This window comes from Dermacentor albipictus, unplaced genomic scaffold (genome assembly GCF_038994185.2).
Source record: "Dermacentor albipictus isolate Rhodes 1998 colony unplaced genomic scaffold, USDA_Dalb.pri_finalv2 scaffold_17, whole genome shotgun sequence".
In the NCBI taxonomy this organism is placed as follows: Eukaryota; Metazoa; Arthropoda; class Arachnida; order Ixodida; family Ixodidae; genus Dermacentor; species Dermacentor albipictus.
The window spans coordinates 10,783,966-11,360,681 of record NW_027225571.1 but is presented as its reverse complement, the minus strand read 5'-3'; the positions used below and the strand labels follow the sequence as shown (position 1 = coordinate 11,360,681).

Here is a 576,716-nt window from a genome sequence, read left to right as displayed (position 1 = left end):
ACTTTCGTATTTCGCGCGTTTTCCTTATAAGGCGGAAAAAATAATCACGGGAGGCATAGCGCACTGAAAACCAATGAATCGGGTGTTTCTAAAACGCAATTATTACTTTTCTATAAGAATTCGCGCCCTCAATCTAGTAATTAAAAGGCTCGTTATTTAACGTATTTATCCATAGTTATGAAAAAAAGAATCCTGTTGCGGTACGTCACTGCTGACGGAATACCATTGGTTGCGTCCTCGTTGTATTCTACATCTTATTTTTAAGAGCTTGGCTAACGCTATAGACTTGTATATGCTCCCATACGATGTTCCCATGCCCGTCAGACTCGCGTAGCCGTGGACGAAAAAGGCGCGCAACTTGGCTAACGTGGTTTGCTGCGGTCTCCGCGTTCGCTGCTCCATGACGACTTGATCTTGCGCGCATCGGAGACAGCCGCAGTTGCACGAGTCGGATGCATATAGCGTGCACGGTCGTGTCCAGGGTACGTAATTGTATGCGTATACGTATGGTTGTGAGAACACACTAAACACAGATAAAGCACCACCGCAACTAAGTTTTTCTTTGATTTTGCTTGCATCAACCCGGCACATTCTATAGTTAACGCGCGAATACTGATGAGCACACTGCAATGAGCACAGCTTTGATCCTGCTGACTTCATGTGTTGTGAAAGTGTGCTATAAGCCATCCACGCCTTCGCATTTGCGCAGCCCGCCGTGCTTTTCGTCGCAATGCATTTTCTTTCTTGCAACACTGCTAATCGTACAGCAACGTGCGAGAACTCCGTGGCAACTAATGCACTGAAGAATCCGAGCCAGCAGAGCGCCTACTGTGGCGAAGTCAGCACTGGCTACGCCGTCCCCGCAAAGTTAGTGGACGTCCTGGGGAGACGGACGTCTTGCACATGCCAGCTGGCGTTCCCAACCCGAATGGAAAAGTGACACGTGCCTCGCTTTATTGGATGCCAGAGGCCGGGCCTTTGCTCGCTACGCGGGGTGCTTGGTCTTTTCAGGTGCCTTCGCACAGACGAACCGCTGTCAGTTAACCGCTGTCGTAGGCGCCTACAACTCAGAAGGCTGCCGGACTGGAGCCGCTAAAGTTCCTGAGCTGCGACATGGCGGTTTAGGAACGACAGTCCACTAAATAGCGTCGCCCAGCGTCGGACCAGTCGAGTGTGGCGACGGCTTCGGCGATATTCTGAGCGCCGGCAGCGCTAGTTCTGTTTTTTTTTTCCACTAAATATTTTCTGTCAGTTTGACAACTTTCAGTGCAATACATTTGAATATCCGAAAATGTGAAAATACAACCATGTGCTCGGAACTTGTTCTCAATAAGCGCAACAGCATGTGCTTTATTTTTTGGCCATGGATAACAATATGGCGTCCTTCAGCCTTCAGCCTACATGCTTACAGGCATGGACGTCGATCAACGAATTTGATTATTAGGTCGATAGCTCCATCAATGAATGAATGAATTTAGAACGTTTAGCTCAGGTAGGTAGATTGAGAGCATTTCCTTTCTGGCTTTTTCATTTCACTTTCGCATGGGCTGAAACACTGATGAAAATTACTGAATATAAGAAACAAAAAATTCTACTGATGGACACTGTAATAAAGAAAAATGAGAATTTGAACTTACATCCTTTCAGGTGTCAGAAAAGTGGTGAATGGCGATGCAAGGAATAGCACAAATAAACACGAGCGGAAAAAGCAGAAGGCAAACGTGCTAACTTGAAGGTAGCGCATGTCTGTGTGTGCTTATTCGTCTCCCTGCCACCCTTTTTTTTTGCGCTGCGCTTAAAGAACTTGTTCTTTGCAGACTGTTCATTTTCAAGTTTAGTAAACGAATCTACGACATGCACCTTACTCGCTCTATTGCTTCTTTTTTTTTCGCGCAGTGACGATTGGGAAGACTTTCGCCCGCACACCAACGTGCTGTGGCTTCACTACTTGCTGACGAAGCTGTTCCAGAAGCTGCCAAAGGACAAAGCAGGCCGCGGAGGTCTTGGGCCGTCCCCTTCTCGCGGCCGACTGGCAGCCTGGATGGACGCGATGCTGTCCTTCCCGTCGGCCGAGCAGTTTGTGGTGGAGCAGGTGCTTCCACACCTCGAACGCGACGCCGAGGCACCGCGCGGAGCGGCCGCACACTGAGCAGCCGCACGCCATGCATCTTCCGGCGCACCGCTAAGTGCGCCATCGTGCACTTAGCGATATATAAATATATATGAAAAAAGAAAAACAAAAAACAAAACAAAAAAGAACAAAAAAACGGAAAAAAAACGTTAGATATTTTTTTCATGCGAAACTATGCATGCTTAATTTATGGGAAAAGAAGGTTGGTGTATCTTTCCCACAACCTGTCATGTACAAGGACCACCCTGTACATGTTCATACGCAGTTTCACCCGTTCCTTTCTTTATCCGTATCCTTTCCCCTCATTGCGCTTATAAACCCGCCATGTGAGCAATAAATTGCACTGTGCGCTGTGACCTCTCGCCTGCTCCCTTCCACGTTTTGCGCGCCAGAAAGAATTTTTCCTTGTTTAAATATTGTGTGGCGATCTTACGCAGCTGCACGTGACGCATAGGCTTGCGCTTACGAAGCGCAGATAAAAAAAAATGTCGAAATTGCGCATATCTTGCCCCGGAATGATTTGCAGAAATTTTAGGAACGTTGTATACTCTGCTTGTATGCACTGAACGCATGTTGAACCATGGCTCGTAAGAAAAAAAAGACATTGTGCCGTTTACAGTCATTGTTAGCGCGCATTGAAACGGTGACTACATCCGACGTGGTGGCATATGGTGCACTTGGGCGTTTCTCTGCAAAGCCCGAGGGTGCGGGATCGAATCCCGGTCGCGGGGGTCGCATTTCGATGAGGGCGAAATGCAAAAACGGCCGTGTCCCGTGCATTGGGTGCACGCGTTGAAGAACCCTATAGGCGGCGAAAATTAATCTCGAGTCCCCAACTACGGCGTGTCTCATAACCATACCGTGGTTTTGCCACGTAAGACCCCAGAATATAAGGTGGGGACATTTATTAGCGACCGTGGTGTTAAAAGACATACTGACGAACTAGCTGGTTTTACTTTTTTCTCTTCTCCGGCACACCTTCTTTCTTGCTTTGCGTGTGTCCTGGCGCCCGCGTTTCAAATTTAGCTATAATTATAGCGAGCTGATTTGACGGCCGGATTGGGATCTTGAAGAGAAGCGGTGATTCTACGTAGACCTTGAAAAAAACTTAGCGTTGGAACACAGGCCGCATATGGCCGAGTTAAGTGCAAGCATCTCTACCTAGGTGGTCGTACAGTTAACGCGCACTCACACGCGCACGCCAATTCTCGCACATAGCCCAACTAGTTAGTTGTAACGATCTGCTCGTGGTGTGCAGCGACTGAAAAAGCTGTGGATCAATCGCTGATTCATTGAGCGCCCGTTTGCGCCCTTTATGCTTGAACCGTTTCGTGCCGAAACTGTAACCACTTATTTTTTTCGGTTCAGTTCAGGTACATTATAAGAATATGGGTTAGGAATCAGTTCCGGCTAGAATTCAGGTACGGTTTTCGGTTCGGGTTGATTAGACAACCTGTTAATACAATCGAAAGCCACTTGTCGAACTATACCTTCCGTGTAAAGGTTGACCAGGCGTTGTCCACGTCTTTCAACCAAGCAATTGGCGTTCCACAAGACGGCGGGATCAATTATGTGCTTTTCATGGTGAAATGTGTCCAGTTTGAGCTAAATAACCTGGCTGAATGAGCTGATAAAAATGGTTTTGGGCTGACGCTGAAAAAAAGTGCGTGCATTTATTTCACAAATAAGAGAGGAATTGCACGAGAACCTGCTATTGCACTCTGTGGAAGTACACTATCTTTAAGTACACAAGGTTTTCGGTATCATGTTAGACACAAAACTGACATTCATTCCCCACAATAAATACTTGAAAGCTAAACGCCTGAAGACAATGAACTTACTGAAATTTCTATTACATTCAACATGGGGCATTAACACGAAACGCCTTTTTGAACTTGTATATAGAACCCCCGTCGGCTCACGTCTTGACATTTGCCTCGCGACCGGAGCCTTTAGAACAAGCCGTGCAAAAATCCTACAAGTAGAACCACATATGTGTGGTTCACGGCATCTTCAAAGCTCATATTCCAGTTTCACGATATTTTCTGAAAATAACTTCAAACTGTGCGCACCCTTCCTATTCCGCCATTACAAATGCTACATGTACTGCGCTTCCATCACTCACCTACACCGAAGCTTCCCTTCTCGTTTCATGTGTCGGAACTCAGTGAAGAAATAGGTGTTTCAGTGCTTGAACAGCACTTGACTCCAGCGAAGCCGCCGCCACCGTGGTAGTGGCAGCTGGTAGAATGTGTGACACATCGTTTGCAGAAGTCACGAAGAACGCTTCAGAGATACACATTCGTATGCACTTCGTAGAGCTTTAAGCGAAATACAGTTGTACTGAATTTGACGCACCAAAGTCGCACGCTTGCGTTTCCTATGCTGTAGTCGGACAATCCTTCTCGTAACAGTATTACTGTTTGCACCCGGAGACAAGTATTCTTACTGCTGAGCCCTATGCAACATTGTCTGCAGTAAAACGCAAAAAAATTAAAATTAGAAAAGGTAATTTCGTTTACAGATTCAGTGCAGTAAAGGCAATATTTATTGCTTTTACGACACTTTCATGTATTAGGGCACTTTTGTGTCATTGCAATCATTTCCAAGTCATTACGACACAAAAACCCTGCATTTAACGATGCTTATTCGCTGCTATGCTACCTATGCATGTAACCAACATGTTATAGTGTGCTGGGTGCTCGGACACAGAAGAATCGGGGGTACGCTCTTGAAGTTTGCACCCTTTGTGGCTCATCTTGTCCCACAAAAGTAATCATCTGCTTTGCTCGCATTTCCTTTCTTGAAAATTCTGCGCTCGCTACTTTCCTGTCTAGAATGCTATGGCACGCTGATAGTGCGCATGCCGTTCGTGGCGTGGAAGTACCGGGCGCACAGCGTTAAAGGAAGGAAATGGCGGTAAGAAAGATGGGATTTTATGTTCTGTGGAACAAGATAAGCCCTATAGAGTGCGAACTTTTTCAAAAGTGTAACGTGCTTGGAGATCATTTCGCTAAATCCATAGCAATGAATTCAAGAGTTGTCGAAGACCAATTTTTGTGAGTTACAATAATACAAAGCCAACAGTCCAAGGAACCAAGGAAAGCATACGTGAAATTACTTGCTTTAAATGTATAAGTGCTAAGGCAAATTAAAAATGAAAGTATATGAGAGACGCCTTGCCGCTCGTGCGATCCGAAGCCCTATCTTCGCAGCCTACGGTAGAAAGGATGCTTTACATCCGCCGCCATGACCACTAGTTGTGAATGGTACTAGCTACGGCTAGTACTCATACCATACCCAAGAAAGTGAATGAAAAAACCTGCGACCTTGTGCTTAGCAACCCAACACCATGGCCACCAAGCAACCACGCCGTGTTACTACCATTCGTTGGTATTAGCTCTGCTGAGTAGTTATGCTTCGAATAGATAAGGTAGATTTATTTATTTATCTATTTATTTATTTTACCCTCAGGGCAAACAATGCATAGAGAGGGAAGGGGCTAACATCACATATATAAGGAGAAAGAAAGAAAGAAAATAAAGCAGGATAACACAATGAGAAATTAAGCAAACATGTCGTACAATAAATTCTTAGCGCAACTGAAATGGTGTTTTCAGGCATACAAAGGAACAAAAACAAAAGAATACGTAAACTGAACAGATATGAGTTTTCAGCTAGGCTGTGGTTGTTTGTTTCTGAGTCAGTTCCTCTCGTGTTTTTTTTTATTTTTTTGGTGCCGTACTTTCTTCCCACACAGATTTATAGCGTTCTTATATTTTACTCGTCTACTGGTATTTCTCTTTAAAAATCATACATGCGGCGTGCAGAATGGCATATATATGCCACAAGCGCCCATACATTTTTCTTTATATCAGTCTATGACAGTTAAGGTTAACGTAATTGAAATGAGAATTCAAAATTCAGAATAATTCAGGTAATTCACAATAATAGTTTCCAAGCGGGGTTTGTATACCTCGATATTCACCGCCATGGCTTCGTTCTTGTCATGCACAGATGTTTGCTTGACCTTTTTATGACGACGAATTTCCGCCAATGGCCACCTGAATCTTATCGGCAAATGGTATGTTACACTGTTGTGAAATTGTGGTTTAAACAGGGCTTTACGCGCAACTTGGGTGTTCATTAAAATGCTGTCGCTTACCTATCTGCTATTTATGACTTAAAAAGCGGAAGCAGCACTCGTAAATCATTTATTCGTGGTTTCTTGTAGGTTGGCTCCATGTGGCAACAGCAGTTTCGCCGTAAACGAAACTCAGCCAGACGCAAACAAGAATCATTGGCTTCTGGCACAGGCTTCTCTTCGTCGCATTTGTGCACATTATGAAAGACACTCTAACCATGACATCGAAGAGTTGCAAGTAATTGATGCATACAAGCCAAATTACTAGGGCATTTAAATCCCGCTTTGCGACGCCAGCAAGCCGCAGTTGCTTCTCCTGCAAATTTTTTTCTACGCGACATTCAAAATAAAGAGAATATAGACGGCCTGGCCACTTCTGAAACTATTGCGGCACTGTTGAACAGCCGTTGCCTCTCACCGCTGCTGTTAAGTCTTAGCATACACCTACATCCTATGTGAGATCTATATTCTTAGTGACTGACTGCGAAATATCGCGTGAGTTTTCTTATTTCACCGGCAGGTTTCAATCCTCAAGTAAAGCCCCAAGTTTAGGTCTCGGGTAAGGCCAGCATGAACGGCACCAATATAAGAATTGTCACTCGTGAGGGCATACTGAAAGGCACTGAATGAATGGGTTCTTCTCACAAGAATACTCCAGCGAAGATTGACCTGGCTTAGTCAGCTCTAATATTTTCCTCCCAGTTGCCACATTTTGTATTTTGAAAGTGGATGTTGGAAAGACATAAAATCTATAAATGGACCTCTACGTTAGGCTAACGAGTACAGCTAACAAATTCTGGTTAGAGATAGAGAGTAAACTTTATAGAAAAGAGCACACGAGCTCTTCTGCTGTGCAGTGGGTGGGCCCCTCAGTCCAGGAGTCCAGCGGCCTTGGCTGCCCTTCTCGCTCGGTTGACCAGGTTGAGCTGGTTCGTAGAGTCTGAGCTGGACAGCGCTGCCTCCCATTGCCACGTGGTGGGGCGTGTTATGGGTGTGAGCTGTGGTCTACTTGCGCAAGCCCATGCCATGTGGTAAAGCGTTGCGCATTGATCGCAGTGTGGCCACTTATAGGAATACAGCGCAAGGTGTATGGTGTGGTGGAGACTAAAGTGAAGATATGTGCTAGTTTGGATTTTTGGCCATATTACGGCTTCCTCTCGGGTCAGAGCATTACGAGGCGGCGGTGTGTTCTTTGTCAAAAACGATAGTGTTGTAGGATGTGCGTGCATGTTAATGGTATGGGCTCGGGGTGGAACTGCTCGGCGTGACCCTCTCGCGGCATCTGGTGTGCATGCGCTCGGGTGTAGGCGTGTGCCTGCTGATTACCGCGTAAGGACTCTTGCCCCTGAGTCCACACGACTTGTATGTATGGCGGGAGCTGGTGCGCCCCAATCAGGATGCGATGTGCGGCCCTGGACATTGCCCTCTGAAAAAGAGATAGCCGCCTCTTCTGCAGTCACAGGGTTTTGTGCGCGTACTGTGGCAGACGCTAGCTCTCTGCTCTGGGAATCTACGATGGTCAGAGCGTAAGCGTTTTTTTTTTTGTCCACATAACTTGTATGTATGGCGGGAGCTGGTGCGCCCCAATTTCCTTGTGGTACGTGTGTCCATGTTGCGTGGAATTGGGTGCTATGCACAGAGATTCGCAGATGTTTGGAGGAATTCTTTCTTTTTGATCCGTGGTGGCTTTAAAGGTTTCGCCGGTAGCTCAGCCGTAGTAGTACTGATCTTCTGGTGGGCGTGAGCTCCAGTCGTTTTAATTGACTGGCTTTGTGAGCTTCGACTAGTTCTTGGTAGGTGCTGTGTAAGCCTATATTGAGAAGTCTTGTAGTCAAAGCTTTGGATGGTAGCCCCAGGGCGATTTTGATGGCTTTGCGTATTTGAATGTCAAGTTTTTTACCTCCGCATTCCTCAGCGCGAGCTAGGGCGGGCCGTATGTTATTCGACCGGTGAGGAGTGCTTGCATCACGTGTAGTGTGTCTTGTTCTTTAAGTCCGCTTCTATGGCTTCCAACTCTGCTAACGAGATGCGTGAGCTGTGATAGCGTTCACTGTAGTCGCGGGAGGGTGGCTGCCCCGGATCCGTCTTTGTGGATGTGTAGCCCTAGAACTCGTAGGGTTTCCATTTGTGGGATGGGCGTTCCATTGAGGGTGACGTCTGGATCGCGTTCATCGTAGCCGGATGGTCTGCCTCTCATTCTTGACTTGAGGACGAGGTGTTCCGACTTCTCGGGAGCGCAGCGGAGGCCTAATTTTCCCAAGTAGCTCTCGGTGGTATCTACTGCGTCCTGTAGGCATGTTTCTTGCGTTCCGGTGCTTGAGGTCCTTGTCCATAACGTGATATCTTCTGCATAAAAAGCGTGTCGCAAGTCTGGTATGGCGTCGAGGAGGCTGGGTAGTTTGACCACGGTGACGTTGAAGAGCAACGGCGATATGACCGAAACCTGCGGGGTTCCTTTGCTAAATAGTCGGAAGCTGTCGCTGCGCAGGTTGTATATTCCCACTGCGGCCCTGCGGTCCGTGAAAAAATTCCTGACATAGTCGTATGTCCGAAACCCGCAGCCCAGGTTTACGAGGTTGCAGAGAATAGTTCTCGTGGTTGCGTTGTCGAATGTAAAAAAAAAGTGAGAAGCAAAAAAACAATAACACATAAAAAGAATAGGAAAAAAATGAATAAAACAAAATAACTAAGACGAAACAAATAACTAAGTTGTGTTTGCGCCTTTATTCACTCAATATGGCATAACTGTCATATAGAACTTAATATAGTTATTGAGCAATACAGCCTCGCTGGTCTTCCATCTTCACCTAGTGGAAGGGCTCTGAATTTTTTGAAAATTATATATTTATCGACTTAGTATCAACAAGTTTCAGCAGACTGCGCCGAGAGGGTAGCCCCTTCTTACAACATATGCATATTGACACTTCGTTGGAACATTTCTGGGGCGATGAAGCAGTGTATTGGTCATGGATGGGCGGTGAAGTCGCACGACCGGTGCGAATCGTTTTGCAACCGCACTGCAAATGGCACATTGACTTGAGGAAGAGTCGCCAAATTTTGACCGTACAGATATGTTATAGCTGGCGTTGGACGGGTAACATCAGAGTGAATGTCATTCAGTCAGTTTGAGAGGCAGGAAGGAGCGAGAGAGAGTGTATATACTTGTCTACGTCTTGTGCCAGCGTCCGTCTGCGAGTACACGCCCGTTTGTGTATGCGTGCATTGGCATGTGTGTGCGTACGTACGTTTTTGTGCGTTTCTACATGGGTAGTCGCGTGCAGGTGTGTGTGTGTGTGTGTGTGTGAGAGAGTGTGTGTGAAAGAGAGAATGAACGAGTGAGCGAGCGAGCAATTCCCGGCTTACATCCACACTCGGAGACAAATCAGATATAGAGTTCATGTAAACTCAAAATAAATCCGCCAGACAAGAATGAATGACTGCATCTAGAGCAGTGTGTCTTTCTAAAAGCGAAACCGACGCAGAAAAGAGTGGACCACCTTACGAGGTCGCGGGATTTTGATAAGGGCGAAATGCCAAAAACGCCTGTGTGCCGTACATTCGGGGCACGTTAAACATCATTTGGTGGTTAAAATTTATCCGGAGTCTCCCACTACGACGTGACTCATAAGCGAATCATAGTTTTCTCACGTAAAACTACAGAATTAACTTCATTCACTCCGACCATCTTGCTCAACGTCACGATTATAACGCTGTGACCGATGCGTCACTGACAGCGTTTTAAATGAGAGGGGAAAACCAATGGCGTCATCTGCAGCACCGCTCGAGTTCTTCCATCATCCGCCGTGACAGCTGTGCCGCAGACCTCATTTGTTGGCGCTGTGCCCACATTTACCGCCGAGCTTCATACATCCACATCGTGAATCTTCAAGTTGGGGGATATACGTAAAAATAAAAGCGCCTCTGACGGTAATATCGCCTCCCTGTATTTCATCACGACGGCAACATCATCATCGGCACGGCCCCGTGAGGAGCTGCTAAGCAGGGGCGGAATCTTCTAACAGTTTGGAAAGGAAACGGTTCACTTCGCTTCATGTGATTGGTCAGAATTGGTCAGATTGGCACCGCGGCTGTCACAGACCGCGCTGCGGCACTGGAAATTATGAACACGTCACGCATACGTCAATTATTTTCAAAGCAAACCCGTCGTCGGCTAAGAGTGTAACCGGCGAAGAGGTAGGTTACTTTTGGTTCGGTTGCTGTGGCTTGACTGCTGGCTTGCGAAACTGGCTGCGCGACGCCGGAGACACGCTGGCGTTGCGCTTGCGTGCGTTGGTTGCTACGGGGGCTATCGCTTGCCCTTGTCTGCTTGGCGTTGCTCTTTCGGTATCTATGACGGCTGGAAATGCGATGCGCGTTCGAAGAGATGACGGATAATTATTTGCACCGCCCCTGCAGGCTTTCTAAGCAGACCTTTCTAAGCAGGCTACGCTACGAACTGGAGGAGACTCGAGTGGCAGCGTACCAGCTAGCGGTCATTCGACGCAGAGAAAGGAATTGCGCGCTGCAGTTTATCGTCACCGGCCTGTCGGAAGTGAAGTATTAATCGTAATGGCCTAGATCTCTGTTGCCAACTCTGTCCACAAATTTGCTCTCGCAATTGCTGTGTTGGCCAGTAGAAGCGCTGGGTAAGCTTTTCTTGGAACCCCGCTGTCAAAGCCAATGTCAAGGAGGTATTTGCATGCAGAGATCGAATTCCCTGTGCTATCGCCAGTGTCCATAGCTCGGAGATCACGATGCGGCAAACAGAAAGGTTCAACAAAGGCCGCTCCAGCGTTTCCTTTCTTCGGCTGACAAAATTGCAGAGCCAGGATGGGAAAATTGTGGAGATCTCTTAATTGGGTGCCCTTTTTGCTCTAGTTCGGGAGTGCCGCACTTTCGTTCTCAATTTCACGCACAGCGCGCACCGTCAGCACCCCGCTCTCCGATTTTACTTCGCGCAGGCAATGCAGGGCCCGTATATCGTAACGTTCGAGTTCATGTTCCATTGCTTCTATCACGCGACGCGCCGTGGGGCAGATCGCAAAGATAGCGGCAGCGCGGCGGCGAGCGAGTCATGTCCGAGGCGATAACGAAGGGCGATAAGAAGAAACAAAGTTGATATATTAAAATTGTTTTTTGGCACGTAAAACCCCTGAATTCAATTTATATTTTTTAAATTCTGCCGTAGTTTATTGGCACAATTAGTCCAATGAAATAAATTTATACTGTCAAGTGTCCTTTGTTCTTAGGTAAATGCGTTAAGGCTACACGGATGCTGCTAAATTTTGAACATTAGTGAGAGGGATATGAAAAAGAAAACAGGATGCAGAAAATTGTATTCTTGCTGCATTTTTCTTTTGAACGCTATTTTCACATGCCAAGTGGCTCAATCCTCGTGTTCGCAGCCCTGTATAGATTTTCTAGCATTAGGAGTGCTCCCTGCGAATTTACCTAAACGAACAAGGATATAAAATGTCCCAATCTGTCAAAAAAAAAGAAGAACCACTATGTTGCCTACGCTGTTCCTGCACTGTGCACGAACCATGTGTGCACCCCGCCCCCTTCCTCCTTTCCCCGAGACAAAATGAACCACTGTTTGGCTGTCCTGGAAAGTGGCTTTCTACCGAAACATCCTGGTTTCCAGAGTATATATTAAAGCATTTGAGGTAGGGTGCACTCACTGGAAAGCATGAAGGGTGAGCAAAGTGAATGTATGCGTTCCTTTTTTTAAGCAGATTGGTCGTAGATCTGTGTGTGCGATGCTTTGGTGAGAACAAGGGGAACGGTTTTCCAACCCTTTCCGGTGTGGTAATAACCGGATTTTACTCTTTATCTCTTCTCTAACTCCTCCAAGACGCGAAGACTGGATCTCTCTAAGGGTGGTCAAAAGTAACTTTTCTGCTCCACCTAAATCACTACCACTATTACGATACTATTGCTGCACAAGCGAGTCCGAATAATTCGACGTCTTGTTTTTGAAATAAGGGAGGAAGTAGGTGTGTGGACGAGATTCTTCAGACGAAATCAGCCTTACAGAACACTATATTTTGGAGACCACAGTAAGAATTATGCTAAAACCATTGGACACATTTGTATAAGTAGAGCGATATCTACACGGTTAAAATATATTTGACGCCTCACGGTCATGACGCGGCTGCGCAAACTTCCTCTCACTCTATTTCTTGTCGTTTTGACTCACGGATGCAATTCAGGACAGACATTTCTCAACATTTTTTTTTAATTTCATGCAAGAGTGACCCTGTAAAATAGTTATGGAACTGCTTTACTGCAAAATATATCAGTGCTTGACAGGGGAACGCAACAAAAGCGCTGGAGCTGTGAGCGCCCTTGTCTTAATTTTGCGCTAGAACACTAGTCCGACATATCGTACGAACAAAACGTTAAGCCGCACCTCAACCCTTGCAACGTTAGGCATAGGCACAAGGTTTTTGCTATTCCTTCCGTATACTAGTCGGCGTAGCACTGAAGACTTGCGTTAACAATGCCGGCACTGTTTCTGACTCGTGTTAGCATTAATAATGCTTCGTGTTAGCATTAATTAATGTTACTTCGTGTTAGCATTAATAATGCACGCGCATTAAAAACTCCAAGTAGGTTAAGATTTTGGCTGCAGAGCCTACAACGTGCAAAATTTTGAGATGTCTCGTATTACATTTCCTTATAATTGCCGACCTACGCACAGATAGGAAGGCTACGTGAACTACGTCAACGGTAATGCAAGGAGAAAGTAGCCGCACTTGGAATTTATTTCCGAAGGAAATCTACCCCATGATAGGCGAACGGGTGGTGGCGGTGGTGTACTGCGGAGAAAGTACTCTTTTTTTTTTCAGTAGCGGTTCCTCGGCCTTGCTACACCGATGAATGATGTGGCGCAGCAGTAGCGGCCCACGCATGGACTGTCGTCACAGAGCTGGCCTTGCCAACGAAGCCTCTTGCCGTTTGGCAGAGTGTTCACGACTGCGTGGTGCTGCCTGATCCAGGACATGGTTTTCAGCGTTGAGCTGGTAGCCAGGTAGTGCACATGAACCAATCGCAGCAGTGGCAATGCTTCCACCATGCGGGCGATGAAGTTTGCCACCGCGGTGTCCGTTGCCTGAGCTCCGGTCAGCAGGCACAATCTGCGCAGAGTCTTTGCCGCAGTGAGTCTAGCAGCGAAGCAAGGCTTCTGCCCAAGCATCACGTGGCGCGCTGCTATGGTGAGCGTTGAGAGCCGTTCATTTGCGCAAAGGAGATGGCAAGGCTCGAAGTAGAAGACAGAGCCGGCGTCACTCACCAGACTATCTAGGCTGAAGCGAAGGTCGGTGACTCGGCAGCCAAGTAGGAACTTGAAACATAAGATCCTCGCGGTCTCAGCGATATTCAACCGCCACAGCCTAGTCTGCCTGTGCAGGCACTCGAAGTCACGCTTCGTGAACATCAAAGGCACTTTGCAGGCGGCGCACGGAGGAGTTTCGTCGTTGGTGACGTCCAGCTCCTCGAGGAACAAGCAGCTTCGCGCCAGGCACTGAAGTGAGTTATGAGAATTCACAGCGCACGGTGGAAGGGCCAGCGAGCGCAGCTGAGACAGCGCAGGGCCCACGACTGAGCAGAAGTTGCAGACGAGCGAGAAGTGGCTCTTTGTCAGGCTGAGCTCGGAGATGTTGGCGAGGCACGTTCGAAGGAACTTCCGCATTGGTTTCAGCAAGTCGGGAGCAGCTCTCGGGAAGCGTTCGAGCTGGACCTGTTCGAGCAGCAGGGCTAGTGAGAGGGACCTGACATCGTTCCAGTGCTCCGGGTGCTTCACTGCTCTGAGGAAGCGGCTGGCAGCTTCCGAGTCGGCTTCCACGGCCACGACCGCGCGGCGCACTCCCTGAAGCGACGTCCTCATCTCCCGAACGTCCTCGAGTCGGATGAAGCTGCACAAGGCTTCGGGTGAGAGCCGGCCTTTAGGCGGAGGTACCCGCTCGCAAGTGCAAAGGAAGGTGCGCAGACCGGGCCTGGGCGTCTGCAGCCTGATATTGGCGTCGCCCATCGGTATTCCTACAGCATCCTTACGTATGACGTGAATGTGCAGGCTCTGCAGGCCGTGGCAACCATTCAAGACGCCCTCCAAAAAGTCTGCCGTCAGCGGAGTCGCTACAACTTCGACGTACATGGACTGTAGCTTTAGTGTCTGAGGCTCGCACTGCGTGCTTGTGACCGCGACAGTGTCTTTGTCCAGCCACGAATTGTAGCGGCGGTCCTCGTAAAGCGACCACTCTAGCTTCTTCATCTTCGCGAGCCTCTGTGAGAGCATTCGAAAAAGCGCCGGAGGCTCGACGACGCAGTTCACAACGCATAGCTCCTGTATGTTATCGCAGGTGGCGACAAATCCAAGGAGGACGTCGGAGGGTAAAGCTAGGCAGTTGGTGAACCTCAATTGGCGCAAATTTTTCGTGTTCACCTTCTCGCAGTATTCACCAAGCGTACATTCATCCGTGTCAGAGCTGAACGTTATTGCCTCGACGACCCGCATGCAGTTGGCGACTCCGGTGAGCTCAGCTGCTGCCTCGGTGAGAGCGAGGCGGGAGGCTCCGTCCAAGAGTTGGAATATCGATTCCCACGCTGCACGCGGGAGTCCGCAGATTAGCTCAGCACCGGGGGATGGTTGCGCCATAGTGAATTGGTTCGGTCACTACCTTGACCTTTGCTCGGCTCTGCGCTTTTTCGGTATTCTTGACGGGCCTGGCAAAAGGGATTTTCGAAACGCCGCAACTTTGCCCGAAGGGGCTTACTTCAGATGAAGTCTTGTTGCTGGTTGCCGGCCTTTCTTTGGAACAAGGCACCACTTGCCAAGGCGACCAATTCTGGAATGTGAAATAATTTCTGTTACAGTTAGTACAGACTTTCTGCAGACGAAAGAAAGCGTCAGATTACAGGGAGCCTATGGTGCCTCTTCTCAACCCTGTCATAGCTAAGATAATCCATTAGGAGCCCTGCTGGAATCTCCCAACCATTTCGCAAACTGGGCGAGATATACGCGCTCACGACTAGTTTCAGGTGGCTTTACAGGAAGCGAAAGCTCATTTCACTATTTATTGGCGTCCAACAATAGTGCGATCGCTGCAATAGGGACAATTCGGACTGAAGCGGAAGCCATGAGTGCTGCCATACTTAACAAGCCGCTGAAACCCACTGTCATTAAGAGCAACGCCAAACATTTCTTACATACGTAAGATGTTTCCCCTTGCTTGCAAACGCAATTGTAAAGCTCTCTAGCATTATTGTCAAAGTGCCGCTTTCCTGTAGTGAAAAGGTGCTCATGGGGAAAAGGTGTAAGCATCCGCGCCTCCACATATTCTGTTACTTAGTGGGTTAACGGGGTTAGTGAGCCCACCCACATCTCAGAGTATTCTTCCATCCAATCCAGTTAATTAACCCTCGCTTTCCCGATAACAACAACAAATATACGCAAGGACAAAATCAGCAGTACCGCTTTTCAATTTCCACCCCTTTTAAAAATTCACTTCTGAACCGCTGGTCGGTATAACGTGCCGATTCCATCCAATTTTTCTTTCAAATATTTTTTTCTTCTTCAGTGGTCCGAGCTGCTCTCCACCAGCGCTATTCCTGTGACCAGCCAGCCATGAGACGTGGATATCAAAGGGACAAAATTGAACGAAAAAGAAATTCTTGCAGCACCCATTTTACGATGACTGTAGACCTTAATGCGATTAGCATGGAAGCAATGTTGCGAGACACCGCATTGTCACCGCCGAAACGCGTCATGTACGAGCCGTGTACTGCACTCGGGCTCCTCTCTCGCGCATTCCACTGGACACGCTGCGCCATCTAGCTGTGCTGCCGCGTAGTCCGCGCGTGTCTGTATATATATTCAAACAAGATTATCCGAATATCTATTACGCGGAGCATATTCCACCCAGCACCGGATCAATTTTGAAGTTGTTTTTCTGATCGAAGAGTGGCACATAACGAGTGACTCAAGGTGTCGTCGAAGAGGCTCATTGTATATAGGCGGCGGATGTTGAGTGGCACACACCCAGCGACCTCAGCTGCGGTCAAAGAGGTTCCTTGAAGAGCGGCGCACACCAAGTGGCATATACCCAGTCACCCAAGTTGCCGCCAAAGTCTATTGAATAGCTGCACATACCCAGCGTTACATACTGTTACGACTCAAATTTTGGAACCATCGGTTTAGTGTGCTGTGTGACTCATGCCTTAAATGAGTGGGAGTGACAGGCGCCTGCTGGTCTGCCAGCTACAACTTCAGTAGGAAATTCTACAAGTTGAGATCACTGTATATAATATGAAGCGGTGCGTGGTTAAACACTGGTTGCGGCCGCGATCTTCTGCGAAAGATCTATTGATGTCACGTCGTCGAGAAGAAAGGATACCGTCATGAGGAGCTTATCTTCGGGGTTGACAATTGACAGATAGAAGACTGAAGAATGCGCCCTCTCTCAAGCACCGCGGAAAGCAGCAGCCACATGGGGCGCTGATGACGTCGTTCGCCCAGAGAGAGAACGACGTCATGTATCACCATGGTGTAAAGGTTTCTACGCACCTTTTGCAAAAGAAGTGACCTCCTCGCCGAAAATGGCGTGAACTTGGCCCACTGACTTGACCGCCAATCCAAAACGTTTCCTGATACCACGTGACCGGCTGCCAATCAGAGGGAGGACAACACCTCTTTGCGCCTAGACCCTTACAGGCCTCAAGTCACCTGACTGCATCCAATATTACGTCGGCTACTTAAGGAGCCTGCCATGTACCTTTTTGCTCTCATCATTTCTCAAACCTTCACCATCGTTTAATACATCGTTAAGTTTTTACAACGATTCGTCGTCATCCCTCCCCAGTCGCCTAGTGTCCTGATGCTCATGGCACGTCAAGCTCCGATCGCAACCAAGTAGTACCACCGGAGGAAAATACCACGGGCATTGTGAATCCGGCGTCGGAACAAGACCGAGTGACTCAGGTTGGTCCAACGGTAGGTTCCCTTAGCACCCGGTTCCCTTTGCACAGCAGTACAGCTGCAAAGCAGATATTTGACCACACACACACACACACACACACACACACACACACACACACACACACACACACACACACACACACACACACACACACACACACACACACACGCACACGCACACGCACACGCACGCACACGCACACGCACACGCACACGCACACGCACACACACACACACACGCACACGCACACGCACACACACACACACACACAGCCAGCAAACGGTGAAGTTGCCAAAAATCTCTATGTCAGCCCTGTTTTTTTCGCAGGCCCTTGTCCGTGCTAATCTCGATTACCACATTCTGACTGCATTTTCTTTTTTTACCGTGAAAACCGGAACAGCTTTGCACACGCGACGCTTTCTCAATCTTGCCAAAAGTGATAATGTTCTAAAGTTAAACCACTAATTGGTACATGAAGCGGGAAATACTAGACAAAGATAGTAGGCTAGAGCCACAGAAGAGAATCTTGCCTTTCCTAGGTAGCACTTACATTGCTGTGTAGGTGATGCCGGCGTCAATGGAGCAGGAAATGCACAGGCCATCGAATGGCCGTCGTCGTCTTTGTTTTCCACACGCCAAGTGGCGCAGACACACTAAGGGATGTAGAGCGAGACTCGGTTCGTTAAAAGGCGATATCGTGCTCAATGAACGCTAAAAACGTATCCAGGGACAATAAATATTGAACGGAAAAAGACTTAGCACAACCTGCTTCAAAGCAAATAAAGAAATGTTATGAGGAATGAACTCGAGGAAAACAAAGTTTTTAGAGAGGGAACCACTTCGAATTTGAAGGAATAGTACACTGTCCTGAAAAATTACTAAAACGTTTCTGTTTTTCAATGCATGCTAAAAATTTTTTTTTCAAGCCCGAAAGAAAGCCCGCGAAACACGAAAAAGAGCCACGCAACTAGTCGCGCATGATCGGGAATTTTCGAGGATGTTCTAAAATGTTCTAGTTTACACATTTGCTCTGAATCTATAATTAAGAAGGGCATTGATTAATATTGACTTATTATGTAAGGCGAAATACCCAAAAATTGTCTGACTTGCCCGTAGCGAAAGCAAGCGTTGCCTTGGTTCTGTCCAGCTACGTATGGAACTTGCATATTTCGAAATTTTTGGCATATGTTACGCGAGACACTTGGTATACTCGTGGGGGGGGGGGGGGGGGGGAGTGTGCCGAGCCCGCTTTCCTGGTGATGCCGTTCAGGGAGGTGTAGTATTCAGTTTGTTCTGTCCCATTGATGGACAGGTCTATATTAATTAGACAATTTATTTATTTTAAATACTCTCAGGTCGCGAAGGTGGTTTAGAGAAGTGCGATTAAAAAAGAAGGACATATGCATTCCGTTTAACAAAAAGTGTCCGACGTTTACAATACCCTAATGCGAAATTTGAGCGCAGCTGTGTGCGCGTTTTCCTTTCGCGATATATTGAGGCAAAGAAATCGAAACCAAAATAACTGCACCGACTTGCAGTGGGGGGCCAGGGCCGTCAGCGCCATCGCGGAGTCAGTGGAAGTATGGGAACGCTGGCATGATGAGCGGCATCCGAGCCAGCTGTCGAAGACGACGAGGATGAACGCCGAGTAGTGGCACGAACGCGAGGGGCAGTAAGGGAACGCTGGCATGATGAGCGGCATCGGAGCCAGAAGAAGAAGAAGAAGAAGAACACGACGACGAAAGCGCGAGCGCGCGGGTATGCAAAATCACTTCCACACCGTGTTCTATAGATAGTATATTACAAGGTCATCTGAAGAACCTTCGAGCATTGTAATTGCGACAGATGCTTCACAACGTGAAGAAAAGTCAGGTGTAGGAATATTTTACCTGATTCTTGATTGGACATTTTCTCTTCGGCTTCCAGATTTCATACCGATCTTTTTAGCCGAATTCATGGCCGTGGTGCTGACATTACGCAAATTAGGACCATCAATTACGTCAGCCGTGATAGTCACTGATTCGTTATCATTGGGCTCATCCCTTACTGCTTCTCATGATTCTCGCGTGATGAGGACTTTTCAATCATTGGCACCTGGGTACTTGAGAAGCGTGCGTTTGATTTGGGTGCCTGGTCAGAGAGGACTAATTATAAATGAAATTGCAGACTCTAGCCAAGACATCGATAAGTGGCTCGATTCTCCCTAACTGCCCTTTGACTGCTCATGTTACAGCTGCTAGATTTCGCAGGAGTGTCATGCAGGCAGTATCAGGCTCCACAATTACCAACTCTGTGGATTACCGACACCTCCTATACCTTTGGCAGCTAGAGATTTTTGCCGAACACGGAAAATCGAAATGTCCATCACGAGGCTGCGCTGCCGTATACCTGCGTTGAACTATGCCCACAGGTCTGGTCTCCTTCTCTAACCATTATGGTCATTCTGTGGCGAAGCGGAGACAATAGACAATTTCTTGTCGTCTTGCAGGCGTTTTTCTATTATAAGAAAATGACTACTCGAAATACCGCTTCGCACTATTGGTCTAAATTTATCAGTGCCTGTGATCCTATCTTTTGGAGCCTCCATTTTTGGGTTCAGTCACAGCAATGTTTGCTTGGCAATCCAAAATTACCGCGTGGAAACCAATCGATTTTCAGGTTAGACTGATCGTTCTCCCTCCCCACCATATCTTTCTTTTATTTTTTATCTATTATTAATTTTGTTCTTATTTTTTTCTCTTGTTATACCCGGTTTTCTTCCGATTATTTTTTTCTCTCCAAACACTAAACGTTTATTTTTAAATTCCAATGTTCAAATTGTCAACTCCCTTGTTCTTATTGTTTTTTATGCACCTAATTGAACCACCCGATTCATGGCCAGTCCCCCACTGTGGGTATGTGCCACGGCCACTCAGGACAACAACAACGACGACGACGCTCAACCCAGGAAGGGGCGCCTAAGGGGTGCGCACAAGAAGCATGGGTAACAGCAGATTTGAAGTTGTTATTGTCCAGGATGAGAGCGATGGAAGCAAGAAGGTGATTCCGGTCTACGCTTGCTCTAGCGCTGAACGATTCGCTAAACAAGTTCGCATGACAAGCTGACAATGCTACATTGAACCTGTGGTGTGACCTAGGTGAAATGTAGGCAAAAGAAGAAAAAAAAGATGGTTTCTTTGAGAACATGGTTATAATGATGCATTTTACGAAAAAAGGCAGAGGCGGGAACCTTAACTACGCATTGAAAAATCGGGTAACATTAAACTGGTCTTCAACGACGTTACTCAGGCATGGCGCGAGTAATTGGAAATAACGAAACGTGTGGCTTGCTTCTCAATGCCTTCCAGTGTGTGAAAAAGGGCGAGTTGGCCGGGGTCACAAAATAGCAGAGGCGTGCCCTGAAAGTTTAGTAATCTGAAGACCAAGGTACTTGTAGGCCTTTACTGGTGACAGAAGAAAATTATCAAGATTATAGTTGAGCGCAGGGTTGACGCGAGAACGAGATATATGCATGACTTTACATTTCCCCAAATTAAGCTTCATATGGAATTTCAAACACCATTCCGATACATGGTGAAAATTGTGTTGGAGCTGATTCCAGTAAGATATCTACGTTATTTTTTGTTTCATTGACAAGGCAATCATCTGCAAATAATTACATTAACATTAGGAGGAAGCTTTAGCTCGGGTGCTCCTATCTAAATACCTGTAAAAGGAGAATTCGTTTTTCTCGGCAACCACTGTACGAAACTTGACAAAGTTTGTTGCAATGAAAAGAAAATCTTAGAATCTAGTGACTGTTGGTTTCAAATCTTTTTATTTAGGTCGTCAATATTTTATTAAAAATTGGCGAAAATCGACAATTTTCTAGAAACGAAACTATGATGCTTACAACTCTAACTCAGCAACGAAAAATGATAATACAATTCTGTGAATTGCATCTAATAGTACATATAAAGCGAACAAAATTTATATCTTACACATGAATCTCAAAAAAATTTAGTAATATGGAAATACAGGTTTTGCAGAACCCTTGTAAACAACGTAACCAATTCCCGTAAGATATAAAATGACATATCGAATTTCTCCAATTTCAATGATCTAATGGATGCCGTTTACAGAACCACGATATCTGTTATTGATGGAGAGCTATAAATTTGTAAACTTCGTGCTTCTATATTATCAAACTTACGAATTTTGAAAATTCTTGTAACAAAATTCAGGACCTAAATTGAAATTCCGCTTCCAACAGTCACTGGAATTTAACTTTCTCTCTCAAATACAACAAGTTGCATTAACATCGGTCCAGGGGTTATCTCAGAAAACGTTTTTGCGTTGTAGATGCATTTTAATAGGCCGCGTCGGAGTTGGGCCCGAGCTAAAGCTTCCTCTTAATGTGAGCCAGTAGGCAAGGTCATTACACAGATTAAAAAAAATACAGAAGCGGTCCAAGAACCAGCCCTTGTGGTACGCAAGATATTACAAAGAAGCACTTGAACAAAAGCTATTAGCTGTTACGTATTGCGTTTTGTCAGAAAGAAAACATTTAATCCAATTAAATCCCTGCTGATCAAAATTAAGTTCACCACTCAGTAGCAAAGGCTCTGGCAAAGCAAAAATATAAAGTTTGTACGAGTTACAAAATCACCATTTGCAAACAGGTCGTTCAGGGAAGGTTAAGAGTTGTGTTTTGCAGGAAGTGGTTTTCGAAATCCATGCTGAACGGTGTTAAAATACAAATCGGATTCTAAAAACTCAGCGAAGGGAGAATATATTGTCACGTAGTAGTCGCAGTGAAGCAAGCAGAAAAACTGGGAATGACGAAACTAGCGTTTTAGTGGGCGAACTTGTGCCCTCAAAAACAGGCTACACCCAAAGAACGACGATAGCGGCGAACACAATCAGTGATTGTCGAAAATCTGATCTGCCGGTCAAGCGCGTCGGCTTTTTTACACGTGTCTTCCAGAAAGTCCTACACATTTCGCGTCGCACATGCAATCGGATTACACGAGCTTTGGTGACAACAGGACCATCGATAACATTCGAGAAACTTCTGATACACGCGGGCGCGTCTCGCGCTGAGCGATAACATTCCTTAGATGGTGAAAAGCGCTCACCCGTAAAGGATAAACAAGGCCACATGTCAATGCCCCCCCTCTCAAAAAACATCGTCCCGATGCTACAAACAGGAGAGCGAAACACAAAAGGCCAGGCGTCCTAAAGGGTCTTTAATTTCGGTAACCAACACAACGTGTGATGGTCGCTCACGACTTTGAACGGCCTGGCAAATAGATAAAGGTGGAGTTTTACTGTAGTCCAAATTAGGGCGAGGCATTCCTTTTCGGTCATAGAATAATTGACTTCCGCTTTTGAGAGCGTCCGTCTAGCGTATGCTATCCCCCGTTCAAGTCAGTCTTTCCTCTGGACTAGAACGGCACTGAGGACTAGGCTTCTGACGTCAGTTTACATTTTTGTATCGGCGTCCTCGTTGAAGTGAGCAAGTACCGGCGGCGAGTACATGCGCCGTTTGAGTTCTTGAAATGCGTCGGCCTGTGGAGTTTCCTGCTTGAACTCGGTATCACCATTACATGTGTCAGCGGCTCAGCGATGCGTAAAAGGTACTTGACAAAGTGCCTGTAGTAGGCACCATGGTCTAAGAATATTCTTACAACATGATAGGCACACATAATAAGGAATCTACGCACTGCCTTCTTGTCGATGGGCTGCTGGAACTCTGCGATGGCAGTTGTCTTTTGCAGGTCGGGGCGGACTCCAGATTTGCCGATGACGTGGCCCAGGAGCAGAAGCTCATCGTAAGCGAAACGGCACTTTTCCGGCTTCAGAGTGAGTCCTGATGACTTGATGGCCTCTAGTACTGTCGCAAGCCACCTAAGGTGATCGTCGAAATTTTCAGCGAAGACGACGATGTCATCCAAGTAAACAAGACAGGTCTGCCACTTCAATCCTGCTAACACCGTGTCCATGACGCGCTGGAACGTTGCAGGAGCCGAGCAGTCCGAACGGAATGTTCTTGCACTCATTGAGGTCGTCTGGCGTGACGAAGGCGGTTTTTTCGCGATCTCTCTCGTCGACTTCTATTTGCCAGTAGCCCGTCTTATCTATCGACGAGAAGTATTTAGCTTTGCAGAGCAGATCCAATGCGTCGTATAATCGTGGGAGGGGGTATACGTCCTTGTTCAGTTGACGATAATCGACGCAGAAACGTAGGGTTGCGTCCTGTTTCTTCACCAAGACTACAGGAGTTGCCCACGGGCTTTTCGACGGCTGGATGATGTCACGCAGCATTTCGTCGACTTGTTGCCCATAGGTTAACATTCTCGCGTCGAAACTCGTTAAGAGCTCTGACAGAGTGGTCGAGCGTACTCTTCAGTTATTATGCGATGCTTTGCAACTGGTGCTCGTCGAATCCTCGATTATGTCGAAAAGCAGTCTTTGTATCGTCGGAGAAGATTCCGGAGCTGTTGCTGCTTACTCACGGGGAGACTTGGATTTATGTCAAAGTCTGGTTCGGAAACTATGGCCGTCGGGGTAAATACGACAGAATCCAAGGGGACAAGCACACTGCAGGTTTCGAATTTCCTCGATGTAGGCGATCGTCGTGCCCTTGTTGATGTGCTTTAACTCCTGGCTAAAGTTCGTTAGCATCACTTTCGCTTTCCCTCCGTGAAGTCGAGCAATCCTTCTTCCAACGCAACATTCACGATCCAGCATTAGACGTTGATAACCCTTGATGACGCCTGCTACGTCTGTGGGTGTTTCGGTGCCGACAGAAATAACGATGCTGGAATGAGGCGGGATGCTTACTTGATCTTCGAGCACACTCAAGGCGTGGTGACTATGACAGCTCTCCGGCGGTATCATTTGATCTTCCGAAAGCGTTATCGACTTCAGGTTGGTGATTCCGCCGTGTTGGTTCAGGAAGTCCACGCCGAGTATGACGTCTTGTGAACACTGTTGGAGGATAACGAGGGTGGCAGGGTAGGTCCAATCATGAACCATAATTCTTGCTTTGCAGATTCTCGTCGGCGTTATTAGGTGTCCTCGAGCTGTCCGGATTTGAGGGCCTTTTCATGCAGTCTTAACTTTCTTCAACTGGGTGGTGTTACGCATTCGGCGGCTAGACGCCGAATACGTAGGCACCGATGGAAGGGCACCGACTGGGATGCAGCTGCTCCTGCAATTTTCTTTGCTCTGCGCTCCGTCACTCACGAACCAACAGATTCAACCCGGCGGAACTTGTTTACGGTCGAGCGCTTCTCTCCCCGCTCACCTTACTAAAATAAAAGTATAGAAGACAAATTTGTAGACAAACTGCTGTCGAGTACGTACTGTTACTGTTGGCGTGCAACACCCCGAGCAAAAAGGATGCTCAAAGACCATGCCCAATCGAAACGGAGGATGGATCCCTAATTTACTATGGTTGTCTCGAGTGGTTGCCCGTGTGGCAGGCGTCCCGCCGTGATTACAGGTCCCTTTTTTTATGTGTGCGACTCTATGGGAGACCCTTTCCGTGAACCAAACAGGAACCACGGGTTGCGCTAGAGGAGGCAAGCACGTGCAACGTCGCCTAAGAGAAAGGATCAGCCGCCCATCCCCGACCAGACTCAGTGCATGTCACGTGACATTGACGTGAGGAAGATCGCGCCTACGATTTTAGCGGGCCTATTTAAGCGGCCCCGCAATGTATTTTCAATGTATTCTCTTCTATATGCTTCAACAACCATTGAATAAACAGTGCAAGTTTCGCACTGGAAATCGTCTCGTCCCTGCCTGGTCGCCATGGTCTACCCGACAGCTGCAGCCTGACGACAAATCCACGCTACCCAATAGTAACGCCGGTCGAGGTTCGAGAAACAGGTGTCGCAGCAGTGCATCGCAAGAATTGGCGCAGATCAGCATGGCGGAAGCGCAGCAACGCGCAAAAGTGTATTACGACAGATCTGCACACACTCGAACCTTCAAGGCGACAAAGTGCTGATCTTGAAGTCGTCGAAGGCATATGAGCTGAGTAGCATGGGTTGGGCCGGTAATGATTAAGCAAAAGCTTTCCGACACCAATTGGTAATGAAGCCCGGTAAACGCAGCGACGTCACAATCTACCACTGCAATCTAATAAAGCTGTTTATTAAACGCACAGAGACGTTGAGTATCGTCCTGAACGAACCAGAGGAAATAAATGTTCCAGTCCCTCAAGTACTGACCTCCTGCTCTTTTCCGTGAACAGAAGTACTCTAATTTGTCGCCAAACAAGCTTCTTTAACAATCAAGCAAAGAAAGGAGTTAAAAGTGCCTGTACGCAACTTCAGCGATTTGTTTGCCATTGCGTATTTGGCGGCTAGACGCCGAAGGCAGCGGGACAGCCGGCCCAAGGAACAGACGACCAACGCAGCGCCAGACAGACAATCGCCTTTATTCCTTCAACGACGCGCTTTTTGCGTGCTAAGTAGCCAATAAGGGAGTGGCAAAATAAAAATAAAATATATCGCGGCAAGCGGGGCAATCTTATCGGCAGGCCCTAACGTAGAATGTGACCAGCACCGCGAATGTTACAGCTTAGCCATAGCTACCCATTTCGGAAGGCGTTCAAGAGGATGACGCTTCTTGAACAACTGGAGGTGGGAACAGGCAGCCAACGATGGAAACAAGAGTGTCCCAGCACAGCACTGACACGTTTTGCACGATCACATTGTCCTTGCGCTTGGGATGGGTGAAGACGCCGAGGTGCATGGTGGCACAGGCGGGCAAGTTGAGCTAGACATCGCAGAAAGGGTGAATGCACTGTGCGTCTTCGTGCTCGAACAACGAGCCCGTGGAGAGGGGCTGAGACGCCCAGGAGGAGGCGACGCCCATAATTTGCAGTACTCACGCAGTGCCGAAATGCTGCCGAACACGTAGCGACAGGGAGACGGCCGCAGAACTCTGGCGCAGGGTTCATCATGTCAGCCAGCACACAAGGGTATGAAGTGGCTTAGTGAACGAGCGGAAGAAATGCACTACGTCAGAAGCAACCTCGCGCCCAAGCTTAAGAAAGCCCGGCAGTTGAATTCACTGGGAGCAGAAGACATGAAAACCGAAGATGAGAATGAAAAAGGTTTGCGTCGACTGCATGCACACGAGCAAAAAACTATGGAATGCGGCTAAGGCAGTCAGCAGTTGCATATAGTTTGCCTTTCTTGTGCCGCACTAGGAAATCAAACTGTTGAAGTGCTAGACTTCACCTCATCAAGTGACCATTTTTGTTTGACATTTGGTTCAACCACACTAAGGGGGAGTGATCGGTTTCAAAAACTAAGGAAGAGCCTGTAAGATAACACGAGAGCTTTTCGAGAGCCCACACCAAGCAAGAGCATTCTTCTTCTGTTGTGCTGTAGGCTTGCTCGCGTGACATTAGCTTTCCACTCGTCTAGATAACAGGGTGCTCCACGCCTTTTTCGTTCACCTAACTTAAAACACCCATTCCGCGGTCATTGGCGTAACACTGAACCAGGAAAGGGACAGAGTAATCTGCTGCCGCGAGAACCGGTTCGCTAACAAGAATCTCTAATCGCAGCAAATGCGTCCTTACTTACGTCGTATGTCAACGCACAATAGTAGGCTCAGTCTTGCGGAGAGCGTCTGTAAGGACGACTAGCGATAAGTGCGAAATTTGGAAGGTAGGTTCTTTAGCAGTCCGCTAACCAAACGTAGAAATGCACTGTGCCGCCGGAACTGTCTTGATCAAGGCCGCAACGTTGGGAAAAGGAAACGTCTTCGCTTTTCTTATCACTATCAGCTTATAACAGTCAATGGCCGGTCGGGGCTCCTAGCCAGGATTTTCTAAGATAAACATCGGTGACACGTACGTAATCGCTTTCCCCTGGAACAATTAGACCCAGTGTCAACATGTTCTGAACGGAATCGTTCAACAACTTCTCATGATAGGGCGAAAATCTGTGCGTCCTTGTATGAAAGGGTTGGTAAGATATCAAATCAATGTCGTGTTCCGCAAGGTTTGACCTACCGGGATAGGGACTGAACAAATAGCTGAAGTTGCGTACAAGCACTTTTAACTCCTTTCTTTGCTTCATTGTTAAAGGGACCCTCACCAGGTCTGGCCATATTGAGCCGACAAGCGCAGAGCATACATGGCGCGATAACGATCGTATCTGCAAAGTATTATATCGCTACGCGGTGCGGAAAGATCTGAAATTCAAAACCGAACGCCATTTTTCGTTCTCCTCGCGGCCGCGTGCTCCAAGCTGGACGGTGACGTAGTCACGACCCTGTGCCTACGTAGTCGTGTCCGCAGTGTGACATCGCTCGGGGTGACACGTGACTTCAGGAATTATTCAAAACAACATCTGTTATCTGTGCCATCTGTTGCTTGAATTGACGAATTTACGTTTAGAGAAATAATAAAACACAAATGGAAAGCCTGTGCGTCCTTTGTTTTTCTTCGCATCGAAGCAAGAGAGATGTACTTCCTTTTCGTCTGCTTGTTCCCACGGTCGTGCGGTCACGTGCGCAGGTACTGAAACTATGCCATTTCTTTACCGTGGTCCAGCGCGTGATCATACTCTGCAATCCGTTTGTTCTGCCTCAGTATTCGTGTAGCACTGAATTATACCGCTAGTCATGTTTCCTTGTGCACAGCGCGCAAAAACGTGGGCTGCGCGAACGAGACAGCAGCTCGCGCGCGACGCCGTCGGAGGAAGTGCGTTGCGCCGAAAAAACAAGCGAGGAGCAAAAATAAAAAATAAAAATGGAGGTGGGGCCTGTGGCGTATGCCTCACATGATCCTCGAGGTCCGGTATGGGAAAACACAGGGAATGAATTTCGCTTGCGTAGGCTAGACGGGACGAGTGGAGAGAGCGTCTTGCTTGGCAGTGGAGCCCGCCTGCTGGAATGATGGGTTAGCGGCACTGAAATATTTCTATCTCGGCTATTAATGAGCCGATTTTAAAAATTCTTCCGGCGGAACGCCCCCTATATGACACGTAACAACTTCTAGCGTATAACCGAAATTTGCCACGGGGCCTGGTGAGGGGCCCATTAAAGAGGCTTGGCTAGCGACAGATTCGAGTATTTCTTCTGTCCACGGAGAAGAGCAAGGGTTCGGTACTTGAGGGATCGCAACATTTATTTCCTCTGGTTCGTTTAGGTCGATGCACAACGTCTCCGTGCGTTCGATACACGGCTTCAGTAGGTTGCAATGGTAGATTGTCACGTCGCTGCGTTTACCGGGCGTCGTTACCAAGTAATTGGTGTCGGAAAGCTCTTTCTTAACCGTGACCGGTCCATCCCATGCTACTCCCAATTTATTTCCCTTCGACGGCTTCAAAGTCAGCACGTTCTCGCCTTCCTTGAAGATTCGAGTGCGTGCAGATCTACCACAGTACACCTTTGCGCGTTGCTGAGCCTCCGCCATGTTGATCTGCGCCAATTCTTGCGATTCACGTAGGCGTTTCAACAAGGTCAACCCGTACACGACAACGGATTCGTCAACAAATTTGTCTTCCCACTTTTAGTAAGGTGAGCGGGGAGCGAAGCGCTCGACCGTAAACAAGTTCCGCCGGGGTGAATCCAGCTGCTTCGCGAGTGACGGAGCGCAGAGCATTGCGGGAACAGCCGCATCCCAGTCGGTGCCCTTCTCGAAGCAGAGCGCGCGCAGAATCCGCTTTATTGCCGAGTGAAGTTTTTCGACTGAATTGCTTTGCGGGTGGTAAACAGCTGTGGTGAATGGATATGCCACATTTCTGCAAGCATGTCGTGGTAAGCGTGCTTGTAAACACAGAACCTTGGTCGCATTGGAGTTCACTGGGAAATCCGATTCTGGCAAAGACGCCGAGTAGCGCGTTTGCAACTGCCGTTTGCAACACCAATGCTTCCGGGAACTTCGTGGCAGGGCAAATGAGTGTTAGTCTTTGTGGCCCACCGCTGTTACTGGTAATGGACCAACAACGTCGACTACCGATATGCGAAAAGGTTCGCCAAACAAAGGCACTTAGACCAAAGGTGCCTGGAGTTTTTCGTTTGGCCGTGCGGTCCTTTGGCAAACGTTGCAGGAATGTACCTATTGCTGAGATATCTTGAAGAACATCGGCCAGTAGTAGTCGTTCAATAGTCTGCTCGTAGTTTTTATGCCTAAATGGCCAGCCCAGCTATTCATTTCTGTGAACCAAACCGAAAAGTGCAGCACCATACTTTTGGGAACTGCAAGCTTTTCGAAAGAGCGGCTTTTGTTGTTTTTGAATGTTCGGTACAAGAGGCAGTCTTTAACAGTGAACGATACTGGTCCCCTTTGGTTCCGTCTTGATCTTTCCAAGCACGTTTGCAGTAGTGACTCGTCGTTCGCTCCATCCGTTTTGAGAACGCGTTTTTGTCTACCTTTGCAAGAAGTTGAAAATTTTCACCGGTTGGACTTTTCGTTTTGTCTCCGGGCGCGGAAGCGACCGGGTAGTTATCAATGGCTGGTGTGGCTGGAACGGTTTCGCTCGTTGCGGCAGTTTGTGACGGATCACTTTGCTCTGGAATTTCGGCGGCACGAGTAGCGTTAGTGGTTTGTGCTCTTGCGCGGGACCTCGTGACGACCATTACAGGGTTCGCATGAAGTTCCATTCCTCCGTTTTTCAAGTCTCCCATTGATATGTTAGCAAAAAATATAAGGTCCTTTTTTTGTTTTTTTTAGGGAGCTTGTGTGAAACAGCAGCTTCAGTTTGAAATTTGCCGAAGGTGCCCGGGATTTAACTTCGGCTACCGGCAAGCACTTCATGTCGGGCTCTAGTGCCTGAAGCACCCATACGCACGATCGGGTAAATTCCTCGGGTTTAACAAACGACGGGTGCAGGATGTCGGATGTTGCTCCTGTGTCCCGTAGAACCTTGCAACTGATGCCGTTCACCATCATGTCATGGGTGTAAGGAGAGAGTAAATCGCTCTCTTCAGTTACAAAATTAACGGACACATTTGCTTGTTGGCACCCTTCTGCGATATGGCCTGGTTGTTGGCATCTGTAACAGACCAACGGTCTTCTTTCTTCGAACATTTTTTGGTTCACCCGAGCTGACCGCATGCACTTGGGCGGGAACATTGTCGGGTTTCCCTTGGTTCGTTTTTCTCGCTCTTTTTTTTTAAGCTTACTGAATGCCACCGACGGTTTCTGTCGCAGTTCTTCCGAACTTTCCATTCTGCGGGAACAGTACTTGTCAACCAAATTAGCTGCCGTTTGCAACATCTCCCCGTTTGACTTGCCCCGAATCCACAGGCGCATTTGCTCCGGAATGGACGCATAGAATTGCTCTAGCGCAAACACTTCAACCAGACGTTACTTGTTCTCGTATGCGTTGGCACCTTTAAGCCATTCTTCCATCAAGCTCATGGATTTCTAGGCGAATTGCGAGAATGACTCCCCTTAACTACGTACCGTGTTACGAAACTTCGTCCTTAAGGCTTCTGTAGACAAGCTGTACATTCACCTCAGCTAAAGCTTTGCTTTAGTGTAGTCACGCGCATCTTCATCTGGCATTCTCGCGTTTACATCCGCTGCTTCGTTTCTAAACAATGTCAATAGGAGTTGCGACCAGGTCTCTTCTGCAACTGCTACTCTAGTTCGTCCTCTCAAAGTTGACAAGGTACAAAGTGATGTCACTACCAGCCTTGAAAGGTTGCATATATCCGCGCAAATCGAAACTGTCAGTTCGTTCAAGGCTACGCAGCTGCATGTCTTAACTTCAGTTCTACCTCTCGTTCTTTTAGCTGTTGGGAAATTGCCTTCCAATGTTCCTCGACTTCGTCGTCGTTCGCCCGCATTTGGATATTGCTTCCATAATTGCAGGCTTGGGTATCGACTTCTGTACTGGTATACCTAATTCTTCAGCTAGCAACAATAGGTTGGGTTTCGTTAACGATGCGAGGTTCATGACTGCTGATAACAAGTGCCAATCTTACACGCACTACTTATATTTATCAAAGTCAAAATGCCTTCACTACCAATTAAATGTCGCTAACGCTCCCAATGAAGTCAAGTAAGCCATGCTTTCACCAAACTGGGCGCCAAGGCCACCGCCAGCGAGCGCTCCATCCGCTGCCACCAGCTGTTACATATTCGGCGGCTAGACGCCGAGAGCGGCAGAACGACCGGCTGAAGGAACCCACGACCCATGCAGCACCAGGAAGACAATCGCCTTTATTCCTTCAGCGACGCGCCATAGAGAAAGAAATTTGGACGCGCTTTTTGTGCGCGAAGTAGCCAATCAGGGGGTAGCAAAATAAAAAGAAAAGATATCGCGGCAAGCGGGGCAATCTTATCTGCAGGCCCCAACGTAGAATGTGACCAGCACCGCGAATGTTACAGTGGCAAGGGGTCCACTCATCACGGAGTAGTCGGCTCCTGTGTCCACTAAGGCGGTCACTGCGTGGCCATCGAGAAGCACGCCGAGGTCGATGGTTCTTTGTCTTAGGTAGCAGTTAGATTTTGACGTCGGATCACGACTGCGTCGTGTCGATTTGTGACTGGAACATCGCGTCGTCAGGTCTTCTTTTTTCGGCGTATTCCTTGCTTCTAGGCTTCGGCGGGATGGCGACATCTCGTTGATATATCGTCGAGATAGTCTTTTCGGCGTCTACGTCACCGGTCGTCGAGAACTCCACTGAGTAGCGGCGAGATAGTCGGCGATGTCACGAGGGCGCTTCCCATGCTGTGGATGCTGTGCGTTGACGACGAACCCTCGCAATCCCAAGTCGCGGCATGGGCATCGGCGGTAGACATGGCCGGCTTCCCCGCAATGGTAGCAGAGCAGGCGGTGGTCGGGGCCGCGCCAAATCTCTGTCTTTCATGGGGCATTTCGCTGGCCGACAGGTGGGCAAGGTGGTGGTGGCGGCGTTTGGCGACGGAATCGCGACGTCAAGGAGACCTGGCACGGGCACGGATGGGGAATCTGGCGGCGGGCGACAGCGGCGTATGTTATTGCTTCCGGCTGAGGCTGTGGCGGTTGCACTTCAGTAACCCCAAGTGATCGCTGAACCTCTCCTTTGACGATGTCGGCGATTGAGGCCACTTGAGGCTGAGACATTAGGTCTGCAGTTCCTCGCGAATGACCGCTCTGATGGTCTCTCGTATGTCGTCACTGCCGATTGCTTGACTAGCGGTGTAGTTTCGGCGGTTATATTGCCTTGTCCGCATATCGATCGTCTTCTCAATGGTTGCGGCTTCGGAGACAAATTCAGCAACAGGCTTGTGCAGGTTGCGTATCAATCGGGCGAAGAGCTCTTGCTTTACTTCCCGCATGAGGAACTGAATTTTCTTCTTCTCAGGCATATCCAGGTCGGCGTGGCGGAACAGGCAGGTCATCTGCTCGGTGAAGATCGCTGTGGTCTCGTTGGGTAGTTGTACTCGGCTTCCTAGCATAGCTTCGGCCGTTTCCTTGCGCACGACGCTCGTAAGTGTCCGCAGGAAGCCGCTAGGGAAGAGGTCCCATGTTGCCAGGGTCGACTCTGGTTTTCAAACCACGTTCTGGCGGCGTCTTCTAAGGCGAAGCATACATGCCGCAGCTTGTCGTCGGAGTCCCAGTTGTGGAAAGTCGCGATTCGTTCATAGGTCTCCAGCCAGGTTTCTGGGTCTTCAGACGATGATCCCTGGAAGGTTGGTGGCTCCCGAGGTTGCTGCAGCACAATGGAGGACGCTGGGGCAGCCATTGAGGTTGCTGACGGGCTTGATCACTATTGTCTTCTTAGGAAGATGTCCGTATTCCGATAGCAGTCCTTGCTGCCTAGGGCTAGCTCGCTGTCCTTGGCGACGTTGGTGTTGTCCTCGAGTTTCGGGCTTGGATCGCGACAATTTGCGGGAGCGTTCGGTACATGAACGCTCTAGCCCCTTCATCAGACATCACGTAGTAGTGACGGTGACGAAAGCAGCAAGACTTGGATGAAAATGTGCCCTAAGAAACAGGCTACACTGAAGACAGTCGGTGGTCGTCGAAAATCTGATCTGCTGGTCAAGCGCGTCGGCTTTTATCCACGAGTCGTCGAAGGTTCCAGAGTAATCGGTGGTGTCCGCGTGTGTTCCAGAAAGTTTTTCACCATTCGCGTCGCACATTCGATCAGATTACGCGAGCCTCAGGGCCAGACAATGAAATCTTCCTTACCTCAGTAAGGAAGCCTTCATTGCAGTGAGGCTACCTTATGTCACTCTGAAAGGTTCCTTACTGAGGCGCCCTCGGTGAAGGCTTCCTTGGTGCTTCCTTGGTACTTCCTCAGCATAAGAAGCCAAACAACGAAATCTTCCTTACCTCACTAAGGAAGCCTTCATTGGGGTGAGGCTACCTTATGTCACTCTGAAAGCTTCCTTACTGAGGGGCCCTCGGTGAAGGCTTCCTTGGTGCTTCCTCAGCATAAGGTAGCTCCAAAGCTACCTTCATGCGTCCTTACGCCGCTCCTGGCCCTGAACGAGCGCTTCACCTCACTGCTTAACCACGTGGCATTCGCTTGCGCATGCGCACTGTCGCCCACCTGCGGAGAAGCGCGAGCACGGTACGTCTTGCCAGGCATGTTCGTTTCAGTCACGCGTGCGGCATGAAAGCATTGCTAGGCGTTGCTAGGCGTTGCAAGACGCCGGCGTGCCAGCGTTGCTGGAGCACATCAAGTTTTGCACTGTAATGCGCAACTTTTTTTTAACTTTAGTAAACGAAACTAGAAGAAAGCGTCCACGCTTCTCTATATTAGCTATTCAATTTAAAGATTGTGCGACGATACAACATTTTTTAATAGAATAATGGTGTTCGCGGAAAGATTTGAAGAGATAATCTCGAACCCAGGCACGCGGCAACCGCTCCTTAGGTGAGGACGGGTGAACGGAGCTTTCAGAGTACGCTTGCTTCCTCCATCGGTCCTTCCTGTAAGGAGGCCTCACGTAAGGTTAGGAAGCGCTCGAAGGAAAGGAACTAGGGGCGTGCGAATATTCGGAATGTCGAATACGAATCGAATATTTTCCATATTCGAAGCGTATTCGATTCGAGAAATGCATGTTCGGAAATTCACGAATATCCGAGGACGGCCGAATAACGGTGGAAACGGCGAATATTCGGATAGACTGCGAATAATTGAGCAATTAACCAATTGTATGCTTGCTCCGCATTCTCCTAAGAACATGTTTATTAACTGAGAACTTCGCATGATCCGCTCATTATCTGTATGCTCTGTTTCAGTCTATCTGCTTCAGGCATTTGAGACATTATCAGTTTCGGTTTCTTTTTCACCAAGCTTTATAATTCCAATTATTTTTGGAATGCCCCATTGCCTTGAAGGTTGCAAAGGCAACTCAGGGTTTGCTAACATTGATTCAAAATGTATCAAGGCTCTTTGTGCGGAGTGTAAATTTGATGAAGTGGCCAGCCTAGGCATGTTTCTTGATCCGCGCTTTATGGCCACAGTTCATCAGGCATCTGGTCAGATGATCTGGCAGAAAAACCTTGTGACAAGGGAGCTCCAGGAAGCCGTCGTGGAACACCGTGGGGACACCGCCGTGCCAGCGTCGACTTCGTGTCCACTGGTGGCATCGAGTGTATGGAATGCTTTTGACGATCTAGTGATGAACAAAGAGAAGACACATTTGGCATCTGCCCCTGAGAGGGAAGTTACAGACTACGCGCAAAAGCCTCTTCTGGAAAGGGGCATGAATCCTTGTGAGCGGTGGCAGTCCATTGGCCGCTTCAGGTACCCGCTTTTAAGTGCACTCGCCCGGAAGTACTTGGTGATCCCTGCCACTTCAGTTCCTAGTGAAAGAGTCTTTTCTACCGGTAGAAATGTGACAGTGCATAGAGAGCGTTTACTTTCTGGCCATATTGAGCAGTTAATTTTCCTTCACGACAATCTGTAACAAGCGTTTTACCTGACTGAGGGCATTACCTGAGTCCATTATCTATAATTGAGTACCTATTTAATTTGAAGCAACCTTGTAAAATGCAATGTTATTTTTAAAAGGGTAATAAAGCTATTGTTACCTCTCTTGCAATTTTTTAATACTACACATGTATTCGATATTCGATTCGATATTCGAAGAGAGTTCTTCGCCTTATTCGTATTCGATTCGTAATCTAAAATTTCAATATTCGCACACACCTAAAAGGAACGTTTTATTGTTTGGGCCAAGCTACCTTCATGCGTCCTTACGCCGCTCCTGGCCCTGAACGAGCGCTTCGCCTCACTGCTTAACCACGTGATGTTTGCTTGCGCGTGCGTGCTGTCGCCCACCTTCGGAGAAGCGCGAGCACGGTACGTTTTGCCAGGCACGTTCGTTTCAGTCACGCGTGCGGCATGGAAGCGTTGCTAGGCGTTGCTAGGCGTTGCACGACGCCGGCGTGCCAGCGTTGCTGGAGCACATCAAGTTTCGCACTGTAATGCACTGCTTCTTTAGATTTAGTAAACAAAACTAAAAAATAGCGTCCACGCTTCTCTATATTAGCTCATCAACTTGGAGATTGTGCGACGATACAACCTTTTTTATTGAATAGTGGTGTTCTGGTGTTCGCCTAAAGCTTTTAAGAGATAATCTCGAACCCAGGCATGGCGGCAACCGCTCCTTACGTGAGGACGGGTGAAGGGAGCTTTCAGAGTATGCTTGCTTCCTCCATCGGTCCTTCGCTGTAAGGAGGCCTCACGTAAGGTTAGGAAGCGCTCGAAGGAAAGGAACGTTTCATTGTTTGGGCCTCAGTGACAACAGGATTATCGATAACATTCGAGAAACGTCCCATGCGGGCACGTCCCGCGCTGAGCAATAACATTCGTTAGACGGCGAAAAGCGCCACCTGTAAAAGATAAACAAGTCCACGTGTCACTATTATGTGTTCTAATATTTTGCAAGGAATGTTTGTTAATGAGGTCGACCGGTAAGCGGTAGTTATTAGGTGAGGGTCTGTTACTTGGCTTGAGGACTGCAGTCGTTGGGCATGGTGGAGCCCTGTAATCACTGAAAATGCTAGAGAAAGCAACAGAGGAGAAAAATTCAGTAGATTTGATTGTTTTGTTATTTAGGGAATCAGGCCGAGATGAAGACGAAAATTTTAAGTTCTGAATTAAGCAACAAACACCGACAGAATTTACTACAACTGGATGCATTTGTAAAAGTCAAGGTTAAACAAAGGCGAAGAAGTGATTGAGGTTGATCTGTGAAAATATGACAAAAATACATCACTTGAAGACAACCAACATCGTTTTGAAGTAACAAGTTTACATCGTCAGTAAGGGTGAGATTACATTTTTTTGTTGCCACTAGCTAACTATAGATTCCAGAAATTACGTGTGTTTGCGTGAAGAATTTAGGGTAGACTGACGCCAAGGAAATGCTTATCACTGGACACAACGACAGCACTCGGTTTCAACAATAGTACATTCTGACCAAGCAGTGGTAGTGTTTGCACGACGAGAGATCAGGTTTTTATTACGAAGCCTTTTTTGTTGAAAGAATTAACCAAGGCGAGCGTAGCTTGGGCCCCACTTTCCTTTGAGGCACGAAGCGGTCGATTAGCGATAATAACTTATTTTACCTGTGACTGTGAGTAGGTGTGAGTATGAACGCGATTGTGCGCGTGAGTGGGAATGCGAATGAGGGGACGCGTGATAGTCGACCATCCCCACATACCCCCAACCTTAAATCACTACATACTCCACCGAAACATGCCACATAGTCTAACATCAAGGCGTGCTTCGCGAACAAGAAGTAGTATGTGCGGCAGTAGCCGCGTCGAGGAAGTGTCGACCCCCTGTCCGTAACATGCGCGCAGAGAATGTCTCTGCGGTATACCGTTCGCGTCCGTTGGTCGCAGCAGCAGCTATTGCGGACTCGACGGCACGACCCCAGGCCAGTATTCCGGAAACGGCGATGTAGTAGTCGGCACAAGCAAGCGTCGCTTGCGCCGACGCGCCCTGCTTGCGAGAGTCGCAGTAGCCGTTGGTGACTGCTGGCTCTTTTCCCAGCCACCGAGCGTTGCGAGCCTGGCACAAGTGGTTGCTGAAGTCGCTGTTGCCGAACTGGCCACAGCCACCTCCATTGCCTGGGGTCACTCGATGGTAGTCCGAGACAGCAGCGCAGACAATGTAGAGGTGACAGCAAACCAGGGACGACGCCGCTCACGCTGCGTACTCAACGCCTTCGGCAAACACTGAAGCAGTGCTAGGGAGAGTCATTCTGCATGCGCATCGCCCACGTCGTACGGTGTTCGATTGGGCTAGCAAACGACCAGGCGGCTTCTCAGATGCCAAGTTCACGTGAACAAAGCTCGCTTTTTTTAGTCGAACGAGTAATTTCAATTCGTACGACGTGTTGTGCCATCACCACAAGCCCGGATTCCGAATCTGCAAGATGCAGAATCTATCCTGCGAGCGCCCTAATTCTCCCTTCACAAGTCAAGATGCTGAGCCGTCAGGCAGCGGGATCCTGCGGGAGAAGCCTCGGCGAGCAGCAGGTTTGGACGTGTCCGCGAGTACCAGACAGCCCGGCGCCGCACCTCCTCTTGCATGGAGGTCACCACGCGCGCGAACTTTGAACCGGGTGGCCAGCGCGGTCGCTGGTTGGACCCCTCGGACGACCGTCGTGTGCTGACTTTGTATTGGGCCGTTTGAGTGACAATGGTTCTCGGGGATTATAAAAGCAGCGACGCGCTGCCTGAAAAACAGGATCCGCCGACCCACCGGGAGAGAGTGTCGCTCCCGACTGGGGTGAGATGTGTCACGCGTTTTCGCCGGACGCCGTCGTGCGGGAACAGTCGCGTTTGTGTGAGCTCTCGGCCCCAGTGCCGATCCGATCTTGTCCTGTACAATGACCTGTATATAATGTATAAAATCCCTTTCGTTATTCTCATCGACGCCTGGCTCGGAGTCTTCGCTACCAACGCTCTGTCACGAAACGGGTGACGAGCGCTACGGGACCACAAAGTCGTAATAGTGTAGCAGCGGTACAAGTTCGTAACACTGGTGGCACCGGTTGGGTGTCGTAACAGAGGCTAACTATAGAATGAGAGAAGCAGAGTACGGCACCTCAACGCCATGGTCCGCAGGTTGTGCCCCTCCACGTACGACAGGCAGCTTCGTGAAGCCTTGGGACTAATAAGTCGCTATCCTTACGACAAGGTAACGCGTAAATAAAAGTTAAGCGCCATGTGATCGCTCAATCCTTTAAGTAAGTAAGCTGAAAAACTTTATCAGGGACAGCCATGAAAATTAAACCCATGATGTTAGATGATTAGGCAGACACACGCGTGGGTTGAAGCACAATTGGAAAAAGGACACGGCGCAAAAAAGACAAGGACACGAGGGAGCGACACGCACACAGCGCTGACTTACCGTACTTGTTAAGTCAGCGCTGTGTGCTTATCGCTCTCTCGTGTCCGTGTCTTTCTTGCGCTGTGTCCTTTTCCAGTGAATCACCAACAAGCCCAAGCTTCCACGCTAAGTTGCTTCAAGCACAAGTTGCGACAGATTAAAATCGGAGCACACTGCCAAACTTGGAGCATTCAGCAGAACATCGCCTATAGGAAACTGAATCGCTGTAGCCTATATAATATGAAGAAAATTGAAGACTCCAAATATATAAAGTGGGTAATTGGGAAACCAAACAACTATTCATTTTGATACACGATGCAAATCATTGCAAATGAAGAAGGAGCAGTCGGTGGCCTGTAGCACGCACAAGAAATAAATCACGGTAGAACCCATCTCACTATGACTGTCGACGGTAATTTTATTAGCATTAAAGGAATGCAGCAACTCACCGTATTGTTCAAGACACGTTCATTTAAAGTCTGTAGTGGTCATTCGAGACTTCCATTGCTTAGTCTATATGCGCACACACTGTTCTACAGTATCAACCCACGTTGCTATGACATTCGCATGCCGAGATCGGTCATTTTTGTGGAAATGAAAGTGGAGCGAAAAACAAATGGCCACAGGTGGGATACGAACTCACGTCGAAACCACGATACGAAGCAACGTTATGCATAGACCTGGGTTCGTATCCCACATGTGGCCACTTGATTTTTTACCCACTTGAATTTTGATTTATTTATAATTCCTTTGTTTAATTTAGCACTACAAATAATTTCCCCTACACGCTGTCCTACGCGTCATTGTTTCCTGGTATCTTACTGAAGTAGTAATAAAAATCGGGCCCCTCGGTTTCCTTTCTTCTTGTTCACACACACACACACACACACACGTGTGTGTGTGTGTGTGTGTGTATGTGTGTGTGTGTGTGTGTGTATAGCGTTCCTGGAGACGGGGGCGGCTGTACGACGCTGGTAGCCACTACTCCTCAAGCTCTGTCTCTAACCACCAGCCTCCTCGCCGTTATCGCGCCGTCGTCGTGATAACGACGTCATAATTTCACCCAAGTCATTCGTTCCCCGCCATGCGCGGGATCCGCATATTCCCCGCCAAAACCACTTGCTGATTATGGGGCACGCCGCAGTGGAAGACTCTGGAAATTTAGACCACCTGTGGTTCTTTAACGTGCACCTAAATCTAAGTACACGGGTGTTTTCGCATTTCGTCCCCATCGAAATGCGGCCGCCGTGGCCGGGATTAAGCATATGTTGAGCGAGGGTTCGACAACGCTCGGCTAGCAGCATGCATTTGCACCGTCATGCGATAAGCGCCGCATGCCCAGATACCTACACCAGGCATAACGCCCTGTCGTGGGCCAGGCTCGCTGCAGCTGACCTTGTTCATCTATCGCACGCTTGAGAGTAGCATAATAACAGTGCGCAAGCGCCCCGTCACGTGGTATCTTTTCACACTTCACGGGCTTTTTTTGGAACGCGGAAATGAGGACCACGTGAGATATATCGTGTCGGAAACTATTTAGAGGCTTTTCAAGGTGCTCTACAAGTTTGCGTATCACACTTGAGGTCTGCAGCCAATACTTAAAAGTTGATTAGTTAAACCTAAATGATCCTTAGTTAAGGGGAAAATAAAAAAATAGCCTGAGTAACTCTAGGCGAGTGCCAACATTATGCATTCGGTTCAACTCGCGTGCGGAGTGCCTTTCATTTTTAAACCTTTGGTTCAAGTTATGTGGGACAACCTGTACATGAATACATTTACTGGGTTTCCACGAAACTTGGACCAAGATTTTAAAAAAACAGGAGCTCTAGAGAAAGCGTACCGACTGCATAGTTGCCGTAGTCGTGTGTACTTACAGCCCGTATTTTTTCATCACGAAGTGTTAATTATTTGCTTTTATTAGTTAACTTTTTAATTGTTGCTTGAATCACAAACATATCAATCACAGAGTTGTAGGGCACCTCAGATAACCTCCGAATCAAGTATTTGTTTCGTACTCAGCTTTGCCTCGTTGGCTTTTCCGAGAAAAGAAAGCGCACAAAACATACAAAATACGAAATAGAAAAAGCGCTCTCAAGCGAATAGCCACGGATACGCGGCTTTACTAGCGGCGGCAGCTCGATACAGGGCTTCTCGCTGTGTGATGGTTGCGGCATCATGAGAACACGCCGCTGACGCATTGATACGCGTAGTGGAGCCGTAAGGAGGAGGCGGGGGATTTCGAAGCCGAGAAACATTGGCGGCGCACTTGGGACTGTAATTTTGCGCACTCATCTTGTTCTGTAGATAGGCGCGCCTGGAACATATGTTCCTGTTGCTCCCTTTAGCAATAGAAACAAACCAGGGGCTCTATTCTGGACACGCATGGCGGCTGCACGGCCGCCATTATCCGCCATGTTTACTCTCTGATTGGCTGTCGAGAGGTCACGTGTTTTGAAATTTGTGCCGGGAAGCGGAAGTTTTGCGAAATATCATTTTGCGTTTTCATCAAGATGACGAAACGTGACGTGGAGCTGCAAATTTTATGGACTAATACATTTTTTTGCTCCTTGGCAGATATATGGTGATGTTAGCGCTTCAAAAAGAATGTGAGCGGTAGCGTGCAGAAGCCAGTGCAATGCATCTGCAATTGCGGGAATATGTGGTGGCGATCCAAGATATGCGCCATGCCAGCTTGCTGATTGGCTGAAGGAATATCTCGTGAGGAGCGTCACAGGAAGGGCTGTTTCGTAATCGTCATTTTGACGATGCGTGACGTTGCGCTGGGCCGCCATTGCTGAGATTTTCCGCCATAATTTTTGCTGCGGCGAGCCGCGCGAATTATGCTAATGGGCAGCCATATGCAATGGCAGCCAAGAGGAATGCGTATCGCCACATTTTCCCAGTCGTTTGGCACCACGAAAATCTTTTGTTCATAACGCGTGCTCATTGTATTTTCATCGCTCTCGGGTGGTGCTGGCATTTGTGTTTTGGGCCATCGTTTTTTAAAAGAACGCGTTTATACGAAATAATATTGGTTGAATATAGCAAACTTTCAGCAATGTTGTCCACTTTTCACTGCTGCATTTGTATTGTAATCGAGATTAATGCCTTTTCGCACAATCAAAAGTTATGACGACGGCCTCTTTTTAATTTATAAAAAGAAATGTACGCAAGGCGGCGTCTTGAAGTTTCCTCCTGCGGTGCGAGTAACCAGCGAAATGAACAAGAGATGGCAGCGCCGGCGCTTGCGTCGCTCTAGTGGATATCTCTGGCGCGCGCAACGCTATCGGTGATATTAGGCCGTTTCTCATCCAGCCGAGTCGGGCTGAGTCACTTGCGTTTCACGAAATAGCGATAACGTGGCCTAGAACGTGCGCGCATCACCACTGGTAGGTCGCGTATGTTGTCTCAAGAAAGAAAACAAGCGCGTTGGCTCCAACATGCGATGACTCATTCCATTTTCCAGGGACACGCATCCGAGCTACTGAAGCAGACGACGGCTTGTACGCAGCAGACGACGGAAGCGAGAGCCGTTTTCGACAGAATAATCATACGCTTTGAGATAGCTGCTTTATTTTTACTGCGGAGGAAAACTGTTTTGCTTTACCGATAACGCTATAGTCAGTGCCTTCATTTCAATTTCTTAGGCGAAACGTCAAGTTGGCGTCACATTACGTAAGCAAAACTGGGCCACCAGCGCCATTTTGTTTGCGTCGCGCCTACGTCACGCACCGAAGAAAATGGCGGAATGTCCAGAATAGCGCCCCAGGCTACGTCCATCTAATGCGTTTTGGCGTATCTGTGTGGCCAGCTGCTGTCGATTACTTAAGTGATTTTTGCTTGACGTGTCAGTGCGTAGATAAAAACAGAAGATTTCAACGGTACCGCGCCATTGACCTGCTCTTCAAGAAGACAGTCACGCCCTTCACGAATGATCAAAAGCCTAAAATTGTCTACTCTGGGGGCGGCGCACGGCGACAAGAGGAGGGCAGCCAAGCCATTCTTGATATGGCATTGCAGAGGACGCCCTACTCCGTCAACAATACCTAGAACGTACGAAGTACTTTACGAGACGGGTATAGCTTCACCAGAAAACGACACAGGACTGCGACGGTAGTTCAAGAAGCGGAAACGGATGTTTTGGCATTCTTTGCTGCTAACTCTCACGGAAGTGTGCGCGACGCCAGTGCGGAGGCCGGTACCACAAAGTCATCAGTGTGGAGGATTTAAAAAAAAGATCATATGGACCCGTACCATGAACATCTTCATCAAAAACTTGAAGACCGAGATTGTGAAAACAGATTTGACTTTGCCAATTGGATTTTCACGTAATGTGAAGAAGAACCGGACTTTCTCACTAGTGCGCTTTCGACGGATGACGCTAATTTCTCCAGAAACGCACAAGTTAATCTTCACAACGCGCACTACTGGTGTGATAGGAATCCCCACTATGTTGGCACAAACACGACACCAATGCTAGTGGTCATTTAATGTGTGGTGCGGTAGTTTTGATGGCAACATCATCGGACCCATCTTTTTTGGCAACACACTAACGACATCCTCGAGGGCCCCGTGAACGCCGTCTGTTGCAACGTTCCACTTGCGCACTTTCAGAACATCTGGTTTCAACACGATGGTGCTCCTGCGCATAGTAGCAGTCAGTCTCGAGAGTGGATCGACAAACTTCTTCCTAGACAGTGGATTGGCCGGCACGGACTATATATATATATATATATATATATATATATATATATATATATATATATATATATATATATATATATATATATATATATATATATATATATATATGGCCAGCCGATTCGTCCGTCCGTCTGTCGCTCGTACGCGGAAAACTCCTCCGGCGCAACCCCATACACATGCGCGAAAAAAAAAAATTGGAGGACGCTTAAGCTTCGCCTTCAAGAGTGGAACGCGACAGCGTTCCCGTCGACCCGCCAAGGGGTGTAAGACAATGGGCTACAGGACAGCCATCACTTACAAGGCACCCCGCATCGGACGCGGTGAGCGTCGAGCCATATGGTCGAGCAACGCGGCGTTCGGCGCAGCAACGAAACGTGCGCCTGAGCAAGCGGAACGAACCGAAGAACCAGGTATCTCGTAGGGGGAAATGAATGATGCACGCCAGCCAAACGTCGTGATCGGCACGGGCAGAGAGATAGACAGATAGCGATCTAAAGAAAGGAAGGACGCTGGATTCTGCCGAGGGAGCAAGGCGAAGCGTTGTCAGGGGAGAGAGAGTCCGGGCAACGACCCCCCTCGCACCGGTCCTTCCACAGCTCCAATGCGCGCATGGCGCGCCATCTGTCGAGGCAGCGCCCTACATGGAGAGGAGGGGGTCTTCTGTGTTTGCCGCAAGATGGCTCTGCGTGTGCGGAAAGCGCAGAAGAAATGCAGCGGAAACGCACTTCGCTACTCTTGTAATTGCGACTTCTGTAAGTTACATGTTCATAATTACCTGTATACACTGCAGTATAACTTTCCACGGCTCGTTTCAAAGGCAACACCGCATTCACTAGAGGCGCGTTTGTACCGCTTGGAAGCATCAAACTCGTGGCTGAGTGGTAGCGTCTCCGTCTCACACTCCGGAGACTCTGGTTCGATTCCCACCCAGCCCATCTTGGAAGTTGCTTTTTATTTATGAAGTGCCTGCCGTTATTTATCGCTCACAGTCAACGCCGCGGACGCCGACACCGACGCCGACACCCGACGCCGACGACACCGGCTTTTCTGCGACACGAGCTCCTTAACGCTATCGCGTTAAAAGAACAGATGCACGCGACTGGCTGCGCCAGTAGTGACCTGGCTGGTCGCCATCGCAGCCGAGCGCGCGCGCAGCAGTTTCTCTCCGGCTCCGGAATGGGTAGGCCACGCGTCATACGTACTCCTGAGGAGCAGGCAGCTTTCGATCAGCAACGCCGCGAGCAGAACCAGGTACGAGCTCGTCTACGCCGTGCCGATGCTGCACCCCGAGCACAAGAACAGGCTCGTGCAGCCGAGCGCAAGCAGCAACTGCGTACCGAGGATCTGGCAGCCTACCAAGCCGTTGTTTAATGAACAGTCAGGATTAACCCAGCGATAAAGACCAGAGTCGCATGTTTCAGCGAAGCTGAAACGTGAGACTGAACCATTTGAGCGGAGTGCTTGGAAGGAGATTTTTTTTATTTACTCGAGACCCTGGTACAGGTGTGCGAATACAGTTATCGACTTCACATGCAAAAAGGCCTCGCATAACCGCATTTTGCAGCCTTATATGTGTACACAGAACATATGTGCCATAAACTGCACCTGACATTGGCAAACTTCACCGTGCAATTACAGGCTGATGGAGCATCGTATAAGTTCAGTCTGTATAACTCGACTATAGCGTGCAGGGTTTCTACATCTTCCAGATCACTGTGACAGATGACAACGTGCAATCTTTTTTTGTTCAAGTCAGACAATCATATTGTCATGTCCACTTTACTGATGCAATGAAGCCTAACACGTTAGGCTCCCCTTTAATACACCAAACCTTTTTGAAAGGAAGTTGCTGCCGGAGCCCCGTACGGCAAAGTGCACCTATAGCTATCCGGCGATTTTGTAAGTTCGCGGCTTTCCTCAGATTGTGGTATATATATATATATATATATATATATATATATATATATATATATATATATATATATATATATATATATATATATATATATTGGGGACAACAGTTAGTGGAGAATACCTTAGTAACTTGCGATTCGCTGATGATATTGCCTTGCTTAGTAACTCAGGGGACCAACTGCAATGCATGCTCACTGACCTGAAAAGGCAAAGTAGAAAGGTGGGTCTAAAAATTAAAATGCAGGAAACTAAAGTAACGTTCAACGGTCTCGGAAGAGTACAGCAGTTTACGACAGGCAGCGAGGCACTGGAAGTGGCAAGGGAATACATCTACTTAGGGCAGGTAGTGACCGTGGATCTGGATCATGAGACGGAAATAATCAGAAGAATAAGAATGGGCTGGGGTGCGTTTGGCAGGCATTCTCAGGTCATGAACAGCAGGTCACCATTATCCCTCAATAGCAAAGTGTATAACAGCTGTGTCTTACCAGTACTCACCTACGGGGCAGAAAACTGGAGGCTTACGAAAATAGTTCTACTTAAATTGAGGACGACGCAATGAGCTATGGAACGAAGAATGATGAGTGTAACGTTAAGGGGATAAGAAGAGAGCAGATTGGGTGAGGGAACAAACGCGAGTTAATGACATCTTAGTTGAAATCAAGAAAAAGAAATGGGCATGGGCAGGGCATGTAATGCGGAGTGAAGATAACCGATGGTCATTAAGGGTTAGGGACTGGATTCCAAGAGAACGGAAGCGTAGCAGGGTTGGCAGAAAGTTAGGTGGGCGGATTAGATTAAGAAGTTTGCAGGGACATGGCCACAATTAGCGCATGAGCGGGGTAGTTGGAGAAGTATGGGAGATGCATTTGCCCTGCAGTGGGCGTAGCCAGGCTGATGATAATATATATATATATATATATATATATATATATATATATATATATATATAATCTGTGCCAGAGAATCTTGCGCCAGACAAGAGCACATGATTGAAGCAAACTGACGCAAAACTATATACGGGGCTTCAAACCTCAGATAACGCAAGTATAAAGACCAGAACATGCGGGATTAGGTTGTTCCAGCGACTAACGCATTTTTTTTCATGTTACTTGCTATATAAGTTGGCAGAGTGTACTACGCTTTCTATGAACGCTTTCTACGCGAAGTTCCGGCCCACGGGCAATGCCCCAGCTGCGCACCTGCGCTATATATCACACAGGCTGAAAGGACATCAACGGCAGTGGAAGAGAAGAAACAGATGGGACAGAGCGCGAACTTCCACAGGACGGTTCACAAATTGCGCCGAATGGAAACGGCAGGTAATGTGGATGCGCACTGAACGACCAACACATTGACGTTTGTTGAGGGAGGGATGGTGAGTCGTGTATGCAGAAAAATGAATTACATGTGCTTATTTATTTTTTTATTTATTTATTCATTCATTCATTCATTTAGATACCTCGCAGGCTGCAAGGTTGAAGTATTAGGTGAGGGGGAATACAAAAGTCGTTACAAAATGAAGAAGGGCACAGCCTTATACAATATTTACAAACAATAACAGGAAAAGAAGGATCAACTTTCTGCTAGAGACCAAGACGATAATAAGGTGCACTAACAAATGAAAGTTTATTGAACAAGCCGAGTAAATGCTGGTTGACAAGCAATAAATCGAAGTTACACAAAAAGGAGACGCAATAACTTATGTGAGTCCGTACAGATCTCAACAGGAAACGCTTCTATCTCTGAAAGCGTTACAGAGGCCATGCCGACACGAGATTCTCCCAGTGTTGTTAGATCTACAGCCTCCGTAAGTTTTTCTACGCAGCCGACCTGCACAGAATGCTAGCTTCTTCTTATACCATGCACGCTCGGATGCCGACATCTAACATCCGAGTTGGAGGTACTAAGAGTATTGTCAACTCTGAGCTTCAATTTCCTGTTTTCCAGAACGTTACGGTTGAACTTAAGCGCTCTACCACGAATTTTCTTGCTCATCGTTCCTCCTATTAGGGGTGCCTGAGGTACTGTATTAAAAGCCTCTTCGCTCTCTTCATTCTTTCATAAGCAGTATTACACAATGCCCTCTAATAAAGAAAGTTTCTGCTGCTTATGGCCCACTAATATCTGTCAGAAGGAACAACCCATGAAAAAGGTTTTCTTTGTGCTGTGTGCAAGATGTAGTATGAGCATCCATGTCTTTTGACATTTATAAGTCTGTATAACCAGCTACCTGATAGAGTACTTACTATGTCTGATCATGCTTATATGTGCAGTGCTGTTGAACAATGCATATTGATGCAATGAAAGTTTACACATTCGAAGTATCCGGAAACATGCTTGTTTTACAATTGTGCCCTTTGCTTTCGATGGATGTTAGTATTGCTTGTTAGGTTTTGCATATGCATGCCTTTCTTATGTAATAGTCTTTGGAAGTTTAAGGGTTCAATAAAAGATGAACTAAATCTAAGTACAAAGCTTCTTTTTTTTTCACCTATGTCTCCTATCGAAGTGCGACTGCCGTGATTGGCAATTCAACCTCTCACTCTGTGTTAGCAGCAGAATGCTATAGCCACAGTGGCAGGTAAGTACATTGAACAACAATTTTGTTGTCTACAGATTTCCTTCTTTTTTTGCCTGTATGTAGGTAAAACTGCCAAAAAAGCAGTTTGTGGTCCTTTATTAAATGGACTGCGTATTGTGTACAGTTGAAAAACATATATTTCTTTTAAAAACCCAGGGTAATATGTTCTTGCAAGTAGCATGGTGCTTCATTACTTATATAGGTAGCTGTCACAGAGGATATCGGTATATGAGATTAGACACTAATAAATGAGATGACAAACTTTTTAGAAACTATTATTGGAAACTTGTAAGGCGTGAATGTTTCTGCACGCTTGATTAGCGGTGGACGTGCAATAGCCGTTTATACTTGAAAGATTCAAAGGTTCATTGGAAGGGATGCAACTGGCTGACTTCAATGCACAGTTTTGATTTACTTTTCTTTAACGTGCCAACATCCAATGGTTCATCTACAAAGGAACAGACCGCTCACCTATTTTTCTCATCGTTGCACGAGTTTTACATGACGGTGCAGCAGGGTGCGTTGTCAATAATTTTCTAACTGTAGAGTTAATTACCGTTCAAAGCAAGGATTAATACAGGCGGAATAAGGATACAAAGTCCGCAGCATGTTCAATATTTATTGGTTTCTGTGCACGGGAAAATAGATTCTCCATCGGAGAAGAGATGCAACTTCACCTGCATAAATTTTTCGAAAACAAATTGACGACGCTGTTTATACCATGGAGTTAACGGTATCGCAGATAATTCATTACAGTGGCCTGCATGTTTGGTATATGAAATTTAATAAATAAGGTAAGTAATATAACCTTTCAAGATTGATCGGGAAATACACGTCTGAAAACCGACAAGAAAAGAATGCAACTAAACAGTCCCGCGTACAGCACCACGTTTAAACATCCGGTACTTTTCTGTCTTGTTATTTGCCCTTGCCGAGGTTGAAATTGTTTAAGCTGCTCCGTACGCGCAATTTTTGTATGCTATTCAACAAAATAAAATTATGACGACTCCAAAAGGCCATGTCGTATCGTGGGGATCAAACACCTCGTAGTATTGACAACTCGCAAAGGTGTACGAAGTAAACGTGAAAATGCACTTCATTTGCTTCGTAGCGTGTCAACAAACGCATATAAATGGCAGAATGGAATCTGCGGGGCAAGTTTTTGATTCTCCCTTCGCGCACGTGGCGAATTCGGCAATCCACGTCTTCGCGCATTGCACTTGCTCAGCAAGACACTATTAAAAACAGATCGGCGAAATAGCTGTCCGCGTAATTTCCATGGAAAATCGCAGCGATCGCTGCGAAGTGGCGACTGCGCGACCAACCGGTTGGTTGCTGCCGAAAATCGCGGGGGGGGGGGGGGGGGGGGTCGGCACTGCGACTGCGATTTTCGTCGCAAGCGACGTAAATCGCACTTCCGGTGCGGCGAGAAATACCATCATGTGCAACAAGCCAAAGAAGAAAGTGAAAATTATAAGCGCTGTGTTCCGTCGCCCGAAAGGCCATGGAGGGGACGGGAGGGAGGGAGAGGGGCAGGTGGCGTTGTGCTCCGGCAGCAACTGCGAATTTTGCGATCCGGCACAAGGGGAACTGATGATAGTGGCTCAATCTCGCGGGCCATGTATGGTGGAAAGCGGGGAGGCAGCGCGGAAGGGAGGCCGTCTTCGACTCCGCCAACATAAGCGTCTTTACGCCAACAATGGCGTACTTTGCACAGCTGCACGCCGTGGTGCGTGCCGTATCTTGAAAGTAGAATATACTTGAAAGGGATCTGCAGACGGGCCCATACCTGTTTGCGCGCTGTGTTCTCGCCACTCTTGCGTTGAAGCGATAGACCCCACGAAGGCCACTTCACTCGCTGCTGCTGCCGCGCTTGTTCATACCAGCGTTTTGACAGTGTGTCCACGCTAATCGAGTGCGATGTGTTAAAGTCTGTTTGTGCGCACTAACACCATGCTTACTGATTCTTAGTAAGCGAACGTTTCCAAGTTTATACGGCTGTTAAAACTGCCATCCTTAATACGCATAGCTGTCTATTAATCTGCTATCGCAATCGATGCTTCGCCTCTCAGGCAAAACTGCGACTTTTTTTTTTTAGTTATCACAGATCGTCACGCGCTTTGCTGGTTGTGCTCACTGAAATATCCTACAGGACGACTTGGCCGCTGAGCCTCACGCCTACAAGAATACTGTTCTTTTCTCATCGATACATCTGGCCGTCTCCACAATGACTCTGATTGCCTTTTTCGCTACCCGTTCCACGAGCCTGACGACGCTGACCGTAGCATCTCCAATGGCATTTTCTCTAGGTCCGCCTTCGCTAACATCGCCGATGAGAAGTACCGGAACCTGTCAATGCGAGCACTCACACAGCGTCTCCACACTACACCTACCGACGCCTCCGTTCGCCTATATAATCTCCAGGGCGACATTCTCTTCCGAAGGAACTTCCTCCCTGGTGGATCTCTTCTTCTTCTTGTCGTGCCCAAACATCTACGACGGACTCTCCTCTTTGAACTCCATGACGCATCCACTGCAGGGCACCTTTGGGTAGCTCGGACGTATGACGGCGTCCACTATAGCTTCTGTTGGCGCGGTCTCGCTGGCTCCGTCCAACGCTACGTTGCTGCATGTGATTCCTGCAAGCGTCGGAAAACGTCTCAGGTGCTACCCTCTGGTTATCTCTAGCCGATTTCCGTCCCTGTGGAACCCTTCTTTCGTGATGGATTAGACCTTCTTGGCCCCTTTCCCACGCTATCCTCTGGGAACGAATGGGTAGCCCTTGCAACAGATTACGACACCCGATACGCCATCACGTGGGCTCTCCCCCGAACAGCTGTGCCATTGACGTTGCAGACTTTCTCTTGCATGACACATTGCTTCATGGTTCTCCAAGCAAGCTGCTTACTGACCGTGGTCTTAACTTCTTTTCGAAAATTATCACCGACATTGTTCGCTCCTGCTTTACTCAACACTAGCTGATCACCTCATACCATCTTCGAACCAATGGACTGACGGAGCGATTCAACCGTATTATCACGTGCGTCCATGTACGTTTCGAAGGCCCACCATGATTGGGACATTACTCTTCCTTACGTCACAATTGCGTACATTTTTCCTTGGCACGACACCACCGGATTTGCTCCATTTTGTCTATTGTACGGTCGCGAATCGAGCTTGCCCCTTGGTACGGCATTTACTCCTGCGGCGGCCTCAACATACGAGTATGCGCGCCATGCCATCGCCCTTGCCGACCATACCCGTCATCTTGCCCGTATTCGACTGACGGCCTCGAAAAACCACTCAGAAGCGGCTGTACAACGCCAGCCATCGTGACTCATACTTTTCGTCTGGTGCGATCGTGCTCCTGTGGTCGCCCTCTCGTCACTTCGAACCTTTAGAGAAGCTCCTTTCGCGATACACAGGGCCCTACCGCATGCTGCGACAGATGATGCAAGTGACGTACAAAATTGCTGCTGCCAGTTCGACCTCACCCTCTACTCTGGTATCCGGTGATGTCGTGCACGTCAGTAGGCTGAAGAGCTACCACACTGATTCCGAGCCGGGCCTTCAGTTGCTCCTGGACGGTGCTTCTGCCACCGGGGGCAGTGCTACTGAACAGTATTTACGATGATGAAGAGGCCAGTGGTGTGAATACGATGATTGGAGGCTAGCACGGGCTGTCGCCTTTAGGCCAAGTGGAGCGTATTCATTTGTATAAATATACTTGTATATAACTTCTCGGCTGCGTCTTCCCACGTATCAATATGAAGTGAAGACAACGTCCAGCGTTGATGTAGTGGAAGTTATCTGCTTTTCATTACAGATCTTCTCTCAGTCCAGTAGCCTCCAGAAAACACAAGAGCACCTTTGTGGCCTTCTCCAGCTGTGAAATGCGAGGATATGATCCCAAGACATTGTCCAACCAGAAAGGTTGTCCACCTCGTTGGTCTAGAGCTGTGCGGAGGTCGTCTTTGACTTTCGGAGGACGGACAGTAGCTCAGGGAGTGTTCTATAGTCTTTTCGACAGCACAGGCATTAGACTCGGCGCTATCGGCAACTCCAACCAAGAATGAATACTCACTAGCGAATGCATTGCCCATGTGTAAGCGACACAACACACTCCTCGCTTCGGAGAAGACCAGGTAACAGTTGCAGTTGCATAGAAGGGTGGAGAGAATACTCCCGATAGTGCGTGAAGTCAGGTGTGTGTCACGTCTGTCGTGTCGTATCATGAGCTGGCTTGTTTAAGTGGTGGGCTGCGTGAGTCCACGATAATGGTATAAGAAGAAGGTCTGTTTCTTCGTATTATTTTAGAATCTTTGTATTTAAGGACGTTGTCGGGAATATCGCACTGACCGGACATCCAAAGAAATACAATGGTGTGTCCTTTCACGATCACATGCTTATGTGTTTCTCGTATCTCCGACACGAGTTGTTCACGGGACCCGCGACAAATTACTGACAAAGGGCACTGCAGGGTGACATATAAGCCACGTTAATATTGCCCGTCGATTAGCCGGATTTTGGTTTTGTTAATCAGCGGTACCACGGAGGGCAATAAGCTCCGAACCCCTTAATGTCATGACTTCCGAAATTTCGTATCTGTGGCTAATTAGTATAAATTGGACAACCACTACGTCGGTGGAGTTGGTCTCAGTGGAAAATCTCTGTGTCTGTAGACTCGGTTGAGTTATAAAGCGTTCAAATAAGCCAGAGTTGCTTGCTTCAAGGCTGATCAGCCTTCTTTGTTATCTCTGGGACGAACAGGCGCATTTCAGGTTGTCGTAGACACCAAGAAGCTGACGAACGTGCCGAGGGTTGGAAGCTCGACGGGAGGGAGGCACGATGAGTGTTGACGACGGTGGGGAATGCCGCCTGTGATCGGTCGTTCTGGCAGACAAGCGTGATTGTTTGAATGCATACGTGAATTGTGGCGAATATTCGCCACAGTTCTCCAAATGTGCGCCCCCAGCGCGTTCGTAGTAATGTAAGTTGAGATGGGGTCGTCTCCAGGCAATTATATTTGTTTCGAGCGTTGAGGCGCCCCACAGAAGGCTAAGACAAACACGTAGAGTCTGTGCTTGCACGCTCACAAGTGCTTGGAGATTTACCATGCAGGTTTTGGACAGAGGGGCAGAGCTGCAACGTAGAAATACGATTAAAAGTGCTGGGTACAACTGTGGCGTGGAGCCGGCTATAGATAGCCATGTTTTGCCGGCGATGAATTTGAAGATGTCGGCAATATTTGCAAGTCCAGTTCTACAAGTGGGCAACATCAGCTCTCCAGGGGATGTCACGGTCAACAATGACACCTTAAGGCTGGTGAGTTCTCTTGTACGCGATAGGCTGGACATTGATGCATACTGGATAACCAGTCATCGCTTTTCGCATAAAAGCGAATAACGCACACTTTTCTTTCTAACTAGTTAGGCCTTGTGTGCGAAGATAGATGTCTGTGTTGCTGCCCCCTGCAGCAAAGTGTGACAGCGGGCTAATTGGCAATCCCTGTTGTGTACAGCGCGAAATCGCACAAAGCACGGAAGGGCGCGATGGAAACGACTGCTGACTTCCAACTAAACTTTAGTTTCGTGAACACATAGTTGCGATTGTGATCACGTAAGCGTATGTATGTATGTATGTATGTATGTATGTATGTATGTATGTATGTATGTATGTATGTATGTATGTATGTATGTATGTATGTTTCCAGAAGAGGGTTATAGCGCCGAAAAAACACAACACACAGCAAGCGAGACGGGACAGGCGCCTGTCCCGTCTCGCTTGCTGTGTGTTGTGTTTTTTCGGCGCTATAACCCTCTTCTGGAAACATGCACCAACTAGCCCCCCAACAAGTATTACTCATGTATGTATGTATGTATGTATGTATGTATGTATGTATGTATGTATGTATGTATGTATGTATGTATGTATGTATGTATGTATGTATGTAGTGCGTATGTTTCAAGAAAGTAAAGTTTAGTTCGACGTCATCGCTCGTCTCCGTCGTGGCTTTCCGCACTTTGCTGTCTTGCTGTCCACATCATGCCTGCATAGGATGCCTGCTGGAGCCATTCACAAACCAGCAGGCGAGTCACTGTTGATGCCCAGACGCAGGTGTTATCGCCCTGTACCGAAACACGGACTGATTGTTTCTGGTGGTGGTTAGGCAAGCGCGAGAAGCGCGAGGTTCAAAACAATGGGGCTTAAACACCACCTTGGGGGACGCCATGGCACGTGTACCGGACGGTAGTCAAACAATCTTGAGTACCTACAAACAAGGATCTTCATTTCAAGTATAGCTTCAGATGCACCGAAGCTAAGGGTGCAGCGGGCGTAGAGGTAGAGTATCCGCCTCGCGTGCAAGAGGAGGGTGGTTCGAATCCAGGTGCCGCGCAATTTTCCACCGGATTTAAAAAAGAAATCCGCATGTTGATAAAATTGCATAAACAGGCTTGGAGTGCGGCCTGATCCCGGTGACCAGAACCGGCAACGCACTCCCTCACCAGAGCATGATTGGCCACCCTGGTGCTGTACTTGACCACAACCTCCTATATGAATACAACAATCAAACTCCGGCCCTAAGTCCCTAGCAGCTGCGAAGCAACTGACCACAACGGCGGTCAGACCTGTGACGCAGCAGAGGGTGCTAAGAATACCTGAGCGGCAGAACAGGCCGCCATTGGAATCTGAACCTGGCAACGTTTAACGCTAGAACGTTATCTAGTGAGGCGAGTCCAGGCGTGCTATTGGAGGAATTAGAGGGCAATAAATCGGATGTAACATGGCTCAGTAAAGCTAGGAAGACAAAAGAAGCAAATGCAGTGCTAAAAAGCGGGAACGTCCTGTGCTACTAAGGCTTAGCGGAGAGACGAGCACTAGGAGTCGGATTCCTGATTATTAAGGATATAGCTGGTAACATACAGGAATTGTACAGCCTTTAACGAGAGGGTGGCAGGCCTTGTTGTGAAACTTTATATGAGGTACAAATTGAAGGTCGTACAGGTCTACGCCCCTACATCCAGTCATGATGACCAGGAAGTCGGAAGCTTCTATGAAGACGTGGAATCGGCGATGGGCAGAGTGAAAACAAAATACACTATACTGATGGGTGACTTCAATGCCAGGGTAGGCAAGAAGCAGGCTGGAGACAAGGCAGTGGGGGAATATGGCATATGCACTAGGAATAGCAGGGGAGAGTTATTAGTAGAGTTTGCGGAACAGAATAATATGCGGATAATGAATACCTTCATCCGCAAGCGCCCGAAACCGAAAGTGGGTGTGGAGGAGCCCTAACGGTGAGACTAGAAATGAAATACACCTTATACTCTGTGCTAACTCTGGCATCATACAAGATGTGGACGTGCTCGGCAAAGTGCACTGCAGTGACCATAGGATGGTACGAACCCGAATTAGCCTAGACTTCAGGAGGCAACGGAAGAAACTGGCACATAAGAAGCCGAGAAATGAGTTAGCGGTAAGAGGGGACATACAGGAATACCGGGTCAGGCTACAGAACCGGTATTCGGCTTTAACTCAGGAAGAGGATGTTAGTGTTGAATCAATGAACGACAATCTTATGGGCGTCATTAAGGAGTGTGTAATAGAAGTCGGAAGGCGGACCCGGATCATGAGGCTGAAATAATAAGAAGAATAAGAATGGGCTGGGGTGCGTTTGCCAGACATTCTCAGATCATGAACAGCAGGTTGTCATTATCCCTCAAGCGAAAAGTGTATAACAGCTGTGTCTTACCAGTACTCACGTACGGGGCAGAAACCTGGAGGCTTACGAAAAGGGTTCTACTTAAATTGAGGACGACGCAACGAGCTATGGAAAGAAGAATGATGGGTGTAATGTTAAGGGATAAGAAAAGAGCAGATTGGGTGAGGGAACAAACGCGAGTTAATGACATCCTATAGTCGGATACAACTTTAGAAAAAAGGGGAGGCCCCGCCCAGATGACCGAAGCGGCGAAGTCACCGGCCGTCCGGCGCATGACGTCGGTCCAGAGTGCGCGCCCATTGGTGGATGCTTGTGTGCACCCGCCTCGGAGGAGTAAACGCCCCCTTTTTTCTAAAGTTGTATCCGACTATGGTTGAAATCAAGAAAAGGAAATGGGCATGGGCAGGACATGTAATGAGGGAAGATAACCGATGGTCATTAAGGTTTACGGACTGGATTCCAAGGGAAGGGAAGCGTAGCAGGGGCGGCAGAAAGTTAGGTGGGCGGAAGAAATTAACTTTGCAGGGAAAACATGGCCATAATTATTACAAGACCGGGGTAGTTGGAGAAGTATGGGAGAGGCCTTTGCCCTGCAGTGAACGTAACCAGACTGATGATGATGATGATTTGGATGCACCGAAATACTCCTCCTCCTAGTTCAGTTGTTAGAAGCGCATCTAGAATGCCTTGATGGGAAATTTGGTTGTAGGCACCCTTCAAGTCAAGGAAGAGCGCCGGAGATAAACACTTGCGAGAATTTCGCTGCTCTGTAGTGGACGTTAGATTAATGGCGTTGTCAGTCAATGAACGGCCACGTCGAAATCCCAACGTGGAGTCAGGGTAAGATTTGTGTTATGCAAAGTACTGTAGTGCCGAGAATATACTGGATAGTGTACCGATCGCGGCCTCCAAGGTTACACCACCTGCAACGAATGCCGGCGTCTGCCGCTAGGAGCGCTGCAGTGCAGGCGGGTGTAAAACCCCTTGATAATTTGAAAGTAGCGACACTCTCCTACTCACTGCGCTCTCCTCCTCGATTCTCCTCGCCCGCCGGCTGCGCACGACACGCTTTTTCTCCTGGGCTCCCACGGACGGGCCACAGCATTCTATGGAGGCGTGTTATTTTGGGCCACTTGGCCGCCCCAGTGGCGTGGAAAATTTTGAGAAATGCTGAGAACAGCATTGATAATTCTGAAGGCAGCGTTTATGAGGATGTTGGTTTTCCTTAAAGCCGTATGAACGGGGTATACTGATGTAAAATGACCTTTTAGGCGAGTTTTACACTCCAGACAATTGTTCTGCTACATAATGAGATGCTTTACTTTGTGCATCTAATGTAGTATTGCTTGTGGCACATCCCTCTGTGAATGGCTTAGTAAGCGAAATCCTTACATCTCCATTCCAAGGTCGGGTTGTGAGCTACAGAAAATACCACGTGACCGAAGGAAGGCCGGAAGCGAACCAAAGCATGTGCAGCCAAGTATAAGAGATTACTCATTAGCAAAGTTAAGTAATTATTGATTACTGATTGGATTAAGATTAATTAGGGTGTATTAAGGAGAATTAAGGTGGATTAAAGTCAATGAAGGTGGATTAGGGTGCATTAGGGAGGATTGGGTGGATTAAGCAGGAATAGGACACATTAAAGGGGCACTAAAGTGAAAAATGAATCCTTCGGCATCAAAAAATTACCGTTCTACAACACCAAAAACTTCACTCGTACAACGATAAGACGTTTGGTAAGCTAGAAAAAGCGCAACAAAGAAATACGGGTGGCGACGCCTACTTAAGTTCCCGCACCTGGGGGCTGTGACGTCATGGATTTTGATGGCATCTTCTAGGGCCTAATAATTATATATAGCGGTACAGATTGACTACTGTGTGTTCTAAAGGAACCAGATATTAAACATGGCAAATTTCGGGAACCTTTATTCAGCCAATGTGGCCCGAATGCAGTAACATACTTTGGAACCCCTGACGTCCCGCTGACGTACCGGCGCTGAGGTTTCGGCGCGAAATGCAAATACTCATACTTGGACCTTCCTTTTCTCATCTAATAATGAAACTATATTTTTTAAATGACTGCCTGCAGGGTTCTCAAACAATGCTTCATTAGTCTAAACTAATGTATTGTTTCACTTTAGTGTCCCTTTAAGCTCGATGAAGGTAGATTAGTATGGATGAAGGTGGATTAAGGTACAGTCGCCCAAATCTTTAACTGGTGTGCGGGAGCGGCGACTTTTCCGTGCGTCAGCGCCGTTTGACGGGGCGAGGCTGGAAACAGTCTGAGGCTAAGCGCATGCGGACAAAGCGCGCTCAGCTGGGCCCATCGTCTACTAGGCTGTTTCCAGCCTCGCCGCGTCATACGGCGCTGACGCCCGGAAAAGTCGCCGCTCCCGCACACCAGTTAAAGATTTGGGCGACTGTACATTAAGGAGGATTATGGTGGAGGGTGCATTAGAGTGAATTAAGGCGAATTAGGGAGAAATAAGATGGATTATGGAGAATTAGGTTGGATTAAAGTAGATGAAGGTGAATTAGGGTGGATTAAAGTGAATGAAGGAGGATTAGCGTGGATTAAGGTTTATTAAGAGGATTATGGTGAATTAAGATGGATTAACGTAAATTAAGGAAGATTAAGGCCGATTAGGTTAGATGAAGGATTTGTATGGATAAAGGTTTTAAAGTAGGCTTTACAACCTTAATCCTCCTTCATCCACCTTAGTCCTTTTACAAACCCTAATCCTTATTCATGCACCTTAATCCACCTTAATCCTGGTTAATACACCATAATCCACCTCCATCAACCCTAATTCACCTTAGTCTACCTTAATCCATCCTAATCGGTCTTAATCTGCCTCTATCAGCCCTAATTCACATTACTCTATCCTAATCTTGCTTGATCCTCTTTCACCCAGCTTAATCTTCTTTCATACACCTTAATCACTATTCATGCACCCTTATCCTCCTTAATATAACTCTAATCCACCTTAATCCTCCCTGATTCACCTTAATTCATTCACTAATGAATCATTAATCAACTTGGCTAATTATTAACTTAAACAGGGGTGGACATGCTTTGGGTCGCCTCTGGCCTTACTTGGGCCACGTGATATTTTCTGTTCACAACGCAGCCTTGAAACATACAGATATAAATGCTTTCGCCTCAAAACTTGAAAAATAGAAGCCACTTTGTCGCGACTGAAGTGTAGAACGGCGGAAGCCTGACGCCATTGGCAATGGCGATTTGTTGCGTCGGAAACACCACGGAGGCACACAACTCGTACACGGTTGTGTGAATGTTTGTTTGTTTATTAAATGATTGCAACGTCGCTTATGCCTATGTCTATCGTTTCGATGTCTTCTGAGTCCATCGTTTCAAAGCTGTCATCTGGGAGGATGTTGGCTTGCAACTCATGGCCTGTGAACACCTTGTGCTTTAGTGGGTCCCCATCCAGAATGGCTGCTTTACAGCGCTAAACTGTTGCAGCGCCGGTTGTGGATCAGGAGGCGACGCGTCTTCCATGGCGGTGTCGTCGTGTAGTTGGCCATCCTGATCATCCACTTCGCTTGATTGACTTGTACTTGCTCGGCTTGCCGCGGCATGATGGCGGTCACGGCGCTTCCAAGCTTTATTTGCCTTGGTACCCGGAGATGCAGCGGGTCGCTTCAAACGCATTGCCTCTCTTGCGTTGGCCCATCGCGTCCCTGGACTCTGTGGTGTCGGACGCGCTTCGCCGCCCTGATCCATGCGACGCATACGTTCAGCCTCTCAAGCGCCGCGTCCGTTCAGCGGCTGCCGCACGTCACGTGTTGGGAGACACCGGTTTGGCGAGACGAGGCATCCTTCCCACACGATACCGCAAAGTAAACTGCCGCCACCACACCACACCCAAGCAGACAGTCGCCACGCGCGCCTCGCGACAGTGGCGTCAGGCCACACAGCGCCCAATCGGGAGGCCGCCACAAGCGCCTGGCGGCAGTGACGTCAGGGCGCACCGTCGAACATATGGCCATCACGCCTGCCGATGTGATGAGTCATCCCGCGCTGCGCAGAACCACCCCGACACCCGCACTGACGGCACTGGTGTCACGCACGCGAGCTAATCAGGAGGCGCACACCTGCGCCTAGCGACAGTGACGTCACGACACAGAGGAGACAAATCAGGAGGCCAATAAGTTGTGACAGTTTCCGCTAACGGGAGATGACCTTGACAATGAGCCATTAAAGGCTTGCGCCTTAAAAACGCTATGTGGACTAGCTAGCGCTCATCACCTGCAATAGCACGTGTATACTTGCCACTAATTTTTTTCAAAGCTTCCACTCATTGTGTCTGACTGAAGCATAGATCGACGTAAGCTAGAAATAATAGTTCCTCTACAAGCCGCCATTTCAATTTTCAGTAGAACAGGCAACGGAACCTAACAATCGCGAAAAGTGCGATCGAGAGGCTGTATGTTCGCACATAATTGTTCACAGCGGAAAGCGGAACCTATTAGCGGCGAGAATTAGGAGTGGCGCCCTCTCGCTTGTGACGCCACGGCCAGGAACCCGCTCGCTCCGTCTCGCTCGGCGGCCGCGCGCGCTCGTTTCCTTCGTGTATGTTTGGGGTATGGGTGGCTCGAGCCGCACTTATTAAAGGGTATGTTGGCTTCTTTCTGCTGCCATGCCTGAACCACAGTTCCTTCTCCTAAAGCACGTGAGTCAATAAAATTTCGGGCTTGGATATCGCAAGCTACGTAGCGTTGAACGGGGCTACTGGTTTTGCAATGCATATATGCGCCGTCTCTGTCCATAAATTTTGCGTAAAAAGAATGTCTGGATATTCAATACCCGAAATCGCGTACGATGCTTGACTAAACACTTAACATTCCGTTAGTATTTAGCTATGAGAGAAATTGCATTTTACATGAAAGAAACTTCTTGGTAATTGGCGTCAGGATGTTATCCGTGTTAGAAAGACATTGTTCAGCGAAGCTGTCATCATGATTCTTATTACTCTAGTGTGTTGTTCTAGCCAAATATGGCCATTTATTAATCCGTAAAAGAAAGAGTTAGGCGCCATTTTTTATGAAAAAGTTTGCTGTTAGTTTCACCCCTCCCTAAAACAGGCCTCCAAAAAACGAAACGCTCATGGCTGCTAACACGACGGCGTGTCACGTAGAGTATTTACATAGTTAATTCACAAATATCATAGTAGCAATCACCTGAGAGAAAAGTTTCGTTGTTAAAATCGAGAGCCAATCAATTGCAAGCGATGAAATGTTTCATAGTGGCGCTCAGTATATAGCCTTTATCGACAATATGGCACACCCATCACTCAACGGTAGCACGAAACGGTAGCAAGCGACGGTCAGTATGGCGAGGCACGCTTTCTTCGTGAAACCCATCAGTTTTCTACAATTTCGAATTGAAACCATAAAGCATTTTTTTACAGCTAAAATTGGAATGGCTAAAATATTCTCGATACTACAGCGCAGCTTAGATTGCCTAGAAAAGGAAAATTCAAGCACTTTCTCTCTCACCATGTCTCGATCCAGCGTTGTTTAATTACGCAAACGGAGAACTATTCGCTTGGTCGGTACATAAAAGAGGAGCTCGCCCAACTGCAGGCAAAATAAAGTTTGCTCCAATCCAATCGCAAACACCCATACAGAAAACACCACAAGACTTACATATATATTCACTTGAATTTTGACCCTTCACAGGGGAATTATATCTTCAATATGTCCCATACTAATAATGATTGACGCTTCGACTTCTTTCTGGCTGCAGCCATACGGCCCAAAAGGCAAATTTCTCTAAAAAATTTGGGCCGAGCAGCCTGTGTCAGTTCGCCAAACAAATTCGTCATGTATATTCCTCAAGGAACAAGCACCCGTAAATTTCTCAAGTGAGATGAACGTGTAGCACAGAAAAGGGAATATATATTGGTACATTCCATTTTGTATTCTGTAAATAGACGTAAGCCTTCATTAGCTTTACTTCAAATTACCGCCGCTTAAGATAAACACATGAAGAAGCGCCTAATTTTAAGAAGCAGTCAAAGAAGCAAGTTGTGCTTGTAGAACCTAACTGCAGTATTAGTTAAGTCCTCGTGTTACTGCCGAGCGTTTCTCTGAAGAAAGGCAAAAATTCGATATTGCACCATGAACTACTCGTCGTGAACAAACCAGTTTTAGCGGATTGTAACTGTTGCAGAAGTCATATATAGCCAGCGTCTGTGACATACTCGTTGCACCGCGGCAGGTATGGTATCATAACTGGATTCTTACTTTCTATATGTTTGCGGTTGTCGATTGAAAAACCCGCAATGAGCTGGTCTGCGCTCCTTCGGCTGGCACTGTCTACTAGCTCTAGAGTTAATTACCTTTCAAAGCAAGTGTTAATACAAATGCAGTAAGGATACAAAGTCCGCAACATAGTCAATGTTTATTGGTTTCTGTTCAAGAAAAGAAAATTCTACAGAGAAGAGGTGCAACTTCACGTGCATGTAATACTTATTCAAGCCATGGATTTAATGCTATCGTAGCGAATTCATTACGATAGCCTACACTTTTACTCTGTCAAATTTAATGATAAATAAGCTTTCAAGATTCATCGAGAAATTCACGCTTGAAAACCGACAAGAAAATGCAACTGAATAGTACCGCATTCAGTACAACGCTGAAACTTCGGGTACTTTGCTGTCTTGTCATTTTCCCTTACCGAGGTTGAAATAATTCAAGCTGCTCTGTAAGCGCGATTTTTGCATGCTACTCAACAAAAGAACATTGTGACGACCTCGTCATCTGGTGGGGATCGAACACTTAGTACTGACAACTCACAAAGGCGTACGAAACAAACGTGAAAATGCACTTCATTTGCTGCGTAGCGTGTCAACAAACGCATAGAAACGGAAGAATGGAATCTGCACGACCAGTTTTTTATTCTCCCTTCCCGTACGTACCGAATTCGGCAATCCACGTCTCCGCGCATTGCACTTGTGCGAGACGCCATTTTTCTAAACAAACCGGCGAAATAGCTCCACTATAGCTCTCAGCGCAATTTCTACGGAAAATCGCAGCGATCGCTGGGACGGTGCGATTGTGCGACCAACTGGTTGGTCGCAGCCGAAAATTGGCGGGTCGGCACTGCGACTGCGATTTTCATCGCAAAGACGGAAATCGCACTTCCCGTGCGATGAAAGTCGCATCATGCGAAACAGGCTAAAGTGCCCGCAAATATCACTATGTATTTTGCCGTTGTGTAACACATAACTCAAGAAGCAGCTAAACAAAAACTAATGGAATATACGAAATCTGCATGAAGAACCCTACAATTGGCTCTCTTTTCAAACCTCTAGTACAAACAGTATAAATATTTTGAGTAATATTCAATCAGCAAATCGTTCCCCTTGCTACAGTGACCTACAACATAGCGACACAAAGTTTAAGGCAAGTCCTCTTGTCGAAGCGAATCTGGGCTGCCTTCCCAAGGGCTTCTGTTAAAGACGGTGAATTTTCCTGCATTTGCCAGAAGTGCAATACTAAAATGTTTGTGAATGTGCAATTGGTATTGGCACAGTAACAGAAGAAAAGACAGTTCTGTGAAATGTAGACTTGATTATAACTTTGTTCGACATTTACATTTTGACTCCATATATTTATTTTGTGTCTTGTACTGAGTTTTTCAGCGGTGACTGTCGCTAATTATTGAACATAACTGCTTCATGACAGTGCGACAATTTTCACTAACAGAAATTTATAGCAGTGGCAGGCATTAGAATTACAGTACTCAATAACGTCTACTTTGTAAGAACTCAGACTCGCACCAGTTCTGGGATACACATACCCAAAAAGTAATGATCAAATAGATTTCTCTTCCACACACAATTGTCCCACAAGGCTTACAGAAGGCTTTTTGGCAAAGTAATATCTGAAAGAGCAATGTTCCACCAAGTATGGTGACAAATATTTTAGAGCTGCCAGTCTGAGGACTCCGACAAACTAACAATACCTTCAGCACTCACTGGCTTCAATAATGGGATGTCAGCATTTTGCTGAAATTAATGAAACTCTGTCACTGTCACTGTCTCTGTCACTTTTGTAAATATTTCCCAATTATTTTTTCAGGCTACACTTTTTGGTAATAATGGTATTAATTGCAGAAAGAGCTAGTACATGGCATTTAATAAAAAAGGTACTGGTCATTGTAGATTTTCTGTCTTCAGCATTTGTTCTGTTCCACAGCTGTTTCTTGAAATCTGAAATGATGTACCCATCTCATTGTTAGCGATAAACAGGGAAATCTGTCAGTATGTTTTGTTTAAAATGGAGCTGATCGACCCAATTGTTAGGCTGTTTGCTAATTATAAATTACAACGATAATAGTACAGGACCATAAAAACAGATTGATGTTGAATAACAGCTGTGCCCAGCTACATCCACGCAGCTGTGCCACACAATGTGCATGTGTTCAGAAGAGCCAAATGCCCCAAAGAGAAAGCAACAGTAATTTTTTGTTCGTCATATTGTACAAGCAGATTATGCACCAGATGTAATATACGCTCAGTAAATACGTAAATCAGTAATGTGAGGTGTCTCACTTTAGGTTGCAAGTTCGAACTTCTTGTAATCTTGCTTGTTTTTATTTTGTTTCCTTTGTGAGCATGAGTGACTTAGTTGCCCTGGCACATATTGTCAAAACTGTTTTTTCATCACTGGGAATCACAAAATTTCAATTACACATAGAATTCCCAGTTACTGATATGGTAGACTTCGAGCTTAATTCTCTTATCTTTCATATGTTTATCTACCAAGTAGTTTTATCATTCATTGAAACATATCCATGCAATGCACAGTGGGAACCCAAATTATAAATATCTGTTCTTGCTTTCTACCCTGCTCTACAACATAATGAAGATACAAAGCAAAACTATAAGTTTGCAATTGTCCCCCATAACCAGAGTTTCGCTTAGAATTTGAAAAACAAAATTGACATCCTGCTATGGTGTGAGAGTTGCTTTGGGCACCAAGTGAACTGCGTAGCACCGGTGCTAGATTACACAACAAAGCAGAAAATCGCACCAGATTGGAATGGCAGTGGTAAGTTAAAAGCAGATGTTTTATTTCACACACCATTAATGTGGCTTATCTGCTCCTGTTTTGTTTTGTGGGAACGCATACATTGGGAAGACAATTTTTTTGCACCAATCTTACCTTGCGGGTCACCAGAGAAAGGTAGCAATCAAGAACAGGTATTCACACTTTGTTGCCCACAGTGTATTATCTGGATGTGTTTCACTCTATAAAAGAATACTGTGGTAGATAATCATAAAGACAAAGACAAAACAATTAAAAGAAGTATGTGTCAGTCATCCTTCCATGACCTCCAGTGTTTATAGAAACACTTCTTTCTGTATATGTGCCAAGCCGTAGGGAGGGTTTACGTAACTCAGTCATGCTTTCCAAGTTAAAAATAGGAATACGGACAATCACAAGAGCATCGTATGAGTGATTTGTAAATGTGGCACCTAATGTAACTTATTTACGTATGTGCTGAGGGTAGATTACAGCCAGTGCATAATCTGCTCTTACAGGATAACTTGTGATGAGTAAAAGAAGCCTTCCTCACATCTTCCTCTTTGTTTCTTTTGGATCTTGATGCACCATGTGTATTGTTACAGCTGCATGCATGCAGCTGGGTATAGTTTGTTTATGTGTTCTGCTTCCTCCCTTGTCCTCATTATTCATGTGCTATCTTTGCCGTAACAAAATACAGCTACCTGTGCTACATATTTTGTCAGCGTGTTTGCATTATGGCAAGTTCTGTATTAGTGGTTATTGCAATCTGTGAAATTGTCTGTGTCAGCTATTATACTTCCTCTTGGAAAAGTATGTTTGTCAACATAAACAAACAATTAGTATAAATGTTCCTGTATTTATTTTTGTAATATTGTCTGTTGTGAAGCTTTTATACACTGTTGCATGTTGTATGACAGAATGAAATTGATGCACAACTTTTTAATGTGGTATTTTTCAGATCAATTTTCAACTGACGCTAACACGCACAAGAGTTGGGGGAAAAGTGCCACCAAGAGTACCATACGGTAAGACAGCTGTTTTTACTGTTAGATTGGATTATCAATTGCCAACCAGTTGTTTTCAGCAAGCATAGTATAACGCATAGATTATGTAATCTAAGTTGGAATATTGTTTTTATTGCACTTGATTATCTGGATCTCCTTTGTAGATAAGTGCAGCCTTTTTTTTGTGTAGCTTACTTGCTTAAAATGTTAAATCGTAAGTTCTAAATAAAAACACATCTCGAATCTGAATTACTTCTATACTGACCGACACGCAGGGGCCATAAGAGTTCTACGGATAAACCAAACATCACGCTTTTTGTAAATGCCATCCAAATACCTATTGTCGACAGCATTAGAGTACTCAGACTCCACGTATCAGCGAACGGTCACAACGGGGAAACAATCAGAATACTAGAAAACAGCGCACGACAAGCAATGAGACTAATTAAGAGAATAGCTAATCGCCATTATGGGATGGAAGAGAACAATCTGGTACGACTAGTCCAGGCTTTTGTCATCAGCCGCATAGTATATGTAACCCCTTACCTAAATCTCCAAGTAGCAGAAAAGACAAAAATCGAAGGAATCATTAGACGATCATTCAAACAAGCCATAGGTTTGCCGATAAACACATCGAATGACAGGCTCCTAGCCTTAGGTGTCCACAACACGCTCGAAGAACTCATAGAAGCCCATACGATAGCGCAATATGGAGGACTCTCACAAACACCTGCTGGCAGACACATACTTAACAAGCTTAGAGTAACATACGCATCACAGTATGACACTAAATTAGACATTCCCCACGACATAAGGAAGCAGCTTATTATCTCACCGCTACCCAAAAACATGCATCCCCAACACCACAGGGAAAGGCGGGAGGAAAGGGCAAGGGCTATACAGAGCAGATTCCAGCGCTCTCAGGATGTGGTGTACGTCGACGGGGCAGGGTACACGACTAATCAGAATATGTGTATCGTTACAGTGAACTCGGAAGGGGAGCGTAAGGTCAGCGGATCTATTAAAACCAACAGCGCCGAGGTGGCTGAGGAATCGTCCATTGCTCTCGCAATGGCTTCCACACTGGCCACGATAATAGTCAGTGATTCTAAAACTGCCATTTTAAATTACGCAAAGGTTCGCATTTCGCCGGAGTCACAACGTATCCTGGCAAACTTCCGCGGTGAGCGGGTTGTCCATATCATCTGGGCGCCTGCACACTCCTCCCTCCCCGACAATGAGGCGGCCGACACCGTTGCTCGAGGACTCACAAGCCGAGCCACTGGGGCGCCGCGGCTGGGGCTGACAGGGGACCAGATGGTTGGCTACGGGGAGATAACTAATCATTACAGATTGGGGAGGGTGCGTTTTCCTCCCGCACACCCATCACTTAATAAGCAGCAGGCAGTGGCATGGCGCCTCCTTCAAACAAATACATACCAATACATACCAATATTCGGCCAATTGTAAATTTTGTCAAGAAAGGGCGGACCTTGGATCACATTATCTGGGCCTGCCCTCGGGCGCCCGGAAAGGGCCAAAAAATTCAGGATCGGAAGCAGTGGGAGACCGCGTTGCTCAGCTCGGCCCCCGACGACCAACTTTTGGCTGTCCAGCAGGCCGAGGATGCCGCTAGAGCTCAAGGGCTTCTGGCCGCCATCTAGGCGGGGTTGGCCCCCCCAACAATCTGCTGGCTATAAAAAAAAGTTATTATTCGAAGCATATTAACGTAGGTTTCGGGCCTTCGCGCGACGCCCGGCGGTGGCCACCATTGACCCTGAAGTGGGGTCACGTGACATGACGTCACGTGATGACGTCACACAGGCTGCAGATGGGGCCTCATATCGCGCCGTCGGTCGCCTCCCGGCGGTGGCCACCATTGACCTTCAAGTGACCTTCAAGTAGGTCACGTGACATGACGTCACGTGATGACGTCACACCGGTTGCAGATGGGGCCTCATATCGCGCCGTCGGTCGCCTCCCGGCGGTGGCCACCATTGACCCTGAAGTGAGATCACATTATGTGACGTCACGTGATGACGTCACACCGGCTGCAGATGGGGCCTCATATCGCGCCGTCGGACGTCGCCCGGCGGAGGCCTCCACGCTTCGGTTCGCGCCGTCGCGTGCGACGCGGCGGCGGCGCCACCATCGCTGCATCACGTGATATGTGACGTCATGCCAGGGATGAAGCGGCGCGCGCCCGCCGTCGCGTCAGTCTCTGTCCCCGCAACCGCGCCAGCGTCTTTGCGCCGGGCGTGTATGCGGTCAAGATGCCTCCAAACGCTAAGGATGCGCTAAGGTTAAGCCCAGTGGATGCGAAGCATCCACTGGGCTTAACCTTGATAAGCCTCCAATTTTTTTCTCTCTCTTTTGAAGATCAGTGAAATAAGTTTAACTTATATAAATGTTTTGACATTAGTGACTTGTGCAGTGCTGAATTGAACTTCTACATGAGTTACATAATATTTTGGGGTCTTATTATGGTTCGAAGTTGCATTGCAGTGTCATGCATATGCACCTGCAGGCTACATATTGGATGTTTATTTAAGACTGTTTTGCTTGGTTGGCTATTGATTCCAATTTAATAGTAATGAGAACTGTCTTCCTTTCATGGTGATTCTGTGCTGACTAATACATTTGAATTTTCCAGAAGACAACAAAGGGTGATGAAATGTTAACTTTATGTTGCTAACGTGCCATGTCTTTTTGGCAAGCTTGCTATGGGTTCTTTCTTATATGTTGTCTTTTCACAGTACTAGTCATCTTGAGAACTAGCCGTAGTCGTGTGTACTTACAGCAAAAGTTGGTGACACAATTTGAAAAGCGGCTCGACACTGCCATTCGAGAGTCAGACGACTTACATGGATTAGTTATTTTACTCTATTTGCAAGAGTCCTGCACCACACACTAAGGCTAACTTGACACACACTGCTGGAGTCATCAGACTCATCAAGCATAGTTACTGGAATCCATCAGCAGTGGTCATGTGACCCTTTATCTTGAGTCATCTGACTCATGCAGAATAGTTAACGGATTACCTCAGCACTAGTCGTGCAACCCTATTCAGAGGGTTAGGAGACTACTACAAGAGAGTGTGCACGACTATTGTGTGTGGAGTCACGTAACCACCTTGTGTAGAGCACAGATAGTCTCGGGACTCTCTGCCGAAAGAGAGTTCGGGTGTCTCCCACAAAGTGTGTCGTATACATGGTGAGTCCAGACTCTGAAAAGAGTAAGAGATAATCATTTTTTTTTCTTAGTGTGTAGCTTGTCTCAAGAAACGCAGCATAGCATTTTCAAACATATCCTAAGAGATCAGTAAGAGTATTTATTACTCTATATATATTTTTATTACATGAAACACGCGCAAATGAAGTAACAGTATGCGATGCCACAAATTCCACAGTATTGGGGCCATTAACTTGAGATATATGTTCGTTCTGTGTACAAACATGTGGTTTTGCTGCGACTAAAATACGTATTCACTGATTTAATTGTTGGAAGTTCGTAGCGTATAGTGAAACTTTCAGGGTTCGTTGATGACTCCACAAAGTCGTCATGCGTGTAAATCCTGCAGATAAACGAGAACCTCTACATACGTAAACTGTAAAGAGTCATAACTGCCAAATAAAATATATAGGGTGTCCCAGATAACCTTAGCGAAGCTGTTGAACAAAAAAACAAGTATTTAAAGAACCATTTTTGAACATTGTAAAAAACGACGTTGCCGATCTACTGACGAGGCTCCTGTGAACATGTAAGCCAAATATTACTGCACTGCATGCAGCATTGAATTTACAATGTCGTATTAAAAGCAGCGAAGAGTCGCTTTTTCTCGCATTCGCAATGTCGTCATCGAAAGCAGCTGGTCCACAAACGCTATTGGCTGATTTCGTCATCCCGAGAACATCCTCAGTAACACCTTTGTCAATTTTAGTTTAAAAGGGGGAAGTTTCGCAGGAAGGCGAAGCATCGATTGCAATAGCAAATTAGTGGAAAGCTACACGAAGTAAGGATAGGAACTGTATCGACCGTATACGCTATTAAACATTGGCATACTAAATTAATTAGTAATCATGGTGCCACGTGCGCACAAGCAAACATTACTACATCTCACTCGATGGCCGCGTAAACTCACTGTCAAAACGCTGGAGTGAGGAAGCGCTGCAGCAGCAGCGAATGAATTGACTTTCGTGCTGCCTCTTGCATCAACGCGGACTAAGCAGCGAAAACACAGCGCATGGTGGACTCTGTCCCCGTCGCAGATGGCTTTTAAGATACAGCGGCCCTGGCGGGCGGGCGCAACCGCCGGGCCGCACGGAGTGGAACGCGCCCCCCACTTCCCACCTTCTCCCCCCCCCCGAGCCTTGCGCGCGAGGGAAGACGGCGCGCTTCCTCCCTGCTTTCCTACCTAGCGTGTGCGAGATAGAGCAGCCACCGATGGCTCACCCTCGCACGGTTTCACTCGCACAAACATTTTATCGCCCTTGGGACTTTGTACGGAACCTCACGGCGACGCCGACGGCAAATATCAGCGTGGAGTGTCCAATCGCTATCACAATAATAAATAACGATCTATAATAATAAAAAGATATAGAACGTTTCATCCTTGCATTGCGCGTCGCCGCGACTGCTACGCGTGGCAGCCCAGGTGGCAGCGGCGTGTTGCGTAGCCTAGTATACTGCGGCCGCCATGGGGTGCCGCGGGGAGCCCTTTCGCCGCCGCGACACTCAACTTTTGGCCGGGGCTCTGCCCTCTTGCTTCTCCGCTGTGTACCTTCAAGCGCTAGCGGAGACGAAAAGGGAGAGAGAGCCTGGTATTGCTGCGATAACTCCACTCATAGTTGGAGGATCCGTAAACTTCTTGCGGCATGAGTTTCGTAGGACCAATTACTTCGACAACGAGGCCATTCTATGATTAGTTAGAAAAGTGTTCCGGGGCGCCTTTAAGACCTACGGCGATCGGTCGTCCGACCTCTGACAACTGAAACCATAAATTTTATAATTGTATCTTGCACCATGTTTTCTAAATCTTTCTTTTTTCGTTTAACAACGTGGCATCTGTTGGCTGGGACACGTGGTATATGCTCTGACCGTGAACTGTAAGCATGAATAACACCGAATATACCGCTTATCCCACATATGTTCAGCCAAACTTTAAAAGATATGCACACGCCAAGTAGCTGGACAGAACCAACGTAATGTGGCAGGCCGTTGCATGGCGATATTCACTCTATATTTTCCATTCTGCTTTATTACACAATCAATGTTACTTAATTACACAATTTTTGAAATCTTACAATTTGATGAAAAGTGTCATTGATAAAATTGTAGAGCAAAATGGGAAACTTCCGATCCAGATTTGTATTCCTGAATACGTGGGACATAAATGTGTTTTTAATCATGAGAGAAGCTCTCAAATACTCGCGAAGTGCCGTGGGTAGCCTTCGAGCGGCAATTTTTCATTTAGTTCCTGGGATTCTTTCACGCTTGGAAAAACACTTTTATGTATACGTAGCACGTATTGAGCAACAGGAATCTGGATTGGGAGGTTATCGTGTTGCTCTGCAACTTTTTCATCCACGCTTTTCATCTAATTAGAGTATTTAAGAAGTTTATTGACTAATTTTGTGTTTAGGCCAAATGCAATAATAATTTGAGTGTCTCCTAGTGACAGCAAACAAATCCCCTTGGTTATGTGCAGCTACGTGGCAGTTGCATATTTTTAATGTTTGGCACAAGTTACGTGAGACAGCTGGTATATGGATGAACAGAAGTCTAAATGGAAGCAGCTATCAGTGTAACACGTACTCTACGTCTCTGTAAGTTTTGATATTTTCTTTGTCTCTTTTTTAGTTCTTCCAATCACTGTGTGGTTTTGTAGAAGCGATTCCGTTTTCCACAAGTTAATATTAGATTATAGGCAGTACTAGTTCTAATCCTACGTGCTCGTGCTTGTCACGCCAATTAGTTTCAGTTTGGCCTCACAAAGAGAGTTGTGCATAAAGTGTTACGAAAATAATACCACGGATTCCTATTACCACAAGTTCATTAAAGAACAGTGAGAAACTAAAAGGTTTATCACAGAACATTAGGACACCGTGGGGATAGGAGAGTCAAAATACGGAAAATATTGCGCCAGGTCTCTTTTATAAGAGCTTGAAAGTGGGACGTCGTCGATCTGAACACCTACGCAGTTTGAAGCAGGTATTTCTTTTAAAGTACCGTTAGAAAAGTACGCTTGAATTGCTTACATATACAGGGATAGTGATGCTTACCTTATGCCTTGTTTTTTGTGTAGTCCTTCACGGTGATATGCTATATACGCCGTAATAAATAGGTTTCGTCATGCACGGGTATAGCGTGTTCTCATAGGACTCTTACAGGGCCGTAATGCTAGCATATGCAAATTCTATCGTTTTTTGCCAATATCTGAATCCCTTTACGCATCATTATTTTTTTACCAATTGTGTGTTGTGATAAACTTTGTCATATGCCCCCCTCCCCCTATGCCTCTTCGTAGGCCTGAGGGGCCTTTCTACATAAATAAATAAAATATATATCTCTGCATTTGCCGTTAGTTTTGGCACCGAGAAGTTCCATAATGCGACACGCCCGTTTCTGAGAGAAAGTCGCCTGTCGCTCCTTCCTCAGAAGGCACTTCTTTTACTACTTGCTTTCACCAACGAAATGCACCACTACGGAAGGGCATGCACGCCGATTGGCATAATGGGCGACGAAAATCATCGGGTCAGTTACTTTGATAACCTAGTCGCCGAGTTATGCAAAGATGCCAGCACCACACAGTTTCCGAATCGGCTGCTCGCAGTCATAGATAATCCTTCCGCACAACATCCACTCCCCTTACCAACGACACCTCAAAAGCTGAACTGCACGGCATTCCAGTGATATCGCCCTCCGACCCCCGTCACCAACTACAACAAACCGATCATCTGTCCTCACTAATTCTATGGACACTTGCCGGAAACTGCTGCATGATTCCCTGCCTAACTACATATCAACACAGATTCTCATGCATTGTGCATTTAAAACAGTCACCATGAGAATAGGGTGTTACCACCCAATAACAATGTGCATTGCAGTCGTTGCTCTAACAGTGCACATTAGACAGGTCGCAAGGGGTACCTCTTCAATTCCTTGCTTGCTTGTGAATATAAAAACCGAAAACGAGTTGTAACTGTTTTCTTCTCACCGCTCGCAGTTACCATCAAACTACGCCCCTATAACGCGGCCACCGTCACCGTTGTGGTCTCTATGTTCACCTCGAGTATGCTTTAACTTGCCAGACATGAAAACAAAGACATAAATGTCATCACTAGCTTTGAAACAGGCAATATTGTTGCTACTGCGTCATCTCTACAGCGACGGCTTACATGCTGGTCATACCGTCTAGTTCAGTAGCTGCAGTCTTTGTGCCGGCTAAAGCAATTCAGATGAAATTCAAAACCTCCCATTTGACATCGAGGATGGCAGCGGTAGTTGCAGCCCTCCGTGCAGTACTTTAGTAATTAGGAAATGCCTAAGTGGTATTTTATGCTCAATTCCAAGGCAGCCCTCTTCCAGAGTTTACGCTCGGCATTGCGTCGTGGATCCCTCACATAACTTGTCTTGGACAAGGGTGAAATTAACCATCAGGCAGTCGAGAAAGGGTGCGACAGCGTCTTTCAGTGGTTGCCAAATCACTGCGGTGACACTGAAAATGAACTGCAGCTGCTCGATCTGCCCATGACAGCGTCAACTGCGTTCCTATATCCGGCCGCATATGGCAAGAGCGGATGCAGCGAGAAAGCTCCGCGCACTTTCGCCTATTTGATTTGCCCATTGAAATTTTGGTGGACTGTACAAACCAGCGCCTGCGTTCCCTGGATCCTCAGCTAAAGCTTTACCTTCTGCATGGCTTACCACTACGTTACATCTCTCACATGACCTCTCTGGCTTGGAGTAGCCTTCACAAATTTCTACTCCTTCCTCATCAGAATAACCAGAAGTCGCGAATGTGATTTTTTTTTCGTTGGCACGAACAAATGATTGCACACTTCTGTGTGATTGCGTTCGTTTTGTACTGTACAAAGAAAAGCATTCTGCAGCTTGCTCGACGAGCTTGACGACCATACCCTTGCAGGAAACTGAATTTTTAGACCCTGGTGCCAGCCGACGTCAGCCCGAGTAGTAAAGCCCCAACCACTGGCACGCATTGGCAAGCTTCGGCACGCGCGAATGCGTCAAAAGCGTTGGTCGGGAACAGAGTGAAGTGCGGCGACCCCCAGAGATTTTGTCGACTGCCGATCCTAGAAGTTCGGTGACGCGTGGCGACGCTTCGCCAGCGTGCACCAATCGGAGACTGCGATGCGTCGCTGGCGTCAGCCAATCGGAGGCCGCGAGGCTGTTGTGCCTATGATGACCGCCGATGCGAAGCCGCCGACGCCATCGATCGTCCGAGTTCCTTGGTCGCATACATAGGCGTATATACCCGGGCGGGGAGCAAGGGGAGCACTTACCCTCTAGTGTCAAAAGTGGGGATGCAATGTATGTTATCCCCCCCCCCCCGCACCACTTTTGAAAGCGGCCACATTCGGCTGCGTGCTGGGAAGTACAACAAAAGTACAGCTGGAGCTAAGTTTTCTTTTTTAATAGAGAGAGAGAGAGAGAGAGAATGAGAATTCATAATGGAAAGACAGAGTCATCACATAAGTAACGCTTTTCTTTGCTACGCATCCTCTGCTTGGACAGCGAGGATTGCCTTTTGTGCCTTCTCGGGACGCTCTGTAGAGCGTGACCCGCGGGATTCACCACACACGCTCGCGTTGCGTAGAACGCCTCGCGCTGGGCAGTTCCCGCCGTAAGAAATGTCAGCTTGTGCAACTTGCATCATGCCCAGTTTTTTGGGACCGCTATATCAGTATTCGAATGAGCTTGCTAGATTTGACCTGCGGGAAAGGTGGAGGTCCGGATAAAGTATTATAATCAATCGCGCCCAACGACTAGCGTGCCTTACGGCGTGAAATCATTGGATTATCAAATGCTGGAACTATTTATCTCTGTCCACAGATAGCCTACATAGTATTGCAGTCTCAGTATTTTATCACCATCAAAAATCTAATCAACCTCTTACAGGTATAACTGCAAAAATTCATTGTGTTTTATCGTAGATATGCTCGTAAAAATGACCTTGGTCTAACTTGCAGAGCCATTTCAATACCAATAGAACATCGACTTGAATTTTTTCCAAAGGCACGTGTCACTTCTGACTGATGATTTCATTTTCAGGCTGCTTTTAAATAAGAGCTACTATATTACGTGTTACCCGGTAGGAGGAAAAACTGTAGATATTTCGTATTATGAACAAATGAAGACCACGGTAAAAGACCACGGTATCCTCGGTAAAATGTGCGGGGCAGGGTGCATATATTTATTCGAAGTTCGAAGCAATGTTCTGAGTGGCTAGCGCGACTTTTTATTGTGCAGGCTCATTACAGCCATAGTAGAAAGTTACTGATCGAAGCGTTCCAGGGTGTCGTATTGCCGCTAATAGAAATGTTTCCCAGACTCCTAAAACAACAGCAGGAAAGACGGATGAATTACCTTGAAAAATAGAGGGAATTTTTAGCGCAATGCTTTGCGAAACTTTCACTTTTCTGCTTTAAAAGCAAGTGTTGCAAGTTACTACTTCATTACTACTGACACCAATTACTAAACGCCAGTTTTTTCATGTGCTTTCGTGCATCATACGAGATTCGTAGTTTGTTTCTCCAGTGTCCTCGGCAAGCTAAACAAGGCATCTTGTTTGTATCTGCGGAAAAGGAGTGGCATGGTATGGCCAATGTGTATACAATGTTACAAATGGGTGGGTGAAATGAACATTTTCAAGTAAAATATGTATGCAAGTGGTCCATAGCGTTATAAGTCTGTTTTACGAAAGGCGTGAAACTTAGACGGCTGCGTTTGTATAATTACACATACAAGTGAAGTCATATTTTGCGAACATAATGGGAACAATATGCCGAGTATATGTGCGATGGTAAGTGAGTGTTTATCAACCACAAGGTTACAACAATTGTAAGCAAAAGTGTTGCAAAGTATTATGCTGCTCGTAGCAGCTAGGCGTCCCAATGTCCGAAAGGAAATATGCGTTTCAGATATTTAGACTTTGAAGGCATAGCTAGCATTTTAAGTGCAATGTGTCACGTAATTTTAACAATTCTGGCTCATTAAGAAGCGACAGGAATAACTTTTGAACCTTCCTCTTTTTCTTCTTTTTACTTTTTCATGCGTGATATATTAGTTTTGTCTGGTGTACTCACTGAACTTAAGGAGGGAGCTTCGTTACGTTTGGTGACTGTAAGGACCAGTTAATGGAGGATGTGCAGGCAATTTTCTAAATAGAAGGGTAATTGGGGCTTTAGCAATAAATTACGCATGCAAGCACTCTAGAGTGCTATGAGCGTGTTTAACGAGCCGGGAAGAATTGAGCCCGCTGCCCTGGCATAACTATGAAAATCACCAAGACAAAATTTAGCGAAAATTTGTGGTATGCTATGGAAACTCTCTGTGCGAAGCTAAATGCGCTTGGATCAAACACAGCCCTAGTAAAAAATGCTTATTCAAGTGTTATAGCGTGAAATATGGCCGCTATCAGCTATGCTAGCTCATGTCCCGACATGGCTGTTGGGCACAACAGGTTTATATAGTGTGGAAAAGGGATGGGGGTCATGATAACTGCAATTTGCGACAAAATTTTTACGTTCCTTGTTCTCTTAGAAGTGACAATGACAATAACTTTATTGTAGTGGCCTGAGGAACCTGATAGGGGGGACCACCTAAGGCTCTCCAATCAAGTTGGTGGCTCCGCCCACGACGGGACAGGCAGGTGGTGACTCTCCGCGACGTCGCGGGCCCTCTAGACGGCCTGTAGTTGGTTCGTAAAATCGAAGCACTTCAGCAAGGCGTCCCACTTGGACTTGTATTGAAGGTCGGAGCCCGCGTTGTACGGGCACAGCCAGAGCATGTGGTCGAAGGAGCAGCAAGCGTGACCGCATTTGGAGCACGACTGCGGGAAGTTGGGGTCTATCCAACAAAGCGCTCTAGGGGGTGAGGTAGGATCTGGTCTGTAAGTAACGGCCTGAGCCCTGTTCAGTTTCGGGTTTGGGGGTAGGGAATTTCCTCCTGCTGTGTCTGTAATGCGACGGAATTTCGTGTAAGTGGTAAGAGGATCTTTGAAGGCACAATCCTGTGGGAGAACCCGACCGTCAGCTCGGGCGCGGTTCGTGAATTCACGCGCCAGGCAGTTGGCCCGCTCGTTAGGGTTGCAACGCGCTTGGTTAGTTATGTCGTTCACGTGGGCCGGGAACCACGCTATGCTATGACCTCCAGTTTCTGCGCCCGTAGTAATACGAAAGAATCTGTTGACGATGTCGGCTGCGTGTTAGAAACTAAAGCGGTCGAGAAAGCCCTGCCCGCCGTGCGCGTGTCGGAGAAAATGGTCGTCGGGCCTTTTGCGGCTTGAAGAGCCAAGGCTATCGCGATTTCCGCCGCCTCGTTCGCGTGTTTAGTGCAGATTGACGCGGCGCTGATAAGTGTTCCGCGCGCGTCAACGACCGAGATTGCAAACCTGTAAGGATCGGGGCATCTGCCCCGTAAGGATAAATTCGTTGAAAGATGGTTCTAGCCCGCACTCTCTTGCGACCTTCGTTATATATTGGGTGGATATTATACCTCGGTACGGGCTCAACCTTAATACCTCCCCGGGCTAATTTAGGCACGGGGTGTCTGTCGAGTTGTGCCTGTATAGGGAGTATACCAGCTTCATCAAGAATACTAATACCCGGCTTAGTTGACGAAAGCCTGGAGACCTGTGCAATAAACTGCGCTTCGAATAATCCGTCCGTGGTATTGGGAATTCCGAGTTAAAGTAGTTTTACCGTGCTGGCGGAATGTGGAATACTGAGTACTCATTTGACGCCTGACCTGATGAGCGTGGCGAGTTTTTTTTTTTTTTGCGATTTTGCTCCCTTTGAGGTACGGTGCCGTGTAAGTAATACAACTGATGAAAAAAACTTGGAAGACACTGAGTAGGTTGTCCTCCTTGAATCCCCCCCCCCCCCCCCCCCATTTGGTTGTGATTCTAGTGATGAGTCTTAGTATCTTTTTCACCTGCGCGCCTAGCTTGTTTAGAGCGCATCTTAGAAGTGTTGCAAATAATTACTAAGCCGTCGTTTTTTTTTTCCTTATTTCTAGGCGTCATAACACGTTCCGACTTGGTTTCAGCGGTGTCCTCATTGAACTAGAAAAGGCATCTTTTTTATATTTGACGAAAATAAAGCGCGCGTTAGAAGCAATATGTACTTCAACGACAGGGGAGTAATTATGACGTTTGCAGTAAATTACCCATAAAAACCATGACTTTATGAATGTGTTGTGCGAACAACAAATTTGTGCCGTTGCCTTGAGGAACTGTGAACTCAACCTATATAAAATCTAGCGGGAAATGAGTGAGGTGGGGGCACGGAGGGAGGGAGGGCACCATGATAAATCATCAAGCCTGCAACGACTAGCCCGCATATTCTCTTAACCATGGTAAATGCCGTGGCAAGTATAAGTGTTGAATTACTGGCTTTCTAAAAATTCCCAACAAGTGCTCCAAAGCGTTACATGCGGGCAAGTATTCAAACGGAACAGTCTATATATATATATATATATATATATATATATATATATATATATATATATATATATATATATATATATATATATATATATATATATATATATATAGTCATATGATAAGAAGCCAACGAACACTGACACCAAGGACAACATAGGGGAATTTACTTGTGCTTGATCAATGAAATTAAGAAACTATAAATTAATGGAAATTAAAGTGGATGAAAAAACAACTTGCCGCAGGTGGGAACCGAACCCACAACCTTCGCATTTCGCGTGCGATTCTCTACCAATTGAGCTACCGCGGCGCTGTTTCCCCATCCACTTTCTAGGGTATTTATGTGTCCTAGTAGGTTGTGGGTTCGGTTCCCACGTGCGGCAAGTTGTTTTTTCATCCACTTTAATTTCCATTAATTTATAGTTTCTTAATTTCATTGATCAAGCACAAGTAATTTCCCCTATGTTGTCCTTGGTGTCAGTGTTTGCTGGCTTCTTATCATATGACTAATAAATATCGGGCCCCTCGATTAACCCTCTTTCTTCTCGTTCATTATATATATTTATTTATTTATTTATTGAACATACCTTACAGGCCCCTTTACAGGGCATTGAGTAAGGGTGGTAATAAAAAAAGTACAAAGTAACTTGTCGGTGTACAACGTACGGCTCAAATTTGCAGGTTAACATAAAGGAGAGGAATCGATGATAATGTGGTATGGCGGCAAGTACAAGGTCGGGCGGGAAAAAGGATAACACGAAGAGAGAAAAAAAAATATTGGCTAGCATTATACATATGGAAAAACTGGATACAAGAACTATAAAGTGTACCGATAACAATGACAACAGTAACAAGAAAAGAAACTACAACCAAAGATATACTGACAAATATGCGGAATCTAGGCGCATGAGCAGTTGGCAGGGTTTAAAATACGCACAATGGTAGGGCATGATAAAAACGCAGGAACTAATGGCGTGCACAGTAAAAACATTTATCAATATAAGGAATGCAGTCGGGCACAAAGTGGGATACTGAAGAAAAAAAAAAACACGTGCAGTGGTACAAAAAAATGACGGATGTCTTTGGTCTTAAAGCTGTCAAAATAACAAATAAATAAATACATGGGTAGTATACAGAACATGGCACCGGAAGTAAAATAAAACTGGAAATACTAGTGGCAAGTTTTTATTGCGAAAAGAAAGAGTGCAGGAGTTGACGGAAATTATCGTGGTCTGGTTCGGATGCAATGTTGTCTGGAAGATCATTCCACAAACGTATGGCGCGTGGAAGAGCAGATGCGTTGAAGGTGTGAGTTGACCCATATAATCGCGTGAAACTTAAGTGATTATGCAACCGACGTGATGTGATGGAAGGAGCATCAAGGTGAAATGGGAATGGTCTGTTGCTGCATGCGTATTTGTGAAAAAGGCATAAAAGGGCAATGTCGCGACGAGCACTAAGGGGTTCAAGTGAAAGATTGAGCTTAATTTGCGTTATGCTGTTATGGTTGTCATAATTGCGTGAAATGAAACGGGCAGCCCTATTCTGAACTGCTTCAAGCATGTTAATTAAATAATTTTGGTAGGGGGACCAGATAGATGCGGCGTATTCAAGCTGTGGGCGAACGAAGGTCTGATAAGCTAGATGACGAACGTGAGTGGGACAGTTATGTAAATTTCGACGTAAATATCCTAAAGATTTTGAAGCTTTTGCGCTTATGGTGGTAATATGGTGAGACCAGGAGAGGTTGGGTGTGAAATGAATACCAAGGTACTTATAAGATGACGCCTGCGACAGTTGGTAGTTGTTAATGGTGTAGCAGTAGTTGGAAATGTTTTGCTTGCGTGTGAAGGAGATTATTTTGCATTTTTCTGTATTCAGCGACATAAGCCATTTTTTACACCAGTTGTTAATGCGGTAAAGGTCGTTTTGCAGCGTTAAGTGGTCATCGGCACAGGTTATTGGACGATATATGATGCAATCGTCAGCGAAGATTCGCATGCAGGAAGAAATGTTTTCTGGCAAGTCATTTATGTAGATTAAAAACAATAGGGGGCCGAGAACGTACCCCTGTGGTACGCCCGAAGTTACGTGAGAAAGGGAGGATTGGAAATTGTTAATAACCGTGAACTGCTGGCGGAGTGAAAGGAAGTTACGGAGCCAAGATAAGGTTAGCGAGTCTAATCGAAGGGCAGATAATTTAGAAATCAGGCGGCAATGGGCGACCCGGTCAAAGGCTTTCGAGAAATCAAGAAAAATACAGTCAGTCTGGAGGTTATTGTTCATGTTGAAGTGTAGTTCTGTACTTAATTCTAGAAGCTGGGTTTCGCAAGAGAAACCTTTCCTGAATCCGTGTTGGTTGTTAAAAAAGAAATTGTTAGATTCTAAGTGTCGGTAAACATGAGAAGCGATTATGTGTTCAAGAAGTTTGCAGCAGATGCAAGTTAAAGAAATTGGACGGTAGCTTTCGGGAGTATGTTTATCACCGGCTTTGAACACAGGCACTATTTTACCAATTTTCCAATCGGAGGGAAGTTGACCTGTCGCTAAAGATTGCCTGAAAAGGTGGTATAAAATGTTAGCAGAAACGGAGACAGTGTTCTTAAGAATTTTAGATATATATATTTAAGAATTTATATATATATATATATATATATATATATATATATACAGGCACTTTTTTAAAGCATGCGATATCATTGCAAGATACTGAAACTTTTATTGCATGGTCGAAAGAAACAGCTTCGCTGGAAATCAGGTTTTAATTCTCCAAGGTCGCACACATCTTTCTTTTTTTGTTGTTGTTGTGAATATTGCAAGTAATTTATGTTGGCAGTATTAGTAGCATATAACCTCGACAACACTATTACCTAAACTAGCAATGAATTTATGCTGTGGACTTAACCAGCAAGTACCATTCCTTGTTTCATTATTAAAATTGTTTGTCGCAAATGTGAATTGTTTTATGTGTGCTGCACTGCTGCTACTGGGTGGTATCCGGGACGTATGTGAGGCACTCATTGCCTTTTGTTCCTGCCTCTTCTTCAGATTTTACAAAGTTGCAAGAAATAAATGCAAATTCAAAGAATTGTTCGGGCCCCTATGGTTCCCCACATGTGATTGATAAATATGTCTATCTTTATTAAATATAAATATGACTGACAGAAGCATTTCCAGGCTCTCTCACTAATTATTCTGATAACAATTACAGGGATGCTCCGGGCGCATTTTGCAGTCGTCTTTACCGTGGTCTTCTATATAAAGCCCAAGGGCGATAAAACCGTCGCCGTGCGCCGTATGCTGTATGTCTCAGTGGAAGTTTGCGGGGCTGAGCCGACAATTGGCCTCGAGCTCCACCACTGAAAAAGCTGGCGCCACCGTCGGCGTGACGTGCTATTAGGGATCACGTGGACATAGCGGCCACGTCGGCTGCTTCGGGAGCGCCGAAGCGAGCTGAAAACGAGAGTTTAAATTCCCTCGTACGCTGCGGTCCTGATTTAGTGGCGAGATTTTCCCGCTTCGAGTGTCTGCTTTACAACGCTTGAAAGCACTGCAATAGGTAGTGGGTGCCTTTGAAGGCGCGCAACATGGTAGGCGACTGCTCGGTGCCGCAATGCCGGACGTGCGCAACGGAGACCGGTGTCAGCCTTATGCACACGTAGCCGCAGGACAAGAAGCTGCGTGAAGCTTGGCTCGCGAAACATAAAACCGGCAAACAGTCATCGGCTACAACTCGGGTATGCAGCAAGCACAGACGCGAGGAAGATTTCTGCTACGGCGCCGGGTCTGCGATGTTCTGAAAACGCGCACTGAGACGCTCGCCCGAGACCGCTGCCCGACTAATGTGATGACGGTTTGGTCTATGAACTTGTCGATGCTACAGATACTGGCAAGTTCAGTGGAGTGGAAACGCAGCGGTAAGAAGCACATTTAAAAAAAGCATGGCATATGGTAATGTTTGTGTTATGAATTGATGTACAGGATTACAAAAAAGAAGCAGTGGGAAATGACATGCTGAGGACACCGATAAACATACAGTGCCACGCAACTTGAGAAATAATATTGAAACGTCCAAGAATTTCGAAAAAAAAACGATTTAATCGTCGCGACAGCACATCACAGTCCCCGCAGGCGTCGAAGTCTCTACAATGAAATTATTTTTGTACAGCTCCGATAGCGCCCACGCACAATGGTTGCCTGTATACTGTGAAATGCTCATATTCTGCGGCCCAAAGCTCATGGCGCGGTGGGAAAACGTGCACGCGGCGAAAGCGAAACAGTGCGCGGACAAGCATGCAGACGCGCAGCCGGTCGCTGCGAATCTGTGCGATCGCTGCATTGAGGCTTCATTCTATGACGCTCCATTTAGTTATACAAACACTATAAGAACATATTTCACATAGTTTGCTCTCAGCATTTACCTGCCTTTCACACAAGAAGCCGGCTCGGGAGACTCAATTGCGGCGACCGCGCGCAGTGGCGTTCACTGTACGTATTCGGTAAATGATTCGGTGCTTTCAGTTTACCCAAGATTATAATTTAGACAGTAAAAAAACTCTCGTTTTGAAAGTGCTTACAGAAATGTCCGGGAGATCTTGCACGTGGTTTTTTCAGTGAGCGCTGACAGCAAAACATATGAGGAGTGCGCCGAGTGATCCCTCATACTACGCCAGCGAGGCTCTTCCGATAGATGGCGACTCCGTAACTCCTCGCCGCCATGAGATGCCACGGGCCATTCCACATGCCAGCTGCAATTTCACGTGGCCAGGTGGCAAAATATGCGCGCAAGGTGCCTGACGGTAACGCATCAAACAGCTCACAGCCCCAAGCTTTTATTACACGTATGTAGCTTGGAAAGATGAAAGTGGGCACGGAATACGGACCGCTTCGCAGCGCCACCGATCCCGTAAGACGCCATGGAAATTAACGGATGTGACATGTGGGTTATAGCAAACGTGACGTCATAGGTAAACGTAGACGTTTTGGACACCTTTCGTCTGCTGTGCCCCGGTCACACCAGTCACGGCCAAAAAGATGCCGCCCAAAATAGCCATATAGCCAAAAAGAAAATTCTGACGCCAACTCGGATAAAAGGTAGCCCAATTTGGCCACTAATAGGCCAATCTGGCAACCCTGCTTTCAGCAGGTGTAAACCAGGGGCCGAATCTTATAACGGTTCGGAATACGAACCGTTCGCTTCGCCGCTTACGTCACTAGATGTGCCACTCCCAAGCCGGCGGTGGAAGAAGGGGAGGACGCGACCAATAGATGAGAGGGTGCCACCTCTGAAGTGTACGTCATTATATGACGAGTTAATCGAGGAATTGCAGAATGTTTCCGCTTGCTAAACAAATGTAAAATATAAATTTAATATTATACGCCAAGTTCTGAAGTATAAACTGTGGTGCCGGGCGTTTACGCAATGCAGAAGTAATTTATTAATGTCATTCTTTTTTATTCTCAGCCGACAGGCGGTATCGCAAGCGTAAATGGCAGAGCGGTTGGCAGAGCGCAGCGCTATGTCGTCTGCTACCAGGAGCTCGCAGGATGCACGCAACAGGAACGCACTGCCGGCACTTCTCAAGTAGCGAGCGCGACAAAACCGCGAACTGGTTCTTAGGGACACCTTTACTAGCCGACTATATCAATTTTCCATCTTTTTTCGCCCTACGTCATCGGCTCGGACATGACTCGCTCGCCGCCGCGCTGCCGCTGTCCCTGCGATAAGCCCCACGGCGCGTCGCGTGATGAAAGCAATGGAACTTGAAATCGAACATTACGATACACGGGCCCTGCATTGCCTGCGCGAAGTCAAATCGAATAGTGTGGTGCTGACGGTGCGCGCTGTGCCGTAAAATTGAGTAACAAAGTGCGGCACTCCCGAACCAGAGAAAAAAAGGCAGGCAAATAAGAGATCTCCACAATATCTTCCCGTCCTGACTGTATAGTTTTATCAGCCGATTGATGGAAGTGCTGAACCAGTCTAGGTTGAACCCTTCTGACTGCTGAACGGCAATCTGCAAGCTATATTCACGCTGGCGATAGCACTGAGAATTCGATCTCACCATGCAAATATCTCCTTAATTGGCATTGGCTTTGAAGCTGAGGTCACGGGAAAGCTGACCCAGCCCTTCAACCGGCCAACACAGTAATTGCGAGAGCAACTTTGTGGACGGTGTCGGCAGCAGAGATCTAGGTCATTCCGATGAATGCTTCACGTCCGACCGAACTCTGGGAGCTGCAGGCCAGTGGCGATGAACCGCAGCGCGCAATATTCCTTCCTCCGCGTGGAATGGCCACTCGTACGTTTGCACCTGAGTCCCCAACATTTGATAGCGTAGCCTGCAAAAGGTTTACTTAGAAAGCCAGCAAGGGCGGTGCAACTCATTATCCGTCACTTCTTCGAACGCGTATCGCGCTTCCAGCCGTGGTCGACACAGAAAGAGGAACGCCAAGCAGACGACGAAGGCAAGTAATAGCCTCCGAAGCAACCAACGCACGCGCGCGCGACGCCCGCGTGTCTCCGGGGTCGCGCGACCGGCGCGCGCGGCCAGGGTCACAAGCCAAAGCCAAGCTACAGCAACGGAACCCAAAGCGGACTACCCCTTCGCCGGTTCCTACGACCGGTTCGCTTTGAAGATGATTGACAGATGCGTGACGTATTCGAAAATTGCGATACCGCCCCGCTGCCTCTGACGACCTGTGACGTAATAAAAATTTTGGCCAATCAGGGGAGGCCAAAGAAACGGTTCCCCAACCGAACCGTTATAAGATTCGGCCCCTAGTGTAGTTTCCATGGTGAGAGTCGGAGACGGAGCCGAGACGGACGGATGCCGACAGCCAGCTAAGTTCTATTTCTATTTTTATTTCTAATTGCAGCGGCGGCAAATCTGAATGGAGATAGGGCCAGTATAGTAACGTAGGTTACAGAGAATTGGAGCACTGCGAAGCCAGGAGAACACTTAGCCAAAGTAGGGTGATAAAGTAGGTCGTGGCCAACAAATAACAGTTAGGACTAAAGGTTTAATAGTTAGGGCTAAAAGTGTGTGTGTGCTTTTTTTGTCCTTTTTTCTTTTTTTCTTTTTTCCCCTGGTTATTGGTTTGGTTATTTTACTAGCTCTCTTTATTCTTCTAGAGATTTCCAGTGGTCTTTATTACAGTTAATTTTTTTCCTCGCTTTTACACAGTTAAACAACAGTAGGACAAGAGAATTCATGGGACGGCCGGCTAGAAAAGCCAAGGAGGAAGGTGGGGACCTCGTCCAGTGTGAGAGGTGTGAACTATGGTGTTATTTGGATGAAACGACATTCAAAACCGTGGCGGAGGCGGAAGGGAACGGCTTCGTGTGCAGGCTGTGTAAGGTGATTGAGAATTTCGAGAAGCAGCTAAAGAGTGAAATGGCGAGGACAAGGGAGGAAATCGAGAAAGAAAAAACGAAACGCGCAAAGTTTGAGGAAAGGGTCGAGAGGGAGTGGGCCTCAAGAATGGAGGCTGTAGAACGGAAATGGAGTGAGGAGCGAGAGAAAGGGCAGCAATTGGAAAAACAATTGAAAGAGATGACAGCGAGAGAAGCTGAGAGGGAGGCACAGCAGGAACTGAAGGAAAAGGAAGCAGGAGGATCACCCAGTGGAGCAGAATTGGGGACGGACACGTTAACGTGGAGACCGCGGGAGACACAGGTACAGAGGGATGAGACGACAGGAGGCAGAGAAGGCGAGGAGGCAGGGAAGACCCAGCCGACAGAGACAGGAGGGAGGCAAGATTTGCTTGAAGACAGAAAGGTCTGGGTCGTTGGAAGCTCCAACGTATCGCGAATGCAAACAGCACTCCTCAGAACAGTGCAGTATGACAGACGAGTGAAGGTCGAATGCATGCCGCGGGGGCTCGATTCGAAGCTGTGGCGGAGAGAGCCAAAAGCAAACTGAATGAAAACAGATAAGGAAGAAACCTGGTAATTTTGCACGCTGGGGTGAATGACGTCCTGCAGAATAGGGGGCGAATGCTGGGCAGGCAGATTCAAGAGGGAGTGGCGAAATTAAGGGCGACCTCTGAGGCGGTGCACATTGCCCTGTGTACTGTCCCAGAGGTCAGGGGACAGGAACCTTTCATTGAAGAGCATGTAGTGGCGGCAAATGTAGTGATTAGGGAGTTGGGGCGAGCCCTCAAGTGTGATGTGGTGGAGGTGAACAGAATGATTGGGGGGAAAAACTTCCCCCCTTTCAGCCCGGATGGCATTCACTACACTACACCAGCGGGATGGCAGGTAGGAACGAGGGTGGGTCGTACGGCCCAGGCTTTTTTGCAGGCGCGCAGGGCGACCCTGCAAGCCAAAACGTAAAAGATGAAGGACAGGGGAGGGGGGGCAGGACAGGAGCACGGAGGAGGAAGAGGAAGAAGAAGGTAGTAAATGTGGGGTTCATCAACATGCAGGGGGGAAGAAATCGCATTAAGTGGGACGAAATAGAAGAACAGTTACAAACGGAAAATTTTCAGGTATATGGAGTTGCCGAAACCCATTTAAGAGATGAGGAAGAGCCACCATTCATTGCGGGATACACCTGCGTTGGGTGCAACAGAAAAAGGAAAGAACGCAGAGGAGGAGGCCTTGGGGCGCTAGTGAAGGGACAGGACTAGGAAAGGGTAAGGGAGAGCTGCAGTGAGCACATGTGGCTCAAGGGCACCGTAGGGAATGTTGAGGCAATCCTGGGAGTTGTGTATCTGAAAACGGGGAAGGAGTCGAAAGAGGAGAATGCAAAACATTTCAAATGTATGGCCAAGGACATCAGGGAGTTAGCTATGAAACGGTAGATAATCATCCTAGGGGACATGAATGCACATTTGGAATACTTTGACGGGGTGACAGATGCAACAGGGCAGATGTTAGTTGATTTTTGTGAGGCTTATGATTTTGTGATAGTTAATACTGAAATTAAATGCGATGGGAAAATAACATGGAAAAGAAATAACACCCACTCGACAATCGACCACTGCCTTATGTCCCACAAGCTGTATGAACGGTTGGGATGTATGGAAATTGATGAGGAAGGTACAAAAAGCCTCGGGAGTGATCACAAACGAATCAAAATCAGTTTTGGAAGGACAGTACCACTGGTAGAAACTAAAGAAAGGAAAGGTATGAGCAAATTGAATGACAGGCAGCTACAAGAAGTGGCGAAAAACATTGAAAGTATGGTATCCAAGCAACTGCAAAGGGCATGGACATACGACGAGTTAATAGGTATTTTTAAACGAGAGCTAGAGAAGGGACAGATTAGGAAACTAGGAAGTAAGCAGGGAAAATATAAACCGAAAAGCTGGTGGGACCGAGAAGTTAAGGAGGCCATAGAGCAACGCAAAGATGCGTGCAGAAAACACAGAGCAGCGAAGAAAAGGGGAGCCACACGAGAAGAGGTGGAGACAAAATGGGAGGATTACATTGCAATGAAAAGAGAAGCATTGGCATTAATTCAAGCCAAGATAGCAAAAGTTGGGATACAGTGGATGTTAGAGATACGAAAAAAAGACAGAAATGCCTCTAAGAAATTTTGGGAACACATTATAGCAACAGAGTAAGAAGACAGAGGTGGTTCAGCACTCACTGACCACACCAGAAGGAACAAAGGTAGAGGGAGAGGAAGCTCAGGAATATATTAGGGTAACAATAGAGGCAGCATTTGCAGAGCCACTGGGTAGCGAAATGGAGAATAATGACAACAGCAGGGCAAAATTAGAGGAGGAGTACAGAAGGATGACAAGTAAGGAATGGGACAGAATTGAACACAAGGTCCCCGTGGGAACAGCGACAGGACCTGACGGCATACTTATGAAATTGATAAGCATATTAGGCCAGAAAAGTAAATTAAAATTACGACAAATTATTGAACAAATAGTAGTAGGGGGAGATGTTCCACAGGACTGGAAATCAAGCAGAATGATATCAGTTTACAAAGGTAAGGGAAGCAAGGACAACATTAAATCCTACAGGCCAATAACTATCACATCAGTCATATACAGAGTAGCAATGCAGATGGTGAAGGAGAGAATGGAGGAATGGGCAGAACGTGAAGGGATCTTGGGAGAACTGCAGAATGGATTTAGAAGGAACAGAAGGCTAGATGATAATTTATTTGTTATATCACAGTGCATAGAGATAGCGACAGCCAGGCAGAAACCGCTATGGATGGCCTTTTTAGACATTAGAGGAGCTTATGATAATGTAAACCGAGAAAAGTTATGGAGCCAGTTGAGGGAATATGGTCTAGAGAGAAAGATGATTGAGTTCCTACAACAAGTTTATACAGATAATGAGGTAGAGATAACATGGGAGGGGGAAACTACAAAGCCAGCTAAAATAAGAAGAGGTCTCAGGCAGGGCTGTCCATTGTCACCTCTGCTTTTTATGATCTACATGAGCCAAATGGAAAAGAGGCTAGAACAGAGCACAACAGGAACTGACATAAGCTATATGCTGGAAGGGCAGAAGGTAGCTCAAGTACTAGCCGGACTGATGTATGCAGATGATATTGTACTGCTTGCTGACACCCGAGTAGGGCTACAGGAACTAATGAGCATATGTGGAGAGGAGGGAGAAAAATTGGGACTGCAATTCAGTAGAGAGAAGTCTGGGATAATAGTATACAATGAAGAAAGGGGGGAACCATTGGAAATACAAAGCACTAAGATTGATCATGTTGAAAAATACAAGTATTTGGGCATATGGCTAAACGAGGGCAAAAAGTACTTGGAAGAACAGGAAAAAACTATGATTGAAAAAGTGAAAAGGAACTCAGCTGTAATGAAACACAAGGCACTTTGGAACTATAATAGGTACGAGGTGGTTAGGGGCGTATGGAAAGGGGTTATGGTACCTGGCTACATTCGGAAATTCAGTACTGTGCATGAAATCGGAAGTTCAGGCATGCATGGAAACGAGACAGAGAAGTGTAGGCAGGTTGGCCTTAGGAGCACACGGGAACACCTCTAATGAGGGAGTGCAGGGGGACATGGGATGGACGTCATTCGAAGGTAGAGAGGCAATAAGTAAACTAAAATTTGAACAGAGACTCCCAGCACTGGAGGAAAAAAGGTGGGCAGGAAAAGTGTACAAATATCTGTACATGAAAAGTTTGAACACAAAGTGGACACTCGGAACGAGGAAGCTGAGGAATAGATACCTACAGCCGAGGGAGGGGGTCCAACGTGGTTCTAGTGTGGGAAAGGAGGTGAAGGAGACGGAAAGAAAAATGTGGGAAGAAAGAATGCTTGGAAAGCCATCGCTATCAATGTTATAGGTTACAAAAACAGGAGATTAAGAGAGAGCTCTTATTTGATAACTCGCGGGGCAGCTCACTATTATTCGAGGCTAGGACGGGTGTTTTGAGAACGAAAACATACAGGGCTAAATTTGAAGACGTGGACCTTCGGTGCACACTGCACAGCTTGCGGAGCCGAAATGGAGACCACGGATAGTGCTGAGATGCACAGACCTTCGCCCGACCCTGGCAGAGGGAACAGTGGCAGATATGGAAGGGGCATTAGGTTTTCCCGGGGAACGAGGGCAAATAGACGAAAAAAGAGTGGCAGTAACGAAGGGGAGTTGGTGGAGGAAGTCAAGGGATAGATAATACCATAAATCGGGGACATAATGTTTCCTCTACTGTTTTAGATAGTTATCTTGGGGGGAGGAGGAGAGTAAAAACTAGGTTGAGAAAAAGAGGATATAAAGAAAGATAAAAAAAGAATAATAATAAAATAGGAGGGGGAGCAAAAGGCTAGGTGGCGCCAGCCGCCGCCCGTTACAAAGGGTATAGCCGCCATCCATCCATCCATCCAAACATGGCTGCGCTCGTAGTACCTCGTCCATGTGCACGGCTGTGAAAACGTTGCCGGCCGACGGTTGTTGTACCAGTTGTTTGCTTGCTGTCATGAAATGCGACTTCACCGAGATATCCTTGTTACAAAGAGAACTTTCTGATACTTGATCGTCATGGAGTGTTTGTTGTCAAGGACACATATTATAGCGGCGACATTCTGGGGCAACACCATTCTCGTAGGTAGGTTCACTTCACCGTATCGCTGAAGCAGACTATGAACAACAAGCTATCGTGTATTGTTTTACTCTTGTGATGTGTGTAGATTTGCCTTGCTTATACGCATGTTGTGCCGGTTCAACAAATTACCTTCTCGGGGCTGTGCATAGCGAATAACTGTTTTGTTTTCCATTGTTCACACTCGACTGTGGGAAACTTACCGGTTGGCTTTGTGCTAGCCACTATCCTAATAGGTCTATAAGTATGTGCTTTGCACATGCGTGGGTGTCGTCTAGCGTGGTATAATCGAGCAAGGCGGAGCGTTTTGCTAGAGGAAACGCTGCTTGTTTGCATCATTTGTTTACCGACAGGCCACGGCGGCCGCATTTCGATGGGGGCGAAATGCGAAAACACCCGTGTACTTAGATTTAGGTGCACGTTAAAGAACCCCAGGTGGCCGAAATTTCCGGAGCCCTCCACTACGGCGTGCCTCATAATCAATGGTTTTGGCACGTAAAACCCCATAATTTAATTTTTTTTTTTTACCGACAAGCGGCTACACAGAGTGCTTCCTGCCATAATAATAGTTGCAATGCTTCCCTCTCCAATAGTAGTTTTGCACAGAGTGACATTATGTTTCTTGGGACGATGATGCGTATGTGGCTGAATATCTCGTGGCGCTACCGACAGCAGCAGCCCAGTAGTGACAGCGCTGCAAACGAAACAAAAGAGCCAAATATTATTGAGGGTAATTAAGCAAGAACGACATTTTACGGAATGTCAGCAAATGCAAGGTTCTGACTGGTGTTGCAGTAGTAGCGGGGCGCTTTTTTGATCACGGCAATGGATTGGGTTCTTTACAACTACTGCTCCAGGAGGGCACACGTAACTGTCAAAGGAAGGATTCAGAAAAACACCTAGGTATAGTGAACTAGAAGGTTTTCTAGTGGTGCGACCGAAGCTCCTGATGCTCCTGTCCCCGGCCTTCAAAAGCAGAGGGAACCAACAGAAGACACCCAACGGTGGCACGAAGGTAAGCTGGGAAGCAGGCCCTCCCAAATCTTTGTCTCTGCACTCGGGTGTAGACACTAATTATAACGAACATGAAAAACTAAGAGAAGAAAACAAAGCCCTCAAGCGCAAGTTAGAGGAACAGGACGCGAAAATTAAGACTAATGCAGGAGGTACAGGAAATGAGGTCAGGTAGCCATCCCCGGCCACAGACGCTGCCATCTCCCCCGCCTCATAACCAACCAAGAGAAATCAACCTGGCACAAGTTGTGGCAGAAATGCAGAAAATGATACAAGAAGTACGGCAGCAAGTACTACTGCAAGGTGCCGAGATCTGCACCATGCGCAAACAGAAAATTACGGAGAGAATCAAAGATGTCTGCTAGAAAACTACAGCGCAAGAGATGACTCCTAGAATTAACCATGAACAGGACAACACAAGGAAAAAATGAAGAAAAATTAGGAATATGGCAGTGGAACTGCAGAGGATTCAAGAGAAAACGGGGATTACTACAGCAATATGTTAATAAGCTATTAACTCCACCTGACGTGATCGCCCTACATGAGATGGGTAAAACCACTGTCTTGCTGGGATATACGTGTTATGAAAATCCAGGGGAATAGAACAGAAATCCTAGTAAACAAGGCACTAACAGCCATAGCACATAATAGGATAGGCGACACTGAGAACACACCATAGTAGAAATAATCACAAAAAAGAAAAGAAGGGGAGCAAGTATATTCGTAGTTAACGTATACAGCCCCCCAGGCCAGTGAAAAGTAAAATTCGACACGCTCTTCGGAGGGGCGAACAAACTAGCCAAAGGAAACGCACTAGTCATGCTAGGGGACTAACGCACGAGAAACCAGCTGGGGATACAAAACCACAGACAACAAAGGGCGAGCAATAACCGAGGCAGCAGACAGCATAGAGTGCGACCTCATAATCAATCCAAACACCCCAACTAGAGTCGGCAACAGCGTGAGCAACGACACTTGCCCCGACCTCACTTACGTAAAAAGAACAAAACATGCGGAATGGGAAAACCTAATGGAAAACCTAGGCAGTGAACATTTCATTCTAAAAACACAGATCGTCCTGGCAGGCCAAATTAGACGCCAAATCGGGAAAGCAAAAATCACAGATTGGAAAGCCTTCAGGAAAGCTTGCAAAGAAGCGGTTAAAGATGCTGAATCGATAACTGAATGGGAAAACATGCTAAAAGAAAAACAGCGAAAATACACCAAGGAGGTTGAGCGAACAACGCAGAACCCAGAGGTAGACTCTAGGCTACTCAAACTGTGGGAAGCGAGAAGAGGGCTCACGAAAAGGTGGAGTAAGCAAAAATACAACAGAAATCTCAAGCTAAAAATCGCAGAAATCATGAAGGCAGAGGAATACGCGATGCAACTAGCTGAACAGAATTGGCAACAATTCAGTGACTCGCTAAACGGCACCCTGGGCACGGCAAAGATATGGTGCTTACTCAAAGTCCTCATAGACCCAACCAAAACAAAACCCAAAAACAGCAATGCCATATACTGACTAGTTCACCAATACAAAAGAACAGAGTTAAACGAAAAAGTAAAAGAGAAATGCTTTGGAAACAGCAACCCAGCAGCCTACATGGAGCATTACGAAGGAAAGGAAAACGAAGAGCTAGACAGACCCACAACGCTGGAAGAAGTCTATGCAGCCATAAGAAGCGCAACAAAGAACACAGTGGTAGGAGCGGACAAAATAAACGTGGTCATCCGCAACCTCGGCTACGAGCAGGTCGAGAGATTAACAGCCTACCTAAACGAGCAATGGACAGCAGAAACAGTGCATGAGGAGTGGAAACACGCAGAAGTCATTATGATTCCAAAACCAGGCAAGAAACTTCAAGTGGAAAACCAAAGACCCATCTCACTCACATCATGCCTTGGCAAGATATACGAGAGTGTAGTCACCAAAAGACTCCAAAACTGCATGGAAGACAAAGAGCTGTATCCTGACAGCATGTTTGGATTCAGGGCAAAACTATCAATGCAAGACGTGCTACTGCAACTAAGAGAGGCCGTATTAAGCAACGTCCCCCACAAAGGAGAACACATCATCATGGCGCTAGATGTCAAAGGAGCCTTTGACAACGTCATCGAACAACGGCATCATATCAGCTATGGTATTAAAAATACAATAATCGTAATTAGTAGAGAAAGACAACACATCCAATGCTAACAACATCCGATTAAAAAATTTGTATGCTCTGTGGGGGATGATTTAATGGTATGTGGAATAGAATTCCATAGTTTTATACCCGCAAATGTGGTAGTGAACTTACCATAGTTTGTGCGTACTTTAGGTAAAAGACGATTATCGAGTTCAGGAAACCTAGTAGTGTTAATATTTACAAAAGTTTCAATAACAAAACCATCTATGTGTGCAATATTACGAAATAATTATAGATCACGATTGCTAACATTAACTGAAAGAGCTGATGAAGAGGATGAATGTTTAAACTACAATAAAGTGGCATTGCATTGGATAAGAAATGGCTGAAAGTCATGAGACGAAGCACCTGATTCTGCAGGCATTGAAGTTCGCTGAGGTGAGCGAGGTATGTGTTTCCCCACATACAGGCTGATATGCAGTAAGATAAATGGCTATGAATGTGTGCATGATAAAGGGAATGTTTAATGTGTGCCTGAAAATATCAGCGGGTTTTGATTATGGCGCGTATTCCAAACGAAATCTTACGGACAAGTGACTGCGCATGAAGATTGAATTTCAGATGCCTGTCTAAAACTACGCCAAGAAACTGTGCTATCAGATATTGGTATTAAGTTGTTTTCAAGACACACAGATATGGATTTTGAAATAAGTGTCGGGAAGAAATGAAAAACCATAAGAAAACGTTTTTAGCGGATTTTATGCACATGTTCTTTCGACACCAGGAAGCTACGTTATGCAGATCAACATTAACATTTCGCTGTAGCTCGTCGACATCATTAGCGCAAGTAAACATAGTTGTGTCGTCTGCATATAATATACAGTCGGTAGTGGTCAGAACATTAGGTAGGTCGTTAATAAATAGTAGAAACAGCAGCGGGCCAAGGACCGAGCCCCGAGGAATGCCTTGATATATGTTCTTAGCTGATGAGAGTTTGCCATCAGTCTGAACAACTTGAGTACGATTGGTTAGGTAGCTAGAAATAAGCTGAAGTGGCGGGCCAGTTATGCCATAAGATTCAAGTTTATGTGTTAGAATTTTATGATTAATGGTGTCAAAAGCTTTTGTTAAATGTATAACTTCGAACCAGCAACCCTTGGTCGATTGCCTTCTTGACTTTATCGGTGAAGGTTAGAAGCGCAAGCCCAGTTGAGCAACCCTGCCGAAAGCCATACTGTTTAGGTGGTAGTAGATGAAATTTTGCTAGGTAGAATGATAAACCTGTATCAACTAGTTCAATTATTTTACGGAAAAGCGAAAGAATACAAATAGGCCTGTAGTTATTCAGAAATTCACGATTGCCTTTTTTGTAAACAGGTGTTATTTTACCAACTTTCAGAGAACTGGGAAATATGCCTGCTTTAAACATTTTGTTAGCAATATCTGCTATCATAAGAGCCAGTTTATTAGAAACTAACTTGATACGAGATGGGTGAACAGAATCTAGGCTAGGTCCAGTAGACCTAAGCGAAGATATAACATGAAGAACTTCCTTTGCATTCGTAGGTTGCAAGTGGAAAGAATGAAGATGACGAGGCAATGTCGGTAATGGGGGATCTGTTTGTGAATCACAAGTACTACTAAAATACCCACTGAAGGCATTTGTGATATCATCTGGGTGGCAGTATGTTAGTGTTTCAGTTTCTATTTTTGTTAGATGCTCAGGAAATTTATTATTTAAGCATTCGTTGACATGCCAGTTGCGCCTCGTATTATTGCCATTATTCAAAATCTTGTTCTGAAAGTAATCTCGTTTAGCACTTTTAAGTGTGGCTGCAAGTGTGTTAGAATATTTTTTGAAAAGAGATTTAGGTTCACAGTTAAAGGGCTCACAAATTACCCTTTTGTGGAGCCGATTTTTCTTCAAGATACATCGAAGTAACGCTCTCGTGACCCAAGGTTTTTGAGGGGAACTGCCATTCTTGTGCTATTCTTGTGCTTATTCTAACGCACTGTGTAAATTTTTGAATTAATGTGCAAATAAGAAACTTCTTGAATGTGAATAAATAACATGTGCTTTTGTTCCCACGCCTGATGACCGTAAGCTGGGAGAAAGGGGAAACAAGATGTATACATTAAAGTGGTATTTCTTCAATGCCACCTGTAAACCCAAGGTAGAGTGAGTTCCAAAAACATTCGAGTAGTGTATTATTTAAAGTGATTATGTAGTCAAAACTAGTCTATCTTGTCACGTCTGCGGCAAGTTTCATATCTAGGCAGCGGTGACAGCAAAGTAGCAGCACGTGAAAGCTGACATAGAAAGAATGATCATGTAATTGCTGCCTACTCAGTATACAAGAAAGTGAGCTGCATTTTTTAAAATGATGACATGTAAATTTAAAGTGATACTAAGATTTTTTTATCGAATAGTGTTTTACAAGCCAGTCCGGCCAGTTGCATGCAGGGAACAGCTAAAATAAAGGGACGGTACAGTGTGCACATATTCAGTAATTTTGGACAGAGAACAGAAAACGTTAGAAAAATAATGGGTGTAACGAAATATGATAGAATGTCTGATGGGTGCACGGCAATGATCACCCGTTCATATGTGACGCGCCTCCTAGCTTGCTCACAAGCAGATAGCAGTGCCGGTTACTGTAACAACTCCATTTGTGTATAGCACTGAAGTAATCAGCCAAGCTGGTTTAAATACACTTCAAGCACCTCCCATTAAAGGGCGCAACCGTGCTGCTGTGCTTTCCTTACAAACAGCTGAACAACTAAGCTGCAGTACAGCGAACTCGCTAAACCAACGCGCCCTGTTTTTGTTCCTAGCTTCGTACTGATATGTGGGACACGCCAACATTCCTTTGTTCTGTGCTGGTATATGGATGTTTTGTTGTTTCCTTCCAAAGTACTGGCTAGCGAGTTTCGCATAAGAAACCCCATTCAGTATAATGCTGCGCCACTGCAGGCTGCAGTGCGGCCGGCAGCAATTGTCAAGAGTGGTTGACACCAGCGCCGCCGCATCGTTCCACACTGAAAGCTCCGCTCCCAAGAAGCTGCTTGCGCCACTAGAAAGCTTTGTAGTTCACTGTAACCTGGGATTATATGCTCCATCCAGTGAACAGGCGGCACCACTGAGCAGCAGCGGATGGATGGATGTTATGAGCGTCCCCTTTAGAACAGGGCGGTGGGTTGCTCCACCAAGCTCTTGCTGTTATGCTGCCTAATGTCCTACCTAGGCTTTTTTTTTTTTAAAAAAAAAAAAGCTCTATGAATTTCGATCACGGTATTCTGATCACGGCGAGCACGGACAGGCTAATGCAGCTCGGCGTTCATAACACGACCCTCGAACTCATAGAGGTGCAACGAGCGGCGCAGATCACGAGGCTTTCGGGCTCCAGCGCCGGTAGGCGCCTCTTGGAGGCTGCGGGCTTGCAGCCACGTTACAATCATAGCGAGGTGGTTCAGCTGGACGAGAACTCCAGAGGGACCTACGTCGTCAGTCCCTTCCCTAGAAACGTTCACCCGCAACATAATGCGGGCAGGCGAGCAGCTCGTGCCAGGACGATATTGAAGAAAACGGTCGGCATGGAAGCCTTCGTGGACGCAGCTCAATATGGGCGCTCCGGTAAATTCACGGTCACGGCGGTCAGCGAAAAGGGCGAGCTCCTATCTGCGGCCTTGGTAGGCGCTGTGACGGCCGACGTGGCAGAACAGGTGGCGGTGGCGCTGGCGATGCAGGATTCACAAAGGCCGTATATCTACACTGACTCACGCGCGGCCGTCAGGGCTTTCGCTTCGGGAATGGTTGCAAGACAGGTGGAGGTGATTCTGAAAAACAAGTCCAGAACTAATTGTGACCCCGTGCATTATATTATGTGGTTCCCAGCTCACATGGGCGACAATGTGCTGCCGGGCCGCCCGAACCCCAATGAAATTGCTCACCGCCGTGCGTGAGAATTGACGCGCCGCGACGGCGATGGGGCTACATTGGATCTGGAGGAGCTCGGCCACAGCGACCCGTTATTAACATTTCACGAGATCGTCTCCGATTATAAAGAGGAACGCAGGCGCTTCCCGCCTCCACATCCAAATCTATGCAGATCACAATCGATCACGCTTAGGATGCTTCAGACGAGGTCATATCCCTCGCGAAGTTTCTTAAGCAGGATTTATCCAGAAATTGACCCACATTGCCCGGATTGTGGGGAGGTTAGCACTCTACCTCATATGCTCTGGCAGTGTCCTGCGTTACGGGATACGTCCCTCACCAGCGAACGAGACTGGGACGAGGCCATATCTAGTACGCAACTCAAGTTCCAGTCCATGGCCGTCCAGAGGGCCCGTAAAAGAGCGGAGAGGCTTGGCCTCCCGATTCCGACATGGGAGCAGCCAGCGGCGAGCCGGGGGCCCCAACGGGTCTCCACCGGCTAGTCCCTCAGGACCTCAATAAAAGTTCATTGTCTGTCTGTCTATGAATTTCCATAACCAAATTTTCTAACCCCCTATCGTGAACTTTACCCGCCGTGGTTGCTCAGTGGCTATGGTGTTAGGCTGCTGAGCATGGAGGTTGCGGGATCCAATCCCAGCCACGGCGGCCGCATTTCGATGAGGGGGAAATGCGAAAACACCCGTGTACTTAGATTTACATGCACGTTAAAGAACCCCAGGTGGTCTCAATTTCCGCAGTCCTCCTCTACGGCATGCCTCATAATCAGAAAGTGGTTTTGGAACGTAAAACCCCATAATTTAATTGTGAACATTGTTTTTGTACGTCTCCGTTTTATGTCGTTCCCCTACTTCCACCAATCTTCCAATTGGCTCTCACTAATCTCTATTGCGGACATGTTTAATTTCGCCTTGCTCTCGCTGAACCCAAGGGCTTTAAGGAGTCCATTGGTGCCTAAATAGACCTCTGGGCAGATATCTTCACATTCTAATAAAACAAGCTCCATAGTTTCTCTAACTTTACTGCAGCAAGCACATGCTTCTTCCTTCTTACATCTCGCTTTATAGGTGCGTGTTCTAAGGCGTTCTGATCTCGCTTCAAAAAGTAATGAGCTTCCCTTAAAGTTATCATAAATTGTTTCTTTTCTGATTTTGTGTTTTTCCCCTTAAGTAGTTACTCATGGCAGGTTCCTTTTTCATTGCCACCACCCATGAGATTATTTCAGCCTCTCCGACTTTCCGCTTGATCTTCTTTGTTGCTCTGTTGCTCACCTTACAGTCTGAATACTTGCTGGTAAGTTTCCTAGTTCTTTTCCTCCACTGTAAATCAATGTTTTCCCTGTACAGATACCTGATAACTTCTCCCAGCCCATTTACTTTCTTCCATATTCCTCAGCCGTTCTTCATACTCAATTTTACTGCGAGCTTCCCTCACTTAAAACTAGTCCAGCCCATATTACCCTGCACAGCTTCATTTGCAGCCTTCCTGTGAGTGCCCAATGCGAGGCGTCCCACTAACCTTTGGTTCACATCGAGTCGTGATTGTACCTCTGATTTAAAGCAAACAACCGCATTTCCAAAAGGAAGTCCTGGAACCATTACACCTTTCCACATACCTCGGAACACCTCGTACCTATTGTATTCCCATAGCGCTCTGTGCTTCATTATGGCTGCATTTCACTTCCCCTTTACTGTTATTATTTTTTCCTGTGTTTCCATATATTTACTGCCTTCGTTTATCCATATACCAAGGTATTTATATTCTGTTACCCGAGGTATTTCCTGGCCTTGTATCGCCGCTGTCTGTTCACTGTTTTCATTGAATACCATAACACCTGATTTTCTAACACTAAATTTTAAACCTAAATTGTTGCCTTCCTCTCCACACATATTAGCCAGACGTTGCAAATCACTTTGCTTGTTAGCTAGCAACACAATATCGTCAGCATAAAATAAACCTGGAAGCTGCTGCTCTACTACGGTACCCGCCTCTTTGTATGAGAGATTAAAACCAATATTAATTCCTTGTAGCGCCCTCTCCATCCTCACCATGTACATCATAAACAGCAGTGGGGATAATGGCACCCCCTGCCTCAGTCCCTTGTTGATGTCAACTTTCTCTTCGCTCTTCATCTCTTGCCTTTCAACGCAAATGGCATTTTCTAGGTAAATCTCAAAAGCTGTACACAATCGTCGCCTAAGCCTTCCCCTTCCAGAATATCCCATAAAATGTGGTCTACGTTGTCATATGCTCCTGTAATGTGTAGAAAGGCCACATATAACAGTCCGCTTTCTTCTCTTGATATTTCAATACACTGAGTAAGAACAAATAAGTTATCATCCAAATGCCTACCTATTCTGAAGCCATTCTGAAGCTCTCCCAAACTGCCATTATTCTCTGCCCATGCTTGCAGCTTTAATTTGATTGCCTCCATTACTAACCTGTATATTACCGATGTAATGGTCAACGGTATACACGAGTGAATTTTATCTTTCTTCCCCTTACCTTTATAAATTAAATTCATTCTACTTTGTTGCCAACTGTCTGGTATTCATCTATCATTTAAAGCTTTTTCCTCTGCTTTCACCAGAGCTTCCTTACGTTTTGGTCCTAGTTCATTAATCAGCCTAAAGGTAGCCTCTTCTAGTCCCTGTGGCTGTGCGCTTAGGAATTTTCTCTTCGGCTTTCTTTCAGTTGAAATTTTTCAGCACCAGCTCCTTTTTCACCTGGTTCTATTTCATGCTCTTTCTTTCTTTAAATACAATGTTGTCATTGCCTTGGAAAGATTCGGCTGTTATTTTTCAGATGTAATTTAACGCTGCTTGCCCCTCCAGTTTGTTTCCATCTGCGTTTAGGATATGTTGTTGTATTATTTTTGACTTCCTGCCTAATAGTTTTATGTGCTTCCAAAATATCCTAGGTGCGGCCTTCATTTTCTCACGTCTTTCTGACAACCAATGTTCACTTTCACCTTTGTCGTATCCATCTTTGCTAGATATCCATCTTTGCTTGCACCAGTATTTCAACCACAGACTTTTTCTCCTGGTACATTTCTTATTTACTGGCCACTTCATCCTGTGGCAACTGCGCATTCTTTGCCGGCCTGTGCTCTTGGGATGCTTTCTGTCATTTGGCGATCGCTTCTCGTATCTCCCTGTTCCGCCAGCTTTTCCGTTTCTTTCTTCCTTTCCAATGAACACGTTGTTTCTCTTTCCGTATTTATGTTATTATTACACCTAGCTCACTATGTTCCCACTCTTGGCCATTTGCAAACTTCTTCCTCGACTTTTTTGACTATATTTGTTATTTGTTCAGCGTTCAGAATTGGACTGGCCATTTTGCATTTCTTGCTCTCTTTCCCAACTACATATCCCATTTTCAAAATGATGCATTTATGGTGACTCTGTATGCTGCTATGCCCTTCCTCGTCAATGACCATTTCTCAAGTTATCATGAATTCCTTCTGTCATCTGACAGTAATCTATAGTCGATTGCCGGTTCCCCACTTCCCACGTGATCTGCCCTTCACACTTAGGCCCTGTATTCACAATAATGAGATTATGTTGCTCACAAAGGTCTAGCATTTACTTCCCGTTGTTGTCGGTACAGCCATCTAGATTCTGTATGTCGGCATTCATGTCACCGTATAGGGTAATTTCGGCATCATTCCCGAAACCCTTAATATCAGCACTTAGGCAATCCACTAACTCCTGATTCTTCTCTGTGCAACTATTTCCGGTCCACAAATACATTATGCCCAGCCAAGGTTTTTTTCCACTCGTTGTACCTGATAACCAAAGATGCTCTTGACATCTTGAATTTACTCTTCCATTTGGCTCCCTGATGGATGAGTGTTCCGACTCCCCCTCCCTTTCTTTCCGACTTAGTTCTGTTGCACCCTTCCCAAACATAATTGTCAGTCAATGGCGGCTCTTCAGAGTCTCTAAGGTGCATTCTGTAACTGCATACACCACTATTTATTATCTTTTTAACTGCTCCTCAATCTCTGCCCACTTTTCCTGTCTTCTGCCGCTCTGCATGCTGATGTAGCATATTGCATGGCGTGGTGTCCTTGTTTTTCTCCTTTTTCTGTTATTGACAGCGACGCTATTCTGAGGTTTTGTGTTACTGACGGCGATGATATTCTGAGGTTCCCCTAGGGAACCTTCTTTATCGCTACCTACTCTGGCCTCCTGAGTGTCCATGGGCCCCCTAAAAAAGCAACAGTGCAACCAGCAAGTTGCCAGCCCACTTCTCATGCAAGCCTGTAATTGAAATGGATCCCATCTCGTTCAAAACCACCACAACTTCACACTTCCCTGTTTACTTCGACAACCTCAAAACCTTTTTCTCGGCTCATTTTCCACATCGCCTCATTAGCAGCCACTACGGCTCTTTGAATGTGACTGTCACGTGCAGGCACTTCCGGTACCCCGCACACCACAATCTGCACCTGAGGGGACAGCTCACGCAAGTTGTCTACCCCCTTTGCCAAGTGCTGGGCTAGTCCTGTCCCTTTCCTGTTTAGGAAGTCATTTAGCCCACCTGCTACTATGACAAGGTTGGGCACATGGGCATTTTCCGTGAGCTTTGCTTTTGCTCGCTCCATGACAGAACCCAGTGTCCACCCTGGAAATGTCCCTGCCGCCACTCTTTTATGGTCTTTCACCCTCTCCACAATTGCTTCTGAGCACCTAGCCAGATTGGAGTTGCCGGCAATAATCACCATTTGACTCTCTCCTTGCTTGCCTTGCTTCCATTTGTCCTCTGCGTGATTCGTACTTGACACTCCTGCTTTCCTCGCATGGCGGCCTCAAGGCAGGTGCCGCTCTTTCCAGCTACCCTCTCACCATGTCGCACGCATTCCACGTACTTTGCTGACACTCCCGCTCCTGTCATGTCGGTGGACTGTGTTCCATTGTCATGACCATTCTCATTTGCAATGGCGGCCCTGTTCAGCTTTTCCTCGGCTGCTTGAAGTCTTTTTTTCCACTACCTTCCATGCATCACGCTCCTTATTTAACTCATTTTTGAGCTCTTCAACCTGTTTGATAAGCTCATCCTCGAAAGCCTCCATTTTCTTCAGGCTAGCATAGGCATCACAGTGTGGGCCGATTGATTCGATTCCTTCTCCATTCTCATCTGTCCTCTCATCTGCCTTGAGGGACCCCACGCACACTGCACGTTTTGCCGGCTTTCTTGCCCTGTATTGCACGCCTTTTTAATGCAAATACTATATTACTATAATAATGCAGAGCATGTGTCTGCCAGGAAAAACTGATAAGCACAGTATCTAAATCCTTAAAATGCCAGCAAGTAATTCTCGCCCATGTTCTAAAAGCATTCAATGCTGCACAGACTTAAGGTGTGCCATGATTTTGCAAGTGTTCAACCACGCGGCCACGTTCTCACTTTCCTACCAAAGCAATATTCCCGATACCAAAGCACGCACAGTAAAACCACTAATAGCTATTAGTCTTGCGCCTTCCAAGCTACTATTTAAAGGCCATAAAGACTTAACGTCCCACACAGTTGCATGTGTTGAAGCACATGCTGTGAAAGGATGCTCCGACTATCCTGCAAAACCAAATTTACACAAAACACACCTGCTGCCAAAGTATACTGAATAATGATGCATTGTTACAACTTGTAAAAAAAAGAAAGAAAAAATCAAGAAATATAATCGTGCCCAGCCACCAACTTGTGTCGCTAAGTTCAATGCTACCGTGACTTCTTGCAAAAGCAAGTACAGGTAAGTAATTCCTGGTTGGTGGGAAAAATTACCTGTGTTTGCCAAGGGAGAAGTTCAAGTGAACTGAAGTTGATTATAACGCAGACAAAAATATTTTCAAAGGAATCCTTCGAGACAGAAAGCAGTGTATGAGGCCGACCTTGGCAGTCCAGGACGACAAATTGTGGAGGCCCATAGTCGAGAATGCATATGTTAAAGTTGCTTTATCACTAGGATGACATTTTACCTAAGTAACTAAACAAATGGCCTCAAAAGTGCACAGCATTGTCCTTTGGAGCAAGAGGCAAGCACATAGTACAAAATAACTGAGTTATTTTGAGAGCAGCTGGTAAACACCTCTAAAAGTTGGTGTAATGCATTTCTGAACATGTGCTAGGTGCCTTTCATATTGATTATTTACCATACAAACTAACTTGAATACTAGGATTTTGTAATACCATCATGACTTACTGCCAAGGGAAACTAGATTTCTTATTTATCATACATTATATCTGTATTATGTGCAATGCTGTTTTCCTGTGTGAGGTACAGCTACTGTTTCAGATACGACATATAAACTCTGTGCACTTCAAGACTTTAAATACGTTTAAATACTGTTCATAACTCCTGCCCAAAGTGTCCCTGAAAAGTTCTGTTTAGCTAGTGTAGGCTAATTATATTCTGTTGTAATGGTAAGTGTTTTGCTATTTGACAGATGTATTTGTTGATGTGCTTATGCTCCTAGTTCTAGTTGCTGCTCATGTCCAGGGGGGGGGGGGGCGAGAGTCTTTCCAAGCTACCTGACGGGTTTCTTTTATTTTCGATGTCCTGTACAATGTAAGCTGTACACCTGAACTAAAATTATGCTGAAACCATTGATGATGATTGCCAATGTAAGCAAATAGCTGAATGCTACTTTTTGTGCGCAAACAAACAGGGACGAAGAATAGGGGCAACACAAGGACGAGCACAACACAGGACAAGCGCTCGTCCTTGTGTTGCCCCTATTCTTCGTCCCTGTTTGTTTGCGCACAAAAAGTATCAATATGAATATGTTCCAACTAGGCCGACTCGCAGTTATGCTTAGCTGAATGCTTCTAGAAAGCTGTTCGCTTTAATAAATGACTGAAGCACACTTGAAGGCATACAGTTGTTGAAGTGAAGATATTTAGGCAGTGTTTGTTGTTTCATTGCAAAAGTGCGTAGAGAACCAACCCATTAACCAGCACATGTGTAGCCCTAGTATTGGGGGCTCTACATATAAGCCGATTCACCATGTGTATTGTCTCCAGCAGCGCGGGAGTGCCAGCATGGAAGGTGACAGGGGAAGAGGGAGGCGAGAGACGAGGAGGGCAATCTACACCATCTAAACCTTCAGACACCTCAAAGTTCTTGCATAACAGCACACATGCGTCTCAATTAAACAGCTATAAATAGTTGGGATTCGGTGATAAACGTGCCCCACACTGCAGTTATGTGAGTGCATGGTCCCTTTGTATCATTGCTTTTGTATCAGCAGTGAAAGTTCGACCACCTTAAAAATGTGCAAAGGAGCCAAAGAAAGCTGTGGGCTTTAATAATAATAAAAATTAAATATTCTAAAGGGCTATTAAGCATTGTCCAAGAGAGCTTTAGCTGGCCAAATGGTGACAACCTTAGGAGGGGCTTGTATGAGGTTGCAGGTTTGCTTCTTAATTGCACTAACAACATTTTGATGGGACCAGAAAGCAAAAATGGTCGTGTCCTGAGCTGTGAATGCAGTTAAAAAAGCCTCAGAGGGCCAAAATTAATCTGGAGCGTCTCAACAACAGTGTCTCTCATAACCTCTTTGTTTCATTGAATAATGAAGTCGTATATTTTAATTTAGATTACCTTATTTTATTCAATAATTTATTTATCCTATTTTATACTTGCAATGTCATGATGATAGATGGTTGGTGTGGCATATGGCCATCAAGCATTAAATAAACCATAACAGCTACCATTGCGAAAAAAAACAACCCTGAGATGAAATGCAATGAAGCCAATGTGTTCTGAGCCTGCTATTGTGCTCAAGATATAAATAGTCCTAAGGATCCTCACTGTCTTTGCAATTGGCTACTACAGTTTGTTACTGTTTGTGCTCAGGGGAAGGTGACCGAGTGTATGCCTATTCCCTGGAGACCTTGAACCAGGTGGGATTCCAGACAGCATTCACCACCAGCAATGTGCATGGCATACGCATTGGTAAGTGCTCATGCTTCTTGTGAGCTCTCACGTGCCTCTGCTGTGTGAGTGAGGAGGCTTGTGAACCTTGCTGACTTGGCATGGTTCTTGGCCTCAGCCTTAGCCACATTGCATGAGTGGAGCGGATAGACTGCTCTTTCTCACTGTTGCACATAGCCGCGTTAGTGTGCCTAAGAAGCGGCTCACACTCGTGCTCCTCGACTTGTCCCTCTGGCGCTAGCTGGGGCGAGCTAGACATGGCCTCTGAGATTGCACTGGTGCGATCTCAGATACCATGCTTATACCATGGCTATTGCACAAGCCTGCATGGCATGCTGCTGTGAGTGTGTACAGCTTTGCACGGCAGTGAGAAAGGTCAGTGTTGTTCAATGGTATATTCAACGTAGAGGTGCAGGAATATAGAACTGCCACACCAAATGAGTGCTGAACCCGCCGAAAGCGAAATACTCGGCATGCACCTTTTGGGTATATATTGTGGACTCAGGGCCGGGGCTTCAGAGCCAGTGGCCAGCTGAGGCTCTCAGAGATGACACAGGGTGCAAGAGCCATGCAACAGACAACCTTTACTGCCTGAAGCCCCAAACCAACTGGAATTGCTTCCTGGTCACCGTTCCTCATGCTCCAGCCCCAGGCTGACTGCGCGTGGCACGGGCGCGTGACACGGGTGTGTGGGCCAGGCCCAAATGGTGATGATGCTGGGACAGTGGCGAGCCATGCGGCCAGTGTCCCCACAATATAATATATATCTTGGTTTTGGTAACAAAGCTACATTGTCATATCTATTGGCAGGACAATATTACATTAAAACAATCCTCTAAAAACATGGATTTCTATGAGCATTTCAAGGGGAATTTCATTCAATTACGTTATATCCATTGTTTCGTTACATACTGTTTAGGTTCGAGTCTACGTAGAAGCGCCGCGAGAGGGCCAGTGGATGTGGTGGATGGAAACCTCGTGTAGTTTTGAGAATGGCCCCAGGCTGACTGCGATTGGCAGGGGTGCATGAGCCAGGCCCAGATGGTGATGATGGCAGCACAGAGGCGCAGCCATGCAGCCAGTGTCCCGCACTGCCCCCTCCCCTGCGGATCACAGATCTATGTCGAGGGTGCTGTCCATGGGCGCTTCTGGCTCAGGCGAAGCAAGTGCTTCCGCACCCAGTGGATGCTTCTGTTGAGCAGCAAAAGCCTCCTCTCGAAGAAGGTGTGGTCGCAAAGACCGGAGGAGAGCAACAGCAGTCTCCATGGTGCCTGGAACTGGTGGCTGAAGGCCAGGATTGCCAAGCGCAGTGGCAGCGAGACTGGCCCGGTGGAGAGATCCCTCTTCATGAGCGTGCCGGGATATTTCCGGAACGCGGCAAGAGGGGCAGAGTATGCGAGCTTCCTCTGTCTGGTGTGTATAGCGGAGGCTGCTTGAAGGGATATCTCTCTGTGAGAAGAAGGCTCTGCAACGGGTCAGGAACCAGCTCTGACGAGTCCTTGATGAGTGGCTATGACTACAGCTCCTAAGGCAGCCGTGAGACCCAAGCAACAGAGATGTTCGTGTGATCAAGGACGACCCAGGTTGTGACGGTGCAACGGACACCTGGCAGTGAACAATGAGATGTGTGGGGGTAGTAGGGCCTGTACTGGTTGTGGATCTGTGAACAGTGGCAGTACTAGCATTGAGAGCGGGACATCTGGAATATGCCCAGCACATGTACAGCACAGCTGCTCCGCGAAAACGCATAAAAAAGGCATTCCTTTCCGAGCCATCGTATCGGAACGTGACACGTGGCAGGGGACGGTCTCCAAGTTTCTGCAGAAACACTTGCGCATGCTCAGATTTGAGCACCCATTCATGATAAGGAATTCTAAGGAGCTTATCGCATTTCTTCGTGATCATGAAGGCTCGAGGGAACCGTTGTTTTCGTTTTCCATTGATGTGATTGACCTATTTTATTCCATTCCACAAGATATATTGCTATGCGCCATTAGAGATTCCATTGATGACTACGGCCCTGTGGCCTTTCAGAACGCATGTGGTGTAAGTGTGGATGACTTTTTAGAAATTCATTTTTATCTGGCATATCGACCATCGTTAATTTTGAAGGAAAGAACTTCGTCCAAAAGCGCGGAGTGTGCATTGGTTCATGTATTGCCCCTTTATTAAGTGACATATTTTTATCATATTGTGACAAGCGAATTGCTGAACGCATTGACACAGCCTACTCGGCTAAGATTTTTAGATATGTTGACGATTATGCCATTTCTTTGAAAGGGGTTGGGGAGGGAGGCGGTTCAACTGCAGTAGAGCGCATTCTTGAAATTTTCCGAGAAAGCGCGTTTGGGTTGAATTTCACCTTTGAGTTGCCTACACATGGATGCCTGCAGTTCCTGGACATTTTCATTATTATTGCTGGAACCCATGCGTGCTGGAGGTATCAGCCTCAATCAAAAAAAGGTATTTTAAACTACCAGTCAGCTCATTCGAAGCTTGTAAAAAGGGGAATTGCAAAAAACTGCCTGCGTGCTGCTCTTGATAAGTCCTGCCAGCATGAAATGCGACATAGCGTGTTCTTACAGTTGCAAAGACTGCACAGCGCAGGATTTCAGCATGATATGGTCACCTCGGTGCTAGAAACCCTTGCCAAGGAAGCGCGGGGCCCATCAGAGCTCCGCCCAAGCGTAGAGCCGCAACGTCGTAGACCTGTTACCATCCCGTACTACCACCAAATCTCCCACTGCCTTAAAAAGGTGGCCGAAAAATGTGAAGTACCGGTGGTTTTCACGGCGCCCAAAAAACTGGCGGGCATGTGCAACATGGTGCAGGGTAAGAACAAAAGAAATGAATGTCATATCAAGCACGTCGACAGGTTCGTCCCATGCAGAATAGGGGTAGTGTACCAGATACCTCTCTCTTGTGGCAATAGCTACATAGGGCAGACGGGATGGTGCCTAACGTCAGACTGCAGGAGCACCGCGCAGGAGTAGAAGGACTGGCGGGGGGTGGCAAATTGGCTGACCATTGTCGCCAATGTCGTAATTGCATGCCTAGGTTCCGCGACACTAAAGTCTTGAAGATGTTTGCGTCACAACTGAGCCGAGAAATCTTTGAAGCTTACTGTATAAAAATGCAATCTGGCAGCTGCGTGAGCAGCTCTTCAGTGTCATTGAGCGATAAAGAGTTCAAATATTTGCAAGCAAATTTGCGGCACTCACGCCCGCATGCCAACGTCGCGTGATGGCTGTCTGATGATTAGCAAGTGTGATTACGATACATGTATAAATGTGAGATTTCCCGAAGTAAATCTTAGTTGAAGTTCCATGCCTGTCTTGTGTGTTCCTTCTTTGTCCCTTGTTTTTGTGCGGTTACATGATGCATTCCAATAACGACCACCAAGTAGCCCGCTTATCCCTGTTAAAGTCTATTAAATTATCTTGCGTCAGCACAGCATCTATTCAATTACTAGACAGGAAAATCGCATATCTGCAAGGCTAAACCCGCTTCTCCCCCTGCGTATTCAGAATCCCTCAGTCACATGTAATAACTTTTTTATGTGTGTTTGTGTTATTATTTTTCCATTTACCTTGTTTTCCTCTGCCTTAATGTTTTGCCACTGTGCTATGGACTTTAGGAGGAAGTCAGCGCCTGTGTCATCTGTTCACTTTAGTGTGGGCTGTTTGCCATATTATGTCATTGTACCGACAAGCCTGGCTAACTGCCATTTTGCAGTGCCTTGTAGCTTAGAAATGTCAATTTAAGAGAGTTTATTGCGAGCGATATGTTTCCAAGGTTGTTGCCACCAGAGATGCACCAGCGGTGTGCTGAGGGAGCAACGCATTGCTGGCGAGTCTTGGGGGCATGAAAGATATGCAGAAGGTTTCTTTTGCTACATGGTCTGCAGTATCGTAGTGATTTTGCCACTGCAAGTGACTTCAGCATTTCGAAATGTATCCAAGTGACAGCATTCACACTGCTACCATCATATGTCCCAAAGATTGCGTTAGTGTTTGGATGAGCACTTTAGTGGCATCATTTTTGGTACTACCATTGTGCGCCGAACCTTAGTGATTACTTCGTAACATTGCAGATGGGCCTCATTGGTTCGAAATGATCTAGCTTTGTCTGCTTCTCAGTTTCTGTGTTGGTCACAAGTTGAACTGTTAAATTTTTGGTTGGTGACTATGCTTTGATGTTATGGTTTACTTGGGAAGAAGGACATAAGTAGCCATAGAGTATCTTGCTATAGAATCTTCATCTGATGCTGTTCCCAACACTAAACATTTCACCGCTGCTTACATCAGGAGAGCTATGGAGAAATCAGCAAAATATAAAAATTTATGTAGATTGCCTTGCATTCAGAGAAGTTCAAGAATTAATGGGTGGGTGCCAGTTGCACTAACAACTATGCTGGATATTGGGTTGTGATTCCGCCAGGTTTCACCCGACTGCCCAATTTTTATTGCAATAGCAATTATACGGACACTCCAGGCACATTTCTGCCATTGCCATCGCCGTGAGGTTCTGTATGAGTGACAGCATGTTAGGGTGAGGCGGTGAACGCAGTTCAATCTCTTGTGCGCGAGCGACGAACGCCATCCAGATGTGTGCCCTCTATTGTCGTGCATGAGGCAGGGGGGTCAGGTGAGGGGAAGGGGTGTTCTTCTTGGACGGCTGCTAGGGTGCCTTGATGTCCTCCTCGCCCGCCGCTGTGTACAGAGTGCAGACAACTGTGGCGTCTACTACGGCGTTCGCCACACGAATCGCGGACGCTGTATTAAATGCCTCTGGTGGACACTGTGGGACGCGTTGCCGGCCCTCGTATGTCTTGAAAACAATCTTTGACATGGCGAAAGTGCGCGCCCGCATGGACCTCATTTTCAAGGCGATCTGCAATATTTGCAGAGTGCATAGTGCCGGTAGCTTCATTCGTATGCACTGTGCTTTCGAAATTTCGTTCGCGTTAAAGCAACAGTTGTATGAAGGTCAATTGGCTTGCGACTGCTGCCGCGATTCCTAACTCCAGCGTTTTCACAGGCAGTTTCCGCTGTCATCGAGCAAGATATGTTCATGTTTACTTGTGTGCGCATGACACCATGCTGGTTAACTTATTTAAAACATGTTGACATGCTAGTTGGTTTGAATCCATGATAGAATGTGTAAGTGCGACTGAACAAGGACGTAGAAAGAAGCAGACGCACAAAGATGGCGCTGTCTCTGTGTGTCTGTTTCTTTCTACATCCTCATCGAGTCACGCGCACACATTCTACTATTGCTAATTTAATTAATAAGCAAATGTTTGAGTATATATGGCCGATAAGACCACTATCCTTACTTCGCACAGCTATCTACTAATTTGCTATCGCAATAGGTGCTTCGCCTTTCGGGCGGAACTGCGAATTTTTTAATTCTGTTTCTGAACGCTAAGTTTTCTGCAACCTATGTTAGGATTAGGACCATGCCAGCCAAGCCAGAAGCTTTGGGAACCCCTTAAACAGCCACATTAAGCCAATGAAAGTGTATTGGAAATTAACTGTTCCTTTTGTTAAATAATATGTCTGGAAATAAGGAAAAGGGAAATGAAATTGGAGAAAAAGACAACTTGCCGCTGGTGGGAGCCAAGCCCAGTTCTGCCACATTAGGACATGTGTGATGCTTTACCATTAAGCTACTGTTGTGGCCATTCTTCTGTCCAATATCTTGAGTACAGTATTTGTGTATGAATAATATATCTAGCCCTGGAAGCTTTAACCAATTCCACTCGTACTGATGGATGTAGTTGTAACAAAATTTGAACCCCTCGGTTTCTCTTATTCTTCTCGCTCCTTATTTAAACAAGTAAAACTTGGACGGATGCTCAACCCAGTAGTACTTGGCACTGTTGCAAGGTACCTCATTTGTGGTAACCAGCAAGTTTACTTAGTGGAGTCTGATCCAAAAAGCAACAGTTATTTTACTGTCTACTTCCTGTTATTAACATGCGATGCACATTTTGTTCTTGTCAGTTATATTTTGGGTGGGTGTGTGCAGCTTACTGAAGTGACAGCGCCTATCACCAAGTGTTCATAAGATTCTTAAATATTGCTTGTATAACAGAACATTGCTTTAAAAAAGGCGTAGATGTTTTGAGAATGTCAGACATAGTGTCACATTAGTATGTTTGGTCGTAATGCGCAGGTTTGCTTGACTGCAACATTGAAATGGTAGGGGGCTGGCTGGCCAAAATAGGGAATGTTATCTCAAAGCAAATTTAAAAAAAAAGGGAGCTTTAGGCAAGTTGCTAATTTGTGGACTCTTCTGATGTTGTTCTGTATTTGATGCAGTGGGCAAGTCTCTTGCGACATGTGCTGTATTTGGCTCTCGTTTCCTGACAGTCATGACTGCTGAGGTGTCTTCCTCGTCATCTGTGGTGTGAGTCATTTTTACAAACCTTTAATTTGGTTGGCTGTTCTTAAGATAATGTATTGGGCTGGATTTGTTCAAGCCACTAGACAGTGCGCGTGCAGTATGAGTGATACCCACAGCTCAAGAACAAGGTTAATAGCTTTAAGTACTTTATGCCTGAATCATTATTGCTGTGTGCTGTGCTGCGTGTAAACATTTAATGGTAGCATAGGCCAACATGCATACAGGTTTAGCAATGCCAGTGACATAACCTGATGAACCTGTGCTGTTTGCCTGATGTTGGTGTGTTTTGGAATGCGCAGCTTCTAATGGAGCGCACTGTAGGGATCGAGGTGCCTTCCCACACCTCGTCTCCCAGCTCGTATGTTGTGCTCAGCTCGATCTCCGGGAACCGCCAATGTAATGGCAACATGCCGGACACAACTAGCGTGCCTGAGTAAATTTCCCATGCAAACAGTACTCTCTCCCCGGCTCGAATCACAGCATAAGCAAGTGTCACCGGGACGCGCCCTGACCCTGATCGGCCTCTTGAGTGGTGGCCCCTGGGTGCCCTCTCCCCCGAGCCCTCTTCCGCTGTGCGCTTTATTGCTGCGGCAGATGCTCATAGGCCCGCAGTGAGTTGGTTACGTGGGACCTTTGTTGCCGTGACTTCTCGTTTTCACGCTTGGCGGACCGCTTCCCAGTTAGCCCTCGCACAGCAGGCGTGCATACTCGATCGGCCTTGCAGTGAGCCTTTGCCCGTATGCGCCGTGACTGTTGCACTGTGCTGTATCTTGGGTGAATAAACCCATCTGATTGTTGGCGGTCTGACTCTAGAGCCTTCTCTGCGCCGTGTTGGAGAGTCGACAAACCCTGCTGTAGTGCCTTTGTGCATTGTGGAGTGGAAGAGCATCGTGCCCTTTCCTGACCGTCACTCATAGGGTGAGCCTTGTGCAAACCCATCTCCACATAACTGGCACCCAACTCAGTTTCAGCATGGCATCAGAGCAGGGCCCTTCATGGCCCTCGTTCCCTGCTTGATCCCCTGGCTACGGACTTAAAGGAGTACTACTGGCACAAAAATGTTCGATCTTGTTTTTTCTGCTGCAATAAGTAGCTAATGACCCAGTAATCACCGCACGAAACAGCACTGGCTTCAGAGCGCGACAGGTAATTATTTAGAGTTTTGTTTGTAGCGAGAAGTCTAAAGTTTCAGTTTGAAGAGCAATGACATGGGCTATAGAAGGAATGTAAACACAGCTGGACATGTGATCACACAAAACTGTGATCTGCTCACACCAGCGCGCTTGCCGGTGAGAGAGCTTCGTCTTGCTAATTCGTCTGTTAAGCCTGCACATGCTTTGCAGTTTGATTGGATAAACTTTGTTAAAGGTCCTGCTTTGCGATATCCTCGCCATCATCGTTGTCCTTGTTTTCGTTGTCCAGCGGCAACTATTTCCCGCTTGCGGTAGTTGTCTTCGAATTAGACATGGCCAACCACATTTGATTGGATCCACTACAAAGCAGCGACTCGGAAAATGCGGATATCGACAGCTATCAATATGCGTACGCACCGGTAGAAGTAGTACGAGCCATTCGTCGAGGGCATATTCCGGAGCAGGACACAAGTCGAGTAAATGTCGACACAGCATCAAGCCTGGGGGCTACGTAGTCTAGGTGGAAGATCATGGGACTGCTCCAAGCTTGGCTTGTTTTGTTTATACAAAGCACGCTCGAAATGAAACAAGCAAATCTCGCAGCTCTTCAGCGGAGTCTATTCTAAGCGTCCAGCGGCGTGCACGAACTCGGACCACTTCTGCCACTTATTGACCTCAAGCAAGCCAAGCGGGCTGGCGATCGCTGGGAAAAGGTATATAGCCCTAGCTCGCTAGCCATCGGATCCGAGGCCGACGGCCCTTGCGACCCGTCCGCAGCTGGTGATAAAGCATCTATATTCTTCAACACAATCAACGTCTGCACATTTGTGTCATTCATAAGTGATAATACAATTGTCTTCCCGACACCATTGGTAGCGATGCGAAAACGCGTTAGCCAGGCGAGCTGCTTTGCAGAGACGATTACAACGGCGGCTGCGCTGATTGCTTGCAAGTCAAAATCAGGCCAGTGATTTACTATATCATGCGAAATCTTATAGCATGCACACTTTCGAGGTCACTTTATGATTTATTTCGTGTCAAAAACAAATTTTAGCCGATGTTTTTGCCACTGACAGCGGCGAAAGAGGTCAGTGTCACGACCAGGGAGAAAATAAAAAAAGACCAGGGCGATCGGAGCGGCGAGAAACTTGCTCGCAGCGCCCGCCCCGATGACAGCGCAAACTCGTGACAGCGTTTTCTCGGTTGTTTACCTAACTTATCAATGTCACGAGGTGCTGCGTCTTGCGGTTGGCTGTGCGCACATACATTAAACTTGATTTTAAATATGTTCTAAGTTGTATTCACCGTTTGATATTTTGCAGATGATGTGTGTGTGCCCGCATAAATCGATCTCGCATGTTAACTCGGCTTCAAAATTTTGTGTCCGTACTCCTTTAATGTCCTTTGACTTGGACGACACTGACAGCGTGAGCTACGTTCACCTCAGCAACCCTCTGCTTTCAACCACTGGGAGCGATCCCTTCTTTGAACAGCACTTTGGTGATGTCGAGCACTCGGATGTGTATCGTAGTCCCTAGCCATGCCAGTTTCGGGTTTCCTCAACTGTTTGAGACATGCGCGGAGCAGGTGGCTACTAGCCCCTCCGACGTGCTGTTCCCACTCGCTGGTCCCTTTTTGCCCTAAGCGCAGTTGAGTCCCCTGTGTGCCGTATCGGAGCCATCCTGCTTAGGTGCTGGCACAAACTCACTCGCTGGCCTCTCTTTGCCCCGAGTGCAGTTTTATGTCTGATGCGCCGCAGTGGAGCCTCCCTGCCTCGCTTTTGGTGCCAGACCGCTCACTGGCCTCTCCTTGTCCCTAGCGCAGCTGGTAGGCAAGGTCGAGCACGAGCCACCTCGCTCAGCGGACAATGTCCCCGCGCTTTCCGACTACCGCTTGCCTCGTGCGCAGCTGAGTGACATTTTCGACGCACGTGAGCTACCCCGCTCCACCGTCAATCCATTTGCCAGTCGTGTGAGGCCTCGTGCACCTGTTGTAACGGCAACCCAGCTCTCCTCTATGCTGTTTGCTGGCCCCTCAGGGTCAGGCATGCATTTGGGAGAACAGGTGCAAGTTGGCACTTCTCTGACCGCCGTGCCTGGCCCGGATCAAACACTGCTGCACGCTGCAGCCGCACAGCTTCTCCAAGTCTTGATGGAAGTGGCATGCTCGCAGCCTAGTGCTCTAAAGGGAGACCTCCAGTCCCCTCAGCCAGGCATGCCTAGTGGCCTACAAGTACCTCTCCTGGAGTACGGTGGTTATTCAGACCACGTGAGTGCTACGGAGTACCTCGAGGCACTGCACCACCATCAACAGGCAATGCAGCTGGACGACAGCGCGATGCTATGACGACACCGCAATGCACTGTATTGCCCTTCTTGCTAACAGCCCACGTGGCATGGTGGCACCAACTTGTCGGCCATCAACCTTGTTTGATGGAGGAGTTTGGGACGTTTTTCTGCAGCGAAGTCCTCCCTCCTGACTATGAGCACCGCATGCATCGCAAGCTAGAGCTTTGCACCCAACACCCCGATGAATCTCTGCTTGAGTATGTCAGGGCTATGCAGGAGCTCTATCTTTTTGCTGAGCCTTTGGCATCTGACGCTGAGAAGGTGGAGCAGACCATTCGTCAAGCCCATCCAACCTTCGCTGCTTACCTTCGGAGTGCCTGTTATCGTGACCTAAACGAGTTGGCCTCCAATGCGAAGCGGTTTCAAGGTGACATACTGGGAGCGAGAGCCTACCGCTGGCCGCCACTGTTGTCCACCTCTCTCGAACCTCCTTGTGCATTTGCTGGTGGTGACACCTCACCCTGTAATTCCCCGAAATACGAGGTAGCCTCGGTCGCAAGAGAACACCTAGATGGGCATGAACTTTGTGACCTCGCTCTCGACGCCTACTCGCACGCCCAGCTGCGGTGTTTTGCCCCGCACGGCCAATGAGAACGCGAACCCCGTGCCCTTGCGCACGAGGGGAAATGCGATCGTGGTGCCCGTTGGCTAGCGAACGAAAGCTACCGAGCGCTTGAGATGTGCTAAGGCCCCCTCAATCAGATCGAGGCGTTGTCTGCTACCCTTGTCATGAACGCAGCCATATTGCCCCAACATGCAAAGTGCGCAACGCGACGCAAGAGCCTCCTTTCCCGTTGGGAAATGTTGTGAGCCGGCGGTGAGTTCCCCCTCGCTGGCGGTGACTGCAGGAGTGCATGGTGGGGAAATGCAACCTCTGGTTCCATTGGCATGTCGCACTGGAACTGACTCAACTGACTCTTTCCCCATGCTGGCACCTTTCATCACCCTTACGATCGCTGGTCAGCAGTTTGTGGCGCTGCTGGATAGCAGGGATTCAGTCTCACGGTTTGGCGAAGAGTTTATGGCCCATTTGTGCCAGTGTTCTGTCCGCATTAGAGCCTGTGACACCACCTTTCACCTTGCAAGCGGTACGGCTACCTCATGCAGCTCTGTGTGGCTGGTTGTGCACTGGGAGAATCACGTGTGCTGTCAGCGCTTTGTGCATCTCCGAAGTCTTTCAGTGCCTGTGATTCTCAGACGCGACTTCCTCGCATGCACGGGTATCGGAATTGATGTCGCAAGTGGAGGCTAAAGGGCAAGTCCTTCTGGCCCCCTTCAACCCTTTGCTACACTCCCGCTGGCCACAGCAGACCCTCAGACGCCGGATGCGACGCGAGAGCAGGAGGAGAGGAGACTTAGCGCAGCCCCCTTTGCTCCTGTCTCTCACTCCGCTGCCAATACTGTAGCCTTGGTGGGCACGGTGAAAAATGGTCGGTGTGAACCGCTTCCTCACGGGCATTGCGCTGCTACGGCGGTCAAGGTTCCGGCTACCTCGGCGACTACCCCTTTAAGCAGCAGCTCGGACGGCTCGCTGCTGCCTTTGTCTGACAGCTTGTCGATGCACGAGAAAGCATGCCTGTCATCACTGCTGACTGGTTTCAACGCAATGTTAACTGAATGACCAGCTTGGGGGCCCTGTCTTGTGCGACATCGGATCAACACAGGTGACGCGCTGCCGTGGAAATCCAATCCTTGCCTCGTTAGTTTGGCCAAGAGGAAGGCAATCAACCAGGCATTGGATGAGCTTATTGAGACTGGTACTGCCCAGCGCTCAAACAGACCCTTGGGTTCACCGGTGGTAATAGTCCCCAAAAGATATGGCACTTATCCACTCTGTGTGGACTACTGCGAGCTGAGTGAGGCCTTGAGAAGGGATGCTTATTCTATGCCTAATGTGGACTCGGTCATGGCTAATCTAGGCGATGCATGCTACTTCACCCGGGATGCTAGCTGCGGCTACCTGCAGGTTCAGATGGAGCCGGCTGATGCGGAGAAAACTGTGTTCACCTCTCACCGAGGCCTTTACCAGTTTACCTGTATGCCATTTGGCTGCTCTAGAGCTGCAGCTACGTTCCAGAGATTGATTGACCGCGTTCTCGGGGATGCTAAGTGGTGCAGTGCGCTGGTGTATCTCGCTGATGTTGTCATCTTCTCTCGAATGTTCGAGAAGCACTTCCGCCACTTGGAGGACGTCCTCGAGAGGTTGGGTGCTGCTGAGTTGACTATAAACCTGAAGAAAGTGCAAATAGCTGAGGCTCCTATTTCCCTATTTGGCTTTACCATTGACAGGGATCGTGTTCTGCTGTGCGAAGAGAAGGTCCGAGCTATCCTCAAATACCCAACACCGGCAAACATTCAGGGCCTTAGGTGCTTTTTGGGAATGGTGAACTACTACAGACAGTTCTTCCTGAATTGTGCCACTCTCCAAGCGCCCTTGACTGCACTGTTGAAAAGGTGGCGCGATGGAGCTGGGGTCCTGAGCAGGAGGGTGCATTTCATGCACCGTTTTGAGCTCTAGTGGCCACAGCTGAACTGACGCTGCCCGACCTCAACCGGGAGTTCGTTGTCCAAGCTGATGCGAGCCTCTTGGGCCTTGGGGCTGTGCTGCTTCAGGAGCATGACGGCATTCTCTGACCAGTAACCTTTGCCAGCCGGTCCCTTAGCGCCGCCAAGCGAAACTAAAGCGTGACTGAAAGGTAGCCTCTCGCTATAGTTTTTGCTGTCCGGAAGTTCGACTGCTAAGTCGACGGAGTGCCATTTGTGGTGGAGACGGACCACATGGCACTCACTTGGCTTAAAGGGGCCCTGAACCACCCCTCGGGCTTGGTGAAGTAACATAGTCCGTGGGTAGCATATGCTGTTTTGAACATCTCAGCCAAGTTCTGCGGTTGTACGCGGTCCGTGGAGCTCGCAAGCGGAGCACGAGGTCACCTTTTTCTCAAATGCTTGTTTCAAAAACCCCATGATCCTTGCTCTTTTCCTTTGTGCTCTATTTCGTCATAAAGCACACTCCAATACGCGGCTGCTATTGGTCGCTGCGCTCGGCTACACCGCAGCCACCGCGAGGTGCCACCACGAGTCCAGTGCTTAAGCGCACTGCGGCGCTCTGAGGACAGCCGCGTTTGGCTTACGTTTAGCACGGCATAGGCACCAAATCGAAAATTTTAACTGCGTGCCACGGTGACGTGTCCGCCGTAGCCTTCGCAGTGCAAGGCATTGGAGGAGGAAGGGGAGCACAGCTGAGGCCGTGTTTGATTGCCAATAACTCCGCTTCTGCTGAACGCATTGAAGTACTTTTTGTGGCAAAGTGGTTCTGAAATAGCCAATCTTCACTTCAAATGTCTTTCTCCACTTCAATAAAAATTGGTTCAGGGCCCCTTGAAAGGGACACTAACGTGGACTGTTGAAATACCATCCCAGAAACCTCTAAATGCTTGTTTCATGTGAAGAAGAGACTTATTTTAAGAGAAAATGCGTTCTGAAGCGTCTGCGTACCTCTAGCGCAGTTTTATATCGGCCGCCCTCCAATCGAGGAGTGGTGACGTCACGGTCTCATAGTGACGTTGCATCGTCGGTGACTATTGCTTTTCTGTGCAAAACGGAAACGCGCGGCCAGAAACAGAGCCAAGACAGAGCCGACAGCAGCGCGATAGCGGAACTATAGTGGCTAGTGGAAGGGAAAGCGCGTGACGATAAGCTGGTTCTTTATTTTACGATACCAACTTTGATGCTCATTGCAACGGACGACTCGGACAACGATACATTGGCTCGCGATGCTGGGCTCGACTTCAGCGATTTAAGCATTGATGAGCGTGACCTGCTGCTGAGGGCTTGCGCTGCCGGCGTCGTTGCTTGCTATGGCGGCAACTGTGTGTCATGGCTGTACACATTCGCACATTTGTAGCTTTTCCTTCGTGAACACATCGGCAGCGGTGGCGGTGGCACGTTGCTGCACAAGAGTGCTCAAACAACTGTTTTGAATTTTGCAGTTCCTTCGCTGCTGTCCGTCTGCAAGAAGAATTTCCGTATCAAGTGCGATCTGCATTCTGCTGGCTTCGTTGACGCACCGTGTGTGGCTGCCTACGTGCTGTCATCACGTGAAGATACGCCCCCTTCCTTCTGGATATAAAGCTGCGCAAGTCGTCGAGAGCCTTCACACATCGGCAGCGGTGGCGGTGGCACGTTGCTGCACAAGAGTGCTCAAACAACTGTTTTGAATTTTGCAGTTCCTTCGCTGCTGTCCGTCTGCAAGAAGAATTTCCGTATCAAGTGCGATCTGCATTCTGCTGGCTTCGTTGACGCACCGTGTGTGGCTGCCTACGTGCTGTCATCACGTGAAGATACGCCCCCTTCCTTCTGGATATAAAGCTGCGCAAGTCGTCGAGAGCCTTCACACATCGGCAGCGGTGGCGGTGGCACGTTGCTGCACAAGAGTGCTCAAACAACTGTTTTGAATTTTGCAGGTTAGTTGTCTTTTCTTACTGTTGTTAAGCTGCCAGTGCATGCTGCTGCCACTGCTGCCACTGCTGCCCATGGTCTAGTGTCTTGCTTGCAATGTCATCTGAAAATTTTGATCCTTGTTCTGCATGCTACGAAGACATTATAGATGGTGAAGAATTTATGACTTGTGCAGATTGCTGTCAAAGGTTTCATATAGGGAAGTGTGCAGGGGTTGGGGAGCGGAGTTTTAAAGCAAAAAATGCCGAATTAAGAAAAGTCTTGAAATGCTTGACATGTCGGTCTTCGGCGTCTCGCAGTCAGGATAGCAGCAGTGATGCATCTTCTGCTGTCCTATGCAAACGGCTTGCTGAGATTAGTAAGTCATTGGCAAATCTCACGGCCAAAGTGGATGATCTGACATCTTTGAAGGAAACCGTTTCAAGCATTGAAAAGTCTGTACAACATATGTCTGACACGTATGACAAATTGCTCGAAGTGTCTAATAGGCATGACAAGGAAATCGAGCTCCTGCGTAAGAGAGTTGACGACATTGAGGCAAACCAGGACGGTCAGCAATTTCGAAAACTGCGTCAGGAATTGAACGACCTGAGCCAGTACAGTAGGCGGCAAAACATGGAAATACATGGAATGCCTGTGACAGATGGTGAAGATTTACTGAGCAAAGTAAACAGCCTTGCTGTAAAGCTTGACTTGCCCACACTTGTAGCAAATGACATTGAAGGGCTACACCGCCTTCCATCTCAACCAGACAAGGTGCCTGTGGTTTTGATCCGTTTTGCCAACCGATCCACAAAATCAGACTGGATTTCAAAGCGCAAAAAATGCGAAGATGACATTCGATTCTTTGATAACCTGACGGCTTCTAGCAGGAATTTACTGTGGCTCGCTAAAATGAAGGCTAAGGAAATGAAGTACGCTTTCGTCTGGTCAAAGGAAGGAAAGATCTACGCTCGAAAGCAACCTGGTGCACGAGCCATCAGGATCGCTTGTGAGGAGGACATTGATAAGATGGTTTAATCACTGTTGATGCGAGACTGCGCAGTACACCTGCTCAAAAATGGCTTATTTTACTGCCGAGTCATTCACCGACTTTCTAAAGGATGGTGCTTACAATCCTCGCAACACACTATCTCTTTACCACTTGAACTGTCAAAGCCTAAAAAATAAATTGGAAGAAGTAGAAGCTGAATTAACTAAACTGAACTTTAATTTTGACCTTATTGCCTTCACTGAAACATGGTTTACCTCAAATGCAGATGTCAGCGAGTTTGCTGGTTACAAGCCCATTTCAGTATTTCGAGATGGAAAGCGTGGTGGTGGTGTATCTTTATATGTGCAAAATTATTTGTGCTTTGAGGTCTTGTCGGATTATTCAATTGTTTGTACTGATTTTGAAACTGTTTGCATTGCTTTTCATAGAGTTACTATTATGGTTGTGTATCGCCCCCCTCAAGGAAATTCTGACAATTTTTTTCGCTTCATTGATTGTTTTCTGAAGTTTGTTAACCAAAACAACTGGCGTATCATTGTACTGGGTGACTTCAATATTAACTTTTTGGAGGATAACGCTCTGAAGATTAACTTAAATGAAATAATGCTGTCTAATGGTTGTGACAATACTATTAAATTGCCTACTCGCATATCCTTGCACTCTGAAACATTAATTGATTTGTGCTTCACTAATTTCCCACCTCAGAGTTGCATATCCGGTGTTTTTTCTTCTGGAATTACTGATCACTTACCTTTCTTTTCACTTTTTCCTGATACGACCAAATTGAATAAACGCGTTCACGCTCGTAGAGTTAATGATGAAAAGAGCATCTCCAGATTTTGTCACTTGTTGTCGACAATTAATTGGGTAGATGTATATGGTGAAAATGACTCGTCCCGTGCTTATGATATATTTATTCAGAAGCTGCTTGAATGCTATTACGCTGCGTTCCCAACTCAAACTATAAAAAAACATAGAAAGGCTAGAAAAGAATGGATGACAGGGGCACTTTTGAAACAAATTAAAGAAAAGAACAAAATGTTCTCTCGTTTTTTAGAAACGCGATGCCCGGATGATTTAGCTAAGTTTAAGAAGTTTCGAAATAAATTAAACTCAGATCTAAAGAAAGCTAAATCTTTTTTCTATATAAATAAGTTTTCGTCAATCTTACACAATCCTAAATTACTTTGGCAAGGTATTAACGTTATTATAGGGAACAGGCAGAATTGTCTTCCCTCTGAGCTGAAAGTCAATGGGGTGAATTATGCTGGAGTTTCACTTGCCAATATGCTGAATGAACACTTTTTAGTTGCCGGAGCATACCGACCCTCTGCTAGCTGTCATTCAACTCGGTCTGTTGACTCATACTTACCCTCTTGCACTACTGAATCTATATTTTTGTCCCCTTCTTCAGTGGATGAAGTTATTTCTATCATTAATTCATTCAGGAACACCTGCTCACCTGGAGATGACGAAGTTGCTGCTTTTCCTATCAAATGTGCTGTAAATATTATTGCTGGCCCTCTTACGCATATTTGTAACAGAATGCTTCTTTCTGGTGTATTCCCTAGCAAATTAAAAGTCGCGCGCGTTACCGTTTTATTCAAAGGAGGCAACAAAAATGACCCAAATAATTACCGTCCTATTTTGGTATTGCCTCTGTTTTCGAAGTTAGCTGAGCGTATACTCTATAGGCGACTAAACAATTTCTTACAAGCTAAACATCTTATTTGCCCCCAATAGTATGGCTTTCAGGCCGGTAAATCAACAGAATCTGCTCTGTTAGATATTAAAAACTCTATAATTAACAATTTTGAAACTAAGCTTTTTTCTGTTGGAATTTTTCTCGACCTGCGCAAAGCTTTCGATTCTGTGCAACATACAATACTGCTCCACAAATTAAAAACTTACGGGATCCGTGGAGTGGCAAATTCACTATTGGAAAGTTATCTAACTGCACGGATACAGTACACTCAGATTCATGATGTAAAATCCAGTTTTGGTATGATAAAATTCGGTGTCCCTCAGGGTTCAATTCTGGGACCACTTTTATTTATTCTCTATATTAATGACATTGTAAACATTCCATTAACTCCTAATATCCTGATGTATGCCGACGATACTAATGTCTTTTTTTCCGGCTCCAGTCTCCAAGTACTTGAACACCAATGTAATACCTGGCTTGAGGAGTTAGCGGTTTGGCTCTATGTTAATCAACTTCAATTAAACGTAAACAAAACAAAGTTTATGCTCTTCCATCCAAAAAACAAACCATTAGATCATCACATCAAACTATTTTTTAATGACTTAAACATCGAGCAAGTTCATAGTTGCCGGTTCCTTGGAGTGTTTTTTCATAGCGATTTGGGTTGGAGTGATCATATAAACTACATTAGACTAAAAATGGCCAGGTCTATTTATGTTATTTATCGTGTTAGACATCTCCTCCCACTACAAATTAAAAAACAGTTATATTTTGCCCTTGTTCAGTCTCACCTGGTGTATTGCAACCTAGTGTGGGGTACATGCAACAAAACTGATTCACACAAACTGCTTTCTCTCCAGAAAAGAGCTCTACGTTCATTAAGTTCAAGTTCATCTGTTGAAGCTAATCTTTTCGAAACATTTCATGTTCGCAATTTCTTTCACTTATACAATTTTAGTTTGGCTCTTCACATTTTTTATAAAGTCAAACATGACTTTAACTCTTTTTCTAATACTTATAATTCGAGAAACGTTGCGTATGGTCTACGTTCCGTTGCCCTATCTACTGCAAGACCCAGAACAAATTATGGTAAACAAACAACCGATTATCAAATTATAACATTATGTAATGCCTACCAGTCTCTTACTCAGATTGCTTTAGAAAGTTATAGTGTGTCTGTATTTAAGAAAAAACTGACACTTCTTTTCCCCCCCGGTGAAATTTCAGCTAATTCTGTATACTTAGTTTTCTTTTTTTGATTGTGCATATTATGAAATGTTTTGTTTATTGTTAATGGATATTTATTATTGTCTATCATTAACTCTTTTCTATTGTGATCATGTTTGCTCATTGTTTTGTTTTTTCTCTGTGTCCATTCGGCCCCCGTTTCCATGATGTGTGATCGGGGTTTAGGCCTTGTCAGGAGGTATGCTTGGTCTACCTCCTTTAGCCTCACCTCGAGGGCATATTGTATTGTATATAATATGGCCAAATAAACATACTACTACTACTACATACTACTACTACTACTACTACAAAACCAAATGCCGCACTCACCGCCCCACCTTCCACCTGCAGTTCTTGCGCTACGGAGACTGCAGGCAAGGCCGACAGAACAGCGCTATGGGAAAGCATTGCTTTGAAAGGCACTGCACACGACTTTAGTAAACTGGCGTTGAACTCGTAATCCTCTGGACGAATGTGCAGCGAGCACACTATGCGATTTTTCGGCTCTTTGCCAACGCGCTGTGGCAGAAGTGCGGCACTTCAAGGGAAGCTGAAATAAGTTTTCAATTTCCATGAATTGCTGGGATTGGGAAGAACAGACCTAATAATTTACGGTTCCGAATTTTTTTTCTTTGTTTTGTTAATATAAGGGGCGGAAATCGCTTTCTAAATTACCCCCGCGGACACGCCCCCATCGCTTCCCGGAGCGCCGGGTGAGGTGGTTGCCAGAGGAGAGAACAGGTGAGAGTGACGCCATTCGCGGGGACCGAGCTGCCGGACCGGCGTGCTGGCATGTGCTGGCATGCCTCTTTCCGTCCTGCGCTTTACTGAACGACGCTACGAGAGATCTGCTGCTGCCGCCGCTCATGTTTGTTTTCTTTTGCGATTTTCGTAAACTGTTCTTTCCTTCTGTGCCGCGTGAGTGCCTACAGCCAGGGGCGCCCAACATGCCCTCGTTCTGTGCAGCATTCGGCTGCGCGAACACAGGCGGCCGAGACGATGTGGTGTTTCACAGGTTCCCGAAGGACAAGAATCAGCGCAGTGGGTCTGTGCGGTGAGGAGAGATAAGTTCGTGCCGACGAAATCAACTGTGCTGTGCTCGGACCATTTCCACGATAGCCGGATAGCCTTACGACAAATGCGGAAACGCGTTGTTGCTAGCGTTGCTATACTCCATTTCATACATCAGGTGCAACGCTGTGAAGGCTTGAGATACTTCTTGCAGTGGCTGCTTCGCACTTAGAAAAAGTTCGGCGTTTCTTTACCCGATTTTTAGAAACTTTTCCGTATATAAGCTCAGTTCTGAATGAAAAAAAAAAAGAATTTACCCATAGAAACAATCCGTGTACTTATACGGCTGCTAACACATTCTTTTAAATCAATTTTCTTTTCGGCATTTCTTAATTGCAGCCTGTCGCGGCAGCTTCACGTGCATGCTCGCGCGAGCAAACGCCGCTGGCACGCTGCGAAGCATAGACGGAAACGCGCGCAGTAATAAATTTTGGTGACCGGACTTCGTGCATAGCTTCCACAGCGTTGCACCTGAGGTATGAAATGGAGTATAGGCTTGCCTAGTGCGTAGCTTCCTCAGCGTTGCACCTGAGGTATGAAATGGAGTATGTGCTTGCCTAGTGACATTCGACGTACGGTTGCAGTTATCGTGTTTACCACACGGCGGTGCTAAAACTGCCTAATATCTTTATGTCAACACTAGCATAGAGCACGCATACCGATTCTTGATTGAGCCACAATCGCAAAGTCGTCGAACCATGGTATGAATATTGCACTTATACCTCTGGCCAACTCTGGATATGTATGATAAGCAACTTCCATGACTGTACCTTGCAGCACTGCATGTGCACGCTTTGAAACGCGGCAGTTATGTTCGCGATCGTGTATCAACACTAAAAAAACCACGGGACTTTAGACAAGCAGCGGCAAGGTGCTTGACATCGCGGAATTGCACCCGTGTTTACAATCTAATGAGAAGTTAGTGCTTCGGCATTCTTCCAGCAGCAAGTTGCCAGTGACACTTTAGCGCATTTTTTCTCCCGTCATTGGAACGTGCAGCTACATGGAAAAAAAAAAGACATACGTACCAGCTAAGATTTCCAATGTGCGAGAAGGTGCACACATCGCTCTCGCTGTTGGCACACTCAACATCGTCGTTGCCGCCACCATTTTCCGTATCGGCTGTCGGTTCGAACATCTACGGTGAAAATACAACCTGTCCGAGACAGCGAGAACGTTCCATAATGCTTACAACTCGGCTATGAAGCCAGAACAGAACAGCGTGCTACGCTCTGAAACGGCGGCGGCTGCCCCGAATGTCGTCACAGCGGCCCCGACCAATCACGGGCAACAGTGGCGTTCGCACAATGCCCTGAGGTGCTGGTGCGCATTTTCATGAAAAAACAGCCACTTGCATTTGTTTCCACCCTTTTTGAACCAGATATTCGTGTTCAGGGGACTCAAAACTGTAGAATGCCACAGAGAACTCATTTTTTTTCGAAATGTGTTTCAGCTTCCCTTTAACCACTTTGAACGGAGAGGTTCACTCGTTGGCACACAGTGATAAGTAACGTTGGATTCGCCGTTGCAACTGCCCTTGGCCAAGTTCCCCGGACCGTTCGCGCATCCCACGACATCACATGGACTTGGCATTCTCGCTGCTTGTTCCAAATGCAAGTTTCGTGAGCCAGCAGAACCAGCGCAGCATGACGAGATAACGAAACAACTGAAACTCCAAAGCACGCGCAGCGCAGAGTCGAGCGTGCAGAGCCGAGTGAAAACGAAACCTTTCGACCATCCACACCACTGAACGGTCACATCAAAATGTTCTTTTTTCTTAGAATCGAACAGAAGTAGACAGGTAGCATTTTCTTCCGTCTTATAACCTAATGAAACGATCTTTTTAATATGAGTAGTTGAGTACTAGTGACATAAATGATGAGGAGTGCCTTCGTCATTGGGCTAGTACCGGAATGTCACTGGGGGGTCTCAAATCGTGTCATGCATTTACCTCAATTTCTCGATTACTAAAGCTCTGTTTGCGATTATATTGACGCCTTAGATGTTCTAGAGCATTACTTTATCACTTTAACTTGACTTCCTCTCTTCTGAGGATGTCGCTGCGATAATTATTTTGAATAAGCACATGCCTCTAGGCCCTTGTGGTTCAAGGGCTCTGGCGAGGCTGTAGTGCTGTAAGCAATTTAACGTCTCGCATATTTTAAACAATGCATCATTCTTTTACGATGGATTTTAATCTTCACAGTCTTCGTCATTAATCATCGCCATAATTTTATAGCACGTAGATTTTACGCACTTTACAGAGACTATTTTTTAGGCCACTTTACAGCCAAGTCACATCTTCCATAATACATCGTTAACACTACCATTTGTCATGGCGCTCTTTGGCCAAACCTGGCCCTTGCGCCATAAAACACTACACATCATCATGACTTCATAGTAGCCTTTAGTGTCCCTTTAAGTGCTTGCACGAGCCCTCAGGCCACCTCGTGCCCTGGGCATTTGGCACTGCAGCGGTACAACTTTGTTGTACACTACCGGAAAGGGAATTCGAACGTGGTGGCTGATGCCCTGGCGCCCGCCCCGTTTCGGCATTTGACACTTTGGTCTGTCACTCCCATGAGCATTCGCACCAAGTAGAAACCCATGACTCAAACGGCGCCAATTCCCACTTAAGAGACCGGAGTCTGTGTCTCCTATGGGTCGAATGGCGCGACCCCCTATGGCAAAGCGATCCCCAGATTGCCAGCCTCAGGAGAGGATGTGGACCTGGTGGACCGCATTAATTCCTCTGGTCTTCAACAGGCAAGACTTATTAAAGACACAGCAGAGTGATCCGTTTTGTTGACATATTGTTGATGGGCTCACAGAGCCGAGCTCCCAAAAGGAGCTGTTGCAGGCACATTGTATACGTATCTGCTTGACGCCGATGGAGTTCTCGTGTGCTGTATCTCGCCTGATAAGGCTCCCCAGGAGTGTTTTAATGTGGGGATACCCCACAGTCTAAGGAAAGTCACTTTAAGCTATTTCCCTTACTAGCGGTTTGCCGGACATGCAAGTGGCCTTAAGACTTTCCAAAAGTTGTGCCGCTCCGCTACCTGGCCAGGCACGAAGCGTGTCCTCTTCACTACGCCCGCTCGTGCTGCGTGTATCAATGTGTGAAGCCTTGTGCGGGCAAAATCCCTGGGCTCATGCAGACAGTGGACAGCCAGCTACCTTGGCAAGTCGCGGCCTCTGACATTATGGGACCCTTTCGCAGAAGCCGGCAAGGATATATTTTTCTCCTGGCTGTCACAGATCACTACACGAAATGGGTTGAACTTTTTCCCCTTCGGAAATTAACGGCACACGCAATCTATGGCAGGTTAACCAAGGTTTTTAACGGCCCCGGCTTTCCAGCGTAGATGATGTCTAACAACGCGTCCTACTTCACGGCTAAGGTATTCATGGTTGCGTGTGCTGCCTTTGGCATTAAGCACCGCAAGACAACGCCGTATCACCCACAGGCCAACCCGACAGAGTGGATCAACTGGAATCTCAAGCCCTTGCTCGTGGCCTTTGCTCAGCAAGACAGAGTTTGGGATGTCTGTCTTAGCGGCTTAGGCTTCTCCTTGCGGTCAACGGTGAACTGTTTGACTGGGTACATGCCCGCTTTCTGCAGAGCGGTAGCAGGGCGTGCGCCACAAAGGCCGGCCATTGGCGGAACTAGCGGACGTGACGGAACTGTGTCACAGATAGACGTGGCCCTTAAGCTGGCCCATTGCAACCTGGCAAAAGCGCGAGCTCTACAGAAGGCCCAATACGACCGGTCACTTAGGGACGTGCACTACAATGTTGGTGATCTGGTCCTCTGACGCAAGCATGTCTTGAGTGATGCGGCCAAAGGCATCTCTGCATCCCTGTCGGCCAAATGGTCGGGCCTGTACCGATTGGAGATCAAAGTGTCCCCTCTGGTGTACAAGCTGGCTGACTCCCAAGGGAGACTAGTCAGTGGTTCAGTTCACGTCTCGGACCTCAAACCTTTCATTGCCAGAAGCAGTGACTGGGGAGAGGGAGATGCGGTCAATGAACCGCGGGCAAACCGTGACACGGCTGGTCTCAGGCCATGCCAACGGTACAACCTGCAGAAACACACCTAGACAGCTTTCCTCCCACGAGCTCGTAGCTGGACTTCAGTCCCTACTGGCAGGTGTACTGAGAAACGCACCTACAGTGTGAGGCCACACATCGAAGCTTGGACATACCCTTGTGGCCTAGTATACTCTATTATGTGTTGCCCAAGCCTCAGCTTGGCAAACAACGCCCCTTCTTGTGCAATCACAAGGCAGGCACCTTTTTGGCAAACTGGCTATGCCGGGGGACTTTCCGGTCCTTTCCCCAACGTCGTCGAGTCTTCTTCCTGCGTCTGGTCCCACTGTGCTGCCAGTCTTGCCGACCATGAGTCAGCTATCCCTGGCTCTGCCACCGTGATTGACTCCTACCCTGGGGGGGGCCACGAACTTGTGCCAGTCTTGCCTCCTGCTGCCTAGGCCGCCGCTCATTCTGGCTGGTGCGCCCAGTCAAGCGCTAGCTGCTGGCCGAGGGTGGTTACTCCGGCTGCTACTGCTAGCCTGGCTGCCAGTCATCTCGGTCTGTCATTCCTGTCAGCATGCAATCCGGGAGCCCAGTGACTTTCGTTGTGGCCACTGCGCCAAAATGGCAGCCACACCTCGCACATACCTGGCAGCTCCTGTCCGGCAGACCTCAAGCATTGCTGGCTGACCCATGGTGTGGTGCTGCTCCACTTAGTCTTTCCTGGGCTGCAGACCCTTCCGCCGGTCTATAGGCTGTCCCTGGTGTGTGGAACTTTTGGGACCAAGGCTGGCCCCCCCTGGTTTCGCATCAAGAGAAGCGACATCTCCGCCCCTTCGAACTGCTGTGGCACCTTCTCCTGGTTCTGATGATGATGGTGACACCTTCTTGGACTTTGCCCTGTTGACTTAGCCGACTTTGTCCGAGTCAACCTTGCCACTTGGCCTTAGCCAGCCTCCTCTGCAGGCTGGCCTCGGTATTTAGGAAGGGGGAAATGGGGGGATCGAGGTGCCTTCCCACGCCTCGTCCCCTAGCTCATGCGTTGTGCTTAGCTCACTGTGCGGGAACCACCGCTGTAACGGCAGCATGGCGGACACGGCTCATGTGCCAGAGCTAATTTCCAGTGCAAACCGTTCTTTTCTCTCCACAGCTCAAATCACCGTGCCAGTAAGTGTCACTGGGACGCGCCCTGATTGGCCTCTCGAGTGGCGGCACCGGGCGCCCTGCCCTCTCCACCCGAGCTCTCTTCTACTGAGCACTTTATGGCCACAGTAGATGCCCACAGGCCTGCAATGAGTTGGTTACATGAAACCTTTGCTCCCGCAACTTCTCTTTTTCGCGCTTGGTGGACCGCTTCCCAGTTAGCCCTAGCGCAGCGAGCGTACATACTCGATTGGTCTTGAGGTGAGCCTTTTCCCGTAAGCACTGTGACTGTCGCACTGTGCTGTACCTTGGGTGAATAAATCCATGATTATTGGTGGTCTGACTCTAGAGCCTTCTCTGCGCTGTGTCAGAGAGTCGACGAACCCTGCCGTGCATTTACATTCGCTAGCCTGTGCAGCCGGTCGACTGCAGCGCCGCCCCCGCGGCACCAACGGGAACTATATATCTAGGTAACTTCTCGCCCTAGGGGAGCCTAGGTCCCTAGTTGTCGTGTGAAAAGCGCACCTAGCTCCTGAAACGCCCTAGTCCCCATGCGCGCGCGCGCGGGGCCCATAGAGATATACTATAGCGCAGGGTAGTATTGTTTGTGCCAACTCGCTGGAGCCACAGGGTGGGCCGTGCACGCAAGCAGCACGACCACGAACGAAGCGATACAAGGTGGAACACCGTGTGTTACGGCAATCGAAGCTGTGTGTGTGTGTGATGCGCTTGGTGTGTGCAAAGAGCAATTGAGTTGCGTGTGTGACGAATGTGCATGCGTAAATAGCACGACCGCGAATGAAGGTGGAACATCGCGTTTTGGCGTTTGGTGCGTGGAAAGAGCAATCGAGTTGCATGTGTGACGCGTTTGTTCGCGCAAACAGCACGACCATGAACGAAGCGATGCAAGGTGGAACAGTGCGTGTTGCACAATCCAGTTGTGTATGTGCGTGTGTGTGACGCGTTTGTGATGCACAAAGAGCATGACGACGATCGTCTTCTAACTGCGCCAGAGCAAACCGATTGTTGGGTTCTACATACGTATTGAACGGGCGTTAAAACTAGAGAAACACGGTATTGCGACGTGACCAGCCGCGGTGTACAAGACTGTACGTACGTACGTACGTTTTTGTAATGTCAATCTTAAAAGGACGATGGCATTTCTGCACCGGCGGAGAAGTGGGAAATCGTGATTAAATTTGGCCGATCATTGTCAAAAGCAAAGGCTTACCCTTAAATTAGGGGTTATCCCCTACCTTCTACTGAAGCTGCAGCCTCTAGTAGATTTCATGCACTTTTGTAGTCATGACACGATACGACGATACCCTCTGACCTGGGGCCCAGACTACTGGAGAGCTGGTTGATCAAGCTTGCTCAAGCTTGCTCAATAAACTTGACCTTTTGTTCTTTGATTATGCTACAGTGCTAGAGCATAGTTTCTTGCTATTAGTAAACAGGCAAGACAACAAACCATTGCTACTCTATTCCTGTTGTGGCTCTTCAGTCAATGGCACTAGAGGGGAGAGGAATCGAGATGCAAGCCAAGTGGCAAATTGTGTTTAGTCAGTCTTAAACACCCTTAACTCAACGTTTTAAATGCCTGTGTGGTTGATACCTTGTCTAGTGGAACTTCTTGCCAGCCCCAAAATGTGCATAGCACCAGAGGTATAGTTTGACAGCTGTAAGCAGTGCAATTAAGAGAGTGCAGTTCCTGTATTGGAGCTTTACACCAGCTAAGATATTGAAGCTTGGGAGTATGTTCATATTTCTCATCTATAGTGTGGCAAGAAATTGTAATCCGCCCTCAAGTTCTGCTGCAGCACAAGCTACTGTTGCTCTTTTGTGCAGCTAGTGTCAGCAGACAAGCTTGCAGTATTGCTAGGTAGAAAAGCACTTGGGCTTCACGACCATCCAAGTCATAAATGAATAAGTGCATGGCTAGAAGTTGTTGTAATTGCAAGAAACAGTTCAAATGCCATTGAGCATAATTGCGCTATTGCAATGTATCCTTCGGAGCATTGTACGAGCCATGGTAGTTCCCACATTGTGTTGAGTGCCACACCAGTGACATGATAATGATGCAAGTGAGATCCAGCGTGGCTGTACTTTGTTCTATAAAAACTTTTCATGTGTTTTAGATTATATTTAGTGCAGTGTCTGAAAGGCAATGCGCAGAAGATGATAGTTGTCCTTACAGCCATTTTTTCTATACAGTCCTTCACTTGCCATCAACTTCAGCAAATCATTGAAGCCCCAAAATAACACATTTAATATTGATACTCAGATTGAACAGTTGCAGTTCTATGTGTACGTTTCAGAGAACTGGACCAAACATCAAGAAAAAAAAATGAAAACTTACCTACCTATTGATGCTGTAGCTTTAGGCTCTGCAGGAACCATTTATCTGCAGCACCCAACTTATCCCGTATTCGACAGGATCATGATAGATGTGTGAAGAAACACAAGTGTTATGCAGAACAGTTTTCAAAATGAACCTCTACCATATAATTCATAAATAACTGGAAGCCTTCTAAGAAAATGATCATGCTCTGCACAGTAACATCGACAAGTCCCTCCCTAAGATAAGGTGATAAAGAGAGCTGGTTTTATGAATCTGTTGTATTTCCACACTTTTAGCATGGTATAACTGAGGCCCAAGGCATAAATGAGACTGCGTGCTGTTCCGTATGTGTGCTGCACTTATTGTACAGATCAATAGTAGCCAATCAATAGCCATCTTATTGAAGATGCAAACTGGATCATATCCTAGGGCCAACTCACTGTCAATGAAAACTGGTATACTGGCTTCCTGCACTGTTTATTGATCATGGACTTCTTTTTGAGGTGCGATTGAAGTCCCTCAAAATCTTACTTAAACTATGAATTGCAACTGAGAGAATGTGTCCATTCATTAGGACCACACTTTTTGTATTTAGCTCCCATCATTGCAAATGGCTTCATAATGAGAGGAACCTCAGACGAAATGCTTATTTTTTTCTTTGCATCCTTCTGCCTTCTTCGTAAGCACAAACTATGGACATGTAAACAAGGTAATCTTGCATTCATCCTGCCTACAAGTGCCTCTTTTGACATTCGTGCCTGTATTGCCTTTTCAGTGCCTAAAAATTCCCTTTTTCCTTCTTTTCTCATGACTCCATTTTGTTAAACAAGAACCACTGAACAGTAATGAATCTGAACAGTAATCACGAAAGCATTGTGCGGAAACATGCAAGGTGATCAGGAAATGTAAAATGAGTCATACACCCAATTGTAGCAAACTGTTACAGAGAAAACCCATGCGGGTTTCTCGGAAAGTCTTCACAAACCTACCACATGCTTAAGACTAGTCTTGTGATTCGGATGTCTGCGATAATACGTAAAAGTAGGTTCTCACGGGCACATCTATTCTCTAGTTCATGAAGTCTTCATTCCAGAGAGCCTCACCATGCCATAACACAACCCCCCGTATTCAGAAATGCATCCTAACTTGAAGCTCATGCTTGACTCGATTTAAATGACGCCTGTCGTGAACACACCAAAAGAAACGCAATGAGCATCTTGGGTGCGTTCACAACACGCGTCATTTATATCAAGTCAAGCATGAGCTTCAAGGTGTATTGCTGAATACAGCGGTAAGACTTGATAAAGGTTGCTATTAATTATTTGTCCAATGTTTCAGTTTTCTCATCAAGAATATCTAGCTTTTCATGAATGCCACCAATTTTTGCTTCATTCTCCTTTTCACCACATGTGCTTCATGGCAATCTCTTTCATTTTTCCATCCCTTCTCCTTTCCTACACTGTTGGCCAATGTGCAGGTGTCATCTATGCACTAGACAGTTCCGATGTGGTCAGCAGGCTTTGCATTTTTCTGTCAACCAATTTGTCTCTCTTTGCTTTTGTGATCAAGTCTGCCTGACCCTTAGCTTACTGTATACAATGAAAACAAAGCCTTTTTTTTTTCATGAAATGGGCAAGCACTTGCATCTCTTGCAAAGGATCTTCCAGTAAAGTTTCTCATTCCTGCAATCACACTGAACATGCACGTCCATCATAATTTTTATGTATCTAAAACACACCGTCAGAAAGAGCAACAAAAAGCAGCTATATCTTCAGATAACAACTTGGCTAAGTGAGCAAACCAAGACCAATTATGGGTGGTATCCATTTTCTTTTTTTCAACATGCAAGGAGCATTGTGCACACACCTCCCAAGCATAAAGGGAGCACGTATGAGCCATGATGCCTCAATGGCTCCCATGTCTGATCACCCAAAAAAAGGCAGGCCAAACATAAAATTTGTTTTTTGAAAATTCTGTTTATTATAGCTAAAATTTTATCTTGAAAACACAGAAAATAGTCTTTATTGCAAGACCATGCAACCTCTGGCTGTATTTTGCAGAGCATGAAAACATGAAAAGTATACTAGATTGAAATGGCAACAGTAAAGAAACATTGGCTTCCATCTTCTGCAATGCAGAAGAGAGTGGCACTGTACACTGTAATCCAAAGTATGGACCCAACTTCGTCGTAGCATACATGCTCTGTGCTGATGTAACTAATTAGAACTGAAGTGTGGCATTCACTATTCGCCTGTGTTGTCAAAGGCCATTTCATGTTGCCGCACATTCTTTATCCGCTACCTGAAAAGATTACATTACACCGTGAAGATGACAAAAAGCTCACATGCATTGGAGGAAAATTGGTCGGCCATCTTGTCGCCCATACAACTCCGCCAAATACCTGCAATTCGTGTAACTATGCTAGTTCCTGGCGCTGTTTCCCATAACATCTTTGTTGAAGGCACTGGGTAACAATATCTCAATCACTTCACAAATTCTGGAGATTGTTAATTTTTAAAGCGCACAGCTTTCTTTGCCTCACGACAGCACATGGCATAATTTGTTTAATGTAAAAGGTTGAAGCAATTCATCGGCATGTGCTTCACAATGTGCCTTGCAAAGATTCCTCATTAACAAATATACTGTTTTGAGAGTTTTCATTTCAGTTGGCTGACACCGTGACAACAGACAGGAGGGAAGCTATGAAGTTGCTTGTCTCTCCACACAAAAAGTCAGCACCTATAGACTCTGCTAAAGATGCACTTCTCAAAATCTGGCTACTCCTTGAGCAAACTGTGCAAAAATGTTAAATACGTGTGTCAGAAGTTGTCAGTCAGGCTGCTGCCACTCAAAGGGCAAAGCTCTTTGAAACAGCAAAGCCCCAAAAAGAAGGAAAGAAGAGCATGTGCGAATGTTTCATGCTTTATAATGTAAAATAAACATATCACCAACGCCAGAAATGCCGCGCATCAGTGCCAGCGGGAGCATCGTCTTGAGAATGGTGCCTTAATTTGGATTACATATTTGAACTAACAATTCTGCTGTATTGATTTACAGGTTGTATTTATGAAAACAGCAGCAATTCTGCTCGTACAGTGTGAGAAATATGCCAAAATTGATGCATGGTTCTTTCACATAAGAATTTGAAGGATAAATTCTAGGAAGCGTTACAACGGCAGAAACAGTGTTTGAAGATGTCAGAATGAGGGCCATGGAATGAGGTCCTTGACTAACCGAACAGTGCCACTGCTGCAGACATTTTAAGTATGAAATGCTCATAGCTCCTGTTGTCAGCCACCTTCAATGAACCAAAAGCCAAAACCATTATCCTGGCACTCAAACCAGATCATCCGGGCAAACAGTCAAGACTGCAATACATACGCTAGTTACTTCCCAAACATGTTACAAAAAATATTGCTTCCGAGTTCTCCTAAATATTTGCTCACAATATCGCTCAAGCTGCAACTTCTAGTACGCTGAAGTTTTATTTGTCACTTCTAATAGCGACGTTCAGAGGGAGATACAAGGCACCGTACACTTGATTTTCATTTTTGGGCACTGAGACACAGTTGCTTGTGCTCTTTTCAATGCCAGCAGTCAGTGAGGTCCACGGTGCGTCTGGTGGACCGAGACAAGACTTGCAATGGGGTTCTGTCTTTGACAGGAAACTTGCTTCCATATGGACCAGTGTACAGTATGTGTGGTGCGGTGTGGTGGAGTGTGCCATTGCGAATGTGCGCTACACCCGTTTTAAGATTGTGGCTAGAATCATCTACAATCAATCTGCTTTGTCAGCAGCCATTTCATGCTTACATCTACTCTCGATTACAGGAGAACCAGTATTTTTTAGTGTCGCCAGAACAGCCTGAAAATGCTCATGCAAAATTATCCAAAGAGTGCAAGCGCTTCCGAGCTTTTTTAGTCTGTACATTCCAGCTATCTGTAATGAATCCAAGAAAGTAGTGGACGTTAAGGATATGATCATAGAGCTATGGCATATTACTTCGAGGTAGATGAAGTGGTACACGAAGGTGTCCTGTGTATTCTATTTCAGTGATAACATCATAGTGAGCTGTTGGACAGTGTTCAGGAGAGATGTCACGCTAGTGCAGCCAGCATCAAGTGCAATCAAAATGTGGCTTTGCTGTCGTTCAAAGCAGATATTGCATTCTCCCTACAGCAGAAAGGAAACAAAGCAGCACTTTCAAGGAGGCAGTCCTTAAAGGTGGTACACTAAAGGTTACCAGAAACTCAAGTTAAAGTGGTAGAGCAATGTTCTAGAACGTCTAAGGTGTCAATTTAATCGCGAACAGAGCTTTAGTAACCGAGAAATTGAGGTAAATGCATGACACGATTTGAGACCCCCCAGCGACATTCCGGTACTAGCCCGATGACGAAAGGACTCCTCATAATTTGTGTTACTAATACTCAACTACTCGTATTAAAAATATCATTTCATTCGATTAAAAGACGGAAAAAAACGCTACTTGTCTACGTCTATTCGATTCTAAGAAAAAATAACATTTTGACGTTACCCTTCAGTAATATGGGTGTTCGAAAGGTTTCGGTTTCGCTCGACTCTGCGCGCTCGACTCTGCGCCGCGCACGCTTTGGAGTTTCAGTACTTTCGTTATCGCGTCGTGCTGTGAGGGTTCTGCTGGCTCGCGAAACTTTCTTTTGGAACAAGCAGCGAGAATGCCACGTCCATGTGATGTTGTGGGAAGCCCTCGTTGCTTTTCTGCTCCGGAGAGCCGGTGTCGAGGACACCGTCGTAGTACGCAACGACGCCGGCAGTGCGAGCCCTCGGCAGCAGGTCGCGCTCGTCAGTGCTCAAATCGCTGAAGTTGAGCCCACCATCGCGAGCCAATCTGTCGGTGTCAGGGTCCATTGCGACGAGCGTCGAAGTTTGCGTCGTAGAATGAAGTACCAGCTTATGGGCGTCTTGCGCTGGAGCTTGAGGTATAGTAGCGGTGCCTGGTGGCGGTGCAGGAAACATCTGGGTCATGCCAGCTTGGGTTGTATTGAGCCCTGGCTGTGGCGAAGCACGTTTCTAGGCCGAGTTTTGCGTCGATTCGCACTTTTTTATGCCCTGTTGCGAGTGCGAAAAGGCTCACAGACCACGCCGACCACGCTGCGAGCTCGCCGCAGCCTATAGTTTAACGAAAACGGACTCTCCGTGTGCCGTGGGACGTAATTCGTTTCTCCTTCCGCTAGCCATCATACTCCCGCTTTCGCTCTGCTGTCGGCTCTGTCTTGGCTCTGTTTCTGGCCGCGCGTTTGCGTTTTGCGCAGAAAAGCCGTAGCGCCGTCTGCGGACGCCGTTCTACTCACCGATGGCGCAACGTCACTATGAGACCATGATGTCAGTACTCCACGATCGGAGGGCGGGCGATTTGAACTGCGCTAGAGGTACGCGGACGCTTCAGAACGCATTTTCTCTTAAAATAAGTCTCTCCTTGGCACGAAACAAGCGTTTCGAGGTTTCTGTGATGGTATTTCAACAGTCTACGCTGACTTAATAGTAACCTTTAGTGTCCCTTTAAACAGCGAAAAAGAAAAGATTGGGGAACACTTAAGCTGCGCCTTTAAGAGTGGAACACGATAGCATTAAAAGATCCTTGGCTGCTTCTCACGCTTCCGGGCAGCTGCAGCTTATGCTTCTGTAATGTTTCCCTGGAAATGCTGGTGGCGAACGCTATGCATGAAGGCGAGCTTTCTGGGGCGTGTCACTCCTAAGACAGACCTGAAATGGCAGCTGGAAAAGGCGTTTGTGTTTGAGTTTCCGGCGCAACAGAATTGTATTTTCTCGCATATTCAAATTACAATCCAATGCTATCATGTCTCGAGGTTGTGTGCAAGTCATACTTTACAAATTGTTTGACACATGCTACTTTGAGAACTTCAATTATTTCAGTAACGCCTATGTGCCACTTGGAGGGCCTGCATGGATCGGGATCCATGGTTTGGAATTAATTTTCTCATTATGGAAAAGGTCGCCAACACCACTGCTAGATATTCAGCAACATGGGGCCCTAAACGCTGTTAATATTGTGAATCAGTTCCAGGCCAACAACACATGTACCGTGCACAAAAAAAAAAAAATAAAAAAAGTAGATGCACTCTGGCACTTCCCAAACATTTTTTTTGCAAGAAAGGCAAAGGAAAAACCTTCGCTGCTAAGGCATCAGATGAGTTATGTGTAAAACATGCAATATAAAGCTTAATTGTACACCCGACAAGGACTACATTGCAACGTAGATTGGAGACGGAGTCTTGCAAAATATACGCTTCTCTTTAATGGCAGGCCAGAATAAGAGCGTGCAGCTTACGCACTTCGTCTTTAGTGGCGCTGACCTTTGCGCGCGCCGTTCTGCAGCGCGGGAGCTCCACATCTTTGTGTCAATATGCACAAATTGCACGCAGAATTGACTTCGACTTGGGGTGAAGGTCGCTTTCCGAGTTCTGCCTGGTGTTGTCTACAGGCAACAAACACATTGGTGAAGAAGCTTACACAAACATTTCTCGTTTTCCTTCACTGTCTTTAGTCTCTGTGTATTTTCTACATATCCACCAAACCTAAATGTTTTCCTTAGGGTTTTTCATGTTTCATCCCTAACAGTTAGTGCCCATTACAGTGTTGAAGATGTTTGCATGCTTTTTTCTTCTACACACAGCACTTAAAGAAGAGCCATCCTGTCAGCCACCTAGGTCTACTCCTTTTGCTCAACATTTTTTAGCCCAATGATGAGAAAGACTTCTCTAGCATACCAGAAGGTCATGAAGAAGTAGAACAGGATTACAGGCTGCGTGAGATATTTGAAGACATACTAATGATTTTTTTTTTTCAGACAAGATTCGAAACACGAGTTCCAAATTTATTAGCTTTCTTTTACCATTTTTTATAAGGCTATTGAGTTAAACCATCTTCATCCTCAATTACTGACTGAATTCATCTTTGATAGCAGCAACATTCTTGTATCATATAGCATGTGTTGATGTTGGGCAGTGCTTCCACAATAACAGCCTTTAGGGAGTTTTTATCTATGTGTAGCTGTTCGTTAGTCTCGTTCCCAGTAACCCCCGCCATACACAGTGGCATGCAGATTGAAGTATATTTGGAACTAGGGGTGCTACATCGAGGTTGATGTGGCTTCAGAAATTTACCACCGGACACTCGTGAGCCATGCAGATGTTGTGGAAGCAAATAAATTATATAGGGTAGTGCCTAATGACATCGTGCCCGAAAAGCTTTACTATGTCGCCTGGGGCTGCTTGGCTAAGGCCATAATTGGCTTTTGAGGGTTCTCACTTGTATCACCCCCTACCTCCTCCTGGAGGAACTCAACCACTTGAATGGCACCTTGCCACGGGCATCAGTTATTTCTTTTTGTCACAGATGATAATTAGACACGATTTCTTGTCTCACCCTGAAAACAATGTGGTGCGTGACATTTCAAGAAGGTCGTGATCTCCAAGTTACTGTGGTTAGTGTGTAAGGCGACTAGCACAACATAAAGTTCTATCTCGTGCATCAGGCAGAATGCTGCTATTTCCAAATAAATTTGCTAAACAGGTCACAGAGGTGATTGTGAAGCTGAAGTCGAGCGCTTAGACAGATTGAGAATGTTAATGGTTGTGGAGATTCAAAGCCGCATCCTCAAAGACTTTGCACACCTTGCATGACAATGTTGAAACTGGAGCCTGTGTCCTGTGCACTAATATTTCACTGTTTTGTATGGCTACTTTTATAGAAGATGAATGCCAAACTTCTCCAGGTTTAAGATTGGTTTTACGACAGCTATGACAGAGCCAACTCCTTGGTGCACACTTATGGTAGTGGTGACGAAGCCATCAGGAGCACTCCACACTTTTATGGATTACATAAAAACTGAACAAGCAAGTCCTATGAGCATCATATCCAATTCCTGCAGTAGAGCATACCCTTCAGATACTACGAGTCACAGCTTGGTGTATGAAAAATTGATGCCCAAATTCAGGGTTTTGGCAAATCCCTGAGAAATTACGGAAAGTTCTTGACCACCTTTACAGCACCGTTCCGTTGGTTTCGCTTTAACTGCTTATGCGATTTGGTATCTGGCGTGCCCCAGATCAAACACAATGGTATATGAATGATATTCATTCAGAACTTATATGTGTTGCTTGTCATATGGTCAAGGTTACCAGTTGGTGCTCAACTAAACAGCAACACAACGAATTCTGCAGTACATTTTAGGGCACCCACTGTGCAAGAGCTGCCATCCACAACGAGAAATGTAAGTTTGGCATCACAAAAATATCCTACTTGGGGCACATCATGAACGAAAACAAGCGCAAAGCTGTCACAGACATGCCAAGACCATCCTCCAGAACTACTGCTGCTAATGAGCATGACCACCTATCTAGGTTTATTCGCTCCTAACACGACAAACACTACACCCATTGTCCAGCATGCGGTTTTCAAAACATGGTTTGTCTGGAACCCACACAGGTTCCAGAATTCTCAAAATGGAAAGAAGTACTTTCTTCAGATCCAGTGCTTGGCTGGTGCTCCTCAATATGAGAGACCAGCTGCTAATCACAGCTGATGCTTTGTGCTGTGGTCTAGTTGCAGTGCTCAGCCAAAAGTAAGACCAGAGTCCTTCCATTTTTTTTCTGGTCACGAAACTGCCGCCTCAGTTTCATATAGAGCCAGCACCCGCCGCTAGAGGCACAACCGTGCATGAGAGGGCATGCGAACGCCGCTACTGCTGTTGTTGTGTGTGGGGCAGCCTCGGTATTCTAGCTTTCTCAACTTCCTCAACCGTCGCTCTAGTTTCACGTAACTATTTTTAACATTGAATATGCTTAAATTACTGCCTGAGCGCGTCTTCTGCCATGATATGAGCGCCCGGAACGAAAAAAAAAGCCCCTCATAACATGGAGCTTGCGGCAGTCTCAGATCAAAAAAAAAAAAAATCTGGGATTTTAAGAGCCAAAACCACAATACAATTATGAGGCATGCCGTAGTGGGGGACTCAGGATTAATTTTGACCACCTGGGATCCTTTAAAGTGCACTTGAATTTAAATAAACGTAAATAAACGTCTGAGTGAGATTTAGGTAGGATTAATGCAAGACAAACTTCGCTACTAAATGTCTTTAAATGCACCTAAAGGTCTGCAAAGCGATGCCATTTCTGAATGAGATTTAGGTGAGAGTAATGCAAGACAAACTTCGCTACTAAATGTCCTTAATATGCACCAGAATTTAAATAAACTGGTGTTTCGCCTTTCGCCCCCGTCGAAATGTGTCCGCTGTATACGGCCGGCTGGTCTCAGTTCACATTTCTACATCATAGCCGTTCGCCTCAGCACTTTGGTGGTCTCCGCTTTTTAATATTTGCCTGAAATAAAACTCCGCGCATTCGCAACAAAGCGCCAGTGGTCCCACTTTTCACCAGATGCAAACATATGGGCTGTTGCACCGCCGCTTACCAGTAAGTAAGCGCCAACTCCCCGTTGCGCATAGTGCGAGATTGTTCGCCGAGCTGTTCACTTTCTGTTTAACTGTGGCAGAGAAGGACTGTAACTGTGGGCAGCATCTTATAAGGAGATCAAAAGAATGAAATTGTTATTGCAAAGGGCTGCTACCGTGGAATACTTAATGACAAAGAAAAGGAAATTGAGCTGCTCCGTGCGCTTAACATTTCTCTGCAAAGCGATGCCATTTCTGAATGAGATTTAGGTAGGATTAATGCAAGACAAACTTCGCTACTAAATGTCTTCGGTGCGGCTTTTAGCAACGGATTGAGGCGAACGTAAAGTGTTAGGACCTGCGCAGTCGAAACTAGCTGTATTGTAATTAGGCAATTGCCTTAGCAAACAGTCGTTTAGAAGCGTCAGTAAGCCCAGCACTTATTCACGCTGCTCGTGATTTCGACGCAGAAACAACGAGACTAGGTATTTTGGTTCTTAATGCGCAACTATTTACAATATGTTAAAAACTTTATAATTCGATTAAGAAATAGAACGTGTTGGTGCAAAAACAACATACAAGCACGATCATTCATTTATCATTAAAATAAGCGGACAGAAATACAGACAGCACGGAGGCGTCCGGTCACGAATGGTCCACCATTCACAATGCAAGAAGTTTGTTAAAAGCATGACATTGATATAATAAGCATAAAGAAATAACATCAAACGTGAGATATATGCATTGGGGGGCAAGAAAGAAACACCAGCAAACGAATGGCAATAAATACAGAATGCATAATCGATTATTTATAAAAACAAGAAAGTGTAAAGCGCACAAGCATTTCATAACACATGGCAAAACAACTCTCAAACGAACACAAGTAGCCGCATCATAAATACAGCAATGTTTTTTTAATGGCTTGTTAGAGATACCACCATTTTACTTCTTCAGCTGTTACTTGTAACACGTGTTCAGCATCGTTGTCCCACCCCGGCACTTCAACTAAACAGCCCAGCACTCGAAAAATTGCTCAGCATATGCACAGAACGCACCCGATCACTCGGCTCGCCTCGCACTGCGCACGCGTTTCGGTACGCGAACGATGCCCTCTGTGGCACAGTGGCGCCGCGTCGCGGCACCTTTGGGCAGTATATGAACCTCTCCCATAGCGTGACGGCGGAGTTTTGTGACCAGAAAAACATGGAAGGACTCTGGTAAGACGATGGGCAACATGTTACTAGATACGCCTCAAGATATTTTGCAGAGACAGAATGCCTGGCTATGCCCAGATATAGAAAGAAGTGCTTTCTTTCTTGCAAGCTCGAGATAAATTCTATAAATGGGACAACAATCCGTTTCCCAATTTATAAAATGTGCACAATTGATGCATTATGAGGCATAATGTACATCTTAGGCAAAGACTTTCCCACAGCTGATACAATGTGAAGTTCTCATGTGAAGGAGAATGCCAGGCACCACAAGGGCCTACCAAGATTGAAGGCTATGCGTGCTGCCTCTCCCCACCTTCTTTACAAGAACTGAGAAAAGAACAAGTGCTAGATTAATGCTGCTGCCAACTTTGCATTTTCACTCGAAAGAGCTGGACAAGGTGTTGCAAATTCTGAAAGATTCTGGCTTTACAAGGACGATGTAGTCCAAGACATGTTGATATTTTGGCAATAAAACCATCGCGCCCAAGAAGCTACAGGAGCTTACCCACCCAGCACTTCTCATTTGAAGGCCACTTTGGAATCAATAAATGCCTAGCAAGACGACAAAGTACTGCATCATAAATACATACAAACAGCAAATGTCTTCAAGTCATGTCGTACATGCTAGCACCACAGGGCTAAGAGAAGGGTGACACTCCTGCAACTGGGATTCTGAGAAAAGCTGTTGCAGAAGTTCGCTATGGACATATTTTCTATTGGAGGGGTGTGGTGGCTCATCGTCACAAAATACTAGTAAGGGTATTTTGAGCTAGTACTGGCTAGTTTGACAGGACCTGTGGTTGCGACTCAATGCCTCATTGTTTTCACAAGGCAGGCAATAGTGTAGTGGTTGTGAACCGCAACAAACTGTAGCTTGCAAAAGGGCGCAGATCGCTGTTCGCAGAGTTCATAAGAATTACAACAAATGGCATGCAGTCCACACTACCAACAGCGCAATGATCTCACAGAAGCCACTGTAAACTTATCCAAGAACTCCCTTGAGACGTCAGGTGATGCCTACAAGACACACGATTATAGACTGAGCCTTCTGAAAAATAGCTCCTCGCTTGTGCAAATGCTTACGAGCCGAAGGCTTAGGACTACACTTCCAGCTACTGCAGACAGCTTCTTTCCACAACTCCCGGACTGGAGGAAAATGAAAGTGCATGAGCAAAAGTGCTGGAAGAAACAGAAAACTTACTCTGATGTTGGGCATGCCATGCAAGATCTACCCAATTTGTATCCAGACGTTAATGTCCGAGTAGTTGACCTGGAAAATGCGGGCACACTTCAGCAGCCAGGAGATAAGCCCAGGTCATAGTGGATAGGCACGGACAAAAGGGCCATTCATCTCAAACAGGACACAACCAGTGCCACTGCCTCTGGCTCAAGGGTTCGATGGAAGTTCGTCTGGTCAGGCATGGAAACGAAAAAAAAATCTGATCTAAGAAATAATAGTCACACGACTATTATTTGCCGAGCATGCGCAGGAACATAGTCACAAGTTTGACTGGGACAATGCCACTGTTCTTGCCAAGGAAAAGAACATGTCATCCTGGCGGCTGCTAGAATCGCTAATCATTCAGTCGACGCCAGCTACGATGAACCGGACACCAGGGACTATGCCTGCCATCTATGCATGTTCATTACGTCACATGCTGGCTACATAAGTGACGACGATTTCCTGCCCAACTCAGTGAACAAGGAACCCGTATGCAGTTCCGAAACGTCGGGTTATACATCAGACTTGGTCAGTGACCATGAACCCCCTTCATGCCTCTGGCTAAGGGAGAACACAAGCAGCCACAAGACTGTACCAAAGAGGTTCCGTTTTGTAGAGATCCTGGGCATCAACACCATAGAAGTGGACAATGCATAACACCAACTAAGCAGTGAGCAACATGACCCTTTTTATACAGGGAAGGATGTGCTACAAGGATGCTCATACTACTGTAAGGCTAATTTGCTTGCTTGTAGAAAATGATCACAATAAAAAACTCGCCTCTTGCCTTGTGCTCAATGTTGAGGCTACCATTCTGAATCACAATTAGTTTATCCCACCTAGCTAACAGTTGGCCAAATCTCAAAGAGGTTTTAATAAGCATCTTGTCTCGACTACCCGAAATGCCAGTCTGTGTAGTAGTGTTACACAGTGTTGGGTTCACATCTGCCATTATCATGAATCCGAATGAACTTGCCCACATTTCAGTTATTCTGCAAAAGTATTTGGCATCACTTCATTGCTTCTATATGCACTGAGGCAATCACAGCTGTGAAACACATTTAGGTTGTACTGAAAATGTGTTCGAATTCCAGATTAATAAGAATATAGCTGGTAACGTAGAGAACTTCTATAGCATTAACGAGAGGGTGGCAGGTCTCCTTGTGACACTTAATAAGAGGTATGAATTGAAGGTCGTACAGGTCTACGCCCCTACATCCAGTCATGATGACCAGGAAGTCGAAAGCTTCTATGAAGACGTGGAATCGGCGATGGGTAAAGTCAAAACAAAATACACTATACTGATGGGCGACTTCAATGCCAAGGTAGGCAAGAAGCAGGCTGAAGACTAGTCAGTGGGGGAATATGGCATAGGCACTAGGAATAGCAGGGGAGGGTTATTAGTAGACTTTGCAGATTTGAATAATATGCGGATAATGAATACCTTTTTCTGCAAGCGGGACAGCTGAAAGTGCATGTGGAGAAGCCCGAATGATGAGACTAGAAATGAAATAGACTTTATACTCTGCGCAAACCCTGGCATCATACAAGATGTGGACGTGCTCGGCAAGGTGCGCTGCAGTGACCATAGGATGGTAAGAACTCGAATTAGCCTAGACCTGAGGAGGGAACGGAAGAAACTGGTACATAAGAAGCCGATCAATGAGTTAGCGATAAGAGGGAAAAATCGAGGAATTCTGTATCAAGCTACAGAACAGGCATTGGGCTTTAACTCGGGAAGAGGAGCTTAGTGTTTAAACAATGAAAGACAACCTTAGGGGCATCATTAAGGAGGGTGCAATAGAAGTCGGTGGTAACTCTGTTAGACAGGATACTGGTAAGCTATCGCAGGAGACTAAATATCTCATCAAGAAACGTCAATGTATGAAAGGCTCTAACCCTACACCTAGAATAGAACTGGCAGAACTTTCGAAGTTAATCAACAAGCGTAAGACAGCTGACATAAGGAAGTATAATAGGGATAGAATTGAGCATGCTCTCAGGAACGGAGGGAGCCTAAAAGCAGTGAAGAAACTAGGAATTGGCAAGAATCAGATGTATGCGTTAAGAGACAAAGCCGGCAATATCATTACTAATATGGATGAGATAGTTCAAGGGGCAGAGGAGTTCTATAGAGATTTATACAGTACTAGTGGCACCCATGACGATAATGGAAGAGAGAATAGTCTAGAGGAACTTGAAATCCGACAAGTGACGCCGGAAGAAGTAAAGAAAGCCTTGGGAGCTATGCAAAGGGGGAAGGCAGCTGGGGAGGATCAGGTAACAGCAGATTTGTTGAAGGATAGTGGGCAGATTGTTCTAGAAAAACTGGCCAACCTGTATATGCAATGCCCCATGACCTCGAGCGTACCAGAATTTTGGAAGAACGCTACCATGATCCTAATCCATAAGAAAGGGGACGCCAAAGATTTGAAAAATTATAGACCGATAAGCTTAATGTCCGTTGCCTACAAAGTATTTACTAAGGTAATCGCAAATAGAATCGGGAACACTTTAGACTTCTGTCAACCAAAGGACCAGGCAGGATTCCGTAAAGGCTACTCAACAATAGACCATATTCACACTATCAATCAGGAAATATAGAAATGTGCGGAATATAACCAACCGTTATATATAGCTTTCATTGATTACGAGAAAGCATTTGATTCAGTCGAAACCTCAGCAGTCATGGAGGCATTACGGAATCAGGGTGTAGACGAGTCGTATGTAAAAATACTGAAAGATATATATAGTGGCTTCACAGCCACCGTGGTCCTCCATAAAGAAAGCAACAGAATCCCAATAAAGAAAGGATTCAGGCAGGGAAATACGATCGCTCCAATGCTATTGACAGCATGTTTACAGGAGGTATTCAAAGATGTGGATTGGGAAGGATCGGGGATAAGAGTGAATGGAGAATACTTTAGTAACTTGCGATTTGCTGATGATATTGCCTTGCTTAGTAACTCAAGGGACCAACTGCAATGCATGCTCACTGATCGGGAGTGGCAAAGCAGAAGGGTGGGTCTAAAAATTAATCTGCAGAAAACTAATGTTTAACAGTCTCGGTAGAGAACAGCAGTTTACGATAGGTTGTGAGGTACTGGAAGTGGTAAGGGAATACATCTACTTAGGGCAGGTAGTGATCACGGATCCGGATCATGAGACTGAAATAATCAGAAAAATGGGCTGGGGTGCATTTGGCAGACATGCTCAGATCATGAACAGCAGGTTGCCATTATCCCTCAAGAGAAAAGTGCATAACAGCTGTGTCTTACCAGTACTCACGTACGAGGCAGAAACCTGGAGGCTTACGGAAAGGGTTCTACTTAAATTGAGGATGACGCAACGAGCTATGGAAAGAAGAATGATGGGTGTAACGTTAAGGGATAAGAAAAGAGCAGATTGGGTGAGGGAACAAATGCGAGTTAATGACATCTTAGTCGAAATCAAGAAAAACAAATGGGCATGGGCAGCACATGTAATGAGGAGGGAAGATAACCGATGGTGATCAAGGGTTACGGACTGGATTCTAAGGGAAGGGAAGCGTAGCAGGGGGCGGCAGAAACTTACGTGGGTGGATGAGATTAAGAAGTTTGCATTGACGGCATGGTCACAATTAGTACATGACCGGGGTAGTTGGAGAAGTATGGGAGAGACCTTTGCCCTGCAGTGGGTGTAACCAGGCTGATGATGATGATGTCAAAGGCCATGTAACATATGTGCTGAAAGGAGCAATGACAACTTACGACATTGACAGATGCCATTCAGATGAGCGTTGCTGTGCCAGTCGAAATTGCTGCTTTGACAATGGCTAAACTTGGGACAGAATAGCATGAGGCAAAGTGAAAAGAGAACAAAGGTGCATTTTTCAGCTACATCGCCTCATTGCTCCAATGCCCATGCATTTGATAATTCATTCATACGATGCGACGGCATACGCAAAACCACGTTTGGATGAATCAATGTCTGCTTTCAAACAACACAAAATTCCACTTTTTCACGCACTAACCAGGAACTGGCAGGTTTGAGGATTTACGAGTGTCAAGAAATATTGAATCTGTCATTCATATGTGTACACTTTGTCTCATTATCTTCGTATTATCAAGAGTATGCTTAAAAGCGCAGATACTAGTGCTGGCTTGCTAGCTAAACGCACTTTCAAGTGGCAGCTGGTGATAGAAATCTTCGAGCATTTGTCTATCAGAACGTTCGCGTAGATTTCTCTGTATGCTCATGCACTTTCAGTGCAATGCACTGCGTGACACCTGCCTGTCAGGCCGAGCAGGAGAGAGCCAAGGGACGAAACACCAAATTGTTGATTTGACACTAAATACGTATGTCTCTATTATGCCTGTATATATACTTCGGCGACGGCAATGATGCCAGTGCTTGGAACAGTCGGCCAATTTAAAGAGCATGTCACAGCGTTCGCTCTCCATGTGTACAATCTAACACGGCGAGTCTCTTTTTTCATGCGGAAGCAGCCTTCTGGATCTAAAAACATTGATATCGCGAGCTCAACAGAACAAAGGGGTGGCAGTGCACATGAGGTTAAAATCGTAGTCCGCAAAATATGGGCTATAAATAACGGCTCAAACACGTTACAGATGAGTGTCAATTTAAGGCGTGCAGTGCATTTAAAGCGTACTTTCAGCGAGGACTTCAGGCGGCGTGAAAAATGATGCCTAATCATGCATAAATAACACAAAAAAATTATGTACGCCCCAGACGAGCTGAAAGTGGTCGCGAACAGCTACCTTACCTGTCTATGTGAATGACAGGTGCAGCCTCTGAGCTTCTATACGATCTCTATTCGGTATTCTATTGGTTACAAGAAAGAGTTATTATGCGGAAGGATAAGGGACAGCTTGGGATAACCAAGAAAGCTTAGATGTACCATTGAAGCTCCCATGCTACGCTCACATCCAATTGACAGGAAGCCGTCATGACACATTTTGACTACCGGAAACAGATGGCACTTAGAGCCCTAGAATGTTAAGCCGAGACCACACATACGCTTGCGGATGAGCGCTAGCTCGTGTCCGTGCGCCTAGCGCCTGCCACGCCTCGCGAGTAATGGTGGTTTGCATCCACAAAAACGCGCGACAGTGCGCGCTCACTGGGCTCGCTCACAGATGCCTCGGCAGGCACCGCTTCGTACTTTGTTACTGACAGCGTTTCAAGATGCTTCGATATTTATAAACGTAATTGTTATATTTTTATATCTGTTAGATCAGTGCAAAAAGGAAGAAAGAACCACATTCTTGCACGATATAAATCTGCTTCACTGAAAGTTGAACGCTCCACGTCGTAGCTACGTAGCCAGGCGCGCCGACGCGAGGCAACCCAAGCGCGATAACAAAGAGGAGCTGTTCCCCGAGATCACGCCGCGTTTCGACACGTACGAGCCATGCCGCACCGTGTGCGCATGCGTGGGCATGTGAACGCGAGCTTGCGTGAGTACGTGTGGTCTGGGCTTTAGAGTTACTTTAAAGGATGTTGAAACAGTTTTTCCTTTAATACATTTTACGTGTTCCTTATTTTAATTGCCAGTTTTCGTTTTCGTCCCTAGTCCAAAGAATTGGCAACAAAAAGTACAATTTACAAACGGTTTATTATCACGAACGGCAGCGAAAACCGAAACTGAAACCAGAGCGACGCACTCGTTGCGGGTACAGTTTCATGAACCTCGATCAATGCCTCGATGATAGTGCGCCGAAGCCAGAACATATGTGTACAAGGGCGATGGGTACTACATTCATAAGAACAATATCTCGACATTGGACAATGCTGCATAACATAAGCTTGCAGCTGTAGTTTTCACACATTTTTTACACATGGTACGCTTCGGTTCTTCTCGGATTTACTCTCTGACACATTTTAACTGCGCCACTATGCACACGCCAACATTTCGTCACAATTTCTTTAATGTGGCATTTAGTTCATCGATTACACTGACAAAACATGCGTGGAAATGCTTTCGAGCACCTGTCTCAGCAATCCCCGCCGCCCTCCGCTCCCCCCCCCCCCCCTTTCTTTTTCTATACCACCGCTGAATAATGCACGTGTGTTAACCTCCGCATAGAAATCACTCGTGGTATGTCCCTTATTTACTCCGAATCAAAAGTCGGTGCTGTAAACTTATGTATGTACAGTGCTATACGTTGCGGCTGGTCGCGTCGCAATCCCGTGTTTCTCTAGTTTTAACGCCTGTTCAATACGTATGTAGAATCCAACAATCGGTTTGCTTTGGCGCAGTTAGAAGATGACCGTCGTCGTGCTCTTTGCACATCACAAACGCACCACACACACACACACACAACTAGATTGCACAAAACGCGCTGTTCCACCTTCCATCACTTCGTTCATGGTCGTGCTGTTTCTGCGAACAAACGCGTCACACACGCAATTCGATTGCTGTTTGCACACACCAAACGCCAAAACGCGATGTTCCACCTTCGTTCGTGGTCGTGCTATTTGAGCATACACATTCGGCACGCACGCAACTAAATTGCTCTTTGCACACACCAAGCGCGTCACGCACACACAACCTCGATTGCCGTAAAACGCGCTGTTCCACCTTGTATCACTTCGTTTGTGGTCGTGCTGCTTGCGTGCAAGTGCAATGAACCGCCCACCCTGTTGCTTCGGCGAGTTGGCACAAACCCTGCCCTATGGTATAATTCTATGGGCCCCGCGCCCGCGCGCATAGGGACTAGGGTGTTTCAGGAGCTAGGCGCGTTTTTTACACGGCAACTGGGGACCTAGGCTCCCCTAGGTCGAAAAGTTACCTAGATATATAGTTCCCGTTGGTACCGCGGGGGCGGCACTGCAGTCGACCGGCTGCACAGGCTAGCGAATGTAAATGCGCAACCCTGCCGTAGTGCCTTTGTGCGTTGCAGAGTGAAGGAGCGTCATGTCCTTTCCTGATCGTTGCTCGTAGGGTGAGCCTTGTGCAAACCCATCGCCACAGCACAGACACTGTAAAGATAGGAAGGGAAGTTTAATGCCAGCATGCATGCAGCTATATCCTGTATTTACTCGATTGTAACATGCACCCGTTTTCCGTGACCCCCCCCCAAAAAAAACTGCCCTCGATTGTAACGTGCACCCGTTTGCCGTGACTTACAAAAAAGCACTTTACAGTACCGCGCACCTCATTCTTTCATACAGAAATACAACTTTCTCTCATTTGGAAAAAACAATACATTTACTCCCGATCCACTAAAGGTGCTATAAATAAAAAAAGTCGCAGTCTCGCCCGAAAGGTGAAGGATTGATTACGATAGCAAATTAGTAGACAGCTATATGAAAAGTAAGGACAGTAGTTTTATTGACTTACAAGCTAAATTAACAAGCGTCGTATCACTCGCGCACAAGCAAACATGAACACGTCTCACTCCATGACTGCGGAAATTCTTTAAACGCTCGAGTGAGGAAGTGCGGTTGCAGGAGCGAGGGAATTGACCTTTGTGCAGCCTCTCACTTCGACGCGAACTAAGCGACAAGAACACAGCGGTGCTCCTAGGTGCGTAGACTCTTGTCTCTGTCGAAGATCGCTTTCAAGATAGGGGCTGCACGGCCGCGTCATACGTAGCAGCCGCCTGTGTAGAACGCTTGTCCTGTTTGTGCCAGCCCTGCATGTAAGTTTCGGGAACTCCGAACGCCCGTGATGTGGCCCGATTTCTGTCCGTCTCCGCACACGTGATCGCTTAGCCTTTAATTGCGGCATTGTGATGAACTCGGTATGTCTTTGCAGTCGGCACTTCCATGGTGATAGAGCAAACGCAGAAAACGGGAATACAGACGGCACACTAACCTAAGCCAAAGGAAGCATTGCTGAAGCACACGTACTACAGCACATAAAGAAATCTATGGCAGCTAGGCTCAAAGTATAACTCGAAGAGTGTACGAGGCGGCCATTTTGATGTGCTGATGGCGATATGGTAACGCATATTTAGGACGCAATTTTTGGACCCATTTTATCAGAAAAAAAGTGTGCGCTAGATTCGAGTAAATACCGCGTGTTTTTCAAGGTGTTGGTGCAGTGACATGGGACTTAGTGGCGCTTGCAGCCGTTATCTTATGAAAACCATGTATCTCTCCCATGTTTATGAACTGTACAGGCAGCAGGCCCTTTCATGTGCTGTGTAACAATTGATAATATGTGGTGTTATATACACTACAGCACATCCTTATTCATGTAAGCTTTGCTGGGGCAGCGCCTTCAGTGAAAAAGGTTATGTAGTAAAGTATACGAAGCTAAATCTCAGCATCTCCAATTAAGAGCGTGGTTTTGTATGAACAGCCTGTGCACAGTATACCAAGACAAGTGTCTCACTGGTTTTAATGTAGTTTGAGATTAGCTCCATTTTAAATTACTGTTGGTGCTTGTTGCCGTGAAGTTTTCGTAGCATTGTCAAAATCGAAGACTTTGCTGAAGTTAGGTTCAGTTGTGCAACCAGAGTGAATAGTGGCCAGTTTTTATAACTGTTAAGCTTTTATCTTCATTTCACTGTCGTTAGTTTCAAAAACCAACACTATGTACAACGCAAGGGCATTTGCATTGGATCGTCGCTCGCTCCCATTCTTTCAGACATCTTTCTCAGCGCCTTTTACAAGTGTGTAAACAGCATTCTGAATCAGTCATGTGCTCCTTCCATAATGAGGTACGTTGATGACTACCTCGTGGTTGTTAACGACGTTCCAGGGTCTAGGCTAGAGACACTGTAGAATCGATAATTAACACATTCAGAAATGCATCGGAGGCTCTAAACTTCACGTGCGAAAGGCCTTGTGATAACAGCATTCGCTTTCTGGACTTCAATCTCACTCTGATGAACACGCATGTCTGTTTCGAATACCAGCCGAGGTTGAACAAGCAGCTAATTTCATATGACACTGCGCCCTCCAAGCTAGTAAAACGAGGAGTTGCAATGACTTGTCTAAAAGAAGCGCTAAACAAATCTTGCAACCACAAAATAGAAATCAGTTTCAATAACCAAGTTTCAAGGCTACGCCTAGCCGGTTTCCCTTCACTCTTGGTCTCTAGCGTTTGCGATAAGCTTCTTCAAAAGACCAAACAGGCAAGAAAGGGCACTAACACAATAAAGCCATTTGATAGGAAGAGATTACATGTGATCCCTTATTGGCACAGGGTGTCCCACAACCTCAAGAAGGTGGCACAAAGGCACAGTATCAATCTTCTCTTCAGTGCACCATGTAAGCTGGCCAAGATATGCCCTATGATGACAAAAGCAAAACCCGAACCATGCTCCAAGAAACATGCAGCGCAGCTCACTGCCTGCAAAAGTAATGTCGTATATGAGATATCCCTAAGTTGTCAACAGGTTTATATCGGTCAAACCGGACGGTGTTGTAATGAAAGAGCGCGTGAGCGCAATTGGGCCGTAAATAACAATGCGAGGGGGCCATCTGGCAGAACACTAAACGTCACAATTGCCGTCCGTATCTTCGCGACACCAGGTTTCTGGCACGGTCTAGAGATAGACTAGAACGGGAGATATTAGAAGATTTTTACATTGCAAAGGCCGAGGGCACGGGCATTAGTTGCCCTTCAGTGACGCTTACCGAGAAAGAGATAGCTTTTCTAATAAGATAGGGAGGTCGTGATGTCACGACGGGCCTTCTTGGTTGCATGTATTTAAAGTCCTGTTTCTTCAAAAAGATATTTAGTTGGAAGTAGCGCCTTGTATGTCGTTCCTGTTGTTCTTTAAGTCTGCTTTGCGTCTTCGTAGCGCTCTTTTCATCAAGTCAGGTGCTATTTCTTCAACTCACTTCATTTCTCACCGTTGAAAACGTAGAAAGGAGCAGACTTTCAGAAATTTAGACTTGTGAACATGGCACTGGTGCACTGTCAGTGTTTCAAACTCACACATTTTAGTAAATGTGCACATGCCATCAGTTGTTGCTGTAAAAATATGAGCGGGACACATGTAGCTGTTACAAGTGATTAGTACAATTCGGTTTAGCTGAACTGGTTTTTCCGAACAAGTTGATACGTTTTTCAAGGGACCGTGAAAAAAACTTGGCAACTGGGAAAACACAACAGTAAGAAAGGCCGCAAATCTCCACAGCAACACCAGAAACAGCTCTGAGTGGCTGCCAGTGCAGTTATTGGTAGATGTCTCAGTGCTCATACTGTGGTCGGTGACAGCGCATGGGCACGTGTATAATTAAGCGACACGTGCGATATTCCATGTTGGTGGTCCTATTCCACTCTTGGTATGCTTCGCCACAATATATTGCGTATGCTTCACTGCATAACATGGCTTCATTGTGGCGAAGCAGACAGGAGAACTGGCGGTTGTACACCCTTGCCAGCTCCAAAATAAATGTAACCCTGCACTCAGTTCCCAGTAGGTTTTACCTGGTGCGCACTTCTAGGGCTGTGCCAACTGCTCTGTGCATGTTTACTCCTGATATGCTTGTGCAACCTTGGTCGCTTATTGCAACATATTAATTTATCATCTTCGTAGCAACATGCCAGAGCAAATCTCTCTCTGCACCGCTAAATTTACATGACTGCCACATTCAAATGCAATGTAAGATGTGGGAACATTGCAGAATGGCAGTGTATCAAAGGCGAACATAATACATGGGAGTCAATAGGAATTAATTCTGGACGGCAAAAATGTGACGTAGCAGCAGGGAAAACTCAACAGCGAGGAACACATTAATGGTGTTCCACTGTACAATGCTGTGAAGTGTTTAACAAACAACCTCTTGTGACAGCATCTTTGTGATGCAGGTTCAGTTTGCCATGATGAGCCTTCCTGGTTTGCATGCTTTGCTGCAATACCTGCTAGGGTGGCTCAGTGGCCGTAACATTCTCCTGCCGAGCACATAGTTGCGTGTTCAGTCCCCGAACATATTTTGAGGTGGGGCAAAGCAAAAATGCCTGTGTACTTAGATTTAGGTGCACATTTAAGGGACCATGATACCAAATTCTCGAGCTTGAATTATGCATTGCATGTTAAACTGTATGCATAGCTAACCAAATTTGAGTGTATTCATTGTAGTGGAAAAGGCGTATTCTTTTGCATCGCAGTTTAACCATATTTATTTATTTTTATTTTATTTAAAAGTGCTGGAGGCCTCTTCAGGTCTATACAGGAGAGGGCATGCAAGTTGTGTAGGAATTCAAAAAAAATTCACAGTACAATGTGACCAATGTAGGAAAAAGAGTTAACAATAAAATGCCAGGATCTGTACTTTGGAACATTTAAATTTGAGCGCACATTAGCTTTGTAAATAAATAGGTCAAGGCATAAGAATACAGCAACAGAAATTTTTGCAAAACTGTGGAAGCAATCGCATCAATTACAACTGCCGTCATGTGCAGAAAGCATGAATAACTCGTATCGGCAGCTTTCGTTTTCAAGGTCATCAATTTTGCTGTGCATCCTTGAATTCCTTCCGCATAGGGGAAACAGTTGCTTTGCATTTTTCTACCTTTTTCTTGAATTGCCTCAGTGGCATAAGCGTAGTTTCAGTCTTAAGAAGCCTGGAAGCCTTAGCTGCGTATAGCCATATAGCGCTATGGCAACACTAACAGGTGACAAAGTGAATCGAATCTCCAGCAACAGCTCCCTCAGAGTAACAGAAGCCAATCTGAAAGGCCATGCTTTTGTACACTGCAAGCAACTGGAAGTGACTGCAGGGATCAGAAATATGTATTGGTCACCATGCAGTGTTGCAGCCTGAGGTAGTTTCTGCAGGCGTTCCCTCATTTGTGCTGCTTTCAACAATTAATTGTGCTGAATTCAATGGCGACGCTCTTGCTGCGCCATTGGGTGCCAGAGTGTGCAGAGCTAGATGCCAATGTGGTTTTGGACTGTTCCAAAGCAGTGGACATACTGGTGATCCCACACTTTCTGGCCCCACAGGGGCGTCTACGTCAGCAGGCGTTTGGTGTGTTGTGACACCACGTACCCGAGCACACGAGGGTTGGACCCTCCCGCGTGTAGCCGTGCGTGGCTTAGCCGTGTCTGGGGAAAAGGGGATCCTAAGGGTTGAGCCGATGCTAGGTGTTCGGACCTTTTGGACCCTCCAGCGGAGGCAACACACCTATTTGGCCTCTGCTTCACATAGACGGCACCCCCGGACTGACCCACCCCAGGGGAAGTCGGTAGTTGCCTTTTCTTGTCTCTCTCTCCAAACTTCGTCTTTCTCTCACTTTCCACCTTTCCTGTTTTCCCCTGGCTTCCTTTCCAATTATTCCAGGCAGCAAGGGTTAACCTTGTGTGAATAGCCAACCTAGGTTATTTCATATTTGGTTAAAGTGATAACGTACAACTGGCATCTGCAGGACCTGTTTTTACAGTTCCTGTAACGTCCCCTTGTAGGGCTCCACGGTGGGTGGCTGGCGTTATTGCCAAAAGCTACACATTCCTCTATGGATAGTATCTTCCCCTCCACTCCCTGATCGCCTTCAGAAAAGAGGGCGCACCGATGAGTTTCCCAGTTTTTTGGTCGGCAAAAAGAATCGTTCCCCCGTTTCCATGTCATTCATACTGAAAAACCAGATAAACCAGTTTGACAATTTCACCCTTCCTTGTTTACAAGTCATTGACTGAAGTGTTTGGTCCAGGTTATGAGGCGTCGACGATCGCAAGCGGTGATCTCCCCTTAGAGCTTCGCGATCAGAAGCAGTAGGAGAAATTGCGAAAACTAGTGTCATTTGGGGAAACTCAAGTAATTGTAACCCCACACTGTACGATGAACACTACCTGCGCCGTTGTCTCGGACGATGACTTGCTGGAGCTCACCGAGGCTTAACTCTTGGAGCGCTTCAGTGAACAATGTGAGCCGTGAACAATGTGAACAGTGAACAATGTGAGCTCACTCAGTGAGCCGGTGGTGACAGCATTCGGTCCTCTGGAGGCTACAGCTTGTGCTCTTCCGCCACCCCAGAAGAAGGGACCATCGACCTCTGGGCAGGTGGTCTCAAAGGCCTCGTCCAATGTGCCGAGGCCTTCACAACAAACACAGCACTCGGAAGTGCGCGTGTCCAGCGCCTCGCGAAAGGCAATGGACAGGACAATCATCCAGAGGGCGCTACCAGCGCCTAGGGAGCGGTGAGCCTCTCTTGACCGCTCCAAAAAAGACTAAACCCACGTCACGGCACCTCCAAAGAGCCCGTGAACTAATCTCAGTCTCTTAAGCACACATCACCAAACACATTTACCATAATGGAAACACAAATACTGTGGTGGAATGTACGAGGACTTCTACATAACCTCGACGACATTAGAGAACTACTACACAAACACAATCCCAAGCTCTTGTGTGTTCAAGAGACACATCTCACACCTACCAACACAAATTTTCTTCGAAACTACACCATCTTCCGAAAATATCGCGACGAGGCTAATGCCTCCGGCGGTGTAGCAATAGTCGCCGACAAGGCGGTAGCTTGCCAACACGTCGCCCTTCAGACACCCCTTGAGGCAGTGTCAGTTCAGGCCATTCTTTTTAGTAAGTTGATCACTGTATGTACCATTTATATACCCCCGAGCCATCATCTAGAAAAGACAGTCTTTTATAATCTCATTGATCAGCTTCCCGAGCCTTACATACTCGTGGGAGATTTTAACGCTCATAACACGATGTGGGGAGACTCGCGATGCGACGTGAGAGGCCGACTCATTGAAAATTTCCTTTTAACCTCCGGTGCATGCCTCTTTAATAAGAAAGAATCAACATATTATAATCCACATCATAACTTATAATTATCAATAGACCTGGCAATCGGCTCTGCTTCTCTCTTCCCTGATTTAGAATGGTGTGTAATTAAATATCCATTCGGGAGTGATCACTTGCCAGTAACACTGAACTTCGTAAACAAACATGACTTCCCTCCACACTTCCCTCGCTGGAAACTGGCCTCAGCTGACTGGGAACGCTTTAGGGAATGCACCCACAAATCATGGGATTTTATAGATGATTTTACTACAGATCATGCTGTTTCATACTTCACCGCTTTTATCATTGACGCCGCTGAAAAGTTCATTCCTCAAACAAGAGGCACTTCATGCAAAAGACGGTTCCCCTGGTGGAATGACGATTGTAGAGGCACGATAGAGACAAACTAACGCTTGGAGCAAACCATGTGAAAGTCCTGCAGCCGAAAACCTAATAGAATTTAAACAGGGTAAATCACAGGGAAGAAGGAAGCGACGACAGGCAAAAAGGGCAAGCTGGCAGAGGTTTCTCTCAGGTATAAATTCGTATACTCAAGAAGCTAAAGTGTGGGATGGGCTGAAAAGGCTAAAGGGACAAAAAATTCATCCGTTGCCCCTAGTGAACGGTGAAGCGAACCACTTGGAAGACCAAGCTGACGCCCTTGGCGAACACTTTCAGCGCATTTCCAGTTCTGATCATCATTCCAAGGCATTCCTAAAACACATACAAGTAGCAGAACGCAAGGCTATCGACCGCAAATGCAGACAGAATGAACCCTTTAACATGCCTTTTAACATTGCCTAGTTGAGAGCCTGAGGTACCCTAGGGAGGCGTACGGAGTTGCGTGCTTTTTGTTGTTAAAATGAACATGCTTCGTAAAGCATTACCACCATCTATTTTTTATTCCATCTACATAGACGACACACAAGTAGGTTTAAAATCCTGCAACCTAACAGTCTGTGAGAGACAAGTACAACAGTGCCTGAGCAAATTTTCCAAGTAGGCAGACGAAAACAGGTTCGACGTGAACCCCAACAAAAGTTCTTGCGTTCTTTTCACCAGGAAAAAAAGGGCTTGCTGCAGATTCCATTGTCGAATTATATGGGCAACAAAAACCTGTGAACAAGGAACACAAATTCCTAGGTGTTATACTTGACTCCAGGCTTACTTTCATTCCACACATAAAATATCTTAAAGCAAAGTGTCTAAAAACAATGAACTTACTTAAAATCCTATCCCACACAACATGGGGTAGCGACAGAAAGTGTTTATTGAATCTTTACAGGAGCCTAGTTTGATCACGACTGGACTATGGTGCTGTGGTTTATCACTCTGCCGCCCCGAGCGTGCTAAAGATGCTAGACCCCGTCCACCATCTGGGTATCCGCATGGCCACTGGAGTATTTAGAACAAGCCCTCTCGTAAGTCTATATGTAGAGTCAGATGAGTGGTCACTCCATTTTCAGAGAACATACATCAGCTTCACCTATTTTCTCAAAGTGTGCTCTAATAGGGAACATCCGTGTTTCACAACAGTTAACAACTTGACGTGTGAAGCAATTTTTCGTAACAGACACTTTGAGACTTCCTTTGTCACTGTGTGTAAGAGAACTTAGCGAAGAAATGGATGTCCCAATACTCGAACATAGCCTAATGCCTGCGGCTAAGCTATTACAGCCCTGGCAGTGGCAAGTGATAGAATGTGACGTTTCCTTTGTAGAAGTAACAAAGCAGGCTCCTGAGCTTGAAATCGCTATGCATTTCCGTGAGCTTCAGTCGAAGTACTCCTGCTCCGAATTCTACACAGACGCATCAAAATCACAGGTCTTTTGAGCCGGCTGAAGTGAACGGACGTGTCGTCGGCGCACTCCGCAACCACTGAGACGATGCGACCTTCACCGACCGCCCTTGCCTGGGCAGCTTTCGCCAGGAGTCATATGGGAAGCAGCCTTCTCGCCGTTTCTCACCAAATGCCTTTTTCCCGGGACTGGCTGCTGGGTCCTCTTCGCTTCGGCTCCGCACCGTGACAGCGAAAATTGCCAGTCGCTGATATCTCAAGTGTGCACAACTACACCAACGCCTTCATACAGGTGAGCACTCTCTACTGACCCCTCTTGAGGCTTGGGCGAGCCCCTGGGGGGACACCAGGCCCGAAAACCCGGCCCCTTTGCATCACTGCCGTGCTGCGCCTCACGACGCAACTTCCCTTTACTGTGACCAGCATGGAGGTTCAGGTGCAAGGTATGGACATGGACCCGAGCCAGTGTGACCCTCGGGACTGGACCCAAGTCCTGAGAACATAGGCGAACTACTGGGGAACCAGAAAAGCCACCCAAAGTTCTAACACCGAACCTGCCGGTCGGGAGACGCAGAGTCAGTCGCGGGAAACAAGGGAGATCGCCACAACTCCCACACTACATAGCTCTTCGACGCAGCTACACGTGCTCCGTACAGCTGCACAAAAGGTCAAGCAACTGTCGGCTCTTCCCCCAGACGAATCTAAAGTTGTTTTCCGCACCCAGGGAGGTCTTTACTTGACGATGCTCCAGCCATGCTACCTCCTCACCGCTCTCATGCAGGCCGCTGCACTGACCGACCCATCTACACTGACACTTCGGATTCACCCCGTCAATAACACTTGCATAGTGTCTGCGGCGAATCAAGATGACGCTCTCAAGCTTGTACAACTCCAGCACATTATCTACGGCCAACTTGAGTATGCCATGGCAGCATATATTGCAGCCCCTGATGGCTCAGTTAAGGGAGTTATCACGAATGCCTACTAGAAAGAACTGCTGCAAGAACTTCTAGCAGACTTGATCACCCGCAACCCCCACGCTACTATACTAGTTGCTCGACAGATGGGACTCACACATATGATACTCATCTCCTTCGGTCAAGCCATCGTCCCCCGAAAAATTTTTTATGGCGGAGGACTGCATCTGCGCACGCCCTATACACCAAGGGTCGAGACTGGCAGTAACTGCCGGACCATAGGCCACCGCACGGATGTTTGTATCCAACCTAGGACACACAAGTTCCCCAGATGCGACGAGTTACATCCGAAGGAGCCAACTCCAACATGCACTCAAGTCTGCATGATTTGCCAAGTCCCGCACTTGTCCGGGACACGGGAATGCAAGCACCGCCACCTCTGAACGCAAAGCACGATCCCGGCGACGAGTAGACCACCACTCACCGTGCAGTGCAGGATCCGAACGCCCGGGACCATCCGCCGGCCAACAAACAGGGCGCTCCAAAAGCTCGGACCGACTGACATGGGCCAACAAGCTGAAGACGCCCAACGTGAACACAAAACTGGCAAGCAACACCCCGCTTACCCCGGACCCCTGTGACCAGGAGCTTCAGGCTCTGCGTGTGGAGGTAAGCCGCCTCACAACACTTTTAACACACAACCCCGTTCCCCCCTCCCCACCCCAACATCCCTCCCCAGAACGAATCCTCCCACCCACAGTGGAGTCACCCACCACACCTGCCATACCCGCCTCACCCCTCCATGAAAAGCAACACACATCGGACTCGCATAACGATTATCAGGGTGATCTCAAAGACTTGGAATCCAAATTTGATGCTAAATTGGTAGCTCTGGAGGCGCGCATCGATACCAAATTCACAACACTCGCTGAACAGCTATCTTCTCTCCTTGAGCAACAGATGGACACACTTTTCACATGCTTAAGCCTAACTCTCGAACGTACTTCTGCACAATTTGATACATGCCTTCAGAGGCTACAGACAAATACCAGCTCTTCACATGAGGGGTCCCCTACTTCCATCCTACACCTACCTACTCCTCCTATCCCACTTCCACTACCACCACGAGAACCTATCCTCGCCCGACCCACGCTAATATGGCGGGCCAGGATAATTCTACAAACCTATCACTAATCCAATGGAACCGCCGCGGCTTTCGGGGCAAGTGCGCGCCGCTGCAGCTCTTAATACCTGCTCTCCCTAAGCTCCTTTTGTTACAGGACACACAACACCAAGCCAAACTTCCCAGTTACCATGCAGTACACTCAGACACCACCGACAACCCTCGGGTATTCACACTCATACATTGCACTATTACTTACCAAGAACACACAATCACCTCCTCCACCCCGTGTGTCCTCATCGAAATCATTCCCATGAAATGTAATACACCTCCTATCTTTATTGCCAACATATACCACACCCCACGCCAAGCCATGACCACTCTCGATGCTCTACTCCAGAAAATTCATGGCATTGCGGGCCGAAATCACCTACTCATAGGAGGCAACCTTAACTCTCAGCATACAGACTGGGGTTATCGGTACACCACAGCACGGGGTCGCAGGCTTTGGACGACCGTCCAAGGCCTGCGCCTTACTACACAACTTTCACACACCAACCCGAATCGGCAACAGTGTAACCATGGATACTAGTCCAGACTGGAGGAAGAAGAAGACGCCGGAGTGTGCGGACGAATTCTATTCGGCTCTTGTTTCTACCAATGTTTTCGTGGCGATTTTTAGCGATTTCAAGGAAATATTTGTGCAACACGGCTTTGTGAAGTTGCACGGACCCTGTGGACACTTTCCTGGACACTGTGAGTGTTTATCTCTACCATCTACAGCGGTTTTGCCATCGTCACCCGGCCGCCGCCTCGCTAGCCCTAACGAGGCCGGAGCTTCTAATCCAACGTGTCGAGCGCGGCGACGCTTCTGGCGCGTTGCTCTCTCTTCCACGTCGTCGCCGCTGCTGCATGGGCTACGATTATTGTGCTCAGACATGGAATACCAAGTGGCTGGGGAGGACATTGCCTTGGCGGACATCACCCCGGATCAAGGCTGGCAGACTGCCACGTCTCGCCGCGCCGCAGCCAAACGTGAGAGCGTTAACCATACTCCGCCATATGGCGTGCTGAAACGTGGAGGAACTGAGACCCGCGGCCGTGAAAACGTTAAAAACACCATCATCCGCGCGAGCAGAATGCCGCCGTTGCCAAAAGATGACATCCGTATTATTAAAAGGCCTCGTGGGGGACTTAACATAGCAAAGGTTGGCCCTGCAGTGGTTGCCAACGCCATTGCCGCCTCGGCTGGCCTCAGCCCGGCACAACAGCACTCGGACACGCTTTGCCCCAACAACAAACAGAATATCTTAGTGGCAAGCACTCCGCTCAGAGAAAATGCTAACCGCTACGCGCGAGTAAAGCAAATTTGCATCCAAGGCGTCACCCACGAGATCAGCGCCTACGAAGCGGCACCACAGTCCACTTGTAAGGGAGTCATCCGTGGGGTCCCCGTGGAAGATGGGCCGACGGACATTGACTCGAAAATCGTCAATGACAGAAATCCACTGGCATTGGCCGCCAAGCGCATAGGCACTACCACCGCAGCAATCGTGGCATTCGACGGCCATCGAGTGCCCAATTTCGTGCGCTATGGCTCGGTCCTCATGCACTGCACGCTGTACCGCAGGCAGGTCGACATATGTTACGCCTGTGGTCGGCTCGGCCACCGTGCGGACGTGTGCCCAAACCCTGGGGACGTTATTTGCCGAGGCTGTGGTGCCCCAAACCCCACTCGGGAGCACCACTGTGCACCAAAATGTAAGCTATGCGGTGGCCCCCATCTCACCGCCGACAAAACCTGCAAGGAACGCTACCACATGCCATACTTGGTCCGTCGACGGCGATGGGAGAGAGCACGCTCGACGAGGAACGGCGACGACTGCACTACAATGCCCAAGTCCGCCATCGCTACCACCGAAGACGCCTACCCGCAACTCCCTGGAAGTGCCCAGGCCGCTGACAACGACCGATCCCACTCCAGATCCAGGGGCCGATCTCGGAGCCGCTCCAGGCGGGCATCGACATCCCGGAGCCGACCGCGGGCCCGCTCCCGTGGTGCGTCGCGCGGCGCATCTCGGGACCGCTCCATTTCTCGTTCCAAGTCCGGGCCCGGGTCCCGTTCCGGGTCCCGTTCTGGATCCCGCTCCGGGCCCTCTTGTCAACGATTGCCAAGCTCACCGGCACCACCAACAAGCAACAAGAAACGAGGTTCCCTCACCTGGACAGATGTCGTCCGGGGAAGAAGAAACGACACCACATCACAGGTAGAGTCGGGCTCACTCCCAGAGCACGTTACAGACACCAACACATCCGAGATAGCGTTACTCAAACGCGAAAACGCCGCTATGAAAGAGACAATCCTCAAACTTACGGCCGCGATTGCCGAACTACAGAACGACAGGAGCGCGCGCGCAGCCATTATGCCCGCCGCCAAAAACGCTGCGAAGGCAGTAGCCCCGTCACCACCGCCACACCCTGTTAGTGCTGATAGCGCGGACAGCAAGAGCGCGCCCAAGAAACGCGCCATACCAGAACTGAAACCCGAGTTAGAAGAGATTAAAAGTACGCTGTCGGCAATTAAAGAGAGCCTCCGCTTTCTCGGAGAGAATATGGCCCGCGTACAGTCAACCCTCGCGGCCCACGGTAATCGGTTGGGGACAGTCGAACATTATCTCGAAAACGTCGTAGCCCCCGCCATTGCCGCTGCTAAGCCGGTCTCGACACAACACCCCACGCTCAATCCACCCACACACGCGGCCCCCTTCCAACCGTCAAGCGCCCGGGCCGACCCCCACAAGCATCAAGATGGCCAGGCGAGATGGAGCGTTCCGCATCTGGCAGTGGAACTGCAGGAGTTTCTCTACGCGGAGAGCCTCCCTGCAGCAATACCTACGTAGCCACGATGCCAAGCCCCACATAATCCTTCTGCAAGAAACTTTAACACAGACCGCCACGTTTACCGGTTACCAGTGGTTACCAGGCCTCGCGGAAGGACGTGGTACCGCCACGTTGGTCTCTAAAAAGCTCACCTGCCTCGCGCATGACCTCGGCACGTCCGAGGTGGACAACGTCATGACGGAGATTCTCCCAAGCGATGCGTCCCGACAAAGTGTGTACATACTCAACGTGTACAGCAGCCCCAGACAAACGAGTCACCGTTTCCGACGCCTCTTCCAGAGAGCCATACGTCTTGCTGGCTCAAACCCGCTCGTCATTGCTGGGGACTTCAACGCTGCGCATCGCACCTGGGGTTACGTATATGACACCTCCAAGGGCACCGCGCTGTGGCAGCATGCGAACGAGCTCGATCTCACCTTAGTGACAGACAAGGCGTTCCCTACCCGTATCGGCACATCCACGCACAGAGACACCACTCCAGATCTCTGCTTCGTGAAAAACACAGCCGATGCCCGCTGGTCCAATCTTGCGGAGGATCTTGGCAGCGACCATCTCATACTGGCCGTGCACTTACCCAGCATCGTCAGGAAGCCCAAGTCGTACACGTGGGTCGACTGGGACTTCTTTTGCAAGACTCGCGCCTCACGACTCCCTCCAGACACTGCCCCGAACCTCGAGACGTGGACGGCTCAGCTCAAGGCCGACGTCGTTAAGGCCACGAAAACATTTAGCACGGATATGCCAACCGAGAAGATGGACAGCCGCCTCGCCCACTTGCTCGAAGCCAAACAGTCTCTAATGACATGATGGAAGAGCCAGCGTCTCAACCGCAGGCTCCGCAAACGCATTGCACAACTGAACCAGACCATAATGGAACACTGCAGCACCCTATCCAAACAGCAATGGGACGAGGTGTGTAACTCCATCGACGGACAGGTCCGCAACGGGAAGACGTGGAACCTCCTCAAACACCTGCTCGACGACACCAACACCCGCACAAACCAGCGCCACTCGCTCACCAAAGTCCTTCACCAGGCCAAAGGCACCGCTTCGCCGGATGACATCGTCAAGACGCTTGTGCATAAGTACCTGCCGATACCCAAAGGCCCGCCGACCCTATATCCCGATTACACCGGTATCGACAACAGTCTCCTAGACGCCGATTTTTCCGTCGAAGATACGCCGGGCTCTCCACGAACTAAACGGCCGTTCCGCCCCAGGCCCCGATGGCATAACCAACAAGCTCCTGCGGAACTTAGACGACCCCTCGGTCGTGTACCTCACGGACGCCATCAATGACGTGTGGGGGCGGGGCGAGTTACCTGATGCCTGGAAACTCGCCCAGACGATCCTCATTCGGAAACCGGGCAAGGCGCCTGGCGTCGATAACCTTCGCCCCATCTCGCTAATGTTGTGCGTGGGTAAGGTAGCCGAGCATGTCGTACTCAACAGAGTCGGTCGGTATCTCGAAGATCAGGACTGTTACACACACCACATGATCGGCTTCCGACCCGGGCTCTCGACTCAGGATACGATGCTTCTCCTGAAACACCAAATCATAGACGCCGGGGCTACTTGGGGCACCCGCGCCATACTTGGCCTTGACCTGGAGAAGGCTTTCGATAACATCCAGCACTCGGCAATTCTAAAGGCGATCACGGCCTTAGGGCTCGGGCGCCGGTTCTACGAGTTCGTCCGCTCCTTCCTAACCCGTCGCAAGGCCATGCTCCATGTCGGAGACCTCACGTCGGAAGAAGTCGTGCTCGAACAGCGTGGCACCCCCCAGAGCTCCGTCCTCTCGCCGACGCTGTTCAACCTGGTGATGATTGGGCTCTCCGAACGCCTGTCGAAGATACAAGGCCTCAACCATACGGTATACGCAGACGACATCACAATTTGGTGCTCCGCGGGGTCGGATGGCTTTATCGAATCCGCTCTGCAGGAGGCAGTCGAAACTGCCGAATCCTACCTCAACCACACGGTCCTCAAGTGCTCCTTCGCCAAATCGGAGCTGTTGTTGTACAGCCCAAAACGCCGAGGTAGAAGGCCTAACGGATGGAAACCACCGACCGAGCGCAACATCACTGTCTGCACCAGAGACGGTCGCCCAATCCCCAGGGTTGACTCCATCCGAGTACTGGCAATGGTTATTGAGGCAGGCGGATCCAACATCCAAGCAGTCCACAAGCTGACGACAAAGACGGAGAACGCAATACGACTTGTACGCAGGGTGGCCAACCGTCACCACGGCCTCAAAGAAGACAATCTGCTGCGTCTCGTACACGCGTTCGTCCTATGTCACTTCACCTACGTCGCAGCAATGCATAAGTGGAAACAATCGGAGCGTGACAAGCTCAATACACTAATCCGAAAGGTAGTGAAGCAGGCCCTTGGGCTCCCGATCACGACGTCGACATATCGACTCCTCGAGCTCGGGGTGCACAATACCCTCGAAGAGATCGCTGAGGCTCAGGAGAGAGCGCAGATGGTACGACTGAAGATGACGAAGACCGGCCGTCACATCTTGCGCGAGCTCGGGTACTTCCCACTGAACACCCAGGATCCACCGGAGCTTACGCCGGTTCCCCGCGAGCTCCGCGACCTGATCACGATCGCACCCATTCCGCGAAACGTCCATCCGGAACACAATCGAGGCAGGCGCCAAACCCGGGCCACCGCGTTCCTCAAACGAGTAAACAAGAAAGCGGACGACGTCGCTTTCGTGGACGCCGCCGCCTACCGATGCAACCGAGCCTTCGCCGCGGTAGCGGTCTCGTCCTCGCAACGGACTTTAAACGCCGCCACGGTACGCACCCGTGATCCCGAGGTGGCGGAGCAAGTGGCCATAGCCCTGGCAATGCTCGACGATAAGCGCACGACAATATTCAGCGACTCGAGACCAGCCATCAAAGCGTTCGAGAGAGGAGTCGTCTCCGTCAAGGCGTTACGCATCCTCCGCGGCGCTGATCCAAGCACCCTCAAACACCACACCGTCATCTGGTTTCCCGCCCACCTGGGTCGGATTCCGGGCGCGCCCCGCCCAACCTCAACGAGACAGCCCACGACGCTGCACGCGCGCTTACCGACCGCGCCGTCAACCCCGGGCCACTACGTCTCGATGAGTTGGAGGCGAACAGGGATGCCCCAATAACCTACAATGAAATAACCAAACACTTTTACTTGGGACGACGTCTCTTTCCGCCCCCGCACCCCAAACTAAACAGGCCGCAGGCGCTAACGCTACGCTTATTACAGACGGATACCTATCCAAACCCGGCCACCTTACACATAATCTACCCGGACATCTACCCAGACGATGCGTGCCCCTCGTGCGGGGTCACGGCGACACTCGCACACGTGCTCTGGGAGTGCAGAAACGCTCCGCCCGGCTCTACCTCCGACAAGTCGGAAAAGACCCTAAGAAGCCCGTTCCTACAAGACCAGCAATGGGCTGTCCAGCAGGCTCGCGCAGCGGCCGCCAGGTATTCCCTGTCGGTCCCTGCGTGGGAGACGCCCACTGCACGCTGACGTGCGTCCTGCAGGACTTTTATTAAAGTTTTTCCAATCCAATTCAAGTCCAGACCCAACGTTACTAGACTAGCTTAAGTTGTAAAACTCCCCGCCCGCGCACTTACAGCCGCTGTCGCCACTTCTGTGACAGCCGCCAGATGGCCGCGCTGTTCCATCGGGCTCCACTGCAGACGCCTCGTCACAGCCTTGAGCTCGTGCGGGCGGGCAGTTTGCGTGTTTCACGCTCGCTGGCGTTCTCCCTTGTCCGAATTGGTGATACCACGAGAAGGCGGCATCCACCTACTGCAATAAGATTTATCGCGCGAGTTCGTTAATACTGAGAGAAGGGTAAACTGCACGAAAGGAACAAACGCATACAGCGAAGCGCAGAAGCTGCGTTTCTAGATGCCGTGTGTTTCTTGCTGTCGTCGCGCAGTTTAGGCTCACGAGCCTGAATATCTGGCCAAGGTGCGTGATTGTAGGATCAACTTCATCCCCACCGAAGCTTCTCACGACGCCAAAGAAGCACTACAAAAAGAAAGATGAGGTTGGTCTTTGTACACACTAGCCACGAAAAAAAAAGAAAGAAGTTGGGTTTTTCATTCCGTGAAGATGGTAAATCAGCGAAGCTGAAACGTGCGGCCCCTGTGTTTATCACAGGGTTAATCCCGAGGGTTCATTAAAGTATTTCTCAGTTATGAGGTTACACGCACAAGCGGCTGCGACGGAGACGACGTCACTGACGGTATGCCCGCAGTCCGCAGCTGTCGCTTGCGTTCGATGTCTCGAGTTTACTCGGCGGCGTGGTTAGCAGCCTTCGCCTGCGATTTGCCGCTTCTACATTCTTCGATATAAATTTCTTCAAAATTAAGTATTTCCGTTGCGTAAGACCATGAGTGGCTCATACTCCCTTAAGCAATGGCTCATACCCCCGTAAACGCGGCCTCCCCATTACGACGACAGAAGTGAAGTGAAATTCTACGCTGGAAAGATGAACGGCCACGCAGCCCGCTGTGGAAGACGAGGACGAACGCGGGAGCAGTGGCACGAGCGCGTGCCGTTGATTTCGCAGAGAGTTCCCGGTCGGCACGAAGAATAGCTGTTTCACGCCGAGCAAAGCGTCGCATTGCTGTGAGCACAGAAAAAGTGGTACGCCGAACTGTCGACATCGTTCCGATAGCAGCTCTGAAGCCAGGTACGCTGCACGTCGGCATCGTCTGCTGACATTAAGAAACTCGGCGAAGGCTACAGTTCCACGGATGACATGCTTGCTAAAATTCGCCGTCAACAACGAACCACAGAATACACCAACGCTGCACCGCGCGCTTAGTCCGGCCCGCCCACGTAGCCGGCCTGTGAGGAAGTGAAGCAGGGCGCGACTGCAGCGCCACAAAGGCGCGGGCGGGTGGCGGTTCCGCGCAACGGCGCCGAGTTTTAAAACTGAAGCTAGTCTAGTAACGTTGTCCAGACCTTACACTCGGTCGTTGCTTCAAAGGTTAAAATCAAGACTGGCCACGCTACAGACACAAATCGCTGCAGATGCTGCGGGTCTGTGCCGTTCCAACTAGGGTCAGATGTGCAACAGTATATCTGGCAACCTCCCTACCAAGAATGCATGGCAACTCCTACAGCATCTTGTTGACCCCACACGTTCGCGCACAGCATCACAACATGGCATTACATGCCTCATTCACAACTCGACGCTCTCCCCCGACACCCTTCTGGACCAACGCCAGACAGAACACACGAGACCCAGCACTTCCCCTCCTCTATCACCCTACACAGGAGCCCCGAATGAGGCCCTTGACACCAATATTTTGGAGCAAGAGGTCAGCATGTCCCTCCAAAACATCCGCACAAGCTTTGCACCAGAAAAGGATAGAATAACAAACTCTATGCTCCGTAACCTGGATGATCAATTTATCACGTGGTCACGTGCGCAACACAAACTCGGAAGCGACCATTACATTATCGCCATCCAAATACCTCACACACAACACAGCCCTCAACTCCTCACCCACAATCTTATTAAATGGGATGCAATCCGGTCTGCACGATGGGAACACCCAGACACCCCGATGCAAGGCATTGATCATTGGGTCGCATCTCTCCTAAACGACATAACCGCACACACACAACAGATTACCACGTCACCCGACACTCCATCACGCACCCACAGGCGCCCGCATGTAGGCGTACATGCGGGTGCCTACATTGAGGGGGGAGAGAGCCACCATGATTGCTTAGTGATCTATGCAATCAAAGGCCTTGGACAAGTCCAGGGCCAAGACGGCTTTAGTATGAGCGGCGATGAGAGGGTCAAAGATGTTGTGCGTCAATTGAAGCATGGCATCTTGGACGGAGAGACCTGGATGGAAGCCCACCATGCTGTGCGAATATAGGTTGTGGTTGTGCATAGGCTGATTGAGTCTGTTTAAAGCAACATGCTTGAGCAGTTGCCCGAGACATGATGTGAGTGATACGGGGCGGAGGTTTGATATGGTGTGGGGTCTTTTCTGTTTCGTGATAAAGATAATTTTGGCATGGCACCAGGACTGTGGGAGGGTGCCCTCTCTCCAGCATTGATTAAAATATTCTGTAATCTGTGTGATAAATTGATCATCCAGGTTACGGAGCATAGAGTTTGTTATTCTATCCTTTTCTGGTGCAAAGCTTGTGCGGATGTTTTGGAGGGACATGCTGACCTCTTGCTCCAAAATATTGGTGTCAAGGGCCTCATTCGGGGCTCCTGTGTAGGGTGATAGAGGAGGGGAAGTGCTGGGTCTCGTGTGTTCTGTCTGGCGTTGGTCCAGAAGGGTGTCGGGGGAGAGCGTGGAGTTGTGAATGAGGCATGTAATGTCATGTTGTGATGCTGTGCGCGAATGTGTGGGGTCAACAAGATGCTGTAGGAGTTGCCATGCGTTCTTGGTAGGGAGGTTGCCAGATATACTGTTGCACACCTGACCCTAGTTGGAACGGCACAGACCCGCAGCATCTGCAGCGATTTGTGTCTGTAGCGTGGCCAGTCTTCATTTTAACTTTCTATTGTGTTTTTACATACAAGCGTTCCTCTCGGGACGCACGGCCAAGGTTCATATGGGCTCCCATGCGTCCCCTCCATACACCCTCAGCGGAGTGGGCACTCCACAAGGTTCTGTCCTTTCCCCTTTTCTCTTCAATTCCACACTCATTCCCTTAGCCCACGCTCTTCACAATACCCCTCACCTTCACCACACCCTCTATGCAGACGGCATCACTCTGTGGACCACCCACGGCAGTGATGGTGACATAGAGGAAACTTTAAAAACCGCTGCAAACATCACACAACAACACGCACAAAGCACTGGTCTCAGATACTTCTCATGTGTCCCTCACCACGTACTCTTCCCATGGCACCCATCACCGTTACTCTGGCCGGACACCCTATCTCGGAAGTCGACACACTCTGGATCCTGGGCCTTCACATACAGAGCAATGGCCGGAACACTTTCACTATCCGGAAACTCGAATAGATGACGGAAGCGCTGTTGCACCTCATCCGCAGAGATTCATGCCTTCATACTCGGCCATTTCCTCTACACAATCCCATATCTTCGACTTTGACAAGAATAAATCGCAACCCTAGATGCTATGCTTTGTAAAGCCTACAAGGTGTCCCTACACCTCCCTGCTAACGCGCAAACCACCAAACTTCTTTAGCTTGGGCTCCACAGCACCACACACAAACTCATAGAGGCCCACACACAAGCACAATACACTTGCTTAGCTTAATCTATAATAGGACTTTATATACTAGACACTCTCCAAATTCGCATACCAGCAGCAGACCCCACACTCCTACCAGTTCCCCACCCCATAGCTCATAGTAAAACCCCTCCCTAGGAACACCCACGCCACCTATCATTCGGCCCGCCGCAAAGCCCGTGCAAAAGCTCTGCACAAATACGACGGTTTCAAAGCTGACACCGTATGGGTGGACGCGGCCTGCACGGTCGAAGATGCGGCAGCTGTAGTCGTTGAAAATACACTTCAACCCATCGGAACTCTCCACCTTGCTGGTGCATCCACGATGTAATCCTCGGATGAAGTGGTGACTGCGCTTGCCCTCGCACACACTGATGCCCAGTACGTCCTTACCGACTCAAAAACTGCACTCCTAAATTTTGCACAAGGACAAGTCTAGGAGACTGCTTTCCGCAATCTCAGCTCGCCCTCCGCAAACCCGCCCAGCCATGTAGAACTGATCTGGGTGCCTGCGCACTCTGGGAACCTCGGCAACGAAGCTGCCAATGACCACGCCCGAGGTCTCATCAACCGGGCGGCAGCGGAATCGGAGTCGAGCTCTTCCCGGGAGCGCATGGACTCGTTCAGTGAACTGACCCAGGCATATTGCACCGAACACCAGCTATACCGCCACCCCACCAATCCGTTGGCAATTATCACCAAACACTATGGTGCCGCCTCCAGACCCGCACTCTTCCCTCCCCGTATTTCTTCTCCCGCATCTGCCCGGGAGCATACACCCCCTCGTGTGCTCAATGCACTCACCCCCATGCTACGCTTACCCACATTCTCCTTGAATGCCCGGTGGACCCTCCCCCTCGGGGCCCGGAGCTCCTTACTACCAGAGAGGAATGGGAGACCCTTCTGCGCTCAACAGACCCAGACAGGCAGAAAATCACCACTGACCGGGCCGCCCACGTCATGGAACTCCATGAACTCACAAACGTGTAGTGCAGTGGGGTCATGCGGGGACACTGGGACCTACGTGCCAGAACCCTTTGGTCAAATAAAGTTGTTTCTCTCTCTCTCAACATCACATGCTAGCGTATCCTACGCTGCTGTTGGACCCTCTTTTTGTGAATCTGACGTGTTGAACCCCCTAACAAGAATCCTCACTGCAGAAGCCTATGCGGTACTGTCTGCGGTAAAACATATAAAGAAACTAAAACTTGACAGAGCAGTCGTATTCACATACTCGTTAAGTCTTGTAAAAGCACTCATTTCTTTACAAAAGCATGCAAATCCTGTCTTCAATGAACTTTACTCACTTTTATGCAACATCTATTTATCTCATAGACATGTAGTAATATGCCGGGTTCCTGGCCATAGAGAAATTGAGGGAAATGTGCTTGCCGACGAGATCGCCAAATCAATAGCATCGCAGGGTATTCGTTCTGCTGCTGTGCCTGCCACAGATATGAAGCCTTTCCTGGGAAACAAACTGCGAAGCTACTGGCAACGCTTGTGGGACGCTGAAACGAGTAATAAGCTTCACCTAATTAAGCCGAAGTTAGGTTTCTGGCACCCAACTACGAAAACACGAAGAAAAGATGTCCTATTCACTAGACTAAGAATAGGGCACACATTTGGCACTCGTAACTTTCTCTTGACTGGTAACAAGCCTCCAACCTGTGGTAGATGTGGTGACAGGCTGGCCGTCCTCCATGACTTCCTGGAGTGCCGGAAAGCCAAAAGAGACAGGCAGAAACATTTTCTTCTTGCATACCGCCATTGCATCCCTCTGCATCTCGCTATGTTTCTTGGTGAAGAACCGCTTTTTAAGACAAAAGCAGTCCTCACTTTCTTGAAATATATGCTACATGTTACAAGCCCATTAATTTCATAGCGCATCCTCTTTTCAGAAGATACTGCTACGATAGTTTTCTTTGTGTAGCACAAGCCTCTAGGCCCTTGGGTTTCAAGGGCTCTGGTGAGGCAGCAGTGCTCTAGACAATTCTAGCATCTCACATATTTTATATATTGCATCATTCTTTCTTGGTGCATTTCAGTGTTCATAGTACACATAATAGTCATTTCCCATAATTTTATTACACGTAGATTTTATAGAATTTACATCAACTCTTTTAGTCCCCTTTACAGCCACGTCACATTAACTTCACAGAACCCATCAGTCCACTGCAAACTCATTAACACTAGCATGGCGCTCTTTGGCCATACCTTGCCCATGCACCATTAAACATCAAACATTCATTCATTCATTCCACACTTCCTGGTGTGACAAAATTCCTTCCCAAAAGGCAGTCGCTGTCACTGGGAGGGGCCTAGAGGCAGCATCTTCAAATTTAAATTTTGAGTTGAAGTGTGCAATGGAGACATGTTTTATTGTATAACCATCTTGGCTCCTTTACTCTCAGTTGCAATGATAAACAGAGACTAGGTAAAGGACTGTGTCATGACCCCTTTAAAGAAAACCCAGCTGGCCAAAATTCAGAGCCCTCCACTAAGGCATCTCTTATAGCGTACTGCGCAGTTTGGTACGGTAAACCCCCTCCCTCATTTTAATTTTTCCCTACAGTAATTCACAAAACTTATGTTGCTTGAATAAACATTGATTGTATGTTTGGGTTGCATTTTGCTTTATAGTTAGTGAAAGTGAAACAGTGTTTGCTACCCTAGTTCTATCTTGTTTTCTTTATTTCTTGACTGAAAGCTGCAGCCATTGCAAAAGGTTGAATCCACAATCCCTTTGTGATCTCCTGCATGCGTGTTTCCGTCAATCTGTTAAACATGATTAGAGCAAGAATTTTGCTCTCTGCATGCCTTAGCCTGTTGCTGATTTTTACTGCCAAGAGCAGATCATTTTGCCAGCATTATATCATAAAAAGACCATGCATTAGCATCACATGCATGCCAAGCACGAGCTGTATAAGGCAAAGCTGAACGCATCAGTTGTTCTTCAACTAGACAAGAGGGTGGGAATCTGCACTTGTGATGTGTGCTTCCTTTGTCCCACCATGGGGCCTGTTCTGTCATAGTTGCGCAAGTGGTCAATTCCCACCAAAGGAATTTGCCTTCAATATTGGGCTTAGAAAAAATGTAATGTTGTTATTGTTCAATATGTTAATATCTGTTTCATTTAGTTTGCTAATTATTGTATATTGTGATGTGATAGTGACAGGTGCTGTCCAGCAGGCCGGCAAGCAAACAACCTATTGAAAAGGGAAGTGCTTATTGAGCAGACTTGTGCCCTCTAAGCAAAAGTACAACTAGGCCACAGTGATAGCAAGAAGCTTGCGTCCGGCTGCTTTTATACTTGCGTCATTGAGTCTTCTAGGTTTGCTTGTTGTGACAAAGTTTATTATAAAATGTGCCACAGTCATCTATTAGAATGCCTTCAAACTTATGCGATGTGCCCATATTTTTACATAATATCAACGTTGCACAGTGAAAAGGTATGATCATGACTGACTGCTAATGAAATTTGCATGGCAATGTCATGCAGCTCCTGATGATGTGTTACCAAAAAATTGCCCATTATCTTTGCTGCGCTTTCACTAGGATGCTTTCTAATACCTTTACTAAACCAACTGTGTGCATTAACCCCTCTGCCATTTCTTTGTATTCAGAGGTTCCTTATCTCAAAAGCAAGTTGATATTTTTGTATATGAATATTCATTGAAACCCAGGTTGACACAGCAAAAAGAAATTCCAGACTGCACAAGAAGGAGAAAAAATGACATGTCTGCTGGCCATCTGTTCTTGTAAATGTATTGTGAGAGCTCCTCATAATCTTACCTTGTGCTAAAGTTAACTCAAGCAGCAAATTAATTAACCTCATTAGGCTAGACTTGTTATTAGCCACTTCAGAGGCTGGCTTAGCATGGACAAATTAGGCTTGTCCTAAATTTTCAATGGATTAAAGCACTGCAGGTCAGTACCCTCAGCTAAGTGAAATTTAGTTTCTGTAACCAGAGGTTGCCTCTTTCGGAGTTTGTGGTGGTCCAGCCAGGGAGATGAACCTTTTGTGTGTGCAGGTTCAAGGTTGTCCTGCAGCCCGTGATGTTCGATGATTGGATCTGGGATGTGGCATGGCTGCAACCAGAGGCGGGGCCCTTGGTCCCAGGAACCAGTTTCACGACACTGGCGCTCTGCTTTGGCCACAACCGTGTAGCCCACTGGGATTGGCAGGCGAAGCGGGCGCTCACCGTCACTTCCTGTAGCGACTACTGCTTGCTGTATCCTTTTTCTAATCTATGGACCCCTAAAAGGGTGTTGGCCTTCTGAACAAGTAAGTGTAATGTGGTGAACACCTGGTTGTAATCAAAGTTGGCTGAAGCTTATTAATTGATCTGTTGCAAGGAGCCTGACAAATTCTGCAAGAGCCATTGCTCTCACATTAGGATTCATGCTGACCTTTATGGTCATTATTGTGTCATCATTCGTACTACGGCATCAATGCTTTGTTACCATTGGCCAGAAATATTGTGTGGGCATGGGAAGTAGATATAATGGCAAAAGCACAGAGCAAAAAAAAGAAAAAAAGAAACTGTCATGTCTGCATGTTGTGCTCTGGCCACTGAAGAAAAATGAAACATTGTAGAGTTGTGATGTGCTACCCAGTGCTCTGACTCAGGTTCATATATGTCAAAAAGCCGGCAGAACCTAAATACATGCCATGGTGCAACTTCATAAGGGAAGCCGCAGTTTTGATCATAGCACACAATTCTGCTGCTGTAAATGCTGGTAGCTTGGTTACTACTACAGTAAAACCTCGTTAAATCGTACCTGCTTAAACAGTAGTTTTGTTTCAAAAGTAGCGAAGTCAAATCGCTGACCCAGTGGCCATTCAGCATAATGCATTCTGTATCCGCATAAACCGTACCAGCTTATTGCATACGTATCGGTTAACTTGTAGTGTTTCCACTTTTCATCGCCCAATCATGGCGGTGCGTCGTCAAGATCGGGCAGCTCAGCAAAACAAGAAGTCTCAGAGATCAGAACAACGGCCTCCAACTGACCTATGCGTTAACACATGAAGCCACATCAGCAGCAACATCATTTCGGTGCTGTGCCAGAGAGCATAGTGTTTCTCACCATATTACCTAGAGGGAAATCTGGTGCTGCTGCTCTGTGGCATGCTTGGGAATGCCGGTATGGACGTCTTGCGCTGGAGTTTGAGGTATAGTAGCGGCGCATGGTGGCGGCGCGCGAAACGTTATCTTGGTAGTACCAGCTTGGGTAGTATTGAGCCCTGGCGGTGGCGAAGCACGTTTCTAGCTCGAGTTTTGCGTCGATTTGCGCTTTTTTCTGCTCTGTTGCGAGTGCGAAAAAGCTCGTCATTTTTCAAAGACCACGCTGCGAGCTCGCCACAGCCTATAGTTTAACGAAAATGGACTCTCCGCGAGACGTAATGCTGGAAGCTGAAGGAATCGGCGATGCCGATCTGGAGAGACCTAGCTCAGCCTCAGAAAAGCGTCACCATCGTTACTTCCGCGTCGTGGGCTGCCATGAACAAGAAGGCCTGAATCCCAACATCAGATTCTACCGTTTTCCTTCAAGGCCTAGCGAAGCGGAGCGTCGGGCGCGCTAGATAAGCGAAAATTTGCGCCATGCTGACTGCTTCGCCTGTCTTGAAACTTGCTTATCTGCGTTCTAAAATTCGGTCTTTTGCACCTACAGTCCCGACGGCAGACCGACATAGCAGCAGGCATGGCTGGTGATTCACGATTCGAGACCCGGCCACAGCGACAATTAACAATTCGACCCGTGCGAAGTGGTGCGTGCAAATGAGCGCAAATGGTCGGGCTGATTCGGTGACAATTCACTACCCCACCACGAGCAGCACAGGTTAGAGAGTTAAATGAGCTCATGCTTGACCTCAAGCCTGCACGTTGAGGCAGCGCAGCAAGGTAGTATTGATTGCAGCACATCGATGTCCGAGCGCTGCCATTAACCCTTTCGCTGTCGGACCTTTCTGACCGTGACGCACCCCCAGTGTCGGCTTGGTTTCAGGGAACGAGCATAACAGGGAATGAACATAGCAATTTATTTTTGATTATGATTGGTATACAAATAACATAGTCAATGTAATATACGCATTTCAGTGTTCTGCAGCTGTTGTTAGTAAACATCATCATCATCATCAGCCTGACTATAAAATCCCTTCAACATCCGAATCTGACGATGCGGAACCCTCTTCCTCGCATGCGACTCTGTCTGAGTCCGAATCCGAGCTCGGCTCGTATTCTGAATCGGAATTGAGCCACCGCTCCAATGAGCAGACGAAGGTCCCGCGCGCTGAGCCATCCGAAAGTAATCGCGCGCAGGGAGGATGCGCTTTCAGGCGCCCGCACAACGGAGATAAATGGGACGTTGCGTGATCAAGATGACAGAGAGAGATGGAAAAAGGCTAAACAAAGTTCGAAGGGCTTTACGTTTACTGCTGCAAGTCGAAAGCGAGGGTGCGGCGAGAGAGCGAAAGCAGCAACGAGTCGCTCTTTTCGGAGAGACAACGGCACGTGCACCTGAACTTGACGCGCCGTAGCAGGCACACCAACAGAAGAAAAATAACAACCTTCAAACCAGTGGAGACGGCAGAGCAACCCTTGAACCCATAACCACACGCGCGCGACGCATGATACAGCGAACACGGAGCCACCGCGCCACTCAGCAAAGAGAAAGTGGGGAGTGGCCGTCGCGCCGTACTCTTCAATACATGGAGTAACACACGTCGAGGCGAATATACGAACTTGTAGAAAGAGTCAACAGATTGCGTGGCCAATCCAGAAGCGCCAGCTTTGCGCTCTGGTGCGAAATTTTGAACGCACGATAGAGAACGTACCGGTACGTCAGTGACACTTTTGGGGGGGAAGCGTGATGACGTACCGGTACGTCCGTGACAGCGAAAGGGTTAAAAGCTACATCAAGCAAGCAGTGCACGAGCTCACGCTGCAGCGCGATTCGCACGTACGTTGCTGAGAGCTCATATGCATTGCATCATTTATTTATCAGTTGCTAAAGGGACAGATGGCCGCTACTACAGTGCAGACATAACTACTTGTCTAGCGGCATGCAGTCAGCAAAGATTGCAGGAGGCCCGCCGTTTCGCGGCATGTCAGAGGACCGCTGGCGTCGCGGCTCGTACGATCGTGCGCTCGAGCAGTTCGTACATCGCGGCATGCTGAAATACCGCCGCCGTCGCAGCGCGTACCGTCGTGCGCTCGAGCAGTTCCGTACACATGATGTGTGCTTATCGCTGCTGTGAATTCATTTACAGCTAGCATTTTCTCGCGTTTGTGCGCCTGAATCTAGCAGCGTGCAATCCTTACCTAAGTTCAACTTCGTACGCGACTAGCTTCACTTGCTATTGACACCGCGCTAAAACTTCGCCGTTTATTTCTTGAACGGTGTACACGTATTCGGCGTTGCTTAATTTATTCCCTTTACGCAGCGTGCCACCCCTAAAAAAATATTCGGCGCCCGATATTCGCTCCAAGCCGTGGTACAACAAAAGTGAAAGTGGCGGTCCATATTGTAAATGTGTTTTCCGAAGCAGACGATCGAGCTTGGTACTACCCAGTTCAGGACAGGGGGCGCTTTTTAGCACCATTTTCGCTAGGAACTATAGTCGGATACAACTTTAGAAAAAAGAGGAGGCTCGCCGAGGCCCCGCCCAGATGACTGAAGCGCGACGTCCGATTGCCTCCGCGACTAAAGTAATCCCTCTCAAAAAATCGTGCTTTTGAAACGGGCAATTCTCGGTATAAATAAAGACTCTTGTATTTTGATGACTGGTTTAGTAGAGCTCTCATGTGCTACAGCACATGCCGGATCGCGACAGAAAAATAACCCCGTGCCTTCCACAATGCTGCACGTCGTCTGCTCTTTAGCTTCATTGCAAGTGACGAAAGTAGAAAGAGCAGCTCTGCATGGCTTTTGCGCTTGTTTACATGTACACGGGAAATATACTCCTCCTGTTCCAAGCTTCTAATGAATCAGTTGATATTGAACAAGTACTTATCTAGAACAATGCATTTATCATAACCATTACAAACTCAAGATGCTCGGTGTCAGCGAAAGCACAGTGTTCAAGGTGAGGAGGGAGGTCAAAGCTTCGCATATTTCGGGTGGCAAACTGTCGACGCCGTCGCGAAAGCGCCCACGAAATGCGGAGAAAAGAAGACGCAGCACGAAGTATTACACGTTGTGCGCGCCGAGGTCGTGGGCACGATTTCTTTCGCCGCAACGAGACACTGACGGTCGTGAAGATCACTATAACGAGTTCTCGAAGCGTATACGGTGTTATGTTTGTGCCCTGGGATTTGCCTGACGGAAGGCCAGTGCTATGGTGTGTCTACCGTGGAGGCAGCATTCATCCCTGCATGGTGCCTGCTTCGGGCACACGACTACGTGCACGGCTCGGGTTTCCTCGCGGCTGCGCGGCGTCCACGACTGAAGCGGCCACCGGATCACGGAGCGCTATTTGGCCCCTCCCCGAGCCGGCAGCAATGCAACCCCCCCCTTCCTTCGTCCGGCGGCGCCCGCACCACGAACGACTCCCGCTGTGTTTGGCACGGTTTCCCAAGGAGGGCTGTGTTTCGACCCCGTGCCTTGCAGTTGGTTCCCTTTGTCCTATGCGGGCCATAAAACTTCCCCGGCGCACCATTCTGACCGACCGCCAGATCGGCCCAACGCCACAGCGCGGTTTGAGGAAGCGCCGGCCACCGAGAGCGGCGTTAGGACCACGGAGGCTGCCCAGACCCTCTCTCTCTCTACCTTGTTTCGTCCTTATAGGGTCTGTCTGGGGAATCTGGGGACTGAGGGGTGTTATTTAAGCAGCTTGCAGCTGCTCTGTTCGTCTCTCTCCTGATAACGACCACAACATGTAAACATTGTATAAAGAATTCTTCGCCAAAAAAGCTCTCCTCGTCTCTGACTCTGCGTGAAGTGGGGTCCAGACCTCCTGCCGGCCACACATTACCTTGGCACACGCAAAAATGGATCTCCCATCACTGAAGCGGTGAACTGTGCGTCGCCTGCTTGTCGAGATCTGATTCAAGCATGAGAAGAGGAGCCACAATTCGCTGCTTATCGACCGGGATGACATCGCTGAATGGTGGAATCGCTACCTTCTTGACGTGGAGGGCTACGGTCAGAAGGCCGAAAGATCTTTTTCCTGGACGAGACATGGGTGACAGCGGGACACACAGGGTCGATCATGTGAAAAGACATCGTGGTGCAGAAGCGCGGACACCTGTACGCTCGAGCAAATGGCCTGTCGACGGGTCTGAAACAACCTTCTGGAAAAGGCCAGCGCCTGATTGTGACACATATCGGCAGTGAGGATGGCTTCATCGACGGCTGCTTAGATAGATTCCGTGGCCAAAAAACAGGCAACTACCACAATGAAATGGACGGCAATCGCTTCGAGGGATGGTTTAATGACGTTCTGCAGAAGTTGCCTGCTGGTAGCGTCATTGTTTTGGACAATGCACCTTACCATTCCCGGAGAGAAGAGAAATTGCCGATGACAGCTTGGAAGAAGGAAAAAATACAGTAGTGGCTCAAAAGCAAAACCCTCGCCTACAGCGAAAGGATAATTAGAAAGCAGCTGCTTGAGTTGGCTACGCTTTCTGAGCTACATCGTAGACAATGCAGCGGAAAGGACTGGATGCATTGTACTCAGGCTGCCACCGCACCACTGCGAATTTAATCTTATCGAGCTCGTGTGTGCAAAGGTGAAAAATGGCATCGCTGTGGGCAATGGAGACTTCAAGCTGTCCACAGTCAAAGACGTCTAGAGAGAAAAAATCAAGCATGTGACGGTAGAAGACTGAAGGAAGAACACTCACCACGTGATGGACCTGGAGGTAAAGTTCAGGCTTGATACGTCTGAAAGTGACCGTATCCAACCCATCATCATTCTAGTGGGTGAAGATGACAGTGAAAAAAGCGACTCCGACTGCGAGCTGTCCGGCATTGAGCCACTCGATGAAGTATAACAGCTTCTTATTAACAAAAGAACAACCCTTATTAGGGCTACCAAAATTTTGCTGGTGGGTTTGCAGCAGCCAAGCATTTTCCCGTGATCTCTCAAATAAATAAGCAGTTCATTTGGTGACATATTTCTTTTAATCGAAGCCCAATTCTGAAAAAGCATCGTCCTGCACAGATCATGCTCAATATAAGATTTGGCATGGAAACGTGCTGAAATGCTGGAAAATCTGAATGCAAATACAGTTATTAACTCTGAATAACTATGTGGGGCCCAAAATGCTCATTTGGGCAGCCACTGTCCACCTTCACATGAAAAAGCAGTAGTCAACGTGAAAGTGACAGCCACTCTTAGCAGTCTGCACGCCAAAGCATATTGTGCTTTGCGTGCAGTTGTGCTGCCCCTAATGTTTTTTCCAGCCCGTTGAGATGAATAATGCCAATGTCAGAAGGCCCAAAATACTCTATTGGGCAGCCACCTATGAGCATGACGGGCCCTGTGATGAAATAACAGTCGTCGGGGCACGCTTGAAAGGCACCTTTAGTATCTGCACTTCATAGCGCAGCCATGTCGTAGCCATTGTAGGTGAAGCAGCAGTAGTCAATGCAAAATTCACCGCCACTTTTAGCAGTTTGCATGCAAAAGCACATTCATGTTGTCGCAATTCATTTTGGTTACCTGGCCCAGGCAAGTTTTGCGAATAAGAACAATTATCAAACATCGTTAGCTTAGTTGGGCCCAGAAAACTAATTTGGGTAGCTATTAATAGCAGTAGTCGAGGGCACGCTTGAAAGGCACCATTAGCAGCCTGCACATCAAAGCACAGTCAAGCTGTCGTCACTGTTGGTGAAACAGCAGCAATCAACACGAAAATAACAGCCACTGTTGGCAGCTTGTATGCAAAAACACATTCATGTGGTGGCATTGCTTATTTTGGTTACCTGGCCCAGGCAAGTTTTGCGAATAAGAACAATTATCAAACATGATTAGCTTAGTTAGGCCCAAAATACTCATTCAGGTAACTATTAATAGCATTAGTCGAGGGCACACTTGAAAGGTACCATTAGCAGCCTGCACGTCAAAGCGCAGTCAAGCTGTCGCCACTGTTGGTGAAACAGCAACAATCGACGCGAAAATGACAGCCACTGTTGGCAGCTTGCATGCAAAAACACATTCATGTGGTGGCATTGCTTATTTTGGTTACCTGGCCCAGGCAAGTTTTGCGAATAAGAACAATTATCAAACATCATTAGCGTAGTTAGGCCCAGAAAACTAATTTGGGTAGCTATTAATAGCACGTAGTCGAGGGCAGGCTTGAAAGGCACCATTAGCAGTCTGCACGTCAAAGCGCAGTCAAGCTGTCGCCACTGTTGGTGAAACAGCAACAATCGACACGAAAATGACAGCCACTGTTGGCAGCTTGCATGCAAAAACACATTCATGTGGTGGCATTGCTTATTTTGGTTATCTGGCCCAGGCAAGTTTTGCGAATAAGAACAATTATCAAACATCATTAGCTTAGTTAGGCCCAGAAAACTAATTGGGTAGCTATTAATAGCAGTAGTCGAGGGCACGCTTGAAAGGCACCATTAGGAGCCTGCACATCAAAGCGCAGTCAAGCTGTCGCCACTGTTGGTGCAACAGCAACAATCGACGCGAAAATGACAGCCACTGTTGACAGCTTGCATGCAAAAACACATTCATGTGGTGGCATTGCTTATTTTGGTTACCTGGCCCAGGCAAGTTTTGCGAATAAGAACAATTATCAAACATCATTAGCTTAGTTAGGCCGGTAGCATACCTGCCAAAGAAAAGCTTTGCCGAAGTGGCGCATCAGGGGGCAGCGTCACAACGGCCTCCGGCGGCTGTCCGACCCACAAGCAGTGAGTCGGCAGTTACGCCATCTGCCCCCACGGTGGTCGCAGCCAGCGCTGCTCCACCAACCGAGCAGAAGGGACCATCAACCCCGAAGGTGGGCGCAGCCGAGGCTGCCCCAACCTCCCCGGCCTCTTCCAGCGCTGGGAACAGCCGGCGCAGCCAAATCCCTCAGGGAGCCCCATCGACCTCTGGGCCGGTGGGCGCAGGGGTCTTGCCCTCCAAGGCGGGACCCCCGCTGGTAACTTCTCGCTCGCAGGAGCACGTGTCTGGCACCTCACAAGAGGCAATGGGCACTACACCTATCGTCAAGGCGCACCAAGCGCCTAAGGAGCGGCGAGGCTCCCTCGAACGCTTCAAAAAGGGCAAAACCCCGGTTACAGGGCCTCGAAAGAGCTCTGTAACCTAATCTCTGAAATATCTGTAATTAATACTTCTGTTTCCATATACACAGCACCTATTTACTTCCAATATGGATACACAAATAATTCAATGGAACGTCAGAGGTCTTTTTAGGAACCTTGATGATGTGCAAGAGCTCATCCAAAAACACAATCCAAGAGTGCTGTGTCTACAGGAAACACACCTAAAACCACAACACACAAACTTTCTCCGACCGTATGTCAAGTTTCGCAAAGATCACGATGATGCTGTCGTATCATCAGGCGGTGTTGCCATTTTTATTCATAAAAGTATTTCGTTATCTGTGTTTACAGCTACAAATGCCCCTTGAAGCAGTGGCGGTTTGAGCTGTTCTTTTAAATAAACTCGTCACCATTTGCTCGCTTTACGTACCCCCACACTACAAATTAAGCAAACATGAATTTCAGTCATTTATAGACGAATGCCAGAACCTTATGTTGTGGTGATTTCAATGTGCACAGCTGCCTGTGGGGCGACTCTCGTGTAGACGCGCGAGGTCGTCTTGTTGAACAGTACCTTTTTTCTTCAGGTGCATGCTTGCTGAATAAGAAGGAACCCACGTATTATTCCCTAGCGAACAGAACCTTTTCTTCAATAGATCTTAGTATAGTTTCCCTGTCCATACTGCCCGAACTCGAATGGGAAGTTGCGAACAATCCTTACGGGAGCGACCACTTCCCCATACTGATAAGAACATCCAAAGAAAACGAATATCCTCCACAAGCTCCTAGGTGGAAGATAGACACAGCCGACTGGGAGAAACTTCAAACTCTCACTAGCATCTCATGGGCTGACATGTCTTCTTTAGAAATTGATGCTGCTGTGGAGTATCTTACATCATTCATAATAGATGCCGCATCAAAATGCATATCCGAAGTAAGTGGTTTGCGTGCAAACGACGTGTACCGTGGTGGAACAGCGAATGTAGGATCGCCTGTAAGAATCATAAAAAGGCGTTGGGGTTGCTACGCGCTTCTCCCACTGCAGAGAATCTTGTCAACTTTAAAAAAGTAAAGTCCCAAGGCAGGCGAACCCGCCGACAGGCCAAAAGAGAAAGTTCGTAGAAGTTTTTATCGAGTATTAACTCGTTCAGAGATGACGCCGAAGCCTGGAACAGGGTTAATAAGATCATAGGGCGGCAAACATACTCACTCCCTCTGGTAAACACACAGGGCGATACACTGCAAGACCAGGCAGACTCACTTGGGGAGTATTTTGAGAGCGTGTCAAGTTCCGCAAATTATTCACAATCCTTTCTCAAATGCAAACAAATAGAAGAATGCAAGCCTTTCATCAGAAAATGTCGTCAGAATGAACCATACAACCGTCCTTTTAGTATTGCAGAGTTTAGAGCTGCCTTGAGCGCATGCAAGAGCTCTGCACCTGGATCTGACAGAATAATGTATGAAATCATCAAAAACCTACACAATGACACGCAAGTTAAACTACTCGCACTTTTTAACACTATTTGGGCTGTGGGATACCTTCCAACCGCATGGAAACAAGCCATTGTGGTCCCTGTTTTGAAACAAGGCAAAGACCCTTCCTTAGTGGCAAGTTACTGCCCAATAGCCCTCACAAGTTGCCTTTGTAAGGTATTTGATAAAATGATTAATCGCAGGCTCATACATTGCCTTGAACTGAACAACATGCTTGATACCTATCAATGTGGTCTCAGAGAAGGGCGCTCCACAACTGACCATCTTGTATGCATCGAAGGAAACATCCGTGATGCATTTGTACTCAAACAGTTTTTCCTATCCATATTCCTCGATATGGAGAAGGCATACGACACAACGTGACGCTACATAATCTTGAGAGACTTGTCAGAAATGGGCATTCATGGTAATATGCTAAACCTAATAGAAAGCTATTTATCCAGTCGTACATTCCGTGTAAAAGTCGGCAATGTACTGTCACGTCCTTTTACACAAGAAACTGGTGTACCCCAGGGAGGCGCGCTTAGCTGCACGCTCTTTATAGTGAAGATGAACACGCTTCGTGCTTCATTACCACCTGCCATTTTTGACTCTATCTATGTAGACGACATTCAAATAGCTTTTAAATCCTGTAACCTCGCAGTGTGCGAGAGACAGGTACAGCATGGTTTGAACAAAGTATCAAAATGGGCAGAGAAAAACGGATTTAAAATCAATCCTAACAAAAGTTCTTGTGTTCTTTTTGCACGAAAGAGAGGCCTGGTCCCGGATCCTAGCTTAGAACTGTGTGGACAACAAATTGCTATCAACAAACAGCACAAATTCCTAGGTATTATACTTGACGATAGACTCACTTTCCTTCCACACATCAAATATCTGAAAGAAAAATGTCTAAAAACAATGAACTTAATGAAACTTCTATCTAAGACTACGTGGGATAGTGACAGAAAGTGTCTAATGAATCTCTACAAGAGCCTAATACGGTCACGATTTGATTATGGGGCCGTAGTGTATAACTCTGCCACCCCGAGCGCGCTAAGGATGCTGGATCCTGTCCATCATTTAGGTATCCGCCTAGCCACTGGCGCTTTCAGAACAAGCCCGATCGAAAGCTTATATGCCGAATCGAATGAGTGGCCGCTCCACTTAGAGATCATACGTCAGCTTTACATATTTTTTTAAAGTGCACTCCAATCCTGAACACCCATGTTTTAATACCGTTACTGATATGACGTGTGCTACACTTTTCCGCAATCGTCCGTCTTATAAGACAGCCGTTCTCGCTGCGTGTGAAGGAGCTTAGCGATGAAATGCATGTCCCACTCGTCGAGCTTCCCTAATGCACCTAACCAAGCTCTTACCCCCCTTGGGAGTAGCAGGTGATAGAATGTGACGTATCCTTTTTAAAAGTCACAAAACATGCTCCAGAGGTCGAAATAAGAATGCATTTCCCACAACTTCAGTACAAGCACTCGTGCACAGAGTTCTACACAGACGCTTCTAAGTCACATGCCGGAATGTCCTATGCAGCTGTCGGTCCATGCTTCTCGGAATCTGATGTACTACATCCAGAAACAAGTATCTTTACGGCAGAGGCCTATGCATTATGGTCGGCTGTAAAGCATATACGGAAATCAAAACTCCAAAAAGCCGTAATATATACAGACTCCCTAAGTGTGGTGAAAGCCTTAATGTCACCCTACAAAAAGAAAAATTCTGTACTTACTGAAGTCTATTCCGACCTGTGCAAAGCTTATCTATCTAGCCAGCATATCATTTGCTGGGTACCTGGCCACAGGGGAATCGAAGGTAACGTTCTGGCAGACCAGATGGCTATGTCAATTGCACCCCCTGCTGTTAATAAGAATGCTTTGGTGCCTCTCACAGATCTGAAACCTTACATACGAAAAAAACTGCGAAACCACTGGCAACGCATGTGGGACGCAGAAATAAATAATAAACTGCACGTTATAAAGCCACAATTAGGTTTTTGGCCATCCCCAACAAAATCTCGGCGAACAAATGTCCTATTCTGTTGCCTCAGAATACGACACACATTTGGGACCCATCATTTTCTACTTACTGGAAGTGAACCTCCAACCTGTGGTAGATGCGGTGAAAGGCTGACCGTCCTCCATGTCCTCTTGGAGTGTCGGAAGGCCAAACCTGAAAGAAACATTTTCCACTTGCATACCGTTATTACATCCCTCTACACCCGGCTATGTTTCTTGGTAAGGAACCGCTTTTTAACACCAAGGCAGTCCTCGACTTCTTAAAGGATGTAGTTCTACACGTTATAAGCTCATTAAATTCGTAGAGCATCCTCGCTCCAGAGGATGCCGCTGCGATAATTGTTTTGAATAGTACATGCCTCCAGGCCCTTGTGTTTCAAGGGCTCTAAGGAGGCAGTAGTGCTCTAGCATATCTTACATAACCTGATATATTTTTAGACATCATATGATTCTTTTTAAATGCGTCTTATTGTTCATAGTACACGTCATAAGTCATCGCCATAATCTTATTATACAGATTTTACGCACTTTAGCGCAACCATTTTTAAGGCCCCTCTACAGCGACATCACACCAACTTCATAGAACTCATGATTTCACTGCAAACTCATTAACACGGACATGGTGCTCTTTCGCCATACTTGGCCCTTGCGCCATAAAACATCAAACATTCATTCATTCATTCATTCGTTCCCCTGTAGGTGGCTGCCCCTGAAATCACTTATGCTGGCTTATGCTGGACATTCTCCCTCTACCTCCGCTCTTGCAGCCATAATCAGCCCCGACTTGACCCGTTCGCAGATGCAACAGTTTCAACAGTTTGTTGAAGAGGCATGAAACTTCATTCCAAGTCCATTCTTCGACATTGGGTCAGACTTCCGTCACAACGCATCGCATTCACACAGGCGGCAGATCCATCATACATCGCTGGCCGTATCGGGTGTCTCTAGTCGAGCGCAAGATTATTGAGGAAAATGCCGCAGACATGCTGCAACGTGAGATAATCTGCCCCTCTGCTAGCCCTTGGACGTCTCCCATCATTTTGGTCTGAAAGAATAGTGATTCCGTGCGATTTTGTGTCGATTACCGAGCGCTCAACAAGATTACGTGCAAGGATGTATACCCTATGCCTCGCGTTGACGATGCCCTCAATTCTCTGCAAGGTGCCGAGTACTTCTCCAGCCTGGATCTGTGTTCAGGTTACTGGCAAATTCCTATGCACGAAGGCGACAAAGAAAACATCGTTTGCAACCCCAGATGGCCTTTACGAGTTCAACGTCATGCCCTTCGGCCTCTGCAATGCTCCCGCAACTTGTCAGCGCATGATTGACACTGTTTTGCGCGGCCTGAAGTGGTAAACATGCTTGTGCTATCTGGACGATATTGTTTTTTTCTTATCGACATTTGCCCATCACCTGCAATGTCTGGACGAGGTTCTCGCATGCCTTGTTAATGCTGGTCTTCAGCTCAACACCAAAAAGTGCCGTTTTGCAAGCAAGACTATCAAGGTGTTAGGTCACATTGTGAGGAAGGATGGTACTCGACTTGATCCTGGCAAAATTTCAGCGGTTCTTTGCTTTCCTCGACCAGAAAAGACCAAAGAACTACGCAGTTTCCTTGGCAGTGCTTCCTATTTTCGGTGATTTATATGCAACTGTGCCTCTAAGCTGCTCCTGTACACAACCTACTTCTTTCTGGTGCTCTCTTCGTGGCCGGAATGTGAATCTGCCTTGACCACGTGCAGGGTACCCTCACATCTGAACCTGTCCTGTGTCATTTTGGTCAGACTGCACCCACAATCTTGCACACAGACGCTAGTGGACGTGGAATTGGTGCTGTTCTCCTCCAGCAAGATACCTCTTTGCGTGAGAGAGTTGTTGCATATGCAAGCCGCGTACTCACACCTGCCGAGAACTATACCGTCACCGAGCAGGAATGCCTAGGTGTCGTTTGGTCAGTCCAGAAGTTTCGTCCTTATCTCCATGGCCACCATTTCACCATTGTTACGGACCATCGCACCTTATGTTGGCTCTCCACACTCAAGAACTTGTCAGGGCGTTTTGGTCGCTGGATTCTTCTTCTGCAAGACTATGACTTTGAGATCATCTACAAGTCTGGTAAAAAGCATCAAGATGCAGATGCTCTTTCTTGCTGCCCGCTTCCTACAGCCGCACTCATCAATGACTCTGCAACCACCTCCAGGGATGCAATCCCTGACGTCTCTTCTACAGCGATTTTGTCCTTCGCCACTCTTGACCATCTCACTTCGAACAACCATGAATCATTTTCGTCTCAACAATTCGCTGATTCATACTGTTGACATATTATAGACCGCATCGAGGAGCTTCGCACCCGCCTAATGCCAGGCTCTGTCGACAGCTGACACAATTCAAACAACAAAACTCCGTGCTGTAACGCCATATCCATCATCAAGGCGGACAATGCTGGGTGCCCGTACTGCCTCGCTGCCTTTGTGCTCATGTCCTTCAGGCCTCTCATGACGATTTGACTGCTGGCCACCTTGGCATCCAGAAAACTTAAGACCGCATAAGAAGACGCTTCTACTGGCCTGGCCTGTCTAGCAGTGTGGCGAAATACGTCTCTTCCTGTGCCATTTGTCAGCGTCGGAAGCGGCCAGCATCAGCTCCTGCCGAGCAGCTACTACCCGTCTCGTGTCCTGCGGAACCATTTTAGGTTGTTTGCATTGATCTCTATGGGCCACTTCCCATGACTCCAGCCGGTAGTTGATGGATAGTTACAGCCGTTGACCACCTCACGCACTATGCCGAAACATCTTGTGTCAGTTCTGCATCTGCTTCTGAAGTTGCTACCTTCAATCTTCAAGCCGTAATCCTGCGTCACGGCACCCCTCATGTCCTTCTGAGCGACCATGGAGAGACATTTCTTTCAGAACTAGTAGGTGAAGTGCTCGTGCCTCTGGCACAACTCACGAGACTACTTCAGGTTACCATCCTCAGACCAACGACCTGAGTGAGTGGTTTCATTGTACGCTCTGACATGATAGCCGCGTATATTCAACCAGATCACAGAAATTGGGACGCAATTTTGCCATTCGTCACCTTCGCGTATAACACTGCCGTTTAACTCACAACCGTTTACTCGCAATTCCACCTTGTTTATGGTCCTTTGCCCAGTTCCTTTCTCGACGTTTCTCTCTTTTCTGCCCCTGTCAGTCCATTTTCATGTTACTGCGAAGAATATGTTTCCCGCCTTGACCATTGTCACCAGTGTGCCCGCTTCAACACCGAAGCCAGACTACAGGTCCGCAAGGATCATTATGACGCATCTCATCGCATAGTTTTCTACCAGCCCGGCGTTTTCTACCAGACCAGTTCACATTCCTGGGTTGTGTGAGAAGTTTCAGTCCCGCTTTATTGGCCCATACACGGTGCTGGAAATGACTTCCCCGTTAAATATCCTGTGACCCCTGTTGCTCCCTCAACTGACGGCCGTTGCCACTCTACCGAAGTGGTCCGCGTTTTTCGTATGAAGCCCTTCACGCGGTGTTCCCCATAACTTTAGGCTGCGGCCAGGATGGCCGCTCTCGTGCGGGGAAAATTAGTGTGGACATTTTTTGCACTTCTTCATCATGTGTATGTTATCATCATCATGTGTGTGCCCTTCGTCTTCATCGTGTGGGTAGTTGTGTCATCATAGTGGACTGTGCTGAGGGTCCTTAGCCACGTCTTTCAGGCTCAATAAAGGTTGGCCCTTACTGTGACGTCACAGTATTAGTAAACTTTATTTAGAAAAAGAAAGGTGTGCGACAGACATTCTATGTATAAAAAATATTTTCCAGACCTTCACATATGAAATGAGTCGTTAACAGTGCTGGCACACTAATATGGGGTTCCCATTACTAAATGCAGAGCATACTATACATCTCGATTCATAGGTACCGAAGTTATTGATAGCTAGCAAGATTGTTGTTAAGTGATGTGATTAGCCTCCTGAGCATGTTCAGCACTGTGCATTTGCACAGTATTTGGGAGCATAAAGGTTTGTGTAAAATTTTCTGATATTCAGTTTGATACACAGCTTTTTTTTTTGCTTGATTTGATTCAATATTCGATTTGGAATCTACCACATTAGTTTTTGCACACCCCTACTTTATATGGAACATCACAGTGACAATAAATTAATCTGGAGTGTCGATATAAATGCTATTGGAATAAGACGTGAAGATGTGAGAAACCACTGCAGCAATGCCATGATGACCGATACAGGAAGCTGCTGGCATGACGGTGTGTTTTATTTTCAGTCAGTACGTCATGGCATGGAAGAGAAATTTATTGCACATAATTTACATTACTGTTATGAAGGGGCACAATGTTTTGACACTGTTACATTCTGTTGGTATACGTGGTCTGCCACCGTTTTCCTTAACATTGTAACATGGCTCCGTGTCAACCTTTGCAGTTTGTTGTTGTCCAAACTTGTTTTGTGGGTTGAACAAGGTATAAACATGCTATGAAGAAGGTTATTTGCATTGGGTGGCTCAGTCGTCTGCTAGCGTGTTTTAGTGTTACCCGTGATAACGAAATCCCGTGACAGTGTAATTCTCATAACAAAATATTTTCGTATCCCCAGTAAACGCTCATAGGTTTTAATGCATTTTATACCTCTCGAAAATGAAATGTCGCTGAACTGTAATCCCTCACCATCGAAACTTGTGGGAACGTAACCCTGCATATTAGCTACTTTCACAAGGGTGGTAGATTCTAAAAGTTGCTCAAATGCGTTTGCTTTGCGCTTCATTTGCGTAAAATTCCACCACATTATGCTTGTGTGGGTACCGCCATTTTTGTTTACAAAAACAACCTAGCGCCGGTTTTCTGTTTGTTGAGCAAAGAATATAGCTAGCAATGGGCACAACCAATGGCAGCACAAGTGCAAAGAGCTAGGCGTTCATACAAACAAGTACAGCAAGTTTCCCAGCAAAAAAAGCAGCATGTACTTAGTTGGGGACATGCTGCACAAAAATTGCACGCTATGATTAGACCCACACCACATTGGGTACCATGTTTCAAAGAAGTGTTGCCAGTTCTCACTCAGTAAATTGTACAAACATGCACACATGCATATTGATAGATACATTGTCCATTCTACCATTGTGTTTCCTCATAAAAAGTTTTTGAAATGCTGCTTGTTAACACCAGTCTTCTGTCCCATGGTCATGTGGAGGAGCCTGAATTATTTTTATCTGCTATAGGAGGAAAAAAGGAGATACTGGCTCGGTACAGTAAAACTTCGTTAATTTGGATTTCATGGGTCCAAAAGAATGAAATGTCTGAATTGACTGAATGTAGAATTATCGAGGGTATCAAGAAACAATAAACAAATGCTTACTGCATCAACATGCCCTTATTTGCTGAATGAATCAGCAAATCCTGTTTCTGTTTTGCAGTAAAGCAATGCGGAAGCTGCAGTTCTTGTCATCTCTTGACTAATTGGTGCTAGCAGCAGTAAAGGCCTCGCGATTGATTTCCTTGGCAGTGTGGCCGCAGTGCGCGTCTTCATCTGAGACACGCTTTTCACTACCGTGCACACATCCCGATTATTTTTTCACCAGTGCCGCTGCCCATTGTGATGTAAACGGTGCTCTTTATCCTTGACAGCTTTGTACTGAGTAAAAATGAAGCTACTCTTTGCCAACCGGTGCAGACGAAACCACAGCCACTGTTGATGCGATCATGGGCAGCGATCTTGTGGCTCTGAAGGTACACGGCTGACACACACACCGAGTCAAAACAAAACTGTTCTCTACTACTTCAGATGAAGCTGCAGTCGCTATCGACACGATCATGGCTGACCACTACGCATTTATGAAGGCATACGACCAACGCGCATGCCGATTCAAAGCGAAATCACTTTTCACTGCAACCGCTCTGAACGAAGCCGCGGCTGCTGTTGACGCAATCATGGATGCCAACTATGCAGTCATGAAGGCATGCGGCCAATGCGTGCACCGAGTCAAAGCGAATCCACTGCCACAACCACTGTGGACGAAACCACAGCCACTGTGGACGCGACCATGAATGACGAATACGCAGTCATGAAGGCATGTTGCCAACGCGGTGCTATGCACGTCAGTAAATGCAAGCATAAAGGCTTTAAAGGCACAAATAGGCACGCAGCGTTCTGGCATTGCTGTAGTTTACGTACGATTGCCGCTGGTGATTATGGTGATGCAAACTCCGCGGCTTCGTTTCGGTGGACGCTAACACCTTTTTTGCTCTTTTACGTTGCACATTTGCAGCGCTTGCTGAGCTCAGAGAGTTGGGAGAATGAACTGATATGCAGCCAAATACATCTGAGAGTTTCATTGCATTAAATACGCCTGCCAGGACCAAAGTGCATGTCTGAACTATCAGATTTTCCAAATTGACAAGGGTCGAATTAACGAGGTTTTATTGTGCATACGTTATGTCACACTCACTGTGGCGTCGCATTTCTTACTTTGTTGGTGGCAGCGCATGTAAACAGATGCAAATTTGTAGTTGCTAGTTAGTGTGTACAGTTAAACCTCGATATAACAGACTTCAGTATAATATAGTATATAAGTTGTTGTAACTTGTGCATAGAACACCAGAGTAGATAGAAACTCAATATAACGTAGTGTGTTTATACATGACTTCACTATAATGAAGTTTCACTGCTGCCGCGAAGTAATATGAAGATGATAAAGGGAAACTTCCATGAGTACAGGTGGTAAAAAGCTTGAATTATAAGTGCTGCTTGCAAACACGCCTCCCAAATCACGCACCGTGTGACCAAAAATGACTATTGAAGCGCAGCAGCATCGTGTTTCATTAAGTCCACGTGTGATAAGATCCTATCGCACCCCTCATGCTGTTTGCTTTCGATGTGAGTGAAATCAGGAAAGGGTGAGCCTAGAAGGATAGTGGCTTGATGAGTGCTGTTTCCCTGCACGAGTAAGGGGAAAGGGTAGGGAGTAGTGAGCTCACGGTGACGCAATCAAATGTTTAGGGCGGGGAGAAAGGGGCAGGTTGCTGCAAGTTTTCTTTTCTCGCATGGCCGTAGCTTTGCATGGCTGTCAGTGCAGTTAAGCGCGTGCACAGCCAGTGCACCCTGTTTTAGAGGTAATCTGCTGCGTGTGCAAAGTGTGGACATGCCGAGATGGCATGGCATCATGTGCACTGTCTTCCTGTGCATATAGTACTGGAGGTTGTGTAATCTTGAAATTCAGAGGCGCATTTAAGCGAGCAGCAGTTGACGCATTCACACTTTTCATGATAGCATTGTCGCACTCAGTCGCAGGGGTGGAGTGGACATGAAAGCATGGCTAGCTTCGCTTCGCACTGCTGATGTGAAGATATTGTCGATGCGGCATAAAACCGTATATTTCGTCGCCAGCTCTCAAATAAAAAAAAAAAGTATACTTTCTTTTCTCATTCAAATTTGCTTTCTCGGAAAATTTTAGGGTCCCTTTCATCAAGAAAGATTCATCGGTTACTGTACTTTGCATAAAAAGTGTAATTCAGTAGAACGAAATTTTGATATAATGAAGCTAATTGCCCATTTTGTCGACTTTGTTACAGTCAAGCCCAACTATATCGAACGTGTTTACATTGAATTATCCTGTACATCAAACCATTTCTGAACACAGTATAGTTACAATGAGTATATATATAGCAAAAGTTATGCTTATCATCATACTTTGCTGGTGAAGCAGCGCACTAACACGGATACAGTGAAGACACACAAGAAAAGACGACACTGTGTCTTCACTGTGTCCGTGTCAGTGCGCTGCTTCACCAGCAAGGTATGATGATTACTCACCAACTAGCCCAACTTTCCACTTTACTGAGTTACGCTTATGTTGAACAAAAATAGCAACTCCTGATATATCAAACGTCAAGCTGTTCAAAAGTTCCCCTTAAGTCGGCTTTCCCTTGTGGCAGCGGGGCAACCCGCTTACACATCCCACAAGTGGTTTAGCCCAGCGATGCAGCTCCATCCACTCTTTCTCTCTCTCGTAACCGAGCTCCGTTGGGACAGTTGCCGACACCCTCCTGCAAAAAATTATGCTGGCCCACCCGCATCGCTTGCTCAGACAGCCAATCAGCGGCTTTTGTGGCCTTGTCGTGCAAGGTGGTGCAAGTTCGAGTTGCCTCGCTGCTTTTCTCGTTCGTTGTGTTCGTGCCTTGTGGGCCTTCTCCTCTGCAGTATTGCCGTGATGGCTAGTGTGAAGTGGCAGAATTTGCCTTTCGCCATGAAGCTCAAAATCATAAATAGAGTCGAAGGCGGTAAGAAGTCAGATGTTGCCGCAGTGTACAAGTTTTCGAGGTGCACTCTCAGCACAATCTTGTAGAATATGGGGGGGAGATTAGGGCTAAAGCGAACAATCGATCTGTTGCCCATGGCGCCCAATGTGTGCGCACGGTCATCTAAAGATGTCGAGGCGGCTATGTACAAGTGGTTCATCCGAAACTGCTTCAGACATGCCAGCTTCCATGTGCCCGGTGATGATTATGAAAATGCTTATGAATATGACGAAGCCATTGCCAGTGTCACCGAAGTTTGAAGTGAGCTGTAAGAATTTCCCAAAGCCATTGACGGATCAACACTTGACGAGTTTGTGAGTGCGGATGATGGTGTTACGACCACGGGAGAGCCAGAAAACGAAGACTACATTGCTAATATTGTACCGAGCACAAGTGAAAGCGGCCACAATGAGGAAAGCAGTGGCGATCCTTCGCCCACTTCCTCCGAGGTAATTGGTGCACTTGCACTAGTCCGGCACTTCTGCGCGAGTGTGGAAAATTGCAGCCTCAGCTGCTCCAACTCTTTAGACAACGTGGAGAAGTGCGTGTTGTCGCAGGCAGCGAAGTTGCCCAAGCAGAAAATGATACAGGACTATTCCATGCGAAACTAAGCTATAGTTTCATCAATAAAGTGCGCTTGTAAATGGTATGTGCTTTTATGACGTCCAATTCTTTAGCAGGCTTATATCGAATTATGCCCTATGTCGAACTGATCGTCATTTTTTTGCGAGGTCGTTATAACCAGGTTCGACTGTATATCGAAGTTTAGCTATTACTACCATTCAGGAGCCTAGTCATGCCGCGTTCCTGCCAGGTAAGTATTAACGAGTTTACACTGTAGAATGTACACACCAGCTTGCTTTCCTTGACAGCATGCCATACTTAAGATACACTGCGCAATTGGTTGGTGCTTCCTGGAAGCAACTGATTGCTGTGGTGGGCACGGTGTACCGGGAAGTGCTTCTCTGGGTGCCATCTCAACCTTCGCCTGCACCTGTTCTTCACAGACTAACTGGTCACCAAGTAAGTTACTTGTCTTCTTGGGTTTCTAGTTGGAACATATTGCATTCTGTATGGTGCCGACAAAGTTATGAAATATTAATGTCTTTTCTTATGAAATTATAGGTGTCATGTTAGCTTTTTGGTGTAAATTGAATATTGTTTAATTATTTACAGATATAGTATTGTTCGAACATGCACAAAACTCTTAACCCGTTGGCTATCAAAGCTGGCTAACCGTCGGGCCCAGCAACAGGGGCCATATTGCCAAAGCTGGCTTATTGGTCAGGTTGGAAGCTGGAGGTATGTTTGGTTTAGAAATTTACTCGTAGATGGCATGACGATCAATATGTGTTATACTTGATTAATGAGATCGTGAATAGATGGCACTACTTGTCCACTCCACTGGAGGTTAGATTTTAAAAATTTTTAATACTTAGTATTTAGCGGAAGTTTGCTTAGTGCCCATAAGCGGCAAAAATAATCGCTACAGAGGGCCTCGTGCCACATATCATATTTGTTAGCCAGTGCGTGTTAAAAGAATGATTGTCTATGCACATTTGAAAGAAGGTGTGAGGCTGAAATTTAGCATATTACGTACAGTCAAACCTTTCTATATAACGAACTTCAATATACTGAAATTGTCCATATAATGAATTATTTAACTTTCCCTACTGTAGGGAAAATAGGTGTTGTGGGTTACGCCAGATTTCTTTTTGTGAAGGTACTACTGCACTCAATATTTTATGCAATACATAAACAAAAAGCAGAATGGATGCACTTTTCATGCATAAAAGCTTTATTAACAAGATATATGCGATAAAAAAGATATAAATTGCCAGAATCAAGATTATGAGATAAAATTGAACAAAGTTTGTAAAGACACGTTTGTATCTACTAAGAAAAATACGTAAAAAAAATGGTGGGATGTACAAAATGCATTGCCATCTGATAGGCACTATCTACAAAAAAAAAAAAAATTTCATGGAGCAGGCATTCCACTAAAAAAATTAAACTGCAAGCTCTGTAGTTGGGCATGCCGAGCTATGGCCGTGAATGTTCCGGGCTGGTTTGCACCGTCCTCACTCTCAGAGTCAAAGTCTGACAAAAAGGCAGCATCCTCAGGCTCGCTGCTGCTCGATAGATTGATAAAATCAGGCACAGATGCAGCAGAATCATGAGATCTGCAGTTTTGCAAATCGCGCACTCTGCTCCCAATGGCAGCCATTCTGGCTTTCTACTTTGACGGTCGCGAAACTTCAGAGTGTGTTCAAAAATTACTGCTTAGCGGGAAGAAATTGAACTACTTGGAAATCAAAATTATAGTGCTCCTCCTTCACGTGCAATGGCGCAGTTTGACTGAGCGGTGTGGAAGGTCTCGAATGTGGCGTTTCAAACTATCGATAATGGACGTGAATTTTTGCTTTATACTTTGACAATCGCGATACTTTGGAGCACATTCTAAAATCACTGCCTGGCAGGAAAAAAGGGAACTGCTTATAAAACAAAAATATAGGTTCCTCCTTCATGTCTTATAGCGCAGTGTGTTCGTGAGCGGCGGGGAAGATCTTAGAAGCGGTGCTGCAAACCCATCGTTTGCGGGCTAACAATGCTTTCGACTGTGCTTTCAACGTTTCGTTCGTGTCGAAGCGACAGACGCACGAAGGTCAATTCGATTGCTGCTGCTGCCGCGATTCCTAACTCCAGCATTTTCACAGACAATTTCCGCTGTCATCAAGCGAAATCTTTTCATGTTTATCTGTGCGTGCGTGACACCGTGTTGGTTAATTTAGTTAAAATACGTTGACAGGCTAGTTAGTTTGAATCCATGATACAATGTGTAAGCATGACTCAACAAGGACGTAGAAAGAAGCAGACACACAAAGACAGTGCTGTCTTTGGGTGTCTGTCTCTTTGTATGTCCTCGGTGAGTCGTGATTACACATTCTATCGTTCTTAATTTAATTAGTAAACGAATGTTTACAAGTTTATACGGCCGATAATACTACTATCCTTACTTCGTACAGCTATCTACTAATTTGCTATCGCAATCGGTGCTTCGCCTTTTGGGCGGAACTGCGAATTTTTTGTGTGCCTGAGACTTGTGTTCCTGACTAGTGCATACAAAGGGAAAAAAATCTTCGGCTGGAAGTTAACCAGGCAAGGCTTCCATGGACCAAAAACAGGAAGATATCTGTACTTTGAAGACAAGCTTGCCGACTTGGTCGAGCAACTCTGTGTGGATCACGTGCCCATGATGACCGAGTTTCTCAAGGTAAAGGCCCGTGATCGAGGCCTATCCAGAAGGGGTATTAAAGCCAGTAAAAACTGCATAATTAAATTTATCAGCAGACAAAGTGCACACGGGCATCTGCTGAAAGTTGCCATTGGCTTTTGAAGAAAAGCTTGGCACTTTTCAGCGGTTTGTGCTGGCACTCCGTCACAAAATGGATATTTGTTGGAGTAAATCGTAAGCGCGGACCAAATGCCACTATACAGTAAAACCTCTTTATAACGAAACAGGATGTAACGAACTAATAGATATACAACGAAGCGATTGTGATTCCTCTTGAAATTCCAATAACGATCCATGTATTGAAAGCCTCGTTCTAACGAAGCTAAAATTTCCTTGCTATGGGTATAACGAAACTTCTTCTAGAGCGCAGCTCTTTGGCACCCGTTTCTGCATTTCGCGGCGCCATCGTGCCTCGCCATAACCAGCTCCGTAGCCGGGGCCAACGCGCTGCTCCAGCTGCCTGCGCTCCTGGCGCCATCTCTTGCGCACAGCACGCGCCTTCTTTTCTGCGCTCCTCCTCCAATGCCACCCATGTGTGGCGGCAATCAGAGCACCAGCTCGGTGGCAGCTGATCTCGATGATGTGCTACTACGCAAACCGACATGCACAGCCGCCATTTGCCACTGCGTGTACTCCTCCCCCTCCCTCCCGTCGTGGCACCGTCCGCACAAGAGCATGTGGTGTATCCGGTTGCTGAAGTGCCGGCTCGGTATCAGCGGATCACGGTGCAAGCTTCCCTATCCGAAACGCAGAGCCACCTTCAGTTGACTCGCTAGCAGCGTCAGTCAGTCACTGCCATCTCTTCGCCGTGCAACGTTCCTATGCACTTATGTGCTGCCTTCTGCGACCTCCCGATAAGCGAGGCAGTTGCGCCAAGCTACGCTCCCTTTGCGGCTACTGGTGTGAAATGTTCCGCATGAGACGGTTTGTCCGAGTCTCACAGACGGTTTATATTATCATATAACCTATCTGCCTATATAAATAGTCCATTCTTAGCCAGTTGTTTCTGAGCCATGAGCGAGGCAACCGGTGGAAGTCCTTCATCTGCTGCTGCTGCTAAACGAGCTGCCCGAGCAGAGGCCCCACACCGTTGCCGCTAGAATCCAGAGGTGCACTACGTCGAACCAGGCATTAGTGCAGCAAGTCAAGCATATATCCATCTATTTCTCCGACCACAAAGCTTCCTTTATGACAATCAAGAACTGGGAGTGGAGTGTTTCTTGAAGAAGGAAGATGTCTGAAGAAGTTGTCTGTAACTGTACATATAGGTCCTGCACAAATTTTTTGCCTCAATATATCGGAAAGCCAAAACAGCTCTAAAGCTGTGCTCAAATTTCACTTTAAGGAGTGACATAATCGTCAGCAATCTTTTTTTCCACGAAGAGCATTTACTGACTATTTTAGTACCTGTCAGGTCAATGTCTCATAGCGCGCAACATGAGCATGTCCCGGCCTGCCCTTTCCCGTTGAACTGGTGGAGCCACCTGCTCTTCCACTGCGTGCATGGGGCAGCGCCGACTGCGGTTTTGTTGTTGCTTGTCTGCATGTGCATCAAGGATATCGGTGTTTCTATCGGTTTGTTTGTGCGAGTTCCGGCTGCCAGAAAGGAGATGGATGATGGCAACAGCAAACGCAAGCGCAAAACGATATCACTCTAACAGAAGGGGGCTATACTGAAAGCTGTCGAGTCCGGTGTGAAGAAGAAAAATGTGGCCAAAGATTTCGGCATAGCATTCAGCACGCTATCGATGATTTTGAGCAGGAAAGAAGCTGTCACCGGTGCTGTCGCACGTGGCGTAAAAGGCGACAGAAAGAAGCAGCGAGCCCCCGCTTTCGAAGCTGTAGAGAAGGCGGTCTTCAAGTGGTTTTTGGATGCAAGAGCTAGCGGCGCAAAGCGAGGGACGTCGTGTGCATCATGGGGCATGATGATTTTCTGGCGAGTGTCGGCTGGCTGCAGCGGCGTGGCTGGAGGCAAATGTTAGACAGCTGCTAGAAAAATACAGTGCCAAGGATTTGTTCAATGCAGATAAGACAGCCCTGTTCTACCAGATGCTGCCACTAGAAACTTTGACCCTCAAAGGTGAACGCTGCTACGGCGATAAGCAGAGCAAGGTCCACATAACCATGTTGCTTTGTGCCAACATGGATGGGTCGGAAAAGGTGCCGGCCCTCGTGGTCGACAAAAGTGTATTACCACAATGTTTCAAAGGGAAATGAAAGCTCCAAGTAGTTATATGTCCAACCGTAAGGCTTGGATGACGAGAGAAATTTTCTCACAATGACTGTGGGAGTGGGACGAGCGGCTGGGCAAGCTGAACTGAAAGATATGCCTCGTACTGGACAGCTGCACGGCCCACCACAGTGCCGCTATGCTCAAGAACATCGAGCTGTGCTTCTTGCCGGCAAACTGCTCAGCAGTTGTGCAACCCCTCGACCAAGCAGTTATCATGCACTTTTAAGTAGGGCTGCCACAAGCGTGTGATCGATCGGATTCTGCTCAATATGAGCATGAAGTGCAATTCCACGATTGATTCGTACAATGCAATTGAGATGCTACAGGCTGCTTGGATGGCTGTACCGGCAAGCATGATCGCCAGTTGCTTCCAGCAAGCCTCATTTGGCGTCAGCAGCTGCAGTTACAGCGAAGATCTCGGTGCTGCTACCAATGAGGGTGCCGCGGGCAACCAAGTCCTAGTGTCGTGGGACACTCTCCTTGACACCGGCGTTGTGCCTGACTGTGACACCTTCTGCACGTACATCAGTGCCGATGCTGACGCGGTGACGACAGAAGAGCTGACGGAGGCGGAAATTGTGCGCGCGGTGACGGCCGTTTGTAATGACAACAGTGACGAATGTTTCGACGACAGCCCGACAACCCGACATAACAACGCCTGCACAAGCACTGGATGCAGCATACCTGCTGTGCCGCTTCTTTGGCACTCACGACGACGGCGAGGACGGACTTAAAATACTGGCTGCAGCTGAAAAAGCCATCATTCGCCTGAAGAAGACGTGGCAAAAATCTATGGACGACTTTTTGCTGCGAAGTGAGCCGCAAGCTAATTTTCTGTTGATCGATCAGTGATGAGCCCTTTGGCGTGAATAAAGTAGCAATTCCTTGCTGTCTTTTTTTTTTGCATGTTTTTTTCCATGCAACAGTTGTTTTCTCTTTCATGTGGTGGGCTGCTGTGAGATTTGGTGGTGAGTACATCCTCTCTTGCTTGCTAGTTGTGGATAGAAATGTATAGTGGCTATAACGAACTTATAGCGAGGTTTTCCTGTATTTTGATATGCCTGCTAACACTACGGTTACAACTACAGTTACAGATACAGCTACAGTCGATGCGAGCCAGGAAACTACAGGAAGAAAAAATTGTAAGGTGTCATCATGTGGTATTTTTAATTCCTTGTTGAGTGATGATTGGAGTGATGCATACACTGGCACTTTCTTAAAGGAAGGAAATGAAGCATTACTTTCTTTGTGGCTGCTAGTGCTGCTTTTGAGACGCACATTTGTGGCTCTCCATACTCACTGTGCTCTGGTTCCTGTCTGAAATCTACCCTTTGAGGGTAGAATTTTCAGATACAATTTCCTGTAGTAGGAAATGATTGAAAACCCAGGAATACAACAAAACATTATTGCAAGCAATATTTTCTGCCAAAAATGCTTTACTCACACCAACATTATGCATACAAATGCATTATATAGTAACAGATTGAGGAGAAGCTCTAGCAAAATTTATGGCTACTGTACCAAATTGTTGTCCCAAAGACACGTTTCATCAGGAGAAGAAACGTGCCAGAAACAAGTCATAGGAAAAAGAACGCTTGAGCAGTTGCTGCGAGAAGAGGCACCACACGTGGCCATAGCGAAATTACGACTGTGTGCACCCCAGTGTACGGGATTACACGAACCACAACCAAAAGGGGAACCGCAACCTAAGGCAAAGAAAAAAAAAAAAACTTATTTGTATCTCCGAACTTCGGTCACGCAGGGCTATACCTAAGCTACCAGAAACACGATATTGGCGGCCGTAAAAAACAGTAATATCTCCTTCATGCACACCTTGGAGGTGGCAGACGATATGTGTAACCATGTGAGTGAGTTTGCAGAAGTAAACAAGTCCAGTTGTGCACCCTGGTGAGTGGAAACACAATTTCAGATGACTTTAGGTGATTCCATAGAGATAGCAGCACCTCTTAACAACCAGTGGTGTAATATGACACATAAAATTCGCACTATACATGTAAATAAAAAATCGTGCGGGTCTTATTAGCGGTGCTGTACATGTACATCTAAAACCCTAAGAGGGTTAATTGGTGCATGGCTGAATACCTCTTCATTAAGCAGCACTTGATTGCATCAAATAATGCATGCATATTACCTGCACCAGGTGGCGAGCCCAAATTATTCAACTTTCTCAATTAGCAAGTCTCGTATTTAACAAGGTTTTACTGTGGTAGGTTTGTCTGAGCGCATGATGGCATTGAGCTTGTGGCTTAAAGGGACACTGCAGGCAAATTTTAAGTTGAGCAGAACTACTTGAGTAATGTAGCTTGGCGGTTCAGTTCTTACATGTTAACTTGACTGGATTCACTGTATAAGAGACATACAACACCTACACTGAATTATACACCGGCGGGTCGAAGACATGAAATGTGGGAAGTGGCATCATAGCAGGAATGTAGCAACACGCTGTTAGGCTGCTATGGTTTGTCTCTGTTTTCAAAGCTGAATGTTTATGCTCTGTGGATGGCAGTGCAAAAAATTGTAATTCAGAAACACACACACACACACACAGAAAACAGTCATTTATACAAATTCTCTAAGTGCACTAAAAGCCCTTAACTTAAAATCTTGAGTGCAGACCTCTTACAGGCGATATATTAAATATACAGTCATGTGTAAGTGTCACGTGTAAGTATCCGATTTTGCTGGTTCCCAAGCCATGTTGGAATCCCTGGAAATCAATGTGTAGCTAAGGCAAATCACCAAAAAGTCTCCTAAGCAATCATACCTATTAAGGACAGGCTTTGAGTTATTCTCCAACGGCTGATGTTCAAATAGCAGTGTGAATGGGATTTGAGGGCAAACAACAAACTGCAACTTATTAAACTTGTCCTTGGTTGATGGAAAACATTAGGGGTGTGTGAATACTCGAATATCACTGGATCGAATTGAATAGCAAACTTTCAAATTGTTAGATCTGGAAATTTAATATCTGCTGTTTGAATCTTTGAATATTCAATATATTCAATCTAGAAACCTGCGCAGGGTCACATGTCGCGTGTGCTGCAGAGCCCTTCGTGCTTGATGCCGCCTGAGCGAGCAGTTCACTTCGTTTTCAGCACAGAAGGAGCACTGAATGCGCTGCGGGTGAGCCACCTCGGCTCGCCCTCAGCTCCCCGACGTTGGCCCGGTGCAGGGATCGCACACAGACTGCGCCTGAATGCTGCCATACAGCGCCGCGCTGGCAGGGGCCGGTTCTGTTGGTGCAAGTGTTGTCTGGGTCAACAGGATTGATAGAAATGATAACATGATGTGGGCAGAGGGAACAACAACAAAAGCAGTGTGTTTCGTAAAGTGCATAAATCAGGCCAATTAGCCACCAATAGGCATGCAGGTTGTGTTGTATAAATGTCAACAAACTTCACATTTCTTCAACAGTTGTTGATCACTGATGAGCGACCCATATCAACATCCTAGTGGCACATTCTGTGACGGCTTGCGGCCCGTTATCACATTGGCCTGCAGTAAATCTTAATCATGGCCATACTGCATAGGCCATTAGGCCTAATCGGCATTGCTTTATTGGGCGTTAGAGTTATGGTTTGGTGCCGAATTTGTGCAGATCTATTCGCAGCAGTCACGCGACACTCAGAAAGTCGACAAACCGCCTCACAAACAAAAGTGAAAGACAGCAGATGAATGAAGAGGAGGAGGGTGGGGGGGCATAATGAGTTTCATGCGAACTTGCTGTGACCCTCCAAATTTCTGTTTCTTTGGCAGGTGGCAAATCACACCGAACCTCACAATGAAACAGTGCAGATGGCACTGGCTATGCGTACAGCAGTGATCGAGTCACGTGGTGCACACTCCTTCCTTCTGTCGCGCAGATTGGCCTTACGATAACCCAGCTGCTGTAAAGTTGATTTAGCCCTTCTGTATTTTAAAAACTGCAAAGAAAATCTTTCTGTGCAATAAATAAAAGATTGTCACAATACATAGGTCCACTATTAAACTGAGAACCTCATTTGTATTTAGCACAACAGAATGTCACTAATTCATTAGTTCTAGAGGAAAAATAGAGTTCCACACTGTGCGAGTTGTGCGGCACAAAGGCGGGTGTCCAAAGCAGCTCACTTTTTTTTTTTCTTGAATGTCTCTTTTCTTTTCAATACAGCACCCAGTAGCCAGATTTCTAATTAATATAGCCAATAATTTGGCATAGGAACATTGTAGCAAGCAGTTTATTTTACCATAAAACACACACCAAAGCTCACAGTGCAGCAGCTGCTCATTGTTACAACCGAGTATTGTTAAGGGGGACACGGGTTTTAGAGACCAAAAAAAATTGCGAAAAAAATCAATAATTTGAAAACGGTATTTTTGGAATTTCCAACTATTATTCTACCACGTCGCCAAATTTTGCTCATTCTAAATCAATATTTTTGCTGTAATATAAATTTTTGGCACCAGTGTCGGCCAAATCTGAGTCAAAGCTTCCGTAAAAAAGCTTTTTCCACGGTGCGTGACTGCCCCTGCAGTAGTTCGGTCGCGCCGACCTGTATATCGTTTGAAAGAGCAGTCTCTTGTCTTTGTTTTCCCACCACCACCGGCTCCGTTCGCACATTGGCAGTGAAGAAATTCCGCCTCACGAAGAACACTCAGTGCATGCCGTGATTGGTCGACAAAGGCACATGACCCGCAGCTAGTCACGCCATTGGCTAGACTGGCATCGTCTGCATTAGTCTGCGCCCGCTGCGCTGTTGCGGAGTGATGCAATGAGGTTTCCCACACTGACAGTGATGCCGACATCAACTATGAAGTTCGCTACGAAGTTACAAATTTACAAAAAGAAGGAAGAGGAAGTCGGCGTACAACATCGAGAAACGACGCTCCATCGCGGCGCTTCCCAATGACATCGATAACAGCCCGCTCCCGCAGTTGAGCGACGCCGGAGGTCCCGATGGCGTGTTAGGCCTAGTCCCCTGAAGTGCTCCTGACAACGGCTGTGTTTCATCAATATTTCGGCATGACGCTACTATTCTGCAGTCGGAATTTTTGTGGTGTATTGACAGTGAAGCTCATGGAAAACTTAAGCATTATTGTCAACTGCTGCTTCTGACTGAAGATCAGAGCTACTAGATCACATTGATGACACTGCTGCCGGGACAAACGAACTGGCTACGTCTGCTGAGCATGTGTCCGCTGAAAACTTGCAGCGGGTGCTCAGAAGGCATCACCGTAGTGTCACTAGCCAGACAGACTGCATTCCTGGAGGCTATTAATGCAATAGCACTTGTATATATTCAAATATTGTGTGGTGTTCTGTTGTAAAACTAAGCTCATTTTGTTTTTTGAAGTTTTCTCAGAATCTCATTTTTGGTGTTTTTTAATCTTGCCAAAGAACTGTCTCGGTCTTCAGGGCACATAAACCATAATTTTAACAGTGGCACGTAGCTACATGTGTGTACTACACAATGCCAGGAGCAGATTTTTAATTTCGCTTTCGTTAATTTGAAAGTTTGGCTACTAACTGGACCACATGATTGCCATGTCTGGAGATTGAACTTCAAATTGCTGTAAAGTTGATAATACCTGCAATATAAAAGTAGTAGTCCTACAGTTGTGTTGCTTACACTTTGTAGTATCCAGCCATATGTCTTTATAAACATTCTGGCTAATACTCTTCTTACAGTTGTTCCATTAAACAATAGGTGATTAATTTTAATTACGTCTGGAACCACTCATTCAATTTAAAAAGTAATTATATTTTTGAAATTAGCATGAAAAATTCTGTCTGGGTGACAATTTTTATTAAATTTAGTAAAAAATAATAGAAAATATGTTGCTAAATGCCTCCTCCCCCCTTAAAACCAGTAATGCGATAAGTAGGTTCGAGTGTACTGTTTTCTGTCCAACTAAAATATTTGAATGTGTGTCCCCTCTGCGACCCGGTTATAACAATTATTCATTGTAACATAGGGATTTTCTTGGCACTTGAACATTGTTATAAGTGAGTTCGACTGTATTACTATTATGGACAAAACTGATTAAAAATTTGATAACAGTTTGATGGAATCACCAGCAATGGGCAGCATGTTTTCGGAGAGATAACAGGCAGTATAATATTGCTGTGAGCTCAGTGTAACTTTAACAGCGACATCACTGCAACCTTTCAGGTTGATTATTTGTGAGGCCAGAGAAATGAGCCTATGGATGCGGTTGCATCGAATCATACGATGCCACTGTTGTCACTCATTTGTTGACAGGGTGTGATCTTCTCGGTGAGCTTCCATGTACCGCAACGGCTACTTTGCTCCACGTCTGACGACCGGTCACTGCGTGTCTACCGGTTCCACGAGGCTGGTGGGTCGAGCAGCACCTTACCAGAACGGGTGGGCACCAGCAGTGTCAACACAAACTTGGGCACCGGTTCCCTGCTGCCCTTTGGGCCTGCCCAGCTGGCCAGTGGGTGGTTCAGCTCGGTGCATTCACTGTACGGCCACGAGTCACGTGTGTGGCGTGCTGCCATCTTGCGGAGCTGCTATCTCAGCGTTGGCGAGGTGAGAGCAACATCGGTGTGTGTGTCACACCGATTGATGCCTGGAGCCTGTGCACACGTACCAGATATACTATAGTAATAGCTGCACATCCTTTTTTTCCGTTTCTTATTTTCTTTTGTAACACTTTTTACACATTGTAGTAATATAACTGCTACACTAATAAAAAAATCGGCAGCACTCTTCTTACGATGAATGCCGACATTAATACGATTGGCATCAAAGCAGTGTAGTGACACAAGGTATTGCCAACGCCGGAATATGTATGCAGCAGGACTCCTCTCTCGCGCTTTCCACTGCACATGCACACATACGCTTGCCTTTGGCCTACACAGTCTGTGGCCATGCTTTTTTTAAGGATGCTTTTTATGCTATTCCCTTTCACGCTTTTCACGCTTCTCCAGTGGTCAGTGATACTGTGTCCGTGTTATCAACGGGATTAGCTGGCCATGAACGGTAAGTGATAAGAGCAAATGGAATGCACATGACAAATGGTGCAAATTGGAAATGCAGCCTTTACAGCTTAGTTGCTTTGCTTGGCTTTTCTTGTGGCTTGGCTGCGGCTGCGAGTAGCTCAGACCCATGGAGGAAAAAAAAAAAAAATAGGAGAGGCCTTGGCGTCACGTTTTTGAAGCCAGAAATGCAGCCATGTTGTTGTGCCATGTCCCATTGTGCCTCCAATCAGCTCACCGGAGCAGATAGGCGGGAGCTTTGAACTTGCATTGCTACAAGCCGCCGGTAGTGTGTGTTGCCGACGTGCGTCAGAACAGAGCCTATGAAACTTCTGTAACAGTTTTAGTGAAGCAGACATGCTCCTGTGCTTTTCCTTAGTATGTTGAAGATGACGACGAAGACCCACGCCGTGATTACTTGAGCGTGTCTGTTGCTGACTCACAACTCACACTTACAGACCCATATATGCTGACGACATATGCATATGGGCTTCGGCAGTTACACGTCTCAAGGTGCGTGCATGCCTCCAAAAAGCAGTGACCCTAACATCATCGTACCTGCGTGCACAAGGCCTCAGCATTTCGACCGAGAAGTGCGCCTTAGTCGCTTTTACCCACAATCCGATGACCTGGTACCCCATTTCTATTGGCCACCAAACAATTTCATACGGAAAATCTCACCGATTCCTAGGCATTATTATCAACAGATACCTTTCATGGAGCCCCTACATCTCATACATGAAGAAGAGGCTTACTTCTATCGCCCATATACTAAGGTTTCTTGCCGGTAAAACGTGGGGTACATCCGTGGCATGTATGCTTCAACTATACAGGATGCTCTTCCTAGGATACTTGCAATACAGTTAAACCTGGATATAACGAAGTTGACAAAAGCTCGCAATTTTTCGTTACATGCAGGTTTTCGTTACATGCAGGTTTCGCGTGAAGGCTCGTACGAATGATGCAGAAACGAAACCAAATAGCTCAATATATCCGCGAAGGTGAACTCACCCTTCAAGCATTTATTTTACACCAAAAAACTGCGTAATTTGCGCTTGCTTCTTCGGCACAAGTGACGGCACAACACGCCGCTCCAAAGAAGCTAAATCGTGTAGAGCTCCTTCATCGTCGAGCGAGCCGACGAAACGGCGCATAACGTCCATTGCGTTCATCACCTCCTTTGCAGAAGGCACGTCACACGGATCTGCCTCACAGGCACCATCATCACCGCCATCGGGATTTTGCACGCTTTCAGCTACTGCTGCATCAGACATTTCTTCTGTAGCCACGGCGGCGTTGTCGGCAAACAAAAAGTCAGTCAGTTCAACGTCGTCGGGTACACCACGCTTCGGCCACATCGGACGGAGTAGAAAGGTCTTCCTCCTCTTCCTCGTCGGCACCAGCCCGTGCGTTTTTGGCTATTCCGGCCTTTAAAAAGCAATTCGCGATAACTTCTGCCCTGACCTCTTGCCAGGAGGCAGCAAGCATCTCGACTGCTTGATAAATGTCGATCTTCATCTCCCGTTCCAGACGGATGTCGAGAAGTATCTTCTGGATTAGTCGGCGCCGGTAACAGCATTTAAAACTGTTAATGACCCCTTTGTCCAGGGGCTGTATTAGAGACGTGCAGTTGGCCGGGAAGTAAAGCAGTTCGATGTTCGACAGCTGCAGGCCCTCGACGTGGTGCGCCGAGCAATTGTCCAGCAGTAGGCAAACTTGACGGCCTTGCCGCTTGACGTCCTGGTTAAATTCCTTCAACCACTCAGAAAATATTGGCCGAGTCATCCAAGCTTTGGAATTCGCCACATACTTCACGGGCGTACGCTTCGTCCCCTTAAAACACCTGGGACGGGCACTTTTGCCGACAACTAGCGGGACTCGCTTGTCTGTGCCGTCGAGGTTGGCACACAGCAGAATCGTTATGCGGAGCTTGCTCTGCTTTCCACCGCGGCAGTCATCGCCTTTTAACGCTAGCGTGCGGCCCGGAAGCATCTGATAAAATAGAGCCGTCTCGTCGGCATTGTAGACATCAGCCGCCTCGAAGCGACTCAGGATTCCAGGCAGCTCGTCAGCCACCCACGAAGCAGCAGCATCGCTGTCTGCGGAGGCAGATTCGCCGCTGATTACTCTTCTGACGACACCATGCCGGCTCTTAAATCCCTGCAGCCACCCGTTGCTTGCCTTGAAATCATCATGGCCCAAGATACACGCAAAATCCTTTGCCTTCTGTTGCAAGATCGCGCCACTTATGGGTACATTTCTGGCTCTCGTGTCCAAAAACCATGTGAACACTGCCTTGTCCACATCAGTGTATGTGGACAGCTTCAGTCTTTTTTTCTTCGAGCTTGTTCCCGACTCCACTGCGTTTCTGATGCTGTGTTCCGCACTCAAAATCGTTGATAATGTGCTCGCTGGAATGCTGAAACGGGCGGCAACGTCCTTCTTCTTCTCGCCCGCGGAGACAGCATTTAAAACTGCGAGTTTGTCTTCAAAAGACAGAACTTTTCGTTTTCTGGCAGCAGAACTCATCACGACCAACCGACGACGTAGTTAGAAGCGGAGACGCACGACTACACGCCGACAGGCAGGCCTAGCACCTCCAAAACAAGTCGGACAAACCAGTACCAGGGCACAGTTGACACACGCACACGTGCAGAACGCAGGACAACACTCAAAATGGCGAATGCAACGCATCCATAGAGAAAGAAAAAAAAGTGACGCATGTCGTTCGTCATAGAGTGTCGTTCGTCATCGTCCCTCTCCCTTCCCGCGCCCTGGCAATGAAAGAACCGGCTATCAGCGTTGCTTTTCAAGTGAATTCTTACACATAAGTGCGTCTAAGCCGTTGAAACAAATAAAAATCACTAAATAAGAATGCTTGTCCTCAAATCTATACGAAACAAAATAAATCTGAAAGAGAAATCAGCTGCCGATACCAATGCCACCTGGCGTCACGCTAGACAAGCAAAGCCTGAAAAGACTGCTACGTAAGGCACGGAGCGGCGCTAGTTGCCGCCATCATCATCATCATCGCTAACTTTGCTCGGTCGCGGCAATCCCTGGCGTTCGCGTAGCTGCTGGCTCCTTACAATATTAATATTCAATAATCTAGAGCATTTCTTCGGCCGAATTTTCCTTAAAAGTGCAAAAAGTAATGACTGATCAGCTTTGGGAGTTCGTTACATCAAGGCCAACCGCCGCAACGCGTTCATTACATCAAGGTCGAAAATACATGGGCTTCAATGGGGGCAGCGTTGGGGAATTCAAAAACTTCGTTAAATCCAGGAATTCGTTACATATAGGTTCGTTACATCCAGGTTTAACTGTATAGCACACCAGTGCTGTGCAATGCTAACAACACTAACATCTATGTCCTACAGAGCATTCAAGGCCAAGGCCTTTGAACATGTCTGGGGCTACCTCGAGGTGCTTCAACCATAGCAACTATTGCCACCACGAGAGGCCATTCAATAATGACTTATACAGTGGAATCTCGATGATACGAATCTCACGGGGTCACGAAAAATATTCATATTAGCCGAAATTCGTATCATCCAAACAATTACATCTAGCTAAATTAAAGAGTGAGAGGTGAATTCACTCAGGCACACGTACGTAAAAAGCATTTATTTCTTGAAGGAAAAGTCTCCGATGTCCTTCTGCTTCTTTTTCTTTGTCAGGTCAATTAGCAGACTTTGTTCGAATCCATAAAAACGCGTCCACGTGTCGTCGCTGATTTCATCCGCGGCCATAGCACGCCTCAGAACTTCGAGCACATGCAGCGTTTCAGCCGCCGGTGGTAGTCCTTCGCCGTCGCCCACGTCAAAGACGAGAACGCGGCTCGAAGCACAGCATCCACTCCGTCCGATGGCACGCGGAAAAGGAGGAAAAGCAACAAAAGTGCCACCGCTTCAAACTCTTCGCGCCCAGTCGCGGCCTCCGCGCTGTCCGGCGCCACGTCCGTGTCTCCGCACCAAAAGAGAGAGGGAGAAATCGCGCTGTTCTGTTTCACTGCCGTCGGTGGGGCTCGCGGTCGCGTCCGTCCGTGTGCTGGAATGGTGCCAACTGTGGCCTCTTCTCCACGCAGCGGTGCAACCTCCTCCCCTCCTTAGCAACCGGCGCGCCGGTCGGGGGCGCAGCTGCGCATAGCAACTGTGACGTCACACAGTAGCAGTAGAACGAGCGCTCGGGCGTCGGCGGTGGCAGCTGCACTGCTGCTCCTTCATCAGACGTCTCGTTCCAGTCGAGTGAGACCCGTAGCTCCGAAGCGACCCAGAGATTGCGCGCCAAGCGGTTCTGGAAGTGGCAGCGGACGCCGGATTCCCCCACCATCAAACGCCAGAAGAACAAGGAGCGAATGCGTGTGCAACGAATGAACATGTCACCAGATGCGAAAGCAAGGGAGGCAGAACGGAAACGCCAACAGCGACTGATTAGATCGCCGGGTACTAAAGGCAGAGAAGCAGAACGCAAGCGGCAGCAGCGACAGGCGATATCGCCGAACACCAAAGCGAATGAATTGGAGCCCAGGCGGCAGCAGCGACCGGCCATTCCACCGAACAGTAAAGCCAAGAAAGCGGAGCGCAGACGGCAGCAGCGTCTGGCCTTCGCCAAGCACACTTTCAAATTTCCAGTGTCTTCGGTAATATTCGTATCAGCCGATGCGGGTCGAAAATTGATTCGTAACAACCGTTCTCTAGCACGTCGGAAAGTAATGGGGCTCGACCAGGACCACAGAAAAATTCGTATCATCCAGAAATTCGCATTAGCCGTGATCGTATCATCGAGATTCCACTGTATAGCTATAGACGCACTCCAGTCGCATGTTCGCCATATATCTAAAGTCCCTGACCACCATCTTGCTCGCTTGCTTGAGAAAAGACCCAAGGCAGCGTTCTCCAGATCAGCTGCGGCTAACCGGCACTCTTTGTCATTGAGGCACTCGCCTGCAACAAGAACGCCATCCCTCTGTGGTGAAACATGAAAGCACCCGTGTTTTCATGTTTCAATAGTTTCGTTATTGCACAGTGTTTGGCTTTCTTTTACTCACCCTTCCATCTCCTCTTTGGCCATGAGCCAACTTTACCTTTTAAGACTCTCTTTTCAACCACACTCAGCTCGCCGACAAAGTACACTTAGGATGTCATAGCCACAGCGACCCAAGCACACCAAATTGCCCGCATTCGGCTTTCTACTTCACAGATACATGAGAAGTGCCATTACCACCAGTGGCGCCACGACATGGAAAACAAACTAGGTGCTCTTGTGCTAGTTTGGTCTCCAACTCAGCGTGTTGGTCTTTCGGAGAAACTCCTCTCGCGATACTACGGCCCTTATCGCTCTCTCCGCCGAGATTGAAGACGCACCTGACAATGCTCAAGCCACTGCGACTAGCCGCTCGCAGTCACCACACAGTCACCGCCCCCTTTCTCTCCAGCTGCATCGCTCCCCGTCCCCAGCTTACCATCGCTGCTCTCTGACAGAAAACTAACTGAGGCAGCTCCTTGAGGTGACACTGCTCTAACACCTTGGCCTGAAATTCCTCTGGTTACCCTGCCTAATGATTGGAACCTTGACGTGGACGGGGATGGTTTGCCCATTACAGCACTCTTCATACAGCGCCATCATGAGTGCAGAGCTTTGAATGCGCTTAAAGAAAGTACTTATTCCTGCTCCGACTCGACTGCTCCAGGTCGCCGATGGTGAAACTCTGGCTCTGCTTGGAATGTGTACTGCATGTGTGTCGCCGGTTGTGACACGTCCATTTTGTTTACTGTGCTCGGAACGTTGCCCTCACGATGTGATCCTTGGACTCGACTTTCTGAGCGCCCATTCTGTTCAGCCGGTGTTGTACAACTTGGCCTACCCATTCCTGCTGACCTTCCTACTTAAGCTCCAACAGACCTTTCTTTTGCGGAGTTTATTCGCCTCCCGTCTCTAGCAGCAACCTGCATCACTTTTAGCCTGCCCACCTGTACCTGAGGGAGACTATGTCCTTACTCCTGCGACTTCAGTCCTGCTTTCCCACAATGACTCCTTCCCTCACACCATCGTTTCTGTAGTGGACGATCAGACGTCTTCCCATCCTAAATTTCCGACAGTGCCCTTAAGTAGTTCCTCGAGGCATGTCTCTTGCCACATTGTCACCGTCGCACCAGTGCCACATTTCCCCTCTACTGTATCTGTTATGCCGTCTTGACCAGTGCTCATTCTGCATTTTCTGCATCTGCCCCGCCCGACGACTTTACAAAGGTGATTGCACCGGACCTCTCAACCCAACAAGTCACAGAGCTCTGTGGCCTCCTCGAGTCGGACTCCGACTTTTTTTACCTGAACGATCGCCCTTGGGTCAAACTACAGTCGTGAAGCATCGTATAAATACCGGCAATGCAGAACCTGTTCGCTGACCGTCATACCGGGTGTCACCTTCTGAGCGACAAGTTATCCAGAGCGAGGTTGACAAAATGCTTGCCAAAGGGATTATTGAACACTCTTCCAGCCCATGGGCTGCCCCGTTTGTTCTCGTCAGAAAGAAGGATAACAGCTGGCAATTCTGCGTTGACTTTCGTCATCTAAACACGATCACTAAGAAGGATGTATATACACTTCCCCGCATTGACAATGCTCTGGATAGTCTCCATGGTGCCACTTATTTTTCATTGATAGACCTTCGCTCTGGATATTGGCAAATTGCCATGGATGAAATGCACTGTGAAAATACCGCATTCGTCACACCAGACGGCCTATATCAGTTCAGGGTATAGGACGCCCTGACAACCTTTGAATGGATGATGGACATGCTCTTGCGTGGCTTGAAGTGGTCCATCTGTTTGTGCTACTTGGATGAGATCATCATATTCTCTTCAACTTTTCAACCCATCTTAAAAGGCTTTCATCTGTTCTTCGTGGTGACAGCTTCTCCATTGCTGCACGTTGGTGTTTTGTGCAGAAAGTCAGCGCCGTCTCAATCAAGGCGGTGATGGCATATGCAATGTCATCACTCCCCCACTCAGGAGCAGGTGATTTTAATTGTGCTAAAGGTATGCAAACCCTTCAGACGTAATTTTCTCGTAAACTAAGTCTTTTCTTGGCACAAAACAAGCACTGTGAGGTTTCTGGAATGGTGTTTTAACACTCCATGTCGGCTTAGTATTTGCCTTTAGTGTCCCTTTAAGCGAACATTTTTTACAGTGAGTCTGTAGTGACCGTCCGTCATTTCATCATGCCTTGCCAGGGGGATCATTGCTTCTTGCTCCGGAAATGCAGTTTATCTCACCATGCTTCGCCAGGGGCGCCATTATCCCCTGTTCATTCTTGGAACCGAGGTGACTGCCCGACTGGGGGAGCCACCACAGCCACTCGGCAAACCTGCTTTTACTTTTGAATAAAGCCAGTCGACTCTCCGTTCTCAAGCTGTCAAAACGTGTATTCCTTGCCTCCGCTAAACCAAGCTCCCAACAATTGTTGACCCAGGATATTTATGTTCTTTTCTCAAACACTAGCCATGGACAACGCTGCTCCTACTCCTGCTGACAAAGACGGACGCCACAATTATGTCTCCTGTCATTGCTGCAGAGCTTCACCTTCCCAGCTTTTGACCGAAGAATGCCCGAGTTTGGTTTATACAAGTAGAGGCCCATTTTCAACTCCCGTGCATCACTTCACAGACAGCAAAGTACCTGCACTTCGTCGCCACACTACCCTCCGACGTCGCGGATGCCATAGATGACTTGCTAGCGGGTACACAGCGTACAACGGCGACAGGGTACGATGACCTGAAATGCACGGTCCTGTAGCACCTCAAGCCGTCGCAACAGAGTAGGCTCCAACAGCTCCTCTCTGAGGAACTCTGTGACCATTGACCATCACAACTCCTGCACCTGTTGCGTCAGTTTCTGGGTGGCCGCTCCGCAAATGAGAGCCAGCTTCCAATTTTGTCCAAGCTGTTCTTGCAGCTCCACAGTCCACAGGCTGCACTCGCTGACCGCATATGTGACTGCTCATCTGTAGCACAGCTACCTATCGCCGCTGCGAGAGTCTCAGAGCCAGGAGACCAACTCTCATGCCTGGGGAAAACAGTTGACTGCCTTACCAGTGCACTAGAGAAGCTGACGACAGGTGGCAACACTGGCGACCAACTTCGTCGCAACCATTCGCCTTCACAGTCTCGCAGCGCACCTAGAAACTTGCCGCGGCAGTTGCGCTGGTACCACCATTGCTTTCGCGAACAAGCAAGTTGCTGCACCTAGCCCTGTTTGTGGATGGGAAATGCACTGGCCAGTCGCTAAAGGCGGCATGCAACATTGGCCATCGCTCAAGCCGCCTATTTTTCGTAGTCAACCACATCACCGGCACCCACCTCCTTGTCGACAGCGGAGCTGAGCTGTCTATCGTTCCCGCCACTGCCGCAGATCGCGAATGTGGCAACTCCACACCCACGGTGAACAATGCTGCCATCGCGTCGTATGGGCTCCGGTCATTAACACTAAACATCAGATTCCGGCTCTTGCATAGATGGGTGTTTGTGATCGCCGACGTCAGCTTTGCCTTACTGGGAGCAGACTTCCTCAGCCATTTCAACCAAAATGTGTGCTCATGATCAGCGCCTAAAGGATAACATGACATCTCTCGATGTAGTTGGCCTGCGGTCCTACCTCGCCTCATCTGGCATCTGTACATTTCGGCCAGTCTCAACGCACGATAAGATACTTGCTGAGTACCCACAACTCACGAAGCCTTGAAACAATGCGCTAACCATGAAACACACGGTGAAGCATCATATACCATCACTGGCCCACCTGTCGCCGCCACACGGAGGCTTGCTGTACGGAAGTTAAAAGTCGCCCGCCATGAGTTCGAACACATGCTTCAGCTCGGCGTTATTCATCCTTTTTCCAGCAATTCGTCTTCACCTCTCCATCTTGTTCCCAAGCAGGACAGTGGCAACTGGTGACCTTGTGGCGATTACCAAGCTTTGAAGGCCGTCACTACTCCGGGTCAGTATCCTCTTGCCCCCATACATGACTTCAGCAGTCGTCTTGCAGGAACCAAAATATACAGCAAAATCGATTTGATGAGTGCATACCACCAAATTCCTGTCGAACTCAGCGACACTCCGAAGATAGCAATCACTACTCCATTTGCCCTATTTGATGCTGTCAGTATGCCTTACCATTTGAAGAATGCAGCGCAAACTTTTTGAAGGTTCATGGACGAGGTTACGCGCAGACTCCCGATCATTTTCATTTACCTTGATGACATTCTTGTTGCAAGTTGCGCAGACGAAGAGCACAAGGAGCACCTTCGCCTTCTATTTGAGCAACTGGATGAAGACGACTTGGTCCTAAAGCCCCATAAATGCATTTTCAGAGTTGAAGCCCTGGATTTTCTCGGCCATCACGTTTCACCCCTAGGCATCAAGCCACTCGAATTACGGGGGCGGGCAATCGAGGACTACCCTTCTCCACCCTCCTTCCGAAAGTTGCATGAGTATCTGGTGCTCATAAATTTTCACAGGCGCTTTATACCATCCTGTATGCAAGTTCTTCAGCCGTTTACCGACCTGCTGCGTCGGGAGTTGAAGAAAACACCTACCTTCTACTGGTCCTCGGAGCATGAACACACACTCCTTCCAGGAAGCCAAAATGTGGCGACTGCAGTGTTGCTAGTTCATCCATTGCCCGATGAGCCAACTCGCCATATGGTAGACGCATCTACCATGGCAGTGTGTGCAGTACTGCAGTAGCATGATGGCACTTACTGGAGGCCGCTGGGCATCTTCTCGAAGTGCCTCAACAGCACCTTCGGGAGTGATATGTTGGCCATCTATTGTGCTGTCAAGCATTTCCGGTTTTTTTTTTTTTTTACATTCTGACCGACCACAAGCTGTTAACCTTCGTTTCCAAGAACAGCAGTTTCTCGTACTCAGAACTTGAGCTTCGGCAACTTTCCTTTATCCCCAAATTTTCTACGGACATCCACCATATCTCTGGGACCAAAAATCAGGCAGCTGACTCACTGTTGTGGATCAGCGCTGTGTCTGTTGGCCTTGTGGATTTCCAAGCTCTAGCCTCTGGCCAGCAAAACGACCCCGAGTTGTACCAATTGCGGGAAAAAAACTCGTCACCACCATGCGAAGGTGCCACTTCCCTACATAGCAACATTGGTCACATGCAACCTATCGCAGGTAGCTCTTCACCTGTTCGTGCCCCATCAGTTTCAGCAGCCAATATTCGATTCACTGCACAGGCTAAGCAACCCAGCATCAGAGTGACACAAAGGCTTATCCGAGACTACTTCATCTTGCCAGGGACCAAGAAAGATGTTTGAAGCTGGGCTAGAAGCTGCTGAGCCTGTCAAGCCATGAAAGGGACCCAGCACACGTGTTCAGCAGTGCAGCCACTTCAACCACCAGAGAGCAATTTCAATCACGTGCATTTAGACTTGGTGAGTTCTCTTCCACCGTGCCAAAGTTTCAGGTACCTCCTAATGTGTGTCGACCGGTATTCAAGCTGGTCTGAGGTGATGCTTCTGCAAGACACCACAGCCAATACAGGGGTGGAAGCATTTGTTGCTACGTGGGTGTTGCAGTACGGTTACCTTTTGCACATAACTACGGACTGAGGCCGACAATTCCAAAGCTCGCTTTTCTCCTTCATGGCGACACTGCTTAATACGCGCCTTCATAACACCACGGCTTACCACCCACAGAGCAACGGCATGGTCAAGTGTCTCTACCGACAACTGCAGGCACCATTGACCGCCACACTCAACAGATAGCGCTGGGTGGAAAGGCTACCCCTAGTACTACTGGGGCTGTGAACTACAGTCAAGGATGACCTTGGAGTCAGTGTAGCCAAGATGCTCTATGGGTCAACAAGCCACATTCCAGCCCAGTTTTTTGGCATCCAGCACGGCACTCCGCGAGCGGTAGCGCAGTACTTAGAGAGGCTACTTCCCTGGCTCGACCAGCTTCGACGTACACCCCCACGTATTGCCCGTGGGCAGCTTGTGTTTAGTTTCCCAACAATGGACACAACCATGCACGTCTTTCTGTGGCACAACTCTATCAAGCCACCAGTGACTCCTTCCTATGAGGGCCCCTTTCGTGTGGTTGTGCTTTCAGAGAAAATAAAGATTAACGTTCGCGGCAAAGAAGAAATAGTGTCGTGCAACCGCTTGAAACCAGCCTATCTTGAACATTAATTCATCATTCCTTCTGTCATTCACATGTAAGCCTGCAGCATTCTGAGGGGGGAGGGGGGGGGAGCCCTTGTAGCGACTGTCCATCACTTCGCTGTGCCTCGCTGTGGGGGTCAGTGCCCCTTGCTCCGTAAATCCAGTTTACCTCACTGTGCCTCACCCTAGAGGTCATTGCCCGCTGCTCTTTCTTGGAACCGAGGGGGCTGCCCGACTGGGGGCGGCACTACAGCCACTCAGCAAACCTGCTTTTACTTTTGAATAGAGCCAGTCGACTCTCCATTCTCAAGCTGTCAAAGCGTGTATTCCTGGCCTCTGCCAAACCGAGCTCCCAACAAGTCTGTGGAAAACCAACCAAACGTTCCCACATTGTTCGGTATATTCGAGAATTTGGCTTAACCGAGTTCGTCTTAACAGAAGCTTACTGTAATATGCAGTTTTAATGCAATCAGTATTCTTAGGGTACTTCATGCACTTTGGGGGGTAACTGTCTGTCTGTCCATCCGTTGATTTTCCCACCAACTTGGTATAGTCTATGGTCTAGCAGGTAGCGCATGGGGTTGCTTTGCTGATGAAAGAGTATTCGAAACCAACTGTGGGACCAACTTGGGTCACTGGATTGTGGCACTGGGTATGTGCTGCTGTTCAGTGAACTACTTTGACGTCAACTTGTCACTAGGTTTGTGCAACCGGGTATGTGCTGCTCTTCAATGAACTTCTTTGATGCCAAGTTGGGTCACTGGGTGTGTGGCACTGGGTAGTTGCCGTTCTTCAGTGAATTTCTTTGACATTACCTTAGGTCACTAGATATGTGCCATTCTTCAGCCAAACAAAAAGAAAACCTTTAAAATTTATTCGATGTTATGCGGTACCGAACCTGCATCATATAAATTCAGACAACCTTCTCTGAATACGTATTCACACACGCACCACACGCAGACTTTGTGGCAGTGCCCCTGTTGGCACAGCTTACAGCATAGAGGATCCAAGCTGCATACATAACGCATTTCTGCAGTGTTCTTACGGCACATCACTACATTGCTTCAATGCTAATAGCATTAATGTTTACGTGCAGCATGACATGGGTTTTACTGCAATTTCTTTCTCTCATAATGTTTGTTCATGAATGTGAACCTATGTGCCTTCACCATGCATGAGACTATCACATACACAGAACAAGCTCTTCAACGACAAGTGACTTATGGTAATTATTCGAATTTTGGCTAATTGTTTTTTTGTTTGTTTTCAAATAATCATATACCAAATTCTATTGTCTGCTTAGATTTGAGGATTCTAAAAAACATGTCACTTTTAATTAATATTGACAAATATGTTGCATAGCTAGTGCCATCTAGAAAAGTCAGTATTCCAGCTACTACTAGCTGCCCGCGCCAGTAGCCGACTGAAGTACGCAAGCGACATCGCCATTTTGACCCCTGTCATATCATTTTGTGGCGTGGCGTTATCGTAATGGCACCAAACAGGTGATGCCACATTAGTGCCGCTTTCAAACGAAAAGTTGTGCTAACTGCAGAGGCATCACCAAATGTTCAAGCCGGGTGGGATTTTGGCATCGACGAGAAAAAAGTCTGTCGTTGGAGGGGGGCAGTGGGAAGTGCTTTTTGCATGCGCTGCAACGAGGATGGTGTTTGTCGGACCACAGCAGTGATGAGGACGTAGCATGAGCTGGGCATGTTCATTTTCAATAAATGCTGTTTTCAATTTGTGAACGCTGTGTTCACTTTTTTGTTCGGCCTACATTCGAGGTAATTTTTATTTTTTTTCTGGCTTCACCCTTTCGAAGCTGAGCTTAGAATCGGGGCTGGCCTAGATTCGAGTAAATACGGTAAGCGTAGCTATACTTCATCTGGCCAGATCCATCTTCATCTTGCTGAGAAAATGCAGTAGAACCTCATTCATAGATTTTTTGAAAAAAAAAAAGAAGCCAAGAAAAAAAAACATACCAACCAGGAAAGCATACAATCCTAAGTCACTAAAAAATTCTGCAGACTCAGCTGTAGATGACATCTACGTAATGCAAAGCATTGCACGAATCGTTGCAGCATGAAACACCGACACGTGCCAATATGGTGGGGCCAGAGTGGCCGTTTTTGTGGCTTCGGCAAGCTTTTGTTTACACTTCTCGTATTTGGCCTGCGCCAGCAGCCTCTTGGGTGGAGCCTGTTTGCAGGAAGTGTTGACGTGCCCACTGGGCGAGAATCATTGCAGCAGGATATGCTGATGCATGTTGAGTTCGTGGGGCCCAAGTGCCAGAGATGCGTATTCTTGCTTTAAGGGGGGGACATAGGTTGTTGAAATAAATTTGTTATTTCTTGATCAAATCTGATAAAAACTGAATATGCCCATTCAGTGTTTTGTGTTTACTTTAAATATCCAAATATATTTTGCATTTACGTAGTAGTTGCCGAGATAATAATTGTCTTCTATTGTATGTTGAAATAATTAAAATTTACCTGCTAAAGGGAAAGTTGCAAACGACATACAGTTGGATACTGCACTGCATAAGGATAGCATTGCTGTAAACAGATTCTAATTGAACAATTATTTCTCATTTCACAGCCCAGTGAAGTTCTGCGTTCATATAGGAGCAAATGTAGATGTAAATAAAAATTTGGAGCTGAAAATAAAAATAATCTGCTCGCAGAGTTGCCTTCTCAATACGTTTAGCTTCGTGCTGCAAAGAAAAAAAAATGAAAAAAAAAGCTTGCTGTTCTAGATCCAAAAATAATACAGCAAACAAATAAAGTGACCAAAAACCATGTTTTGAAAAAAAATGACAAAAAAGAAAAACTTTACTCAGTGCTATAGATTAAAAGATATTTCCATATTTACATTAAGAATTGATTAGTAAGCCCTGTAGTAATCTGTTTGCAGCACTTCAAGCTTAATGGCTTTAGCTTCATATAGCTTCCTATAGGGAAAAAAAAAAAATACTACAGCTGTAGCTGTCCTATTGTTGTCACAAACAGGCACGTTGAGCAAAACGTGTGTTTTAAGAAAAACAGACAACTCAATTTATTCAGGGATATAATAAAGTATTTACATGTTACCAGTTGTGACAGGCTCGCATGCTTCAGTGTGAAGCGTTTGTCATAAGAAAGAAAAAGAAAAAAAAAAGTTGTGTCATTTGCCGATTACTGGAGCTCTGCATTTCGCGCTCAGCGAGATTGTTTACGAGGAATGGGTTGGACGTTTGGTAGACGAGGCATCACTGCAGATCATGCATGAGATGATTATCTTTAATTGACAAAAAAGAAAAATTCAGTTAAGGCTGTTTGCCAATTACTGGTTCTCCGCGTTTCGTGCACAACGAGCTTGTTCACGATGAACGAGGTGCACGTTTGGCTTCCGCTCATGCTCGGCAAACTCCGCGCCAACGCGGCTTCGCTGCAGATTGCACACGAGATGACTATCTCGGTGGTGAGACCGCAGTCACATTCACCATTGCCTGCTGTGGCGCCGCAACTTGCGTTTTACACAAATTAGCAGAGCATTCATAGAATCGCGGCTTACAATGATGAAGTCTGTCTACACTGCATGCGAGCCAGCTGCGGCTGCATCAGCATGAGCGAAAAAATTCGATTTTCACTTGGTTACCGGTGTTGAATCAAGGTCTTGTAATTTTCCTTGAGCCTTCTTCACCTTCTACAAATCATCGGGCTGCAGTAGTTGTGCTAGAATGCCGCATGAACACTGACCGCTGCCAGAACCACTTTCATCTGCTAAGCCTATTCCGCAGTCATGGGGAGTGGCTCCGGCAGTGCTAGGCACGGGTAGCAAACAAAAGTCGGCATCTTCCAAAGCATCTTCCAAGTTTCGAAAGTGTACAAGCCCTCTTTTCTTCTTCTGTTAGCCAAATTAGTGGCTTGTAGCAGACTGAATTTGACCTCGTTTCGTGCGGAGTTTCGCACGCCCGATCAGATGATGGAGAAAATCCGCCAATGGCATGGCGTGTGTACGGTCACGAGCCTCAGTCAATGAATGCAGTTGTGTATGGGGACTACTTTTTCGCTGGCTTTTTTATTCATAGCCATTCAGCGCACAGAGTAGCAGTGGTGCGAAAACTAAACGAGAAGAGTGGCTCTTTCAAACAAGACTATTGTGGTTGGAAACTTGGAACAGCAACTGTGCGTCATGGAAAAAGGCTCTTTTTTGCGCAGTCGTCAGTAAATATACAGCTCACTGACATAATATAAAATGCCATTACAACCAAAATATTGGTTGAAGATGTGTGAAAATTTCTGAAATAATGCATCAGGCACTGTGCAATAAACAAATAATGTATGCAAAGAAATGACTTATCCGCAATTTTTAGGTTTCGAGGACTCACGTCCCCCCTTGACGGCGATGGGAAACAGAAACAAAATCGAGCTGGTGGGCAGTACCGGAATATGATTTCACAATGCTGCCAGAGTGAACAGTTATGCTGACCTCACACCACTTACTGTAAGGAATACTGGCATGATTGGGTTAACACCTGGTACAATCTTGCAGTACGCTTCCTTCACAACACGTGCTGTGAAAGGTAAAGGTGAAGATTCTTATCACAATAGGTTGGTGGCGATAGCTGTTAATGGCAACAGGCAACAACCCACGAGGCTTTTTGCTGGTGGGTTGTATACAGAAAGAGGTACTGAAATGGAAAACTGAGTGAGTGGTGGCATTTTCACTTGACCCCGGCACGCGAGTACTGCGGTGAAGCTGCCATTGTAAGTGCCTACTGCTCTCAGATCGCATGTGCCTTGCACCTGTTCTTGTTCACGTGGGATATAGCCGCCAGAAAATGTATCGTATAGTCGCAGTTTGGCTGCCGAAAAATCTTGTTTTCGACGAACATTTGAAGCAATAAAAAAAAGTGTAACTGTATTGGCTATTTTTTTATGTTCATGATGTAAACTTTGGCACTGCCAAATTGTACAAAACGGGATTGCAGCAAAGAGATTCTAGTTTGCTTTGATAACATTAAAGATTAGGCTAGTTGGTTCTGCACGATTCAAAATGTAACAGCGTGACTTAAGATAAGGATGTAAACCAAAGAGCAGACTAGAGCAAGTGCTGACTTTCAAGTGGGAATAATTTAACCAAATGAGAATATACATGTACAGTGCTATCTCTATATATTGAACTACAGGGGACTGCGGCAAATTGTTTTTCTGAAAGTTCGTTATAGTGAAAGCCTCAAGATTAACCATTCTGTCCATCAACCCATCAATTTGTCAGTCATCACCGCATGAGCTATCCATGAAAACATTGCTGCTGGCTCTTGGCCCACACTGCTGCTATTGTTCTTCGATTCTACCACCACGCACCACTGAAGCACCATGTAGTAAGAGTGGTGCTCGCACCAGAGAAGCTGATGCTGGCAAGAAAACCACCGAAAAAGAGAAAGCTCCATGTCGAGTCCAAAACGCAATATTTCTTTTTGTTTGTTTATTTTTCACATTCCTTGCCATCGACGCTGCAACTGTCTCGCTTGAGGCAGACACCTGAACTATTCCAATGTGCAAGCGCATGTTAACGACACCATCCAGAAAGTGTGGCCATGTGGCATCCCCGCGAGCACGGAGGTTATATTTTATCACGCGCGTAGCTGGTATGGCTGCAGAAAGAAGTGTGTATAGAAAGAAAGGCAAAAAAAGGAAGAGATGCGCCTCATTTGGTAGGCAGCGCTTGTCAGGGTGGAGCATTTGCTAGCAAAGCTGGATCCTTTGTCGCCTCCGCAATAGAAAAAAAAGAAAAAAAGGGAGAGTCCCCTCCTGTGTTTTTCTCCTCCAGCGCCATCTCAGATTTTCCAAACCCATGCACCACGGCGTCCACTCTCTGCACCTTGTTGTCTGCTTGCCTACTGTTCTGGCTGCCATGAAAGATACACAGAAATCTAAGAATCCTCGGATTTCAGAATATTAATTCTTAGTACTGAGGCATGGCTAACATGGCATGGAAACTGAATGATGATCATTATTTTGAAAAGTTCGGTGTTCTGAAGTTCCTAGTACTGAAATATGATTATGTTCAAACTATAAGCGGTCAGCAGGGGATTTCCAAAAAGTTCGTTAATCTGAAAAGTTTGTTAGTGTGGTGTTTGTATAATAAGGTTTTACTGTACATACGTTGTGAACAAAAAACGAGGGAATAGGCACAAATTGCAGCACAGATAAAATACAGTCTACAGATAAAATACACTTATAAATACAGATAAATACACAGATACACAGATAAATATACAGATAAACATTCATATAAATATATAAGTACAGATAAAATACACTTATAAATATATTCAAGTGCTCTGAAAGTCCCATTGTTATAATTGATGATTGTTATAAAATGCAGTCTGGTTGTAACGATGAGTCATCTTAGGAGGATCAACTTATGCAGGAGAAAAACTCATTTATAACAGTATTTTATTCACCGTGTATTGGATATAACGATCAAAATGTTGCCTTCTGGATGGCGTTTTCCATGCAGAATAGTCGAGACATTTGCCTTGCTAAGTTCCCCTTAAACAAACGATGCCGAGATGGGGTGAAAAGTCTGCCCTATACGAGTTCGTATCTGCCGCTATTACCGTGCAGCATGTCCCGCCTGTGCGTCAATTGTGAAAGCCACAGAGAACATCGCGAGTTGGCGCAATGTGCCACAAGATGGCGCGAGCCGCTTCGGGTCTGCATTGCTGTGATAGCGCTCCACTATGCTATGGAGCTTATGCTCCATGCAGGAAGAGAAAGAGGAAAAGAAAGAAAGCAAAAAATGAAGCTGTGCCCACCCCTTTTACATTCTCTCAGTGAGTGTGGAAATATGCCATGGAAGCAGCGCCATGTATGTAGATGCAGTATAAGATGGTGCCGATAAAGTGCAAAGATGTGTCGCTTGAGACGAAGCTGAAAACTTTGCAAGACTCAGTGAAATGCGAGCCCGTGCAGAAGCACCGTGGTCATGACGGCTGCAACCAGGGGCCATGTCCCTAGTATCAGGCGGCCTTTGTGTGCCAGGGCGAGACCCCCATGACAGCGAAACTGACATGGTGGAGGCCGTTGACATTACTGAGCTCTGGGAGCACATAGCTACTGACGTTGAAGCAGGTGGTGCTTGAATAATGGAGTTTTTGAGTACAGATAGTGCTGCCACGTTCTGCAAATAGATATTCAACACGGTGATCGTTGTCGTGACAGACGGCAGCATTGTGCGATGAAGGCAATGACAGCGGCGGCAGGGACAACGAAATTGACAGTGGCCTGTCTTTTGACACTGACCCCGATCGAGTAGCTCATTGATTTAATGCTAGCTAAGTTATTGCAACCAGTGTTTTTGCCGCAACCGCTGGATGTGAAGCACGCCATGGTTGTGAACCTGAAACTTCCACAAAAGCAAGTGCAGATTTCTGACTATTTCAGCGAGCCTAACGCTTGACACCATGTTTAAAAGTATAAACATTTAATTTTTCAATGCTTACTTTTGCAACGTCCACATTTAGTGGAAGCGGCAAACTTGGTTTTGGATCTTTGAAGGCATGTTCGGTAGTGTTTTCTATTTATTATTATTATTTTTTTACTACAATCCAGATATATCGATGATCACTTATAATGATAGGATTTTTGTTCTTAATATCGTTATAAGTGGACTGCACTGTAACTAGGTTGCATGAAAAAAAAAAAAGCAGGGAGGACTAACACTCAAGCATTTTAACCAGGCAGAAAGAAGTACCTTATTTATTTGCATAATTTGTGCACATTTTTTTTATTATTGTTGTTTTGGGCTTCGAAAAAAGTTGTGCACAAATTAAGAGAAGATTTCACAAACGTGTCCTAAATAACATTTACAGTGGAACTCCAATTATGCTTCTCCTGATTTTTCAATGTGCTCAGATTTACGATGGATTAGTGCAGTTCTGGTGAACACCCCATAGAGACAGTGCATTAAAAACCTTGATTGTACGGCCTGAGATTAAGCACACACAAGGCTCATATCACGACACACACGAAACTGTGAACCCAGACTTGTGAGAAGTGCCGCCAATTTACGGGAGCTCCCTCAGGGCACCGTCCCATCCATCATAAAGGGGATATTGCCTCTTTACATGTGAAAGCTCAGACTGATTTTTGGGCTTCCTCCTAGTCTTCTTTTGCCTCTCCTCAAGTTCTCTGCCGTCTCATCGTTCATTTTCCTTCCCCCTCTTCACGTTGCTCACCCACCTTTGTCCCTTCATTGCCATTTCATTGCACTTTCTCTCTTTCGGTGTTTTCTCACAGCAGCACCTGCTCCCAACACTAGACATGTTCATGTATACAGGGAACTCTTGTTAAGACAAACTCGGTTGAGCCGAATTCTCGAATATAACAAACAAGGTGGGAATGTTTCTTTGGTTTTCCATAAACTCTATGGGCAAAAAAAAAAAACCGCTTAAGATGAACCGCCTCATACATGCTCTTCATTTAAGACGAATATTCGGAGTGACCACCACTGCTACAGATCTTGCAGGCTAGGGTGCCTCGATGCACTGCGCCAAGAGGTGCGCGTCGAAGCACCCTACTGGAGGCCTGCAGCACAAATAACACGTGGAAAGAGATGAAAACAAGAAGAGGAAACAAAAAGAGACAGTGACGTTTCACTTCTTGAATGGTGGCGACATGCAAGCATACGAGTGCTATAGCACACATGAAGCTATTGGCCCTCAGTGCGTTTGGACTGTCCGCAGTGCAAATCGTATTCAAGACATAGCGCGCGCGGCTGTACCATACGCAGCAGCCGCCAGAATAGAACACCTCTTCCATTCGCTTACTGACTAAATTGACAAGCATAGTGTCAGCACGCACAGGCAAACATGAGCACATCACACTTGATGACTGCGGACGCTCACTGTCAAAACGCTGTCGTGACGACTCATGGCAGCAGCAGCGAGTGAAGTGACCTTCGTGCTGTCTGGGCTGTCCATCGCTTCAACACAATCTGAGCAACGAGAACACAGTGCACGCAAAGCTATGAGCCATCAGCCCACCTAGACTGTGCCCCCAAGCAGATGGCTTTCAATATAAAGCCCCCGCAGCCGAAGTACAACACCCCCCTATCTCCCTTTCCCGGTGCCATGCACACAACAGAAGACGACGCGCTTCCCCACCCCCATTTCCTCCTGTGCACAGACGAGATTGACTGTCGCATTCTTTAACTCACACACACACCGTACGGCGCACGAGGATGGTGTTATCACGAGACGAACCCAATATGTCTGTATTGCAAACAAAACCTGTAAGAACTGCCAGAAGAGGTCAACCCAACGCACCTCTACTTACCTTCCTCTTCCGCGATGCTTTTCCTTATTTCTCCTTCCCCACTTCGCTCAATGTTGCCTAGGCTTTCCTCTAAATTTCGCCAGCTGGGAACCTGCACTAATGACCTGTGAGGTGGCAGATGCCTGCTTGAACTCCCTAGTGAACTTTTTCCAGCAGCACGAAGGCACAGAAGGATTTTTAAGGTCATTAGGTGAGGTGACATAGTTTGTGGCTGCTCGCCGATTTGCAAAGCGCCAAACATTTATCATGTACTGGATAAAACCAAGCAAGAGTACCACTTGAAGACAGTTTTCTATTAAGTTCAGCTAAATAAATACTTTTTATGTCATTTTTCCCCCGTTGTAAGCCTACTTAATCTACCATTTTGGAGTAAGATATCTGGATGCACCTGGTCATGTAGCCAATTATTGTTCTGATAAGACGAACAAATTTTCATGGTCCCTTCAAGTTTGTCTTAAAGGAAGTCTACTGTACAGCCGACAGCATCTTTAGCATTGTGCCAAGCTTGCTAACTTTGTACTGTGCCAAGGGCACTGTTGGCTGCATACTTTGATGCGTCCAGTGCCAAGTCTTGTGGAAGTGAAACTATCTCCAAAAGCGATCACCCGACAATAATTCCCTAATGTGTACGGGAAGCGCAAGAACATGTACGAAGCTTGAAGTGATGACCCATCAAAAGAAAGGCACTCGAATTGTATTGGGTACACGTTCATGCACGTAGTTCAGAGCCTTGTTTATGTATGAGTACGCAAAGCTTCTCGCACGTCTGTCATTGGGTTTCCAGTTTTCTGCAATTTGTCATATCATGCCAACGCTGCTGGCTGCTAGTGCGCATGCGCTGACGGGCTGCTGGGAGGCAAGAAAGGGAGTGCAACATATGCAACTAAAGGTTTCGTACACAAACCAGGGTGATAATTTAGGGCTGTGCAAATTATGCGAGTAAATACAGTGCAGTCTAACACACTTATAGCGTTATCGGTTTTAACACTACTCGGATAAAACAATAAGCAGCTGCCGCACCCTAAACTTTGTTTGTCCTTGGGAAAATAAACCGCTTACTACAATGTTCCCATGCTGCATTATTGACCACAATTGAACCTCGCAGTAACGAAATGACGGGGAACGCAAATAAAATTTGCTTTTGCTAAAATTTCATCGTTGCAAAATGACAGCATAAATAGGGAATGCATCTCAGAATGGAACATTACTGTCAAAATTCCGTTAGCCTACTTTGTCAAGGCTTGCTTGAGGATATAAAACTATTGCTCACAGCACAAAGTGTGCCTCATGCTTCCATCAGCAGTGGCAGCACTGCCATGGAGCAGTATTCTCGAACGATCGCTTTGAGAGATATGATCACCTTTGCAAGATTTTGCGTAACTTGGCACCGGACGCAGAACAACAATGCTTTACGCACGCAGCAGCATTTCTCCAGTGCACATTGTCGCCCGTAGATGCCAATGCGTCTGGTGCCAAGCGCGAAAGCAATTGTATCTTGTATACCCGAAGGCAGTCAATCTAGATCACAGCTCCTTCGTGCAAATCTGCATCTGGCATTGAATACGCACGCAATGCATGTCGGGTGGCACTGAAACAAGTGTTCTTGAAGCTAGGGATGCATATTCCCGGACGATCATTCAATCATGGCCCGATGCATGGCAGTCCACGCTGCAGCCGCCATCTCAAGCACCATAAACAAGTCCACGTCAGTGGTACGTGGATTTCTTTGTTTTGCTGCACTTTTCTCGCCAAGCGCACGTTATGCATTGCACTAGGTGTGCAAAAAACCATCATCACATGGCGATAGCGACATGCGTGCCACATCAAACAGGCTATCAAAAACAAGATGGCGGTCATGGTGTGTTTTCGGTGCATGCAGTCACTTCCAGCGCTTGATTGTTTTTGTAAACAAAAATGGCAGCGTCCATGCAAGCGTAATGTGATGGTAAATAACGAAATTTTTGTGCAAAGGAAATGCATTTGAGCACATATTAAAGCCTGCTAGCCTTGCACAAGCAGGTAATATGCATGGTGATGTTCCGGCAAATTCTGTTGATGCAGGATTGTAGTTCAGCGGCATTTTGTTGAGAGGTACAAAATGCATTGAATCCCTTGCCATTCGCCAGGGATACGAAAATACTTCATTGTCACGAGAATTTTGTTGTCGCAGGGTTTTGTTACCACAGGCTTCGACTTTACAGCAATTAAATCTGGCTACTTCATGCCTGCGCCTTCGTGCCGCCCGCCCTACACGGCACACCTTTGAAAGCCCCTCTCTTGTGTCGCTTCCACCCCTCCGATGTCAACAGGAGGGTGGCAGGAGATGGTGGAGGGGCACGCGAGGCTGGTGATGCGATGCATGCGATGCATGCCATGCAGGCGGTTCTGCACAAAAGTGGGTGTGGCAAAGTGGCTGGAATTTCGTTATTTCTTTTCTTGTTTTCTTTGTTTCAAGGCAATGCGGTGAAGGCATGCAACGTTGGGTGTGTAGGGAGGCTTTGAAAGCTCCCTAGGCGAGTTAGGTGAGTGATGATCAGTGGAACACCTAGTGAGGCCCTTGTTGGGTCTTCCACCACACACTTGCTGTTGTGTGGGGCCAATCGTTTAATGTGATCTGTACGCACTGCATTGTCTACTAAGCACATGCAATCATTGTGCCAAGATGCTTGCAGCAGATTGTATCCATGTTCACTGGGAAAGCTTTCTTCATGCCTGTGCTGCTCCTGGCTGTGCTCGGGTGTGGCAAGTAGTTTTTTGAGCCAATGCTGCTTGTAGTAGGCTGTTTTCATTTCTTCAAGCTGCGTGCTCTTGAAATGGTCCCGCTCGAAGAGGCCGCAGAGAACAGCGGCGCTTAAGGGTTAGCACATAGTAAAAGTGTGCACTATGTTTACGACGGCGCTGTGCATTATGCCACAAATGCTGTCGCAAAGGTAGTTCTGAATGCTTATCGTGCTTGGATTGGCAGCAATAAATTATTCCAGCAGGCCTGGCAGTGGTTATATTCTTTGCCAAGGCCATCACCACGCCTCCATTCATGTCCACTGCTTGTCACTGCACTCGCGCCAAAGCCGCAGTCATTGTCTAGACTGGTATCTGCACTTTTCTAAAAGGTGGAAGATCTTTTGCGGCACAGCATGGCGTCAGCCACACCACCAGTTGAAGTGGTGCAGTTAAACTTTATGCGGCAAAAGTGATCATAGTGCGCACTAACAGGTAGGTACATGATGAGCCACTACAGCAAGGTAAGCCAATACTTTAGTCTCTATGGAGACTGGGTCCCGGATTCGTTGCAACTACATCTTAATCTGCTACATATTAATGAGGTTTTTGCTGTGTCAGGTCTTTCCATAGCAAACACGCCTGCCGTGAACTCAACTCTCTCCAATTTCTGTTTTGAAAATTGTGCATTACTACATTTATGGGAAATGCATTCATAAAATATCTTTGCATAAACATTTTCTTAATACGTTTAGTTTTTTTTTTTTTTTTTCGGGAACCAACTGTGATTTTTTGTGTCTTACCATTCTCGTGGGCCAGTCCAGGAGATAGCACAGAAGTAAAAATAGCACTAGGGTACTGCCGGTACCACCTTGTGGTTTATACTGATCGCACGGTGGTAAAAGGAGCTGAGCCAACACCACCTAGATAGCACAAGGCATGTTCACTCCCATCCCTGCATCATGCTACGTGGCCTGAAATTGTTATTGTCAAGGCTGGCGCGACGAAAGCAGTGACTTGAAAATCGCTACGGCTTACTCGGGAACATCCCCATTAGATGCTATGGCAGTCAGGCCAGGTAGAATGATGTCCTGGATCGGAGTGAACAGTCCTTGTGCTATCGGTGGTGTTGGCTGAGCGCTCTCACATTCTTCCTTCATGACAGCTAGTGCTTGGAGACACCGTCGTTGAAAAGCTGTACCTCTGGTCAAAGATGCAGATGCTGTCATTATAGACACTGTGCCTTAAGTTGCAATGTCTTCTTGCAACCGCTTGGCTCCTCTCGTCTACGAGTAAGGCTCTGTGGTAAGGGGAGCACCACCCATAACACATAGTACAACATAGTGTCACAAATAACTACCTGCCCAGGCATGCTAAACTCATTCCTGGATAGCAACTGGGGTTGTTTTTTCATAATTTATGTCTACGAGAGCATAATTTGATTCATAATAAAAGGCAGAACATAGTATACACGAAAAAAAAAAATTATTGTTAGTAGTATGAGGGCAGAAACTCTTCTTGGGTCGTTTAAAGAGATGGCACATCAATACAGGTGCCCTCTACTACTGGGGTTAAATTTATTTTTTCTGTATTTATTGTTGGAAGCAAAAGTACAATTCGGGGCAGGTTAGGTTTTATTATTTCAAGAAACTTAAGCATTATTTGCAATCATTTAATACACACCAAATGTATGAAAATAATTTACTGAAATTTGAGTCATGGCACTTTGTCATGTACTTAGCTGTAAATTGCACATTGTTTTGGTCCATCAAAAATACCATTGGTAGTGCATTTGGTAACAGGACATGTAATAACTTGTTTCTGGACATTTAATAAAGGTATTAATTCTTTTAGTGAAAAAAAGCAGCTAAAATTTAGTCCGTGGGTAATATCACGCCATTAATTTGCAGTACATCTTTACTGTAATCTTGTCTTTTATTAACTATTGTTCATCAACTCAGCCTTCTCCTCTTTTACTTAGGGGACTAATCGGCGCTTTCTGTATTTTTCATCATTCAGGATGGCCACATCTGCTTCTGGGGCTGCCCAGGAAACCTCATCAGTCGAATGACGGCACCAGGGGTAAGCTCTTTTCTCCGCCAGTTCATAGCTCTCTCGTGGCATGGCTCACAAGGTGTCTACAATGGAAGGTTGCTAAAACATAATTATTTACAATAACAATATACAGAACTTTAATACGAGCAGTTGAGAGCGGTCACCACCATTCCCATTGACATGGGTGACATTGTAGAGCAGTGTGTGCAAAATAATTCATCATCATCATCATCATCTTCATCATCATCATATTTAATTCCACTGCAGGAAAAAGGCCTCTCCTTGCAATCTTCAATTACCCCTGTCCTGTGCCAACCGATTCCAACCAGCTCCCGCAGATTTCCTAATTTCATCGCCCCACCTACTCTTCTACCGTCCTCGACAGCGCTTTTCTTCTGTAACCCTAATTGTCCACCGGTTATATAACCTATGCATTGCATGACTTGCCCAGCTCCATTTTTTTCTTATCATGTCAATTAGAACATCGCCTATAGCCTCCCCGCAGGGGCGTTTGTGTCAGCAGGCGTTTGGTGTGTTGCGACACCAAGGACCTGAGCACATGAGGGTCGGACCCTCCCGCGTGTAGCCGTGCGCGGCTTAGCCGTGTCTGGGAAAAGGGAGATCCTGGGGGTTGAGCCGATGCTGAGTGTTCGGACCTTTAAGGCCCCCTGGCGGAGGCAACACACCCCTTTGGCCTCTGCTTCACATAGACGGCACCTCCAGGCTGACCCACCTGGAGGTAATCGGCAGTCGCCTTTTCCTGTTCCCCTCTCCATCTTCGTCTTTCTCTCGCCTTTTCCTCTTTCCTGTCTTCTCTTTACTTTTTATTACTTCCATATTTCCTGGCGGCAAGGGTTAATATTGTGCCTTATGCCCAGCCTTGGGTATAGGTATTTGGTTATAGTGGGGATGTACCTCTGGCGTGCGCAGAACTGAGTACTTCCCGTTCTGTGCCGTCCCCTGGTTGGGCTCCATGGTAGGTGGCGGCCATCCCTACCGAATATATTATTATTACTTATGGAATCAACTTTCCCTCCACTCCCTGATCGCTCCTTCAAGAGGGGGCGCACCGAAGATTCCTTCAACTTCTTCATGAGTCGGAAAGAAACATTACCAAATACCATGTAATTCACAGTCAACATGAAAGCAAGACAGTCCGAACAATAGCTCCTTTTGTTGTGGCAAAATCATTGACAAACTCCATCGGCCCAGGCTACAAAGTAACTGAAATGGCAAGCGGCGACCTTCTTCTTGAAGTTTGTAACAAGACACAGTACAGTAAATTGTCAAAACTAATTGCTTTTGGGGACATTCCAGTTTCAGTAGGCCCACACAGATCTTCGAACACTGTCCGCGGTGTCGTCTCTGAAGATAACCTGCACAATCATAGTGAAAGTGAGCTACTTGAGAGATGGCAAGATCAAAATGTAGTAAAGACCCAGAGAATAACAATTAGGCGGGACGGCAAGGAAATCCCCATGAAACGCGTAATCTTAAGTTTTGGAACTAGCAATTTACCAGACTCAATAGAAACAGGATACTGCAAACTCCGTGAAAGGCCATACATTCGTAACCCACGCCGATGCTTCAAGTGTCAGTGGTTCGGGCACAGTTCGCAAAGCTGCCGAGGCTGCACTACTTGTGCAAAATGGGCATCAAACGAGCACTCATCTGACGCTTGCACGTCCACCACCCGTTGCGCTAACTGTGGCGGGGATCACCCAGCGTACTCCCGTTCTTGCCCATCCTGGAAAAAAGAAAAACAAATCATCGAAATCAAAATCAAACTGAACCTTTCCTTCCAAGAAGCGCTTGCGCGCTTCTCGATGAACCAATCTAGTCTGACCTACACCAATGTGGCGCGCCGGGGGGCAGCGCTACATCATTCGGCGGCCATCCAAGTCACACGGAGTGTGACAGCGGTCACGCCATCAGCCCCCCCGACCGGAACAGCCAGCGCTGTTCGGGCCCCCGCAAAGGACGAACAGCAGTTCCTCAGGCCTGTTGGACCTAAGGCCACTGCGCGTGCAGGTAGGCCCACAATCCCTGCGAACGCGCCCGCTGCGCAAGCACTATCCACCGCCTCAGACCAGGTGATGGATGATGTGGGAGTCCTTCGGTCTACCGGGGCGCAGTCGCTGCTGTGCCTAAGGCTCCGGACTTATTCGCCATTGCGAGGAAAACCTCTCCCAAATGCCTACCCCTCGACCGCGCGCCGTTTTCCCCGGGCGCCGCGGCCGCGTCCCGCGACGTCATGCTACGCGGCCCTGCGATTGGGTCGTGGGGCGTGACGTAGGGAAGAAGCCCCGACTGGGGACGATCGCCGTGTGCGGGGGAGTCGTGCTGCGAGAGCGACGAGCACCGGTCACGAGAGGCAAGCTGCAAGGTACGTGAACGACCAGCTATTTGTGTCCCCAACGCCCCGGCCTGGGGACGTTCACGTGCTTTGTTAGCTTGCGTAAGTGTGACTTGCTGAGTGGCTTTGCGTTCCGCCCTTGCGGTAGTCGCAGGCGCTCAGTGCGTCACATTTTGCGTGTCCGAACCGTCGCAGACCATTGTCGGTGACGGGAAGCGCTAGGTAGCGTTTGCGAACGCATTTCGGCCCGCGCGCGTAAACCATTGTTCGACGCGGCGTATAACCCGCCTTCCTCGCCATCGGGCCCCACGGTGGGCGCCAAATTGTGGGCTCACAGTACGTCTCCGCGCACGGCGTCGCCAAGTGGCCCCCGAGAAGTGGAGCCTCACGACGCGGCACGACGGCGCACGGCGATAGACCCACCGCAGGTTCGAGCACCGAGCCGAAAGACCTGGACGGCTCTGGCCGTACGCATGGGCGCTCTCCCAGGAACACACGGCGTCCAGGACAGTTAAGGCGTTTATTGATCACCAATGGCCAACATGTACCAGACTGCACCCAAACACACGGAATACCCCCTCAGGCGACGACCACCATTGTGAATTCGCCCTCGCGTTGCCAGACCTTTCTGGTAAAAGAAACGCGTTACTCTTGCTTTCTGCCTCTGCGAGCGAGTGTTTCTTTCCTCTCGGGATTTCCCGCACAGAGGCCAGCGCGCCACTGTTCCAGCCCGCCCTAACTAGATGTCAAAAAGTTTGCCCGTTTGTTCAGTGCTTGTATTTCTTCTTGCTTGAATAATAGGTTTAGCCTTCCTCGTGTGCATAGCCTTGTTTTCAAAGTGCCCCGCTTCTTACCCCGCATCGCCATTGTACGTAGCTGTAGAGGGGCGCTTGGTGCCCTCATTCTTTTGTTGTCTCGTCTTTGAGACTCGCCGCGTAAGTGTCCGGAAAGCGGGGGCGTGCGACCACGGGAGCGTCAGATGAGGGGAAGGTTTGAGACATTGGACGCCTCAGACATTGGTGTTGCCTGCGCCCGAATCCGTTGCAAGCCCTAAGGGCACGTGTCGCGGGTGCCTCGTGTGTGCGCGTGCAAAAGGGGACGAAAACCACGTCCAGCTGGCTTTCACCATCGCTGCTACCCCTCTCGCCTCAGACATTGGTGTTGCCTGCGCCCAAATCCGTTGCAAGCCCTAAGGGCACGTGTCGCGGGTGCCTCGTGTGTGCGCGTGCAAAAGGGGACGAAAACCACGTCCAGCTGGCTTCGCGACCCTCCATCCTGTGCCCCCCATCTCTGCTCGCTCCTTCTTGAAAACGACTGGCGTCAGCATTTACTACTCCTGCTGGCACTGCTGCTGCCGGTGCCCGGAACTGACTTCCCGCTGTCATTCTGTCTCGACAGTCGCCTTCGTCGGTAGCTTCGAGTTGCAGCGCACTCGCGCTCAAGATGGACAAGCCGTCTGCCCTTGTCGCCCCTAGGAGCCGCCGCCGCGGCCGACGCCGGCGCTGGGTGGCACAGCCAGGCGCTGGGTGGCACAGCCAGGCGCTCCAGCCACAAGGAAACTCCCTGCTCCAACGACTGTCCCGCCTGCCACAGCTACGGAGACCAGTCCAAAAACACGGAGTGTGGCCACCTGGACGTGCCAGGAGGGTGTATCGGCACCCCTCTGATACGTCCCCATTCGGTGAAGGCATGGCCCGCGCAGCGCAGAGTGGAGAGGTGCCAGCACCCAGTGCCCTATCCTCATTAGGGGCACACGCTGACTCTAACGGACGCAGCCGCGGACGGCGCCCACCTGCCTGGGGTTCTTTAACTTTTTTTTTAGTGTTTATTTGCGAGTGTGTGTCTCTGTGCGTGTGTGTGTGTGTTCGTGTAGCAGATATTACATTTATTCTGGGGGTATTCTGGGGCAGTGTGCTGTACAGTTTTTCCTTTGAGTTATATGGTTGTGCGCGATTTTCACTGGGTTTGCTGTACGTGTTAAATATCTATGCTATTAGTGTATCTGCACTTTAGCAGGGAAGAAGTTTGGGCGTGTTGGGCCCTGATTACATTGTTCTCGTTTCTTTAATATGTGTTTAAGGGCTGGAACGGAGGCAGGAGGGTAGCCGTCCTTGCAATATCTAATGCTGGCTGATACAGGGGACTTTTCCTTTGTGTTACATGCCGCCGGCTTATTTCTCAGCTGGTAGGGACATTTAAGGGGAGAGGGATGTGGGAGTCCTTCGGTCTACCGGGGCGCAGTCGCTGCTGTGCCTAAGGCTCCGGACTTATTCGCCATTGCGAGGAAAACCTCTCCCAAATGCCTACCCCTCGACCGCGCGCCGTTTTCCCCGGGCGCCGCGGCCGCGTCCCGCGACGTCATGCTACGCGACCCTGCGATTGGGTCGTGGGGCGTGACGTAGGGAAGAAGCCCCGACTGGGGACGATCGCCGTGCGCGGGGGAGTCGTGCTGCGAGAGCGACGAGCGCCGGTCACGAGAGGCAAGCTGCAAGGTACGTGAACGACCAGCTATTTGTGTCCCCAACGCCCCGGCCTGGGGACGTTCACGTGCTTTGTTAGCTTGCGTAAGTGTGACTTGCTGAGTGGCTTTGCGTTCCGCCCTTGCGGTAGTCGCAGGCGCTCAGTGTGTCACATTTTGCGTGTCCGAACCGTCGCAGACCATTGTCGGTGACGGGAAGCGCTAGGTAGCGTTTGCGAACGCATTTCGGCCCGCGCGCGTAAACCATTGTTCGACGCGGCGTATAACCTGCCTTCCTCGCCATCGGGAACCGCGGGCGCCGAGTGTACTCCGTGTGTTTGGGTGCAGTCTGGTACATGTTGGCCATTGGTGATCAATAAACGCCTTAACTGTCCTGGACGCCGTGTGTTCCTGGGAGAGCGCCCATGCGTACGGCCAGAGCCGTCCAGGTCTTTCGGCTCGGTGCTCGAACCTGCGGTGGGTCTATCGCCGTGCGCCGTCGTGCCGCGTCGTGAGGCTCCACTTCTCGGGGGCCACTTGGCGACGCCGTGCGCGGAGACGTACTGTGAGCCCACAATACAAACACAAATCCGGCGTCTCAGACGCTCAAGGAATGGCGCAGCTCCCTCAAGCGCGCCGGGAAGAAAGAGAGAGCTTGTATCAAGGTTCCTGGAAAGGCCTCATGAGCTAATTTAATTTATCTCTTAGACACATAATAACATAATAACATAAACATACATAATATGGACACATAGATATTACAGTGAAATGTAAGGGGTTTACTCCACAACCTAGATGACATTAAGGGACTTTTACATAGGTACACCCCAAAAGTGCTGTGTGTCCAAGAATCGCATCTTAAACCTTCACAAACAAACTTTCTCCGACAGTATGCCAGTTTCCGAAAAGACCGCAACACGGCCCTTGCCTCGTCGGGTGGTGTGGCAATAATAGTAGATATGTGTGTTGCTTGCTGGCAGTTACAGCTTATAACGCCCCTAGAGGTACTTGCAGAGCAGTGCTTTTTAGTAAGCTGCTGACAGTTGCATCTTTATACATTCCTCCCAACTGTCAACTCTCCAAAACTGAATTTGAAAGCTTTATTGCACAACTCCCAGAACCCTACATTGTCGTTGGAGACTTAAATGCTCATCATACCTTGTGAGGTGACTCTCGGTGTGATGCCAGAGGACGTCTGATTGAAAACTTCCTCTTAAGTACAGGTGCGTGCTTGCTAAATAAGAAGGAGCCTACTTTTTACAGCGTAGGGAACAAGACATTTTCATCTGTAGATTTATTCATTGTTTCAAGTACAGTTGTATTCCACATTGTTTCAAGTACACTTGGAGGGGAAAGTGCATAAGAATCCATACAGAAGTCATCATTTCCTGATTGTTTTAAAATTAAGGAAACGGGATGAATTTTATCCACATGTACCCCAGTGTAAAGCTGACTCAGCGAACTGGCAGCGATATGGAGAGCTGACATATATGACCTGGGATGATATTTGTGCGCTTAGTATTAACGATGCAGTGTCATACTTAACCGCATTTAGTGTCGGCGTAGCGTCAATATGTACATATTCCGCAAACAAATGCATCGCCTAATAAACGACGGGTTCCCTGGTGGAACGATGAATGTAAGTAAGTACAAAAGAAACAGAATAAGGCTTGAAATCAGCTCCGTGACTCTGCGACTATCGAAAACCTTATCAGCTTTAAGAAAATAAAATCGAAAGGCAGAAGAACGCGCCGCCATGCCAAAAGGGATAGCTGGCAAAAATACATTTCCGGCATTAATTCTATTGCAGACGAAAGAAAAGCCTGGAACAGGGTAAACAAATTAAAAGGCCGCGAAACTCATCCTCTACCATTAGTAAACACACAAGCAGACACTCTTTAGGACCAAGCTGATTGTCTAGGAGCACATTTCGAGCACATTTCCAGTACATTTCATTACACTGTTTAGGATACATTCCTAAAATACCAGCGACTAGCAGAACAGCTGCATTTGGGTCAGAAAAGCACATCTAATGAAGTATACAATCGTCCATTTGGAATGGCTGAGTTCCAGGCTTCACTGAACTGTTGCAACAAGTCCGCTCCAGGAAGTGACAGAATAATGTATGAGATGATCAGACACTTACACCCTGAAACCCAAAAAACACTACTGTCACTCTTCAATTCCATGTTCTCTGCTGGCTACATTTCTTCTGTCTGGAAAGAAGCCATCGTAATCCCTATTCTCAAAGTTATAGGCCTATAGTTACAGGCAGTTATAGGCCTATACTCTGACAAGTTGTCTATGCAAACTATTTGAGAAAATGATTAACCGCCACCTCATCCATTTTCTTGAAAGCAACAAGATACTCGATCCCTTCAGTGCGGTTTCAGGGAGGGTAGATCCACAACAGATCACCTTGTTCGTATCGAGACAAATATCCGTGATGCCTTTGTCCACAAACAGTTTTTTCTGTCAGTATCTTTAGATATGGAAAAGGCATACGATACAACCTGGCGCTTTGGAATCCTCCGTGACCTGTCTGAAATGGGAGTTCGAGGCAACTTGCTGAACGTGATTCAGAGTTGCCTATCCAATCGGACGTTATGTGTTAGAGTTGGTAACGTTCTTTCTCATCCATTTACGCAAGAGGCTGGTGTTCCACAAGGTGGTGTGCTGAGCTGCACTCTTTATTGTCAAAATGAACTCGATCCAGACTGCCATACCACGTACTATGTTTTATTCTGTATGTGTGGATAACATCCAGATAGGTTTCAAATCATGTAACCTAAGTATCTGCGAGCAACAAGTACAGCTTTGCATAAATAAGTTATTTAAGTGGGCGGACAAAAACGGTTTCAAGCTAAACCCACAAAAAAGTACATGCGTCCTGTTTTTTAACAAGAGAGGCATACTTGCGGACCCCGCAATAGATCTAAATAGAGAACTGCTATCTGTGGGCCATGAACACAAATTTCTAGGAATCCTTTTAGACAGTAAGCTTACTTTTGTACCACACCTGAAGTACCTGAAATCAAAGTGCCTCAAGACTATGAATCTGCTGAAGCTCTTGTCAGGCACATCTTGGGCAAGCGACAGGCGGTGCCTTTTAAAACTTTACAAAAGTCTAATATTAACACGGCTTGACTACGGAGCAATAGTCTATAATTCTGCTGCACGTAGCGCTTTGAAAATGGTAGATCCTGTTCACCACTTAGGTATCCACCTTGCTACAGGCACCTTTAGGACTAGCCCTGTGCAAAGCCTCTACGTTGAATCAAACGAATGGTCATTGTACTACCAAAGGACATATTTAACTTTCTCCTACGTCCTGAAAGCTAGCTCAGATATTAAACATCCTTGTCATTCTACTATATGCTACTTGTCCACTGCTAGGCTGTTTCGTAATCGCGCAGCCACTAGACCTCCTCTGTCCCTCCGGTTGGAAGCACTCAGAAAAAGCAGGGGTCCCTCTTTTACACAATGTCCTAATGGCTCCTACACGGCTTCCACCGCCTTGGGAGTGGCAGACTATCCAATGTGACATCTCTTTCTTAGAAATATCGAAACGAGCTCCGGAGGCACACATATATTCGCATTTTCTGGAACTTAAGGAGAAGTAATCCTGTGATTAATTTTATACTGATGCTTCGAAGTCTCCTACTGGTGTTGCTTACGCAGCTCTAAGACCCTCATTTTTAACATCTGGAGCACTTAACTCACACATCAGTATCTTTACTGCAGAAGCATATGCCATTCTTGAGGCTATTCAACACATACGGCCCACAAATATTGCTAAGGCTATTGTCTTCACAGACTCATTAAGTGTAGTGAAAGCCCTAATTAGCCTACGAAAACACAAGAACTCCGTTTTGAATGAACTGTATACCTTGTTGTGCTCTGCAAATATGTGCAACCAATTGATCGTCTTATGCTGGGTACCTGGCCACAGGGGTATAGAAGGCAATGTTTCTGCTGACGAAATGGCTACATAAGTGAGTTTTATCGACAAAGATGGAAATAACCCCATCCCTACCACAGACCTAAAGCCTTTTCTGCGCCGTAAATTGAGGAATCATTGGCAAGGCGAGTGGGATACACAAGCAATGAATATGCTTCACATTGTAAAACCAAAACTGGATAACTGGATAAGTGCAAAAACAGCACGGTACAAGGAATTACTTCTGTTTGACGATTAAGGATAGGCCACACATACGGTACTCACTCTTATCTCTTGACTGGGGGCGATTCTCCAACTAGTATTAAGTGCGGCAGTAGTCTCACAGTAATCCATGTTCTTATTCAGTGCCCTGCCATAGAAACACAAAGGAAAAAGTATTTCCCTGCTGCATATCGCAAGAATATACCCCTTCACCGTACATTTTTTCTTAGCGATGAACCGCTTTTTAATCCGTAAACAGTCTTAGATTTTTTAGCCGAATCCGACACTCTGAAAATCATTTGGCCAGGCAACGTTTAGCATACGACTAACAGCCCTGCATTCAAGGGCTCTCTTAAAACTCTGGTGTCACTGTTATGTTTTATTGCATCAGGATGTAACCCTTTGAGGGTAGAATTATTTTGAAAAAACTTTCCCAGGTTGTCAAATTGCTTTATTTCAGATCTTGAATGTACAAGATGTATAAAGTCGAGAATGAATAGTTAAAAAAAAAATTAGGAACAGTATTTTAGTGTCGGCATCACTCAGAAATGCAAAATGTTCAATAGTATTTAAGAATGTGGTACTCCTTGAAACATGGGTCTCCGCACAGCGCCTTATCGCAGTCTGCACACCTAAAATGCGTGTACGTTATTCTCTTGAAGCGACGAGTTGTATTGGCGCACACATGACATCTCTGCGTGCGGCTGCCTTGGGCAGAGGTCTGAGGCACCCTCTCGTGTAAGAGCGCTGCCGCAGAGAGCGAGAATACCTCGCGAGCGGCGGTGATAAACAAGCTAAGAGCAGTGCCAATCAAGATAGAAATCAACTTCCGCCGCCCCTGCAATAGCGTGCCGACAAAGAGAAAAATTACATTTGGCGCGCCTTCGTTGCGATCACGTGGAGGAACTGAAACTGCGAAAGCGCGTTGCAGCTGAGAGCAAGAACACCTCGCCAGCTGCAGTGATAAACAAGCTAAGAGCAGCGCCAATCAAGATAGAAATCAACTTCCACCGCCTCTGCAAGAGAGTGCCAACAAAGAGAAAAATGACGTTTCACGCGCGCCTCTGTTGCAATCACGCGGCGAAACCGAAACCGCAAAAGGGGTGTTGCCGCAGTCTGCGCGACGCGCTGAAGCTAGAAATCAGTTCTGTTTATCTCTCCAAGAAGGTAGCACAAATTTCAAATGCTTCTTGCAAGTCCTAAGAGGTGGCAGCACCTCCCACTAAGCATGCATAGTAATTATGGCGCGAAATTTCAAACGGAGGGTCGAAACCGTACCCGTACGGCAAAGACCTTGCGGGACAGAAAACTGCTGCCGTACATGTACGGGAAAAACCTTCAAAGGGTTAACGAAAGGTCATTGCCATAACCCACATCACTACCTAGTCAGCATCCTAATTTGAGCACCTATATATTCCACGCCACTTACAGTGACATATTTTAGGCCCTTTTACAGCCATGTCACATCTACCATGAGGAAATCATTGTGCACGTCATTCACAATACATCGTCAACATTACCACTTGTCATGGCGCTCTTTGGCCAAACCTGGCCCTTGCGCCATAAAACACCACACATCATCAATATCACCCGTATCCGTTTGCTCTATGATCATCATCATCATAAAAACTTTATTGTATGCTCTCTGATCCAAACCGCTCTCTTTCTGTCTCTTAATGTTATGCCTAGCGTTCTTTGTTTCATCGCTCTTTGCACGGGCCTTAACTTGTTCTCAAGCTTCTTTGTCAGTCTCCAAGTTTCTGCCTCATATGTCAGTGCCGGTAAAATGCACCGATTGTACTCCTTCCTTCTCAATGATAATGGTAATCTTCCAGTCAGGAGCTGAAAATGTCTGCCGTATGCGCTCCAACCCATTTTTTTTTTTTCTTCTGTGAATTTCCTTCTCATGATCAGGGTTCCCTGTGAGTAATTGACTGAGGTAAATGTACTCCTTCACAGACTAAAGGCTGACTAACTATCCTGAACTCTTGTTCCCTTGCCCGGCTATTCATCATTATCTTTGTCTTCTGCATGTTAATCTTCAACCCCACTCTTACACTCTCTCTGCTAAGGTCTTCAATCATTTGTTGTAACTCGTCTGCATTGTTGCTGAAATATTCGCCTTTGATCCTTGCTCCTAAGTCTTCCCAGTTTAATAGCTTGAATATTTCTTCCAAGCACGCAGTGAATAGCATTGTGCCTCCTTGTCTGACCCTTTCCTTTTTTTCTTGTTGAGAATTAAAGTAGCTGTGGGATCTCTGCAGATATTTTCCAAGATATTTATGCAAGCGGCCTGTACTCCTTGATTACGTAATGTCTATATGACTGCTGGTATCTCTACTGAATCAAATGCCTTTTCGTAATCTATGAAAGCCATATAGAGAGGCTGATTTTACTCTGCGGATTTCTCGATTACTTGATTAATGACATGTATGTGGTCCATTGTAGAGTATCCCTTCCTGAAGCCAGCCTGTTCTCTTGGATGACTAAAGTCCAGTGTTGCCCTTATTCTATTGGAGGTTATCTTGGTGAATATTTTATATAATACGGGAAGTAAGGTAATGGGCCTATAATTTTTGAATTCTTTAACATCTCCCTTTTTGTGGATTAATGTAATGTTGCATTCTTCCAGTTCTCTTGGACCCTCGAAGGCGATAGAGAGAGAGAAAGAGAAACAACTTTACTGGCCCATAATGAAATGGAGTGCATTAAGCGTTTGATGGGGTGGCTCTCTCTTCATTCATTCATTCATTTCTTTTTATTTCTACTCTTGCCATACAAATGATCAAACATTGACTGAACCCATAGCCAGAGGCTAGTGTGGGGTTCAGAAACAAAAATACATGATGGCAATGACACAGCACTTGTGTAAAATAGAAAGCCCAAAATCACGGCGAAAGACCAAGTACACTATACAATGAGGAGAAAATAATATAATATGCATTTTACAGCAGAATGAATAAAGATCTGTAATGAACAACACTGTACAACAAACACAAACCGCGGACGACTGTCACATAGATCAAATAAGGCTCAAAAAGTATGTTCTTAATGCTTTATTTGTTTCGTGGGACTGTTTTATTTCTGGGGGTAAAGCGTTCCAAACCTTGGCTCCTGAAAACTGCACCAATCTTTCACTGTAGATGTTATTGTTCGGTGGCAGATTAAAGTTACTATGTGTGAGGTTTCTCGTGAATCGAGAAGGAGAGCGAAACAGGGAGGCATTGAAAGGTTGGTTATATTTTACTATGTTGTTTACACACACCGCTATCTTTAAAGACCGCAAAAGATTAAAAGGAAGGATATTTAATACAGTAAACCCTTGTTAACTCGAAGTTGTAAAATCCGGGAAAAATTTCGAGATAAGCAGAGTTTCGAGTTAAGCAAAATGCCGAAAATTTCAGTGACCGGGTCACTGAAAGAGCCAGTGACAACCAGCACTGCTAACAAACGCTCCACAGCACATGGGGAGCTTTTGCAATAAACGCAGAATTCCCAGGAAAAACTGAATTTTATTGTTTTGGAAAGAACTGGGTGATGCTTGCCTGCTTGGCGTTGGCATTCGGCGCGAGAAAAGCGTCCTCGAGCTGCTGAACGCACCGCATGAGCCGTTGTTCGCCGCCGCTGCATTCAACTTTGTTGCGGAGCAAACGTAGCATGTTCCTTGTTTCTGCAGTTGTCGGCACTTCTCTAGGTGGTTCTTCGTCAGCGTGATCACCGTCGTTCACTGCCATCTCAACAATGTCGGCGTTGGACAACATTCCGGTAACGGGCACGTCCGACTCGTAGAGCGCGTACTCTTCAAAAGTGATTTCGCCGTCTTCCGCATCGCTGGCGCAGCCGGCAGCTTTGCGGACTTCGTCGCAAAGTTCATCGCAATCACTGAACTCGTCAATGTCTGGCTCGAGCGATTTCTCGGCGCGCGAAAATCCTGCGTGCGCGAAACAATTGGCAATCGTCAATGGACGCACTTGTTGCCAGGCTTCGGCGATCAGGTGGACTGCACCCAGCAAATCTATTTCGTACTTCTTACCACTGTCGTAAGAGCACAAAGTGCGGTGCAGGAGACTCTTCCTGTAAAACTTGCGAGCAACCTCAATGACTCCTTGGTCCATCGGCTGGAGCACGGACGTCATATTAGCAGGCAGGAACTCCAGCGTGACCGCCTCCAAGTTGATTTTTCCGTGGCCGGGGCAGTTGTCCACAACGAACAACACTTTCCGGCCGTCCCTTGCCATTTTGCGGTCAAGAGCACGTACATACTCTTCAAAGAGCGCTGCAGTCATCCAGGCCGTTTTATTGGCGCGGTAAGTCGCATCTCTCGGGAGCCGGGCATTTCGGAAGCACCTTGGATTGAGCGACTTACCGATAACAAGCAGCGGCAGTTTTTCATCGCCGGTAGAGTTGGCTCCGAAAAGTATCGTCACTCGGTCTTTGCGCTGCTTAGCACTTGAGCACGCTTCTCCCTTCGGCGTGTATGTGCGGCTAGGCAGCATCTTATAAAACAGTGCTGCTTCGTCAAGGTTGAAAATGTCCTTGTCCGCGTAAGCCTTTTGCAGCTCAGCGAGGTGGTGGTTGCACCAGGTGTCTGCAGCCCCTTCATCAACAGTGCCGCTTTCTTTCGCCGTGGATAGGCTTCGAGGCTACGTTATTTCTTTTTTTAAATCGTTCAAACCAGCCATTGCTGCAACTGAAGTCTGTGTGGCCCATCTGCAACGCCAGAGCGTCTGCCTTCTCCATCATCATTTGGGTTGTCACGGGAAGGTTGGCTGCCCTGACATTCCGGAGCCACAGCATGAGTGCTGCTTCGACGTCTGGGAATTTCGAGGCCCGAATCCGCTTCCGCTTGCTGGAAAAACTTTGCTCGAAGCCATCGAAGATCTTCTGCCGATTTTTTAAAACTGTCGATAGCGTCGACAAGGGGATGCCGAATTCTTTGGCGATGCTCGTTTTGGATCTTCCCGCTTTCTCCACTTCCTTGATTAACGCGACTTTTTTCTCCAGCGTCAGAGACTTGCACTGCTTGGGGCGGGACATCGTCGTCGTCCGTTGACCACACACCACACACACAACAACAACAAAAAATCGCAGTCAACGCGTCGTGCGCACAGCGCGACGAAACAAAGCACAGAATCGCACACGCACAATAACGTTCTCACGTGCGAAATGCGGTGGCGCAACTACTCGACAAAACCCATGAGCCCCCGCGCGCAAGCGGCGCACACCACGTGACTGCTTCCAAAGGTCTCCTCGATTTGGCTGCACTTCCTGCACTAGTTTAGGGGGTGCAGCACTCAAGCACTCGATTTGCCAGTGCAACTAGCGCCATCTGCACTTCGGCACTCGATTTGACGTCGTGCTGCACGAGTTCATGTACACTTTGGCACTAGACTCTCCGCAAGTTCTTTTCTCGTGCACGTAGTGCAAGGCTCTCGGTAGCAGATGACACATGCGGTTCCGTGGCCATGCGGGTGTTGGTAGACGGCATCGACGGTGCCTGTTATTGGTAACGCAGCACGGACACCAGTTTTCTTCAGGATGTGTACGCAGCATCTTGTTAAGGGCGCTTTCCGGGTTCAGCTGCTGCTAAGTGCACTGAAGGCTGGGATTTTCCCACAGGTCACAGTCGTTTGTATTAATTTTCCCGAGCTTACCGCTACCTTGACGTTAAGTTTACGCAACCACATCGGTCCGTCATTTGAAACGTTGTGCCATATATGATGCAGAAAGGTGTGGAAACTGCGCTTGGTCATGCTTTCTGAATAATTATACCGAAGTTGAACTAAATTCCAGGTACTAATACATAATTTCTTCCCAGAGGACAAAAAAGGCCATTGCGCACACCAACAAAAGAAAAGCCACAGCCGCCCAGTCGCAGCAGACGAAGGCCTGAACGTTCCTGCACTTTCGTCCTCGATTTGACCGCTGCACCGAAAGCGCTAGTGTGGCGCTACACTCGCACTTCAGGAACTGGCGCTACACTGGCACGACACTTCTGAACTAGTGCAAAAAGTGCAGCCAAATCGAGGAGTGAGCAAGGTTACTTGACGTGGTTGACGGAAAACGGCTGCATCCGCCGGAATTTTGTATTCGCTTTTAGATCGTCACCGCGTTCGGCACTATAGTAGGAACCAAGCGCTCGCGCGGAGCCTGTATAACCTTTTGGTAACGGCCTTTGCCTTCAGCCGTCCCGGTCGAAATTTCGAGATATCCGTATTACGCCCGAAAAGTGCTTCGAGATAAACGGGTGCGAATACATAACACCTATGGGTGGGGAAGGCGCGGCGTGGAAAACTTTCGACTTAACCGATATTTCGAGATATGCGAGTTCGTGTTAACGAGGGTTTACTGTAACTGGAAAATTGGTTTACTTGGTTCAGTATACTTGCTTTGTGTTATAATTCGGATAGCCTGTTTTTGTAATCGCCGGATAGGATCAAGGTAAGTGTTGTATGTCAAGCCCCATGATTCTACACAGTATGTTAAATGACTGTTAATAAGGGCAAAATAAAGGGTACACAGTGTATGTGTGTTAAAACAATCACGGGCCTGTAATAAGGCATGACAGCCAGAAGCCAACTTTGAACAGACGGCGCTAATCTGATTTTTCCAGTGAAGATGTTTATCTAGAATGACGCCAAGATACTTAAATGAGTGTGTTCGTTCGAGTGAGTGGTCGTTAATGAAAATGTTAATTTGGAAGCTGTCAATGACTTTTGCTCGTGAGCTAAATACCATATATTTGGTTTTGCTTGAATTAATCGTTAGCTTGTTGGTGAAAAACCAGCTTGTAATTTTTTTCAATTCAGCGTTTGTCTTTGCTTCTAGATCCTCATGGTTGTCAGCTGTTACTATGATCGCAGTGTCATCAGCATACATTAAAATATCACAGCAACTTAGGGCCTTCGGCAAATCATTCAAGTATAACGAAAATAACATGGGCCCTAAAACGGATCCTTGAGGAACCCCGGTCTGTAAATATTTAAGTGATGATATGATGTTATTGATAACTACAGCTTGTTGACGGTTTTCGATGTAACTGGAAAGTAAGCTGTAGACTTCACCGCGAAATCCATAGTGGTTTAATTTGTTGAGCATAATAGCGTGATCCACGGTATCAAACGCTTTCTTTAAATCAACAAATACAACAGCGGCCAGTTTGTTCTCATGTAATGCTGTATTATTTATTGAGTCAAGCTTAGGACTGCAGATGCCGTTGAATTATGTTTTCGAAATCCATGTTGCTGTTGACAGAGTAAGTTATATTTTTCTAAGAATTTGCAAATTTTATTGAATAAAATCTTTTAGTAAATATTATTAATAACACTTAGGACAGAAATGGGTCTGTAGCTTGACGGGTTGGATCGGTCTCCATCTTTGTATACCGGGACAACTTTGACAATCTTTAGTGCGGAGAGGTACTTTACACATTTTAATGAATGATTAAAAAGTTTGCATAAGATGGGTACCAAGATATCAGTGTTTTCCTTAAGTATGCGTGGGTAAATTCCGTCGGGTCCGGCAGATTTATTGCCTGGTAAGCTGAGAATAATGGATGTAATTTCATCGGGTTCGATTTCAAACATTACAAAAGTAATGTATTGGATGCAGTATTTTGTTGTGATTCAGGGAGTTGAGCAGCCAATGACGGGCCGATATTGGTGAAAAAGGAATTAAATCTTTCTGTAGTATTGCGATCTATTTCTTCCGGGAGAACTCGGCGCAAACTGGCTTTGCCAGCAACTTCATTTATTATTTTCCAGACCTTTTGTGAATTGCCGGAAGCCTGTTCAACGAGATGCATGTAATATGCTTTTTTTTGTGCCCTTATTGACACGGATCTATTGCGCAGGTTCTTAAATTGGTTGAAATAGTAAACATTATCCTTGTGTTGCTTCCACTTACGGTACCATGAATCCTTCTCTTTAAGAACGGCGAGGATTGGCTCAGTCATCCAAGGGCATAGTGGTGCTTCGTAAGAGCGAACACTAATTTTTCTGCTGCAGGTAGTAACCATTTGCGAAAGCGTGTCTATTAGGTTACTAAACCCTGTATCGACGTCATCATGGTATATTACACTGGGGTCAATGGCCAATAGATTTTCACGCAGTAGGGCATAATCTATTTTAGATACATACTTCTTGCTCTCACGCTCTGGTTTTATGTCAGTGTCAACAGCAACAAAAAGTGGGAGGTGATCGGAGATCACGCTCTGGTTTTATGTCAGTGTCAACAGCAACAAAAAGTGGGAGGTGATCGGAGATGGGTTTGCTGTAAACCCCAGCACGTATCCCAGTCGGTATATTTGTTAGTGCATGGTCATGGGCTCCATATGCTTCCAGGGCTGCCTGGCCCCTGCGGATCAGTCGGAGCTGGTCTTGCAGGGTGGGGCTGGATAGCATGATCTCCCATCGCTCGTAAAGAGTGGGGATAGTAGGGGGATTTGTTATGGGTATAGGGGGGGTGGTCTTTGGAAAAATTGCACTCTCCTATGACAAGCCGAAGGGTGCCTAGTGCATTGCAGTGAGGACATGTGTTCTTGTACCTTTCTGGGTATGTATTGTTCTGGAGGCAGGGGTGGGGAAAAGATCCTGCAGGCCTCGATTTGCCTGTATATTGTTTGTTCGGCTCTGGTCAAGGAGTGGTGGGGGTGCGGGAATGTCTTCCTACCGTCCCTGTAAAACTTGACTATATCTATGTAACTGGTGATGAGTTGTCAACCCCTTGCCTCCTCCTTGGTGGCCCAGGAGTTGAGCAGTTGGGCCTGTTGATGCACATATTCGTTGCCCTCAACTGAGGAGTGGGCTGGGACCCAAACTAGTTTGATTGTTTGTTTAGGAGGCATAGCTTTTCCGAGGATTTTTAGTACCGCAAGGGACACCCAGCCAGATCTGTAGTTCTTGTATGCAGCTTGTGAATCCGTGACGATCTTGGTGACATTAGGCTGCAGGAGTGTGAGGGCTATCACCGCTTCTCCTGCTTCCTCTGAAGATGAAGTGTTGTTTGATGTGCAGGTGACCAGCTTTTCTAGCCCAGTGACCACGACTGTTGCCTTCGTGGAGCGTTAGGGTAAATAGGCGTCTGCATATAGGACAGTGTCTTCTTCCTCCAAGGACCTGGAGATGGCTCTTGCCCAGGCATCGTGTCGTTCGGCGTGCCTTGTGGGGTTCATGTTGCGCGGTAGTGATTTGCATTCCAGCTTCAGTCCACTTTTCGGGCAATTGGCTGTGGCGGGTGTAGTGTTATCCTTGCCATCCGATTTTGTGGAGGACGCTTCTGCCCGTCTTGGTCTGGCTAAGGCATACCCTTTGATTGGATAGGTGGGCTTCTACGAGCTCGGCCACTGTGTTGTGCACTGCCATTTGAAGTAATTTTGTCGTGGATGAATTTATAGGAATAATCAGGGCCTGCTTCGTAGCTTTCCTGATTATTGCATCAAGTTTTAAGACGTCCTTCTTGAGGAGTTGCAGGTATGGCGCTCTGTAGATGATTCGTAAGATAACAAAGGCGTGAACGAGGCACAAGGTGTCTGATTCCTTCAGACCCCTCCGCCTGTTGGCCACTCGTCAGATCATGTTCAAGATCTGGTCTGATGTGAGCTTGACTTTTCTGATCATGGCTGTTGCCTCGCAGTCTGCCTGGATCGGGAGGCCCAGGATCCTGAATTGAGGTACCGGCAGGATCCGGATCCCTTCCAAAGTGATTTCTGTTTTCTGCTTGTTTCCCTGATGCACGTGGTCTGACAATGGTTAGCTCTGACTTTTGAGGTGAACAGCAAAGGCCACATGTTTTTGCATAGCTCTGGACCGTGTCAGCCGCGTTTTGGAGCGTGTTTTCCATGCAGCCATCCGACCCTGCCTCGCAGTCCAGAGGGCGATGTCGTCCGCATATAATGCATGGCCCAGGCCATCTATTGATTCGAGAAGCTTGGGCAATGACAGGAGAGCCATGTTGAACAGGAGGGGGGAAAGGACCAATCCTTTCGACGTTCCTCTATCCCCCAGGGAGGTCGGTTGGGATGTCTCCTCCCCTATTCTGATCCTGGCCGTTCGGTTGCGAAGAAAGTCTCGGATGTAATTGTACATTTTCACTCCACAACCTGTGTTGCATAGGTTGCGGAGGACACTTTCATACATGACATTCTCAAAGGCACCTGTGAGGTCTAGCGCTAGTAGCGCTCGCGGCGCCTGCTTCGTTGCCCGCTTAATTACCAGTTTGTTGAGTTGTACGAGAACATCCTAGGTGCCCAGGTGTTGCCTAAAGCCATACATTGTCTCCGGAATCTGATCGGTGGCATCCAGATGTCACTGCAACCTCTTGAGTACCATACATTCCATAATCTTCCCCACGCAGGTTGTGAGGGATATCGGTCGCCAGTTGTCGATGTGAGGTGTCTTCCCAGGCTTGGGTATGAAGCGGACTTCTGCCTCTTTCCATTCCTATGGAAGTTTGCCAGACTCCCAGACACGGTTGATATACTTGAGCAGCTCTCTGCGGGCCTTGTGCTTGAGGTTGTTGAGTAACTTGTAGGGAATGGTATCGGGTCCCGGCGCGCTGCCCCTGTTGCTCTCTGAGATTCCGAGACCAATTCGGTGTTGGTGAATGGCTTGTCTATTGCTTCATTGGTAGGTCTTGCGTAGTAGGGAGGTGCGATATCGTCCTTCTCCATTTTCAGGTACTTTGCCTTCAGGTCATTGATGAGTTTGTCGGCACCCCCAGTATAGTTGTTGAAGGTGCGCGTGAGGCTTCGATTTGTGGTGCTCTTGCTGCCGAGAGGATTGATCAGGTGACGAAGGAGGCATCACGCCTTCCTGGTAGACAGGGTGCCTTGCAGTCCGTCACACATGCTTAGCCAGTTCTGTCTGCACAGCTTGGATGCGTATTCAGCGGCTTGCTTGTTGATATCATGGATGCGTTTGCAAAGTTTATTGTGTCGTTTCTTACAGCGTCTGGTGAGGCTGTGTCGTGCTTCCCAAAGGTGGGCAAGCTTTGCGTCCACAAAGGGTGTCTGCAGTGTGGTCGCAATTTTCTGTGTGTATTTCTCTACCAGCTTGAGTTGTTCCTTGGCCCATTCCCCATACGGTTTGGTGCTGCTCGTGTCCTCGTCTTTGTCGGCTGCTTGTCCTTTTCGAAGCTTGTCCCAGTTTATCTTTGTTGTTCCCATTCGGGCCTTGAACGCGGGCCCTCTGATCATAATATTGAGTATATCGTGGTCCGACCCCAGGTTCACTCCCGTGTTCTGCCACGACTCTTCCAATGTTCCACTCAGTAGGGTAAGGTCTGGAACGGTGTCCCGGGTCATACTTGTGCCCATGCAGGTGGGAGTGTCTGTTTCGTTGAGTAGGGCTAGGTTGTGCTGATCCATGAAGTTCACCAGCACCTTGCTTCTCTTGGAGCAAAATTCGTAGCCCCATATTGAGTGATGCGCATTGAAATCTCCTAATATCAATAGGGGTCAGCTGCCCACCTCTCTCTGGCCGTCGAGTAATGTGCCCTCTATGTCCAGGCCCTTCTTGGAGGGCTGACAGTATGTGTTGAGTATTAAGATGTTGTCTTTGCTTCCTATGCCTCTGCTGTGAATTTCCAAGAGAATGTGTTCACACCCTCTCTGGCTGGTCATGTGCTGTGTCGCAGCTATGTTGCTTCGGACTAGGATTGCTGTGCTTTTCTCACTGGGATCGGGGTATGTGACGTACCTCAGGAGTTTGGGTCGCCCGGTTTGTGTTCCGCATTATCTATGTATTGCCGTAATTCCCCTATTTTGTCGTTGATTCCTCGGCAGTTCCATTGGGCTAAGGTCGTATCTTCCTTCCTATTTTTATGCCTGTCCGCCATCTTGGCTCAGGTTGGTAGTCGTGAGACTACTTCGCAAACATGGTTTCTCACATGGGGCTCCCGTTTTAGCTTTCTGAGTGGTTGGTATGAGCTGGGTGAGATTAGCTTCTAGCACGTCGAACTTGGCCATCTTGGACGTTACCAAGCCAATCTGGCTGGCAAGCTGTGTGACCATCTCGGTGAGGGCTTGAATGGGCTTGGCCCATGCCTGTTCCTCAGATGGACTCGATTCAATTTTCTCTGCCTCCATAGCTGTTACTAGGGGCTCTGGCTGAGCGTCCCTCTTGGCAATTTTCCGTTTTGTGTCATCCTTGCTGCTTTTCAATTTTTCTAATGCCTCCGTGCGCGCAAGAAGCATGCTGATTTCCTCATTTTGCTTAACTACAAGCGCTTTGAGTTGCATGCATTCCTGACAATCTTTCTTGGGAATCTTGGGAAGGGGAGGGAAATCTTTGTTGCTAAGAGTGATAAGAGATCTATCTGCCCAGCCCACCTGTTTATCGGCGTTCCTCATCCGCGTCTGGCTCCGGGTCTTCGTCCTTGAGCGAGACTCCCGGCGGTGCCCAGTGCAGCTGCTCCCAGCCATGTCACTCGGCGACGACACTCGAGCCCAGTCTTAAGGTGCAGCTGCTGCTCCGTCCTCTTCCGCCGTCATGGGAAAGAGAGCGGTTCCGGTTGTAGCTGCTCATTCCTGACGTGGAGGTTTGGAGGCTTCTGCGGACGTGTTGTTGGCATCTCTCCGCCGCCGCTGGCGTTTCTGTACCACATAGGGGATCATGAAGCGAGCTTTGCACACCTTGTCTGTGGTCAAATGTTTGCCTCCGCAGAGGTCACACTTGGGGGTACACTTGTGCTATTCATCGAGATTGCAAGCACCGCATCCTCAGCAGATCCGGTCTGCTGGATTCGGGCAAACATCCATGCGGTGACCCAGGCGACCGCACTGACAGCAGATATTTGTTTTCTGTATAATGAGCATTTGGTGAGCAGGCCACCGTAACGAACGTAGTTCGGCACTTTGGGTCCATTCAAGGCGATCACCACAGGCATCATGTTGGCGATGTGATTGGCCTCTACAGCAGTGGGATTATATTCATTTACGATGTTCTCGTTGCTTTCTTTAACTGTGTCTCCGAGGAAGAGTATGACTCCCTTGGTCATGCCATGGGGCGCCGATTCGTACGCGCTAACCTCGTGCTCATTGCCTTGGACGACAATCTGGGTGACTCCCATGTGCCAGTTAGCATTTTCTTTCTTCGAAGTACTGATGACAACAATGTCTTGCTGGTAATTTGGGCATATCACGTCCCAGATACATTCTTCTTTGGTGACTCCTGCCGCAGCATAAATGGCCCGGCCAACTTTTCTATGGCCGACTTTGCTGATATTGGGACCCCCGCGTGGTCTCACCACAACCTTGGTATCGTCTTGGGGCAATGCAGGCATGTGCGCTCCCTTGATTAACTTATCTTTGGCGTTCCCGGGTCCATGACCAGCACAGGAGGTTATTGATTGAAGTGCATTTGGTAGGCCTAGGTCTTGCTGACATGGCCGGGACGTGCGTTCACTGGCGATGTGCCAGCCCAGGGTCCTGGTGACTTCATTGATGTTAATATCCTTCCCCTCTATTTCAATGCTCATGGCAGTAGCCATGGTGCAGGTAGAATTCGGAATAATGTGCATTCCAGCAGCGTCCGCCCGTCGGCGGAGGCTGCGGCGGGTAGGCCAAGTGGTTGGCGGAACAAGCCTAGACTTAGTGACGACTCGGCTTGGGTGGGCACAAAATTCTCCTTAAAGTCTCAAAAAATGGCCCCCTATCTCAAAGGCAGGTATCCTCATGGTCCTGATAACCACACGAAACACTTAGTGCAAGAATCTTTGGAGCACAAGGTGATAATCCGGCACAATCATAGAAAAACTGCAGAGCCGATGTGAAGCGCGTCCCACCGGTGCATGCCTTCTTCTTCTTCCTCAAGTCGATAGACAGTTCGTATAAAGGGCTGCCAGTTTTTCAAAAGTTATGTCTCCTCCATCTTTGATTCAATTGACTGGCATTTCATCTTCTCCGGCGGCTTTTCTCAGTTTCATGTCATCTTGCAAGGCCCTTCTAACTTCATCAGTAGTTATAGAAGGAGCCTCTGTAACCTGTTCATTTCTAGTTTGAGTGGAGGTGTGGAGGTAACGTGGCTGCTCTAGATACTGTACAGGTCAGTACAGAATTCTCCCGCTTCGTTTACTATATCTTCGAGATTGCTGATGATATTACCCTGTCTTTCTTTCAGTGCATACATCTTGGTTTGTCCAATGTCTAGTTTCCTTCTCACTTTTTGCAGGCTGCGTCCATTTTTTACCGCTTCTTCAGTCTTTCTCTCGTTATAATTTCGAATATCCCTTATTTTTGCCTTGTTGATCAGTTTTGACAGTTCTGCGAATTCTATCTTACCTCTTGGGTTGGACACTTTCATTCTTTGTCGTTTCCTTATTAGGTCATTTGTTATTTGGGAGAGCTTGCCTACTGGTTGCTTTGGTGCCTTGCCTCCCACTTCAATTGCTGCCTCTGAAGCCAGCCTAGTAACGCTTTCATTCATTACCTCTATGTTGTCTTCATCTCTCTGTTCTATGGCTGCATATTTGTTTGCAAGTAGCAGCCTGAATTGGTCTGCTTTTACCCTCACTGCATCTAGGTTTGCCTGTTTCTTGACCAGCTTTACTCTTTCTCTCTTCAAATTGAGGTGAATCCTAGACCTCACCAGCCTATGATCACTGCACTTTACCCTACCTGTCACTTCTACATTAGAAAACATGAAATCTATTTCATTTCTTGTTTCACCATTAGGGCTGTTACAGGTCCACTTTCTATTGCTACGCTTCCTAAAGAAAATGTTGATTATTAGCAGTTTATTGCTTTTTGCAAATTCTACCAGCATCTCTCCTCTAGTGTTCCTAAAATTGATGCTATAGTTGACAATTGCTTGTTCACCAGCCTGCTTTTTCCCCACTTTGCATTGAAGTGGCCCATTACTACAGTACTACAGTAAAACCTTGTTAAACCGTACCCGCTTAAACAGTAGTTTCGTTTTAAAAGTAGTAAAGTCAAAGCCCCGACTCAGCGGTCATTGAACTTAATGTGTTTTGTATCCGCATAAACCGTACCAGCTTTGTGCATACGTGTCAGTTAACACATAGTGTTTCCACTCTTTGTCGTGCAAACATGGCGGTGCGTCGTCTCCGTTGGGCGGCCCGGCAGAACAACAAGCCTCAGGAACAATGGCCTCCAAGTGCCCTGTGCACTTGCACGTGAAGCCACATCAACATCATTTCGGCGCCATGCCAGAGAACATTGTGGCATCGTGCAAGCGGCGACTTGCATCATGCCGAAGCTTGGATAAAAAAGATGCCGGGTGCTCAGCATAGAAGAAAAATTAGACATCGCTCGTGCTATCGAACGTGACACGAAGAAGTCGGCGCTGGCGTGCGACAGGGATCTGCTGTTGACTACGGTGTGTGGCATTTGGAACACGAAGTTGCTCGGCAGCGCTGCTGCGACCGCGAAGAGATGTCGGCTACGAGGTTCGACTTTTCGCCATCGTTGCCAAAGTGTCGACTAGCGACAGTGATAAGGACGACATGGAAAGTGACAGCACGGGCGATTCAGGTCCGACAGTGGCAGAAGCTGCACGTTACATCAGCCTCATGAATGCAATCGTCGTGACGAGAACAGCACCCCGCAATGAAAAAGGCGCCCCGTGACTTCTGCAGCGCTACCATGCGCTTGCACTGAGAATATGTAACGCCAACGAGGAATCTGCCATGCGAGTATTTGCCAAAGAGAGGGGGCTGGCTGAAAAGCTGGCACGCAGCTTCAGTAAGTTTGAGGCCGCTGTCGTTGCTGATAGGCCACTGTGGCATCAAACGAAAATAACACTTTTGTCACGCGAAGTGAATAAATACTGCACGCTTTTTTCCCCTTTCATCGCACTCTCTCTGAGTTCTGTGTTCCGTTGTTGACAGGTAAGCAGGCGCGATCTCATGCTATTTCGGTTAAACAGTACTACCGCTTAGTACATACTTTTTCTGAGCTCCAGCCAACTACGGTTTAACGAGGTTTCACTGTATACTGAGTGTGCACTTTTCTTATCGCTAACTCAGCATCTTTATAAAACCGGGGGGGTATTCTGTAAGAGTCCACCTAATGGACTGTCCATTTCGGCCGCTGCTGATTGGATGCAGTTGTACGAGCGGCCCTAGCCAGTCAGGAACAGCCGAAACGGACAGTCCACTAGCTGGACTCTTACATAATACTTCCCCTGATCTACTTCATCATCATCATGACTGGATGTTGGAGCCTACGCTCCAACATCCAGAAATAATTATCGGATCATTACTGACTCGTACAAAGCAGTGGCCGAATTAATGGCGCCTACGACGGAGAAAAAAAGCTAAAGCAAATACAGGACAATGGGACAAATGTTGATATTGTATGGACACCAAGGCACACCGGTCTGGATGCGGGAAACGCAGCCGCTCACGCATTTGCCGTGCAAGCGGATGGGCTTGGGGACACGTACAGCATCCCACACTTGATTCCTACCCAGACCCCGCAGACCGAAATTCCTACCTAAAGATATGGTCAAAGGCTCTCCTAGCAGAGCACTGATGCATTACATTCTCACCAAAATAAAAGCAGATGGCAAACGGAGACTATTAGAACCGGCACCAGTGCATATGTTTAATGACAAAGGCAGGCTTACTTACCCAGAAGTTTTTTTGGACAATATTATGTCCAACGCTGCATACACACCGCACATACTTGTCAAATTGCACCAAATCAGACAAGCTACGACTGCAAACACTTATACCTCAGGTACTCATTGTAAGCAGTCATGCACAGCAGACTTGCCACACCTCATTTGGAGCTGTGCAGCTTTTTCATAAGGGAGATCCAACAGTCGACACTCTGCACAGAGCCCTTAGAAACCTAGGAAATTGAATACAAGGTCATCTGAAACATAAAAAGCAGGGGTGTGCAAATATCAAAATTTTCAAATATGAATTGCATACAAGCACAGTCTGACCTCAATATAACAAAGTAGGTAAAATCTGCAATTTGCTTCGTTCTATCGAAATTTCATTGTAATGAAATTCGACCTTTTATGCAAGTAAGTACAGTTGTCGATTGATTTTTCTTACATGGAAAGGGGCTGCAGAATTTTCCGAATTATCGGGCAATCGAAAAAAGCAAACTTGAATGAGAAAATAATTCAGTTTGATGAAATTGAGAGTCTGCAACGAATGATAGGGTTTCATGCCACATCGACGATATCTTCACATAGGCGGTACGAATTAAGCGAAGCCAGCCACACTTTTGCGTGCCCTGCGCCCCCTCAGCTGATAGTGTCACCCGTACTGGGATGATGCTATCATGAAAAGCACCAGCAGCGGGGAGTGAATGCTTCGTCTACCTCTCGCTCCTGTGGGGCACTTAAACTTGAGATCACGCAACTTCACGTAACAAACTCGAGATCACGCTACAAACTCGAGGTCACGCAATTAGTCTCGGACCAGGATGAATTTTTCTTTTAATTCTGAGGCTTTTCTTTCGAGGAACCCGTATGGGTTTCCTTTGTAGCAATCGCTACGAACAGGTGGATGTCTGATTTTCCCTTTATTAATTACTTCTTTCCACCGTGCGGGTTTCCGCAGAACTACTGCGTCAAACTTCCAATACTACCATATTTACTCGATTCTAACGCGCCTTCGATTGTAACGTGCACCCGTTTTCCGTGACCAAAAAATAAAAAAAATATTGAAAACCATGATTGTAATGCACACTCATTTTCCATAACCCCCCCAAAAAAAGAAGAGTACACAACCACGCAACTAGTGCTTTTCTATAGAAATACTATTTTCTCTCATTTGGAAAAAACAAATTTATTCCCATACACTAAAGTTGCGATGAATAAAAACACAAATGGAAGTGACGTTGCCGCCAAGATTTTCACTGCACCGGTACAAACCACGTGGGGCAATAGCTATTACTCATCGTCGCAATCAGACAACCCCTTACCGCTTTCAACAGACCAAAGAATTTCATCCTCGGTGCCGTCCATGGCATTTGAAATCCTGCACTTTTTAGAGGCCTTGTTAAGCATGGCAGACGGGATAATGCACCATGCAAAGTCTTGCAGCGGGGCACACTTCATTCTATTGGTGGGTGTGAATGCGTGGCAGCCAGTGACAAGCCGTTCGGTGTAGAGTGCCCGAATTCTATCTTTCACTGGCTTGTTCAAACAAACATTGAGCGGCTGGAGCTGCGACCTCATGCTGCCGGGTATCACGACAAGGTCAGTGTTGCATGCAGGCAGTTTGTCCTTTATGCGCTGGTCAAGGTGGCACCTGAACGCGTCGAATACAAGCATCCCACGCAGACCCAAACTGCCGCAGAGTCTCTTCCGCCAAACGTCATCAATCCAATCAGCGAATAAGTCTGTGATCATCGAGCCTTTTTCATTTGCGTGCACAATTGCGCCACTCAGAAACAATTCCTTTCGGGAGCATCTTCCGTCTGAAGATAAGATACAGGGGCAGCTTGTGCCCATCCGCAGTGAAACAAAGCATTGCGGTGACTCTAGTTTTTTCGTGGCCAGAAGACGAAACTCACACTTGCTTCGCCCCCTTCTTTTCAATGGTTGTGGTGGCAGGCATGTCAAAGTAGAGCGGCATCTGATCTGTCCGAAGTGGTAGCCGTTTCTATGGCGCAACTTCGAAACGTACTGCTGAAAACTGTGCAATTTCTCTTCATATTCTTCAGGCAATTTTTGGCATATCCCTGTCCGCCTTTGAAGAGAAAAGCCTTTTCATAAAATTTGATAGCCAGCACCTGCTCGCTTTGAAGTCACTCCGCATTAGCCCTTTCTGTAGGGCTAACTGCATCTCCCGTACTTTGAGCAGATTGGTCGTCACAGGCCGCTGTGCTGCTCGCTGCTATTACACGTATTCCGCGAGCAGCTCTTCTATTTTGGCGAAGCGGCCCTGCTTCGGTCTACTCAAACCTTTCCTTGTTGCTTTGCTCGTGAAAATATTCTCTTTCTGTTTTCACCAGTCCCATACTCAAGTTTCGGGAACTCCGAATGCCCGTGATGCGACCCAATTTCTGTCCGTCTCCGCACACATTATAACTTTCCTTTTAAATGCAGCATCAATGTGGACTCGGCGTGTCTTTGCAGTCAGCTCTTCCATGCTGATTGAATAAACGCAGAAAACGGGAAGACAGGCGGTACACTAGGTTACACCATGGTTACACGAGCGCCTGGTTACACATACCACATGGAGGTATGCACATGGAGGAAGCTGTGGCAGCTAGGCTAGAAGCGTGTACGAGGCGGCCATTTTTCTAATGCCGATGGCGATATGGTAATGCGGATTTAGGGTCGTACTCGATTATGATGTGCATGCAATTTTTGGACCTGTTTTATAGGAAAAAAGGTGCGCGTTAAATTCGAGTAAATACAGTAAATACAGTAATACGGTGCGCAGCTGCACATGCGTTCAGCTGTGCCAGAGTCCTTTGATGTTTTTGCTGGTCACAGAACTGTCGCCTCAGTTTCATATAGAGCCAGCGCCCGCCGCTAGAGGCTTAGCTGTGCATGAGAGGGCATGTAAATGCTGCCACTGCCGTAGTTGTTTGTGGGGCAGCCTCATTATTCACTTCCGGTATTCCAGTATTATTCACTTCCTCACTTTTGCAGCTGCCGCTTTACTTTCACGTTACTACTTTTAACATTCTACAAGCATCAATAACTGCCTGAGCACATCTTCTGCCATGAAATAAACACCCACTCCCAGGAAAAAAAACAAAGGAAACATATGCTCAAAACATGCAGCTTGCCGCTGTCTGTCATGAAAAAAAAAAAAAAAACATTCTTCTGGGATTTTACATGCCAAACCAAAGATATGATCATGAGGCATGCCATAGTGGTGGACTCTGGGTTAATTTTGACCTCCTGGGGTCCTTTAATGTGTACCTAAATAAATGGGCGTTTTTGCGTTTTGCCCCCATTGAAATGCGGCCGCCCTAGTTAGGCGGTCTCAGTCCAGATTTCTTTTTCAGGGCCGTTCGTCTGAACGCTTCCATAGGTTTCACTTTTTAATATTTGCCTGGAACTAAACACTGCGCATTCGCAACAAAGTGACAGTGGTGCCACTTGTAAACAGAGGCAAATATCTGGGCTGTTGCACCCCCACTCACCCATAAGTAAGTGCGAACTCTTGGTTGCGCATAGCACCAGATTGTCTGCCAAGCAACGCTGTTCACTTTCTGTTAAACCGTAATCAGTATCTTATCAGGAAATCAAAACAATGAAATCATTATTGCAAGGGCTGCTTCTGTAATAATGACTTCATTTAATGACAAAGAAAAAGACACTGAGCTGCTCGGAAAAGCGATGCCACTTCTGAAAGAGATTGTAGGCTAAACGTAAGACAAACCTCAACTAAATGTCTGTGGTGTGGCTTTTAGTATAGAATTACGGCGAACGTAAAGTTTTAGGACCTGTACAGTTGAAACTGTATTGTAATTAGGGAATTGTCTTAGCAAGCAGTCGTTTAGAAGTGCCAGTAAGCCTAGCACTTATTCACGCTGCTCGTGGTTTTGATGCAGTAATGACAAGATTAGGTGTTTTCGTTCTTAATGGGCAGTTATTTGCAAGAGGTTAAAATATTCTAATTACCGCTCCTGATATCCTTATCATGGTAAAAAAAATCGAGAAAAAGAACAGTTTATAGTTCATTTAGAAAACTAAAACGTGTTGGTGCAAAAATATCATACAAGCACGATCATTTGTTTATTATGTGACATACAGACAACATAAAGAGGCGTCCAGTCACGAATGCTCCACCACTCACAATGCTAGAGTTTGTTAAAAGCATTGCACTGATATAAGAAGCATAAAGAAAGAATGTCAAAACATAGTAGATATGCATTGGAAGGGCAGGAAAGACCAGCAAACAAATGACAATAAATAAAGAATGCATAATCGATTTTCATAATTGATCATTTCATAACACATGGCAAATCACCTCTTAAACGAACACAAGTAGCCACAGTACCAATACCGCAGTTTTTTTCTTACCCAGACAATTTTTGAAAAATAAAAAAAATCGGCGCTCTTCAATCGTACTGGAGAACTCACGTCGTCATTTGCGTGGCGGTTGAACTGTCGATGAGTGGAACCGAAGTTTGTGGTTCGTGAGATGCGCTGAAAGGTCTTCAAAAATCCTTGCGTCTGCATTAGGATTCAGTGTTGTCTTTTCACACTCCAGGGACACGGCGTGGCAGTTTGAAATTGTAGACAGTGATGATGTCTGAGGCATCGAAGTGTTCCTCTCGCAAATGCGTATATTTGGATTCAAAGTTAAAACCACCACTTTTTCTCCGCGATATGGCCTGCTTCCGTTTCTCACGCTGCTCCATGTCACTCGGTAAACAAAATAATGACACCTTTTCGGTCATTCCCTTGTAGCTGGAGCGGCATCCCGGCATGCAATGCACGTTCGGCATTGTCGTCCGACTCTGCCACTTCAGCTAAACAGTCCAGAATTCAAAAAATAGTGCAGCACATGCACAGAATCCAACATGTCAATCAGATCGTCTTGCACCACGCACGCTTTTAAGTAAGCGAATGATGCCCTTTGAGGCACAGTGGCGCCATGCCACGGAAGGTTTGAGCAGCGTATTAATGTCTCCTAGAGCGTGACAGCAGAGTTTTGTGACCAGAAAACATGGAACGACTATGGCTGCGCTTACAGCCATTTGCAGGCATGGCAGGTTTGAGCAGCATATGAACCTCTCCCATAGCATGACGGTGGAGTTTTGGGACCACGAAACATCGAAGAACTATGGCTGTGCTTACAGCCATTCACAGCCACCGCCGCGACGTGCGCCAACTTAACCCCCACTCTGCCCACTACCCCCCACCCACACCGACACGCCTGACCTCGTTACCGTGAGCTCGCTCCCCTCCTCCTCTTTGCATTTGCTCATGTGGAAAGATGACAATTAATGAATCCACCATCTTTCTTGTCTCACCCTTGCACGTTTTCACTCGCACCTAAAACACAGTGCGTAGGGCACGGTAGAATCTTATCGAACTTGGATTTTATACAGAGCATGATGCGGTTACACTTTGGCAGTCGCGCGGCGTGCCATTTGAGAGGTGTGTTTGCAAGCAGCCGCTTGTAATTCAGTCATTTGAACATTGCATCCGCTGAAGTTTCCATTTATTGTCTCATCATTCCGTTGCGGCGCCAGTGAAATTTCATTGTACAGTCAAATCTCGATATAATTCATCACACAGCCCCGCCAAAAATCGCTGGTTATTCTGAAAGGTCACTACAGTTGAACCTATTTATAACATTATTCAAGTGCCACAGAAATTTCATTGCTATAACCAATAATTGTTATGACCAGGTTGCATGAAAAAATCAAAATAGGGGGATGGCAGAGCTGATGTGAGAAAGCTATATAGGCAGGGAGGCTAGTGCCCCTCCCCACCACCTTCCTCCGCCCGGCTGCTGATTGTATTCACTCGTTTACCTGCTTCACGGGCACTCTGATCGCGTATAACAAGCCATGGCTGTCGGCATTAAAGAATGGCACTGCTATAACTACTGCAAAGAGGTGTCGCGGGTCGCAAGCCATATGCGAGCACCGCCAAGGCATCGCATTGGTGGCCTCAAAAAGGGGCTTTTAAATATTGCCAGAAGGCTCCCGGAGAAGCCTGTCAGCTTGAGAAATCCAGAAGAAATGCTGAGGAGACAGTGCCACAAGCATCTCGCCACGTACTTCTCACTGGCTTGCTTGAGAAAAGCCTATATCCGTCAGCTGTGCATGCTTTGCGTGAAGCTTGCCGACATCCTTGTCCAAGGCATCCAAGTGCTCCACGCAGGGCAACAGAAGATTCCTCGCGAAAACGTGAGGGACTGGAGGGACTGAATCATCTGTATGAATCATCTGTCCCTCCAGGACTGAATCATCTACTGGGCCTCCTGTAAGGGCAACGTTAATGCAGCCTGCCCTATCGCATCATCACTGCCGTTGTTGCCATTGCTATCTGATGCAAGCACGGTCGCGATGATCATCTCATCGGTTAGAAGCACTTAGTTTCCAAATTTATCGCCGTGCGCCTTCTTTTCATGGCAACATCGTGCGTTGCCAATGATCAGCGGGCGGATCAGCCATTTTCCGTTTTGGCGGCGAGTCAAGCGAGGCTGAGAAACCGCGTGGCCAGGAACGACTTCGACGCAATCAATAAAAACCAACGCGAGCGATTAAGCTGTTTGCAGAACTGTGCTGAATGAGGAACTAGTGAGCAACATGTGAGCAATCTGCTTGCGGCGCAGTTGACGCGGTCCATTGGTGGGCCTCTTTGATTTTCGGAGTTCTGGCAGCCTGCTGGCAGCCAGATGGCAGCCAGCTAGTTCCGGTTCTGATAGGAAGTCACGTGGGCAGAGATCCCAAGACAACCCAAACCTGCCCGAAGTTTGCAAAATCGAATGCCGGGACAGCTGGCCAAATGTAAACATGCTACCAGCATGGCAGTGCCCGGCTAGGCCCATTTGGCAGCGCTCGGTGTAGTCATCCCATTTATGCGTTGCCAGCTTGAAAATATATAGTTGCATTCAGGGATACGATCACTTTCGCACGACTCAGCGCAGGACGCTCACTGGGCCAAACTCACCTTGCGCAGCGCAACAGATGACCTCCGATGCGGCGGATGACAAGACGCAAAATCGCACGTAAGTGATTGTATACTCGAAAGCGATAGCTCGAGGATCCCTGCTCGCAGCGTTCACGTTGCCCACCGTTGACATTGATGAGTTGGCGTTGTGTCATGACTTCACAAGACATGAAAAAGCAGGTTTTCGGGTACGTCTGATACGCATAAAATTTTGTGCCGACCTGCTTGGGCTTCGATTTCAGAAAGTTTATTGTGGCTGATTGTGCTTCTCATTTTGACCCTAAGGAGCTGGGGACACGGCTGGTGCGTGAAAATGCACGCTGTCTGTGACCAGCGCAACGTTTCACATGAAAAAGAACATTGGTCGCGGTCATGAAAGCAATAAGCCAACGTACGTGTGCCTAATGTACCAAGTGCAATCAGTGCATACTTAGATCAATGGCCTGCAATCGAACACATATCGGTTTTGAGCTGCCACCTAAGCATATGACAGAGAGATGGAGCGAACACGGGCTACCTGCAAAGCCTTTGCTAACTGCAGTAAAAGGAGATATATAGATACGCGAGGTATGTGAAAAGGAACGCCACCAGAGAAAGACGAACCCAAAATGTACCGCAATCTGTGAATGAGCATCTACAACTTACTTGGAACACGATGCAGATAACATGCACGCATGAGAGCGCGACGCGCTGTTCACCGCTGCGAAGAAGCCTTCAGGGGACACACACATACACACACACAAATGCTTCAAACGGTTCACCACTGCTCGTATCACACCGCTTCGCAATGCGGAATAGAGCGTTAGCACCTAAAAAGATAATGCTAGAAGTAAGGAAATCCGAAGATGACCGCAGACAGTTGGCTGAGTGAGGTAAATTTAAGTACTCAAGCGACTGCATTGCAATCCGTGAAGTCCCCGCAAAGATGGCGGCGAGCGCCCATCGCCTCTTTTAGTCATCTGCTAGCCAGAGAACTTCCAGAGCGCAGCCAGACCAAAATCGTCCTAGCAGGTTCTGGCAGCCCACGGGTAGCCAGAACCGTCCAGCCCGAGCAAAACGAACGCCCGGCAAAAGTGCGTCACGCGGTGGGCGGAGCAACCTGAGAAAAACGAAGACACCCTGGCTGGCTCTGGTAGCCCGCGGGTAGCCAGAAATGGAAAAGCAAGGAAGCCCAGTGTTTTGGAGGGTGGGGCAGCGTAAACTTATGACCGTAGCCCATTCGTGTTCAGAGGGGTGGAAGGGCGACTGGAGAGAGTCGTACGGAGTAGGTTGGAAAATGAGCATGCGGTGGCAGCGGCCCATCGTGCAGCGGCTCGAATTTCTCATTTTCTTTTCAAGAATTTTACATTTGACTACCTTTCGGCACGGACACCCAGCAGCCAGATTTTGGTACAATCGAACCTTGCTACAACAAAACTCACAGGACGCGCAAAAAATTTTGTTTAAGCGAAAATTTCGTTGTGGCAAAATTTGCCCCAACACAGTCAAATTTGACTACACACTCACAAACATCATTTCTTTCTGGAAAAAGTCGGTTACCTTTCGTTGTGACGAAATCTGACCCAAAGCACTGTCAGATTTGACTAACATTCAAAAACGTAATTCATTTCCGAAAAAAGTTAGTCATCTTTGTTTGCCTCCGTCCTTTGGTCATCATCGCCGTGGTGCGATGTTCGCACTCGGTCAGCAGCTGCGTTGTGGTGTCGTCATTGTGGGCGCCAATAAAATTTCGTCATTAAAGAAAACTTCTCTTCTAGGGTTCGGTTAATTCGGAAAAAAATCTGGGATGCATCAGCCTCTTTTCGGGGCAGCGGTTCTGTTGTGAAGTTGAGATACGATCATGCTTTCATTAACAAGGTTCGTTATAACTGGTATGACAGTTCAAACTCATTAGTAATGGCACCCGCTCAATGTGTTTCTTCTGAGTCTGGCCATTTGACTTCCGTGCCATCCACTTCCTGAATTCATCCTGGTCGTTTTGAGAACCTTGTTGTCTTGAATATAAACGCTCGTAGTATTGTTAAAAAATTTCCTGATTTATTGTCCCTTATATTTATTCATTCCCCCCATGTTATCGGCATCACAGAGACTTGGCTGCACAATGGTATTTATGAATCAGAGTTCACTCCACCCGGTTTTGTTGCCGTGCGCTTAGACAGGGTTAGCGGTACTGGTGGTGGCGTGGCACTGCTTATCCGGTCGGATCTACGATTCTCAGTCTTGTCTTCTCCTCCAGAAACAGAATCCGTGTGGTGTAAAATTTACCTTCATAATCGGTGTATTGTGATTAGTGTTATATATCGTCCCCCCGGCTCTACTCTTGATGTTCTTCATGCTGTTTCAAATTTCATTAGCGAGATCAACATTGCTTCGTCGAGTTTTATCTGTATGGGTGACTTCAACGCCCCTGGCATTCACTGGCCATCATTGTCTGCAGTCGGTCGCGACACAGCTATTTGTAAAGAACTAATCAACATTTCCTTGTCCTTTGGTCTCACCCAGATTGTTCCCAGTGCAACCAGATTAAATTCCGTCCTTGACTTAGTTTTTTTAAGCTCTAACCTAGCCGAACGTGACTTTTCTTGCGTCGTAATTGATGGTATTTCAGACCCTAGAGGCGTTTTAGTGTCACTCTCCTGTCCAATTTCTAAATCCCCCTACACTTTTACTAGTTTCCCTGATTTCACTCGTGCGGACGACAACTCCATTACTGATGCCTTATCTCATCATTTCGATACGTTTAGTGGACTTGCAGACAACCAGGACGTCAACTGCCTTGCTAATTACTTTGAGCGTCTTGTCAAATCATGTATCGAACGTTTTGTGCCCATTAAAACTAAGAAAAAAAATTCTAACATTCCTTGGATGACTCGCGATATCTTGCATTTGTCCCGTCGCGTTCGAAGGTTAAGGCGTTCCAGAGGAGGCACTGATCCCATGGCATTGTATAGATTTCTTAAGGCAAAGCAAGAACTCAATCTTATGTTGCAAAATGCCAAGGATTTCTTTTTTCGCGTTCGCCTGCAGAATTTGTTAAGAACTAACCCACGAAAATTTTGGTCTTCTATTTTACCTCATGATGCTTCATCCACTTCTTTCAGAATAGATAATGACGTCACCAATGACCCGGCGGTGATATCCGATGCATTCAACAAGTATTTCCAATCCGTGTTTGTTTCCGATAACAACTTTATCCCGACACTTACCAATATAGTTTCTTCTGAAGCAATCAGTGACGTTGAGATAAACTGCGAAGGCGTCCTCAACCTTATATTAAACCTGGATGTCAAGAAATGCACCGGTCCAAATGAGATACACAATGCGTTCCTTGTTCGTTATTCGTTGTGGTCATCAAAATATCTGTCAGCCATATTCAGAAAGTCCTTATCATCCTCTACTGTACCTTCTTCATGGAAGTTAGCCAAAGTGCTCCCTCTTTATAAATCTGGAGATAAGTAGTGTTTGTCGAATTACAGACCAATTTCACTGACGTCACAGTCATGCAAAATGTTGGAACACATCATTCATAAGCACATCACGCTCTTTCTGTAATAAAATAATTTACTGTCTAACATGCAACATGGGTTTAGGCGCGGTTTTAGCACGTTAACGCAGCTAGTTGAGTTCACGCATGACATTTCATTTAACCTTGACGTAGGCAACCAGGTTGATGCAATTTTTATAGATTTCTCGAAGGCATTTGACACCGTTTTACATTCTAAACTTATTGCTAAACTTAATGCTGTACTGAATAATCCTCATTTGGTTAACTGGATTTTAAGCTTTCTCTCATTTCGCCCCCAGTTCGTCTCATACAGTTCGACTAACTCCGCTACTGTTGATGTGACATCAGGTGTGCCCCAAGGCTCCGTTCTTGGGCCGCTTCTTTTTTATTATACATAAACGATTTGCCACTTCACTGCTCTTCTAACATCCGTCTCTATGCCGATGACTGTGCTCTATATGAAGTGATTAAATCTTCTAATGATCATTATCGCCTTCAAGAGTCGTTTTCTAGGTTTTGCGATTGGTGTAACACTTGGCAAATGAACATTAATTTCAATAAAACCGTTGTGATGTCTTTCCGCAACAAATCTTCCCCCTCCCTTTTCAGTTACTCGTGCAATGGCCGTACAGTAGATAAGGTTTCTGAGTATAAGTATCTTGGTGTCATTTTTACGCATAACATGTCATGGTCCAAACACATTGACTACATATGCAGTAAAGCACTAAAAAAATTAGGTTACTTGAGGCGAACGCTAACCCGATCTCCTAAAGACACAAAGTTACTGATGTATAAATCTCTAATCCGCCCTGTTCTTGATTATGCATCTGTAGTTTCGAGCCCGCATAAGCAGTTAGAGATTAATAAACTAGAGGCTATGCAGAAAAAAGCTGTGCGATTTATATGTCATCGTTGCGATCGAGACTTTTCGCCCTCTTCAGCACTTTCTTCCTTGAACCTAAACACGCTCTCTTCTCGTTCTTGCACTCCATTGTCAATTCTTTAGTTAGGCTCTCAAGTGATAATTACATTAACTTCGCGCCGGGATCGTCAACGAGAAGACATCATGATTTAAACTTAATACCCTACTACGCACGTACTAACATGTTCAAATTCAGCTTCTTTTCCCGCTCAATCGAAGACTGGAATTCATTACCTGGATCCATTCGCTCATGCTCATCCCAAATTTTTGCAACCGCCATCCCAGATGCATAATCATGGGTATGGGTATGGGCATAATCAGGCATGGGTATGCCTGACAGCATTTGTATAACTTCTTGTGTATTCTTTCACCAGTGCTCTTTTGTAAAAGTGTTCACTTGTAGTTTTGTGTATTTTCCTTTCATCTGTGCTCTTTAACAGTGTTCACTTGTGTTTACCGCTGTATACTCCAATGCATTTCTGTACATTTTCTAAACCCACTCCTGCTATAGCGCAAATTGCGCTGCAGTATGTATAAATAAATAAATAAAAAATTACGAAATTATGAATGACGTCAAAAGCGTCCATTACATCCAGTGCACGAGGAGAGGCCGATGCAACTTGTTCGCCGTACAACACTTTCGCAACGATGTCATGTCGGGTCTTGAAGCAGGTTAACCAACCTGTGCTTGCCTTAAAATCGTCGATGCCGAGCATGCAAGCATACTTAAGTGTCTTTTGCTGCAGCACGCTTCTGCTGATTGGCATTTTCTTGGCACGCATGTTGAGGAACCACGTAAACAACGCCTTTTCAAGATCCTCGTGTGCAGCTTGAGTCAACTTCTTCCATTTGGTGGACGCCCCCACAGAAAGAGCACTGGTGATCACGTGCTTCGACTTCAAAATTGTCGACGGCGTGCTGTTGGAGATGCCGAACTCTGCTGCAACGTGTCCTTTCTTTCTGCCGCTCAAAACCTTGCTAATGATTCGCGCCTTCATCTCCAAGGAAAGAAACTTCCACTTTGTCGCCATGCTGGCCGCGCGCACTAGCACAAATGAAAATCTATGTCACTGCGTTGCGCCAGTGATCGTGTGACCTAGGATGGATACGGATTGGCTGTGGCTCCCGTTTGGCAAAATGGGCCTGCGCATTGTCGCAAGGCGGCTAGCCCCATCGTCATCACCACCAAACAATGGTGCCCCTCCATGAGTTTGTTTATCAGCGGCGACGGTGCAGTGGGCGCACATTTTCTGTGAACCTAAGCGGCGTGGATGTACGAAAAATTGCAGACGATTGGGGTTATGTTTATTTTATCGCAAAACAAATTTTAAAGCCCAGCTCAACCGAGCGAAAATTTAGTTGAAGCGAAAACAAGCCCGAAAATTCGTTCGTTGTGGCGAGAACTTTTTGCTTTGACTTCTATGGCTAGATGATGGGGAATTGGAAATATTTCGTTGAAGTGAAAATTTATTTGAAGCGCCGTTCGTTGTAGTGGGGTTCGACTGTGCTATAACCGATAGTGCGACATCGGCGCATTGTAGTATGTGTTGTATTTCACCATGGAAAACATTTAAAAAAATTGACGGTGCAGCAGCTTCTCATTGTTATAACCGGTATATTGTTAAAACCGGTATCGTTATAAGTGGGTTCGACTGTGTAGTGAGATCCCCAAAATTAACCACTCCACCCATCTGGCAGTGGGTGGAGTGGTATAATAAGAGTGATGCAAGCAAAGTGGACACTGGGAATACTACTGACAAAAAGAAAGCTCCGTGTCACTTCCAAAGCACAATGTTTCTTGTTTGTTTGTTTTTCACATTCCTTGCCGTTGACACCGCAACTGTCTCATTTGAAGCAGACACCTGAACTATTCTAAAGTGCAAGCGTGCGACCGTGTAGCATCCCTATTAGTACGGAGGCTACGTTTCTCTGCACGCGGAAAGAAGTGCAAAAGAAAGAGGCATGCGCAAAAAGCAGGGCGAAAGAAAGAGGAGAATCACCTCCTTTGCTAGGTGACACTTGCCTGGGCGGAGCATATGCTGGGAAAACCCGATGCGTCGTCGCCTCCACAATAGACTAAAAAAAATATATATATACAGTCGAATCTGGATAATTCAAACTGAAGGGGCCCGAAAATTTGTTCGAACTAAAAGAAGTTTGAATTAAACAGAGGACTTGTTCTTGAAGTACTTGTGAACCATAGCACGATGTGCGAATGGTGCGGGTCGTGAAATATCGTGGCGTGCAAGCACACAGCGAGCGAGGACCGCATAACTGCCCACGCCAGCCAACGCTTGTTTCCCTATAACGGCAGAAAATGAAACTTCAGAGAGCGGGCTAAGCTGCGCCGGCGCAGAGGTGGGCACACACGGAGACCATTGAAGGTGAAGGAGTTACGAGGGAGTTGAGAGGCAGGGCAAGGGGAGCGCAGTTGCAAGGGTAGCACAGTTGCGAGGAGGGGCGGGAGGGAAGTGGATTTGCTTTCCCACCAGCTTGATGGATGGCGCTAATTACCTCTGCTACAAAGACTGGCACCAAAGCGACGTAGTTGCTTCCCTCTACGTGCTTGCACGCTTTTTCCTTCATCTGCTGTCGCATCAGCACTGTGTGTACTTTCTTCTTTCTGCGTTCTTAATGAAGATGACGAAGTCGTTGCCACCGATCATAATCGTGTTGGTGTGCTTCCTTCTGTCGCGGCGTCGCCGTGTGCAAATAACAAAAAGAATCAGGTACTGGGTGTCGCCTCCGCATCGTTGTATTCAGCGTCTGTCTTATTGTACAGAATCGGATGTGGCGCACTGTCTCAGACAATCTTTCCTTCGGGACGTCTCGGTTTAGACTCGTCATTGTAAAAAAAAGTTCGAGGATAGTAGTTTTATCAGCCGTATAAACTTCTAAACATAGACATACGAAGTTAATTAAAAAGCATGGTATGACGTGCACACAAGCAAACATGAAAACATCTCACTCAATAACCGCGGAACCTCGCTGTCAAAACGCTGGTGTGAGGAAACATGGCAGCAGCAGTGAGCAAAGTGACATTCATGCTATCTATTGCTTCAATGCAAAGTGAGCGCCGATGCACCTGGACTTTGCCCCCAACGCAGATCGCTCTCAAGTTACGGCTGTGCGACCACGCACAGCCGCCACATGCACAGTTGTAGCAGTTGTAATTTCCGCTCACGGACAACTCCGCCAGTGCCGACACCAACACTGACGCCAGATTTTCTCTGACACGGGGCCCTTAACACTGTTGCGTTAAAATGTGCATCGCTACCGATTATAGTGGTGCCGCTACCCTGAGTTTTAGCCACTCCTTCCCACTCTATGTAGCATGGGTAAGTGATGTCACTCGGGCAAGCGATCCAATTGGCTACCCGTGCAACATCATCGGCAATGCTAGAGAATTGTTGGTTTACTAAGCTTATTTTTAATACCATACATATTCATAATAATTTGCACAGCCTTAACATGCACTAATGCATTAAAGGTAGGCATTTTTTTCAAACCAATGACCCACTTCTGCCTGAGAGCACTGATTGTCTGCTAGTGATGTGGCAATGGCAGCTGATAGACACGAAGGGGTTCTCAATGAAAACAGGTGCAATGAAGCCTTCTTTAGCGACAGGAACATGAATGGTACCAGTGCTGTACTGTACTATGCTCGTATTGCATTGCAGGCGAACAATTGGAGACCGTCGTTTGAAATGCACGTTCAGATTGTGTTCAGTTTCGCCTCACCCAATCGGCCTAAGCTATGCGAGTCGTCAGCCGCGCCTGCGACTGAATAATTTTAATTTTTTAACTGCAGTGAGTGCATAGTGTAGTACATGTGAGCCCTGCACGTCAATGACACCATCAACCTTCTTGGTTGATGCTGTCAGCCGCGATTTTGAAAAGAAAGGCGCATTTGTCAGAGAGCCAAGTTTTGTGTATAGTTTGCCTAGAATGGTAGCAAAAAAAAATGTCCTAACAAGCCGACATCCGTAAAAAAGCGCTGCGAAGACACCTGAGCGTGACTTACAACGTGAAAAGACGTCTGTCAGACACTTTAGTATAGCGCTACCATCTCTGCCTTCCAATCAGAAAGTGTAGGTTTGAATTTTAGAGTAAAGGAAATGTTACAGATTGCCAATTTCACCACATTCACAAATTAGCGCAGCTATAGCCTAGCTGTGGCAGCGCTTGTTTTTACTGTTGGTGGCTACAGCAAAACCTTGGTTACTACAAACACCACATTAGCAAACTTTTCAGATTAATGAACTTTTCAGAAATTCCCTGCTGACTTCTTATAGTTTCGATGTAAAAATATTTCATTAATACAAATTTCACAATACCGAACTTTTCAGAATTACAGTCGTTATTCAGTTTCCCTGTAATGTTAACGCCTCAGTACTACGAACTAATATTCTGAAATCTGGGGATTCTTAGATTTCTGTGTATCCTTCACAGCAGCAGAAACAGTAGGCTAGCAGACAAGAAGATGCAGAGAGCGGATGTCGCAGCGCATGGGTTCAGAAAACCTCAGACAGCATCCAAGAAAAAAAGAATGCAGGCGAGCGGAAGCAACGATGCATCAGGTTTTGCAAGTACTTGCTCTGCCCAGAAAAGTGTCGTCTAGCAATGGAGGTGCATCTCTTCATTCTTCCAGCCTTCTTTCTTCGTTTCTTTCTGTAGCCATACTAGCAACGTGCGTGGTGCAATGTAACCTCCGTACTCGCGGGGATGCCACACGGTCGCACTTTGCACTTTCTAGACGGTGTCGTTTATGCGCGCTTGCATTTTGACATTGACATAGTTCAGGTGCCCGCCTCGAGGCAGTGTCCATGGCAAGAAATGTGTAAAGCAAACAAAAAGCAAGAAACATTGCACTTTGGAGGCGACGTGGAGCTACCATTTTGTCAGTAGTTTTCTCAGCATTAGCGTCTGTATTGCGCGTGTCATTCTTGTTATATGGTGCTTCGGTCGTGCATGGCAGCGAAATCTAGGGAAAATAGCAACAGCCATTGCCAAGAGCCAACGGTGATGCTTTCGTGGGTAGCTCATATGGTGACAACTTATGAATTGATGGGTTGATGGGCAGAATGGTTAATTTTGGGGCTTTCACCATAACGATCTTCCAGAATAACAAACAATGTACCACGGTCCCCTGAAGTTCATTATATCGAGATTTCACTGTACAAAGAAATCTTGCCAGTGTAATATAGAGGTAACTGTAAATGTATGTGTTGGATATTTGCTTGTTATCAAGCTATTATCAGACTAAAACAATACCGCAAACAGCTACTTTTTAGTTAGAACATTGCATATACACCTGCACCAATGCGGCAAATGCCCATGGAGGCATTTGTTTTTTTTTTTTCGCTTCATGTAGTACAAGACGGTGAACATGGTGCGTTGTGGCACCACATCTCTATTCACAGTGGGATACTTGCCTTTATAGTGCACTCCATGTAGCTCAGGCTTAACTAGAAGAAAGGAGACATGGGAACACAAGCTGTTCAAAAACCAAAAGTAGACAATACTTGAGTCACCGCATGAAGAAAGTGGGACATAGGGATGGCCACCCAGTGTAAAACTTGAGGAGAAGTGCAGCAGCTTGAGAGGAGGGTAATGTTTAACCACTCCTACCTGTTTTTTTTACAACGAGCCGTCCAGAAATTCTTGTGAGAAAGCATTCCTTGAGAGACACTCTCTTTATCTAGGTGTGAAACAAAAACGACAGAGCAAGACTTTTTCAGGAGAGGAAACAACATTCGCTATAGCGTCCTAATAAAGTCACGGCGGAGGGCACGGCACCGACACGCCTTCTGTCATGCAAGTGCGCTCGTAAACAGCGCTTATAAAGAGTGGGAAAACACACACGACGCTCATGCTGCAGAGGCTTGCTGGTTCAACACCACCCAGGACCCTTCGCTGCTAGTCGCCTTTACTTACGAATGGATACACTCGTTTATGATACTGGCACTAAGTAGTAGCTTGCAGCCTCGTATCTTGACCCACCAAAGTCTCCATTTTAGCAAGCTTCACATACTTCGCGTTGCATTCAGTTGGCTTTCTTTTTTTAAGAACAGATGACAAGTAGCTGTGACGGTGTACAAATATTGACGGCATGGCATCTGGTAACGAAACAGGCTGTTTCGGCTTTTCTAGCAGGACTTCGTCCCCTATAACTACAGTTTGCCGTAATACCACCTCCTCTCTTTGTCGCACTCTGAAAAGTGCTTCTTGAAAACGTAGTCGTGAGTCTTTAGCTCTCAATCTTTCCATGGAATTGCACGAACCCACTTGGCAACCGTACCGAGTCACTAGGAATGTTGAAGGTAATTATCCTTGCCTTGTAGGATGTGTATCCACTGCTGCAGTTCAGCATGACACATTTCCACCCCACCCTCAAATGGAACAGATGGAAAGTGCTCGTCCTCGTAGCAACATGAAAAGCGCGCACACATGTCAGCTGGTGCCCGCAAGAACAAGAGAGACGGAAAGCTTCCAAACCTTGAAGAAAACCATGACACTTTGGTCGTCAGAGCACGTCACGCCCTAACTAACCCAAGCTTTGACTTCGAAAGTCACCTACGCACGCATGCAAGCTAGTGAGGGAATTCATGGGGCTGGCAGACATCTTCTGAGGGATACTGTTGGCACCTCGTTTCAGGGGCTGCGTGGCATGTAATTTGAGCAGTACCGTATTTACTCACATAATGATAGCACTCTTTTCTAAAAAAAAATCGACGCAAATTCAGGGGTGTGATTATTACTCGAAAGAAATTTTCCGTGAAAAAGAATTTTTTTTTCGTCCCGCATTTGCTGCGGGGTGACAATAAACAGGCGGTTGCTGCTGTAGAGTGTACTAGATCGGGAGAGTGGGTGCAACGAGGGCTCCGAGCTGAGGCATTTTTTATTGAAAAGCCAGATGGCGCCACCGTCGCCTTCTGAATACCACGGCCGCGTGCGCCGGAGGTGCTGACCGGCAGCGCTGGAGCGTGCCGAACAGAAACACTGCCGCACTGCAGTTGCATTTGAGCATGATCGCAATCAGATGGATCGTGTTTGTTGCTTTCCTTTTTAAACCTTATATGTGTGTTTTCGGTGTGTCATGAGGGAACGAAATTCAGAGTTCATATTGCAAAGCAATGGGGTCCATGTACAGGAACGGGACGAGGTACAGGAATAAATGAACTGTGTGGCTTAATTAGGTGTTAAATAAATACTAGTAAGCCACCATTTTCTGCCTTTCTCAAGGCGATATATTGAATTCTAAGAAATTTTCCCCAATGCCCTAATGACGGCACCAGTTTGACATTTAGGGAGAATGTAGGCCACATTATTCGTTAGGTGCAGCACATTTTTTTTTTTTTTTGGAGGGTAATTTTGTGTTTTGGAAATATTTACAGGATAGCCATTTTTTCCCTATTTTTATGCATCATTAGCCCGAGACGTAGTTGGTTTTCTAAGTCCTCTGGGTGAGAAAAGCAAAACATATTGTTTATATTTGCTTGAATTAGGAATCATGTTATCGGTTGTCTATGTCTTCGAGCTCACGCAGGTTTCTATTGTCACATGCCTCCAATGTCAGTGACGGTCCAACTGAGAGCGGGAGCGTTCTCTTTGATGACGGGCCTTGATCTGTTGCATATGAGGCCATTGTCTTTCGCGTGGGCTGCTCAGGTGTAAGCTGCTCGTAGAGATACTCCAGAAAATACGGCAAAGATTGCGGGTACCGCATCAGACCGAAGCACAGGCTTTCCAGGCTGTGTAGATGCATCCTGGCCTTCAATGATATGCACATAATGCCTCAGTATGTACTTTGCATCAAAGTGCAGCTCACAAACGGAGTCTGTGCCTTCCAAAGGGCCGATCGGTGCGGTGAAGATTGAGTTCCCACACCCGGCACCTTTCTTCATCTTTAGTGAATTCAAAGAGCGAGAGCTTGGCGTGACCTTTCAACTACTGTATACGGTTTTGCGGCTCACTACACAACAGTAGTTTTTTCATCGAGATGTGCTCATTCTCTCATCCTTCGAACACTCTGCCAAGTCGCCGAGTTACCAGACAAACTATAGACATATGCTAGGGCCCTCTGCGCATGTATACATCGTGCAGATGACATCATTTGATGGAAACGAGGAACCTCAATTCATGGCAAAGCAGTAATTTTATTGTATTATTAAATACAAACTAAATACAAAAAGTGACAGCTCGGCACCGCTGTAACCACCGCCGGTATGCGTGGTTCCACTGGGCCGCCTAGGCACCGGATTGGCCGAAACATCAGAAGACGGCAAAGGCAGCAATGCCGCAAATTTCAACGTTTTTTGCTTCACTCTCACCGCTTGCCTCCTTTGGACCCACTCTCCCCACCCCCACCCCCCCATTCTAGTACACTCTAGCTGCTGTAACAGTGTGGGACACCAAGACAAAAATGGCGCACAGCGGAGCAAGGCAAACGCACCGAATGCGATTATTTTTCTTCTCATGAGTACGTTACATGCATTGAAACAGTTTCTTCCATATCAGTAATGAATAATATCGTTAATATTGGTAAGTTTGTGGCAATAATCTAGCCATGTCCACTTTGAGGGGACAGAAATAGAGATGGGCGCACTTAGCTGCTAGTGACATAGAAACACATGGCGGGCAAGCTGCGAAAACTGTGGCATTTGTGTTCACTGCTATCCTAATATGACAAATTTCCGCTAAGGGTGGGTGAATGCCTTAGCTGCGCTACAAGCATCAGGGATGAATAAGGTACACCTCTAACGTATCTGTAAACATGGCTAATATTGTGGCCGCTCACGATTTGTTGCATGCCCATGAGTGCAGACGAGAGGAATGAAAAGATGCCTTTTTTGTTCTTGTTGAGCACAACCATTAAAAAGCCTACAAATAATAAAGTGAAGGCAAGTTTGGTTGTAGCCTTCTTTTTTCCATAGAAGTGTGGAAAGTGATGAAAGGAATGAAATTGGGCATCTGCTTAAGAGTGTTTTGGTGCGTACAGACTGCTTGGTCTTGAAGAGTCATTCACGTAGCATTCGACAGATGGTAAGCGCGATCATCATTAGCTAGACTTGGCACACGACATTGCTGCAGCAAGTTCACGGGGTGATCATTATACGGGAAAGGAAAAAATCAAATTTTGACAACAAAATTTAGAGGTGCAATCATTATGTAAGTAAATATGGTACTTAGCAATCACTGCTGCTAAAATGTCTGTCGCTCCTGTTTCTTGACATTATTGATTGAAATCTGGCAAAATTTACAAAATATGAGATGTGGCAATTTTTGTGCATCATGCTCATTGAAGAGCATGTAAACGATGGGAATGTGTCTGCTGCATTATCTATCATGCTGCTATGAAAAGTTCATTTCCTCCTAGCCAAACCGTGAAGCTATCATGCCGCCCACGGGCTGTCACAGCTGGACAGATTCCCCCCCCCCCCCCTAAAATAGATCTTTTTCCATGAGAAAAACCATTTCAGGGACCTTTTCATAATTTTTTCAGGTTGACAACAGTGAGAAATCCCTAGCTGGAATGCTATCGTTTCAACTCTTAATGTTAAAATATTTTTGTACTATAAGTTTTAAGCACCAAATTTGTCAAAATAAAGCAAAATTTGATCCCTTTTCTGTGTTTGGTGCATTTCAACACAACGAATTTGTAACCCAAAATGTTGAGCACATCTACCTACCAAGGGCATTAAACATCACATGATCCATTAGTACTATCATCAGCATCAGATATTTCAAAATGCCTGCGGTTCCTAATCCACGTGAGCCTTGCTGCCATCACCCGCAGTTGTGTGATGATACGACAGTAATGGCCGCTCGCGTAGAGTGAGAGATCACATACATTGTTCATAATCTTGACAACCTTGAAGCACTGGAAGAAAAAGCGCTTTCGAAAGGCGGGTTTGCTTAAAATGCCACCTACACCTGTGATTGGCTGGGAACTCGGCAAAGAACAGATGGAAAATGATTTATCAAGGTGCCAAAATGCTTTTTGGGGATGCTTTGGCCTCTTTGGTAACATTTGACAACAATGTGCTATGGCTTAGCATGCGCAGACCTCAAGTGTACAAACAATAATATAGTAACTGCTTGCTACTGACAGCCACTGGCCTTATCAAAGAGCTTATGTGCAACGGGCATGGTAGCTTGGGGTGCATTACCTGCGCTTTGAAGAAAAGCACCGCTTCATGGTGCATGTGTGACAGCTGGTCATGCTTAAGAATAATGGTATCTTACCTGCCACACTGTAGCTCCGCATTTCATCCTACCACATATAACATATGCTTTGAGGTGTGGCATGTAATCTCGCTGATAACACAGTGACTGTCACCACAATGCATGGAAAGCAGAGCCGGGCACACACTCCCACAGTTTAAGAAATGTGAGCTTTGGACGAGCTGCACACACTAGGCAGAGGTGACTTCTTCACGTAAAACTGTATTATGCCCTTCTGATGTGGAATATTTTCTTTGTTTTTGTCTGTCGTCAGCTAAAATGCATTTTTGGGTACATTGCTTATAAATGTAGGTGTTTCATTTTGTTGAGATTCATTTTTAACACCAATTTGCAGATTTTTGATACAATATTATTTCAAGATAATGATTTTGGGTGGTCCCATGAGATTAATTATACTACTGTGATTTTACTGCATAAAGCAGGGATTTGCACTGCATGTTTTGTTACACATCATCAAGTAAGTGACGTTGTTGGGCTAGTTAGTTCATAGATTTTGCAAAATTTTAAACTGCGCGAGGAAGAAGGGACATGAACGGAAACATAGACACACACATAAAGGGATTTGTGTGTGCGTCTGTTTCTGTTCAAATCCTGTCTTTCTTGCGCAGTTTGAAATTTCGACACATCCTCACTCTGTGCAGGCCGACCTTAGTTTGCACCGGCAGCCAAAATGACACGATTGTGACGGGCACTGTCGTGAACGAAAGCCTGATGTCTCAGTGCAAGCACAAAGCCAAAATTGAAGCCATGTCCTTGTCGTATGGAGGAGGAGGAATAAACTTTATTTGTGCACAGCAGATTTGAGACCTAGGCCTCTACCTAAATGATGGCCTCGAGCCCTTGGTGCCTGGCGGCATCTTCGGCCTGCTGGATTGCCTTGAGTTGGTCTTCCGGTGCACAGCTGAGCAACGCGGTCTCCCACTGCTCTCTGGTCTTAATTATTTTATTCTGTATGGGTGTACGAGGACAAGCCCAAACCATATGTTGTAGGTCCGCCCTTTCTTCACAGAATCTACATCTATCCGTGTAAAGGTCCGGGTAGTAGCGGTGGTAGGCCACCGGGTTCGGATATGTATCTGTTTGTAAGAGGCGCCATGCTGTCGCTTGCCGTCTATTTAACGAGGAGTGTGCCGGGGGGAAATGGGCTCTTCCCAATTTATAGTGTTTGGTGTTCTCGTTAAAGCTGGTCATCCAGTCTCTCTCCGTTCCCAGTATTTGTTGCGTGTCACCTGCTCTGCCTGTCAGTTCTCGAGCCAGGTTGTGCGCTATTTTGTTCCCGGGAAGGGAGGAGTGTGCGGGTGCCCATATAATGTGAATGTCGCGATCTTCACGAAAGTTGTTTAAAATTCTCAGTGCTTCCGCCGAGATTCTTCCTTTTGCATAGGTCTTGATGGCCGTCTTGCAGTCGCTTACTACGATGTTAGCTTCCGTGGAGGCTATTGCCAGTGCTAAGGCAGCTTCCTCCGCCACCTCTGCCTTCCATGTTTTTAGCGTCCCACTAACTCTGCAGTCACCCTCTAGACTCGTAGCAACTATCGACATACTCTCTCCATTTGCGTACTCGGCCGCGTCCACATAGACCACGTCCCTGGCACTACGGAATCTTTTGTGGAGAGCTCTCGCTCGTGCGTTTCTTCGATCTTGGTGAAACTCCGGGTGCATGTTTCTGGGGATTGGGGGTATTGATAGATGTTCCCTTATTGTCCCTGGGATGTCTCTCCGCACTCCGTGCTGTGCTTCGTAGGTTATTCCGATGTCATCTAAGATGTGTCTCCCCGTCAAACTCTGCGTAAGCTTTTCATACTGCGCTACTCTCTGGGCCTCAATAAGTTCATTTAATGTGTTGTGCACGGCGAGCGCCAAGAATTTCACGTTTGACGTATTTGCCGGAAGTCCCAAGGCTTGCTTATGTGCCCTTCTAATAATGCAGTCTATCTTGGCTTTCTCCGCAGTGTAGAGCTTGAGGTAAGGAGCCACATATACAATACGACTGATTACGAATGTTTCTATTAATGGGATGAGATTGTGCTCTTTCATGCCATAGTGCTTGTTGGATATCCGCTTTATTAGTCTGATTGTTTGTTGAACACTATTGTCAAGTAGTCTAATGGTTTCTCCGTTATGGCCGTTTTCGGATATGCGGAATCCCAGTATTCTCAGACTCTCCACTATCGGTATCGTGGTGCCTTCTACTGTGACCACAATGCCCGGCCTTTCCCTAATGCTTTTTCGACCCCGGCATGTGGGCCTATAGAGCAGAAGTTCTGATTTTTGCGAGGAGCATCTCAGTCCCTTGTCTTTGATGTAGTCTTCCACCGTGTTTACTGCCATTTGAAGGATCTCTTCCACATGCCCATCGCTTCCACCCGCCACCCAAAGGGTGATGTCGTCCGCGTAGAGGCTGTGTCCGAGTCCTTCTATCTTTTCGAGTCTCGCAGGAAGACCGATCATTGCCACGTTGAATAGAAAGGGAGATAGGACTGAACCCTGTGGGGTACCCCTATTACCTAGCTTGAGCACGTCTGATTTGGATTCTCCAATTGAAATCTTTGCGGTACGATCTGTCAAGAAGTCTTTGATGTACGCGTATGTTTTACGTCCTACATCCAGCTTTTGGAGATTTTGTAGTATGGCCTTGTGCATGATGGTGTCAAAGGCCTTAGTTAGATCGAGACCTAGTATTGCCTTAGTGTCTAGACTTTTCTCACCCACATCTATGATCTGATGTTTTAGTTTGAGCATAATATCCTGCGTCTATAACTTTGGTCGAAATCCAACCATGGTATGTGGGTAAAGTCCTCCATCTTCCATGTATCTCGTGAGACGTGTGAGAACCACATGTTCCATGAGTTTACCGACGCAGGATGTCAGTGATATAGGCCTTAAGTTCGTCAGTTGTGGTTTCTTTCCAGGCTTTGGTATAAAAATGATCTGGGCTGATTTCCATTGACTTGGAATGCTGCCTTGCTCCCAGCAGTTATTCATGTAGTCTGTGAGAGCTCGGATGGATACATCGTCGAAGTTCCTGAGTGTTTTATTGCTTATCCCATCAGGTCCTGGTGCAGATTTCGAGTTGAGCCTGGTAAGTTCATATCTGACTTCTGCCTCCGTAATAGGGGTATCCAGATCAGGATTCTCATTACCTAGGTAATCCGGAAGTAGTTCTCTATCCGCATCTCCAACGTACATCTTTTGGAGCTCTCGAAAGAGCTCTTCTTCTGTACCGTTGTAGCTGTGTATAACCTTCTGTAGATTGTGTCTTTGTATGGTTTTTGTACTTCCGGGCATGTGCTAAATTTTATTGTCACGGCCAATCCACCTGCCTTTTGTCCTTGGATTTGATCATGCTCAAAAATACCGTATTTACTCAAATATAAGCCGACACCCCAAAGTCCGAGGCCAACAAAATATATATATATATATATATATATATATATATATATATATATATATATATATATAAAACCTCAAATGTAGGCCGAACAAAAAAAGTGAGGACAGCGTTCACAAAATGCAAACAGCATTTATTGAATCTGAACGTGCAGAGCCCATTCAACACCGTCGTCGCTGCCAGACTCGTCGCTATGTTCCTTGTCACTGTCACCTTCAATGAGTGCACTATCTTCGGTACCATCAAGCGCATTAGATATGCCGCACTTTTTAAAGGCACGCACAATCAAAGTACCTGGGATGTCGTCCCACGCTGCAGCTACCCAATCGCCAGCTGCGGTAGCGATGCACGTTTGATGCGGCCCGTTGCCATTAGCATGTGGTCTTTGTCAGTCAACCAGTCCGTGTAATATTTCCGCAGACGATTCTTGAAAGGTTTGTTGATGCAGAAATCAAGTGGCTGCAACTGGCCTATCATGTCGCCTGGTATGACAGCGAGGTCCGTGTTCGCTTGGGCGAGCGCAGCCTTCACGTTGTTGGTCAAATGCCCACGGTAAGAGTCAACAAGGAGCAAGTTCTTTGTCAAAAGGGCTCCTGGACACCGTCGCCACTCAATCTTAACCCACTCTTCCACCATTGCACCCGTAATCCAACCCGTTCTCATTTGCCTGCACAATGACATTTCTTGGGAAAGCTTCTCGAGCAGGCAGTGTCTTCCTTTTAAATATCATATAAGGAGGGAGTTTATGTCCATCAGCTGTGCAGCACAGCATCACAGTTGCACACTGCTTGTCGTAGCCCGCAGAGCGCACCTTCACCTCCTTGGCACCCTTTTCATTCACGGCGTACGCCACTGGTATATCAACATAGACAGCCGTCTGGTCGGCGTTGCCGATTTGCCCAAGGTTGTAGCCTGCCACTTCTCTCTTTCGCAGCACGTAGCGCTGAAAAGCTATCAGCTTTTCTTCAATATCGCTTGGCAGCTTCTGGGTGATTGAAGTGCGACGTCGGAGGCTGAAGCCGAAGCGCTTCATGAATTTCTGAAGCCAGCCCCGGCTGGCTTTAAAATCCTTTCGCGTTTCGCTTTCGCTTGGAGCACTTCTGTTGTCACTGGAAGGGCAGCTGCTCTCTGCGTCCGAACAAAGTCGGCCCAAACTGTCTCCGCTTTGTGGTGACGGCTTTTCTTTGGTCCGCTAAATGCCATCCTCGTTGCGGCGCATGCAAAAAGCTGCTGTTGTTGTCCCCTCCAACGACGGACATTTTTCTCGTCGACGCCGCAGTCCCGCCCGGCTTGAAGGTTCGACGATGCCTCTGTGGCTATCACAACTTTTCGCTTGAAAGCGGCACTGTAGTGGAATCTCCTGCTTGGTGCTATCGTGATAACACCACGCCGCACACCGATACAGCCGACATGACAGAGGTCAAAATGGCGACTTCGCTTCTGTACGGTTGGATACTGGCATGGCTAGTAGCGGCTGCGATACTGACTTTTCTAGATGGCGCTAGCTATGCACCATATTTAGCAGTTTCAATGAAAAACTGGCGCATTTCTTAATATCCTCAAATCTAAGCCGACTCTGGAGTTTGGAATATGATTATTTGAAAAAAAAAAAAGAAACTATCGGCCTAGATTTGTATAAATACAGTATGTAGTGGTGGATCATGAGCGATACCAGATTCTTTTATTGAGAGTATTTGCTGCAAAGAATTTAATAGTGGAACGCAATAGCATACAAAGATCCCCGACTGCTTCATACACTTCCCAGCAACCGCAGCTTATGTAACCGTAATATTTACCGGGAAACGCAGGTGGCGAGAGCTATGCATGAAGGTGAGCGGCGAACCTTTGAGGTAGAAACACGGCCTCTTGCGTGAACCGTGAATAAGTGGAGGCGAGCACCATCTGGATGGTGTTGTTGCAAGGCACCAAGCGCAGCGCGCCACTTTATTAAGGGTAGATACGCTGGAAAAGGGGTTTGCGTTTAAGTTTCTGCGTAACAGAATTATTTTTTCTTGTATATTCAAATTACAATACGATGATGTCATGTCTGTAGGTTGTGTTTAGGTTGTACTTTATGATTTTTCTGATGCATTTTACTTTGAGGAATTAATTCAGTAATGCCTCTGCGCCATGCGGAGGGCCTACGTGGTTGTGGTTCGCAATGATTTTTCGCTAAACAGCTTCCGACACAAGACACTGACACTGGATTCTATGCAACACGGGTCCGTTAACGCTATTGTGTTAAAATGAGCAGGAAGGGACATCAAATAAATGCATGCAGCCTTGTGTGCTTCATGTACTGTAGCACCTGATGTTTGCATTTTCTCATCTATTATAGCTGTGGTATTGGTAAGAGTGGTATGTCTATTATACTTGAAAAATACTTTACCAGTCTATGCTCACTTGATTTCTGTGTTTTAATAGCTGATGAAATTTGTCCTTTCCTTTTTCTCCCTTATTCAAGGGTGGCAGCATTTGGTGTCTTGCTGTCAATGAAGATGAGACGCTTGCGGTGAGTTGTGATCCAGTGGTGTTTCCTTTGTGTTTGTCGGTGTGTTGCTCTTGTGTGTTTTGCTAAACATGAAAGTCATTGTGTGTACAGCTTAGGGCTCTATTTTAAGGGCACATACAAACGGGAGGTTTAGCTAAAAGGGCCAGGTAGAGCAGTCAGCACACTAAGCATAGGTGAAGAGAGGAGCCATTGCTACCTATAAACAAGTTGTTTTTGGCAAAGCTGGGAGCTTTCAGACTTACCTAAATAAGAATTTGGCAGAAAAGTGTACTTTATTCATAGCTTTTAACTGGGACTGTCATTCTCTTTTTATTTGTGTCTATTTATGTAGTAGCCTGGTCTTAAAGCATATTGGCATTTATAATTTTTGATATTTCAAGTTATTTCTGCTCATTCATTTCCTTATATGGCTGTGTTCAGATAAGGACAGACTAAAGGGGGTTCCTACTAGCTTTAGTTTTCAGCAAAATATTAATATGACATAGGAAAATGTTTCTGTAGAAAAAAGTCAACCTTTGTATTGCAAAACTTAGCATGGATTTCTTGTAAAAATTTCTTATTTCACTAAAGGTGGGAAAGAGCGTTTTAACGACTTGCAGATTTTACATATTCGAAGGCCTCATCATCATGATCAGCCTATTTTATGTCCACTGCAGGACGAAGCCCTCTCCCTGCGATTTCCAGTTACCTCTGTCCTGCAACAACCGATTCCAGCTAGCACCCACAAATTTCCTAATTTCGTCGCCCCACCTAGTCTTCTGTTGTCCTCTACTGTGCTTCTCTTCTCTTGGTACCCATTCTGTCACCCTAATGGTCCAATGGTTATCTAATCTGCGCATTACATGACCTATCACTCTAAAAGTAATCCATTCGACTCCTGCAAAATTTATTCCGTAAATCTACACCACTATGGGTTCATAGAAAGTTAAATTTATGTCACCCACAGTATGTTCTTGAAAAATTGGCAAACTTTGGTTACATGTCAAAAAACTCCGAAACAGGAGTTTCTTTTGGGGGAATTTCAGCAAAGGCAATTAGGTTGAAAAATACTTCTGACATATCTTCAAAAGGTCTCTTGCAAACTAAAAGAGAAGTATGCAACTACACCACATATTTATTTCATTATAAAATTCTAACCGTGCTGAAATAGCACTGCCTAGTCCCAAAAATTTGAACATTTTAGAGACGTTTCTAAAAAATAATTATCAATGATATTTATGAAAGTTTTATAGAACAGCAACTGAGGACTACTATAGCTAGTACTGCAGAAATCATCATCATCAGCCTATTATGTGTCCACTGCAGGATGAAGGCCTCTCCCTGTGATCTCCAATTACCCCTGTCCTGCGCTGACCTATATATATGTTGCATTATTTTATTTTAAGTGAGAAAAATTGAGCCTATTTTAAGGCCCATGTATGGTCATCCTAGCGATGAGTCCCGTTCTGATAATAAGAAAAATCATGCTCATAGTGAATTCTGAAATCATTATTTTTGTTGTGTAAAGAAGAGGAACTCAAGTTGTGCCTTATTTCGCCTCTCTTTAGCTATGAAATGAATTGAGCTCGAGTTTTCAGGGTTCCTGCATCCATACTCCTACTATGGTGTATTGAGGTAGCAAGCACGTTAGAGTGCATGCAGCAAGTTTTTTAAGACTAGTCGGCAGAACCTATTTGTGGCAATGGTCTCTAATTACATCTGCTATCTGAAATGTTCCCCTCAAACATGAATCTTGCACCAGCCGAGTGGGAGAGTGCGATAACGTCACTGTAGTGGATGAGCCACCTGGGTATGTTCAGATGAAGACAGTGACAAGACTGGTCCCGAGCGTTTTTTATTTTCACTTAAATTTTCATATTAGGCATAATATTCTTCCATACCATGAAACTGCGACTACTTTTCCAACACACCATTTTTTTGTTTTTGTTTTTTCACGTGCAATAAATCTTAAGTGAGACAAGGTGCAAAAATCTTGTTAGCGAGTTGCAAAACATTGAAAAAATTTAAAGCACGTAGTATAAAGAACACAGCTTTCTACATGTTAACCCTTTTACTCCACATCTACACTACCTCTGACATGGTAATAAGGAAAATTGAATTGAATTAATCTTCATGCGACAGTACGCGAAAAAGTTAGAGGCTTATTTGGACGTTTACTTTTGGAGGTGGGGGGGAGGCGTGCTGCTTGAATTAAGGGTTCATCTTCAATTCTTTTTCGCCCTTGTTCGTTAAGTGCTACACAATTTATAAAATGGTTTGTTCACCAATTTATTGCATTTGCTTAAAACTGGATGGCAAATTAGAAAAAGAGAACATGAAAAATAAGGTGTGCACCTATATTTCAACTTCTGTACAATTAGTACTTGAGGGCCATCTCTTGAAGTTCCTGCAGAAATGTGGTTCTATACTCTAGTAATAATAACAGCATTTGATGTAGACTATGAATTTCGATCCGCTTCACTGTTCGACGTACTTGAACTGATTTTGTTTATAAAGCAACGAACTTCACGGTGGCTGGAATTGATTGCTGTGATGCACAAGCAACCTAAGCATTATCATAATACAAGGTTATTTAGAAGCTATCATGAGGATAGTATAGGTTGACTAAATTATCATTTGCAATGTGGGTTGAAAGGGAGGGTGTGAGGAGGTCATATGAAAATGCTAGAACCACAGCTTCAGGTTTAGGATTTTTGAAAGAGTTTGTTTGCGTTATCCACAACCAGTAATAACCAGTCAGGCTAACAAGTTCTGCAAACTGCAGATTCACAGCTCATTCTATTCAATCTTTGCGCACAGTGCTACATACAAGAAATTTTCTCGGTCAGATTTTGTGTTCTCCCACATATGGATTGTTTCAATTTCTTGCACCAGCCTGATGCTTTTCCATTCTTCTTTCTTTCATTCTCTGAAGGCTTCTACTTCATCCTTCTTCATGTGCAGTAAGAAAACGTTTTTCAGATTTAAGCGTACCAGCAACAATGTTTACAAAATAACTTGTGCCGAGAGTGACTTTGGTGGCTGGCGATCACAGGTAATGTACTGTGGCTTGGCGTTTGACAAGCCCACTGACACCGTCGCAAGCATTTTTGCCATGCCCTGTAGCAGTGAAAAGCCACTTCGTCATCTTAAGCCTACTGCATTGTAACTCATGCAATTGGAAGCGATTCTTAAAATGGGCAGTTGCTCCATCACTCATGTGTGTTGTTAGTTGGGGGTAAATTGGAGCATAATCTTCAATATGCACCTTGATTTTTCTTGGAGCCAAGCATGCATGTGCGCAGTCATGGCAGGTGCTGTTGCTAATCAGGGCACAGTTCCATGTCGACTTTCATGACAATACAATGCAAGTGAAAATGATAATTTGCGCACTTTGCCAATAATATGATTGTAGTTCATCCGAGAGTGCGATGGACCAGTTTTCCGAAAAGTCACAGTGAAAAACAATGGAAGCCTTTTTGTTGTAGAAAGTGTTGCGCACATTGAACGAAGACAGCTGGAAAAGGACACAAAGGCCAGCGCTGGCCTTTCAGTCTTATTGGAAGCCTCTTCACAAAACTGCTTTTTGTGTATGGCATTTGTTTGCGTCCGCCTTATATAATTATGAGGGATCCATTTCATGATTGCTTTTTGAAATTCTTTTAAAAATGCTAAAGGCATTGTAGTCTCAGTTAAGATTTCTTGTGTATGAAAAAAAATATGTGTTGCAAAAGTAGTCGCAGTTCCGCGATGCAAAAGGATTTTTATGCCTAATATACAAATTTAAGTGAAAATAAAAAATATTCAGGACCCGTTTTGTGACCATCCGCATCTAAACATATACCCAGCTGGCTCATCCACTGCAGTGGCGTCATTGCACTTTCCCACTAGGCTAGTGCATTGTTCATCTACATGGAGAGCATTTTAGATAACAGATGTCACTAGAGATTAATGCCAGAATTAGGTTCCCCTGACTAGTTTTAAAAAACTTGCTGGATGCACTCTTGCGTGCTTGCTATCTCAACATACCATAAAAGGAATATGGATGCAGGAACCCTGAAAACTTGATCTCAACTCACTTCGTGGCTAAAGAGAGGCAAAAAAAGGCACACTTTGAGACACCCTCTTTTATACAAAAAAAAAAGAAAATGAGTTCAGAATTCATTATGAGTGTTATTTTTTTTATTATTAGAGCGAGACTTATCGTTGGAATGGTCATACATGGGTGTTAAAATAGGCTTAATTTTCTCATCTAATATAAAATGATGCAGCAGGTTTTGCCAGTACTAGATTTACTAGTCCTGGGTGGGTGTTCTATAAATTTTTCATAAAATTGGCAATGAATATTTTTTCTAAACGTCTGTAAAATGTTCCGATTTTGCTTTTTTGCAATTTTAGCATTGTTGGAATTGTGTAACGGAATAAATATGTGGTGTAGCTGCATACTTCTTTTTAGTTTGCGAGAGACCTTTTGAATATTTGTCAGAAGTATTTTTCAACCTAATTGCCTTAGCTAAAATTGCCCTGAAATATACCTCATTCAGAGGCTGTTGCTGAAAAACCAAAGTTTGCCAATTTTTCAAGAACATACTGTGAGTGACATGAATTTAACTTCCCATTGGCCAATAACACTAGTGTAGTGAAAAAATTTTGATGGGGTGCAATGCATTCATTTTAGAGTGATAGGCCTTCAAATTTGTAAAATCTGCAAGTCAGTAGAAACTATTTTCCGCCTTTAGTGAAATAAATTTTTTGAGAAATATGTGCTAATTTCATAAAATGAAGGTTGATTCCTTTCTACAGCAACATTTTCACACCTCATGTAGTGGAACCCCGTTGACACGTTCCTCACTGTTGTGTTCTCCCAGCTGATACATTGTGTTTTCGTAGTCCCAACCTAAATCCCATTGGCTCGTATTTGTTACATTCCCAATTGATACAGTACCGTTGTGTAATGTTCCCGCATCTTACTTTGCATTTTAAAGTGGCCGCTGCATAAATATAATGGTGCCGGGAGAAATTGACTCTCACATGTTGCAACAAGTGACCAGTTTGTTACAGCAAGCTACCAATTTGTTGCAACAATCGATTGAAGCTTGCAATAAACGGACAAAGTGGAACAAGCCGGGTGCTCCACAAACATTGAAAGAAAGCATGCACAGAGCAGCTGGCGGAGCATCTGTAAATGTGCGCATCGATTAAAACTTACCGGCGCAGTAGGAACCATGTTATGCAGTGAAGGATACACAAAATATTGTGGCAGGGGCCACTGTCACAGAACACCGTATGTGTCCCTTAATTATACATGCATGCATCTGCTGTTCCTGGTCACGGTATGAGCATTGAGACATCTAATAACTGCACTGGCAGCCACTCGGACTGTTTCAGACGTTGTGTTGTGGCAATTTGCATCCTATTTCACAGTTACGTTTTCCCGGCTGGTACATCTTTTTTTCCAGGGTCCCTTTAAAAACATATTCATGGGATTCTACTGCATCAAAATTTTGCTGAAAACTAAAAATAGTCGGGAACCCTCTTAGTTAGTCCTTATCTGAACACCCATGTGCAAGTGTGCTGGTGGCCAGCAAGAGTAGTTTATTCTTTGGCTTTGGTGCCCACTTGAAGTCAGGGTGGGATGTTTCTGAATGCTATTGTGTACTGTATATACTCATGTAATGTACAAGCTTTCACAATAAACGCACCCCCAATTCTGCTTTTGAAAATTAGGATGTTTGTTTTGCCCCTCATAATAATTGCACCCCCATCTTTGGCCCTCTGCAAACCAACGATCGACTGGCCATGCTGTAGTTTTTCGGAGAGACTAGAATGAATTGCAGCACTCTGTGGGATCACTTTCTTGTCCCTTGTCTTTCTGTCACGCTGTAGTTTATTTAACAGAACCTTTTACTCTCTCACCTGTATTTAGAGCAAGTGCACTTAATCTCGATGGCCATTGCTGTGTTGGAAATACTTAATCATGTCACTTGAGGAATGTCAAAATCACCTAAAAGGAATTTTATGGCTAACTCATGTAGACTGCACATCCATGCTAGCGGCAAACATGCCATCACAGCACACCAGCAGGGGCTGTGGGTTGGATGACGTAGAAGCTGATGGCAAAGCCATAATAAGAGAACACTGGTGGCAAGCATGCAGTAAGAACAGGCTTACCATTATCGTAGTTGCTTACTGTTCTTACTGTATGCTCGCCACCAGTGCTTGTGCAAAGGCACCTTGCAGATGCCAGAGAGAAAACAAAAATCTCATCTGCTCTCTGCAACAGCAAATTTGCTCTGACATAATAGAAGAACATGTGAGGTCCAGTGAGGCACACAGGAGAGTCTTAAGTGAAAGAAGGGTCTGTGGGTGCTCAGTTGGCATGGTCGGCATAGTGTCAGAATTTGCATGTCGGTTGTTTGCTTTTCTGCCTGTCTGGTTTAGCTGTGTGCAGTGGGCCATAATTAAAGTTATACAGCTGGTTTCAAGTTAAAAGGACCATACACTATATGCTTGCGCATGAGAATCATCCTGCCGGAATGCATTTTGATGTTGACAAAGTCCACATGTGCTACTGGCAAAAGCAGCACAACAAGCTGCTCGCTTTGAATTGGTCACGTTGCACCTTCTGAGTGCCGAAGACCAGAAAGTTTTCTCATGCAGAAGTCCTCAAAGATGTTGGGAACCTGTGAAGGGAAGGCTGTGCCATTTGGTACAAAATAATCAAGACGTATGCGTGAACCATAGTGAGAAAGCACGGCATCTCCTTCACTGACTTTAGAGCGAGCAAAAAGTGGACCACATGTTCATGCGGTGTAACAGGCTGTTTGAGAAGAAGCACATCATTTTGCCGAAGACTGCCTTTTTGCTACAATACCCTTGCTTTTCACAGATTTGTTATACGCCTGCTGTGGGACAGATAGTATGCATAACACGAAGGTTGGTTGCACACCAACAAACTTAGGCATGCTGATGAACAGGATGGTGGAAAAAAGACAGCGTGCTTGTCAAAACAGCAGGTGCCGAAAAGCAGTGGTTCAACGTGATGCTTGCAATAATAGCATATGGCTGGAAGCGGTAGCGCAGATGACCTGTTGTGGAACCACGATGTAGATGAAGCGGCCAGTGACCTGGACGACAGGTCTGGTGATTATAGTGGAGAGGGAAGGGCAATTAAATAGCTGGCACTGTTTGCAAATAATCGATGTATGGTTTTACTGCAAAGATATGTCATTTACTTATTTATTATTTTTAATAGATACTGTGGACATGAAGTCCTCCGTGCAGGGTGGGTAAAATTTGGTCACAAGAAATAGAACAATGCTAATACAACAAAATGTTGCAATGATGCAGTAATAATGGTGATATGAAAAGTAAAAAATGCTGATACAACTTTTATAAAGGCAAGTTATTCCTGTCATTAATGGTGAGTGCAAAGAAAGAGCATTTATACATGTAGGTCGATTTGGGCAAAATAAAGGGTTGGAGCATTTTGGTGATGTTGGCGATTAGGTCTCATTATTAGTGGACTTACATATATTGCCAGGTTGAGTGCTAGTTTGTTAAGTAACTGAGAAAGAAAGTCAAGCCATAATTTTTTTTGGCGCAATTCAAGTGTAGGAATACTATTAGATGTTATTAGTTCAGTTGGAGAGCTGAATGTCGAAAATTTTTGTAAATGAGCTGGATAGCCTGTCGGGATTTGTTCAAGTTTCTTTGTTACATTGAGTGTAGGGATCCAAGATAATACAAACGTACTCGAGCTTCAGTTGAATTAAGTGGTAATAAGCGAGCAGTTTGACAAAGGATGAGGCATGTTTAAGCTTGTATTTGAGAAAGCACAGTTTACGGAAAGCAGAGAAAGGAAATATATTCTGTACATGAATGTTCCAGGACAGGTTGCTGCAAAGGGTGACGCCTAAATATCTATAGTCAGAAACTTCTTTAAGTTTCTAACTATAAACATACGCATTTTTCAAATCATTGCCGTCATAATTTTCAATTTTTGCTGTTTCGAAAGAGTTCCCCTAAAATTTACCCCGCATGATAAATGCATCTCCCAACATTCCTAAGGATTTTCAGCAAAAAAGTGTGTTCATTGCAGGAGTATATATGGTACTAATATTCAGGTGCGCACTAGAGAACCTCGAGCAGTCACAATTAGTCTAGTTCTAGGTAAGGGATCTGTCATAGCTAGAGCATCCCAGTTGCGGAGTTTTTAGGTAAATTTTTTTTTCTGTCCCATCTTTTTGGCCAGATAAGAGTCCCCCCTTTTTTATGAAAGCTCTCTCAATTACCCAATGGCCCTCAGTCCCCAGCAGCTGCAGAGCACTTGACCAAGGTGGTGTTCAGACCTGTAACGCAGCAGAGGGTGCTAAGAATCTCTGGGTCTGGACAGGCCACCAGTGGGAACTGACCCTTGCAACGTTTAACACCCGAACCCACACGAGTGAGGCTAGCTTACCGGGACTCTTTGTGGAACTATTAGACATTCTTTATGACATCGGCCTTAGTGAAATTCGAAGAAGTGGAGAGGCTTATACAGTGCTAACGGCCATGTCGTCTGCTGTAGAAGTCTACTAGATAAGAAGCAATATGGGGTAGGGTTCCTAATCCATATAGACATAGCGAACAACATTGACGAATTTATTAAGCATCATTAAGGACTGTGCAATAGAAGTCGGTAGTAACTCCATTAGGCAGGATACCAGTAAGCTATCGCAGGAGACGAAAGATCTGATCAAGAAACGCCAATGTATGAAAGCCTCTAACCCTACAGCTAGAATAGAACTGGCAGAACTTTTCAATTTAATCAACAAGCGTAAGACAGCTGACATAAAGAAATATTATATGGATAGAATTGAACATGCTCTCAGGAACAGAGGAAGCCTAAAAGCAGTGAAGAAGAAACTAGGAATAGGCAAGAATCAGATGTATGCGTTAAGAGACAAAGCCGGCAATATCATTACTAAATTGATGAGATAGTTCAAGTGGCTGAGGAGTTCTATAGAGATTTATACAGTACCAGAGGCACCCACGACGATAATGGAAGAGAGAATAGTCTAGAGGAATTTGAAATCCCACAAGTAACGCTGGAAGAAGTAAAGAAAGCCTTGGGAGCTATACAAAGGGGGAAGGCAGCTGGGGAGGATCAGGTAACAGCAGATTTGTTAAAGGATGGTGGGCAGATTGTTCTGAAAAAAACTGGCCACCCTGTATACACAATGCCTCAGGACCTCGAGCGTACCGGAATCATGGAAGAACGCTAACATAATCCTAATCCGTAAGAAAGGGGACGCCAAAGACTTAAAAAATTATAGACTGATCAACTTACTGTCCGTCGCCTACAAACTATTTACAAAGGTGGACCCCTACAAAGGTGGACCCCACCCCCCCCATTTGAACCCCACAATAACGAAATTGTCGGGGACAGCAATTTTTTCATTCTCGTGAGAAATTCGTTATTGCGAGAATGAGAGAAGGCAGAAAAAAAAAAAGGTACTAATAACAGAAGACACATGTTTTATTGAAAAAATTCGTCATCTCGGTCTGCCAGCCACGGCTTTGAAGGAGTTTTAACACTCAATCCTCACAACTCGGAATAGGTTGCATGGCCACGTCGCCATCATGCATTGCGAGGAATGACCGCACAGTGTTGAATGTGTTGAGCACATCTTGCGGGCTCGCTTGCTTGGTCGCAGGTTCGTTGCCATCGTTGCTGTCATCAGTGCCACATACGCTGCTGACTATGGCGCCATCCGTTAGTTACTCGCGGATGACCAATTCATTGTCGACAGACAGGAAGTCGTGTAGACCCAAGCTGTCTGGCACAGTTTCGTCCACACACCAAAGCGCATCCCATGCCTTGCTCAATGTGGAAAGTTTGCCAGCGTCAGCAGACACACTTCCGCTTTCTTCTGCTGGTCGCTCAGACTCTGACGATGCAGCTGATGCCTGCTGGTTATTAAAGCCCGTGTGTTCAAAGCAGTTTTTGATCACGCTGACTTTCGTTGTCATTCATGCTGCAGCAACCATCTCTTGGGCCATAAAAAGGTCCACCTCCGTCGTGCGTTTGTACTCGATGCTGAGCAGCATCTTCTGAATAAACCTTTGACGGTAGCCACTTTTCAAGCCTCTGATGACCCCTTGGTCAAGAGGCTGAACGATTGAGGTGCAGTTCATGGGGGAAAATACCAGTCGGACATTCATAAAAGTGGCATCAACACAATGGGAAGTTCAGTTGTCCACGAAAAGGCACACAGACCTGCCTGCTGTTCGCATGCTCACGTTGAAGGCTTCCAGCCAGGTGGCGAAGGTAGTGTGTGTCATCTATGATTTTTGGTTGGCCATGTATTCAGCGGGCAGCCTGTTGTGCGCCTTAAAACACCATGGCTTTTTGTTCCTGCCAATGACGAGGAGCGGACACTCATCGGAGCCGTCCATGTTCACGCAGAGAAGAATTGTTATGTGCTTCTTACTCTGCTTGCTGCTGTGATATTTTTGGCCCTTCAAATCTGGTGTCTGCAAAGGAAGCATCTCGTAAAACAATCCCGTCTTGTTAGTGATGTATATGTCGCGGAGTTCGTACTCATCCGTGATAACTTCCAGAGTCTCTCACATCCAGTTTACTCCATCTTCTTGTTAACGCTTGTGCATTCTCCAGAAATCACTTTGGCGGCGATGTTGTGTCATTCTTTCTTTCTTTTCTTTCTTTCTTTCTTTCTTTATTGATTTATTTAAGACAATGAACAGATTGTCTTAGGGGACACGGCTAAAGGCAAAACATTTGCCTGACTAGGCCGTGCCACCCGTACATTGGCAGCAACATGGCAGTGGCAGGCTTTCAGGAGGTCACACATGAAATTAAAGTAGTACACATTTTCAACACTTGAGTACTCAATTCGCGTAAGAAGAAAAAAAAAAAGGTTAAAGTTAATACAGTTTTCTCATCAATTGAAGCACAACAACTACAGGAAAAAAAAAGTATGTACGAAATTTTCCATCCCTGTAGCTGAAAGGTTAACGTTTACACAGTTTTCTAAAAACAACAACAAGAAACATGAACAAAATTTTCTATACCTGTAGTTCAACATTTCTATTAGTCTTCGGATAGTAACAATTCTTTTACCGTTTTCTTAAAGCTTTGCTTTGAAATTCCAGAATTTAGCAGGTCCAATACCAAGGGGTAGTCGTTTAGAAGGTTAGGAAGCTGAACTGCTAGTTTTTTATCTCCGTATTTCGTTCTGCAACGTGGTTTTCCTATCAGACTTTTTCTGAGGTTATAGTTTGTCGTTCTGCCATGGTATTTACTTTGGAAGGAACATTTGTCTTCCCAGAATTGCCGTGAAATTTCGAGGAATAATTTGTAAGTGTGAAGTTTTGATGCTGTTAATATTTTATATTTGTTATAGTATAGTTTAGTGGTATCAGTACGTTCTAAGTTACCTATCGCGCGCAGTGCGCGGTTTTGGAGTGTTTGAATTGATTTTAAGTTAGTTTGTGCAGTGGTTGACCAAACTAGCAAACAATACGTTAATGGAGAATGTATAAGCGCGTTGTAAATATTGCGCTTCATATTTATCGGTAGCAAATATCGCAACCTATTTAGCACATCGACAGCACGAGCGATATTTTTTCTAAGAACGTCTACGTGCGGTGACCAGGACATATTTTCATGGAATATAACTCCTAAAAATCTGGCTGTTGTTGCCTGTTCGAGGTTGACCTTCTAAAACTGGAGTGTTATTTGAGGGTGGATTATTGTTCCTTTTGATTTAAACACTAGATACTTAGTTTTAGTTATGTTTAATTGGAGTTTATTCGCATTTAGCCACAAGCTTAGTTGCTGTAACCAGATGTTAGCTTCCTCAAAAAGATTTCCTATTTCCCTTCCTGAGAAGAACACGTTAGTATCATCCGCGTATAATATAATATTAGAACAGCCTTGAATATTGACAATATCGTTAATATAGAGTAAAAATAAAACAGGCCCCAAGACGGATCCTTGTGGCACGCCGTACTTAATGTGCTGAATTTCGGAACTAACTCCATTTATTGTTGTGTACTGTGTTCTAGAGGTCGGATAGCTTTTTATTAAGGATAATGCGACACCACGAATTCCATAAAGAGGTAGCTTTTTCAAAAGGACATCGTGTTGCATGCAATCGAAGGTCTTCCCAAAATCTAGAAAGATACCTAGAGTTAACATTCGGTTTTCTATGTTGTCAAGGATTTGTTCCTTTATTTCAAGTAAAGCGGTTTCTGAAGATTTAGCCTTACAGAAACCATATTGCTCCTGAGCTATTATGTTATACGTGTTTAGAAACTCGCAAAGTCTTCTAATAATTACATGCTCAACAATTTTCGCGAAGACAGAAAGAACGGATATTGGCCTGTAGTTATTCATGTCGTTAACTGGGCCACTCTTATGAATGACAGTCACTCGGGCTAGCTTCAGCCTATCTGGAAACACACCGTTAGAAAGAATTAAGTTACAGATATGTGAAAGAGGCGTGCTTACAATTTCACTGACGGCTTTCAACGGCTTCACTTTTATATCATCTTCACCTGAAGCTCAACTGTCTTTCAACGATAAAATTATTGTTTGTATCTCGTGCTGCTCAGTAGGCACCAAGAACAGCGTGGAAGAACATCGATTTAATATATATTCCGTGCAAGAGACTGGTGTATCATTTTGTGAGGACGCACCAGCATCAATAAAATGAGAATTAAAAGTATTTGCAACCTCAATATCTGACAATTCACTATGCTGAAATGCAACTTTTCTTGCGATAGCGCCTTTGTTAATTACTTCATTGATCGCTTTCCACATGAGATTTGAATTTCCCATGATAGCAAAAAACTTGTTCGCGTAATATTCTTGTTTAGAGTGTTTAATATCGGAATTCAATTTGTTACGCTCAGATTTGAAAGACCGAAAGTTATCTTCGCTTCTGCTACTCAAAAAGATGGCTCAGCCAGCCGGCGCTCACTTGAAAGTCATTGTGCCCCAGAAGTCATGCAAAGTCGATGGCTTTCTGCTGCAACAATCTGCTAGACAGCTGTATGCTGTTTGCACACCCTTCCAGGAACCACTTGTACACAGCCTGGTCCACGGTCTTCAAAAGCCAGAGTGGCCACAGCCTTGTGCTCCCCAGGTGCTCCATTCTCCAGCGCTACCAAGATGCTGTCTTTTGATTTTAATATAGTTGACAGGGAGCTGCATGGTATCCCAAACTTGATAGCGATATCCATCTTCTTTTTTCAGTTGCAGCTTCCGCGATGATTTGACGTTTCTCTGAGCGTGAGAAACATGCTTTTCTGAACTGGAGGAGGCATTTTGCATGGTTTACTGCCACACACAACGGCCAAACACGACGAGGACAATGAGGGGTACGAAACAAGTCGCCTGGCTACTTCTGCCAGAGTCGCAGCCAGATGCTGGAAGCGGCATCGTATGCTTGCCAGCAAAATTGAGTTATGTGCTACAACTAGCCTCTAAGCAAGCAACAACAGGTGGCAGCAAGCAAGTTTCTAAAGTGACTAAAAAACAAGTTTTAGCATTGTTTTCTTTAGGATTTCACTTTTTGATGTCATGTTGAGACCATGCGAAGAAAACTTGCAACCCACTACAGCAGAAATTTTCGTTGTCATGGGGCTGCCGGTTGAAGATGTATTGTCGTTGAGCGATATGAAATACATGTACTCCTATGTACCTCCTTCGGGAACTTCGAAATATTTTGTTGTTGCGAGAATTTCATTGTTGAAGGCTTTCATTATCGCAGGGTATACATATACATACTACACGCACACACACATGCACATGCATGCATACATACATACATACATACATACATACATACATACATACATACATACATACATACATACAACAGAGGGTCACTACAAAGCTTATTTGTCATTGTTGCTCGTGTGTCTTGTTGCGTGGTGGTGGATCAGTGCTAAAAAGCTTGTGCATTTTGTGAACGATGCAGAAAATTGTAAGCAACAACAGCTTTAAACAGTGCAACACAGGACACAGCAAAAGAGCCACAGGATGGAGCACTGCAGTGCTCGGTCCTGTGGTTATTTTGCTGTGTCCTGCGTTAAGCTGTTTAAAGCTGCTTTTACATGATGTACCAACTAGCCCAAATGAACACGATGCAGAAATTTAAGAACTTCGTACGAGCTCTAATTCGGAGGGCTTCGAGTTTGATTACGGGTTGTATTCAAATGACAATGATAATTATCCTGAATGCTTTTTTTTAGTTTCAGATTTTTAAAAAAAAGTTTGTAAAATGCTGAGCTCCACATCACCAAAAATAAAATTTGAATGTAAAGCCTGCTCTTGTGTTGCTTACAAATCTAAATTTTTTCACCTTGGAAAATCTCGAGCATGTAGTGGGTGGAAATGCCCAAAAAGCCCACAAAGGGCCAAAAGCTTGTTGGCTAGGAGTAGCAGTACATGTATGTGTGTGCCTGGCATTTCTACGTTTTCTTTTATTATTGTTTTGCTTACATGATGAAGTTCCACTATTCCCACAATTTCGCTTTGAAAAGAGAAAATATTTTAAACCTAGCAAAATAGACTGAATTTGTCACAAACCAATGTTTTACTTTCCTTGAAAGTGCATGTTGTCATACATGATAACATTGCCAGGCGGGGCTTTTTGTCTCTGTGATTACTATTGGGAGGAAGAAAGGTTTGGTAACATATGAGTGTGGTGTTCTTCAGGTAACGGGGAGCAGTGGATCGGCACTGAGCCTGTGGCACATCCCAGAGGTAGTGACTCTGTCAAGCAAGACCACTTGGATTGAGGCATTCAAGGATGGTGGAGATTTCCCACGTAATCTTGCCATCCTCAACACATGTGGAACCATGTCCCTCGTTGTGTCTACCAATGAAGGGTGCGTGTGAGTGAAAAAAAAAGTGTAGCAAGGACACCATTTTAGCGCACATGGAACGGTCACTAGTTATTGAACTCACCATCAGTTTTTAAAAGAAACAAAGAAGGTATAGGATAGTAGAGGTCTTTTCATTACTACTATTATTAGTAGTAGAAATAGTAGTGTTAGTATGATTATTAGTAATAGTATTGTTGTTAATTTTGTAATGGTACATATTCATGTAAAATTAACATTTCCCTCAAATTGATATACCTTGAATCTCGTGCTTTCCCTAGTTTTCTATGATGCTTGACTTATTTGGTAACAGGAAAGTGTTATTTCCTTTGCAATTAAGTGCAATGATGTAGGCTTTTTTTCTTGAAGGCATCACCATCTTGAGAAAGTAGTGCTATCTAGTATTTGACTTGGGTAAGTTGTGTGCTGAAATGTGTGGCCATATGCACCATTGCTTGGCTGAGCAAGAACTTTAATTTGCAGAGCCCTGTTGTAATTGCTTGTTGTGCATGTTCCCTGCTCCACTGACAGGTGTGTTACTGATAACATTGACACTAGATGCATAGAGAAAGAAATTCAACAAGAGGGGGCACTTGGCGAAAACTGGCAACAGGAACCACGTCACACCTAGTGTTAATCCCATCCATTAGTTGACACGACCATCAGAAAAGAAGAATGTGAAATGAACTTACAGACGTTTAATTTTTTTATGCTTTCCCGCTAAATCTAAAAGTTTTGCGTGTAAATGAACTCATAGTTTGTGACTTATTTTTCTTGCGTTACCTAGAAACAAGCTAACAGCATGCAGGCGCGACAGATGCATGCATCATGTGCCAGACAGGCCACTGAAGCCAGCGAGGCCAGCTGCGCTTGCGAAGTTTGCCTGTTTGGCGACCCGTCTCTTTTGGATGTAGTGTTTTTTTAGGCTCCCGGCGTATTTTTGCGTACCACTACACTACTGGACTACGGCAAGGTGAGAAATTTTGTTTGACAGTCTGTGACACATTTTAAGCAATTTCGGCTTTTACGGCATGGAACCGAGACTTGTTAGGCAGTTAGCGAAAAACAGCTCGGGCGTCCTGGCGTAGGTAATTTGAGTTAATGACTCATACTGGGAGATGTTTGCGACACTTTCTGTGAGCCCCCACATTATTATAATTTATTTTGGTAGTTTTTGGATGCGCTTACTGCACCCAGCTTTGTGATGCAGTTGCGAAAAGCACCTCAGCTGTCTGACAGTTTTGCATGTACTGGATCTTACTGGGACAAGTTTTGGTGCCTTTTCTGACCCCGAACATTATTGTAACTAAGTTTGTTACTTTTTGTGGTACTCTTTAAGCACAGTGGCCAGGCCTGGCATTGCGACTCAGCAAAAAGCCGCTCGGCCATGTGCCGCAGTTTTGCATGTGCTGAATCTTACGGAGACAAGTTCATGATGCATTCTCTGGGCCCAAAATTATTCTAATTAATTTCGTTACTTTTTGCGATACTTTTGAGGTACGCTCGCCACGCCTGAGGTTCTGACACTGTTAGCAAAAAAGCAAGCCGGCCGTGGTGACAGTTAGTTTTGTGTGTACTGAATCTTAGTAAGACAAGTTTGTGACGGTATCTGTGGCCCCACAACATATACCTTCTTTTGGCACTCATGCTTGTCGAAGATGCGACGAGTGATTGCTAAGAGTGATAACACCGGAGTGTGTTTGCTTGCTCTGGCGGAATGTGCAAAAGATAACGCAGAGGAGCTCAAAAAGCAAGAACTCAAAAATTCTGTCTTTTGAACAACTGAAAGCAGGCTTTGCACCCACGCATTTCTCTTGAGTGCGAGTAGAAGGCATTCTGCGAGCTTCTAGTGTGGTCTGGCTGAGAACCTGTGTTGTGGCCACCTCTGTGTATGTAGCATACTATCACGGCTGAGGCCAAGTTGTTTTGGAAACGCGCAGTCGCCCGTGCATTTGTGCTCTTAAAGTGCAGCAAATAATGCCCAGGAATGGGGGAATGCCTAGAAATCAGTTGTTTTCTTCGTAATTTATAGTACGGCTTGGAATGAGTCAGGTATTTTCGACGCCATGTATGTAAAAGTGAAATGCTTTTGTTTGTAATGTTGCCCATTCACCACTTTCACACGTTTCCGCTCTACACGCAGTATAGAGGGGAAACATGTCTACATGCGTATAAGATCTAAATACCAAAATGACACATGCGTGTAATGTACTTTTTTTCAGCTGTTGCCGTCCAGTGGAGCTTCGTACGGGAATTACTGCTGCTTACCTGGTGCCACATCGTTGAATGAACACACAAAAAGCTTGGAACGAGCATTCATATAGAGCAAAATAAACATTTCCTCATTTATACGGCGTTTCATGTCTAATTTATGAAATTGCACGTGGCACAGATTTGGTGGAGGCTTGTAAAAATTGATGGCAATCATTTTAATTAAATAAATGATTCTGCTCTAAGACCGCGCGTGATTGAACAGTAGAAGCAAAAAAAAAAAAAGCGTTGAGTAGCACAGCTGGCGTAGCGCGTGCCAGCTAGCGTTCAAAACTTGCGCACCCAAAACTGAAACCGGAAGGAGTAAATCCTGTCCGCTTGGTCTGCTACAATCAATTCAGCCGCTGGGCTCTATAGAGGTGTCTGCTCTTGTTGAATGTTTTTCTCTATGTTAGATGCCTATTTATTTAGTACTGTCAACTGCATTCTTGGGGTTGCTACAGGGAGCGTAATATTTTAGAAACACTGATATACAATACATTGTGATACACATAATTTCACTGACACACAGTGGGCGTTCAATAAAATACTCGTAACAAAACACGGAATATCCCATTTTTAAAGCACCTATCCAATGCCCGTTCTAAATCGGCATGCACTTTTGGCAACAAAAAAATCAGGCAAGCTATTGTGCATTTTTGTATCATCAGGAAAAAAAAGAAGCGAAAAGCACCCTTAAGTGGTAAGTAATGCTGTATAGCTCAGCTGTGGTTTATATAGGTGCATCTTTGTGGAAGTTGTAAATACAATGCTTCATTTAGTCTTGCATGCCCTTTCATGAACCTAGAAAGAAAGTTTAGTGAGTGTTTACATCTGTGCTCATCCAGTGACGGTAGCAATTTTAACGTGGGGACATATTCTGAGGCGAGCACTTTTGATGGTACTATTGCCTCAGCCATCAAGCGTGCACTGATTTGCTGGTTGAGCAAAACCGGATGAGCTGATTGGCTGGTTGAGCACTACATCGCGCGAAGGTAATAGTATTGCTAAAAGTGATCATCCGAGAATACGTCCCATGGCAGTAACATAGTCTGTGCATATACAGACTTACGCCATATAAACTTGCATACTTCATATACTTACAGCATATAAAAATGGCCACCAGTCATTTTACTTTTTCCTAATTTAGAGTTCAAAACTTTCTGATGAGTCGATATCACAATAATACTGGCTATGCAAACGTTTTAAAGGCTGCTAACTTTACCTCCCATGTACCACCTTACAGTTGTTTGAAAGTAGAGTAGAACCTTGTTCATATGCATATGGAAAAAAACGGGAAAAAATGTACTAACTTGGAAAACATACGATCCAAAGTAGCTAAAATATTTGACAGACTCAACTGTAGTTGACATGTATGTAATGCAGAGCATTGTGCGAATCGTTGTGGCATGAAGCATGAGACGCCGATGAATGTCGAGTTGGTGGGGCAGAGGGCGGCTCAAGATGCGTTTTGTAGTTTTCCTATTGTGTAGTGTTTTAAGAGGTTGATGGGAAGCCGAAATGAAATCGAGCTGGTGGGAAACACCAAATGTCACTAGAACGAAACTTGATGCTCACATCCCGCCGCCAGCAGTGGTGAAGGGCGGTGCGATTGGAAGCAATTAATTTCCAATGGGACTACATCCCATACGCTCTAAAACAGATAGGTGAAGATGCAAATCGCAATAGGGTTAGCAGTGATAGCCGTGAATGTGGCGTATGACGACCTGGTAGGAGATTTGCTGATACAAGAATAAAAAACTGAGTGTGCATTGGTCAAAGAGTTTCCTACAATGCTGTATAAAACTCTATGGTGCCTGCGTTTTAATAGGAGCTGGGCAGGCAAGTATTGCAGGGAAGCTGATGTGGCAGGCGGCTACTATTCTCGATCGTGTGCGCCTAGCGCCTTTTCTTGTTTGCATGGTATCTAGCAGCTGGAGAGATTATCGTACGACCGCAGGCAGCAGCAGGGAATGGCTACATGTTTAGGTTATCCCTTATTAAAAGTGCGCAGTGCACTTTCATTGGCACCACGGTCTGTGAAACAGATAGATGAAGATGCTTTCCACAATATGGTTGGCGTCAATAGCTGTTAATGCGGTGTGTGACGACCCATGAGGATGTTTGCTGGTACCGGAATAAAAAACAGTGTGCCGCAGCATTTTCATGCGAGGCTGGCAGGCAAGTATTGCGGTGAAGCTGCTGCAATGGGCAGCTGCTGTTGTCCATTGTGCATGCCTTGCGCATTTTCTTGTTTACATGAGATCTAGCGGCTAGAAAACGTATCGTACAATCGCAGTTTAGCGGTGCACTGAATGTTAACGTCGAAAAATTGTGCTTTCACGTGAACCAGTAAAAGTAAGTGGTAACTTAACTGGGTCATTTTTTGAGCTCTCAATCGTGAACATTGGTATCGGGAAATTATACGTAACGGGATCACATCAACAAGGTTCTACTGCACTATAACTTTTGATTAGCCTTTGAACTGACATTAGTGTTTGCAGTGTGTGCATAATATTATCACAGTTTCTGGCTAGCCTTCTCTGACAGATCACTTGCTAAGGAATTCATGCAACACTGAAGTTTTCTTCAAGCATTCTGCATTTGTTTGGTAGGGAATGAAACCGTTCCTTGAAAAGTAACGTTTCTTTGAGCAAGACATGGCTGCACTTTGATAAATCTTTGTTTAGTATGTGCTTTTGTGTATGCGAGGCATAAACCTTTTATACTGTATTTGTGTAGCACTGTACCCTCATTTCTATCTACCAATTGTTCATATTTTTTCTTGTGTTTGCACTCACTTGAGTTTCTCACTAATGCCTGGTATGATTTATCCCCTTGACTGACTGACTGAATAAACTTTATTGAAACCAGTAAGAGGTGGTGGCTGGGCCTAGGCCTCCCACGTGGGGACGTCAAGGTAGTGCTTCTTCGCCGCCTCGCAGGCTTGCTGGGTCACCCGCCGTGGTTGCTCAGTGGCTATGGTGTTAGGCTGCTGAGGACGAGGTAGCGGGATCGAATCCCGGCCACGGCGTCCGCATTTCAATGAAGGCGAAATGTGAAAACACCTGTGCACTTAGATTTAGGTGCACATTAAAGAACCCCAGGTGGCCAAAATTTCCAGAGTCCTCCACTATGGCGTGCCTCATAATCAGAAAGTGGTTTTGGCACGTAAAACCCCATAATCTATCTAGGCTTGCTGGGTCGCCCAGAGTTGGTCATCAAGGTTGGAGCTACGCAGGGCAGCGTGCCATCTCGATGAGAGGGTCGTGGGGTTAGTGTCAGGGTATTGTTGTGTACAGTCCCAAGGCATGTGTGGAAGTGTGGCTGGCTGTGTCTTGCAGATATGGCACTTTGGATTGGGTAAATGTCTGGGTAGATCTTGTTGTAATGGTGTAACGAGGGGTAAGTATTGGTTTGTAGCAGGCGGAAAGTTGTGGCCTGCGCTCGGGATAGCTTGTTGTGTGGGCCGGTGAAGGTTCTACGCTCTAAGTATAGAAGGATTTCACAAGATCATTGTAGCTTGTCAGGCGATCCCTACCGGTGGGGGCAGCCTCGCTATCTCCCGTGTGGTTAACCAGGCCTCACGCTAGGGAGTGGGTAACCTTGTTAAGTTTGGGGAGGTACGGGTGGACGGTGCCTACGTGAACTGGGAACCAGATGAGTGTAACCTGATGGTTGGTTGAGCAGAGTGCTTGTTGCAAGATGCGCAAGGCTTGGTGTGAGGTACGGCCATTGATATAGTTGATAACGGTGGAGCGGAAGTTGGAGACAATGGTATGGCATGTTAGGTCTAGTGTGGCTAGCCCAATGGCCACTTCAGGTTCCTCAGCGGGGTGGGGTTTACTAGGCTCATAGCATGGTGGAGAGAGCCTTCACGCGTGGTGACAGCTGCAAAGCGGGTACCATGGGGATATTCGGCGCCGTTGATGAAACTCGCACCATTGTGACGAGCAAGGGATTTGTGAGAGCCGCGGCACGCGCTGTGCAGCGTGCGCGGTTGTATTCAGGGTGCATGTTTCGGGGGATAGGGTCGGTGTGAATCCAGGCTCGTATGGTGGAGGGGATCTGGTGTTTATGGCCGTGTTGTTGGTGGTAGGTGATACCGAGCGAGGTGAGGATGTAGCAGCCCATCACTGTGAGAGTGAGTTTCTCTAGCTGAGAGCGGCGTTGGGCCTTGATGAGCTCATCCAGTGTGTTATGGACGCCTAGTTGAAGGAGGAGGTCGGTGCTGGTGTAACTGGGGGGGCCGAGGGCTTGTTTACAGACACCGCATAGGAGGATGTTGAGCTTGGTTTGTTCAGCCTTGTACCAGTTTAGATACGCAGCAATGTAGGTGATGTGGCAAATTGCAAGTGACGGGATTTATCGGAGGAGATTCTCCTTGTTCATACCCCCACAACGGTTGGAGACCCACTTCAAAAGTCTCATGGTTTTGGCTGCATTCATCTTGATTTTGGCAAAGAACATGCCATTCACTCCGTTCGCCTCCATAAACATGCTGAGCACATGGATATTGGTGACAAGGGGTATGGGGTTGCCATCCATGAGATGAAGCGTGATGTCTTTGTAATGGCGTTTAGCGATGGAATATTTCGGACAGCGGCCACAGAGAGTAGGCCTGTAGAGGAGGAGTTCGGACTTCGCAGGGAAGCAGCGAAGCCCCGTGCCTAGGAGATAGGTCTTGACTGTTTCAATGGCGGATTGTAGTGCCGTTTCTATTTGGCCATCACTGCCTTGGTGGGCCCAGATGGTTATATTGTCAGCGCAGATGGTGTGGGTGACACTGTCCACTTGCTGCAACTCCTTGGCAAGATCGATCATGACGAGATTAAAGAGCATTGGGGAGATAACGGAGCGCTGGGGGGTTCCCGCGCTGCCCAGAGTCTGGGTGTCAGAGTGGAGATCCCCTACCGAGAGGAAGGCCATGCAATTAGAGGGAAAGTCTCTGACGTAATTATAAGCATGTGCACCAAGATTAAAGCGTGAGATGCGGTCAAGAATGATGGCATTGGCTATGCTGTCAAAAGCTTTTTTGAGGTCTGGTATAGCTTTAGTAATGCATGTTCTACCTTCTAGTATATGGTGCTCAAGTTGTAGCATGGCGTCTTGGGTTGACAAATGGGCCCGGAAGCCAGTGACTGATTGAGGATACGCTGCAGTGTCTTCGAGATGAGTGTTAGTTCGGGTAAGGAAGGCATGCTCCATAACCTTTCCCACACATGAGGTTAGTGAGATGGGGTGAGGTGATTGAGGCTAGAAGGTTTGCCAGGTTTGGGGATAAGGATGACCTTTCCTGTTTTCCTGGCTGGGGGAATGGCACCATTACGCCAGCAGTCATTGATATAATCTGTGAGGTGGTTGTGTCATCCAGGTTACAGATGGCTTTGTTAGTGACCCCATCGGGGCCAGGGGCAGAGCGGCTGTTTAATTTATGCAGGGCGGCTTGTATCTCAGCAACACTAAAGTCTTCGTCCACTGGGGGTTGGAGGCCCCGGTGTAGGAGCCGTGAGGTTGTACTGGGCCCACTGGGAGATACTTGTTAGTTAGGTAGTCTGACTTGGGCATGGCCCTGTTTCTTCGTTTCTGTATAGAGAAGTTTAGTGAGGCAATCTTGTTGGGAAGAGCGGGTGGCTTGACTGTCGAGGAGGTCTTTAAGAAGCTTTCAAGAGGGACAGTGGATCTGTCCATCAGCAGTATTGCACAGTTCAGTCCACTGTTGATGGCTCAGGGTGAGATAATGGGCTTCAATTTCCTTGTTGAGGAGAGCTGTTTTAGCACGGAGGCACCTGTTGAGACGTTGCCTTTTCCAGCGGGATAGGATGGCTGTTTTAGCCACGAGGAAATGCGCCAGTCTGCTGTCCGTGCGCTCGACGGTGCCATCAGTGGTAACGGTGCCTTGGTATCAGAGTGGAGATTTCTGGTCCATGCATTAATGTCCGCTATGTGTTCCACGTGCTGGTCAGTGGATCGATGCTTGCGAAATGCATTCCAGTCAACGCAGATAAACTCACGGGGTTTGACAGTAACTGCAGCTATCCAAGAGGTAAGTATGGCAATGCTGGCATGGTCACTACCGAGTTCATGTTGTGTATTGCTCCATTGGGCATTGGTGACGTTCTTGGTAAATGTCAGGTCAGGGATCGTGTCGCGGGAAGTCGAGTTCCAGAGGCGTGTGGGGAATGTGGGATCTGTAATGAAAAAGGCCGAGGTCCTGTGAATCTTGCCAGAGGTTTTGAGCCGCCGTTGTCGAGCAGCCATATCCCCATACCGTGTGTGGGAGGTTGAAGTCTCCACCGATAACGAGGGGGCTGGTGCCAGCTACGTTAAGGAGGGACGCAGGTTTTACATCGCGAAAAATGGCAAAAAAAAAAAATATTTTGAAAATCACATTTTCAGTTTCGAACGTCTAAAATTTAGGACGCAAGAACCCTTTGCCGTCTGATTTTCCAGACTTTCTGCCGCGACCGCAGATCCGAAACGGCATTAATCAAAGTCACCACCACTGCTGTTTTGATTACCTCCCCACTTGAACCGGCGCTCTCACACGCAAGTCTGCTGGCAGCCGTAGCCACCAGCGCGGCAGCGCTAGGCCTAGCTGCTTCGACGAAGCTTCTTGCCGTTAGGTGCCGTGTTTTTCATTAAAAGAATTCGCTGCTGCCAACAATGGCACCGACTTCGCCTTTGTGGTCCTTGCGATTGGCTTAGAAGCTTGGAAACGCGCTGCGTTGCATTATGCCAGTTCCCGAAAGTCAGATTTGCCTCTTTACAGAAATGTTACTTGGTGAAGCACACTCAAAGGTATTGCAGTGAAGCATAACAAGCGTGGGAAGGGGCTATTGCCACGGGACACAGTATATATTCCATGATTATACACGCGTGCACCTAATATCTCCTGTCACAGTACGAGCACCTATATGCCTAATACGTGTACCGACAGGCCTTCAGAGCGTTTTTGAATGTGCCGGTGGCGGTTTGAGCCCTTAAGGGCAGTAAATGACATGCATTTACTTATTCCAACTGGCCGATTTTTCAGACGTGGACTGTGCAACTGACCAAGAAGATGCTTCAAATGGACCGTGTGGCGAACGAGTGGTGGAAGGAGTACAAGAACCGAAAGTACCTACGCATTGAGGAATGAACGTGAAAGGGAGCGTGCTGCTGTTGTTTTGAAGAAGCTTGAGCTCAAAAAATGAAGTGTTGGCTGATGCCGAGATGCAAGTGTCCCTCATCCAAACCAAAATAAACTCTTTAAAGCACTGAAACACAACACTGAGGCGTCATGCGCGGGCTGAGAATATGTCAAGACAGTGGAGGTTGACTTACGAGCTGTTAGAGAGAACCTCCATTGTGACAAAGTTCGGGCCTCATACCACTGAGCCTGCCATCAGTTGATAGAAATAGCTAATATTCGAAAATATTTGCTTCTGTATACATCTCCTTTTTATTCATATTTGAGAATGTCCGACTCAATTTGCAATTTTTTTCGAAGACATTTGATTTGCTGTACATTTTACTAATTCCTCCCTTCTATTCTCTTTTTGAATAACATAAACACTACTCCTTAGTATTCAAATTGGATTAAGTCGTTTTCATTCATATTTTTGCATATGCTTACTAGAGAGTGACAGCATTGGGCGATATTGTTTCAATCTGTTTTGACATAAAACATAGTTCTGCATCACTCAGGGAATTTTGCAGAGGCACTCGGGGAAAACCGGGAAAACTCAGGGAATTTGGAAATATCAACTTGGTAGACACCGTGAAAATGGTGCCAGTATGTAAGTCATGACCACTGCAACTACCAACAGTAACCGTGCTGTCCACTGTGGCAAGGAGGCCTTCTTATTTTAGGGCACAGTGCAACATTCAGACAGCCGGTAATTTCCATAAACATACATTCCAGCAAATCTTCGTTTACGCCTTGTGGCTTTTACACACAAGTGTAGATGCCAGTCTGTGAAATCGGCGAGATTATGTGTCACTACGAGAGAAGCGAGCGCTGGAGGAGGAAAAGAAAATTGCACACTGGATAAAGTTTGTAGGAGCGTGCTGAGTGCACGGCAAAGCAACGCCACTTAGAGGAAAGTCTAGGTGGCGTTGAGCAAAGTTGGGGAGAAAACTGGAGGTGAAGCATCACAAAGGAGGTGGGTAGGTGGAGGCACACTGGGTTGACCTCGTCTGGCAGTTGCCACAGGTTTTGTGTGCACTATGGATGTATCGAGTTCGTCTCATGGCCAAGCGCCGAGCGAGGACGGAGCAGCATTGCAAGTGGCGGCAGGCCAAGCAAAAGTCGACCAACCCTTAACTTGCCAAGCACTTTGCACGAGCTGAACAATTCCAGCAAAAGGCGTGTACTTGGCGTGCCCAGGAAACTCCAGAAATGGAAGAAGAAAAGGGGGGGAATAAATAGTCCAAAAAGTATGTTACCATATTGCATGAAATAATAAAGACTGGGCATTTTCTTACAGTGCCTGACCATCTTTCCTAATTGCAGTTTACACTTTATAAAAATTGAAAAATGGACATAAAACATTCCATTTAAAAAAGAAGGCTTGAAAAAACAGCCACATTTGCCCACAATTAAAGCATATTTATAACATTCTACGCGCATTGCACGAATAGGGAACAGCACTGCAGTAAAACACGTGGGGCTAGTTGGTGCATAGCTTTTAATAGGTGAAGCGCCAATATTGACGGCACACAAGAAGAAATAGAGACAGGACAAGGTGCTTCCTGTCTCTATTTCTTCTTGTGTGCCGTCGCCATTGGCGCATCACCTATTGGAAGGGAATAGCACCCATATGCTTGCGCATAACCCACGTTCACGAAGCGAAACTTTTTTGTTCTCTATCTGTGGAAGTAGTTGTTCATATAGCCACTAACATTAGTGTAGTCAATCTCTGGAAGTATACCAGCCTCAGAGTTTCTTATTCTTCCTGCTTATTGCAAAGTGCGGGACTCAAATTTGGCAGTCTTGATGCCATGCGGCAACATAGATGGGATATGATGGCTAGTTACCTGCTCCTAAGCACACACATCATGCAGAGGCATAGCCGGGAAGGAGGAGCGGCTTATGGGGCTTCAGCCCCCCTCCCCCCCCCCTCGAAATTTTTTTGTGCAGTCATGCGCTGTCGACCAAAACAATCCCTGGCGCCGGAAATCATTCCAGATTTTGTCTAGAATGTCTATTTCACGCTCAAAAGACATTTCAGTGCGAACATTGCGAACTCGGGCCAGATTTTGTGGCAACGCCCATGCACCATGAGTTGCATGACGCAAGGAGCCCCATCCAAGCACTCTTTCAAGGGCGATTTGATGGCGAGCAGGCTTGTCGCGGCATCTCGCGGAGGCTGCAGAATCTACGGAGAGCAGTATTTCAATTCTGAAACTTTGTGGGTATAAAGTTCTCATAGACTTTTGATGCGAAAGCTGCAGTGGCATTTCCAAAGTCGTGCTTTAGATTTTCAATTCCGGAACTTTGTGGCTTTAATGTTGTCAGAAACATTTGACACCAAAGCTGCATTGACTTTTCCAAAGTTGTACATCGGACCATACAACGAGACAAGCCAAATGAACACACTATCAGACAAGTTGACAAAGCATGCAGTGAGGTCCTACGAGATGAAGTGTTTTAGTGGTTCATTTATGCCATCATGTCACAGAAAAGAATACCAACATGTTTTTTACCTGCGCCAAAATATCCATGTCAAGACACTAAAGCCAGCAAAGGTAACTATGTTCTTATTTATTTTTCTGCTTTGACTTTTATTCACAAGGACACAATGAGCCTCCTCAATTTTCTTGTTCTCATTACCCACGGACTGCTAGAGCCAGCGGAAGTGCATGCCTTTTTCTCGGGTGGCCCTGACCACCACACGGGGCACCATGGTGCACGTTCGTTTTTCTCTGGCCAAGTGGATTTTCGCCTGGCAGAGTTTTGGACGCCTTCTGGCTAGCAGAGAAGAAAAAAAAAAATGGTCACTCATCGGCATCACTGTGGGGACTCGATGGATTGCAACGCGTTCGCTTGAGCATGACCTCTCCGGAAAGTCTTGTCTTGCCGGTATAGGATACCGAGCAGTATGCTTATGCTTCTCTTTGGACCAAGCGTCTCACGTTTTCTTTGATATTCCTTCGGTAGCCACTTTATAGGTCCCCAAAGTAGGCTTTCGATTGGGACCGACATGCTTTCCTTTGCATGTTTTTTTTTTTTCATCTTGGTGCCCCCACTTCACGAAAAAAAAAAAAGTGTTGTTGGGAGCGAATTGTCGCATGGTAAAACTTCAATTTTGTTACTTTTTTATTTGCAGAAAGTAATGGCCCACGGGGCGCTTCACTTGCGGATACTCCTATTATAATATTGCGATAACAATTATATGCACACTCCAGGCGCATTCCTGCTGTCGCCGTCGCCCTCATATTCCATATAAAGTCCTATGCGATAACATCGTGACCGCGTGCCACATGCTGTATGTGCGAGTGAAAGCGTAGGTGGGTGGGTGGCATGAGTGAGCCGACGATGGTGGCTCAGTCTTGTGTGCGCGAGGAAGAAAAGCGGGGAGGAAGCGTGCTGCCTTCCGTCTCGCGCTATACATCAGGGGAAGTGGAGGGGGGGGGGGGGGGCCTCAGGATTTTGTGATCGGTGAATCTGTGATTGCACAACTTGTTTATTTGCCTTGTTTGACACATTATATACAATGACTTTTTCTTAGATACATAGGTTTATTGGCTACTTATACGTATATTTAAATATCTTGTTGCGAGGTTTTGTGTATACGGGCAGTGAACTTTGTTTCCAGTGACACTTTCTTGCCCTTTATCAAGCTGTATCTTCTTATTTGTATATTCCATTGTATGTTCGCATTTCTAATGCACGAGGGCAAATCGAATGAAAGATTGTCAACCCACCCCGTGCAATAATGGTTCGGTTCATTATCTGCGAGGCATCTACATAGCACACAGGCATCTCTCATTTGCAAAATTTACATGCAGGTGTGAGGATAAATGTTCTTTAGGGCTCTCATCGGCTGGGTTGAACACGGTTACCTGACATAATGGATGCTCCAAAAGTTTAACAGCATGATGTTGTGACGTTTTTGACAGCTGAAGGCGTTTCCCAAAAAGAAATTAGTCGCCATATGGCTGCCGTGTATATTGAACATTGCATTCCATTGGCCACTGTGAAGCATTGAAGCAAACTGGTCAAAGAAGGACGTGAAAGTTGCTAAGACGATCCAAGACTGAGCCAAAGCCATCGTGCAATCATCCCCAACACAATTGCAAAGGTTCATGCGCTGATTGGACAAGAACGGAGGATAAGCTTCGGTGAACTGGCAGAGCGTGTCAACATCGGTGACGGTTCGGTTTACACCATAATTCATGAATATCTCGGTTATTGGATCTTGTGTGCGCAGTGGATGCCCAAGATTTTCAACCACCACCAGAAGACGGAGAGGTTCAGCACTGCCTTCACTCATCTGATCCAGTATCACAACAAGGGTGATGACTTCTTTTCAGCAATTGGGACTAGAGACAAATCATGGTGCCACTACTACAAGCCTGAAATACGACGGCAAGGCTTACAGTAGAAACATTCGAATTCATCACCCTCAAAGAAAGCAAAGGCTGTCATTTCCGCCGGAAAGGTGTTGACTTTTTTTTTTCGATCGTCAGGGACCATTGCTGATCGAATTTGCAAAACCTGGAGGGACTATCAATCGTTTCCGATATTGTGAAACGCTGGATCGGCCGCGTGTCACAATCAAGAACAAACGACGTGGAAAATTGACGAATGGGATCTTCTTGCTCCACGATAATGCCCGTCCCCACGTCGCTAATGTGGCTAACACAAAACTGGCAAAGTTCAAGTAGAAAACGATGCAGCATTTGCCATACAGCCCAAACCTGACACCTTGCGACTTCCACATTTTGGGGCAACTGAAGAAACAGCTCAAAAGACCCAGATATGTGTCGGACCATGACTTGAAAGAGTCAGTTACACACTCTTTGAAGCAGCAAGCCAAGGAGTTTTATGGGATGGGAATCACGCAACCCGTTAGTCAGTGGGACAAATGTCTAAGTGCTCATGGAAACCACTTTTAAATAAAGTTCCCCGTTTGTCATATATTCACATTTGCTCACTTTCATTTGACTCGCTCTCGTATATTTTGTAGAACTCTCGCTTTTTATATGTGCTCTCTGTTGGGACTATTACATCGATGCAATAACTCACAATACATGACTGGTGGCAGCTGTTCTTGCGCAATACATTGGAACAAAGCCATGACTATTTTAGGCTTGTAGCGCAAGAAACCCCGCAAGATGAGGGGGTGTTTCTTGCTCAGCACTGCAAAACGTGTGGTTGCGAACCTGTCAGAGCAATGCATCATTCTAGCTCGTAGTTATAATCAGCTCACAAGAGAAATCATCGAAGCAAAGGCTATCATTGGTCTGGGCCATGCATGTGTAAGCTCACCTTCATTATCATTATCAAGCAATGAATTGGCGTATCTCCGACTGCAGCCACAGGCTGTCTGATTATGTTGTCACTTGGTTACTGTTGGTTTTGTTGCTTCGTTTCTTTGTAATCTCTTGATGTCACATGGTTTGCCGAGTGTATCAGTAGCCTTTTGTGTCACGAAATAAACCATCAGTTGGAAGTTGGCACTCACTCTGTTTTCCCGTTCCCTTTGATTACCCCTACCTCCTCTCTTTTTTGCTCTTTCTGAGGTGCGTTACAAGCCTAAAATAGTCGTGACATACCAACTCGCCCAAACTGCAACAAAGGACAGTGTCATTGAGATTTTTTCCTGGCGGTTGCATATGTACAAAAATGTAAACAAGGTTCTTGAATGATAAAGTTTTATTAAACTATTTGTCCTCAACTTGTTCATTTCATGGCCTTTACATTTTTCATATGACCGGCATGCACTGCTTTGCTGGTTTTGAACTGATATAGTTCTAATGTTCGTGTGATATTTCCGTTACTTATTGAATAGACACAAAAACATGGAAGCATTGGTATCAGTTATTTTAAGCTCAACTTTTTGGACATATGAGTATATTCATTTATGAAAAAAATACACATTTTACTTGTCTTGACAGTGCGTAGCATTTAAGAATTCGTTTGCAGCATCTTTGGCAATGGAAATGCAGTTATTATTCATGTATTTGATCCCTTGACAATTCTATAAGGAGGAGGCATAGCTGCAACGCCAGCCCCCCCCCCCCCCCCCCCCCCCCTCGAAGGAAATTTCTGGCTATGCCATTGACGTCATGTGATGCCTGCAATTGAAAGGGCTTTCCACATTTATTGCCTTGGCTGTGAGTGGTGCTGGCTAACAGATCTGAGGCTAATCTTGTGCACATGCACAAATACCAAAAAAAGTGAATAGGAGGATGGCTGGCCATGGTAGTTTAATTGGTAAAGTGCCGCATGCGTAGTGCAGAAGATGTGAGATGTGTGGCAAGTTGTCTGTTCATCCACTTTTATTTCCTTTATTATTTCTACATTATAATGGAACCTAATTTCCCCCTCTGCTTTCTGTGCCTTATTTTTTAAATTATTTTTTTTGGTTGTAGCTAACAAAAGACTGAGCCCCTCAGATCTTATTTTTCTCACTAGTTTATTGGCTGTCACTTGCATGTGCAGGCGGCTACTTCGATGGTCCCTTGGTGGACCTGCAGGTGGCAAGCGGGAAGAACTGTTCCGGCGGGACTATCTTGCCTCGTACAGTGTGCTAGCTGTCTCTCCAAGCCGTAGTTACCTTGCCCTTGGAGGAATACGTGGACATGTGGCTGTCATTCGATGTGGTATGTTTCCTCTTGATCATGCGCTAAAATTTATTTCATGTTAAATGGGTGAAGTGTGCAAAGGACATTGGTGCTCAAAGTATTTTGTCAGTATCACCATCAGCCTACTTCATGTCCATTGCAAGAAGAAGGCCTCACCCAGTGCTAACCAATTACCCTTGTATTTCATCAGCTGACTCCATTCTATACCTGCAAATCTCATAAATTATCACACCACTGAATCTTATGCTGTCCTTGACTGCTTTTTTTCTTTGGCCTCCATTTTGTTTCGCGAATAGACCTTATCAGGGGCGAGGACATATCAGGCACTACCTGCTGTCAGTGCCGAAATGACATGTAAAGATGGATAAGGTGCTGGAGCGTCTGCTTTAGCACCATTGTGTGCTTTGCTTTACGTTGTACTGCCACTGATTTTCGGTCCGTTGTAGAAATTTTATGTTCTCTGTTTTGGTTTTAAAGTTTTATACACTGTATGAAAATATACAGTGTTTCACCATGCCAATGTGGGTCAAATTTTGCTTTTCATGCCATCGCAAAAATAGAAACAATAGCAGCATCTGCAGAAGCTTAATGATCATTAAATCTCAGGTGCAAAATTTAAAGGGTGCTTATACATATACAAAATAACAAGTTCTATTCACAAGAGTGAAGCTGTCAAATACGTGAAGCGACATATCGTATTTACTCGCATAATGATCGCACTTTTCTGTAAAAAAAAATTGATGCGAATTCTGGGGTACGATCATTATGCGGGTTGAATTTCCCACGAGAAGAAACATTTTCTTTTTTTTCATCCTGCATTTGCTGCGGGATGACAAGCAGGCGGCTGCCGCTGTCAGTGCGGGACACCAAAACAAAAATGGCAGCTGGCAGAGCAAGCTGAACGAGCTGAATGCGATTATTTTTCTTCTCGTGAGCACATTACACGCATTGAAAAAGTTTCTTCCGTAGCAGTAATGAATAATGTAGGTAATATCGGCATGCTTGTGACAATAACATAGCCATGTCTACTTTGAGGGGACAGAAACAGAAATAGGTGCACTTGGCTGCCAGTGACATAAAAACACATGGCGGGCATGCTGTGAAAACTGCGGCACATGTCTTCACTGCTATCCTAATACGGCACGTTTCCACTAAGGGTGGACACATATCTTAGCTGTGTTACAAGCGTCGGCATATGAATAGGGTACACTTCTAACATATCAGTGTATGTGGCCACTATCCTTGCAGCTTGCGATTTGTTGCATGCCCACGAGGGCAGACGAGAGGAATCGAAAGGTGCCCTTTATGTTGTTGTTGTTGACCAAAACCATTATGAAGCCTACAAATAATAAACCAGAGGCAAGCTTGGTTTTAGCTTTTTTTTTTTATGGAAGTGTGAAAAGTGATAAAAGGAGTGAAATGGGGCATCTGCTTAAGAATGTTGGGTGCGTGCAGACCGCTTGGTATGTGTTCAAGAATCGTTCGCATAGCACTCGACAGATGGTAAGCGACATTATCATTAGCTAGACTTGGCACACGACATATTACTGCAACAAGATCAGGGTGCAATCATTACATGGGAAAGAAAAAAAATCGAATTTTGACGACAAAATTCAGGGGTGCGATCATTATGCGAGTGCGATCATTATGTGAATAAATACGGTATACACGACTGATGCATTTAGTCATGCGCTTGGCAAAGCATCATATCTCGTAAAAAAAGGCCCTTAGGTGGTTTGAACATGTGAAGGGATCCTGTCATATACCCCTGTCACACGGGCACCCGCGAACTCCATTGAACTCCTTCGCCTTTAAGCCAATGGAGTTGCGCTCCCTGTCACACGGTCTCCCTTGCGCCAAGGAAGTTAAATGGAGATTTTGGGCGAAGGGAGTTCGGCAATGACCATTACGGTTGGATGGAGTACTCTCGTTCCCAGGTAGCTACAGTTCCGCAGAGATACCACGCTAGTAAAATCGTCGTAACTGGTTAATTTGTAAGTTTTAGCACTATTTTTTTTGCCTTGAGATATATGCCACATAATAGAAGTTTAATTTGTTCTTAAGGGCATCAGCGACTGTACCCTCTACACCAATACTTCACCATGCCGCATCAGGAAACGTCGTTCCGCCATTTCGTTTGTTTTTATATGCACGCGAGCCGCACGTGGTGTCGTTAAAGCCGTACGGGTAAATTCTCCGGGTGACACGTATCATGAGCGATCCCGGTGCATTATCGTCGCGAACACACAGACATGGACGATTACACAGCGGCATCACAACTCGAAGCCCACCGGCCAAACAACGTGGCCCGCGCTGCCCACGCACGAAAGCAAAAGCACATTGTGACCAGCATCGCTTGCAACTTCGCTATGCTTGGAAAACAAGTCTTGCGGTAACGTACCACAAAGTTTCTCGCTGCGATTGTATATTATTACATACTGCGTTAAAAAAATACACATACATTACTGTAACGGCGACCGTATGTGTGAACAGTTGCACGCAGAAGTAAGCACAGCAGCGCCGTTTCTATCCCGTGCGGCGCCTGTCGAAAGCTCGAACTGTGCCGTGTAGCACGGCCGCAACTCCATTGCCGTCAATCTCCGTTAGGGAGTTTCATGCTCAACGGAGTTCGTGGGTGCCTGTGTGACACGTTTGCAATTTATTCATATGTTTTATTATTAACTTTCTTGTGGCCAACGTATGCACACCCCTGTGTTGTATTGTTTGGTTCACTCAGTGTGCCATTTTTGGCCATCTATTTACAGGAAATGTGACTTAATTATCTGTGTAATATGATAGTGCAAGTATCTTCCTCACTTAACTTATCAGAAGTCTCTGTAGCTGCTTAGGTTTTATTGCCTGTACAATGCAGAGCCTTCACTTGTATAAGAAGTGTATTGTGCCACATAGTCATGTCTCGTTCCCACGCGCCCCACTGAATGATAACAGGCAATATCATGCTGTCATTTTTTGTTTTTAGCGTCAAAATACCGAAGAGAACAGAAGAAAAAAAATGACAAAGCTACAGAGTGAGGTGGTCATAGTTCTGTTTTGTAGAGTAAAATTTATATAATTTGTTCTTAGGTTTGCTTCATGTAGTAGCCAAGATTGTCTTTACGCTGCTGATGAAACAAATGAAAAAAAGAAAAACCAGTCAAATATCTTGTTTTTTTTCACTACAGCGAATGTTATCACCAACTGTAACCCAGCCGCGTTTTCAATACTGACAATCTTTCACAACAAGTTAACTTACCGATAATGAAATGCAAAAGAGTGATCTCTAACCCATTAAGGTTGTTCAGAAAATCTCTGACCAGTTTACTTTTGTATAGACCATGTCTTGTCGCTGTATTCTAAACAAATCATTTGGCCAAAACACGAACAAATTCCAGCCTTAGCTGGATATTTTCCTTGAGCATACTAAGAAGGCACAGAATAACTTTCTTCTGTTCTAATACGGCAGTCAGCACTTATTAAACGACACAGCAAAACGTTCATGAACAATCAAAATAAAATATACCTTAAAAGTGCCTATCGTCTTGTTCAAGGTCACAATTATTACACTTTAACTACGTTGATGCATCACTGAAAGCGTGCTAAATCAGAGGGAGAAAACATAAAAACTTGCCTTCAGACTCACCGCTCTTGCATGAGGCCACAACGAAGTGGCAGCAAGCAGCCGAGCAAGTCTGTGCTAGTGATGATAGGCAGAAACGAAGAGTAAAGAATATGTGGAGAGTGCGGCCAGGTGGAAAGCAAGTGATGACGCTGCCAATGGCACCCCATTGCCTAGGCAACGCACCTGCCCGGAGCGAATGATACTGATATGAAAAGAGTCCCCAAAAATCCAAGATGCATTGCAAAGTTTGGCATAAGTCATGTGATTTCCTCTCCTTGTTCAAGGGCCAAATAGCAACGGTTTTTAAGGGCACTGGTTACTCTCTCTGGCATGACCTTGGTCGGGACAGCGCAAAGTGCGGCAGTACACTTTGGCAAGAGTGGAATGGAGTGATATCAGGGCCTCTCTTGTAGAAGATTACACAACCAGGCACAATCATAAGGCATGTGCCAAAGTTCGTTGACGCCATTAATCGCAAGTTTCTGTCGCCATATAACTATGTTTTCACTTTTTTGGTGATATCGCAGCTGCACACAAATTATGGAAACCTTTGGGTAGTGACTTTTCTCTGGTATTTTTGCACTCGAGATTTCGAGCTATCTAGAGGCCGACACAAGAACTTTTCGAGATAAGAGGTGAAAAGCACATGGATTTGCAACTGTGGCAGAAAAAAAAGTTTCTACTTTACCAATATTTTGAGACACCAGAGTTCGAGTTAATGAGGATTTACTGTAATTTTGTTTTATATGAGTTTTTACACACCAGCCGTGGTAGCTTAAGTCTTGCCCTCGTGGCACAAACTTTTTGATGTTCATTCATCAGAAAAAGCCCAACTTGCTATGTATTTTTCATGCACCTCCCCTCATGTGACGTATTCTGTTGGACGACTTGTTGTTCAGCTAGTTCGCGTTTGCTTAACGACACATTGTAGCACAAAGGCACAAGTACAAAGACACACAGACACATCACAGGTGCTACTAACTTTCTAACAACGCTACTAGCAACTACAAGCTAAGTTGTTAGTGCCTGTGACGTGTGTCTGTGTGTCTTCTTTGTAAATGTGCCTTCATGCCAGTGGGAAAAGCAAGTGCTGCCACCTGTACTGCTAAGTTAGAGCTGTTGCTTACTTTCAGCATGTCTAGTTAGAAAGAATGGGAATGTGGTGAAATGGCCTTTTTTATAACATTTACTGTATATACCCACATCTTCTAACTCGCATCTTTTTCCAGAGAAAATTGCCTGTCTATTATGGAACCAAAACTGTGTTCATTGCACTGACAGCAGCGTATCATCAGACGCAGCGTCATTGCTATCACAAGATCACCTCACAGAGCACGTTCTTGCGAAGGATTCTGTTGGTTAATTTTGGGCTCAACTGGGATCTAGAGCAGTATGCTCGGCCAAGAACTTTTGGAGATGCTATCACTTTCGCGAGACTTTGCGTGACTTGGCATTGAATGCTTCAGCGTAATCGGTGGCAAGCATATCTGGCACTATGCCAAGCTCGCTATATGCTTAAAGTGCCAGAAATGCTGTTGGCCTCATACCTGATGGAGTCCGATGCAGTGACACGAAAGTACTAGAAGTATATTTATAATAAGTAATATAAGTAATAGAAGATTGATACCTGTGGCCAATGAAGCCTAAATGACTATGACAATGTGCAGCTTTCATTATAAAAGCTAATTAAAAAATTTCCATCTGTGAAGTTAAGTTCTGCACATCTCTCCTTTCTTTTTTTTCGTATCATGAGCCTGGAGGGCATGTTGTATTTTTCTTTTATGAATCTGCGCCATGTTACATTCAGATGCGCATTTATTTTGTTTCAGACTTTCTTGCCTGCAGGAAAACCAGCAGTTTCTGGGTAGTTGAGTAAATATACGTCATTTCTTATCAGAGAGCATGCTTGATACTTGATAGTGTATAGTATCAAGTAGAGAAATATATTCTCTTTCCGGTGGTGCTAGTCCCATACTACATGTTTATTGAAAAGAAAAAGATAAGGCTGTATAGAGACGTCATTGTTTCCACAAAGACAGCTTTAAAAAATTTGAGACTTCATTTTCAATCCAAGGGACCTGTGCAATATTCCAGCAAATAGCATTTTATGTAACGAATTTCTTAAGATAAATAATAAAACGTTAGCCCTAGTGTGATGCCAAGATCAACGTCTGGTCGTCTTTTGGTCCAAAACTCGACTCCCTCAGGGTGTCTACTACCTGGGAAAACCAGGAATTCTCAGGGATCTTGAATAGTCTAAAAATAATCAGGGAAAGCTCAGGGAATTTTCCTTCTGTCAGGGAAAAGAATTACAGTGGAACCTCGTTTAACCGTAGTTGGCCAGAGCTCGGAAAAAGTACGTACTAAACAGTGGTACTGTTTAACCAAAATAGCATGAAATCTACCACTTATCTGTCAAAAACGGAACTTAGAGAGAGTGTGATGAAAGGGGAAAAAAACATGCGGTATTTATTCACTTCGCACAACAAAGGTGTTATTTTCGTTTGATGCCGCGGCGCCCTAGCAGCGACGACAGCGGCCTCAAACTTACTTTCAGCCAGCCCCCCCTCTTCTCGGCAAACACTCACATGGCAGATTCCTCGTTGGCGTTACGTATTCTCTGTGCACGCACGCGGTAGCGCTGCAGAAGTTGCTGGGTGCCTTTTCCATTGCGGGCTGCTGAGCTCATCGTGATGATTGCATTCATGAGGCTGACGTAACACGTGCCACTGTTGGCCTGAATCGCCCATGCTATCGCTTTCCATGTCGTCCTCGTCACTGTTGCTAGGCGACACTTCGGCAACAACAGAGGCAACGATGGCGAAAAGTCGAACCTCATAGCCGACATCTTTTTGCGGTTGCAGCAGCGCTACCAAGCAACTTCTTCGCATTCCAAATGCCACACACCTTAGTCAACAGCAGATCCCTGTCGCGTGCCAGTGCTGATGTTTTCGTGTCATGTTCAATAGCACGAACGATGTCTAATTTTTCTTCTATGCTGAGCCACTGCCTCCTTCACTAGATGCCTGCCGCGTGGTTCGGTAAACTCGATTCCGTGCCCTCTCCCTTTTCTCTTCTCCGGATGGATGGATGGAAGGTAGCAGCGTCCCCTTTGAAACAGGGTGATGGCAGTTGCCACCATGCTCAGCTTTTTATTTTTGTGTAACTTTGTTGTAAGTTATTTAAATTTGCTATTTTCTTTAAATACGTCTTCCTACACTTTTAACCTTATGTCACCTCTCTGCTTTTGAGCCACCAATCTTCCAATTGTTTTTTGCTAATTTCCACCGCATATTTATTTACATGATTATTGTTATCTCTAAACCCTAGGGCTTCAGGAAGGGTGACTGTGCCCGCAGCGACATCGGGATGGATACTATCACATTTAGTATGAGGTGTTCTATTGTTTCTACAGATTTACCAAACACAGTATGTGTGTCTTCTTCTTCGTTGAATTTCTTTTTATAGCTGCGCGTAGTAAGACATCCTGACCTAGCTTCAAAGAGTAGGGCACTGCCTCTTGAGTTATCATAAAACGCTTCCTTGCTGATCTGCTGTTCGCAGTATCTATATAGTTCAACACTGTTTCCTTTCCATTGAATTTGTCCAATTTTTACCTTCCGCGTTTTTAACCTCTCGTTTAACCTCCACGAAAAGGCAACGAGTGCTGCTTGTGGCGGACGTCTACAACCTAGATCACGTGCTCCTGCTTGTGAGATTACTATGGCATCTGTTGTCGTCTTGGAGGCAGCAGGCGCGGCGCACGGCGGCACGGTTGCGGAGCAGACGACAGGCTATGCTAAATTTTTTGTTTGAATGTTGGAATAAAGAAACGAAATCTCGATTTGTGTTAAGAAATGCCATAAAACATGTTTAGAACTTTTCGAGAGTGGTTTACACAGTTCCTAAACATGCTTTACCAACATTGCGACAACAGTTGGAGTTAACAGACGTGTTGCTTTGCATCAGTTGGTTTGTGAAGGATTTCGAGTTGACAGATGTACTTCGTCGCAGGGTTTGTTAATTGAATGCCGGCTCTTTACACTTGCAGTTCCTGCGCCTTTTATCTGTCATTTATCCATCAATTTAAGACCTCCTAAATATGAATCCTTCTACCTGTGGTGTCCAACAAAGACTGCAGTCATGCCTTATTGCTGTGTGCTGCAATGTAAGTCAAGCACTCCATGCCGATGTCCCGGCGTATCGTTTCATGAAATACCAGTTGACAGCAGTTTGCGTGAAAGATGGCTTGAGGCAATTTCTAGGGAGAACTGGATGCCCACACCAACTTCAAGCTGTTCGGTAGTTTGCAGTTTGCACTTTCAGGAGTGCGATTTCAGAGAAAGCTGCAAGATATGACGTCGACTTAAGCCTGGAGTGGTCCCCAGCTTGTTTAGCGAGCGCTTTTGCGAGAGCCAGACACCAGGTGTGCCATAGCGGAAAAACGCAAGCGAGATTCGTCGCCCACAGGCACACTTCGCTGCATGCTGCCTTCTGAAAGCAAAGTACTTTGCGCGCAGCCACACGATGAACAGTCAGCCAAGACAAACTTCAATGAGGACCCTTCTGGAACTGCCACAGAATTTTGCCTTCCCGGCTGAAGTTTGGAACTTGTCCAACGAAACCAAGAACGACACGCAATGAGCAACTTTTTGTTTGACATGGCAGCCAGTAAAGATACACTAAACGAGGACTCGGCGTCTAATCGGAGCCCTGGCTGTACTATTCCGATTGGTTCCTTGCCATATGGTGGTTTGCAAGTTAACTCAGGAAACAATGGAGCACATTTTTCAGAGCCTGCTGCAGGGGAGGACAATGACACTCAGACAGAAGACCAGCGCTCTAACAGATTCAGTTAAGTTTGCATGTAAGAAGAAGAACAGGCAGCCAACAAAGTCTTTGCACTCGTTCAAGACGCAAACAAAATGGGACTCAATCACGTCAAGCGTGTTTGTAGAAAGAAAGTAATGGCGACGAAAATAATGTGCGCTGCAAGCAGAAAATGATAAACTGTGCAGAACTGTAGACACCTACAAAGAACTTCAAAAATTGAAAGAAGAGTGCTACGTCTCTGCATTTCTGGAAGTTCTGGCTGATGCCGAGGAGGGGACGGCAAAAGTAGTGCTGCTCCTCAACCAAGTAAAATATTATAAAAAGAAAACACGACGCTGGTCAGAAATAAGTCAGGCTTGGCATCGTAATGCGACACCTCTCAACAAAAGCCTACGAATACTTAAGGTGTGGAGAGCTTCTCAAGCTACCTTGCAGAACAGCGCTACAAAAATACTTCGGTACTGTGTCCGGTGAAGTCGGTTTCAGCAAGTTGATTCGCTCCCGCCTGGAAGCAGAGCTTGAGAATCTGGACACACCACAGGCAAAAGTATGTAGCCTCGTTGTTGAGGAGACAAAAATTAAACAAAAGATGCTCTACCACAAGCAAAGGGAGCATTCATTGGTGATGTCGGCCTAGGTCCTGACCTCGAGTACCTTGCTCCTGCAGCTGAAGGTGAACATCTGGCAAATTCACTGCTGTGTTTTCTGCTTTGTGGCCTGCAAGCAAGATATAAGATCCCTGTTGGTTATTTCCTCAGCAAAGGTTGCACGGGGACCAGCTCGCCGAGGTCATTCGTCACGTCGTCATCAAAACAGCCAGCATTGGTTTTGACATCATCATAGTTGTAACCGGCAGCCACAAAATCATTGTAACTGCTATGGAAATTTTGAGTGGCGGAGAAGCAAAAACATAGGCACCGCATCCAGCAGATCCATCAATGGATATATTTTTCGCATTCGATCAAAGCCACGTTATAAAAAACATCAGGTCTTAATTTCTGGCCAAGGAATTTAGTGAAAATAAGGAAATTTCATCAAAGTACATCAAAATGCTCTACAAGATGCAAATACATTCAGCAGTGCAACCACTCGGGTTCCATACAAGGAAACACGTTTTCCCTTCAAATATTAAAAAAATGAATGTGGAGACGGCCGTGCAGTTATTTTCTCCTGCAGTAACTGCAGCACTCAAATACCTCAGGGATCAGGCAGGTCACAGCTACGATTTTGAATTTTCATCTGTGGGGCCGACTGTTGAGTTCATAGAAGCCTTCCACAAGTGGTTCACATGCATGGATATGAGCAATCTTCAGCAGGAGATCTATTGCAATGACGAAGATGCTCTTCAGTTTTCTGAAATTGATGACCCAAGGCTGCATTGGCTTGAGGGCAAGTTCCTTTCTTGCATTGAGCAGTTGAAAACTAAAAGCCCAGCAGAAAACTTCCTGAAAAAGCAAATGCACCATGCGATGTCAAAAGTGAAATCTATTCGGTTCCTTCTTTCTGACAAGAAGTTTAAATTTGTGCTTATGCGCAAGTTTTCAAGTCACCCCATAGAGGCCATGTTTGGGTTTCTGCGGCATATAGCTCTGGCTGCAACGATGTCCTGGATATGAAAAGCGCAGTGTGTGAAATAGAAAAGATGCTCAAGACCGGCATCGTTGCCTCTGCCGCCCTAAAGCAACATGACAAGCTCGACATCGTTTTTGTCGGCACAGCTTCTGCCAGTTTGTCAGACTCCCACAAAGACCACAAGTACTGCAGAAAAGGTTTTAGATGCGGGGGGGAATAGGCTAAAAGAACAGTGCCTCTCAGACATGCCATGTGCGTCAAATCCACATGTTGCCAGCGTGGTGATGGTCAGTGGATTCATTGTGAGAGCGGCAAGCAGAAACATCCCCTGTGCCGAATGCATTGCAGTGCCGCAATGAACCAAAGCGAACGCTCCCCTCCTTGGCCTTATTACAGTAATCTTGGTAAAGCATACACAAAAGTATTGCAGTGAAACATAACAAGTATTGGAAGAGGCTATTGCCACGGGACACAGTATGTATTCCTTAATTATACACGCGTGCACCCGGTATTGCCTGTCACAGTACGAGCAGCGATATGCCTAATACGTGTGCCGACAGGTCTTCAAAGCGTTCTTGAATGTGCTTGTGGTGGTTTTTTTTTATTTCTTTGTACATACTGCAGTCTGTACAGACCAAGCAGGTGGGCGTATTTCCGCAAACACTCGTGTAGGGCAAGAATAATATATGCTCTTGTGCTAGACATATGGAACCAGGAAAAGGAGGAGAGCGAAAAAAAAAAGTAACAAGTTGGCATTTTTATATTGCAAAGGACGATATTCACACTATCAGAAAAATGCACTGGGATAGTCAATAATACATCAAAATAACAAGTTCTTATCAGAACAAAATGCACTTGCATAGGCGATAACATGAATAAAAGAGGGAAAAAATAACATTCCATATCATTGTGCAAAATACATGAGTAGTGCCTGCTCAAAATTATCAGCAGAGAAAATTTCTGAGGGAAGGTCATTCCACTGAACAAGAGTACGAGGAAAGAATGAATTTTTAGAGAGGTTAGTGCGTGCACGGAAAGGGAGCAAGTTGTGAGCGTGATGGTGTCAAGACGTGCGTGACAGGTAAGGTTGAATTTATGTTCGTCCATTAAATTCAAGCGACTTGTCATACATCGTGAAAAGAAATTTTAGTCGTGCCACAGTTCTTCGTGCTTCTGAGGTAAGGATATCGTTTTCGGTCATTAGTTGGGACGGCGAATCAGTGGACCTAAACTTGTTGAAAATGAACTGTACTGCTTGCCTCTGAACCATTTCAAGCTTATGCTTATCCTTCATGTAATACGGGTCCCATACTATTGAGGCGTATTCTAGTTTTGGCAATACATAAGTTCTGTATGCTAGAAGTTTTAAATTTGAAGGTGCTGTTTTCAGTTTATGACGCAGAAAGCCAAGCTTTCGAGAGGCAGATGCACAAACGTTCGCAATGTGTTTCGACCACGATAGAGTGGTGGTAATCGTTATGCCTAGATATTTATATTCCGAGACTTCCTTTATTTGTGTACTATTGATGCAATATGGAAATGCCATAGGTTGCTTTTTGTTCGTGACACGAAGTAAGACAGTTTTGTCAGCATTTAGGGTCATAGACCAGGTGGTGCACCATTCATTAAGTCTGGCTAAGCTAGTGCTTAAGTGAACATGATCATCACGGCAAGTAATCTCTTTAAAGACAAGACAATCATCTGCGAACAATCTGATGTTAACGTGTGGATGAATTGTGCTAGTTATATCATTAACATAGATTAGGAAAAGGATCGGGCCGAGTACGCTTCCTTGAGGTACTCCGGACGGAACTGCAGTAGTTAACGGCCATGCAGTAGAAGCATGGCCGTTAACGTCTACGAACTGGCTACGGTTTGAAAGGTACGCACTTATTCAATTGATCATAAATGTAGGAAGGCCGAGCTTAGTAAGTTTTTCAAGAAGTTTACCATGAGGGACGCGATCAAACGCTTTACTGAAATCAAGGAAAATAAGATCAACTTGTCCGGAAGAATCAAGTGTTAGAGCGATTTCGTGAACCGTTGTTAAAAGTTGCATAGATGTCGACAGTTTCTTTCGAAAGCCATGCTGAAATGGATAGAGCAAGTTGTTACTTTCAAGAAAATTAGTTATATAATGAGCGATGATGTGTTCTAGTGTTTTACAGCATGTGGATGTCAACGAAATGGGACGATAGTTTTCAATGCTTAGGCGATCACCCTTCTTGTGGACTGCAATGACACGAGCCACAAGCCAGTCATCAGGTAAAGTCGCTGTGCTCATAGATAAAGAAAAGACAGCTGTTAAGATGTGTGCAACAGATTTGGCGTAACGGCGAAGAAAAGAATTTGGTATGCCATCCGGTCCCCCAGAAGATTTTTCTTTAACATTAAGCAACAAGGAAAGCACACCTTCAAAAGATATAAAGTCTGACACTTGGCACAGAGAAGAAGGAGCCTCCATGGCTCTATCAGCATGGGTGAACACGGAATGGAAATATTCATTCATTATGTTAGATATTTCCTGAAGATCGGTGATCTCAATGTCGTGTTGCCTCATTTCTTGATAATGCGTGTTTGCACTGCTAAGATATCGCCAAAATTTATCGGCACTGGTTTTTATGCAATTCGGCAAAGTATTGGAGAAATATTTTTGACGGGCAAAAGACAATGCGTCTGAAAGCTAGACTTGCAGGTGGCTAATAACTTCAGGATTTTCGTTCCGGCGTGTTTTGGCGCGTTTTAACCTGCGTTTTATATGTATCATTTTTCTGTCAATCCATGGGTTTCTTCGTTGTGGTTTAATAAGTTTCGTCGGCACGAAGGCATCAATACAGTAGTTAACGCAAGTCACAAACGCACGCCATAGTGAAGTAACATCAGTTTTTGGTAAGTTGTCGACCAGCTTCCAATGTTCATCAAGGATAGATTGATCATTGGCATTAATAAAGTCTTTAACAGTTTTGCAGGGCTTAACGTGCTTCCTTTCACAACTATCAAGCCTACTTCTGACGAACACAAACTTGTCCGATATGCCCTCCTCCACTGGGACATCGAGCTCTGCCATATTTTTGCTAAGAAATACAAGATCCAAAATTGAACAAGTATCAGCATTGTCACGTGTGTTTTCAAGCACAACTTGTTTCATGTCACATGCAAACATTATGTCAAGAAGAGGGCTATCGGCCAGCTGCATCTCGGGCCTGTGCAGCCAATTAACTGCGGGTAGGTTGAAATTGCCCGCCATGATATATTTCCGGGGTTTCAGCACAGTCATATAGTCACGCAGCGAGGACAAGAACTCGGGAGGGGATGATGGTGACCTATAAACCGCGCATACCGCAACTACATGTCCCCAACAATTAACTTTCAAAAACAGACTTTCATGGTTTTCGATCTGAGGAAGTATCTCTGCGGAAAACATGCTTTTTAGAATAATCGCAATACCTCCACAGTCCCGACGGAAAATCTTATGTGATGGTGATACCAGTATTTTATTGCTAACACCATCATGCAGCCAGGTTTCTGTGACAATTGCAATATGGGGGTCATATCTGATAAGGAGGCATTCAAGTTCTACCTTATTTATTATACTTCTGGCATTGAAATTTAGCACTCGCGGGATTTTAGAAATGGTGCACCTGTTCTGTCACGCATTACCAGAAGTTTTGTTTTCGCGGCTCACTACAACTCGTTGAGATGTGCTGTCATCCCAAGCATAAACGCAGCCATCAAATTTCAGTTTGTCATTGATAAGAAAAGCATGTTTTCAATTGTCGACATCCCGTTTGACAGTTTCCCAAAGAAGTTTTCGCTTTCTCAGAGTTTCCTTGCTGTAATCATTCTGGATAGATATACCACTACCCTTAAGCTTACGCACGTTTCGAAAAACGGCCTCTTTTTCCAAAAAGTCTTGGAAATATACGATAACAGGTCTTTTTCCTGGCTGTCTTCCAAGACGATGAATACGCGCGATAAATTTGCATGATTGCTGCAGTTTTTTTGAAAAGCTGTCATCAGTGACCGATTTTCGTAATGTTTTATCATCTTCATCGTCTTGCTCTTTGACGCCAAAAACAACTGAGTTTGATCGGCGACTGCGGTCTTCAAGGTCAGCTATTTTTTCGTTCTGTTTCATAACTACTTGATCTAAAGACCGAATTTTGTCTTCTAGTGTTTGAATTTGGGAGGTCTTTTTTGCTAATTTCTAGCAGAAGCTTATCGATTGCATTCAATCATGTATTAAGAGTGGCGACGGCTTGTTCATTCGATGTAAGACGCTCCCGAATACCAGTTAGCCCAGTTAATATGCATGCTTGCCCTGACTGAAGGCTTTCAAACATTTGTTCAACTGTTGGTTTTGGGTTTTCTTCAATGTCTCTACAGACAAGCAATTTACACACAGAGAAACAGTCGTAAGCAATTGACAAGCGTGTCCGGATAGATTGAGTCCCTAAGGGCAGTAAATGACATGCATTTATTTTTTCCAACTGGCCGATTTTTTTAATGTTTTTGCGGCCCCTAGGGAGTTTGAAAAATCGGACATGGACTGTGCAACTGACCAAGGAGATGCTTCAAATGGCCCGTGGGGCGAACAAGTGGCAGAAGGAGGACAAGAACAGAAAGGACCTACGCATTGAGGAATTAATGGGAAAGGAAGCCTGCTGCCGCCGTTTTGAAGGAGCTTGAGCTCAAAAAATGAAGTGTTGGCTGATGCCAAGATGCAGGTGTCCCTCATCCAAACCAAAGTAAACTCTTTAAAGCAGTGAAACGCAACACTGTGGCGTCTTGCGCGGGCTGAGAGTATACCTCAACTGTCCTGACATATATGTAAGGACAGTTGAGGTTGACTTTCGAGCTTTGAGAGAGAATCTCAATTGTGACAAAGTTTGGGCCTCATACCACTGAGATTGCTATCAGTTGATAGAAATATTTCATATTCGAAAATATTTGCTCCTATTTGCTTCAGTTTATTCATATTTGAGAATGTCCAACTCCGTTTGCAATTTTTTTCGAAGACATTTTATTTGCTGTGCATTTTACTAACCCCCCTCCCCCTTCAATTATTTTTTTGAATAACATGAACATTACTCCTTAGTATTCAAATTGGACTAAGTCATTTTCTTAAAATTTTTTTTTCAAGTACTTACTAGAGAGTGACAGTATCGGGTGATATGGTTTCAACCCGTCTTGACATAAAACATAGTTCTTTATCACTCAGGGAATTTTGCAAGGGCACTCCAGGAAAAGCTGGAAAACTCGGGGAATTTGGAAATGTCAACATGGTAGACACCCTGAACACTGAACACGCACTTGTGGTTAAGCTGCATGCCTGCATTATTTATTCTGGACAGGACACTTTGCAAGTTTCTATCGTAGTCACATTGTGTGTGACCTCACACAAGAACATCATTAAGGTAGCATAAGGTACCTGGACAGTCATTTAAAACAGATTACATTATCTGCTGAAAAGCGGAAGGCACAGACGCCAATCTAAAACACGCACACCTATAGCGAAAGAAACCCTTGTGAGTTATGAATGTAGTAAGCTCACGGCTTTTGTCGGATAATAAAACCTGATGATAAGTGGACTGTAAGTCTAACTTACTGAAGACAGTAGCATTGGCGAGTTGATGCAACAGTTCGTCAGCTGTCGGTATTGGAAAGGTGTCGATCGCGATAGCCTTGTTGGGTTCCGTGAGATTGACGCAAAGTCGGATGGAATTGTCTTCCAAACCACGACGAGCAGAGAAATCCACTCAGACGCTGGCACTCATTTGATGATATCAGCTGGTTCCAACCAATGCAGTTCGGCGGAGACTTTCTTACGGAGAACTAGAGGTAGAGGACGCATTTTCGCAGAGGCTGGTCGCAAGAATAATGTTGTGGATGAAGCCCTTTACAAGTCCCGATTGTCCTGAGAACAGGTGGGCGAACCCTGTTGGAGCATTGTGCTGTAAAGACAAAAACTGAATGCTTGGGTCAGCTGGAACTCCTGATACTTGTTGACATGTGAGTGAACACCCTTGAATGTCAATGCCCAAAGCTTGAATGGTGTCTAGGCCTAGAATAGAAGTGCCTTGGTTCGTGACAAGAAATGCCATTACTGCAGCCTTGTTGCAGTACTTGACGAGCACAGAGAAATGTCCTGAATGCAATATTTCTTGATGCAAATAATTCTTGAGTCGAAGACTTGAAGGAGACAAAAGAAAACCCTTGCAATGTTCTTCGTATGTGGAGCTGTTCATCAGTGACACTGTAGCTCCTGTATCCACGAGCAATTTGAGTGTAGTATTCGCGATGATGACTTTGGCGTAAATTATTGCCAGACGGGAATTCGGTGCTAGATTTGTAAGCACAGACGGGATTGTAGCGGCTGATTCTGTCTCAGCACTAGCAGAAACAAGCTGAGCTCGAGCAGGGGACCGTCGATGCGTTCAGTTGCTTGAACAGCAAACAGTAGCATGTAGCGTAATGTCCCACTTTACCGCACACATGGCAGGTAACGTGCTTGGCTGGACAGCCTGGATCGGATGTGATGTGGTGACGTGAACAACATCGGTAGCAAAAAACTGCAATGTCTCCACTGGCTTCACGGAGTTCGGGCCGGGTACCATGTCAGCGTTGCTTCGATACGCAATGAACACGCGAGTGATTAAAAACTTCAAGTTCCTTGCGAACATGCTCCACGCTTTGTCCGATTTCCTCGACCTTCTTGAGCATGAGGGATGGTCGTTCATAGAGTAACCTTTCTCGTATTCTTGCTGATGCGATGCCTTGCAAGATTTAGTCAAAAAGGGACTCGTTGTGCCAAGCGCCAAATGCACACGCAGGCACTTGCCTTTGTAATCCGATGACGAAGTCCTGGAAGGCTTCCCCGGGTCGTTGTTTTCTGTCCCTGAAGGTAATACGATGTACAAGGGGATTTGTGCCTTCCTCATAATGTTGGTCGAAGATGCGAAGAATACTTTTGAATGTTGCAGCTGTCAGATCCGTTTGCGACGCCAGGCCATAGTAGAGATGCTGCCCTTCAAAGCCTAAATTACTGAGTAAAATGGCCGTCTTCCTCTCGTCTTGTAGTGCCTTGCATTCGGTCACCTGGAGAAATGTGCAAAAAGAATGTTTTCCAAGTCAACCACGATTCCATAGGAGTACCAGGTAATGCAAGGAAAGGCGGCATGGGTGGTGCGAATGCCATGCTGAGCTCTGGGAACAAAGGTGGGGAGTTGAGGTTGATGGAGCAGTCGTAGAAATAGTCGTAGCGTCATTGGGGGGGACATGCTGGAAGCCATATAGGAGCAGTAGTAGAATGGCAGAGGCAAGCAGCAAGCAGAAGAAACAATTTGTGGTATTGCTTCGATGGGGAGGCCGGACGGGATACCTATGGCATGAGGCCTAAAGGCGAGGGCACAAAGCCCCACAGGAGAAGAGCCGTACTGCTCTAGTTGGGGTCCAGACGAAAGAATGCGTTTATTGCAGTGATGGGAAAGGAAACACAGCAGGGTACACTTACAGCATTGGGCGCGGAGTGGCGCTAGTGGTCATAACCATTCGAAATAATGGAAACCGAATATCAAAACAGGATATCACAACACCTATTTCTTAGAAATATCGAAACGAGCTCTTGGGGCACACACACATTTGCATTTTCTTGACCTTAAGGAGAAGTATTCCTGTGCTGAATTTCACACAGATGCTTCGAAGTCTCCTGCTGGTGTTGCTTATGCAGCTCTCGGACCCTCATTTTCAACATCTGGGGCACTAAATTCAACTGCCAGTATTTTAATGGCAGAAGCATATGCTATGCTCTTGGCTATTTAACACATAAGGCTTACAAACGTCGCTAAGGCTGTTGTCTTCACAGACTCATTAAGTGTTCTGAGAGCCCTAATTAGTCTACGAAAACACAAGTACTCCATTTTGAATTAACTGTACAGCTTGTTGTGCTCTGCATATATGTGCAACCAAGTGAATGTCTCATTCTGGGCACCAGGCCACAAAGGTATAGAAGGCAGCATAGCTGCTGACGAAAATGCTATGTCAGTGAGTTTAAGCGACACAGATGGTAATACCCCCATTCCTGCCACAGACCTAAAGTCTTAAAGGAATCATTGGCAACGAGAGTGGGATGCCCAAGCATTGAACAAGCTACACATGATAAAACCAAAACTAGGGAACTGGATAAGTGAGAAAACAACACGGTACAAGGATGTGGTTGTTTGCAAATTAAGAATAGGACACAGTTGCAATACTCATTCTTACCACTAGACTGGGGGAGATCCTTCGTCTTGTAGTAAGTGCAGCAATAATCTCACAGTCCTCCATGTTCTTATTCAATGCCCTGCAATAGAAGCAGAGAGGAAAAAGTATATGAACCGCTTCTTAACCTGAAAATAGTTTAGAGTTTTTAGCTGAAACAGATACTCTGAAAATCATTTGGCCAGGTAATTTTTAGCACATGATTAACAGCCCTTATATTCAAGGACTTTCTTGAAGCTCTAGTGTGACTGTTATGTTTTGTTCCACCATGTTTTTAACGAAACCCAATTGCCAAAGCCCACATCACTACCTAGTCAGTGTCATTATTTTAGTACCTATATTTTACGCCATTTATAGTGACAGGTTTTATACAGCCCTGACACATCTACCTTAAGGTCATTGTCCACACCATCTGCAATTCATTGATAGCATTACTACTTGTCGTGGCGCTGTTTGTTCATACCTGGCCCTTGCGCCATAAAACACCACACATCATCAGCTGACCACTTGCGTGTTGATTTATTCCACATCAGCTGGACAGATAAACATTGTTTGTAATCTTGCAGCCATTTGAAACAGCTATATATAAAGTGGAGTCAAAACATGTTCTCTTTATTTGCGGCGGTGCTGTTATTTTTATGCTTTGCATGACATATGGGGTAAGCTTATGGGCCAGTAATTCCGCTCTGGATTCTGGCACAATGACATTGATGCGTCGAGGCATCAAGACTGCCAGCGTAACGTAGCATACAAGTGTTTATTGGCTGCTTGTCTACTTCTAAGGCCTCACACAATGTAACACCTTTGGTTAAGAGCGTGTTCCACGTATTCTGCCTGGCCTGTGAGTGGTGCTGGCTAACAGTTTCAAGGCTAATTTTGCACACAAATACCAGAAATAGTGGCCGGTGCGATGGCACCACAGTAACTGCATTGGTAAAGCATGACATGGCATGCATAATGCAGGGGATGTGGTTTCAATCCTCACCTGTGACAAGTTATAATTTTGTCACCTTTTATTTTCCTTTGCCTGATTATTTCTATGTTTCATTTAAACATAACAGTTAACTTCTCTTATGCTTTCTGTGCATTCATTTCCTGTAACTTCGTATGGTTGTGACTATCGTGAAAGCTGGAATGTAGGTTGAGTTTGTCTAAAAAAATTTTGTGGAAATGTGCGCCTACGTCTATATAGCGGTCCTTGACACAATTTTAATTGTGATACGACCAATATGCGACAAGGCAAAATAAAAGAGAGAGAGAGAAAATATCACCATTTTTGTTGTTGCGGTTGCAAATACACAAGCTTCATATATTTTGTGCAGACATGCATTACTACAATAAAACCTTGTTATAATGAAGTTGAAGGGGAAGCCGAAATTACTTATATGTATTGATTATTGCCCTTTACTGTGCAGACATGCATTGCTACAATAGAACCTTGTTATAATGAAGTTGAAGGGAAAGCCGAAATTACTTATATGTATTGATTATTGCCCTTTACTGTGCAGACATGCATTACTACAATAGACCCTTGTTATAACGAAGTTGAAGGGGAAGCCGAAATTACTTATATGTATTGATTATTGCCCTTTACTGTGCAGACATGCATTACTACAATAGACCCTTGTTATAATGAAGTTGAAGGGGAAGCCGAAATTACTTATATGTATTGATTATTGCCCTTTACTGCAGTGTGCACAACTTTCAAGGCACACTAAAGGCTAATACTAAGTCGACGTGGACTGTTTAAATACCATTCCAGAAACCTCGTAACACATGTTTTGTGCCAAGAAAAGACTTAGTTTATGAGAAAATTGCACCTGAAGAGTCCGAATACCTTTTTTTGAGATTCAAATCTCCCACCACCCAACCGGAAGAGTGGTGATGTTGCATACGCCAACACTGCCCTGTGCTGCCATTGGGGAGCAAAATGGCACCCGACAGACGGTGGTACCGAGCCAAGACAGATAAAGTCAGAGCGGCGGATTCGCAGCTGCAACTGCTTTTTGGCCACATGGTGTAGACAATTCAGGCATCCCATGACATCACATGGAAGTTGAATTCCTGGCTACTTGCAGTTTGTACGAGTTTCGCGAGCCAGCAAAACCAGCGGAGCACTACGCGATAACTACTGAAACGCGAAAGTGTGGGCGGCGCGGAGTCGAGAGAATACGAAACCGTTCAACTGCCCGCGTCGTTATCAAAGGTAATTTCAATGAGTTCTTTTCACTAAACATGAAACAGAACTGGACAAGTAGCATTTTATTTCGTCTTATAATACAATACAAGGATTTTTTTTGCAATGAGTACTAGTGACAGAATTTAACTGAGGAGTGCTTCCGTCATCGGCCAAGCGCTTGAATTTCACAGGGGAGTCTCTAATCATCTCCTGCATTTACCTCAATTTCTCGATTGTTAAGGCTCTCTTTGCGATGATAATATTGGCATCTTGGAGATTCTCGAGCACTAATCTATCACTTTAGCTTGACTTACTATTTCCCTTTAGTGTCCCTTTAAACATGCAAAGAAGACTACAGCTCTGTGGCCATGTTTGTATTGCCAGCAAAAGTTGCTTCGGCGTGTACAACACATTACTTTTTAGCACCTGACACGACAGCTTTTACAATGGCCTCCTTTTGTTTCAGTGCAATGGTCCTTTGCTTCTGCTTGCCACTCAGCTTGCTCATAGTGTCAACGAGCCGGCGAAACAGTGATGCGGTCGAAGGGAACAGCCAGCAAGCTGCAATGCTAATGAAGTTCGTCATGTTCAAACAGCACATGGCACACAGCATGGTGCGTCGGCCACACAGCTGGGGCAGTATTCTCGGGCGACATTTATGACTTTCTAAGACAGTTTCAGTTTGGCTAGATTCTGCAAACCCATGGAAGTATAAGGTCGACAGAGCTTGGCACAACAGCAAAAACACGGTCAACTGCATGCACAGATGCATTCGGCCCGTGAAAGTGAAACTATCTGATCCACTGCCCTCTCATAGCCTTGTAGGTGAGGTGCTGGGGCCTCGCTGTTTAAACATGCCAGCTTGACTTGGTGGGCTCGTGGTCTCCAAGATTGTTTCAGTGTGATCTGGAGGTCACGCCTAGATGCGTCAGCCAGTGTGGCATGCCGCAGTAAGAGAGAGAGAAGTGGCGCCACTGCCTTTTATCTCGCTGCACACAAGCAGCACCATCAATGTGTGGTGCGACTAGCTTTGCCCGCTACACGTTGTAGCGAGAGGGGGAGGTGCAGCAAGATAAGAGAGAAGTGCTGCTTGTGTGTGGCTATGCAAGGGGGTGAAAAAGACCAAACTTGCCAAGGTTGAAGAGTGGGTATGTTTATATAGCGTATTAGAGGTTGGATTGCGCAACATTTTGATGAGATGCACAGAAGAGAAACACACACCACAAGCTCTCTGTGGTGTGGGTTTCTCTTCTTTGTGTCGCGTCAAAATGTTGCACAATCCAACCTCTAAAAGAAAGACCAGTGCTGCTTGACAGCATATTCAACGTGGGAATATTGAACTGCTCCTAGCACAGTGAAAAGCAATAAGCTCCGTGCGCAACAGTCAGAATTTTTTAGTTTCGTAGACAAATCTTGCTAGTTATATGCATTTGCAGGACAATTTTACTTTGTTAAAACACAGTTTTAACATATAAATCTCTATGGGAATTTCAAGTGGAAGTGCATTTACTTCATTATACCCATTATTTCTTTATACATATCTGATTTTGTTATAACGAGGTTCGAGTGTATTGTTTCGGCGTGCAAAATTAGCAGATCTCAGATTTGCTTTAGGGCTGCATTGAAAAACAATGGGATAGAATACACAGAAGCAAACAGAAGGATGCTGGCACTGCACCCTTTCGCTTCCACAAACAGTGAAATGGTGCCAATTGTTGACTTTCTCAAAACTTCATACTGCGACCACAAGGCATCATGGTAGAATTTCTTCACAAGCATTGTGTGCGAATTTTCCCGATAATGGCAGAGTCTGCTCATTATGAAGGTGGTTGAATTTGTTTCACGAAGTGCATCACTTCACGATGTGAAAAGGCTTCACTTTTTGCCGGTTTAATTAAATTTGTGTCAAAGGATTGGGGTACAGTTATTTACACTCTCTGAAACGGAGGTGATAGGGCAACAAACCCACCCTGCATGCATTTACGTATGGTTCAACTGTCCACTGGCGATAAGGTCCATGCCTAATCCACCGTGGACCAGAGGCATGAGACAAGAGGTGATGTAAAAACAAACACACAATTTAACAAAATAAAATCATGCCACAAAACCCACCACGTGGGAATGTACAACACTCGCGAAATTAATAAAAAAAAGTACCCTACAGAAATGAAAAATACACGCAACAATAAATGCGGCAAACACTACACTAACAGAACATACAAAACTGAATACGAGATGACTGATTAAATTAAAGATGAAACGCGAATAAATAAAGAGAGTCCGGCAGAAAGTTCTGAGAGCAGTTTGGAACATGAGGCTTGTCTGTGGGTGCTCGCTGAGATCCCAATATGAAGCAGCATTTGGCTGCTGCAACCTTGCTGCCGAAGATCGTGATGGACTTGCACCGCCTGTTGACCTGCCGCCGAAGACATTTGGGGGTTTCAGCCTGCCGACTACATCCTTAGCTGTCTCTCGGTGTATGACCACGCCACTCCGTCTTCCAAGCCATTTGCCCACTCGCCAAGGCTACCTCGTTCCTCGTTAGCCCTGGTGACTAACTTGGCCAACCAGTCCGGCGAGTGCAGGAACAGTGGGGAGCTTTCCTCCCTACTACCGTATAAGCCGCGCTGTAGCTGTGGTGGTTATGTTCAGTGGGACGCGGGCATGCACTTTGTGACACCACCCCAATGACAAGAATATTATCCTAATAATATTCCAAAAACCAACACACAGTTGTGGCACACCTTGAGGAGATCGCGCTCTTTACACACTCGAAGGTCACCCGCACAATCACGTCATCGTGTGGGTCACGGCTCGTCGAAGCTCTCGCACTAATCACTTGGGCGCTCACATCACCTCCTCACTCTCAGCCAGTCAGCGCACTCCACAACACAACTCAAGTGCAAAAAGAGAAAACTAGCGATAAAATAATGATCACTAAAATCAACACTTTTCAAAACCAATGTGATAATGTATTGTCCCCCCTTGGGCCTTGTGAGTACTGGCGCAAACCACGGCAGAGCTGGTATGCGCGCTCGACACGCAACACTTATCGCACACGCACACACACACACAAAAAAATTAGACAATAAAAAACAGAGATTTTGGTAGGGCAGAAAAATCGAGAGGACAGAAAAATCGAATAAGTAACAAACGCAATAAAATATAAAAAATTTGTATGGTGGGATCAAGAAAACTAAATTATCAATTTAGTGTCAGCTGCCCTTTTCAATACCCGCTTCTCTTCAAACTCGCTGGGGTCGCATTGTTGCCGTCCCCTGAGTTCTTCTGATGCAACGGTGGTAAGACACAATACCGGCTCCACAGCGGCATGCCATTTCGCGGCGCAGCTGCCTGCTTGTGGCTCAGTGATTGGGATACACTGACCTTTGTTCGGTCCCCACTCATGCATAGCACATGACCACTCAGGTGCTCCGAAGGGTGCGGCTCAGTGGCACCTGCCGCAGATAAGCTGAATATCTTGATCACACCCTCCTTCCCGGTGACGAGCGACGTCCCGCGACTGCCAAGTTCTGTCGATGCCTCCGCGACCTCTGTGTCATTTTACGTGGCCTATTCCTCACTCTCTGAAGTCTGCCAGCCGTCCGTACCTCGTGCCCTCACGGTGTTCGGTAACACGCCAGCCTCCGCCACGCCATACACTTCGCCGCCTCTCTTGGCATTCGATGTCAACACAATTTGCCTGTGTGGTGGCTGACGTTTTTCGTGGTCAGCCTCTGACCATCGTCACCCAACACACCGCCTGATTCCTGAAGCCCTGGACTTGCGTTCACTTCGAGGGCCGAGGCACCACGGAGTATTTGAGGAGAGGAATCTGCTAGACTGCGACTGCACACACAGGCAGCCCGATAAAGTCATGGTTGCACGAGGAGGAAATGCAGTTTTCACCGCAGCATGACAGATGATGCGTCAGGCATGTTGCCATTGTTTATATGTTGTTCTATGGACGTGACGCACAAAAATCGTTTTAGCACATTTTAGCAGCAGCTATTAATGAGCACTGTCCTAATTACATGTTGCACTGTACTTGAAACGAGCTACTAGTAGTAATCCCGGAGCAGACGACGTCTGCCGCTGCCGCCACAGTTCACTCACTCACATGTGGTGTGAGTGCATGCGTAAGTGACCTTGGGAGGAAAAGCTCCCAAGTTGGGCATGCAAGCTGTCATGGTTTCTTTCGCGATCTGCAGGCTTTCCATCACTATTATAGCTTGTGCGGGATTCTGCATTGCGCAGGCAGTGCTGGCTTTTCAGACTGCGCGCGCTTTCCACGTTGCAACAAAGGCGAGTGCTTTCCATCTGTGCTTCTTTTAGGACGGGGTGGAAATATGTTCTGCCGAACTGCAGCAGTGGATACCTATCCTGCAAGGAAACGACAATTAAATTCAAAGTTCCAAGTGACCCAGTATGGTTGGAATTGTGAACTCGTGCAATTTCAAGGAAGGATCGAGAGCTCAAGTCTTGTGATTATTTTTGTGAGAAGCACTTCTCAGAAAGCGGCATTGAGAGTGAGCTTGGTGTCAAAGTCCCTCAAGACAAACCTAAACGGCCTGCCCTGTTAGCAGACGACATGCTATCAACATTTCTGCACTGTGCCAGCTGCCTGTGTTCTGTTTGAAAAAACAGGAAGCCCACTAGATCTGTAGTGAAGTGCGCAAAGCATGCCAAGACGGAGCCTTTGGTTGTTGAAGATACGAAAATGCACACTGCTTGAGTGAGAAAAATGAGACGGTGTGTCTTATCGCCTCCAATGTTTGCCATCACTTTCAATCTCGCATTCCAAAAAACATACATTATAGATTTGCCGTTCTAAAAAGTACATCGCGCAGGTAATTGCTCTGTAAGTGACATATTTATTTTGTTAGTTTCTTAAGGCATTTGGAGCCAGTGAAGAGGTGCAAGAAATGCACCCTTTCATGCCTAAAGTACTAGTGGTGAATTGCCACTGAACGACCTTGAACCAGCGAGCCTCTTCGGAGAGCTCGCCACGCACGCTTTGCCTTCTCAGCAAGCGCAGACTTACAACAATGGGCGGGTCAGCGCCGTGCCTGATGCTGTGACTTTATCAGGACATCTGAGTGAGCGCTGTTTCGCCTCCTCAATATTCCTTGCTCTGTGCCCGGCACCCATTGGCTGAGGCATGAGCGAGGATTGGTGCTGGACTCCAGCCTGAGCAAGGCTCACTCCAGTGAGATGAGGTTTCACCGCATTGGTGGTCGAGCCCGACAGGCCGTCGTTCTCGACACACTCTTTCGTTGCACCAACAGCTTAATCCGCCTTTGCAACTCGAGGACATGCCCAGAAGATTGTGCCCTGTCGCCCTCATTGGTCTCACGCTGTCGAGGTTCCTCGTGCCTCCGCTGCTCCTCATGTTTGAGGCACTCGTCCGTTTCGCACTGTCGCAGCTTTCACTCTTTCCTGTGCTTGCGACGATCTACCTCTTGTTCGGAGCATATCTCATGCAAAAACTCCCAGAGTGCTGGCCACTCTAGGCCCAGCTGCCTCCCGATGGCCACGATGCACTCCAATTCATCGATTAGTCAATTGGTTATATCTCACCCTTCTGCTCACGGCAGTACATGTCTGGTCCCCCCCCCCCTGCTATGCTTCTTGGTCACGGAAGATTGTGGTCAGCATGTCCTGTCACGTGGGTGCCAGTTGTCAAAGGATTGGACTACAGTTATTTGCACTCTCCAAAACGGTGGGATGGGCCGACAACAAACCCACCCGGCATGCATTTACGGATGGTTCGACTGCTGACTAGCGATATGGTTCACGCCTAATCAACCGTGGACCAGAGGCATGAGACAAGAGGCGATGTAAAAACAAACACACAATTTAATAAAATCATGCCAGTGACACGATAAAAAAAGAATAAGCAAACTACAAGCACATGGTGCAAAGTTTCGCTGAAGCCTTGCAGGTCCCACACAATACAAACTCTGACCCGACGCATGACACAAAGCCCACCACGTGGGAACTTACAACACTTGTGAAATAATAAAAAAAATACCTGGCAGAAATGAAAAATAAGCATGACAAACACTACACTAACAGAACATACAAAAATGAACACGCGATGAATAATAAAATAAAGATGAAACATTATTAAAAGGATGAGTCCGGTGGAAAGTTCCGAGAGCAGGTTGGAACACAAGGCTTATCTGTGATGTGCTTGCCGTGATCCCAATCTGAAGGAGTGTCGGGCTGCTAGTACCTCGCTGTCGAAGACCGTGACGGACTTGCACCGCCTGTCAATCTGCCGCGAAGACTTTGGCCTGGGGGTTTCATCCTGCCGACCACATCCTCAGCTGTCTCTCGGTGCATGACCACGCCACTTTGTCTTGCAAACCATTGTGCTCGCTCTCAGAGGCTCATCTCTCGTCATGCCCTGGTCATCCATGTGACCAACAGTTCCAGAGAGGGCAGGAACAATGGGGAGCTTTCCTTTCTGTCGCCGTGTAAGCGGTGCTGCGGCTGTGGTGGTTGGGGCAGCCATGTCGAGAGGGACGTGGGCCTGCACTTTGTGACAATCTGCAACAGCATGCCAGCTTTAGTGCTTTGTGATAAGAGTGTGGTATAAGAATGAATATCTGCAGGGACATATCGGAAGCACAGAAGAGAGATCTCGTTGACCATGGCACTCTGCAAACACGGTGCGAAAAACCTGAAGCTGCCATTGACGGAAGGCTATAAAAATGAGTGAATGGCTACCAGTCACCTGAGGATGCCTACAAGTTGGTTGCAGTGATTGCTGATGTGCACTTTGGATGTCCAGTGTGGACCACTCATTGCCCAATGACAGTGTGAGGCGTGCATAGTCCTGTATAACAAGTGCCTTGGACAACAACAATGTTGTGCTGGGTAATGCCATAAGAGGCTAGCCGCCGTCCCTGGATGAAAATCCTGCCATTTCGTGTCCAGTTTTCATCTCCGACAACGAATGAGTGTATCAATTGAATAAAGTATGTTCTGTATTTAACTGCATTGAAGAAATTATTTTTTAAAGTGAAGCTTTCTTTGCCTCTTTCAAAATTGCTACTGTTGCTGCTTCTGCTGCTGTCTGGCACACTGTGTCGAGGGTGGTTCAGAGCATGTGTATACAGTTAAAACTTGATATAATCAAGTCAGTAAAATAGACAATTTGCTTCATTATAGTAAAACCCTGTTAATTAGACCCTCATTAATGTGGAAAATCGGAGAATTCGGACTTGTCTTTTAGTCCCAGCAGGTGTATACAATATTTAATGCTATGAAACTCATTCATTCGGATGTATTTGGCCGCACATAGATTAATTCAGAAAACTCTGCTTCATCTGCCTCTCACTTCAATGTGTCTCCAAAACTCAAGATTATGCAACCTCCAATACTCAACGTGCGGAAAGACAGTGTACATGATACCATGCCATCTCAGCGTGCCCACTCTTTGCATACACGGCAGATTACATCTAAAGCAGGGTGTGCGGCCTGCATATGTGCCCAGGCATGAAGACAGCCATGCACAGCCACAGCCTCGCTAGAAAAGGAGATGCATGCCAACCTGCCCCCACACTCCATCCCCCCACTCCCGTCACGCATGCTTGATTGCAGTACTGCGAGCTCACTCCCCTTCTTCCTTTCACCTTGCTTGCGCAGGACGACAGTGCTCATCAAGCCGTAATGTTTCTCGGCTCACTGTCGCAAGCTTTCACTAGCACCCAAAGCATACAGCACATGGGACCCGATAGAATTTTATCACCCTTGGACTTTATACAGAACATGAATCTGCTCCTTGGCAGTCGTTTTTGGTTGTGTGGCGCACGATTTGAGAGGTGCATTGGCAAGCAGTCGCTTGTAATTCAACCGTTTGACCATCTGCTTCTGTGGAAGTTTCCATTATTGTCTTGTTATTCCTTTGTGGCGGCAGTGAAATTTGGATATAATAAAATTGTGTATATATACACTTTGTTATATTGAGGTTCTAATTAGATGGTATTCCTTGGAAAAGAAGTTATAAAAAGTTAAATACTTTGCTATACCAGGAATTTTGTTATATTGACGTCTAACTGTACATAGCATGAGCACGGAAGAGAGAAAAGGCGACGCAAGAAACTCATTTGGGCGTCGCCAGAACACCTTCTAGAGGGCAATTATCCAAGTGCTACCTGCATTGCAGACGCTGCAGCACTTACCGTTGTACTCATCATCATCATCATCCTGTTTTATGTCCACTGCAGGACAAAGGCCTCTCCCTGCGATCTCCAATTACATCTGTCTTGCGCCAACCAATTCCAACTAGTGCCCACGAATTTCCTAATTTCATCACTCCACCTAGTCTTATGTCCTCCTCAATTGCGTTTCTCTTCTCTTAGTACCCATTCTGTAACCCTAATGGTCCAACGGTTATCTAACCCACGCATTACATGACCTGCCCAGCTCCATTTTTTTCTCTTGATGTCAATTAGAATATTGTCTATACCCGTTTGCTCTCTGATCCAAACAGCTCTCTCTCTGTCCCTTAATGTTATGCCTAGCAATCTTCGTTCCATCGCTCTTTGCGCGGTCCTTAACTAGTTCTCAAGCTTCTTTGTCAGTCTCTAAGTCTCTGCCCCATATGTCAGCACTGCTAAAAAGCACTGATTATACACGTTGACGCCGCAGGGATTAATGGTAAAAATGCTTATTTGGTGGTGGTGGTAGATGACAAAGGAAGCGTAAGAAATGCCACTTCCATTTATACCAGAGATCCGGGGGTTGCCCAACAGTTGGCTATTGCTCTAGCACTAATTGATTCAAGAAGGGTTTTGGTGTTTAGTGACTCGCGATCTGCAATTAAAGCCTTCTCGAGAGGACTTGTTGCGGAACCGGCTAACAGACTGCTGCAGTGTAGGGATATCACTTCGCATGCAGTTACTTGGTTCCCGGCACACATGGGGACAGTGGAGGGAGCCCCGCGTAACCTCAACGAGGTGGCGCACAGGGAGGCACGAGGATTAGTGTGCCGTGTACTCCCTGAAGGGGCTGGATCTCCTGCTCCTGAGTACAGGGACCAACTGTTAACCTACAATGAAATCACCAAGCACTATTACTTAGGGCATTCCCCCTGCCACATTCTAAATTAAATAGGTCTCAGGCGGTTACATTGAGGCTTCTGCAGACATGAACGTACCCTAACCCAGTCATCATGAGTAAAATTAATCCAGACTGCAGGGTTTAAGTATATTGTAGTAAGTGTGGGGGTTTGCTCGATTTAGAACACATGCTTTGGCGCTGCTTGGCATTGGCCGGTGATGGTTCTCGAGGTGAACAGTGGTGGCAGCGGATGCTGCACAGTGAAGTGCTGGCGGACCAACTCAGGGCTGTCCAGAGGGCCCATGTGACGGCAGAGGGGCTCGGCCTCTCTGTACCGATGTGGGAGCTGCCCGCATCAGTCCCAGACTGATCCTTCAGGACCTACATAAAGTTCTTCATACCATACCATACCATACACCTTCCTTTTAAATGATAATGGTAAGCTTCCAGCCAGGAGCTGGCAATGGCTGCCATATGCGATCCAACCCATCTTTATTCTTCAGTGAATTTCCTTCTCATGATCAGGGTTCCCTGTAATTAATTGACCTAGGCAAATGTACTCCTTCACAGACTCCAGAGGCCGACTGGCGATCCTGAACTCTTGTTCCTTTGCCCGGCTATTTATCATTGTCTTTGTCTTCTGCATATTAATCTTCAACCCCACTCTTACACTCTCTCTGTTAAGGTCCTCAATCATTTGTTCATCTCATCTGCGTTATTGCTGAATAGAATGATGTCATCGGCAAACCGATGCCAACTCCTAAGCCTTCCCAGTTTAATAGCTTGAATACTTCTTCCAACCACACAGTGAATAGAATTGGGGAGATTGTGTTTTCCTGTCTGACCCCTTTCTTTATAGGCATCTTCCTGCTTTTTTTATGTAGAATTAAGGTAGCTGTAGAACCTCTGTAGATATTTTCCAAGGGGTTTACGTAAGCATTCTGTACTCCTTAATTATGTAATGCCGCTACGACTATTGGTATCTCTACTGAATCAAATGCCTTTTCGTAATCTATCAAAGCCATATAGAGAGGCTTATTATACTCTGTGGATTTCTCTATAACCTGATCAATGACATGGATGTGATCCATTGTAGAGTATCCTTTCCTGAAGCCAGCCTATTCCCTTGGTTGACTTAAGTCCAGTGTTGCCCTTATTCTATTGGAGATTATTTTGTGTAAATATTTTATATAATACCTGGAGTAAGCTAATGGGCCTATAATTTTTCAATTCTTTAACGTCTCCTTTTCTGAGGATTAGTATAATGTTTGTATTCTTCCAGTTTTCTGAGACCCTTGCAGTAGATAGACACATTGTATAAAGTGCCACCACTCTTCCAAGCATTATGTCTCCTCCAGCTTTGATTAGATCGAGTGTTATTCCATCTTCTCCCGCCGCTCTTCCTCATTTCATGTCTTGCAAGGCCCTTTTGACCGCGTTCCTAGTTATAGGAGGAGTTTCTGTATCGTGTTCATTATTGTTTGTAATTTAGGTATCCTGACTCCTCTGAGTACTGTACAGATCAGTATAGAATTCTTCCACTGCTTTTACTATATCTTCGAGATTGCTTATGATAGTACCCTGCTTACCTTTCAGTGCGTACATCTTGGTTTGTCCTATGCCAAGTTTCTTTCTCACTGATTTCAGGCAGCGTCCATTTTTTACGGCTTCTTCAGTCTTTGTCACGTTATAATTTTGAATATCACTTATTTTTGCCTTGATCAGTTCTGACAGTTTCGCAATTTCTATCTTATCTCTTGAGTTGGACACTTTCATTCTTTGTCGTTTCTTTATTAGGTCCTTTGTTACTCGGGAGAGCTTGCCTACTGGTTGCTTGGGTGCCTTGCCTTCCACTTCAGTTGCTGCCACTGAAGCCAACCTAGTTACGGTTTCATTAATTAGCTTTGTGTCATCATCATCTCTCTGTTCTAAGGCTGCAAATTTGTTTGCAAGTACTAGCCTAAATTTGTCTGCTTTTACCCTTACTGCCTAGCGGTTGACCTGTTTCTTCATGACCAATCTTGCTCTTTCTTTCTTCAAATTGAGATAAATCCTAGCCCTCACTAACCTATGATCACTGCACTTCACCCTACCAATCACTTCTATATCCTACACTATGCTGGGATCAGCAGAAAGTATGAAGTCAATTTCATTTCTTGTTTCACCAATAGGGCTTTTCCAGGTCCACTTTCTATTGCTGCGCTTCCTGAAAAAGGCGTTCATTTTTTTAAGCTTCTTCCTTTCTGCGAATTCTACCAGCATCTCTCCTCTAGCATTCCTAGAATCGACACGATAGTTGCCGATTGCTGTTCACCAGCCTGCTTTTTCCACACTTTCTCATTGAAGTCGCCCATTACTACAGTGTACTGAGTTTGCACTTTTCTCATTGCTGATTCAACATCTTCATAAAACTGATCTACTTCCTCATCGTCATGGCTGGAGGTTGGAGCGTAGGTTTGTAGTACCTTTAATCTATACCTCTTATTAAGTTTGAATACAACTACAGCTACCCTCTTATTAATGCTGTAGAATTCGTCAATGTTGCCCGCTATGTCCTTATGGATTAAAAATCCTACCCTGTATTGCTTCTTATCTAAGATACCTCTATAGCAGAGGGCATGTCCGTTATTCAGCAATGTATAAGCCTCACCAGTTCTTCTAATCTCACTAATGCCGATGATATCCCAAACAATGTCGGATAGTTCCTCAAAGAGGAACTGTCAGAAAGATAGGCTAAGCTACAAGAGGCTAAGCTAGCCTCACTCGAGAGGGTTTGGGTTTTAAACGTTGCAAGGGTCAGCTTCCGCCTCCCAAATAGCTCACTCAATTACCCAATGGCCCTCAGTCCCCAGCAGCTGAGGAGCACCTGACCAAGGTGGCAGTCAGACCTGTAATGCAGCAGAGGGTGCTAAGAATCTCTGGGTTCGCACAGGCCGCCATTGGAAACTGAACCATTGTACTAACCTGCTACAATCCAGAGAGGAGGTAGGGAGAGCAGGCAGAGAATAGGTAGAAGCAACGCAGCCACGAAACGAGTGGATGACAGCCTCTTCGCTTGGAGTTCCCATACACGGAAAAAGGGGGCGGGGGGAGGGAAAAGGCGACATTAGAAAGCAAGAAAACTATACTACTAGGCACTGCAGCAGTTGCACAAAAACTAGATGAATTTAAATTCAAGGTATGGTACGGGCACGTTTCTGCTTTTTCTGAAAAATAAACACCACTCAGATTTTTCAAGCAGACAGCTTACACAGCTGCATTAAAATACCACGGCGTCTAGATGGCACTATGACAGTGGGCGCCCTTCACATCCGCCTTCTGTACCTGCCACAGTAGCTTTGTGGCTATGGCATTGCTAGAAGTCGTAGGTTCGATCCTGATCACACCAGCTGCATTTTGATAGGGGTAAAATGCAAGAATGCTTGTCTACTTCAATTTCGGTGCACATTAAAGAATCCAAGGTGGTCAGAATTAATCCAGAGTTGCTCACTACTCCACGCCTCATAATCAAGCTGTTGGTTTGGCATGTAAAGCCCTATAATTTAAATAAAGTTTCACACTTTTGCCACAAAGTGATGTGTTGTATGATGAAATGACAGCGCTAATCTTCTCACAGGCTATAAACAATGGCGCACAACAATGCCTCAAGCAAACATGTCTCGCTGTGTGTAATGTGTACTCTGTAGACAAACACAAGTGGTGCATGCATGGTAATGTTATCCATCAAGTCACCGCTCTCGTATTGCATTAAATGCTGGAGAATTGAAACTTTCATTGTAAACATCACTGCCAATTATCACCAATCAATGCGAACAGCAGTGAAAGCTTCGCTTACATTGATTCACACAATTTGTGGGATCCGCTTAATTTTTTTTATTCAGCTCAAATCGAGGAGGCTACCTACATTTCGGCTTTTATGGTAACAAAAAAGTTGACAGTGACTTTAGCATATGCTAAAGAGGATGAAGGTGGAAGCCTGTGCGCTCACAAGATATTCATTATGTTACTTGCCATTCTCATTCAAATACATTGTTACTTCCTATTTTTTTCTGCCACTAAATGTTTTGGGTTTGGGTGCGTTAATTAACTTCACCTTAATTAACACCAAAAGTCAGGGGTTCAACTCCCACTAATGGTCGTGGGCTCAACTATCAATGTGGCACCATCAATTTTAGTGCCATTGAATTTTGATTCCACCATAGGTTAAGGGCTTGACTCTCACAGAAGGTTGTGGGTTCGAGTGCTTTGACACCAAAGGTCGGTGTCATGGGACCATGTTGCGTGCGGACGAGCCATGCGCTCGATGGTGTGTTCCGCAGGATTGTCCCACAAATCCATTCTTGTTCACTAAAATGACACTTTTATTTCACATTGATCAACAAAACTTTTTCAATTTTTGTGTTCATAGATGCGTTTCAGTTGCCATTGACTCCACAGTGTATCAAGGTTCCATGGTGCACTCACAGCATTGTGTCTAATGACACTGTGGAGTGTCACCTGCAGAGCCTCTTTGTTTGAAACACTAGGTCTCTTCTTTTTCACTGCAGTTTTTGTGCCAGTTCAGAAAGTGCAGCACTTTCGTTCTTGATTTGGCAGTGACGCACTGCCTGCACCTCACTCTTCAATTTTACTTCATGTGGAAGCAGTTGAGCATGACTTCATGGTTCTCCTACACTTGTTTCTTTTGAAGTTTAGGCTTCTTGGTAGCAGACAACATTGTGCAATGCTAGTTAAATCGATTTGATTTGTGGTGCATGGAAGTAAATATCTCTGGATGGTTGTCAGGACATGTTGCTAAAAGCTTGCTATACACTAAAGAAATTCCGTTTGAGTAGCTTTATTTCTTGACATGTTTTCTGATTAAAAGAAATTCGCAGTTCCACCCGAAAGGTGAAGCACCGATTGCAATAGCAAAATTGTACATAGCTGTGTGAAGTAAGAATAGTAGTTTTATCGGCCATATAAACTTGTAAACATTCGCTTACTAACTAAATGAACAATGATACAATGTGTAAGCATGACTCGAGGACATAGAAAGAAACAGACACGCAGAGACAGTGCTGTTTTTGTGTGTGTGCTTCTTGCTACGTCCTTGTTCAGTCACGCTTACACATTCTATCATGGATTCAAACCATTTAGCCTGTCAACATGTTTTAACTAAATTAACCAGCTCGGTGTCACGCGTGCACAGGTAAACATGGATACATCTCGCTCAATGACAGCAGAAACTGTCTAGGAAAACACTGGAGTTAGGAATTGCAACAGCAGCCGCGAGTCAATTTACCTCCATGCATCTGTCGCTTTAACGTGAATGAAGCACCGAAAGCACAGTGCATACGAAGGTTTTAAGTCTCCAACCACTCTTTGGCCTCCGTGACCTTTTACCTTTTGTGACAATGAAAAGAAAAATAAATATAAAAAATGTAGTGTCCTATTGCGTTGGAACATAGAGCACTGGCACCGCGGGCACTCTGCAAACATCGCAGATCACTTTGAATATGAGGCCCATGCGGGCGCGCTTTGGCCATGTCGTAGATTGCTTTCAAGACACACGAGCGCCAGCAATGCATCCCTACAGCGTCCGCCAAAGGCATCTACTATGGCGTCCGCAATTCGCGTGGCCAATATCGTAGTGGACGCCGCGGTTGTCTCTACTCTGTAAGGAACAGCGGGTGAGGAGGACATCGAGGCTCCCTAGCAGCCGCCGTAGAAGAACGCCCCTTCTCTCATGCCTGGCCCCCCTGCCTCGCACGCCACAGGGGAGGGCACGCATCTGGGCAGTGTTCCTCGCTCGCGCATGCAAGATTGAACTGCGTTCACCGGTTCACCGGTTCACCCTCACACGCTTTCACTCATATGGAACCTCATGGTGACTCGACGGCAGAAATGTGCCTGGAGTGTCCATGTAATTGCTATCGCAATAAAAATAGCATCAATTTCTAACATTTCATTGCTATCGCATAGTACTAACATAGCGCAGATCACTGCGATGACGTAAAGAAAATTCCCTCCCCATTACTATGTGTACATTAATTGAAAAGCCTAACAGCCCACAGTAGACAACAGACCTCCTTCGTTGCTGCACTTTTCTCGATTTACTGCAACTATGAGGTGTGCAAGTGCCACATGAGTGCAGCAATGACGATGTAAATTTTTGCGGCACTGAATACAGAATTTCCAAAAACTACTTCATAGAGTGCGTTCAAATTGAAACGACCTATTGTTCTTGTTTAGCTCAGTGTGAAGCAAAGTCTCTCCATCTGCACTGTATTTTTATTGCATGTTCGGATAACTTGTTGGTACTCTTATTATGAGAAGCAGACGTATTATGTCTGGATGTTTCATTTGAGAGATGAGAATCTTGTTGATATTGCCACTTTTTCGGACTTCATGGATTTATATCACCTCAATGGTCAATATCAAAACATGGTTCTTGCTGTTCTTGCATTGTCACAGGACCTGGTCCGGCTGTGACGCTGTGCTCTGAGTGGCAGTTGCATGAGGGCCGAGTACACAGCATTCGTTGGGTCTCTGACGATCCACCTGCCTACCTCAGTAGTGGGCCAAATGGAGTCATGGTACGTTCTCTAGAGCTATCATGTGGACATGGAAAAGCTGGACCATACACTGTGTATTGTTTGTAGGTTTTTCTCATTATTTTTTTCTACTGTCCAGTAAAACCTAGATATAGTGAAGTTGAAAAGGGAAGCACACCAATGGTATATACCAGGTGGCTAACTCAAAGGAAATAAATTATATCAAAGAATCTGTAACTATAATTCACCGTTCCAGAGTCAGATCAGTGTGACCAATATAGGTTCAGGTTTTATCAAGGAAGTTAACATATTGTTATGCAGAACAGAGCTGGAAAAATGTCAGCATACAAGGCTTATATGAGCCACTTCGTGGATTCCTTCATGTAATCTCTTTACATATACGTATCCACAAATAAATACGGCAAGACTACAGCCATGCTCAAGAAAGTTCGGAAGGGTTTGCAAAGAAAGTTTCACTTTTCCTTTATGGCTCATCATTTCCTTTACGTTTACTTTACACTGCTATTTATAATGATTCCATATGTAACAATCTATTCATTATAATAGATAGACTTTGATAATTCTTCATCTACAAGACTCTGTCCATTGAAATTAGCCCTGGTATAATGGCTGTTTCTCAGTGCATCATACGGTTATACCAAAGACTGGGACCCCACTTACATGAAGCTAAACTAAAGGTCATCATGCAAGCAAGGAAAAATTTTGCAGGACCCATCTCACAATCATGGTAGATTAACGATAATGTGTTGGCGTTGAATCAATACAGCCACACAACGTATTGCTGCTGTTGAAACAAGTTATGTATGAGGCATGTACTGCAGCGGGACTCCTCTTTCGCCCTACCCTAAGAACACTTGGCACCAACTAGTGCCGCCACCGCAAAGCCTGGGGTGGCATCCGGAATGCATGGTGCCCCAGTGCATGAATGCTGAGAAACACATAATCCGACAACCGAGTTCGTCTCTCACACATCTTTCTGGACACGCTGCACCATCTTGTGGCACTACCAAGACGTCTGTGCATCGCCTCTGATATGCAATGTCAAAGACGTTCATTGAAGAGCGGCACACACCTACGGGCACATACCCAGTGACCCTAGTTAACATCAGAGAGATTCATTGAAGACCAGCACAGACCAAGTGGCACGTAGCCAGTACTCTAAGTCAGTGTCAAAGAGTTTCTTCGGACATCGGTGCCTGCCCAGTTGTGCATCTAAAGTGACCCATGTCGGTGTGAAAGAACTTCGTTGAAGAGAGGCACGTATGTACACATTGGCATATACTCACTGACTCATGGTTGGTTTCAAACCCTGTTACATCAGCACAGCAACCCGGCGCACTAACCATTTGACCACGAACTACCCAGAGACCCAGATAGGTGAAAGAACAGGTAGATACAAATATAGATAGATAGCCCCCGGAAAGTGTGTAAGTACCCTGAGAATGCGAACACATTAAAAAAGAACTGAATAGGCTTCCCAGGAGCCACAGAAACATTCAGTCATTTCATTCCTTGGTACCCTCCACAGAGCAAATAGGAGAAGTTATGAAAGAGCAGCGGGGAAAAAAAAATTATTCGGTGGCGCAGGCACGTTGTGCCTTATCACTCATCTCATTGACTGATTATAATTTCACGGGGAAACGGAAGAGGAGACCAGGAGACCTGTTCGATTCACATGTTTGCAGCACCAGTGCCAAAAAAGTTCACGTGGTATTGTTGCGATGCAGAGGCCGAGAGTGTGGAGCAAGATTTTTTCAGGAGGCGAAATGGAGCTCGCTCAGATGTTCCAATGAAGTCGCAGTAGAGGGCATGGCACCGACGCATTCTCTGTGCTTGAGTTGACCCTGTTCTCAAGAACAGGAGGATGCGCGCTCACCACAGTCTCACCGTTCAAGGCCATCTGGGACCATCTGCTACCAGCCACTTGTACATGTAAATGGATGCGTTCATTTCCGTTACAAATACAACAGTCCATGGACTTGTGGAAGGTTGCATGACGCCTCGCCTCATCTTGCTCACCCTCATAAGCAGTGTCATTGCTCGTATCTCGACCCACTGAAGTCTCTGTCTCAGGCTGCTTCACATGCTTCACGTTGCATTAAGAGCAAGCTATAGCTTGGGGGCTCCTATCTAAATACATGGGAAAGGAGAAATTGTTTTTCTCAGCAACCACTGTGCCATACTTGATGAAATTTGTTGCATTTAAAAGAAAAAGTTGAAATCTAGCGTCTGTTTGAAACTAAGTTTTTGTTCAGGCTGTCAATTTTTAATAAAACATAATGAATATTCAGGAAACAACACTATCAAGTGTACAACTCATTATTGAAAAAGAATATCATGATTCTGTAAATTGAATCTAATAGTATATCTAAAGTGGAAAAAATTTATGTATCATATATGGCTCTCATGTAAGCCCCTAATGTGTTAGTAGGACTTTTTCAAAACCCTTGTAAACAATGTAACATTCACGTCAGATATAAATTGATACATCAAATTTGTCTTCTTTGGATGCTCTAATGAATGCAGTTTATAGAACTGCGATATCTGTTCTTGCAGAGCTACAAATTTGTAAACATTGTGCTTTTAGTTTTTTGAAACTTACCAATTTTTTGAAAATTCCTTTTAAATAACTCGGGCCCGAACTTTAAATTCTGCTTGAAAGAGTCGCTAGAATTTAACTTTCTCTCTGAAATATAGCAAGTTTCATTAAAATTGGCCCAGTGGTTATCTCAGAAAAGCGTTTCTGCGTTTTACATGTATTTGAATAGGCAGCATCCGAGTTGGGCCCAAGCTGAAAGTTCCTCTTAAGCTGGCTTTCTTTCTTCAAACATAATACAAATACCTGGTACAGTCCAGAAATATTGACAGCACATCATCTGGCAACAAAACCGGTCGTTTGGCTTGTGCGTAGATTACAAATAATGGAATTAGCTTTGTCAAAGTCACACCAATTTTTTTTTTTTTTAAGTTTGAGATGTGAGTTGCAAAACATTTACAGCAGCCAGAGAGCTAAAATTAGGCAGGTATGTTCATGAATGTTCAAAGAGTGGAACTTGACATTTTAATATTTGTATCTATATTTTAAACAATGATATGAAATTCCATAGTTGCAGCATTGCAAGTGTGAATTTATGTTGGTGATTTCTACAAAATGTTGAATTGTTTCCATGGCATAAAGAGAGAGAGAGAGTAAAGGGGAAAGGCAGGGAGGTTAACCAGAGAAAAAAAAAATCCGGTTGGCTACTCTACGCTGGGGAGAGAGGGGAGGGGGAGGTAAAGTGGAAACAAAGTAGAGATAAGGAAAGGAAGGAGCATAGACACACAATCACAATCGGTCACTGTCACCGAACACTGTCATCGCACAGCACACTGACACTTGTAGCACTATCAACATCTGTTCAGGCTACAGTCGCCTGTCCAGTTCTGTCGCCCTCAAGAACCGCAACAGTGCCCTCGTCGCCCTCTGCTGCGATGGCTTATGATGGCGGTATCTGAAAATGAGTTCCTCTGTGAGAGGTCTTTGGTCAAAGCGCGCTATCGCGGTTGCAAGTGATTGCCTCTGTAAAGTATATCGAGGACAGTCACAAAGAAGGTGTTGAAAAGTCTCCTCGGTACCACAGACCTCACACGAGGCGTCGTCGGCCCATCCAATTCGGTAAGCGAAAGACTTGGTGAAAGCCACCCCTAGCCATAGTCGACAAAGCAGGGTAGCTTCGCGACGACAGAGCCCAGCTGGAATACAAAGGCGTAGGGAGGAGTCAAGATGGTGGAGTCGGTAGTTGTGAAAACTTCCAGCGTTCCACAAGGATAACGTGATGTGACGGCTGATCATTCGAAGTTTTCGAGCGGCATCTGTCCTTGATAACGGTATCGGCTCCTCTTCGTCCCCTTGAAGAGCCGACCGAGCAGCGTTATCAGCGTGTTCGTTCCCTATGACTCCGCAGTGACTTGGAAGCCACTGAAATGTCACGTGGTGTCCTTTCTCAGTTAAGGTATGAATGAGTTCTCTAATCTCAAATACCAGTTGTTCGTGTGGTCCGCGCCGCAAGGCCAATAGCAAAGATTGCAGTGCAGCCTTGGAGTCACTGAATATTGACCACCTTCGAGGTTGTTCTTGGTTGACGAGACGAAGTGCAGCGCGAAGGGCTGCAAGTTCCGCCGCCATCGGTGTCGTTGGGTGACATGTCTTGAAACTGATGGTGGTGGCTTTCGCTGGGAAGACCACGGCTCCAGAGGAACACTGGAGAGTTGCCGATCCATCAGTATAAATATGTACGTGTTCGGCGTACCTCTCGTGCAAAAGAAGCAGAGTTAGTTGTTTAAGAGCTGGTGATGACAGCTCAGATTTTTTCCTGATTCCTGGTACGGTGAGGTGCACTGCGGGTCGAGCCAAACACCATGGAGGAATCGATGGCTTAGTTGCGGGGGTGTAGCCTGATGGGAGGCAGGTGTAATACTCCGAAATCGCAGTACAAAAAGCTGCCTGCGGCCTTTCTGATGGTAATGTTGCCAGATGGTGGGAACAGGCACGGGCAACGTGCCTAATGTGCACTCTCAACACTTCTACCGCAATGTGTGTTTGTATAGGTTGGTCCTGAGCAATCGCAATAGTCGCTGCTGTCGATGTGCATTTTGGCAAACCAAGACAAACCCTGAGAGCCCGGGCTTGAATAGCCTGTAGAGCACGAAGATTTGTCTGGCATGTGTTGGTCAGTACGGGCAAACTGTATCTCAAGAAGCCCAGAAAAAGAGCCCTGTACAATTCCAACATTGCATGCACTGACATTCCCCAAGTCTTTCCTCCCAGAAACTTGAAAAGTTGGGAGATTGCTGTCAGACGCTTTTTCAAGTAGGTAACGTGCGGGCTCCATGAGAGATCTCTATCAATGATTATGCCAAGAAATTTGTGAGTCTTCTCATAAGAAATTATCTGGCCATTTATTGATATGGCGTAGGGTGTCATTGGTTTGCGAGTGAACGCCATCAGTGCACATTTGTCTGACGAGATTTCAAGACCTTAGTTGCGGAGGTATAGAGCTGTTAGAGTAGCAGCTTTTTGAAGTCTTGCACGTATCTGAGGACGTGTCACACCTGAGGTCCATATACATATGTCGTCGGCGTACATTGATATCTTGATCGCTGCTGGCAGATGATCAACGAGACCAATGAGTGTGAGGTTGAATAGGGTAGGGCTTAGTACACCGCCTTGAGGTACACCTCGGTACGTGTAGTGTAGTGCGGTTTTACCATCACCGGTACAGACAAAGAACGATCTCATAAAAAGGTAATGAGAGATCCATTGGAAAACTCGACCACCTAGGCCAACCATCTCAAGAGCATCGAGGATAGCCTCGTGAGATACGTTATCGTATGCCCCCTTGACATCCAAGAACAGAGCTGCAGATAATCTTTTGCGTGACTTTTGAAGCTGCACGTACGTAGCGAGATCAACAACACTGTCTATGGAAGAGCGATCTCGACGAAAACCAGCCATGCAATTCGGTAACATGTTCACCACTCCAAGCGGGCAAGGATCATCTTTTCCATTATCTTTCCCACACAGCTGGCCAGCGCTATTGGGCGGTATGAGGTGGTTTCAAGTGGGGACTTGCCTTGCTTCAGGAGAGGGACCAAGCGGCTTATCTTCCATTCTTCGGGAACCATGCCATCCTGCCAAGATAAGTTGTAGAGATGTAACAGTTCTCTCCGTGCTCCATCAATCAGGTTGTTCAAGGCGCGGTAGGATATTCCATCTGGTTCCGCGGATGAAGAACGCCTGCATAGAGCAAGAGCCGCTTCTAGTTCCTCCATTATGAATGGAAGATCCATGCGGCCGTCACGTGAAACAGGGATGCGACTGGGGGCTGGAAAGCCTGGACCGGTTGCTTGGCCAGCGATCCTTGCACAAAAGTCTTCTGCAACATCAGCCTCTAGCCGCCCCTGGAAGAGCGCCAGCGCCTTGAATGGGAAGCGTTGTTCAGGGAAGGAACGTAGACCACGTATGGTTCTCCAAATGTGGGAAAGTGGCTTTCGGGGATCTAGTGACTGGCAAAATCTTGCCCAACGTCGAGATGCCAATCTATCCATGCGACGTTGAAGTTTCTTTTGTAGTCGTCTGGCTGTCCTAAGGTCTTCGATGGACTTTGTACGCCGGTAACGCCGCTCCGCACGACGACGGAGCGCACGAAGTAGCTCCAACTCTATATCCAATTCCGTGTGCTTCGACGAAACCGTGACCGTGCGCGTGGCATGTAGCATTGCAGACTTGATTGCTTCCTCTAATCCAGAGGACAAGCCCTCTCGACAAGCATCCTCCATGGTGGAAGTAAAAGTGGTCCAATCAATTAATCGAATGGTGTTCCGTGGGGTGGGACTGGACATTCTTTTGATGACAAGGTATGTGGGAATATGATCACTCCCGTGTGTCTCGATATCCGAAAACCATTTAACATATCTTGTGAAAGTGCTGGAGACGAAAGCTAGGTCAAGACAGCTGCTATAATTCACGCCTCGTATAAACGTTGGGCTGCCGTCAATCAGAAGTGAAAGGCCGTGGTTACAGGCGAAGTTTGCAAGTCTTTGCCCTCTTGCATTTGTTTTTGCGCTTCCCCATGCTATATGGTGCGCATTAAAATCTCCGATGATGATATATGGGGCAGGGCACACAGACAAGATGTTCGTTAATCGTTTGGGATCAAAGATACTTGAAGGCGATATATAAACGCCTACAAGTGTAAACATGAGTTTGCCCTTTTTAATGGTGAGGCAAACGTATTGATTTTTATCATGAGGCGGAATCGGCTGGCGAACATAGGTCAGTTCTCGACGAATAAAAACGATGACTTTGCTGCATGCATTAGTCGTTGCGGATATAACAGCTTCGTATCCCAATAATCAGACTGGTTTTGACACATTAGGCTCACATATGACAATGATTGGGAACAAATTAGTATATATATGCTGACGAAAGTCCGAAAGGCGTGATTTTAGTCCTCTTGCGTTCCACTGTATGATTGACGCTGCCTTGACTTCCTCTCGAAACGATGGGCGATGGCTGGCCATGTCTCTATTCGAGGGACTCAAGCACTGGGCTTAAGGCGTCCAGTACTTTCAGTGCATTTTGAGCAGACGTAGTTCCAAGGTTCGACAGAATCACTCGAATGGCATCTATGAGGGGACGCAGCATTGAAAGGACTTGATCTGCTTTGGGCATGGCATCAGCGGCAGGAGTAGGCTCTCGAGCGGGCTTGACAATCTGTAGTTCTGTGGGAGATTGCTGGCTCGGAAGCGCAGGCCATTCTTCTTGAGACAAATTCCGTTCAGGTGACTTCCTTGTGCTGTTCAGCCCCTTTTTGGCCTGATTGGAGAATGTGGGTGCTACAATGGAAGCGGCCCTCTCCTTTCGCGGCTCTGCCTTTTTTGAGGAGGTTCGGTGACGCCGACGCCGACGCCGGATCGTTGCAGCAGCCTCCCTGTGTGTCGAATTGTCCCGAACCATTTGCTTGAGAACAGCGACCTCTTTCTTGATGCGAGGGCAGTCCCTAGATGAGGCAGCATGGGAACCATTACAGTTGCCGCACTTTAGGACAGTAGCCCGGCACGTCTCCTCCGCGTGAGGTTCAGCACAACGGGGACACAGTATCGAGTTTGGGCAGACACCCTTGACATGTCCTAGCCTAAAGCACTGATGGCATTGAAGAGGCCTTTGTACGAAGGGCTGAACAGGGTGTCGGAAGTGACCGACTTTGACGTGTGTTGGTAAGCAATCTCCTTTGAAGATCAGTTTGACGCAGCGCGATGTTCCAAGGCGGCTCACACGCGTGATGACAACACCCTCACTGGCTGATTTGACGAGGATAGGCAAGTCCGCGTTGGGAATGGCGACATCGATGTCATAAATGACACCTGCAGTGGATGCGTCATCCATCGGGATATATGAACGGACTTTGATGCGCCCTAGCACCGAGATTTGCTTCAGTTTTTCGAGCGCACTCCCGTTGGTAACATCGATTGCGAGGACATTTTTGCGTGTATTTATCCGAATGTCCTTAATTTCATTCGGCACGACCCCTTCCAAGAACACAGATAGTTCTTGCCTGTTTAGCAGTCGGAGGTTGTTTGAGGGCTCTTCGGGTACGAACACGATGGCGTGAGGCCAGCGTTCAGGCCTTGACTTCAGAGTCGCCGTGCTCGCTTGCGTTGATGGGTTCGCGTTGACAGTCCTCCTTTTGGCCCTCTTTCTGCGGACAGTGATGAAGCTATCATCCGATGAGTCTTCATCCGACATCGAGTATAACTCAGTGTCCTCGGTGTCACTGAGCACGCTTCCTCTCTTCCTCGTGAGGGACGGCCTTGATGACCTCTCGCCAGGAGGGCCTCTGGAAGGCTCCGCGTCCATGGCCACAAAACCGGGAGCCGAGGCACCAGGAAATTCCGAAGAATTCGTCGGAAACCAGAGAACACAGATAGAAGCGTTCTAAGAAGAAGGCACTTCGTCGTCGTCCCTTTACGTGCCAAAGCCACAATATGGCATAAAAATCTCATAGTGGTTTTAGGCTCTGACACTAGTATCCAGGCAAGAAGGGAAAAAAAAAACAACACAAAAATCAATGTGTAAAAAAGGGACGGTACGGTGCCTGTCCCAAACTTTGCCACTTACAAAAATCATTTGAGGAAACTGCAAAAAAAATAAGAGTAAAAGTATACATTTCACGCTACAAAACAAGGTAGCTTTCTGATGCAGAATTGGAGGCCTGTTTTTGGCAGGAAAGCTTGCCTGAAGATGCTCTTTGAAACAGGACCAAGGTGTCCTGGCTCTTATTAGTGGTTTTGGAATGGCAAACGAGACAAAATGTTTGTTTCAGTGCTTTCATGGACAAAATTGAGCATTTTGTAGTATAAACACAGTGTTCTCTTCAACAACAGGTCCTTTGAGCTAGTTTTTTCCCAGCAGGTGGGCCATAATGTTTAGAATAAAAAAAATAGTGAAAATGAAAAATCAATTTCTTTTTGCTTTTGTCTCCAAATCTCAACGAACGACTGATGCATGATAATTTCTCGTGAAATTAATCTTATTCATTAGAAGTGGTTTAGACTATTGAAAATGCAAAGCTTATCACGATTATAGCTATTTTCAATTATATAGTATTCAGAATTGTGATATCATTTTCTGTTAATCAGCTACAGAGTTGTAAACTTGACAGTTTCGCTTTTGTAACTATTGTGATTTCCAGCAAGTTTTATTAAGAGGCGGCAGCATAAATTGAAAATCCGCTTTCAACAGTCACTAGATTTGAGTTTTTTGTTTTAAATGTAACAAACTTCATCTAATTCAGTGCAGTGGTTGCTAAGAAAAAGTATGTCTCCTTTCCCATGCAATTATATAGGAGTCCTCGAACTAAAGCTTCCTATTAAAGGGCCCCTCACCAGGTCTGGCTATTTTGAGCTGATAAGCACTGTGAATCGTGTCTGCAAAGAAATACAGTATCTCTGGCTGCTGTGGTTTATGTACAGCTCTGGTTCACATATGATGACAGCTGTTTGTACCGATTCCAAACAAAGCCGCAAGTGGCTTAGGGTGAAGCCCACTTTCAGTTCTCTGCCTACGGTTTCCCCTCTATTGCTGAAAACATTTCCGCAAAATATTTTTCTTTTCATTGATTATGCTTATTCTCAATGCATTTTGCACATTTAGATAGAAAATAAACATTTTTTTTTAGTATTTGTGTGTTGTCATTAAAGGATTAAAAGCAGTATGCTAGCTCAACTCCTCCAGTTGAAGTTGCATTGAATGAATATCACGCTGTGACAAATGCAATTTGAAGTAGCCCCTGTGCAAAGGACAATGACAGTGATAAAAATAGCTACATTGCTGTATTTTTATTTAATTCAGTGCTGTCACTGTTTGATTCATATTCGAGCCACTTTCAGAAAACACTGTGCACCACTATTGACAGTGTGGCGTGGAAACTGGCATGTCTATCTTGGTGAAGCTTCCAGCTCGAAAAGCATGATAGCAGTGTCTGAATTTTTTATTCTTTCACTACTGCACATAACAGGCCAGCAGTTGCAAGTTATTGCTTCACCATGTCACTGGTTTCCTTTCCCAAAACTTTTGGTTGTATTTTCTTTTCATGGTGCCATTTTCCCTCCTTATGATTGCAATAGCTTGTCTTTTATTTTGGGCAATTTGGTATCGCATTGTATTGGTATTTCATTATAATTGTACAAGTACAGTCATGGAACAAAATGAAAAAGCTGTAAAGTCCTCTTTTTTAACAGGTTTTATCACGAGTTCCTGAAGAGGTCTCCGGGGAGGACCCTGAAAGTGTAGACCTGTATGCCACATGTGCGCTTCCACGTGGGAGGCAGCGCTGGGCAACGGCAGCCCTCTTTTGCTCCAACTTGGAGACCCTGTTCGTTGGAGACCGCTGTGGATCCATCCATGGCTTCTACGTCGATGAGGACGAGGTAGAAATGGAAAGGTGCCACCTTCAGGACCATGTTTAATTCTTGATTAATCACAAACAAGATGGGAAATGTTATTACTAAACTTAACCCTTTCTTGGAGGATATACTTTTTTTGTTAGTGATAAGGATGACAGATGTTTCATGTTTATTTACTCACTACCTACGAGCTTAAAGCTGCATCTGAATGTCCAATTCATGGTTAGGTGAATTCAGGAATTTGGAAAACTGAAAGGCTGGGAAGCCAGGCACTCATTCAGCATCTGCTTGTTAAGCCCTAAACATCTGTCTCCCATGTAAACATGAGACAAAATTGTGTGCCTACTGAAGTTTCAAATTTCTGTAGAACAAGTAATCAGATTTGACTTCATAGCTCCTACTGATAGTGTAGCTTGCATCAGCAACCTTATTTAAGCACAAATCTTGTGAAGTCAAGTTTGCTCTATTTTCATAATAGCTTAGTTAGCTAATACAGTAAATCCTGAGTATGTCCCTTTCAGGTACCAATTATTTCTGTTCGTTGAAAATTTAGTTTCAGCATATTTCTTGCATCTTCACAATCATAAAAAGAGAACAGCTACAGAATGGATTTAGAATTTTTCTTTCTTTGGCAAGTTTTGTCAAGGTAGATTCAATGTGAGAACTCTCTACAGAGCTTCAAATATGATAACATCAACTATTACTGTACTTGTTTAGAATACTTGGAAATCACCTGTCCAGACACTTGATGATACTATATGCTGGATGTATACCAAGTGAAAACTATTGAATGAAATGAGCCCGCTACACGACAACACACTGACACGAGAGCTAATGTCCAGCGGTCTACCTTCCAACTCGTTTTGCTGAAACACCATACACATAGTGTTATCTAAATTTGCAGCACATGTCTAATAAGAAGTGTGTCAAGATTTATGCGACGTGTTTCAAATATAATTACTTCCGGAAGTGCTTTCCCTTTTGATGCAAAATGTTGGCATTCACATTTGTGCGCACAGTGCCCGAAGGGGATATTGAATGTGGATAAATCAAAGAGGCTGTTAGCTCTTTCGCTACTGCGAGAAAATGGTCATTTTTATAGGTCTCGGGAAAAAAATTATTTACCACTACAAATAATATTCCAGCACACATTGCAGCATAGCATATTGCGCATCATAAAATGCTCTTCCCAAAACCTACCTTGCCAGACAAAAAATGTATTAGGTAAAACATAGGAATTCTAGAAAGCGCCCATTTTTGCAGCCAGTTGATGAAAACAACAATGAAAAAACATTATATCTGCAAAAATATTCATATCAAAGAAAGTTCAGAATATACATTTCAAAGATAAATAACCCAGGAATAGTGTCTGAAAAAATAAATGCTCAGTACACTGCTGTTCTTTGGGTACAAAAAAGAAACTAAGACTAGTTCATCGCTCGTGCCATGCGGTGAAGCAGTTCCTGGATTTTGTGAAGCATAGGTGCAATCCACATTTTCCCCACAATACGTATGGTTTTTGTTCAACTTTGTGGCGCTCGTAACACATATTGCAGTTCTGCCTTTTCGGCATCTTCTGAGGATGGTCCGATGAGAAGTTCAAGCAACGCTCTTCACTAGTTCGTCTAGAGTCATGCACCTCTTCCAGGACCGATCACTTTCAGCTTGGCTGGGCAACTACGAGATTATGCACCCAAGCATATCTATTTGCATTTTTTGCCGATTGTCTTTATCACTTCTGCAGAGAAGAACAGTAGGAACAAATCCCGCGCCATTGTAAACTGTCTTGCGCTGATCCGAAGTGCTGGGCCGAGATGTACTACGGGCGGCCTTTTTGGCGTGAACAAAAGTTTCTTTGCTGCCGATGGCAGCACATCATAACCAAGCAAAGTATGCACCCTGAAGATAATCAGTAGAGCTCTCAGGTCGTGAAAAACGATCGGCAGATAAGCGTGCACAAAGAAGGAGACCGCTCAGGGCCGTAAAGCAAACTCGTTGGGGAACAGCTGTGGATGTGCCATGCTGACTCAAAACATTGTTGCCATCAGAGCTTGAATCTGCTTCACGGTCATCTTCGGAATCGTAACTCGAGTCCTCATCACTAAATTGAAGTGCGGGTGCCGCATAGTTTCGAGCAGGACACTTTTCTAGCGACGCAGCCGCACGGGACGTCACTATGGCAGCGACTTTCGATAACTGCACAGTGGGACCGGCAACGCCCCTTGCCAGGATTTTACGAGAGGAGCATTGCCGAAACACTTGAAAACTGGTTGCAAAAGCCAGGTCCACATGTTGGACATGTGGCAGACTTTCAGAAGTATACTTTAGTGGAATAAAACGACTCAGGCTCCAAACCAAAGCTCACTAGTGAACAGGTGGCATCATTTTCGATTAATTATCCCCGCTCAGCACTGTTGGACGGCAAAGCCGGCAATATAATTTATGACGTGTTGGGAGTCATTTGATTACAAAATTTTAATGTTAGTGCAGCATAATCGTGAGTGGGATGCTTTTTCTCGAGCGCAGCAGAAGATGACAGCTGCGCCTCTTTTCTCTACAATATACGCACATTAGTTCGCAAAAAGGTCTGTAAAAAATCGCGACATCGCCGAAATGCGAAAATTTAAACTGATTCTGAAAGTGCAGTGCCTGTACTGACTACTGGATGGCCTTATATGGATGAGAAACGGCTCCAATAAGTCGAAATTGGCAATCTAAAGCATTGTTCACTGGTGACCGATTTGAATTGGCGGGGTAACGAAAGAGTTAATAGAATAATTTCTTAGCATTCTGAACATTTGGACAACAAAACACAAGTGAATAGAAAGAGGTTGTACATGCACTTCTGTCTCTTCACTTCTGGATCACTCTTTGTTAGTTTTGTGTCAGGCTTTAACATTTCAATTAGGACTTCAGGTAATTTTGCTTAGTCTTTCCTTGTATTCACGGGGTTGTGTCCAACGAAAAAGTCAAGCCCCAGGGTTCCACTTCTCATTCATTGCACTAACTGGCAGGCAGATGATGGTATAAGCAGTCAGCCAATACATTAAGCTCTATGAAGACTTTGTAGGGGATTTGCCACAAATACATTTTGACCATTAGTATGGTTTAGGCAGGTACAAAATAATGAAGTTTCGCAGTACATACTATGAATGCAGTTTTACTTTTCAGTAGATGCCCGAGTAGGTAATCAAGCAGCAGTGTTTGTCATTTCCCCCTGGATACTGCAGTTTTAATGAGTATGTGTGCCAGTCATTCTAATACAAAAATGGCAACCATGTACTTGCCTAACCTAACATCATTGATGTTGACATTTATTCTATTTTCTATGCACTGTAGGACCTCATAGAGCCATTTCGGACGTATGCGGGCATCCATGGCAACAATGGTGTCACAGATATACAGCAGCAGAGTGAGACACTGGTGACTGCTGGACGAGATGGGCGAGTGCTGCTCTACTCTCTTAAAGATCGGGAACTACGTTACTTGCGTGTCTTCTGGGTGAGCGCACATGCACCTCCTTTTTTGTTTGTTTAAATCTCAATGATTGCAACTACTATTTCAACATCTCTCCTATTTGGCAAAGATGTGTGACACACACGCAAAAAAAAAAAAATCCATGTATTGTAAACTCCCTGGTTCCACTTGTCCACTGTGTGCACAGCAACAGCATTTCCATTCAGTGTGACAATTGAGTCTGCATGTTGCTGCACATTGCAGGCATAGCATATAGTAGACCTCCATGCACCAGAAGAGCAAAGCATCTACAGTCGTCAATTGAACTTTTTCAGACTTGATGGAAACTGGAAAGTAGGCAGAAAAGCCCGTTGAGCAGGAACAAAAGAGCAGCTTAAAAAATCACTGATGATACCTTGCCTCAAGCTATGCTTGAAGGTAACCGTGCTTGCTTGTATTTGCGCAAGAGTCATGATATCCCCATACATGTTACAAGATTGTTGCTGCATTTGCTATCTCCGCTACTGACGGTTGTGTGCGATCATTGTCAACGAAGCCACTCGTTGGCGTTGCAACAACTTGGTGTATAATTTCATAATTCGTGGGCTCTGCGTACAGTTCAACTTCGTTGTCAGACTCGCCCAAAGTCCTCGAATATTACCTTAGCAGGAATGTCCATCTTGCTACTTTGCAGGTCGTGCATTAGGCCTCCTTGCCAATGGCTATTGTCGGCAGCCTCCGTGGTTGTGGCCGGCACTTGCCTCTTCACGTGCACAAACTTTCAGTCAAGTTTGTGTACTTAGACTTGAAAAAGAGACTATATGATCTACACCTTCGAGTGGCTGCTTTACATCGCTGTAGGGTCTTTACTGACCCAAAGCATCTGTTTTTGTTTTTTTTTTGTTTTTTTTCCATTGATGAGAAGTGACAGCTTCTCTATGACAAGTGTGCTGGCCACAACCATCACTGTGATTCGTTCTTTGCTATGCTTAACTCTCTCTCCCCCTGTGCAACATACAGGGTAAGCAGGCAAGGGTATGATGTGGCAACATTTTGAAAAATACCCCGTCTTGTCACAGTTGAATACTGTATTTACCTGAGTATAACTGGCACCTTTCTTTTGAAAATAATGGGTCTGAATATTGCCTGCACATTACAGTTGGATACAAAACCAAAACCACGTTCATGCCGTTGGCAACAGCCTACTGTCAGAATCTGTGGTAGAGTGTACAAGCGCAACTGCATGAAGACGTAGGAAGAAACAGATACACAGACACAGCGCTTCACTTTCAACTATAGATTTTATTTTTGCATGCATCGATAAAACTGTACGAGTGGAAACAAACCCATGCCCCATGCCTTGCACACGTGTACAGTATATCGAAATTCACCACTGAATGTTCTTTTTTTGCTGTTACGTTTGTTTCCGCTCGTACGGTATATATTTATCGATGCGTGCGAAAATAAAATCTATAGTTGAAAGTGAAGCGCTGTGTTTGTGTATATCTGTTTCTTCCTATGTCCTCATGCAGTTGCGCTTATACACTCTACCATGGATTCTAACCAACTAGCCCGGCAATGTGTTTTAACCACTGTCAGAGGGGTCAGATGCAATGTCAGACAGCGATGGTGACAGAGCATGTTTTGCTGTGGGTTAGCACTGGTGAATCATATCTGTCACCAGAGGGTTGCAAATGGCGATGTGCAGCTTTAATTATGAAAGCTAATTTAAAAGGAAAGTTACTTTGCACATTGAAGATAGCAGTAACAGAGCTGCATCACGTCAATTACATGGACACTCCAGGTGCATTTCTGCCATCGCTGTCGCCGTGAGGTTCCGTATGAGTGAAAGTGTGTGAGGGTAAGCTGGCCAACACGGTTCAATCTCGCGTGCGCGAGTGAGGAACGCAGCCCAGAGCATGCCCTCTCCTGTGGTGTGCAAGGCAGGGAGGTCAGGCAAGGGAGAAGGGGTGTTCTTCTCCGGTGGCTGCTAGGGTGCCTCGATGTCCTCCTCACCCGCTGCTCCATACAGAATGGAGACATCCACAACATTTACTGCGGCGTTGGCAACGTAAATCGCTGACGCCATAGTAGACGCCTTTGGCAGACGCTGTAAGCATGTGTTGCTGGCGCTCGTGTGTCTTGAAAGCAATCTACGACTTGGCCAAAGTGCACACCCGCGTGGGCCTCATCTTCAAACTGATCTACGATGTTTGCAGAGTGTACGTATTGCCGACAGCTTCGTATGCGCTGTGCTTTCGCCGTTTCGTTTGCGTTGAAGCAGCAGATGCACGGAGGTCAATTGGCTTGCGGCTGCTGCCACGATTCCTAACTCCAGAATTTTTACAGCGAGTTTCTGCGCTCATCGAGCGAGATGTATTCATGTTTACCTGTGCGCGCATGACACCGTGCTGGTTAATTTAGTTGAAACATGTTGACGGACTAGTTAGTTTGAATCCATAATAGAAAGTGTAAGCGCGACTGAACAAGGACGTAGAAGGAAGCAGACACACAAAGACAGCGCTGTCTCTGTGTGTCTGTTTCTTTCTATGTCCTCATTGAGTCACGTTTACATATTCTATCATTGTTAGTTAGTAAGTGTATGTTTACAAGTTTATATGGCTGATAAAACTACTATCCTTACTTCGTACAACTGTCTATTAATTTGCTCTCGCAATTGCTGCTTCGTCTTTCGGACGGAACTGCAACATTTTTTGTGTGCCTGAGACTTGTGTTCATGACTAGTGATACAAAGGGAGAAAATCTTTGGCTGCAAGTTGACCAGGAAGGTCTTCCATGGGCCGAAAACAGGAAAATATCTGGACCTTGAAGACAAGTTTGCCGACTTGGTCAAGCAACTCTGTGGGGATTGCATGCCCATGATGACCAAGTTTTTCAAGGTAAAGGCCTGTGATCGAGGCCTATCCAGTAGTGATAGTAAAGCCAGTAAAAACTGGGCTTCTTCGATTTTCCACTTCTGGCTACCCGCGGGCTGCCAGAGTCAGCCAGAGCATCTTCGTTTTTCTCGGTTTGCTCCGCCCACCGCCCTACGCACTTTCGCTGGGGCGTTCGTTTTGCTCGCGCTGGATGGTTTTGGCTACCCGCGGGCTGCCAGAGCCTGCCAGGACGATTTTGGTCTGGCTGCTCTCTGGAAGTTCTCTGGCTAGCAGACGACTAAAAGAGGTGATGGGCGCTCGCCGCCATCTTTACGGGGACTTCACGGATTGCAACGTGGGCACTTGAGGACTTAAATTTACCCCGCTCAGCCAACTGTCTACGGTCATCTTCGGATTTTCTCACTTCTAGCATTATCTTTTTAGGTGCTAACGCTCCGTTCCACATCGCGAAGCGGTGTGATACGAGCCTTGGTGAACCGTTTGGAACTTTTGTGTGTGTGTATATGTGTGTGTCCCCTGATTGCTTCTTCGCGGCGGTGAATAGCGCGCCGCGCTCTCATGCATGCATGTTATCTGCATCGTGTTCCACGCAAGTTGTAGACGCTCATTCACAGATTGCGGTACATTTTGGGTTCGTCTTTCTCTGGTGGCGTTCCTTTTCACATACCTCGCGTATCTATATATCTCCTTTTACTGCAGTTAGCAAAGGCTTTGCAGCTAGCCCGTGTTCGCTCCGTCTCTCCGTCGTATGCTTAGGTGGCAGCTCGAAACTGATATGTGTTTGAACTGCAGGCCGTTGATCTAAGAATACATTAATTGCACTCGGTACATTTAGACACACGTACATTGGCTTATTGCTCTCATGAGTGCGACCAATGTTGTTTTTCGTGTGGAATGTTTCGCTGGTCACAGGCGACGTGCATTTTCATGCGCCAGCCGCGTCCCCAGCTCCTTAAATGAGAAGCACCATCAGCCGCAACAAACCTTCTGAAATCGAAGCCCAAGCAGGTCGGCGCGAAATTTTATGCGTATGAGACGTACCCGATAACCTGCTTTTTCATGTCTTGTGGTGACACAACGCTAACTCATCAATGTCGCCGGTGGTCGACGTGATCGCTGCGAGCAGGGATCCTCCAGCCATCGCTTTCGAGTATACAATCATGATTTTGCGTCTTGTCATCCGCTGCGTCAGAGGCCATCTGTTGTGCTGTGCAAGGCGAGGTTGTCCGAGTACGCGTCCTGCACCGAGTCGTGCGAAAGTGATCGTATCCCTGAATGCAACTATATATTTTCAAGCTGGCAACGCATAAATGGGCCGACTACCCCGAGCGCGCGCCGGCCTCGCCGGGCGCTGCCATGCTGGTAGCATGTTTACATTTGGCCAGCTGTACCGGCGTTCGATTTTGCAAACTTCGGGCAGGTTCGGGTTGTCTTGGGATCCCAGCCCACGTGACTTCCTGTCAGAACCGGAACTAGCTGGCTGCCATCTGACTGCCAGCGGGCGGCCAGAACTCCGAAAATCGAAGAGGCCCACTGCATAACTAAATTTATGAGCAGAAAAAGTTTGCCCTTCAGATGCACACAGGCATCTGCTGGAAGTTGCCATTGGCTTTTGAAGAAAAGCTTGATGCTTTTCAGCAGTGGTTTGCGCTGGCACTCGGTCACAAAAATGGATATTTGTTGGAGCAAATTGTAAACGCAGACCAAATGCCACTATATTTTGATATGCCTGATAACACTACAGGGGAGACAAAAGGCACCAAGCAGGCATCCTTGCTGTCATCCAGGAATGAGAAGACCCATGTCACCACAATGCTGTGTTGCACAGCTGATTGGTATAAGTTGCCTCTGGTTTTGATTTTTCAAGTGGAAGACACTGTTGAAAGCACTCAGGTTCCTGCAAGGCATCATAGTGTGAGCCAGCGAAAATGGATAGGTGGACACCAACATGGTCATTGACTGGATTGTCTGTGTGTAGTGAAAGAAGCCTGGTGGTAACCTCAGGATTTGAGCCATGCTTGTACTTCATGTATTCAAGTGCCACTTCGACCAGCATGTCAAGTACAAGCCCGGTGCATGGCAAACTGTCTTGGTTGTGATACTCGTAAGCATGACCTTCCACCTGCAGCCACTGCATGTGTGCATTAACAAGCCCATGAAAGATCATGTTCGCACGGTGTATAGCGAGTGGCTAATAAATGGCAGCCACACTTTCATGCCGAGCAATAGGCTGAAGCACACATCATTGGATGAACTGGCCAAGTGGCTAGCCGAGGCATGGACCACCATCCTGTCTGCATTGATCGTAAAATTGCTCAAGAAGTGTGCGATTTCTAATGTGATGGATGGCATGGAGGATAACATGCTGTGGTCAGTCGACAGCAATAAGGAGCTCACTCACAGAGATGACGACGATCATGGCAAATAAATTTTGCATTCTGTGAAGGCAAATTGTGCTTGCCTCATTTCTTTCTCATTGCACACATAAGGAGCATGCTATAGTTTACTTTTATAAATCGGGTGCACATTACATTCAAGTGCACTTTTATTTTCATGCTTTAAGCCCGTGAATATCAGTTATGGATTAGATTCAGGGGCGTGTTAGAATCGGGTAACTACAATGTGTCTGAAGGAACATATTTATCCATTAACGACATACAGGCCTGGTCTGTTGCGCCATTTTCGCTGTACGCTTTTTTAAGCAAAATGTCATGCTTTTTCTTAAATTTACAGAGCCATTGATCAACAAACTTGAAATTCTCGATGTCCATTTTGAAGGCAAATTCTCTCGGCTTTTTGCTTCAGCAAATCTCGCAACTTGGGCAAGTTCTTTGCTAACACTACCCACAGCCATAGCTTCACTAAAGGGCCTCTTTGAGCGCTGGGTGTTTTCCCTTCCTATCATTCCTCTGGGCCTTGTTATTTTGAAAGCAGTCAAAATCTTGACTCCATTCTTCACATAGCCAGGAAGCGTTTGCTTTGACAAATGGTATTCTTTCACAACAGCAACTTCAGTATGTTCTATCAGCTTAATGATCGCCACTTTTTTTTTTTTTTTTGCGAATGTCAGTGACGTGTACTTGCTCCACTTTCTTGCAAAAGATGGTGCTAGCCAAGCACAAGAAGTGGCACCATAGCACCGAATAATGCTGAAAGCCACACGAACATTGTTTATGCCACAACACGAGCAGCAAAATGAATGTTTATTTCCGGCCCAGGCAAGTGAGAAGCTTATCACAACAGTCTTCTTTTTTAAAGATACTGATCCAGGGCAATCTTGAGCATGTCGATGGGCGTAGACAAGGGGTGATTGGGGCAGTTCCATGGTGCTCGCTGTCACCTGTGTTGTCTTCAAACAGCTGGGGCCATGCCACTTCTGTGGAGAAATCCTGTTGCTCTTGAGTCTGCTCTGGTAAGAGGCGTTTTACCTGGTCCAGGTGTCGACAAAGGACCTCACCATTGGTGCCTTGGACCGTCACCATATGCGAGCCGTCCCTGGCTAGAATGTGGGCCAATGTCCCAGGTTCACCGCGTTCATAGTTCTGCACCCACACTGGATTGGCCGTCTAGAACTAGTATCTGGAAGTCTGGAAGTCGCGTGCATGTTGTACATGCAGGTGTAGTGGCACAACCACATTATCAAGCCTTGAGTGCAGCTCATCACCAATTAACAGCCTGGCAGATGTTTTTTCGCACAGTGATGGCGTCCAACAATAGTTATGTAGAATCCTTGCTAGGCATGTCTACATTGGTCTGGTTGCATTTTTATCGAGCCCTTCCCTTTCCGTGAGAGTATTCAGTTGAGGATGATAAGGCACGATGCGGACATGATCAATGTTGTTTACCCAGATGAATTTTTTAAATTCTTCACATGGGAACTGCAGGCCATTGTGCAATATGATTGTTTGCGGCAGGCCAAAGGTGCTAAACAGGGTACGCAAAACTTCAGTGGTTGTCATCACTGTGGTGCTTTATCATGGTACAACCTCTATCCGTTAGTCCTTGGAGTGTACCACCTCTAGCAGCTTGAACCCGATCACTGGGCCTGCAAAATCAATGTGCAGATGGGTTCAGCATTGCCTGATGTCTGGCCACATCACTGGTAGTTTCCTCAGAGAAATCAGTGCTGCCTGGACACACACTGGGCATGATTTAATCAAACGCTCGGTACCTTGATGATGCCCAGGGACCATAGTAATGAACAAGCTAGCCTTTTCATTGAGGTGCTTCCTGGTGAGTATCGTGCAGCAACCATATCATCGTAGCACCATTTGGTGGCCCCAACACAAAACCACATTACTAATAGTTAGCTCGTCTCTCTTTCATATTATGGCTTCAAAGTGGCATTTGCCTTGTTAAACCGGAGAGGCCAGCCATTACAAACCCATTTCCGCACGCTTTGTTGGCTTCTGTCATGTTGCCAGATGCTTAGCTGAGATTAGGCTGTAGTGGGCAGTGGGCTGTCAGACCACCACCAACAACGAAGAGAGTTCGGGAGGCACTGGTATGTAAACAGTCCCTGAGCTTCGCTGACATGTCGCTTACTACTAGCCACTAGCTTAAAAAACAATATTTACCTTGGACCTTGTCTTCCAAGTTGGTAACACCGGATGCACCCCACATTGCAACTGCCCTGCATGAAGTTGGGGTTCCAGCCCCCAGCAAAGGCACAACATCCTCAGTCATCATACTGAAGCTTCCCGAATCCTGGCCTTCCATCTGTGAACTGTGGTTCATACACATTGAGGCCCAGTTCTTCTGCCAACGAGTCACATCGCAGACGTTCAAGTTCGACTCATGAGTACGCTCAACCCATTTGTTGTACCTCTGGTACATGACATTCTGCAAGCTCCTCCACCCACAGACCCGTTCGACAACCTAAAGTTAGAGCGGCTGCAGCACACCACCATCTCCAAGTCTTGTCAGATTCAGCAGCTCCTGTCATCGGAGAAACTTGTTGACAAAAAGCAGATGGAGCTACTTCGCCACTTACCACAGCTACTCGGAACCAGTCCGTCATCACTCAACTTGATACCAACAGCTACTGGCATGCAGTCTTATGCCAGCCGCCTGCGAACTACAATAGCTAGCATCATTCCAGCACCGCTTTGCCACAACCCCAAAGCTCTTTGCGCAAACTCATCTTTATTCCACACCTCCCACTTATTCTTATCCATGCACTGTTGCAATTGCTATACGACAGCCCCTCCAAGGTCCTCAATTGCAACCCTAAGCATTTCATTCTTGTTAAATGTTGACACTCAATTTAGCATATGCTAAAGAGGATGAACGTGAAAGCCTGCCCACTTGCGACACATTCATTACGTTACTTAACGTTTTCATTTTAATGCGTTGTTACTTCCTGTTGTTTTCTCCCATTAAAGTTTGTGGGTTTGAGGGTCTTAATTAACTCCATCTTAATTAACCATACCTTAATTAATGCAGGTAGTAAGTCCAACTCTCGTCCTTTACGATGTCAATGGAAATCCAACTTGGAAATATGGCCAGTTCGCCCAAATCTCCAAGTGGGTTCGACTCCCACCAAAAGGTTGAGGGTTCGAGTGGCTTAGTTAACCCTACCTTAATTAACTTGCCTTAATTCACTTGACTTTAAAGGGTCCCTGAAACGGCTCAGACAAATTTTGTAGATGCGTAGGGTACAGCTACAGTGAGTAATTTGCTCCACAAATTGTGTGAAGCGTCTTGTATCAAGAGAGGTACAGACAATTACCAGTTACACTTCTCCATAGCCATGCATTTTCTCCACAACTCGTTTGCCATGCGATCGGGGCTAAGCTCCACCTTCACTGGCTCTGCATCATAATGGGATGTCATCTTGTCTACTTCCAGTTGTTTTGTAGCCAGTGTGCAAAGCCTCTCCAGCCTCTCTGGCAGCCACCTGGCATTAAAACTTCTTTCTGGGCGAGTTGGTGCATACTTGACATAAAACTGTTTACAGCGCAAACACATGCAACCACAAAGTAAGGGACAGGACCCAAGCGATGAAGCGCTGAACGCTCTCGACCATAGGCACCGACGCATCATTCGGCACCACACGCAGAGCAACAGCGCATGCAGCAGCATTTCTCCAGTGCACGCTGTCGCCCGTAGGTGCTGACATGTCACTCGCCACCAGACGCAGAGCAACAGTGCATGCAGCAGCATTTCTCCAGCGCACGCTGTCGCCCGTAGGTGCCAACACATACTCGGCACCAGATGCAGAGCAACAGTGCATGCAGCAGCATTTCTCCAGAAAAAAAAAAAAAGCCACCTGGCAGTCAATCCCAAGTGAGAGCTATCAAAGCAGCGCATGTTGCAAGCATTCTGTCGCAGCGCCGAGCTTATCCTGTATTCCGGTGACCACAAGAGATCTGGACGTTTGGACCAATGGGTGGAGGTGTAAACTAAAGCCCTCCGTAGTATTGTTGAATCTAGAAATAACGAAATCGGTAGGAACGCGAAAAAATGTGCTCTCGTGAAAATTTTGTGGTTGCGAAAAGAGACGGCACAGATAGAAAATGCATAGTAAAACAAAGCTTTACTGTCAAAATTCTGTTAGCCTACTTTGGCAAGCTTTCCTTGAGGATATAGAACCGCATTGCCAACAGTACAAAGTGCGCCGTATGCGTTGATCAGCAATGGCAGCACTGCTGTGGAACAGTATTCTTGGTCAATTACTTTCAGAGATACGATCACTTTTGCGAGATTTTGTATAACTTGGGACCGGACGCAGAGCAACAGTGCAAGCAGTAGCATATCTCCAGCGCACGCTGTCACCCGTAGGTGCCGACGCGTCACTTGGCACCAGATGCAAAGCAACAGCACGTGCAGCAGCATTTCTCCAGCACACGCTGTCGGCTGTAGGCACCGACGCGTCATTCGGCACCAGATGCAGAGCAACAGTGCATGCAGCAGCATTTCTCCAGCGCAAGCTGTCGCCCGTAGGTGCCGACGTGTCACTTGCCACCAGACGCAGAGCAACAGTGTATGCAGCAGCATTTCTCCAGCGCACGCTCTCGACCATAGGCACCGACGCATCATTCGGCACCAGACGCAGAGCAACAGCGCATGCAGCAGCATTTCTCCAGCGCACGCTGTCGCGCGTAGGCACTGACGCACCATTCGGCGCCAGACGTAGAGCAACAGTGCATGCAGCAGCATTTCTCCAGTGCACGCTGTCGCCCGTAGGTGCTGACATGTCACTCGCCACCAGACGCAGAGCAACAGTGCATGCAGCAGCATTTCTCCAGCGCACGCTCTCGACCATAGGCACCGACGCATCATTCGGCACCACACGCAGAGCAACAGCGCATGCAGCAGCATTTCTCCAGTGCACACTGTCGCCCGTAGGTGCTGACATGTCACTCGCCACCAGACGCAGAGCAACAGTGCATGCAGCAGCATTTCTCCAGCGCACGCTGTCGCCCGTAGGTGCCAACACATACTCGGCACCAGATGCAGAGCAACAGTGCATGCAGCAGCATTTCTCCAGCGCACACTGTCGCCCGTAGGTGCTAATGCGTCTAGTGCCGATTGCAAAAGTGTTCATATCCCATGTACCCAAAGGTAAACGATAGAGATTGCAGCCCCCTTTGCACAAATCTACACCCGGCGCCAAATCCACATGCGATGCCTGTCAGGTGGGACCAAAACCACTATTCTTGAAGCAAGGGATTCATATTCCCGAATGATTGCTCAATCACGGCCCTATGCATGGCACTCCATGCTTTAACCACTATCTCAAGCACCGTAAACAATTACGTGTCGGTGGGATGTGGATTACCTTGTTTTTGGTGCATTTTTATGACTGAGGCACACATTACGCATTGCACGGCTGCAATCGGCGATCGTTGTTCGAAACACGCGTTCAGTTTGCATTCAGGCTTAGGCCTTACATGATTGGCCTAAGCTACATAGGCTGTGTCGAGTTGTCAGTCGGGGGGGAACACAAGCTGAACGCGTGTTAAGAACAGTGATTTATAATCACGCCTAATAGGTATACAAAAACCGCTGTCGCATGTCGGTAGCAACATGCGCACCGCTTCATACGGGTGATCAACAAACAAGATGGCGCCCATGATGTGTTTCCAGTGCACGTGATTGCTTCCGGCACTTGGTTGTCTTTGCAAAAAAAAATGCCGGCGCGCACGCAAGAGCAATTGGCAGTATTTGACGCAATTTCAGTACAAAACAATCGCATTTGAGCACATTTTGGAGCCTGCTAGATCTACGCGAGTAGGTAAATATGCAGGGTTAGGTTCCGGCAAGTTTACCGTGTCTACTCGCATAATGATTGCTTTTTTTTTTTGTCAAAAAAATTGCCGCACATTCAGGGGTGTGATCATTATGCGGGTTAAATTTCCCACGAAAAGAAAATTTTTTTCTTTTTTCATGTGGCATTTGCTGCGGGATGACAAGAGGTCAACAAACAGGCAGCTGCCGCTGTAACAGTGCGTGACACCAAAACAAAAATGGCGGCCGGTGGAGCAAGCCGACCGTGCCAAATGCATTTCTTTTTTTTTTTTCTTTTTGTGAGTACATTACATGCATTGAAACAGTCATGTCCACTTTGAGGGGACAGAAACAGAGATGGACTTGCTTAGCAGCCAGTGACATAGAAACACATGACGGGTATGCTGCGGAAACTGCGGCATTTGTCTTTACTACTATCCTAATATGGCATGTTTCCTCTAAGTGTGGGCGAATATCTTAGCTGTGTTACAAGCGTCGGCATATGAATAGGGTACATTTCTAACAGATCAGTGTAAACATGGCTACTATCGTTGCCGCTCATGATTTGTTGCATGCCCACCAGTGCAGATGAGAGGAATCGAAAGGCGTCTGTGTTGTTGTTGTTGTTGACCACAACCATTACAAAGCCTACAAATAATAAAGCCAAGGCAAGTTTAGTTGTGGCTATTTTTTTTTATGGAAGTGCGAAAAGACATGAAAGGAATGAAATGGGGCATCTGCTTAAGCATGTATGGTGCGTGCAGACCACTAGGTAGTCGTTCACGTAGCATTCGACAGATGGTAAGCGCAGTCATCATTAGCTAAACTTGGCACACAACATATCGCTGTGGCAAATTCAGGTTGCGATCTTTACACAGGAAAGAAAAACAAAGTCGAAGTTTGATGACAAAATTCAGGGATGCAATCATTACGCGAGTGCTATCGTTATTCACCGGTGCTGACATATCTGGCAAAGACTTGGAGGCTCACAAAGAAGCTTGAGAACAAGTTAAGGACCGCGCAAAGAGCGATTACTCAGCAGCTATTACTCCCTCACTAGGGGGGAGCATTGTAGTGGGCAGTGTGCTGCCAGATCACCACCACCGACGAAAATAGTTTGGGAGGCGCTGGTATTCGAACTTTCCTTGAGCGCCACTGACACGCGACTTACTAGGTACTAGCTACTAGCTTAATAAACAGTATTCTCCTTGTACCTTGTGTCCCTACTAGGCCATCATTGAGGTTCCTTCTTAGCAGCATATACTCGCTGTCATCCTTTCCTTGAGCAGTCTCCATTGGGGACATTGAGCACACTTGAAGAACAGTGCCGAAGACCTGTTGTGTGCCGCATGCCGCAGTGTCGTTCTGGCTATAGACGGCCCAAAGATTGGATCTGCCAATCTTTGTGAAATCAACCACCGAGAGAAAACATTGCACAGACAAAGCAATCAATGCATTGCCTGTCCTTGTATATATACTGACTGTCCCAGCTAACGTTAGCCAAGCTGTTAAAAGAAAAAAAGAAAAATGCGGTGCAAGATACGATGATGAGACCTAGGGAGTACGTTTTTCAGACCATTTACTTTTATTTTTTCGGTTTGGCTAATATTATTAGGGACACGCAATATTTATTCGTGCTTAAAGCAATTTGAAACATGTTTCCGAAGTTGAAATGCACAATTGCCAGCTGTTCAAATCAAGCTTAAGGCTATGTTGATCTTGTTCAGCGGTTGTTAGGCTTAGCTCATCGACGAATTCATGCACCCGCTACCAAGAGAGCTGAACTAAAAGATAAGCAATTAGGACGGACAAAAGTGCTTTTGTAGTTCAGTTCTCACCATAGCGATTTGAAGTGTTGTATGCTGTGCACAGAAGAAGCAGGAAGCGCGACTGTGCAGTGCCAACGTCAGTACATCACTGTTGCCGATCAGAGGCTTCTGGTTGCACTCTCCAGCTCTTCCACAAATGAAATGCGACTATATATAGTGATACCTCTGTGTGTATTGTTTCAGACCTATAAAGGAGGTTGTGATGTTCGTATGCTGACACATTTTTATGCCTCTTAGGCTCTTATGCTAAACGGGCAACAAGTGGCAGCCCCACAATACTCCAGCACGCCTTGCTCAGTTATGCCAGTATAAAGCAGGCATCGACATTTTCAAAGAAAGCTATGCACTCTCATGTTAAGTGCTTATACGCACAGAGTTTCTTTTTACTATACTTCAACCCGCCTTGGTTGTTCAGTGGTTGTGGTGTTAGGCTGCTGAGCACGAGGTCGCCACGGCGGCCACATTTCAATGAGGGCAAAATGCGAAAACACTTGTGTACTTAGATTTCATCATCATCATCAGCCTGGTTACGCCCACTGCAGGGCAAAGGCCTCTCCCATACTTCCCCAACAACCCCGGTCATGTACTAATTGTGGCCATGTCGTCCCTGCAAACTTCTTAATCTCATCCGCCCACCTAACTTTCTGCCGCCCCCTGCTACGCTTCCCTTCCCTTGGAATCCAGTCCGTAACCCTTAATGACCATCGGTTATCTTCCCTCCTCATTGCATGTCCTGCCCATGCCCATTTCTTTTTCTTGATTTCAACTAAGATGTCATTAACTCACATTTGTTCCCTCACCCAATCTGCTCTTTTCTTATCCCTTAACGTTACACCCTTCATTCTTCTTTCCATAGCTCGTTGCATCATCTTCAATTTAAGTAGAACCCTTTTCGTAAGCCTCCAGGTTTCTGCCCTGTAGGTGAGTACTGGTAAAACATAGCTATTATACACTTTTCTCTTGAGGGATAATGGCAACCTTCTGTTCATGATCTGAGAATGCCTGCCAAATGCAGCCCAGCCCATTCTTATTCTTCTGATTATTTCAGTCTCATGATCCGGATCCGCAGTCACTACCTGCCCTAAGTAGATGTATTCCCTTACCACTTCCAGTGCCTCGCTACCTATTGTAAATTGCTGTTCTCTTCTGAGGCTGTTAAACATTACTTTAGTTTTTTGCGGATTAATTTTTAGACCCACTCTTCTACTTTGCCTCTCCAGGTCATTGAGCATGCATTGCAATTGGTCCCCTGGGTTACTAAGCAAGGCAATATCATCAGCGAATCGCAAGTTGCTAATATATTCTCCATTAACTTTTATTCCCAATTCTTCCCAATCCAGGTGTCTGAATACCTCCTGTAAACACGCTGTGAATAGCATTGGAGAGATCGTATCTCCCTGCCTGACACCTTTCTTTATTGGGATTTTGTTGCTTTCTTTATGGAGGGCTACGGTGGCAGTGGAGCCGCTATAGATATCTTTCAGTATTTTTACATACGGCTCGTCTACACCCTGATTCCGTAATGCCTCCATGACTGCTGAGGTTTCGACAGAATCAAACGCTTTCTCGTAATCAATGAAAGCTATATATAAGGGTTGGTTATATTCCGCGCATTTCTCTATCACCTGATTAATAGTGTGAATATGGTCTATTGTTGAGTAGCCTTTGCGGAATCCTGCCTAGTCCTCTGCTTGACAGAAGCCTATGTGTTCCTGATTCTATTTGCAATTACTTTAGTAAATAGTTTGTAGGCAACTGACAGTAAGCTGATCGGTCTATAATTTTTCAAGTCTTTGGCATCCCCTTTCTTATAGATTAGGATTATGTTAGCGTTCTTCCAAGATTCCTGTATGCTTGAGGTCACGAGGCATTGTGTATACAGGGTGGCCAGTTTCTCTAGAACAATCTGCCCACCATCCTTCAACAAATCTGCTGTTACCTCATCCTCCCCAGCTGCCTTCCCCCTTTGCATAGCTCCCAAGGCTTGCTTTCTTTACTTCTTCCGGCATTTACCTGTGGGATTTCGAATTCTTCTAGACTATTCTCTCTTCCATTATCGTCATGGGTGCCACTGGTACTGTATAAATCTCTATAGAACTCCTCAGCCACTTGAACTATCACATCCATATTAGTAATGATATTGCCGGCTTTGTCTCTTAACGCATACATCTGATTCTTGCCAATTCCTAGTTTCTTCTTCACTGCTTTTAGGTTTCCTCCATTCCTGAGAGCATGTTCAATTCTATCCATATTATACTTTCTTAAGTCAGCTGTCTTATGTTTGTTGATTAACTTCGAAAGTTCTGCCAGTTCTATTCTAGCTGTAGGGTTAGAAGCTTTCATACATTGGCGTTTCTTGGTCAGATCTTTCGTCTCCTGCGATAGCTTGCTGGTATCCTGTCTAACAGAGTTACCACCGACTTCTATTGCACACTCCTTAATGATGCCCACAAGATTGTCATTCATTGCTTCAACACTAAGGTCCTCTTCCTGAGTTAAAGCCGAATACCTGTTCTGTAGCTTGATCTGGAATTCTTTTATTTTCCCTCTTACCGCTAACTCATTGATCGGCTTCTTATGTACCAGTTTCTTCCGTTCCTTCCTCAGGTCTAGGCTAATTCAAGTTCTTACCATCCTATGGTCACTGCAGTGCACCTTGCTGAGCACGTCCACATCTTGTATGATGCCAGGGTTAGCTCAGAGTATGAAGTCTATTTCATTTCTAGTTTCGCCGTTCGGGCTCCTCCACGTCCACTTTCGGCTATCCCGCTTGCGGAAGAAGCTATTCATTATCCACATATTATTCCGTTCCGCAAACTCTACTAATAACTCTCCCCTGCTATTCCTAGTGCCTATGCCATATTCCCCCACTGCCTTGTCTCCAGCCTGCTTCTTGCCTACCTTGACATTGAAGTCGCCCATGAGTATAGCGTACGGTATTTTGTTTTCACTCTACCCATCGCTGATTCCATTGGTGCACGTTAACGAACCCCAGTTGGTCGAAATTTCCGGAGTCCTCCATTACGGTGTGCCTGATAATCAGAAAATGGTTTTGGCACGTAAAACCCCATAATTATTTATTTTTTTTTGCTAAATTTCATCGAGCACACTGCATGCATGATGAAGAGTTCTAAAAAAAGTGAAAACCAGCTATCAATAACTGCTCCCGGTCTCCCAGTTGCTGTTTTCAAAGTGGCCCCAGAAGCCGCCGGTCGCTCTTTTTATGTAGTTTGTCTCAGCTAGTGCGATGCGACAGTACTTACATTTGCAAATTAGCATGTCTTGCAATATTTTGTCATTATGTTGTGTCAGCACTGCGTGATTTACACGGTGCTTGAAGAGCCTGTGTGAACAAATCTACTGATTGGATAAATCGATACGGAAACATGAAATGTTGCGCAAGCTATAACTGTTCCTTTCCACGAATATGCTAAATGTCTTGTTGGGAAGAATGAGCAAAACGAGAACAAGGCGAAAGCAGGAGCCAACGTTTCGACATGTGGATTTGTCCACTTGTCAAAACGTTGACTCCCGCTTTCACCTTGTTCTCGTTTCGCTCATTGTCTTGAATTTGCATCTCCCACCTTCCTCCGGTTTTCCCTTGTTGAGAATAAGCAGCACGCAGAAATCGCCGAACAGCATGTGTAGAAATTATCAGCAAAAATACTTTGACAGCTGTGTCAACGCGGGGGGCTGTTGGGTCGTTGCAGTGTTGCAACAAAATCGTCTGATTTTTCTGCCGGTGACTCCACTCCTGCTTATACAGCAGTCGGCACAACACAGCCATCGCAGGAAGTTAACAGACCAAAATCAGCATCGTATCAGCCTAGCGCAGTGGTGGATTGTGCCAAATTGTGCCAAGAGCAGTCCTCTGTGCCATCCTGCTCCAAAATGGCATTTTAGCAGAAAATTGCACCGAGGCTTTGCCAGAGAAAGCAAAATAATGAAGGCCTTGTAATGTTGATGTTGCTTCGCTGGTAAAACTGAAACCTAAAGCGTGCTTTCAGCATCATCATCATTATCCTAGAAGTTTTTAGAGGTGCCATAGCCGATGGATATAGCCAATGTCTTCATTCCTCCATTCGCCGTTCTCACCAGTTTTAACTCTTTGGCTGCATTTCGCTTTAGTGTAGGTGGCAATGTACTGCTGCTGTGTGGTTATTTGTGCCGTTTGTGCTGCAGTTGGGTACTCCTCATACTACCGTACCATAGAGCTTGCTCAAAAAGGCTGCCTGGTCAAGGATAAGCCTTGGATAACGTCCAGTTGCACATTGTTTAGCATAGTTGTTAATATGGTGCCACTTTATAAATACCTCGAAATATGTGCACTCAACTGCGGATGCATAATTGGCATATTAAGGGCACTTTTCTTGCAACCCTGCATGATCGGAAGAGCAGATTCCATGGTTGTAACTTACCGTATTTACTCGAATCTGATGCGCCCTTCTTTTTCCGATAAAATTAGTCCAAAAATTGTGTGGGCATTAGAATCAAGTACAACCCTAAATCATTACCATATTGCTATCGGCCTTTCAAAATGGCCACGTCGTACATGCTTTGAGCGTAACTGCCATAGCTTCCTTCATGTCTTGGGGTTGTATTCTGAAACGATCTACTTCGGCAATACTATTGCCTCGGCGATAGTATCGCCATCTGGCACGTGCCGATTGGCTGGTTGAGCAAAATCAGATGACGTATTTCCTAGGTATACTTTGTGGCGCAAAATACATTTCTGGAAAAGGGACAGAAGAAAGGGAGACAGTGAAGCGCCAACTACCAACTGTTTAATGACAGCCTGGACAAACGTAAAACAAAAACAGCAAAACGTAAAACAGCCAATGAGAGCTCGCAGATGGTGAAAGTGTGGCCGAGACAGCAATGTACTGCTGAAGTGGATCGTTTCAGAATACGGCCCCACTATGTGTGCTTAGTACACTGTCCGTCTTCCCATTTTCTGTGTTTACTCTGTCAGTACAGAAGTGTCGACTGCACGGACACGTGATGCCACAGTTAAAAGGAAAGTGATGATGTGTGTGGAGACGGACGGAAATTGTGCCGCATCATGGGCGTTTGGAGTTCCTTAAACATGCGTGCAGGACTGGCGTAAGCAGGAGAGGCGTTCTACTCCGGTAGCTACATTGTGTACGGCGTGGCTGCGGGGCTCCTAGCTTGAAAGCGATCTGCGATGGAGACAGAGTCTATGCATCCAGGCGCACCCCACTGTGTTCTTGTCGCTTAGTTTGCATTGAATCGGGAGGCCGCACAAAGGTCAATTCGATCGCTCCTGCTACCGCACTTCCTCACTCCAGCGTTTTGTTAAAGAGTTTGCGCGGTTATTGAGTGAGACGTGTTCACGTTTGCTTGTGTGTGCATGACGCCATGCTTGTTAATTTAGTTGATAAGTGAATGTTTCAAGGTTTATACGGCAGATGAAATTACTAACCTTACTTTTCGTGCAGCTGTCTACTAATTTGCTATCGCTATCGATGCTAAGCCTTTCGGGCGAAACTGCAATTTTTTCTATTCATTGCAACTTTATGTATTGGGAGTAAATCTTTGTTTTTCCAAATGAGAGAAAGTTTTATTTTCGCATTTTGGTATGAAAGAATGAGGTGCACGGTAGTGTAAAGGCCTTTTCTTTTTTTACATCACGGCAAACGGATGCATGTTGCAATCGAGGGTGGAAGTTTTTTTTCCACTTTTTTTTTGGTAGTGGAAAACAGGTGCATGTTACAATCGAGGGCATGTTACAATCAAGTAAATACGGTAAACAAATTTCACATGATCCAAGGCACAGTTATGTAGGAAAGATATTGGATCTTAGCTGTAAAGAAAACCGTCTTAAGTGTAACTTCGGTTTAGTTGCATCATGTTCCTTACATGCCCTTATTCCACAGTCTTTTTTTGTTTTTCTTTTGGTAGTTTTTTTCCTTGCTCGCTTGTAGCGTCGCAATTTGATTTCATTTATTTCATTTATGTACTCTCAAGGCCGTACAAGCATTACACCGAGGAGTAGCAATATAAAAATAACAAAAATGGCTAATGAGGCAGCACATGATCAGAGATAGCCGACTTGAACACTTCATGATCTGTGATAGTGACGATGGAGGCGGGAGAGCGATTCCAGTCTTGATTTGTTTTGGGGATGAAGGCTTCCAGGTATACATTGCTTCTACACTGAGGCACCCCAACCTTCATTCGATGATCAGTACAGAATGACAAATGGCTCGGAGGCGAAAAAAGTGTCATTTTTAGGTCATTATTAGTGTATATATTTTGTGAAACAGGCATAAGCGGGAAATTCGACGTCTAGTAGGAGAGGTAGGTCAAGCTTTAGCTTCATGCGATAAACGCTAGCTAAGCGATAGTAGTTAGAGAGAATAAACCTAGCTCAGCAGTTTTGAACCAGCTCTAAGGACTGTGTTAATGAGCTAGTGTACAGGTCCCATATCAGTGAAGCGTACTTGAGTTTAGGATGCACTAATATTTTATATAGTAGTAGTTTCTATGGAACGGGAGCGAGGCTGAAATTCTGCGAAGAAAACCAAGGGAACTGCTAGCTTTGTTAATAACATGGTGGATATGTTTCTGCCACGACAGGTTATTAGTGATATGGACGCCTAGATACTTGTAGCTGTCGTCAAACTGAAGAGGGCAACCATTAAGATCATAGCCCTGAGAAATGGACTGGTTAATCTTTCGAGACACCCTCATTGCTTTACATTTGTTAATGTTTAGTTTCATAAACCATGTGTCACATCAAGAAGAAATTTTATTTAGGTCAGATTGATAAATGGAGAAGTCAGACTCATTAGAAATTAAGTGGTACAGAACACAGTCGTCTGCAAAGAGCCTTATGTTAGAAGTTACAGAATCAGGCAGGTCATTAATAAAAATTAGAAAAAGAAGATGCCCAAGGACTGACCCCTGAGGAACACCTGATGTTACATTGCATGATTTAGAGTTATGATCATTAACAGAAACAATCATGCAAATGCCTGTTGCAAGACAAAATGGTAGAAGCAGCTTTGTACCACGATATGCACATAGGGAAAGTCATCCAATTACATACTATAGAAACTAGTTCAGTAATTTTTATTTCAAATGCCTCGTTGATGAACCTAAAGCCAGCTCCGTTATATTTATTGACTATTTCAGTTAAAATTGAGACCATCTGGTGTATAGATGTAGTTCGCCACAGCACCAAAAATGCTTTTTGCTTTGTCAGGATGTGCACCAAAAGGTCAAATGGCTGTCTACCACTGCTTGTGCAATCAGGCCTAAACCCTTCTAAACTATTCTAAACCACCAAAGCAAGCCGATGACACCAGCGATCGTAACCTCTGCAGTGGTTCCCCTAGCAGCAGCTGCTTTCCCTGTAGCAAACTTGGCCTGAAGTTTCGTGACCAGTAGAAAAGTATCAAGGGACTCTGCTACTACGTTTTGAAGCATATTGAAAAGGATTGTTAGTTTTTTTCAGACAAGATTGTGTAATGCCACACGTGAAAATACCCAAAATTTATTGCAGCACCTTGCCTTATTCACATAGGCAAACCTAGAGAGCCTCACAGAACAAAATTTGTGTGAAAAAAATCTTTTTAGATAGATGCTATGCAGAGCAGTAAAGTGTCTTGATTTTTAGACAAAATATCAGAGATGGCTGAGTAATGTATCTGCAGCACATGGCCTAGAATGATTGAATTATAAACACTTTGCACATTTGTGTCAAGGTGGTAATTCCTGAGAAAAGTAGCATCAAAAAAACTATGTGAGAGAATGTCGTGTTCTTTTCGCCATATGTTTTTTTTTTTTATGCTGCTCTTCTCAAGAATATAAAATACCAACTCGCCCGTCATACCATCCTTCAAAAAAAAATATGATGTCCTATGGCTCTTATTGACATTATATCTTGCCTGAAGGCCTGCTTTGAAAAAAACAACATTAAGCAGCTTAAGATATCACATATTTAATGTCATCTTTTTGTGCCCACATGGCAGAGGTACAAGTCCCAAATCAGGATTTTTGCTGGCATAATAGGTCATAATTTGATACTGAAGGAGTTCCAGTTCGATTTGTTCCATGGCTCACATGTGCATTTTGGCTGGGCATAGCGCAGAGCTCGACGACGCTTGAATGGATCGGCCACATGATACTCCAGAGCAATGGCCTCCTGCTGTGTGGATATCACATGGTGAGTTGCTGCCAGGACTGTTGTAGTGAGTTGGTGGCTATGATGTCCCAATACTGAGCGTGGGTTTTGGGGTTAATTTCCTCATATATTTTTTTTTTTCAGGCATGTAATATAAAAATGCTTCTATACCTGGATATTAAAGTTTCGCATCCATCCAATTCTATACCTGGATGTAGGCGCATGCTAAGAGCTTGTATGTGCTAAAAATAATTTCAGGCCCTCTATACAGCATCCCTCACAGGCTGTGTGCAGCTTTTGATCACGCAACGATCCCACAACCTTCGCATGCGAAGGTTGTGGGATTATTTTCCACTTGCGGCAAGTTGTTTTTTCATCGACTTTCATTTCTATTCATCGTTTCTTTATTCATTTATTAAGCACAAGTAATTTCCCCTATGTTGTCCTTGGTGTCAGTGTTTGTTGGCTTCTTATGATATGCCTAGATATAGATTACTTAACCCTTTGAGTGTCGATTTTTTTCGCCATATGCAACCGCCCAGGGTCGATTTTTTTTTATTGCAGATTCCAATTCTTCTTAGGGACTTATTCAGAAAAAAATTTACTGTAATTTTTCTAGGGTGACAAGAAAAATTTTGCGTTGGTATATATGTACTCTTCATTCATGAATAACAACAATAAAGAAAGGAAATAAACGTATAAGAATTAAAAATTTGATGCATTGTTATACACATTGTTCAAGGCTTTGAAAATTCGCACATGAGAATATTTTGCAAGACTCAAATGTTCCTGCTCTTACTAATATTGTAAAGGAAGATAACGAACGTGCGCACAGAGTCAGCAGCATCGGCAGCATCAAGCGTGCAGCAGAGGCTCGAGCTTGGGAACTGCTCAGTGCATCCTAGAACTGGCGGTCGCTACGAACCCCAATAAATCTCCTTTATAAGTGGTGGAGCCGTGCGGGGTAACATTCCATTCTACCATCCTGGAACACCGTTCTCGGATGCTACCCTCCGCCATGCCGGACGCCGACCAGCAGACTCTTCCATCACCACCAGTCCCTTGCGCTTGCACCGTTCGCCAATGGGAGCCTCCTATCTTCAGCGGAACCGACGACAACGACATTGAAGAGTGGCGGTCGTTCTACGAACAGGTGAGCGTTCACAACAAATGGAATGACTCGGACAAACTGGCTTGTGTATCATTCTACCTCGCGGGCGTGGCCAGTCTCTGGTTCAGAAATCATGAGGGGGATATCCGAACATGGTTGGCGTTCAAGACGTCGATTACAGTATTTGACCGACCCGCCGTCTGGAAACTCCGAGCCGAGCAGCGTTTGCGTACACACGCACAGGACACGGGTGAGACATTCACCAGCTATATAGAAGACGTTCTAGATTTGTGCAGGCGCGTGAACGCTGCCATGACGGAAGCGGAAAAGATCAAGCACGTCATGAAGGGAAACGATGACGATGCGTTCCAGATGCTTCTAGCCAAGGACCCGCGCACTGTTGGCAACGTCATCAGCTTGTGCCAGAGCTATGATGAATTACGTAAGCAGCGAGCTCTGACAAGGCAACATGCCACACCAAATGCGGCGTCACTCTGCAGCATGACCACCAGCCCAGAACAAATAATAATAATAATAATAATATTTGGGGTTTTACGTGCCAAAACCACTTTCTGATTATGAGGCACGCCGTAGTGGAGGACTCCGGAAATTTTGACCACCTGGGGTTCTTTAACGTGCACCTAAATCTAAGCACACAGGTGTTTTCGCATTTCGCCCCCATCGAAATGCGGCCGTCGTGGCCGGGATTCGATCCCGCGACCTCGTGTTCAGCAACCCAACACCATAGCCACTGAGCAACCACGGCGGGTAGCCCAGAACAAGCCTCCTTGATAACCCAAATCAAGAATTTCGTGCGCGAAGAAGTCGCACGACAACTATCTCTGGTGTCCGCTACTCAGGAGTCTGCCAGCACTTTGCTGTCTCATCTCCGTATCGTGATCCTTGAAGAGGTCGCGGAAGCGCTGCCGGCTGTTCACCAGCAGGGTGTTGTGACTACACCAGTCACTTATGCTACGGTTGCTGCAATGGCCCCTCGCACTGTGCCCGTGCGTCGCTTCCAGCAGCCTGTGCACCGCCCTCCCCATCCCATCCCCTGGACCACCACTGCTGTCGCTAACCCATGGCGTACGCTGGACAATCGCCGTACATGCTTCGCATGTAGGTATCCCGGTCATGTCGCAAGGTTCTGCCGCCGCCGATCGCAGGCATTTGATGACGATTGCTGAGCGCCCTATGTGCCGCTTGATTCAAATGCGCCTTACGGGCCCTTCGTCGCATCACCAGCTCGCTCCCAGACTGATCGCCGTCCTCGCTTCGAAAGCCTCTGATCACCCTTCCCACGTCGCCGATCACTTTCCCCTATGTGTCGACGACCCGTCTCTAAACGAAGAGGGAAACTATACGATGCAGTTCCTGAGGCAAGAACTGCGCCGGTGTCGACATGCCAAAGTCCTCCTCCTTTACCTGCCAATGTCATTGATGTGTTTATCAAAGATGTCGCTACAGTCGCCCTCGTCGATACCGGTGCCGCTATTTCAGTTATGGATGCCAGGTTTTGCCGTTCGCTTCGTAAAGTGACGATGTCTCTGTCTAGATTGTCACTTCGAACGGCAAGTGCTCAACCTGTTTGCCCTACCGCCGCTTGTACTGCCCGTGTGACAATACAGGACATTTTGTACACGATTGAATTCGTAGTTCTTTCATCGTGCTCCCGCGCCGTTATTCTAGGATGTGATTTTCTCTCACGCCACAATGCCATCATCAATTGTGCTCGGGCTGAGATTGAACTTTTCCACCTTGGTGACCTGGCCTCCGTTGATGCTCATCCTGCCGCTAAAATTGTTGTGAAAGAAGACACCTGTATTCCCCCGTGCTCTTCAGCATTTGTACCAGTCTTCTGCTGTACCATATCCGACGGGACGGTCTTCTTCAAGCCCTGTCATCGCTTTGTTACCCGAAAACTTGACCTTGCCGCCGGTGTCAGCACGATGCCTATTTACAATCATCTTTCATCGCCGCTATCAGTGCTCCGCTGCGAATGCCTTGGTTACGTCGAATCAGTCAATTCAACACGAATTGTCTTCGTCCTCGACGAAGTGCCTTCTATCGCCGTCCATGAACTGAGTGCCCTCTCCATACCTGACTCAACATGGACTGGTGTGTTCAGCCCATTGATCGCCGAAGATCTGATGCATTCGCAGAGATCTCAACTTCTCGCAATCCTTCAGCACTTCCGCTGTTCTTTCAACGTTGCGCAAACATCTCTTGGCCGTGCATCGGCAGTCAAGTATTATGACACTGGCTCTCACTCACCGCTGCGACAAAAACCGAATCGCGTGTCCGCTACAGAACGTCACGTCATTGCTGACCAGGTCGATGACATGCTCTGTCAAGGTGTAATTCAACCTTCACAGAGCCCATGGCCCTCTCCCGTGGTCCTCGCCACAAAGAAAGACGGTTCCATCCGCTTCTGTGTTGATTTTCAAAGGTTGAACAAGATCACGCTGAAGGACGTCTACCCATTACTGCACATCAATGATGCTCTGGACTGTTTGCAGGGAGTCGAGTTCTTTTCTTCGCTGGATTTGCGGTCAGGCTAGTGGCAGGTTCCGATGGCAGAGCATGATCGCACGAAAACTTCCTTTTTTACATCAGACACCTTGTATGAATTCACCGTCATGCCTTTCGGACTTTGCAACGCACCTGCTACGTTCAAAAGAATGATGGATACTGTTCTGCGTGGCCTCAAATGGAAAATCTGTCTTTGCGATCTTGACAACATTGTTGTGTTCGCCCTTGATTTCACAACTCACCTGCTCCGCCTCCACCGCATACTCACTTGCTTGACCAACGCCGGGTTGCAACTTAATTGAAGAAGTGTCGATTTGCTGTTCGTCAGCTCACAATTTTAGGCCATGTCGTGTCAAAGGAGGGCATTCGCCCGGATCCAGCGAAGCTACGTGCTGTTACTGCGTTCCCAAAACCTGCCACTGTGAAAGAGCTACGCAGTTTTATTGGCCTCTGCTCCTACTTTCGACGATTCGTTCGAAACTTTGCGTCAATTATATCGCCTCTCACGCAGCTCCTTGGTGGTGCTAGAGATCTCTCATCATGGTCTCCAGCGTGTGACGATGCCTTCACAACCTTGCGCCGTCTTCTCATGACGCCACCTATTCTTCGCCATTTTGACCCTCAAGCACCAACCAAAATTCATACCGATGCAAGCGGTGTAGGCCTTGGCGCTGTGTTGGCACAGCGTCAACCTGGCCACACAGATTACGTCGTCGCATACGCGAGTCGCATGTTAACCAAGGCGGAGACCAATTACAGCGTTACAGAAAAGGAGTGTTTGGCTATTGTGTGGGCACTTGGCAAGTTTCGCCCATATTTATACGGCTGATCGTTTGACGTAGTGACCGACCACCACACACTATGTTGGCTGTCGATGCTCAAATATCCATCGGGCCGCGTTGCCCGCTGGGCATTGTGAATCCAAGAATATGACATCCGTGTGGTTTACCATTCTGGGCGAAAGCACTTCGACGCTGACACGCTATCCAGATCGCCGCTTCCCCTGAAGGCCAGTCACGACTCCTCCTGCGAGTGCACATTATCCTCTCTGGATGTTGACACTATCGCTGCTGCACAGTGTAATGATCCCTAGACTGCATCTCTGCTCGACCTTCTCTCGGATACGTCGAAAGTTCCGGCGTCACGTATGCTTCGGCGCCAAGTTTCTCATTTTGCGATTCAAGACCAGCTGCTATATAGACGCAGCTATGCCCCAGAGAGACGCACCTGGTTACTCGTCATTCCGAGAATCTTGCGATCATAGCTCTGCTCCTCGTTCCACATCGACCCTCAGTGTGGCCACGCGGGAATCTTCAAGACCTACGAAACACTTCGACACCACTATTACTGGCAGGGAATGTACAATTTAGTTCGAAAGTTCGTCTGCTCTTGTCATGAGGGCCAACGCCGCAAAGCGCCACCGCACAACTCCGCCAGTGAACTCCAGCCTTTACAATGCCCATCCCGACCCTTTCATCGTGTGGGCATAGATCTCTACGGGCCTTTTTCGTTGACTCCTACCGGCAACAGGTGGATAATCGTTGCAGTAGACCACTTAACCCGTTATGCGGAGACTGCTGCTCTACCACTACAGCGCAGGAGGTGGCCAATTTCATACTTCGCCGTTTTTGCCTTCGTCATGGAGGTCCACGTGAACTTTTAAGTGACATAGGCCGCACCTTCTTATCTGAAGTCATCGAACAACTGCTTGCTGAATGCGCTATTGTTCTTCGTAAATGCACTGCTTATCACCCATCGACTAACGGTACCACGGAACGCTTTAATCGAATTCTTGGTGACGTGCTCGCCATGTATGTCTCGCCTGATCACTCTAATTGGGACCTAGTTCTTCCGTTTGTCACCTACATCTGCAACACCGCAACTCCGGCCACTACCGGATTCTCACCCTTTTACCTTCTTTATGGCCGTCATCCTTCACACACAATCGACACCATTCTGCCCTACCGGCCGGACCCATCCGAATGCTTGCCGATCTCGAAAGCCGCCAGACGCGCCGAGGAATGTCGCCAGCTGGCCCGCCGATTCACCTTGGACGACTAGAACCGTCAAAAAGCCATTAACGATGCCCAGAACTCGACTCCCACTTTTCTCCCAGGCGCTCTCGTCTGGTTGTTAGTGCCACAGCGCACGCCTGGGCTCGCTTCAAAACTCCTTCCGAAGTACGACAGGCCATACCACGTTCTCGAGAGAACATCACTCGTTAATTACCTGGTTGAGCCGCTAACGCTGCTGTCCGACATGCAACATCGTAGCCGCGAAGTCGTTCACGTTCAGCGTCTCAAGCCGTATCACCATTCTGCCGTCCTTCCAGAAAACTAAGTTGCCAGGATGGCTCCTTTATTTCCGCGGGGCAATTGTAGGGAAGATAACGAACGTGCGCACAGAGTCAGCATCAAGCGCGCAGCAGAGGCTCAAGCTCGGAAACTGCTCGTACATCCTAGAACCGGCGGTCGCTACGAACCCCAATAAATCTCCTTTGTAATATGTACATCCATAGCGTAATCGAACCGTGTAGGTGCACGCACTCAAGAAAATTGTGTGGTTGTGTGGCTGTCAAAAAGCAAAACGTGTGACAAACTCCCGCTAATCTTCATGTTATTGCCAACCAGAGGCAATTAGTTTTCGCGATTCTCAAAAAAAGAAGCAACAGAAACACATGCACGGCGGCATCCTTCCTATGTGCACCCCTCTGAGCACTTAACGAGCGAGAAACAAGCGGTCGCCCTTTGAGCGATTAGTAACAAGACAGCCATCAGTTTTGCAAGCGCAAGAAGCCGAAACCGCCTGCGGAACAAAACCCAAACCATCGCTCACCCACGCATGTGCCAATGCGCGAGCAGTAGGATATAGAGGTGTGGGAACAAACCATGCAACGAAAACCGAGAGAGGGAGGCGTGCGAAAAAAATTCCCTGTATTCCCACATAGTGGCAGCACATGACAGAAAAGAAAAAGTTAGGAAATTGGCACGCTTTTTAAATGTACAGACAGCGTCGTAATTATTCGGCATCGACTATTTTGGACTTGTTCGCGGCACCATATATTTGCGTCATTGACGCTCAAAGGGTTAAGACCGGGACAAGGCAGGAACCGATGCACACTCTGTTTTTCTGCAGGTGCGGTACACCATCCAAAGTCACAAAGGTTGACGACAAATAAAGACCTTAAAGTTCTAAAAAGTATGCCACAGAAGTTCCTGCTTCGTTTTGAAACCTCACAATGCCAAAGTTGTCAATCCTGCATTCAACGCAAGTCATGCAAGTCAACTCTTGCAAATCAGCAAGAGTCTTAAGTCCAGTCCGCAGTAACGAATCGTACAGGTCTTTGATGTCGATGGAAAAACTTTTAGTCCTTTGTTAGTTTGCGAGTTGACGTATTATAAAACCTGCTCAGCGTTTTTAATTTGGAATGGATCCCCAAAGTCCAAAAGATTCCATTTTTTCAGCAGGAACACAGGAATACATTTTTGCCACATGTCACTTTTGTATATAGTTGCCCTGAACGGGACGTCAACCTTATGGATCTTCACACTAAAAAACACATCCAAGGCAAGCTTCTTGTTTTTGTCGATATTCTTCAGCACCTTTGCTAAATTAATCTTGTTGCATAACTCGATGGCCCGTGATTGAACCTTAGTCAAGCTGGCTTCCTTGTACTCATTAAATAGGCCTGTAATTACATCTTCTGCCTTGGCATAAAACATTCCATGTGACAGGATGGTAAACCTACCTTCCTGGTCTGCGGGAACAATGCAAAGTGAATTCTTGCGCAAAAATGAAATGACATGTTTTGCCAGCAGTTTCGACAGTTGTGGCTTGCAATGATTCAAGGCATCGACGCCCTCAGAATTCATTCTTGCGGCTTCTTTCTCCTAGAGGTACAACTGCATGACACATTCGAGCCGCACACAGCCAAGCTACAGTTCTGGAAGCACCTGCGTCTCACCGATCAGTACACTGAGCACATCTAGCAGCTGCAGTTGTGGCACTTTCGGCAGTGCGTCGCCAAGAGCAGCCAGCCGGCCTCAAGTAACCTTCACAACCCCGAAGTAGTCGACCTACTCAATGACGTGTGTCAAGTCTTGTCACTAGGACCCAAATTTGTCGTGGAATCAGCAAGAACAAAGCATGAGCTCCTGCCAATTGTACGATAGATCTCTCACCATGCCCTGGAGGAAAAGGCTGCAAGAATGAATTCTGGGGGCTTCAATGTCTTGAATCATTGCAAGTCACAACCGTCGAAACTGCCAGTAAAGCGTGTCATTTCATTCTTGCATAAGAATTCACTTTGCATCGTTCCCGCTGACAAGGAAGGTGGGTTTACCATACTGTCACGTGGAATGTTTTACGCCAAGGCAGAAGACGCAATTACAGGTGTATTTAATGAGCACAAAGAAGCCAGCTTAACTATGGTTCGATCGCGGGCCATTGAGTTATACAAAAAGATGAACCTAGCAAAGGTGCTGAAAAATATTGACAAAAACAAGAAGCTTGCCTTGGAAGTGTTTTTTAGTTCGAAGACCCATAAAGTGGACATCCCATGCAGGTTAACTACTGTATTTACTAAATTCTAACACGCCCTTGAATGTAACGTGCACCCGCTTTCCGTGACAAAAAAAAAAAAAGAAAGAAAGAAAGAAAGAAAAATGCGCCCTCGATTGTAACCTGCACCCGTTTGCCGTGACCTAAAAAAGAAACGTCCTTTACAGTACTGCACATCTCATTCTTTCATACAGAAATACAGCTGTCTCTCATTTGGAAAAAACAAGAGATTTACTCCCAATGCACTAAAGTTGCGATAAATAAGAAAGTCACAGTTTAGCCCAAAAGGTGAAGCATCAATTACGATAGCAAATTAGTAGACAGCTATACGAAAAGCAAAGATAGTAGTTTTATCGGCCGTATAAACATTTAAACATTTGCTTACTAACTAAATTAACAAGCATGGTGCCATGTGCACACAAGCAAACATGAACACGTCTCACTCAATGACCGCGGAAACTCTTTAAACACTGGAGTGAGGAAGTGCGGTAGCAGGAGCGAGCAAATCGACTTATGTGCAGCCTCTCGCTTCAACGTGAACTAAGCGACGAGAACACGGCGAGGTGCGCCTAGATGCATAGACCATGTAAACTCTTGTCTCTGTCGCAGATCATTTTGAAAATAGGGGCTGTGCAACCGCGTTGTATGCAGCAACCACCGGTGTAGTACGCCTCTCCTGTTTGCGCCAGTCTCGCGCGCAAGTTCCGGGAGCTCTGAACGCCCGTGATCCGGCCAGATTTCCATTCGTCGCCGCGCACGTGATTGCTTTTTTTTTTTCGTTGCTGCATCGTGATGAACTCGGCATGTCTTTGCAGTCGGCACTTCCATGCTGATAGAGCAAACGCAGGAAACAGGAAAACAGACGGTGCACTAACCTAAGCTGAAGGAAGCATTGCCTAAGCACACGTACTGCAGCACATAAAGGAAGCTACAGCAGCTAGGCTTGAAACACGTGCAAGGCGGCCATTTTGAAATGCCGATGGCGATTTGGTAACGCAGATTTTTGGTCTTACTCGATTCTAACGCGCATGCAATTTTTATACCTGTTTTATCGGAAAAAAAGTTCGTGTTAAATTCGACTAAATACGGTATATCCGAAAGTGACACTTGGTAAAACTGTATCACTGTGTTCCTGCTGGAAAAACTTAATCTTCTGGACATTAAAGATCCATTCCTTGTTGAAAACTCTGAACAGGTTTTCGAATATGTCAGCTCTGATGCTAACAAAGGACTAAAAGTTTTTACCATTGACATCAAAGACCTACGCGACTCGTTACATTTGTTGTGATTGCAACATTTCGTCGTGCAGTACTAAATCAGTCTCCAGTTTACTTTTTGTCCTTTTATGATGCATGACGTGCCTAGTACAGTGGAAGGACAGAGTGATTCACTGGTAGCGGGAAAGGGAGAGAAGCAGTGTTAATGTAAAAATTGTAAAGGATATGGTTAACTGTACTTGTGAATATCTTTTAAAATATGTAAAATCCAATGAATTGCCTAGGCATTTACTTGGCAGTAGTAATTAGCCAGACATTGATTAACATGCTCTGACTCCAGTGCTCGAGAAAACATACATGGACATCCTTTAGCCTTCTGCAGTATCAGTAGCTTCATTCTTGTTTGTGTTAAATTGTAAATACTGAATAACAGTCTCTGAGCCTATAAGGCACGCCTAATGTGTTGCTTGTCAGGATGGTGGAGTTGGATGGCATGTTGTGTTTTTCTCAATGTTGAAGATAAACTTGCTAGGTTAGTCACTTCAACATTCAGAATTGTTCTAATTTCACTTACACAGTTCTTTGCCTCTTTTATACAGGGCAATCTCGATAATTCTAAATATGGTAATTCAAATTGACACATAATTTGAACTGCTCTGTTGGTCCTGACTAAGTCCTATGTATTTGAATGGCGTAATTTTACATGCCCTAAAAATTATGAGGAAAGATGCTTGGGGAGCCAAGACTAAGCCAGACCAAGCAGAATGGCTCTTTCCCATCTAGCTTAAACAGATTAGAAAACGCTCTAGCATGCACTTGATCACGTTACTGCACGTTCACCCCCCCCCTCCCTCCACCCCCTCATGGCTCAAGTAAGCTGCATTAGAATTAGGTATATTGGGATTGCACTTTCTGTTATCATGCTTACAGCTATTAGAAAATATCTCTCATGGCTGGATCTGTAGTTGGCCTACAAAATTTGATGGCATACAGTTTGTGTAATGCACAGTTCCTAGTAACTATTCTCAAGGCATGCTTTCTTGTTTCTGGCATACATTCCATGGTAGAGTGACTTCGTGCTGTGGAGTACATGGCAGCAGCGGGCGGTGTTTCAGCTAAACTGTGGTGGCGGTCACCGGTCATGGGACTTTGCAATGAGTTCCCATGAAGGCCTCTTTGCTTGCCTGAAGACTGGCCGCATCATGGTGCAACGCTGTGGACTCAAGGAGATGTTACATCGGTCGTGTATACGGGTAATGAATTGTATATATACATCACAAGCAATTTGCAATTTATCTAGCTCAGGTGTATACCAGAGGCTTTGGTGAGCCGTGTCCGATTCTGAGCAGTGCCAAGGAATCCTTGTCTTATCTCTCCTGACATATTTGAAACTGGAATAAGGGTGTGTGGCCTCTTGAACCTATATTCTTCATTCAGTTGACTGCACAATCTTTATTACACAGAATAGAAAACAGCTGTATATTTGTGCAAATGAAGTGGCAGGTGAGTTAATGAAAGCACTGCTTTAGTACTGCACTGCACTGCTTTAGTAAAGAAAAGATAAAAATCAAGGGGTGGGGCATGTTGTTAAAATGTCCATGATCTTTTTTTTTTTTTTTTCAGGCTACTCATTTTTAGAACCCTGACCCAGCTTATGCAAAGCCGATATACATTAAAAGTGTACAGTAAAATCTCATTAAAATTTGGATCTCACAGGAGTGCAAAGAATTTCCAAATAAGTTAAATGTCAAATTATCTAATACATCATGAAAACAATGAAGAAACGCTTGCGACATCAACACACCTTTATTTATGTAATTAATCAGCAATCTCTATATATATTTTGACCAAAATTCGCACAGAAGCTGCAGTTTTCATTATCTCATGACTGGTTATTGTTCATAGTGGTGAGAGCCTCGAGACTTTTCTGCCAATATGGCCACAGTGCGAGACCTGCCTCGTCATCCAAGTAGACATGCTTTTTACTACCGTTTGCACATTGTTATCTTTTTTTTTCACCAGTGAGCTAGATTGTCTGTTCATAGAAATGTTGCAATTTTGATGGGGGCAAAATGCAAAAACACCCATTTCCTATACAATGGGGGCACATTAAAGATACCCTGGTGGTCAAAATTAATCAGAAGTCCCCCACTGCAGCATGCCTCATAATCAAATCATGGTTTTGGCACATAGAACCCCAGAATTCATTTCTTTTCTCTTGTCTGTTACTGTCAATTTTTTCATGTTTTTGAGCTGCTGATAGGCGTGGCCATAGAAACAATCTATATGAAGTTCCACATTTTTGTAACAGACGTCAAACATGCTTTTGTTCTCCATGTGATATGTCATTCTTTGCGCTGCAAAATAAAGAAATCCCAGAGATGCCAATGGCAAACGCGTCCACGCAAGAGGCTACCAGAGGCTTGCAGCTCTTTCTTGCAATCATCAGTTCTAAATTGAAGCCTCGAAAATTACTCACTGAAGATATTCTAGTCTAACTTTTTACTTGAGGTCAAGAAAAGATGAATAACGGCATGATTCTGCCATTGAAAACTGAATCTGCTGTGGCTGTAGCTGCCTAACTCTGTGCCACCATTTTTAAAATGCAGGAAGGCCATACTTCTGCGGTGTTTCTGCCAAATGCGCCCACAAAATACCAGTCTCCTTTAAAGCTGGTGCCATCCATTAACGCAGCAATAAACCAAAATGATAAAATCACTTTCCCTCATCTCGGGTAGTTAGTAGATAACGAAAATCTTTGGACGAGTGAGACTCGTGACTGGTTTACAGTAGAAGCTCGTTGATATGATCCCATTAAGTACGATTTCGCAGCGCCAGTGTTAGTGACCAAGAACACAAAGAATTATTCTTACACTTCTTTTTTAAGGTTTGTATGTTCCTGGAAAATGCAACATTTTGGCACCAACGTTCGGTACATCACCAAACTGCGATTGTACGATATATTTTGTGGCCACTAGATTCTATGTGAACAAGAAATGGTGTGAGACGCATGCCATCGCAAACAGTAGTCGCCCTCCGCAGCAGCTTGCCTACAATACTTGCATGCCTGTCTTGTGTGAGAACGCTGGCACACACTCGGTTTTCTATTCCGGTACCAGCAAATATCCTTGCGGGTCATTGCACGCCGCATTGACAGGTATCACCGCCAACCCTATTGCAATACGCATCTTCAGCTATCTGTTTCACAGCACCTGGGGCATAGTGCTTTTGGAAGCGTACTGCACTATTTTAATAGGAGATAAGCCAAATGCTCTGCCGTTCTCTGCTACACACAGCATGAAGTGAACATCATGTTTCGCTCTGACGGCATCAGAGCCACCGTATTCCAGCATTGCCCACCAGCTCGATTTCTTTTCAGTTTGTCATCACCATCTTAAAACACAGCACAATAGGAAAACAACGATGTGCGTCTCGAATCGCTCGGGCCTCACCAGATGGATGTGGGTCAGCGTCTTATGCCAGAACGATTTGCACCATGTGGGCATGTCAAAACTGCCCACTCGAAGAAGTTGCTGACCCAGCCAGAATTTTAGGAGCGCAAACATACACTTTCTGAAGCCGCAGAAATGACAATGCAAATCTTGGGCTCCTCAGGCTCCACCAGTTCAGAGCACATCGGCATCTCGTGCTGCAACGTTTCGCGCAATGATTCGCCTTACATAGATGTGAACTGCAGTTGAGTCTGTCATTTTTTTTTTTTTTATTCTGGTTGTACATTTTCCCAGTGAGTTTGTTTTCTTCTTGCATTTTTTTTCCTAAATGTATGAACAAGGTTCTACTGTATACTAGACAACATTCCTGTACGAGTAAGACTCATCCTTCACACGGAAAGGGTTAAAAATGTGACGTCATTGCAGTATAATTTAACTGGATGATAGAGCACTTACTTGTGTAAGCTGCAACTAGTATTCTTTTTTTTTTTTCATAATCTCAGCAGTCTGCGGGACTTTCACAAGTCCAGTGCATACCTACTTTGTGAGACCTATGCTGACCTACTAGGGAAAATGTTATTAACTCTTCATCATTTTCGTTGCAACAGTTGCTTATTCTAGCCTGCTTTTATTCATATACTGATGCCTGTAACCTTTGTTGAAATGTTTTAAAACTGAACTTGAAAGCTTGCAGTTTACAAAAGGGTGGGTGCTTGCCCAATCTGTTGTCTCTGTTACTGTGGCATTCGGCAGCAGCACATGTGGTTGCAGGTTCAGTTCATGGTTGTGGCAGTTGCATTTCGATGGAGGGCAAAATGCAAAAATTATTGTGTACTTGGATTTAGGTGCAAGTTCAAAATTCAAAATGTTCAAAATTAATACAGAGCGCCCACTAAGGTGTCATTCATAGCCTATGATGCTTCTGGACAAACCAGATCAATTGGTCAACCTTATGTATGTGTAAAGAAGTATGTTTTGTTTTCCTGTCATCTGTACCTGTAGGCACCTCTGCACAGGAAAAAGATATCAGCCATCTGCCTTCTTTTTACAGAAGAGAATGCTTCTGGGGGTAAGTATCCAATCAGTGCACTTCATTGGTAATTTGCTTGTGATTAAATGGAGTTGTTGGTTGCACTGTTGAACATGCATCAAGCAAGACTCCTCTATTGATGCGAGTCAGGGGTCCTTGTGAGTATCGTATATGCGAAGATAATTGATCTCTAGAGTAGGTCAATGTGTTGAGGCACAAAATTGAAACATAAATAGGCTTCTTTTTTAGAAGTTCAAGACATCTTTATTAGGTAAGCTAAAGTGAGGAACAACATGAACTGAAAAACTGTAATTTGACAGACATAATACAGAGATAATGTGTGTAATAAAACAGGCAGTCATTCTGTTTCAAAATATGGGGATGCAGTTTATGTAAAAGCACAAATTTTTTCTGTCATGAGTCTCATAGATGTTTCCTTTGTTATTATTTAAACAGGATAATTTTTTTTTTCAATAAGGATGTTCCCTCTTTATGGCTAATAAGGGAATCTATGCCCATTTCATGATGGCATGCATAAAATGCATGGTATATCTGCAAATATGGCGAGGAAAATAAGCTTCTTTGCGTGAACTGCTATTTTAGTTCCTCAGTTAACACTTGTGTGTAACTTCACCACCAACGTAAGTGTAGGCAGACATAGTTCATATGCACACATCTATTAGTCTTAATTTCTGTAAAAAAAAGTATGCCTGCTCCATGGACCAGTCAGCACCACTCAGAGCATGGCTATAGTACTTGTAAAATTCATTCTTGGTATTTGTCTTGAAGTGCTGGGTGTCTTTCGCTTCTCATATGTCCTATGTAACATGGTTATCTGTACTTGTACAACATGTTTCAACTAGATTTGTCACATTCATGAACTCTCGAAACAGACTTGCGTGCATGTGTGTTTTGTAAATTATAAAAAAAAAGTTAGTATTGCTGAATATGGATGCTACATAATTTAACACTTTTTGTATTACTGATTGTCTGTTGTCCCAGTTCTTTCATTCTCTAATTATGAAAATGGGGTTAGCAGGATTTTACCAGCAGTTCTCTCTCTAATGTGAGGAAATTTTTTTAGTGTAATCATGTTGGGAAAAAAGTTTGTGAGGCAGAAGGGAACAGGTTGTGTCTCCATACGGAAGTGCACCTGAAGGAGTACTCACAAAAAATTTTTTTAGCCAAATAAGGTCGCTGTTCATTCCCCAACAGTGGTAGAGGCCTCAATTTTTTAAACGTGCAATAATTTTTCAATTATGCTATCTCTTAATGTGATTAATTAAAATGGGTGCCAAATTGAGTGATGCTGCAAGCGTGTTGACCACAACTCCTGACACATCACAGAAATTGGGGGGTGGTGGGGTTCATAGCCACGTGATATGACTATTGCACATGTTGATCTCTTCCTGAGTGTTATAAATGGTGGATAAAAGGACAAGATGGGAAAACAAGTGCTGCGTGTTGCTAGAAAAGTTACAGCAGAGGACCTGTGTCGATGCAGAAAGTGCAGATTGAAAGAGGAATGAATCGCCCTGTTGCTGAGCTTTTGGTGACATAGCCATGTGTGGCTTGCATTCACTGCATTCTGCTGACTAGCTCAAAATTTAATGCAAAGATTTTGAAATAAAAGAGATGCAATTAAAGATTATTGTGACCTTATGCAAGCAAGCCTCTCTACCTTGATAGCTCGGTTAGTAGCTGTGTAGTCACTGTAGCAGAAAAGGCTACAACTTGGCTTCAATGCTTTCTGAAGGGAATATTGGGGTGTAGGACTGATATTTTTCAGATATAATTGCTATTTGAAGAGTAAAGTGGGGATATTCTTCTTTATGTGTAAAAAGGTGAGAGCAATATCTGAAGACAAAAATGCATATGCAATCCTTGTGGCCTAAGAAGCCGTAAATTTGGTTGCATTGAGTATCTGCCATTTAATGCTTGAGTGACTGTCATCACTAAAAACCTGTTAGAAATTTAAAGGTAACCTACTTTCTCATAGATATTGCTCTAGCTTTTTCTCCTGCTCTAGACATCAGCAAGGAGGATGCATTTTATTTGAGGTGCTGTATGTTGAAGTTTTCTAATAGAATATGAATATTCAAGAAAAGCAACCTTTGAATATTGATTACCATGTAACAAGCCCGCACATACTAAATAGGGTACTCTTCACGTCACCATTGCTAACTTCTTTATTCTCGTCTGCCCCCCTAGCCCCCTTACTACGGTTTCTGTCTTGTCTTCTTCAACTTCCTGAGCATGCTTCACTTGCCCTCGCCATTAAATCCCTACTGGATGGTATTTAAAAATGTTTCCTATAGAGACTGAATAAATGGTGCCATTGTGGCATACATACCGGATAGTCTTAGATTCCCTGTTGGCTAGCTGTTTTGACAACAGAGAATGGCCCTCTCTTATTTGTGCCTCAGTTTGACAGCCCTCTTCTCACTAGCATGAAGTCTCCAACCTCTATTCTCGGTATCGCTGTGTTTTGTTTTTCATCAATGTTCCTTTTCATTCCTTCACGGTACTCTACTTCATTCTCTTCATTTCTTCTCTCTTCTGTCAGTTGCAGCACTGCTTGAATTCCTAGAGACGTGTTGTCTGGCAAAAGTTCCCAGTAGCAGCAAAAAGCAGAGTGCATCCCAGAACTGTTGTATAGGAGCGGTTATGATGAGCTACTGCCACTTCAAGGCAGCCACATCCATCCACCTGGGAAGTCTGGATACAATTTATGTACTGTTTCATGGCACGAATGGCTCGCTCAGTTAGCCCATTAGCTGCTGGGTGATACGGGGCTGTGAACCTGAGTGCAACTCCATGTCACTGGGCCCATTCCTTATGTTGATGACTACAAAAGGCAAGCGCATTGTCTGAGAATTTTACGTTGTCATGGCACCCACATGCCGCATTACACATCCTTTAAAGTGTATATGACTGTTCCCATTGTTTTCGAATGCATGTTTTACTAACATGAAAAACTTCTAAACATCTTTTGGCTTAAGAAGGAGATCACACTGTTGGCGTCCTTCTCCCCTGGTTTTGCTTCCACCATCCTGGTGCACTTATTTGCGTATACAAGGAATGCTTGCATTTTCTTCATGCCTCCAGATTTTTTTCAGAGTTCAGCGAAGTCCATGTAAATAACTTCAAATGGTGCGCTCGAGTGCTTCAATAGTGTCATCTGTTGAGTTGGTTGTTTAAACTTTATTCGCCTGGCATTTGTGACATCCCTGCACATATCTTTTCGTGTCTTCTTTTATGCGGGGCCATTTGAACCTTTGCGTCAGTTTCATGTAGGTTTGCCAAAAACCATCATATGACCAACAAAACAAGCTGGTGGTCTAGTTCGCATTGCATGTTAATAGTTTTTAGGGCAAAGGAATGCACGACATGAGAGAAGGCACACAGGACGCAGCGCTATGTCCTGTGTGCCTTCTCTCGTGTTGTGTATTTCTTTGCGCTAAAAACTATTATCATAACCACTTGAACAGGGACTGTTGTGGTAAAGGTCCAAAATTTTCGGAACTAGTGTAACAGGCACTGCAATTCTGCCTGTCTGCGTCTGTTGTAAAGGTTCAGTTCCTTCTCAAATATTGGCAGCGCCTATTGTTTCATGTTGCACATCAACAACTGTGACCCCCAATCTAGACATTGCGTCCACTTCCTTCATAGAAGCTTGTGGACGATGGTTCACTTAAAAGTCGAGCTGTTGAAGCTCGCTGACCCACCATGCAACTTTTTCTTTCAGCTCCGCCATATTCAAAAGGTGGGTGAGGGCCTTGTGATCTGTGTACAACTTGAATCTGGTACCTTCCAGGTAGGAACGGCACTACTGAATTGCCTTTAAAATGGCTTTCGATGGGGGTTAGATGTGAAAACTCCCGTGTGCTTAGATTTAGGTGCACGTTAAAGAACTGGACAGGCCGCCATTGGAATATGAACCTCGCAACACTTAACGCTAGGACGTTATCTAGTGAGGCGAGTCTAGCAGTGCTGTTGGAGGAATTAGAGGGCAGTAAATGGGATATAATAGGGCTCAGTAAAGTTAGGAGGCCAAAGAAGCATATACAGTGCCAAAAAGCGGGCATGTCCTGTGCTACCGGGGCTTAGCGGAGAGACGAGAACTAGGAGTCTAATTCCTGATTAATAAGAATATAGCTGGTAACATACAGGAATTCTATAGCATTAATGAGAGGGTGGCAGGTCTTGTTGTGAAACTTAAAAAGAAGAGGTACAAAATGAAGGTCGTACAGGTCTACGCCCCTACATCCAGTCATGATGACCAGGCAGTCGAAAGCTTCTATGAAGATGTGGAATCGGCGATGGGTAGAGTGAAAACAAAATACACTATACTGATGGGCGACTTCAATGTCGGGGTAGACAAGAAGCAGGCTGGAGACAAGGCAGTTGGAGAATATGGCATAGGCACTAGGAATAGCAGGGGAGAGTTATTAGTAGAGTTTGCGGAACAGAATAATATGCGAATAATGAACACCTTCTTCCGCAAGCGGGATAGCTGAAAGTGGACGTGGAGAAGCCTGAATGTCGAGACTAGAAATGAAATAGACTTCATACTCTGCGCTAACCCTGGCATCATACAAGATGTGGACGTGCTCAGCAAGGTGCGCAGCAGTGACCATAGGATGGTAAGAACTCGAATTAGCCTAGACCTGAGGAGGAAGCGGAAGAAACTGGTACATAAGAAGCCGATCAATGACTTAGTGGTAAGAAGGAAAAATAGAGGAATTCCAGATCAAGCTACAGAACAGGTATTCGGCTTTAACTCAGGAAGAGGACCTTAGTGTTGAAGCAATGAAGGACAATTTTGTGGGCATCATTAAGGAGTGTGCAATAGAAGTCAGTGGTAACTCCGTTAGACAGGATACCAGTAAGCTATCGCAGGAGACGAAAGATCTGATCAAGAAATGCCAATGTATGAAAGCCTCTAACCCTACAGCTAGAATAGAACTGGCAGAACTTTTGAAGTTAATAAACAAGCTTAAGACAGCTGACATAAGGAAGTATAATATGGATAGAATTGAACATGCTCTCAGGAACGGAGGGAGCCTAAAAGCAGTGAAGAAACTAGGAATTGGCAAGAATCAGATGTATGCGTTAAGAGACAAAGCCGGCAATATTATTACTAATATGAATGAGATAGTTCAAGTAGCTGAGGAGTTCTATAGAGATTTATACAGTACCAGTGGCACCCACAACGATAATGTGAGAGAGAATAATCTAGAGGAATTTGAAATCCCACAAGTAACGCCGGAAGTAGTAAAGAACGCCTTGGGAGCTATGCAAAGGGGGAAAACAGCTGGAAAGGATCAGGTACCAGCAGATTTGTTGAAGGATGGTGGGCACATTGTTCTAGAAAAACTGGCCATCCTGTATACACAATGCCTCATGACCTCGAACGTACCGGAATCTTGGAAGAATGCTAACATAATCCTAATCCATAAGAAAGGGGATGCCAACTACTTGAAAAATTATGGACCGATCAGCTTACTGTCAGTTGTTGCCTACAAACTATTTACTAAGGTAATCGCAAATAGAATCAGGAACACATAGGCTTCTGTCAAGAAGAGGACCAGGCAGGATTCCGCAAAGGCTACTCAACAATAGACCATATTCACACTATCAATTAGGTGATAGAGAAATGTGCGGAATATAACCAACCCTTATATATAGCTTTCATTGATTACGAGAAAGCATTTGGTTCTGTCGAAACCTCAGCAGTAATGGAGGCATTACAGAATCAGGGTGTAGACGAGCCGTATGTAAAAATACTGAAAGATATCTATAGCGGCTCCACAGCCACCGTAGCCCTCCATAAAGAAAGCAACAAAATCCCAATAAAGAAAGGTGTCAGGCAGGGAGATACGATCTCTCCAATGCTATTCACAGCGTGTTTACAGGAGGTATTCAGACACCTGGATTGGGAAGAATTGGGGATAAGAGTTAATGGAGAATACCTTAGTAACTTGCGATTCGCTGATGATATTGCCTTGCTTAGTAACTCAGGGGACCAATTGCAATGCATGCTCACTGACCTGGAGAGGCGAAGCAGAAGAGTGGGTCTAAAAATTAATCTGCAGAAAACTAAAGTAATGTTTAACAGTCTCGAAAGAAAACAGCAGTTTACTATAGGTAGCGAGGCACTGGAAGTGGTAAGGGAATACATCTACTTAGGGCAGGTAGTGACGGCGGATCCGGATCATGAGACAGAAATAATCAGAAGAATAAGAATTGGCTGGGGTGCGTTTGGCAGGCATTCTCAGATCATGAACAGCAGGTTGCCATTATCCCTCAAGAGAAAAGTGTATAATAGCTGTGTCTTACCAGTACTCACCTACGGGGCAGAAACCTGGAGGCTTACGATAAGGGTTCTGCTTAAATTGAGGACGACGCAGCGAGCTATGGAAAGAAGAATGATGGGTTTAACGTTAAGGGATAAGAAAAGAGCAGATTGGGTGAGGGAACAAACGCGAGGGAATGACATCTTAGTTGAAATAAAAAAAAAGGAATGGGCATGGACAGGACATGTGATGAGGAGGGAAGATAACCGATGGTCATTAAGGGTTACGGACTGGATTACAAGGGAAGGGAAGCGTAGCAGGAGGCGGCATAAAGTTAGGTGGGCGGATGAGATTAAGTAGTTTGTAGGGACAACATGGCCACAATTAGTGCATGACTGGGGTTGTTGGAGAAGTATGGGAGAGGCTTTTGCCCTGCAGTGGGCGTAACCAGGCTAATGATGATGATGATGATGATGATAAAGAACTCCAGGTGGTCGAAATTTCCGGAGTCCTCCACTACGGCATGCCTCATAATCAGAAAGTGGTTTGGCACGTAAAACCCCATAATTTAATTTTAATTTAATTTTAAAATGGCTAGAGCTTTCTTTTCTGTTGTCATGTTGTTCACCTCCGCTTTGTTGAATGTGTAGCTACGCTAGCCAATTACGCTTTGTTGACAGTTGTTTGGCTGACGTTTATCTCACTGGTATAGTATCACAGCCGTTTCGTAGTGCAAGACATTTGTATTGAGCTCAAATGCTAGAGCAAAGTCCGGAAGTAGTCTAGTCAGACACTTAGTTTTGAGCATAGTCTTGAATAAGTGCTTTAATATGTCCTGCTAACCCCAAAAACACGCATAGTAAGTGAACATCAAAAGGTTTCACGAGTTTTGCAATGCATGCCACCAATTCTTTCTTTGTGTTCTTTGTAGTGCCATCCAGTACTCTCCCAAGAAAGTTACCTTGTTCTTGAAAAATTAACTCTTCTTAACTCTTTCCGTACCGCGCCCATTGGGCATCGTTAGCCTGCTAACTGTGAATTTAAGTGCCGGTTTCGAGACTTTCTGCACCGCTCACGGGCACACTGGCTATCAGAGGTGAAAGAGGAGAGCTATTCTTTTGTTTTCTAAGCAGTTCATATTTTTCCCCCAGGCGGTTATTTTGAATGCGCTTCGGAGTTTTTGCGTTCATCAAAGTAGAGAGCAAAAATAGCCGCTAGCTATCAATGATTTGAAACGCCGCTTCCGTGCTGTTCACGGGCACTCTGCGCCATAGGACATGAACGAGAACTATATTTTTGTTTTCTAAGCAGTTCGCATTTTCCGCACCAGGTGTTAATTTTTTAACGCATTCCGAGGTTTGGCAATCGTCAAAGCAGAAAGCAAAAATGGCTGCCTTTGGGAGTGGTGTGCACACTTCGAAAGATTGCAGATCTAACAATTCTGCTGCGTTTGTGGCTGATTTTATCCATAGATCAAGCAGCAGTGAGTCTGAGGATGCTAACTTTTCGTCAGACTTTGACTCTGAGAACGACGACGACGCAAGCCAGCCTGGCACGCCAAATTGTAGTGCTTGCACTTAAATCTTTGTAGTGAAATACCTGTTCAATGAAAGATTTTGATTCTTTCAGTGATAGTGCCTATTAGATGGCAATACATTTTGTATAGCTCATAATTTTTGTTACATTTTTTTCTTAGTAGATACAAGCGTGTCTTTACAAACTTTGTTCAATTTTATTCCACAATTTTGAATTTGGCAATTTATATCTTTTTTATGGCATAAATCTCATCAATAAAACTTTTATGTGCGAAAAGTACATTCATTCTGCCTTTTGTTTATGTGTTACATAAAATATTAAGTGCAGTAGTTCCTTCAGAAAAAAAAATCTGGCGTAACCTACAAAAAACACCTATTTTCCCCATGGTAGAGAAAGAGTTAAAATTGACATTTAGGTTGGCTTCTGACAAAGTTGCGAGGACATATACCAGGTGTTGTTCATGGAGACACTTGCTTTTAGAATACACAATAATGTCGCCTATGTAGATATTGCAGAAGTGGCCATGGAACGGAGCCAGAACCATATTCATCATTTTTTGAAGCCAGCTGGGTGAGTTCTTTCATTCAAAGGGGAGGCGGTTGTTTTCGGAGATGTCAAATTGAGTTATGAACGTCGTATATTGCTTTGTGTCCGCTTGAAGTGGTACTTGCCGAAAGCCTTTTCAAAGGTCCATTCTAGAAAACCAAGTACAACCACCTGTGTCACCAATAATTCCATCTATTCTTGGCGTAGTGAATGCAGAGAGCTGTGTCTGGTTCTTAACTGCTCTGTAGTCCATGCAGAGTCGGAGGCTTTCATCTTTCTTGGGTGCTATGGTTATGGATGATGCATAGGGTGACACAGACAGGCGGAAAATACCTGCGTCCAACATCTTCACAGGCTCTTCTTTCAGCCATGCTTTTTTTCCTCTGGTTAGGTTGTAAGGTTTCTTCCATACTACAGTTTGTCATGTAATTTAAATGGAACTTCAAATTTTGTAGTACCTGGAGGATAGCCCCTGCAGCAGTATAATTCAGGATATATTATATGAATGTCATCTCCTTTCTTCACAATGCGAATCTTTCCCTTTTCTAACTGGTTGTGGCTCATGCCCATCTTAGCTCGCAGACACAGTGTGATCCCAGTGTTTGTTAAGCTTGAGCAATTTCATATCCGGATGGGAGACTAGAAAGTCATACGAACGCCTTCTATAACCAGTGCCAGTATTCCTGCAGTTCGTGAGTGGTACTTAAGCTTTGGGCACCTGTTTTTCTTGTAAATATGTTCTCTACTGTGGCTGTGCTTCTTTTTATAATTGAAACCAAAGCTCCACTGTTTACAAGTGCTCACATTGTCTCACCATCCACTTCGAGTAAACTTGGTGGCACAAGTTCGACGGTCTCATTTGCTGTAGAGACATCATTAGAATTTTCGTCTGTTTCTTCTTGCTCTTCATCTTTTAACTCAGTTGGTTTCTGTACGGGTGTTATGGGTCATGCGATGCTTGCACCAACGTTAGACCTGACACCTTCCAACACCGACGAACACTTTTCATCCAAGCGATTGACGCTTGGCCTTCCTGAAAAGGCTTGTCTCATCTTGTAGCTTCACTCAGTCCAGGAATGTGAAAATAGCTTTTGGAGCTCCAAGAGCACTTCGAGCGTTTTGGGGCCTTTTGCTAGAACCTGTCATTGCAAATCCTTAGGTAAGCCGTGGATGATAAGCGCAAGATCAGTTTCCTACAAGTGTTACAAATAATACATCTTCAGTTCTTCACCTTGTCTTGACATCATCGCCAGATATATTATCTTGTGTGCCTAATACACCTGGTGTCAGTTATCGTGAAATTATTGAAGCAAAGATTTCACTGCCATTCTCATGCACACATAAACATGTTAAAACAATATGCGATTATAAAAAAGCTGATTTCGACGTGCTTAACAATGAATTGTAGTTCTTTTTAGATGTGTTCTTGATCGATCATGTTGAACGATCTGTGCAAAGCAAGCAAAACTTATTCAAAACTAAAATGGCAGAAGGGTGATTCCACGAGAGATCAACACGGGTCAAAAATTTCATATTTTAGATTTCATTGAATATTTTATATTTTATGCACATATCACTAGGTAGCACTAAAGTGAACGTGGCTTCTTTGCCAAATGAATATTTTAGGAGGAAAAAAATCACGAGATTCTTCAGTGTGGAGGTGCCTATTTAATGCACAAGGCATTTTCACAAGTTCACAACGATGTGAATTACGGTATGTTACAGCTACAAAGAATACATATCTGTGTGTAAAACCTAGATGTAAAGAAGGGTCAGCTAGCACTGTTTGAGGCTTCCGTGCAAAACGGAAGTGTTTTAAAAAAATTGCTTAATTTGCTACAATCTTCAAAAGTTGCTATATTTACGATTTTTTGTCAACTAAACCAATACATGTAGCCTTTTGAAATTTTGCTGGACTGCGAGATCTTAACCTACTCAACAATTGTGCTGAATATTCTTGCTGTATCACAGATTATCATTTCTACAATTCGCCTCAAATTTGAAGTTTTGACAAAAACGAACGCTACTTAAAAATGAAAGTAAAAAATAAACCATCGTAAATTTTTCTCAAAATCTCATAAACAACTATTCACAGGCACGTGAAAAAGAATATTAAAAAACATGTTGCATTATTTTGTTTGTAATCACAATACAGGTGGTAGAAATGAGAGCTTTGCCAGAATGCAGCAAGGTGCTGAGGAAAAAGGACATCGGGGTAAAAAGAGCATGCATAAGGCTCCGACTTGCCTAAACTTGACCATAATTGCGACGTAAAGGCAGTTTTGGTAAACTATAATTATTGCAACCACGCCGTTCTAAAATGTCTGAATTTCCGACACAAATTCGTGGAGTCATGCCTCTCCTCGGTCATCATTGGCGCCCATATTTAGTTCACGCTTTCAGGTGTGGTTGCTGTAAAAATCGTCTCTTTTGATCGAGTTGATAGCGTGTAGAAGAATGGGAAGTGAATCCACGGGAGGCGATGAATTCTTACCGGAAGAAGACGAACTGGGAGGTAGAAAGAAGTGCCACTTGAAACTTTCCCTCACGTTCATCAGCAGAAGTCGGTTTCACGACGAGGGAACTTTCGCCCGGTGCTAAAGCAAATTCAATTCGGTGGCACTGTAAGGTCCAAATCTTACTTCGTATAGTGCAAGTGCCATTTGGACCCCTCAGGTACCAAATGCGGCATGTGCACCGAATGGTTCGCCAAATTTATAGAAACCTATGACATGTGCTCTTCGTACCAAAAGTGAATGCGCTTGTTGACTGTACTGCGAAGCCAGCTGGAGCGCCGAAAAGCTCAAGCTCTCATTCCAAATTTGTCAGCCTACATGACATACAAATCCCGACTATGGCGCGAGAAACGTGGAATATGGTCAGCACCAGACGCACCTGAGAGAACACGGTTGAACCCAACAGACGTTTAGACTGCTGTGGAATATTATACCAAAGACGAGCATGGATGTGCTCGGCAGAGTCCCAACAAAAAGGACGTAGTATCTGTTTCGATTGATGGAAACAAACAGTATGCTGCCATGAGATTCATGACCCGCTCGGTACGGGAGACATATGGTCTCTTTAAGGAAGCCAATCCGGATACATCTATTTGGCTCTCAAAGCTTTATTCTCTCCGGCCGAAATGGGTTCTTCTTGCTCCACAACGAGAAGTGTACCTTTGCATGTATTGTGCCAACGCCACACAGTGTATTTCCGCGCTAGAAGAGCTCACTGAAGGTGCCTACACAATTACCCACCTCAAAGAACTATGTCTTTGCACCTCGCCCACGACCGATTCTTTCCTGGGCGATTGTGATTATAGTGCAAATGAGGATGCTTTTACTACTACAACTTTGGGAATCCCTGAAGAGACAGAGGTAAACAATGCGGTATGGGAAAATGGCGACCTCGTCAAAAAGACAGCACAGGCTACTTTTCTCTTTTCACTTTTCACTTTTCTACTTTTCGCAGCACCTTTCTCCAGGAGCTTGGTGCATTGCTTGTCAAGTGGATCACCCATTATTATATAAGGGCATTCAAGCATCAGCAATACACAACGCCAAACAGAATCAGCAGCACGGATCCCGTGTCTTTGACTTTGCAGAGAATTGGACAGCTGTTGTACCGAACGACGTGCAATCGTACCATTGGCACAAAAAACGGGTGTTGCTATTTACATGTGTCGTCACGAGTAGTGGATCCACTCTATGTTTTGCGGTTCTCAGTGATGACGTATGTCATGATGCTGCACACGCTTGTTTGGCGCTGTAAAAAATCTATGAGTACATGAAGGAAGAACTTCAGCTTGGCAAACATGCTACATACGTGTCTGACGGCGCCAGTAGCCATTTCAAAAACAAGTATCAGCTTTAGCAGCTGTCACAGAAGGAGCACGCGTCAACAAAGTGGTTTTTTCGGCCACAGGGCATGGCAAAAACGCTTGCGATGGTGTTGGTGGCTTAGTAAAGCACCAAGCCTCGCTGTACAATCTCGGAGCAGACAGCACCACAGTCATTAGGTCAGCCTCTGAAATGGTGGCGCAGATGGCCGCAGCGCTGAAAAACGTAAAACTGCTCTGTGCAGATGTGCATGAAGTAGAGAACTTTCGCCGCCTCAAAAGGAACCAGTGGAAATCGTTGCCACGTGTTCCGGGCATACGGTTATGGCACATTTGATTAAACGAGCCTGACGCCACCAATTTCGATCGCGTTGTATTAGAGTGTCGTAGTGCTGCAGGTAATTGGAAAAGGATCAAGCCTTTCTGAGCGTATACAGCGGGTATGCCCGAAGTTCCTTGTGCCCTCTCCCTGCCTCCATGCGGCATGTGCGGATCATCAACAAGTGTGCACTGACAGGTCAGTAAGTCAACAGGCAAGCAAGTGTGCCACTGCGTATTAGATTCGCTCTATTAGAACTGCGGGATCTAGCCCTCTCGATCAGCTGGTCCTATAGAAAAATGCGGAAAGAGCTGCCAGTACTGCAGCGCTTCGTAAACTTAGGACGTGTTCTCAGCATGCTATCATCGTTTAGCATTCGTCAGTGGTGCTTCAACAACTATCCCATACACTGTATACCAGCAAGTTCGGCCGAGAGTTCATCTGGTGCTGCCAATACTTCAATGAAGAAATAAATGCTCTACTTGAGGCATTGCGCAGAAGGCAATTTCCGCAAGAGTGCGCCGATCAGGTAATGTTTCGCAAAAGACCCAAATATCTGAAAGAGGAAGTCTCGTGCTCCTTTCCAGCTTTTCTAAGAAACTGTGAACTTTTCGACAAGTGGTGATCCATAGGGACTGTGAACGTTTGATTATATAGTATTCTAACAGTTCCATTTTTTTTTTCTTTTTCTTCAGAGACGGTAAAATAATCGCTGGAACTATCTGCCTTAACCAACACCATGCCCTGCCTTAACCCTGCCTGCCTTAACCCTGCCTTAACCAACACCATCGCCACTCCCACCACCGCCTCTTAGGTTGTATAATGACGTTCATGTAATGACCAGTACGACATTTTTTGAGGCATTTACCTGCCGTAGATTCTGTTACCTGTGTACATTTATACAGAGTTAACTGTTAATTCTGTAGCACAGAAAGAAATAAAAACCTTGCATTAACAGAAGGCACAAATTATCTACACTGCAAGGTGCACGCACTTGCTGTTAAATAAAGTGAACCACGTAATGGTTATGCTGACGCTTCGTATTCCCATTCAAGAGAATAAGTAGTGTACTAAACGAACTTTTATGCAGAAGTATAATTATAAGGTCAAAACTACCTTTACGTCGCAATTACAGTCAAGTTTAGGGAAGTCAGAGCCTTATGCATGCTCTTTTTACCCCGATGTCCTTTTTTCTCAGCACCTTGCTGCATTCTGGCAAAGCTCTCATTTCTACCACCTGTATTGTGATTACAAACAAAATAATGCAACATGTTTTTTAATATTCTTTTTCACGTGCCTGTGAATAGTTGTTTATGAGATTTTGAGAAAAATTTACGATGGGTTTTTTTTTTACTTTCATTTTTAAGTAGCGTTCATTTTTGTCAAAACTTCAAATTTGAGGCGAATTGTAGAAATGGTAATCTGTGATACAGCAAGAATATTCAGCACAATTGTTGAGTAGGTTAAGATCTCGCAGTCCAACAAATTTCAAAAGGCTACATGTATTGGTTTAGTTGATAAAAAATCGTAAAATATAGCAACTTTTGAAGATTGTAGCAAATTAAGCAATTTTTTTAAAACACTTCCGTTTTGCACGGAAGCCTCAAACAGTGCTAGCTGACCCTTCTTTACATCTAGGTTTTACACACAGAAATGTATTCTTTGTAGCTGTAACATACCGTAATTCACATCATTGTGAATTTGTGAAAATGCCTTGTGCATTAAATAGGCACCTCCACACTGAAGAATCTCGTGATTTTTTTCCTCTTAAAATATTCATTTGGCAAAGAAGCCACATTCACTTTAGTGCTACCTAGTGATATGCGCATAAAATATAAAATATTCAATGAAATCTAAAATATGAAATTTTTGACCCGTGTTGATGTCTTGTGGAATCACCCACAACTAATCTTTATATAAATTCCTATGAAGAAAGTTTTTTCGAATATGAGCACCCCGTGGTACAACAGATACATAAACCCTCTTTCAAACCTTAAGAAAAGGCTCTATCGTGCTGCTATCAAATCTCTGTCTGATAAATGTTGGTCAGCCTATAAATCTGCAACAACAACTTACTTATCTAAAGCGAAACGAGCTAAATTTTTTTTCTTTAATCGCATCTTTTCAGCTATGCTAAAAAATAGTTCTAAACAATTTTGGAGTGTTTTGCATGGCAAGGAACGCAGCATAGTAACTTTTACAAACGAAGGAAGGACATCCTGTACCTGACATAGAATGCGCATCTGTCCTAAATGACACATTTATGGAAACGTCATCTACCTAGTCGAGCAGGATGCTTTGTTCGGCGAGTTGGTTCATTGTAACTGGAAACATTGGTTGCGCACTTGACAATCGCATGTAAGAAGACAGGACAGGCGCAAACTAACAACTGAGGTTTATTCGAGAAAAAACACTTATATATCACACCATGCCAGCGCAGGCGCTTCAGGGTATCAGCAGCATTAGAGAAGAAAAAACCCAAAATCAGAAAAAATCAATGGCGTGGCTTACGTAAACATACTATCTAAGAAGCGTGCCTCCCTATTGTACAGCATGACCGATGTGTCACTGATGCATGCTTGTCCCTTCTTTTTTATATAATATGATTCAAGAAGTCCTCGTGCTTTTTCATTATGGCACTTGCGCAGGATCTTAACTTGGTCGAGCAGAGGCCTGCATTTGTAGTCTAAGCAATGCATGGGTAAATGACGTTGCTCCCGGTTTATAATTGATCTTTCGTGTTCTCGGATTCGCACGTTCAAACAACGGCCCGTCTGGCCTATGTAGGTTTTGCCGCATGTCAGGGGAATCTGATAAACAACGCCAACTTGGCAATCTAAATAGGTGTTCTTGTGTTTCATGCCGCAGCCACCTTGCTTCTTTCTGGCGTGATGTCTCCCAATGCAGGCGCAAAGGTGACTCAGCTTGCAGGGAGCCGAGAAAACGAGTGGGACACCATGCTTGGTTGCTATCTTCTTCAAATTATGTGATGTTCTGTGAACATATGGAATTACAACTGGCTTTGAAGCTTTGTTGACAACATCAGAGTTTACTTTTTGGGCGCTTTTAACCTCTTTTCGAGCGTTTCAATCACTGCCAGCACAACCACATCAGGGAAGCCAGCCTCTTTCAGCCTGGAAATTTGCATGTCGAAGCTAGCCTGCATGGCATGCGTACATGACTTCTTCAAAGATTGCTCAATAATCTGTTTAGCAATGGCCCTTTTGGTTATTTTAGAGTGAGCTGAATCATATGGTAATAGTTGTTTTTGTGTGCGAGGGCAGAAACAGCTACAAACGTGCTCTTTTCCAAAGGTAAGTTTGAGGTCAAGGAACTGCAGAGTGTTATTGACAGGGAGCTCATGTGTAAAGGTTAGACCCAAGGCATTATTCTCAAAGAGATTTAAAATGTCTGCAATAGCATCGTCATACATAAAATCATTTCGTACTTTCAGCAGTGCAAGAAAATCGTCAACATACCTGAAAACATGTGCTACTTTGTCGTTGTCAAGTACACCAAACAAGGTGCGGTCAATACTTGATAAAAAGATATTGCATAAAACTGGTGCTACGCACGACCCAATGCACACTCCCTGTCGCTGCAAAAAGGTTTGGTTGTCAAAGGTGATAAAAGTAGCACTGAGATAAAATTCTAAAAGGGCCAGGAAACTGTCTACCGAATGCCTGCTGAGTTTTGGAAACCAATGACATTGTTAGCTTCAATGCAGCTACGCACCAATTCAAAAAGTGGCTGGTGAGGTATGGAGTAGAATAAATCTTCTACATCAACTGAGAACCCAAAACCGATTGAGTCAACTGCCTGCAGAAGCGAAAAAAGCATCTTCCGAATTCTTCGTGGCAAAAGGATCATCAATATGCAACATCCTCAAATGCTTCTGCAGAAAAATACTAATTTCGTGTTGCCATGTGCCTTTCTCGCTAACAATGGCTCTGAAGGGTACATCAACCTTGTGCGTTTTAGCGGAAAAAAGCACAGACAAGCTATCGTTCTTGCTGTTGTTAACAACATGAGACAGTTTGGCTAGCTCTAGGTTATCGCATAAAGAGATTGCGGCTTGCTTTACGTGATTACGCTTCACGGGTACCTTTTTAAAGTTCTTGAGCACAGCTGCAGTTGCTTTTTCGTTGAAAAGTCCGGAGGGCAGAACGACGAAGCCACCTTCTTTGATGAGCTGGAGGCCATTCCTTAAGAAGAAGTCGTAAACAAAGCTTGTTGTGTCTTTCTTGTACACAGTCTTGTTCACTGATTTTGCCAAGCTGTCGACGCCGTCCAATAGGCACCTTTCCTCGTCTTCCGGACCTGCTTTCCTTGAAATTTGGCGGTTCGTGGCTAGCCATTCATGGGGTTCCAATGCTGGTTCTAAGCAAAATTTCGGGCCTTTCCGAAGTAGTGACGACACTTTGTCTGTGACCGCGGCTCCACCCAGACACACCAGGTTACCTCGCTGGGGTTTGCGCTTTTTTTCCAAGCGGGGAAGTACCAGGTTGAGCGTTTGCCTCCAGTAGAACTCCGTAGTCTGAGCCGTCTGTCGCCTTATACCTTGCCATTTGATTGTAGCTAACCAATGAGGATCTCTGGAAAAGCACAGGGCTCGAAGCATGTCCTGGTACAAGCGGACTTGACGCCATAGTTCCGATCACATGATCTTGCAGATGCGTTTCGCATGTCCTACTGAAGGTTTGAGATGTCCAAACAGGGCATTGACTTCATCCGGGATGTAGCCTTTCTTGAGGAATAGGCCCACAAGTCTTGCACGGTAGGAAGTACTGATGATACCCGACATGACCGCTGATACTTGGCATGATAGAGGGAGAACACAAAAGGAAGAGCCCGATGTAGAAGAAATGAAGTTGAGCAGGATGCGTTGTTGGGCGAGTTGGTTCATTGTAACTGGAAACATTGGTTGCACTTTCTTGACAATCACATGTAAGAAGACAGGACAGGCGCAAACTAACAACTGAGGTTTATTCGAGAAAAAACACTTATATATCACACCATGCCAGCGCAGGCGCTTCAGGGTATCAGCAGCATTACAGAAGAAAAAACCCAAAATCAGTTTTCTCGGCTCCCTGCAAGCTGAGTCACCTTTGCGCCTGCATTGGGAGACATCACGCCAGAAAGAAGCAAGGTGGCTGCGGCATGAAACACAAGAACACCTATTTAGATTGCCAAGTTGGCGTTGTTTATCAGATTCCCCTGACATGCGGCAAAACCTACATAGGCCAGACGGGCCGTTGTTTGAACGTGCGAATCCGAGAACACGAAAGATCAATTATAAACCGGGAGCAACGTCATTTACCCATGCATTGCTTAGACCACAAATGCAGGCCTCTGCTCGACCAAGTTAAGATCCTGCGCAAGTGCCATAATGAAAAAGCACGAGAACTTCTTGAATCATATTATATAAAAAAGAAGGGACAAGCATGCATCAGTGACACATCGGTCATGCTGTACAATAGGGAGGCACGTTTCTTAGATAGTATGTTTAGGTGAGCCACGCCGTTGATTTTTTCTGATTTTGGGTTTTTTCTTCTGTAATGCTGCTGATACCCTGAAGCGCCTGCGCTGGCCTGGTGTGATATATGTGTTTTTTCTCGAATAAACCTCAGTTGTTCGTTTGCGCATGTCCTGTCTTCTTACATGTGATTGTCAAGAAAGCGCAACCAATGTTTCCAGTCATCTACCTAGTAGGTACCAATAAAGAACGTACCTTGACATTACCTCATTACTTGCCCATGGACGACATCTTTATTACCAGGCCCCCAAACAGAGGCAACACACCTCTTCGCCTTCGGCTTCACATAGATGGCACCTCCAGACTGACCCACCTGGGGGAAATCTGCAGTCGCCTTTTCCTGTCCTCCTCTCCAATCTTCGCCTTTCTCTCTATCCTTTTCATCTTTCCTCTCTTCTTTTCCCTTCTTCTCACTTCCGAATTTCCTGGCGGCGAGGGTTAACCGTGTGTAATATGTCCAAACTTGGGTATATACATTGGGTTATAGAGGTTATAGTGGCTGTGTACTGCTGGCGCTAGCAGGCTGCATTTATACAGAATCTTGTCACGTCCCCGTGTTGGGCTCCGTGGTGGGTGGCTGGCACAGCTGCCTAAATTTCAGTAACTTCTATGGCATCTAGCTCATTCCCAAAGCTACCTGATCGACCTCTTTTGAAAAGAGGCCACACCGATGAACCCTTCAACTTTTTCGCCAAGAGCAAAGATATTGCTACGGAACAGCCGCCACAATGGAGCTGGACTGAGGAGGACGAAGATGACGTGTGGGCCGGTTTGATATAGCGTCGCCATTTTGGCCTCCGTGAGCTTACCTGTAAATAAATTGTAAATAGTATTCGGCTTCAGCTTCACGTAACATTAATTTGGTGGAGGTGGACGTTCCCCGTACCCGTCATGGAGCTTCGCAGCGGTCGCAACGGCGACAATGCAACTTCAGCTCCTGCTGGCGGCACTTCATCTGCGCAAGCGTCTCCGCCTGCAGCCCCAACCTACGTCGCCGTTTCCCCACCTCGGGATCTCTGTGTTTTCAACGGAGTTGGCAGTCCTGATGTTGACGACTGGCTCCGCTTATATGAACGTGGCAGCACCAGTCACAGGTGGGATCCGACTATTATGCTTGCCAACGTACTTTTCTACCTCAACGGAACTCCATTTCCGTGGTTCCAGACTCACAAAGAGGAGATCTCAAGCTGGGATCTCTTCAAAGACAAGCTACGCGACCTTTTTGGCAATCCGTTTGGTCGACAAGTCCACGCCAAGAAAGCCCTTTCTACACGTGTAGAGACGTCGACCGAGTCCTACGTGTCGCACATTCTCGACGTGTTGGCCCTTTGTGCCAAGGCTGACCTGAACATGACTGAGGAGGATAAGGTTAATCACGTCCTCAAAGGCATTGCTGATGACGCCTTCAATTTACTGGTGTTTATGAACGTCACCAGCATCGATACCATCCTCAAGGAGTGCCGCCGTCTCGAGCATGCTAAAAGCCGCCGAGTATCCCAGCACATCACGCGACTTCCCAACACAGCTGCTACGTCATCCTGTGACGACCTCTTCCACCAGCCGTCGCGATGTGACAGCTTGACCCGTATCATTCGTCGTGAGGTCGAAGCGGCACAACCGGCGGCCCCTTCATTCCCGTTACCTGATCATTTTCCGGTGACAATCTCCTTGATCCAGGCCGTCGTCCGTCAAGAGTTGTCCAACGTCCATTCAATCCATGCAATGCAATCCATTCGTTCCGTACGCTTGGAACCTTTGTCTCCATGCACGTCCCCACCGCACTCTTCTTACTCCTCTTATGGACAGTGCAACCCCTCTGAATGGCGAACCGTGGACGACAAGCCGATCTGTTTCAACTGCCGACACATTGGACATATCGCTCGCCACTGCCGCAGCTGCTGGACTTCTCTGACGTGCTATTATCCTGATTACCCCCCTCGCCCCTCTAGCACATCCTTTTGCTTCGCCCCTTCTATGTCCGCTCCATCATCTGACCCTGCGACACCTTTGACACAACCCCGCTACTCCCGCTCGCCTTCTCCCTCCCACCGCCAATCTCGCTCGCCCCTGTCACGCCGTGCTCCTTCTCCGACCTACTCGCCGCACCCCCGACCGGAAAACTAGACAGTGCAGCTTCTGGAGGTGAAGCTGCATTGACGACATTGGCACGAAATCCTCGCTTCACCTTACCCACGAACAAGAATCTTTTGGACGTTCTCGTCGACAATGTTCCTGTGTGCGCGTTGATTGACAGCGGGGTGCATGTGTCCATTATGAGTGCTGCTCTTCGCCGTCGGCTCAAGAAAGTTCTGATACCTGCCCCGAACCGAGTTGTACAAGTCGCCGACGGAGGGACTGTCGCTATTGTTGGCATTTGTTCTGCCCGACTCACCATTGCTGAGAGACACACCGTCGTTCTCTTCACCGTCATCGAGCATTGCCCTCACGAACTCATTCTCGGTCTGGATTTTCTTGCCCATCATTGTGCCCTCATTGACTGTTCGGCCGGCTCACTTCACTTTGACTTGCCTCTCCTTGCCTCTCCTTGCTGACCCTGTGGACCCGCCTCCAAGCCATCTGAGCTGCATAGATTTTATTCGCCTACCACCTCACTCTGTGACACACGTCAACTTGTTGTCCTTTCCAGCTGTACCTGACGGCAATTACGTGGCCACACCAATTCCGGCCGTTATGCTTACACATGGTGTTACCGTGCCGCACACTGTGCTGAAAATTACTTGCAACCGCACCTGCCTTCCACTTGTCCATTTCGCGCTAACCGCGCAAGTTCTGCCTCAGGGGATCTCCTTGGCTATAATTCGCGCTTTGCAGGATGATGAGGTCGAGCCATTCACATTGGAAGATCGTTACAGCTCAGCCCATACCGTGACGTCATCGCACAGTACTGATGTCGCCATTAAGAAGATCTTCTCCTCTGACCTTACACCTGCTCAAGCTGAAGCTCTTTGCCGCGTTCTTGAAGGCTATCGCGACATTTTTTACTTTGACAATAGACCCTTAGGTCAAACGTCCGTCGTGACTCGTTGCATAAATACTGGCGATGCAAACCCTATTCACCGACGTCCATACCGTGTTTCTGCGTCGGAACGAGCTGTTATCCAACAGGAAGTCACAAAGATGCTTGCAAGGGACCTTATCGAGCCTTCCTGTAGTCCCTGGGCATCTCCCGTCGCACGCCACACACCTTTCACCGCGGATGTGTAGATTAAGCACCGAAACGGTGCTTCTACAGCCGGGGGTGATGCTACGGAACAGCCGCCACAGTGTGGCTGCACTGAGGAGGACGAAGACGACGTGTGGGCCGGTTTGATATAGCGTCGCCATTTTGGCCTCTGTGAGCTTACATGTAAACAAATTGTAAATAGTATTCGGCTTGAGCTTCATGTAACCATATTTTTCCACATTTTCACGTCATCCATGCCGAAACGAACCAAAGGACTGTAAGAACACTTTCTTCATTTGTTGTTGCGAAGTGCCTCACTGACACACTAGGCCCTGGATACAATATTACTAAAATGGCCAGTGGCGACCTTCTCCTTGAAGTTCATGACAAAACACAACACGACAAATTGACAAATCTTGTTTCATTTGTTGAAACCCCAATTTCAGTAACCCCTCACCGTTCCCTCAACAGCACAAGAGGTGTAGTTTCAGAGCAGGACCTTCTAGAAATGACTGAGGCAGAGCTGCTAGAGGGCTGGAAGGAGCAGCATGTCACGAATGTGCAACGAATCAAGATCTGCTGAGATGACAAGGAAATACCCACAAAACACCTGCTGATCCTTACCTTTTCTACCAGCACACTCCCCGAAAGCATCGAAACAGGCTATATGAAAATTAATGTCAGATTGTACATACCAAATCCATGACGATGTTTCAAATGCCAAAGATTCGGCCACGGCTCTCAGAGCTGCCGAGGCCGTACCACCTGTGCAAAGTGCGCGTCTCATGACCACCCTGAGGACAACTGCAACAACCCACTTCACTGTGCAAACTGTGACGGCGAACACGCCGCTTATTCTCGCTCCTGTTCTTCATGGAAGAAGGAAAAAGAAATCATAACACTTAAAGTAAAAAAAAAATCTCTCATTCAGAGAAACGCGCAAGCGTCTTTCTATTGCACAGGGACCTACATTTTCCAAAGTGGCACGGCTGGGGGCACGGCCACAACGGTACTCGGCGGCTGTTCGGACCTCCCAGAGTGGACCGGCGGCATTGCCACTCGCCCCCACTGCGGGACCAGCTAGTGCTGGTCCGCCACCCAGCAAGAGCCAGCAGCCCTCAGGGTCTGCTGTCTCTAGTTCTTTAAGGGCCTCTGCACGTGAGAGAAGCCTGAAACACCCGCGAGCGGACACCGCGAGCGGACATCCAACCCCTCTGCGGAGGCGATGGATACATCACAAAATGCGTCGGCGTCCCAGACACCGAAGGCTCGGCGCAGTTCTCAGGAGCGCGCCAAAAAGGACAAAACCCGCATCACGGGGCCTGGAAAGAGCCCTGTGGGCTAAAGTAGCTTCTCTCTCCTAAACACACAGCACATATCAATAACAACATGGATACACCAATATTACATTGGAACTTTAGAGGTCTCCTCCACAACCTCGACGACGTCAAAGAACTCGTACATAAATATAATCCCAAGGTGCTGTGTGTACAAGAAACGCATCTAAAACCAACACAGTCAGCCTTTCTGACGCAATTCGTCATTTTTCGCAAGGACCGTGACGATGCCAACACCTCTTCCGGTGGTGTAGCAATAATAGCTGATAAGTCCGTTGCATGCCGTGCTCTGGAACTTCAAACACCTCTTGAGGCAGTTGCGGTTCGGGCCTTATTGTTTGGAAAACTAATTAGCATTTGTTCTATCTACATACCGCCTAACTTTCGGCTCCATCGAACAGAACTCGAGGGATTAATAGATGCCCTGCCAGACCCATACATACTGGTTGGGAATTTCAATGCACACAATACTCTTTGGGGGGATTCCCAATGCGATGCAAGAGGCCGAATAATAGAACAAATACTGTTTTCTTCAGGCGTCTGCGTGCTAAATAAGAAACAACCAACATTTTACAGCCTTGCACATAACACATACAGTTCCATAGACTTAAGCATAGCATCCCCGACCTTAGTACCCCGTTTAGATAGGAAAGTTATCCAGAACCTTTATGGCAGTGACCATTTTCCTGTGATCCTGTAATCTACAAAAGAACATGATCCTTCCCCACACGCCCCTTGATTGGAAGATTGCATCCGCAGACTGGGAAAAATTTAAGACGCTGACATATATGCCTCGAAACGCTCTTAACGATTTTAATATAAATGACGCTGTTGCTTATTTTACCGCTTTTGTGATTGATGCCGCATTGGAGTGCATCCCACAAATGAGCGGGGCCCTGAAGAAAAGGCGAGTGCCCTGGTGGAACAAGGATTGCAGGAATGCACGAAAAAAACTGAATAAGGCTTGGGACATGCTGCGCTACTCTCCAACAACTGAGAACCTTATGAACTTCAAACATATAAAGTCCCAAGGAAGACGAACACGGCGCACTGCTAAAAGGGAAAGCTGGGAAAAATACGTCTCCGGCATTAACTCCTACAAACAAGAAGGAAAAGTATGGAGTCGGTTGAAAAAATTAGTAGGCCACCAACCTTACCTCCTGCCTTTCCTCGATGTCCAAGGCAATGACCTTGGAGACCAGGCTAACGCCCTTAGACAGCATTTCGAGCATGTGTCCAGCTCCGAACATTATTTGGAGTCCTTCCATAAACTGAAACAATCTGCAGAGAGCAAGCCATTCAATAGAAAGTGTGGTGAAAACGAACCTTACAACCGTCCCTTCAGTGTTATGGAATTCAGAGCACCATTCAACACTTGTCAAAGCTCTGCTCCCCGAGCCGACCGTATTATGTATGAGATGATCAAGCATCTGGACTCTAACGCTCAAATGGTTCTGCTGTCCCTCTTTAACACTATTTGGGCAACTGGGTTCCTTCCACTGGCATGGAAAGAAGCCATCGTAGTACCCATTCTAAAACAAGGTAAAGATGCATCCTCAGTAGAGAGTTACTGTTCCATTGCTTTAACAAGTTGTCTTTGCAAACTTTATGAAAAAATGATAAACCGCAGGCTCTTGCATTTCCTTGAAGAAAACGAACTGCTCGATCCTTATCAATGCGGCTTTAGAGAAGGCTGTTCTACAATAGACAGTCTTGTTCGCATAGAAGCAAATGCCCGCAATGCTTTTGTACACAAACAGTTTTTTCTGTCTTCCTCGACATGAAAAAAGCATATGATACAACGTGGCGGTTTGGAATATTACGAGATTTTTCAGAAATTGGTATCTGCGGTAATATGCTTAACATAATTGAAAGCTACTTATCAACTCGCACGTTCCGCGTTAGAGTTGGCAATGCTCTGTCCAGACCATATACACAGGAAACTGGGGTGCCGCAGGGAGGCGTACTCAGCTGTACGCTTTTCATCATAAAAATGAACTTGCATTCAGCAATACCGCACGGCATGTTCTACTCCCTATATGTAGATGATATACAGATCTGTTTCAAGTCATGTAACCTCGCAATCTGTGAATGGCACATCCAAATTGGACTGAACAAAGTTTCTAAATGGGCTAGAGAAAATGGCTTTAAAATCAATCCCAATAAAAGCTCATGTGTGTTATTCACACGGAAGAGAGGACTGACCGCAGATCCCAATATAGACTTAAATGGGCAGCGCATACCTGTAAACACAGAACACAAATTTCTGGGCATTGTTCTGGATAAAAAATTAACTTTCATTCCGCACCTAAGATATCTTAAGCACAAATGCCTAAAAACAATGAACATTCTGACAATCTTGTGGCATGCAACATGGGGCAGTGACAGGAAGTGCTTGATGAATGTCTACAAAAGCCTTATGCGTACATGCCTAGACTATGGGGCTGTGGTTTACCAGTCTGCCACTCCAAGTGCCTTAAAGATTCTTGACCCCATTCATCACTTAGGTATCCGCCTGGCTACCGGTGCCTTCAGGACAAGTCCTGTAGAGAGTCTCTACGTTGAAGTCAACGAGTGGTCGCTTCATCTTGTCGGAGTTGTCGGACGATCCCACCGCTGTCAACCAGATGTAAAAGTCGTCGGACGATCTCGCCGCTGCCCCCTTTTGAAGGAGTTGAAGGTCGTAGAGAGGAACTCTGTGAACAGGATTTATTTACATTATTTACATCTTAGACAAGACATACATCGACAGTCTAGCGTGACTCCCATATGGAGCCTGCAAGACTAACATACAGCAAACAGCTTACGAGCACACAGCTCACTAGTAAATCTCGAGCACGACAACGAGCACACATAAGCAGCCGACAATCGCTGCTTATAAGCACTTGGCCCCCCCTTGATTCCAAGCGGACGGAAACGTTCGTCCAGTCATCGTTCGACGTCACCGAAGATGACCCGCCCTTTTGGAGGTGGAGGAGGACTCACAGACACGTGTTGCCCAGGTTTCAGTGCCGCACAAGTTTCAGTGCCGCACACACACACAGGTGTAAAGGTCCGGAGCCGACGTCAAAGGGGCTTCGTAGAACTCTGCTCCGTCCTGGGTGGCGCGCTGGGTAGCACATTCCTGAGCTGACCCCGCGCCACGTGGCTGCCGGTTATTCGCAGTTCTCTGAAGTGCGCCCCGTCCGGTTGGATTGGAACACGTGCAGCAGGATTAAATAGCTGGCACGTTGTCACCCCTTACGGCCATTCCTAACAATCTTCAGAAGTCGTACTGCAGTTTCCTTTACTTTCTGAAAGTTGACGTGAACCGCGACCATCCGTGTTATAAAACCATAAACGACCTCGCATCTGCAAAGCTGTTTGATAATCGACCTGCAGCTAGAGAACCATTTTCTCTGCGCGTCAGAAAACTTTCTGAGGAAATGGAAGTTCTGACTCTTGAGCAAAGCCTTATGGTCCCAGCGAAGCCACTGCCGCTGTGGCAGTGGCAGCACATAGAATGCGACACATCCTTCGTGGAGGTTACAAAACACGCTCCAGAGGCACACATAAGAATGCATTTTTTAGAACTCAAGCACAAGTACCCGTACACGCTTCGAAGTCGCACGCTGGCGTTTCCTACACAGCTGTCAGCCCATCATTCTCCGAATCCAACGTTATGCACCCGGAAACGAGCATCTTCACCGCAGAGGCTTACGCAATACCCTCTGCTGTTCAACAAATCAAGAAAACAAAGCTACAGAAAGCCATTGTATTTACAGACTCTCTATCTGTCGTAAAATCTCTGATGTCACTCAAGAACCTCAAGAATCTCATACTCACTAATCTATATTCACTCTTGTGCAAATTATATTCGTGTAATAAACACGTCATAGTATGTTGGGTGCCTGGGCACAGGGACATCGAGGGCAACATGCTCGCTGATGAAATTGCCAAATCCTTTACAAAAAAAGCTGGCAACTCTTTCATAGGTATCGCACCTCCAGACCTAAAACTATTTTTGTGCAGAAAACTTAGAAAGCATTGGCAACAGATGTGGGATGCTGAAACTTCCAATAAACTCCATTTAATTAAGCCACACTTAGAAAATTACACACCAGTAACAAAAACACGGCAAACTGAAGTCATTTTCTGCCTCCTTAGGATAGGGCATACCTATAGCACACACTCTTATTTATTGACCAGTAGCGAAGCTCCAACCTGTTGTAAATGTGGCGAGACACTGGCCGTCCTCCATGTCCTGCTGGAGATTCGCAAAGCGGAATCTCAAAGGAAAAAGCACTTCTCTCTAGCGTACCGACAGCAGATCCCTTTACACCCATGTATGTTCCTTGGTGCTGACCCGCTTTTTAACCCAAAAAGTGTTTTTAACTTTTTACAGGGTGTTGACGCATTACAAATACTAGGCCTACATGTTTCGTAGCACGGCCTCTAATCAGAGGCTCCTGCTACAAAAGCAGCCCTTTGTATAGCACTTGCCTCCGGGCCCTTTCACTTAAGGACCTCGTTGAGGCAGTAGTGCTACGTACATATATACATTTTTAGTACCTCACACCTTCATGGTATAACTTTTAGGTTAACAGCACACCTCACAAGCCATTGTCATTATGTTAACATGTTTATATCCTGCTTCTTGTCTTATGCCTCTATACAGCCACACTATCTCGTCATAGACAGCCACCATACCCTTTGTTGTTATCTTTCTCACTGACTACATAACACCATTTTTGGCGCTCTTTGGCCATGACTGGCCCTTGCACCACAAAACCCTATACATCATCATCATCATCTTTATTACTTGTGAAGGTATTCGCATTGTCGCTAAGAAACTTAAAAACTCATCATCATCTGGCGTTGACAGCATCAATATGAAATTTTTGAAAAACACTGTTGAAACACTGTTTCCGTTCATTGCAACTGACCTTTTGCAGAATAAAAATATGACCAGATTTGCGGCTAACAACAATTTATTATTACCCATGGTTCATACCAATTACGGCAAAAAAACATCTTCCTTCACTGCAATTTCTCTTTGGAATGAATTACCATCAACCATAAAATGCTGCACTTCTCTTGCAATTTTTAAAAATCACCTTAAGCATCATTTCCTGCGATAACTTAACTACGATCTGGCGGTGTACCTTTGACTTTTATCTCACATGTCATTTCTTGTATTTCACCCACGCTTTTTTCCGACTTTCTGTTATAACGTGCTTTTCCTGTTTGATTGTAAATGACATGTCTAATGATGTATTTGATCTGTAGATGTTGTTTTATAATACGCTAATTTGCTGTCTATTGATATCACCATCAATGTTGTTATTATTAACCGAGGGTCCCACTACAGTTCTTTGACTTTGGGACCCTCGTCTGTATATTCGTCATGTAATTACTTTTGTTTTGGAACCAATGAATCTGAATCTGAATCTGAATCTGAATACTGTTCTACCATTCTGGCATGCGTTTTTTTCACAGTCCCTGCAGCATTCTTAATTGTGGAAGACTGGCTGACAGAGAAAATTGCTCCAGTTCACAAGTCTGGGGTAACACACAATCCATCAAATTTTCATGCAATCTCACTCACCTTTTCCATGTAAAGTTTTTGAACACATTATATTCACTCAACTTGTCAATTTTCTCGAGCCGAACCAGTTTTTTACACCCTCACAACATGTCTTCCGCAGGAATGTTTCTTGCAAAACACAGCTTCTGGGATTTACTAATGACCTGCATCATTTGCTAAAATCTCGATTTTTAATGGATTGTATATTTTTAGATTACTTTAAAGCATTTGACAAGGTTAGTCATCAGTTGCTACTATTTAAGCTTGGCCTAATAAATCTAGATCCTAACGTGCTTAACTGGATTGGAGCTGTCCTTTCTAACCGTACTCAGTTCGTTAGTTCGTTTCTGCTAATACTGTTGATTCCCCAGTCCAACCAGTGCTATTGGTTGTTCCCCAGGGGTTTGTATTGGGACCAATACTTTTCTTTGTTGTTCCTTCTCCATCATTCCATTGTAACCATGCTGTCATGAATCATAATTATGCCGTTATTGTCATGCCATTGTCATCATTTCATTGCAATCATTGTTTGTTGTCATATCATTGTGATACTGCCATGGTCGTCCCATTGTAGACATTCAGCTTTGTCACCTGATTTTTGTCTTAGCGCTGCTGTCAAGTCATCATCATGATACACTCTTCGTCCCACTGTTCTCATGCCATCATCATACCAGCGTCATCACTTCATTATCGTCACCCCATCATCATCAGTTTGTCGGCGTCATTTCTTTGTCATTCTATCGTCATATACTGTTGTCATGGCCATGGCTGACTCTTGTGAGCACGTGTTGTAGTAAAATGTGCCGATTGTGAAGAGTATGTGTCGCATGTGGGCTACTCAGTGGAAATCACAGAATGACCACTGCAGATTCTAAATAAAGGTGTCTTCGGCAATACAATGGTGTGCTACACTGCTTAAATGTTATTCGCAATAATGCCAACAGTCATCAAGAGATTGCTGCTGCCAGAAAAAAAGCCTTGCGCCAGCCAATTTTCTTTTTATTTCTGTGAAGTTTCGGAATCCTAAAGGTTACGAAGTTGATAGCTATTAAACAGTGCCCATGTGGCATGTGTAGAGCGAAAGAAGCTATTGTGCAATATTGTAAAACTTTAGCATGTGAAAAAGCATCCTGAAGCATTTTGCTGTTGTTTGTTACATAACGGAAAAAGCACAAAAGCTAAATAAACTCAAACTGTTCTTTGAAAAGAGCGGCTGTTGTCATTACCTCAGGTTTCATAATTGTAGGTATAATTTTCATTGGCATTTTCTATCCTTGGGTGGCTTTGGGCTGCCTTACCAGAGTGACCACTTATTCTTATGTTGAACCGATTTGGGTATGTCACTTTTGCTGAGGCACTTGTTCAATTCTTCATTCATTTGCGGTTTGGGGGGCTTGTTGGTTTCCAGATTATTTAAATTATAGTCGGGTACAACTTTAGAAAGAAGGGGAGGCTCTGCCGAGATGACCAAAGCGCGACAGCCAATTGCTTCCGCGACTAAAATTGCTCCGCGATTGCCTCCACGACTCAAAAGAACATGCTTCTGAAACACGTAATTCTCGTTATGAAGACATTTGTATTTTGATGACTGGTTTGGTAGAGCTCTTGTGATAGGAATGCTACAGCACATGCTGGATTGCGAACGAAAAATAACCCCATGCCCTCTACAATGCTGCGTGTTGTCTGCTATTTAGCGTCATTGCAAGGGACAAAAGAAGAAAGAGCAGCTCTCTATGGCTTTCACGCTAGTGTACATCATGGCTTTCATGCTAGTTTACATGTACACGGCACATTTAATACTTGTTTTCCGAGCTCAAAATTAAAGTTGCTTTATAAGAAGTACTTAATGCATTTATCGAAACCATTGCAAACCTAGGGCGAGAAAATGATCAAGGCAGGAAAGGCACAAAAATGCTTCATTGATGGTTTTAAATAAGTACTCTTGGTCTTAAATAGCATAAAAGTTATAGTTTTGGTTTTGTGTTTCCGTAAACTTTTTTTCAAGAATGTAATAGGTTTTTCTTTTTTCGTTCCCTTTCACGGCTTTCTTTTTTTTTCTTTTTTGCAAGCCAGCAGCCTCACCAGATCGCGTAGTGTAGCGTAGCGATGCTCGCTGCAATCCTTCATCGTCAGATTATGGCTCAGTATAAAGGAACGCAGCACAAATGGTGCATCATAAGCTCGCAATAATATTTCCGGCATGATAGACCACCACAAACAGTTTGGGAATTCACTCTGGCGAGGGGCAGAAGCCCACAACTGACACGATTCGACCCAGTTCGAGGTGCGGGCAGCCATCTTCTCCATGAGTGGGGTCACCAGCCGTACCATATGCCATATGCAGGCCAAGAGTGGGGTCACCAGCCGTGCCATATGCCATATGCCGTGGCCGACAAAGAACCTTGAGCCGCCGTTGCCTAGCAACGACGCCGCTCGCTCCACCAGATGTGCTCTGTTGGGGTAGAGGGACAGGAGGTATCGCCTCGCGGGGGTATATATATATGCGCTTCGCCTCAGTGTATTTAGTCGTTATGGAGAGCGTGAAAGAGACAGAACAACAGAACGAAGCGAGGAAGAGACAACGCACTCAAGAGACGCCAGAAGGAGCGTAGCCATGTAGCTCTTGCTATCGCAGTTCAACTAGGGTTAACCAGAGCTAAACCACAGGCAATTTTTTTTCTAAAGTTGTAACCAATTATAGAAGGTAGAAAGGGGTTATCCAAACCATATTCTCACATTTGTAAGTCCTTCCACATGATCAAACCTCGAATTTGCATAAACTGAGGCATCCATTTGGGTCTAAGCTCATCGGAAAGAGCAACCGAAAAGTTACTGTCATTTTTTAGCGCAATATGCCATTGTAATCTAAGTCTACAACTGGCTTGTGACCAGCAGGTTTCCTCAGCATCTAAGAAATTCAGCCATCTCCATAAACATTTATGAGAATATTTAAAAGGTACAATAGTTAATTCAAACGAGCAGTTTGAAACCCTTTGTGTTGTGAGTTTTATAACTTATAAAAAGAATCGAATGGACGTTTTAGCAACATATCAAAAGCTTTTCTCATAAACTGCCAACAACTGAAGGGGTTGAGACAGCGTATGGTTCTTTGAATTTCTCATTTCACAGCATAACGATGTAAAATATGGCCTTAAATTATTGCGAGACCACTCTTGTGCCACCCAAGACAGTGTGTATTTCCTATGCAGGAGGCTCCAAAGACAGAAGTCCAACCTCAACATGATGTGGCATATGGGCATTTTGTGTTCATGAAATATTAAGGGAGAACCATATTTATCTGCAGCATAAAAGTCAACAAAGTAGGTTATTAGGAAGGCTAACACTTGGCATTCCAATATTTATCTGTTTCTTTTTCCCATGTAGAATATCTCTTGTCAAGCTTTATAATTCATACAGCAATCATTGAACCAGAAAGAGTTACATAGTGCCTGAAGGAAATATTTCGCAGTTCTTAGGCTCTTTACAAGCAGTGCTGCTCATTTTGACCTCTTTTGAGTGGGCTATCTTAGTGTGGGCTTGAATTCACTTTGTCCATCTGCACCATGCTGTTCCATGCTGCACATCAGTCTGTGGCATCCTTCAAATATTTTGGTTTATTGTTCAGATAAAAGATGGGGGAGCATAAAGATTAATATTCTTGCATTTATTCCTCTTTTAATCATTTCCACTGATGGCAAATAAGTAGGCTATATGCTTGTTTGTGCTGCCAACTGAAGCCTTTTGTCTGCCTTCTTTATTGCCTGCAGTTTCCCAGAGCTATATTGCGACAGCTGGCGAAGACAGTGTGATCACGATATCACAACTCTATCGTATCCTTTTTGGTTTACTTTTTTTAATTTCAAAGCAATATACTTTTACAAAAGCATGCACACCACGTAAAATATATATAGTTAAGTTGCTGATTGCAACTAACATATGTGGGCTTTGGCAAAAGAAGTCAAGGCATTGTTTGTCACTTAAGCACCCTGCCAGTATACAGCGTTGATTTCCCAGAAGAATCCTTAATGTGTTGTTATAGTTAAACCTTGTTATAGAGAAATATTCTGTAATAAAATAATGGATGTAACAAATGAAACCTATGTGCTTCATACCTCAGTTTAACTTGGCAAAATTTTCCTATCAACGAATTTCACAAACTATATTTTCTCCTGAACCAATGAATAATTAGCCATGTTAAGCCATATTATTTTCTTTGGCAAGCCAGTGCTATTCTGTAGGGCTGAAATTCGACAACAAAGGACATTCGAAGAGATAAGGGCTGCTCAATAAGTGATGAAACGAAAGTTTACCTATGTAACTTTGAGAGGGGAAGATGGAACTATGGATATGGAGAGCAGATGCAGGCAGCTAACAGTTTTGTAGAGATTAAGAGTATGAAGCAAAGCTGGCCAGTACATGTGGTGCATAGGACACTCAAGTAACTGTGGGTACATAGGGAAGGGACATGCATTTGGGAGAGTTTGGTGATTGGACTAACTAATGAGATCAGGAAATTTTTAGGTACAAGTTTGACTCAGTTTATGCTAGTTGGCCAACTAGAGAAGCCTTCCTTCTGCGCTGGACTATGAGCAGACTTCTGATGATTTACTTTGCGGCACTCGTTTAAAGCAGCTGTTCATAACACATTTAACTTGTCATCGAGCAATAAGCTAAACCTCCCATCTTCCTCAATGGCTTGATGCAGGGCCTTGGGCATGTGGCATTGGGAACTGTGCCAAAGGCATATATCCATACTGCTCCCAGTATGTGGTGCATTGAGTGCCTAACTGTGCTCAGGTCATTGTAGCATAGTGTGATTGGTTTGACGGCCATTCTGTATATTTCACCAGTGCAGAACAAGTGAACACAGTGAATACGGTGGCAGCAAATAATCGGCAGCAAATTTATGCATTTTGTGATGGGGCCACATGCAGTGAGTGATAAAACCATTGAGGATTGTAAGCCGCTTGCTTTTTCAACATGTATTGTCACTGTTTCAGGTGTAGTACTAGGTGCGCCAACAACAATTTAACTTCAGCGTGCATAAAATTGGCTGTTGCTTCCCTCTGAAGTCACTACTTGGTGGGCAACAGTTGGTTTGCTACAAAGTTTTAACTTATAAGGTTATCTTTACATGGGGAGCCAATCAAGACTCCTTTGCTGTCTCAAATTAATAACTGTGAAAAAGAAAGCAGAAGCTCTAAATTATTCGAAAATTAAATGTGCCATGAACTATGTGCTTCTGTGATAACTCTGACATTTCAGTGTTCCACATTTTTGGAAATTTCCATCAGTGATGTATATTTGTATTTATAGTATCATGAGAACCCAACAAACACCGACACCAAGGACAACATAGGGGAAATTACTCGTGCGTAATAAATGAAGTAAAGAAACGATATATTAATGGAAATAAAAGTGGATGAAAACGAGGGTCTCATCCAAACATAACGAGGGTCTCAAATCCAGCAACATTGATGCCTATAGGTAGCATGCGTGGGTTTATTGACCAGTTGCCTTCACCCAAAAAGATCACATTCTCGTGACGCCTGTGCTAAAAAGGACGCTCCGCGTCCACCGCCAAGGTCTGTGAGTGGTGGCGCTGGCTAACACTGCCAGGGTTCTACTAATACACATAAATACCCAAGAAAAGTGGATTTTTCATCCACTTTAATTTCCATTAACGTATTGTTTCTTTACTTCATTTATTACGCACGAGTAATTTCCCCTATGTTGTCCTTGGTGTCAGTGTTTGTTGGCTTCTCATGATATGACTAACAAAAATCGGGCCCCTCGGTTAACCCCCTTTCTTCTCCTTTGTATTTGTAGGTAGTTCATGACGAGTGATGCTCTCCAGTAGCACTTAGTTGTAGATGCTTATCTGTGGTAGTGGTGCTTAATCATATGGCATGAAACAACTTTCTGTGCATATGCTTTTACACTTTCTCTGTATGTTTTCATTTAGATACTAAAGCATCCAGACATAGTTTTGGGCTTTGCCTCTTGCACAAGGCACTAGGGAATGCTGGTAGTCACCCACCATGGTGGCTATGACATGCTACTGCTGAGGTCTCTGATTTTATTGTTGGCCATGGTGGCTGTACATGTGGGCCTAAATTTAGGTGATGTGAAAGGTACAAAACCCAAGTTAATCTGAATTAATCTGGAACCTTCCGCTATGGTCTCTCTCGTAAAGCATGTGTTGCTTTGGAACATCGAACCCCAAGAATCGGCCACTGCTTGTTTGAATTCTCATGTTCCTTGACCCATGCTCACAACTTTTCCAGAGGAGCACACACATTTAGTGCAGCGTGTGGCGTGCCGCTTGTATGGCCACATCTCATCAGTCAAGGCACTGGCTTGCTGTCGACCTTCAAACTTACCCGGCCGTGAGGAGAGGCTGCTCGCCTCTGTGGGAGGTCGTGCTCAGCTGTGCCTCTGGCGTATCAATGCCTCCCGACAGTGTGAGTCACTTCCCGTTTGTTTGACTCATTTTATATATGTCACTGTTTATGATACCCGTACCAAGTACTGTCATGTAGTGAATAAGTTTTTGAATGCACTCTTATCAAAGCCATTGCTATGCCTTGAGTTCTCTGAAACACCACGAGAAATATATGAGAATGCAGAAAAAAATATAGCTTTTTCCATCGTTTTTCTTGCCAAAAAAAAAATTCACCTCGTATGCAGGGCTTCATCTATATGAACATTATCAGTGTAAGCTTCTGCTTTCTCTAACGGTACATCTCTCAAAGCTTAGGATAGGATAGAGGCTGTATTGTCAAGCACAACTGAGGAATAAATCTCTGGAAAATTGTGTATGTCCCTGTGCCATAAAGGAGTCTAGGAAAAGGGCATGCTAGTTGCTCTGTTGTCTACTACTGCTTTGCATGTGCACAATAATTCTCTCTGGTATCTGTGACACAAGCATTCTTTTGTCCTTTCAAAACGTTATGGGTAAACCTTGCTTGAATTTGTCGCAAGTCAGCTGGATTTCAGTCACATTGCCTGGAGTAACTGCCAACCCAAAATGCAGCCTAGTCCTTTCACTGGCCATTTCAGCCAGCGTCTACCTGCACCTGGTATTTTTTTTTTCTTTAATGTACAAGCATGGTCGGACTTTTACTAAATTTTTTTTTTATAAGTACAGTGTCCTGGAAATGGGTGCAGTGCTGAGTGTCACTAAAACAATGTAACTTAAATTTATTCCAAAGTATTGATATACAAATAATGTAGCTACCCAAAATGTAAATCACTGCACAGGCCCAGAATCACCGTAAAAGGCAAAGGTGCTCCTGTGCATCTCTTTGATGTTTTATGATGCCATTGACAGAAATGGACTTCCATACATTGGTTATGCCTAGCTTTCTGCATGAACTAGTTGTACCTGTATGTGAACACAGTGTACAACACCGTGCATAAGCTTGTGGAGATGGGTTTGCACAAGGCTCACCCTACAAGCGACGGTCAGGAAAAGGCATGACGCTCCTCCACTCCACAACGCCCAAAGCGCTATGGCAGGGTTCATCGACTCTCCAACACGGCGCAGAGAAGGCTTTGGAGTCAGATCACCAACAAACGCGGGTTTATTCACCCCAGATACAGCACAGTGCTACATTCATGGCGCTTACGGTCAAGGGCTCACTGCAAGACCGATAGAGTACGCATGCCTGCTGCGCTAGGAATAACCGGTAAGCGGTCCACCAAGCACGAGAATGAGAAGTAGTGGGAGCAAAGGTCCCATGTAGCAAACTCGTAGCGGGCCTGTGAGCATCTGCCACGGCGATAAAGCGCTCAGCGGAAGAGAGCTCGAGTAGAGAGGACACCTGGGGGCTGCCACTCAAGAAGCCGATCAGGGCGCGATCAGAAGTACAGTTTGCGCAGGAAGTTAGCTCTGGCACCCTAGCCGTGTCCGCCATGTTGCTGTTATGGTGGCGGTTCCCGGAGATCGAGCTAAGCACCACCTGCAAGCTGGAGAACAAGGCGCTGGAAGGCACCTCGATCCCCACAAGCTTCTGTGGCCCTTGCCACCATTATTGACTCTTGACAAGCATTACCAAAAGAACTCTGCACTACATTGAACTCTGCTCAGTTATTTGAGTAATTTGATGCAATTGAAGAAAATGAGATCGGCAGTAGTTTTTGTGTTGTAGAAACGTTCACTTAAAATGTCACTCGTAGAATACTGAAAACAAATGCAGTGAAAATTTTGATTAAAACTGTGCTATTGTTATTGAAAAACTGTGTTTGCGGTTAAATGTGGTTAAAGGTAATCTTTTCTTTGTATTTAACCTTGAGCTTGAATTTTTAAACGATATTTTCTGCACATTAATAGTATCTTTTTCCTTATTTCCTTCGAGTGCATAAATACTGAGCTAGCGCTCACATTAATTGCATGAGGGTTACTTTTGAAAACTACTCAATGTGCTACTTTCCTCAGATCAGAGATGCTTACAACAAACCTGAGAGTTTTCTCCAATCTGTTGACACACAAAGGAGTGTTGTCACATGACTGCATTGTGTCTTTTGCAAAGCCAGATATTGTTGCACTGATGTGAAAAGGGTGTGTGTGTGTGTGTGTGTGTGTGTGTGTGTGCGCGCGTGTGTATGTGAAAGGGAAGGAGAGACATGTATGATAGGGTTTCAGAGCAGTCATACATATTTGTTGTATCCATCTTTCCTGCAATTTTGCATTTTCTCCGAATATGGCTCAGTGGCTTGGGTCCCATGGGATGTAGCTCTTGAAAGGGTTGTAGGTCGTAGGGAGAAACTTGGGAGGAACTAGGCATACAGGATTTATTTACATATTTTTACATTAAAACAAGAGATACATTCGACAGTCTAGCGTGACTGCCAAATGGAGCACGCAAGACGAAGCATACAGCTTATGAGTACGAAGCTCCAAACGCAGCACAGAGCATGAGCACACTGCTCACGAGCACACCCTAGCAGCCGACAAACAGCTGCTTATAAACACTCCGTTCTCCCTAGATCCCTAGGTGAGGGAAAACAGCAGTTCACCACCAATTCATAGCGTCCAACGTCATCGAGCTTGGCGCGCCTTTTTGGAGCAGGAGGGCTCACACACACACGTACGCACTGGTTTCACGGCCCCCACCGAGGTGAGATGGTCTTTGCAGTACTGTGTCTTGCCCCAAAGGAGGTGCCTCTTATTCCCCGAGCTGACCCCTGCAGCGTGGCCGCCATGGTTCTCCATTGTCTTGCGTCTTGAAAGGCGAGTGGGACAGTGCCGCCACATACATTCCCTCGGGAACTCCCTCGCTCCTGAAAGACCGGGTAGGTGGTGGCGAGTTCACTAACAAAGCCTGCTTCGTCGACCTCATCTCTGCATCCTGGCGACGAAGACGTGTTGACGCGGCACCTCGTGGTCCCTACGAAATGAGTCACCGCAGCGGGTGTTGAAGGCTTCCATGGTCTCGTCGGGGAAGCTCGCCACGCTCGGAGCTGCAGTGGCCTGAGAAAACTTTGCATGTCAGCACCTCGGCACGCCATTCCTAACACTCTGACATCCAAGAACCTAGCATACAGTCCTGCTGCTTTGCAATGTGCTATTGACGTAATAGTTGCACAATGTAGCTACAGTCAAACCTAGGTATATCATCCCTGGACAGTCGAGTTATTGTCTTTATTAAACAGTGGTAACGTCCCCTTGGAAACCTCATGCGAAAGTATGACATACAGTCAAAACTTGATATAATGAAGTTGTACTTGCAGCAAAAAAAATTGACTAAATCATGAATTTCCTTAATATGAGGTTGTAAAGTTTCAGCAGTAAAAGTAATTTCACTAATTCCTAGAACATTCCTGGCAGGTGGTATCTTGTCAGTGAGCACTTATAAACAAATAGCAAAACGGTCGGGCCATAATAGCACAAATATAAGTGTCAGTGCGTGCGAGGCAGATCACGTCAAGAGCACTGCATCTACATCAGTGTGGCTCGCAGCGCCATAAATATTGGACACCATGACTTACCATGCTTAGTGCCCACAGCCACCACCAGATGGTGTGGTATGGTATGAAAAAATTTATTCAGGTCTTTCAGGTCACGCTAGTTTCCTAGCCCGAAGCAGGCCGTTACCACATCGGGACCGGAAGGCCTAGCCTCTCGGCCGCATTGTGGGCCCAATGGACTGCCCATCTCTGTTCTAGTTTGGGGCTATGGAGAATCGTGTCCCAATGCTCTTTGGTGTTGTCCTTGTCACTGCATAATGCGGAGCACCTCCAGAGCATGTGTTCTAAGTCTGCTGTGCTACTATTGTGCCATTACCACAAGCCCAGATTCCGAATCTGCAAGATGCAGAATTTATCCTGCGAGCGCCCAAATTCTCCCTTCACAAGTCAAGATGCTGAGCCGTCAGGCAGCGGTGTCCTGCGGGAGAAGCATCGGCAGGCAACGTGTTCAAACGTGTCAGCAAGTGCCAGACAGCCCGGCGCCGCACCTCCTCTTGCCTGGGGGTCACCGCGCGCGCGAACTTTGAACCGGGTGGCCAGCGCGGTCGCTGGTTGGACCTCTCGGACAACCGCCGAGTGCTGACTTTGTATTGGGCCCTTTGAGTGACAATGGTTCTCCGGGCGTATAAAGCCGCGAGCCGGCCGCCTCGAAAACCGGATCCGCCGACCCACCGGGAGACAGTGTCGCTCCCGACTGGGGTGAGATGTGTCAAGCGTTTTCGCCGGACGTCGCCGTGCGGGAACAGTCGCGTTTGTGTGAGCTCTCAGCCCCCAGTGCCGATCCGATCTTGTCCTGTACAATGACCTGTATATAATGTATAAAGTCCCTTTTGTTATTCTCATCGACGCCTGGCTCGGAGTCTTCGCTACCAATGCTCCGTCACGAAACGGGTGACAAGCGCTACGGGACCACAAAGTCGTAATCGTGGTGCAGCGGTGCAAAGTCGTAACACTACCGAACCACGGGCAAGTGTATAAAACCAAGGCTTCGGGAAATATTTTGCTTATCAATAGGGGATTGGGATAGGTTCCTGTCTGCAAGAGCCTCATGTTGAGAGCTTGGTGTCTGTTTAGCTTTATGTGCAGAGGCGGATATGATCTGCGCACCAATAAAAGTGTTTCGTGAATTTGTTGTATGAGAGAAGATGGCACCCACAAATTCAAAACAAAGCGTAAAAAGATACGAACATTTGCCCTTAGTAGAAAAAGAAATTTTCAGTTTCTCCAGAGAGGCGTACCAATAATGATAGCAAAGAGACAACTACACGAAGCAAGGTTCTTAGTGTTATCGGTGTCATGTGGGCTCGGGCAAGCATTAACAAATCTCACTCGATGACCCTGAACACTTGCTGTCAAAATGCGAGTGAACGCTTCTCACTGTGTCTCGCAAGCTTGATATTATGTGACCGCCAAGACTAGATGCGCGAGTACGCATTGCGCATTAAGGCACCAAACGCCTCAGCTCGTCCTTAGCACTTGCCGCAGATTACCTCCAAGATACGGCTCGTGGCCCTCATATGGACAGCCATGCACAGCCACGGCAAGGCTATAGGAGGAGACACGTGCTCTAGGGGGAGGGGCAGATAGTCACACGTCTCCTACCTACTCTCCATTCTCCTTGCGGTGAAGGAATGGTCAGTTCTCGTGTTTCTCTGAGTGCTTCGAGCTGCCACGTGCCCCTTGGCCTCCACGAATTCTTTACCAACATGACAAATGGTACAGCAGTGTTGCCTGCATGCCACGTCCCGGCACACATGTTTCGACAGTGTTTTTGCCGCTCAAGCTTTTCATGCAGAAATACGCTTGCTAATAACTTTTGCCTCGGCCAACATTTTTACAGCTTTTTGCTAGATTGACCAGCCATACAGACTCTAAGTACATGCTTGAAATGGCTGAACTTTGTTAAATCGAAACTGTGCCATGAAATTACTTCAATAAATAGGGAAAAAAATGCACGAGTTTCAATGGAACTTAGGTCAGGAAATGAAAGTTACATCACAAATTTTGTTATATCTAGGTTTGACTGTACGCATCTATCAAACTTCTATTCACCGCCATATTCAATATGTGGGCGGTGGCGCAAAGAGGTAGCCATCTTGACCACGGTTTATTTAAGCCAGCCAGCCATGGTGCCGCAGGATTTCGGGAGCAGCAGCTACCATTGCCACTCAGGTTGAGTACAGCAGTGTGTTCTGTTTCTCGCGCTACCTGCATGTGAGCTGTCTTCTTCTTCACCAGCTCTGGAGGTGATAGTCGCGCTGCTACAGGACCCCCCTCCTTGTGCGAAGCTCGATTAAAATATGTGCAAGAGGCGAGCGTATTGGCTGGTTCTTGCCATGTGCCGAGAGTTCAAGACATTTAGGGGAACAGCGCTGAAGATGGTGTTGTCAAACATCAGTGAATGGTGGCAGTGCCATTGGTAGTGTTATTTGTAGTGGCAGTGGCAGTGGCAATAGTTGGTAGCATCGGGTTCCACAATCCAAGAGAGATATACCAGGCAGCGCCAGTAGCATAGGTTGTGAGCGCAGCGCAGCCACAGAGATGCTGTAATTTGAAATTACAACCTGCCGCAGGTTCTTGTTAGTGCCCGGGCCTGGTAAAAGTCGGAGCTCCAAAAGAAGACTGTCTGGCAGCTCACGACTTGCATGGAGATAGCGCAAGTGTTGGTCACTCATGTTGTTGATGTAGAAGTGATTCTCGAGCTAAAGTATCAAAATGACAGAGCTGGCTCCTGTAAAACTTCGGTAGGCCATGCATCCGCAGAAGGTGCGAACACAGAACATCGGAAGGCTTGTCTGCTGCTGCATGCAGTGAAATCTTGAATGCCGATAGCATCAGAGTTGCAGTGGTCACTGAAGGCATCATGAAGGTTGTACTTGTGCCGTACCTGCGAGAGTGAAATTAGTACCTAGTGGAGCCTGTGGGAGAGCCTCAGAATTGGGGATGAGTGAGGTGCCCTGAAACGGAAAGCAGGCAGCTTGCAAGAACATCCAAGGAAAGGGAGCAGTAGGCCGTAGCTGAAAGCGCTTGCATTTGGTCCAGTGAATTTCTTGGAATGAGTCGTTGCGCAGTTGCCTTTGAGATGGGGAGGACGCACACAGACCGAGTAGTGGTTTGAAGCTAGGGCTAGCATATGTTGATGATTGGCGCGGATGGACGCAGGGGATGTGGTACGCTAAGGTGGGGAATGACATGACAGTTCAAATGGCAAGAGCTGTTGTGACTGAGCGCTCGAGGTGGTGTAGCAAGCAAGGACGACTGCTCGCAAGTCCTCGTAGTAGTCAGGACCGGGGGGTGGCAGCCAGAGCCTGGAACCTTGTTGAGGTGAAAGTGGCTGTCCAGCTGAATGAACCAGATGTCCGGCATGTTGATGTAGAACTCCCGGACACCACGTGAGGCCATGTCACTCTCATCTTGGCAGAGTCGGTGCACTGACGCTAGCATGGCTGGGCTCGGTAATTTGGGTCACCAATTTGTGGGAGGTGGCGCGAATAGGTAGCCGCCTTGGCCACAGTTTATTTAGGCTGGCCAGCCATGGTGCTGCAGGATCTCGGGAGAAACCGCCGCCGCTCAGGTCGTGCGCACTAGCGTGTTTTATTTCTTGTGCTACCTGCATGTGAGCCGTGTTCTTCACCGTCTGTGGAGGCAATAGTCGCGCCACTACAGATATAACAACACTCCAAGTGCACCCCTGTAAGTGTGCTTCCCCAGTGTGGCCACACTCACTTATTGCATCGTCGGAAATATTCAGTACCAATGAAACAGTACTGCTTTGGCACCACGCATGCTGAACGCATTTCATTCACACTCGCAGGGTTAATTGTGACTGGGAATGGCCTTAGATGCACTGCAAACTGAAGGCCATTTTGTAATCTAACAGTGTCTGCTTGGTTGACTTGTTGGCCACATATGACAAATGGCCACTTAAATGGCGTATTGTAATGGACACTTAACTAGGCTCGTTCACGGCTGATTCGTACAACAAGTGTCCTTATGGCAACACACTGCATATTTATACACATTAGATTGCTTCCGCAATGCATCAATTTCTACTTTATCCTGAATAGAAAAGGGCTACAAGCACTTCAACGCACAAGAGCTGCACTTGGTCTCATGGCCAGATAATGCAGGCTCTTAGGGTTAGCGTTGCTATCAGTATTGGCTGTGAGGACATACATGCATGCTTCAAGTAGGTAAATGTAGTCAAGCAGTATTCTGAAGAATATGATGTGACAGTTATCTCGATATGCTTTTACCCATAGCAAGAGTAACATTGGTGGCTGCACTGAGGATGGCATGTCGTAGGTTTACTGCAGGACATGCCTACCTGTGATTTACTTGAGATTATCTGGCTTTTGGATAGCCCTTGAGCTTCTCATGTTAGCTTATATTGTTATTATTTAAAGGGACCCTGAAACGATTTTGAAAGTTTTGTGCAAACTTACCGATTTGCTAGGGTAAGTCCTTAGGGTAGGTTCTTCTGATCATTAAGTGACGCATTTAAGCATTCTGCGTAAGGCGTGTAGTTTATGATAAGGTTATATCACCTGCTACCTAGCGGCCACACATGACATCAATTGGGTGAGCTATCTATCCAATGGGCTACCCACATTGAGTCATCAGGAATGCTTGAAACATGCCGCTGCATTAAGCTAATTTTTTATAGTATGCATAGTAATTTAGTAATTTGTGTAACCTTAAAGTAAACAAATATATTAAATGTAGACGTTTCATCAAACCAATGGCCCACTTCTGCCTGAGAAGGTGGATCGTCTGCTACTGCTCTGCCAATGGGGCAGCCAATGGGATGCATAGTGCTTCTCACATAAAAATAATAACAGTGCTTTCTTCTTTGGCGGCAAGAATATGAATAGTACCAGCACTGCAATACAGTCATCTTGCACTGCTGGTGTGTGCAGGGAGTGAACTGCAGCAACGGCAAGCTGTAGAAGACGCGAACACTGCACGTCAAAGTCAGCACCAACCTCTTTGGTCAACACAGCAGTCTCCTGCAGTTTTAAAGAAGCCACTTCCAGCAGTAACCACAGGTTCTGCATTTGTCAGAGAGCCAAGTTCCGTTTGTAATTTGCCCAAAATAATAGTTGCAGAAAAATATCCTAACAAGCCAAGCTGCGTGGAAAGAAAAATGTTGCAAAGGATATTGAATGGGCTTTACAACATGTGATGAGAGGGAAAAATTGTCATCCACCCAAATGTAGCACAAAGCTACAGAGGAAACCCATACAGGTTTCTCAGAAAGAATGCTTCGCATTTAAAAAAAAATTCATCCTGGTTCGGGTGGTCTCTCTAAAAAAATGCTTTCTCACAAGAATTTCATGTCAGCATGCTATAATACAGATACAAGTGATTAAACATTACCCTCCCATCAAGCTGTGGTGTTCTGGACTAGGATGAATTTTTCCTCAACTGCAAGGCATTCTTCGTGAGAAACCGATATGGGTTTCCTTTGTAACTTCATGCTTCATTTGGTTGGGTAGATGACAATTTTTCCCTTAATTGATACTTCCTACACCGTGTGGGATTCTGCAGAACTGATGTGGTTTACAGTGTGTCATAACATCCGTCAGAAAGCTGCCACCTTGAGTTTAGTCCATGTAATGAAGAAAAAATACTTTGGTGTAATGGCATCATCGCTGCCGCCCATGCAGAAAGTGTGGGTTCGATTCCCAATTCATTTTTTTCCTCTCTCCTTAGTTTCATTTTTTTTTTTTTTAGATTCTGGAGTAGTGAAGACGTTAAAAATAGCCAATTTCACCACAATCACTAGATAGTAGCAGCGCTTTCTTTTTCCACTGATGGCTACAAAGAAATCTGACAAGTGTAATATAGAGACAGTCGTAAATGTACGTATCTGATATTTTCAGGTTATCAGGCAATTATGAAACCGAAATAATACTAGAAACAACTACTTGATAGTTTCTACGTTCATATACTCTCACAGCAATGCAGCAACCGCCTGCAACGGCATCAGTGTCTTTTCGCTTTTATGTGGCATTAAAAAAAAAATGCCAGTGAACATTGTGTGTAGTGCTGCCACGTCTCCATCCGCCGTGCACATATTGTCTTTTAATTTCGCTTCATGCACGGTAATACAAGTCTGTGACGCATCTCTGACGTTCTGGTGCTGAAGTTTTGGAGCAAAATTCAAGAAAGTGAACTGTAGCATACATTTTCTGCAGTAATTAACTTTTTCCTGCAAGATGAAATACTGTTTTAGAGGACACTTTACCATTCTAAACTGATTTTGTATCCTATAACGTCCCTTTAAAAACAAGTGTTAGTGAAACCTTTTTGCACTCTTTCGGTTTTGTTCTTATTGTGTCTGGTGATTGTGCTCAAGTGCATGTCTTTAAAGCATGGACGCTGAGAAAAAGATGGAAGTGCTTTCCAACCTAAGCATGCACACTCAAGTATAAAATCTGCCTCTCAATTGCTAAATACATGTCTTGGCCTGAAGTATATCAGTTTTTTTTTTCATTTCTTTTTATTCCAGAACCATTTATGGGCTAATCTGCTTGTTATTTATCAGATAGTAAAGCCACTTGCAAACTCTTTTATGTACCATCTTTATTCATGTGTTGTCTTTGTAAAGGTGTTTTTTGTTTTTTTTCACTTATGGATGTACAACTAGTGGATGAACAGGGAACTAGTAAGAAAGATGCACACATAAGAGAAGAAGCGGACAGAACATTACTCCTTCCCTTGTATACACGTTTTTTAAAGTGAAGCTTTCTTTGCCTCTTCCTTCAACTTTCCCGCTGCTGCTGTGGCTGCTGCTGTCTGGCACGCCGCGTCGGGGGGTGGTTCAGAGTGTGTGTATGCATGACAGGAGTGAGTCAAGAGAGGAAAGGAGACGTGAGAAACTCGCTTGGACCCCACCGCGTCAAATGTGCACAGTGCCCTCTGGAGCTCCCTGGCCATCGCCACATTAGCCTCCTGACAATTGTAACTATCTGTGGCACCCCTCAAAAACATTGCAGAAACTGTAGTGCTTCCCTTTCTACTAACGTGCGAGTCCAGAGATACAACTGTAGAGAGGAGGGAGAAGAGGCAGTTCCCATACAGGGCGGGGGGGTAACATGTGAAGGCAAGGAAACCCTACTACTATACGACAGTGGTTGCGAGGAAACTGGATAAGCTTAAGTTCATGGTACGGTACGGTACATTCCTGGTAGTTCTGAAAAATAAACACCATGCAAATCTGTCAAGCGTACAAATTACACAGGGCGTGCAGAAGCAGAGCCGTATTAATTAAAGTGCACCACAGGGTCTCGGCGACACAACGGAAGCGGTCGCATGTCAGATCAACACTTCTGTGCCGGCTGCGGTAGTTTTGTCGCTATGGCATCGCTAGAGGTCGCGGATTTGATCCTGATTACGGTAGCCGCATTTTGACAGTGGCAAAAGAAAAAACGCACGTGCACTTAGATTTAGAAACTCGTAAAGAGCACCACGGCATCAAAATTAATCCGGAGTCCACCACTACGACGTGACTCGTCATCCAATTGTGGTTTTGGCACGTACAGCCCCATAATCCAAGTTTAATACTTCTGCCACAATGCGATGTGTCATGTAAGGCAATGACAATGCTCAACCCTCTCAGAGGTTATAAAATATGGTGCATAACAATGCCTCAAGCACACACCTCTCCCTCTGTGTTCTATGTAGTACGCAGACAAACAGCAGTCTCTCCCTGCGTGTTCTGTGTGCTACGCAGACAAACAGCAGTGGTGCACGCAAAGTAACGTTTAACATCAACTCACCTCTCTCATGTCAGACGAATTTCACCATCAACATCACTGCTAATTATCGTGAATCAAAGCAACCAGCACAGAAAGCTTCACTTACATAGATTCCCACAGTGCGTGGGAGTGCATGGGATCTGCATAATTTTTGTTTTCCTGTTCATTTACAGGCATGTACCAACTTAAAGAGCAAGTAACTCATAGTGAAAGCGCTATGTTGGCACATCATGATCCCTGTGCTGTGTGATCACACGTATGTTTCTAGGCTTGTGTGTATCCTTGAACCCTTCTCTGGCGCATGCTTCTAAAGAAGGGGCCATCTTGGATGTGGGCCGTTTCCACGTGTGTCTTTGCTGAAAGCTAGAGCAGCATACAACATTCAAGAACCATTCTTGATCAAGCATTCAACATTCCAGATCATACTCCTAGAAAGTAAGACAGGCTCGCTTCATGCTTGCATTCCAGTGACCTGTACGTTTGTCGTGATATGATGCTCTGAAATAGAGACGTATAATGCGTTATTTTTCTGTCTGTGGTTGCGGGCTCTCAAACAAGTATTGATGCAACAGCCTGTTCGTGCACTATGCCAAATTTTTCACTCTATTAGCCTTGCTGCTGTTTTAGTTTTGCTGCTTTATTTCATAGTCTGAAAAATTACAAGCCTTTATGACATAATGCTGCCCTGTGTGTTGCAGGTAGCATGATGAGCGAAGAGCTGCATGACCACCGTTTGTGGTCCCTGGACCGACAGCAGCGAAATGCCCATCGCTTTCCATCTGTAGACCCCCTTGCACGATACTTGGATGTCTGTGTCTGGGAGCATGGGACCGCCGATTTCCGCATTGCCACAGCTGCTTCTGATGCCCTAATACGGTGAGTGGCATGAATAATTTTTGGCACTTGCATAGACATGAGTTGGCACCTGACAGGTTATAGGTTGTTGCAAGAACAGTGCATAAAGCAGCAACTACCTCTAATTTTTTAGATGTATTGTAGGTGTATTGTTCTAACCCCTGTACAGTGTTTGCATTAGTATTACAAGACAGAAAAATTAAGTTTGACTATATTTGGCCTCTAAAAATTAGACTGCTGAAAAGATCAGTGGAACAAAATACACCTGAGATGTGCCTAAATATGCCTAAGTACATACCTAAAAGCAACACAAAGACTATTGAGGATAAACATTGTTTTTTCAAGAACACCCATGAATGCTTGCTTTTTATAGACTCGGTTGTTTGGTTTATTATTGTCACAGAGTTAGGCTTTTCACCTGATCGAGCTTTCGTGTAACATCACTTATCAGCATCACCTTATCAGTGATCGAATGTGAGATCAGACGCACAGCTGAAATAGGTCGTTGTATTGGAGTATGGATCCACGTGCGGTTCATTCCATGTCCGAAAAATCCGCCAGTGGCAAAACTCAGCGCAAGCAACTTCAAATGACACATACTGGGCATGTTTTGGCCAGTGACTTGGCTGGTTGAAAAGATAACACCAATTGCATATTTACATCGATACAGAGCTCTATTTCTTGTTCCTCCTGTGCCTTGTATCTGCATTGCAAGGTCCAGAAAAGCAGTCAAAATTTTCAAGAGACCTTTTGTTGGCCTGTTGGCACCCCAACCCCTTGTGTTTCTTTGCATAAATGTATTGCAATTTTTTTTGCACCAATATCTGCGTGTAGGCTTATAATGAGTACAGGATATAATGAAGGTATTTTTATGGCCGCATCAACTTTGTTATAACGAGGTTCAACTGTGTTAATGGTAAACTTGTCGTACAACTCAGACAACTTATAACTAGGGGTGTGTGAATACTCGAACATTCCATAATGAATAGAAAAGTGAAAGTTCAAATAATTTGATTCGCTAATCGAATATATAATATGTGGTTTCTCGATTTCTTAATGTTCCCACGGCGCATGATCTTTATCACTACAAGGTTCGACTAGGTCGACTGGATCAATCGAAACAGTTAACGCTGTACGAACAGAGGCAACCACAAAAGCAGCGCATGTGGAAAGCACGAAAGCATGTGTGAAGATCGGGCCAATTAGCCACCTGAAGGCATGCTAATCGCATCAAATACGCAGGTTCAATGTCTGTGCATGCAGAATTGCACAATTAGGAGCTTTCTACCCACATACAAACACACAGACCAACTTGGCCTGCATGCTCGCAGTAGTTGCCAGCTGGTTGACCTGCGAACCCAAATGCTGCTTCAGCTGCTGTCAGTCTAACTCATACCCATGATCTCACAACCAATCACTGGTGAGCCACGTATAGGTAGTATTTTTAGCCGCAAGCTTTCTATCACAGTTTGCAGCCTGTTATCATATCAGCTGGCGGCGAATTTTCGTCTAGCCCATTAGGCTTAATCGGAGCTGCATTGTTGGATGTTGGTGACTAAAGTTCCGATTCACAAACTAAGGCATCTATTCACAGCAGTCGCATGACCATCAGAAAGCCAACCAACCGCCTCACCAACAAAAGAGAGTGCACGAGATGACTGTTGCATGTTTACGGCTGCAGTCGTTGTGAACTACCATATGGTGGCCCTTCGTTCCATACTCCGTTCATAGGTGCACAACAGTCACTTTTTGTAACTTCAAGCAACCTGTCACAAGACTAGCTTTGGAGTTTCATAGCGAGTTCGAAAATATCACGCGACAGCATGCTGAGCCCCAGCTGCAGACGGCAGATTAACGTGGATGAAAAAAAAAAATGGGGGAGGGGGAAGACGTTGAGCGAATGTGCTCTGGGCCTCCTGATTTGAGAACTCTTTACTGTCAGTGGCCATGGTCGACGAATGCGGTGCCGGCAGGCACGTACGCAGATTTTTTTTTCCCCCGGGGGGGGGGGGGGGGGGGGCAACCTAAGCTAAAACTTTTATGCAAATGAGGGGGAGGGTACTTTTACTAGTACAAATGTGAATAATGCCCACCATTCGCCATAAAGACGCATAAACCTGCAAAAGAGAATTAAAATAATGTGTATCTCACAGGTACGTCTTTGAGATACACCTCTTCCTTACTTGGCAAACAAAGAACCACATCAAATGGTCTCGTGCATGAAAGATGCGCAGGAAAAACCTTGCCAAGAACAAGTTTATATTTAGAGTAATTACAGGATTTATAGTAGCGTTTTTTGAATTAGCTCTGGAAGAATTGTAGAGAAACGTATATTTGCGGAACAATCACAGTTCTTCTGGATACCTCGTTTACTGCTCTACCAAGTGCCAAAACCGACACGTGTTATTTGGGAAGTTGCGTAAAGATGCATGGTCCCCAGTCCCATACAACCATGTTGAGCACAGTACGCTGTGGTTCTAGACATACTGCACCCACCGCGGAAGGTTAGAAAAGCACCCCCAATAACACAGCAGGGATGTGGCTATGTCAAGCGGCTCGATAGATAACTGTAGAAGCGTCATTAAAAACACACAGAATTATTCTCCACTTCAGGTGGCGTTTTCTCTACTTCCATTCTAAATAAAAACATATTGATCCACAAATATTTTCACAAACAATTTTCGCTTTTCCTCCCTGTTTGGCTGTTGCTGTGGCTTTCTCCCTTTGTAGATCGCTTAATTCTTCATCCCCTTGCGACTCTTGTTTCCAGTTGCCAATTTTGCACGAAAAGTGCTGTACAATTAGGGAAAACCAGACAAGGTAACGGGTGACAATCATATTGCTTATGGGTTTAACAAGCATTGGAGGATCTGATGATGGACGCTGTTTCAAAATATTTTATTTTACACCTTACCTAACCCATATCGCGGATATATGGTTCCGAGGATCTGCCAGCGTCGCGGCGAGCCGTCACTTGAGGAAATAATTAAACTAAAAGAACAGTTAAACGCAACTGACGGTTTCTCCTGCCTCCACTCATTCCACAAGCATACAGACCAGATGATTATGAACCGAATTCCTTTCCTGGCCCCTGGATCAGTCTAACGAAGGAAGGTTGAACTAACGAAGCAACAGAGATGCGCCTTATCGTTGAATAGATGGTCAGATAAAAATTGCGTTTGGGAATTATAATTAAAACAGTAAACTACACTCTGCCTTCTGCAACATATGGTTACAACTGAATTCCTTTTGAGTTAATCACGCGGGCACCGAATGGATGAGAAAACAGGTCTCGACACCCCAGGAGATGCCGATAACTACATCCAAAAGGAGTGGAAAAATTGACAACCATTCCACTCTGTGAAGATGGAATGGCAGCGAAAGCTCACCGTCAAAGCTCTCAAACGAAAAGCAAAGTGTTTCACCTCCGCTGCGGGTCGGCCTGAAGATAGTGCAATATCGGGCCGACCCGCGGCGGAAGTCAAGCAGACATTAAGCACCCAGCATACATGGATCAATCCCGAATGCCGGGCCAACCCGTGGCAAAGGTGAAGCAGGCGTTAAGCACTCCCCATACGTGGGCCGATCCCGAAGATAGTGCAACAACAGGCCGATCCCCAGCGGAGGTGAAGCAGGCACTAAGAACTCCCCGTACGTAGGCCGATTCCAAAGATATTGCAATACCAGGCCCACCCGCAGCGGAGGTGAAGCAGGCGTTAAGCGCTCGCCATACATGGGTTGATCCTGAAGGTAGTGTAATCCGGGGCCCACCATCAGCGGAGGTGAAGCATGCACTAAGAACTCCCCATACGTAGGCCGATTCCAAAGATATTGCAATACCACGCCCACCCGCGGCGAAGGTGAAGCAGGCGTTAGGCGCTCGCCATACGTGGGTCAATCCCGAAGGTAGTGCAATGCCGGGCCAACCCTCGGTGGAGGTAAAGCAGGCGTTAAGCGCTTCCCATACATGGGTCCATCCCGAAGATAGTGCAACACCGGGCCCACGCTCGGCGGAGGTGAAGCAGGCTTTAAGCGCTTCCCATACGTGGGTCCATCCCGAAGGTAGTGCAATGACAGACCAACCCATGGTGAAGGTAAAGCAGGCATTAAGAACTCCCCATATGAAGGCCGATACCAAAGATATTGCAATACCAGGCCCACCCGCGGCGGAGGCGAAGCAGGCGTTAAGCGCTCCCCATACGTTTGTCCATCCCGAAGGTAGTGCAATGCCGGGCCGACCCGCGGTGGAGGTGAAGTAGGGCTTAAGCACTCCCCATACGTGGGCCTGTGCCGAAGACTTCGAAGGGCGCGTTGCAGGTTCCCGAGTCCATAGGGGTATGTGCCATTGATCTTAAACCCTTTTTTCACTATCACCAGGATCGGCCCACATGATGATTTGTTCTGTTAACAGAAGCCGAAAAAAACTACAGAAGTTAGTCATACACTGTTTTCACTGTAAAAGGCAGCAAAATGTTGACCACCAAGTAGATTGATTTGTCGGCGCTTTAGGAATGTGCGTGAGGAGTGGTGGCGTGGGTGGACGGGGGGGGGGGGGCCTGGGCCCCTCCCTTTGGGTACGTGCCTGGGTGCCGGCGACCACGCTGAGCAGGGCCATGTGACAGGATGCACACTCCCCGCTTTAGTCTGTCGCGCAGATTGGTCTTAAAGGGCCCCTTGGTGTATCGCCAACTTCATCGTCATCTTCATCGTGCCTTCATCGGCACTGCCATGGTCATCATCACACGTCAGCAGCGGAACACACGGACGCAGGCTGCAATAAAGCTGCGGTGCTTGCGGCGTTATGTCTGACTGATGTCAGTGTTTTAAGCCTAGTGCGACATATCAGTGGCGACGAAGAAGAAGGTTGTGGGTTCGGTTCCCACCTGCGGCAAGCTGTTTTTTCATCCACTTTAATTTCCATTAATTTATCGTTTCATTATTTCATTTATTAAGCACAAGTAATTTCCCTTATGTTGTCCTTGGTGTCATTGTTTGTTGGCTTCTTGTGATATGACTAATTAATATCGGGCCCCTTGGTTAACCCCCTTTCGATTACATAACAAGGGTCTCGAATCCGGCAACACTGATGCCTTTAGGTAGCATATGTGGGTTTATTGACCAGTTGCCTTCCCCCAAAAAGATCACGTTCTCGTGACGCCTGTGGCAAGAAGGACGTTCCACGTCCGCCGCCAGAGTCTGTGAGTATCGGCGCTGGCTAACACTCCCAGGATTCTACTAGGACACACAAATACCCAAGAAAGTGGATGGGAAAACAGCGCCGCGGTAGCTCAATTGGTAGAGCATCGCACGAGAAATGCGAAGGTTGTGGGTTCGGTTCCCACCTGCGGCAAGCTGTTTTTTCATCCACTTTAATTTCCATTAATTTATCGTTTCATTATTTCATTTATTAAGCACAAGTAATTTCCGCTATGTTCTTGGTGTCAGTGTTTGTTGGCTTCTTGTGATATGACTAATTAATATCGAGCCCCTCGGTTAACCCCCTTTCTTCTCGTTGATAGCAAGCGTGTTGTTGATTAACTTATGTGATTAGCCTCCTGAATGTGCGCAGCACTGTTTTTTGCACAAAATTTGGAAGTGTAAGAGTTTGTGCTGAATTTTCTGATAATATTCAATATTCGGCTTTCTTTCTTCGATTCAATATTCTGTTTGAAATCTACTATTTCGTATTCGCACACCCCCACTTAAACGTGCTTGTAGTGCAGGACTAGATATAATGCAGTCTTTTCTGTTTCTGGCACCCGTTTATCATCCCATAGAACTCAATTTATATGCATACCACTTATAGTGCAGCTCTGTGACACAACATGCTGGTTATAATGCGGTTGCCAGGAAATTCTGCAGACAAGCGAGGCAGCGAACGCACTTCTCAACGAGGTGTGCCGGCTGTGGGGAGAGTGACAAGCGCGATGCGGAGGAGGAGATGCGGAGTGAGCAAACAAATAAAACATAAGGGGAAAGAAACAAAAATGCAGAAGCAGCATGCTTGAGGTCTCCATGGGTGTGCAGGGGTAGCCTAGGAAACAGAAAACCCTTTTGCTGCTTTTGCTCCAGCCACTTGTCAGCTGCTTCTGGTCCACATCGAACACATGTGCACTGCTGCTCTTTGGCTCTTCAATTTGTGTGCAGAAAGTAGATACAATCACTGGCTGATATTTTTCAGACACGGATGGGGTTGCAAAATATGTCTGAATTATCGAACAGGCCATAAAATTGAATTTTAACAGTAAAGTAAATTTGATGTTATTGACAACTCCAGCACCGCGGAAAGATCAATCAAGGTGGCAAGTGCATTTCACGTTCACCCATTGTAATGTGCATCATCACGAAGTGCAGATATCATGCATGCGACTTTGACTCCGCAAATTCCTAATTTCGGAATGTTGTGCATGTGCAAGCTTTCGTCGTTCCTCAAGTACTCACAAGTTTTAAACATGTGTTTAAGCGAGAAGCAGACGAAGCATCATTCACTCCAGGCTGCTGGCACTTCTCATCTAACATTGTCCCCCTGCGGGCAACACTATCAGCCACAGGGGCGGAGTAGATGCAAATGCATGGCTGGCTTTGCTTTGTACCACCAATGTGAAGATTTTATGGACATGGCATGAAAGTGTATCTTTTGTCGCCGATTCTGAAATTCTACAAAATTATTTTGTTTTTCTCTTTCAGATTTGCTTTTTCTGATTGCCCGATAATTCTGAAAATTTTGCGGCCCCTTCTGTGTAGGAAAAGTCTGTCGGCGACGGTACTTACTTGCATAACCGATTAAATTTCCCTCTAACGAAATTTGTATATAATAAGCAAATTGCAGATTTTACTGATTTCATTATATCGTGGTTTAACTTTACATGCACTGGAAACAGCCCCTCCTACAGTTTTATAAGAACCTCAATAAGAAATATGGAAAGCTAGTTAACAGTGTTTTGAAACTAGCATCTTCCATTGAAAGTTCTGCTTGATGACCCTGGACAACAGACATCTTCCATCTTCAATGACCGACGTGACATTACAAGGTGTTTTGGGGTCAGCAAAGAGTGTGGTGACAATAAACATGACTGCCTTTCCACAAACAATATGCTTTTCTCAGTAAAGTGTGCTGCCCATGTGACTCCTAGAGAAGTTTGGTTTGGCCCTCGCTGGTTTTGAGTTGTATAGCGTTGTTTTATGCAAGTCTTTTCCTAGCTCTGGCAGCCTGTCAAATATAGAAGAAATTACATTTTATTTTCTTGCAGTCCTGAATTGCAGCACTTTCAGCCACATTTCCAAAAGACACGTCTCCACATGCCTCCTGCTATGAAATAGTAAACCTCAAAATTCAAGATAGGGCAAACTGCCATGTCAGAAACTTCATTGTGAAGATGAAAGAAAGCATGGCGTTGCAAGCATTAAACAATAAGTGAGTGCTGAAGGCTGATGTAGACACTCTGGTCTGCTTGTTTTGTGGCAAAGAACTGTGTATTGATTGTAGAAAATATGCTCGATGGAGCTGCCATTTGCCATTTCTAATGCCATGCTACATTTGGGTGGATAACAATTTCCCTTTCCAGGTGCTGCTATTGGGGTACGCAAAGAAGTAGTGGCAATGTTTTAAAGTTTCTTTGCCCACTATCCTGTTGTTTTGCAAGGGACAGGCGGGTTCTTGTTGAGTAGATTCCTCCTCACTCTTATAGAAAAGAAAAAAAAAATTGAGCATGTGCGACTGTGGGAGTCGAACCTCAGCCCCCCAGCACAGCAGCCCGATGCTTTTTAGGCCACAGTGGCATGTGTACTATCATGCCAATGCAAGCTAGCTCTTTCAGGTGATCGCCGCATACCGATGATGATTAGGATTTAAATTTTTCATACGCGGCACATACACCCAATGGGGGATCGGCCTACAAGCAGCCGGTACACTTAAAATATATAAGAAGAAAGGAAGAAATACTCGCCAGTATAAGAACTGTCACATTGCGTAGCACATTTTCACGAAAGCTCATGCGCACCCGAGTGTGCAAAAAAAATGCAGGACAGAAATAGGCAAATTTATTGTATTTAATAACTGCTTCACGAAAGCTTCGCATCACATAGATTTCATTGACCTTCTTTGCAGCCCTCATTACATAACTTCCTTGAACCCTTCTTGAATGCCAATGGGTGAAGTCAAGATGAGTGAGCTGCTGGACATCCCTCTGATTGCCAGTGTCACTTACGGGTGATCGGTGCTACAAGTAGAAAGTCGTCGTAGTAGGGGTGTGTGAATATCAAAATTTTCGAATATGGATTAAATACGAATACTTAGCACTAAATATCGAATAATGATATGCACATACGTTTATTAGCAAGTTGGTTTACTTTAACATGTTGGAACATTGCAGTTGTATTGTCATTAGTAAAAAAATTAAACTAGTAAGCCATTATACTAAAAATTATGTATTTGGCTCATTTTAGCTTTGGAAAATTGAATATCTGTTGGTTGTCTGTTCTTGCCTACCCACCATGGTTGCTTAGTGGCTATGCTGTTGGGCTGCTAAGCACGAGGTCGTGGGATCGAATCCCTACCAAGGCCGCTGCATTTTGATGGGGGCGAAATGCGAAAACTCCCATGTAGTTGGATTTAGGTGCATGTTAAAGAAACCCAGGTGGTCAAAATTTCCAGAGTCCCCCACTACAGTGTGCCTCATAATCAGATCGTGGTTTTGGCATGTAAAACCCCATAATACTTGTTGGAGGGCTAGTTGGTGCATGTTTCCAGAAGAGGGTTATAGCGCCGAAAAAACACAACACACAGCAAGCAAGACGGGACAGGCGCAACTTCCAACTGTTCATTCACCGCGTATGCGAATGAATATAAGGACAAAGATGGGTAGCAAGAACCACACATGCGCACGAGGTTTTTACAAAAAGCGGATAAAGATAGGTGAGGTGTGAACTGTTGGAGGCCGTAACTGTAGAAAGAAACTGAAGAAACTGTAGCGATTGTGTTAGCGCCCCATCTATCTCCATTTATAAGAATGAAACTGCTTTTTTAGATTCACGGGCGTGAGATACGTGTGTGCCTCACCTATCTTTATCCGCTTTTTGTAAAAACCTCGTGCGCATGTGTGGTTCTTGCTACCCATCTTTGTCCTTATATTCATTCGCATACGTGGTGAATAAACAGTTGGAAGTTGCGCCTATCCCGTCTTGCTTGCTGTGTGTTGTGTTTTTTCGGCGCTATAACCCTCTTCTGAAAACCCCATAACTTAATTTTTTTTCTGTTCTTGCCAACCTGTGCCTCATTGTTGGCACCAATTTCCCGTAAACTCAGAGGCATTTAACCCAGTACCAGCCATCGCTCATCGCATTTGCTGTGAAGCAATAAGCTCAGGGTTAGGGTGGAATCTGCAAAAAAGTGCACCCTCACTGTTCGAAGCCCGTGCCCTTTGCTATTGAGAGGCTGGCTTTTCTGCGAAGCTTAGAGGTCCAGTGGCTAAGCGTGTTTTACAGGTGGAATTTCGCCAGCAACATGAAATTATCGCAAAATTCAGCACAATATCAGACACACTTCCTCAGAAATAAACGCTTAGAACCATGTTTGCTCACGCACAGCCAGCAATATATTCGATTTGTTTTGAATATTTGTATCCATTTGAGCATTTGAAAATTTTCGAATATCGAGTTTCGAATAGGATACGAATATCAAAATGTAATATTCGATAATATTCGAAATTTTCGAATATTCGCACACTCCTACATTGTAACTTAACCCTTTAGAGTGCTGTGTACACAATTGTGTATCAACAGCAAAAGCATTGGTGAAAGTAATGATATTTAAAATGTGTGACCTAAATCATGAAATGTTTCTCATTGTAATTGTGCCACAAGCTTGAATAAAATGTACAAACCTTTTTGGTAAAACAAACGGGAAGGTAGACGGTTAGGTATTTTTCCTTGGTGTGAGTATGTCATTTATGCAGCGGGTTCACTTCTTTCATTGTTTTTTACAGTGCTTTGCACCAGGCATAATTTCAAGTGGCAGGATAGATGCTTTTCAAGCCTGCTAGACATGAAATGTAGTAAAAACCGAAATATAGGTCCAACCAGAATATAAGTCAAGCCCTCAAACTTTCATTTAAAAAGATATACTAAACCGGTAAAAAATAACCGGTATACAAGAATGGGGTTGACTTTTTGCCGCGGTGTTCTGAGAAAAGTTCGACCTATATTCCGCTTTTTACGGTAGTTGATGTTCTCACATCTGATATTCCAGTAGGGAGTTTTTGCACAGAGTCCATATTTTGTAAACTTGACAAAATGCACTAGAGAATTGAAAATTCTTATTCTATTCAGCAGCTGTGTGCTTTTTATGATGCTGAAGATGTAAGGAATGCGCTGAAAATAATTTATCAATGAACATTAATATCGCAGGACAAGGATAATTGGAGATCGCAGGGAGAGGCCTTTGTCCTGCAGTGGACATAAAATAGGCTGATGATAATGGTGAACATTAATTGGCACCTGAAAGGGATAAGTAACATTTTCCTGATGCATTCCTCAAAAAAAAAAGCCTTGCTAAACAGCACAACAATTCAGCTGTGACCAAAGAGCTCACTGAAGCATATCAAGAGCACAGAAACTGTCTTAATTTTGCTGTTTGTAATATTCTGAAATATGAACAGAAATATTTATGTAAAAACTTCATGCCACTATGGTTGTCGGTGTACTATTGACAAGAGCAGCAGCAGCAGCATGAACATGGAAGTGCCAGTAGCACAACCGGATTGTCAGAACTGTATTGTAAATACTGTCAACAAGGGCTCACCTTGAAATGTTAGCAAAGTTCATTTCCTGCACCCGAAATCTTTTTTCCTTTATTTTTAATGTTCCCATCTTCTTCATGTAGCCCTTACAAAAATATGGTGCTTGTGTTTTCAATCTTTCCTACCTTTGTTGTTTCTGCTGGCAGATTGTTATTGTTCTGGTTCACGATGAAACAGTGTTTCCAATTGCTGTGGTATCATTACAGACTATTTCGGTACCAGTGGGCAGGGCCTCTTGACATCCTGATCGTTATTCCAGCAGGCCAGCACTGCTTATTTCGGGTTCTGCGCACTCCATTTCCACAGCCATCAAATCAGCAGCTCACGCCACTCCAGCATCAACAGCTACAACAGGTGAGCGTATGCTGACATCTTATTTATTAATACAGTCAAATCTCGATTATTCGAACTCGAAGGGGCCCAAAAATTTGTTCGAATTCAATGCAGCTAATTGAATGGAGGACCTACCTGCAGTGGCACATCTGTATTGAGCTAACACATGAGTGGGAAGAGGTCTCCCAGATAAGAAGCAATACGGGGTAGGAGTCCTAATCCATAAGGACATAGCGGGCAACATTGATGAATTCTACAGCATTAATGAGAGGGTAGCAGTAGTCGTAATCAAACTTTATAAGGGATATAAATTAAAGGTAGTACAAGCCTACGCTCCAAAATCCAGTCACGACAATGACGAAGTAGATCAGTTTTATGAAGATGCTGAATTAGCGGTGAGAAAAGTGCAAAATCAGTATACTGTAGTAATGGGCGACTTCAATGCCAAAGTGGGGAAAAAGCAGGCTGGTGAACAGGCAATTGGCAACTATGGTGTCGATTCTAGGAATGCTAGAGGAGAGGTGCTGGTAAAATTTGCAAAAAGGAATAAGCTGAGAATAATGAACTCCTTTTTCAGGAAGCGTAGCAACAGAAAATGAACCCGGAAAAGCCCTAGTGGTGAAACAAGGAGTGAAATTCATTTCACACTTTGTGCCGATGCCCGCATAGTGCAGGATGTAGAAGTGATAGGTAGGGTAAAGTGCAGTGATCATAGGTTAGTGAGGGTGAGGATTCAGCTCAATTTGAAGAGGGAAAGAGTAAAATTGGTCAAGAAGAAACAGGTCAAGTTAAAGGCAGTAAGGGTAAAAGCAGACAAATTTAGGCTGGTAATTGCAAACAAATTTGCAGCCTTAGAACAGAGAGATGATGATGATGATGATGATGATGATGATGACAGAGCTAATGAATGAAATTGTAGCGAGGCTGGCTTCAGAGGCAGCAATTGAAGTGGGAGGCAAGGCACCAAGGCAACCAGTAGGCAAGCTCTCCCAAGTAACAAAGGACCTAATAAAGAAACAACAAAGAATTAAAGTGTCCAACTCAAGAGATAAGATAGAATTCACGGAACTGTCAAAACTGATCAACAAGGCGAAAATAAGTGATATTCGAAATTATAATGTGAGAAAGACTGAAGAAGCCATAAATTATGGATGCAGGCTGAAATCAGTGAGAAGGAAACTTGGCATAGGGCAAACCAAGATGTATGCACTGAAAGATAAGCAGGGTAAAATCATCAGCAATCTCGAAGGTATAATTAAAGCAGCCGAAGAATTCTATACCGACCTATACAGTACCCAGAGGACTCGGGAGTACTCCATTCAAAACAATAATGAATAGGATACAGAGACTCCTCCTATAACTAGTGATGAGGTCAGAAGGGCCTTGCAAGACATGAAATGGCTAAAAACGGCAGGAGAAGATGGAATAACAGTAGATTGAATCAAAGATGGAGGAGACATAATGCTAGAAAAACTGGCGGCTCTCTATACGACATGTCTATCAACTGCAAGGGTCCCAGAAAACTGGAAGGATGCAATCATTATACTAATCCACAAAAAGGGAGACGTTAAAGAACTGAAAAATTGCAGTCCCATTAGCTTACTCCCAGTATTATGTAATGTATTTTCCAAAATAATCTCCAATAGAATAAGGGCAACACTGGACTTCAGTCAACCAAGGGAACAGGCTGGCTTCAGGAAAGGATACTCTGCAATGGATCATGTCCATGTCATTAATCAGGTTATCGAGAAATCCGCAGAGTACAATAAGCTTCTTTATATGGCTTTGATAGATTACGGAAAAGCATTTGATTCAGTAGAGATACCAGCCATCATAGAGGCATTGCGTAATCAAGGAGTACAGACCGCTTACGTAAATACCCTGGAAAATATCTACAGTGATTCCACAACCACCTTAATTCTACACAAGAAAAGCAGGAAGATACCTGCAAAGAAAGGAGTCGGGTAGGGAGACACAATCTCTCCAATGCTATTCACTGTGTGCTTGGAAGAAGTATTCAAGCTATTAAACTGCGAAGGTTTTGAAGTAAGGATGGACAGTGAATACCTTAGCAACCTTCGGTTTGCCGATGACATTGTTCTATTCAGCAACACTGCAAACGAGTTACCATAAAAGGGAGAGTGTAAGAGTGTGGTTGAAAATTAATATGGGCAGAAGACAAAGATAATGATGAGTAACTGGGCAAGGGAACAAGAGTTCAGGATCGCAAGTCAGCCTCTAGAGTCTGTGAAAGAGTACGTTTACCTAGGTCAACTAATCACAGGGTACCCTTACCATGAGAAAAATTCACACAAGAATAAAAGTGGCTTGGATCGCATACGGCAGACATCGTGAGCTCCTGACTGGAAGTTTACCGTTATCATTGAAAAGGAAAGTATAAATCAGTGCATTTTACCAGTGCTGACATATGGGGCAGATACTTGGAGACTGACTAAGAAGCTTGAGAACAAGTTAAGGACCGCGCAAAGACCGATGGAATGAAGAATGCTAGGCATAACTTTAAGAGACAGACAGAGAGCAGCTTGGATCAGGGGGCGAGCGGGTATAGACGATATTCTAATTGAAATTAAGAGAAAAAAAATAGCGCTGCGCAGGTCATGTAATGTGCAGATTAGATAACCGTTGGACCACTAGGGTGACAGAATGGGTACCAAGAGAAGAGAAGCGCAGTAGAGGATGGCAGAAGACTAGGTGGTGCGACGAAATTAGGGAATTTACGGGTGCTAGTTAGAATCGATTGGCGCAGGATAGGGGTAATTGGAGATTGTAGGGAGAGGCCTTCGTCCTGCAGTGGACATAAAATAAGCTGATGATGATGATGATTGGGAAGTTGCACAAGATTTATTCACACGTATTTACAAATTACAGTCAGTTATGAGGTGTATCAGTGCTCGTACTGTGATAGGAGATGGTGGGTGCACGCATGTATTATAGAAGGAAACATCCAATGTCCCGTGACAATTGCCCCTTCGAACTTTTGGTCTGCTTTTGGATTGCTGTATTGGGGCGAAGGTGATTTTCTGGAACTGGTATTATGCATTGTGCCGTGCTTTCCGCGCTCCGAAGCCACTGGCAAGGATTATTATAAACTTGGAGTCGGCGCCATTGCTAACAGCGGCGAATTGTTTCAATAAGAAACACGGCACCGAACAGCAAGAAGCTTGATAGCAAATGTCAAAGGAGCTAGGCCTAGCATCGCCTCATTGTGGCTACAGCTGCCAGCAGAACTGAGTGCAAGAGTACCGGCTCGAGGACGAGACATTCATTTGAGGGATTAGCAAGATCTTGATGAGTGCTAGTTGGTTCATATTTAGAACTGAGGTGAACAGTGCAAACAAAATAAGGACACGAGGAAACAAATACCACAGACAAGCGCTGACTGCCAACCTGGAAGTTGGCAGTCAGCGCTTGTCTGTGGTATTTGTTTCCTCGTGTCCTTGTTTTGTTTGCACTGTTCAATCTCAGTTCTAAATTTGACTGATCACCCGACGTTTGTGTGCAGGCGCTAGTAAGAGTGGACGTGAGAGAGAAAATCTGGGGGCTTTTGCTCCTTGAATATATGACTCTGCCTAGGCACTACGGAGGAGAAGTTTTTTTGTGCGTGTTGTATGTGTTTTCCCTAGGTGTGCCGGCATTGCGGAGTGGGGTCGAGTTTGTTTACGCTCGGACGCTGGCTGCCAGCGCGGTGAAATAGGTGAAGCAGCGGGCACTGATGCCTCATTTGTCGACCGCTGTGTCGGACAAACTGTCTCGCACCTGCAGCGCTCATGCTGAGTGATTTGTACTGGACCATAGCTCTCTCGGGCCTTACGGCGATGTACCTTGGAAGGAAGATCACGGATGTTTCCGTGGGAGCAGTAGAGACCGTAGTAGAGGCCAGGCCGCATATATTGAAAGTCTAATTGTCATAGCGCCTTAGCAACCGTGTTCGAACGCAAGTGGCTGAAAAGCTGCCGGTACCCAGGTAGCACAAAAGAGATACATAACGTTTTTATATCATTTATCCTAGACGAAAGAAACGGTTTAAAGAAAACACGAGTAAGACAACTTTGTTGGTAAAGTGTTGTATATGCCTGCTAATATCTGGCTTCATTACTTTTTTCAGATGATCTAGAACAGCTCTTCAAAACAAGTAACGCTATACATAACTAAAATAATCATAGTACTCTAGTACATGAGAAATGAATGTGCGAGCCTCATTATTAGAAAATTGTATAAACCTGGAAATTTCCCAGCCATGGCGGCCGCATTTCGATGGTGGCTAAATGGGAAAACATCTATGTACTTAGATTTAGGTGCACGTTAAGGAACCCCAGGTGGTCCAAACTTCCGGAGTCCTTCACTACGGCATACCTCATAATAAGATGGTTTTGGCATGTAAAACCCCATAATTACATGTTTTGAACCTGGAAATTAACTGGAATGCACAGGAAGCTGCGCTTCAGTAACCAAGGGAGCAATGGTCATAATAAATACGAATCCATTTATATAAACAGCATTGTACAAAAGGCACGTATGAACCACTCTCGCAAAAACAGGCATAATGTTGCAATGAATCATTTGCAAACCCATGAATACATTAGTACACCTGGCACACATCTCCAGTCTCCTAAGGTAAATAAAAGAAATTGGCTCGCCATCCCGGCCCTGCAAAAGTGTATGCCCAGCGAAGCTGTTCAATACTACCACTACAACTGCTGGGGGGTATGCAGTGCTGCAACAACACTGAAATCAGGTGCTAGGCTGGTTATTCCATATACTCAAGGCTAAAGACGTGACTTCGCACGTCGCAAGCTGCCATCACCGCGGCAACTTGCACAACAGTAATCGCTATCGGGAAACGTATGCGGGGAGCGCTACGTGCTTCGCATTGTTACCAGGTGCACCTTATCAGTTATGTCGCACGGATGCTTGCTTTGCGCTTGTTCTTTATTGAAAGGTGCACTGTTCTATATGTTGCATCCGTGCTTCCAAAGAATGTATGCATGGTGCGCTTCACTGTGCTGAAGCCTCTGCTTTATGAGGGTACAAGCCATCGCTTCTGGCGCTGCACTGCCGCCGCGATCGGCCCACATTTTCGGTAACGGACACGGACAGAAAAAAAATGCCAACCAAGTAGGGGCTAACAGCTTTGCTGTAAAAAGCACTCTGAATGACAAAAACTTTTCACACATGTAGCCCCGAGCCAATGCTTTACCAGTTCGCCCTCACTTCAACATCCAAAAATATTTGGCACAGAGTTCAGACAGAGTTCCATTCATGAACAGCTTGGGAGCACACCACTTTGTACTCTGCAGTTCCGCTGGCAATGACACTGCCGTACATGCTGGTACTTGAAATGTCTTCAGTGTAGACATACTTGCTGCCCTGGACAGGTATGCCCAGGTATTTGCACTGGTGTTTCATTGAAGTGGACACAAAATTATGCACTACACTGGTAGTTGAAATGTTTTGAATGCAGTGGCTTCACCAGTGGCTTGCCCACATACCATCTCTGACACATGTATGCACTCACTCTTCACTTGGTAGCACTGAATTTTAAAGGGCCCCTGAAACGGTTCAGACAACTTTTGTAGACGCGTCGGGCACAGCTTAAGTAGAACATTCGCACCACAATTTAAGTGAAGCGTTACGTATTAATGGAGCTACAAGAGATTACAAGTTACCCTCCTCCCTAGCCATGATTTTCTTCCTCAACTCGTTCGCCGAGCGATAGGGGCTAATCTCCGCCTTCACTGGTTCTGCGTCATGATGCGACGTCACATCGTCCACTTCCGTTTGTTTTGGAGCCCGCCCCCGCCCGCGCGAAACCTCTCCGCTAGCCGATTGGCCGTCGACCCCAAGCGAGAGCTATCGAAGCAACGTGCGTTACGAGCATTCTGTCGCAGCGCCGCACGTGTCTGGTATTCCGGTAACCACATACTAGCTGAAACTTCCGACGGAACGGTGGTGGCATAAACTCAAGCTGATGAAGGAACTCAAGCGTAGACGTACGTGAGCTGCCTGATCGGTCTCCACGGTCCAGCCACCCGTTGGTGCAGAGCTTAACCAGCCAAAGAAAGAGCTAATATTGCTCTAACCAAGCGTTAAACATTTTGAACATTCACAAAAACGTGTTAACGATTACACTCCTGCGAAAAATTTACACCAGCCGCAAAGAATACATTTTGTTTCTGCTACTGTGTGTGGTTGAGCTCTATGCCACCAGGTGGCTGCACCGTGCGGACCATTCACATTTGCGCTTCTGTTCGACCCCTGAAACGACACGCAAGGGGACACGGCCAGGCACTGTCCCCTTGTGCTTACGTTTACCCTAATACCGGACTCGCAAAACGCTATTGCGTTAGTAATCTTCCGTTGTAAAGTGGCGGTTGCAATCGCGCAAATCCTGGCACCGTTCGGATATCGGCAGTTTGATGCACTGCAGCCAGTCCGCTCGTCTATTGGCTTGCAGAGGGAAATGAAGTCGCAGCTTCACATATTGCCAGTCGCTATGGTTGCAGTCCACAACGCAACACAGTCGAATCATAGCTTTTGCGAAAAAACAGACCGACACTGACGGCAGAGCTGTCGTCAAAGACGGAGCACGTTGTAACACAAGCAGACGACACTTGCTGTGTGCCGGAAGTGCTTAAGTGTACTGAAAAATTGTTCTTCTGCATTCTTTTTATGTTACTTTCTTTTTATAAAAACAAATTAATCATGCACAAATCCATTCCGCAATACATTTCAACGGCTGGGACAAGGCAAGGAAGTTTCGCTACGTGTACTTCACGTTAGAAGAATCAGCGAGGACATGGTGTGTGAATCGTGAAGCGGCGCTATCTTCATGGGAAGAATTTCTGAGACATTTGCTTGCCACGTATGCCAGCACCGATTGGCGAGAAAAGGCATAGCACGCCCTCCAAGCCAGAAACCAGCGCACTAACGATAGTGCTAGTAAATGGTATGGGGAGAGCTCTCCGCAGCATGACATGGCAATACTACATGAACTCTAAGCAGGAAGTGCTATGTATTTTTACCCATCAACTTACTTAAAGGTAAGCTGAAAGCTTTTCCAGAAGAAATGAGTGAAGAGCAGTACGTCATGGTTTTCAACCCTCTGAATTCGAATATCCCATCGAAATTCAGCGAAAGAAAGCGCAAACATATTTTATTTCGACGAAAAGTGCAGCAGCAGACACGCCCAGCTCGCGCGCCTCGTTTCTGCCTGTGATTGGTCGGGCGCCTCGTGCCGTCAACAATGGTGTTCGTCCGGACCGACTGCTGCCGCTACACACGAAGCACGGTGCAAGGTAGTTTGTTGCTGTTTTGCTGAGACGGTCATGGAAAATTTCGAGAACTTGCGTTTCTCTGAGCAGTTCGGCGTAAAGTCCAAACTTCACGAGAGCGATTTTGCGCGCGACAGTGACGGGTGACGGCTTCAAGCGACGAAATGGGCCATCGCTTGAACAGATCGCTCGGTGTTGTCGCTCATCGCCCGGAAGTGCTGTGAGCGACTAGCCAATAGTGCGAAGCCGTAACTAAATGTACATAACTCAAATCCTACTGTTTGTCGCACGGAACGAGCAAACTATTGAATTTTACATGTGCAAGAAGAACCGAGTGCAAGACCTTCCTTTTTCAGTAAAATACATCAACTTAAATTGATAAAGCATGCATCACGCTAGTTTCAGCACGTATATTGCTGCCCTCATACCGGGAACTCATCGCTCAAAGCCGTTGCTGGCGTGGGATTCGGCTTGCAGGCGACGAGTGAACGCGACAGGTATCGCCTCGCTTGTCGCGCTGTCGCTGTCGCATGGAAGATCACTTGTAAGGGGTTTATACTTTACTCCCTACATGTACGAGCCGATTGCGAAGAGCTGGCCTCTCCAAGAAGCAAAAAATGCTGATGCAAGCACTGCTTTCCACACGAACGAAGGCGAAGTGTTAGCATCTCCTTGTTTTGGAAATGTTCTTTGGCGAGCATGTTTTTTGCTAAGCTGCATTCAGCGTTCCAGTGAGTACGTTTCCAGGCAAACAACTGTTGTGTTATGTTCCTGCACGGCTGCTCGTAGAATGTAAGCGGTGATGCGATCTTCGGCGTTTGTGCGCTGCCCCAAAGCTGTCGGCAATCTACACAGACGGTTATGTGAGATGGTCGGTTTCTCTATGTGTGCGAGAGAAGGGGGAGCGCAGCGTCCTGGCGTGAGCAGGCTTTCCAACACATGCAAACTTTACGCTTGCACTGCGTTATGGTAGCTGCATGCAGGCTGTTTCACAACACACATGCGAATAGAAAATTCGCGGCACTTGGCGATGAAACCTGCATCAAGGGTGGGAGATAAACATGCACCTTCCGTTCAGCGTGCTAACACGAAGGAGAACCCAAAGCATGCATTATTGATAAACTCCGGTAGTAATCGTCATGGAAGTGGTTAGAGCACAACAATGTTTTTCTTGAGCGCTTGAAGTTGTTTTGCTTCACAGCAACCTCCCACTTAGCTGAAAGCTTCTTGTCTTGCAGGAACTAACAGAACATTGGAACATCGTCGCAGCCGCTGGTGTTCGTGCAAGCGTAGGCTGCACAGAACGCCGGCATGATCGGCCTACAAGTTCAATTGATGCTGCGCACGTCAACTACCGCTCCTATATACACACAAACGAAGGAATGTAGGCTCGAGCGAAGCAGATTAGGACGGCACGCACGCAGAAATAAGCCTGATCAGGCACGGTCTCGGAGACTGCGAAGGAACGGAACACCAGTGCTGACGTCACTATGCCGCGGTTTCCGGTCTCCGCTCGCATCGTCAGCATCAACAGCAGTGTGCTGCGCTTGACGGGGGGCAGAGCTACAGCGCAATTTTAACCAACGATTGCGTCGCTCCTAAGTGAAAAAGCCACCCCAAAATTTTACCTGCATGTTTTATAAGGTTCCCGCATCCGTATATGAGCGTCTTATTGAATTCAACAGACTCTTCAGCTTCCCTTTAATGAACCGACATCCCTAAATGCCTAACAGGTTCCTCCGTTTGACGTACACTTGGAAAATTTGTTGCACACGGACCAAGAACAGCGGATGCCCTGTTGCATGAAGTGCACGAACAGCGCACAAATCAAAAAGACTGCGCGAGCACTTCCGAAACTCCGTGCGTACACCTGACACATGCACGAACTCAGCGTCTGTCTGCCGGCCGAGTTCGAGGCCGTGCAGTGCGGAGACTGGCACCAGTCAGAAACAGCAAAAAATAGTGACTACCTGGAGTAACAGGATATTTTACGCCACGGGGATTCATGACTCATGAGCACAGTATCCACTAGTGGGTTATTTTTATTTATTTCAATACTACCAGTCCCATTAGGGACCATAGCAGGTGGACATACAAAAATGAAATACATGGTAATAAACGTGCACGTACAAATTGTGTGTAAATAAGCCAAACATGAAACGCAAAGGAGCAAGGTCATCATCATCAGCCTGGTTATGCCCACTGCAGGGCAAAGGCCTCTCCCATACTTGTCCAACTACCCCGTTCATGTACTCATTCTGGCCATGTTGTCCGTGCAAACTTCTTAATGTCATCCGCCCACCTAACGTTCTCCCGCCCCCTGCTATGCTTCCCTTCCCTTGGAATCCAGTCCGTAACCCTTAATGACCATCAGTTATCTCCCCTCCTCATTACATGTCCTGCTCATGCCGATTTCTTTTTCTTGATTACCCGCCATGCTGGCTTAGTGGCTATGGTGTTGGGCTGCTAAGCACGAGGTCGCGGGATCGAATCCCGGCCATGGCGGCCGCATTTCGATGGGGGCGAAATGCAAAAACACCCGTGTACTTCGATTTAGGTGCACGTTAAAGAACCCCAGGTGGTCCAAATTTCCGGAGTCCCCCACTACGGTGTGCCTCATAATCAGAAAGTGGTTTTGGCACGTAAAACGCCATAATTTAATTTTTTTTTTCTTGATTTTAACTAAGATGTTATTAACTCGCGTTTGTTCCCTCACCCAATCTGCTCTTTTCTTATCCCTTAACGTTACACCCATCATTCTTCTTTCCATAGCGCGTTGCGTCGTCCTCAATTTAAGTAGAACCCTTTTCATAAGCCTCCAGGTTTCTGCCCCGTAGCTGAGTACTGGTAATACACAGCTATTAAACACTTTTCTCTTGAGGGATAATGGCAACCTGCTGTTCATGATCTGAGAATGCCTGCCAAACGCACCCCAGCCCATTCTTATTCTTTTGATTATTTCTGTCTCATGATCCGGATCTGCCGTCACTACCTGCCCTACGTAGATGTACTCCCTTACCACTTCCAGTGCCTTGCTACCTATTGTAAATTGCTGTTCTCTTCCGAGACTGTTAAACCTTACTTTAATTTTCTGCAGATTAATTTTTAGACCCACTCTTTGCCTCTCCAGGTCAGTGAGCATGCATTGCAATTGGTCCCCTGAGTTACTAAGCAAGGCAATATCAGCAGCAAATCGCAAGTTACTAAGGTTTTCTCCATTAACTTTTATCCCCAATTCTTCCCAATTCAGGTCTCAGAATACCTCCTGTAAACAAGCTGTGAATAGCATTGGAGAGATACCCGCCGTGGTTGCTCAGTGGCTATGGTGTTGGGCTGCTGAGCACGAGGTCGCGGGATCGAATCCCGGCCACGGCAGCCGCATTTCGATGGGGGGGTGAAATGCAAAAACGCCCTTGTACTTAGATTTAGGTGCCTGTTAAAGAACCCCAGGTGGTCGAAATTTCCGGAGCCCTCTACTACGGCGTGCCTCATAATCAGAAAGTGGTTTTGGCACGTAAAGCCCCATAATTTAATTTTAATAGCATTGGAGAGATCGTATCTCCCTGCCTGACGCCTTTCTTTATTGGGATTTTGTTGCTTTCTTTATGGAGGACTACGGTGGCTGTGGAGCCGCTATAGATGTCTTTCAGTATTCTTACATATGGCTCGTCTACACCCTGATTCCGTAATGCCTCCATGACTGCTGAGGTTTCGACAGAATCAAACGCTTTCTCGTAATCAATGAAAGCTATATATAAAATAAGGGTTGGTTATATTCCGCACATTTCTCTATCACCTGATTGATAGTGTGAACATGGTCTATTGTTGAGTAGCCTTTACGGAATCCTGCCTGGTCCTTTGGTTGACAGAAGTCTAAGGTGTTCCTGATTCTATTTGTGATTACCTTAGTAATTACTTTGTAGGCAACGGACAGTAAGCTGATCGGTCTATAATTTTTCAAGTCTTTGGCATCCAATTTCTTCCATCTATGGATTGTCCCATCTATAGATTAGGATTATGTTGACGTTCTTCCATGATTCCGGTACGTTCGAGGTCATGAGGCATTGTGTATACAGGGTGGCCAGTTTTTCTAGAACAATGTGCCCACCATCCTTCAACAAATCTGCTGTTACCTGATCCTCTCCAGCTGCCTTCCCCCTTTGCATAGCTCCCAAGGCGTTCTTTACTTCTTGCGGCGTTACTTGTGGGATTTAAAATTCCTCTAAATTATTCTCTCTCACATTATCGTCGTGAGTGCTACTGGTGCTGTATAAATCTCTATGGAACTCCTCAGCCACTTGAACTATCTCATCCATATTAGTAACGATATTGCCGGCTCTTAACGCATACATCTGATTCTTGCCTATTCCTAGTTTCTTCTTCACTGCTTTTAGGCTTCCTCCATACCTGAAAGCCTGTTCAATTCTATCCATAATATAGTTCCTTATGTCAGCTGTCTTACGCATGTTGATTAACTTAGAAAGTTCTGCCAGTTCTATTCTAGCTGTAGGGTTAGAAGCTTTCATACATTGGCGTTTCTTGATCAGATCTTTCGTCTCCAGTGATAGCTTACTGGTCTCCTGTCTACTGGCTTTACCACCGACTTCTATTGCGAACTCCTTAATAATGCCCATAAGATTGTCGTTCATTGCTTCAACACTAAGGTCCTCTTTCTGAGTTAAGGCCGAATACCTGTTCTGCAGCTTGATCCGGAATTCGTCTATTTTCCCTCTTACCGCTGACTCATTGATTGGCTTCTTATGTACCAGTTTCTTCCGTTCCCTCCTCAAGTCAAGGCTAATTCGAGTTCTTACCATCCAATGGTCACTGCAGCGCACCTTGCCGAGCACGTCTACATCTTGTATGATACCAGGGTTTGCGCAGAGTATGAAGTCAAATTCATTTCTAGTCTCACCATTCGGGCTCCTCCACATCCACTTTCGGCTAACCCGCTTGCGGAAAAAGGTATTCATTATCCGCATATTATTCTGAAAAAAGCAAAGGTAGTTCCCATTTTTAAAGCAGGAAGGTGCGATAACCCTTCTAATTACCGTCTTATCTCTCTAACCAGTGTCCCATCTAAGCTCCTTGAGCACATTATAGCATCTAACCTAATAGATTACCTAGAATCAATAAATTTTTTTTACCCTTTACAACACGGTTTTCGTAATTGTCTGTCTTGCGAAACTCAACTTGCCGAATTTACCTACGACCTACTACTACACATGGACGATCACCTTCAAATAGATGCAATTTTCCTAGATTTTTCAAAGGCCTTTGACCGCGTGTCTCACAACCATCTCCTTGCAAAATTATCCTCCCTTGGTATCCACCCCGAGATTATCAAATGGATTGAAAAATTTTTAACAGGACGCGTTCAGTTTACGTATGCTAACAATTTTCAGTCAACCCTTACCAGTGTGACTTCCGGGGTTCTCCAAGGCGCAGGTTTATCTCCTCTATTGTTTTTGATTTACATAAATGACCTTCCCACTAACATATCAACGAAGCTGCGGCTTTTTGCAGACGATTGCGTTCTTTATAACCCCCTTCATACATCTAACGACACAATCACCTTACAACACGACTTTGACACTATCGCTTCTTGGTGCGAAAAATGGCGCATGCCTTTAAACCTCACTAAATGCAAGGTAATATCCTTCATGCGTAAACAGACCACCGTACACCACACTTATCGCATTAATTCTGTTCCTATTGACCGCACGTGTACTTATAAATATCTAGGAGTTCATATGACGCCATCACTTTCATGGGTGAAACATATTCAAACAATTTGCTGCGAAGCTTCACGCACACTAGGGTACTTACGACGTAACTTAAAATCCGCATCGTCTGAAATAAAAACTAGCATATTTAACGTATGTGCGACCCAAACTTGAATACGCATCATCCATCTGACATCTCTCAAAAGCTTATCTCGCCAGTGACTTAGAAGCCGTACAAAACCGCGCTGCTCGCTTCATTACGTCACAATATTCAAGGCCCCCCCCATATCAGCATAGCCACCTTAAAACAAACTTTGTCTCTTCCATTGCTTGCTTTACGGCGCATAACTTCTCGTCTTTGCCTTCTTCACACTTTCTTTTACTTCACCCAATCAGGACACGCCTTCCTGAAACGCCCGTTCAGATCATCCCGTTTATCTCATACTCGCCCCTTGGCAGGGATAAAGTGCCGGACGACGGCGATGAGCAGCTCATTCTTCCCCCATGCCGTAACACTTTGGAACGCACTCCCGGATGACATTGTTTCATGCAGCAACCGCAAAACATTTCGCGAAAAACTAAACGATTTTGATAATGCCAACATAACCACATGAATACCACATCTATTTATTTATCGCCTCGTTGGTACTGTGTATATGTTCCGTTTTCTTTTTTTTTTAATTTGCTTTTTTTTGTACCTATTACAACCAATGTGCACTTTATTATGTAACTTTCTTATGAAGCTGTTCGACTTTGATGCACGCCCCCCTTATGTAATGCCTTCGGGTCCTTAAGGTTGAATAAATAAAAATGAAATGAAATATCTGCTTGCGGAAGAAGGTATCCATTATCTGCATGATATTCTGTTCTGGAAACTCTACTAATAATTCTCCCCTGCTATTCCTAGAACCTATGCCATATTCCCCCACTGACTTGTCTCCAGCCTGCTTCTTGCCTACCGTGGCATTGAAGTCGCCCATCAGTATAGTGTATTTTGTTTTGACTTTATCCATTGCCGTTTCCACGTCTTCATAGAATCTTTCGACTTCCTGGTCATCATGACTGGATATAGGGGCGTAGTCCTGTACGTCCTTAAATTTGTACCTCTTATTAAGTTTCACAACAAGACCTGCCACCCTCTCGTTGATGCTATAGAATTCCTGTATGTTACCAGCTATATCAGCTTATTAATCAGGAATCCGACTCCTAGTTCTCGTCTCTCCGCTAAGCCACGGTAGCACAGGACGTGTCCGCTTTTTAGCACTGTATATGCTTCTTTTGTCCTCCTAACCTCATGAGCCCTATTATATCCCATTTACTACCCTCTAATTGCTCCAATAACACTGCTAGACTCGCCTTACTAGATAACGTTCTAACATTAAACGTTGCCAGGTTCAGATTCCAATGGCGGCCTGTCAGGAGCAGGAGCAAGGTAAGAATACATCAAAAAATATATATGTAGGTATCACATGTCTAGCAATATAGAGAATCCATCATGAAGAGGGCAGCAAACGGGAAAAGATAACAGTAACACCTTCACCATAATCAGCACGGCTTGCAAGAGTTGCAAAGCATATTATGGGAATGAGGCTGCGTTACTGATTGCTTAATATGGATTCTAACCGTGATGTGAACTGAGATAATGAGTCTGCAGAAATGACTGAAGGATCGAGGTGACTCCATTCCCTTATCACGAGGAGGAAATAAGAGTACATGAATGTGTCATTATGGCATGAATATTCTGTTAAAGCGTGTAAATGTTTATGTTTTGATGATCGTGACGGCGAAAAACATGTATTTTGTTAGGTCTAGTTGTGAATCAAGTCAAATAAACATTTGACCCGTACTTGTTTCGCTCTTGATGATGGCGTCGGTAAAACCGATATAGCTGCAAGTTTAGTGGGTGAATCTGTGCGCTTGTACTTGTTGTGAATAAACCGCAGCGATTTTCGCTGTACTTTTTACAGTTTCGTTATATTAGTTACTGAGTGGGGAAACCAAACTGTCAGCTTACTCCAAAACCGGTCGAACGAAAATAGTATACACGAGAAGCTTAGTCGACGTGGGTGCGAGGCGGAGACATCTTCGGAGATAAAATAGCTTGCGTAATGCCTTCGAGGTACATCGTATATGCAGTATCCGATCGCGTACAAAAACTATAACAGGGATAAAGCTAGAAGCAGCGCAATATATTGCTAGCATTCCAAGGCGCCGAAGAAAATCGAATTCAGCCGTCTCATAATGGACACAAAGTTCCTCTTAAGACCATGATATACCAGTCACGTGGGATAAAAGGGGCCAAAATATAATCGAAGCTGAATCACAAGCAATAACAGCACGGTGTCGTTCACATAATAATCTACGAGCGCGCTGTAGGCCAAGGCACGGAAATACGACGGGCACTTCACCTCATGTCTTTGCGCTACCAAACTCATGATGTACATTAACAAAGAGCCCATTTGTCAGTTCTCTTGTCTGCAACATTCTTGCTAAACGGAAAACTAAAATTGGCGGTGAGCTCCACCACTGGAAAAGCTGGCGCCACCGTCAGCGTGACACACGTGGCATGAGGGATCACATGGACACGGCGGCCGCGTCGGCTGTTTCAGAAGCGCCGAAGCGAGCTGAAAACGAAAGTTTAAAGTCCCACCTGCACCGCGGTTGCTAGGTGGGATGGTTGCTAGTGTACTGACAAATGCTCATATGTGGCGGCCTAAAGCTCACGGCACGAAACGCTCACGGTGCGAAAACGCGCTCACAGCGAAAGCAAAACATTGTGCGCTGACATGCATGCAGACGTGCAGTCAGTCGCTGTGAACCCATGCGATCGCTGCATTGAGGCTTCATTCTGTTATGCCCCATTTGGTTATACAGACAGCCCACTATAAGAACATATTTCACAAAGCTTACTCTCAGCGTTTGCCTACCTTTCACGCAAGAAGCCGGTTGGGAGACTCCATCGCGGTGACTGCGCACAGTGGCGTTCACTGTACGTATTCGGTAAAGAGATAGCGTCTGTAAACGATTTTGTGCTTTCAGTTTGCCCAAAATTGCTATATAAACAGTCAAAAACTTTCCTCGTTTTTAGAGTACCTACGTAAATGTCCAGGAGGGCTGCCACGTGGTGTTTTTATTGAGCGCCGTAAGCGAAACCTATGGGGAGCACACCGCGTGATCCCTCATACAACGCAAGGGAGGCGCTTCTGACAGATGGCGACTCCGTAACTCCTCGTCCCCAATATACTGTTCTCAACTGCGCGCGCCTCGCGCCTTTTCTTGTTCACATGTGATCTAGCGACCGGAAAACTTATACGATCGCAGTCTGCAGCAGGGAAGGGCGACGCATTTTGGTCATCGCCTATTAAAAGCGTGCTCTACACTACCGACGGCTCCACACGCTGCGAAACAGGTAGGCGAAGATGCTTATGACAATGGGATTGGTGGTGGTGGCTGTGAATGCCGCATGCAACAACCCCTGAGAAGATTTGCTGGTAGTGAAATGAGAAACTGAGTGCAAGCCGCCTTTTTCACGTGAGACGGGCAGGCGAGTATAGCTGCTGCGGCGGGCAGCTATATACTGTTCTCGATCGCGCGCCTCGCGCATTTTCTTGTTAATCTAGCGGCCGGAAAACGTATCATACCATTGCAGTTTGGTGATGTACTGAACGTTGGTTCCGTAAAATCGTGTTTTCCGGGAATGTATAAACCAATAAAAAATGACCGTAACTCTGTTGGGTCATTTTTTGTGTTCTCGATTGTGAACGTTGGCGCCAGGCAAACGTATGTAACGGGAGCGTATCAACGAGGGTCTACTGTAAATAATAAATAAACTAAATAATAAAGATGGTGACTGTTGCTTGGTTGGCTGGCTCTTGAGTACCGTATTTATTTGAGTATAAGGCGAGGATTTTTGGTCATAATTTTTAGCCTCCAAGTCACACCCCACCATATAGAGAAATTTTGCCCTGAAGTGTGGCTTTATGGCAGTGCGACCTGCGCCTTAAGGCCAACCCCCACAGAGCAAAAAAAAGCGACAAACTTTCAGTGGCCTCCACTCGGCGGCAGCGGACGTCGGGCAGCGACGTCCAAAAACTGGCTGTTTGCTGCCATACCTCTCTTTCCAAATATTCATCATCCAGCAAACTGCCGCCACCGGAATCCATTGCGCGCGGCAGAGAGCATGGACCAGTCGAACCATAGCACAGATGTTGGATTCCGTCGGTCACCCTTAGGCAGGAGTTTTGGTTATTGACACTTGGCTACTGTTGGGCTATTTCCTACCTTCACTTCAAACGTTTGTTTTCCAACGCCGTTTCTCCTCCTAGTTGGTTGTTCTGCCTCGTTGATCTAGTGAATTATATCTGGCTACTGCTTGTTTCGTTTATGCTATGAAGTTAGAGGCTTAGCTTCCCGTTGATGCTCTGCCCATGCAGACCGGCAGCGTGATACAGCAGGAGAAGACAGTTTCAACAGACAATTGCCGTGTCTGTCGTCACATAAGTAGCTTTCTGTGTTTCCTCAATTGCAGGGCAGGCTCGAAGGTGGAAGCAGACTGGAAAAACTCAGCTGCACGCAAATGGAGCAAGCTGTAAACAAACACTGGGTCACAGACGAGAGATAGTACAGTAAAGCCTCGCTAAACTGTACCCGCTTAAGCAGTACTTTCGTTTTAAAAGTAGTAAAGTGAAATTATCGACTCAGCGGCCATTGAACATAATGTGTTTTGTATCCGCATATACCGTACCAGCTTATTGCATATGTATCGGTTAACACATAACACGTTAACACTTTTCGTCACAAAATTATGCCGGTACGTCGGCTCAGCAGAACAACGAGCCTCAGAGATTAGAATGGCTTCCAAGCGTAAACGCAGAGGGCACTCGGAAGGGTGAAGTCACGTCAACATCAACATTACTTCTGTGCCGTGCCCGAGTCAGAGCGCTGTGGCCCGTGTTGTGGTGTTGGGCAAGCTAGGACAAAAAAAGGACGCTCAACATAGAAGAAAAATTAAACATCGTACGTGCTGTCGAACGTGGCACGAAGAAGTCAGTGCTGGCACGTGCGAGGGATATACCGTTGACTATGGTGTGTGGTATTTGGAAATGCGAAGCAGTTGGTAGGCAATGCTGCTGCGACTGTGAAAATATCTCGGCTGCGAGTTTCGACTTTTTGCCATCGTTGCCTTTGTTATTGCCGTAGTGTCACATATCGCGCGTTACGTCAGCCACATGCGGGTGTTTTCCGAGAAGAGGGGGCTGGTGAAAAAGCTGGCTCGTAGCTTGAGTGAGTTTGAGGCCGTCATCGTCGTTGCTAACCCACCGCAGCACCAGATGAAAATAACATGCTTTTGTCGCGCGAAGTGAATAAATACTGCATGATTTCTGCCTTTTTATTGCACTCTCTCGTAGTTCCGTTTTTGATAGGTAAGTGGGCAATCTTGCGCTATTTCAGTTAAGCAGTACTACCGTTTAGTACATACTTTTTCGAGCTCCGGCCAAGTACGATTTAATGAGTTTTCACTGTATCAGTGAAATATTGACGTGTCACGTATGGAAAAAAAATGTAGCAACCTAAGTAGGTCCTGTCTAAGAGCGAACACTTATGTATGCAATTTTTCAGGTCAGTTGTCTTATTTTGCGTATAAAAAACATTGGTCTATGTGCATTTTCACCTTCTGTTTCCCTTTGCCGACATCACCTGTGTAGACTAGATTGTATGGCCACAATGGCTACTCACGGGCTGCATCGACCACAGGGTCGGCGGCGCTTCGTGCTGGATTTTTCATCACGTGAAATTCATCACTAAACTTCGCTTCATGGAGGTTAGCCTTTGTAGTGTGGCTTGACGGCAGAGCGCACTGAAATGCCGTGAAACCGCATTGTAAGGCTATATTTTTTTTTTCTTGGGTCTTCTAACTGGCACTGTCGCCTTATAACCGTTACCGCCTGATAATGGAATAAATGCGGTACATTTAAGGCTTAGTTTAAACCACAAGAAAATAAATTTGATATTTTAAAATCACATCAAATAAAATCTTTATTTCTGACACCAAAATCCCGCGGTGACAGTCAGAAAGCCATAAATCAGCTTCACAAAGGACTGCGCCCTGTGTGCTATCGTTATTGTAAACAGTTAAAACCATTTTCTTCACCGTAAAATCAATGTAATTTTGTATTGGTAGAGTACCTGCTTGAGAGGCATAGGGCTGTTGGTTCGAACCCACGTGAATTCTCGAAAAAAAATGTTATCTTCGTTTTCGAGGCTTCAAGCATGACGTTACAAGGAGCTGTGATTGTAAAACGAACTGTAGTGTTTACAGAGATACCCCTATACCTAGCTCATTACTGCTTAGTACAGTGAAATTTGCAGCAAAATGATCAGCTTATCTGAGTATGTATTCACAAGAGCACTTGTAAAAGACTACTTATTTACTTGGCATGCTGTTTATAAGGCATCTGATCCTAGAGGCTATTTTAGCTACAAGTTTATTTCAGCCAGGTTGAACATTCAGATAATTATAGGACATCTAAATAATTCTTGTGCAATGTTGCTCTCTCATCTGACAACACTATAATTCTCTTGAATATTATAATTTTTCGGGGGGCTGGAAGCATTTAAATGTTTTGCCAGTAAGCAAGTATAAACAGTTCCATGGAGCTCACAAATGCATTGGTTTAATATTTCTGCAGTTTTTGTACTATTCTTTTTTAAATAAGAACTCTTCACTTGGCACTTCAGATGCAATCCTGTTTCCCATTCCAATCATTTGATTATGACAGTGTGAGAATAGAATATCATACCTGCGAACTCTTCCGAATTTTCTGTAAAATGTAAGAATTTCGAGCAGCTTTCAAGCAATTTCAAGCAAGATTTAAGAATCTTGCTTGAAATTTTGCGAAAAACATTTTATTTGCGAAAAAAACTGAAAATGTTACACAGAGTGTCTACCAACTGGGAAAACCGGGAATTCTCAGGGATTTTATTAATTGAGTTGTCTGGAAAAACTCAGGGAATTTGTGCTTCTATCAAGGAAAATTAGCTGTAATTTTATTAAAAAGGGTGAAAGTCGCGGTAATGCTGGCTAGAGCAACAGATGGGAATCGTAATGAATCGTCTTTGACACCCTGTTATCGGCTTGAGGAGTTGCCAGTGTACAGTCAACGACCCACTTTCCGTATGCCCGATAATTCGGGCGGCTTCGTGGCACCACCACGTACCCCACAGAGTCAATGTATCAGAATGTCTAAAATTTCGGATGCAAGAACCCTTCGCCGTCAAATTTTCCGGACCTTTTGCCATGACCGCAGGACCGAAACGACATTAATCGAAGCCATCACCGCTGCCGTTTTTATTACCTCACCGCCTCGAACCGGCGCTCTCGCACGCAGATCCGTTGGCAGCCGTAGCCACTACTGAGCAACGCTAGGCCTAGCTGCTTCGACGTTCGCTGTTAAGCTTCTTGCCGTTGAATGCCGTGTTTTTCATTGCAAGAATTCGCCATTGTCAGCAATGGCGTTCACTCCGCCTTTGTGGTCCTTGCGATTGGCTTAGAAGCTCAGAAAGCACGTTGCGTTGCTTAATGCGAGTTCCCGATAGTCAGCTTCGCCTCTGTATAGAAGTGTTACTTGGTGAAGCATATGCAAAAGTATTGCAGTGAAGCATAACAAGCGTAAGAAGGGGCTATTGCCACGGGACGCAGTATGTATTCCTTAATTATACACGCGTGCACCCGATATCTCCTGTTACAGTACGAGCACCAATATGCCTAATGCGTGTACCGACAGGCCTTCAGGGTGTTTTCGAATGTGCCTGTGGCGATTTGAGCCCTTAAGGGCAGTAAAATACATGTATTCATTTTTTCGAACCAGCCGATTTTTCGGACATTGACTGTGCAACTGACCAAGAAGGTGCTTCAAATGGTCCGTGGAGCGAACGATCGACAGAAGGAGGACGTGAGAACAGAAATGGCCTACGCATCAAGGAATGAACGGGAAAGGAAGCGTGCTGCCGCCATTTTGAAGGAGCTTGAGCTCAACAAAACAAAGTGTGTGTTTACGCCGAGATGCAGGTGTTCCTCATCCAAACCAAAATAAACTCTTTAAAGCAGTGAAACACAACACTTAGCTTCGTGTGCGGGCCGAGAGTATGTCAGGACAGTTGAGGTTGACTTGCAAGCTGTTTAGAGAGAATGTCAATTGCGACAAAGTTCGGGCCTCATACCACTGAGCTAGCTATCAGTTGATAGAAATAGCTCATATTAGAAAATATTTGCCTCTACATGCTTTTCCTTTTTATTCATATTTGAGAATGTCTGACTCGATTTGCAATTTTTTTTTAATGCATTTTATTTGCTGTGCATTTTTCTAACCCCTCCCTTCTGTTATCTTCTTGAGTAACATAAGCACTACCCCTTAGTATTCAAACTGGATTAAGACATCTTCTTTACATTTTTTTCACAAGCTTACTAGAAAGTGACAGCATCGGGCGATATGGTTTCAGCCTGGCTTGACATAAAACATAGTTCTGCGTCAGTCAGGGTATTTTGCAAAGGCATTCAGAAAAAACCTGGAAAACTCGTGGAATTTGGAAATGTCAACTTGGTAGACACCCTGATGTAGTAAAACTACACCCTGGTACCTTGTGCTGCCACGAGAGGGCAATGCATATGCGTGGTATCATCATCAGCAGCTGCAAGGTTGTAGTGACATCTGTCGTCTACTAAGGGGGGTCACGAATCCACATCCAAAGCTCAATAGTGCCGATAGAACCTCTAGCGCCTCCGCACACCTGGGAAGTATTCTGTAAGAGTCCACCTAGTGGACTTGTAAATTTCGTCTGCTGCTGAAGTGCTGATTGGCTGAGGTGGGTTGCGCATGTGCAGCAGCCAGGCACCACAGCCAATCAGCATTTTAGCTACAGAAACAGACAAAATGGACAAGTCCACTAGGTGGACTCTTACAGAATACCTCCCCTGTTGCCATGCTGTTGCCTTTGTTCGCGCAGGTATGGACTTCAGTCAGTTTCAGTCACTGCAGTGTTGGCCTTGTCTTTTGTGTGAATAGCTGCCACGTCGGACACAGTGCGACTCTGGCCTGAAGTGGCTTCGCAGTGCAATGGCGGGCTCAAAGCCCCGACAGTACTTCCAAGTGTTTTTGAGATCATACACGGCAGAATTTCTGTGCTTCATGCCATCGAAGAAAGGGGAGAAGTTTGGATTATGCACCACATGTGCCTGTGATGTGAACATCTTGCATGGCGGCAAGTCTGACATCAAGGTCCACATTGCTTCGAAAAAGCATCAGGGATACATGCGAGCCACGAACAGCCAGCCAAGCCTAGCAAGTTTTGTACGCAGCGGCAACGACCTCGGTGTGATTCGTGCAGAATGCTTCTTCACAGCGTTTTTAGTTGAACACAACATCCCGCTGACTGTCAGCGATCATGCCGGACCGCTTTTCCGGAAGATGTTCCCCGAAATGCGAAGACTCGACAGTCTGCTGATGGTCAAGGGCCACCAGAGTGGTACTTGCTTTGAGCAAACCTACACGGAGAAGTTTCTGAAGCAGGCAAAGTCGGCAACAACGAAATCATTGCAAAAATAAATTGTGCCCCAGTGGAGGTTTTGCTCTTTACTCTCCCAGACACGGATTTAACTTGCGGTTGTGAAAACGTTAGTAAGCTTGTCACAAAAGGTAAATCCCTTTGAAAAAAAAAGAAGAAGTGCTGCCGCACCCCCCCCCCTTCTCCCGCCGCGATAGCTTTACGAATTTCCATATCTTCAGGTTGGCAGGTATGGAATATGAACATGTGCAAGGATGACTACCAGGTTGATTGTAGCACTGGTATACTTTGGGTTTATTCATCACAAAGATATAACACCAGAACCAACACCATTTTTGTGAGAGGGTGCACAACTAAGATTGGCTGATTATGCTATAAGCTTTGTTTTTTACTGTCATAGTGCTGTTGGAGAATAAATTTAGAGATGAGGTAGTTACTGTATTTACTCGATTCTAGCCCGCCCTCAATTGCAACACGCACCTCATTTTTTCATACAAAAATACAACTTTCTCTCATTTGGAAGAACACATATTTACTCCCAATGCACTAAAGTTGCGATGAAAAAAAAAAAGTTGCAGTTTTGTGCGAAAGGCGAAGCATCGGTTGCGATAGAAAATTAGTAGACAGCTATACAAAGTAAGGATAGTAGTTTTATTGGCTGTTAAGCTTGTAAACATTCACTTACTAAATTCACAAGCATGGTGTCACGCATGCACTAGCAAACATGAACATGTCTCACTCGATGCCTGCAGAAACTCGCAATGAAAACTCTGGAGTGAGGAAATGCAGGAGCGAGCGAATTGGCGTTCATGTTGCCTCTCGCTTCAGCGCAAAGTAAGCAGTGAGAGCACAGTGCAGTGCGCCCGGACGCATAGATTCTGTCCCCATCGCAGATTGCTTTCAAATGGAGGCCGCGCCATATGCAGCATCCGTCGGACTGGAACGCCTCTCCTTCTGTTTGCGCCAGTGCCGCACACAAGTTTTGGGAACTCTGAACGCCCGTGATGCGGCCCGATTTCCGCCCGATTTCCGCCCGACTGCACACATGATCGCTTGCCTTTTAATTGTGGCGTCATGACGAATTCTGCGTGTCTTCGCAGTCAGCACTTCCATGCTGATAGAGCAAACGCAGAGAACAGGAAGACAGACAGAGAACTAACCTAAACACACATAGTACTACAGCACATGGAAACTACGGCAGCTAGGCTCGAAGCACATACGAGATGGCTATTTTGAAGTGCCAGTGGCGATATGGTAATGCAGATTTAGGGCTGTGCTTGATTCTAACACACATGCAATTTTTGGACCCGTTTTATTGAAAAAAAGAGTGCGCATTAGATTAAAGTAAATACGGTAATCAAAATAGCTTGGGATGATAGACGAGCCAGGCATCATGAGTAGGTGCGAAATAAACACATGAAGCGTCTGGAAAGAATGTGGAATAAATGTCATTGGCAGCATCAAATTAAAAGTGTCATATAGTGGAAGCGTAGGGCAGGCTCCGAGTAATTTGGAATGTGCTGGTATTACCTAGCCGTGCTAGGGAAGGGAGTTTGTACTGATTGTTTCAACCTGTTCATTGGGCATCCCCTAGATATCCCAAGAGTTGCATAGTACCACTACTTTATACGCATCGTAGTTGTAGCATGCTTATTGAACAGGAATGCGAAATATGGGAGCATGATTAGGGGCCCACAATGATGTATGTAGTTTTATGAGTTGACGTAAGAGGAACATATCTTTTGAACTCGTTGCCTTGATAAATGTTGCTAATGATGCATCAGTATTGTATTCAGATATATTAGTTAGCACCAGGTTGATCTTATGTCCTACTTGTTCTTGTTTCTTTTTTTTTTATCTTGACAGCCACTGTAAGAAAATGAAGAAAGTAGATGCAGGCTTTCACTTTCTGCTCAGTAATAACAGTTTGGTCATACAATCTCAAAGCCAGACTTTGGTTATTGCAGTCAAATGTTTAGTCTTAAGTGCCACTTTTGCCCATTTCATTATCTTACACTTGTGTACTGTAATTGTTTTTCCTCACGGTCCATGTGTGTGACCTGCAAAAGCATGCATTTCTCTTTGTTCTAGTTAAGGGGGAATGGAGGGCTGAAAGGTCAACTTTTGAACCAACCTGCCAATTTTAACGAAATTCGGCAGGCTGTTTTGTTTTCTTGTTATAACATGTAGTAAATTTGATTACCCTAGCACAAATAAACAAAAGGTATGCTTGTCCCGTTGAGCAAATGAGTTTGCACCTTAAAAAAACTATCATTTCAAAAATTGTAAAGTTAGATAAAACTTTGCCTAATAAATATCTTCTGAACACACGATATTGCAGGATAGGGGCAGCTGCTTGCAATTTCATGCCTTCTGCATAAACAGCATCACTTGAAAACATTTCTTTTTTTTAATTATTATTACTGCGATTCAGAAATTTATACATTTTCTCAACAGCAATTTACAAATTCAAGATGTCCATAGTCTTGTTCCTCACAGTTTTTCAGCCTAGAAACAACCTTACAAACAGTTTTTGCCTTTGCAGTTTCCAAACGATAGCTTCCCTAAAAGTGCGAATTGGCCAAAAAGTGCAAACTGAGAAAAATCGATTCAAAGATATCAAAACATGCTAAAACACACGCAACTGTCATGTAATAAAGTGCGTTTTTTGCATCTATCATACAGATAATTGCCAAACTTTGCAATGAGCTTCTTGACATGTTTAAAAATTAAAAAAAACAATGTGAGAAAATGTATATTTTGAGCGGAAATAATGATTTTATATCTGCATCCCCCCTTAAAGGGATGTTTAATACACCTACCTCGACTGATACTTCTGGCAACGTGAATCAGTCATTCTTATCATAAGCAAAGGTCTGCTAAGACAGAAAGAATGCAAAAGGGAAACATGGGGTGGCAACACCATTTCGAAATTTCTACACCAACTCCCTGTGACATTGCAGATTTTAGCAGCATTTGCTTATTCTAGCTAAGAGTCACGCTGCAACTGTAATCAAACATAAGCAATTATTCATCCTGGTGACTTTTGTTATCTTTTGTGGCTAAATATGGCAAAGCAGGAATACAGTAAAACCTCGTTAATTTGAAAAATAAGATAATTTGGACTCGTCCTCAGGTTCCAGCAGGCATATGCATTATTTAATGTAATGAAACCCTTATTAATTCAGACATATTTGGCCGCACATCAGACAACTCTTGGAACTCAGAGAGTTTGAAGTGCCACAAATGTGTGTCGCATAAAAGAGCAAAAAGGGCGCCGGTGTCTAACCGAAATGAAGCAGCAGAGTCCGCATCGCCACACTCATCAGCGGAAATTGTACAGAAATGACAGGAACAAACGTTTCATACCTTTATGTGCCTTTATAGTAAGGGTGTGCGAGTAGTGATTTTTGAAACTGAATCGAATACAAATTGAATAGTGCCAGAATCAAATCAATTGTCTAATAGTTTTCAAATATTCAACAACTGTTGTCGCAATTAATTAAAAACGATGTTCATATCCTAGTATTCTTAAAGTTAGCGTATTTTTATGTCATTACCATAGATTTTATGAAGTGTTGTTCATTAAAGGCCAAATGAAGCATTAGCATCAAATAAGTACCATATTTACTCGAATGTAATGCGACCACGATTCTAACACAAGAGTCAACTTTCCAGTCAAGCAAAATAAAATAGAGTAATAATAAAACCACGAAAGTAATGTGAGATGAAGGAAAAAAATGGTACCTTTAATCAAGAAATCACAATTTGGAAACAAGATCTCTTGTCAGATCACTTGCAGAGATTCGCGGGACTTCGCAAAATTTCGCGTGACTTGCTACCAAAAGTGTACCTGACATGTGTTTTTGGCGCTCTACCAAGCTTGCTGTCAATGCAAAGAACGCTCGCTGTCAGTCGTATACTTAGAAAGGTTCGGTGCCGGGATGAGCCAAGCCTGGTAAAAGCAAAACTATCTCTGAAACTGATCCCCTGAAAATCACGTCATCTTCGAGCTTGTTTGAGATTAAGTACTTCTTAAGAGACCGCAAGACCATTTAATTTGAGGACGCTACCAGGCCACTATGAGAACTACGGAGCCCTTCAGACTAGCCCTGGATTTGAAGAGGGCGTTCTGTTGGTCTTGCCATCCGCAAATCATTGACTCGTTGACGTCAGCTGCCGAGCCGCAGCGGAGTTTCCCACATTCTCGGCCATCAAAATTGCTCGTCTCTCAAAGCAGGTCTCATACCGAATGTGCTACGTTGCCATAAAGTCACGAATAAATGGAGTGAAGCAGGAGAGGCTGCAGGGTGCTGCAGCAAAGGTAACCGTAACACCAATCACAAGCACAGCGAAAATGGCATTGATTCCAACAAAAACCAAGTTTTGACTTCGATCAACTTTTATGGATTTGATTGAGACGTACAGGTTGCCAACATACAAATAAAAGCCACGAGATTTAGGATATCTGTTTTAAAATGGTCAATTTTGCAGTTATTCGAATGTAATGTGAGGGTTGAGTTCAAGCTACAAAAATCGTGAAGAAAACTTGCGTTACAATCGAGTAAGTACGCTAGTTTTTTTGCATGCACGGCTCTTCAGAGAGTGCGAATGATCACTGTATAGCACGTAAAGTGACAGTGATAGTAAATGACAAGTGTATAGTGACATAATGTGACCCACGTGACATAGCCTGCTTTATTACACATGTTGTCATGTTTTATACCTATACTATGCCCGCGGGGGTGCAAATTTGTCATACTTTTGCTGCACTTTTTTGTTTAATTAGGTGCAGTTGATGTTTTGAAATATTTTAAATGTATTCAAAAACTATTTGCATTTACGAAAAAAGTTGAACTTCGCAACAATGAAATCTGCGGGGAATGCGAAAAAATTTGCTTTCACGAGAATTTTGTTGTTGTGAAATGAGACATCACAGATAGGTAATCCGTTGCAGAACGAAACTTTACTGTCAAAATTTCATTAGCCTAATTTGGCAAGCTTGCTCAAGTATATAGGACCACATTGCCGATAGTACAAAGTGCGCCGCGTGCATTGATCAACAGTGGCAGCACTGCTGTGGAGCATTATTCTCGGTCAATTGGTTTCAGAGGTACAATCACTTTTGCGAGATTTTGCAAAAATTAGCACCAGACACAGACAAGCAACACTCAACACATGCAGCAGCATTTCTCCAGCACACGCTGTCACGCGTAGGCACCGATGTGACCGATGCCGAGCACGAGAGTGATCGTATCTCGTATACCCGAAGGCAGTTGATCGAGATTACAGCCCCTTGGCACAAATCCACATCCGGCACCGAGCCAGTACACGATGCCCGTTGGATGACACCAAAACCAGGGTTCTTGAAGCAAGGAATGCGTGTTCCTGGACGATCGCATCAATCACGGCCCAATTAGTGATTCTCCATGGTGCAGCCATCATGTCAAACGCCATAAACCATTCCACATCCGTGGGACATCCATTTCCTTGTGTTCGCTGCATTTTTCTCGTCGAGGCACACATTATGCACTGCACTAGGTGTGCAAAGTCGTCGTCACATGTCGGTAGCAACACGCGTGTCGTTTCAAATGGGGAATCAACAAAGAAGATGGTGGCCATGACGTGTTTCCAGCTCATGCGATCGCCTCTGGCACTTGCTTGTATTTTGTAAACAAAAATGGCGGCACCCATGCAAGTGTAATGTGGTGGTATTTTACGCAATTTTAGTGCAAAGCAATCGCACTTGAGTACATTTTGGAGCCTGCTAGCTTTGCACAGCCAGGTAATATGCGAGGTTACGTTCCGGAAAATTTCACTGCGGGATTGTGGTACAGCAACATTTCATTGTCAAGAAGTACAACATGCATTGAATCCTATTGGATTCGAAGACCGAATCCAATAGGACACTGTTTGATTCATTATTTAAAAGTTTCGAATATTCACACACCCATAATAATATTCGCCTTTATTTTTGTGTTTACAGCCGGGTATAGCACCGCATTGGCCACACACCTTCATAACTGCATAGCCACCATCCACATTCGCATTGATAGCAACAGAAGTTTTGTCCGCAGCAGTTACAGCAAACAGTTTGACTCGGTGCAAAGCTGTCGAGCATGAAAAGTGTCGGCTACATCGCAGTAGACGCTGTTGGCAACCAGCTCACTTGCAAAAAACATAATCTAGATGTGTGTTTGCTAGTGAAAAGTGTGTGTTGGGTGAAGATGCACTCCAGTGGCCATGCTGCAAAGGAAGTTGTGAGGTTTTCGCTGTTGTGAGTATTAATCAGTCACTAGATGATAAGAATTGCGGTTTCTGCAGTGCTGTTGTGCAATATAGAAACGGGATTTGCTGATTCAATCAGTAAATAAAAGTGTGTTGACATAGTAAGCATTTGTTTATTGTTTTCTTGATACCCTGAATAATTCTACATTTAGTTAATTCGGACTTTTTCTTTCGGCCCTGTGAAATCCGAATCAACAAGGTTTTACTGTATTGTATTGTGAAATTCTTTGCATTAGACAGCTGCTTGCCATGGTGGCTCACTGGCTATAGTATTCTGCATCTGAGCTCAAAATCGCAAGTGTGTTTCTCAGCCATGACCCGCTGCGGAGGCTCGGTGGCTCTGGCATTGCCCTGCTCAGCTCGAGGTCGCGGGTTGGATCCCAGCAGTAGTAGCCACATTTCCGATGAGGGAAAAATGCAAAAATGCATGTGTACTTAAGTTTATGTGCGCATTAAGGAACCCCGGGTTTCCAAAATTAATCTGGAGTCCTCCACTATGGCGTGCCTTATAATCAGATACATAGTTGCTTTGCACATAAAACCACAGGATTTAATTTTGGTTCTTGGCCATGGCAGCCGCATTCTGATGGGTGTGGAATGCAAAAACGCTTATGTTGTACACTAAAGAACACCTGGTGGCCAAAATTAATCTGGAGCCACTCACTGTGACGTCTCTCTTAGCCTGCGTTTTGATTTGTAATGCCGTGCTCCACAATTTGGTTTTGATTAGACAGCCACAATTAAATCACTTGAGAGTAAATTTCGGAAAGATACTTATGGACTTTTTTTTTTTTGTAATCGAAATTGTTATGTTAATGAAATACAGCACAAGTTTTTCAGAAATAGTGTGCCTGTCATGTAATGTAGGGTTTCTCTTTAGTAATCCTTTGTTTGACTTCTTTAACAAGTGACAATATATTTTCTGAACTTATAGTTCCAAAATTGTGGTCTAGGAACCTTTTAGGGCCTCGTATTTGTCTCTGGGTTCTGAAAACCTTCATTCTCTACTGAAGCTCCCTGAATTTGATGCCTAGATAAGAAAGTCAAACAAAGCATTGTAGAACCATTGGGCTTTTGGCATATCAAGCCATGGCTGCACCTCCTTATGTCCTGAGAGCAATTATTTGTGCAGCTTTGCATTTATCTTGGCACTGTGCACATATCAACTGGTGAACTGGAGCAATACAAGGTGTCCCTTTTTATTGGAGGTAAATAGACACTCGCCACCGGTAACAACAAAAGAGCAAAGTTTATGACATTTCGCGACCTTTGTTCGGGTCCCTTGTTCACAAATGCAAAAGAGGCAGCACCAAAATGACCTAGCTGTTGTGATCGCGATTAACCCTTGTATAACCCTTCTGCACTTGCGAAGCTACCTTGTCAAAAATCCTGTACCATCGCTAATCTATGTAAATACTCATCACACGCGCAATAAGATCAGTCTTGCGGTGTACCCCCGTGGCTCTGGTTGTACTCATTCTGTCTACTGCCTTTTCGGCATGGTGACACGGCAGTAGCCAAGGGACACACAGCCACCAATGCGCTTGCTGAACATCTCTTAACACATGTCACAACATTGATCGGCATTCTGCGATGATAACCAGTGTCACCCCTCCTTATCTTGGAATCTTTATTCAGTCCACACCACATACACTTAATCGGACATGTGGGAATCTACCTGAAGTATTCACCAGTTCATTGCGCCATCTATCATGTTGTAAGGCAAGGCTCAGTCTCTTCTGCATTTGCGAACAAAGGATCTGCACGAGTCTCGAATGTCGTAAGCAATGTTCTTTTTTTGCGTGTGGTGAGTGTTTACCTACAAAAATACGTATGCCTATTGCCAGACAGTGTTTTGTCGAACCACGGATTAAGTTGTCCGATTGTGAGTACATGTCTGATTCATACTTTGTTTAGCTGCATCATTATTCTTTGTCATGCATAGTAACTTCCACCCTCCTTTCTCTGGGCACTAGCACAGCTTTTAGTGGTGCAGAACGGGTGCCTAATGCATTGAGGATTGACAGCAATGCCTCTTTTCGGTATTAACGGAGGCATTTGGGCTGCATAACTTGGGATAAATGTAAAACTAAGCAGCACTTAAATCAGCAGCACCCTTTGCATTATCTGCAGTCGTCCGTGCTATTGTCTTCTGGCAACGATGGTCTCCTTCGTTTCTGGAAGTTGGAGAGCTCGAAATGTGACCTGATTGCTGTCTTCCGCCGGCACCAGTCTGGCATAAATGCTCTTGATGTGTATGCATTGCCAGGTGAGCTGTCTTCTTTTTATTATTTACCCGTATTTCATTTTCTTTCTTTAATTGTTCCTGCACCTTGCTAAGATCTTGCAGTGCTACAGTCATAACACAGAGTGGAGCTACTTGCCCACATATTAGCAATCCAGGGAGAAGTACAGAGCTTAGTGTTATCTTTTTTTTAACCACATTGCTAGCGCTTTTTGATCAGTGTATGAAAACAAGATTCAAGTCTTTTTGACTGCTTAGTCATTTCACCTCACGACGAAGTCATTTGGCATTTTGCTTCCACTAATGATAGCATTAACCCCCTATAGCCATAACTTTTTTTTCTTTTGTGCCTGATACAAGAAAAGCTATACAGTGCAACTGTACATCATGCTACGCATTCACTGCCATGCAGAGAAAGACCTGCAAGGGCACAATTGAGGATGTGAGGTGTTGAGGGTTTTATTCTCTTGCATTGCCTCTCTCATGCACTCTTAACGCACTATAACAGAGTGTAGCGCAGACACCTAATGCTCCTTAACCCAACAACGCAACAACTTTGGCACCAGCTTTCGCATGCCCTCTTAAATGGTCGTTGCCCTATCTGTGCCGAAAGCCAGCCCACCATACTGGCCACCATGCTACCAGGGAGCTTCTGCTCGGACCATTGTTTCTCCATTGCAGAAACAATAAAATCATCATGCACGAAGGTTGAGTCCATAGGAGGTGGCACTAATACATTCTCCAAAAGACTTTATAATTCCTTCATCACTCTTGAAAGTCTGGTCTGTGCATCAAAAGTGAAAATTCCCTCCTCATGAAAAGAATTCTCCAGTTATTGTGAAATTTAAATTCCATTTTTTTCCATTTCACTTTGCAAAAGCTTTATACAAACAAGACCTTACACCTAGGAAAAGCATATTTGGTGTGCATTTTGTTTAGAAGTGCACTACAGCGGATAAAAATACAACTTGCTTGCTTCACTAACCAGCGTACCCTGCGGTTGTCAGAATCGTATATAAGGCAAAAGGCTTTTTTTAGGCTGCCACTTTTGAAGAAGAAAAAAAAAGAGAGAAAAATACCTCATAATTGTGGCAACTGAGCATTTCAGCCTTTTTTTTTATTGAAATGAAAATAAAAGAAAGAGACGCAGTCGCCTTATAATAGTGACGGCTACTCTTTTTTGTATAGCGGAAACAACAATATAAAAATATATGTAAGAAAATGAAAAGAAACCATGTCATATGGTTGGAAATCCACAGCACACAGTCCCATACACCCATGACCATATCAATGTAAAAGTCAAATGCAAGTGGCACCACAATGAGTTTGTAAACAGTCACAAACACACACAAGCGGCCATGATGTAGATTGCGATGAGCATATGAACACATGAGGAGTTGCACAGAGTTAAAATAATGCACGCACAGAATACAAAAAAAAATCTACTATAACACGTAATATACAAGTGCTAGTAACTACAAATAATACCCCGCAGGGGCGTCGTCTGCGTCAGCAGGTGTTTGGTGTGTTGCATCACCACGTACCCGAGCTCATGAGGGTTGGACCCTCCCGCATCTAACCGTGCGTAGCTTAGCCGTGTCCAGGGAAAAGGGGGGTTGAGGGGGGTTCCTGGGGGTTAAGCCGATGCTGAGTTTCAGGACCTTTAAGGCCCCTCAGCAGAGGCAAGACACCCCTTTGGCCTCGGCTTCACATAGACGGGACCCCTGGACTGACCCACCCAGGGGAAATTGGTAGTTGCCTTTTCCTGTCTCTCTCTCTCTCTCCCTCCAACCTTCGTCTTTCTCTCACTTTCCATCTTTCGTGTCTTCTCTTGGCTTCCCTTCCAATTTTTCCTTATGTGAATAGCCAACCTAGGTTGTTTCATATTTGGTTATAGTAATAACATACAGCTGGCATTTGCAGGACCCATTTTTACTGTCCCTGTAGCGTCCCCCTGTAGGGCTCTGCGGTGGGTTGCTGGCATTATTGCCGAAAATTACATTCCTCTATGGCAAGTTCCTTTCCCCCCCGCCCCCTCCCTGATCGCCCTCAGAAAAGAGGGCAAACCGAAGATGTATTCCAGTTCCTTGGACATCAAAGACCCAAGTTCCCATGATTTCACGTCATTCACTCGGAAAGATCACATAAACAAGTACGAACGATCTCCCCATTTCTAGTTTCAAAGTCTTCAACTGAGGCTCTTGCTCCAGGCTATAAGGCATCAAGGATGGCAAGTAGTGATCTCCTCTTGGAGCTCCATCTGAAACAATTCGAAAAGTTACCCAGTCTAGTGTCATTTGGGGTCATTCAAGGGACAGTAACTCTGCACCGCACTATGAACATTACCCGCGGCGTTGTCTCAGACGATGATTTGCTTCAGCTGACAGAGGCAGAACTTTTAAAGGGCTTTAGTGAGCAGAATGTTGTCAATGTCGAAAGAATTAAGATGAGGTGGGATGGTAAAGAAATTGAGACCAAACACCTAATGCTCACCTTCAGTTTAAATGTCCTTCCCCGAGTCGATCGAGGCCGGTACATCAAGCTCCCTGTTAGACCATACATGCCAAATCCTCTCAGATGTTACAAATTTCAGCGTTTTGGCCCCAGTTTGCACAGTTGCTGAGGGTGCCAAATGTGTATGAAATGCAGTACCCATGAACACACTTCTGAACCTTGCAAGAACTCTCTCCACTGTGTAAACTGTGATGGGGAGCATGCAGCATACTCGCGGTCATGCCCATTCTGGAAAAAAGAAAAGGAAATTGTAACAATTAAAGTTAAGGAAAACCTAAGTTTCAAGGAGGCATGCAGGCAGGTATCCTACCTGCCCAAAAACACATTTGCCGATATCACTCATCAGGGGGCGGCGACACAACGGCTTCCGGCAGCTGTCCGGCCCATACTCAGTGAGTCCGCAGTGACGCCATCTGCACCCGGGGTAGTTGCAGCTTAAAAAAAGACACTCCAAAAAAAGATCGCTCCAAAAATGACAAAACCCGCGTCACGGCGCCTGGAAAGGACCCGTGAACTAATATCAGTCTCTTAAACACACAGCACCAAACACATTTATCGTTTAGTAAAGCAATGAAGGGGGCTAGTTGGTGAACGTTCATGGTTATATTGCGCTCAGTTTGACACATTTATCATAATGGAAACACAAATACTACAGTAAAATTTATGAGGACTTCTACATAACCTAGATGACATTATAGAACTACTACACAAACACAATCCCAAGTTGCTGTGTGTTCAAGAGACACATCTCAAACCTACCAACACAAGTTTTCTTCGAAACTCACCATCTTCCGAAAAACCGTAACGAGGCTAATGCCTCCGGCAGTGTAGCAATAGTAGCCGACAAGGTGGTAGCTTGCCAACGCGTCGCCCTTCAGACATCCCTTGAGGCAGTGTCAGTTCAGGCCATTCTTTTTAATAAGTTGGTGACTGCATCTACCATTTATATACCCCTGAACCATCATCTCGAAAGGACAGTCTTTTATAATCTCATTGATCAGCTTCCCAAGCCTTATATACTCATGGGAAATTTTAACGCTCATAGCACAATGTGGGGAGACTCACGATGCGATGCGAGAGGTAGACTCATTGAAAATTATCTTTTAACCTCCAGTGCGTGCCTCTTTAATAAGAAAGAACCAACATATTATAATCCACATCATAACTCGTAATCACCAATAGACCTAGCGATCGGCTCCGCTTCTATCTTCCCTGATTTAGAATGGTGTGTAATTAAAAATTCATTCAGAAGTGATCACTTCCCAGTAACGCTGAACTTCGTAAACCAACATGACTTGCCTCCACACTTCCCTCGCTGGAAACTGGCCTCAGCTGACTGGGAACGTTTTAGGGAATCCAGCCACATATCACAGGATTTTATAGATAATTTTAGCATAGATCATGCTGTTTCATACTTTACCGCTTTTATCATTGATGCCGCTGAAAAGTTAATTCCTCAAACAAGAGGCACTTCATTCAAAAGATGGGTCCCCTGGTGCAAAGACAATTGTAGAGAGGCATGGAAAAGACAAAATAAAGCTTGGGGCAAACTACATGGAAGTCCTACAGCCGAAAATCTAGTAGAATTTAAACAGCTTAAATCACAGGGAAGAAGGATGCAACGACATGCAAAGAGGGCAAGCTGGCAGAGGTTTCTCTTAGGTACAAATTCATATACTCAAGAAGCTAAAGTATGGGACGGGCAGAAAAGGCTAAAGGGACTAGAAAATCATCCGTTGCCCCTAGTGAATGGTGAAGCGAACCTCTTGGAAGACCAAGCTGACGCTCTTGGCGAACACTTTCAGACCGTTTCCAGTTCTGATCATTACTCCAAGGCATTCCTGAAACACAAACAAGTAGCCGAACACAAGGCTACTGACCATAAAGTGTTACGTACTTTGCACCGCTGCACCACTATTACGACTTTGTGGTCCCGTAGCGCTCGTCACCCGTTTCGTGACAGAGCGTTGGTAGCGAAGACTCCGAGCCAGGCGTCGATGAGAATAACGAAAGGGATTTTATACATTATATACAGGTCATTGTACAGGACAAGATCGGATCGGCACTGGGGCCGAGAGCTCACACAAACGCGACTGTTCCCGCACGGCGACGTCTGGCGAAAACGCGTGACACATCTCACCCCAGTCGGGAGCGACACTGTCTCCCGGTGGGTCGGCGGATCCTGTTTTTCAGGCAGCGCGTCGCTGCTTTTATAATCCCCGAGGAACCATTGTCACTCAAACGGCCCAATACAAAGTCAGCACACGACGGTCGTCCGAGGGGTCCAACCAGCGACCGCGCTGGCCACCCGGTTCAAAGTTCGCGCGCGCGGAGACCTCCATGCAAAAGGAGGTGCGGCGCCGGGCTGTCTGGCACACGCTGACACGTCTAAACACGTCGCCTGCCGATGCTTCTCCCGCAGGACACCGCTGCCTGACGGCTCAGCATCTTGCCTTTTTAAGGGAGAATTTGGGCGCTCGCAGGATAAATTCTGCATCTTGCAGATTCGGAATCCGGGCTTGTGGTAATGGCACAACAGCATCCCCGCCCTCAGATAAGGCGCCGGGAAGACGAGCTGCCTCCACGTGGCTCGGATGCCGGGCGCGCACGTTCGTCAGGCTCGTCCAAGTTCACGTCCAGTGTCGGGACGCCAGGTAACTTCACGTGCCCAGGTCCGACTCGCCAGGACAGGAGCTCTGCTCACCGCGTCGTCGCCAAGGCACCTTGACCAGCTCCGCTCGGGTCGTTCCTAAGACCTTGCTTCTCGCCACTGGTCCCGCTTGGTCGTTCTGCAGCTTGCAAAACCGTCCGGCAAAAGGCAACACCCAACACGAACAAGTGCCCTCTGTCTCCCGTCAAACACCAGACAAGGCCATAATCCAAATCAACCTAACTAAATCGCTATCCCCTTTTGCTCCCGCTGCAACAAGAGGCAGGTGTACGATCTAGCACACAAGGCTCAAACAATCAGTTTTCAAATTAACAACACACCAAAATAGAAACAATTAATAATCAGCAATAATAATGACAAATAGAATGGTCCCCTTGAAATCGCTTTGGACCGAAAACATATTACTGAGGAAGCAAATGAGGTCATTCATTTTTCCCGGCGATATTTTCGCGGAATCCGAAGCTGCTTATATGTGCGACCCTGCTTATCCGTGTAGCGGCGGTACAATAAGCCAGATTCCTTGCCAAATGAAACCCTCTTTTTTCTCACTCCCCGTTTGACGCTCTTCCTCAGATCGGCTAATGAACAGTCTTCCTGTTGCTCGCGAATCAGACTTTCTCTTTCAACTGCAGCCTGCTCCTGCCGGCTGGCGGAAACCGGAGCGAGTGTGGAGCCCGCGTCGCCTAACTGCGGCGTCGCGTCCAAATCGCGGCTAGCACTGCACGTGTCACTCCCACTCACTTCCAGGACCCGCTCGCCTAGGCCAGCCTCCGAGCTCTGCCTCTCCCGTGACTGCTCGCCACTCAAGTTACCCTGATCGGTCCCTGTACCGCACCGCTGTTCGCTCACCGACGCTAAGTCAAGTTCCCTCGACAGCGGGCGCGCTTTGGATCGCGTGGGGGCCATGTACGCCACGTCGGCAAAGAATGATTTGCCGTGATCCCTCAGCAGCTGCTCCGAGCTATTTGAGAAGAGGTAGGAAAATTGCTCCGGGAGGGCGGCTGACACAGCGGCTTCGGTGTTAAGTTTCCCAAACTCTCCTTCAATGATAACCGTTGCGATCGGTAAACAGACACTCTCCTTCTCGGCCACTTGCCGTATCCTAACGCACTCTCCCGTAAAATCACTCGAGGAGACGAAAGACGGGTGAACAACGTCCATAGTTGCTGCAGAGTCCCGCAGTGCACGGCACTTCTTGCCGTTTACCTTAATTTCCTGCACATAGGGCTCCAATAGACGTATGTTTTTGTGAGTTTCCTGTATCGTTGCAAAAGCAATTCTCTCTGGGCAGCTTGCAGCGATGTGCCCTTGCTTTTTGCAGTTGTAGCAGGTTAACGGTTTCCGTTTTTCAAAAGAACGCGTCATTTCGTTTCGCTGTTTCGGACCATCGTCATCATTCTGAGATGCATTCTGTCCTTCCCTTACAGTTTCTTTGGTAAGGGATTCGTCGTCCCAAAACTCGCGACGCGTGATTTGCTTCCGTTCGTCGGGCTTCCCGGAAAACCAATCTCTCCTATCAGCTTTTTCTACGCGCACTGCCTTGCTGTGCAAGCTGCGGCGGGTGTAATACTCTTCCGCTAACTCTGCTGCCTTGTTTAGCTTAACCTCCTTTAGCCTATCTTGCAGCCAGAGCCGGACATCCTCATCAATGCAACGGTAGAACTGCTCCAATGCGATGCATTCGACAATTTTGTCGCGGTCGTCGTAAACCTCTTCGCCCTTCAGCCATTCCACCAGGTCGGCTTTTAGACGAAACGCGAAGTCAACATTCGACTCCTTACCCTTTTTTGCATACCGGAACCTCTGCCGGAAAGCTTCGGGCGACAATTTGTACTTCCGCAGTAGCGCTTCCTTCACATCACTGTAGCTCTCAAACGCCTCTTTCGATAAGCAAGTTATTACGTCTGATGCCTCCCCAGGAAGCAACGCTAACAGATTCTGTGCCCAGAGGGATCGCTCAATGCTATTCCGTTCGCACACGTGCTCAAATTTCACGAGGTATTTGGCCATATCCTCTCCGACGACAAAGGGTGGAAGTTGATCGCGTATTCTTGGACCGTTAGAAGTTAGATTAGGCGCCGGCGAGTTATTTCGGATCTCCAACTCTTTCATTTTAAGCTCGTGCTCACGTCGCTCCCGCTCTCTCCTTTCCTCCTTTTCCTCTTCGCGACGTTCCTGTTCTCTCCTTTCCTGCTCGCAACGTTCCTTCTCCCTTTCCTCCCTTTCCCGACGTTCCTTGATATCCGCCCAGGCCTCAGCGGCTTCCTCAGCCGTTACGTCCCCAGTCCTCATGACCTCAAGGATCGCATTCTTTCTTTTGGTTGAGCCCAACTCAATGCCCAACTCCTCACAAATTTCGAGAAGTTCCTTCACCTTGTACTTCTCCATCGTTCACCCTGTCCTCCTGCTGTTTACCCTCTTTGAATATACCTGCCGTACGCTACTATAACACTACTAGTAAGACATATGCAAGTATTTCACACACTGCCCTGTTTACCCCCTCAGCATCCCCTGGTTTTCAAAACACTCTTACTAGGCTTGAAACACACAAGGTTATCACAATGCAACACCAAATCCTTCCCTAAGCTACTATAACCTGTGTCAGAGAAAGTCTGGTGTTTGAGGTAAACTTCAGGCACTCACCGCGCCGAGGTAGCTGATGCCGGTCAATCCCGTAGCTGCCATCCACTGTTACGGACTTTGCACCGCTGCACCACGATTACGGCTTTGTGGTCCCGTAGCGCTCGTCACCCGTTTCGTGACAGAGCGTTGGTAGCGAAGACTCCGAGCCAGGCGTCGATGAGAATAACGAAAGGGATTTTATACATTATATACAGGTCATTGTACAGGACAAGATCGGATCGGCACTGGGGCCGAGAGCTCACACAAACGCGACTGTTCCCGCACGGCGACGTCTGGCGGAAACGCGTGACACATCTCACCCCAGTCGGGAGCGACACTGTCTCCCGGTGGGTCGGCGGATCCTGTTTTTCAGGCAGCGCGTCGCTGCTTTTATAATCCCCGAGGAACCATTGTCACTCAAACGGCCCAATACAAAGTCAGCACACGACGGTCGTCCGAGGGGTCCAACCAGCGACCGCGCTGGCCACCCGGTTCAAAGTTCGCGCGCGCGGAGACCTCCATGCAAAAGGAGGTGCGGCGCCGGGCTGTCTGGCACACGCTGACACGTCTAAACACGTCGCCTGCCGATGCTTCTCCCGCAGGACACCGCTGCCTGACGGCTCAGCATCTTGCCTTTTTAAGGGAGAATTTGGGCGCTCGCAGGATAAATTCTGCATCTTGCAGATTCGGAATCCGGGCTTGTGGTAATGGCACAACAAAAGGCAGATAAAACGAACCTTTAATTCGCCTTTTAACATTTCCGGGTTGAGAGCCTCCCTGACTGCATGTCAGAGCTCTGCACCTGGACCGGACAGGATCATGTACGACATAATTAAACACCTCCCCAGTTATACTCAAATTACTCTGCTAGCACTTTTTAACGCTATATGGGCTGCGGGATATCTCCCTACCGCATGGAAAGAAGCCCTGGTCGTTCCGATTCTTAAACAGGGCAAAGACCCCACATTAGTAATAAGTTACCGCCCAATTGCACTCACAAGTTGTATATGCAAACTTTTTGAAAAAATGATAAACCGTAGACTTTTACACTTCCTTGAATTAAATAAATTTCTTGATCCATATCAGTGTGGTTTTAGAGTAGGACGATCTACAACCGACCATCTAGTGTGCATGGAAGCAAACATTCGCAACGCCTTCGTGCATAAACAGTCATTCTTATCCGTGTTTCTCGACATGGAAAAGGCGTACAATACAACTTGGCACTACAGTATCCTGCATGACCTATCAACGCTGGGCATCCGCGGCACTATGTTAAACATTATAGAAAGCTACCTGCACAACCGTACATTCTGAGTGAAAATAGGTCATGCGCTGTCGCGTGTATTGATACAGGAAACGGGTACCCTAGGGAGGCGTACTGAGCTGCACGCTCTTTGAAGTTAAAATGAACACACTTCGTAAAGCATTACCACTATCTATTTTTTATTCCGTCTACGTAGACGATATACAAGTAGGTTTCAAATCCTGCAACCTAACAGTCTGTGAGAGACAAGTACAACAGTGCTTAAACAAAGTTTCTAAGTGGGCAAACGAAAACGGGTTCAAAGTGAACCCCCAACAAAAGTTCTTGCATTCTTTTCACCAGGAAGAAAGGGCTTGCTGCAGATCCCACTATCGAAACCCTAGGTGTTATAGTTGACTCCAGGCTTACTTTCATTCCACACATAAAATATCTTAAAGCAAAATGTCTAAAAACAATGAACTTCCTTAAAATCCTATACCACGCAACATGGGGTAGCGACAGGAAGTGTTTATTGAATCTTTACAGGAGCCTAGTTCGATCACGAATAGACTATGGTGTCGTGGTATATCACTCTGCCGCCTTAAGCGCTCTAGAGATGTTAAACCCTATTCACCATCTGGGTATCCGCCTGTCCACTGGCGCATTTAGAACAAGCCCTGTCGAAAGTCTATACGTAGAGTCAGATGAGTGGTCACTCCATTTTTAGAGAACATACATCAGCTTCACCTATTTTCTCAAAGTATGCTCTAATAAGGAACATCCGTGTTTCACAACAGTTAACGACTTGACGTGTGAAACACTTTTTCGTAACAGACACTCTATGAGACTTCCTTTGTCACTGCGTGTAAGAGAACTTAGTGAAGAAATGGATGTCTCAAGTCTTGAACATTGCCTAAAGCCTCCAGCTAAGCTATTACTGCCCTGGGAGTGGCAGGTGATAGACTGTGAGGTATCGTTTGTAGAGGCCACAAAGTGCGCTTCTGACTTCAAAATTGCTATGCATTTCCGTGAACTTGACTTGAAGTACACCTGCTCCGAATTCTCCACAGACGTGTCAAAATCACATGCTGACATATCTTACGCTGCTGTTTGTCCCTTTTTCTGAATCTGACATGTTGAACCCCCTAACAAGTATCTTCACTGCAGAAGCCTATGCAGTGCTGTTTGTGGTAAAGCATATAAACAAATAAACTTGTCAAAGCAATCTTATTCACAGACTCGTTAAGTCTTGTAAAAGTACTCATTTCTTTACAAAAGCATACAAATCCTGCATTCAATGACTTTACTCACTGTTATGCGACATCTATTTATCACATACACATGTAGTAATATGCCGGGTTCCTGGCCATAGAGGAATCGAGGGTAATGTGTTTGCTGACGAGATCGCCAAATCAATAGCATCGCAGGATATTCGTTCTGCTGCTGTCCCTGCCACAGACATGAAGCCTTTCCTACGAAACAAACTGCGATGCCACTGGCAGTGCTTGTAGGATGCTGAAACGAGTAATAAGCTTCACCTAATTAAGCCGAAGTTAGGTTTCTGGCACCCAACTACGAAAACACGAAGAACAGATGTTCTATTCACTAGAGTAAGAATAGGACACACATTTGGCACTCATAACTTTCTCTTGACTGATAACAAGCTTTTAGCCTGTGGTAGATGTGGTGACAGGCTGACCATCCTCCACGTCTTCTTGGAGTGTCGGGAAGCCGAAAGAGACAGAAGGAAACATTTTCCTTTTGCATACCTCTACATTCGGCCATGTTTCTTGTTGAAGAACCATTTTTTAACACCAAAGCAGTCCTTGCTTTTTTGAATGATGTTGTACTACATGTTACAAGCCCATTAAATTTGTAGCGCATCCTCTTTCAGAGGACGCCACTATGACAGTTTTCTTTGGATAGCACATGCCTCTAGGCGCTTGGGTTTCAAGGGCTCTGGTGAGGCAGTAGTGCTCTAGCCAATTTTAACATCTCAGATATTTTGTATATTGCATCATTCTTTCACAATGAATTTCAATGTTCATAGTACACATCCTTAGTCATTGCTATAATTTTATTGTGCATAGATTTTATGCAATTTACATCCTCTCTTTTAAGCCCCTTTACAGCCATGTCACATTAACTTCACAGAACCCATCAGTCCACTGCAAACTCATTAACACTAGCATGGCGCTCTTTGGCCATACCTGGCCCTTGCGCCATTAAACCTCGAACATTCATTCAACTACAAATAATAGAAGCAAGTTATAGTAACATCGTGTGACTATTCAGTGCGACTGTCTGGTACTTGTTAAGGATGCCTGTGTCTTCGTAGCAATGTTCAAGTGCATTCAATGCTTTTCACTGTGCTATTTTCGACGGCCATAGGCACAGTAATATTGTGAGTGAGAAAGGCCGGCCAGGATCAATGGGAGTGGAACTCTTGTTCTAGCTGCCGTCTTTGTGTCATGTACGTGAGGCATTCGAGGAGTAGATGGCAAACATCCTCATCATCGTGGCCACAGTATTAGGCACATAATGTGTGGCTTGGGATTTTTAAAACTAAAATGTTAGCAATAGTGGCAGTATTATCGTTACTGTTAAATTTATTTTGCGTGTTTGTTTTGACCTAGTGTGAGTTAATCCCAAGATTATAGCAAACTGCAAAATGTGTTATGTGGCTTGAGAGTGCAGTCCCACTGGTAAGCACTGCTTTGCTCTCTACTGTTCAGAAGCATCTGCAACTGCTCTTTACATTTTTGGCTCTGCAGACAGAATGCTGCTCGTGGTGACAGGTGGTGACGACAATGCATTGGTTCTGACTAACTACCTCATTACCGAGGACAACTCAGTGGTTGTCTTGGAAGAACAGATCTTGAACAGTGCACACTCCACACAGATCAGTGGTGAGTGGCTGTCTCTCTTCTGCATGTTGCAGCAGCTGGCAGCATTAGTGGCTGTGTGAAAATCCACGTGATTGATAGACATTGCACTGTGCTATGCAAGACCACATGATAGCTGTGTAAGAGACATATACAGCAATGCCATATCATACAAGAGAAACACAGGAAGACTGGACAGGTGCTAACTTCCAATAACTATTCATTTGAATGAAGTGAAAGGTTTTGTTGTTCACAGATGCCTTTTTAAATAGGGTGCAGACATCATTAGCTGAGCATCTAGCTGCCTCTTATATTTGTGCAAATTGTACCTTGTGGTCATCTACACACTATGCTTGTCTTGTGCAATGTTAAAACTTGGTAAGGGATGTTTTAAATATCCAGTCTGTGAACGTACCCTTCTGTACAAGATTAGTAGTACGATATTTGCCAGTATTAATAACTCAATCAAGCTTCTGTCATTGTTAGTAATAAAAAGAAAAGCCATTACAATAAAGCCTGTTCAGTTATCAGCTGCTGGCTGGGTACCTACATATTCACTGCAGCAACAAAGCAACTAATAGAGGTAGCATGTGCCTTTTTTCATTCTGGCATATCCGCCTCATTCACAATTCCCTCTTCCACAGTCTTCATGTGTGTGTGAAGTACACTCAACGCCACATGTCACTCACAACACATAAAGCAAAACGTGAACAAGGTGAATGCAGGAGCCAACGTTTCGACAAGTGGACTTGTCTTCTTCAAGGCGACATATGCTTTCCTCGCCACAGTATATATAGGTGGGGTTCCTCTAAAGGGGAGGGGGTGTGAGGCGGGAGGGCGCGGAAACGAGGGAAAGTGTGTTAGCGTGTCGAATTAGTAAAAGAACGCTGTGTACAAGGTCAAAGCCAGGACCCCCCTCCCCTCACCCCCGTCTGTCAACACACGCGCGCGCGTTAGCCGGCGTGTCAAGGGCGTCTACACGCCGGCTGACAAAAAAAAAAAAGAAAAAAAGAAGGGAAGAAAAAGGAAAGGGGGGGGAACGCTTTTTTTTTTTTTTCAAACTAACTATTGTTGCCTATAGCTTGAGGTTTAGCATAGCGAATAGATTCTAAAGCTCCCTTTGAAACGTTTATGCCTATTGGTTGCAATGTCTTGAACTTATGGATAAGGCATGATTCTCTGTATTTTCTTTCTCGTTCAGAACGGAAATTTGACTGTAAGATGTAGAGTTTAAGTTCATCAATGTTATGACCTGGTTGGTTGAAATGCTCGGCGACGGCTTTGGGAAGCTTTTTAGCTGTGTCCGCGCGATGTCCGTTTAATCTGACGTTCATTGATTGTCCTGTTTCACCGATATATTGTTTCTTACAGAAGGAACATTCAAGCATATAAATCACATCCGAACTTGTGCAAGTGAAGCTAGATTTGACTTCATGTGTATAATTATTTGCGGTGCTTATAATTTTAATGTCACTTTGAAGGTGCCTGCAGGTTTTGCACCTAGGGCGACAACATGCTTTTATTACGGGGGAATGCTGCTGGCTCACTTTTGCGTGCACTAACATGTCTTTAAAGTTCTTGTTTCAGCGATATGTAACCCTGGGTACATCCGGGAATGCTTTTCGCAGACGCTCGTTACTTGATAATATTGGGTGGTATTTTCTTAGGATGTTGTTTGTGTTAAGGAGTGCATTAGAATATTTTGTTATAAAGGCCGGCAGTCTGTCAGATTCTAATGTGGGCTGTCTCTTCGCCAATTCCAACTGTCTCTCCAATCTTGACGCGGTATCATAAGCTCTATCGAGAGCAACTTGGGGATAGTTCCTTTCTGCTAGTGTTGATCTAAGGTCATTAAGGTGGTGGATATAATCGTGGTCTTCGCTGCAGATTCTTCTTATACGTTTCGCTTGTCCGACAAAAATTCCTTGCTTGCAATGTCGCGGGTGATGACTGTTCTAGTCTAAATATTGCTGGCTATCTGTAGGCTTCCGGTAAAGTGTCGTTCTCAGTTTTTCATTTTCTACGTAGACCGTCGTGTCCAGGAAGTTGACCTGACTAGGAGAGTGGTGAGCAGTAAATTTAATACTCAGGTGAAAGCGATTGAAATGGCTAATTAAGTCGGTTAAGGCGCTTGTGCCGTGTTCCCATATTATAAATATGTCGTCAATGTAAGGAAGATAGGTGTGGGGTTTTAAAGGGTAGGATTTCAGCAGGTCTGCTTCAAGCTGTCCCATGAAAATGTTCGCATACGTGGGAGCGAATGGCGTACCCATGCTAGTGCCGAAAATTTGCAGGTAGTGTATAGATTCGAATTCGAAATAGTTGAGCGTGAGAACTAACCTAAGGAGCGATAAATAAACTTCAGGAGCGTGCGCTTGGGGATTGATTGCGAGGGATCTAGAAATGGCTTCAATTGCTTCACTCATGGGAATGTTGGTGTAAAGGGCAGAAACATCCAAAGTGACTAGAATAGCGCGGTCGGAAAGGATTTGGTTGGCGTTGATGCCGTCGATAATACGAAGGAAGTGCGGCGTGTCTTGAACGAAAGATCGGAGGGTGGTGGGTATGTTTGACAGGTGGTGATTTAAGAATTTAGATAGTGACTCAGTAGGTGTGTTGTTATTAGACACAATAGGTCGACCTGGGATTTGTGCTGTAAATATTTCTGCGACCGGAACTTTATGTATTTTAGGAAGAAGATAAAAGCGGCCTGCTGTTTTGTTTTTGGGCATCATGAAGCAATATTCAGATTGCATGATTAGTTCCCTGGACCGGAGCTCCGCTATTGTGCTTAACACAATATTGCTGTAATCTGAGGTTGGGTTAGAGTCAATTTTTCTGTAATGGGTGTGGTTGTTCAGTTGTTTAGAGGCCTCATTCTTGTACTTTTCTGTAGGCCAGATTACGATACTGCCGCCTTTGTCTGCTGGTTTTATTACAATATCATTCCTTTTCGCAAGTTCTTTAAGGATTTGGTGTTGAGCGGGGGTCAAATTTTTGCGTTTCCGGCAATGCCGCGTTGACTCTAGAATTTCCTTTGATATCACTTTTAAGTATAAATCGAGGTCTGGGCACTGTTTGTTTCCGGTGTCCACGTGCTAGGTGGTCTAAGAGAGTGTCTATCTTCTTTTCCTACATCTGGTAGAGTCTCTATCTGGAAGATTACAGCCTTCATTTAGTCAAATAATAATAAAAGCATCAGAAGAAGCTGCATAGATATAAAATACTTGAAGAAAACGTTTATCCATAAATAACTGTAAATGGCAAGTATTATGTATATGGTGATTTGTCGTCAAATGTTATCAGCATCATTGCATCCTAAAAGCAGCTACTATATGTATTAAACCGGTACATTTTTATGTACTTGTGTCGATATAACAACTTATGTTTGAGGTTTGCATGCAGTGTGCCTACCGTAGTATGCTTTTTGCTGTTTCCATAGACCTTGTCATTTTCTGGCTTCATATGTCTAGTAAAGGGTGCAATCTGTATGAAGAATCTTGCTTGTGATGAGAGTGGGAATGTGTCTGTAGAAGAAAACCTTTTATTGCACTTTTGTCAATGCCCTCAAAGGCATCGTCTTTAGTGCACTGTAGAAAAGTTAACCTGCTTCAAGTAGCAGCATCATAAGTCCTTTAGTTGTTGAAATGGCATCCCATTTACTGTTTTTCATTTTTGACCGTGTGCAGCATTAGACTGCTTAAAGTTACTGGTTAATATTAATGTACAGTAGAACCCTGATGATATGATCCCATTACATACGATTTTCCGATTTTCCGGCACCAACATACGCAGTTAAGAACACAAAAAATTAACCATAGGGCTGCATTAATTTTTCACAGGTTCATACATTCCCAGAAAACACAATTTTTCGACACCAGCGTTTATTACATCGCCAAACTGTGATCGTATGATACAGTTTTCCAGCTGCTAGATCCCATGTAAACTACAAAATGCGCAAGGCACATGTGATCAAAAACAGTATTTAGCTGCTCGCCACTGTAGCTTCACCTCAATAATTGTCTGCATTTCTCGTGTGAAAACGCCGGTGCACGCTCAGTTTCTTATTCTGGTACCAGCAAATCACCTACTGGGTCGTCACATGCCGCATTAACGACTATCGTCGCCAACCCTATTGGGAAAAGCATCTTCACCTATCTGTTTCACAGCACGTGGTGCTGTTGGAAGCATGCTGCACACTTGCAATAGGCAATAACCCAAACGCGCCACTGTTCCCTGCTGCAGGTGGCACGGTGTGAGCGCCACATTTTGACGGCATCCGACATCACCCTCAAGCTCGATCTTGTTTTGGTTTCCCGTCGCTATCTGCAATATGCAATAGGAAATTAACAAAATGTCTCTCCAGCCACCGAAGCCCCACTGGCTCAACACGTGTCGGTGTCACGTGCCTATATCAACCCTGATGGCCCTGAGTTGCTCCTTGTCCTCCCTTGTCATCTGTGATCCGTCGTTCTCAAACAACTTCACGATGCAGTGACGGCGGGACACCTTGGAGTTTTGCGTACATACGACCGTGTATCACACCGGTTCTTCTGGCCGGGTCTCTACCACTCTGTGCGTCGTTATGTCGCAACTTGTGAATTGTGTCAGCACCGGAAGAAACCTCCCCTGCCACCTGTCAGGCGACTCCATCCAATTGATGTTCCCTCTGAACCATTCTTTCACATTAGCCTTGACCTGCTTGGCCCTTTTCCGACGATGACTAGAGGGAATAAGTGGATCACTGTCGCTACTTATTACGCAACACGCTACGCGATAACAAAAGGCGTTGCAGACTAGTTGCACAACAGGCGTCGCCGATTTTCTCCACCACGACATCATTCTCCACCACGATGCACCTCGACAGTTACCTACAAACTGGGCTGCTCGTTCTTGTCTGGAGTTGTCGATGACCTCCTCCACTCTTGTGCCACTGAGCGCAATCTGTCCACCGCCTACCACCTACAAACGAACACCCGCCGTGGTTGCTCAGTGGCTATGGTGTTGGGCTGCTGAGCATGAGGCCGCTGGATCGAATCCTGGCCGCGGCGGCCGCATTTCAATGGGGGCGAAATGTGAAAACACCTGTGTACTTAGATTTAGGCGCACGTTAAAGAACCACAGGTGGTCGAAATTTCCGGAGTCCTCTACTACGGCGTGCCTCATAATCAGAAAGTGGTTTTGGCACGTAAAACCCCATAAATTAATAAATAAATAATTCATTACAGACTAACGGTCTTACGGAACGTCTCAACCGAACAATCACAGAGATGCTGTCGAGGTACATCTCCAACGATCACCACAACTGGGACGCCACGCTGGCCTACGTGCCGTTCGCGTATAACTCGTCCTGGCATGACACGACAGAATATCCACCCTTTTATCTTTTGTATGGTTGCAACCTCACATCGCCGCTTGACACCATCCTCCCTTCTGTGCCACGTGTTGCAACTGACTACACTCGTGAAGTCATCGATTGTGCTCACATGGCGCGTCAAGTCGCCCGATCTCATTTATTAACCTCACAGCATATGCAAAAAGAGCGTTATGACCGGTGCCATCACAATGTTAAGTTCACGCTAGGTGCTTGGGTGCTCCTTTGGTCACCATGTTGACAGGTTTGCCTCTCCAAGAAGCTACTCTCGCTACACAGGGCCTTATGAAGTCGTACGTCAAGTTAACGACGTAAATTATGAGATTTCGCCGCTACAGTTTGATGCAGCTCCCCACGCATTTAGTATTGAAAGTTGCGTAATCTTGAGTTTCGGTGACCTGTTGGAGCAAAAGGCAGACAAAGCATTTGCTCCGTGCTGCCAGCGCTTTTCATGATAGTGTTTTCCCAGTGCTGGTGACTCTTTCAGCCGCGGGGGCGGAGTGCATGCGAAAGCGTGGATGGGCTTTGCTTAATTCGTGCTGCCTACGTGAAGATATCGTTGATGTGGCCTGAAACCGTATCATTCGTGGCCAGCTCCCAAGTTAATCAAAATGAATTGTTTTCTCATTCAAATTTGATTTTTTTTTTTCAATTGCCTGATTATTCGGAAAATTCTCTGGCCCTTTTTCATGTAAGAAAAATTAATTGGCAACTGTGCTTATTTGCATAAAAGGTTGAATTTTAATATAACGAAGCAAATTGCCGATTTTACCTACTTCGTTATGCCGAGCTTCAACGGTATATCAATTATCGTTAACAACTTTTGCCCTTTTTACCCTAGTAACGTCACGCATATGTCTCTGCTGGCATCAGGACATGCAAAGAGGGGACTCGAAATGCCAAGAGTGGATTAGAGCATTGTCTTTTTTTATTTACGGCTTTACCAACCGCATAAGTTGTCTTGTTTGCCAAAGATGATTGCCACAGCATGTTTATTTAAGATATGTTCAAAATTGCAAAAAGTCAAAAGGCCCATTTAAATGTTGTATGTCCATGTGTATTCGTTTTGTTCACATAGGCATGTACCACCAAATTAAAATAGAACTTGTTTTTGTTCTTTTCTTATACTAGGGATGTATAAAGGTACAGCTGGTGATATCTTGTAAAGCAGGGTTGAAATGGATCCCACTGTCTTCCTGATTGTATCGTAATTATACAAAGAAATTCCACACAGCTTTCTCGGAAAGAAAGCTTTGCAGTTGAAGAAAACATGGTCCCGATATGAAAATTTGAACATGGGATCAATGCATGACTATAGGGAAGTGGCCTTGAGTTTGAGCTAATTAGGTGAGGGTAGGTTAATTTTTAATAAGCTAGGTGAATGTTTCATCTTGCTGAATCGTTTGTGTAAGTAATGAACTCAACAGTTTATAAGGTGGCTTTTAAACTCAGGCACAGAATTTGGACACCATAAGTAGAATGGATCACTGGCACGATCTCAAGCGCAACTTTTCAGTTATATTACTTCTTTTTTTAAATGTATACATTTTCAAGTTGTTTCTTCCTTCGGCTAAATATGGATATGTACTTTTAAAAAGCAAATCTGTGTAACTAGAGAGGCTGATAACTTGTCACATTGGTCTGGTTCCATGAGTGTGCACATGCCGGCGCCAGCGCCGCCGCCACTGCTGGTGCTGCTGCAACAATATATGCAGCAGCAGCAGCAGCAGAACCGCCCTGAAAGGAACCATTGAAGCATGGTAGCTTCACTGTGACCATACACAGTTCTGTGCAGCCAGTCAACATAGTGCTTAATGCCATGAAATCTAAGAACTCTGACCCCTTGGGATCATCGTTGAGGCTGGCTAGCTTGCTTTCTCCAAGCTGCCACATGTAATATCCTCACAAACGAACAAATACATAAGTTGAACACCGCAATTTATTTTCCTAACCACATCTTTCTCTATATCTGTCCTCATTGTCTTTGAATACTTAGTTCCTTGTATTCAAAAAAAGGTGACAAGACTTCATAAAAACTGTGTCAGTGCTTTCAGAAGCTTCTTGGCTTAGTGGCAGTTGGGAGATTGAATTGTAATTAATTTTAATAATGACAATGGCTATGGCCTGTGTGACTGGGTATTAAAAAATTGTAGTGGTGTGTAACACACTGACTACTGTATTTTACAGTCTATAAATCGCACCCCCCTCAAAACATAAGTTTTTCAGAAAAAACAAACATATATAAGTCGCACCGGCGTATAAGACACACTGGTGTCTAGACAGAACTAATTTTTCAAAAATGGTTTATTGATACACACAGATGGCATGTACCTACAGACGGCATTTAGGCAAAACCATCGAAGCCTTCTTCCTCCGAGTCACTAACAAATACAGCAACTTCAAGTGAGAGTTCCACTGGTGCATCACTGTCATCCTCAGCCTCACTGATGTCTTCTTCGCCAACATCGTCACCACTCACGAATGGGATTAGTCCAGCCTTTGAGAACCGAGCTACAACTGCGTTTGTAGAAATGGAGTCCCAAGTGTCCGGAGACCCGTTTGGCCACCTCTCCAACCATCGCATGTCTCATCGTCCTGGATTCGTAGAACTGGGTCACCCTCGGACATCCACAACTCCCAGAAGCGTCACAGCTTTGCTTTGAAACTGCGGTTCAGAGAAATGTCCAGCGGCTGCGGCATCTTCGTCATGCCACCTGGTATCACCACTGGGGCACATTTCTTCGCAATAATCTTCTTTTTTATAGAATCAGTGATGTGTGCCCACATACTGTCCATCACAAGCATTCCCTTCTTGACATGAAAAAAATCGGTGAGGTCGACACATAAAACATTGGTCGAGCCATAGACTCATCATATCTTCATCCATCCATCCTTTGGCATTGGCCTGTACCACCACAGCAGGAGGAAAGGAGTCTTTTGTAGTGTTTTCCACTTGAAAATTAACATGGGAGGCAGCTTCGTACCGTTCCGCGCAGCAGGCAAGAACAACAGTGAAGCATGATTTTTCATGGCCAATTGTCCTCACTGTTATAGTGTTTTCCCCTTTCTCGGCGACGCTCCTCCCAAGGGGAATATCAAACGTAAATGGGACTTCGTCCATGTTTACGATGTGGCTTGCATAGATGTCCTTGCTCACAATTTCTTCTTTGACAAACGCACTGAAGTTCTCCAGTTATTCCTGAAAGTCGTAAGGGAGCTTCTGGTACATCGTCGTCCACGCTTGCATCACCAACTTATTAAGCTCATAAAGCGAAAACGCCATGACGGACCGCCTGTAAATCCAACAGTATTCATCTCTGTTCCAAGTATCTTCGCCTTGAGACTGAGCTGCACTGTAGACAGCCCCCTGCTTTCGGCTCATTGCTCCAGTACCCACGCGCGCAGACTATCCTCGAGCTCCAGCCAGCGCGCTTTCTTGCCGTGGTTGGCCTTCTGAGTCGATTTCATTGTCTGGAGCATGCTGGTGGCTTTGTGCCCAGTCGTGTATAATTTTCTCACTAACCTCAAACTGCCTTCCTGCTGCATAGTTTCCATGTTTTGTGCAAATGCAACTGCACACAGCTTGAATTTCGCGTCGTAACTTTTTCGCCTCGCAGGCGGCATCATGGTTAGCGAGAAATATGACATGACAGGTGCTACACATGTGAAGCACTTCGCAGCGATTAGTGCAATGAAGGTGTCATGGCATGTTGTTTTTGCAAGCCAATTTGATGTTATTTTGAATTTCTTTTGAAATGTAGTTTCTGTGTGTAGCAGAAGGTGGTGCGCAGTTGTGGCACTTCATCATCATCATGTTTTTTACTAGGAAAAGCGGCAAATTGTTTGGTTTAATGTCCCGAAGTGACATATGGGCTATGAGAGGTGCTTTAAAGGTGGGCTTCAGATTCATTTAGGTTGTAGAGCTGTGTCTCTTAATGTGTGCGGGCATTGCGCAGCACAGAGGCACCTTTTCGAGCGCGGACCACACACGGCCGCCATAAAGCGGATTTATCCCATACATATGTTGTGCCGGTGGATAAGACACACCGACGAAAATTTAAGAAAAAATCCGCGACTTATGCACCGAAAAATATGGTCAATTCAAATGCCTTTCATTCAAAAAGTAAGGTTTTCTACAGGTGGCCTTCATGTGACTGCCCAAATAAGTAAGCATAGGTGGTCCTTTTCACAGCCTTGTAACAAGTGGCAGATAGTTATAAAACGGTATTGTGCTGTAACCAGGGCACTTTGCTGGAATTAATTTTTGCATTTCAAGTTGGTCTTCATTGTTAATGCAGGCACAAAGTTGTTGGCATCACGAGGGAACTGGCTTGTGTCAACTGGTGTTGATCAGCGGCTTCGTCTCTGGCAACGGGTTGCTGGTTCCTTGCAGGAGCACTGCAGTCGCTTCTCCTGTATTCCTGATATTGCTGCCTTCACGTGCTGGAGGCAAGAACATTTACTCTCTTTAGTTATGCACTTTGTGCTGTGCTTGATAATTGTAACTTTAATGTCGTTATACCATTTGTTTATTGACTTATTTAATGCCTTCTGGTCATCTACATGCCACAGGTAGCAGAAGAGGTCATATCAGCCATGTTCCTATATTTAGACAGTATTTCACTCGGCACTTGAAGTGTATTGTATTAGCAGGGGTACTGTCTGACACCCTCAAGGCTTGCTTTCTATAGACATGTGCAGGGGGTTCTGTTGCAAGTGTGCACGCACATGGCTTATGCAACTTTCTATTGGTGGTATGGTAAGAATCACCGGGCTATGTAACAGACAATGCACCAGATGCAGCGCTGTTTCTGTTCTTCGTACTTGCACCCTGCATCAGTGTTTTTACTTGTTCACTGGTCAGCTGGTGGGATATAAGCCACAAGCTTGTTCACTCAATCAGCCTATCACCCTGTGCATTAGTACCCTATAAGTAGCAGAGAGGACACAGGTGCTGTGATGCTTTCATTAGTAAATGAGACCTGCCCTCAATTTGCAGTGCTTTTGCCAGTTTGGTCTCTCCTGAAATTGTTTTCTTTGTCTACTTTCTCTGTGCTCTCCTTGATTTCAGTGGCTCTTCACATATTTAGAGCTTACTTTGCTTTGAACTAAGCTACAAATGTAAGCTGGAATTCAAGTGAGTGAAGTAAGGAATAAAATGTTTTTCCCTGATTCTCCCGAATACTAGGAGCATACCTTGAGATGAGCTAATGGTGGCTCAGTGGCTATGGCATTCTGCTGCTGAGCACAGGGTCACGTAGTTGATTCCCAGCTGCGACAGATGCATTTCAGTGGTGGCAAAATGCAAAAATGCTCAAAGATGAGGATCTGCAGGGCATAAAGGCCAACTTTTGAACTGACATGCCAAATTTAACGAAATCTTGGCAGGAGGCTTTGTCCCCCCCCCCCCTCCTTGTCATTAGAACATGTAGTAAATTTCAATACCCTAGCACAAATAGAAAAAAAGTTATGCATGTATCATTTAGCAAGTGAGTCTGGTACCTTTGGAAAATTATCATTTTAGAAATGAGAGTTACATAAAATTTTTCGTAAGAAATATATTCTGGACATCCTATATTACAGGAGAGGGGCAGCTGTTTGCAATTTTATGCCTTCTGTAGAAACTGTATCACTTTATAACTTTTTTTGTTTTTTGTTTTTTGTTGTTACAGTGATTCATAAATCTATACCTTTTTTTTATATATATATAAAGGTAATTCCAGCCTGAAACAACCCTATGAACAGTTTTCACCTTCTGGAAAGCTATTGAAACAATAGCTTTCCAAGAGCGCACATTGTCCATAAAATGCATAATGAAAAAAATTGATTCGAAGATCTCAAAACGCGCCAAAATACGCGCAACAGCCGCATAAAAAAGTGCATTTTCTTCTCTTCTATCGTGCAAACTTGGCGAGGAGTTTCTTTATATGCTTAGAACTCCAAAACACACAAAATTAGAAAATGCCTATTTCTGGCAAAAATTTTTATTTTATCCCCGCATCCTGCCTTAAAGGGCGCATGGCACCCAATTTTCGATCATAATCTGTATTGTGTGAGCTAATCTTTGTGTGTTCAAGAACACGTTGGCAAAATTTTAGCGCATTTGAGCCAGCACATAACTTGTAATTGAATTTTTTTTATTACACTCGAATGGCATAACAGTGGGGCAACACTGGCACACTCCCGAGCCGTGATGTCACAGGCTGCATGCCTGCCGAGCGAGCATGTTTATTGTATATTCCGGCGAAGAATCTGTTTGTCGGCTGTGTGCGCATGGGGGAAAATCCTGCTTTGTTCAGTTTGCCATTGAAATTGTTCAACTTGTAGTGGCTGAAACAATGCCACCGCGGCGCCCATGTAGCGCTGTTGGGTGCTAGAGCCAACAGAGCAAGGAGTGCTCCGTATCGTACTTCAGGTCCCCCAAGGAGCTGGTCAAACTTAAGGCTTCGAAGATAAATGTGGGCAGGAAGGACTGGCGATTCTCTGACGCTTTTGTTTTGTTCTCAGAACACTTCCCACCAGGCCACTACAATGATAATTTGCGCCTGCTCGCCGAATTTGGGATACCTGTGAAAAAGCTGAGGCTGCGGCCAGACGTGATGCCAACCGTGTTCACACACCGACCAAAGCCGGCAGGCAGCACCCCGGCCAAATGTTAGCCTTGTTTTATGGATATCGGGTGCAATAAAGCAATTTCAAGTTAAGGTTCAGCCAATGTGTACATCACGCCAAATCCTTGCGCCACTGACACATGTGCACTGGTATTTGTTTACATATGCTGCACGCAGCTACAGTGGTAAACTGAAAGCATATTTAGCGCTAGCAAACAAGGACGGAAGGGAGACGACACGACAACCCCTTCTGTCCTTGTTTGCTAGCGCTAAATATGCTTTCAGTTTACCAACACGCCCAACAAATGGCAATACAGTGGTAAAAAAAACACTGGTGGGAACACACGGCAGCTTAACAGCATCGTAGTTTTGTTGAGTACGGATCCTAGAGAATGCATGCCAGCAAACAATCTATGCGTGTAACAATTTGCATTGTGCAAAGTAGCACCAGACTTTGCCTCTCATGAACGGATGGCTAAGCAGTGCTGAACACATGAAATATCAAGAGTGTGGAAAGGCATCAGCAACATTGAGTGCAACACCAATGTCGCCATCTATGTTGGCCACGTTTACTATGCAGTCTTTGTCCATGGCCTCTGAGATTTGTGCAAACTAGCTGGCACGTGTGAATGTCGGAAGCCGTGTTTCATCACTTGAGCTGGTGGAGATGAGATCGAAGTCTAAATGTGCAGCGTATACTACGCCATAGCTGCATGTGCTGCTCACAGATTCCTCGCTTGCTTCATCGGGCGGAGTTGGAAGTGTCGAAGACATGGCACGCAACATCTGGAGCAAATACAGCAATAAACGGCAGCTATACCCCGACCTCACATGGCGCGGTGGCTGATTTTGTAGCAGACCACGGTGTAGCAGACGATGGCTCGGTTCCATGCAGCACATGACACCACACATGGCTTGGCAATAGGGCGGTGGGCGCCAGAGGGCGGGTCTTAGAGCCAGCGAGTTCTAGCTCATCTTTTGGACAGAAGTATGCTTTTACTGCCCAGTTTTTATGTGTGTATAGCCATAATAAACCCTCTGCCGCAATTTCCCGTGTGAAACCACAAATTGTTGGGTGACCGTGTCATGCCCCCTTTAAGGGAATGTTACGGTACCCTTGGGGTCAATGTATTGGGAGCTCTTCACAACGGTTTCTCTTATAGTCCCCAGTGTTGCATTAGAGAGTCATTAGAGGTCATTGCATGCCAAATGTACCAGAGGGTAGCACTCAACCATCTCCAATTTTCATGCAAAGAAACCATGGCTATTAATGGTATTTTAAGCTCGATATGCACCATATTTCACCCGAAATTTTTTTTTCCCTGAGTGAGCGCCATTTTAATTTCGTACTGGAGGTAATATGGTGTAGGAGAAAAGTTTATGAAGAGTTGATTTTTCTCAGGATGACCATAAAACATGTTACAGTGTGTTCTAGATAGATGGGACATTGAAATTAACTCATTTTAAAGGGTGTTTGTGTTCTGTTTTATGTGTTTCCAGTCGGAGGAAAAAGTCCAATATGAGGAATTGGAGATTTCTTATAAAAGTTGTTATTTATTTTCTATATCTTATAACAGCTACGTGTTGTTGCCCAGAATCCAAGTGACCAATTTAGAGTGGTTTGGTACTTGGCACATTTAAAATTTGTGTGAAAAAAATTCTGAAAATGACAACATTTAAGTTGAGCCATGTGTTCATCCCCAATTTGCACACTGAGGTGGTCCGAACAAAAATTCAGAGCATAGTGCATTTGATAAGAAGGACACATTAAAATTTCTTTCAGAAAGTTTAATCCGAGTTTTTTTGCTTTAAGGGAGAAAATAAATTTTGAAAGTTTGTCAAGTTGCTGTCCTGCATACAATGTAGAACAGCGACTTGACGTATCCAACGCGGATGGCACCATCTTCACTGGATATCCCTGTGTTCCCCTATGCGAGGCTCCTCTTACATGTGTTAGTGTTGAGCGCTAAATAATCACAAATGTTTTAGTATGTATATGAAAGACCCCCAGTGTCGCTAATGCACTGCAAATGCATGGTGTGTATCACACAGCACAAGGACCTAATACTAAGTCCTTTCATTTGCTGCTATACACTATACTAAAACTCACTATGGAAATGTCAAGCCCCATGAATCAATCATATTGTCACAACGTCAGAATAACAGGATGTAGGACCAGGATGTGAGAAACAAAAAAGCAGCTCTCTATTCAGAGACCACAAGAGCCAACGTGCCAACTTCATCTTCTTTCAAAGGGAGCGTGGTCGCTGCTTGTGTCCCTCAATTTGTTTTCTTCTGTTCTCTTGCTAGCCTTTGGTCATGACATTAGCCTCTCTTCCTAGAAAACATCGTCCCGATGCTTTATCGTCGTGGCAACAGGACCTGGACATGCTTGTGGTGCAGTGAATTCACTCTGACAAATAGGGCTTCATTTAGACCACGTGCACAACCTCCGCTATATGCTGTCGATGCCTTGAGCATGCAGACTGTCAGGAGCAACCACATAGTTGACATCAGTGAGTCGCCAAAGAATGTTGTACAGCCCGAAGTAGCACCTTAACAGTTTCTCCGAAAGGCTGCGACGGCGAGTGGGAGTCCAAACTCAAATTCTCACTCCGGGCTCGTAGGAGACTGGTCGGTGACGAAGATTATGGCGTCTTGAGTCGTAATCCTGCTCCCTATGAGTACGTATGTGAGCAAGTTGTCGCGCTTCTTCAGCCCGCTGAGTGAAGTCTACAGCATCCGTTTCGATGCCATCACATTCATGTGGCAGCATTGCATCTAGCATAGTTGCGACTTCACGACCATGTAGGACAGGGAATGGTGTCGTTCGTGTTGTCTCTTGCTGAGCCGTGTTGTATGCGAAGGTGAGATACGGCAAGATTTCATCCCAATTTTTGTGCTCCACATCTACATGCATGGAGAGCCTATCCGCAAGCATCTTATTCAGCCATCCTGTCAGTCTGTTCATTTGTGGATGGTACGCCGTTATTCGCCGATGAGCTGTTCCACTATGTCTTAATACTGTGTCCAATAGCTCGACTGTAAATGCACTACCCTGTCAGTTAATACTACTGCTCGAGCACTGTGCCTCCGTACAACATTCACTATAAAAAAATCTAGCTGTTTCACTTGCCATGCTTGGCTCCAGAGCCTTGGTTTCAGCGTAGCATGTGAGGTAGTCTGTGGCTACGGTAATCCATCTGTGACACGCAGCAGAAGTTGGGAATAGGCCTAGAAGATCCATTCCGACTTGTGCAAATGGAGTTTTTGGCACTTCAACAAGATGGAGGAAGCCTGCTGGTTTTAATGCTGGCACTTTTCGCCGCTGGCATTCAAGGCATGTCCGGACGTATTGTTGAACGGTCGCCGTGAGTCTTGGCCAATAGTATTTTTGCCTCACCCTACACAGCGTTCGTGGGTAACCCAAATGACCGGATGTTGCTTCATCATGGCATGCCTGTAGCACTTCACTCCTGAGAGGTGTTGGGACAACGAGTAAGTAGGTGTTTCAGTTGAGAGAGAAGTTTGCCTTATACAGGACATCGTTATGCAGTCAAAATGATTGTAGTCCTCTTGCAAAAAGCCTTCGGACAACAGAAGTGCGACCCTACAAGAAACTAATAATGGGTTGCAATTCCGGGTCATCGCGTTGCTGCTGTGCAATTGTAGCTGTGTTGACAACTCCGACAAAAGCTGCATCGTCATCATCATCTTTTGCATTGGCAGATTCGAATGGGGCGCGAGCGAGAAAGGCAATCAGCATCCGTATGTCGCTTTCGCGATTTATAGACAATACCCATGTCGAATATTTAAGTTCATCAGCCAACAAAGGGAGTGGTACTTACTGACCGCATTAAAGGAGTGGACGTACAAATTTGGGCGACATTTCATAAGGCCCACACCACTGCAAGGCACTCTGTTTCTGAATGAGCTATTACTCATTCAGTGCCGTCTTACCACGGCAGAAGTACTGCTCCTAAACCGACATTGCTAGCGACCGTGTGAACCACTGTCAGGGTGTCTTCGTCAAAGTTTCCGAGGACTAGGGGCTTTTGGAGGTGTTGCCGCAGCTCGTTGAACACTTGTTACTGTTCTTCACCCCATAGGAATGCGACATCTTCCCTGGTGAGGCGTTTCAACGGTGACGCAATTCGTGAAAAGTTCCGAATGAAGTAGTGTCGGTAATGGGCACACAGCCCTAAAAATCATCTGCCGTTTTGTCAGATTGCGTGGGAAAATTAGCTACAGCAGCTATTTTGTCGGGGTCAAGACATACACCTTCATTGCTGAACACATGTCTGAAGAAGAGAAGCTCTTCAAAGCCAGAGTGGCATTTTTCCGGCTTCATTGCGAGACTGCCAGATAGTATGGATTGAAAAACTGCATGTAGTCGCCTCAGGTGCTCGGCAAAAGTTGCAGAAAATACAATCACATTGTCCAAGTATACTAAACACGTTTTCCACTTGAGGCCTTGAGGGCACTGTGACCATGGGCTGCTGAAATGTTGCCAGCGCGGAGCACAAGCCAAAAGGAAGTACCTTAAATTTATAGAGGCCGTCAGGTGTCACGAATTCAGTTTTTTCTCAGTCTCTCTCATCAGCTTCTATTTGCCAGTGCTCACTGTTTAAATCCATCGACGAGAAATAACGTGCATGTCGCAGTCTGTCAAGGGAATCGCTTATACGAGGTAGCGGGTAACCGTCTTTCTTGGTGATCTGATTGAGCTTGCGGTAATCAACGCAGAAACGGAAGCTGCCATCCCTTTTTTTTTTCTGACACCACTGGCGACGCCCAAGGACTCTTCGATGGCTGAATAATGTCGTCTTCAAGCATTCTTTTTGCCGCGTTCCTGTGGGGCCATCCAATACAGGTTCTACCGTATGGGCCTTGCTGTATTATCAGTCATAATTTGATGTTTCGTCAACGGCATTTTACCAACTCTTGACGTCGGCAAGAAGCAGTCCTGAAACTGATCTACAAGCTCCAGGAGGCTTCCTGTGCAGGCAGCAAGCTTGGGCCAACATCGATGGATATATCTCAAGGCATTGGAGGCAGGCTGGTGGAACCACCTTGCTCTACATGGAGGCAGTCAGTGACCTAAGTGAACTCTTCAACGTACGCAACTGTCATACCTCTTGTAAGGTGCTGGCGCTCATGGCTAGAGTTTGTTACGAGAACTTCTGTGTGTCCACAGTTAACGTTGATGATGCCTCTTGCAATGCATATGCCATGGCTGAATAGCAGCGCCGTAATTTGTTCAGCGACAGCATCAGAGTTGCTTTGTATGACGCATGTCACTGACAGAAGGGAACATGAGTGCTGTTGGATGGTCATGTCATCATTGGCAACATGTAAAGGTCTACGTCGCTGCTCTGTACAGAGTAAACTGAACCTGGGATCATGCTAAACATGACTGACCTGTCCGGAATGTTTATAGCGGTGCCGTATTCACGCAGAAAATGCATTTCCATTCCCAAGGTCAGGTCTTTGCAGCACTCTGACAAAATGCCAAAAGTAGCAACAGAGGCCGAGGCACCAATATTAATTCTAGCAGTAACTTTGCCTGTGGGCGTCATCAACTGGCCTCCTGTAGTTCTTATGTGGGGACCTATCCATGAAGTCTGGACCTTCTTAAGGAAATCAGTGAGTTTTTGGCTTATTATGGGGAAGACCACACCAGTATCTACTAGCACTGTCACTGGGCGTCTATCTATGTAAACGGCGAGGTCAACACTAACATTTTCCAATGAAGTCAGCAACGTCGTATCGTCCGGTCGTACTGATGCCGTTGGGGGTGTTGTAGCATCTCGACGGATGGCAACCGTCCCCGCAGAGGTCGCTGCTTTTAGTTTCCCTGACGAGGACTAGGGGACCTGCCCCAAACTACGTTGGCGTAACTGGGACGGTGCAGTAAAGCGCTCGGTGCAGGTGACAGAGAGCGGGGTCAACGATACGGTGGAGCAAATGGCGGTGCTGGCATGGATACACTGGTGTTGCGTCGGTTGTCCCAACGAGGGCAAGGGAAGGTGGTTGCAGAAGTCTGGTATCCGAGGTTATGATAGCTGCAAAGATGGTAAATATGGCCTGCTTCCCCACAATGGAAGCAAAGTGGACATTGATCAACAAAGCGCCACAAGTCCGTCTTGCGAACAAGTGGTCGGCTGATCGGGCGGCCTTTGTGACCAAGTTGGAGTAGGACGGCATTTCCATGGGCACATTAAGCTGCGGGGTCGGCGACGGCGGCGGGTGGTACAGTGGGATTAACGACTCGTAAGGACGAGGCAGGGATGACAAGCTGTGCAGCGCTGGGGTTGGATGATGACCGCTAATCTGGTAGCGATTCAGGCAAAGAAAACGCTTGCCTGATTTCCTGCCGTACAACCTCTGCGGCAGAAGCCACCACAGGTTCTTGCAGAGTCACCACAAGGTTGCGAAGCTCCTCCCAAACGACCTCGCTGTTGAGCTCACGTAGGGCACGCTCTCTGCTGGCTGTCAGTGCAGAGGTGCTGATCGAGGCCTTCCTATGTCAGTCGTACTGGCGGCACCGTTGTTGAAGTGTTCTCTCGATCGTAGTAGCCTCCTTGATGAAATCCACAACAGTTGTTGGCAGTTGTGAAGGAGACCAGCAAACAGTTGCTCCTTGACGCCTTGCATCAAATGTTGGATTTTCTTTGTTTCAGGCATCTTTGGGGTCAGCTTGGCAAAAGAGGCGGTTCATGTCCTCCGCAAACATGGTGACACTCTCATTTTGTCTTTGTATACGCGATTCGATTAGTTGCTGAGCTGAGTTGCAACGATCGTTGTTAACGAAGGTATCCATAAGTTGTGCTGAAATTCGTACCAGGAAGACTGTGTGCCTTCCTGGTTCCTGTACCATGTACGAGCGCTGTTTGCCAGGGCGAAGTACGTGTGCGAGAGTTTCTGTTCTGAGGTCCAACGATTTGCCTTGCCGACTCTCTCATATTGTTCAAGCCAGTCCTCGACATTCTCAAAAACATCACTGTGGAAGGCCTCAGGAATCCAAGGGTGCTCAACAGTCACCTGTGAAGAGCCTGCCATTGCCATTTCTTCAGACGGAGCACTGCTTGGCTGGGGAGTTCCAAGTAGGAATCACCTCAGGGCTAAGACCTGGTTGTTGGCGACTGTAGCAGTGGACAGGAGTATCCACGGCCGGAACTGGTTGTGGGTTCGGAGTGGAAGTGCCGTTCTGCAGAGGAGTCCCGAGCATCAGGTGTTGAAGTCCAGCACCTCCATCAGTGTCACGTCAAAAAAACAGGATGCAGGACTAGGATGCGAGAAACAAAAAGCAGTTCTGTATTCAGAGACCACAAGAGCCGACGCATCAACTTCATCTTTTTTTCAAAGGGAGCGTGGTCGCTGCTTGTGTCCCTCAATTCGTTTTCTTGTGTTCTCTTGGTAGCCTTTAGTCATGAAAATATTTTACAATTATTATCTTTGGTCAGTAGTTTTTTTTTTTTTTTAGAGCAAATAACATTCTGGTAATTATAGTGGCACTGCAGCTTGAGAGCCACTGGCAAAAGGCAGAAAAGATGGAAATTCTTACTAAAGCTGGCAGAGAGCTACTAAAGAAAGCAGTTGCTGCACTTTTCTAATTTTAGAAACCAATGAAAAAGAAATTCAGGAGAAATAATGCTGCATCCATCTAAATCCTGAACTCACAATATACTGTCAATGGAAGCTTGCTTGGATATGAAGCTTGCTTGCTTCAAAGCTTGCTTCATATTCCATTTCCTACATTGCTGCCAAACTTCTTAAGTTGTGGCAAAGTAAGCAAAGCTCAGTTGCGAGCAGTGGAAAACAGTACCCATACTTAGGACATTTATACACCAACCCTCTATTATCTGCGTAATGCAAAGCATTGAGCGAGTCGTTGCAGCACAAGATGCTGACGCAAGCCAAGCTGGTGAGCTGAAGTAGCTCAAGGTACACATTGTCGTTTTTGCAGCTTTGGCAAGCTTACATTTGCACTCCTCGACTGGGGCAGCAGTTTCTTCAAGTAGAGCATTACTGATAGGAAGTTTTGATGTGCCCACTCAGTGTTGTGGCACCAGACAGGTGCAGACATGTGTAGGGCCAAAGTGAAACGAGACGCGCATTGTCCTTTTCCTTTTGCATAGCGTTTTAAGGCCGCAGCAGGAAATATAAATGAAATCGAGCTGGAGGGAAACACCGGAATACAATGCCGCCAGAGCGATACATGATGCTCCCTTTGCACTGCCTGCAGCAGGGAGCAGCAGTGCATTTGAGTTATCACCTATTGAAAGTGTGCAGTAGGCTTTCAACGGCACTGCGGTCCATGCGCTGTGAAACAGGTTGGCAGCAGTAGCTGTGAAGGCAGTATGGGACAACCCAGGCGTAGATTTGCTGGTACCAGAACAAGAAACTTAGTGTGCACAAGCGTTTTCACGTGAAGTGGGCGGGTGAATATTGCGGGGAAGCTGTTCTCATTCGTGCACACCTCGCACCTTTTCTTAATCACATGGGATCTAACAGCTGGAAAACGTATTGTACAATCACAGGTTGGCAATCTACTTAACTTTGGCGTCGAAAGATAGTGTTTTTCGGGAAGGTATGAACCAGTACAGAATAAGCGTAACTGTATTGCATCATTTTTGTTGTGTGTGTGTTCGTTATCACAAATATTGGAGCTGAGAAATTGTATGTAACAAAACTGTATCTATGAGGTTATACTGTATTGCACTGCTATTCACTGCAAATGCAGCTTAAATTTTAAGCCATACACAATGGGCCCTTTTTCTCGAGGGTGCCGTGCTCCCAGCCTCAAAGTCAAGGCCAGAAACACAAGTACGTTTATGTAATTCACATTGCCGAAGCGTCACTCACTGTGACTCATGACATCGAGAATGATTCAAGGCTTCAGCAGTTCTTTGTTTGATTTGTTGCTTCTCTAGAAGATTTAAAGTTTAGAGAAGTAATAAAACCAACAAATGTCTGTGATTCTTTGTTTTACTTTTTGCTGTTGCAAGAGGGACGTGCTTCTGTATTGTCTGCTTGTTCCTACTTGTGTAGTCGCTCGCCCAGTAAACAAAACCATCTGGCATTTTCTACCGAGTTCTAGCGTGCGATCGTGCTCTTTGATCCACTTGCATCTGCTTCACTGCTCGTGTGGCACTAAATTATCATGGCACAAGTCAGGTGTTCTCATGCACAGTGCACAGAATCGGGCTCTACGGGAAACAATAAAAACGCAACAGCTCGCATAAGAAACTGTTTCTGGAACTGAACCACTCAGCAAAAACGCAGGAGAAAAGAAAGAAGAATATGGCAGTGAGGCCTGTGATATGTGCCTCACGCAATATCCAGGACTGGAGAATGCAGCGAAGGAATTTTGCTTGCAGAGGCCAGACAAGGCAAGGGGAGAGAGTGTCATTGTTGGCAGTAAAGCTCACCAACAGAAATCATGGGTTTGTGACACTTGAAATATTTCTTTGCAGTGTGTTCAATGGAGCTGGTTGGTTCATCTTTAGAATAAAAACGGGAGCAGTGCAACACAGGACGAGCGTGTACAGAGCACAGGACAGAGCACTGACTAGCAACCAAATGCTTTATTTGCATAAGCAGCATATAAAGACATCATTTAATGTGACATAAAGAACAGAAAAAGAAGGATAAGCATCAGCCACGGAGATAATCCAGTTCTTTTGTTGAGAGCACGAGGGATGCTGAACTGACGCACGCGTCGCCACTTTTGAATATGCAAAATGCCTCAAACATTTCCCGCCCATGCTTTTCACTATATCTGCCAATTATTTCGCACTTCTTAAAAGATTTCGGTGCAACCACACATGTTACAGTGGACAGCCAGATGACTGTACGGGTTTCCTTTTAGTGAAGCGGCATGCTCGCACAGGCGATCATTAATGCACCTCCCTGTTTGCTCGATATAGCAACGTTTATGATCATGCGGGATATTATAGATGACCTGCATTGTACAGTCAATGAAGCCACGAACATGATTCGTATAGCAGCTATTTCGTGTGACAGTATCCACCCTGTTGACTATTTTTCACGACGCGCTCAGCTTATTAGGGGCAATGCACACCACCCTCACTCCTGCCTTGGCTGCATTGTTCATAATGTTATGGGAAACACGGTGTACATAAGAAATGACGGCAAGCCTAGATCTCGAAGGTGGTGACTGTTTAGTTTGTTTTCCGGCGTTCTTCAACTCTTTTACAAGGCCACCAGCAACACTGCACATCACGCTGGTCAGGTTGCCTGCTGATGTTAGTCTGTTGACTTGTGCTGAAAAGCTCAGTTCAACAGAGCGCTCTCACAAACGCTTGAGAGCAGCTCACAAACATGCCTTAGCGATGCCTTGTTTTACGAGTTTGGAGTGTGCAGACGAAAACGGAAGAAGCCCTTTCTTTGAGCGAGGTGAGTAACTCCAGCACGCGTGATGAGGTTGAAAAACAATTTCAATGTCTAAAAACCTTAAAGGGGTTGGGACACCAAATTTTGAGGCTATAAAAAGCATGTTGTAGGCTGCTTCCGTATGCAGGAACACCCAGAATTAGGTATTGGACGCTGCAAACATTTCAAAGTAATTTTAATTCAGCTCCGAAAAGTCATTAAAAGCTCTTTCTCGTGGTCGGGACCCATCGCTAGCGCGGCAGTTATGACGTCACAGAGGAGGAACGAAAATTTTGACGTCATAGCACACTAGCACAAAAACGTGACGTACGATGAGTAGCTATGAAATGCCGATTACAGAGCCTGCTGAGCCGAGCGGCCGAGCATAGCCTCCACTATGACCGAACTATAGGCATAGAGAAATCCTTTCTTAATGCAAAGAAGGGGTAAGGCATGAAGACGCAGACACAGGAGGAGAGAAGTGGACAACACGAACGCTGCACGGCGGCCCGCGAACAGCAAACTGCGTGCGGCGAGTTGCCGTGCGGACAGGCCTTTACACGTTGAGTGTAACACTAGCCGGCCGACTCCGAAAGAGACCAGGATATACGGCGTTCGTGTTGTCCGCTTCTCTCCTCGCATAATCGCATAGTTCGGCAGCTCGGAGCGGTCTCTTCTTCGCTTAATTAGCCTTTCTCAATGTGAAGGCCCGTCCACGTTACCGGCACGGAAACTTGCCGCACGCTGTTTGCCGTTCGCGGGCCCCCGTGCGACGCCGGTGTTGCTCGCGAACGGCGAGATTTCCTTGCCGTAGGGAGGACGGGCCCAGGACCCATTTGTGCGGCAGCCGTACGGCGAAGCAGCCAATCAGCGACCGAGGAGTGGTCACTCTGGCACCGACTGCAGCCTCACCGCCTCCTGGCCACGGTGGCCGCATTTTGATGGGGGCTAAATGCGAAAACACCCGTGTGCTTAGATTTAGGTGCACGTTAAAGAACCCCAGGTGGTCGAAATTTCTAGAGTTCTCCACTACGGCGTGCCTCATAATCAGAAAGTGGGTTTGGCTCGTAAAACCCCCTAATTGAATTTTTAAGCCTCACCGCCTCTGATCGTTCGGCGCCGCCGATATCGCCCGCTAGGCCTTTTCCGGTTCACTTAAAAGCTAAAGCTTACGGCACTTCGGAATGAATCACCGGCTCTCACAAGCCGCACTATTTTCTTACCGTTGTTGTCGCTCTTCGCAATAATTATAATAATCGCGACATGCACTTCGAATCGCCAGTTTACCTCTGCTGGCAGAGCACACGTATGCGCTAGCAGACGACGCAGCATAGTTTTACGTCACTATTTTCGTGACCCACGTCACCAAGCCGTGTTGCGTTTCCTCTCCTATGACGTCATAGCATCACCCGGAGCCCAGAAATCGAAACCAAAATCGCTCTGTATAATAATGCTATTATTAAATTATTTATCGGGTACATATGAATCCCGCGGTGTGTATCGTGCTTCCTGAAGCAGTACGCAACGCTTGAATTGAAGAACACATGAACGAAAATTTTTATGTCTCCACCCCTTTAAACGGTCATTGGTGGGCTCTTCCGTTGTTAATGTAAAATCCTTTATTATCTCACTGAAGGCGTGAATGAGTCTTGGAGGTTAACTCCGTGTCAGAAGGGTTAACTGGACAAAATACTAAGAAGTCGTCAACAACGCGAAATATTCTTACGGTCGTCAGCTGTAGGTGAGCGAGTAAGCCCCTGTCATAGCGTGCCAATGAAATGTCACTAAGTATGGGTGCTAATGTGAACCTACACACACTCCCTGCTTTTGAATTAAAAGCCTCTTGTCATGAAAAATGAATGTGGATTTTAGGTAGTAGGTTAGCATTTCCATGAAGCTGCTGACACTCGTTCCACAGACATTTTGAAACTTAACTACCCTGTGCTTATCGATGCAATCACCAACTAAAATCAGGTTACTTGGTAACGAATAGTACAAGTCTTTGACATCAACAGAAAAGGCGCGGCAGTCCTGTGGGCACTCACTTTGCAAGAAAGTAGATGCTTCATGTGGCTTCCAGATGAGGAAAGGGTCTTCCATTTCCAGATTTCGCAGGGATTTTTGCAGGAAAGCGTCTAGGAGTCGCTGCCAGGTTCCCCATTCCGACACAATCACAGAAAATAGGGATTCCACCCTATGTTTTTTTGCCGAGAAGAACACAGTCAAAGTTATGCCCTTTGAAGCCCTCACAGAGGATGCCAGCTTGATCAGACTCTATAATTTGCACAGTTTGGCTGCTTCGGCCTTCACCTTTGCTGGCTTGACTTCACTTGCATCCTTGAAGTGGCTGCTTAGGGCTTGCTCAGCCTTGAGATGGTAGGTCACTGCAGGGGCGACTACGAAGCCACCTTCCTTGCCCAAAAGGAGCAGTTTCAGGCCCTCGTCCCAGAGTGAGGAAACAACAGAGGCTGCCTTTTTGCGTTCCTTGTGTCCATTTGGTCGCCCTTGAGGAAGACAGTCAACACATTCTTTGATAACGTGATTCGCTTCCTCGTCTTTAGCCCTTGAAGCAGCATTTCTAACCAAGCAGAGCGTTTCAAACTTGTCTATTTTCGGATTTGGGCAGTACCTCAGCCCCAATTTGAGGTACTGCTGTACGTCTTCAGGGACACGGGCATCGTCCAAAAGTACGACTTCTTGTCCGCATTCACTCTGTTGAACACAGCTTTTCAGCGCAAGTGAACAGACTGACATCAGCAGACTACCTGACCAGTGTGATGTGCAGTGTTGCTGGTGGCCTTGTAAAAGAGTTAAATAATGCCGGAAAACAAACTATGCAGTCACCGCCTTCGAGATCTAGACTTGCCGTCATTCCTTATGTACACCGTCTTTCTCATAACATTATGAATATTGCAGCCAAGGCAGGAGTGAGAGTGGTGGGCAATACCCCTAATAAACTGACCGCGTTGTGCAAAATAGTTCACAGGGTGGGTACTGTCGCGTGCAAAAGCTGCTATAAGAATCATGTTTGCGGCTTCATTGACTGTACAACGCAGGTCGTCTATAAAATCCGGCTTGATCATAAACGTTGCTATATCGGGAAAATGGGGAGGTGCACTAATGATCACCTGCGCGAGCATGCCGCTTCACTAAAAGGAAACCCGTACAGTCATCTGGCTGTCCACTGTAACATGTGTGGTTGCACCCCAGTCTTTAAAAAGTGCGAAGTAATTAGCAGATATAGTGAAAAGTGTGCGCGAGAAATCTTTGAGGCATTTTGCATATTCAAAAGGCACGACAGTTGCGTCAGTTCTAAGTCCCTCACACTCTCAACAAAAGAACTGGATTATTTCCATGGCTGACGCTTATCCTTCTTTTTCTGTTCATTATGTCACATTCAATGATGTCTTTATATGCTACTTCTGCAAATAAACCATTTGGTGGCTAGTCAGCGCTCTGTCCTGTGTTGCACTGTTCCTGTTTTTATTCTAAAGAGATATTTCTATCTCCGCATTAATAAGCCAATTTGAAAAGTGTTTGTGGTAAAGCACTCCTTAGAGGGCACGTAAAGCATATAATCAAAATTTGCTATGTGGCCTGGTGAGGGGCCCTTTAAGGTCAAGCCACAGCTCAGGAATGCCTACATGGGAACAGAGAAATAATTTTCCATTGAAACCACCCTACTGATTTTAAAAGGGTCTGTCGCATTAAAAAAAAAAAAAACTTGAAATCTTGTCAATGTATCAAGCAGATTTTTTATTTAGCCTTGAAATTTCCTGAAAAGTTCTCGAAGATGCTCAGTTAGCTCAACTATCACGTTTATTACTCTGTAGCTCAGCAATAAAAATTATATTAGAATTCTGTAGGCTGCACCTGATAATGCATCTATAGTGGGCAAAAGGGATGTGTTATAAACCATATGAATATATATTATTCATATGTGAGTAGGACATTTGCAAAGCTCTCATAATCATTTAAAAAGTTTACGTAAACTCCAAATTGTGTAATTATGTGTATGCCCCATGGAATGTTTTTTTCAGGGGGGGGGGGGGTCCCTTTAACGATATTGTTAGGTTTCAAGAGCTTATTTTTATACTCATATAGACTTTTCACTAATGAACTTCAAACTTCATATATACCAAATATTTCTGCTTTAAATGCCCTAACAAGTGCAGTTTACAGAAGTGCGATATCTGTTTTCAATGCAGATGATGAAGTTCAAGGAAGCTTCATGCTTCAAATATTATTTTTTTAAGCATGAATTTCTGGAAATTTTTGCTGAAAAATTCTAGGGCACTAAATCAAAATTCCACTTCATAGAGTCATAGAATGTAACTTTCTCTCTGAAGTGCAACAAATTTAATTCAGAATGGTCCAGCACTTGTCTCATAAAACATTTCTGCATTGTACGTGTTCTTGGATAGGGAAATCACAGTTGGCCCCAATCTAAAGCTACCTCTTTAGTACTGGCATTGAAGTTATACTGTCACCTAAGAAAGGGAAGTGTGGCCTTCATTTTCTCCACTGATCAACATTTTTTTCTCCTAAACGAAGAAGTGAAGGGTTGAAAGAATAGTTTCCCAGTGTGAACCGATTTGGTGTAGCTTGTGTGGATCCCTTTAAAGTGCCCCTTCACCAGGCCACATAGAAAATTTCGGTTATACGCTGGAAGTTGTTTGTGCCTCTAGGGAGTGTTTTGCTACAAGAATTTTTAAAACTGGTTCATCCATAGCCAAGATAAAAATATTTCAGTGCCACGGACCCATGATTTCCGGAGGTGAGCTCCACCACCTACGTAGACCCTTTCTCCACTTGCCCCTTCTAGCCTCCTGAAGCAAAATTCCTTCCCTGCATTCTCCCATATTGGAACTAGAGGATCGCATGACGCATACATCACAGGTCCTGTTTATTCTTTTTTTTTTTCTCTTTGCACGGCGCACCTCCGCTAACAGTGTCGCACGTGAGCTTTTGTGTTCATCTCGTTTCGTACAGCACACAATTTTGCACTCTGTGCACGAGAACACTTGACTAGCAATATGTCAGTGCCATACAAACACTGAGGCAGACACAAGGGGATCACAGAGCATGATTGTGCACGACTGCACGATGTGGGAACAAGCAGGCGAAACGGAAGTACATCTCCCATGCTGCAATGCGAAGTAAAATTACAACATGTGGACATTCGGTTTGTGTGTTTTATTATTTTTCTGAACTTTAATTTGTCTATTGAAGCAACAGATTACACAAATAATAGATGTTGCCTTGAATAATTCTCAAAGTCACGTGTCACTATGACCGACGTCACAGCACAGACATGTATGCAGGCACGCTTGCGCATATATGTCAGCCCTCTGGCTTTGCCCACGAATAGAAGGGCAAATGGCATTCAGTTGGAAATTTCAGCTCTTTTAGCTGTGCGTAGTAATGCAATACTTAGCAGGCACGATCGTTAGCACTCATTGTATGCACTGCACTTGTCAGCTCAAGATTGCCAGACCTGGTGAGGAGCCCTTTAAAGCTACCTGCAAAAAATAAATTTAAAAATTTTGAAGCGCATTACAATGATGTGGTGTGCCTCATGGAATACACACAATCCTGAAAGTTACTATGTATCAATAAATTTAATAAAAAGTCTGTGCTAGCTCCACCAGTGCTGCTTGCAGATGGGCATGGGGCTTATGCACTTTGGTGGCGCAAACAGCAAGCAGATGCAAAATTAGCGAAAATTAAAAAAAGAAACACCTTTTGAATATTGCACCTATGGTATATGTTTCTAGTAAACTTGAAGGCAATGATATTTAAAAACAACTTTATTCTATTTCAAGCTTCGAAAGTGTTTGTGTTCCGAGATATTCTAATGTGAGTACTCTAATTACGCGTTCATAGGTAGGAGTCTTGATGGAGACGAACCCCCTACAGGACGTGTCCAATTGCTAGAAAAGGCGAAAGCCAGTCTTGTTCTTGCCAGCCAGGAACAGGAGCACAGCTGTTACAGCTCCACCCGGCTTCTAGGCTGGTATGCTGTACGGAATCAGCTACATGATACGAGAGGGTTCATCTTCATGTCAAGACTCATGCCTTGGATTGCAAAATTAGCGTATTGAGTGTCCAATTTGATGATGAATATCTCAGAACACAAATGCTTTAGAAGTGTTCAATTGGAGTTGTCCTTGAATACAATTCAAGTTTCTAAGAAAAACCTATAGCATAATGGTGAAATTCAGGAAGTTAACAGGTAATTATTTACTAGTTCATGAAAGTTGTGTCTGCCAAGTAGCATTTCCATCGATGGCATAACTTTTTTTTTAAAGTGAAGTTACTGATAGCTTAACTTGCGCTTAGTAATTTCAGAGGCTCCTGCCACTTCAAAATTTAAAGTTGACATTGTGGCTACTTTGAGGACCCTGTACACTCACCTTTTCATGATTGAGGGACCAAAACAAGTCTCAAAACATATTTTGGTAGTATTACATTTCAGACAAGGTTAGTTTCTTATTATTTTTGTTTATCAACAATCTTGAAGATGTGTATCTCTACTCGTTCTAGATGGTTGTCATAATTTCACAGTGTACTGTATTTAGGCCCATAACTGGGCAGGAAAGCTAAATGGAGTGAAAACTGCAGTTGTGCATCATTTGTAGTGCTGTGGCAAGAACATATATGAGACTATCTGTAATTCTTGTTTAGAAAACAAACGCTTGATAGAGGGAGTTTCTCATGATGGTGTGCACTGTGTGAAAGCTAAACAAACTGCAACTATTCAGGTGCACATTTCTAAGTTTTTTCTTCCCAATACAATTTCGCACCAGACATTGCACTTTACTGGCCAAAAGGTACAGAATCGAATGCACATAAGGAACACCGAAAAGGCAAATGGGAAGGACCACTTTTTTTTTTTTTTTCAGGGAACATGGAACTTCAGAAATATGGCTTTATTTTGTATGTCATCACCACTTTTACTAGCTTTGGGTGCCTGCTGTGTGTGCTGTAGGTTCGCATTAGTGCGCTGTGCTTTTCTGTGACATTTCTTGCATACAAACTCTGCACAGATTTTTTTTTAATCATGACTACTTCTACAGTGTTCCGCACCTTTTTTTCCTTGCAGGAAAAGCAATGAAGATGTGGTCATGGTGGTGGGAGGTGAGGGTTTGGACGTGACCCTGTATGCCGCTAAAGCCGAGGAGACCATGATCAGCCAGACGGGTTATTACCTGGCCTAGCACTGAACCTGTTTACCTTTTTAAGTGTACAGATACAAAATAAATCATGTGCCATGCATTTGTTATCATGTACATGCGCATTAAGGTGAAATGGCACCACTTCTTGTTTCACATTTATTTTCAGGGGCTTCTTACTGCAACTGCTTGCTAAAGGGGTAAAAAAGCAGTTAAATTTCTTGGCAGCCTCAAGAGTGCTAGAGTCCACTGCCTACACAGACCTGATGAAAAATAAGGAACAATGAAAGGGCAGATAGTTTTGTAATGTGAGTGAAAACAAGATTTTCAAGGGGTACCTAGTAATTAAGTTGACTACGCAGCATTGGGACAAGAAATGTGTTTCATCAACCAATCTTGCTAAACTTGAGCAGACATAGCAGCGAGAGTGCCTGGCTACAAGAATGGTAGAGAAAAAGAGGAAAAGCAGATGAGCAGACAGTGAGGACAAATGTTTATCTCATTTTTTTGTGTTTCTTGGGTTGACTGATGTCAATGCAGAAGATGTCAAACGTTTGACACTTAGCATACAGGCAGAGCCACTGCTATTGAAAACACGGGAGCCCATGGCAGCACTCCACGAAGCGCCACTGCTAGCACCTCACAAAATCTTGTGGCACAGGTGCAATGATAGGACAAATCAAAGCAAAGATAGGTGGAGCACCCGTGCGTAATCTGCTACGGTTCCTTCCCTTCCAACCTTTGCCATATGCATGTTGGCGTTTATAGGTCGTGCACACTAGCAGCTCTGAGTATTCATGCAAGTGCTGCGAAAGCCAAATGTCTGCAGGCTGATTTCTCATGCTACAAGCAGGCGTACAGAATTTGGAATGTGAATAATACTTCCATGGAGTTTTTGTTTGACAAGAATCATTTTAAACTTTTTTATTGCATTGTGAAAAATAATGCTGATTTCAAAACTCCATGCTTTGAAGGGACACTAAAGGCTAATACTAAGTTAAGCTAAAGTGATAGATTAGTGCTCGAGAATCTCTAAGGCGTCAATATTATCGTGAACAGAACCTTAATAATAGCGAAATCGAGGCAAATGCAGGACATGATTAGACTCCCCCGGGAGATTCAAGCACTTGCGCGATAATGAAAGCACTCCTCAGTCAAATTCTGTCACTAGTACTCAGCCACTCGTTGCAAAAAACATAATAGGAAAAGTGAGCAATGGAAATGTTTGGCAGATGTCTTAATGAAAGGTTAGCTGGCAGGCCTCCATCCAAGCCTTAATTACTTAAAGCAGTTCCATTGTTAGTTGCAACAGTTTTAGTGATTTTGAATATGTTACTTTCTTAAAGGGAAGTAACAGCATTTGTGACCTCTTTTCTAGGGTAGCCATGCCGTCGTGCATTCACCATACAAGCGACACATTTTCTGTTCTCAACATAAGCAAAGGAAAGGTGCACTGCTTCAAAAGGTACTTCGCAGTATGCAAGAATACCTAGACATTTGTCTTGGTTCTTATTTAGTTATCAATACTTTTCTGCAGTTGCATATGCCTTTCCACAGATGCACATGACCTCGTCGCACTTTTGCTTGTGAAGCTCCTCCTGTAGGCATGTGTCCAAAGATCTGTTGTGTCAAAGTTCAGGGGGCTTTAATAGCAAAGAGAGACTTTTCTGGCAGCTTTGTTTCAGGTACCCAAAACTTCTCCATTGTGCAGTTGCCACTTCATTCTAGCTGCACCCGCGGCTATGGGCTTCCACTTGGTTGCACTTGCATCCAAGCTGTTTACATACAACAGAAAACTCACAGACAAGAGAAACAAGTAACATAAGCACTGTAATCTGTTCCTCATATAATTTCAGTGCTGTCTGTAACCTCAGATTCGGATAAACTAGCCTGACTGCAATGTTGTGTTGAGTGCCTTTGTCGCTGCACATGGATTGGATTGTAAAACTTTATTTGTCCAACAGATGTAGGGAAGGCTTTAAGTCTTCCCACCTAGACGACGGCCAGGAGTACTTGGACCCTAGCGGCGATTTCGGCCAGTTGGACGGTCTTCAGTTGAATCTCCGGATCGGAGCTGAGTAATAAGGTCTCCCACTGTTCCAAAGACGTTATTCTTCCCTCAGAGGGAGCCTGTGGGCATTCCCACAGAATGTGATTAAGATTAGCCCTGGCTTTACATAGCTTACACTGGCTAGAGTACTGACCCGGGTAGTAGAGGCTGCACGACACCGGGCTTGGAAACGAGTTGGTTTGCAGGCGACGCCATGTGGAGGTCTGGCTCTTGTTTAAGGATGCATCAGCCGGAGGATATTTAACCCGCCCTAGTCTGTAGTGTTGTGTGATCTCTCTGTAGCACACTAAGCGGTCTCGCCCCGTGAAGCCTTCGGCTAGCCCACCAGCTCGGAATGTGAGTCCTCGAGCTAATTCGTGGGCCGCCTCATTCCCAGCGAGGGAGGCGTGCGCAGGTGCCCAGATTATTTCAATTTTCCTGCTATCTCTGCAGGTCTGCAGGATTCTTTTCGCCTCGGGAGAAATTCTGCCTCTGGCAAAGTTCATCACCGCAACCTTAGAGTCGCTGACTATAATTTTGGCTGAAGTACTTGCAATTGCAAGTGCTATGGCAGATTCTTCTCCAATTTGAGAGCAATCCGTTGTAACTGTGCCACTGGCTATCAATCTAGTTTCAGCGCTCGCTACAGCTAGGGCCATGCGGCCGTTGCCATAGTCTGCAGCATCAACGTAGAGCACGTCCTTCGAGTTTTTGAAACGCTTCTCAAGAGCCTCGGCCCGTTTCTGTCTGCGTTCCTTGTGATGGATTGGGTGCATGTTTTGAGGTAGTGGTGGGATTATTAGTCGGTTGCGCACGCTTCGAGGCAGGTCTACTTTGATGCCTTCCTGCCCCTCATAGTTTATGCCTAGCCTAGCTAGGATTTTCCTGCCCGTAGGGCTTCCCGCAAGTCTCTCATACTGCGAGATCCTCACTGCTTCAATAATCTCCTCAAGCGTGTTGTGGAGCCCTAGAGCTAAAAGCTTTTCATTTGCAGTGCGGATGGGGAGCCCCAGTGCCTGTTTTATACTTTTATACTGTTTTTACTTTTTTATACTGTTGTGGTGTTGAGAAAATTCTCAACACCACAACAAACTTATACAAGTACAATAGATGGATGGATGGACGGATGCAAAACTTTAATAAAGGTCCTGAGGTACGCGACTCAGCGCGCTGCGGGCCGCTCCCACGTTGGGACAGTCAGGCCATGCCCGACTGCCGCATCGTGGGATATATAAATATAATTAATATGTTTAGCTTGTCACATCGGAGCTCTTTTGTATCTCTCTCCGACTTGGGCACCATACAGCGCACATAGCACACGGTGTTCTGGGTGACACTGTGGTGTTTACAAAAGTAGAACTCTCTTGAAGCTGAAGGAACATGCTGGTTGGACACAAAACTTAGCAGACTATAACTTGCTAAAGTATTTCCCTGATAGGACTTGTACAAAGAAACATACAAGACAAACACGGTGCTATGCCCAACTGGAATTCATTGAAGGTTACAGAATGTATTTAAAAAAAGATTAAAATACATAATGCTGTGCTGAATGTGATCAAGGCACATGTGCAAGAAACTATAGTTATTTGTTCGGTGAGGACAGTAATGTGCTTTAGCAAGTTAGAAATTTGTTACCAACTTGCCCACATTCACATCTTAACAGATTTAACAATGTTTCCACTATGTGGAGAACCTTGATCTACAGTGATTTTTATCATCCCGAAGTAGGCTGGTGTTCCTATCATAACATGTACTTAAAAAGCTTATTCTCTCAGGATTTCATGTTGTTTTACTTGACATAAGCTCACGAGGCTTACAGATTACATGCTCATATCTCATCGTAAACACCCACTTCCTTTTAAATGATTTTCATTTCAGTAAAAGCACAGTAAATTTCATCAGATGAGAAGTGTAAATGCGTTTTTTTATTTCATATTTGGTGCTTGTTCGCCTGCTGCAATTGTGAAGTAAAATGAAGTAAAACTTCAAGAGGACAGCTGCCTGAATACTTTTTTTTTTCTGCATGCAGTTGCAGATGCAGATGTTACATAGCAGATGAGAAAGAGGACAAGCTGTGTTCTGGACCATCATCTTTGTTGTGGTGCCGCTTGCTGTCACTGTGTAAATATTGTGCATAGTCCCATTCTGACATCTACCAGAAACAGTCAGACCATTGTATAAGGGTATTATGAAAAATCTGTCTATTCATCGGCTTCGTGTACGAGCCACTAAAGCAAAGCTTTTTGCGCATACAGACAATGTGACTGTATTTCACACAGATGAAGACAGCATCCAGACAACGATCAGTAGTGTGAAAAGCTTTGGTGAGGTAAACACCGGGGAATTCCCTCTGGCATGGCAAACTGCCAACAACCCCCAACACTTTCGCCAACATGAAGTTGGTCAGAATGCCTGTTCAATACCTTGATGTCTCACTTGAAGGTTACAAAGAAAGTGAACAATATAGGCAAAAGAAAACAAGCAATTAAACAAAAAGTGAATAGGTGAACGGCGGAACATTTCTGGGCATTTGCCAGGGCCACTGTATGCAACTTATTCTTTTTGTCGAAGCTTTGCCACACAATTAATGCAAGTGCTGCACTACTCTCGGAATAAGTGCAGTAGATGCATCGTGTCTTTGGAACGTTTGGGAGTGCTGTAGTCGCACGAATTTATTTCGTAGGTTGAAGGCGGGCATGTGTATTTGACAAATCTGTTTTCACGACAGCTGATACACCATTCTTTATTTGTTATTAATGTTATTAACTCTTATTTCTTTTTTTCAGGGGTAACCTACTCTTTCCTACAAACTATGATTCAAGTGAAGCCCAAATGTGCATTATTCTAGTTTGTAGTGGGCACCAATATCGTGAGGGGCCCAATTCGTGCTTATGACTATGATCCCCTTTACAATGTTCCCGTTCCTTCTTCAATGCCTTGCACTGTGAAGGCTATGGTGGAGCGGGGCGCGCCCACAACACTCCGCCTTTCAAGTGTCACTGGGACGCGCAGTTTACATTTGATTTTGGACGTTCACGCGGACGCCATTATGTCCAATTTTGGCGCCTACGATGCGCCAAATGCCCTTTTCCTTGGCGAGCCGCAGTGTGCTCAGCCAGCAGACTAATAGCGGCACCCCGCGGCGGCCGCAATATCTATCTACGTAGTAGACCGCAGCTACATGCAACTGTAGTGTATTATGCACAGCGTTTGCTTTGTGCACGACAGGGCTTCAGTGCGCGCTCGCACTCGCATGCTCCAGTTTGGTCCTGCTACGTGGTGCGGACCGGCTTTGTCCTGCACAAGCTTGACCGACAGATAGTAGCCACATGCAGAAAGCGAAGTCTGCCAAGGCGTCAAGCATGGAAGTGAGCGCGCGTGTGGTCTGACCTGAAGTTTCGCGTGGTTCGAGGTTAGAATCTAGATCAGTGTTCAAAATTAGTCGAAATTTTAGCAAGACTTGATGGCTACGACATCGATAAGCATGGTGGCTAAAGTTTAATACCGACGCGGGTGGCCGTAGCCGAGCGTGAGCAGACGATCGTAGGCTTCTTCTGGAAGTACGTAATTATCGAAATTCGAAAGCTGATTTTTGCCTACTTCAGCCTCATTGTTAAACTGCATCAATTAATATAATAATATAATAATGGAATTAATAACAGTAGGAAGAAGCGCACTGATCCAAACGCCCTTCTTAATTGATGTCAGCTCTTGACCAGTAGCAGCCGCGCATACAAATCTGCTATATTACGAAATAAAACAGCCCAAGAAGAGTGAGGAGAAGACCTCGTTCGAAAAGAATGTGAGAAAAGGGTGACTTCAAGGGAAGCTGAAAAGGTTTTCAATTTCCATGAATTGCTGGGGTTTGGAAGAACAGACCTATTAATTTACGGTTCTGAAATTTTTTCTTTGTATTGTCAATATAAGGGGTAGAAATCGCTTTCTAAATAACCCCCCCCCCCCCCCGCGGACACGCCCCCGTCGCTTCCCGGAGAACCGGCGAGAGTGACGTCATTACCGGGGACCGTACTGCCGGACCGGCGTGCTGGCATGTGCTGGCATGTTTCTTTCCGTCCTGCGCTTTGGTGGATCCACACGACGGACGAAATCCGTCTTTTTCGCGACGGACGGCGCATCACGTGACTACGCGTCACGGATTTGTGCCGTCCGCGCGTCGTCCGCGACTCCCACGTACGGAAAATGCCGAGCTATTTTTCGCATCCGGATCTTGGGGGTCGAATGCTGCGGATTTAGCCTAGCATGCTCTACAGTCTGGCAACAAGCGCGGCTTTGGTACAGTGTACTAGAATTATTCTAGTACACTGTAGTGAGGGCGAAGTCTGGCATCACTCGGGGCACTCTTGACGTCAGCGCGGAGCGAGATAGCATCGCCCCGGTGTGGCCCCGCAGACGTGGCCCGTTCACATTTTTGGCCGACAGTTCGACAGGCCGACAGTTCACATTTTTGGCCGACAGTAAAAAAGAAACGGCCCAGAGGGCCGTTTCTTTTTTTTCGACAGTAGTCCTATTAGGGTTATTATAATTACACGAAGGTATTTCGCCTTCGTCAGCAGCAGTCCTTGAGATAGTTACTTTGGCGGCTAGCTTCCCACGCTATGCGTGCCGCCCTCGCACCTGTTTCAGCTTTTCCTAGACGCTAGAGTTATACTATGTCCGCGCAACCTTGAGCGATCGGAAAGCACGTTTTCTGCTCTTGGCCGGCGGAGAAGGGAGGCTTTGTTCCGGCCGCAAAGCCCTCCACGTCTCAGTAAGGTACAGTGCTCACGGAATGAAACTCGACACGGCGCATTTAGTAAAACCCTGCATACGTGCAAAGTACGCGAGAGCACCATGTCATGTCGCAAGGAATTTGGTCACCAAGGGTGACGAGGACTCCGATGTAAGTGTGCGCACCGAAATTACGTCGATGTGACACGAACTACAGCCGGTGGAAAGGAAAGTATGCGCATTACTTAGCCCTAAATTGACGCGTTTCATTCTGTGAGCACTGTACCTGGTGGTGGTCTCGTGCGGACGCTGCCCTCTCGGTGAGCGCATATTCTCCCTCATCTTTTAAAAGGTTCTATACTTAAAAGCGTTTGTCTCGCAAACCATACTTATTTCAAGGGAATTTTCCACGTCTCAATAATTTCTCTCGTCGTATTCGAGTGCTGATTGCCGTGTTATCGTTTGTTAACGAAGCTTTCCCTGAATTCTAAATATTTTAAGGCAGTTTGTCGTGTGCGTATCATGGCCGCGTACGCTTATATCGTCTTCCGTTTCTCTACCACGGGTGCGCTTTAAAACAATGGCGCTGCAATTTTGCTTCAGAGACTTTCCTTTCCTTCCTTCTTCACCTCCCTTAAACTGGCTCTCTCAACTCCTACACGCAGAGACAAAGCAACAGAGCGCGCATTCGATCACGCGCTCGCCGAGCACGTGATCAAGCTTTACCTATATATTCTCTAAAGCCGCTCGAGTTCGCTCTTCTCCTCGGGCGGCCATTTTTCCAAGAAAGTATCGACCATCGCGGACAACATCAGTCCCTTTCCACGTAAGTATGAGGCTCGGAGCAGGAGCTATGGCGCTTCAATGTAACCTGGGGCCTGACAAACCAACCGACTGAGCTATCTTTCCGGGCAACATCCAAAGGTCACGAGTTCAAATCACCTGCTCTCTTCCTTTTTTCCCTTTTTTTCTTTTTATTTTAATGTCTTTTCGTTTATTTTATCGCTGTACGGGAACCCTCCTAAAAAATTATATATATCCTCAATTATGTATGGCCACACATGTGCATGCAGGTCATAAATACCAGGTTCTCTAGCCGCGTGCCATCCGTGCGGTATAACCGAGCTCAGATTGGTCCACCTTGACTGATCAAATAAGGCACCACTGTAGGTTAAATGAGGCGTACAACTCCTGCGGGACCCGCCGTGGTTGCTCAGTGGCTATGGTGTTAGACTGCTGAGCACGAGGTCGCGGGATCGGATCCCGGCCACGGCGGCCGCATTTCGATGGGGGCGAAATGCGAAAACACCCGTGTACTTAGATTTACGTGCACGTTAAAGAACCCCAGGTGGTCGAAATTTCCATGTGTTGAAAAAATTGCACAAACAGGCCTGGAGTGCGGCCTGATCCCGGTGACCAGAACCGGAAACGCACTCTCTCACCAGAGCAGGATTGGACACCCTGGTGCACTACTTGGCCACAATCTCCTATATGAATACAACAATCAAACCCCGGCCCTCAGTCTCCAGCAGCCGCAAAGCAACTGACCACGGTGGCGGTCAGATCTGTGACGCAGCAGAGGGTGCTAAGAATACCTGGCTCCGGACAGAGGGTGGCAGGTCTTGTTGTGAAACTTAATAAGAGGTACAGTACAAGTCTACGCCCCTACATCCAGTCATGATGACCAGGAAGTGGAAAGCTTTTATGAAGACGTGGAATCAGCGATGGGTAAAGTCAATACACTATACTGATGGGTGACTTCAATGCCAGGGTAGGCAAGAAGCAGGCTGGAGACAAGTCAGTGGGGGAATATGTCATAGGCTCTAGGAATAGCAGAGGAGGGTTATTAGTAGCGTTTGCAGAACATAATATGCGGATAATGAATACCTTTTTCTGCAAGCGGGTTAGCCGAAAGTGGACGTGGAGGAGCCCGAATGGTGAGACTAGAAATGAATTTGACTTCATACTCTGCGCGAACCCTGGTATCATACAAGATGTAGACGTGCTCGGCAAGGTGCGCTGCAGTGACCAATGGATGGTAAGAACTCGAATTAGCCTTGACTTGAGGAGGGAACGGAAGAAACTGGTACATAAGAAGCCAATCAATGAGTCGGCGGTAAGAGGGAAACGAGGAATTCCGGATCAAGCTACAGAACAGGTATTCGGCTTTAACTCGGGAAGAGGATCTTAGTGTTGAAGCAATTAACGACAATCTTATGGGCATCATTAAGGAATGTGCAATAGAAGTCGGTGGTAACGCCGTTAGACAGGAAACCAGTAAGCTGTCGCAGGAGACGAAAGATCTGATCAAGAAACGCCATGTATGAAAGCCTCTAACCCTACAGCTAGAATAGAACTGGCAGAACTTTATAAGTTAACCAACAAGCGTAAGACAACGGACATAAGGAACTATAATATGGATAGAATTGAACAGGCTCTCAGGAACGGAGGAAGCCTAAAAGCAGTGAAGAAGAAACTAGGAATAGGCAAGAAGCAGATGTGTGCGTTAAGAGACAAAGCCGGCAATATCGTTACTAATATGAATGAGATAGTTCAAGTTGCTGAGGGGTTCCAGTAACACCCACGACGATAAGGTGAGAGAGAATAGTCTAGAGGAACTTGATATCCCACAAGTAACGCCGGAAGAGGTAAAGAACGCCTTGGGAGCTATGCAAAGGGGGAAGGCAGCTGGGGAGGATCAGGTAAAAGTAGATTTGTTGAAGGATGTTGGGAACACTGTCCTAGAAAGATTGGCCGCCCTATATACACGATGCCTCATGACCTCGAACGTACCGGAATCCTGGAAGAACCCTAACATAATCCTAATCTATAAGAAAGGGGATGCCAAAGACTTGAAAAATTATACACCGATCAGCTTACTGTCCGTTGCCTGCAAAGTATTTACTAAGGTAATCGCAAATAGAATCAGGAATACGTTAGACTTCTGTCAACCAAAGGACCAGGCAGGATTCCGTAAAGGCTACTCAACAATAGACGATATTCACACTATCAATCCGGGGATAGAGAAATGTGCGGGATATAACCAACCCTTATATATAGCCTTCATTGATTACGAAAAAGCGTTTGATTCAGTTGAAACCTCAGCAGTCATGGAGGCTTTACAGAATCAGGGTGTAGATGAGCCATATGTAAAGAGACCGGAAGATATCTATAGCGGCTCCACAGCCACCGTAGTCCTCCACAAAGAAAGCAACAAAATCCCAATAAAGAAAGGCGTCAGACTGGGAGATACGATCTCTCCAATGCTATTCACAGCATGTTTACAGGAGGTATCCAGAGACCTGGAGTGGGAAGAATTGGGGATAAAAGTTGATGGAGAATACCTTAGCAACTTGCGATTCGCTGATGATATTGCCTTGCTTAGTAACTCAGGAGACCATGAATTTGCAATGCATGCTCACTGACCTGGAGAGGCAAAGCAGAAGGGTGGGTCTGAAAATTAATCTGCAGAAAACTAAAGTAATGTTTAACAGTCTTGGAAGGGAACAGCAGTTTACGATAGGTAGCGAGGCACTGGAAGTGGTAAGGCCGGAATACATCTACTTAGGGCAGGTAGTGACCACGGATCCGGATCATGACACTGAAATAACCAGAAGAATAAGAATGGGCTGGGGTGCGTTTGGCAGGTATTCTCAAATCATGAACAGCAGGTTGCCACTATCCCTCAAGAGGAAAGTGTATAACAGCTGTGTGTTACCAGTACTCACGTATGGGGCATAAACCTGGATGCTTACGAAAAGGGTGCTGCTGAAATTGAGGACGACGTAACAAGCTACGGAAAGAAGAATGATGGGTGTAACGTTAAGGGATAAGAAAAGAGCAGATTGGGTGAGGGAACAAACGCGGGTTAAGGACATCTTAGTTGAAATCAAGAAAAAGAAATGGGCATGGGCCGGACATGTAATGAGGAGGGAAGATAACCGATGGTCATTGAGGGTTACGGACTGGATTCCAAGGGAAGGGACGGGTAGCAGGGGACGGCAGAGAGTTAGGTGGGCGGATGACATGGCGGATGACGTTGCTCCGCCTATCGGGCCAGCTCTCCTCTCTTGTTTACATTTCTCGCGAAACCACAGCGCGCCGCGCGCAACCGTGCTGCTCAGACCAGCGCGCTCCGCAGCAATACTAAGCAATCGTTAGCACGTTAGCATGATTCCGCGAAAAAGGGCAAAATTTCCCGCAGATATTCCTTCGTCCGTAGCCATTGCCATGGCGCGGTACATTGCGTGCAGCGTTGCATGCGTGTTCATTTCACGAATTTTAGTTCCTCCTGTCCCACCTGGCCACAGCAACAACCTGGAGAACACAGTCCAGATAACGCAGCGCAACAAAACACGGAGACCAACGCAAACCTGCCCGCACGGCGCCTTTGCCACAGTACGAAACCTACGGAGCAACACGTGTGAGCGCACAGAACCAAAACAAAGCCGCCATTGTGGCCCGAAAGGCGTGGCCGCTACTGCAAAGAAATAAAAAATCAGCAAAAAAGAGGAGAACGTACCACGTCACTTCCTCCACACTTTTCTCCTAACGCGGGGGGGGGGGGGGGGGGTAGGGCCTCTCTTTAGTTTCCTTCCTCCATGTTGGACCCACTCTCCCATGATAGTACACTGCGCTGCGTTCACTAGCTGCGTTATAGGCGCCGTGCACGCCGACGGACACGCGGAGGTCGCGGGAGAGGATCCTGGCGCGCGCCGTAGTTTGTTGTGTCGTCGATCGTGCTTCTCTGTCTTATTCACGTTTTCAGAGCAAGATAGGCAACACCATTCCCACGTGTGGGGTGGCCAAAGATTCAGGGAATGTCGAAGAAGAATTGTTGCAGGGTGAGGGGCACGAGCGCATTGCGTTGTATGTCAAAGCTACCGAAGTTCGCAAGAACTGAAATTGTTGGTTTCATGTGGCGCGGTAAATCCTCGCACCAGCTGTCGCGCACTTCATGTTTTTACATTTATTTTATGCGTGGCTTCGCACATGTTTAACTGTTGCTAGTTGCTCCATGCATAACTCTTGTTGATTCTTTTGAGCTGCGAAATTTTCACCCTGCCTTGTTTGTAAAGGGTATAAATCACGCTGTGTCTTATTGGAATGATACCAAGGAAGTGCTTCTTTAACAGCTTTATTCTTTTCGCCCGAGGGCATCGCGTTGTATGTCAAAGCTACCGAAGTTCGCAAGAACTGAAATTGTTGGTTTCATGTGGCGCGGTAAATCCTCGCACCAGCTGTCGCGCACTTCATGTTTTTACATTTATTTTATGCGTGGCTTCGCACATGTTTAACTGTTGCTAGTTGCTCCATGCATAACTCTTGTTGATTCTTTTGAGCTGCGAAATTTTCACCCTGCCTTGTTTGTAAAGGGTATAAATCACGCTGTGTCTTATTGGAATGATACCAAGGAAGTGCTTCTTTAACAGCTTTATTCTTTTCGCCCGAGGGCATCTTAGATATTGTTTGCGTTTTCGGAAATGTGTTTAGAAAATAGGTAGTTCAGGGCGAGAATTGCTAATAGCTGCTGCATATGGTATTTTTGTTTCATTTCTCGCTGAAAAGTTAGCGTCCCGTTTGGGAATGGGAAGTCATCACACCTCGATGCTGCCTGTGCAAACTTAACACGCCCAGTGATTTGTGATTTTTTTGTTTCACAACGTAGTCCCTTCTTGCGTGCGAGTTTTGCACTCTACTGAATTCTTTCTTATACTTACGCTGCAGAAGACTGAACCGGGCCTTGCCGCCAGCGCTCATCTACTTTGACTGGCCTTTAAATATATCATGTGGCACCTCTCTCTAGTAATATAAAAAAGTACTGAAAAGTTGGTCAGTCTTTAGCTTTGTACGTTTCGAAGCAGCTCCCTTGGGGAATTTAAAATTGCACAAACTGCAGCGGGAACGGTAGTTTATCGGCGTATGCAGCAGAATTGCATCGGCGGTACAGCACTAACGCGCGCTTTTATTAACCTGTGTGTTTGGTGACTTCGTTGGCTAGTGTACGCGTTTCTATCAATACATTGGCAATTACTCTTCTTGAGACGACTTCGACTGCACTTATTCGGCGATGTCACATGTATTCATCGTCAGAAAAATCACAACGGCATATGCAGAGATTGCACCATGCGGATTTGTTTGATATAAGTTTGCACTAACGACGGGTGCTTATTAGTCAGGTACAGAAGCAGCATTGCGGCAAAGGTAGAATAAAAAAAAAACATCGAGAGATCACATCACTCAACCAAATTAACGGCTAGTGAACATGAGCTCCACGTCATGTAAATGGTGTTCATGGCGTTTGTCTGCGGTACACACCTTGCACGTATGTGGACCATGTTGTCCCAAACACCGGTAATATCGTGTTCATACCCGCTCGCACAGAGGTCAGCATCTTCGGTACAGCTGTCACCGCAGAAGAAGTAGCCTGGCACCCGAACAAAGGAGAAATCGCAGCCGCGAAATTCAGCCATCCTTGCTGCAGAGGGTTGTCGTCTGCTACTGCTCCCGCGTGTACTGTTGGAAGCGTCCGCTAGGTGGCTTTCAGTGGCGCCTCTATAGGTGGTGCACGAGGCGAGCCTCTGTAGCTCCGATGTCGATCATCACGCCAACGTTTTTTTTTAATTATTCCCATTTATGTTTGCTCACCCCTTGCGTTCAAGCTGTCGGCGCTTAATTATCTCCCGTGAGAACTGAAGTCCTCCTGCGTTTCTAAATTGAATTTCCCGCTCGATTCCATTAACGCAAACCGAATGTGCGCCACTACAGAGGCTAGAAGGTTTTCCTAGTGTCGTGAACGGCCGCCATTTCAAGGGGTGTTGTGCCATTACCACAAGCCCGGATTCCGAATCTGCAAGATGCGGAATCTATCCTGCGAGCGCCATAATTCTCCCTTCACAAGTCAAGATGCTGCGCCGTCGTGCGGGAGAAGCCTCGGCGAGCAGCGTGTTTGGACGTGTCCGCGTGTGCCAGACAGCCCGGCGCCGCACCTCCCTTTGCCTGGAGGTCACCGCGCGCGCGAACTTTGAACCGGGTGGCCAGCGCGGTCGCTGGTTGGACCCCTCGGACGACCGTCGTGTGCTGACTTTGTATTGGGCCGTTTGAGTGACAATGGTCCTCGGGGATTATAAAAGCAGCGACACGCCGCCTGAAAAACAGGATCCGCCAACCCACCGGGAGAGAGTGTCGCTCCCGACTGGGGTGAGATGTGTCACGCGTTTTCGCCGGACGTCGTCGTGCGAGAACAGTCGCGTTTGTTGTGAGCACTCGGCCCCAGTGCCGACCCGTTCATGTCCTGTATGATAACCTGTATATAATGTATAAAGTCCCTTTTGTTATTCTCATCGACGCCAGGCTCGGAGTCTTCGCTACCAACGCTCTGTCACGAAACGGGTGACGAGCGCTACGGGACCACAAAGCCGTAATCGTGGTGCAGCGGTACAAGTTCGTAACACTGGCGGCACCGGTTGGATGTCGTAACACTGGTGGCACCGGTTGGAAGTTCGTAACACTGGTGGCAGCGGTGGGATGTTCGTAACACTGGATGGCAGCTACGGGATTGACCGGCATCAGCTACCTCGGCGCGGTGAGTGCCTGAAGTTTACCTCAAACACCAGACTTTCTCTGACACAGGTTATAGTAGCTTAGGGAAAGATTTGGTGTTGCATTGTGATAACCTTGTGTGTTTCAAGCCTAGTAAGAGTGTTTTGAAAACCAGGGGATGCTGAGGGGGTAAAACGGGGCAGTGTGTGAAATACTTGCATATGTCTTACTAGTAGTGTTATAGTAGCGTACGGCAGGTATTTTCAAAAAGGGTAAACAGCAGGAGGACAGTGTGAACGATGGAGAAGTACAAGGTGAAGGAACTTCTCGAAATTTGTGAGGAGTTGGGCATTGAGTTGGGCTCTACCAAAAGAAAGAATGCGATCCTTGAGGTCATGAGGACCGGGGACGTAACGGCTGAGGAAGCCGCTGAGGCCTGGGCGGATATCAATGAACGTCGGGAAAGGGAGGAGAAGGAACGTTGCGAGCAGGAAAGGAAGGAAAATGAACGACGGGAAAAGGAGGAAAGGAGAGAACAGGAACGTCGCGAAGAGGAAAAGGAGGAAAGGAGAGAACAGCAACGTCGCGAGGAGGAAAAGGAGGAAAGGAGAGAGATTCGTGAGCACGAGCTTAAAATGAAAGAGTTGGAGACCCGAAATAGCTCGCCAGCGCCTAGTCTCACTTCTAATGTTCCAAGAATACGCGATCAACTTCCACCCTTTGTCGTCGGAGAGGATATGGCCAAATACCTCGTGAAATTTGAGCACGTGTGTGAACGGAATAGCATTGAGCGATCCCTTTGGGCACAGAATCTGTTAGCCTTGCTTCCTGGGGAGGCATCAGACGTAATAACTTGCTTATCGAAAGAGGCGTTTGAGAGCTACAGTGATGTGAAGGAAGCGCTACTGCGGAAGTACAAATTGTCGCCCGAAGCTTTCCGGCAGAGGTTCCGGTATGCAAAAAAGGGTAAGGAGTCGAATGTTGACTTCGCGTTTCGTCTAAAAGCCGACTTGGTGGAATGGCTGAAGGGCGAAGAGGTTTACGACGACCGCGACAAAATTGTCGAATGCATCGCGTTGGAGCAGTTCTACCGTTGCATTGATGAGGATGTCCGGCTCTGGCTGCAAGATAGGCTAAAAGAGGTTAAGCTAAACAAGGCAGCAGAGTTAGCGGAAGAGTATTACACCCGCCGCAGCTTGCACAGCAAGGCAGTGCGCATAGAGAAAGCAGATAGAAGAGATGGGTTTTACGGGAAGCCCGACGAACGGAAGGAAATCACGCGTCGCGAGTTTCGGGACGACGAGTCCCTTCCCAAAGAAACTGTAAGGGAAGGACAGAATGCATCTCAGAATGCTAACGATGGTCCCAAGCAGCGAAACGATACGACGCGTTCTTTTGAAAAACGGAAGCCGTTAACTTGCTACAATTGCAAAAAGCAAGGGCACATCGCAGTGAGCTGCCCAGAGAAAATTGCTTTTGCAACAATACGGGAAACTAACAAAAACATACGACTATTGGAGCCATATATGCGGGAAATTAAGGTAAACGGCAAGAAGTGCCGAGCACTTCGAGACTCTGCAGCAACTATGGACGTTGTCCACCCGTCTTTCGTCTCCTCGAGTAATTTTACGGGAGAGTGCGCTTGGATACGGCAAGTGGCCGAGGAGGAGAGTGTCTGTTTACCGATCGCAACGGTTATCATTGAAGGAGAGTTTGGGAAACTTAACACCGAAGCCGCTGTGTCAGCCGCCCTCCCGGAGCAATTTTCCTACCTCTTCTCAAATAGCTCGGAGCAGCTGCTGAGGGATCAGGGCAAATCATTCTTTGCCGACGTGGCGTACATGGCCCCCACGCGATCCAAAGCGCGCCCGCTGTCGAGGGAACTTGACTTAGCGTCGGTGAGCGAAAGGCGGTGCGGCACACGGACTGATCAGGGTAACTTGAGTGGCGAGCAGTCACGGGAGAGGCAGAGCTCGGAGGCTGGCCTAGACGAGCGGGTCCTGGAAGTGAGTGGGAGTGACGCGTACAGTGCTAGCCGCGATATAGACGCGACGCCGCAATTAGGCGACGCGGGCTCCACACTCGCTCCGGTTTCCGCCAGCTGGCAGGAGCAGGCTGCAGTTGAAAGGGAAACTCGGATTCGCGAACAACAGGAAGATTGTTCACTAGCCGATCTGAGGAAGAGCGTCAAACGGGGAGTGAAAAAAAAGAGGGTTTCATTTGGCAAGGAATCTGGCTTATTGTACCGCCGCTACACGGATAAGCAGGGTCGCAAATATAAGCAGCTTCGGATTCCGCGAAAATATCACCGGGAAAAATGAATGACCTCATTTGCTTCCTCAGAAGTATGTTTTCGGTCCAAGTGATTTCAAGGGGACCATTCTATTTGTAATTATTATTGCTGATTAATAATTGTTTCTATTTTGTTGTGTTGTTGATTTGAAAACTGATTGTTTGAGCCTTGTGTGCTAGATCGTACACCTGCCTCTTGTTGCAGCGGGAGCAAAAGGGGATAGCGATTTAGTTAGGTTGATTTGGATTATGGCCTTGTCTGGTGTTTGACGGGAGACAGAGGGCACTTGTTCGTGTTGGGTGTTGCCTTTTGCCGGTCGGTTTTGCAAGCTGCAGAACGACCAAGCGGGACCAGTGGCGAGAAGCAAGGTCTTAGGAACGACCCGAGCGGAGCTGGTCAAGGTGCCTTGGCGACGACGCGGTGAGCAGAGCTCCTGTCCTGGCGAGTCGGACCTGGGTACGTGAAGTTACCTGGCGTCCCGACACTGGACGTGAACTTGGACGAGCCTGACGAACGTGCGCGCCTGGCATCCGAGCCACGTGGAGGCAGCTCGTCTTCCCGGCGCCTTATCTGAGGGCGGGGATGCTGTTGTGCCATTACCACAAGCCCGGATTCCGAATCTGCAAGATGCGGAATCTATCCTGCGAGCGCCATAATTCTCCCTTCACAAGTCAAGATGCTGCGCCGTCGTGCGGGAGAAGCCTCGGCGAGCAGTGTGTTTGGACGTGTCCGCGTGTGCCAGACAGCCCGGCGCCGCACCTCCCTTTGCCTGGAGGTCACCGCGCGCGCGAACTTTGAACCGGGTGGCCAGCGCGGTCGCTGGTTGGACCCCTCGGACGACCGTCGTGTGCTGACTTTGTATTGGGCCGTTTGAGTGACAATGGTCCTCGGGGATTATAAAAGCAGCGACACGCCGCCTGAAAAACAGGATCCGCCAACCCACCGGGAGAGAGTGTCGCTCCCGACTGGGGTGAGATGTGTCACGCGTTTTCGCCGGACGTCGTCGTGCGAGAACAGTCGCGTTTGTTGTGAGCACTCGGCCCCAGTGCCGACCCGTTCATGTCCTGTATGATAACCTGTATATAATGTATAAAGTCCCTTTTGTTATTCTCATCGACGCCAGGCTCGGAGTCTTCGCTACCAACGCTCTGTCACGAAACGGGTGACGAGCGCTACGGGACCACAAAGCCGTAATCGTGGTGCAGCGGTACAAGTTCGTAACACTGGCGGCACCGGTTGGATGTCGTAACACTGGTGGCACCGGTTGGAAGTTCGTAACAGGGGCCCCTGTGAAAGCAGTTTGGATGCATTGCGTAGGTGGCGCTGAAGCTACCAGGCGAGTTTTGGCGGCGCTGTTCTAGGCGCGCCGTTCGCCCAGCCAGTTGGCAAGTGCACGCGGGCTGGGATTTGTGCGTGATTTGTTTGTGCCTCTAGATGCACGTGTAATAATGCCGACAAAAAAGGTCGCACGTGTTTCGTGCCGCTCTGCAAAGGTGGCTACAAGTCGTCAAAAGAAAAAGTGTCGTTCCGCGCCCCGTCCGACCCTCATCGGTCGCAAGAATGGGCTCGAAACATAACGCGAGATGACAAGGCTCTCGACGAAACCTGTGTCGTGTGCTCAAGGCATTTCAACGAACGCTACGTTCAAAGCACGAGATAAATTGCTACTTTGTCCCGGCTGTTAGATTGAGCCTCTCTCACCTGGCCAACATACACAGTATGGAAAAGCGTACTTCTCGAAACCCTGCACTGTGACGACGTCCGAGATGCAATACTTGCCTACGATGCAAATACTCAAGAAAGCTTATCTTGAACCAGTTCAGCTGGCAGCATAAGAAACGACTAACGACTTTGAAACAAATAAATGCAAGGAAGCGAAAATCCCTTGACTTATTCCGCCCCCCTCCCCCCCCCCAAAAAAAAGAACTTTCAGCAAGACCGTCAAAGACCTCCGGGTACTCCCGCAGTCCATCCCAACTATTGTGCTGGAGGAGAAAATCGGAGGCCTTCCTCCAAAGCAGCGCCTTGGTGTGAAGGCATGTTTCGAGGCAGCTTCCAGAAAGTCAACCCGGGGCATGCGGTTCAATCAGCTGTGGGTGTTGGAATGTATCCTCATGCGGATGAGGAGCCCACAGCTCCTGATCCGCATTTGCAAAGGGACAACGTCTGAAACATCGACACGACAAAACGGTTTCTAAAACTAATGGAAACACTAATTTTTATAATGTCGTCTAGAGAGAGAGAGAGAAAAAATAATGCAGAGAAATGCAGGGAGGTTAACCAGAGGTAGTTCCGGTTGGCTACCCTGTGCAGGGGGAAGGGTTAAGAGGGAGAAAAAGAGAAACAGAGTAGAAGGGGGAGATAGAAAGGGAGACAAGCACAAACAAACCGCGTACACTACAGAGCGGTAGGAGGCGGCATTCTTAGAGTCTGTCCTGAAGGCCCGTAGACCGCAAGAACCTTACTAGCGCGTGTAAGGCCTTCAACGCGGATGTCCTATCGGAGCATTGGCCTAAAGCTTTTAGTTCTGAAAGTGGACGATTGTCCAACTGGTCCAGTACACTGCACATCACTTGTCTCTCAGCACTGTATCGTGGGCAGACACAGATAATGTGTGCGAGCGTCTCGTCGATGTTACATGTGTCGCACGTGGGGCTGTTGGCCATTCCTATGAGGAAAGCATAGGCGTTTGTAAAGGCAACGCCTAGCCACAGATGGGTCTAGAATCCCATCAAAAGGCCTTCGTGCTGATTCAAGAAGTGCACAGTTTTTTAATGAGTTTATTGTTTTTCTCAATGAATGGGAAGAATATGCTGCACAGCATGGTGGCGGCTTTTTAAGTGCAGGAACTGCCCTTGGGCTGCGTGTAACTCTGCAAAGCACACTGCCGCTTGTAAAATACCTAACCACGTCCCTGCAATACAAGTACTTGTTGACCGCAAACCTAAGCCAAGACAGGATGGAGAATGTATTTGGCATTGCGTGCCAGTGCTTCGGTTGCAATGATCATCCAATAGTGGTGCAGTTTTTGATAATTATCAACAACCTGGCTTTCTACAGCCTCGCAAAGCCTCCAAAAGGAGCAAAAGTACCTGCAGAAGTAGTGACTGCCCTCTTGCAGCCATCTCATGTCCCCAAAGAAAAAAATGCGCGAATAACTGAACTTGTCGATAATTTACTGGATGGCGGAAACTTGGCTTCTGCTGCATGCACAGCTGCTCGAGGAGCACAGGAGCCTGAGCGATCCTCAGGGCTGTGTAGACAAAAAAAAAAAAGTGACAGCAGACTAATCTTTTTATGTAGCTGGGTATGTTGTAAGAAAAATCCTTAAAAGATTTCCTTGCCCTCAATGTGCAACTTGTTTCAGCACTTTGTCTTTGCAAGCCGAGTCAAACAACAATACCTCGCTTACTCGAAATTTTGACCATGGAGGCTTAGTTTATCCATCAAGGCCAATTGAACAGCTCATAGCAAAGCTTGAGGACGCATTTACGGTGTTTTTCAGTCGCAATAAGCTACACGCAGATAGCATGGTCAACTTTCTGCATTTTCTTCAGGGACGTGAGCTTCAAGGTGAGAGCTGCGAGGAGCATGGACGTCGAATTACGACAGAAGTGATGAAGTTTTACGCCTTGACTAGGATGCATTTTCTTGTAAAGTCAGTAAACAAAGCGCGCAGCGATAAAAGAAAAAGCTGCTGAAAATGAGGCGCTGTCGGTAGCCTCGCACAGGGCACTTCCCACAAGGAAAGGCATTAGTATATTGTTGCCATGGAACCTTGTGTAATAAAGACATTCCGCCCTGCAATTTGTCCCGCTTCATTTTCTCGTTTCGGTATCATGTACAAGATGTGTTCTTACGCTTCTTTACGGCGCAGTAGGTCGGGCCCGAAGTGACGCTTGCATTTGCTCCTGCCGCGGCACGCTCTCGGCGTTACAGCTAGTCCGTGTCGAATCTAAATGACAAGAGAACCTATGCCAGAGTTTGCACTGTCTTTAGCACTTTAACGCCTTGTCAAAGCAGTGACAGCAGCACACACACGATCAATCGACTGAACCAGAGAGCACTACCCCCATGAGAGCTTCTTGCGCCTGCCCGCGCGCCAGCGGGCGGTAGCGCCATCTGCCTTGCGCATAGCAAGTTATTTCAGCTGCGCCGGCTCGGTCGTGACACTAGGAAAACCTTCAAGCCTCTATAGCGCCACATCGCTCAGGAAAAATATAGACGACGACAACGACGGGCATTCGATGGACATTTTAGAGCGCAGCTCTTTGGCGTCCGTTCCTGGGTTTCGCGTCGTCGTCGTCGTCGTCGTCGGCGTTGTCGTCGGCCTCGTAACCAGCTCGCCGACGAATCTGCTGCTCCGCCGCCGCGCATGCGCGCTGTCGGTTCTCCGGGCGAGGGAGGATGATGGAAGGGAGGAGGAGAGACTGTGGAGGAGGGCTGGCTACACAAATGGCTCTTTGGCGTCCGTTCCTGGGTTTCGCGTCGTAGCTCGCCGACGAATCTGCTCCGCCGCCGCGCATGCGCGCTGTCGGCTCTCCGGGCGAGGGAGGATGATGGAAGGGAGGAGGAGAGACTGTGGAGGAGGGCTGGCTACACAAATGGCTCTTTGGCGTCCGTTCCTGGGTTTCGCGTCGTAGCTCGCCGACGAATCTGCTCCGCCGCCGCGCATGCGCGCTGTCGGCTCTCCGGGCGAGGGAGGATGATGGAAGGGAGGAGGAGAGACTGTGGAGGAGGGCTGGCTACACAAATGGCTCTTTGGCGTCCGTTCCTGGGTTTCGCGTCGTCGTCGGCGTTATCGTCGGCCTCATAACCAGCTCCTCCCCCCTTTCATCCCCCCAGCGCTAGCAGCGACCGACTGATACCGCTTTCGTGAGTCCGCTACCGCACTCACGAAAGACGTCGTGCACTTCCTGCAACTCGCATTAACCGTCCATCGATCCACACCGATGTTAGTAGTGGGGGACTTTAATGTTGACATAAAGACAAACAGCAATTTCCTAACACTTATGCCGGAGAACATCCCGTTCCTCTCGCTCGTAACGCGTCCCACGGCTGTGACAACCTCGCGAGGCACTTGTATAGATCTCGTCTTTGAGAATCAAGCATTGGTGTACCAAGTCAAACATATATCAGTCTATTTCTCCGACCACAAAGCTTCCTTCATGACTGTCAAGAACTGTTAGTGGAGTCTTTGTTAAAGGAATACGTGTGAAAAATAAAAAAAAATTCTGTGATAGCGCATACATGTGTTGCTCGATTTCTTTGCCTCAATCTATCGAAAAGGTGAAACAGCTTATTTGCTGCGCTCAAATTTCGCATTAGGAAGTAACGTAATCGTCGGTAATTTTTTTCATCTTGGATTATATATTTATTTTTATTTTTTGTGTTATTTACTTATTAACTAATTTATTTCATTTTCTCAATCATATTACCACCCGATTCGTGGCCTATGCCCCATAGTGGTTTTGTGCCATTAACTAAGGCTTCTTCTTCATCATCATCATCATCATCATCATCATCCACTGTGCAGCAAGTAGAAGAACCATTGAGTTTCTCCAGTGAGTGAGTGAGTGAGTGAAAACTTTTATTGAGCCTTTCAAGAGTTGCGCGTTTACGAGGTCTCCGTCGTCTTCATCTTCTTGGCGCTGGCGACTTGAGACTTCTCTTTAGCAAGGGTGGGCCCCTATTCCAAGGCTCCACTGAGTCGTGCTGCATCGCTCGCGTGCTGCACTAGGGCCCTTTGGGCCGTGAGCTCGCTGCTAGTGAGCCGACTCTCCCATTGCTCCGCACTCGGGTGTTTGTGTTTGTGGAATGCTTTGTTGCGTTCGCACTCCCAGGTGATGTGGTAGAATGTAGGTGTGGCACTGCACCAAGGGCAGGTGGCTCTGTATTGTGTCGGAAACACCTTATTGAGCACGTGTAAGTTGGGGAAGGAGTTTGATTGTAGTCTGCGCCTAAGTTATTCTACCTGCCCATCGTGTAAGTGCTTCCTAGGAAAGGCAGGGTTCGCTTCGGTGGCTGAAGCCTGCTCTCTTTGTCGAGGATCTCACGTTTATTATGCCAATTGGTAGTTTAACCGTAAGAAGTTATCACTTTTGGCACGAATGAGAAGGCCTCGCGGTACTAAAGCAGTCCAACAACAACATTATACCGGTCAGCGGTTCTGGAATTGTACACTTTGTATACTTGCAATGAAAATACTTTTGCATACTTTTTATTGTTGTTACCGTGTTACCGAGGTTTAATTTTCTGAATGAAAAGAGTTATATCCTCGGGAATGGGAGCGAGACGAACTGATCCCTCTAAACCTCTCAGCAACCGAACATACGCTCGCACGCCTGCTTACACCATTTCCACGTAAGCACATTTCTATATAGAAAGTTGGTACTTTGTAAACGATGCTATAGCATTATTAATAAGCTATTTAGAATCGCATTTTCAAGCAAACGTAAATGTTTTACTTACGTAAAAAAGTTGTCCTCATTACTCACGACGCTACTGGGTTTATGTGGCTTGCTTTCGCTATTTACGCTGAGAAATACCGTGGTTAAATGTTGCAGGGCCCATGGCTTCCACATCAGTGCGAATTGTCCCGATGGCTCCGCTTTTGCTATTGTTGAATATCAATTAAGGATGAAGTAAGAATTTTTTTCTCTAAACTAACCAGAAGCTGTAATTAAGAGCGCCGATTGCGTCCATATTGTGAGATGGTTCGGATAATGTGGCGTCAGTAAGCCTGACGAAACGTGTGTGCATAGAAACGACAGGAGAGTTCCTAATAAATCAGCTTGGCGATGTTTCACCTAAGGTAGCATAAGCACCCTGTCGATTCACATTTTATATCGTCTCCAGGAAGTCGGAAGTGATTCTAAAAGATATTATTTCACATTACAGGCCTCGTCTTCTTGGGTAGTGTTTACTTGCAACGAAGGCTAGCAACTGGAACTAAGACAATGTGGAACTCTTGACTCCACCCTTGGTTACACTCTTTAGCAAGACTTGTCAAGACTTGTCAGCAGCCGCACCAATTCAACCGTCAAAGTACTGAACAAAGTAGTCACTATGGCCCAACCATCCACCACGGAGCTAATCAGTGGACTCCCGCGTGCAGCGTGGGAATCAATATTCGTACTCTTGGATGGCGCCTCCCGCCTCGCTCTCGCCGAGGCAGCAACTGAGCTGAAAGGAGTCGCTGACTGCAAGCGGGTCGTCGAGACGGTAGCCTTTGATTCCGACACGGATGAGTGGACGCTTAATGCATACTGGCAGAAGATAAAGATGAAGAACGTCCGGCAACTGAGGTTCACCAACTGCCTGACGCTGGCCTCCGAGGTTCTTCTAGAATTTGTCGCCTACTGTGAGAACCTCGTGGAGCTGTGCATACTGAATTGCGTCGTCGAACCTCCGGCGCTTTTTCGAATGCTCTCACAGAGGCTCACAAAGGTCAAGAAGCTAGAGTGGTCTCTCTACGAGGACACCCACTATGAGTCGTGGCTGGAGAAAGACACTGTGGCGGGCACAGGCACGCAGTGCCAGCCGCAGACGCTAAACCTAGAGTACATGTACGTCGAAGTTGTAGCCACGCCTCTGACGGCCGCCTTCTTGGAAGGCGTCTTGAATGGTTGCCACGGCCTGCAGAGACTGCACATTCACGCCATACGTAAGGACGCTGTAGGAATGCCGATAGGCGACGCCATTATCAGGCTGAAGACGCCGAGGCCTGGCCTGCGTACCTTCGAGTACACTTACGAGCAAGTACCTTCGCCCACAGGCTGGCTATCAGCGGAATCCTCGTACAGATTCGTCCGATTTGAAGACGTCCGTCAGCAGAGAGCGCTTCAGGGAGTGCGCCACGCTGTCATGGCCGTGGAAACCGACTCGGAAGCCGTCAGCCGCTTCCTCAGAGCCGCTAAGCACCCGGAGCACTGGAGAGATGTCAGATTCCTCGCACTAGTCCTGCCACCGCCACAGCGACAGGTCGAGCGACTCCTCAGAGCTCCCGTCTTCCTGGAACCAATGCAGAAGTTCTTCCAAAAGTGCCTCGCTAACATCTCCGAGCTCAGCCTGACAAAAAGCCACTTCTGGCTCGGCTACAACTTCTGCTCAGTCGTGGGCACTGCGCTACCTCAGCTGCGCTCGCTGGCCCTCCCACCGTGCGCCGTGAATTGTGAAGACTCGCTTCAGTGCCTGGCGCAAAGCTGCCGGTTCCTCGAGGAGCTGGACGTCAGCAACAACGAGACTTTTCCGTGCCCCACTTGCAGAGTGGTTTTGAAGTTCACAGAGCGTGACTTCGAGTGCATGCACGCGCAGACGAGGCTTTGGCGGCTGAGCATCGGTGAAACGGTGAAAATCCTGTCCTTAAAGTTCCTACCTGGATGCCGTGTTACCGCCATTCGCTTCAGCCTCGATAGCCTGGTGAGTGACGCTGACTCTTTCTTCTACTTCGGGCATAGAGATATATTCTCTGCCAATGAACGGCTCTCTACGCTGACCATACAAGCACGTGACCTGAAGCTTGGGCAGAACCCCTTCTTCACTGCTAGAATCGCTAGGGCTAAGACGCTACGCAGATTGTGCCTCCTGACTGGAGCTCAGGCAGCTGATTCCGTTGTGTCGCATTTCATCGCAAGCATGGTGGAAGAGTTGCCGCTCCTGCAATTGGTTCACGTGCACTACCTGGCTGCCAGCTCCTCGCTGAAGACGATGTCGTGGATCAGCCAGCGTCACGCAGTTGTGAACAGTTTGCCCAATGGCAAGACGCTTCGTTGGCAAGGCCAGCTTCTGACCGACAGCCCCTGCCTCGGCCGCTACTGTTGCGCCACGTCATACATTGGTGTTGCAAGGCCGAGAAATCGCAACTGAAGTAAACGTTCTCAGCGGCACACAGCGACAACCGTCAGTGAGGCAAGGGTGAAGTTTCAGTCAAATTTTCCGGGCACTGCTTTCTCTTGTGTGTGTGTGTGTGCGCGCGCGTGTCATTTACTCAATGGAAGTGACCTTACGACCTAAGTAATGATTGGGCTTTCCACACTTGGAAACATCGTTATAGTTTACCTATTTTACAGAGCTGCGGTTCTTGCTTAAATAAATGTTCTTTCTGAATGTCGAAACAAATTCATGGGAACACTTATAGCACTTCCATAATGAAATTTAGTGGTGTTTTAGGGGGTGTCAAGGTGTCATGTACAACAAAAGATCTCATCATCATCACCATCATCATCATCAGCTTGGCTACGCCCACTGCAGGGAAAAGGCCTCTCCCATAATTCGCCAACTATCCCGGTCATGTGCTAATTGTGGCCATGTTGTCCCTGCAAGCTTCTTAATCTCATCCGCCCACCTAACTTTCTGCCGCCCCCTGCTACGCTACCCTTTTCTTGTAATCCAGTCCATAACCCTTAATGATCATCGGTTATCTTCCCTCCTCATTACATGTCCTGCCCATGCCCATTTCTTTTTCTTGATTTCAACTAAGATGTCAATAACTCGCGTTTGTTCCCTCATCCATTCTGCTCTTTTCTTATCCCTTAACGTTACACCCATCATTCTTTCCGTAGCTCGCTGCGTCGTACTCAATTTAAGGAGAACCCTTTTCGTAAGCCTCCAGCTTTCTGCCCCACAGGTGAGTACTGGTAAGTGAGTGAGTGAGTGAATAAACTTTATTGCAGGTCCGGCGAGGACGCGAACTCGTCGCGCACCCGGCTAGTCCCACGTCGGGACCGGCAGGTCTAGCCCACCGACCCGGTCGCGGGCACGCCGGACGGCCAGGATTTGCTTTTCTAGAGCGGGGCTACGCAGAAGCGAGTCCCACTCCTCCTTGATGAACTTGGGGTATGACGACCTGCACTCCCAGAGCATGTGAGGTAGAGTGGAGGCCTGGCCGCAGGACGGGCAGGCGTCGTCGCGATACACGTCGGGGTAAGCCTCGTGGAGAGCGGACAGACACGGATAAGTGCTGGTCTGCAGAAGCCTAAGCGAAACGGCTTGCGCCCTATTCAACTTGGGGTGAGGGGGTGGAAAGACCCTTCTGGGCATGTAGAAATATTTAATAATCTCGTTGTGTAGCGGGAGCGTCCCTGTGACACTAGAGAGGAGGGGAGTCAGTGCTCCTTATAGAGGAAGCGCGGTCGGTAAGGCCACGCGCAGCCTCGTGGGCAGACTCACTGAGGTTCGTGGGAGCACCCTCGACCGATCCTACGTGAACGGGAAACCAGTGAATTGAATGGTTTGTGAGAGCATGTGGACTCGAGCCGCTAAGAAGACGAACAGCTTCCTTGGCGATGCAACCCTTCTGAAAAGCCCTAACTGCCGTTTTCGAATCACTATAGATTTTGGACCCACGACCGTCTAGCAGGACGAGGGCGATGGCGACTTGGTCGGCGACTCCGCGGTCTGAAGTGCGAATCGAGGCGCTATTGGAAATCGTTCTCTTCGAGTCGATCACAACGACGGCAAAGGTCTTCCCTTCACTGTACTCCGCGGCGTCGACGAAGCTTGCTCTAATGTCGTGTTGCTTGATCTGTTTGAGGATGGCTGCTGCTCTGGCCTTGCGTCTGCCCTCGTTGTGGATGGGATGGACGTTTCGGGGCACAGGCGCCACTACGAACCTGTCTCGAATGCACCTAGGGATCGGGGTACTGACAATCGGGAATTCCGCAGGGTGGGAACCCAGCTCTTCGAGGATGCGTTTACCTGCCGCTGTGGTGGTCAGGCGAGTGAGTTGCGCACGTTCTTGGGCTTCGGCAATCTCCTCGGCGGTGTTATGTGTCCCCAGCTTCAAGAGATCCTCGGTATGGGTCCTGATGGGTAGCCCAAGAGCCCTCTTGACTATTTTGCGGATAGGAACGTTGAGCTTGTCTCGCTCCGATCTGAGCCAGTTGTGCATAGAAATCGTGTACGTGTAGTGGCAGAGTACGAAGGCATTGATCAGCCTGAGAAGGTTGTTTTCCTTCATTTCTCGGTGCCAGTTTGCGATTGTGCGAACGAGGCGGAAAGCGTTGTCCGTCTTTGCGATGATCTTGCGGAGAGCAGTTCCGTTCCCGCCGTTGAATTCGACAAACATGCCCAGGATCCGAATAACGTCGACCCTGGGTATCATCCCCCCGTCACAAGTGCGAAGTCTGATGCTGCTTTCGAAGACTGGCTTCCAATCTTTAGGTCTGCCTCCCTTCTCTTTTCTGTAAAGTAGGAGCTTCGACTTGGCGGGGGAGCATCGAAGTCCGGTGGGGTGGAGATACTCCTCGATCACGTGGATCGCCTCCTGCATGGCTTCTTCGACTCTGCCCTCGCAGCCGCGGGAGCACCATATGGTGACATCATCGGCGTAGATGGTGTGCTTGACGTCCTCGACGCGCGCCAACCTCTCGGAAAGACCAATCATACAGATGTTAAACAGTGTTGGGGAGATGACGGCACCGTGAGGAGTGCCCCGCACTCCGAGAGGCACATCTTCGGAGCGGAAGTCTCCAATGCGAAGCTTGGCTTTCTTGTCAGAAAAGAGCTGACGTAGCTGTGGAATCTTGAACCGAGACGCAGGTCTGAAATGGTCTGGACGATGAAGGTGTGGAGCACGTTGTCGAAAGTCTTCTCGAGGTCCAGACCGAGCAGAGCCTTGACGTCTCTGGAACGGCCATCCACAATCTGATGCTTGATTAGTTTCATGGCATCCTGCGTTGACAGTCCGGCGCTGAAGGCGATCATGTTGTACGTGTAAACCTCGTTGTCTTCCAGGTACCCGTTAAGCCTGTTGAGGATGACGTGCCCCATGACCTTGCCGACGCAGGAGGTCAGAGAGAGTACTGGTAAGACACAGTTGTTGTACACTTTTATTTTGAGGGATAATGGCAACCTGCTGTTCATGATCTGAGAATGCCTGCCAAACGCACTTCAGCCCATTCTTATTCTTCTGATTATTTCAGTCTCATGATCCGGATCCACGGTCACTACCTGTCCTAAGTAGATGTATTCCCTTACCACTTCCAGTGCCTCGCAACCTATCGTAAACTGCTGTTCTCTTTCGAGACTGTTAAACATTACTTTAGTTTTCTGCAGATTTTTTTTAGATCCACCTTTCTGCTTTGACTCTCCAGGTCAGTGAGCATGCATTGCAATTGGTCCCCTGAGCTACTAAGCAAGGCAATATCATCAGCGAATCGCAAGCTGCTAAGGTATTCTCCATTAACTCTTATCCCCAATTCTTCCCAATCCAGGTCTCTGATTACTTCCTGTAAACACGCTGTGATTAGCATGGGAGATGTATTCGCAGACAAATGTTATTTGTTTTATCGGTGCAAATAATACATCAATTTTGGACGCTTTTCATGCCTCAGGAATTGTTTTCCAAATTGCAGTATCAACCTTTAGTGCGAGGTTACGGATTATCAGCACAAGGCTTGATTTTTTTATTGCGCATAATTCTTGTCAAAAGTGGTGACCCAAATAAAAATTATCGCACTACTGTGGGTAGCTTTCGCAGTTTTCTTTTAAATCCAACAAACCTCTTCAACGTTAGTGGAGTGAATACCGAGCAAAATACTCATTTGCTTCTATATATAGTCTTATCTCCTTAATATGAATATTTCCCTTTCTCAGGAATGTCGTCCATAATAACGAATCAAGGTAAACAAAAAGAAGTAACATAGGGGTAAGGAAAACGCAACTACCGTTTATTCAGCCGTACATTGAAGGATTGAAAAATCAGGTACTCTTGGCCTTCGTATCGGCACGACAGAGGTGAAAATATGAGGTGAGGGGGTGAAGTGGGGGTGGGAAGAGTTTTGTAATCAGTGGCGTAGCTAGGTCGTCTGGCACCCGGGGCCCATAAGTCTTCTGTCACCCCCCTCCCCAGGTGTAGCCGGCGGAAAGAGGGGTGTCTTCTGACGTATATGACACCCCCCCCCCCCCTCACTGGCCCCTTGCACCCGGGGCCCATGGCGCCCCGGCCCCCCCTGTTGCTACGCCACTGTTTGTAATCGCCCTGCTTCCTAATCATGGTAGCAGGTGCGTATTTCGAGCCCTGTTCGGCTTCTCTGACGTAGACAGCGCTTTGTCCACGTATTCGTCTTCATTCTTTCTTGACCGCACCTATGCACTTCTTCCATCACAGTGTGAAGCTCGGCCTATAATAACGAGATAACAATGCATGCATTTTCCAATTTCTTCACTGAAAAAGCCGTCCACAGTCCGTACTGCGAGTTTCTCTATTAACGGGGCTGAAATGAATGGCCGCTAACATGTAGCTGAAAATTTCGTCCATGTTGCGGAGTGTCCACATTAAGTGGGTCCATATTAACGATACATTTGACTGTATATATATAAGAGCTGCCGCGGAGTCTTTATCTAACTCAGTATGCGTTGCTCTAAAGAGAGAGGTGTAAATTCATCTGCTTGAGCAAAATGCATGCCCAAGCTTTCTCAATATACCGAAGGAATCTCTCCGCATGATAATACACCAGCTACCGAGACCCATTCGGGCGATTTGCCGGTGGTCATTTTTCTCAAGGCTTTATCTGGTTCCAAACCATGTCCGCGTTTACCGTCTCACGAAAGCTAGCATCAACACTTACAAAATTAGATCAGTCACTGTGCGTAGGCTGAGCGCTGATATCATCCTTTTAGAAACTCCATAAGTCGAATGGACCGCATCTTAGAGTCCATAGTCGTGGATTACTGCGCCTAAAGTTCAGTTTAGACTGCTGTTTGCATGATGATATCATGCTTCGGCGGGGAAATTTTTGTGGCCAGAGAGCGCCCTAAATAATGATAACAGCAATAATCACACAAAAGGATAACTCTCAACGATAGCTATCCAGGTATGCGAAAATGCAGCTTGTGTGAGGCGTGTACTGCAGCCGGAATCCTCTCTCGCATTTCATTCTGGACGTGTTGCGCCTTCTGGCGGCGCCGCGGTGAAGTCCGCGCGTACCCAGTGGTATGTATACAGTGCCCCAAGTTGCAATAAGACAGGTTCATTGAAGATCGGCTTATATCCAGTGGCACGTACGTACCCAGTGATCCAGACCCAGTGACACATGCTTACCTGAACTGATGCATTTTGGACTGTACTAACTTTGGGATCGGCCCAGACTCTTAGACTTCATTATCTTCGGAATGGGCCCACTTTTTTGGTGGGATAGCTAGGTACTAGGTAACCCGAAAGAAAACTGGTTGGACAATGTCGAAAATGTTGTTCTAATCAAAAAGAAACGGCAGAACTCGCACTTATAATAAATCTCACTTATGGTCCCATGATCTCAACCGGATGCTTCAAGTTCTTTTGCGAATACTTTTTATCGACTCTAGCATTATGCTCACTTAAACCAGTTATAGAATGCTTATAGCTACGCTTTCTTTTTTCTAGATTCGAAGAGGCCGAACATATATATTGCGTCACTCATTCATTAAAATTGTATGTCAGGGTTTTTTTTTGTATCCTGGAGCGAAACATTTGATCGCCCTGTGCTTCAGCTTTCTCACACTTTCCAGCGACGGATTCAGCGGAAATAAATAAGGATAGTGGTGTTTAATGATAACTGTGATTAACAGATCACTAAATATGGAAGTGAAATGCCGAGAGTTGAATACAAATGCATAGAAATATGGATTCAAATGGGAAATAATTACTTAGAAGCACGTGAGCGAGTCTTCAAGGGGAAAGATGAAAGGGAAGATATATACGAAATATACGAACTATAGAGTGCTACGAGGGGGCACGAGAAGTATGAGGTATAGTCACGGAGTAAGACATATAGGAGGTGAAACTTCCGTCAGCGCGAGCGAGCGCGGGCGACCAGATAAAGTCACAATTGTTGCATGCGCCGACGCTACCCTATGCAGTGGCGGCACCATGCGGCGCGTCGTAGAAGCCGCAGGCTTCTACGACGCGCCGGTCAAAAAAAAAAAAAGGTCAGGTCAAAAAAAAAAAAAGCAGCGCCCGGCAGGCGGTTCGGCAGCTCCGGCGCTCACTTCGGCGGCGCCCGCTCAAAGCAGACGACAAGCAGACGACACGGGTGTTTGCTTCAGCGGGCACGCCGTAACCGAACTGCGTAGGTGCGCGCACTCAAGAAAACTGTTTTGTTGTGTGCCCATCAAAAAAAAGCAACACGTGTGGCAAACTTCCGCTAATCTTCCTCTTATCGCCAAGCAGCTAGGGCAACTAGTTTTCGCGAGTCTTATAAAAAAGAAAAGGAACGGAAACACATGCACGGCGGCATCCTTCCTAAGTGCACCCCTGTGAGCACTAGAGCGAGAAACAAGCGGTCGCCCTTTGAGCGATTAGGAACGAGATAGCCATCAGTTTCGCAAGCGCAAAAAGCCGAAAACCGCCCGCCACGGAGCAAGATAGCCCTGGCTACAACCAGAAGCTACGTATCATCTGATAGCTGTCATGGAAAACGCGTTTTATTTTTTACTGTGCTCAAATGGCTGAAGCGTAGCAGCAGTTGCTCTTCGGGCTACAAGCGGTAAAGAAGCGCGCGAGAGTGCCCTCAGTAGAAGTCAGGCGCGCGCGGCCGAACGGGAGCAACACTCGACCGGTTGCCCTGGCAACCGAAACAGCGGTAATTTCTTCCTATGCCGCCAGGTGCCGCCAGCATGAAAATATATCCGCGGGCTTGTGACCTTTTCTGGTCACCGCAAACAGCGAAGTTTCCACTCCTATATTTCTTGCTCCGTGGGTATAGTGCGAAGCGTGCGGAAAGGAGTCGAGGTTACTAGGCCTATATATGAAATCTCGGTCTTATATTAAAATCCCCGAAGTGCAAACTGGACTGCATATTAACCAAAGGAGTGTCGGAAGGCTATAGTTTCAAGTGCGCACGGAAATGAGGCAGTACAGGCAGACATGGGCTGGGTGTCCTTGAAGTGCCTGCGCCCCAGAACGAAATCTGCTGCCAGAAACGACTAAGGAGCACAAAGGATAAAATAATTAGAGGCATATGAAGAAAAAGAAACGTAGACTTGTGGGGCGATAAAGAACCATGAAACTGTCCAGCAAATATTACGTTCCCGTAATGCACAGTGACAATAAAAATGGGATAAACATTAAACGACAGAAGCAGCACACTAAGTAGGTGCGATAGAGAGGAAACCAGCTATGGAATTACATAAACGGCAAGGAATGCACTGGAAAGTTAAAAGCTTTACGATACTTCAGAAGTCAGTCCACTACTTTCTGAAAGCTGATCACGATGTCTCAGAACAAGGTGTCATTGCAGAAAGTTCACCGATGACGAATAAACGTTCGTAGTGTGTGGAAATGGCGCAGAAATAATTAGACACATTTTGTTGCCATATCGCATGATCTAAGAAGACGTGAATGGGGACGTAGTAACCATGCTCGATGCTTTTGGCCTTAGGCATAATAGACCAAAGGCTAATCAAGCTCAGGTGGGCATTCATAGACGACGGCCGAACTACTGGTGAGGTAAGGTGTCTACAAATGTATGTATGCAAATGTTGTATACTATGTATACAAAAGAAAGGGACAGAGAGAGAATGAAGCCAGGGCAGCGGTGCATTGAGGGCTAAGGACATCCGTGCTGCTCGACGGTATAGGGCGTCCAACCATCCCGAATCTAGAGGGACAGTCCCGACTTTTGAGTAGATGTCTCGTGTCCCGACTTCCTAGCCAGGACGGCCAAATGTCTCGACTTTTTTTTATTGTATAACAATAAATATAGCAGATCTTCTGTTTATTATGCCTGACAGCGTGTTTGCATTCTTTTTTGTGCATAGTCATAAACATAAAGGTTTTTCGTTCTACCCGTATTTGTTTCAAGCACCAATCTCTACCTTCCTTTTAAATCACGACACGGCAGTACAAAAAAAAAAAAAGGCAACCAAGCACAGACTTGCCTAGAGTTGGCCAACTTTACGTAGCATTGTGCCACTGGCTCATCTCCACGCAGCTCGGTGTCATTATCAACGTTATGAAATTTCATCCGTTCAGAAGAAACGACAGGGCTCTGGCGACACGAACTCGTGCGGAAAGCAGTGCAAGATGCAATAATGAAGCAAGCAAAGCACTGCAGGTGGCGGCGCCAGGTGCGCCGATTACGTTTCCGATTACCGATTACGAGCGGCAATTGCTCTAGCAATCAGGAGTAATAAGTGGGCCTGCATTTACAGTGATTCGAAATCCGCTATAAAGTGTTTTGATAAAGGTTACGTAGCTGTAGTATCAGCTAAACGTTTGAAAACATTGGGATTATGAAAACTGAAATCCGATTGTTTCCTGCGCATATGGGGAAAGTGGACGAGATTCGGGTAAACCTCAATGAGGTTGCTCATGACTTGACACGAGGACGTGCTAACCATGACAGTCACAACTGAGCCGTTCAACATCAAACCACGGAATTTAGAGATCATTTAATAACTTACAATGACATTAGCAAACATCACTTTTTAGGACGCAGGCGATTCCCGTTGCCACATTAAGAACTGAACGGGGCTTAGGCAGTCTCACTGCGGTTATTGCAAACAGGTACATATCCCACGCCGTACCACATTAATAAAATATGTCCAGAGAGGGAGATTAAGATGGACTGCAACGATTGTAATGGCATCATTGGAATCAGACATATGCTGGCGGGGTGTCCCGGGACTCTCCCCAACCTCGTTGAAGCATGGACACAGTGGGAGAAAAGGATTCAAAGCCCATTATTTCAGGACCAACTAAGGGCCGTCCAGAGGTCCCATGATGTTGCTGAAGAGTGCCACCGTGAGAGCGGCCCGTCTTGGCCTAAAAAATCGAGCCTCCAGACCTCATCACTTTCAAAGTTGTCACACACACACACACACACACACACACACACACACACACACACACACACACACACACACACACACACACACACACACACACACACACACACACACACGCACACGCACACACACACATGCTCTTCATATTCATGCTCTTGAGCTAAAGGTATCTGTGCCCTTTATACACCACTTTATTTTATTTTCTCTTCCCGAATCTATCTTCAAACTCCATTTTCTCTGCGCTTCAAAAGAAGGCGAATGCATGCCGCCTTACACTATCTAATTTGCCCTCTTCTCAGGCTGAAGTAAATAGCCCCTTTACTCCTAATAATCACCACCCCCTTACATCCCCTCTCATTCGTGGTTATGCCTCTGTAGTGCCTTAATGAAAAATTTGAATAAGTAATCAATAACGTGCACTCCACGCAGAAAGTTTGAGTGGAGCCCCAATAGCTCGCATCGTCCAGCGCTGTACTGGTTATAGGCTCAACTGAGTACCCTGGCTACAGTGTGGTGGCAGCAAACTCACTCTGTCTCTTTCAGCACTACTTTCGCACTATTATGCTGTTCTCTTTCGAAAAATGGCGCACACATAATACCTAAGATAAAAGTGAAAATTGTCATCCACCTGAATGTAGAACAAAACTACAAAGGATGGTTGGAACCGTGTGTAGCTAACAGAGGGCTAGTAGGCTGCGCTGCGATCTGTTAGCATTCTGCCGCGCTCATATGGCAGAGCGACCACCCCGGAAAGGAGTTCGTCCCGGGTTCGAGGCCCAGGTAGGAATGAATTTTTCATCAACTGCGACGTTTTCTTTCTGAGACCCGTAGGGTTTTCTTCGCACCTTCGTGCTAGACTCGGGTGGAGGACAAGTGTCCCTTCCATGACGGCTCCTCCAATTTGTGGGATTCCACAGAACTGATTTGCGAGATACCTAACATGAATCCGGACTGCTGCGCACATCGCACCTGCTTCACTGAAAGTCCCAACGTCATAGGGTTCTTTAAGTTACTCTAACCGACACAACAATGAACTGTCTCGCTAACCTTCCAATTAAGTGAACAAATTAAGCGCGTGAACATTAGGATGCAATAAAGGAAGGTGCAAGATTTACATAATAATAATATTTGGGGTTTTACGTGCCAAAACCACTTTCTGATTATGAGGCACGCCGTAGTGGAGGACTCCGGAAATTTTGACCACCTGGGGTTCTTTAACGTGCACCTAAATCTAAGCACACGGGTGTTTTCGCATTTCGCACCCATCGAAATGCGGCCGCCGTGGCCGGGATTCGATCCCGTGACCTCGTGCTCAGCAGCCCGATTACCCGACAGCCCGAGCAGCAAGATTTACATACTTCCAAGCACTAAAAAAAAAGACGAGGCTGATCTTGCCTATCTTCCAAGGTTAACTAGGTTTATCAATAAGCCCTCTAGAATTTAGGTTATCTATTAGTTGCCTAATGCTTCTTTTTGACTGTTTTCATTTCACTAATTTTGGTAAGTATTTTGGAAGGCGATTGACGGCATTAGATCAATCAATCTAGTGCCGTCAATCGCCTTCGTTGGTATGAGCCATGATTTGAGGCAAGCAAAAAAACAAGTGAGTGGTGACCTAAATCCGGTCATACAGGATTTTTTTCCCGCAAACACTAATAAAACAGCCCTAATTACATAGCAAGGATAATTACATGCAGCATGGTGCCAGCCTTTGTTTCTCGGTATTGAACGGGCAAGACTGCAGAAAATTTTTTTAACCATTCGACTCTGGGAACGTGGATGACCAGCGAAGCTGTTCACAACCAACATTGCAAGTGCCGAGTGGGGTCATCATCATCATCAGCCTGTTTTAAGTCCCCTGCAGGAAAAAGGCCTCTCCCTGCGATCTCTACTTACCCCTGTCCTGTGCCAACCGCTTCCAACTAGCGCCCACAAATTTCCTAATTTTATCGCTCCACCTTCTCTTCTGCCGTCCTCGACTGCGTTTTCCTTCTCATGGCACCCATTCTGTAACCCTAAAGGTCCAACGTTTATCTAAGCGGCCCCTTACATGACCTGCTCAGCTCCATTTTTGTTCTCTTACAGTCAATTATAATATCGTCTATATCCGTTTTCCTTCTGATCCAAACCGCTCTCTTTCTGTCTCTTAACGTTATGCCTAGCAATCTGCGTTCTATCGCTCTTCGCGCGGTCCTTGAGTTGTTCTCAAGCTTCTTTGTCAGCCTACAAGTCTGCCCCATATGTCAGCACTGCTAAAATGCTCTGATTTTGCACGTTCCTTTTCACTGATATTGGTAGGCTTCCGGTCAGGAACTGACCATGTATGCCGTATGCGATCCAAGAGAGAGAGAGAGAATAAACATTTTTATTAGGTAAATGCAGCTAGGGAGAGGCGTCCTCATTCCAGGATGCCTTGAGCTCGGGCCGCGTCCTGGGCCCTCGCAATCAGCCGTTGCTGATCCTCGAGGTCGGAGCTGGCCAAGGCTCTCTCCCAAAGCTCGTTAGTGGGGTAAGGGTTCGGGTGATTTAATGGTGCCGCTCTGCAACCCCCTACTATGTGCCTGAGGGACCCGGGCTCTGCGCAGAAGCGGCAATGCGGAGAGAATTTTGTAGGGTCTATGAGGTGATTTCTGGTTGGGTGGGGGAATGTATTGACCTGTAGAGCTCGGAGGAATCGCTCCTGCTCTCTAGGTAGTGACTTGTGTGGGGGTGCATATGTTCTGCGGGTTAGCTTGTAGTGTTGTGTGATGTCTTGGTAAGAGACTAGAGGGTGCATGCGCTCGGGTTCAGATTCCTCGGCGTCGGCTCGGTGGGTCAGATCTCGAGCCACGTGGTTGGCGACCTCGTTGCCAGGAATGCCTTGATGAGCTGCGATCCAACCCATTTTTATTCTTCTGTGAATTTCCTTCTCTTGATCAGGGTTCCCTTCGATTAATTGAACTAGGTAAACGTACTCCTTCCCAGACTCAGGAGGCTGACTGGCGATCTTGAACTCTTGTTTCCTTGCCCGGCTATTCATCATTATGTTTGTCTTCCGCATATTAATCTTTAACTCCACTCTCACACTCTCTCTGTTAAGGTGCTCAATTATTTGTTGCAACTCGTCTGCATTGTTGCTCAGTAGAACAATGTCATCGGCAAACCGAAGGTTGCTGAGATATTCGCCATCGATCCTTACTCCTAAGCCTTACCAGATTAATAGCTTGAATACTTTTTCCAAGCACGTAGTGAATAGCATTGGAGAGATTATGACTCCCTGTCTGATCCATTTCTTTATAGGTATCTTCCTGCTTTTCTTGTGTAGAATTAAGGTCGCTGTGGAACCTCTGTAGACATTTTCCAAGGTATTTTCGTAAGCGGTCTGGTACTCCTTGATAATGTAAAGCCTCTATGGCTGTTGGTATCTCTACCGAATCAAATGCATTTTCGTAATCTATTAAAGCCATATAGAGAGGCTTATTCTAGTCTACGGATTTCTCGATAACCTGACTGATGACATGGATGTGATCCATTGTGGAGTATCTCTTCCTGAAGTCAGCCTGTTCTCTTTGTTGACTAAATTCAAGTGTTGTCCCTAATCTATTGGACATTATTTTGGTAAATATTTTATACGATACTGGGGGAAGCTAATGGGCCTATAATTTTTCAATTCCTTAACGTCTCCTTCTTTATAGATTAGTATAATGTTTGCCTTCTTCCAGTTTTCTGGGACCCATGCAGTCGATAGACACTTTGTATAAAGAGCCGCCAGTTTTCCAAGCATTAGGTCTCCTTTACCTTTAATTTCTGACCTCATCGCTAGTTATACGAGGAGTTTCTGTATCCTGTTCATTATTGTTTATAATTGAGGTGTCCTGACTCCTCTGGGTACTGTACAGTAAGTATAGATTTCTTCTGCTGCTTTTACTATATCTTCGAGATTCCTGATCATATCAGCCTGCTTATCTTTCAGTGGATACAGCTTGGTTTGTCCTATGCCAAGTTTCCTTCTTACTGGTTTCAGGCTGCGTCCATTTTTATGACTTCTTCAGTCCTTCTCGAATATCACTTATTTTCGCATAGTTGATGATTTTTGATAGTTCCGCGAATTCCATCTTATATCCTGAGTTGGACACTTTCATTCTTTGTCGTTTCTTTATTAGGTCCTTTGTTACTTGGGAGAGCTTGCCTACTGGTTGCCTTGGCGCCTTGCCTCCCACTTGAATTTGCTGTACCTGAAGCCAGCCTGGTTTCTTTCATTAGCTCTATGTCATCATCATCTCCTTGTTCTAAGGCACCATATTTGTTTGCAAGTACCAGCCTGATTTTGTCTGCTTTTACCCTTACTGCCTCTAGGTTGACCTGTTTATTCTTCACCAATTTCCCTCTTGCTCCATTCAAATTGAGGTGAATCCTATAGCCCTCACTAACCTATGATCACTTTATCCTACCTATCACTATGCTGGGATCCGCAGAAAGTATGCAGTCAATTTCAGTCCTTGGTCCACCGTTAGGGCTTCTCCAGTTCCAGTTTCTGTTGCTACGCTTCCTGAAAAAGATGTTCATTATTCGAAGCCTATTCTTTTCTGCGAATTGTACCAGGATGTCTCCTCTAGCATTCCTAGAATCAACGCCGTAGTTGCTAATTGCTTGTTCACCAGCATGCATTTTCCCCACTTTTGCATTGAAGTCGCCCATTACTACACTATACCGAGGTTGCACTTTTCTCATCGCTAATTCGACATCTTCATGAAACTGATCTACTTCATCATCGTCGTGACTTGATATTGGAGCGTAGGCTAGTACTTAATATATACCTCTTATTAAGTTTATTACAACTACAGTTACCCTCTCATTAATGCTCTAGAATTCGTCAATGTTGCCCCGTATGTCCTTGTGGATTAGGAATCCTACCCTGCATCGCTTCTTATCTGGGAGACCTCTATAGCAGAGGACATGCCCGTTATTCAGCAATGTATAAGCCTCACCAGTTCTAATGTCACTAAGGCCGATGATATCCCAAGCAATATTGGACAGTACCTCAAAGAGTCCTGCCAAGCTAGCCACATGCGACAGAGTTCGGCAAACAAAGGTTGACAGGGTCAGTTTCCATTGGAGGCCTGTCCTGACCCACATATTCTTAGCACCCTCTGCTACGTTACAGGTCTGACCGCCGCCTTTGTCAGGTGCTCCGCAGCTGCTGGGGACTGATGGCCATGGGGTAACTACGGTTTTTGCAATCACCTATATATATGTTCTTCGTTTTAATAAAAATTTAGATGAGAGTTAGCGCTCGTCCTGTCTGCACCTTTCTGTGTCTGTGTTTCACTTCGCGCTAGAAGCCAAAATCATGGGGTAACTGTAGGAATTATTCGGGAGGTAGTGGCCGAATACTGCACCAAGGAGGCCAATTCCTGTTCTGGTAAGGGAGTGCCTTTGTTGGAGCTTAGTGGGCCTTCCTAATTGTGTTGTACCTGGATTAGTATAGCTCCATTCGCCCTCGGCATCTTTTGCCGGTGTTAGGCTTCACTCCAAGCATGCAGATGTGCACTGGAGGAGGTGAATTTCAAGCTCACCATCGTCAAATTAAAAAAAAAACCCTTATAGAAGGATTCGAACTTCCGACTGTGGCAACCGAGCATTTAACATAGCTCACTCAGATAATACCGTAGGCGGCGAGGCCACCTTATCGCCCACAACTACAGCCCAGAGGGTCCTACCTGCCTAAAAACGTATTTGATTCATAGAACGATTTCTAAACGGTTCTGGCCTTGTAGTTCCGGAATCTCACGTGTGCAGGCGGCCGGTAACTCGGCTAGGCAAACAATACAGGCATACCGACGAGCTTTCACCGTAGTGAATGCATGCTCGTGATCTACAGAAGTATAAACGGAAACCCACGAAAACGAATAAAAGTGCAAATGTAGTAGTAATAAAGTGACGCAAACTTGAACCTTTTCTTTTTTTTACTTGATGAAAATCAGTATTTGAACTTTGCAAGTGTTGTCGTTACATTATTTCTTCTTATTGTTTGCGTGATACTGGAAACCTTCTCATTGCTTTTTTCTATTCCTGTAGCGCTACAATTCTTTTATTTGGGGGGGGGGGGGGGTAAGGCTCACACTAGAAAGTCAGTACAAGGCATGTCGGCAGAGTCAGTTTAAGTCAGTTTAGTATATCTCAAATGCCCGAAAAAATGCTTAAATTGTCCGTGGTACACAGATTTCGCTGAACGCGGCATGTAGCACGGCATAGTACTTCTCAATGGTTCTAACATCGTGGTTTCGGAGTCTCCCGTACGAAAGCGGCCATGAAGGCGGCTAGATGCACGATATATTTTCGGCGAAATTGAATAGCACTAAAAGTAGTGTTGAAAAAAGAAAGAAAATAATAAATTGAAAAACTTTCAGGGCTTACCGTGAATTCAATAGTCGCGTATGGAGGGAGGTACACCAAACAGTTCACGCTCTCGGCTGCCTGTCTCATGCATCGGAGAAGTCTTTCCGAACGAGGCGTAACTGTTACTGGTGCACCGCGCAAGGCTGAGACGTCGGATGTGAGGAGGGCTTATTGACAGAGACTTTCGCTCAAAGGCAAATTCTCACTCAGTGGCGAGGCGGGCCGCGAAAAAATAGTTCTGAGCCGCGCGTAATATAGCCAACATTGGAAGCGGCCTTGCTCTATGGTTGGAAAGCGTTTATACGATGACTCCTTTGAGCTACAGCGTAAGTGTCTGCGATCTGTTAGTCATTAGAGAGTTTTAGAATAGGGGCCCCAAGGAAATAGCGTCGAAGCCACTGCGCATGAGCGAGACGCAAAATGCGTTTGGGTTTTGCGTTGGGAACGCTATTTCACTTATTTAGCGGGAGCCCAAATAGCGTTCCCAAATGCTTTGCGTCAACAAACACGGCAGCATCCATCGGAGCGACGGCTCTAACCTAGCAACTGGGTTTGATTCACGGTAACACGTGAAGTTCGCAAGCTAGGAGAAGTGACTGCTGTTATCGCGTTCTCTCAACTAGTGTGTGTTATCAAGATTGATTTATTAGACGCCGCTGATTCCGAATTCGATTGTGGATTTTATGGCTTGTAGGCCTAACACGGCTAAGCTTGGCTGGTGAAGGCACGTAAAGTTGGTTTTGTTGCTCAAAACTAAGCGCAACTAATTGTTTGCTGCTTACAGAATAACCTCTAAATTGTAATTAAACGCGAATACACGCAAGTAAAAATTACTATTCCTATTATAAAATGGCATATCTTATTTAATTATTTCTAATAGCTTTTCTTTGACGCCTTAGTGGCGCTGTCAGCGCAAGACGCTATCCGCAAACGCAATGCCCTATTCTAAAGCTCTTCACTCCTGCGTGCTCCAACGCTAACACCCGCAAAGCTCTTTGGGGCCCCAAACTATTGGGAACCCTATTCTAACATTCTCTATTGTTTGTACACTTCGCGTGGAGAACCTATTGATGTCTCTTTGGCCGCCGCACTTGCAATACATGCAGTTTAGTAGTTACGAATACATGCGCATAACCTACAGGAGTACAAACGGAAAGCCGCGATAATGAATATACGTACATATTTGTGTGGTATGCAATGAGTATGGTATGCAATGCTTTATGGCCTTAGAGTAATGGTAGTAGTGCTATGTTAGATTAATGGTAGGAATGGCAGCGATCCTAACTTTGACAACACACCGCCACCCATGACTGTTATGCAAGAACACTGCAATCAGTTCCTAGGCTGGTTATTCTACATGCGAAAGGCTTGGCACGTAATACCCCACGTCGAAAGCTGGCGTGGCGCCGACAGCTTGCGCAACAGTAATCTTTGCACAGTAACAGTAACAGTAATGCAGTGGGCGTAACCAGGCTGATAATGATGATGAATCTTTACCGGGAAACGTTTGCGGGGGGCGTTACGTGCTTCCCATTCTTATCACGAAAGCCTTCTGATCAATAAAGTGGTCCAGATGGATCTATTGAGCTTGTTCCTTATTGAAACATATGCTGTTCTGTATTTTGGATGCGAGATTCCAAAGAATGCATGCACTGTTCGATGCACTTTGCTGAGTGCTTGTAGCCTGCACCCCATCTCATTACAAATAAATGTTTTTATGCGAAGCATATTACGAGGGCTCAACCCAGCTCCTCAGGCGCGGCGGTGACCATGAAATCACGTGACACCGTGACGTCACGACAGAGGAGAAGTGGCTTTGGCTCAACTCTTGCAAGACGGGCTGGGTGGGAATCGAACCAGGGTCTCCGGAGTGTGGGACGGAGACGCTACCACTGAGCCACGAGTACAACGCTTCAAAGCGGTACAAAAGCGCCTCTAGTGAATGCGGTGTTGCCTTAGAAACGCGCTGTTTCTAAGGCGTGCGTCTCTTGCTCAGGCGCACATTTCGTTGCCGCGCCGAACGCTGCTTTGCTCGACGCTCACCGCGTCCAATGCGGGACGCGTAGTCGCTGCCCTGTAGCCCATTGTCTTACACCCCTTGGCGGGTCGACGGGAACGCTGTCGCGTTCCACTCTTGAAGGCGAAGAAGTAATGCATGAGTTGTTTCTTCGTCTAGCCGAACCAAATATAGCCAAGCAACAGCAGTTCACCAGGCTAAACAGTGGTTCAACAACTAAAATAAAGGCTAGTATGCTTCGCATCCTGGGCTTAACCTTACCTAAGCCACAGCCATTTTTTTTCTGTCGCTCTCTCTCTGCCTTACGGTGATATGAGCCATTACATTTTTTGCTTGCATACGGGGTACGAGCCATTGATGATGATAGTTTTTGTTATTGCTCAAGTCTCTCCTCAGGACCCCTACACGAATAGTTTTTGTTTGACGAGAACAAACAAAAATACAAGGGACCCTAGCCATTTACAGCTTCGCTGTGTAGACTCGTATACAAATTTTTGAATGGCAATGGCTACCGTATTTCAGATATTTACTACTCACACTCTGGAACCATGACCTGCACCAATTTATGTATCGATGCGCTATCCTCTCCCGCCAGCGCTGCCAGCCCTGAACGACTCGGCCAGTCGAGACGCCAACGAGGAGCTGCTTCAAGCCTTCTTCAATCAGACTTGCCTTGCTGCGCGTGCATTCATAAAACTCAAGACACCTATTAAGATTAACAAACAACCTTGCAAACCACCTCTGCAAGCAATAATTGTA

General features: G+C 46.0%; 4 protein-coding genes and 1 non-coding gene across 11 annotated transcripts in view; 4 read left to right on the top strand and 1 right to left on the bottom strand.

The window, feature by feature from the left end:
* The window catches only part of LOC135909403 (serine/threonine-protein kinase haspin-like), a 22,860-nt gene extending 20,373 nt beyond the window's left edge, over window positions 1–2,487 (top strand). The window contains exon 6 of the mRNA XM_070529137.1: window positions 1,897–2,487. Within this exon, the coding sequence (XP_070385238.1) occupies window positions 1,897–2,149 (253 nt within the window). The 3' untranslated portion in view covers window positions 2,150–2,487. The remainder of the gene's footprint in view (window positions 1–1,896) is intronic.
* A 10,536-nt stretch (window positions 2,488–13,023) lies between these two features.
* On the bottom strand, window positions 13,024–31,404 carry LOC135909434 (uncharacterized). 2 transcript variants are annotated; one of them, XM_065441390.1, is made up of 3 exons: window positions 26,842–26,955; window positions 17,802–17,904; window positions 13,024–15,121 (listed from the first exon to the last, which is right to left on the bottom strand). In XM_065441390.1, exon 3 carries the CDS (start codon window positions 14,929–14,931, stop codon window positions 13,123–13,125), a length of 1,809 nt encoding a protein of 602 aa, XP_065297462.1. In that variant the 5' UTR covers window positions 14,932–15,121; window positions 17,802–17,904; window positions 26,842–26,955; the 3' UTR covers window positions 13,024–13,122. The 2 variants fall into 2 exon arrangements, with proteins under 2 accessions (XP_065297462.1, XP_065297463.1); XM_065441391.2 differs by lacking the exons at window positions 17,802–17,904; window positions 26,842–26,955 and adding an exon at window positions 31,293–31,404.
* A 58,652-nt stretch (window positions 31,405–90,056) lies between these two features.
* LOC135909425 (tRNA (34-2'-O)-methyltransferase regulator WDR6) lies at window positions 90,057–533,283 on the top strand. Of its 5 annotated transcripts, XM_065441375.2 has the most exons (24): window positions 90,057–90,293; window positions 105,247–105,345; window positions 111,651–111,738; window positions 175,813–176,013; window positions 196,716–196,851; window positions 207,620–207,913; window positions 233,607–233,669; window positions 286,722–286,769; window positions 301,480–301,652; window positions 317,551–317,711; window positions 353,684–353,805; window positions 364,066–364,254; window positions 367,570–367,731; window positions 388,761–388,835; window positions 399,281–399,466; window positions 402,668–402,734; window positions 434,624–434,686; window positions 437,144–437,320; window positions 449,290–449,467; window positions 460,449–460,596; window positions 491,576–491,711; window positions 503,512–503,646; window positions 513,295–513,445; window positions 533,111–533,283. In XM_065441375.2, exons 1-24 carry the CDS (start codon window positions 90,227–90,229, stop codon window positions 533,223–533,225), a joined length of 3,234 nt encoding a protein of 1,077 aa, XP_065297447.1. In that variant the 5' UTR covers window positions 90,057–90,226; the 3' UTR covers window positions 533,226–533,283. The 5 variants fall into 5 exon arrangements, with proteins under 5 accessions (XP_065297447.1, XP_065297450.1, XP_065297449.1 ...); XM_065441378.2 differs by lacking the exon at window positions 105,247–105,345; XM_065441377.1 differs by lacking the exon at window positions 388,761–388,835.
* Window positions 454,724–454,796, top strand: TRNAS-AGA (transfer RNA serine (anticodon AGA)). The gene has a single exon. It is a non-coding gene; the product is annotated as a tRNA-Ser (tRNA).
* A 22,055-nt stretch (window positions 533,284–555,338) lies between the features above and the next one.
* On the top strand, window positions 555,339–558,810 carry LOC139052019 (uncharacterized). Of its 2 annotated transcripts, none has more exons than XM_070529089.1 (2): window positions 555,339–555,369; window positions 556,694–558,810. In XM_070529089.1, exon 2 carries the CDS (start codon window positions 556,862–556,864, stop codon window positions 558,659–558,661), a length of 1,800 nt encoding a protein of 599 aa, XP_070385190.1. In that variant the 5' UTR covers window positions 555,339–555,369; window positions 556,694–556,861; the 3' UTR covers window positions 558,662–558,810. The 2 variants fall into 2 exon arrangements, with proteins under 2 accessions (XP_070385190.1, XP_070385189.1); XM_070529088.1 differs by having other exon boundaries at window positions 555,349–555,474.
* Window positions 558,811–576,716: the final 17,906 nt, after the last annotated feature.

Coding starts and splice junctions, on each gene's coding strand:
- LOC135909434 (XM_065441391.2), bottom strand. CDS start 14,931: ATGGCGCAACCATCCCCCGGTGCTGAGCTAATCTGCGGACTCCCGCGT.
- LOC135909425 (XM_065441375.2), top strand. CDS start 90,227: ATGGAGTGTTTGTTGTCAAGGACACATATTATAGCGGCGACATTCTGG. Junction 233,670..286,721: donor GTCGAATGACGGCACCAGGG/GTAAGCTCTTTT, acceptor CCCTTATTCAAG/GGTGGCAGCATTTGGTGTCT. Junction 503,647..513,294: donor ACACTCCACACAGATCAGTG/GTGAGTGGCTGT, acceptor TTGTTAATGCAG/GCACAAAGTTGTTGGCATCA.
- LOC139052019 (XM_070529089.1), top strand. CDS start 556,862: ATGGCCCAACCATCCACCACGGAGCTAATCAGTGGACTCCCGCGTGCA.